The sequence below is a fragment of the Bemisia tabaci genome, chromosome 8 (assembly GCF_918797505.1).
Source record: "Bemisia tabaci chromosome 8, PGI_BMITA_v3".
Taxonomy (NCBI): domain Eukaryota; kingdom Metazoa; phylum Arthropoda; class Insecta; order Hemiptera; family Aleyrodidae; genus Bemisia; species Bemisia tabaci.
The window spans coordinates 27,927,098-28,503,813 of NC_092800.1; the positions used below are offsets into that span (position 1 = coordinate 27,927,098).

The 576,716-nt window shown below is 39.3% G+C and overlaps 9 protein-coding genes and 1 long non-coding RNA gene across 13 annotated transcripts; 4 read left to right on the forward strand and 6 right to left on the reverse strand.

The window, feature by feature from the left end:
- The first annotated feature begins 1,735 nt into the window (after nucleotides 1–1,735).
- On the forward strand, nucleotides 1,736–13,833 carry LOC109033959 (uncharacterized). The gene is made up of 8 exons (XM_019046841.2): nucleotides 1,736–2,167; nucleotides 3,617–3,825; nucleotides 4,576–4,757; nucleotides 5,280–5,465; nucleotides 6,676–7,206; nucleotides 8,666–9,186; nucleotides 10,342–10,676; nucleotides 11,973–13,833. Coding segments are annotated over exons 1-8 (2,193 nt in total). The 5' UTR covers nucleotides 1,736–2,165; the 3' UTR covers nucleotides 12,200–13,833.
- Nucleotides 13,834–212,964: 199,131 nt separating this feature from the next.
- On the forward strand, nucleotides 212,965–258,589 carry LOC109033981 (uncharacterized). Its single transcript, XM_072303575.1, has 3 exons — nucleotides 212,965–213,218; nucleotides 231,528–231,661; nucleotides 253,983–258,589. The coding sequence occupies exons 2-3, from the start codon at nucleotides 231,545–231,547 to the stop codon at nucleotides 254,868–254,870; spliced, it is 1,005 nt and encodes a 334-aa protein (XP_072159676.1). The 5' UTR covers nucleotides 212,965–213,218; nucleotides 231,528–231,544; the 3' UTR covers nucleotides 254,871–258,589.
- A 17,025-nt stretch (nucleotides 258,590–275,614) lies between these two features.
- On the reverse strand, nucleotides 275,615–377,672 carry LOC109033971 (uncharacterized). The gene is made up of 3 exons (XM_019046859.2): nucleotides 377,228–377,672; nucleotides 282,858–283,479; nucleotides 275,615–280,145 (listed from the first exon to the last, which is right to left on the reverse strand). Exons 2-3 carry the CDS (start codon nucleotides 283,476–283,478, stop codon nucleotides 279,768–279,770), a joined length of 999 nt encoding a protein of 332 aa, XP_018902404.2. The 5' UTR covers nucleotide 283,479; nucleotides 377,228–377,672; the 3' UTR covers nucleotides 275,615–279,767.
- LOC109033972 (uncharacterized) lies at nucleotides 359,668–366,191 on the reverse strand. The gene is made up of 3 exons (XM_072303281.1): nucleotides 365,998–366,191; nucleotides 364,530–364,862; nucleotides 359,668–361,292 (listed from the first exon to the last, which is right to left on the reverse strand). The coding sequence occupies exons 2-3, from the start codon at nucleotides 364,840–364,842 to the stop codon at nucleotides 361,264–361,266; spliced, it is 342 nt and encodes a 113-aa protein (XP_072159382.1). The 5' UTR covers nucleotides 364,843–364,862; nucleotides 365,998–366,191; the 3' UTR covers nucleotides 359,668–361,263.
- Nucleotides 377,673–388,017: 10,345 nt separating the features above from the next.
- Nucleotides 388,018–485,966, reverse strand: LOC109033968 (peroxidasin homolog). Its single transcript, XM_019046855.2, has 22 exons — nucleotides 485,395–485,966; nucleotides 484,407–484,536; nucleotides 444,808–445,010; nucleotides 424,131–424,298; nucleotides 418,900–419,017; nucleotides 415,521–415,710; nucleotides 414,480–414,620; nucleotides 413,465–413,579; nucleotides 412,656–412,821; nucleotides 411,418–411,590; nucleotides 410,176–410,284; nucleotides 408,367–408,539; nucleotides 407,112–407,247; nucleotides 405,972–406,264; nucleotides 405,087–405,260; nucleotides 403,033–403,413; nucleotides 402,035–402,289; nucleotides 397,232–397,558; nucleotides 394,860–395,121; nucleotides 394,302–394,448; nucleotides 393,531–393,684; nucleotides 388,018–391,727 (listed from the first exon to the last, which is right to left on the reverse strand). The coding sequence occupies exons 2-22, from the start codon at nucleotides 484,430–484,432 to the stop codon at nucleotides 391,368–391,370; spliced, it is 4,071 nt and encodes a 1,356-aa protein (XP_018902400.2). The 5' UTR covers nucleotides 484,433–484,536; nucleotides 485,395–485,966; the 3' UTR covers nucleotides 388,018–391,367.
- A 35,704-nt stretch (nucleotides 485,967–521,670) lies between these two features.
- Nucleotides 521,671–525,832, reverse strand: LOC109033961 (uncharacterized). The gene is made up of 2 exons (XM_019046845.2): nucleotides 525,608–525,832; nucleotides 521,671–522,232 (listed from the first exon to the last, which is right to left on the reverse strand). Exons 1-2 carry the CDS (start codon nucleotides 525,665–525,667, stop codon nucleotides 521,720–521,722), a joined length of 573 nt encoding a protein of 190 aa, XP_018902390.2. The 5' UTR covers nucleotides 525,668–525,832; the 3' UTR covers nucleotides 521,671–521,719.
- Nucleotides 525,833–525,876: 44 nt separating this feature from the next.
- LOC109033962 (uncharacterized) lies at nucleotides 525,877–535,322 on the forward strand. The gene is made up of 5 exons (XR_002009106.2): nucleotides 525,877–525,999; nucleotides 532,077–532,156; nucleotides 532,817–532,916; nucleotides 533,793–533,853; nucleotides 535,186–535,322. It is a non-coding gene; the product is annotated as an uncharacterized lncRNA (long non-coding RNA).
- LOC109033960 (FGGY carbohydrate kinase domain-containing protein) lies at nucleotides 528,911–541,595 on the reverse strand. Of its 2 annotated transcripts, none has more exons than XM_019046843.2 (11): nucleotides 541,446–541,595; nucleotides 540,269–540,457; nucleotides 538,972–539,083; nucleotides 537,887–538,127; nucleotides 536,863–537,005; nucleotides 535,247–535,429; nucleotides 534,448–534,655; nucleotides 533,781–533,931; nucleotides 532,856–532,930; nucleotides 531,588–531,868; nucleotides 528,911–530,608 (listed from the first exon to the last, which is right to left on the reverse strand). In XM_019046843.2, exons 2-11 carry the CDS (start codon nucleotides 540,452–540,454, stop codon nucleotides 530,500–530,502), a joined length of 1,689 nt encoding a protein of 562 aa, XP_018902388.2. In that variant the 5' UTR covers nucleotides 540,455–540,457; nucleotides 541,446–541,595; the 3' UTR covers nucleotides 528,911–530,499. The 2 variants fall into 2 exon arrangements, with proteins under 2 accessions (XP_018902388.2, XP_018902387.2); XM_019046842.2 differs by having other exon boundaries at nucleotides 541,374–541,588.
- Nucleotides 541,596–541,659: 64 nt separating this feature from the next.
- On the forward strand, nucleotides 541,660–557,082 carry LOC109033956 (mucosa-associated lymphoid tissue lymphoma translocation protein 1). 2 transcript variants are annotated; one of them, XM_072303079.1, is made up of 12 exons: nucleotides 541,660–542,018; nucleotides 542,259–542,388; nucleotides 544,500–544,669; nucleotides 545,606–545,786; nucleotides 546,654–546,906; nucleotides 549,668–550,004; nucleotides 550,581–550,770; nucleotides 551,092–551,303; nucleotides 552,438–552,527; nucleotides 553,628–553,821; nucleotides 554,851–554,928; nucleotides 555,604–557,082. In XM_072303079.1, exons 2-12 carry the CDS (start codon nucleotides 542,264–542,266, stop codon nucleotides 555,763–555,765), a joined length of 1,992 nt encoding a protein of 663 aa, XP_072159180.1. In that variant the 5' UTR covers nucleotides 541,660–542,018; nucleotides 542,259–542,263; the 3' UTR covers nucleotides 555,766–557,082. The 2 variants fall into 2 exon arrangements, with proteins under 2 accessions (XP_072159180.1, XP_018902380.2); XM_019046835.2 differs by having other exon boundaries at nucleotides 541,660–542,388.
- Nucleotides 557,083–564,594: 7,512 nt separating this feature from the next.
- LOC140225325 (syntenin-1-like) lies at nucleotides 564,595–575,827 on the reverse strand. 2 transcript variants are annotated; one of them, XM_072303842.1, is made up of 7 exons: nucleotides 575,671–575,827; nucleotides 574,904–574,969; nucleotides 574,072–574,374; nucleotides 572,083–572,181; nucleotides 570,477–570,712; nucleotides 569,266–569,407; nucleotides 564,595–567,999 (listed from the first exon to the last, which is right to left on the reverse strand). In XM_072303842.1, the coding sequence occupies exons 2-7, from the start codon at nucleotides 574,952–574,954 to the stop codon at nucleotides 567,823–567,825; spliced, it is 1,008 nt and encodes a 335-aa protein (XP_072159943.1). In that variant the 5' UTR covers nucleotides 574,955–574,969; nucleotides 575,671–575,827; the 3' UTR covers nucleotides 564,595–567,822. The 2 variants fall into 2 exon arrangements, with proteins under 2 accessions (XP_072159943.1, XP_072159945.1); XM_072303844.1 differs by lacking the exon at nucleotides 575,671–575,827 and adding an exon at nucleotides 575,215–575,459.
- Nucleotides 575,828–576,716: the final 889 nt, after the last annotated feature.

The window sequence follows — 576,716 nt, forward strand, 5'->3', positions numbered from 1 at the left end:
TTAAAATTTTCCAGATCTTTTGCATTTTCCGGAACTTTTGAAAAAATCCACAAAGAATCTCGGAACTTTTAACGGTCATGAGGTGAAAGTAATAGGAACAAGAAAAGTTCCGAATCCCGGAACTTTATTTTACGGACATGGAATGGGAGCACTGGAAAACTGATATAGGTTGCAAAAATGTCTCATGTCTAAAACTTCTTATAAACAAAGGTAGACAAATCGGAAATTATAAAACAAGTTTGGACAATGTATTAACGTTTGTACTTTACATTAGAGCCAGCAGACTCAATAACCGAACTAATTTTAGTAAATTTTGCAAAACAGAAAATCATTTCTTCCACCTCTCTTAAGAAACGATATATTTGACTTTTGTTCACCTATGTAGATAGGTGGTTTCATGGATAAGCAAGAAATAGTGATTCCTTTTTCCAAAGTGAAGTATAATTTAGTATCAATAGACTGAAGATGAGAAGCGTTTTAATGTCTATAGTAGAAATTGAATGCAGATTACGTTGTTAGAAACTTATATTCGTATCCACGTACGGAGATCTTTTCAATAATTATCGATAGATCATCGATAATATTGATAATTGAAGCACATAGTTAAAATCGAATTTCGATAGCGTTGTGATCCCTGATGTACTTGCGACTCTCATGGCTCTTAATTGCTGAGGACGAGAAGGCAACACTCGTCTCGCAAGGTCAATAAATCGATAGGTTAACTATCAATAAACAACGTTGCCGATTTTTAAGCAAAATCTCATCAAAAAAGGAAACCGGTGAATTTTTTCTCTAAAGTCTGCTCAAAGTTTATTTATGGTAACTGATGAGCATGGTAGGCTGACGTGATAGAAAATTTATAATACTAAAATTCTTCAATATTTTTCCATAAATTTTGGTTATTTCTTTTTTTTTAGATTTAAAAAACGATGCGCCTCAGAAACCTGGATGCAGTACTGACCGATTTTTTTCTAAAATATAGCGCATGGTCATGGACCAAAGAAACTTTCCAGCAAATATATAGTAGTCTTTCAGTTGACAACTTCCGTACAAAAAGGATATTTCTATTTCAAAGTTAAAGACTGACACATTAGCGGTCATTTGGAACCTTCATTAGAATTTGAATTAAAAATAAAAAGCGCGGACATTTTTTGTAACAATCCAGATGATCCTCCAAAATTGAATTTTCTACACTATCCATACTAGTAATTCAGAAAATCTTATTTGATACACAGCAAGAGTAAACTTTCAAACGTTGTAGTAAAAAAAAAATCGGTATTTTTCCATCTAAAAAAACGATGACTTCGTCAAAAATGTGACAGAGTTGTTCACGTGATTTATTATCTTCAATCCTACATGATTTAATATTTCTAAATTTCCCGCACAATTTTTCACCCGGAAAATTTTGGCCCGGATATTTTAATGGTTTTCGGTGTGTTTTTGCAGGAAAAATTCACAGATTTTCCGCCGTAATGTACAAAGAATCACGGTAAAAAATCTGAATAGTGAAAGTTGACAACAGTTCTCAAGCATTCAGTTTTCTCCACTTCGAGGGAATGTGACATAGCTGTGATTAAAGCTGATCTTCGACCTGGCGGCTTTATCTCAGCGATATTGTTCCAAAAGGTCTGTAGCAGTGATGCCAGGTTTGCTAGTAACCACCACCATTCCAAGCAGCATTTCTCAGAAAATTCAACTTTTTACCATAATATGACAAGGTCGTCAATCCTAGATCACAACGCGAACAATAGGCAGCGAAGCAGTCGCGTTTTGGGGGAAGCAGCCTCCTAGTCACATTTTAATGCTTGATTTTTTAACATTTGCAAGTTTCTTTTTCAGTTAAGTTAATATTAACTAATTATTTTTTATCAACTTATTTTTATTTATTAATAGATAAGTGCAGGCTGTGATCAAAGTGCTTCGTCGCCAATGTATGAATGAGTGTGCTAGAAGCGACTGCTTGCAGGTTATTTCATTTGTTTTAGAATTGAGAGAGTACGTATCTGTTTCCCGTGCTCTGCAAAATTAGTGCAAATTTTTTCCGAATCCATGTGTCTAAATTTGAAATGTTCATGAAAAGGCGTGCAGTGATCATTGGATTGGATTTTGAATGAACTGTGTTTCCCTCGTTCACTAAAAATCGCGACAAATTCCGAGATTTTAAAATGTAAGTATTTAAAATTATATATCATTGTGTTTTCTAAATATCAAGAAAAAAACCAGTTGCTTGACAGGCTAAAACAAAGGGTTCTGGATTTTTAAGAATATATTTAGATATTTTTCTTCGTTCCATTTTGTATCATTTCATTCAAAACATTACAAACTTAACTACCTAAAATTTTCCGAGAAAATTGGAAACACTTATTTAAATTTTGCACAATCAGCATATATATGAAACAAATCTGCTGAATCCTTATGGATAAAAAAAAGTCCTAATAAGCAGATTCTAGGCGGATGTCGAACGCTGAAACTTCCAGACCGCGTACCTCAGTTTGTGAAGTTGCAGACTTCCTCTCATACTGAATTTTTTTAATGGAAAACTACTCAATGCCAATGCCTTAAAACTTCCATGAGTTTTTCTTCTCTATGCGAAGAAAACCTTGTGAAAACTTTGAGGAATGATGTTGGTTTGCTCTTTTTAAAAAAAAAATAAAATAGGAACGGAGATTTTTAAACACCGCACACGAGATACGTGGTTTGGGACTTTCATCGTCGATGTGTGTGTGCTACAGAGTGATAGGTAGAGATGATACTATCCTCCTGATTGGCCAACCGGCACTAAAATGGAATGCAAGAAATACTAGGTCAGTAAGAACTTTATCAACATTGAGAATCTCCTGTGCAAATATTGACGTTAAGAAATGCTCCTTACGCGATGCCAATTTATGGAGAGTATCGCCTAATCAGGTGCGTAATCACGCGCAAATGCTATCAGAATCATTTTGACCATTCTCTAAATATTTGGAAGAATCTAGTCTCGTGATACGGTGATAATGCTTCACTTGGATTGACACCCCTGAAGATGAGATATAATATTTATCGGTCGATAATAATCTTGAATTGAGGACAATTCATTTATCTTTTCCAAACGTAATTATGTAAGTCTTGCAGTCGTGAATCGTTCATTTTTTGTGACCTAGGATTAGGAATATAGGTGCAGGATTTGGAAAGATAAACAGTAACAATCCATTTGTGTTGAATCAAAAATGTAAAAATTCAAACGGAAAGAAACAGAATAGAGAGTACTGATTATTAGCTTGGGATTCAAACATACTTTTTTTTTTCTTCTTCTTCTTCTGTTTTTTTGTGTGTATAATACCAGCTTGAACACTCGTAAACGCGCCTCCTTAATCAGAGCCTTTAACTGGGTTCGGTTCGGATAGGCAACTAAACTAACTACTCGGCAAAGCGGAGGGTATCACCGAGATTTGAAGGCGCTCCAAGTCGAGGTCGTGATTCCGAGGTTGTTTAGTGTGTCGATGCGAATTATTACGATTTGACGAGTTAACATGGATGCTGCTAGCGATTTTCCGGCGATGCCTCTCTGCCTGCGGCATATACTTTCAACTTATACTTCACAACTTTACTTGTACTTCATAACTTTCTTTAATTTCAGGTCTGGCGATCATGCCGGACACAGACACGCCGAACACGGGCACGGAGAGGCGAAAATGGAAGATCTAGTCACCGGAAAGTTCCCTTTGGATCATGAATTTATTTTGGAAGCGGCGGAAGAGAAGGAGGCACTCCTCAGTCCTGTCTACACGTTCTTTGCATTCGTATTCACATGCTGCTCGCTGCCATTCGTTTTCTCCGTTTATTTTGGTAAATCCTCTCATCTAAAACTATGCGAGTTCAAAGTTTCAGTTCACTCAAAGAAGAGGAAGAGAGAACAAATTTAAAAGAATAAAACAAAACAAAAAAACAAGAAATAGAAAGAAGACCATGTTGCACATTTCGTCGTTTCCTGTGCCAAAAAAAAAAAAAAAAAGTTACTACATTTCAATGTTGTCAAATTTTCCCCGCACAAATTGCATTTTTATGCGGAAAATCTTAGGAATCTCTGATTGAAAATTTCAGTGATATTTCCTCTGATCCTCTGCAAAAATCAGAGAAACGTTGGACACCTATTTCTCTTGTGCAGTTGTGTAAAAAGAGACCCAACCTGGCAGACCAGCGTTTGATTTCGTGCTTTCCTACTGGCTAACGGTCAGAATAAAAAAATATGATCTTCCTTTTTTGTTGCAGTTATACAAATTTCCTGCTCATGGTTGAATGTAATCCTGGGCATTTTTTAATAATTCGATCAATGAATTTGTATTTAATAGTACTTTGGAATTGGTCGAAAACCTTTACCCTATAACCAGAATTATATAACTTTAAATTTTTTTCAATATGATTTTAATATTTGCACCCATTTTTGAAAATTATCTTTATAGCCTTTTTAATAACGGCTAATTTGACTTTCCTTCTTTTGGTAAACAACAAAAGAGACACCACTCTCTCTTTTTCCTAAGTGTAAAATGGCTTCCTACCGGTTTTACAGATGTCCTAAAGGATTATTTTGTATTGCAGGTGTAAATTTTTGCAGACGCTTATGGCTGAAACATTTACAAAGGAAGTTCCCCGATCTTGAGTTTGTAAAGAGAACGTCTTTGAGAACCGCTATGGACACTATACGCAACCAAGGTATAGTTACCGTTTTGCTTCAAGTAAAGGGAAGCTGTAACGTAGCTCTGTTTCGACAGAAAATTCAAGTAAGTCTGGAAATTCATAGCGTTCTCCTCAAAACCCAATTTCCTCTCACGCCTTTCTGCAAGGTTTTTAAAGTGAGGAGTTATTCAACGAAATGCTTCGCACATTTTCTACAGCTGTTTTTCATTTTTTAAAACCGCTCACCAAATATATTAGTCGTGCCAATTGCCAGAAATTACGACTCCGTGGAGTGAATTGAGTGAATTCTCCCCTCTCTCTGAGCTTTTGATGATGAAGTTATTGATATCGTTGGGCGAAAGAGTCAGAATGCAGGTATATTTTTTTATTAAAAATTTAAGAGTTTTCCAAATATATCATAGATCCTGTATTATTTTGAAATAAAAAGCAACAGATATAGTACAATTTTATGCTGGGGCGATTTTCGATCAGTTTAGATTTAAAGTTTAGTTTTTTCAGACTTTTCAACTTAAAATCTCTAAAGTTTCCGAGAGTTCCCTAAAGTTTCTGATATATTTATCAGCATCCTGTAATTTTCTCCTTATTTTTTGTTGATATTGTTACAGGAAGAAATTTTGAACAAACGCCACCCTAATGGTAGGCTTTGTTTTCCTCACCTCACGTGTAAGCTTACCAGCAGGTATGGAAGATACGCTTGGAAGACCACGGTAGATTTTAACATCGAGAATCATATATTAGTCGCAAATACAACCCAGTACAAAGGCCGCTCTGTATCGGAGGATAATATTCAGGTATTGCGTCAACTGATTCGTTAACTCGCGCAAAGCCAGCATGTTGAATATTAAAATTTTATTGATTTCTTGTCAAGTGACCTCGATAGACAAAGCCCCTTACGTCATAGGCAATTTTCAATCGAGGTCATTAAGCAATGCCGTCATATTGAATTTCAATATTTAACCTTTAAGATACAAGTATTCTTACTCTGGAGCGGTGCGTTTTGCATTTCGATCAAATTAAGGCGCTCCGCCAAAGCTTGTCCTGTCAACACTCATCTACTATTGACTTACCTTCTCGGTGGATGTCAAACAACGTGTTGGGCATTTCGTTTTGCAGACTCACTAAAGTTTGGCAAACTTGTTTGGGTTATTACGCCACCTGGAGCTTATCATCCATCTAGTAAGAGGGCAACAGCCGAAAGGAGGGTGATGACTGTTACTCCTTCATAATTTGTCGTTTCTCGTACGAAGGAACGTAAATCCATTTCACGGTTGCAAACATGAATCTAAGAGTCCGGTATACCAGGGCAATTTTTTCCATAGTTTGTCTGATTTTTGCATGAGATTAGAAGAAAAATCAATGCAAAAATTGGCTTCCATTCCAGTTTAGGAATCTACAGTCATATATAGACAAGAGTTTAACGTAGAGATTATTTTTATTGTCATTAAACATCAGGGGGATTTTGGCACATCTATGCTCCGGCTTTCAAATTTTCAGGGATTAAGGCCGAGTAGAATCTATATCCACAGATCCACTCCACTCGTCAGTCCCGTGAACTTTGTCGCCACCACCGGGATTCGAACCCGGCACCTGGGTCTAGAGTCAGACGCGCTAACCGCTAGGCCAACCTGGCCGGCTATTGTTCATACACCGAAAAAAAACTCCGGCCGTGGGAGCCGGAAATACGGGTTATATAGACATACCGTCCGTTCCGGGCTCAAAGGCCGAAAATTCCGGCTGCCGGAGGCGTAGCTTCGATTGCTCCGGGTTCAGATGCCGAAGCTACGGCTCCAGCAGCCGGAATTTTCGGCTTTTGAGCCCGGAACAGACGGTATGTCTATATAGCCCGTAATTGCGGATCCCACGGCCGGAGTTTTTCTTTTCAGTGTAATAAAGCGTTGAATCCCCGAAAGTAGAAGTTCTACTTGCCGCCGAGAAGCCAACGGAGGGTTCCTCTCTGTCTTTGGACACAACTAACCAAGGGTTTCTTCTGCCCACCCTCAGGAGTTCGTGAGCGACATCGTCTCGAAGTACCTGCCGACGGACATCCCCCCATGGCAGATCACCATCATCCCGGTGACCTCCTCCGACGAGGAGCGGAGCTACATCCTCATCCGGATCCACCACATCCTCCTCTCGGAGGACAACATCAAGCTCGGGCACCTCCTCATGCTCCAGCGGACCCGCGAAGACGAGGACACCGAGCAGGACTGGCCGCTTCTTCGTCCCGACGACGAGCGGGACCTCGAGTCCATCCAGGCCGTCCTCGAGAGCGCCACCGTCAAGCCCGCCGCCACCGTCCGTCTCTACGAACGCTTCTGCGAGTCCCTTACCAACGCCTGGAACGAGCTCGTCTACCAGTACGACCCGCTGGAGAATCCGTGTGTGCTCAAGGCGCCGACACTCTTCAACTACGCCATCCTGTGCCTCATATCCGGGGTCTATGTCATCAAGGATTATTGCAATTCGGGGAAGCATGCTGTCGAGGCGCCCTCGATTCGGGCCATCGCTAGGAAGGAACTCAAGAGACGCAAGGTAAGACCAGAGACATGATGGAGATGTTGCGTGTGTGAGGAATTTGCGATTTGACTACTGGGTTCTATGTAAAAGTTCGCGAGAAACACGATGGTGCCACTGGTTTCCTCTGAAATCAACTCCCAAGCTCAAAAAAAGCTCTCAAGTTGAGGGCGTAATGGAGGGGACATCCCACGCTATACTGAGAGTCCACCTCTGAGTTAAGGGATAGGGGGCAATGGCGATTGGGCGTCGCAGAGCGCGAAGCTGCGCAGTGAATGTGGCTTTATGTATGCATTGAATAGGGAAAAAGCGTGACCATCTGGTACTGGCCTGGTCTTTCCGCGCTTAATTTTCAGCAAATTAGACACCCGACGACCACGTTTGAACTACATATGGTAAATAACATGGGAAATCGAAACCATGTGTTTTTTTCGCATTCAGTCGATTTTTGGGCAAAATAATGTTCATGACTGACTTTTCGGGGATCTGGCGTTTCGAATGATGTATTCCACTTTCTCCAAAAGAAACACCAAAGATCTAATTTTTGGAATTTCAATTTTTTTCCTATTGAGTCAGCGGGACAGTCGAAAACATCGACCCAAGAGGAAAGAATTGAAATTTCAAAAATTAAGATCTTTGGTGTTTTTTGGAAGGAGTGGAATGTATTGTACATCAATCTCAGATTATTACTTTTTAGATAGAACATCTTTAAAGCGTCGTATGTGAAGTGTAATCAGGCTACGGGCCGTAGCCTACGGCCCACTCCACCAGGAACCGATATTGCCATAGAAAGGAATTTTAGGACGTAATGACAAAAAAAAATGGACTAAAAAAAGCGAGAAGATAAAATGTGGAAAACTAACCTACTTATCATAGAAAGTATTAATCTTCGTTTGCTTATTTGTTTTTCCTTTTTTCACCGTTTCGTACATATTTGATAACACATGTATGTTTCCGCGCGCTGTGACTTCGGAAAATCTTTATCGCCTACCACGTGATCTTTGCCAGCTTTTAACTACCAAGCTGTCAATTTTTGGTCGGATGTCCAAATAAACGGATTATCCTCATACGCGTAGGTAAGGGAGAGGGGCTCCCCCTCAGAATTGAAAACAGTATAATTTGGCAACCTCCGCCCTCAAAAATTCTTTCTGGTGGGAAATATCTTCGTCAACGATAACTTTCTGATGCAGTGTATCTTTTTGTCACAATTCGAAAGTATTTTGAGCTGAAAATATTTCAAACATAGTGGTCTACGTGCAGAATTCTATTCACAAATTTTCATCACGAAAGCCTTAAAATGCATATGTAAAGTGTTAAAATTTCAACAAATTTCTGGGAGGGGCCTCCTTTTCAATGCGAGCATTCCATACCCCTCCTCCTCCCCCTACCCCTCCCCCTACCCCTCCCCCTTCCTGAATGCTTAAAGGGAACCCCATTAATACGTGTCTCTTTCTAAAGTAACTCGATTGGTTTTCAGGTGAACTTTAGGCTGCTCCAAAAGTGCGTCTACAACACGATCAACCCATTCAACGTATTCCTGCGCTCGATCTCCATCACGTGGTACATCAACACCTCACTTCTCATCCGCTGCCCCCTCTTCTTCCTTTCCCTCCTGCGCGACCTCAACGGGTACCTCCAACTCGGCGGTCTGGTTCTGCGCTCCCTCCGCGAGATGGCGCAGGTGCTTGGCGTCGTCTACAAGATCCCGCGGGTTCTCATGGACGAGATGATGTTCTCCATCCTCAACGAGCATCTGAACCAGTTGCAGACGGTCTCATTGTGCGGGCGGAAGGTGGTCAATTGGTCTGAACCAGTCAACGTGTCCGTCCTCAAACAGGTGCAGCATGACACTGGAGCGCTCCCCTGTGAGATCCTCGCCTACGCGCTCACGGCCTCCGTGCAGACTTACTTCGAGAAGAACGGATATCCGCTCCCGAAGAAGGTTCACACTACTGTCAGGTTCATCTCGCAGGAGGATATTTTGAAAACTAACAAAAGGTTAGTAAACTCTAGAGACAAGCATAGGCCCATCTGGGGTTGGGGGGGGGGGGGGCGTAAGGGACGTGCGCTCCTCCCTTTCCTCCGAAAAAAGAGTAATAAAAAGGAAAGAAAGAAAAAGAGGAAGAAACGGAGGTGAGGAGAAAGAAGGACGCTTTTATTTGGTACTTATGCAGTTAAAAATTGATACAAACTGCAGATTAGATGCTTCAAATGCCCCGGTCCCCCTGTATCCCCCCTCCCCTCACTCTAGATGTCTAGGTCTGCCTATGCGACAAAAATATGCCGCAGGCAATTTGTCAAATCGGGTATTTTATAAAATGTCAAGGTAGGTAGTCAAATTTTGACAGTTAACGGAATTTTGTCAATTTAAGACAAAAAGCTGTCGAGTTTTCAGTGTTTTGGAAAAAAAATGACTCATCAAATCTACGAACTCTTCTTAGTCTTTCATCTTCAAATCGATGGCTAAAGTGCGACGCCACGTATATCCATTGCGGTGTTTTAAAGTACTCGCTCTTAGATTATTTTTTCGAAAAGGAACAAGTCAACTTTATAGCTCGAAAATACAGAATATTCTACCAGCAGAGAAGAAGAATCAAGGAAATCTTCGAGAAATATGTTGACTAGTTTTCTGATGAAAAAATAAAGTATGACAAATAGTTTAAAACGTCGCGAACGAAGATACGTCGTCTCTCATTTAAACCATCGCAATGCTCCTCATATATTTAAATGTTAAAAATTTTAAAAATTCCATGTTTTATGACATGCTGCAAATTATAAAGTTAACGTTCATCCAGGAGCTAAAAACCGGTTAAAGTAACCAGCGGGTCGATTATTGAAATTAATAGACAAAGCTATAGACAAAGAAGACAAAAAGGATATGGTAAGATCCTATTGGTGAAAGCGGGTGGTTGCCATGGAAAAAGGAGGTAAGTAATAGACTAACTAACGGCAACCGACAAGAGACCCGACAGTTTGTCTATCAATTCCCCTTTTAGTCTGTAAGAACCACCGGTTGCAATCAATAAGATCGCGCCATACTCCGTATGTCTTCTTTGTCTATGGCTTTGTCTATCAATGTCGATAATCGCTCCGCTGGAAAGATAAAGGCAGGTTAATTAGATCCGTTTGACTAATGGCTCATTAATGGTACAGATTATCGAATGGCATCCTGTGTTTTGACCTGCCCCTGCACATCCCGAAAGACGACCCGCTGTACAGCCTGAACATAACGCAATACGCATTGCACAACACGCTGATCAAACAGTCTTCGATCTACCTGGCCTCATCCCTGAGATTAGACCTCAACCTCTTGACATACGTTCTACCCTCGGTGGCCGTGCGGTTTTTGTTGTACCTTCTCACGAGGCACTACTCTGTCACAATCACTCAAGTCGAGGGTAATTTCAACGAGACTAAGAGGAAAAAACTGCTGTGGGGACAGGAAATTGAAAATATTATCTACTGGAGACCACCGCAAGCAAATATCAGTGAGTTTCTATATTACTTTTCCGTATGACTTTCTTCAGTTTCACCAAACAATCTCATGGAATGGCAGGGAAGGGGGGTATCTTGCCACAAATTGTTCAATGAAGGAGTCTGAAAGCGAAAACCTCCCAAAAATCTTAACTCATGTAAAATACGTACGACGTAGCCGTGTACCATGTGACTGTCCATGGGAGACACCTATATATTTAGAATTATTTATTAAGAATAAAGATACTCAGAAATGGCTCAACTAGTCGTTCGCCTTACGGAAGAAAGTAACTACATTTCAATTTCATCAAATTTCCCTTCCCAAATTTCATTTTTACCAAGAGAATCTTGGGCATTTCAAGCTGAAAATTTCACCGATTTTTTCCCGATACTTAGCAAAATTCACAAAAGTATTGAGCAAAAATAGCACCAGTACATTATTGTGAAAAACTGAATTGTTTGATTAAATTTTGCAACTTAGGAATTAAGTTACGTTCCTTCCTCGCGCGTCGCGCCGCTTGACGCACCGGGTATTTCCACCAACAGTATGCACGTGTGATGAAAGTTGCGTTCGTGTAAATTGAAGGAGCTTCAAACCAGTTGCTATAATATTTCATCGTTCGTTGTATCGAGTGCTGAAAACATTAATGCCAGTCATTGAACAAATATTGCAAAGCAAATAATATAATTTTTGGCGAATCAAAAATGAAAAAAATAATATCGAGAAAAGCGAATGGGAACTCAGGATTACTTATACGCTATATTCTAGTTAATTTTATATTAACTGGTATTATCTCGCGGAAACATTAGATGAAAAGAAGAGGAAGTGAGAGGAAGAAGACTGCAGAGAAAAATGTAGAGGAAGAAGAGGAAGAGGTAGAGGTAGAGAAAAAAACAATATTAATATAGCGACTAACCACTCAGCCGCCTTGTGCCTCTTCTGGCTAAACTTTTAGGGGCAGTTAACATTCAATCTTCAGAATATCAATTTCTTTAAGTCAAAAAATTCTTACTTCCGGTTAAGACTAATTTCCTCCCATGTTTTATTTTCCAAAAACTAACCAAAAATTTTCCTTGAAACTTGGAATTTTTTTCCTCATTAAAAATGTTCATAGTTTCAATATGATGTTTCTGTAACTTTTCCTTTAAAAAATAAAAGATAATCGGGGATTTTCTAATGATTCGATAGGGACATCCTGTTTTTGATTTCGGCCAACGATAATCTTCTTCTTGTTTCCGACCCATCTCGACGAAATTTTATCAAGTTTACACCTCGATCCAAATCACTTCATTTTTTCTTCTCGATTCAGGTTTATCGCTGACACTGATGTGTTACGGAGAAGAGGTGCGGTTGGGCACCATGGCTGATGCCGAGCTGATGCCTCACCATTTAGTCATCCTCAAGGAATTCCCGCAGAAGATCAACCAACTGGCCTCAGCTGCTGCCCTCCTTCGACAACACTACTCATCTAGTCTATCCTCCCTCGATATGAGCACCGCCTCGGATTCATCCCTCCATCTTGATTTTTCTGAGTAGAGTTTCTACTAGTATCTTGTGTTGTTCCACTCGGATTAGCATTGGTTTGAAATTTGAGTACGAATGCATGCTCGGGTTTTTGAGAAAACTCAGAGAGGGATTTTCTGCTGAAATTTGTGCCACTACTTCGTACTATAAAAGAACTTTTTGAAAATTGTTGTTGTCAAAAATGTTGTCAGGAAATATAATCTTGAGTCCGTTAAGTCTGCAATGAGGCAAATTTTTCAGTCATTGAATGGGACACTGGACAAAGTAACAATTGGGGCCCATACAAATTTGTTATTTTCTGAATACATCAGATCTAGAGAGAAAAGGAAAAAGTCTGTAAGGCTTAAGATTACCTTAGATCGAAAAAAGTACAAATGATAAGATTACACGATCTTTATACGATTCATCTTTCATTTTATCAGCGTTAAGTGCAAATAAAAGTATCTCAATCAGGAATTAATATTCGAAGTTTGCTGCAGTCTACTTGTTTTGAGGAGGTGATGTGTTACATGTCGCTTTATTTCGTCCTTTTTCTATATGTAGTTGTCTATTGTCGTACGTTTCTTATGCATTTTATAAAACCGCAGAACAATTTATTATTTAAAAAAGAGTTTTTCTAAAATGCAAAGATATTTCTTTTAAATATGAAGAAGTTTTTCGTCTTTAAAAAAGGGTGTAAGACGTCAACAGCAGCACTGATAAACGTCGCTAACTAGTTAGATTACATGCATATAAGGCACTGATCTGAACTAACAGTACAAATGACGTCATCCGTCCTGTTTTCAAAAGATCAACTTTGAACGCAGAAACTTGGTGACGAAATGATTTCTCGCTTCTTTGCTGACATTTAAAATTCTACATCAAAACAAGAGTCTAGAACGCTTGTATCTGATCCGATAAAATTTATACTAATTGCGCTTTTTGAAATGAAGAGCAATTTGTGAGACTTCACTTATGCTTTTACGCCTCTTTCCCTATTTAGAGGGAATTTCAGCCAAGTTGGAATTTAGGAAAGTTTTTCTATTTCTTCCTAAAAGAAGGGTTGGCATCTTGTACTTCCAAACTTTTTTAGGTTTTAACTTTTAAAGCACACTGTTTTTAATGCTGAACTTTTTGTAAGAGAATTTTTCAAATCGTTGGGGACTGAGTAACTGAACTGGTCAATTTGGGAGAAAAGGGTTTTAGAAAAACTTGACTCAACAAAAATAAAAATTTTAAAGCGCAAAAATGTGTGGTACTAATCGTGTGTTGAGGGCATGAAGTAGCTCTTTTTTCGACTTTCTATTAGCCCAGTGAGGTTACACGTTCTCTCGATGTTGATAATTATTTTATGTACAAATTTGTTTGTATCTTTAAGTGCGTATGATTTGTCCTACATTTTAGTGTTCTTATGCCTGTTTATTTATTTTTAGTCGTTAAGCTCAATTAATCTGTACGTTCATTAATTTTACCGCTGAACTGGTCAACCCAAATATTGTTGGACACCTATATAATCTTTTATCAAATTCATCTACTATTGGTTGAGTTTAAATGCAATTCATCATATTCTGGTTAAATTGCTTCACTTTTCATGTAATTTAGCGTTTGTGATTTTAGAGTAAATTAAATTCCATAAATATACTCATTTTGTGCTTCACGAGTTTTAACTAGGCTCACCCCTTTGTACGATGATATTCACTGCTTTACAAAATTGAAGTCAACAAATAATTTTTTTTCATTTTTATTTGTAACTCTCATTCCTGCCTGAACATTTACATCCAGTCGTAAACCTTTCGGATACAACATCATTAGAATGTTGCATTTAACCTATCAAAAATTTATATATTATTATTTCTTAATTATTTATTTTTGTTTAAAAAAGGAAAACTTACAGACAGTTACTTTATAATGTTCAGAAATGTTATCCAAAGCTTGAGAGAATTTTCATTATAGTTTCCAAAATATAATTTTTAATAGTTCCTTTTGTCTAGAAAATATCATAAGGGTGGGGGAGTATTGTATGAAGGTACACACTGAAAAAAAATCTCGGTGTATTTACTAAAAAAAAGGGTAAAATTACCAAGAATGGACCACTAGACAAGGTACGAATTAAAGCAATCTGATACATGTTTCTTGACTAAAATTTCACGCAGAACACGATTCGCGCAACGAAAATGACTGAACCCAACTCCAAACGAAGATATTAACGTTTTCATTTCACATTGGTTACGAGGAATTTGAACTGCCCGCTCACAAGAAACTCAAAGCTCTACGTGAGTCAAATTGCGCACTACAACGGTTTCAGCAATCTTCTCAATCGAGCAATGTACATTTCCCACCATGTGTAGCCCAAACTATGAGCAATTTGCTGTACCTGAGCCGAAGCGTCAAGATTAAGGTTGCCAGCTTTTTATATCGCAGAGACTGTGATGATAGACGTTTAGTGCGCGATGTGAATCACGTAGAGCATTGAGCTTTCATGAGCGGGTGGTTTGAATTCACGCATCAAGAATCATTAAATATCTTCGTAGGGAGTTGATTTCGGTAATTTTCGTTGTGCTTATCGTGTTCTGCGTGAAATTTTTGTTACGAAACATGTACTAGAATGCTGGAAATCGTACCTTGTCTAGTGGTCCATTCAGGGTTTTATTTGATCCCAGTTTTTTCTTGGTAATATTCCCTGGTAAAAATTGGCGATAGGAGCTGCGTTTCAAAATACCATAGGAATTCTTATAGCCGGCTAAAGAGGGCAATAGAAAATCATGTAGCTGGCTGTAGAAAGCGGAGAAATCATTTAGCTGGGCTATACGAAGCGATAAAAAAGTATGCAGCTGGGCTAAAGTTCCTATGGCCGGGCTTTACACTTTATCGCCATCGGCTATAAAAGGCTATAAGAAATTGTGTAGAAATTCGTGTGCTTTGGAAATCATTAAGTTTGATACGGAGCCAACATAATATTCACAAAACACACATTATATTTTCCTTTAATACATATTTTTTTTCATCAATTAAAACGAGAATAATCCATACAGGATGTGCAAACATTTCAAAATCATGAGTTGAAAAACGCTGAGGCTGACTTCGCAAGATTATATTGGAGTATAACAGAGCGGAGCGGCGTGCTGTCAGCGATAAGCGCGCACCAGCGCCTACAAACCTAACTGGGATACTTCACGCATGGCGCAATGCGTGAAGTATCCCTGTTAGGTTTGTAGGCGCTAAGGCGCTTTTCGCGCTGGCTGCCCGCCCGCCGCGCCGCCGCAGCGTGCAACGGCGCTTGAAGCAACTATTTCACACCAGAGGTATTGCACAGTATCATACGAAATTGAAGGCGCTCCAACATATTAGGAATGGCAGGCATCCTTCAAAAGTACGGAGCTTTCTGCGCAAAACAAATCAAGATACTACGGCCCAAAAATAGAGCAGTATTCCAAAAACTCACTAAGTCCTAGCATCCGTAAAAAGTAACATGTAGCATACACTTTATCGCCTGGCTGTTGCTTACTTGCCATCGGCTATAAAAGGCTATATAAGAAATTGTGCAGCCGGCTATAGAAGCTATTAAACATCTTACAGCCGGCTTTAGGTCTATGGTATTTTTGAACATAGATTCTACTGCCAATTTTTACCAGGGTTACCATTTATGGATTTGGTAATTTTACCGAGAAAGCTCGGTAAAATTATTGAACTTTCTCGGTAATTTTACTGGACCTTGGTAAAAACGCCAATATTTTTTATCGACTGTGGTAGAATTACCGAGATAAAATGGCAAAGTTCCCGGGAATTGATAACCAATAAAAGTGGTATTCTAACCTGAAAAAACAGTGAAAATACCGGGTTTTAGGTAAGCTTACCAATCTGCCTTGGTAAAATTACCAATAATTGGTATAAAAAAGTGAGATGGTGAAGGTACCAACGGACCGTGGTAAAAACGCTGAGAATTTTTTTTCAGTGAATGTATTCCAAAAATAATAAGGCCTTGACCCTTTGTGGCTAGACCCACATAGCACAGAATCTTATGTCAATACTGATACATATTGTTGGATGTTGACATGATATCATCAACACTAATGCAGTATGATATTAAGATTGTCGGTTAAAAGGTATACCGCGTCAGCATGAATATAACACTGATACCTTCAATATATCAAACAACAGTATTGAGTCAATGCTGACGAGGTAAAAAAAAAATAACACGAAAAGAAATTAACACGAAAAAATGAAAAAAAAATATAGGAAGAAAAAGAAGCCTAAGAAAACACGGTGTTAATCAAAGTTATGATGAAAGTCGAGCCGCGCACTGATGCTATGTGTGCTATAACAGCCTTAACAGGCGTGATTTTAACCCGGAACATCATCAGCTCCTTGTGGCTCAATGGCAGAATACTGGGCTAGGAATTCCGCGGTTCGGGTTCAAATCCACCTGAGGGCGTCCGGGTATTTTACGCTACTAAACGTCGCAGGACATCAAGTAAGTGGTTTATAATATTCAATACTTGTATACTTGTGTAATTCATGTTTCAAATGTAATACATGTGTAGTACTATGAAAATGACGGTCATCGTCTGAACTTTCATATCTACTTGACAGAGTGCGCTGAGTGTACAGACGTGTCAGTGATAAGGTAGTAACGCATACATATTGTCGGTGTCCTGCAGTGTTCTGATGACCTTGTCATAACCCTGATTTCCATATGAAATCAACCTTTTCGGCCAATACTGTAACAATATTTTGACAGCTCCAAATCAGTAACTAATAAATACTGGCATAGTCTTGATATAATATTAAATCAGGATACATCAGCATTTTATAAATACTGACACTACTGACGTGTCAGTACTATTGTAGTATTATATCAATATTCTGTGCTATGTGGGGACATTCTCTCTTGGGACGCAAACTTTTCCATAGAATTCTTAAGTATCGCTCGAATATCTTTCTTCTCCTAGTTTCGTTGATGAGCTGACCTGTGGATTGGCAAAAAAAAGAATAGAAATCACGAAAAAACTGCACTTGAGGAGTAACCGGAGCAACGGATGTGCCTAATGAGGAATACGCCAACGGACTATCGGCAGCCTCTCAACGGCATTGCCATTTTGAAGAGGCATTTGTCTCTAATGCCGTATGGACCACTAGACAAGGCACGAATTTCAGCATTCTGATACATGTGTCTTCACCAAAATTTCACGTAAAACACGATGCGCACAACGAAAATTACCGAAATCAACTCCTTCCGAAGATATTTAATGATTCTTGGTGCGAGAATTGAAACCACCCGCTCATGAAAACTCAATCCTCTACGTGATTCACATCGCGCGCTAAACATTATCATGAACGTCTCAACGATAAAAAAATCTGTCAACCTCAATCTTGACACTTTTCTTCAGCTATAGCAAATTACTTATAGTTTGAAAAACACATGGTGGGAAATGAACATTGCTCGATTGAGAAGCTCGCTGAAACCGTTGTTGTGCGCGATTTAACTCACGTAGAGCTTTGAGTTTCTTGTCAGCGGGCAGTTCAAATTCCTCGTAACCAATGTGAAATAAAAATGTTAATATCTCCGTTAGGAGTTGGTTTCAGTAATTTTCGTTGCGCGAATAGTGTTCTACGTAAAATTCTGGCTAAGAAACATGTATCAGAATGCTTAAATTCGTACCTTGTCTAGCTGCCCATTGGGGACTGTTGTCACAGGTTTAGCAATCCTGCGTACCCCAGCTGCACCCCTCACATATATTGAGAGGGGCCGAGTAGATTTCATAGATAGAGGGACACCCCCGTACGGCCCTATTTCCGCCCATGAATATATGCTACTTTGGCAGTTATTTCTAAATTAATAGAAATGTACGAGTTATATAGACATACCGCCCGTTCCGGGCTCTAAGGCCGAAAGTTCTGGGTGCCGGAGCCGTAACTTCGACTCCTCCGGGTGCTGAGCCCGGAACTTTCGGCCTCTGAGCCCGGAACGCGGGCGGTATGTCTATATAACCCATGAGTACGGCACCGAAGTTTTTCTTTCAGTGTGCTTTGTTAGTTATTTCTACATATAATATGCGATCCTCGCGCACACACTGCGATCTTCCTCAGGTGAGTCTCGAGAGGCAACGCTGCGAATTGAAAAACACCCGTGTGTGGGTAATGTGAAAATAATGTGGGAATGGTCAGGCTTGGGCGGCGACTAGAAAGGAGAGCGCGTAGTCAGTGGCATGTGCGATGCGCGGGGCGCCGCCGAACAGTGGATCGAGTCAATTGGAGAGGTCGCACTGAAAAAAATTCTCGGCGTTTTTACCAAGGTCCGTTGGTACCTTTACCATCTCACTTTTTTTACCAATTATTGGTAATTTTACCATGACAGACTGGTAAGCTTACCTAAAAACCGGTATTTTTACTGTTTTTTTTTCAGGTAAGAATACCTTTTTTATTGGTAATCAATTCCCGGTAACTTTGCCATTTTATACCGGCAATTCTACCACAATCCATAAAAAATATTGACGTTTTTACCAAGGTCCAGTAAAATTACCGAGAAAGTTCAAAAATTTTACCGAGATTTCTCGGTAAAATTACCAATTCCATAAATGTTAATTTTACCAAGAAAAAACTGGGATCAAATAGAACCCTGAATTCTTGGTAATTTTACCCTTTTCTTCGTAAATACGCCGAGTTTTTTTTTTCAGTGTTCATTTCGTCGCATTTCAAATTTCAAGGTGTGCTTGTGAGAGAGTATTTCAAGAGGAAACCAATGAAACCACTTTTAGACTCTTAAAGTTTTGTATAAATGGAGTTTTAAGCGTTTTAAGTTTTCAAATTTTGTCCGGCCTCTCCCATCGACTCGAGCCACTGTGCGTTGGGGCTGCCACTCCAGAGTCCGAAGCTGCGCACTAGGCCAATGTCAAATGTCCGCTGACCCATATTTCTCGATCCATTAACGTTCCAGTATTAATTATGAATGGGAATGAAAGTGAAATGGGTCCCACGACACCGCCGCCACCACTCACCCGAGAGCACTCCCCAACGGCGTTGCCTGATCCAGGTGTTCGTCGTCGTCCCTGGAACCTCCCCTATCTCAAGGGGGTGTAGGCGGTTCCAAAGGAGGGGGCGCGTAAGGGATGAATGCCCCGAATAATGAGAAGGAAAATGAAAGGAACAGAGGAAAGAGGATAGAATAATCACGATCAGTTGCAATTTGATCGAAGAATTATTGTGATTTTATATCAACGTACACTACCTCAAAAAAAGGTATGACTCTGAGACCCATAAAAAATGGCACGGAGATCCATAATTTCCATGGAGCCATACAATATAGTTCGTGGAGCCATGGTTATAGGTTCACGACCAATAAAGTATGGCTCAGGAAGCCATACTGTGGACGATAAGTCACTTTGGTTAGAAATTATGGATCTCCGAGCCATTTTTAATGGGTCTCAGAGTCATACCTTTTTTTGAGTGGATTTATTGCAATATTAACAGATAAAAAATCGCGATAAATTGCGATTTGGTCGCATAAATTTGTAATAAAATTGCGATTTAATCGACGGCGATTGATCGCAATATTATCGAACAAAAAATCGAGATAAATTGAGATAAAATTTCGAGTTTATCTAACGCGATTTAATAAAAATAAAATTGCGACGAGATTGAGGATAATCACTCACAGAAAGCTGCCAATGCAGGGTTTCTGAAACTAAACATCGGACTCACTTTTGAGTGGATTTCAGGGGTAGAACTCAAATCTCTAAATCAGTGCCCTACATTTATCTCACTTTTTGAAATGGATTGAATCATTCGTCACTAATTGAATTATATCTAAAAACGGCTGAAATTAATTATTATCTCTTTTGCTGAAGGGTACTGATATACCCTGCAGTTTTTCATATCCATGTAAAACGAATATCAAATTTGACCAACAACCCAGGTATTCATATCGATATTGGAGAGGAGAAGGGAGGTGAAAGAGGAGTTGAAAAAGAAGACGAAAAAGTAACAGAGCGGAATATTTTTCATTTTCAGCCTCCAGCTCTCATATCCCATGCGCCGTGCGTGCCTTTCAATCTTCGAAAGTGCCCAACGCACTGACCAACTGCGTTTGAAGCTCTCCTCTAAAAAACAACTCCGCCTCGCTACGCATGACTGCAAAACCGACTCCATCCAATGCGTTTCCGAGCGGATGAGGAGAGGAAGAGGAGAGGCAAAGGAGGAAGGGGGTAAAGGAAGAAGAGAGAAATAGAATCTCAACTTTCTGAGCACCTCCTGTGACCATTCACTTTCATTTCCATACAAAAATCCCATTTCTTTGAATTCGTGTATCTGAGCGCGTGGTCAGGAGAAGTCCAAGTGCTTAGCCCCTTCTCGTATCGTTTTAGAAAGAGGCAAAAGGTAAAGGAAAGACATTTGAGGGCAGGGTCATGACCAAGGTGGCATGGACATGACCCAAGTAGCATTTTTCAACGAAGGAAATATGAATAAAATCGAGATATTTTGAAAGTAAGTTGCGATTTTTTTACAATTTTTTGGCGATTAAATCGCTAGGATCATCAATATCTGAGCGATTATCCTCGATCTTAGCGAAATTTTATTCCTGTAAACAGGGCCGGATTTACCTATGGTGCATCGGTGCACCTGCACAGGGCACCAGATTTTGAGGGGCGCCAAATTTTGGGTTTTTTTTTTTCAAACTCTGCAAAATTACATCAGGGAACTATTAATTTATTGCGTTCCATCTTTTAAATGACCCTAGACTTTAAGGGTCAAACTTTCTCTTAGTTTCGTAGTTAACAGTAACAGGAACGAGTACCTGATTTTGGTTTCTGCCCCAGAATCATTCACTCACTCGAAAAAATTCGTATTTAGTTAGAGTTAGCACGGAGTAACCAAAGAAGACCGTCGGGTTGGGAAATGCGCGGGCGGGGGGAGGGGACGTGCGAGGGGGCGCCTCGAAAATTTCTGCACAGGGCGCCAAAAACGTAAATCCGGCCCTGCCTGTGAAATCGTGCTCGAAAAAATCAAAAATTTAACTTAATTTATCACGATTTTCGGTTCGATAATATTGCCATAAATCGCCTCCGAGAAAATTGCGATTTTATTGCAAATTTTTGCCATGAGATTGCAGTTAATTGCAATTTTTATCCGAAAATATTGCAATCAATCGACGTCGATTCAATCGCGATACGTTCTCCGATCAAATCGCAACTTATCGTGATTATTCCATCTTCTTCCCTTCGGGGAAACGAAAGAAACGTTATGCAAGGTTAGCTATTGCATGAAAGTATTTCATAAAATTCCTTGAAATTGTGAAAATTTTTTCGAAAATTTGAGACATAATGTCAGATTAAATACAAAAAAATACAAAACCGTTATTGAACGAATCGTCAGTGAGGAAACTAAGGGAGCGCAGTGCTGAAAGCCAGTGAAGCACAATAATCGAATGGCCAAATGTTTATAACTGTTTTGAAAACTAATGTTTTGGCTCTGGCAGGGTTACATTTAAAATTCATGTTCTACATTAAATAAACGAATAAATCACTGGTTAGCACTATTTTAATACAAATGATGATTTAACCGTGTACAATTTGTTTTTATTAAACCAAAGTATCACCCAAAGCACCGCAGCAGTTTTTTTTTTGATAATTCCTTGTTAATTTTCTATTTTGACGCGATTTTGTTCTGATCGTTTCAAAAATACGCACTACATTGTTGAACATTTTTGATGTGCAATTCTAAGCCGGAGTTTATACCTAGAGTCCCCAAGAACCCCGAGTGATATAATGGGAAACGGGATCGATTTTCCTCACGGAGTAGGTAATAAATTATTACAGAGTGGAATCTACTCTTTTTGCAGACTTCACACGTTTACATAGTGCTATCTTCACTTCGCATTCATCACACGGGATTTTTGAGCGCTACACTGAAAAACAAGCAGTGAGCTCCAACACAATGTGTTGATAAGGCGCGTCATTAACTCGCACATATCAACCCCTTTAGGTTTCATTTACAGAGATTTCAAAAAAGGCAAGCAGCACAACAAGAGAATTCACGATCCAACACTGCAAGGTCAACGACGCACCTTGACGAGACCGTGTATTGTGAATCTAGAAAGCTATTCGAACAAATTTAAGTTTTTTGATCTGCCTCAAGCAAAATCTTATCAGATTCTTGAAGAAAAGTGCTACGGAAAAATTTAAGCGAAGAAAGGAAAAATTCTGTCGAACTCCTAGAAGATAAAGTCGACTTAAAGGTATTTTGGGGCTAAAATACCCAAATCACCGGTATTATAAATCCCGTTATATTATTGAAAAGAAATTGACTCGATATAAATGCAATTGTATTAAATATGTCTTGATTTTGTTATTTTAAACGCCTTTTCATGCAAAGAAGCTCAACCATGTCCATGCTTTATTCATTCATGAATTGAATGTAAGCAATCCACATCCCGAAAATCTACCGATTTGCCGTAAAAAATCGCAGAAACTTGATATACCAGGTCGATGTACCCACTCTTTGAATTTACCAATCAATTTAGTGAGTGCACGTATGTGAAAGTCAAAATGCTATAGTCATTTTGGGTGCATTCATTTTTCATGAAACAATTGTTAGTAATTTCAATCCCGAAAAACCATAAATTTTCCGTATAAAATCGAAAAAATCAAAATATGTCGACTCCCTGACGTGAAAATTAAATTCTACGTGTGAAAATACTTATGTATCGATATGCTGAACAGAATGCTCGCATCTCCTCGTAATTTACAAACCGTTCCTATACTCATCTCAAAATTTTTCTCAGAGCTTTGTGTTGTAATCAGCTTCCATTTAAACTCCGGTTTGATGGCCGAATCGGCTGCCCAAAAAGCAAGCCATTTTTGAAGGGCTTTTTGAAGGGCTATTTTTCTTATTAAAAACTAAGAAAAATATATAATTACGTAGTAATTATAAATAAATACCAAAACAATTATCAATAGATGTCAAAGACTGACTGAAAACTTTTATTAACCTCTTATGTGAAAATATACATTTTATCAGCTGACACTGACAATGTTGTCAGATGAACAGCACTATCAGAGCACGGGTACCAACTTTTGAAAAGTATAATCGAGGTTACAAATCTGTCAAAGCAACGTTTTGAACAAAACGGAGGAGTTAAATTCTCATTCCGAGAGTGCCGACCTGCTCAACCATCCTCGAATCAGTTCGCTTGATTCTGCTTATATATGCATATTTTAAATCAGCGCGTCGCATTCTTAGGCTTTTTTTAAAAAAACCAAGTAACGTAGACTCTTGGTATTCACTGCACATAAACTAGAGACCCCCAGAATGAGAAACAACTTTAAATCATAATTATTGACGGATAAATAAACTTTTTACACGCTTTGGAAAATCTGAGAAGTTCGCGGTAGTCACTTTTCGGTAAGGAACTAAGGGACTCGGTTATTGTATCGAGCAGGGTTCGAAACGATCGCAAAGGCGGTATACTACGTATACGCGCCAAAAATATTGCTGAAATTGCCGTGCACGCGGGTATTTCATGGCATGGGGTAGCTAAAAAACGAACGTGCAAACCATGCAGGTATAATCGCTACACAAATTTCAGCTAACTTACACACACGTGTGTAGGTGATTTTGCTCTCTGAAAAGCTACGTCTGTTACCTTTTTAGTTATTCTTCCGTAAATTTCGCTATTTTTCCGTAAATTCTGCTATTTCAGCCTAACTATTGAGCTATTTTTACTGTTCGCAAAGTACCAATACCAAAAAATGCAGTTACACTTCCAAGCCACTCGATGCAAGATTAACTGCATGAAGGCGCGCAGATGTAGCAAATCGGTGTACCAATTCGTGCTAGTCGTTCACTTGATTCAACACCGTGCACGGATAAGAAAGCTTTACGAAGTGAAGCAAATTTTGCTCCACCCTAAATCGGTGAATTAGCAATCCTTTTTTTTCAGTGTATGTAAAGACTTCGACACCGCATTTCACTCCTCGATTTTTAACAGTGTATGTTGTGTCCCTAAAGCGACCTTCGTTGCACATCGCACCATACGTTATTTTGCCTTCCTAGAGAGAATTAAGAGAGGTCATCAGCATCTGTGGACCGGCGATAGTTCCACCGCCCGCACCCTATCGCGTTGTAGTTTCACTCATTGAAATCAATGCTCAATGGGTAGGATTACTGTTGCGACCTAGTGACTCTGTACTATTCTCGCTGTCACATTGATACAGTCAAGAGTCTAGACAAACTACTTTTTACTGAAATTTGAGCGACTACGTATTCCTGGTTGTTATTTGTCGCATTGGGTTCGGAGAAATATACATGATACTCTCTCGAAAGTTGGATATTGAGAGTAATGCAGGAACGCTTAATCTGCTAATTTATATGAATTCTTTAGAAAAATTATGTTTAACACTTGTGTTTTTAAAAATATTTAGCACCGAGTTCATTAGTGAATGAAGCGCATTGTGCAATGAGGAGCTATGCTATTTCATTTTGGAAGTTATGGATTCGATCGGAAAATAAAGACGTGAATCCATATGTGTGGTTTTTTTTTTTTTTTTTTTTTTTAACGCCATGAGGGAATTACTCGAACGCTGGTACCAAAGTTTCGTCTTATTGTCAAAGATAATTTGTAAACATATCCGTATAAATTTTAGTAAGAAAAACAAGGAAGAAATGGATCACACAAAACAGAAAGGAGCGAACTCGATTACAGTGTTGTAAAAATTGTGCAAACCTTCATCTACACATCTTAAATAGTGAATAATCTGAATAAGTGGTCAAATTTAAAGAAGATGAATCGTGCAAGAAAAATCGTGCAAATTTTCAAAACGTGCATACATCTAGTATCTTTAATGTGATAAATAAGTTGTACGATTTTAAAAACGCCGAAATCGAGTTGGTTTCCCTCTTTTAAATGCAGTCCAATAGCATTGAACATGAATGCTACCTATACTGCCGTGCTGAGGAAGAACGCCGTATGAACATTCGAGAGTTGCCAGATTTTCCTCGATAAAACATGTATTTTTGACAACATTCATGCATATTTTTGTTTGAAATTTGCAGATATTTTACATTAAAATACGTATAAAATTGTCTGAATATGTTGGAAAAAAATATTCCCAATTTTCCCAGTAAATTCGATTTTTATCGAGAGAAACTTGGCAACGTCTGAAGGCTCATACGTCGTTTTTCCTTATCACGGCAGTATAGCACCGATCTCTCTCCTTTGCAAACTAAAATCCTACCTCGCATAACAATCACGGATACTCCGGCAAAAAAAACAAAACCCTAGAGGAACTTTCTCGGATTACAATACGAGCGATGGGGACCTACTAAAAGTGCAGTAATTTGCAGCGTGGCGATGATATCGTAGTGTCTGGCGCGCGGGTGCTGCTCCGCCGTGCTGAGGAAAAACGCCGTATGAACCTCTAGGCGTTGCCAAATCTCCTTTGATAAAACACGAATTTCCTCGTAAACTTATGAATATTTTCTTTCCAATTTTTCAGATACTCTTGCTTGCAATTTCACCTAAAGTTCCTGAAAATTTCTAAGGAAAATATTCATAACTTTCCTCAAAAATGAACATTTTATCGAAAGAAATTTGGCAACCTTCGAATGTTCATACGGCGTCTTCCTTAGCACGGCAGTGCTCATGAAGGAGCGGGAGCCAATAAATAAAGTGCCCCGCTGCTGTTCGCGCATGCGCCGACCGGGACGCTGCTATTTCACGCGCATTTTTGCCACGCTGCCATGCATTAGATAAGTCGGGAGGGAAAGTACAGGATACTTTGTACGAGAAGTCATGATAGTCACCTTAAAAGCATACGGAAATCCGTCGCTTTTCGTAAAATCAAGAGTGAGGAAAATCTGGAAATTTCGGCTCAAGTTTGACCCTATAATCTTGAAAATTGAAGGAAATATTTGGACCGCCTTAAACAGAAAGGGACCAAGCCACATCAGCTATTGCATGCCAAATTTAATTGGCTAAATTAGTTTTTTACATGAAAACAGTTCTGCGGATTCTTCGTGCAAATTTCAATGAATTTTCTCCACTGCAGTACGAAGCAAATTCCTTAACATTTTCCAAGGGATCCGCACAAACGTTTTCTCGTAAAAAATTAAATTGTCCAGTTAAAATTGGCAATAGCTGATGTCGCTTGGTTCCTTTCTGCTAAACGCGGTCCATTTGTCCTAAAATTCTACGACTAAAATATTTAGGTTTTAGAAACACGTGGTTTAAGTATTTGCAAATTGTTCAGGAAGATTTTCCTTTATCGAAAAATTCTATAATTCGATTATCGATATTTCCTCATTTCAAACTATGGCGAAGAATCGATTATTAAGGTGTGCGTTGCAAACACCCTGTTAATCGATCATTTTCCATAGGTTTAAATGACAGATCAATCGATAAATCGCAAAGCACGCCACGCGACGCCGCGCCACTGGTGAATTTCAGACCAATTAGACCACAAACAAATGTCATAAATCGAGACAAATTCGATACATATCGAAGGAATCCCAGGACTCATCTCAAATCGAGTACCCGAAGGCGGCGTCTATAGCGAAACACTGGTTCTCGGGAGATGATTCTCACATACATCAGGAGCCGCCGAGTTTGCCGCTCCATTGCATATCCTAATGGCCACCGTTTTTTGCCGACCGCATGCACGGCAGCCGAGTCCAAGTAAGTGGGTATACGTATCTGGATCGTGCGACGATTCATGGAGGCTTCGCTTATCCGAATAATTAACTGGATTCGTTCCTATCGAATCCTCCTCAGAAACACAGTCGACGTTAAAGTGATGAGAAAATAATGAGCATCGGGACTAAATAGTTTCTGTGTCCTCTAAACCTCCGAACCGACCGGAAAATGGGTCAGTCGAAGAGTGGAAATTCAAAACGTGGATCTGCGGGCTGATCGACCTAGCAGACAGAGAAAATGGAGCGATACTATTGGTTGAAGCGGATGTTGTTTACAAACTAAGGGAAAATAGGAGATCGGATTAACACGAAGTATACTGTGTACATGGGTCTAATCATTGAAAATGGGGAAAAACAACCAATACGATACATATGATACCTCAAACTCATCAATGTTACTTTGCACCTATGTCGATGGCATAACAGTTACAACTGCAGTAGCAGCAGTTATAACGGTTGTGACTGCAGCAGTTATATCTGTTGTAACTGCAGTAGTTGGTGCAACGATTATAACTATTTAACGATAACTAATTGTAAGTAGACTCAGAGACTTAAACGCAGAGTTAGAAAAAACAACCAATTCAATAAATGACACCCAAAACTCATCGATGTCACTTCGTACCTTCGTTGATGACATATCTGTTTCGAGGTAAACAAGTAGACCAGTTGGACCGAGTCCAGGATTGGGCTGATTATTCAAACTGACCGACGAAGTGATAGACAAAAAAGACAAAGGGAAACAGAGCGATCCCATACGTCGAAACGGGTGTCATTACAAATTAAGGGGAAACGATGGACTAACATTATAGTCCCTCGTGGGTTACCGTTAATTAGTCTATTATTTGGCTGTTTTGTGCAATCACCTGAATCTTCCAATGGGATTGCTCCATTTACCCTCTAATTTATCTATAGCTTTGTCTATCAATTTCAATAATCAGCCTGCGGAAATTGTTGTCTTTTTTTGTAAAATGGAATAGCCACACAATCTGGACACTTAACTCTTGATGGCGAGTGTTAACTGGTGGAAAGCGAGAGCAAGAAACTGAGTTCTCCTTCAGTTTGTAAGTTATGCAATTTGAGCTACGCAGGAGTTCAAATATTTGTATTACGCCTTCCAGTCTTGTTTCATCAATCACGTCGACGTTTTTATGGTAGATAAAATAGGACACGGTGATAAGTGAGGACAGTGTGCGTCCAGGTTTTCCTCTTGATGTGCTCAGCAGGTTTTGAATTTTTACTTTTAAGTAAATGCATTCTTCGTTTCTACGTCTAATTTCGATAAAGACTTATTGTGTAAGCTTGATTTTGTGCCGTGTTTAAATGGTCCTTGAAGGCAATTTTGCGAGTTGACCTCACTGTTTTTCTTCCATTTGAATCCATTGAAAATATCGACTGTAGGTGAGGCAAGGTTCCTCGCCATGAATCGATTATTTTACGTACACTTAAATGGAGGAAAAAGAGTTTTGCCATCTTTCAATAACCACCACTGGTGGTCTATTGACTCCAGAATCTGTCACCTCCTCCTCCCCCCCCCCCCAAAAAAAAAAAAAAAAAAAATCTGTACTCGCAGAGCAACATCTTTGCAATTTTTTCAGGTAGAGAGGAACAATTTTCATATTTTCACTTTCTTCATGGGTGTATATCCGCTCCATTCGCTGTGGATCATAAGCGTCAGCCTCCTGGAAAGGACCATCGCATTCAATCGGGCTCTACACTTTCTACTAAATGAATAATTAACCCGTAAGACCCGAATATTCTCGAACGGAATCCGCTCTCTGAGCCACCGATTGGCGGATATCAGGATCAGGGCGTCCGAATAAATCGGACTTTCAAAAATTCAAAGCGGACCCAGCAATGCGACTATTTATCCTGGCCGCCTCCTCGCCGTTGCCAAGTTTCGAAAAATTAGACGAGTTTCGAGGATGGGAAAGCCAATGGCACCAGACTGTCTGACGAGATATGCTCCCAAGGAAATCTATTCGGCAGTACTATTAGAGGAGTTAGGTGGGAAAACGGACAAATTCGGAAAATGGCGTCGTGAGAGCAGATTCTTATGAAATCGTTTGGATGATTAAAACTCGACCGATTTTATTTCAATTACATAAAGAGTGGTATTATTCATTTTTATGTTAGGTCAGTGTTAGGCAAGACAGCCGTGCGTGCTATCTTCTGCATGCTTTCGTGGTTGCGTTTTGGACACACAACAAATACATTTTCAGGTTAGAAATGGGCAGAAGAGGGCGACACATATTGTTTGAAAGGACTGTTTTCATTGGCTGTCTGGAGGAATAATGTCGCACTTACTGCTATTTTGTCTAAAACTACGTCATTTTTCGCGCACTCACGGCTTTATCATGTCTCGTTTTTACACAAATATGCTGAATTTTGCTGTTTGAGCTATTTCCGTGCGATTTCATCTAAAAGAGATGAAACGAATATTGGAGGCAACTAGATATCGAAAATTTGACACTTACCACTCTCTCCGCCATCACGACAGTCCGCCCAACACGGAAATATTTTAAAATATTGCTGAAATATTGTCAAAAACATTTTAACAATATTTTAACAATATCGAAATAATATTGCTGCAATAGTTTGTTGTCCGCCCCCCTGACAATATTGCAGCAATATTGTCAAGGTAATATTGATAATATATTTTAAAAATATTTACTTGCGATGAGGTTATCATATTCCATATCCGTGTGCGCGCACTCTAGGAGACGTCTTTGGTACTAATTTTCTTTCTAATGTACACATGCGTCCAGGTTGTGGATCGTAGAGTTGTTACTGACCTTAAAATCCGCGCCGTCCTAGTCGGGATTAGAACCCACGCCTCGGGGTGGAGTTGATATCCGAAGTCCAGTACTTTACCACCAGACCAGCCAGGCTTGATGTAGATGGGCCCGTAAATTCAATCTCTTAACTATCGCAGGCCTCTGAGTCCGTAATATGTTTGTTTATTGACGGATTCTTATAATATTTTACCAGAATTTATTATTTATTATTTATTTATTATTTTTTATTTCATCCTGTAATTTGTGTTTCAAATTCTTTATTAATTGTACTCAACATATTCCTATTCATGTATTACAAATTTTCGTTTTTTTTAACTCTCTCTCATTTTTTTCTTTACCAAATTACTGTTTTTTATAATTGCGTCTTTTTCCAGTTTTAATTATTTGAGCTTTTTCCTAGTTTGAATTTATGTCGATGTATTTATGTTATGTTATTTATTTTTTTCCCTTCTTTTTGTCTTTTCTTCCCCCCCCCCTTTCTTTTTTCTAGCGATTGATTTTAGTAAGTTCCGCAAAATAATTGGTAAACAGAGCAAAACCATACGCTAATTTGGCAAACATTTTGAAAATCTAGCAAAAATTTTAGCCATAATAGCATAAACTAGTAATGTTAATTTCGCAAAAGTATAGTTTGCCATTTTCGCACAATAAAATTACCACTTTTGCAAATTGTTTTGTCGTTCTCGCCACGAGGGTGGGCATTTTAGCAAAAAAAGCAAATTGCAGAAATCGCAAACCATTTTTTGCCATTTTAGCAATTAATTTTTAAATATTACAAAAATATTTATAAAATATTTTTAACATAATATTAAACAAATATTTTTAAACTAATATTTCTAAAATAATTTTAAAATATTTTGTAAATATATTTTACAAACTGTTTTAAAAGTAATTACATAAATATATTTTGCAAATATATTTAAAACATTTTTATAAATATATTGTTACAATATTGTCATGAAATATTTTAGCAATATTGTCAACATATTTCTGCAGTGTATTTAAGGAAATATTTACATGACAATATTGTTTCAATATTGACAATATTGCTGCAATATTGCTGCAATATTTCGTGTTGGGCGGGATGTTGTTTCAGAAAATCCGTACTCCGGAAAAATGGCTAAATCCGGAATTTGCCGTCTTGGCCTCAATTTTGTTACAATAGGATTTCTTGAACTTCCCTCAATCGAAATGTATGAACCATAAAGCCTCCTATGGAATGCAACTGCTTTTGAGACAACTATGAATATGGCGTCCCTCAATTTCCGTACGATCTTAACGGAATTTTCGTGATTTGACAACCGCTGGGACGAATATCGACGAGCGATTACACGGCCGGAGGATATTCATACGGGAATTAAATACGGGTGTAATTTCGGGGCCGGGATAAAGCTATTGACGTTCACACTTCGTCACGGTGAGCAGTGGCCGGGGCGGGTCACCGCGCGTGGCGGCGGTGTGGTGTATAATTACAGTCGAACCACCCGAAATTCCAGGTGCCGCCCAGTCGCCCGGTGATGCAGACCGATGCAACTCTGTTGTACTATGGAAAACCGCCGTATGAACATTCGAGAGTTGCCAAATTTCTCCGGGTAAAACTTGTATTTTTCAGGAACGTCATGCATAATTTTCTTCGTGAAATTTTCAGATATGTTAGGTTAAATTGTGAACAAAATTATGTGAAAAATTAGGGAAAAAATATTCGGATTTTCCCTGTACATTCGATTTTTTGTAAAGGAAGTCTGGCAACGTCGAAAGGCTGATACGGTGTTTTTCTTTAGCACGACGGAACTGGTCACTAGCAAGGACTACGCCGCCGTGGGCTGCAGCGTTTTCGCTTTCATCTCTGTCTTTGACAATGCAAAACGGATGTAATAGAAATGGTGTCTCAAAATTAATAATGGGCCTGTTGCAAACTTTTGCTAGAGCAAAACTAAGAGTTGTTTCTTATAGATAATGCCTCAAAAATCACGATGAGCGCATCGGCAAACTCTGAAATGCACTCATAACTTCACAAACTGCGTAAGAAATTTGCGGTTTTTTGAGCTTCCCGCTTCAAAAACGATACTACGGCACAGGTGAACATTTTGTAAGAGGAGTCGTTCCATTGTCGGCAATAATCATCATAGCCGACGCCAATCCGCCAAAACACGTTTGATGGGACGAGATAACACCTGAACTGGATTAGACCAGATAACAATCGGTGTGTTAACGTTCATATTTTCCACGCCCGAATTGATTGACCTTGAACTCTCCTTGAATTACGCGCGGAACTGCGTGCAAGCGTCGGCCATGATGAATATCGCCGACGATGGAGCGACTCCTCTAACAAAATGTTCACCTATGCCGTAGTATCGTTTTTGAAGCGGGAAGCTTAAAAAAACGCAAATTTCTTACGCAGATTGTGAAGTTATGAGTGCATTTCAGACTTTGCCGATGCGCTCATCGTGATTTTTGAGGCATTGTCTATAAGAAACAACTCTTATTTTTGCTCTAGCAAAAGTTTGCAACAGGCCCATTAGTTCAGAATGGATTTTTGAGGTTAAAATATGACTTCTTGGTTCTAAAATGTATTCCCGAAAATTCCCCTCCAGACACAGCCCCATAAAGATCGTGCCCCGAAAAACAATTTTTTCTTAATTGTGACAAAAGTTGTAAAAAAAAGTGCATGAAAATTAGCACGTTTTTGTTCTTACTTCTACAAGCATAAACACACTTTAACTTAGAAAAAAAACCAAAATCATACTTTAAGGGAGTTTTCAGAGGGTCGGTATTCTAAAGGAGGGATTTTTTTGAGGTAGGCTAATTTTGTCAGTTTTTTTATAGAGGTAAAACATAATCAGAGATTTCCAAACGATGCAACAGACTTACGTATTTGCCGAATTCAACCATCGATATGAAGGATTAGAAATTCCAGTGAAATTTTTCGTTGAATCAGGCTATGAAAATAATGAAAACCTTATGAGAAATCCATTTTAAACATTCTTTTAAGAGCTAGGCATGCAACCTGTGACCAAAGAACCAAATGATGCGGAAAATTATTATGCAATTTTTCCCCTTTTCTCTTGAAAAAGGGAATCGATAAAATAGATACGAATAAAAAATACTAAAACTACATCGTCTTTTCAGCTCATGTGGATAATCTGCAATTTGAAACATTTTTCTCCCTTACATACATTCCAATAATTATTAATACTTAATGAAAAAAATTCACGTAAAATTTCAATTCTGTAACATATCCACGGTCTCTGTGGGAGAAGGGATCACAATTCCAGCCACTCAAATTGTTTAATATGCTTTTAAAAAGCATCATTGTTTGACTAATGATGATTGATGAGTGACTTTTTAACAGTCCAAAAAACGAGGGTTTATAAACTCTAGATTTTGCTCAGCGATAAAATTGCGAGCAAATCCTTTTTCGGGACCTGCTGGCCTGCTGCTCACAATCACATGACAAAATATGTGTGGATTAGAATTGTATAACAAGATCCTAAAAAACTTCTATGGCAAACTTTCCATTCCAACAATATTTAAGAGTCATAATCAGGCTGAAAATGGTGTTGATTTTCACCTGCAAGTTTTGCATCACTCATTTATGTAACTCAAATGAACATCAGTGCATAGGCACTTAAGTTAACAGTTTTTGGATGTAGTTTATGATATTCGAATGGTGTTTTCCAATGAAGTGAAGTTATTTACGGGCTAAAATTACCAGACGAAAACAAACATACCCTCTTAACGTAAGGCTGGACTTAATCGACTTACGACTCCTCTTTGAACTTTATCCACCTCCTTTGAAAAATTGACCTGACCTTCCACATTTGAAGCGGCATCTCAATCGAAGGAGTCACGTGTTTAAAACATGTTAAGGCTGGAGTAGCGTTAAAAACCTGGAGTAGTAGTAAATGACCTCACTTGTTTCCATGTAATAGGGGTTTGAGGGGTTTTTTTATTTTAATTTTTTTTTGTTTTCTGGTCGAGGCGGGGAATGGAACCACCCCCAAAAGGTCCCAGGCAATCTGCTTGTATGTTTTTAGCCTTGATTTCCCATTTTTTGTGTATTTTGTTTTATTGCGCTGTAGTAAAGGTTTGTATTGAGTCTATATGCGCGGTAAAAAAAGTTGCTGAGATAACATTCCGAATATTAAGAATTTAAGCGACAACCTTTCAATGTTGATCTGGACGCTGCGGCTGTAAATTCAACGTAACTAGGATGTCACTTTAACAGTTCAGATCAACATTCAAGAGTTGTCACACAAATTCTTAACATTCGGAATGTTACTTTAGCAACTTTTTTCTGGCGTGATTCTCTGTTATATTTGAAGCTAGTGACCTTGAAAACAAGACGCAAGCAATTCAAGGCCCTTATTAATTTCTCTGGCCCGAAAAACGAAACCATCTCAAATCCGTCTCATGTAATGAGATTAAGCTTTTATAAATCTCCGAGCAAATCGTTTTTTCCTCATAATAATGATGTATGTTTTATCCGTGTTTTCCCCTCACTAGCCCCGTAACCTTCGACCTTGAGCCACCCTCCGCCTCCCGCATTCAAGGTTCCAACCCACCCACGCACTCCGGATCGTGACACAGAAACCCACCTTCGCGGACCCATTAAAAGCAGTCGTCATATCCGCGGCATTATCCTCGTAAAACAAAAAATCCGGAAAAAAAAATCCGGAATAAAATGAGAGTGAGCAAATTAGAAAGTAAATGGCCGAGCTCCGATTGAAAAGACAGGCCGGATAAACGCGAAAAAAGCGAGGAGGAAGTATACGGAACTGAGTCAATCAAAATGCAATCAAGGCGGAGGAGGAGGTGGATCGCCGATGGGAGGGGGGTGGAGGGCCGATAACGGTCATTCTTGACAAACACAGAAAATGTCTGGATTAATTACCCGAGTTTCAGCGGTGTTGCCCCGCCGGAGGAGATCCGGATGAAAATGACAACTCCTTTCGATCTGATCTGATAATGATAGCAGAACTTCCGAGAAAATCCGTGCGGAAAACATTTTCGGAGGATATATTTTTCCCGGTGAAAAATAAAACAGAAATTTGAACCAAAAAAATATCGTATGAATTGTATTCGATACATCGTTTGGTTCAAAACAATAGAACATAATCTAGAGTTTAGGTTGGCAAAACTGAAAATCAGAAAATTCCTTACAATTTCACTTTTCATTGTCATTTGGTGCTCAAAAGAATGAAAAGTCTATCACGAAAGACCCGATCCCTCAGATTTCTAAATTGACATTTGAGGCTGTGTTTGCATGTTGAGCCAATCGAAATTGGTGCAATCTCACCTGTTTGATGTACGAATACGATCTAATAGACTTTCGGACATATTGACCAAGAACGTACTACACTTAAAGATAAACAGGATGGTGGTCTACAGAATTTAAGGCACATTTTAGTGTTTTTCTTTTTCTTCTTCTAAAAATAGACATTTTAGATATCCTGCACAACGAGCTAAAAAAGAATTCATATTATCAAGAAAAACCTAAATTTGAACCAGAGAGAACTCCACTTTTCTGCAAAATTATCCCGGTTGATTAAAAATAATTCTAGTTGCTTCAAGGAGAATTTAGTTAAATTTAAAAAAAAATTATTTCCTGAACAACCGCAAGGTTCTTGCGATAGATTCTCATTTGCAGCTCCTCTTAAGTCAAATAGAAATGTTCTCAGCGAATTTGAAGTTGGCAAAATTTGAAAAACTTTCAAAAATATTCTGTTCCCCTTGTGCCTTCAAAATGTCGGGAATTATTACAGTTGTACTATCCTTCCCGACCTGTCACTAAACTCATTGAACTTAAACCATGGAGGTGTTACACTTAAGTTTCCGACGATTTCGAATCTCCTTGAAATTTTGCCAGTTTGTTCTCGCCTTACACTAGATCAAAAAAAGGACACTGTCTACTTGTCTCCCGATATTTGAGCATTAATTTTTTCCAGCAGTCTGAAAGGTAAGTTTATCTGGGGGAATGAACTTCGTAATTAGAATATTTTTAACTCAGCTTGATGTTGCAGGTGCCTCTTGGAATCCAACATATCTCATGTTTTGAATGTCTGAATCGTTGCACGAGCCAGCGTTTGCGTCAATTTCCTTTGACCTTGCATCCGGTCAACCGTTTTTGGTTCCAACCGTTGGGCAAGGCGGCAACCCAGTGCCAAACGCGCGCCCAGGTATGTTGGCCTGGGATGGTTGGAAGTCGCTGCTGAATTGTTGGAGCTGGTAGACGGCGCTTTGTTTCGGAATGCAAAATTTCCAGCTGAGTCTGCAAAGCGAACTTTCTTCTTGACGAGCAATAATCTAATTAGCTTCTCACCGCGGTATGACTGTCACTCTTGTTTTGCAGAGTCGTTGTCAAATCAACCCGGACTTGCTCGATCACTTTCGTTCCTGAGGGATGCGAAGGAGTCAACGCGGAGTCATGAACAGGAATCAAAAATTGAGGGTTCCAGGGATGGTGGGAAAAAATTCGAGAGAATCTTCTAAAGGTCAATCAATTTTTTTTTTCTTCTCAAACATGGGCCCGGAACTTAAACCCCTCTGAGCAACAAGTGTGAGAAAAGGCCCGCCTTGTACGGATTTATCAAAATAAATGGCATAGGTTAGGTTTTCAAGGGGATGTCGTCTTTCTGACACCGAATTTTGTGTTCCTGCCGGAAAAATATTCGAAATATTCATATGATAACTTTGTTTGACATAAATTCAGGATCTATGCCATGACAGCCAAAGAAAGTCAACTCTTATGACAATCCGTCCAGAGTGGGACCGGGTTTTTTTTTTATTTTATTTTTATTACTTTATTTTGGAAACTTCCATTGATTCTAATCTCGGAAAAGTTTGATTTTGGAGCCACTCCCTCGTGAAAAATCCAATGTTGTTATAACGGAATCATATACTGTAAAGTATAGGGATTACCTGACGTGAGTCATCGCTCTGTTTATGAGTGGTGCTCTGAATTTTGCGCGTACAATTCATAGGACACCGATGAAAATCTCGGCTCAGCAGTTCTCAGATTGTCTGAACTATTCAAATAAATTTGATATAACCAGCGATGAAAAATACCCAAAATCACAAAATTTTAACTTTTGAGCAAAGATCGATGACTCTCTCATTCAGCGTGAGTGGTTTTATTTGGCTGCCCAACATTTTTCTGGTTTATTTTTTTTCTTCCTTTTTTTTGCATTAGCTCTGAGAGGCCCAGCATAACAGGAGAAATGAAGCACAAATTACTGCAAAACGCGTCAACAGGGTAATGCGTGTGAAAACGGTCCCCGCAGATAAAAATCGGGGGCAGTGTAAAAGTGTGGCTCAGCTGCCGAGGACAATACGCGCACGTATGATTCAGGGGACGCTGTAAATGTATGAAATTATGAAACGGACCAGGCTAAAATCAAGTTAGCTCCCAACCGCGTCACGCATTGTTACGTGTTCAAGTGAAACTGCAGATGACAGATTAATTCAAAGAGGTTTGAATGAGACGTCTCAGAGAGGAGTTATCTTGATTTTGTCCACGAGTGAGGTAGGTAGAGCCAGGACGGTAGCAGGCGTCAACGCGTATCACAGCGAAAGCTGCTACCGTCGCAACATATACAGAAACGGGTGGACAATTGGACGTTCTCGTCAAATAGGCAGAACATGTAGTATTCGAGTCATGTAGTAAATTAGTTTGTATTATTCTAAATACTGATAGACTGGGCTTTTACGTTTTCATTTTCATTTCTTATTAAAAAAACCGACATTTTAACAGTGAAAGAATAACACTAAAATATTTGAATCTCACCGGAAAACTTGTTCATACATATGGACGTATTTCTGCCAAACGGACTGATGTGCATTTAGAGATGAGCCCTGAGACCCATCAGGATATATGCATATTAGGGCTCACGTCTCAATGCACATAGTTCCGTTTGACAGAAGTACGTCCATGTGTTCAACGTATGACATGCAGAGCAATTGTTTTTTAGATTTAGCTAGTGGACTGTATTAACGATAGCAAAAGTAAGACATCGAGCCTTCACGTTATGTGTTATGCAACTAACGGTATTATTGCAAAGATCCAGAACGACAGAACGCCTTCAATATTCTTCGTTTCTACTGCAATACATAGAAATTTCTTAGACAAGAATAATTGCTCACTGGTGTAAAAAGTGAGTATCTACTACTAATTTCAAAGCCGAAGAGTTCACAAGAATCATCTTGTGTATAGGGTTCGCAAACCGCTGATTTATTGAGCTTATCGAAATTTCAGTATCAGGCTATCAAGTCCCTAGCGGTTGTAAAGGGCCCCAAATACTAAATACATATATAAGGACCTCACTACACCCAAAATCCTATTGTCTTAGGGTCCCTCTAAATCTGCCTTTAAGACTCCAAGGTCCCTAAAAGATCTGGTCGGATTTCTTGCTAAAATGGAGAATTGAAGATAGTGGTAATAAGAAAAGAAATTGCCTAGGCGGGCCCGTTGGCCCCAAGGCGTGGGGTCCGCGGCCTAGGGTGCTACAGCACCCCAGACTCTGCCTAATGCGGTCTTGTACGTGCAGCCAGAATCTGTTAGCTGCAGTAGCCAACACGTCAGATATGTGGGGCGCTTTGCTGAAGGCCCAGACACACCTGCAAGTTAAAAGCGCATGTTGAAAGTGAAACATCAGTAGGTAAGGAGGACTTCCTATTGGTGTTTCACTTTCAACAAGCGCTTGTAACTCGCAGGTGTATCTGCCGCTTAAGGGTCGAAGAGCCCTTCTTGGGGTTAGTTTGATTATCCTCGGGGTGGAATATTCCACCTATCGTAACAATGGAACATCAGGATTGGAGACAGCTTATTCTTTGCAGCCAATCACAGTGGAGTTTACATGCAGTGATCGTGACTGATCTTCATACCTGGTTGTCGGGCCGATTCTCGTAGCGGCGTCATGCGTGGGGCGCCGCGGGTTTGAGGGCCCCGTGGTCCGTGGAAGTGGCGAGTAATTGAAAATTGCTCCGCTAATTGAATGCATTTACAAGCGCATGATTCGCAATTAACTCTCGTGCTGCAGAGCGCGGGCGCGCTTATCGGGCTCATGCTCGTCGAACAAGATCAGAGGCTTAGCAGTCACAGCCACCGACGTCCAACGTTCACCCACCGACGACGCGACGGTGACGTCAGACGCCCCGTCCACGCAGGATCTATTCCAAAGCAGGGGAGAGAGAAATTGGAGGGAGAGGGACTGTGAGAGAGAGTATATATATCACAGGCACACCGAAAAAAAGTGAAGTTGATTTAATATTCTGGATGTAAAAAAAGTGTGCTAGAACTTATAAAATGCTAAATGGGCCTGTTGCGAACTTTTGCTAGAGCAAAAATAGGAGTTGTTACTCATAGCCAATGTCTTAAAACTCACGATGAGATCGGCAAAGTCTGAAATGCATTCCTTACTGTACAATTTGCATAAGAAATTTGTGTTTTTTCGAGCTTCCTGCTTCAAAAACGATACAACGGCACAGGTGAACATTTTGTTAGAGGAATCATTCCATCTAACCCCTGCTCACAAGGATACCACGCAATATTCAATATACCCAACACCAATCCGCCAAAACACATGTGACAGAGCGATGATTCTAACCATTTAATAACAATCGGCGTGTTTACATCCACATTTTTCTCGCAATGATAGATATCCGCCTTGATTGACCTCGTGATCTCCTTAACTTGCGCGCGAAAGCGTCGGCCATGTTGAGCAGGGATTGAATGGAACGACTCCTCCAACGAAGTGTTCACCTGTGCCGTAGTATCCTTTTTGAGGCGGGAGCCCTCAATTTAGAGATTATGCAAACCGCAAATATCTTGATGCAACTATTCGCGCTCTGGGGATGTCAGTGTTGCATATGTAAAATTTGAAGGCGCGCTCTGACATTCCTCTTAAATGCCTTCAGACTGAGCTCGTGATGGTATCTTCTTCCGAGTTGTTAGGACGACGCGAGAGACTTTAACGCGCGGGTAGAAAAAAGAACGCCGGTGATGCTCGGCGATTTTAGACGCTCGCAGAGCACTTTCTCAGTGATCACGTTATCGTTATCGACAGGAGACAAAAAATTGCCAACAAAAGCTATGTGCTACGCGAGTTTTTGCAAATTACATCGGATCGCCAGGCCAATCCCTCAAATGTTTTGTCAGCAATCATCAATCTAAGCGTTGGTTTTCGACACAGTAAGGAAAATATCAATGCGCGGTCCCGAAAATACTTTCAGTCTTTTCTTACCCTATCAAATATTCTATTGATCTCACGCAACTTGCAGCGGGCCTATTATTGAAAGTGATAGACAAAGCTGCAGGCAAAAAAGACGAAAGGGATATGGAGGGATCCTATTGGTGGAACCGTTTGGTTGCAGTGGACAAAGGGGATAGGTAATAGACTAACTAACGGAAATGCACGAGAAACCCTTATAGTTAGTCCATCATTTTCTGTTTAGTCTATAGAAACCATTCATTTCAACCATTATGATCGCTCCATACTCGCCATGTTTTCTTTGTCTGTAGCGTTGTCTATATATTTCAATAATCAGCGGGCTGATCGTTGAAATTGATAGACACAATTAGACAAAAAAGACGTAGGGAATATGGAGCTTTCCAATTGGTTGAAATGGTTGGTTCCTATAGACTAAAGGATAAAATGATGGACTGACTGTAGAGTCTCTCGAGGGTTGCCATTAGTTAATCTATTATACCGGCCTCCTTCATCCATGACAACCACCAGCTTCCACCAATCGAATGCCTCCGTATCCTTTTTAACTTATGTGCCTACAGCTTTGTCTATCACTTTTAATAATAGGCCCGCTGCAAGTTGCGTGAGATCAATAGAATATTTGATAGGGTAAGAAAAGACTGAAAGTATTTTCGGGACCGCGCATTGATATTTTCCTTACTGTGTCGAAAACCAACTCTTAGAATGATGACTGCTGATCAAACATTCGAGAGATTGGTTTGGCGATCCGATGTATTTCGCAAAAACTCGCGTAACACAAAGCTTTTGTCTGCAATTTTTTGTTTCCAGTCGATAACGATAACGTGATCACTGAGAAAGTGCTTTGCGAGCGTATAAAAGCGCTAAGCATCACCGGCGTTCTTTTTTCTACCCGCGCGTTAAAGTCTCTCGCGTCGTCCTTAACAACTCGGAAGAAGATATCTACCATCATGCGCCCAGTCTGGAGGAATTTAAGAGGAATATCAGAGCGCCTTCGAATTTCACATAGGTATGCAACACGAACATCTCCAAAGTACGAATAGTTGCATCAAGGCGTTGACATCCTTCCTTCGACTTACGAGTCACCGCTCTTTAGTAATCCAGGGCCAGATCAACGCTTAGGGGCCCGAGGGACTGACAGGCACGAGGGGTCCGCACATTTTGCGGTTTGCATACTCTCTAAATTGGAGGCATTTCACCTGCAACGACTTACTGGCCTGTTTACATTATTTATGATTCTCGATTGAGGAGAAAACAGTACATATACCGCAGGTAAGTAATCGAATCATTCATTTTATCAAATGCCTAGGCAAATTGTCAAATTTTGAGAGTTCACGAGGTTTCAATAATATGAGAGTTCAAAATCCATCAAAGTACAAACTGCCGTTTGACAAACTGCCGCAATTTTTTGTTTCCTGTCGATAACGATAAGGTGATCACTGAGATAGTACTCTGCGAGCGTCTAAAATCGCCAAGCGCCACCGGCGTTCTTTTTTCTACCCGCGCGTTCGAGTCTCTAGTGTCGTCCTTGAATGATGACTGCTGACCAAACATTTGAGAGATTGATCTGGCGATCCGATGTAATCTGCAGAAAGATTATTTTAATATTTTATTGATCTTGAATATTTTAGACAACATATGATTCATCTCTCGCAAGTCCATTTCCATCGACCAACTTATCGTCCCCCCATCTCGTGGATAAGCCCGGACGCGCGCGCTGGAGTGCGGAGTGCAAAACAAAAAGCCACTCTCCTCGGTTCCTTCACCGGAGACGACAGTCACCGCTCTTTTTCTTTCCCGGCGGGCTCGACCCAGACCCAGACCCGGCGCGACCGTGGCCGCGGCTGTGCGGGCAGCCGCGAGATGGGAAATCCGATTAGCTGGACGTAGGTGGCGTGCGCGGGCCGGGTGAAAGAGGATCCGGATATCAGGATATCAACAGTCAACATGCGGACAGTCGACGAGTACCGTTCTCGGTTAATTATTAATAAGAAATCTAGCTCGTATTAGCTGTGCCCCCGCCCCCGCCCCCTCTCCGCGAGTACTTAGACTTAAATGACCTTGTTAGAGCTGTGCGTAAGTTGCGCTTCGCCGAGTCATATTTGTGGGTTTTGCCCCTTCGCTTCCGATCTCCCTTCGGTCGGGTCCTTCCGACGTGACGACGGTCTTGGATCAGGGGTTCTCACAAGGACCTTTGAACATAGGTTGATCCAGGCACTTTAGAGGGGGCGAAATGGGGATCTAGGGGGCATCCCTTAAAGAATCATCGAAATTTTACTGCATCTAATTTGAAGTTTGAGTCAATATCGTCATGAATAATTACTAAATATTAGCTCTCTTCCTTCTTCTTTCCTCCGTTCCTTCCTTCTTTCTTTCTTCCCTTTTTCTTCCACATTTTTTGGACAAACGGGGGGCAGGCTTACGCCCCTCATAGATGCCAAAAAACCACAATACTTTTCGTAAATTGCCGAAATTTTACAATCTGCCCAGGCATTTGATAAAAATGTCTAATTTCATTTTTGACCACGACCCATGTTTTGGGAGTCACTGACGAAACTGTGTAAATCCGTCTTATTTTTTTCTCGTCGTGAATTTTTGAGTAAAACAAAAAACCGATCACAGATGTACACTCAAACGCGAAATTGTTCAATGGCCCGATGGAAAGGGGTGGGGGTTGCTGATCGGCGAGGGTGATGCCGACGAGAAGAGACCACCTTTTCAACCCCAAGTACTAGTGATCGCGATAAGTTGAAATTTTGGCGAAGAATATATCGCGATTTTGTAGACGTCAATTTAATGTAATATTAATGGTTGAATGAATGCGATAAATTGCGATTTGACTGCATGAATTTGCAAAAAAATTGCGATGATAAGGACGACGACCTATCGCAATATTATCGAACAAAAAATTGTGATAAATTGAGGTAAAATTTTGATTTTATCAAACGTGATTTTATAGGTATAATTTTGAAAAAAGGTCGAGGATAATCGCTCAGATGTTGAGGATCCTATTGATTTTATCGCCAAAAAATCATGAGGAAATCGCAACTTAACTTCAAAATATCGCAATTATTCCGTTGAAAAATCCGCTACTTGGGGCGCGTGCACATCGGAGATAGCTACAGCGAAAAAAAAGTGAAGTTGATTTTAACATTGTAGATGTAAAAAAAAAGTGTGCGAGAACTTTATTAAATGCTGAATTACCCGCCAAAGCAGTTAGTTTTACATCTTGGCATCGCTGAAGTAACTGCTGTGGCAGGCATTTCAGCATTTTATAAGTTCTCGCACACTTTTTTTTAACATCCAGAATGTTAAATCAACTTCATTTTTTTTTTTCAGTGTAAAACTTGCGTGCCGATCATTGAAACTTTAAAGCAGCATTATAGGACATCGAAATGTGGTATTGTGTGTATTCAGGATTGGACTATGTCTTGTCTTGTCTTATGTCTTGTCGACATAGATTCAATAATCGGCCTGTCGGCCGGACGCCGTAATGACCCAGACCCAGTAACTTTGATCTCTTCAACTCTGCCTCGTTATCTTGATGAGTCGGGTGCTTGATCCATCGGTGAAACGGCCGCCGCCGTGTTTGCGATTGACCACAGGCCGCGTTTTCCTTATCACCCATCTTGTGGTGGGCTGATGGCGCCTCTGTCTGAGACCCTTCGATGATATTAATCGTATCAATCCATGTTAAAACTGGAAAGTTAAAAAACAAGTTTTTCCCGGAAAAATCTTTTGAGGGAACTTTTATTCTCCGTTCAAAGATATCGCAATAACTCCGACAACTATGAATATCTTCTGAAACAAAAATCACATTTTTGGATTTACAAAAACTGTTATAACAAAGCCGTTATACAAAAACCAGACGTGGCAAAAATTAATTCATGAGAACAAATAATACCCTTGCCAAAGTTCGCCTGATAATTTTGAGAAAACGTTTTTCCTCCTTCCATTCGACTTTTGGAAGTGACATGTAGGGTTTTAACGCCAACTGATTCGATTGATGGGCGCGAATCACCGCAAATAAAGTAAAATGTTTGGCTGTTAACTTTAATGGGTCAAAAGTTATCGACAGGTAGAAATAGCATTTGAGCACCTCTGATATGAGCGGGTTAAAATAACCATTTTCAATTTTCGCTCTTTCAAAAATTCAAGTTCTTTTAAAATCGTTGAATTTTTAAAGGAAATTGAGAAGTTAGGAACTTATTTGCAATCCTTACTTCACTCAGGTTCCACATAGAATACCAAGGAGATGATATGGACCGTGTTCAGCAAACTGGACCCAAGCTGTACATCGGCTATTGACATTTGATTGAGCAATTTAATTTACTACAAGAGGACGTTTCCGCGTATTCCTGTGAAAATGTTAAGGAATGGTTTCAGGACATTTTGTCAACGATGTTTTGTCCGCGCACCTTTTTTGTCCAGTAGTTTACTATAGTCGGTATGTAAAATTATATTTACATTATGGAAATGAGAAATTGAAAGTAAAAGAGGTGTTGTTATGGTTGCTCATTTTCTAAATGAAATGTTATTAATTTCTCCTTTTGAATCATCTTTTTAAATTGTCATTGATGAATATTTGGTTTTATTTCTATCCCTAAAATATTCGATGTACAATATACCTTATATATGTATACGTACTTTTTTTATTTTTTTAATTTTTTCTTTACAAAATTATTACTTCATTTTAAACAAATATATATTTTTAAAACGTGGCAAATATTTATACAACTTTTTTCAAGCGACATTAATCTCAATGAGCCGCAGTTGTGCCAACAGAAACTGCAAATATGAATGAAAGAGGAAAAAAACCAAGAAGCACGCAATCTTTAGTTTTAACCCATTTGTACATCGATCTTTTAGAGTCAAATACGTCAAATTTTGAGCGTTTGGTTCTGCGTACACCTCGCTGCAGCACAATAAAAGCACAAAATGTAAAAGAAAAAATTAAAATGCTTTGGAAATCATTAAATTTGACATGGAACCACCAACATTTAAAAAACACACATTACATTATTATTCTCATTTGATAAATTGATACATATTTTTCCCATCGCGATTTAAATGAAAATAATCAATGCAGAGTGTGCAAATATTTCAACATCATGAGTTAAAAAACGCTGACTATGCGAGTGTAAATATTAATAAGCCTAACAGAGCGGAGCAGCGTGCTGCCAGCGCGAGAGGCTCACTGGCGCCTACAAACCTAAGTGGGTACTTCACGCATTGCACAATGCTTGAAGTATCCACTTAGGTTTGTAGGCGCCAATGCGCGTTTCGCGCTGGCCGCCCGCCCGCCGTGCGGCAGCGCCTGAGGCAACTGTTTCACAACAGAGGTGTTGCACAGTATTTTACGAAATTGAACCTATTAAGAATGACCGGCATCCTTTAAAAGTACAGATCTTTCCTCGCAAAATAAATCAAGATACTTATCGTTCACAGGAAAAATCTAAGAGCTTTTAGCTGAGGCAAATATAGAGGTTTATCCGGTTCAGGTATAACAAGGTGGGAATTTCTTTAAAGATAATTAAGTCCTGTTACACCAAAGAGGTGTAGAGAGTTTTCTGAATTTTGTCTCATGAAATTGACGCTCCCCCATTATTTACTGCGCAGAAAATTCACTGAAATTTGCAAAAACATCTGCACAACCTTTTTCATGTAAAAAATTAAATTGCCAAATTAAATTTGGCAATAGCTGATGTGAATCGGTTCTTTTTTGCCTAACGGAGTCTAAATATTATTTGTCCTAAGAAAGAATTGAAAGTAAAAGTTCTCCAGGAGAATAAAAGATATCACGGTCTGTTTACATCGCCCACCCAAGAGTTCACTTTCGGTTTGAAATTTTTTGCAACATTACCCCTCCATCGATTATCAACAGTAAGATCTCCACTCTGCAAATTTCCACACGGGGACCTATCCGCAGCGAATAAATGGAAGCCGCATGAATTTGAATCCCGATGAAAAACCATCGCACGACGGCACTAAAGATTTAACGGCCGAGCTTTATATTCATACTCTTGTAAAATTTTAATTTATTGCTTGTTGGGAGTCGAGGAGACGTTTGTCGGCAATTAAATTTTACTGCTCGCAATGCGTTATGAGCGATGCTCCTGGATGGAAAGCGGAGGAGGAAAGTATGAATCGTTTTATCGCGAAAATCAGACTGCGCTTTGATGTACTTGGTTGAGCTTCCAACGCTCGGGGGCAAAAAACTGCACGGCACACGCGAATGTTTGCGTGATCCCCGCCGAGTCGAGCTCCGGAGATGTTTGTAGAAGTTTAGTGGAGTGATGGATTTCTTGTAGAGCTGGATTTTGCGAAGTTGCCACAGTGAAGCAAAACCTGCAAACTCGGAAATGTTCATAAATGCTCTCTGTATATCGAAATAATGTAAATACAATAGTAATCGCACTTGAATCAATGAAAAGCGGCAAGATCTGTATCGATAGCTAAAGTGAAAGACCACGTATGTACGTTCGTCACGTTGCAGACTTCCCGTCATACTTTTTTTTTCTGTGCAAAACTGAATGGCGTAATTTATTGAAAACTTCCATGATTTTTCTTCTATGTTAGAAGAATATTCTGTATCAATTCCAATTTTCTGTTCAAATTTTTCAGTTATAAAATTTGGTAGTTTCTCCTCGAAAAAATTAAGTTTGAGCAGGCATTTTTGAACACTGGAATGGAGATACGTGGTTTTGCAGTTTGGCCATCAATATATAGATATACGTTCACATGATCACAAATATGGAGATATAAGGTTTAAACAGAGATATTTTATAAATCCATTCATTTCTATCCATTTAACCATTATTTTTAGGCGTTTCAAATACGACACAGCCCAAAATAAAATTCCATCTGTATTCAAAGAATGTAATTCATAAATCAGTGAAAAGCAATAAGACGTATATGTCACTAGACAGTCATAGAATCACACAGACCTGAGGTAATAAAATTTAAACAAACCAGTTTTATTTAAGACAACGTGTGCGTTCAACTCATTTGCCCATTAAAAAGATAAGAGAATTATAGTTGTAAAATATTGCACAGACATAATAAATGACCAATCACCATCCTACGGTTGTCAAAATGACCGCTTAAGTCAGACATTTTGTTGAAATTTGACAGCTGTATAATGGCAAAGCACTGACCAAAGGCTCCGCGATCTTAAGTGCTTAATGTTTAGGGCGTTAAAATTTAAAACCATCTTGACTCACTTCCTTTCAGTTTTTATTTGCGGTCGGTCATCCATTTGTTTCAGCGAATTTACTCTGCCCATCAAAAACCTGTCCTCTCATCACGCAGTTGACTTCCTCCTTACCAGCACAACTCGGGAACGCATTATTTTAAGAAGAATGTCAGCTTTCATTGAATTAAGTAAAGCAAAGTAACTAAACGTTCGCAAAGCCGAATTCTAAGAATAGTAAAGAATTAATTCTGTAACTAAAAATACGAGTAGCTCCTCGCTCCGATTTCTGCTAGCCAATCAAGTAATGATATTTGGACTTCATTTTGCAATTTGGACCTATAAATTCTGGCTCTTATGGTAAAACACTTAGGTGCATAGGGAAACTAATGGCACATACGCTGTTTTTAGACCGGGCTAGAATTTATAGTTCCAAATTGCAAAATTTAGTCCATTTGAACGTATTTATGCCAAAAGAATGTAGGCAAACCCTATGCACATAATTTCTTTAAGCATAAATACGTCCATTTAAAGATACAATTTTGCCGATCCCCACTCTGCAATACTATAGTGATAGAGCTTCAAAAATGAGTTTATTGCTTTGTTAGTCAGGTAGATTTTACAAAATTGGACGAAATTATGACATAAGGAGCTAAGAGAAAAATTTTCAATTTTTGGTCGTCAAAAGATTTACATCCTTGGTAACGTAAGCTACTCAAAAACTTACAAATTTTCCAAAAAAAAAAAAAACCTAACTCGTTCAGCTCAAAGGGACGGGGCCTAGTAATAAAAAATAAAGAAATTTGTCGCACATTTGTCGATCTGCCACGTTGTCCTCAAACACGGAGCTTGACATCATTATAAAATGCACTTCAACTCCATTCAATCTTCCGCCATTTCTAAGGTGAAACGGATACAAATCAAAGTGCTCCGGGGTCAAGAAATTGCCTACTCGTAAAATTTGAAGGCGTTTCGTCAAACGCGGTGACAGTTGGCACTTTTTTGAAATACCGATTCTCGAACGGAATGATTTCATTGAAAGAGCAAATTTCATCGCCCTCGATGAATTCGCGGGTTGTCGAGGAGAGCAATGAAATGGCAGAAATTGACGTCATTTTTTGAGAATCAACAGTAGGTCCACTTTGTCCTAAAACATGGAGCTTGACAACGTTATGAAACGCATTTTAATCTTTGTCCAACTGGTGAAACAGCACGGCGAAAAATCGGTAGGATAAAAGAATGGACTTAAGAGCAATGCCCTAGTCGTTAGTGAAGAAGAAGAAGAAGAAGAAGAAGAAGAAGAAGAAGAAGAAGAAGAAGAAGAAGAAGAAGAAGAAGGAGAATAAGAAGAAGAAGAAGAAGAAGAAGAAGAAGAAGGAGAAGGAGAAGAAGGAGAATAAGAAGAAGAAGAAGAAGAAGAAGGAGAAGAAGAAGAAGAAGAAGAAGAAGAAGAAGAAGGAGAAGAAGAAGAAGAAGAAGAAGAAGAAGAAAAAGATTAATAATTAGAAGAAGAAGAAGACAAAGAAGCAGAAGAAGACGAAGGTGGAGAAGGAAAAGAAGAAGAAAAAGGGAATGAAAAGGAGTGGAAGAAGGGAGAGGAGAAGGAAAAGGAGAAGGAGAAGGAAAAGGAGAAGGAGAGGGAAAAGGAGAAGGAGAGGGAAAATGAGAAGGAGAGGGAAAATGAGAAGGAGAGGGAAAATGAGAGGGAAGAGGAGAATGAAAAGGAGAGGGAGAATGAAGAGGAGAAGGAAAAGGAGAAGGAGAAGGGGAAAAAAGGAGGAGAAGAAGGAGCCGGAGCAGGAGAAGGAGCAGGAGAATTAAAAGGAGAAGAAGAAGAAGAAGAAAAGAAGACGAAGAAAAAGAAGAAAAAGAAGAAGAGGAAGTACCTGAAAATAACCCAAAGTAACCACTAACACGGACACTTTAAAATTTTTAACACAAGTCTAAAATTGAACGCCGCGTCCCGTCCAGGGATGACACCGCACGATTTCGGCATGCAGATGGTCCTCAATCGTCGATCAAGATGAGGCATCATTCTTCGACGACACCCAGCGCAAAAGGCATGGAAACGGCGCCTACGAATCACGCCTTACGCTTGGTGGCCCATGCTAAAAACCGCGTACCCAGATACAGATCCTCGATGGAGATACGTGGTTATTTTTTAGGATATCTCATGCATAATGCCTTATGTCCGGAGCGCGCGGCGATGCGATGCGGCGCCCGGTATCACTGGCACCTACTTACCTAATAACCCTGCCTCGGCGTGGCGCTGCCTCTCTTCGCTGCACTCCCTATCTCATTTTGCTTTATTTCACTCGCTTTTTTATCATAACCGGTACCCCGCTGCTAGCCGGGCCCGCTTGCCGAAATGGGCGCGAAAAGAGCATTTCATCAAATTTTCTTGCGCAGTTTCGTTGCCAGGCTCTGTCCACACGAGCGCACTGAAAAAAAATTCACGGCGTTTTTACCAAGGCCCGTTGAAACCTTTACCATCTCACTTTTTTTTACCAATTATTGGTAATTTTACTTAGACAAACGGGTAAGCTTACCTAAAAACCGGTAATTTTACTGTTTATTTTTAGATAAGAATCCCACTTTTATTGGTAATCAATTCCCGGTAACTTTGACATTTTATCTCGCTATTTCTACCACAGTCGATAAAAAATATTGGCGTTTTTACCAAGGTCCAGTAAAATTACAAAGAAAGCTCAATACTTTTACCGAGATTTCTCGGTAACTACCGAAAAAACTACCAATAGTCCGAATAATTTAATGGAAAAAACGCAAGAAAGTGGGAAATCAAAGCTAAAATCAAACAGAGTGGCTGACACGTTATGGGGTACTTTTAACCCTTTCCTCGACCAGGAAACAAAAATATACAATTCAAAAAAATGTAATTGCAACATGCATTGTGATATTACATTTACAATCGGTGTTTGCTGTGTATTTTGTGATCTAGCGCTGAGTACGGACTTGATGTCCGAAATGTGCATCCACTGAACTAAAAATGAACCACATGCGTGTAGAGGCAAGACTTTTCTCCTTTATCAATTTCTTTTGATACTAACACGCAAAATTCGTTACCATTATGAATTATTTTAAAAACCCTTAGACTCCCATTTGTAATAACCAGAAAGAGAGGTTCTTATTATCCCCAATAAGGGTCTGAGGGTTTTTTTTATTTTTGTACTTTTGTATTCATGTTTCCTGGTCGAGGAGGGTGTTGGAACCTCCTCGAAACGTCTCAGGCATTCCGTTTCTATTTATGTTTTCCTTTGCTTGTGTATCGTTTTTTTTAGCATTAGATAAGCCGCATCTAAGCAATCTGATAAATGTTTCCTCTTGAAAATTTCACGCATAACATGATAGATGGACGACGGAAGTCAACTCCTAACTAAGAGATTAACGTTTTTAGTTTAAATTGGTTACTGGAGCTCTGAATTCTCCGCTCATAAAACACAATTATAAAAACAGTCTACTTGAATCAAAGTGCGTACGACAAAGGTATTTGCAGACTTTTTCATCGACCAATATTCCAATGTGTGTGCAATGATCAATGTGTTAGCAACGTGTGACAGCTGAGCCAAAGCACCGAGATTGAGGTTGCCATATTTTCATACAGCCCAGAGACTGACTCAAAATCTGTCGCTTCTCTCCCGAAATAATGCAACTATATTTTGATATTACCAAATTATCCCTCGGAAATTGTATGTTTACCTGGAGAATCTTGGGCTCTCTAACTCAAAATTTCACTGACTTTTCCTCTAATCTTATGCAAAAATCAGACAATTTCCGGAAAAAACTCGCACAGATGCACTCTTGTAAAAAATTGAATTTTTCAACCAATTTTGCATCCTGGGAATAAAATTACGTTCCTCTATTTGGAAAACGACGCATTATACCCAGAATTTGAAAAACATATTCATTTTTTAAATTTTTGGGATTGTAGCATGGTAGGGGTTTAACTTTAAGACCCATACTCATTGAAAAAAAAAAAATTCTTATTTTTCCTACTCGGAGAAACTAACTTCGTGCGTGGGACCCTAAGTTGAGGTCATATCGATCTCTGAAGTTTTCAGGTCACGTACCTAAAAACTTGAGGTCCAGCTGCCGAAGTTCGGGTCCGACATCTGAAGTACTTCGATATATACCGAGGGGTTCGGGTCACACATCTGAAGTACTCCGGTACATACCAAAGTGCCTCGATGTCTGACCCGAACTTCGGCAGCTCGACCTCAAGTTTTCGGATGCGTGATCAGAAAACTATCGATATCCATATGACCTCAACTTCGGGTCCCATGCATGAAGTTTTTTTTCTCCGTATAAAGGAGAATTTACTGTAATTCGTTCGATTCAAACTGCGATACCGACGTACATAATTTTGGCTTTCAGCAAGGCCGGATCTATTTTTCTCTCTATATATTTACCTCGACTCAGTTTCCAGCCGGCGGGCTGATTGTTGAAATAGGTAGACAAAGTGATAGACACAGAAGAAAAAAAGGATACGGAGGGATCTTATTGGTGGAAGCGGGTGGTTGCAATAGACAAGAGAGGTATAAAATAGACTACCTAACGGTAACCCACGAGAGACTTAAACGCAGAGTTCAACCAATTCAATAAATGACACCCAAAACTCATCGATGTCACTTTGCACCTTTGTTGATGACACATCTGTTTCGAGATAAAAAAGTAGACCAGCGGGCCGATTATTGAAACTCATAGACAAAGCTATAGACAAAGACGATAAAAGGTATTTGGAGGGATCCTTTTGGTGAAAGTAGGTGGTTGCAATAGACAAGAGAGGTAAATAATAGACTACCTAACGGCAACCCACGAGAGACTTAAACGCAGAGTTAGAAAAAACAACTAATTCAATAAATGACACCCAAAACTCATCGATGTCACTTTGCACCTTCGTTGATGACACATCTGTTTCGAGATAAACAAGTAGACGAGCGGGCCGATTATTGAAACTTATAGACGAAGCTATAGACAAAAACGACAAAAGGGATTTGGAGGGATCCTATTGGTTAAAGCAGGTGGTGGCAATAGACAAGAGAGGTAGATAATAGACTACCTAACGGCAACCCACGAGAGACTTAAACGCAGAGTTAGAAAAAACAACCAATTCAATAAATGACACCCAAAACTCATCGATGTCACTTTGCGCCTTCGTTGATGACACATCTGTTTCGAGATAAACAAGTAGACGAGCGGGCCGATTATTGAAACTTATAGACGAAGCTATAGACAAAAACGACAAAAGGGATTTGGAGGGATCCTATTGGTTAAAGCAGGTGGTGGCAATAGACAGGAGAGGTAGATAATAGACTACCTAACGGCAACCCACGAGAAACTTAAACGCAGAATTAGAAAAAACAACCAATTCAATAAATGACACCCAAAACTCATCGATGTCACTTTGCACCTTTGTTGATGACACATCTGTTTCGAGATAAAAAAGTAAACCAGCGGGCCGATTATTTAAACTTATAGACAAAGCTATAGACAAAGACGACAAAAGGGATTTGGAGGGATCCTTTTGGTGAAAGCAGGTGGCGGCTTAGATAATAGACTACCTAACGGCAACACTAGAAACCCGGCAAAGACCCTACAGTTCTTCCAATATTTTCCCCCTTAGTCTATAAGATCCACCCATTGCAACCAAATAGGATCACTCCATACTCTCTATGTCTTCTTTGTCTATCAATTATTCGTCTATCACTTTCAACAATTAGCCCGCAGGAAACGCCACTGGCAGGGGTAGCAAAAACCCTTATTTTCCGGTACCCTTGGCAAGGATGCCCCGGCGAAGAAAGCACTGTGGACACGTTTCCTGACCCCGGTTCGTTTGACCCCGGCCCAGCTCGGTACTCCCCTGAGCCGCGCTGGATCCTAGAAAGCGGTTTCAATTGAATTTTTCTCCTCTTTTCGTCTCGAGCCACCGCCACGCTGCCGTGCTAAGGAAGAACCCCGTATCAACATCCGAGCGTTGCCAAATTTCCTTCTATAAACTGATTATCTTTGAGGCAAATTATGAATGTATTTCCTTGAAATTTTCAGAATCTGTAGATAAAATTGTCACCTGAGTTATCTGAAAAATTGGGAGGAAAATATTCATAAACTTACCAGGAAATTCGCATTTTATGAGAGGAAATTTGGCAACGCCTGAAGGTTCATACGGCGTTCTTCCTTAGCACGGCAGCACGGGTCTGGGATGAAGCGTAAAGGGTATACGCCCCCTCGCCCGGAGCCGTGGCGCCCCCGACGCGATGCGACGCCTCCCCCCCGCCTCCCTGGCCCTGTCCCCCGTCGGCCGCGCCGCCCAAACAAAGATATTCAATTATGCAGATTTGTGCAAATACAGTCGCACCTGAGCGTCAGCGGGCGGGAGGTTCCCGTTTTTAGAGAGTCGCGCCTGCCTCTCGCAGCTCTCGCCGCGATCCGGGATTTAATTAGATGGTATCGGGTTCGATTCCGAGGGCCGCGCGACGGATCTGGTTCCGACGTGCGTCATGGCCACCGGGGGGCGTCGCGCGTCGCGGATTGAGATGTTTTTCGGCGAAACGGACGCGGAGCCGGACGGCGGGGGCCCGTCATCGCCTGCCCACGGTGCGGTGCCTCGAGCGAGGTGCGTGCGATGCGTGTCTGCGCTCGGCTTGCCCTTTCAGTGCGTGTTGAGCGGCACTGTCGTGCTACGGAAAAAGGAGGATATGGATTCGACGCCGATTCGATCGAGAATTTATTGAAAAACCGGTGTCGATTCGATCGTCATAAATCGATCGAAAAATGAAAACGTGAACCGATCGACATGAATCGATCGACAAATTATTAAAAAACCGGAGTCAATTCGATCGACATAAATCGATCGACATAAATCGATCGACATGAATCAATCGACACCGATTCGATCGACTGTCAATTTATATGTAAAAACACCAGTGTCGACTGATCGACATGAATCGATCAAAAAATGAAAACGTGAATCGATCGACATGAATCTATCGACACCGATTCGATCGACAACCGTGAATCGATCGACAAACCCGTGAGTCGATCGAAAAACCCGTGAGTCGATCGACAAACCCGTGAATGAATCGACAAAAGCCGTGAATGGATCGACAAAATCCGTGAATGGATCGACAAAAGCCGTGAGTCGATTGACAAAAGCCGTGAGTCGATCGAAAAACTCCTGAGTCGATCGACAAACCCCGAAGTATTTTGTCGGGTATTATTTGTAAACAAAGTGTTAATTTTGAGTGATACATAAATTTGAGTGTATGAGATCCAAAATATCAAAGATTTTGAATGGGTCTGTTACGCAGGAGAAGATCGGACAAATACTATAGATAGCACGCACACCATTCCTCTGTTTCAGTGATCTGAGGGTTATGTTGGTAATACATATTATGTATAGAATCGTCAGTTTTCGTTAACCACAAATTGCTGGAAATTTTCGTAAGTTGTCATTGTTTGTGTCTAGATACGGTGGCTGGAAACTGCCCCCAGATTCGGAAAATTTGAAAAGAAAAAAAAAATCCAACCAAACTACGCAAATTGCGCCTTCAGGAGGATTCTAGGAAATTTTAGTGTTACCGCATTAAGTGTCATTTTTACCCTCTTTAACGTCCACTCACACGGCTGTATCTCTTGCGTGCAATACACACGATTCATTTATTGATGGGAGACTTATTTAAAATCATCTATTCTGCTTAAATCTGCGTGTTTGAATGGGAAATGTCGTTCCATGACGTCAAGTGCGAGTAAAAATCTAATTTTTGAAATTGTTTAATAGATTTTCTTCCAAATTCTAAGTGAACTAAGTTCCTAAAGCTCTTTCCTACGAAATGAGGCAATATAATTTTGGCATGCAGATTCTATTTGTCACCATATATTCGAGGGTGGAACTAGTTAATACGAGAGTAGACTTTCTCCTAGCTACGTCTTGAGTCTTTCCATTATTGTCCTAAATTCTAAGTTTCTTAAAAGAAATCTCCCACGAGAATCCAACTGGAACACTTGATTGACAGGTGCGTGTTTCTGAAGAAATTTAGCACGAGATGAGATAATCCATTCTTTAATCCTCAACCCGCACGAATGTCTCAATTTTCGGATTCCTCCAACTTCACTTGGACGTCCCAAGAGGAAAGTTGAGCCTGCTTGCTCTCGGCCATAAAACCAAGAGAATTCGATTCAACGAGAGGCTTCGAATCACAGATATCTCGAAGGGGCGGGGTCAAATAGACGGTCATTTTACTCCAAATCGGATATTATAATTGCCTCGGCGGGAGCAAGAAGAGCGGGGAATGATGAGAGAAAGGAGAGGAGGCAGATAGACAGTAGTAAAAGGAGAAAAAAACCCATTTGAAGCGCTGGTTTTTTTGACGAACATGAGTCAAAGTTCTTCGGTAACGAGCAGAAAGAGAATGCAGAGCGGAAATGTGGAACGGAGGTACAGTGAAAAAAAGCGAGCTTGACTCAGCCGCAAGAACCCACCGAGCGTCCGGATCGAACTAGGCTAGCGGTGTATATTTCTAATGAATTTTAATGCGTTTAATTGCGTAGAATGCGCGTCTTTATGCACGTGTACGAAAAAGGACAAAATGATGTGTATATAGTACCTAGAACAATAAAGTTTAAAATCAAAATACAAATCGATCGCCTAAGTACAAAACCTCGTACTTCCATTGCGGTATTTTAAAATGTATGCTCTTATTTGAGCCGAGTTTAACAGAAAGGAACCAAGCCACATCAGCTATTGCCAAATTTAACTGGGCAATTGAATTTTTTACGAGAGAATTTTTGTGCGGATTCCTTTAAAATTTTTAGGGAATTTGCTTCAAACTATGGAGAGTTTTCACTGAAATTTGCACAAAAATCCGCATAACCGTTTTCATGTAAAAAATTAAATTGCTCACTTAAATTTGGCAATAGCTGATGTGGCTTGGTTCCTTTCTGCTTAACGCGGTCCATTTTATCTTTTCAAAGAAAGACAAGTCAACTTTATATTTCGGAATTTTTACAAAACATTTTGCTGCCGGAGAAGGAAGAACAAGGACGTTTTCAAAAAGTTATGATGACTAATTTTCCAAATAAAAAACATAGTATCTCTGGAAGTCTGCAACATTGCAATGGAGATACGTCGTTTTGCACATTGACCGTCGAAATGCATCTCAAGCAAACGCTGGCATTATTTTTTAACAAGGAACCGCAATCTAAGTCTCCAGCATTGACATTGCAATTAATCGATTTGATATTCCAGCAGTATACATTTTTAACGATTTAATTTTACTGTAAATCAAAGAATCGCTTTATTGAATGAACGTTTATTCAATGCGAGTTTGAAAAAAAATTTCCCCGGCGGAATACCGTGTGCGAGCTAAATCAGATCGTTGCAAAACATTTTAGTGCATATCAACATTTTAGTTCCGCCATACTATCACTCTTTACTGTGGCGGATAATATAATTTAATTTTAGTGAATTCCATCAACAACAGATCAAATGATAGAATGAATATCAAATTGTGAAGATGGTAAAGTAAAGCAAGTTGACTCATTTTTTACCTAAACCTGGTGTGGCACATCCATTTAGTGGTGAAGCTTAATGTACGTCATGTAAAATTTTATTTGTAAAAAAGCATTATAAATATCATGGAATTGGTTTGGTTTGGATTTGGTATCGAGATGGTTTTTTGAAAAAATTGAGGAAAAGAAGAATAAGTAAAAGGTGAAAATATTGGAATACGATAAATACCACAGTTGCTCTCTTGTAAGTTTGATGTTAATACATTCTTAATGGCTAACTTGGCACTTCCCGTAATCAAAATATCACCTGGAAGTGGGTATGCTCTGCTGTGAGTATACTCTCATGGATGAAGGCGAACTCCTGAGTCGCATCGCATTCGCAGTATACACAGAATTGGAAGTAATAGGCTGATTGTCGGTTTGCAATTTGAGATTCGTGTAGACACGTTTGAGGTGTGTATGTCGGAGGCAAATAGTCAAATCAGGCATTTCATCGAATGCAAAGGCAGATACTCACAGTTTCAATGTTTAAGAGGTTTCTTATGTTTTCACAAATACCTCTCTAATTTTCAAAATCCGTCAAAGTACAAACTGTCATTTCATTTCCCGTTCAAAAATGCTCCTCATAATTTTTCAACCTTCCAAATTGTGAAAACTTTTTATTTCACGAAATGCTGCATGTTTTAAGATAAATTTGCATTCAAGGACTATAAAAAACGTATTTATAATTGTATGGAACAAGTTTTGAAAGGGAATTCATTTCCACATGATTCGAGAATTATTTGGACTGCATTTTGCAATTTGGAACTATAAATTCTGGCCCGGTTTAAAAACAACGTATGTGCAATGTTTCCCTATGCACATAAGTTTTTTTTCAAATGAGCCAGAATTCATGGTTCAACATTGCAAAATGCAGTCCATTTGTCCACGGTCAGCAAGATAATCAGAATTTCAATCTAAGTAAGAATATTTAACTATTTCCCTAGGCATTTGACAAAATGCTAGATTTGACTATTTGTCTTCGACATGTACTCCAATGTTTGTGTACGACTTTCATTTACCACAAAAATTCTGAAATCCACGGAAAATTTACTGTGCCCTGCCTAATCTCCGCGTATAAGATTGAACTGCATATGGAGGTGGTGCAGCGATCATTCATTCATCGCTATCACCTTCAAGGCCTCAATTTAGAAGTTACTCATTCATTTTTAAGTTAATTTAATTCAAAACAATAGGGGAAATATAATGTTCATTACTATCTTTATAACGCAAGAATAATCGATGGAATCGCAAATTTCCCACTCGTGCAGATACCAAACATTACCAAACATATACAGTCTCCCCTACATTTTAATATTCTTACTGTGAAGTCTCTTACATTCTTATACTATCGTTGAAGTCTCCTGAGTTTTACTCTATCAGCGAGTCAGTAGCGTGGCGTGCTTTGTGACGTTTCGGATCATCTGTCATGTAAACATATAAAAAAGAATCGGTAATTAGTGTGTTCGTAATGAACACTTCAATAATCGATTTATTACCACAAATAAATGAGGACATATTCAAATGAGGACATATCGACAATCAATCAATATATCCCCTCGCCACAGCAGCGAGCCGATTTTTGAAAATTTATCGAATTACCAGTTTAAATTTCACGTTTATTGCATTATATTACTCTCTTGAGGCTCCACATTTGATTATTTTGAACGACAAAAAATCCATACATACGAGTATTTCCAAAATACAAGGGTAGAAATATGTATTTCAACCTTTTCCTCTAGCTTTCAACACTTTATAGGCAAACCTATCTGTATAATTGCTTTCTTTTGCAATACTTAAAAGTATAAGTTTTTTCTTTGAAGGAATTTTATTTAAATATAACGTAACTACTACAAGTATTATTCCTTGTATCTATTTGCACGGTTCGAAACTAAAACTAAAGAAATTGCATTAAATGAACAGGGTAACGTCAGATAATACGATGATTATAAAGTATAAGTCTTGCGTTTTTTTATTTTTAAGCGTGCCTATAGGGCTCGCTTTTTGAAATCACTCGGATGTACTGTAGTACAGCACACCGATCGACCAATGCTTTTCAAGGGGCGGTCCGAATTTTTTTTCCGTCGGATCCGTTCTTCCGTTTTTGAACCGTTATAGTGTCAAGCCCTGAAGGTCATTCATCGAGAAACCGAATTATCCTGTTACTGGAAACCCTTGAGAACATTTTCCCGTGGAAACCGTATTATTTTCTTTCATAGGTACGTCAAATAAGCTTTTCTACGCTCGGAGGATTTAAATTAGAAGTTTAAATGCCGCCATAACTATTTAGCGAATCAGCGTCTTTTCAAAAGCGGTTAAACCCAAGTTGGCTGCATCTCCATAGTTACAACTGCAGCGAAGTGAGCAATCGCCAATTCGACCAATTGGAAGGCAGAGTTTTGGAGGTTAGGTTCCCTTGTTGATTCTCTGAGTGTAAGTTGCATTTTTTTTTTTTTTTTTTTTTTGGTGTCACGTTTTTTTTTTTTATTTCCAGAAAAGATACCTTAAAGTCTCATTTTAATACAAATCAATCGAAGAAAAGAGAAAAGACAAAGTTTGACTCATTAAACAGAGTAAACTCCATACTCTGCTGCTGCAAACTGAGCAATCTCCAACATGACGCAACAAACTGAACAATTTCCAAACTTTAATTTGAAATTCTGAATGAACCAATTCAGTTAAATGATTTATGATGTTATTTTCTTTGTTCATCCAATATAATTATGTTACTTTCTTTATTCAATAAAATGTATTTACATTCAACGGTATCAAATCAATAATTCCTCCCCAATTTGCAGAGAGTACTAATTTATACACATCTCGTTGAAATGGAAATAGTGCACACACTAGATTTCAGTTCTTCGGCACGCTTTTCCAACATATTCATGTTGGATGTTTCTTCTTGTTTTCTTTTATTCTTCCAACATTATCAGAATTTCAACTTTTTCGAAAAGTATTCGCAAAATTCATACAGAATTTACTTTCACAGAGCATCAATGCCGGTCTCAATCCTTAATCGCTATCTTCTATCTAAACTCCTCCTACAAGCGCTCCAGTCAAGGAGGACGCAATTTAACGCTCAAATTAAAATAAATGATGCAGTTTGGAGTGATATTCTCCAAATAGTCATAAAAGGAGTAGGTGGGGGCGGTGTCCTGAGGTTTTCGGAATGCTCCGCAAAATAAGCGAGGAATTTCAATTCAGCAAGAACCAGACTCGCTTTCTTCGGGCGAAATAATTCGTCCGTCGCTTCGCACCACACTTAGCGCTGCCCGAAAAGAACGTTTACGGAAGAAAGCCAGACACATTACCGCGAATAAAAATGAAAGTTTAAAATTCAGCTGAAATGATTCGCATATTCCCCGCACGAGACAAACGGGCGTCGACAAACCGACGCTTTTCGTAACGAGTTTTGGTGTTGGTTACATCATGACCGAGGTGAAGGTGAAAACGGTTGGGATGAGTCGCATAAAATCGTTGGATTAATGTTATTAACATCGCCGTAGTAATGAACTTGACTACGAGAGTGGTGGACAATTTGCGCGCGAAATTCACGGATGTTAAAAATGTTGAGTGGTCAGGATCCCTCCTCGATTCCATGAGCCTTGTATCATCGCCTGTACTGCCGTGTTAAGAACGAACGTCGTATGAGCCATCAGACGCTGTCATTTTTCCCTCAATAAAAACCTAATTTACTGGGAATATCGTTAACATTCGTTTTCGATTTTTTTCAGACAATTTTATTAGCAATTTTATTTAAAACGTCTGAAAATTTAAAAGAAAAATTCGCATAATTTTCGTTAAAAATACATGTTTTATCTGGGGCAATTTGGCAACTTCCGGATGCTCATACGGTGTTCTTCCTTAGCACGGCAGCGTATGTTTTCTGCGAATGTAGGAGGGTGGGCATACCACATATCAAGGGATACTGTTGATTTCAATGTAGCAATAGTTTGAAGACTGCAATATCTTTCTAGCTTGATCCTTTGCGAACTTAAACCCGAGACCGCGCTTAAAATTATTTTACGGGAACCCCAATTTTTCTCAAATTAAGGTATTTCACTGACGAAAAAAAACCTAGGACCCTTCGAAAGCGCATTTCACAACTTTTAAATTTTATAAGATTGCCAAAAATTGTAAAAATAACGCACCAAGATGCAATTGTTGTTGACATTCCTTGTTGCAACTACTCCATCTTGGTATGTAATTTTTAAAATTCTGCAAATAGTGTAGATGCATCATGCTTTTCAAAAACATCTACTTTAAATTTCCTTTTTTTCCAATTTTTCTGGTCAGAAAGATATGAGGATCTATTATTTGCACAAGAAAAGCACTTTCAGACTGGGGAATGGTGGGAGGGGGGAGGTAGCCGCATCCGAAAATAAGTTTTTGCGCCCCCTTTCTTCAGATTTACAAACTCGAGCGAAAAAAAACCCTCTTACAGCCCCCCTAACGCTCTTTGCATCCATTCGTTCCTTAACCCTGTATGGCATAGCGTTACGAATTAGTAACAACGTATTTTTGGGGGTTTTTAAAAATCGGACCTTTCCTCTCTGGCACGATTTTGCAAAGTTTCATTAGTTTTCCCTTTTTTTGAAATAACTGATCCTCAAAAATGTTAAATTTTGCACACAAAAAAAAAAAATACCCTATGTTTTTACGTAAATTAAAAAATACATTAGTGATCCCCAGAATCTGAGATCCAAAATTAATTCATGCTCTAGAGGATAACCTACACGGAAAAAAATGAAACTGCTGATTCCACAATGTTGTAATTTAAAAGTGTCCGACATGTTTCAATGTGGATTTTACGATGAAAAAATGTTAATTTAACCACCTATGTAGTTAAATTAGCTTTCGGTCATTGTAAAATGTACATTTGAAACATGTTGAACACTTTTTTTAACAACAAAATTGTTAAATCATCAGTTTCATTTTTTCCGTGCAGGTTATCCTCTATGAAATTAGTTCATTTCGGATCTCAGATTCTGGGGGACACATATTTATTTTGTAATTTACATGAAAAATATAGGGTACCATTTTTTTTTTTTTTTTTTTTTTTTTTTTTTTTTTTTTTTTTTTGCAAAATTTCACATTTTTGGGGAGCAGTCATTCAAAAGATAAGGAAAACTAATGAAACTTTGCAAAATCCTGCCAGAGAGGATATAGAGAGATATATTTTTAAACAAATTAATCGTCAAATTAACAATAAATTTTTTTCCGTGTGAATCTTGAAGACCCTCAGAGAACGAGGAGCCTTTGCAAGTGCATACCTCAAAAAGGCTCCGAAAGGGGGGAAATAAAAGTATCGGGGGCCGCAACGGAGAAAGTAAGAGCGGACGGGAGACGAAGAAGCGGAAAAGTGAAGACGGGCCGGGGTAGAGGGGAGGGGGAGGGGGAGATCGAGATGCAGATTCAACAAAACTAGGATGCATTCATGGGGCTACCTTCACTCCGTGCTAGACGCCACGCATTTCCGAACGGCACGCTCCAAGCGCCGCAACGCGACGTTCCGCACGGGAAACATAACCTCAACACGCGCCCCGCCGCGGTCCCGGCAAATTTATCACCAGGCGAATTTTTCGAAAAGTTTTCTCGTGGAAATCACCGCTGAGCGCGGGAAAATGTGCGCGGTGCTCATCGGCTAATTGTGATGACGGAACGATTTTTTTTCGGTTTTTCGTGTTGAAATTTTTCATCGGCTTGACCCAGTGATTTGTCCCGGTGTCGAAGTTTTGAGTTTTTCGGGTTTCCTCTCGTTTTGGAGACGGCTGGTGCTTTGTGCTCGAAGTTCATGTGCGAGTGAGTCGAAATTTTTTCGCCGGACTAAAATTTGTGGACGTCGCCTGTGATTGGATTCTTAATTTTCTGGACGTGCGTATTTGGACCGTTTGAAGGTGAGTGATTAATTACCTTGAAACTAACTTCATGCTCCATTGGAAATGGATGTATACAATTTTTCTTGAAAATGCATGAATTTCGCGAAAATCTGTTTTTTTATTCGTGACGAAATTAGGGGACAAAAATCAAATTTATTATAAAGCAACATTTTTTTTTAAAAAAAAAAATCGAGTCACCCTAAATTGATTAAGCCATGCCATGCCCGAATGGTTACTAATAAGATTTTTACTCTCACGAAATAGTTCTGTTTGCTAAACATGCCCCATGAAAACAAATTTCTTTTGCAGCAATGCGGTAATTATCGTAACTTCTTTTCTTATAGCTTTAGCTATCTTTAACAAATTCAATAATTTAAAATATAGCTATTGATTGCAAGTTTTATTTTGCTTTAGAAAACTGAAGCATCATTTTTAATGTCATCAACAACGGAATGGAAAAATTATAGCTCATTTCCCTCTATTGAAAATTTAGTGTTTTATCGTAATGCTGAGTAACGGAATTAATTTATTTTTATTTTAAAAAATAATGTATCTTTAGGGGGATAAAATGTATAACATTATTCCTGATTTATTAGAAGTTAATCTTGTAAAACCCTAAGTCTGAAGTTACTTCTAAATATCGTGACTTTTGCATCCTTATTTAACGCAAAAAATTAAATAAGTTCGACTTCTCCCCAGAAATTCTATGAATGAGATTGACTTTTTACGATTGATCACACAGAAATGTCTGATGAGGGTAGGAAGAACTCCCACGAGTATCAAGTGTATTAGAAAAAGTATTTATTCAAGAATATTCAAAGTTTGTCAAAGCACACCAGTCAACGCAAGCTGATACGTGATGTTTTGAGATTCAACAATTTTCTCAGGAGAATAACATTCATCGAGTTTACCTGTGGAATCATTCATTTTTTTAGAAAAGAAAATCAAAATTCTTATAAATCACATTTTCTGTGAGACAGTAAAACGTTTATAGAAAAAAAAAACGGCACACTATTCAAAATGCGTTCAAAATAATGTTCATAGAGTACCTTTTTAATATATAATTTGCACAATATTGCCAATATATAGTTGCTCCACTATCAAACATATCGGAGGCTAATATTTGAACTCGGTACATCAATTCAAGCTCACGGAGGTGTGTTGCGAATTGTATTTATATGTATTGAAGGCTGACTCACTAGATTATATTCCAATACTCGCTAATGAAGTCAACAGACGATGTCTGCTCTGAAACTTGCGATAAAGGCATTGATATCAGGGATTTCAAAATTTTTAATAATGGTTTTAAGAAAATATATTGTTCATTATTTTCCATGCCAATTAAAAATTGTATAGATAAATTAAAGTCAATCTCTCTCATTTTTTAATTATCATAATTAAAGGTAAGTAAATAGGTCTCAATCTCTCGTTGAGCAGAAAACCTAGTAAAGTGATTTAAGAACCTGCTCATATACGAATGTCTTTAACATCAAACAACCTATTATGGAAAAAAGATCAGATGCAGAAATGATCTCTAAGATAAAATGTTTTATACAAAAACCAGAATAGATGCACGGAATAAAATTGTATTAATTCGTAAACAGAAACTTACTTCTAGACAGAATTACTCCATATTTAAACATGCTTGGAGAAGCAGCAAATATAAAAATAAAATTCAAAGTAATAAAAATAAATGAATCTCTGACCATCATACTGCAAATTTTTTATTGTTTATTTCATTCCTGAGGCCTATCGGCTTGCGCCATCATCAGAGGGAACACATCAAAATCAATTGTGCAAAGTTAATTACTAAAATTATCTACAGCAACCAAAGCACACCAAATACAAAGATACAAACACGAAAAACAAAAAGCCAAGAAAACTACATGATTACATCTTCAAGTTTATACAGATAATAAAATACAAAATAATTAGCTAATTCAACCTACATCCGCAATTACAAATTTATTTTGTAACCCCAACATTCATCATTGATTATTTGGATTTAAAACATAAAATAGGAGCGGAAGTGCTGAAACACCATAATGGAGATACTTGGTTTCGTAATTTGGTCATCGATATGGTACTACTAGCTTTGGTGGCAGTTTTCAACGGAAAAATTGCGATTTTTTCAAATTGAGTTGCGATTTCCTTACAATGTGTTGGCGACAAATTCGCCAGAGTCATCGACATCTCAGCAATTATTCTCAATCTTGGCGCAATTTTTTCTTTGTAACATCGCGTTTGATAATATCGAACTTTATCTCAATTCATCATGATTTTTCGCTCGATAATATTGCAATATTTCTACGCTGATAAAATCACGATACATTCTTCGATCAAACCGCAACTTAGCGCGGTCACAGCTTCTCATTGGATTAAACGCCTAATCCTACAACCATACACCTCGTATATGTTCCAAGCAACGATGGAAAGTGTTTAACGTTTTGAAATGTATTAATTTTTTCAGTATTATTAATTGAATCTTTGAAGATCCGGAAGCGTTTAAAATGGTCTTCCTGTTGATGCGACAGTATTCTGCTACCATACTGAGATGCTATACATAAAGGGGGACACAAAGGGGGGGTCTAGAAAAAAAAGTCCAAATCTAACCGTCTCTAAACCCAACGAAAACATTTGCAATGTGTGCATGTCTTAAGCTTGATGTGAACAATTTCAAAATCTAGAATCACTGTTAAAGGTGTCACAGGCAAATGGTAAAATCAGGCATTTTGTCAAATGCCTAGGCAAATAGTCAAATATTATTACTGAGATTGAGATTCTGATTATTTTCCTCATTTTAGACAAAATAATTAATTGCTCCTGTAAGATGAGCATTTTAGTAAAAATTTGCATCACACAAAAGTATTTTAAACGATTTTCACCTCCTGAACAGACAATTGTCTCGAAATTTTCATCATGTCCTAAAATACAGAATTTTTAGAATTTTGACATTTAAAAGTATGAGAAAAAATTGAAGAGAAAGCGACGAAAAGAGTTCGTAGGTTTGACGAGTTATTTTTCCACAAAAATTTTGAAAACTCGTGAGCTCTTCGTCATAAATTCACAAAATTTTGCAGACCGTCAAAATTTAACTATCTGCCTAGGCATTTGACAAAATGCCTGATTTCACTGTTTGCCTGCGACATAGGCATTACTTGGCCTCCTAAATGCATCCCCAAAATTCTTGAACAATTTCGTAAAATTTCATGAGAAATTTTACGCGAATAAATTTCGTGAAATTTTCCATCTCTGGTTCTAAATCTTAAAAAATTCCAAAAAATGAACTTGTCAAACTACTACCCTCACCATAGTTAAACCACCCACTTAAGCTCATCCCGCCCTGCTGTTATTTCATCACATCAACACCGTTGGCGGAAAACCTCTGTTGGGGTTCGTTGTGCGTCGGGCAGAACAAGTCGGAACGGCTGTTGGTACAAGGCGAACAATAAAACCGCTAAATTAGCGAGCGATTACCTACTTGCACTTGTACCCGACTTGGACTTGCTGCCACGGGGACCCCTCTCGTTCGAGTCGCGCTTCCAACAAATTAACTCGGGTCCGCCGTTGTTGTCCCGTCCCGGCTGCGAATCAAGCTCGACTTTCTTTCCTCCCATCGCCGCACAGTGATTCGAGTCGATGGGAGAAGTCAGACATCAAATTTTTGACAAAAATTGCAAATTTTAATGTTTATTTCGCCATTATTTGATACATAATCGGTGCTTTCACCAGAAAGTTTCACGAGGAAACCAATGGGACCACTTCTAGAGCCTTAAAATTTTGTACAAACGGAGTTATAGAAGCTTTTAAAGTATCCAAATTTTGTCCGAGCTCTATTCTGCCGTGCTAAGGAAGAGCCCCGTATGAACATTTGATAGTTGTCAAATTTACCCGAATAAAACATGTATTTTTGACGAAAGTTATGCTTATTTTCCCTTGAAATATTCAGATATGTTTGATTGAATCGCGAACAAAATTTTCTGAAAAATTTAAAGAAAAATCTTCACAATTTTCCCAGTAGAACCGTTTTATATTGGAGAAAATGTGGCAATGCATGAAAGCTCGCACGGCATTCTTCCTTAGTACGACAGCATAACTCCGTTTTTACAAAATTTTGAGGTCTTAAAAATGGCCCCTGGTTTTCTCGTAAAATAAGTATTAAGAATCACCCCTTAAAATTTATAATTTGACGAAATGAACATCTAAACGGACCACTAGGCAAGGTATACGAAGTTAAGAATTCTAATACAAGTATCTTAACCAGAATGTCACGTAAAACACGATTCTTGCATCAAAAATTACTAACATTAACTTCTAAATAAGATATTACTGTTTTTAATTTACATTGGTTACGGGACATTTGAATTGCCCGTTCACAAGAAACTCAATACTCGACGTGAGTCAAATCGCGCACTACAGCGAATTTGACAGGCTTCTCAATCAAACAATGTTCATTGCCCCCCCTTCATTGTTGAGTATACAATTCGCTGGATCTGAGCTAAAGTGTCAAGATTGAGATGCCAATATTTTCGTATAGCAGAGACTGCCACGGTAACGTTTAGTGTGCGATTAGACTCACACAGACCATTGAGTTTTCATGAGCGGGAAGTTTGAATTCACGCGTCAAGATACGTTAAATATCTTGATTGGAGTTCATTTCAGTAATTTTCGTTGCGCGAATTGTGTTCTACTTAAAATTTTGGTTAAGAAACACGTATTAGAGTGCTTAATTTTGTACCTCGTCTAGTGGTTCATTTTGAGATCTTAAAAATGGTTCCATTAGTTGTCTCGTAAAATAACTTTACAGATTCACCCTTCAAAATTTAAAATTTGACGAAATAATTATCTAAATTTGCAGTTTTAGTAAAAAAATTTATGTCCGGCTTCTCCCATTGATTCGGTCCATTGTGCGCCGCCGCGCCGCGGAACGAACGAATTCTCCTGGCGAGCCGGTGGAACTATCCTCTCCACCGGTGGTATCGTCAGGAAGAGAAACCTCTAAAAATGTTCATTAGAGCTTAGTGCAGTCGGGATTTCAGTCGGAACAAACGATAATTCTTGTTCATTTAAGGTTTTCATCCCGATTAGCATTTTTCAACGGAAAAATCGCGATATTTTGAAATTAAGTCGCGATTTTCATAGGAATTTTTGGTGATAAAATCGCTAAAAGAATGTGAGCGGTTATCTTCAATTTTGTCGCAATTTTATCCCTGTAAAATCGCTTTTGATAAATTCGAGATTTTATCTCAATTTACCACGATTTTTTGTTCGATGATTGAGTGGCGACTTGATCTTGAGGTGGTTGCTTGATAATAACTAAGATCAGTTTGCCACTCAATTTTATATTAATTGTTGTAGCTTTAGCAGCTGGGAATGAGTTTGCGACGGTTCACTTTGGTCCCTCTTCTCTTCCAGCAGAACAGCAAATAATGTGATAATTGAGTATAGACGATAATGAATGCAACATTTCAATTTAAAAAAAAAAAAGCTGTAACATATCGACTTGACATAGGCGGACCAAGTACTACTCTACCATCCTGTTACTTATCACCTTAACTTCGTACTTTGAGTTATAACTATCGGTGTGGTTTTCCGCAATCTTTCATATTAAATGAAATGACACTCTGAAAGGTCAGTATGATAGTGGATCCCGAGGGGACGTAGGAACGCCCCTTTGGTGGCGCGTGCGGCTGGTCTTAAGATTGCCAGTTTTTGCAGAATAATTAAACATTTGCTGTCAAATAAAAAATTATGTCCAAGGTTTTTACGTCGATTGTTGTAACGACAGCGCCATGATCCTTCACTCATAAAATATTATTATTCGATGGACTCGTGTATCATTCAAATTTTCAGACAGAGGTGATGAAATGTTGAGAGGAAGAACAGATATTAAATTCGATCATTCCTTGTTTTAGTGAACATGCATAAAGTCACTAAAAATTTGCGCAAGCCTCAATTTCGAACATGTTCTGATTTTTATTGCAGAGTGTGTCTTTAGACAGTTTAGACATTCAAACTGAGCAAATTAATTTATATTTTATTCATACCGAGGTTCTCAACGATGAGTGTGCTTACATTTTTCACTCATAAAATATTATTCTGAAATGGGCTCGCGTTTCATCTAAATTTTCAAACCAAAGTCATGAAATATTGAGGAGAAGAATAGAAAGTAGGGCTCAACTTTAATTTCTTGTTTTTGTAACTGTGCGTTAAAGTCACCGAGAGTTCAGTCTGGGGTCAATATCAATAATGAATGTTGTAGTGGTGTTTTTCTAAACGTCCTATCAGACCTTGTCTTTAATTCCTAGATACACGCGGCGATTAATCGCTGCGATTGAAAGACGAAAGCCAATGGAGAGCCTTGATTTCGATCCATTGACGTCGATATATCGAAATCAAAGCTCTCCATTGGCTTTCGTTTTTCAATCGCGGCGATTAGTCGCCGTGTGTATTTAGGCCTTTAAACAGGTAAGACATTCTGACGACGCAGATTAATGGGTCAGTTGCGCTGGTCACAGAATCGTGTTTTGATGCTTGATTCTTGTAAATCAGCTAAAAATAATAAGATTTTTCCGAACAGCAACTAACTACGTTCAATAACAACTGAAATATCGCGTTTTGACAAATTTGGTTTATGACGTCATCAACTGCGGTAGTGATACCTTCATGGTTTCTTCCACCTTGCTTTCATCCAAGTTTTGCGTTGAGTAACGAGTCTTCCTGACAAACGAAAGCAAGGATGTCACAACCACGGTAGATGGCGCGGCGTCATAAACCAAATTTTTCAAAGCGCGATTCGTCGATTAATATTAAGCGTAGAAAGGTGCTGTTTGGACGGATCTTGTTATTTTTAGCTGATCTACGAGAATCAAGCATCAAAACACTATTCTATGACCAGCACAACTAACCCATTAATCTATGTAGTCAGAATGTCTTAAATGTTTAAAGAAAAGATCTGGTAGGAAGTTTAGAAAAATCAACCCCCGTTCATGCTTGATATTGAGCCACGCGTCAGTGCCTTTAACGCACAGTTACAAAAACAAGAAATTAAAGTTGATCCCTAATTTATTTTTCCCTTCAACATTCATATATCCCACCTATTTTGAACTTCTCTCTCGATCGAGGTAACTGAGCTTAAAGAGACTCTTCGGTGCTTTACTGCGCTCATCTGTCGGCAACGCAAAGTCGCTTGAGTTGGTTCGGTTGAGTTATGATCTGTCGATTGACGCCTTCCGCACGCTCCTTGGGCAGCCCGCACACCTCATCGCTCATCGCGCACCGCCTGCTGGTGTTGCCAAGTAGTGCTGAAAAATCACATTATTTCCCTACTTAAACTCATGGATCGTATTCGATTGTCATTTGATGTGTCGTTTGGTTCAAAGCAATAGAATATACCTCAAACAAAAATTATAGGGCTTAAGGTGGATAAGCTGAAACTGAGAAAATTCCTAAAAATTTCACTTTTCATGGCCCTTTTGTACTCATAAAAATAAAAAATCTCTCACGAAAAACCCTAACTTCTAAATGGAGATCTTGCATGTGTGAGAAATTTGCGGATTGAATATTGATTCTTATGTAAAAAATCGCGAGAAACACGATGGCGCCACTAGTTTTCTCTGAAATCAACTTCCAAGCTCAAAAAAAGCTCTCAAATTGAGGCCAAAATGGAGATGATATCCCACGCTATCCTGAGAGTCCACCTCTACATCAAGACGAACTCTTCATGCAAAGATAGGGAGCAAATACTGCCACTTTATTTGGGGACTCTAAAACTGAAAACCCGGCGACCCTGCTAATGTATTTGCTCCCTATCTTTGCATGGAGAGTTTGTTTTGATGTAGAGGTGGACTCTTAGGATAGCGTGGGATATCCCTCCATTTTGGCTTCAACTTGAGAGCTTTTTTTGAGCTTGGGAGTTGATTTCAGAGAAAACCAGTGGCACCATCGTGTTTCTTGTGAACTTTTACAAAAGAATCAACAGTCAAATCGCAAATTCCTCACACATGCGATATCTCCATTGACTTTCGAGGCAATGTCCATACATGCCGAAACAATCGATATCGATTAAAGCCCACCTGGTTGATGTATAGAGTACGATCTATGTAAAATATCCGCATTTTATCGGCAATCTGGCAACGTTGCCGCCTGCTTAAGCCCACCCGCCCGCCACTCCCTCAACAGTCGAGTTCGGAGTAACCAGCTCACCAGTGGCCGACTCCTTACGCACCGGCCTAAATGGCCCATTGTCATACACAATAGCGGCAAGACATTTTAACTAGCGTGTTATAACTGTATTATAGCTGGATTGCTTGGAGAGGATTAGCAGGACCTAATACCGGTATGGATTACTAGTAGTTTTCTTTATAATTTGAGTGAAAATGAAGCAAAATTGCTAAAAATAGGGACTACGCTGTTTAAGTGATCTTGTAGGTGTGCAGGCTGATTTTTGACATTGATAGACAAAGCTATAGACAAAGAATATATAGGGAGAATGGAGCGATCCTATTGGTTGAAATGGGTGGTTCTTGTAGACGAAGAGGGGTAATGATGGACTAACCGTATGATCTCTCGTGAGTTGCCGTTAGTTGGTCTATTACCAACCTCCTATGCCCTGCTGATGCTATGCCTGACGGCGTTTCGGGCAGCCACCCAATAATGATTAATTAACTTTTTGTAGACCCTTTATTATTTTTTTTATTTTTTTTTCTAGTGACTTTTATTTTTTTTTCTTGTGATGTAATTTTTAATTCTGTTAAAACATTGTTGAATGGCAAATAAATAAAAAAAACAAAACAAAAAAAACCTCCTATGCCATTGCAACTATCTGTCTCCTCCAATAGGATCCCTCCATTTCCCTTTTGTCTTCTTTGACTTTAGCTTTGTCTATCAGTTTCAACAATCAACCCATACTAGTTGGCCTACACTGTTAAAAATTGAGGAGTGGAAATCGAAGCTGGGTCTCTGAAATGAGGGCATGGAGGACAAGGCACGTAAATGCAGCTTTTGGGAAAATGCTTATAATAATGATTTCAAGTAAAACTAGTCTTAATGTATATTCTGTGAAAAAATCGAGGGTTTAATTCTAATTTCTAAGCATCAGAAAGTCAGTTTGAACTTTCGTTCCGCCTTAAGGATCCATGTATAATTTTGAAACTTCAAGCACGTATTTCTCGAATTAGCAAAAACGGCACTTATGTGTTTTGTCCTTTAAGCCCCTCAACTATACTGTCTCTGGCTACGATATATTCCTACCTCGCGGGTGCCGTAGAGAAATGATAAATCCAACCGGAAATGCGGAGCCAGACGAAAGACAATGGCCATTAATTTGTTGTAAGCTGCGCCGAGATTTCACCGATCGTTGCAGCCGACTTAATTAATCAAGAGCTTTTACTTCGACTTGAATTGGTAGTTACGCTCCGGCGATAGTTTTGCAGCGTGGTTCAGGGTTCGGTTTCATTCGTGAGTCTGTCCTCCTCCTTTTCCGGTCCGAGGAAAACAATTGCCATGATTGATAACAGATTCAGCTGATTTTATTTTGCATCTTATTTAATCTCGATTTCTACCATGAACTTGCCATGAGATCGAACGTCTATGGTCGTGTCAATGGTGAATATATCCGACCGCTTCTTTTCTGCAAGTTTACTCACGTGATTCATATAGATGCCCGAAAAGAGAAATCTTCGTTTGGAACGATGCAAACTTCCTTTCATGCTTTATATATTCTTTGGAAAACTACTCCGCGTAATTCCTTGAAAACTTACTTGATTTCCCCTCTCTGTTGGCGAAATATTCTGCATAAACAAGTCGTAAAGTTGGTTTTTTTCTCTTCGAAAATCTAGAAAAAGTAACGAAAATTTTGAGACATCGCAATGGAGATACGTGGATTCGCACTTTGGTCATCGATACGGAACGCATTTTGCATAATAAAGAACTACTATTTCTGACTTATCCATCATTTTTTATTTTTTTTAAACGGGACATAAAGTTTTCGGTAAAAAAAAAAAAAAATGGATGAGTCAGAAATAGTAGTTCTTTAACTCATCTATAAGGGCATCTGTTTGCATAGAGAAGCTGATAGTGCATACTTTGTCCCTAAAATTTTCAAAACTATAATATTGTCCAAATGGGACTTCCTATGGAAAAAAATCAGTTAAAAGAACATTTTGAAGACAGATTCGAACATTGCCCTCAACTCGAGGTTTTGTTTGCCCGTGGCGAATTTGTCAAGTGTCGTTTGAAACATCTTCAAAAGGCACGTGGTAATAAGTTCAAATACAACTTAGAACCTCAAATGGGCAGTTGTACAAATCATATATGTGATACTTGATGCTTGTTGTTCAATCTCTTGAGAGGCAGTGACAAACATTTACTTTACGCTCAAGAATTTGCGACCCACAGCTGAACTTTCCTTTTACAGTTCATCCTTGAGTTGAATCTATATTCTATAGGTTCATTGACACGCAATTGCTTTTTTTAATGCAAGCGAGCATTAAAACAAACCATAGGCTACACAGGCTTAAAAAACGGTAAACTCAAAAAAAATGGGTTTTAATGAACAACCAAATTTGGAAAAAATAGTCAATTTTCGTGGATTTTTGTGAGGAGGTCAAACTCAATTTGATTTAGACCCATTATAGCGCTCATGGTGGGAAAAACTGAAGTCAACTCCAATCGACATTGTACGAGTTTTTCTCAGTTTCCTAATTTTTTCTAGAAAAACGGGAAAAGGAATCGGAAAAATCATTTAAAAAACATTTTTTTTCATGCTGGAACTGATGAAGATTTAAATTGTTTCTAAACAATTTTAAGCACTCTTTAATACTCGGTGTAAGATCGTACTCATAAAGTCCTGTTTGATTTTTTCAATCTCTAGTTAAAATATGCCATGCGTTTAAAACTTAAATTTTGATCAGATATCAATTTTTCAATCGCAAAATTTTCCAATTTTTCCACCTAGGCAGAGAATAATGATGATTAATAACGATGTAAGCAAATAGGGAAACAGCCTTCAAATTTGAAAATTAAACACCGGAATGTTGCCGTTAACGGGGAATTCATCGAATGGCGGACTCAAAAAGATGTGAAACAAATTGGAACAGACTGATGAACGTGATGATGGAGATAAAAAATGGTTCACAGCCTTGTAAATTTTCATGAAACATATCACTGTACTTTCAAATCTTTCATTTCGATCCACCCTTAGGAGAGCTATTCGTGATCGGAACTTTAATTCTATATGTACTTAAAAATACGAGTTCAAAATGGACTTATATATATACACACCATAGTATCGGGCAAGCAACTATTCGAGCTTCTATGTGTTGCACAGTATCCTCTCCAATTGAAGGCGACTATCCTTCGTTACCCACTCTGAAGTTTAAATGAAATTGCTAAAAATTCAAAATCTGCCGAGATTATTACGTAATCGATGAGATATATCGTGTACCAATTCGACCGCGTCAGAGAGCTTGACGAATCACCTTAAAATTACGCTCGAGCAGACAGACGAAACGCCCCAGACAGAGCATTATGATTCATCGGCCAATTCACACATGGAAGCAAACAAGTCGGAGGCGATCTCAACCAGGAGCTTACAAACTCGATGCTCGATGATAAATCTGAGTTTTGACGGTGGCCGGTAATGAATCTGTCAGATTCCATTACCATCAATGGCCCGCGATTCTGATTTATACACGCGCTGCACGCGTGTGAAAGACAAACCGCCGATCCTCATAAGATTTCTGTTCGAGTTAGGTGGTTCTTAGTCGGAAGAGCAGTTCTGTGCTCCCGCCGACCGCATTCACTCTGTGCGTGGCCCTTTGACTCTTACTCCTGTTTTCACGCGCATTCATCATCAGTCATATTGCCGTGCTTGGGCAGAACACTGTATGAATAATTGGACATTGTCAAATTTTTGCTGCGGGGAAAGAAATTTCGAGCCAAACTCGGGACCGCCTATTCTTTGAATTTGTTCAAAGAATCTCACTCGCAATTCAATCTACTGTTCCTGAAAATTTCAAGTAAAAACTCCAAACCTTCACTCAAAAATGATTAGTTCATCATGAGAAATCTGGCAATTTTCGAGTGCTTATAAATGAGATTTTTCGCACGGTAGCATAAACCATCTCGTGTATTACATTTTAACTCCAAGCTCCAGCTCCTGGTGTCAAGTTTATACATCCTACACTGTAAAGCTCCACGTGTTTATTCGGAGCACTGCTGTGCTAAGGAGGAACGCCGTATGATCATTGGAGAGTTGCCAAATTTCCTGTGATAAAATGTTTATTTAAAAATCGGAATTAAAAAAAATTGAAAAATTTTTGATAAAAAATTTATAAAAAATTTAAAAAAAATTTTTTTTCGCAACTTAAAAATTGAAAAATTGGAAGTTAAAAATTTTTTTTGTGAAATTTTCAGGAACTTTGGGTGAAATTGCGAACAAAGTTACATGAAAAATTGGAAGAAAAATATTCATATGTTCACCAGGAAGTTCGTGATTTATTTAAGGAAATTTGGCAACATCTTAAGGTTCATACGGCGTTTTTCCTTAGCACGTACGGCAGTCTAGTTCGAACCTCTTAATCGTTTTCCACCTGTGTGTTAACATCTCGTGGTTTTTAATTAATCGACAATGTCACATGTAAACATTCCTGAGCCCCGTTGTATTACCTGGAGATTAATTGGACGGATTTATTGGAGTGCGGCCTAACTGCATTGTACGTTGCCTGATTTCCTCTCATATTTTCCTGTTTTAACAGAGTGCTTAATTACCTAACGGCTTCAGAATATTTGTGTCTTTACGCTAGGTTATGAAGAATACACCTACTTACAAAATTTCAAGTCTAGGTGTTCCTTTATTTTTTTGTTAAAAATAAAAAATAAAAAGAAATTAGGCAACGCTTGATGTACCTGGTTAAAATGATTCCACACTTTAGAGTGTGCAAAAAAGGAATAATTTGTGGCTGTTTTGGAAATGAAAAGCAAACCTACAAATAGCAGCCCTATACAGATACACGCATCTTAGCAACATTACTTGTAATTTAATCTTTCCTCAACGTTGGAATTGAATAACAACATTTGCGACGAATTTCTCAATGACTTTCATGAATTTCTTCTTGTAGTACTTAATACTCCGTGAAACTGCAAGATTTTATGATTCGTCAAAAATGCCCACGTTGAACGTTCCTATGAAGTATGAATGTGCGCTCTCCAGCTCATTGTTATATTACCGGCACGGAGACTTAAACGCAAGGCCAAGAAAGTGAATCAAAGCCGTCACAACTGAAATGTACCACTTGAAACTTCGAGGTTTCATTTTTTCATGAAAAATGCTCAGCTTGGCTCCTGTGATAATACGTTCTCATTGTTCACTGTCACATGAAGAGACATGAAAACAAGAGCAATTTTGGTTGGACAGCAGAATGGATACGGCAGCACAGTCGCCTTCAATTGGCAATGATACTGTGCAACACACGGAAGCTCGAATAATTGCTTGCCTAAATAATCGAATTGTTGACTGTCGCAAAAAGAGACATTGAACGCACATGAAGTGCTATTTTATGAAGACTGTATGGATGCAGAAGGACAGTTACTTTCAGTTGGCAATAATGATACTGTAAAACGCACAGAAGCTCAAATAGTTGTTTGCGCGAATAAATCACATTCCATACTTTTAAAAAAATGCATATATTCAATTATAGATTCGGTTGATGTCAAGGTATGTGAATCGTAGATGATGCGCTCTTGGCGACCTCTTGGGCCAAAACGCAACTTTTTGTTCTTGCCACCAGATCTGTGGTGCGAGATTTGAATTTCAACAATTTTGCAGTTTTGGCCAAAAACAAAAATTAGCGTCTGCTGTTGATAAAAATCAACAAACAACCATCTCACCAAAAGCAAATACTTTTCATTTTTAACAAATATGTTTGCAGTGAATTTTTTCGTTTTATCAACAAGAAACGGTCATTTTTGTTTCCAGCTAAGACTGCAAAGTTGTTAAAATTCAAATCTCGCAAGACAGCTTGGCCCACAACTCTAGTGGTGGGAAAAAAAGCTGCCTTTCGGCCTAAGGAATTCGGCAAGAGTATACGCACGTTTCACTTGCCCTTGGTGAATGCGACGCAAAGAAAAATGAGCCAAAACCTATTAACCGTACGTTTAGGTTACTTTGTACTTTACTTCCTTTAGTAACAAAAAATGTAGGTAAATGTTTCTTATAATGTTCCATGGGTTGGCGAAAGTAAAAGTTTCCACCATTGCCGGACTGAAAAATAAAGTTACGGGCTACATAGACATACCGTCCGTTCCGGGTGCTAGAGCCGTAGATTTGATTGCTCCGGGTGCTACGCCCGGAACTTTCGGCCTCTGAGCCCGGAACACGGACGGTATGTCTATATAGCCCATAAGTACAGCTTCCGCAGCCGGAGTTTTCACTTTCTCGCTCCCCAAGGGTAGGAGAAGTATTGTCATCCTCAAAGGGGGAAAAAAATTGAAATTTCATCATTTCTAGACGTTTTAAGGTCCCTGGAGTCAAAGTAACCATACTTCAAAAAAATGTGTGTCCGTCCGTCCGGCGTCCCCCAAATCTGTCTACAGCGATATCTCAGAATCTATCTGTTCGAAATCATTCAAAATATGCAGAGAAGACCATATCTATGGTATACTTATGCACGTCAACCGATTATGGGGTACGCTAATATTTGGGGGGGGGGGGGGGCTAGGGGGCCAAGGTTCATTCTTAGCAAAATCACACGGAGAGCTCACTTTGAAGGACTGTAAATTTTGAAAAATGCCTTTAATTCTTTAGATGTGGGCATCAAGCACACCACCTGGGTCATTAATTAGACGTATTCCTATCAAACGGAACTAATCGCCATCGGGTGAGGACTGAGGAAGGGAGAGAGGGGCTTGGATTGGCGGGTGTTGCGGAACCGGGCGTCGGGCACATACTCGCAATGCTTTTCCATGGCGCTTAGTTCCGTTTGACGGAACTCACTATCCGGGTTCTAAAATCCTCAAAAGGAACTCAGATTGGCGCTTAGTTCCGTTTCACAGAAATACGTCCAATTTAAGTTCCTACAAGATCTTTTTTTTAAGGGCGGAATGTCGGTTGAGGGTCTCTACCACTAGCTACGAACAACTGAGAAAAAAATGTTCTCGTATCTTCCTTGCCGCGTGCATGCTCGGACGACATTTCCAGTAAAAAGTCCTCATGGATGACCATGACCACACCCAAAAGCCCGTCCTTCCACCCACGAAAAAAGGCGCGGGGACCGGGCACCAAAACGGCGCCGAGTGGAAGAGCCGGCCGTGGGGAGAGTGGCGGCTTTTTCCCACGACCGGAGCCACAGCGGCGGCGGCGGTGCACACGGAATGAATCGCAAATCAGCTGAGCATCGGCGTGGAGCGGCCGGGCCGCACAGTGGATCGAGTCAATGGGAGAGGTCGGACAAAATTTGGAAACTTTAAACGCTTATAACTCCATTAATACAAAACTTTGAGGTTCTTAAAGTGGTTTTATTGGTTTCCTCGTAAAATTTCCTACCTGAAACACCCCTTGACATGTAAAATGTGACGAAATAAATACGAAAATTTGCAGTTTTAGTAAAAAATGTCATATCTGACCTCTCCAACTGACTCGATCCACTGTGCGCCGGGGGCGGGCGGTACTGGAAAGCGCCAAAGCTCGAAAGCTTAAAGTGGGCACGCGGCGCACGAAACCCGCGGAGGATCGCACAGTGGCCCAAATCATTATCATCTTACAATTGTTACCGCCGTAAAGTCTTTTTGTTAATGTCGGGATTTATGCCCTGCCGTCCGGATAACGTCTAATTCTTTTATTTGCGACCGTCCGCGGATATATAAGATCATGCGGGAAACATTTAACAGAGAGAGACCCGGAACATGCTGCGGGTATTCGAGCGAAAAATTGTCCGCGAGAATTTATGGAAGTTAGCTGGTATGTCGTGGTGAGGAAGAACGCCGTATGTGCCATCAGGCGTTGCCGAATTTCCTCCGAAAAACGACGAATTTTTAGGAAAATTTAAGCATACTTCCCCTCCGATTTTTCGGATCATTTTGTTCAAAATTTCATCTAAAAAGTCTGAACATTTTTTGTCCAACATTTTTGGGTCCAAGAGCTCTTTGAAGCTCAAGATGGAATAGCCAATAAAAAACGATATCCACACGGCAACACTCTCTCTATCTTACGTTACTCTAATTTCAGGGGGACGGGGCAGCCCCCCCCACCCCCCGGTCACATAGTAGTTCAGCCTATGGCCATTGGATTTGAAGATACAATTTATTTAAATTATTGTTTCTTGGAGGCACTAGGAGGATCCACATTTAGTTTAGTTTTCATCTTTCCACTACACCTTTCTATATTACGTACTTTAAAAACCGAAAGTTTTAGGAATCGGCGTTTTCTGCTGGCCTCCTTTAAATTTCGCTCGAAGCGATGGAGAAAATTAAAGTTTTCACATAGTTTTGAATCATCTGACAACGATGCCGAAAGCAAGAGTAAATTATGACTGGGACGGTTAACAGCCACTACCGCATCGTCAATCTGTGCGGAGAAATTTCTCAATTCACATCGGGTCCGGAGGAAAAGTCTGAGGGAATCTTTGCCGACCGGCAGCGCTTTGTGCATAGACCACACAATATCAATAATTTGTCGCAACGGCCGCGCTATCGGCGGGAATAACAGACTCGCGACGACTTAAACGCGCTCGACATGAGAAGTTTAGACGTTTATTTGATTAAGGAAGCCATTAATTAGCCCAGGAAAAGGGCCAGCCCCTTAGAAAGTTATGCAAATCTACGGGACTTTCGATCATAGAACGGCATAAGTTCTTGTTGACGACCTAGAGAGATATTACCAGCGTCCCTCATCTGAAGGAAACTCAAAAAGGATCGCCAACATTTTTTCTTTAGCATTTTGTTCGTATGTTTTTAGCCAAGGTTCCTCGTTTTCTTGTGTTTTTCGTTCAATACAATAAACTTAATTCATTTTCAAAAAAGATCTGTTTCCTAGTAAACCCCGTGACATGGGTGTAGCCTCGGGGTGTAACCTCGAAATGTAATTGTGTTCCTTCGTTCAGGAAATGACGACTTTTTGAAAAATTAAGGGTTCACTCAGTTTTATTAAAGCTAAGCTCTCGTTATTTTTTGATAAAAAAACTGAATCCTAAAACTCATTTTTCTTCTCTCGATTTCCGCGTTCTAAGTTCCGTATCATCGTCTCGTAATTTGATTTTTGACTGTATTTTCAGAATATTTGAAGGTATCTCCCGAAAAAATGTTAAGGATTCCTGACACTTTCCACAACGTGACGTGATGTATCATATTTCTAGGATCTTTGAAAATTTGCCTCGAACTCCATGAGAATCAAATACATCGGTCGATTATCTAATTGTTCTTGAAAATGCGTTAAAGCCGCTTTAAATGGAGATGTTGCATGTGTGAGGAATTTGCCATTTGACTACTGATTTTTGTGTAAAAGTTCGCGAGAAATACGATGGTGCCACTGGTTTTCTCTGAAATTAACTCCCAAGCTCAAAAAAAGCTCTCAAGTTGAGACTAAAATGGAGGGGATATCCCACGCTATCCAGAGAGTCCACCTCTACATCAACACAAACTCCTATGCAAAGATAGGGAGCAAATACATTGACAGGGCTGCCACTTTATTTGGAGACTCCACAACTGAAGACACGGCAACCCTGCTAATGTATTTACTCCCTACCTTTGCATGGAGAGTTTGTTTTTATGTAGAGGTGGACTCTCAGGATAGCGTGGGATATCCCCTCCATTTTGGCCTCAACTTGAGAGCTTTTTTTGAGCTTGGGAGTTGATTTCAGAGAAAACCAGTGGCACCATCGTGTTTCTCGCGAACTTTTACATAAGAATCAGTAGTCAAATCGCAAATTCCTCACACATGCAACATTTCCATTACTGCATCGGGGCGGATCTGCAAGGTTCTAATTACAAATGTTGCGTTTAAGAAACATAATTTTCCGAAAAATTGCTGCATTCCTAAGATGGCAATGTTGCCAGGTCGCTTCTTGTATTCGATGTGTCCGTCATAGCCCTCAATTATTCCCTCAAAGAGGCAGCATTGCCCTGCTCGCTAATTCGTCCTGTTTTTACAACTTACCAGGCTAAGTATCTTTCACTTTACTCCCGATCATAGCGTCTTGCTCCCAGCACCAGCCTCAGCGGTCATGCCAGATTTCATGAAATTCCAAGGTTATCAATTTTCCGCCGAAAGCGCGCGGCTTTCGGCAATGAGCATGCTAGCATTTGAATAATGCCACGACAGATAAAATTTTGGCAATTTTCGATTGATGTTGTTAAGGAATGTAGATCCTCTTGGTAGCAATTAAAGCAAGGAGGGTTGAACAATTTTATTCTTACCTTGATTATAATGGATACACTATAGTCTAGCGTGGAGTTATACTTCAGATTACACCATTTGGACAACATTTTTGCAATTAGGAAGTATTATTTCTGACTCATTTTAGAAACCATGTAAGTGCAATTAGTATGTACCAATGCAAATATTTATTTTTATCAATGAGTCAAAATAGTGGTTCCTGAAATGACTTTTCCTGCAGGCTGATCACTGAAATTGATAGACAATCGATAGACTAAGAAGATAATGAGAAAAATGAGTGTTCCTATCGGTAGAAGCGGGTGGTTGAAATGGACAAAGGAGGTAAGTAAATAGACTAACTGCAACCCACGAAAGATTTTATAGTAATTTAGTGTATAACATTCCCCTTTAGTCTATAACCACCACTCGATACGACCAATAGAATCGTTCTATTTTCCCTTTATATTCTTTGTCTAACGCTTTATCCATCGACCTCAATGATCAGCCTGCTGGAAAATTCCGATTCCGGGAGAAGGATGGTTCCCGATTGGATCCCTTCAAAGTGAAGTTGATACTTATTTAGAACCAGACATTTTTGTGATGGACACCAACGCGTTTTCTATCTATAGGAGTCGGAACGGTGCAGAGAGGGATGGAAAGATTCTCTAGCCTCGAAGGAGAATCCTGAGAGTAGAGCCATCTCAGAAGTAACTTACGATTTTCTTTCATTTCACAAAAATTCACACCTTTCGCGATTGAGCGAATGGGTCCCTCTGAACACTTTTTAACCACACCCACTACACGCTACTTTTCCATTCCATTTATTGCACATCCCTCCCATCTCTCTTTTCTCGCTTACTATCGCGTCTCGCTGGGGGGTGGGTTTAAGACCCCGATGAATAGGGGTATGAGTGAACTCATTTTTGACCCTACCATGCGTAAGACACAACACCCCCCCCCCCCGCCCTTATAACAAATCCCCCATTACACTGAAAAAAAAGGAGCTTGGATCAAGCATGATAATTCTTGAATTTGCCGCCAAGAATTTTCTTTATCTTGCTTTAAGCTGACTTTTTCTTGATTCAAGAAAAATAAAGCTTGGGTTAAGCAAAAAAGTAGCTTATATTAACCAGCAAAATTCTTGATTTAAGAAGAAATACTTCTTGGCGGCAAATTTAAGATTCTTTTTTTTCTAGCGTACATGTTGACATCGTTAATTAGGTCTCTAAGACCCGAGCAATGTGTCTTTTTCAAAGCCGATTCCTTCGGGAAATCGATATATTTAACGATGAAGCGGCAACATTGCGAACTACTTCTGATCGCTGGAACTAGGTTTCGTTTTACGGCCCTCATCGTCATCGGCGAGCCGGTATATAAGAGCAGCGCACGCGGCGGAGCACCCCTTTTTCGCCGTCTAAATGTTTAATGGCTCCTAATAGTCGAGCGCTGAGGCCTCCAGTCCCGAGAAGAAAGTGAAAGATGAACCAACCGACCCGGGACGCAAGGGAGAGAAATTGTCAATGGGCCACTCCCGGATGGCAAGATGAGTATCCGTTGCTTGCATAAGGTTTCAGCAGTGACGTCATATTGTAAGTATTCGCAATAAAAACAATTTAAAAAACGGGTAATCCTTATATAAAACACAAAGTTCCGAATCTCTGGACGTTAACTTACCGGACCGATTTGCATGATTTTTGTTTTAAACGGAAGCCTCTGATCTGTAGATTTGCAAGCTGTGATTGTTTTTTCGATTTTCTTACAAATTCTTACTTTTATCGACGAGTGAAGTTTAGCTAAGCTCAAATTTTCTCCCATTTACTCAGACTAAAGTCCGAATTTTGGGACATTAACTTTGCAAAATTCGATGAAATCGCAAATTATCGCAATTTTTTATTCGATAATATTGCAATAAATCGACGTCGATAAAATCGGGATCTCCAATCAAATCACAACTTATCGAGATCAATGCTGCGGTGCTAAGGCAGAACGTCGTATGAACATTCCAGAGTTGCCAAATTTCCCTTGATAAAACATGAATTTTTGACGACGTTCATGCATATTTTTCCTTGAAATTTTCAGATATTTTAGATTTATTTGCGTACGAAATCGTCTGAAAATTTTGGAAAATAATATTTGTAATTTTCCCAGTAAATTCGGTGTTTATCGGAGGAGACTTGGCAACGTCTGAATGCTAATACGGCATTTTTCCTTAGCACGACAGAATGCTACTTGGAAACATCCAAAGAGAGGAGCATAGTATAAAGTGGTTTAGATAGATAAAGGAGCTCTGTCAATCAACGGACGAGTAAATGGACGTATTTCTGTCAAACGGAACTATGTGCATTATGACGTGAGCCCTGTTATGCATGTATTCTTGTGGGTCTCAGGGCTCATGTCTCAATTCACATTATTCCGTTTGGCAGAAATACGTCCAAATATCCCCTTGCTAGAACTACTGCATTCTCCGGAGTAAATGATCCCATAGTGTCTTGGCGAGCAAACAGTTAAACATATCACTACCCGTCAAAAAAGGTAGCCGCACAGGCACACTAAACACATCTCGGCGACAAAACAAAGACCTCTAGCCGCGCACTCTCCCATCTTGGTTCTCGTTCCTCAAAGTGCCGTGTTTGTTTTCCAAAACGCAAGGTGCCGTTCATCATGCTGCAGCCCAGAGAAAGTTCAGAGATGCATCATTTCTGTAGAATCGCATCTGGGATGACGAAACCGCCTTATTTCGGTACGCGAAGGAGCTGTAGGGAAACTCCGAAATCGAATTAACGTGGACGAGATCTCTACTCTCGCACTTGTCGCAGGCGAGAGGGCGGGATAGACCCCAATTATGCCCCGAAAGTTGTCTAGAGACAAGGATTCAGATCGTGAATTATTTCAGAAGTAATTTGGAGGATGAGTATTCCAAGCATTCCGTCTTACGCTTTGTGTGACTTTTTGTGAAACTTTGAGGATAATCTGGATAGCATTCAGCGAAAAGGAACCAGCGTCATTACAGTGTTGTAAAAATGTTGCTTTTTCATAAGTATCCACAAAGTCTCTTGGAATAGAGAATAGTTTTTGCTTCCGACCAAAAAATTGTTAAAGGGACATAATTGTCCAAATTTGAATAATGTATACATATACTTATTAAGTATTTCCGAAAGAAAATGAGAAGTTGCACGATAAACACTGTAATCGCGCTGGTTCCTTTTTGCAAAATGCGATCCATCTATGATCAGAATGGAAAAGGTGCCCACATCTCTTAGGGACAGACATTACAAGTCAACTTTGTTGTCTAAATCTGCTGCAACAAAATCAATGGGTCAACAGCTCAACACTGCCGTGCTATAGGGCAGAACGCTGCAAGAAAATTGAAGAGTTGCCAAATTTTCCGCGATAAAATGTTTTTTTTTGCGAAGCGTTATGAATATGTTTCTTTGATATTTTCAGGAGCTTCAGGTAAAATTTGGAGCAAAGTTATCTAAAATTGGAAGGGAAATATTCATAAGTTTACCAGAAAATTCATACTTTATCAAAGGACATTTTGGCAACGCCTGAAGGCTCGTACGACGTTTTTCCTTGGCACGGCAGAACAGACTGATCAGTCTTAAAGAGCGGATCTTATCAAACAATTGTTTCCTTCTAAATAAATGCATTTAATTTGAGAGCTCTGGATTTGAGTGGAATGAGACTGACATTTTTATTACCTGATTGAACTCTTATTTTTAAATACCTCTGAATGATCGAAAGTTCTTCAAAGAACGAAGGACATAAAAAAATGGCTTTTCACTTTCTCTTCGTCTATTGTTAAAATTCAGATCACATTAAAGAAGCTATGGAATGCAAATTTGCAATGTCAATATGCAGTTAAGGTGACTAAAAACACAACGCCCAATAAAACTGTAATGAAACAACATTAAAATCGAGAAGAATGGAATGAAAGCATGCCTGTTGTCTTAATGATGCAAATCGCCCGTCCACTATCACAGCCACAGCCAGACAACATAAACTGGCCCTAATCAGATGGAGGAACAGTCTAATCAACTTCATTTGCCTCGAGAATGAAGACATTTTATTCGTTGCCTGATTATACAGTACAGTTTAATGTGAGTTTGGCGCACTTCTAACAACACACACTATCAAAATATTTCGGCAAATTGTTTAGTTTTATTGGGAGCTCAGGCTGCTCATTGCAATTTCTAATGTGTTTCCTTATAAGTGTGTGTAGGATAAACTTTTTAACGGAATAGAGAAGCTTGAGAAAATCAATTTTTCCGTCAAAAGATGTGGTAATTTTTGACCATAAAACAAATCTGTGTGTGAGATAAAATCCCCGTATTAAAAATGGCTAAAACTTGCAAGCAAAACTTTATTAGCCGGGATTAAATTTAATTTTAGACAGTCACGCATGTCAGATATCTGAGCGAAGAAAACATGAGCTTAAAAGGCCACATTTTTTAGGCATCGGATAACGGAAAAAAGTTTGAAAATTACATTTTATACAAAACTCCCCTGGTAAAAATTGGCGATAAGAGCTGCGTTTCAAAATACCATAAGAATTCTTATAGCCGGCTAAAGAAGGCAACAGAAAATCATACAGCTGGTTGTAGAATGCGGAGAAAATCATACGGCCGGGCTATACGAAGCAATAAAAAATTATGCAGCCGGGCTATAGTTCCTATCGCCGGACTTTACACTTTAACGCCTGGCTGTTGCTTTTTCGCCATCGATTATAAAAGGCTATAAGAAATTGTGTAGTTTGTGTGCTTTGGAAATCATTAAGTTTGATACGGGCCCACCTTAATATTTACAAAATACACATCATATTTTCCTTTAATACATATTATTTTTCATGTTTTAAAATGAGAATAACCCATACAGGATGTGCAAACATTTTAAAATCATGAGTTGAATAACGCTGACTCCGCCAGATTAAATATTATAGCCTAACACAAAGCGGAACGGCGACGCACTGGCGCCTACAAACCTAACCGTGATACTTCACGCATTGCGCAACGCGTGAAGTATCCCTGTTGGGTTTGTAGGCGCCAAGCCGCGTTTTGCGCTGGCTGCCCGCCTGCCACGGCGCTTGAAGCAACTATTTCACACTAGAGGTATTGCACAGTAGCATACAAAACTGAAGGCGCTCTAATATATTAGTAATGGCAGGCATCCATCAAAAGTACGGAGCTTTCCTCGCAAAATAAATCAAGATACTACGGCCCAAAAAGAGAGCAGTATTCCAAAAACTCACTAAGTCATAGCATCCGTAATTAGTAACGTTTAGCATACGCTTTATCGCCTGGCTGTTGCTTAATCGCCATCGGCTATAAAATGCTATAAGAAATTGTGTAGCCGGCTATAGAAGCTATTGGAAATCTTACAGCCGGCTGTAGGTCTATGGTATTTTGGAACACAGATTCACTGCCAATTTTTACCAGGGTCCTCATTCTTCATATGGACGTATTTCTGCGAAATGGAACCAAAGACACGTGGAAAAGAAGGGGTATGCTCGTTAGCCGAGGGCTGTAAGAATAAATGAGAACGATTAAGCTCAAGTGACGTCAGCGGCAACGACATCGCCAGTGTGCATCTTCAACTCATGAGCTCTGTTCACAACGCGCTTCTCACATACCTATGGCTCATGAGCGCCGCATTTAGTTGGCACATAGTTCCTTTTTACACAATTTAAAATCTCCTCTCCGATGGTAGTAACGCCCACTGTTTCTTATGTAGCTTTTTAGAGCGCACCTCATTTTTCCCACTTTCCCCATAGTTCCGTTCACATAGAGAAAAAAACTTCGTGCATGGGACCCGAAGTTGAGGTCATATGGATCTCTGAAGTTTTTGGATCACGCATCCAAAAACTTGAGGTCCAACTGCCGAAGTTCGGGTCAGACATCTGAAGCACTTAGGTATACCAGATACTTGAGATGTGTGACCCAAACCCTTCGGTATGTACCTAAGTATACTTCAGAGTTCTGATCCGAACTTCGGCAGCTGGACCTCAAGTTTTCGGATGCGAGATCCGGAAACTTCAGAGATCCATACGGCCTCAACTTTGGGTCTCATGCACGAAGTTTTTTTCTCCGTGTTTGACAGGAATACGTCCATTTATTGGATATCTGACGCAAGGAGATTTCCTGTTGTTTCAACAGGACTCCTCATCCGAAAATTATTAATTGGAATTTCAATATATCCAACAGAACCTTTTTCTCCGCGTAACAACACAAAAATGCTCGTGCATTGCTTACAACGAACATTATGCAGACAACATCATGAGCGAAGACTGAGGGTCATAAACAAAACATGACCTTCGGCCGGGGGTCCGGGGACCACCCCATGTTTTATGACTCCTGTTAGTACCGGTGGCGGAGCCGTGACAAACATCGTCAGCTGACGACGCGACATGACAGAGTAACTGTAATGGGGGAGAGGGAGGGGGTAATGGATGGTGCATGGACCTCGCGGACCGAGTGGAAAGTAAAACCGACTGCTGATTACTTGTGTTGACAACTGTCACACGGACTTTGTCTATCAGACGCCGCACAGTGGCGAAGCCTTTGCGAGAGGTTGGATGTGGGGAATTTTGACTCGAACTTAAATTTTGATGCTGATTCCGTCACTTCATAAATTTTGAGGAGTTCTTTTAAGAGTAAGTTTTCGAGGGATCCGATGAAACCGCATTCTGTGTTTCAAATCGACAAAGATTTTACAGTTTCCAAATCGTCATTTGGCTGACATAAGGGCGTAACTACACATTGAGATGAGCATTGAATTTTACGGAAGACAGGGTTCATTGCAAAGTGCAGTTACGCCCTTACGTTAGGCAGGCGACGAAATCATAATCGAACTTTTCCTTTGACTCGTTCCTTTAAGCGCCGATGCGACCGAGCGCGCCTCTAGTTTGCATGGAGGAAATTTTCTGCGGATGGAATACTGCCGTGCTAAGGATAACACCGTATGAACCTTCAGGCGTTGCCAAATTTCCTTTGATAAATCACGAATTTCCTGGTGAACTTATGGATATTTTTCTTCCCATTTTTAAGGTAATTTTGTTCGCAATTTCTCCTAAAGTTCCTAAAAATGTCGAGGGAAAACATTCATAATTTTCCTCATAAATAAACGTTTTATCGAGAGAAAATTTGGCAACTCTCGAATGTTCATACGGCATTCTTCCTTAGCACAGCAGAATAGGGGTGTTAATATTGCTGTACTGCAGTGAGGCTACCATGGCAATTTAAAGAAGGAAGCGAACGCTAGTGAGAGGAGCCTCGAGAAAAACAGTGAGATAATTTATAATAAATAAATAAGACCTGATTAAAAAACCCAACTCATTATTTATATATTTTTTTAACACCACAAACTAAGCAATGAATGATATGATATTACCATGCTACCATGCCAAGGAAAAATTCCGTATGGATCTTTAAACGTATTCCTTCGTCAAATACAAAAAATACGCGTTTACACAGACCAATTTGTGAATATGTACCTTCCAATATTTAAGAGCATTTTATCCGCAAATTGGTGAAACGTATCTGAAGATATTGAGGACAAATGATCATGAGTTTTCTCAAAAATAAATATTTTATACGGGGAATTTAAAAATGTTTAACACTCAAATGCTCTTACGGCGTTGTCCGAGGCACGGCAGAATTAATCAAGAGACTTTAACGAAGGACTAGGAAAGTAGGCAATTATTAATGAAACATGTTTTCAAGTGAAAAGACAATTATTTTGAATAAGGGAAGAAAAACGAGCGATATACTTGCAAATATGCGTATTTTTAAAAAAACTAATTAGTTATTATTAACATTCAAAGGGTCTTTCAGGCCATGCTCACCCTTTGTGGCAAAAATTTTGCCTCTGCAGATAAGTATGGCCTGAAAGCCGCATGTTGGTTTGGGTTCTATAATTGATTAATCATTATATTATGCAAGCTTATGACTCATTTAATTTGACTTTTATTCAAAATATTGCACGAGCAATTAGCTTGAAAAATGATACGCCATTTTTCACATAGATTAACAAACTAAACGTGTACATCAAATTAATAACCAGCCATAGAATGATGGTTATTCCTCTAAAATCATTTCAAATCTTGAAACCACCTCAGATGGCATTTCGTCATCATAGCGTTCAAAATTTTGAAGTGAGCCCAATTTTATGCGATGAAAGACCTAAATATGCTTGTGTGCAGTTTTATTGACGTGCTCAATTTTCATCTAGCAGTACGCTCGAACAGACGGATGGAGGACAATGGGACAATTATCGCTCAATCGTGACTTTCTCCTCTGAAATTTTCAATATAATGTAAATTGTGTCATATACCAAATTTAATAATGGGATACGAGCTATGATGTGGTTTTTGAGTTCTAATCTTACTTACGAGCGCTCAATTTTGTTGGAGGCTTATAAAATTGACTCTCCGTCATGTGGTGCTGGTCAAAACACTCAACGTTTCTCATTTTAAGAATGTAACATCTGATTAGAGTTTACATGCAATACCTTAAACGGCAAATTGATACCTAAGTGCTAATTAATATTCCAGCCTCAGATTATTTTTATTTCAAGCGACGAAACAAATCCTAGAGGAAAGAAATATAGGAAAGATGATCCACCGGACCAGCCAAAATGTTGTCCGATAGCTGGCGGTAAATTAAAACTATATTTAAAACAACCGATGCTTCCTAGACTATTTGGAATCGCTCAAATCTAATGAACGCGGGACAACCATATCGAGTAGGTTTAATAGACCTCTGATACACACCACTCGTTTAAAAATAGTCCGTTTCCATTAAAAAAATGACGAGCACAGCTCCATATAGATACATCATAAAAATCCATCGGTGGGGGGAAGATGGACCAGAAAGATAAAGCCGCGTGCCATTCAGACGTGTGTCAAGGAGGATGTGTGAGATTAATACGATACGCGGGTAAGCGCGGAGCCTAGTTAATGCAGGGGTTAATTAGTGCAAAACGTAGTCAGATTGGGCAATTTCCCACGTTCTCCGAGTAAATTAATGCGATGTTCGGGTTTCAGTATGGTTTGGCAACGCTGGAATGCGCGGCGGAGGAAGAATGAAAACAAGACAAGCGAAAGTGGAAAGCAAAGAACTTTTACAAGGAGGAACTTGGGTACGCGAGCTTGTCTCTGCTGGTTGGACCTTCTCCTCCCCCTCCCTCCCCCCCAACTCGGGAGGATTTGTCAAGCTGATAGCGAGAAGCTCAGCTGAGAGTTCTAGGTTCATCAGGCTTTTTAAAAGAGAATCTCGTGTGCGTAAGGAGCGGGTGACTTCTGAATGAGACAATTACTCACGCGTAAATTATACGGTTTCTTACGGAGCACTTAGAAAGTTTCATTGGGTTGAGTTAGAGGTTGATATTGTATTATTGGCAGTTTTGGTTGAAATTTGACCTAACTTTAAAATGGACTAGTGAGGTCTTTTTTTCCAAAAAGCCTAATGAGGACCTCACAGTGAAGTGCTGAAAATGGACCACTAGACAGTGTACAAAAATTTAGGAAAACAACACAATGATGCTGCCTCATCAAAATTTTACGCAGAACGTGAATATATCGAAAACTTCCAAAATTGACCCATAAGCACGAAAAACATGTTTTTAATTTACACTTTAAACAGCAAATTCAAACTTTCCGCCCGCGAAAAATCATAATCACCACTAGACCAAATTAAGGATTGAAATCAACCTGTACGTTAGAAAAATAACTAAAGTTTGAATCCATGCATATCTTCTTCCATTCCTGATATTAGGTACCTTCGATAACACCCGAGAAAAGTTAGGACCTGAGAAAATTCTTCCTTCGTAAAATATATCAAAATTTCCTTAGCGTTTTTAAAGACCATCGCTAAAAAGCTTCAAATTCGGAAAGTTGTTAAGTGTTTGTGATTCTTGATTTCTGATCATGTCTCATGGTCCATGGTAAAAATGGATTTGTTTATGGTAAAATGAGGTATGTGCATAGGATTTGCAAGCAACATAGTTCCTTTCAGATCCATAAATGCATCCAAATATCAGAATCTGGTGACTGTTACCATAGAAATGCTAGTACTTGACCTTCTTTTCAGTATGTATCAGAGTGGTTGCTTAAGTGGTTTTTTGGTTTGTCCTTGTTTCGCACATTTTCTACTTTATCATCCCTTTGGAGTCAAGATATCTACAGATGTCTGGTATTTGCCGTGTCAGTTTCTGTCATTAAACTACGTGTGTTCTGTAAGTCAGTTGCATTATTCCTTATGGTATTATTGCACTAGACCTCATATTCTTAGCATGAGATTGGAAGTGGAGATAACCGCATCTTTTGGAATAAAACATGGAGACACATCTGGAAACAAGAATCGACAAAATTGCAGCTTCTCACTGAAAAAAATCTCGGCGTATTTACTAAGAAAAGGGTAAAATTACCAAGAATTCAGGGCTCTATTTGATCCCAGTTTTTTCTTCCCGAAAGAAGTTTTAGTTTCAGTTTCGTTTTCTTTTCCCGAGAAATCTCGGTAAAATTATTGAACTTTCTCGGTAATTTTACTGGACCTTGGTAAAAACGCCAATATTTTACATCGACTGTGGTAGAATTACCGAGATAAAATGGCAAAGTTACCGGGAATTGATTACCAATAAAAGTGGTATTCTTACCTGAAAATAATAGTAAAAATACCGGTTTTTAGGCAAGCTTACCAGTCTGTCTTGGTAAAATTACCAATAATTGGTAAAAAAAAGTGAGATGGTAAAGGTACCAACGGACCTTGGTAAAAACGCCGAGAATTTTTTTTCAGTGTTCTCACTTGTCTGTTAAGAGGAGGAAAGTCTCAGACTCTCGTGCATGACTGCATCCGCATCATGTTGCAACAGCTGTAAACTAAGTTCGCCCGAGATCCGTCAGATGCCTGTGTGTGAGCATCCAATTATACTGCATGTGAAGCGGGCTTCCATGGGTTTTTTCGCAGTCCCGATGCCGGGACCTGCGTGATTAGGGCTCTGTTCGCTGATGATAGGTGTCAAGTCGGTGTTTGCCCACCAATGGCGGAAGCGGCTTGCTCATTACTGGTAAAATCGAAACCTTGTCGTCTCGCCGAACTCCGCGCAGTAGGCGGAAAGTGAGGTCTCTGAAGCTAGGATCGAATTGAATTCAGAATTAGAACATCCTTGATCCCGAAAAAGGCTACACTGGAAAGAAAAAACACATTGGATCTTGAGTCCAGACTCTTAAATACATCGACAAGAAAAAGTACTCTTGATTTAATCAGAATCTAGCTTAAATCGAGAACCAAGCCTCTCAATTTAAGCGGATTTCGTTTTGATTCAAGCAAAAATCCGATTGAATCAGGAGTATTTTTTCTTGTCAATGTTTTCAAGAGTCTTGACTCTAGATCGAATGTGTTTTTTTCCCTAGAGTATTGTTGACCGAGTTTTATTACATCATGAGGTAAATATTTTGTGGGTGGATTATTGGGTCGACATTTTTGGCCAAAGGACAAAGTGCAAAATAACGTTCCTTAATTGTGGTATTTTCTACAGAATATTCTGCAAAGCAGAGGAAAAATCAAGAAAGTTATCAAGAAATCACGTTGACTAATGTTTCAAAGAAAAATGTATGATAGGAAGTCTGCTACATCGCAAATGGAGATATGCGGTTTCGTGCTTGGGTCATTGTAGTTCTGCCGTATTATGAAAAAACGCCGTATGAACATTCGAATGTAGCCTTTCCCCTGATAAAAAATCCATTCTGAATGAAATCCATGCATATTTTTCCTTGAAATATCGGATATAGATTGTATTGCGAACAAGATTTCCTAAAAAATTGCAAGGAAACTATGTATAACTTTTCCGATAAACACTGGAAAAAAAACACATTGGATCTAGAGCTTAAATCAAAAGGAAATCCGCTCAAATTAAGAGGCTGGGTTCTTGATTTAAGCTTAACTCCGATTGAATCAGGAGTATTTTCTCTTGTCGGTGTTTTTAAGAGTCTGGACTCTAGATCCAATGTGTTTTTTTTTCCAGTGAATTCGTATTTTATGAAAGGAAATTTGGCGGCGCCTGGCGGTTCATACTGCATTTTTCCTAAGCACGGCGGTATTGTCTTTGGTCGATCTTCCAAACAAAAATCCCTCTCCCCACTGAAGTCTCTCCCCTTGTGCGCCGAGATGGACGCCACTCCACGGCGATCGCAGAATCCGTCTCGTTATCAGCGAAGAAAATGCCGCACACCTCGCCCGGCCGCTCAGTGCGTCGAAATTCCGCAAACACGAGATCGGCCGATGAGAAACTGGTCCCGGCGAGACTCATGCAAATCAGGTTCACTTTCTAATGAGTAATGACTGACGCGGAGTCCTCGGAAAACTTTGAATCATCCGCACCCCGCGCCGCACTGTCCGGCCATCCGCGAGATGACCCAGTGACCATTCATCGAAGACGAGAGAACGAGTTTCCGCGAGGAATTACGAACAAGATTCACTCTGCAGAAGACCGATAGGAATGACCTTGACGGAGAGTGAGGCTCATAGACACATTACCCAGGTTTACTCCTGCATTATCGAAGAGAGCTGTAACGCTGAAATTGTCTTTCATTGTCGAATGTCTTCAAAAGTCGTCTATCTAATTTAGATAAAATCATTGACTAAGCGAAAACAGCAAAATTCCTCCTATGTGTGGACGTATTTATGCTAAAAGGAACTAAAGACGGTTAGGAAAGATGGGATGTGCTCGTGGAAGCTGAATAAGAAACGTAAAGTGGACGTGGTTCCTTGAGAGAAAATGGAAAAGTTGGAATTTACATTGAATTAAAAAGAGGTAAAAGCCAAAATATGCGAATTGATGAGCCTCATACCTGTGACAAGTGCGTTGTGGACAGGGTTCATGAGATAAAGATGCCGACGAGTCGCTGCCGTAGTCGCCGCCGACGTCACTGGCGCTTTATGATGTCCATTCATTCTTACGGCCGTTAACGAACGAACACACGTATTTCTTTGCCACCCGACTCCTGTTCCTTTCAGCTTAAATACGTCCATGTGTTACATCTCGTTGGCGAAATGGCCCAGTCTCCGAACTTATTTGTCCCGTCCGTAGTCAGGTTACCCCAGTAGCCCGCAGGCAGCGAATGAGCCGATATTTTTGCCTGTTCTGTCAGCCATGGTAGCATCACACATTTTTTTTGAAAAGTGAAACCATCTATAAGTTCCTCTCTTTTTTTTATCATGTCTAACAATGACGCAATCACTAGGAAAGCAATCTACGGACGTCTAAAAGCGCCGAACATCACCGGCGTTCTTTTTTCTACCCGCGCGTTAAAGTCTCTCGCGTCGTCCTCACAACTCGACAGGTTACACCATGGGACTATTGTAAACTTTAGCTTTAGAAGCAAAGAGAGTTATTCCTCATAGGAAATGGCTGAAAAATCACGATGAGCCTATCGGGAATGTCTAACACATCCTCATAATTTCACAATCAGATTCCCAGATGCACTGGGAAAAAATTAGCTTGGATCTAGAGTCCAGACTCTTGAAAACAATGACAATAAAAAATACTCTTGATTCAATCTGCTTTTTGCTTGAATCAAAAGGAAATCCACTTAAACTAAGAGACTTGGTTCTCGGTAAAAGCAAAAGTCCGATTGAATCAAGAGAATTTTTTCTTGTCGATGTTTTTAAGAACCTGGGCTCTAGATCCAAGCGACTTTTTTTCCAGTGTGATGTTTTTTAGCCCTCTTTGTATCCATACATTATAAGTGCAACTCGCTGTCTTATTTCACTCTCGATTCATATTCCCAAAACTCTTCCCCGTCTTTCGGACAATAACATAAAAGAAAGTTTCACTCTCGCTGCCTCGTTTGACAACAGCGCCACCAGACGGCGCTTGGTGCGTCAGATGGCGGCGAGTAAAGAGCGCGGTGCGAGTGTGAAACGGGCCGTAAAACGAATTAAAATGTCGGGTTTAGGAGGTGCCGAGACCCGCGGATTTGTCGAGGAGGAAAATGGAGTGTAGAAACTTATCGTTAGTATTCATGACTGTCATCTCACCCGTCGGGCTTTGCGGTCTCGGTGGCCGCCCGGCCACGCGGCGGGCAGTATCGGTGACTACCTCTAGGACCCTCGGGGGACCACAACGCAATGCGGAATATGAGACTCTCTGCGGGTTAACAGTCAAAAGGACACGTATTTCCTTTCCTATTTCCGAAAGTCCTCGGCAATAGTGCTTAAGGTGGATTGATGAAGTTCTTCACTGCTAAGGGAATGTTAATGTATTGAAGTCAACTCGGTAATAAGTTTTGCCAACTTTAGTGAAAATTAATCATTCTTGGAGGCCACCTTTCTTCTGTTCGTTTGTCCTTTGTTCTCGGAGGACACGAAGGTAATTCTGCCGTGCTAAGGAAAAACGTCGTATGAACCTCCAGGCGTTGCCAAATTTCCTTCGATAAAATAGATTCAGAATATTTTACAGGCACTGTTGGAATTAATACATTTTTCTCTATTGTTACAGGTGAGTTCGAGGCAAATTCAGTATAAATATAAGTTTGGTAGACTCAACAACTTCATTTTCGCAACTTATAGATGGAACTGAAGACGGGTACGGAAGACGTAAGTTTTAGTGCCCAGTTTATATGAAAAAAAAAGAAAAAAATAGCATGTAAATATCGATGAAGAAACTGCAGAAATGCGTATTTCGATTTGCGGCGTTGCAAACTTCGTGTCATATTTTATTTTCTACGTAGAAAACTACTGAGACACTTTCTTTAAATCTTCAGTGATTTTTCCTTTCTGTGAGCTAATTGTAAGATGAATATTCTGTTCGGTCTCCTCTTAAAAGATAACAAAGGAGTGGAGCTTTTGAAACATCACAACCGAGATACGCATTTTTGCAGTTTCACCGTAGATACATTTATTTCGTTTACATCCTGACCATTTCACGACAATTTTTATTTCCAAAATTGATAAAAATGTCTGGGTGCAACTATTCCAGGTTTACCATTGTCCTTCTTACATACAGGTAATGAAGAGCGCACTATCCGTACCTTTGTCTCAGCGATGCAGGCTGATTATCGAAATTGATAGACAAAGCGATAGACTAAGGAGACAGGAAGTATGGAGCGATCCTATCAGTTGAAATGGGTGGTTTCCATAGACTAAGGGAGAAAATGATGGACTAACTACAAGGCCTCTCGTGGGTTGCCTTTAGTTAGTCTATACCTACCTCCTTTCTTCATCGCAACCTCCGCTTCCACGAATAGGATCCCTCCATATCTCTTTCGTATTCTATGTCTATAGCTTTGCCTATCAATTTCAATAATTGGCCTTCGGGTGCTTTTGTTCTAAGTTCCTTGTTCTAGGCAAATGGCAATAGAGGAGCTTTCACAGAGGCGGTCGATAACATTTTTGCGATGACTCAAGAAACTTGACATCATTCGGGATGATCACTATCACCTCTTTCACTTCTCCAAATCATCACCTATGAACTATGAGGCGGCGTGTTGTGTGCATTGCACCGCGCTTTGTGCATTTAATATTCGAGCCACCAGCAAGTTAAGGTTTCGTTGCTTCGCGGCAGACCGAAGACAGGCGGTGTTGTCTTCACGATTCTCCTCACCCTTCTTTACACCTGAAGCTGTGACTACAACGGTTAACCGTTGAAAGACTCTAGTGCTAAATCTTACTCTCATCGTAAAATCTTTCAGTTCGTGAGAAGAGCCGAAAGTGCAAAAATGAAGTTTTGAGAAAATGAGCTTTCTGAGCGGAAAATTTTATTGAAAGATTTCTCCGTTCTTTTTAAATCACCACCAATCATCCGAAAGATTCCCAAGCGAGCTCAATCAAGATAATAGGTTTAAGAATCAAAAATGGTCCTTTAATGTGGAGATCAGCTCTAAACATGCCGAGCATATCGGTTTCAAAGATTCTAAAAGCGTGCACTGAATATGATTTTAATTGCACACCGTATCTTGCTCTGTTTACTAGTAATATAAGACCATATTTTGAATTAGCGAAATTGGTTATTTCTCACTTTCATTAGCACATCAATAGCTAAAATGCGAAACAACGTACCTCCGTTTGTGACGTAACAGACTTCCTGACATGCTTGAGTTTCTGTTTTAGAAAACTAGGGTGCGTGTCTCTTGAAAACTTCCATAATTTTTCGTCCCTATTAGCTGAATAGTCCGTGTAAATTTCAAGACATCAAATTGCTTTGTCTTCGCTCTAAAAAATAAATTAAGAGAGGAAATTTTGTAACCCCGGAACGGAGACACGTGGTTTTGCACTTTGGCTGCACATGTGGTTAAATGAAAATGTTTTTTGTTATAAAAACCACGGTCTTTACTGTATCGTAATGTCACGCTAAGAAAAAACGCCGTATGAACATTCGAGAGTTGCCAAATCTCCTTCGATAAAATACTAATTTCTGTGGAAATATGAATATTTTTTCTTGAACTTTTAAGGAACTTTGGGTAAAATTGCGAAGAAAATTAGCTAAAAAGAGGGTTATTCAAAATCGGCGATTTTACCCAACGCTTGGATTTTGCCCGGAGTTGGATATGTTGTTCCCTATCACAAGACACGCCTTTTTCCGGCATTGGCAAGTTCACCCGAAATTTTTCCCGCGCGCTACAGCGTTGCCAAGTTGAAAACAGGCACATTCCGTAAGTGGCATTAAAATTGAGCTATGAAGTTGCGGTTTTAACGAAAATTCTCTAAAAATTACGCACTTTTAGGATATGACCATGTTTTTAATGTCGCATTAATTTTAACATGCATTATTGCCAAATTTCCGATTTTTAAATTCGACAAATGCTACATATTCGCAAATACCCAAAAAAGCTATCTTCAAATTTGAATAAAAAGTTGTCTAATCGATAGTTCGTTCGATTTCGCATCCATCGATATATTATAGCTCGCTGGGAAACTTTTGGTTCGCGAGATATCATCATTTTTGTGAACAGCTTTATGGAGCGACGACGCTTTTTGAGTCCGGGCGGATAGAAATTTTAGCCTCCAAAAACACCGGGTAGCATTAATTCCATGGTTTCCTATGTAATTTTTGGCGCTGAATCCGAATTTGACCATTTCATAAAAAAATTGTCACCAAGATGTTGCCAAATTTGGCAAAAATTGCTTAAAATCGGCCTTTTTGGCGGATTGTAGCCTGTGACTTGCCAGGAGTTGATCAGACGACAAAATTGGTTATTTCCACAGTTAAAACTCGTTAAACTATCTACAAGCTGAGTCAAATTCTTTCTGCTCACGGTAAAATTAAACGCGCGACAAGCAGCAAACTGAAAAAAAGACACCAAAATTGGCGCTTTTTGCGGTTTTTGTCGTAAGTTTCTTGTTTTCCGATTAAGAGAATGTTTCTTGACTATACTAATGAACAACATGAGCAGAATTTAATAAAATTGAACAATAAAATAAGATCGAACATATTCCAATGTTGCCAAGCTTAAACAAAATACTTTAATTTTCGCTGGTTTTTTCGATATTATTGTCCTATATTCTTTGTTCACCTCTTATTTTTAAATTTTATAAATGTATCTCTCTTGCAAAATAATACACTTCTGTAGAATAATTTAATTTTCAACTTAGATATATACTAATAACTAGGGTATTTAGTTCAGAGAGGAAAAATTCATAAAATAGTGAGTTTTATCGAATCGTGTCAATAAACCACATTTTGAAACAATAATGGAAAATTTTCTGTTAAAAATTAATGAATAAAATGTACTCCTCAGACAGACTTCATTAAAACAAGACAAGACGCATTGCAATATTGCCAAAATTACGTACAAATCGTTGAATTTTGGCGGTATTTGACCGTTATTATTCATTACCCTATATTTAGAATACAATTTTATTTTATAATTCTGAGATAATGGAGTTTAATAGAAAAAAGTAACGACACCAAACTGAAGAAGACGCCCAGGAAAGGACAATAAGGGGCTTAAAAAGGAACAAGGGCGCTCTAAATTACTGAGGACCTGTGGGTGGACAAGGGACTATGGCGGTTAGGCGTCGCGGGGCCCGAGAGACCGCTGTTAAAGCGGCTCTTTATCTATATATGTAACAATACAATAGTTTGTCGTTACACTCGGCGTAATTAGGATTTTTCCTAATTTTCTCTTAATCGGAAAACAAGAAACTTACGACAAAAACCGCAAAAAGCGCCAATTTTGGTGTCTTTTTTTCAGTTTGCTGCTTGTCGCGCGTTTAATTTTACCGTGAGCAGAAAGAATTTGACTCAGCTTGTAGATAGTTTAACGAGTTTTAACTGTGGAAATAACCAATTTTGTCGTCTGATCAACTCCTGGCAAGTCACAGGCTACAATCCGCCAAAAAGGCCGATTTTAAGCAATTTTTGCCAAATTTGGCAACATCTTGGTGACAATTTTTTTATGAAATGGTCAAATTCGGATTCAGCGCCAAAAATTACATAGGAAACCATGGAATTAATGCTACCCGGTGTTTTTGGAGGCTAAAATTTCTATCCGCCCGGACTCAAAAAGCGTCGTCGCTCCATAAAGCTGTTCACAAAAATGATGATATCTCGCGAACCAAAAGTTTCCCAGCGAGCTATAATATATCGATGGATGCGAAATCGAACGAACTATCGATTAGACAACTTTTTATTCAAATTTGAAGATAGCTTTTTTGGGTATTTGCGAATATGTAGCATTTGTCGAATTTAAAAATCGGAAATTTGGCAATAATGCATGTTAAAATTAATGCGACATTAAAAACATGGTCATATCCTAAAAGTGCGTAATTTTTAGAGAATTTTCGTTAAAACCGCAACTTCATAGCTCAATTTTAATGCCACTTACGGAATGTGCCTGTTTTCAACTTGGCAACGCTGTAGCGCGCGGGAAAAATTTCGGGTGAACTTGCCAATGCCGGAAAAAGGCGTGTCTTGTGATAGGGAACAACATATCCAACTCCGGGCAAAATCCAAGCGTTGGGTAAAATCGCCGATTTTGAATAACCCTCTTTGATAAATAATATTCGTAAGGCCTTGTCCACACGAGCGCGGTGCGCGGAACTTATTTCGAGGAACTTGTTCCCGGAACAAGTTTTCAGCTGAGCTAAAACTCATTCCTCCAAAACCCGGAACTTCCCCCGTACTCCGAGCTTTTACATAAGTTTCTTTTGATGTGAATTTGTTTGTTTTTGTTTATTACGTCCTTTACATGTCTTGACATTTATTTTTGTCACTTTGGCAGCCCTAATAATCTATTATTTTGCAATAATTGTATAGTTTTATTGAGGTTCCGGTTCCAGTTCGGGCGAACTCGTGTGGACAGCATGCCTCGTTTTAAGGAATAAGTTCCGGGAACTGAGCAGTTCGAGGAATAAGTTCCGCGAACTACGCTCCTGTGGACAGGGCCTTAGTTCACCAGGGAATTCGTGTTTCATCGAGTAAAATTTGGCAACGTCTGAAGGCTCATACGGCGTTTTTCCTCAGCACGGCAGTATGGCAAAGCGTCATAACAAGTGAGGCCAGCGCAACGGTGTGCAACACGTGGGTCAGACACGGGTTCTTGATTTGGCGTTGGTGCGAATCTATTATTCCGCCGTTGTACGAGAGCAAGTGAGTTCCGCTTTCTAGCCTCCCTGACGTGACGTTAGGGAAGTCCCAACAGCTTACGCCTCTTGTTCAAATTTGGAATTTGCATCTCCGAGCACCATTTTTTGTTTCACCTCCCGCAGCATGAAATTTCTCTGCTCAGCCGAGTTGCCTACCGAACGAAAACCATTTTGATGGCTGAAGTTAAACCGCGACCACGTATCTCCGTTTCTGACGTTGTAAAATTCCAGTCATGCTTTATTTTTTTTTTGAAAAACTAGTCCGCGTAATTCCTTAAAAACTTCCATTTTCTTCTCCCTTCGGTAGAATATCCCGTATAAATGCAATCTATGGAGTTTTCTTGGTCCTCTCCGAGAGGTTAAACTGGGAACCAAGATTTTGAAACATCGCTTTTTCAGATACGAGGTATCGCACTTATCGTACATATATCAGCATCTGTATTATTTGTTGTGAACTCAAGATACTTAGAAATAACTAAAAAGGGTGTGTGCAACCGTTTTAGATGACGTCATCCATTGTGCTTTTATACGGATGATCTTTTTTAGTGTAACAGAAGAAACTTGGTGGTAAAGGTTAATATGGACCACTAGACAAGGTAAGAATTTAAGCATTCTGATACATGTTTCTTAACCAAAATTTCACGTAAAACATGATTCGCCCAACGAAATATTACTGAAACTAACTCCTAACGGAGATATTAACATTTTTATTTCACATTGGTTACGAGGAATTCGAACTGCCCGCTCACAAGAAACTCAAAGCTCTACGTGACTCAAATCGCGCACTACAACGGTTTCAGCAAGCTTCTCAATCGAGCAATGTTCATTTTCCACCATGTGTTTTTCACACTATAAGTAATTTACTATAGCTGAGCCAAAGCGTCAAGAATGAGGTTGCCAGATTTTTTTATCGCAGAGACGTTCATGATAACGTTCAGCGCTCGATGTGAATCACGTAGAGCATTGAGTTTTCATGAGCGGGTGGTTTGAATTCACGCACCAAGAATCATTAAATATCTTCGGAAGGAGTTGATTTCGGTAATTTTCGTTGTGCGCATCATGTTTTACGTGAAATTTTGGTGAAGAAACATGTATCAGAATGCTAAAATTTGTTCCTTGTCTAGTGGTCCATTGTGAACTATTTTAATAGGATTTTTTTATTTTTATTTGTTTGGCGGAATGCCGGAAATAATTGATTCCAATGCACGGAATGAACGTCAATGTCTCTCTTAAAATTTAATATTGAAGAATACAGATGTACCATGTTTCCCCTTGAAATTATTTATACGAAGAAGGAGATCTCTTGATATTGCGATTTCTACCCTGTTTAGTCATCTATTTTGTAACACAGTCATTTGTAGAGAGTGCTGCGTTTCTCCTCTCGACGCCTAGTCGGATTATTTTCACTCTTCACCCAATTTTTTTGATACATAGCTCAAATTCGTATCACGCACGGATCCTCATCGCTAATTACCACGAAACCGATCGCGTTTCCTCAAGGCCACCGTAGAACCTCCCCCCCTCCCCCCACCCACAAGATCAGAGGCATAATGCCCGACCAGGATGCACTTTTAGACGCGAGCTTTCGGCGAGATTTCGAAAGCGTTCCGGTTATGCGTGCGAAAAGCGCTCCAGCCAGCTCACTCGTCCGGCCGACGGGCCCTCGCCCCGAGAACAATGGAGATCGCTCCCGCGAGTAGCGAAGAACCGCGTACGCACATGCAATTTCCATCGTAGTTAGGTGGTTCTTGACGAAAGCGCGAGATCGGCAGCGGGACGCGTAGACCTGTCAACCGCGGTGGAAAGTAAATGTGGCCGATCTTAATAACCGCTTTTGTGAACGCAATGTGATACACGGGCCGCTTGCCTTGTGGGTCGCTCACTATGCTGCCGTGTTGAGTGAAAACGACGTATGAGCATTCCAACGTTGCCAAATTTCCGCTGAAAAATATTTATTTTTGAAGTAAATCATGGATTTTTTTCTTTGGAAAATTCAGACTTTTTAGATCGAATTACGCGCGGAATCATCTGGAAAATTGGAGGAGGAAAATTGACGAATTTTACTGAAAATTCGTGATATGTCGAAGGAAATTTGGCAACACCTAATAGCTCATGCGGCGTTATTGCTTAGCGCGGTGGTATGCGTTTCAGCCGCGGTGGGAGTGAGTTACCTTGATCCAAGGTCGACTCATCTCACTGAGGAGATACCACACCCGTGAGAGAGATGGTAGCAAACAAACACTTAGATAGAGGGGATGAAAAATGCATTCTCCTTCTACCTAAAAATAGTTCCAGTGGCATTTAAAGCGCATCAAATAGACATGGTACTAATATGGTATGGAAATAATTTTAATTTATATAGATTCAAAGGTCATTCTATTTATGCTGGATTAACTGGATATGGTAATTTTGCATCGGGAATTTTGAAAGAAAAGTATGACTACTTTCAAATTATATTTCAAGTCTTCTTGCGATGTAAAATTTACATTCTGGGATGTGAAGTTATCATCAGGCGAATTAGACGGAGTCCAAAGCTGCCATGCTAAGGAAGTATACTGTATAAACATTCGAGAATTTGCTATAACATTCGAGAATTGCCATATTTCCTTCAATGAAATGTTTATTTTTAAGATATGAATATTTTTCCTTGACATTCTCAGGGACTTCAGGTGAAATTGCGAACAAAATCATCTGAACAATTGGAAGAAAAGTATTCATAAGTTCACCGGGAAATTCGTGCTTTATTGAAGGAAATTTGGCAACGCATGAAGGTTCATACGGCGATTTTCCTTAGCACGGCAGAAAGGTTGCTTTGTCTCATTTTTGAGTACCCGCGGAATGCCGCACCCGTCACATCGATGGTTGCGCACTTGCGCAGGTATTTTGCAAAACGATAATCCGGGTATCGGAACTTGGCTGATTTGAAAACGCCTTAAAATGCGGCGTGATACCTCACGCATTCCGGAGAGTTCAAATAGCTGTATCATTGCGCCTTAGAAATGCGACGGAAGATTGCAATTGAAATAGCCTTCATGCACGCTGGCCTTTTCAATTTCCGTTAACATTTTTGCAGTGGTAAATGCATAGCTGAATTGCGCTCCAGATAGAATTGTATTTACAAATGGGTGGTTTTTCTACGAGGATTAAAAATAAACGAGTGGTAAGGAATGTAACAAAATAATATGAACTATGCAAAACGATAATCCGGGTATCGGGACTTGGCTGTTTTGAAAACGCCTTCAACTGCGTTGTGATACCTCACGCATTCCGGAGAGTTCAAATAGTTGTATCATTGCGCCGTAAGAATGTGACGGTGTTAATTATCTTGGTTTTACAAATATAATAAACTTACGAACTAGCCAACGTCTAATTTTCTTTTTTAGCTTTCCAAATATAACCAATTCTCACACATCACCCAGACTATATAGATGCTACTTGAAAATACACAGATAAAAATAAAAATAAGAATAAGGGGAACCTAGTGCAGGATCTAGCATGACTTTACCATGGCTTATATTTTCAAAATTAGTCTAATTTACTGTCTTTCTTTTTAAAATACTAGTTAATTATTTAATCAACCATCTTTGCCTGAAAAAAAACGGGGAAAAAAAAAAAAAAAAAAAAAACGAACTAAACAAAACCAAGGCCAAGCGGACTTGATACAGCTAAAATCGCACGGCAGTCCAGTCTTCGATTGTGAATGAATCCCAAGACGCGAAAAAAAGTAGAGCAGTTTATTTGTGACAAGGGGAAGGGAGAAGGGAGGGTAATTGGCAGGTGGGTATGTAAGGCAGCCGCGTTTTAGTGCAGCGAGACACGAGATCGCCGTAACGTCTGCGAGTCGCCGCTTACGCTGCCGTGCTAAGGAAAAACGCCGTATGAACATCCGGGAGTTGCCGAATTTCCCCGGATAAAACATGTATTTTTGTGAGAACGATGTTCATATTTTCACTTGAAATTTTCAGATATTTTAGATCGAAATGCAAAAATATTGTCTGAAGAATTTGAAGAATATACCTGAAATTTTCCGAATAATACCGGTTTTCACTGAAGGAAATCTGACGACGTTAAAAGGCTCTTACGGTGTTTTTCCTTAGCACGGCAGTGCGGCTGCTCTAGCTCTGGGAGACTGCGGGAATGTCATTTGTCTGGCAAAAGAGTGCTTCTGCTAAACGCCTATTCTGCCGAGTGAGGAAAAACGTCCTATGACAAATAACAAATGATGGTTGATGAAACGCGAACTTTCTGAGGAACTTCAGAAGATTTGCCTTTCAGTTTTTCAAGGAAATTAAAGCAGCTATTTGATCGGACATGTCAAAAAAATTAAAAGAAAAATATTCATGACTTTCGTTGAAGATAAAATATACCTCATCGGGGAAATTTGGTGACGTCTTGTATAAATAGTTTATCATAAGGAGGGTAGAATTCCTGCCTCATCGCTTAGCGCCTGCGCAGTCATGGCGATTCTTTAAGGCAATCTCACCCAACAGAAACATCCTGATTTGTTTAATTTCACGGATAAAACACCCACCTCCTACGTGAACTTTAACGAAGCGGAATTTAACAGCGTTTTATAAAACGGAACAAAGTGATATCTGAAAATGTAAAGTCCGTCGAAGATAGTTTGAGCTCCTCTACAAACATTTTTTTTCCTGTTATAAATGTAAAGTACGCACGTAGAATCTAGAGTGAAAAATATTCAACTTAATTCTCATTTTTGCACATCTTGTCTTATGCAGAAATTGACATATTTAAATAAAAAAGAACTGTATCCATTCTGACACGAGCCCTGAGATCCACAAGAATGGATACGTAACAGGGTTTATGTCAAAATTGATAAGTGAAAATTGGCAAGCGAATTCTTTAGCCTTCTGACAGCAAAATTGCGATCTCAAAATTCGATAAAAATGACGAGTAGCCGAAAAAATGAAACCAAACGATGCGATATATCGCATGTCGTTCTGATACAAAATATGGCGTCCATCGAATCACGTTGTAGCATGGCTACACTGGAAAAAAAAGTCGCTCGGATCTAGAATCCAGACTCTTAAAAACATTGACATGAATAAATACTCTTGATATTCAATCCGACTTTTTCTTGAATTGAAGAGCCAAGCTTCTTAATTTAGGCAGAATTCCTTTTGATTCAAGCAAAAAGTCTGATTGAATCAAGACTATTTTTTCTTGTCAATGTTTTTAAGAGTCTGGACGCTAGATCCACGCGACTTTGTTTTCCAGTGTAGAGTTCGCATGTTATTGCGGTGAAAATCGGCTAATAGCTCAGTATTTGATTTGAACATTTAAGTACCTTTTCCCGTGGATTTTTATCGTCTGCGAATGTCTTTGCCGGTTGCCCACGTGGCTACGCCCGGGGATGGATTTCAGTGCTCATTTGGACGTATTTATGCTAAAAGGAACTATGTAGCACGCAAACCCTATGCATATAGTTCCTTCTGCATAAATACGTCCATTTAACAATTTGAACGGAATCAATTGAAGCGGCGGTGGAATTAATCGACGCGGTTGTTGTTCGTGCCCGCTCGTTCAAGTCCCCCGGCCAAAAATTCCCGCTCCGGCTGCGTCCGGTAAGTCACGACCGATCGGCTCGCTAAAGTCAAGTCTGCACGACGCGACTGCGGTTCACGCGTGGGCGCGGGTCGCGAGGAGCCTTCGCAAATATCATCTCGAACCACGTTGCCACATTTCGGGGGCAACGAAAGGGAAACTATTTTCCCCGCGGAAATAAATGGATTGATGCCCTGGAAAATAAAAGTCGCATAGCAAGTTCAGACTCTTGAAAACGATGACAAGAAAAAATACTCTTGATTCAATCGGATTTTTACTTGGATCAAAAGGAAATCCGCTTAAATTAAGAGGATTGGTTCTTGATTTAAGCAAAAATCCGATTGAATTAAGAGTATTTTTTCTTGTCATCGTTTTCAAGAGTCTGGACTCTAGATCCAAGCGACATTTTTATCCAGTGTGATTTAACAATTTTATAGTTAAAAGAAGTGTCTTGCCTAACAATATCCTAACATGAAAATGAATAATGCCCTTTTTTTGTAGTTTTAGTAATATCGAACGATCTTTGAAAATACAAACTATTTCAGGACTTTTTCGGATGTTTAGTGGCAATTCAACAAAGAACACTGGTTTCTTTCGATAAAATTTTCTAGTCCGACACTTCTGAGCCCATTTTCTCAAGACTCCACTTTTGCACTTACGCTCTCTTTGCTATCTCAGCAGTATTATCATCACGGAAAAAATTAAATTGTTGATTTAACAATTTTGTGATTAAAAGAAGTGTCCAATATGTTTCTGATGTACACTTTACAAAATTATGTAAAGCTTATTTAACCACGTGGATGGTTGAAGTACCTAGCATTTCTTTTATTGTCAAATCTACATTGAAACATGCAGGACACTTTTTTTAACCACAAAATTGTTACATTGACAACTTAATTTTTTCCGTGCATGATAATACTGTCGTGATAGCGAAGAGAGCAGTAAGTGCAAAAGTGAAGTCTTGAGAAAATGGGCTCAAAAGCGTCTGACCAGAAAATGTTATCGAAAGAAACCTGTGTTTATTGTCGAATTGCCACTAATCATCCGAAAAAGTCTTAGAAATCGTTTATGTAATTAGAAATCGTTCGATTTTATTTCAATTACATAAAAAGGGCATTATTCATTTTCCAGTTAGGCTATTGTTAGGCAAGGCAACCGTAAGTGCTATCTTTTGCATGATTTTGTGGTTGCATTTTGTGCACACAGACGTAAGTGCCAAAAATGAGAATTCGAGAAAAAACTTAATTTATTTTTTAATAAGACCCGTTCTAAATATCGGAGATCAGAGATAATAATGGACAAATGAATCAGTGAGTTAGAAAACACACAAACTCGGAAAAAAAACATTGTTCAGGAAACACCTAAAACTGCGCAGTAGGCGAAGAAGTTAGTTTAAGAAAAACCTTTTTGGTCCCAAAGCACAAGTACTTGGAGACTTTGTAAAGCACCAAGTTGAAATCGCGACACACCATGTTTGATGACAGAGAATGAAGCGTTTAAAAATTGCCGAGTTGGTGTGTCTTCGTTCTCACCGACTTTCAGATACTGATTTTTCATAGTCTGCCCTGAAAAATTTATATTTTTCGACCTGAATAACGCTTGAATATTTATATACCTTGTTGGTATAAGGTATACTGAACCGAAAAAAGAAAACCGCAAAATCGGATGGTCACCCGTTTCCCTTGAAATGGCCAAAAATTATTATTTCCAATGAAATACCTCGATTCTTTCCTTTTTCCGTCGCTGTTTCGAGCACTTCCGATTGCAATTTCGAAATTTCCTTTTGCGTGCAGATGCCTCTATCCATAAGTGTAACTAAACCGTAAAAAAGTGAAAATCGAAAAAAACCCGAGTTGGTGTGTTTTCGAACTCACTGATTCATATTTTTGCCAAACGGAACTATACTCACTACCCCGTAGCTTGAACGAGTAAAATCCGATTTTTTAAGCAATGAGGGAAAGGTGGTGTTGGTTGATCGGCAATTTGCACGCAAGAGATGACGAGTAGGGGTCGAAGCTTCGAATGTAGTGAGACGAGAGACGACCCGAGTAACGATGCCCATAAATTTGCGAGAGTACACTCAAAATCTGCGGATGGGGGGGGGGGGGGTGGGTAGCGCGGGGGTGGGGAGAATGTCAAGGGGGTTACAATGTTAGTCGGTCGTGATTGGCGAGATCGGCTGCGCGGGAGGCCGCGAGACAAGTGGATACGCCGCGCCGCGGTTACCAGTTGTCGGATGGATCTTGGATTTTCGGCGAGATGGAATTATGCATGGTGTGAATTGAATGCCGTTAGAGTATTGAGCATTATGCCAACGGGATGAGGAGTTATATCGCACCTTCGCAAATTTTGGAGAAGATAGATTTGATGAATCAGAATAAAGAGCAAAAGGTGCCTTTCCATTCAAATTTACATAAAATGTTTTCTCCCAAATTGCACTGAAAATCAGAGACAAAATACCGGGTATTCCAGAGCACCCGTCCGCTATCATTTTCATGAAAACGGCCGAGAATGGAGATGTTGCATGTGTGAGGAATTTGCGATTTGACTATTGATTCTTATGTACAAGTTCGCGAGAAGCACGATGGTGCCACTGGTTTTCTCTGAAATCAACCCTGCTCAAGCTAGAAAAAAGCTCTCAAGTTGAGGCCAAAATGGAGGGGATATCCTACGCTATCCTGAGAGTCCACCTCTACATCAAGGCGAACTCTCCATGCGAAGATAGGGAGCAAATACATTAGCAGTGATCCCGTGTTTTCAGTTCTGAAGTCCCCAAATAAAGTGGCAGCCCTATCAATGTATTTGCTCCCTATTTTTGCATGGAGAGTTTGTCTTGACATAGAGGTGAACTCCTAGGATAGCGTGGGATATCCCCTCCATTTTGGCCTCAACTTGAGAGCTTTTTTTCAGCAATGGTCTTAAAAAGCGTGTCTTCCTTAGTTTGAAGGGAGAGTCAAGATGCGGTTGTGACTACTCCGGAAATTTCCGGTTGGCATACACATCGGAAAATGGCATTCAATTAAAAATGTGAGTGCATTTTTGCGCTCGTCTGGCAATGCCCAGAATCGATGGGAGTAAAGGAAGTAAATCAGTGTCAGAAGTGATGCCGGCTCCCTAAACTCCGGATCATCTTCCTTTCTCCCGATTCGGGACGTGGACGGAGTTGGTTGACTCAGAAAGGTGAGTTTGCTCGTAAAATTGGTGCTCGGGGCGAGCCAACACCATCCGAAGCAGAAGAGTTCAAATCAGTCACGCTTCCCGTCGCGTCGATGGCGCGTGAGTAAATCCCATCCACGTGTCTCGCAAGAATGAAAGTTTCGTCGGAAAATGTGTCCATATTTTTTAGAGAATGGATGATTAATAGGTACTGGCAACTTTAAAAAGTAACTAAACGCCATTTTGCCGCAGAACGTTTTTTCCGTGGAATATCGACGGATGAACTGCGGCACCACATATCTCCGTTGCGGTGTTTTAAATATCGGCTCCTAATTTATTTTATCGAAGAGGAACAATTCAACTTCACAGCTTAAAATGTATACAAAATATTCTACTAATAATTACGTTGACTATAGTTTTCCAAAGGAAAAATAAAGTATGACTAGTGAGTCTACAACCTTGCAAATGGAGTAAGATAGATGTTGACTATTTTGTGACCCAGTTGCTATCAGGCCATGGAAACCTCATGCACTACCTACACCGATTGAAAATAGTTCAGGAGCCTTGGTGTGTTTTATTTGTTCTTAAAATAAAGGACAATGGCGTCAGAAGTCTCCTGTATAAACTTTTACCTTGAAAGCGAAAAAAGGTTGGAAGTTTGAAAATCAGTTCCTAACTGCTATATAGCAACGTGAACAGTTAACATTATTCAAATGTAACACAAATTATTCAAATGACGTTATTTGCATTTTCGACAATAAATTGACTAATTTTACCCAAAAATACTTGCACTTTCATCGGGAGTAAGTTTCCAAACTTCCCATTTAGTGAAATATATGTACAATTTCAGAGATACATCCATGATGTGCACATGTAAACGGAGAGTTTAAGCTCTAACCTTTTCTGGGGCCCCATCGAAAAACTGTATATTCTCTGAAAAATAACATCGTCTTTTGAAATTTATTTCTTCGAAAATGATCCTCCGACTATATGAAGCCATTAATTTGAGATATCCAGGATATTCTTTCCCTACCTTCAATATCCTACTTTAATTCACGGCTTCCACGGCAATCACTCGGTAGACCCGGTGAGTCGGTGGCGTGGCGTACTTTGCGATTAATCGATTGATACGCCATTTAAACCTATGGGAAAGAATCGATAAACAGGGTGTTCGCAACAAACACCTAATAATCGATTCTTAACCATAGATTCAAATGGGAAATTATCGATAATCGATCGTTCACTGCGGTGAATCCTCGAGGCGGAAACCGTTGAACCGCGAGTGGAAGCGAGTCTCATCTCCCACCGACCGGGCAAGATACACAGAATCAATAATGAATCGAAGATCAGCAGCACCAGCAAATGAAGATTGTGCTGAGAATGAAATTGCCAAATCAGGCAGGGAAATGTTGGAATTTCTATTGATTTCAATGTAAATGATGATTTCCTGCGCCCAATTTGACTGCCGATAGGTGAATGGTGAAAACATACCTACGCCCGGTTCGGCGCGACGTATGATATCGGGGTGGAGAAGAGTGGACAACAAAGAAGTATCGAAGTGCTCAAAGAAGATATTGTGAGCGATAATTTTGCGAGGTTGCCATTGACGCTAGTTTTTTATGGGAATTTTAAATTGAAAGTTGTATTTATACAACAATAGTTTATTTTCTTCGGAAAATACACTAAAAGATGCTTGATTGGGTCCCTCCTGGGAGGAGACGAAGGGGACGATCGGTGAAAGGTTGGCGACAGGGGGTTATGGATGAGATGAGGGAATGCCAACTTCCTGATGACCTGTGGAAGGACAGAGTTTTGTGGCGGTTAGGCGTCGCAGAGCGCTGTGAGAGCGACTCTTATGTATTTATGGCGGTTGGTTGGTAGATACGTTTATTTGGTGCTTTTAACAATTTAGCCATTTACACCTTAGAGGAGAGATCAAAATATAGTACAGAATTTAAAAATTTAAAAAGTAGGGGTCACAAAAGGTAGTACAAAATTAAAAATTAGGACAAGGAAAGAATACATTAAATTTGGAGATTAATTCGTTTGAAAAAGAGAGGGATTTCACGAAAATACCTTTAAAGGATGGTGTGGAGATCAGAAAGTGGAGGGAATATTTTGGATCTTAATTTTTGATATGTAGGGCAAGTTATTCCGTTTAGTCACGTAATAACGTCCGCTTGTATTTTTACAATTTATTTATCAGTTTATTAAAAGTTTCCGTAAATTTTAAATAATTTTAACTTTTCAATTTTTCATATTTTACAGTTTACTTCGATTTATTACCAATACTTCTAACTTCCAGACTTCAACAAAAATTTTATGCATATTTTTCAATCAATTTTTTTAAGAAAGTCTTCAAAATTTTACCCTCAAAAGAATCTAAAGTGTTTCCTAACTTGTACATTTTAGCAGTTTTGTACATATTTTTTAAAAGTCCAAATTCATCATTCAATATTAAACAGTGACAGACTAGTAAAATCTTGAATGATTACATTTTTTTGCCGTATGTATCCTCTGTCAGATCGATACCCTTGAATAGACGTAGGTGCTTTACAGTTCCTTCCTCTCTCACGACTACAAAGGGGCGAGTTCGTACCTTCCGGAGCTTTGGCAACTTTCTGCGGTAGGACGTGCGCAAAGTTTAGTTTGCCGGTCAATATCTTATCCGGGAGGAAATAACAAGACAGTAGAGAAGCTCTGCTGGGGGCTATCGGGGGTGGGGTCGTAAAACGGAGGGGAGCAGTCGAAAGACGGGTTCATCGGAGGAAGGTGTTGGATGATGCACTTTAGCGCGAGTGAAAACAATTAAACCGTTTCATTTTCAAATAAACAGGACATCACGACTCCCTCCACCCTCAGTTGCCAGCTTGAATCAGGAATTTCGGGATTTTCAGATATAGTGAGAAGGATTTTTGGGATTTTCAGATAAAATGGGGAGGATTTTGAGGATTTTTTTATGAAATGGGAAGGATATTTGGGATTTTCAGAAGAAATGGGAAGAATTTTTGGGGCTTTCAAATGAAAGAGGACAAGACAAACGAACAGGACATCACGACTCCCTCCACTCTGAGTTGCCAGCTTGGATTAGGAATATCGGGATTTTCAGATAAAATAGGAAGGATTTTTGGGATTTTCAGATTAAATGAGTAGGATTTTTGGGATTTTCTGTAAAAATAGGAGTATTAAACAAAATCAAATGAGAGACACTGAAATAAAAATCGAAACAATTTACGGCAATAGGCGATCACACATGAATTGCGACGAACTCTTGTGATAGCACGAGAAAACAAGGAAATAGCAATCAGGGACAAAGAGAGACCCTTCACTGGTATCTTGGCAATGGTGAATGATGTTACTTTCGGAACTCTAACAATCAACTGTTGGCCTACATAATAGGTGGATGCTTAACAACGTGTTAAGTATTTAGTTTTGTAAACAAACCGAAGTTTGGTAAAGTTGTGTGGTTAATGACATCACTCGGAGCTCATCATCCACCTAGTATGTAACATGGTCCCCCATAAGTGTCTTTAAGAAAGAGTCAAATCCCCGAAAGTGAAAGGTCCTACTCGTCACCAAGAGGCAAGTGGAGGCTCTCTTTGTCTCTGATAGAAACTCATACATTGAAAACTTATGAGCAGCAAAAACTTAAAACAAAATTGAGAATGTACAGCATTCATTCATAGGGATGGAAATTTCGCTCAGAAATCGGTAATTGGGAATTCGAGAGTGTTCGAAGTGTTTGCTTTCTCAAGAAAAAACACGTTTACTTTTAAACTCGGGACAAGATAATAATTCACACCTTGGATAAGATGACGTCACCTTGGACAAAGTTCGGTATGCTGAAAGTTACGGTTTACGACTGGAGGAACGATCGGTAATAACAGGAGTCCGGTTGTAACTTGTGAGCTTGCTCAGTTGGGTGAAATGATAGAAAGCAAACAATTACACTGAAAGTACCATCTGCACTTTACGATGTTGCCATTGCACTGACGTGAAAAAAATTGATACAAAAATGTTGTAAACTATTTAGTCTGCAAACAATTACTGTATGAATCATATGGCAAGAAACTGATAATGTTAGCCTTAGTATTAGCTACTCATTCGATTCTGGTCCTCAACTTTTGATCGACGCGCAGTGAACTGAGTCTTTGGAAGAAGTCGGGCACGAAATTTTTGACAAAAATTGTAAAATTTTACGTTTATCTCGTCACAATTTTAATTTTAAGGGGCGGTTATTGTAGACAATTTTACGAAAAAACCAATGAAACTACTTTTAAAACATCAACAATTCAAACTGATAAAGATAGACGTTTTTGAAGTTGTTACATCATGTCCAACCTCTCCCATCGACTCGATCCACTGTGCGACGGTGATTATAGAGAGACTAGAGCCCGCGCCATTCATTGGTCATCTACAGGCAAAAATCATGTGGTTTTTGGCCCAAAAAGTTACCCATCGACCATTAATTAGGCGGGAGACAGTGTTGACCTCCGAATTCAGCCTCTGCCCTACCCGATTACATTCCTTAAATTGTAAGTTTGAGGTCTTTAAAATTTCCCGACTGTATTTGATACATCAAAAAGGTGAGATTGTATAGATATCGATTGGTTCGACATGAAAACATAGCCTCAAGGGCAGTTGAGTTATCTGAGAGAACGCGCGGGTTTCCTGTGATAGATGTTTGATTCTTATGAGCATAAAATGGCAATGAAAGGTGAAATTGTTAGGAATTATCTCATTTTCAGCTTTTCCTAATTAAATCGTAAAATTGTTGTTTGAGCCGGCCAAATTGGCCTAGAGGTCTGCGCGTCTGACTCTAGACCAATAGGTTCCGGGTTTGAATTCCGGTGGCGGCGATTTTCCACGGAACTGACGAGTGGATCTGCAGAAACAGATTCTACTCGGCCTTAATCCCTGAAAATTTGAAAGCTGGAGCATGGATGTGCCAAAAATCCCCATGATGTCTTTTGACAATAAAAAATAAGCTCTATGTTAAAACTCATATCTGTAGATGGCTGTAGATTCCTGAAACTAGAGAAGAAGCCAGATAAACTGCAAAAATAAAAATTGTTTGAGCTCAAACAATTTTTATCGAAAAAAAGAGGCGCTGCAGTGACATCCTGGATGTTAAAAAAACGTGCGACAACTCTTGGACGTTGTCATTACCACTCTGGCTGTTAAAGTAACATCCCAGGATGTTACTTATACACCCTACCATGCTACGTTAACTGCCAGAGTGTTAATAGCAACATCCAAGAGTTGTCGCACATTTCTTTAACAACCGTAACATCCCGCATCTTTTTTTCGGTGAGGTTATGTTATATTGTGCCGAACCAAACGACAAATCGAGCCACTATTCAATATAATCTATTGTTTGTGATTTTGCATATTTGAATCTGGCAACGTAGTCATTTTGTGCATTTCTCAGTCTTTCTTTGTCCTTCATCTTTTACGACTGTGGCGCTGGCAGTGGCATGGCTCTGCATTTCTAAAGTTCGCCGTTCACCGCCGCATTTTCTTCGCCCTTGCATTCTATCGTCCATCCACGCTAAGTGCTCACTCACTTTCCCATTCAACCACTCCACCGGCAAGTCTCTTAATTTCTCAAAAATACTCGTGCCTCGTTGTCGCGCTATGCTGGGAAAAACTTAACCAACAGGTCGAAGACAAGGATTGGCCCTGAACATACTTATTTGCTCCGTAAAATTTCAATAGAATTCATTATTTCGATGGCGTAAGTCCGCAATCACATATCTCGTTTGCGGTGTCTGAAAATCTCCGCCTGTATGTTATTATTTTAAAGGAGAACAAATCGACATTATTCCTTGAAGATTTTGCAGAATTTTCTTCGCACAGTGAAGAAAAATCACGGCAGTTTTAAAGAATTGCCGTTGAGTAGTTTTTTGTCTGAAAAATGAAGTTTGACAGGAAGCCTGCTACGTCGCAAACCGAGTTATGTGATTGCCGACTTACACCGTCGATTAACTTCTGGTGAGCTTAAAAATAAAGACTAACTAGACCGCGTTTAGCAGAAAGGAACCGAACCACATGAGCTATTGCCTTTGATTGGGCAATTTACTTTTTTTACAATAGAACGTTTATCCGGTTTCCTTTGAAAATCTTAAGGAAATTGCTTTGTAATATGCAGTAAATTTACTGAAAGTTGCACAACAATCCGCACAGCCGTTTTCATGAGAAAAATTAAATTGCTAAATTAAATAGCAATAGCCTATGTGATGTGATGTGGCTTGGTTCTTTTCTATTTAGCGCGGTCCAACTGAACTGAACCCGCATGACACGCCCTTATTGCAGTTATTGCAAACTTTAACGAGCAATTTTTTTGAAAAGAGAATGTTCGTGCGTATTCCTTTATAAATGTTAAGGATTTTGCTTCATACTTTGCAGGAAATTCACTGAAATTTGCTAAAAAATGCGCACAACCGTTTTCAGGTAAAAAATTTAACTGTGCAATTAAATTTGGCAATAGCTGATGTGGCTTGGTGTATTTCTGCTTAACGCGGTCCAAAATAATAATTCTAATTTCTTAAATACGTAAACAATCGGGCAAAGAATCATGAGCGCCTTACTAATTTCAAACAAAATCAAAGAGAATTTCGACCCGATATTTTCGTTCTTTCTATTTTCTTTATTAATTTCATTGGTAAAAAAACAGAACAATGTTAACAACGTCCGAACTGCTAAATCCATTCAATTCAGATCAGAAGCGGACTGGCTCATTGAAGCGGCCGGAGAAAATTATATTTTCACCGGAAAACATACAGGATTGCAAGATTTCTACAGTCCTGTGATCCTAAGATTGCGAGCTCGCGGTGTGCACTGTTCGGAAATTGTGTACTTTGGGGTATGTTCGACACCAAGAAAATACGACTTTTCAACAATCTGAGCGCGCACCGTGCTATACGCGCAATGCATGAAGTATCCTGCAGCCTTGTAAGGCGCTGCACTACGCGTCACGTGCACCGTGCTGTACGCGCAATGCATGAAGTATCTTGCAGACTTGTAAGGCGCTATACTACGTGTCACGCGCACCGTGCTGTGCACGCAATGCATGAAGTTCCTTGCGGTCTTGTAAGGCACTCATTTATCTGCATTTTGCAATTCGGAACTACAATTTTTGGCTCATCTGTAAAAACTCTTGTGTGCATGAGGAAACTAATATAATATGTGTACATACGTTGTTCCTGAACGAAGTCAGAAATTGTGGTTCCTAATTGCAAATGAAGTTATTTTGATCAGTCAACCCTTTTAGCGCGTAGGGTATGGATTCGATCGAAATGTAAAAACGTAAGTTGATAAAAAAAACTCGTGAATCGATAGAATCGACTATGGTTTTTTAATAATTTGTCAGTTGAACTGGTTTCGATCGGTTCGCGGCCATCGGTAAGGTGGTAAAGATTTGAAAGTCTGTAACTGGAACTTTTCTTGTCAATTTTGTCTCTCTCAAATTTACTGTCACTATTGTCATCGAAGTATGTATTACAATCTCATTTTACAATAGTTTCCATAATTAATTGCATACATATGTGATTTTTAAGTGTTGATTTATTTATAATCATGCATTATTGAAAATAAAATAAAAGACCAATTTCACCAAAAAAACTTTTCTCCTGGGCACTCTGATGCAACACTAAAGTGTTGTAATTATCAATTTTTTTTTAACTCATAAAAAAATCAATATCTACTTCTCTCCTCTAAAGCCAGAAAAGAGTCTAAGGGATCAACCAGAATAAAAGTCTTTGAAGATCCGTCTGTAGAATCTGAAAAAAGCGTACATTAGCATCAATACAATATGGAAGGTGAATATAGGTACTTACGACTCCCCTTAATAGTTACCACGTATGATTGAATTAACTTCTTCCGCTGAACAATTCCATCGTGTCTCATATGTTTCAATGACCCGCATATTTATGAAATTCTCCTCTCGATCCTCTTATGGGACAATACTCTCCATGCATTGGTGGAAGACAGAATTGATGACCTCACTTGCTTTTAATCACAACTAATTATAACATATTATCCAATATTCATGTTATGCACACCACAAACCGTTCGAGATTCTTCAGAGAAAATACAAAATCCATTTTACCGAACTTACATCGTGTATACGTATTTATCCAAAAGTGGACCAAAAACGAATCTTCATTTCTGCCAAACCACCCGTCGTCATATTATTCGTGCGTCGGAACAAAGGAACTTGTGCTTGAATCACGGCTTTCGGGATTCACACTATAACAACGTGAAAAGAAAATGGGCTGAGAACTTATTTTTTGCAGGGTTCTGCGAAAATAATGAGTTTAATTTATGCGAAACTTCGAGAAACCGGGAACTGTTTTTGCTCCCTCTGCCCGAGTCTGACCCGATTTCGCCGCTCTGATTGCACAGAAGCTGTCTAGATGCCTAGGCGCTGACACTTACTTGTTCGCGGATTCACTTTGTTGCCCGTTTCCGTTTATCTCCGATCAACACGACACAGCCACTAAGCGAGACCCTTCCTTGATTAAGATCAGGAGGAGCAAAGAAAAAGAGTCCTGTATCGTTGAAGACCCAATGATTAAACTATGGTTTTACATATTAGGTGCTGAGGATTTCTGTCATGCGAGATAATTTTCTGTTGAATTAAACGTGACATGAGTGATTGAAACTTTCGATGGAAGAAAAAGGTAGATGGAGAAAAATTTTCCGGTTATTAAATTCCTCATCGGTTGTATATATGAGACGAGATGAAGCTCTCTTGTTCCGATGCGGGGCTTAATTCTTGTTACGCTAACCAGTGTTTCATTGGAACTGCAGGAATTTCGGTTGTTTCAAACATAAATTTGTGAGCAAATATCAACGAAATGTCCGTTTGGGCATTACGTAAAAACTTTCCCTATAAAGATGCTAATTTGAATAAAACTGAGCTATTTGTGATTTTGAACGAAATATTTTTCATGGTAAACATATGTAAAATAATGTACCTTGAGAATTGAGATTTTAGCGCCGTAGTATCATATTTATTTTTTTATGAGCCAAAACATGAAAATTAATTTTTAAACTTTTGCAGTAAATTAGATCCACATTAGTGATTCAGTACAGATAAATTCCCGTGTGTAAAAAATGAAGTTTCGATTCTTGTCGAAATCAAAACCACTCGATTTATGGAAAATAAGCATGTAGGATCAAGAAGTCACGAGGGCTGGAACTGAGATTATTGCCTCTAAATATTTCCTACTTCGTAAGCCCCATTCAAAGAAATTGGCAGAACTTAAGTTTTCTCCGACTAATAGAAAAACTTTTCCCCCGGAGTGTTGGTGATTTTCAAATAATGAGCCAGAAAAAAAATTAAAATGAATTGACTATGATATTCTTTAAAAAAAATTGTATACTTCACTTTTTTTTGTTTGCTGCATCTGTTTTACAAGAAATATAAAAGGTTATACACCACGAAAGTGATTGGATCGCAAGTAAATAAATTCGATTATAAATCGTAAGAGTGAAAAAAAGTTGAGATCAAAATAGCGTAAATCTTTTTAATTCTCTACAAAATCAACGAAATAATACAGATATAGTGACTTTCTAATGTTCAGGTCTAATCACATCGGACTTAGGCTCTTATTCAAACTGTGCCTCCGAAAATTCATCATGCCAAAAAAGCTACAGTGTTTTGTGGTTGTCTAAATGTTCGAAAAAGTGACTCATGCCGTTTTGACCATACACGCTGCAAACTTTAAGTGCGCTTAGGGCAATACACATAGCTTTACGATATTACGGTGACTTTTGCAGTGATCCCATTTTCCTGGACTCGTGCCGAATTCTGGATCTTGAGATTCAAGAACTTTTTCGAAAATTTTGACGGTCATGGAGTGGGAGAAATTGGAACAAAAAAGTTCCGAATCCCGGAACTTTTAACGCACATGAAATTGGAGCACTGGCTCTTCCTCTGAAAATATAAAAAAATTGAGTGTTTTTGTAATATTGACAACACCTATTAGAGGGCTCCCTAAGTTTCCAATTGAACGTATTTATACTAAAAGGAACTATGCACATGGGATTTGTGTGCAGCATAGATCCTTTTAGCATAAATACGTCCAATTATTATAACCATCCGCACGGACGGAGTCGAACGCAGCGATGGCCAGAAACCGGGTTGAAAAGGGGGGGGGGGGAGGGCTCCGCCCACGGTTCCCAGCAATTGTGTCGAATTAAATCTCAATTTTCGGATACGGCGGTACATTCTGCCGTGTTAAGGAAGAACGCCGTATGAACATTCGAAAGTTGCCAAATTTCCCCGAATAAAACATGTATTCTTGACGAAAGTTATGCATAGATCTCTTTGGAATTTTCAGACTTTTTAGATAAAATTACGAACGAAATCCTCTTAAAAATTAAAAAAAAAATATTCACAAATTTTCCCGAAAACTCGTGATTTGTCGAAGGAAATTTGGCAACGCCTGGAGGTTCATACGACGTTTTTCCTTAGCACGGCAGCATTGATCCGGCCCGGATTTATGGCTTTATCAGTCATACTCGAAGCACACGGTGATTAGTCCGCTGAGCACGGCTTAATTTTGTGCTCCCGTTGGTTTTTGGCTTTCGGTGAATATTAATACTACATCAAGTTATTACTTTGCCAGCGGTTCTTTCAATCAATACATAATTTGTCCAGTTATGTGGAGTCGTAGAGTGGTTCAGTTGGGTTCGACTCATCAACTGGTGCAAAATAAATGGATGAAAAAAAACCCAAATAAAAGAAACTATAACAGCAACTATTGGATAGGGTCAGATGGCTTACAATTATTCTCCCGTGCTAAGGAAAAACGCCGTATGAATGTAGCAGGCAAAAAGTGAAATCGGGCATTTTGTCAAATGCCTAGGCATATAGTCAAATTTTGATGGTCTACAAAATTTGGTGAATTTATGACGAAGAGCTCACGATTTTTCACTATTTTTGGAAAAATAACCCATCAAACCTATGAACTTTTTTTGTCTCTTCCTTTTCAATTGCTTCTCATATTTTTAAATGTTGAAATTCCAAAAATTCTGTATTTTACGACATGCTGAAAATTTCAAGATCAGTGTCTCTTCAGGAGCTAAAAATTGTTTAAATTACTATTGTGTGTGCAAATTTTTACTGAGAATTTTTTCTTGCAGGAGCAAAGAATTACTTTGTCTGAAATAGGAAAATAATCAGAATTTCAATCTAAGTTAGAATATTTGACTATTTGCCTACGCATTTGACAAAATGCCTGATTTTACTATTTGCCTACGACATGAACATTCGAGAGTTGTCTTTCCTCGAATAAAACATATGTGGTTTTGAGAAAAGTTATGCATATTTTTTCTTGAAATTTTCTGATAGTTCAGATTAAATTGTGCACAGTATTTTCTGAAAAATTTGACGGAAAATGTTCACAATTTTCTCAGAAAAAACTTTTTTTATTGAAGGAAATGTGGCAACGCCTGAAATCTCATACGGTGTTTATTCTTAGCACGACAGTATTACATACCAACGTCGTTTACATTCACTGAAAAGAAAAATTTACGGGTTGTAGACATACCGTCCATTTCGGGCTCAGAGGCCAAAAGTTCTGGGTGCTGGAGCCGTAGCTTCGACTGCTCCGGGTTCCACGCCCGGAACCTTCGGCCTCAGAGCATGAAACGTGAGTGGTATGTCTATGTGGCCCGTAAGTACGGCTTCCACGACCGGAGATTTTTTTTTTTTACGGTGGTTGTGCCGATATTTACAGCAACGTATCAAGTCGTATTTTGGGGAAAAAATTAACTGTGGGAATTGGCGTTGTTTTAAAGTTTTTGAGAGTGGGTGTGCAATTAATGTCCAGTTTTGTTCTTGCTGTTTCAGGAACCTCAACCCGCTCGTTCTTCTGACCATTCAACATCACAATTTAAAGGTAAGAATTAAGTCCACTCAAGTTATTTTTGCTCCGCTATTAGGATCAAGTTTCACTGAGGCAATACACTGAAAAAAAAAGTATCACAGTCTCAACTGCACTCCCAGCTGATTTTGAAAAAGTCATACTTTGCGAGTGGAAATTTTGTAACGTTGACATTTAGTTAAGGTTTCTTGCGTCTGGAAAATGACAAATTAATGGGTAAACTCGACTAATTCCAGTCACACGTGTAAAACCAGCCCAGAATTCTCCTAAGCTGTAATAGTTAACGCATAACGTACATGAATCCAATCGGTAGCGCTATTCTCTCATATTTCAGAAAACCTAGAATGATAACGCAGTATCCTTGCATTCGATCGGTTAACACTAACTTCATTCAGGATTAACCCGGTTCTTACCCTTCTTCACCTCTTACACGCGTACAAAGATGGGTCTTGCACCATGTATTGCTGGACAATACCCTCCGAACAGATCTACTTTTACAACGAGCGTTTCTAGAAGTGGAAAGTTCCCAATCAAGGTGTTAGCCGGACTCCGGCCGGTTGACGTTGATTGCACCTTCGCACCGGTCGTCAAATGTAACGATACCCCCGTGACAGGTATGCAAAATATACGCGCCATCCCCACTTTTGACGCAATGAGCCTATGCCATGTTGCCAGTACTCGGATTGACATTTGACATAAATTTCATCGTCAAAATGTCAAACGCGGAAGGGGGGGGGGGGGTTGTCATTTCTTCGCCTGATTTTGCAGTATGAATCCAGCCCTGAATACAAGGGATTTAATTTTGATGAAAAATTCAAAGTAGTTCTCACAGTATGGTACAAAATTATATCAATCATCACCACCATTCCTTCCTTTTATCCTCTGCGTCATTAGAGTTTTCATGAAATTGTTCTAATATGAAGCCTCATGATATTGTTGAAGCCCCAAAACATATCTTGCGAAAGCATGTATGTGCGTTTAGCGTCCGTTTATAAATAAGGAATTTGAGACATTAAAGGCTCCTGTTTCTGTGTGATAGATTCTCATGGTGTCACAAACCGGCATAATGACGTGAAGATGAAGAAGGGCTATGCAACCCCTGGTAAAAATTGGCAGTAGAATCTGTGTTCCGAAATACCATAGACCTACAGCCGGCTGTAAGATTTCCAATAGCTTCTACAGCCGGCTACACAATTTCTTATAGCCGTTTATAGCCGATGGCGAGTAAGCAACAGCCAGGCGATAAAGTGTATGGTAAACGTTACTAATTACGGAAGCTAGGACTTAGTGAGTTTTTCGAATACTGCTCTCCTTTTGGGCCGTAGTATCTTGATTTATTTTGCGAGGAAAGCTCCGTACTTTTGATGGATGCCTGTCATTACTAATATATTAGAGCGCCTCCAGTTTCGCATGATTCTGTGCAATACCTCTGGTGTGAAATAGTTGCTTCAAGCGCCGTGGTACGCTGCGGCGCGGCAGGCTGGCCGCCAGCGTGAAACGCGCATTGCCGCCTACAAACCTAACAGGGATACTTCACGCGTTGCGGAATGCGTGAAGTATCCCTGTTAGGTTTGTAGGCGTCAGTGTGTCGCCGCTCCACGTTGTGTTAGGCTCTAATATTTAATCTGGCGGAGTCAGCGTTATTCAACTCATGATTTTGAAATGCTTGCGCATCCTGTATGGCTTATTCTCATTTTAATTGATGAACAAAAATACGTAGTAAAGGCAAATATAATGTGTGTTTTGTAAATATTAAGGTGGTTCCGTATCAAACTTAATGATTTCCAAAGCACACGAATTTCTACACAATTTCTTATAGCCTTTTATAATCGATGGCGAAAAAGCAACAGCCAGGCGATAAAGTGTGAAGCCCGGCGATAGGAACTATAGCCCGGCTGCATAATTTTTTATCACTTCGTATAGCCCGGCCGTATGATTTTCTCCGCATTCTACAGCCAGCTATATGATTTTCTGTAGCCTTCTTTAGCCGGCTATAAGAATTCCTATGGTATTTTGAAACGCAGCTCTTATCGCCAATTTTTACCAGGGACTACAAGGCATTACAAAAAGCAAACGAAATGAGAAAGTACATAGGTGGAATATTTGAGAACGAGTTGATGCATGTTCACGAAAACGTTACGAACTGTGTAATTTTGAGAAATTCGACTGAGCAAGGTCCACGGATAAAATCAGAACTTGAATAGTCTTCACTCACCCAATGATTGGACTGAGCTATGCACGGAAAAAACAACTCAGTGTCTAGTGCTGAGCCTTAAAAGTTTAGATCAAATGGAGCCAGCTAATGAGACAGTAGTGCTGAGTCCTACAACTTTAGGGTCCAGCCCTACGGACTGTTGGTCTCAGCACTGCTGCCTTATCAGCTGGCTCCATTTGATCTAAACTGTTAGGGCTCAGCACTTTGCTTTTTCCCCCGTGTGGAGAAAAGTTCACGTAGAAAATTTATCCGAAGATAAAATGAAGTATGACAGGGTGTCTGCAACGTTGTAAACGAAGATTCGTGGTTATCGCCACTTTAGCCATGGATGTCAGTATTGTCTCTGATTCGCGACAGCAGCGCACTGAAAAAATTTTCGGCGTTTTTACCAAGGTCCGTTGGTACCTTTACCATCTCACTTTTTTTTACCAATTATTGGTAATTTTACCGAGACAGACGGGTAAGCTTACTTAAAAACCGGTATTTTTACTGTTTTTTTTTCAGGTAAGAATACCACTTGGTACCATGGTACAGACTGGGAAGCTTACCACTTTGAATACCTACTATTGGTAATCAATTCCCGGTAACTTTGCCATTTTATCTCGGTAATTCTACCACAGTCGATAAAAAACATTGGCGTTTTTACCAAGGTCCAGTAAAATTACCAAGATTTCTCGGTAAAATTACCAATTTCATAAAAAGTAATTTTACCAAGAAAAAACTGGGATCAAATAGAACCGTGAATTCTTGGTAATTTTACCCTTTTCTTAGTAAATTCACAAAGATTTTTTTCAGTGCCTATTGTCTCTGATTCGACAGCAGCGCGGATGTCCGGTGCTCTGATTAGACATCGCCCTTGTCGGCGTGGAATCGCGGGTGAAATATGGCACCGGGGCCGGGGCTCATGACGTTTAATCATCATAATTTTGCAAAACCAATGAATGAAGTCCGTTAGCGGCGGCGGCGGCGGCGGCCTGGTGGTGTCGACCCGTCATCCGAGCTCATAAGTGCCTGCCCAATGCCCAATGCCCGGTGCCCGGTCCTCCTCCGCGCCGGCTGCCCTACTATTTTTACGACCACTTTCATTGCTCTTTTATGCACAGCCACGCCAATCACCAAGGGCTCACCGCTGCGAATCCCTGGCAACAATAGTGTTCCTCCATAATTCCGCTATTAGCCGCCGGATCATGGGTCTGTAGTGAGAATTCTGCTAAAGTCGTTGGTTACGTTTGCCGAGGGTGAAATTTGCTCTGAGGAGTCTAGTAACACACAGTGAGCTTGTTCACTTGTTCAGTGCTTTTTAATTCTTCTTTTTTAGAAAACTAAAGAGTGAACACAAACTGCAGGAATTGTTTTCAGATTTTTTTGAGGAGTATATTAGATGCGCATTCTGAAGGAGCTTCTTCACCCCTCTTCACCCTTCTTCTGGTGCGCTGCGTACAGTACAGCGAAACCTCCCAACCTGTTATGTACTTACGGCTCTCTTCGTTATCACGGCATTGCTGTTCAGACAATAGGACCGGTTAAGCAAAAAGGAACCAACCCACATTAGCTATTGCCAGATTTAATTAGACATTTTAATTTTTCACATGAAAACGGTTGTACAGATTTTTGTGCCAATTTCAGTGAATTTTCTACATAGTGCGAAGTAAATTTTTTAAGATTTTCAAAGGAATCCGCACCAACGCTCTCGTTTAAAAAGTAAAATTGCCCGGTTAAATTTGGCAATAGCTGATGTGGCTTGGTTCCTTTCTATAAGCGTGGTCCAATGGGTCCAATACAGCCGTGGTAAGGAAGAACGCCGTGTGAACATTCGAGAGATAAAACAGATATTTTTGACAACATTAATGCATATTTTTCTTTGAAATCAGATATTTTAGATTAAATCACGTACTAAATTTTCTAAAAAATTTGGTATATAATATTCACAATTTCCCCAGTAATTTCGTGTTTTATCAAAGGAAATTTGGCAACGCCTGGAGATTCATACGGCGTTTTTCCTTAGCACCGCAAAATAGTGAGAACTTCATCATGTAACACAAAACCATGGTACGTCACTGACGAATCAATGCACGAATTGCATCAACCGAGTTACCCTCTCTGTAATAGGGACGAAAAAGAAAAGTATCCGTCTCTCCTTGTGCGCCAAGTCGGAGGATTGGGACGAGCGTGGCCCAGTGCTCCGGCGCACCGGATGAAATGGACAGTGAGCAACAATTGATTGGGCTTTGATCGTGACAAGGGGCCAATTTTGATGGGATCTCGGCGCGGCGGTCGGGGCCGGGGCCTCATCCTCCTCCGCCAAGGACCCGCGATGGACTCGCGTTTTTCCCAGGCCCACGATTCGGGTCCCGAAAGTGAAACCGATCCAACGGAATCGGAAAGTCTTGCAGCGAGAGAGGGCGCAGATAAGAATGTTCCGAAGTTGCCGGACTTACCGAGGGTAAATGAAACGGTGGGTTCACGTTTCCGCACGAAATTTCCGACTTTGCATTTCCGCAACAAAACATGTATTGACATTTCCGCAACAAAACACGGATTGAAATTTCCGCAACAAAAGCATGAATGGACATTTCCGGAAAAAAAGTATGGAATGACATTTCCGCAACAAAACATATGTAGACACTATTCCGCAACAAAAACATGGATTTACATTTCTGCAACAAAAGCATTGATTGAAATTTCCGCAACGAAAGCATGGATTGACATTTCCGCAACAAAAACATGGTTTGACATTTCCGCACAAAATCAGACAGCATAACTTTGAGGCCAGAGATAAGAATGTTCCGAAGTTATCGGACTTACCGAAAGTAGAGTCCCTTTATAGAGTGAGTTGAGAGTTTATTATAAAACATTTGAAAATTTCGAGGGAAAATCCAGAGATAGTTCCTTAAAAATAAACCTTTTGTTGAGAAAGTTACGCATACGTTGTCCTTCCTTTGCGCAGCAGCTCGCACAGTCAGATTTTTCCCGTGGATTCGTAGGGGTGATTAGACATATTCATCCGTACGGTTGGCGTACTTTCGTCTATTGGGCGGTTTTTTTCTGCGTCCTGAGTTTTAACTCGTGAAATTTGGGTAAATCGATCTCGGCAAATGTTTTTTCCAAAATTCAAAGAAAAACGCGTATAACTTTTCTCCTAACTACACGATGTATCTGGAGGAACTTGGCAACTCTCGAATATTCATGCGGCGTTTTTCTTCAGCACGGCGATGAATCACCCAATCACTCTGCCGTATTAGCAAAGAAAGCAGTAAGTGCATGCTGAGATGAACCTTGAGACACATAAAAGCACGTGCGAACCATGGCTCATACAGAAATGCACTTACTGCTTTCATCGCAATCAGTGCTAAGGAAGAACACCGTATGAACATTCGAGAGTTACCAAATTTCCCCGGACGAAACTTGTATTTCAGACGAAATTTATGCATATTTTTCTTTGAAATTTTCAGATATTTTAGATTAAATTGCGTACAAAATTATCTGAAAAGTTTGGAAAATAATATTCGCAATTTGCCCAGTAAATTCGGTTTTTAATCGGAGGAAACTTGGCAACGTCTAAAGGCTCATACGGCGTTCTTCCTTAGCACGGCAGAGCAGCACTTTCACGGCCTCTCAGTGATCGGCGCGGCGGAGGCCTAAGAAGTAGCCAACGGGGCGGCAACAGGTGTGGGGAGAGGCATGAATTGGGTCCAATAATAATTGATTGATATGAGGTCAATAACAGGGGGAGCTCTGCGATTAGTTGTCACGGCCGAGGGGGCGTGGTCAGCGATCCTGGGGTGTCGCTCCTTTAATTGCCGCTTAATCGCCACCGATCAATTTTCCTCTCGCCCTGCCCCCCCCCCCCCCCTTCTTCCCCCCCGGGACGCCGCAGACTGGAAGACGCGGTTCGCGACGATCGCGTTTTTCCTCGTCGCGCCGATCGGAAAGTGAAACGACGTGCGTTCAGCGTTCGTGATCAGGGGCCAGGCCGCCGTGTTGAGGAAAAACGTCGTATGAACATTCGAGAGTTGCCGGATTTCCTCGGATAAAACATCTATTATTGAGGAGTTATAGATATTTTTTTGAAATTTTCAGATATTTTACAATTTGGCTATTTTACAATCGGAACAAAATTGGCTGAAAAATTTGAAGAAAAACATTCATAATTTTTCTAAGAAATTCGTTTTTTATTGATGGAAATAAGACAACGCCTGCAGGTTTGTAAGGCGTTCATACATACCGCAATAGTATGGACGCTTTGGTATTTTCAGAGCGCTCGTTGGTAAAAACAAAAGATCGTTGAGGATGATGGATAATATTGACGTATTTCTATCAAACGGAACTATGTGCATTAAGACATGAGCCCTGATACCCATATGAAAAAACGCATGACAGGGCTCACGTCATAATGCACATAGTTCCGTTTGATAGAAATACGTCCATATAATGAGGGAGCAACATAGTCATCTTACCTACGAGGTGGATAATGACGGGTGACGCATGACGTCATGAGCCAAACAAGTTTCTCAAACTTCGGTTTGTTTGCAAAACGACGTCGTAGGTAGGTTAACAACGCAGAATACCCCTTTCACTCCGTAATGCAGGCTCAAATCCCTTATCTCTGTATAGGGGGGGGGGGGGGGTCCTAAGATAGAGTTCGTGAATTACGTAACGCTTTAGGGAGGGAGGGGGCCGAGGACAAAGTTAAGCCATTTTGTTTTTCCGAGCTAAAGGATAGCGGCTTACGTCACAAAAGCGTTAGAAAGGGAATTTGGGTCAAAAATGCCGAAAAATTGCGTTACATAATTTATGAACGCTCCCAAAGTGTTACTTTTTTCTTTAAATGGCCCCTCATCAAAGGCGCAACGCATGGAAGCAGAAAAAAGAATAACAATGAACTTAACTGTTGCCGCAGTAAGATCACCACCGATGAGAAAATGATGATGGAGTTTTTCAGCCATCGTGCTTAAAAAGTTCAGCTTAAAGCTGATATCTCATTACAGAGGGCAAAAGCTCACACACAAGCACAATATTCCCTCAAAGAGACACGCTGTTACACTTTTGTATGCGTTCAATGCAATATGTGGATTGGTCCAACAAGGCCGAAACCGAAACGCGTCTGCAGTTGCCTTCCTGAATGGACGTAACTAGTGTTGCTCCAAACAGCGGTTTTCTTTGAGGGAAAATTGTGCTTGTGTGTGAGCTTTTTCCCTCTGTAATGAGATATCAGCCTTAAGCTGAACTTTTTACGCACGATAGCGAAAAAACTCCATCATTGTCTCACGACCCGTGCGTTTACTGCGATCAATTTGAATGATAAAACGGGTTGAATTAATCAGTTAACTGGAGAGAATCAACCACGTGGAACCTTTTACGAAGTCTCCTGATTCAACGACACCGATAATCCAAGCATCCCTATGTTCCCGCGAAGCTTTTCATTCCCTCATTTGGCAACGGAGACATAGCTTCTGATTGGCAGTGAAAGCTGCGAACTCTAACCCGCCGCCCGCTCAAGCATGGGCCCCAACTTTCTGGATAACGACCAATTTATTGATATAAATAGCGACTAATTGGTGCATCACCTTGCGCTCGCAATCCGACTCGCTAATGTCCTCCACGACTGCCACGTTGTGCCATCCTACCGCTGGCTTGAACAAAAACCACTCATCCCCGTGGGAAATCGAACGGATATGCGGGATTTTTGCAAAAAAAAAAAACTGCTTACTTTTCTACCCCAACGTTCAAGTCTCTCACGCGTGACTTTGATGGAAATCATACGTGTATTTATACTATATATTTTTTTCTCTTTTTTCACTAAACATGACCGCTTACGCACCTACCCTGGCATCGAAGTTTCTCTATCTTCCTCTTTTTTTAGGAAAAAACCACGTATCTCCGAGGAAACTTTGATGCACATGAGTGATTTTTGCCGATAAACTGCGGATAAAATATTTAAAAAAATTAAACTCTATTGAAAAGAAAAGATAAAAGCTTTACTTCACTAATAAAATGATTGAACTTAATTAATAAAATTATTTGTAAGATATGATAATTCTTAAAATCAATATTGCTGTTTTAATAATATACAAAACAAATTTTAAACAAATAAAATTCAAGTACAGCTTATAAATTCTTATAATCTTTTTAATAACAATTACATCATTTACATAGGTTAATGAAATATAGATTAAATAGAATAAATACATGGATGTATTACATAGATTTGAAGAATTATCCTTAACCTTCTTCCAAGTCTAATGTGGTAGGAAGTGCATTAAATATAAGATTTATGAAACATATAAAATATTATTCCTCCTCTACCTAGACTTTAAAGTCTTTCACGTGTGATTTCAATGGAACCATATATAAGTTTATTCCTGTATCCTGGTATTGACCTCTTTATCTTTAAATAAAAGTCACGTATCGCCAAAGAAACTCAAATATATACACATGGGTAGTATTTGCCACTAAACTGCTTACTTTTCCACCTGGAAGTCAACATCTCTCACGCGTGATTTTAATGGTTACTGTTCTACCCTGGCACTGAAGTCTTTCATTTTTTATCTATATCAGGAAAGAACCACGTATCTTCAAGGGACATAGAAGAGACATGCGTGATATTGTTCCAGCAGATTGCTTACTATTCTACTCAGGCGTAGAGGTCTCTAAATATCTGACCCTTTACGCGTGACTTCAATGAAAAGTATAAGTAAGCATTTTTGCCGAATGACCCCTCATTATGTATACCTTCTAACCCAAGCATTATAGTCCCTCGATGGACCACTAGACAAGGTACGAATTTAAGCATTCTGATTCATGTTTCTTAACTAAAATTTCACGTAGAACACGATTCGCGCAACGAAAATGACTGAAACCAATCCCTAACGGATATATTAACATTTTTATTCGACATTGGTACGAGGAATTTGAACTGCCCGCTGAAAAGAAACTCAAAGCTCTACATGAGTCAAATCGCGCACTACAATGGTTTCAGCGAGCCTCTCAATCGAACAAACGTTCATTTCCCCCCATCCATGTGTTGTTCAAACTATAAATAATTTGCTATAGCTGAGCCAAAGCGTCAAGATTGAGGTTGTCAGATTTTTTATCGCATAGAGACGTTCATGATAACGTTTAGCGCGCGATGTGAATCACGTAGAGCATTGAGTTTTCATGAGCGGGTTGTTTGAATTCACGCATCAAGAATCATTAAACATCTTCGTAAGGAGTTGATTTCGGTAATTTTTGTTTTGCGCATTGTGTTCTAAGTAAAATTTTGGATAAGAAACTTGTATCAGAATGCTGGAATTCGTACCTTATCTAGTGATCCATTGCCTTGTTTCAAATTTCCTCTGGTACTGTATTTTTTCAAAGGGGAATAAACCAAGTTTATAGCTCGAAAGTTACACATGAATACTCTGCGAGCAGAGGAGGAAAATCAAGGCAGATTTGAGGAAATAACGTCGACGATTTATAAGAAAGGTAAAATATGGACAAGATTTATGCATTGTCGCAAATTAAGATGCGCGATTTTGCATTTTGGCCAGAGACGAGAGACCCTCCACTAGTATCTTGGCCATTGTGGAAGCTTTTACTTTCGGGACTTCAGCATTCTACTGTTGACTTACCTACATGGTTGATGTTCAACAACGTGTTGGCAGTTTCGTTTTGCAAACAAGCCGAAAATGGCCGACGTTTGGGAAAGTTGTTTGGCTCATGACGTCATCCGAAGCTCATCATCGACCATGTAGGTAAGTCAACAGCCGAAACTAGGGTGATTACTGTTGCTCCGTAATAATTGTCCATAAGGAATTGTTGAAACCCCGAAAGTACAAGCTTCCACCTGTCGCTAGGAGGCCAGTGGAGGGTCTCGTATCTCTGATTTTGGCCATCGATGCACACTACTTGAGTCATCAAATGACAACCTCAGAACTGGCGCGCCAGTAACAAGCGCGCTCAATTCCACCGCGGTGGAATTGAGCCGCATTGACACTTGCAAGTTGATTCTTTAAAAGGTTCCTAGAGCAGAATTTTTTACCGATCTGACTATCTCAACTCTAAAAATGCCGGCAACGTTGCTAGTCTTGATGGAGAAATCACCTCGTCCACTTACACCTCTTTCTCTTTCATTCGGAAGGTTGCACCCAGTGAGAAAAAACTCGAAGAAAACCAGAAAAACACTGTTGAGTTCTTCAGTTTTGAGCCCGATCAAAAGGCTGCTATTTGTCTGTCTCAGCCGGCGCGCAAACTTGCTAACAAGACGCCTTAATGACACGTTTGCCGTCCGTTAGTTTGATTCCGTGGTTGCTAAATTTCCTCGCGAAAGTTTCGAACTTTGAAAACTTGCGGGACAGCAAAATTTATCGTGATTCAACTTGTGAAATGTTTGAAAGTATATTTAAACAATTCAAGTATTTGAAGAAACCGAATGAAGCAGGGTCACCGTCCAAAAAAACTAACTATACATTCTACTAGAAATCAATGACTGAAATGAGGACCTTCTTGTCTAAGGAACTTGGTTTAAATGAGGAACTTGAGGTCTTTTGCAAAATATTACAAGTTGTGCTCAAATGCATAATTGTGCTGAGAACCAGGAAAAACATCAAGCGATTGTAGTTTCAAACACCTTCATTCGATTACTACACGAAAGAAACCGACATGTGAACCGTAAAAACAGCAGATGTTTAAATATTATTTTTTATGAAGATGATCTAATGCTGATGTTATTCATAGGTAAAAATCTGATAAATATCATCCTCTGCACCAATAAATTGCGATATAATACTTTTTCAATACATGTAACTCACCAGCCTATTCAGCAATTAACTATTTCTGCAATATTTGCTTTAACCACTCAGTTTTCCGGGCAAATAACTCTTGTACAAAATATTTCAAGAGTGTTTTTGACCTTTTGCCCTTCCTTTTTGCTCAGTTTAAAGAGCGAATACGACTTAAATGTATTTAACCTCGGTTAAATATAAAATACAAGTTATTTGCAATTAACACGCACTTTCTAATATATCAACGGTGAGACTGCAGACATACGTACCTCCATTTGCGGCGTTGCAAGGTTTCCTATCGTACTTTATTTCCCTCATAGAAAACTACTGAGCAGATTTTTTAGAAAACCTCGAGGTTATTTCTTCTCCTAGTGAAAAATATTCTGTGAAAACTTCAAGCTATGACGTTGATTCGGTCTCATTTTAAAAATTAAAGTTGTAGCGGAGCTTTTAAAACAAGCACTTTTGCAGTTTAACTGTCAATATGGCAATACTGCAACAGGAACAAGGCTGTCAAGCATAGGAAATAGAGACGTGAATTGGAAGATGGCCGTGGTTTCAGCGGTTTATCAATGTCCTCGAATAGATGCATGCTAGAGAGAGCGCTGAAAATTGGCACCTGCTACATCTGCTCGTGAATAACTTCGTGAAGTGTTTAGGGTTTTTATGCAAACATAACTGCGTGCAGCAACAAGGCTTCAAAATATGCGCTTGAACACCGCAATTCAGTTTCCGAACGTCCTCCTTTACGAATCCGAAGTTTATTGCTAACTCGCAGACGAGGACTCAGCACGAGCTATGTAAGCAATGCAACTGGGCGAGGCTAAAGTTACCAGTGGCGTGGCGCGAATTGCGATGTATCGATTGTTACGCTTGAAACATCCAATTGAATCGAGAGTATTTTTTCTTGTCATTGTTTCCAAGAATCTGGACTCTCGATCCAAGCGACTTTTTTTTCCAGTGTAACAATCGATATGTTAGCGGACAAACCCGATTTTAGGACAAACTAGAATTTCCTAGGACAAACTCGTTTGCCGGAAGAAATCTCGTTCGGCCTAAGCATCTAGGATAAACTAGTTTGGCCTAGGCCGGAACTAGTTTGTCCTGAGCAATCTAGGATAAACTAGTTTGGCCTAGGCCGGAACTAGTTTGTCCTGAGCAATTTAGTATAAACTAGTTTGTCCTAGGCCAGAGTAGTTTGTCCTAGGTGCTTTAGGACAAACCCGTTTTTCTTAATCTATTTTGATGAGTTGCCACCTTTTTTCACTATTTCATGTGTTGATTTTAGCAGTTTTTTTCAGTGTATGGTTAGACGGGGTAATGATAGGAAGATTGTTTTAAATTCTTCAATGTAAATTTATTGCTTTAATTTTTAGTTTACCCGTATTGTTTTGTACATTTTAAGGAGTTACATGAAATATTCTTTATATTTGATTTTTAAGTTTGATCATAGTCTATTCTTCGTCAATAGTAGCCAGCATCTATCCCAGCACCTGGAAAAAAAATACGAAAAATGAAAGTTCACTTGGCAACTCCGCGGACAACGGTACGTACGACACTATCATGTGATTGTTCGGAAGAAAACTTCACGTTTTAACGACTTCGCACGTAAAAAGGCACTGCGCGACACGACTATACATTCATAACGACTAAATTTATAAATGAAAGAAAGTCATTAAATTGAATACGGCATTAATAACACTGGTGGACTGGTGATCACTGCTCAGCGTGGACTGGTGTTTTGATTGAGACTCCTATCGATAGTTAATTCGATAGATAAGTACAAATTTCTGCGATAGAATCGATAGCCGAACGTTTCTTCAAAATCCTAGGCCGAACTAGTTCCACTTAGGCCAAACTAGTTCGTCCGAACGGGTTCGGCCTAAGCCGGAACTAGTTTTGCCTACGTGTTTTAGGAAAAACTAGTTCGGCCTAGGCCCAAACTAGTTTCGCCTAGTGCTGTAGGATAAACTAATTTGGCCTAGGAAATTCTAGTAGGGCCCGCGGTAACTAGGCCAAACTAGTTCGTCCTAGGAAATTCTAGTTTGTCCTGAAATCGGGTTTGTCCGCTAACAGATACATCGCGATCCACGCCACGCCACTGAAAGTAACCCTCACGGATGGGGTATTTTTGCACCGCACCGCCCTCAGAGCTCAACAGACAAGATCGGTTGTAAACAGTGTACACTAGAAAGTTGTAAACTAAAAGTTTAGTTTTTTATATCCTTGAAACTTTTCGGTTTGTTGAACCAAATTGTCCGTTCATGCGGTCAAACTATCAACACTGAGGAACAAAATGTGGTCATATGAACCGAATGCAACGTTGTTCAATATCGGCCGCGCTTTTCGGTTCATGCGACCGTTTTTCCGGAAACCGTATCCTTGGTTCATGCAACCGAGCATTCAAACCGAACGGAACCAACGAAAAAGCTCGGTTGCGTGAACCGAAGATACGGTTCCCGGAACAGAGAGAGCGCAGCGGTCGCATGACGCCCGGTCGAACACGGTAGATTCGGTTCATATATCAGCACTTTTTTCTCAAAGAACGATTCCCTGAACCTTGTGTTTTTTATTAATATCCTGCAGGTACCAGGTGAGGATAGATTACGTGTTAATTTATTGTGTATTTTTGGAGTCAAAATCCCGGATAAAAATAAAACGTATTTCAATGTGGAATCGTTGCTTGTTTACTACGGATGACATGAAAGAGATTCGATTCTTTGATTATGCAGATATACTTTTGACTTCCCTATCATCTTCATATGCGAGAAGTAGAAAGACATTTGACGGAAGTCTTAGAAATCCGAGCTAGCTACTGATTGGTGCCAGATGACATCTTTCGGTTTGAAGCGAAACCGCGGCGTTTCAATTGTGCAGAAAAGTTGCGCCTCTTACACTATGTTGTCCTAGGTTTTTGAGTTACCTTCTTTCGTTCTTAATGTGTTCAGGCCTCACGTTTTCCCGATAATCATCCGGACTTTTCTCCGGACATTTCTCCCTTCCAGGATATTATACAGGAAGATTTGCAAATCAAGAATTTTTCGGAAGATTTTGCAAATTGAAAATTTTTCCGGGAGATTTCGGAAATTTTCCCGGATAATGTTGTTTTGACGTGCGGGAGGCCTGATCGTGTTCTACGCAACATATTTATTCAGGGAGATGTATTTGCAATTCATAATCCGTTCATCGTTTAGTGACCCAATGGCGTATCCTATTTTTCGAATTAAATGGAACTGATAAACGAAGGCTGGTTAAACAATCAAATGAATCGAGCACATTTTGTGTTCCTTGGTCGATAAATACGCTTAATAATCAACCTGCAGAGAGAATACACATTGGAGACTCATTCCATTCAGAGCCAGATCAATCATCTCTATGCGAGAGATGCTTTCGCTTTCTGCACAAGCTATAGATCGTCTGCTGTAAACGAGTTTTCGGTAGAATACTAACCTGCCCATGTCAAATTGAAAAGCAAGACATATACAAATCGTACCTCGTCAAGACGCCTTCGACGCGTTCATGCGTTCAATTACGCATGTAAATACCGTCGTAACTTTCATCAGGAAAAAAAAAATCGCAATTAAATTGCCTCATTAGCGAGAGCGGTTTCGTTTTGCGAGTCTGCTTCGATTTTACGCCATAAAACTACGTCACTCAATTAGTGCTGTTACGTTTGTATTCTATACATTATGTATTAATTAAACTATGACGCTGTAAGCATTTTTTTACATCACCCTGGAAAAAAAAACACATTGGATCTAGAGTCCAGACTCTTGAAAACATTGACAATAAAAAGTACTCTTGATTCAATCGGATTTTTGCTTGAATCAAAACGAAATCCGCTTAAATTAAGAGGCTTGGTTCTTGATTTAAGCTAGATTCTGATCGAATCAAGAGTATTTTTTCTTGTCGATGTTTTTAAGAGTCTGGACTCTAGATCCAATGTTTTATTTTTCTAGTGATATTATTGATAATAATTGACTGAAACCATGGCTAGGAGGGGTGAAGAGTACAAAAAGTAGTAACGAAAACTGTATGTTTTTAAGTCAGACTCAAAGATTGATCAAAATTCAAACTGCGACAATCTATCAAATCCGGCTAAATACGTGAATTCCTACAAAGCCTCTCCAGTAACTTGCTTGACAAGTCATCTTCCATACTACCATTTACCAAGCTCAATAAAATCATAAAATATACGCTTCTCCATCACGAACCGGCCACAATGAAAAATAATTTATCGACCGGTTGGATTTATTTAGTTGATTTGACGCCCCGCTGACCTTTCGTTGGAAAAAAGGATATTTTCAATAGGATACCACTGGGAGTAGGCGAATTCTTTGACTCAACGTAGCAGCGCCGGCACACAGTGGGACGAAAAGGCGTCAAAACGGGACATTCGCCCATTAGACGATGATTTTTCGCCGATCTTCTGAAAACTTGACATTTTCGGTCTTTTTGGGAAAAGGAATCCAATATTATGTTCAGTATTTGGTTCATGGTGACAATCCCGCCAAAAAGTGATGTTGCCAAGTCTCTGTTTAAATCTACTTGATAAACAGATTAGCATGATTATGGTAGAGATTTAACGTTTGTATTCTATACATTATGTATTAATTAAACTATGACGCTGTAAGCATTTTTTTTTTTTTTTTTTTTTTTTTTTTTTTTTTTTTTTTTTTTTTTTTACATCACCCTGGAAAAAAAAAAACACATTGGATCTAGAGTCCAGACTCTTGAAAACATTGACAATAAAAAGTACTCTTGATTCAATCGGATTTTTGCTTGAATCAAAACGAAATCCGCTTAAATTAAGAGGCTTGGTTCTTGATTTAAGCTAGATTCTGATCGAATCAAGAGTATTTTTTTTTTTTCGTGTTACAATGAAGTGTGGCATGTCAATCCAAAAGACGACGAGACAGCCAAGCTTATCTTGGAATCTCTTCGTAACGCTAACTCAGTGAATCCAAAAATTCAGTTTTACACCCACTGTAATAAAAATATTAGGGACCTTAAGGTCATTATCAGGGGCTTCACCCTACGTTAGATCAGGAGGAGATACTTGAAGATCTCCGTAATAAAGGATTTAAGCCCAAACGGGTCATCTGTTTATTGAAAAGAGTACCTCTCACTGAAGCTGAACTTAAGGCCTTACGCTCCGTTACTGTTCCCCCCAAGGATACTCAGGCTCCAACTCAGGAGCAAGCTAATAAGGTTTCACAAACTCAGAATAGTACCTCTGCCGTTTCTGCCCCTGGCACTGATACTGCCATGGACACAACTGGTCAGGGCGAACAAATCTTGGATACCGATAATACCCCTCTATTTAGTGAGGATAAGGAGTATGTTAGTAAGACAAAACTCATTAAAATTCCCGTCCACCAAGTGGACTTTGATCATGATGATGATATTGAAAAAATTTATAAGATCTTAGGTATTTGCTCTATGCGAGTTAAAGTAGAACCAATCAAAGTATCATCCGCGAGGATAATCCAATGCAAACGTTGTCAAAATTTTGGACATTCATTTAACTTTTGTGGTAAGCAGGCTAGATGTGTCCGTTGTGCAGGGAAACACCTATCCTCTGACTGTGAGTGGCCTAAGAGGGTCATCAATCCCAAGTGTGTAAATTGTGGGGCCTGGGGCCACCCAGCTAGCTATAGAGGATGCCCTTTCGCGAAAGCCATGCAACAAGAGCGTTCGCAAGCTCTAAAAAAGAATGGTCCAAAAAAATCGGGTCCGGGGGATAAAAAGAATGGTCCAAAAAAATCGGGTCCGGGGGGTAATTTTCCACCTCTCCCCAAAAAACCCGCGTTAAAATACAAATCTCAAGCTGCTTCCAATGCAACGCCGGTTAAAAACGCCCGGGCCGCTCTGCAACCCGGCGTGACGTTCGCAGATGCGGCAAACGGGGCTAATCAAAAAGACGACTTGATAAGTCAACTTCTCGCTACGATTGAGTCACTGCGGAAACAGCTTGACGAGATGTCCAAACGACAGGAAAAGTACGAACAACTTATTCTCGGCCGTCTTATCGGCTCCCCCGCTACTGCTCGACTACCGTGAAATGTCGGGTGACTCCAAGGAAAGCATTCTAAACTTTCTTGCATGGAATGCAAATGGCTTATCTCCAGCAAAATTACTGGCGTTCAGCGCAACAATGGAGAGATTACGCTCTGATGTTATCCTATTTTCAGAGACCCACTATGCGCGTGAATCTCGGAGTTATGTAAAAGGATACAGGATGTATCATTCTAGGCATCCGTCCAATAAGGCTCGCGGGGGCGCCTCTATAGCTATCAGGGAGTGTATAAAGCACTCCATCATTAAGGTGATTGAGACGGAGAGATTCCAAGCTGTTATCATACAAATCGAATCATCGATGGGGCCATTTGCCGCTGGTGCAGTTTACGCGCCGCCTCGACATTGTTGTATCACGGCTAATTATACTGAATTGTTTGAAAGTTTGGGTCCCCGATTTATTATCGGAGGCGATTGGAATGCTAAGAATGTCAGGTGGGCGTCTAGACTCACCAACGGCAAAGGTTTTTGTTTAGAAAAAGCGGTGGATCTAATTGACGGGGACTTTATCACTCCTGGTAAGCCCACGTTCTACCCGGCCGATGAGACCAAGGAACCCGACCTGCTCGATTTTTTTGTGTTTAATAACTTAACTTTGAATAATAAGACTGTTTGTGATGTCTTACTGCCTAAAAAAGACATACGCCCAAAAGACCATGTGCCTGTTACTCCCTCTATTTTTGCTACCCCTGTTCTCATTAAAAGACCCCCATGTTTAATTTCCGCTCAAACTGACTGGGAAAAATTTCGTGCCATTTTGACCGATAAAATTGATAATTCACTTGTAATTAATGGCCTTACTCGGCCAAGTTATCAACAAAAATTCTCGCAACTAATGTGATGAATCACAACAAGACTGAAAGTATTTTAAATATTATTACTTGGAATGCTAACGGCCTTACTCCCGTTAAAGCCCTAGCCTTTAGTGAAACCATGTCTCAACTGAGAACCGATATCGCTCTTTTTTCGGAAACTCATTTTGCAAACGAAAATAGAGGATTCATAAAAGGTTTCAGATTTTATAATGCTCGTCACCCTTCCAATAAGGCGAGAGGGGGGGCCTCTGTAGCTATAAGGGAATGCATAAAACATTCAGTGATCGATATCATTGAAACGGAGCGATTTCAAGTTGTGATTGTGCAGGTTGAATCATCGCTCGGTTCTTTTAACGTCGGAGCAATTTATGCACCGCCAGGTATACGCTGCCAAACAACTCATTATTCTGAATTATTAGAAAGAATGGGTCCACGATTTATCCTCGGCGGGGATTTTAATTCTAAAAATCTTAGGTGGGGATCTCGCCTCACCAATCCTAAAGGAGTTGGCCTAGAAACAGCAGTAAATCTAATTGGTGGAGATTTCATAACTCCGGGTAAGCCTACCTTCTATCCGGCTGATGGTATTAAAGAACCAGACATACTTGATTTTTTTGTGTTTAATAATCTTTCTTTAAACAATAAAACTGTTTGTGACGTTTTGGAATGCAAGAAAGGACAAAAACCTAAAGATCATATTCCAGTTAAATTATCCATTCTTGCTACTCCCACTTTGACGAAAAGACCCCCTTGCCTCTTTTCGGCCCAAACCAACTGGAATAAATTTAGAGAATTACTTACATCTAGAATTGATAATTCATCCCAAATAAATAATTACGAAACTCTCAATAAAGAGGCAGAAGCGATAACTTCATTAATCCAGGAGGCTGCCAAAAGTTCTACTCCTGTTGCAAGAAATAATACAAATTTTTACCCCAAGTGTACTTTACCCGAAGAAATCTTAAAACTCATAGACCACAAAAAAGGAGCTGCGCGGAGGAAAAAGACTACCCATTTCCCTGCAGACAAAGCCTATTATAACCAGCTAAATAAAGTCGTTTCAAAAAGAATAAACGCTTATAGGAATGAACAATTCGAAAAATTTATTAAAAATCTAAGCGCTAGTGAGACAAACGACTACTCCCTATGGAAAGCAACAAAAGGCTTAAAACGTCCCTTCCAAGCTAGTTTTCCGATTAAAATGGATAATGGCGATTGGGCTACTAGCAGCCAAGATAAGGCGCATACCATCGCTGCCCATTTGGAATCTGTTTTTCAGCCCAATCCAAGTTCAAGCCCTGAAAAAGAAAGAGAATTAGAAGCTGAAGTAGAGAATTTAGAATTTCTTCCAGACGAAAAAATCAAAAAAATTACTTACGAGGATGTATTTAACGAAATTAAATACAAAACAAAAATTAAAAAAAGCCCAGGATATGACTTGATATCAGCAGTAGTTTTAAAACAACTTCCCCCGGCCGCTTTAAAAAAATTAACAGCTATTTTTAATGCGGTAATTAAGTTAAAATACATACCTCTGCAATGGAAAAAAGCGGAAGTGATTGTAATCCTCAAATCGGGCAAACCTGCTTCAGCTCCTAGCTCCTACAGACCTATTTCCCTCCTTCCGCTAATCTGCAAACTCTTCGAAAAATTGTATATAAAGAGAATTTTTAGTATAGTTAGAAAGAAAAATCTACTCCCAGACGAACAGTTTGGTTTTAGGCCTGGGCACAGTACGATTGAACAATTACACAGAATATCCGCCTATATTGAAAAAGCGTTAGAAGAAAAACAATACTGCAATGTCGTGTTTCTGGATGTCGCCCAGGCTTTCGATAGGGTGTGGCATCAGAAACTGGCATTTAAACTTTCCAAAATACTACCGGGCAACCATGTTCAGCTGCTGATGTCATACATCTCTGACCGTTTCTTTCGGGTTCGCTTCGAGGATTCTTACTCAGATTTTAAAAAGATTAGAGCAGGAGTACCGCAGGGGTCGGTACTCTCCCCCCTTCTTTATAGCCTTTTTACGGCCAATATTCCAAAGCCCAAAAAGGGCAAATTGGGTATTTTCGCTGACGATACAGCCGTAGCGTCTTCAGCTCCCACATATGATGAAACGGTCAGAAATCTGCAAGAAAGCCTGGACGACATCCAGGAATGGACAGATAACGATCGTACTGTGCTCAACGCCACTAAATCGGTCAACGTGGTATTTACTTTACGCCCCTACGTTCACACACCTCTGATCCTAAAGAATACTGCTATCCCCCATTCTTCAAAGGCTACTTATCTTGGCCTTATCATGGATAGTAAATTATCATGGAAAGAACATATCCTAACTAAACGTAAGCAAATCGAACTTAAGCATAGAAAAATGTTATGGCTTCTAAGTAAGCGTTCAAAATTAAAATTAAATAATAAAATTCTCCTATATAAATCCATGATAAGGCCAATCTGGGCATACGGCAGCCAGATGTGGGCCTGCGCAGCAAACTCTAACCTAAACCAAATTGAGATAACACAAAATAAAATCTTGCGCCAAATGACCGGGGCCAGATGGTACGAGCGTAACGCCGATATTAGAGGCGAGCTCGGGATAGAATCCATGGAAGTCTATATCTCTAGACTTTACTTGAACTATGAGGATCGGCTGGGTAGACACTCCAATCCGGAAGCGATATCGCTCTTAGATTGGTCTGCTGCCCCGCGACGCTTAAAAAGACGTAAAACGTTTGAGCTGAGCTCGCCCCTTTTCCGCCGGTGTTAGGCTCTTGCCTCTGACCCCTGATGGCCTATGTCGGCTGAAGGGGTACACGCTTGCTAAAGGCAAAAGTTCTCACGTTACCCGTGAGGCTTGACATAGCTAAACTTAGTTATTTTCCTGCTTTTCTTATCATTCTTAAACTTCAGTAATCTACCGTACTTACCTTGCAATAATTTTCGTAACCTAGTAATTTCATTTTCTTGCAGTTTTCACTTCGGGCCACCTGGCCTGATTACCACAAAGCATTCTACGTTGTTCTTCTTTGCCTTAATACCCCCTTTTCTGATTTTTCTAATTTTCACTTATTCTGATTTTTCTACATTTCTGATTTTCTGATTCCCCTTGTTACCATATAACCATGTAAAAGCAGTTGTTTATTTATACTTAGTATATAAGTTAAAGTTAAGATGTAAAAGACCACACAGGTCTAAAATCTCTTTGTGTATATCGTTATTGTGATTACATAAATAAAAAAAAAAAAAAAAAAAAAAAATTTTTTCTTGTCGATGTTTTTAAGAGTCTGGACTCTAGATCCAATGTTTTATTTTTCTAGTGATATTATTGATAATAATTGACTGAAACCATGGCTAGGAGGGGTGAAGAGTACAAAAAGTAGTAACGAAAACTGTATGTTTTTAAGTCAGACTCAAAGATTGATCAAAATTCAAACTGCGACAATCTATCAAATCCGGCTAAATACGTGAATTCCTACAAAGCCTCTCCAGTAACTTGCTTGACAAGTCATCTTCCATACTACCATTTACCAAGCTCAATAAAATCATAAAATATACGCTTCTCCATCACGAACCGGCCACAATGAAAAATAATTTATCGACCGGTTGGATTTATTTAGTTGATTTGACGCCCCGCTGACCTTTCGTTGGAAAAAAGGATATTTTCAATAGGATACCACTGGGAGTAGGCGAATTCTTTGACTCAACGTAGCAGCGCCGGCACACAGTGGGACGAAAAGGCGTCAAAACGGGACATTCGCCCATTAGACGATGATTTTTCGCCGATCTTCTGAAAACTTGACATTTTCGGTCTTTTTGGGAAAAGGAATCCAATATTATGTTCAGTATTTGGTTCATGGTGACAATCCCGCCAAAAAGTGATGTTGCCAAGTCTCTGTTTAAATCTACTTGATAAACAGATTAGCATGATTATGGTAGAGATTTAACGCGCGTGTCTTTTGCTTTTTTTCATTGAAAAAGAAAATGAATTCACTTATCCTGAAATTGAGAAATGCTTTTATTAAGAAACAACACCCCCCCCCCCTACCGTCTTCTTACCTATCGCAAAAACCGCATCGATATTTGACTATAGGGGAATGAGTTCATCAATGGGCAGACATTAAAGTGAATCCGAAAATCATAATCGAATAGGTTGCTCCCAAATATTATCATTCTTTGACACAGATGCTTTTTTCCCGTTTTTTTTCAAGGACTTTTCTTCTTCCCTTTTGAGCGCCATTTTCTAAAATCCTGATTATACGGAATATGCAACAGACACTCAAAAGCTCTAAATCTTAAGATGTCAAGGCAAAATTCCATACTTTAGAAACTCCGAGTTTCTTAGGGGTCTTTTCTGCACTTCTGAGATATCGTTCATAAGAATGAGGATTTATTGCCACTCAATATATTGCAAATTTTTCCATCGAATATGCTGGAATACAAATCATGGGATACTGTCAAACTGTCGCTACATTGGTTGAAATTATATTTTCAATCTCAGCCTCGAATCTCGCTAAGGACCGTTTCCATCACGACATCATTCGATTCTTTGCATATTCAAAATAAAAAATTGCTCTACAAAAAAAGACGACAGCAATCAGTATCCTAGATATCAGATAAGCATTGCAGCAAGCTGATAAGCAACGCGCGGCGGCTCGGCGGCCAGCAACGCAGCCCGTTGCGCTCAACCTCAACCGTCAATTGGCCTGAGAAAGCGCTCGATTTTAAGCGAACCGCGCTCATGTTTTCCCTTGTAACTTCCAAAGTCGGAAGAAGTCGGATGAAAACTAATATGATTCTGAAAGCTAAGGATACGTAGAATCTCGCTATGCAAACCGTTTCTTGGACAAGTCTGGACATTTTTTTAAAACTCTAATTGAAGTTTGAATTTTAGTTTTTTGACTTGTCGATTTTGAATTCACTCTCTGACCCCCAGGAAGTTAAAAGTAATCATCACCAATGACGTAAACGAATAGTCTATGTTTGTATTCAATTGTTATAACAAAAAATTGCATTTAAAATCATCTCGGAAGCTAGAGGAGCAACATTTGTATACGTGCGCTTTTACCTCTTTTTTTCATCTTTCCGAAACACGCGTTTCTCTACGCCTGTCATTTGAATATTCCTCAATTAAATTGTTAAAATCTTCGTTATTCTGGAAGTTTAGACCCTCCAGGTAACTTCTACACCTTTGGTTTTTGCTTTTAATGATTTTCATTTTTACCGTGAATGTCCCGTTTCTGTAATGGGCTCGTCCCAATGTGCGGCAGAGAGTAATTACGCGGGCGACGTCGCGACGCGACGCGGGCAGTTAAAATGGCATCAATCGCTGCGAATGCACTTGTCGCCACGCGGCGCACAGTGGATCGAATCAATGGGGGCGATCGGAAATGAGGTTTTCTTACAAAAACTGCAAATTTTGATGTTTATTTGGTCACATTTTAATCTTTAAGGGGTGCTCCTTCAAAAGAATTTCATGCGGAAACCAATGGAACCACTTTTAGAACCTCAAAGTTTTGTATGAATGGAGATGTTGCATGTGTGAGGGTTTTGCGATTTGGCTATTAATTCGCATGTAAAAGTACGCGGAAAACACGATGGTGCCACTGGTTTTCTCTGAAATCAACTCCCAAGCTCAAAAAAAGCTCTCAAGTCGAGGCCAAAATAGAGGGGATATCCCACGCTATCCTGAGAGTCCACCTCTACATCAAGACAAACTCTCCATGCAAAGATAGGGAGCAAATACACTAGCAGGGTTGCCGTGTTTTCAATTTTAGAGTCCCCAAATAAAGTGACAGCCCTGTCAATGTATTCGCTCCCCATTTTTGCATGGAGAGTTTGTCTTGATGTAGAGGTGGACTCTCAGGATAGCGTGGGATATCCCCTCCATTTTGGCCTCAACTTGAGAGCTTTTTTTGAGCTTGGGCGTTGATTTCAGAGAAAACCAGTGGCACCATCGTGTTTCTCGCGAGATTTTACATAAGAAACAACAGTCAAATCGCAAATTCCTCACACATGCAACATCTCCATTAGTGATTAAAGTGCCCAAATGTTGTCCGACCTCTCCTATTGACTCGATCCACCGTGCGGCGGAGGGACGGAGCCGAGTGCCGGTCGTCCGGTCTCGGATGTCCGCGGCTCCTCGAAAGGTTGGGCAATTAGCGATCGGAACGAGTCCGGAATCCGCGGCAATTTCGCTTTTCATTGAGCCTTTGCCAAGTGATGCTGTGAAGCTCGCTGTTACGTCGCGTTGCGGCGCGTGGCGCCAACGGCACACCCGCGTGCGTGTCGGCAAAGGCCAAGTTTAAGGACATATAGACTAGAGTCCCTTTATACTGAGAGTCAAGACAATGTGAATCCATTTCTGATTGGTTCCCGTATTTTAGGCCTTCACAGTGTCACAAACGGGAATGAAGATTACATTTTCACCAATTGCAAAGATTATACTCTGGAATGGACGAGGGAATTACGGGTTCGGCAAGGAACACACGGAATGAGAGAAGGAACGGAGAGAGGAATTTAAGAATGGGCCGATCAAAGATTACGAAGAACGTTTAATTTCTGTAATCTTTATTCCCGTTTGTGACTCCATGAGGGGTGTTGTCTTGACTCTCAGTATAAAGGGACTCTATTATAGACCGCGATTAGCAGAAATGAACCAAGCCAAATCAGCTATCGCCAAATTTAACTGAGCAATTTAATTTTATACAAGAAAACGTCTGTGCAAACCTCTTTGAAAATATTAAGGAATTTGCTTCGTATTATGGAGAGTAATTCACTGAAATTTGCACGAAAATCTGCACAACTGTTTTCATGTAAAAAATTAAATTAGCCGATTAAATTTGGTAATAGCTGACGTGGCTTGGCTCCTTTCTGTTTTACGCGGTCCATATAGACCGCGTTTAATGAAATGAACTAAGCCACATGAGCTATTGCCAAAAACCGGGCGATTTAATGTTTGAAAAGTGAACGTTTTAGCGGATTTGCTTCCAGGACTTTATGTCTACCTACCTTTCGTCCATTAAATAAATGTACACCGCTATTTATGTCCACTAAACGTAAAGTCCAGTCTTTATTAAGTCCACATGATTTGGACTACATTTTGCAATTAGGAACTATAAATTCCGGCCCGGTTTAAAAACAACGTATGTGCCATTAGTTTCCCTATGCACATAAGTGTTTTTTCAGAGCCAGAATTTATAGGTCCAAATTGCAAAATGCAATCCATTTGATGTCCAACCATGAATATGTCCAAAATTGTCCAAATTGTGGACATGTTATGTCCACATTTGTTTCTTCTCATTTAAATGACAGGAACCACCTAAAAAATAAATGCATACTACTACTACCTTCATTCTTAAAAACATTTCATTCGTGAATCAAGTCATGAGAGAGAACAGACTCTAAGAGCAGATAAAATCATATGTGCATGTGTACACCGTGCGGATATGATAAGATGAAAACCAAAGCGGGAGCCTAGGAAACGCTCCAATGCCAAATTAAACATTTTTCAGTAACAGATGCAGTCAAAATTGAAAGTCCTCTTTGACTTGTTATTTCGTGCGCCGTCAATCTTGTAGGATACTGTGCAACGCCTCTGACGCGAAATAGTTGCTCAAAGCGTTGCGGCACGGCAGACAACCTGCGTGACACGCGCATAGGCGCCTACAAACCTAACGGGATACTTCACGCGTTGCGCAATGCGTGAAGTATCCAGTTAGGTTTGTAGGCGCCAGTGCGCGTTCTGCGCTGCTAACACGCTGCCCCGCTCTGTGTTAGGCTCTAATATTTAAACTCGCAATCAGCGTTTTTCAACTCATGAAAGTTTCAGATGATTTAATCTAATTGCGAATGAAATTTCTCAAAAATTGAAAGAAAGAATAATATTCAAGAATGGACCGCGTTAAGCAGAAAGGAACCAAGCCACAGCAGTTTTTGCCAATTTTAACTGGGCAGTTCAATTTATGACATGAAAATGTCTGTGCGGATTTTTGTGCAAATTTCAGTGCATTTTCTGCACAGTGTGAAGCAAATTCTTCAAAATTTGCTTCCTTTCGGTTAGACGCGGTCCCAATCTCCCTGAAGTTTTTTAGGCAATGTCTGATGGCTCATACTTGACTTCTTTCCTCGCACGGAGAAAAAAACTTCGTGCATGAGATCCGAAGTTGAGGTCATATGGATCTCTGAAGTTTTTGGATCTCGCATCCGAAAACTTGAGGTCCAACTGCCGAAGTTCGGGTCAGACTTCTGAAGTACTTTGGTATATACCGAAGGGTTCAGGTCACACATCTGAAGTACTCCGGTACATACCGAGAGCTTCAGATGTCTGACCCGAACTTCGGCAGTTGGACCTCAAGTTTTCGGATGCGTGATCCGTAAACTTCAGAGATCCATATGACCTCAACTTTGGGTCCAATGCACGAAGTTTCTTTCTCCGTGCCGATGGCAGTTATGCAATGATTTGATTAAAATTAATCTGACTCCAATGGATCACACAGCCATGAACAAATTTTTACGTGGAAATAGATTTTTCTGCAGATAAATGACTCTTAAAACACGGTGCGCACATTAAAAATGCGAAAAAGTGACTCGGAAACCAAGAAATACGCAGTTCAGAAAGCGTACATTTTCCGTAAATTTCACTGGAAAAATAACACATTGGATCTAGAGTCTAGACTCTTAAAAACATCGACAAGAAAATTAATTTGAGCGGATTTCGTTTTAATTCAAGCAAAAATCTGATTGAATCTAGAGGATTTTTTCTTGTCAATGTTTTCAAGAGTCTGGACTCTAGATCCAATATGTTTTTTCCAGTGTTATACTGTTATAGCGTTCCGCGAACCGAATTTTTCGCTTTATTTATACCTGAAGGATGTGAGCTGGTTTTCTATTTCTATGTCGAGTGCCTTCGAGTGCGGAGCGGTGAATGTGTGGGATCAGCGTAAATCAAGTGAAACGTGTTTATCCAAACACTGAGCATCAACATTGGCGAGCTAATCGCGATCATTTACTCGAGTAATGACAGTTGAATCATTAATCAATCTTTCCGCTCCAACGACTTTGTTTGCTGATCTCCCGTCAGATATCCAGTTCTTGCCACTCAACAACTTCATATCGGCTGAGATGATTCTTTCACCGCCGATGTCCAGCGGGCTGATTGTTGAAATTGATAGATAAAGCTATAGACAAAAAAGACACAAGGAGATGAAGCGACCCTATTGGTTGAAATGGGTGGATCTTATAGGCCTGCTGTTAGTTGTTGTTAGTTGGTCTATTATCTGCCTCCTTTGTCCATTGCAACTACCCGCTTCCACCAATAGGATCCCTCCATATCCTTTGTCTATAGCTTTGGTCTTATTAACGTCGATGGTCAAAGTTATCCGCTAGGTCTTTTAAAAATGTTCAACCAAAGGTATCTTTACTGTCGAAGAACTGTTTGTCATCAGTGGTTTTTGATTTTGAAACTTTACTTTCCTCTTTCATTACGCTCATGATTAGCGAATACTTCGTCCTATGATAAAAAGGGGTGGACAAGTGACAAAACTTTCAACTGTAGTTATAGGAAAATAAAAACCTCGGGTTTTTGATTTTCGTAGTTTTCGTGAAATAAATTATGCCAGATAGTGATCACATAAAAGCATCCTTTCATCAAATAAGAAGGACTCATTTCCACTTTCTAATCAATTCAGTCCAAGTCTCTACTTGGCGCAACACCACGGATTCAAACCAAACAACCTCGGAGAGTGAACTAACAATAATACAAACTTTGTGCCAAAGACAACGAATATTTCATCGATTCAACCGCGTTTGGTCTCCCAAAAGAAATCGCATTGTGACAGGAAACGGGCCACGTCCAGACACAGCTAGGAATTGAGCCAAAAAACATGAGCACACGCTGGCTGTGTAGAGAAAAAACTTCTCATTTACTTACGAATATTATGAGGAATTGACTAATTTAACCTTGCGAATTGGCAATGTTGCATATCTTACTTATTTTTATAGATCATGCTTGGCTTTGCAGAGGATCGGATGTCTTGAAATCGAATTGCGTTTGCCCATAACGTGCAAAAAATGGAGAAAGTGTGAAGCTCTTGTTCCCTCGTGCTCGGCGAGAACACGAGGTTACGTTGGGTATTCATTTGAGTTAAATTATTTTTCGTTGCCATAAGTGGATTGACATTTTTTGTGGGGCCCGCGGTGAAATCGTAGGCTCTTGTGCTTAAAAAGGTATTTCATGGTATGCGTTGCTTCGTCAGAGCAAGTAACATCAGTGGGGCCGCATCTAGCAAAAAGGGACCAGCGCGATTACAGTGTTTTCAAAATCGTACAACTTCTCCTTTTCTTTGAAAAATACTTAATACATGTATATGTGCAGTATTAAAATATAAACGATCATTTTGCTTAAAACTTAACAATTTCCTTTTTGGAAAGTCAAAACTATTTGCTATCCGGCAGATTGTTTAGATAATTATGAACACATACCGATAATTATGACCGTGACAGATTCTTGGGGTGGGTAGGCGTTGCAGAGCGCCCTGGCGCACCGCAAAAGTTACTTAGACACACATGATGAATCAGCATTTTTACAACACTGTAATCGGGCTTGTTCCTTTTTTCTAAATGTGAACCAGTTGATAAGAGCTTTCTTCGAGGGCGTAAAAAGTCAAGGAAAGAACTTAAGATCATAAATCACGCACTTGCAGTTTCAAAAATCTTTTCCTCTTCATTCGGAATGTATCGAGAAAAAAAAGACATTGCTGATAGCAAGTCCAACATTTCTGAGAAGTGAGTTCGATTCTGCTTGAGTGCAGGTCATAAAATACACGACTCACGCGTTCGAAAAGTAACTGAAGGCTTTTTTCCCACAACGCCAAGTCTATTTACGATCACTCTTTGGTCTTTGCACAGCGTCAATATAGCAATGGGGTTAGTAAAACAAACAAAACAAGTTGGTTTTTGCAATCGCTAGCGATAGCAATATTCGTCATGGGAACTTTAGCTTCTGGGATATGAAAATTTTAAGGTACAGTTCGTTTGCAGTATCTTCAGAATTGAAGGGGCTATGTAATTTTGTGTCAACATCTCTTTTTTAACATTTTTAATTTTTTTTTCTTTGCATACAAGAAAGCTGTTATTAACCAATTATTTATTTTCGTTGGATTATACATGGTTTTCGGAAGTTAACGCATTTAACTTTCAGTTTCGCTTTTTCGGCGTAAAGTATGATATTTTTACTCTACACATATGCCCGAATACGCATCATAAGTGACCTATGTGCCTCCTAAGTTGCCATTTTTTCATTCAAATAGATGTAACTGAAATGTTTGATGTGCACTATACTACTTTCATGTCATTGCTTTATTTATTTTTTGAAAAAAGAAAATACCATAATTAATTTGGGCGAACAGAGAAAATATACATCAATATTTGGGTCAACATCTCCCTGATTATATAACGGATGAATATATTAGTATTTCTGTATCAAAAAACTTAGCTTTTGTCTTCAGAGATACACTGATTCTAGTCCAAGGCAATTCGTTTTATTGAAAAGACGAAAAAACAAAAAATAAAAAAAAAAAAAAAAAAAAAAAAAAAAAAAAAAACAACTGAAATGTTAGACATACTATTTTCATGTCTTTCTATTTGTATCAATAGGTACATCTTGCTTAACTTACGAACGTTGAATGCAAATAAACTTTATTGAAAAAAAAAAAAAATGACGTCATTAATTTGGGGAAACATGTGGCTAATTATATGAAGGAGGTATATTCCAGTATTTTTGTTTAACATATTAACTCACGAGAAAATGTTTGTACATTTATCATCTAGTATTAATTATTTTTTGATGATTGGTCTAAAACATTCAATACAACCATTAAAAATTAACTCCCATCGCCGGGTATCGAACTCCCGATCACCTATTGCCCGCACCTTACCAAAATATGAGGCGCCTCAGTCAACTAGGCTATCTCAGAACCGCGACATATCGAGTAAAAATAGCATTTAAAAGACTCGGACGATGGGCGGGACTTATCACAAGAGTTGTCCTTGAGCGATTCGCGTCTTCGTAGCCTCTGAGATATGAGAAAAAGAGCTAACTGCCTTTCTCTGTGAGACATTGTTTGCCTATGCTATCATGTGTCTCGAGTTTCATCCCAGAATGCATTCGCGATCGCGGCAGTAAGCTGAGGCAATATTTCTGTATTCATGGAATAAATCAATCAGTCGAGTTCCAATTTTGGCTCATATATCCGTAACGGGTCTTCCAGAGCAGTTTTCCACCTTGCACAATAGTTATAATTTCTTTATTTCTATTTGTAAAATTTGAGGTGGGATAATGGCGGCTTCTCAAGAGCAACGAGGTAGGCGATCTTTTGCACCAACGAACAGAAAACTGATGGCGAAAAATAACCAATCGGAACCCCCAAAAAAAAAGAATTTGCCCAAAATCGGAACTTCGTGGTTCTGCGCAGATTTACCAGTCAGACACGACATCTCAAGGTGGAAAAAAACTCGCTGGAAGCGAATTTTAGAAATCAACACAACTTGACGTAGAGACATGATTGGCTAAAAAATACAACGGTTTTTGATACATCGGAAAATCAACCAAAAATCGAACACTGGGCGAAACGCTCAAGGTCGCAGAGGTATAGGGAATCCCATAGCGAAAGCAACGGAACGATTCTAATATCATGGGGAACTCCGTTCCCATGACAAAACTCCGTTCCCATGACAAAATTGTAAGATTGTCACCACTCACTTTGTCAGTAGTTTTAACTCTCATATGAAGTCATTTCCTTGAAGAGAAGAAAGCTACTAAATCGACTAAACTATTCAGATATTTTAAAGAATATGACTGCAATTGTTGTCTAAAATTTCTCTGATTTCTTGTTTTAATTAGCAAAAATAATCAGTAAAATGTATAGTTAGAAACGTCAAATTGTATCACAGTAAAACTAGATTTCGCGAGTGGTGATAACCAATGGTAAAAAGTTACGCCCTTTCGGCTGAATAGCGACGGAGTGATTAACTACATTCTATGTATTAAAAAAGTTTCTGAAAGCGTTTTCCTAAGTAAGTTTCAGCCGAGGTCCTCTCACCGGGCAGCAGTACCTCCATAGAAACTTATCTCGACCGAATCGAAAAGAACCGATGTGCAGGAGGCACAGCCTAACCTCTCCTCTCATCTCGTAACTGATTTTAATTACCAACCGGTAAACAAAACGCTTGCAAACCCGCTTTTTCCGCGTGGGGGTCAGCGTCGATATTTTTCCATTTGAAGCTATGGTAAAATATCGATTGTAAAGGTCTACTCCGATATTCGATCCTTTTCTATGGGTTTAAACGGCCCATTAATCGATTCATCGTTAATCACGCTCGGCGTGCCGCACGACGAGCTTTCTCTGACTTTCGTCGGGAACTCCTCGGTTTTACTGACCAAGTGACCACGACCACCGCACGGGAGCACGCCCACGCCGCACAAAGGATCGAGCCAATAGGAGAGGTCGGACAAAATTTGGAAACATTCACTGAAGAAAAATTCTCGGTGTTTTTACCAAGGTCCGTTGGTATCTTTACCATCTCACTTTTCTACCAATTATTAGTAGTTTAACCAAGACAGACTGGTAAGCTTACCTAAAAACCGGCATTTTTACTTTTTTTTATGTAAGAATACCACTTTTATTGGTAGTCAATTTCCGGTAACTTTGCCATTTTATTTCGGTAATTCTACTACAGTCGATAAAAAATATTGGCGCTTTTACCAAGGTCCAGTAAAATTACCGAGAAAGTTCAATAATTTTACCGAGATTTCTCGGTAAAATTACCAGTTCCATAAATGGTAATTTTACCAAGAAAAAACTGAGATCAAATAGAACCCTGAATTCTTGGTAATTTTACCCTTTTCTTAGTGAAAACACCGAGTTTTATTTTTCAGTGTTAAAAGCTTAAAACTACGTTCATACATATTTTAGAGGCTCTGAAAGTGGTTCTATTGGTTTTTTCGTGAAATGGAGATGTTGCACGTGTTAGGAATTTGCGATTTGACTGGTGATTCCTATGTAAAAGTTCGCGAAAAACACGATGGTGCTACTGGTTTTCTCTGAAATCAACTCCCAAGCTCAAAAAAAGCTCTCAAGTTGAGGCCAAAATGGAGGGGATATCCCACGCTATTCTGAGAGTCCACCTCTGCATCAAAACAAACTCTCCATGCAAAAATAGGGAGCAAATACTTAGCAGTGATGTCGTGTTTTCAGTTTTGGAGTCCCCAAATAAAGTGGCAGCTCTGTCAATGTATTTGCTCCTTATCTTTGCATGGAGAGTTTGTCTTGATGTCGAGGTGGATTCTCAGGATAGCGTAGGATATCCCCTCCAATTTGGCTTCAACTCGAGAGCTTCTTTTAAGCTTGGGAGTTGATTTCAGAGAAAACCAGTGGCACCATCGTAATTCTCGCAAACTTTTACACAAGAATCAACAGTCAAATCGCAAATTCCTCACACATGCAACATCTCCATTCTCTTCCAAAAGCACCCCTTAAAATTCAAATTATGACGAAATAAACATCAAAATTTGCAGTTTCGGTCGAAAATTGAACGTCCGGCCTCTCTGATAGACTCGATCCACTGTGCGACATTGGAGCGCATCACTTCGGCCCTGTCTCCAGCGGTGGGAATATCGAATTTCGATGGATCGATTGATCGTGCGTTCGAGGATCGATGAGCGCTCAACAGCAACTGATTCCGCTTGACTCATTAATAAAGTCATTACCTACTCCTATGTCTAGGTTGCCGGGCTCAATTTATGCGGTTTTTGGCGAATCACGACTGTAGAGCTGCCGCGCTAAGGAAAAACGGCGTTTGAGTATGCGAGACTTGCAACATTTCCTCCGGTAAAATGTTTATTATTAAGGAGAGCTATGATACTCTCTCTTGAAATTTTCACATAATAGAGAATTTGCAGGTGTCTGAAATTTGATGAATTCTGTGTTTGAGTGTAAACTAATGAGTAAACTGAGTGCAAGGATATCCTTATGGTTTCTAACTTGGACAATTATTGGAGAAAATATAACAAAATAACCAAATTGGCTATGTTACATGTGTTTAAATGGAAAATTCCGCCAGATGACGTCATAAGGGGGCACATTTTCTCACTTTACAACTATTTTTCTCCAATTTCCTATGTCGGAAAAATATTATGAAAAATACTGCGAAAGCAGCTCAATTGGCCCTCTCAGATGAAGCAATAAAATTTGTGTGTGCAAATTCTCCATTTAGACTTAATTTCGAAGGAAATTTTTTGACAAATTGGTCGAAAAATAGACACGATTTTACCTGAAAATTCGTATTTAATGAAAATAAATTTGGAAAGTGACAAAGGTTCATACGGCGTTTTTCCTTAGTACGGCAGAGAAGAGATTCTGTCTCGGGATCGAATTTCTCTGGGAAAGTCAAGTGCAGGGAATACAGACGTTATCGATGACTTAGAGCGAAACCACGTATCTCCGCTTATGACGTTGCAGACTTCCTGTCAGGCTTTGGGGGTGGGGGGGGGGGGGGAATTCAACGTAATTCCTTGAGAACATCCTTGACTTTTCTTCTCTGCATGTCTGCAGAATATTGTCTATACATTTGGACTGCATTTTGCCATTTGGAACTATGAATTCTGACTCATCTGAAAAAACACATATGCGCATAGGGAATCTAATGGCATATACGTTGTTAATACGTATTTCATATTGTCATATCTACGATGAAATTTCTAGTCTCGATGATCAGCCAGCAGAATTCAGCTGTAAATTGGAACTGAACGCGGGAAAGTGAGAGTCCTGGAATCACGCACGTCACGGTCTGATGCCAGTTGACACCCTCATCGTCTACGTCTCCGATAGAGATGGCTGATTATTGATATCGTTAGACAAAGCTATAGACGAAGAAGACAAAGGTCAATTGGAGCGATCCAATTGGTGGAAGCGAGTCGTTGCGAAGGACAAAAGAGAAATGCGGTGGACTATAACTAAAAGGCCCCTTGTGGGTTAATTGCCGTTAGTTAGTATCACTTACCATATTGGTCCATAGAAATCTCCACCAATAGAATCCCCGATTTTCTTTACGTCCTTTTGTCTATCGATTTAAATAAAAGTCTCCAGTTTTATGGATCTTTCTCCCTGTCGATGGAACTCGAATAAACCGATTTGAAATTGAGTGACCTGAAAGGTCAGTTTTGCTGTTAATAGAATCGCGTTTTAATGGTTTAAGCTCATATATTAAAGAGAATATAATGTTTGTCCAAATGCCTAATTTTGTTGCGCTAATATGTTGTCAATTCTTCTATTTAAAGAATGTAGGTGTTCATTTTTGTCATAGTTCGTTCTACCGATCTACCTGACCGATTTCAATGCTTCTTGGGGGTGTCGATTGGAGATAGGCCCAAGTTGAACCCAAACTTTTCAATTGACCCACGATGGCCCGAGGAGTGGGCCTCAGAGAGCGCGAAGTGCTTCCTCGGGTTGGGCCGAGTAGCTGCCAGGGGGCGAAACTCCATAGCTTGCAAGGGCGATGTATCCGGCGGAACCGATACATCGCGCTTTTTCCGCACTACGTGCCGTTGCATGCGGCTTCTCTTTGGCGCGGAAGAAAGTGAAAATGTGGACCATTTCAATTTGTTGCTCTCCAGGAGACCCCCTTGCGTTGCCAGGTTTACGGACAATTTCACTTTTCGCATACAATAGGCATCGATTCTTCAATATTATATCCATAATACAGATATCAGATTATGTATGTTATTATGTTTCTCCACTCTAGTTCAGCGCAACTGAATCCCATTTAATCGGATGGCGAACACACGTCTAAAACAATCTGCTCAATTTGGAATATTTCAATAGAAATATTGATAGTTTTCTCGCTCTATCCGGCAATAGTAGCTTCGGCCACAGCACAAGGATAATCATTTACGGCCTCCATTTATTGGCGTTTATTCCACTCAAACAAAGGGTCCCGGCGACTCGAATCAAAGACTCGATTAACCGCATTCAATCAGCAACAGCACAAGAGCATCTGCCACGTGGAGTAAAAAACACGCACTGACACAGGGTCCCCATGAGACTTAAGTGGTTCTCTGATAAGAATGCGGACATCTGAGTCGGTGCATGGTGGACTCTCGGTGCACTATTGCCGAACCGGTCCATTTTTCCGTGCGGTTCAACGTGAAAAACTGTTGATTGTTGCTGGATCGGCGACGAGGGTGACGATGGTTGGTGGACAATCGGATGAAACGCTCGCTCTTGTAATCTTCCGCTTTTCATTTCCATCACCATTGTCGATGGATTCCGCGGCGAAGCGCGCCTTAGTGGTGGGTAGGTGCGCCCGTCTAAATTGGGCTAACCTCAATTTTGAGGATGTTTCATAGAGACACGAGACCTTCCACCGGCCTCTTGGCGACAGGTAGAAGCTGCGTAGAAAAATGAAGGCTTTGAAAGTTGCATGCATACTTATATGAAAAAAGCTAATGAATATAAATTTGCTGAAATAGAGATGAATATAATTCTAATTTGACCTAGGGTAGATAAGGCTACAAGCTTTTTTATATCTATCTCTCTTAATGCATTTAGTCTAGCTATTGTTCATGTTATTATAGCCACTGTTAATTGCTTTCGGGGATTCACCGTTTCTTCATGGAGAACGGGCCTGTTGCAAACTTTTGCCAGAGCAAGAAAAGAGTTGTTCCTCAGAGATAATGCCTCAAAAATCACGATGAGCGCATCGGTAAACTCTAAAATGCACTCCTAACTTCACAATCTGCGTAAGAAATTTGCGTTTTTTTTTTAAGTTTCCCGCTTCAAAAAGGATACTACGACGCAGGTGAACATTTCGTCAGAGGAGTCGTTCCATTCAATCCTGCTCAACATGGCCGACGCTTCCGGGTGCAAGTTGAGGAGAGCACGAGGTCAATCAAGACAGATATCTATCAAAGAGAGAAAAATGTGAATGTAAACACGCCGATTGTTATCAAGTGGTTAGAATCATTGTCGCGTCACATGTATATATTTTGGCGGATTGGCGTCGGCTATATGGTATCTTTGTGAGCAGGGGTTCGATGGAATGACTCCTCTAACAAAATGTTCACCCGTGGCGTGGTATCGTTTTTGAGGCGGGAAGCTCGAAAAAACACAAATTTTTGATATGTAAATTGTGAGGTAAGGATTGCATTTCAGACTTTGCCGATGATTTTTGAGACATTTTCTATGAGGAACAATTCTTATTTTTGCTCTAACAAAAGTTTGCAACGCAGGCCCATTAGGGTACGCTTATTTCACAGAGAGTATTGCGATGAACTATTTGATGCAGGTGAAAGCGATTCTGCAGACTGTAATAACGTGAAAATGTTAAATTTACATTTGGCAACCACGAATTTGAACCATTCAGCAAATGGTCACAAATTGTCGCCGCGGCGTCTTGATGGCGCGGCGCCTTCAAAATAAACTCCGACTTTTATTTGGCGCATCTTCCGTTTGCGGAGAGAAGTCACCGCGAAAATGTCCCGCATTCAAGCACTAATGTTCTTCATAACGACCGGATGACAATTGCGAGGCCGTTATGCCGTGTGTAAGTACGCCTTGAAAGGCGTGAAAAAGATGCTAAGTACTCACGTTTATCATACAACGTGATTTCAGTCATCACTGTGTTAGCTCTTACATTTCTTCATGTGCGTTAAAGTCTCCAAAATTTATGAAAAGTTAGTTTGTACAAAACACGAGAATAATTAACCCTATGAATACAATACATTTGATACATTTTGGCAACATTATTACTTTATGACTATTAGCTCATCAATAAGTCCATTAGCTTTAATTTTTATTAAAATTAATATAAAGTTTATTAAAACAGGTGTTTGTATTTTTTTTAACATTCAAACTCGGTTTATAATTGACTTGAGCACAGATTTTCAAGGCAGTTCTCTTCGAATGTATGATTAAATTGAAATATCTTTTCCCCCTCGAGAAATCTCGACGGAACGTCTCTGATACCACACCGCAAAACAATTTTGCTATAAAGATACTTCATATAAATCTTGAGGAAACACATATTTAGGAAATAATTAAGAAAATCATTTCTAAGCGAATATTAGGAAACAATTTTAGTTCTCTCACCTTTTGTAAACTCTTTCTTAATGTGCGAAAAAAACTTTGTATGTTCGGTTTCATAAATGACAGAAACGGTTTTAATTAGTGTTCATTCAGATTTTGAGGATAGGCCTAAGTTTACAAGTTTAAATCTAGTTTTACAATAGAACAAATACCATTTTTTTTATGATTTTTCGTTTTTAATTATTTTACTAATTTTGGTGTTTGTTGTGTATATGGTTTATTTAACATTTGAGTCTTTAATTAAATGTTATGATTTGTTATGTATTGATGTTTTAATTTCCCCCAAATATGCATTCAAGCTATGAATAGAGGCTGGCTCTAACATTTCCCGATTCGCGTGCAATGTCTGTGGTGTAGCAGCGGTCTGTGCCAGTAGGTTTCAGATAATTGAGGATTCCTGTTCCTCTGCCACGCGCGAGATTGTCGGATCACAATATATATTAAAACTTTCAACGTTCTTGTTCTAGCATTTAGGTTTTTTCCATGGCTCAAAGTAAGATAACCCGACGGACACTGAAACCTACCCCTAAAACTGAAGATCACCCCTCTCTTACCTACCCACTGGGTGGTACCCACCTTCATGCATGAATTCAGTTTTGTTTAAGTTGAGTGATTATGAATTGCACTGAGTCATTCATTGTTACTTGTCTCGCATACATTTTTATAATTTCTCGAGGAACCATTAATATCTTAGGTTCACAAACGATAAAAAAGGCATACTGCAAGATTTGGAACTCTTACTGTTGACCAGTCAGAATTGGGCTTTACCTACTTGCAAACCCTGAACTATGAATTTGATTAAATTTCAAAGTATTGAAGTAATCATTATCTCTGTCTCATTGATAAAAACACCTATCCGCATAGGAAAATAAACGGCACCTACGTTATTTCCAAATTTTGCAAGAAATAGTTGGATTATATTATGCAATAAGGAGCCAAAATGTATGGCCCACTTTAGAAACAACGTATATGCCATTGGTTTTTCTATGCAGATATGTGCTTTTATGGGAGAGCCAGAAATAGTAGTTTGCAAAATGTAACTCAGTAATGCAATATTGCAAAATGAGGTCTAATATCTCCTTCACAATAATTTAAATTATCCATTTTTAGTTTTTGGAAAAAAGACCCCACCCCCTCCGTCTTTTACCCTTGTGTATGTATTTAATTTTTTTTTTCACAAAAACAAACTTTTTTTGACCGGCTGGCAACGCTGCGGTGTCGACGACTCGTGGTGAGCTTGCACCGAGGGAGCCGACTTACGCTCATCTTAATTGGCTCATTTAAGGACTTATTGAATACGGAACAATTAGTCCGACTTGAAATAGAAAGTTGCGGCGGCAACGTTGCATTGCGAAGGCCCGGCCGCGCGGGAAAACGCCGAGTTTCCCGGGGAATCGCGAAATAAATCCGAATTTCGACAGAAGTTTGGCAACGTCGAGCGGTGAGCGGTGCATAAGCAAACGGACGACCGGTCTGAGCTGCCTTGACGTTGATCCAAGGCAGATGAGAGGTGCTCCAGGCCAGGGGAAAAGTAACTTTACCTCTGTGCTGGGTATTTGATGGATTTCTTCGGATCTTCTCAGTTCTCACCGAAATACATGTTTTCTCTATGAGTTTCTTTGGTCGGTTTTGTTCTTTTTGGACTAGAAAATCAATTTCTTACAAAAATATGCCCCACCAGTACTAATGGTGATTAGGTTTTGGTCCATAAACGTTGTTAAAATCAATAAAATGATAATGGACCACTAGGCAAGGTACGAATTTCAGCATTCTGATACATGTTTCACAACCGAAATTTCACGTAGAAAACGATGCGCACACGAAAATTACCGAAATCAACTCCTTACGAAGATATTTAATGATTCTTGATGCGTGAATTCAAACCTCCCGCTCATGAAAACTCCAATGCTCTACGTGACTCACATCGCGCGCTAAACGTTATTATAACAGTTTCTGCGATATAAAAATCTGGCAACCTCAATCTTGATGCTTTGGCTCAGTTAGGTATAGCAAGTTGTTTATAGTTTGAACAACACATGGTGGAAAATGAACATTGCTCGATTGAGAAGCTTGGTTGAAACTGTTGCAGAGTACGTACGATTTGACTCACGTAGAGCTTTGAGTTTCTCATGAGCGGGCAGTTCAAATTCCTCGTAACCAATGTGAAATAAAAACGTTAATATCTTTGTTAGGAGTTGATTTCGGTAATTTCCGTGGCGCGAATCGTGTCCTACGTGAAATTCTTGTCAAGAAACATGTATCAGAATGCTTAAATTCGTACCTTGTCTAGTGGTCCATTTTTCCAAAACAAATTGAGGCGCTGAGTGCAAAAAGAGCATCTATTCTTGGTTGCAGTGTTTCAGAATCTGCACTGCTGATTTATATTATAAAGAGGACCGTGGGGTGGAATTTCTGAATTTTTTTATAAATGGAACCAGAGACAGGTGGAAATGAAGGGGTGTGCTCGGCTTTCGAGGACCGTAAGAATGAATGGGAACTAAGCGCCAGTGATTCAGTGGCGAGAAGCGGTCGCCAGTGTGCGTCTTTAATTCATGAGCCCTGTTTAGAATGCTCTTTTCCCATGCCCACGGCTCATGATTGCCGCATTCAGTCGGCGCTTAGTTCCGTTTGGTTGAAGGTATACTCCCGCTTTTCCATTACCCCAAAAGGAATCACGTACGCACTTTTATATTGTTTCTTATGCAGCTTTCTAGAGCACACCCCATCTTTCCCACTCGGCTGTAGTTCCGTTTAGCAGGAATATTCACTGGAAAAAAAAAAAAAACTCTGGCCATGGAAGCCGAACTTACGAGCTGTATGTATAGACATACCGTCCGCGTTCCGGGCTCAGAGGCCGAAAGTTCCGGGCGTAGCACCCGGAGCAATTGAACCTACGGCTCCAGCTCCCGGAACGGACGCGGACGTTAAGTCCAGGTTAAGTCTCTTAAGTCGTTAAGCCCGTAACTTTTTTTTTCAGTGCGTCTAGAGTACCTATATTGAGAGAGTATGGCCACTGGGCCCCATGGAGAGGCTTAGGACCCAATAATGGCGGTGCTATGTTTTGGTTTTTGTGGATGGGAGGGGGGTCATTGCCAACTTTTGACGGTTATCACCAACCGCACTTGCTGCCAACCTTACTATACATCTAAGGTAATTTTTCTCAAAAATTGCACACGATTAGCCTTAAAAATCTGTAAAGATGTCTTAATAGTGCATTTGAGTAAATTTCTCGTTACGATAAGCAAAGAAAACTACATTTTGAGTCATTTTGCATTACATTAATTTATAGCGTCCGCCATTTTTGGGTCCTAAGGGCTCCATTTAGCCTAAGATGGCTTAGCCAATCAGAGGTGGTAACCCCAGTGGCCATACTCTCTCAATATAGGTACTCTAAGTGCGTCCAACGAAGATAAAATAAAATCTTTCGATCCAAGAACGACAACATGGGATCACTTTTCACGCGCCACGGGACAATTGACATGTGCCCGGCGCACTGCAATTAAAATCGACGACATAACCGCAGCGGCTCCGCCCAAACACCTGAGCCCGCTGCTGGTCGCTCTTCGCTCCTCGCTCGGCCGGCGTCAATTATTTCAGCCTAGATTTGATTCCTGTGAAGCGGTTTTCCATCAGGAGAGGCGACATCCACTTCCAGATCTGCGTCCTCGCCGGCCACTCGCATGAGTGACACCGCTTCGTGGGGGGCAGTAGGCCAGCCGCTGGTCGCTGGTCGGCTCGCACCGCGGCTACGACAACTGTCCAAAGCGGACGTCCGATATCAAGTCCTCCGGAGGGGGCGCTACTGCCGTGCTAAGGAAGAACGCCGTATAAGCCTTCAGGCGTTGCCAAGTTTCATTCCATAAAACCGAGTTTACTGGGAAAATTTTGAATATTTTTTTCCAACATTTTCAGACAATTTTGTACGCAATTTACTCTAAAATATCTGAAAATTTCAAAGAAAAATGTGCATAAATTTCGTCAAAAATACATGTTTTATCGAAAGAAATTTGGCAACTCTCGAATGTTCATACGGTGTTCTTCCTTAGCACGGTAGTACTGCCGTGCTAAGGAAGAACGCCGTATGAACATTCGAGAGTTGCCAAATTTCCCTTGATGAAACATGCACTGGAAAAAAAAACAAATTGGATCTACAGCCCAGACTCTTGAAAACATTGACAAGAAAAAGGACTCTTGATTCAATCAGTTTTAAGCTTAAATGAAAAGGGAATCCGCTCAAGTTAAGAGGCTTGGTTCTTGATTTAAGCTTTAGATCTGATTGAATCAAGAGTATTTTGTCTTGTCGATGTTTTTAAGAGTCTGGACTCTAGATCCAATGTGTTTTTTTTTTTTTTTTTCCAGTGTGTATTTTTGACGACATTCATGCACATTTTTCTTTGAAATTTTCAGATATATTAGATGAAATTGCGTACGAAATTATCTGAAAATTTTGGGAAAAAATATTCACAATTTTCCCTGTAGATACGGTTTTTATCGAAAGAAATTTGGCAACGTCTGAGGGCTCATGCAGCGTTCTTCCCTGGCACGGCAATCTACTCGTCATACTCGGATCATGTCTTCCCGTGGAATTCCATTTGCATTTCGGCGCTAGCCAGTGTTTTCTAAGAGACTTGAAGGCTAAGCCCTCTGACCGCTTCGCCGTCCAACCCCTCGAAGCGCTTCGCGTCTCAAGCGTTATATGTTATCCACGTTACTCTTATGATTTTATGTAATAAAATATGATTTGATATGTGCACTGAAAAAAAAACACATTGGATCTAGAGTCCAGACTCTTAAACACATCGACAAGAAAAAATACTCTTGATTCAATCAGATTTAAGCTTAAATCAAGAACACAGCCTCTTAATTTGAGAGGATTTCCTTTTGACTTAAGCTTAAATCTGATTGAATCAAGAGTCCTTTCTCTTGTCAATGTTTTCAAGAGTCTGAGCTCTAGATCCAATGTGGTTTTTTTTTTTTTTTTTTTTTTTTTTTTTTTTTTTTTTTTTTTTTTTTTCCAGTGTGTGTTTTATTCCGTTTCCGCGCGGTGCTCTTATTTTCTTACTTTTGCGTTAAAGTTCCCAATGAAATGAATGGGTCTACGATTGTCAAAATGCACGGTCGAGTTACTCAGCCGTAACGTTCGAGGCAGTCATTTAGGTGCGTTATGAAATTATTCTTGCTGCCCAACAAAAGTGGCTGACCCTCAGGAGGGATGACGTCATCTCAACGACGACGTCAGCTCAGCCGACGGAAGAAAATCGAAGTGCCGTTGTTGAATTCCCGTTGGATTGAGATAATAATTTGGAGGTTGTATTTCCATTGTATGTATACACTGATCTTCAGGTATGCTACAACGCCTCAACGGCCACTTTCTTCTTCATAAAGGTTCTCTATCACCACCCAAGCACCCCTTTTTACAATGGGTTTATTGACGAGTTGTTTCGGTTTATCGAAGTAATGTTCCTAAACATGTTATGTACTTGGTCAATATTTGTTAATTCTATTACTTTGACCACTGACGATAATTTATGCGCCCAGAATTAAGAGGGCAGGCACCACATTGACATCTAGAAGACTGAAATTTCATGTCAGTAAAATTACCAAAAATCACAGATTCTCATAGGAGCTCCATTTCATTGCACCTTGAGCGAATCTACTCAAATGTGTTCTAAATGTCGATCATTCACCGCAACGTGCGAAGAAGTGATAGAACTCGTAGGCCGTCGTTTGAAACAGTGGCGAGGCGTGAATGAGCGATTATCGATATTTCCCCATTTGAAGCTGTGGTAAAGAATCGATTACCAAGATGTTCGCAGCGGACACACTGTTTATCGATCCTCATTCACAGGTTTAAATGGTAGATCAATCGATGAATCGCAAAACACGCCACGCCACTGCTTGAAAAGTTGCGGAGCCCATCGGCTGCACTCTGCGAGGAGCAATAAGCCGCAAAATGAATGAGAAAAGCCCTGGAAGCATGTGTGCGAACCGTGCCGCAATAATGGGCCACACGGCGAGGCGTTCCAGCGCGATGATCCTGTCTGTCTTACTTGCTATTGCCATGTCTGATGTATAGCACTTTTTTAGATGAAATTCCGATCACCGGGGTTACGGGTCACCTTGATGGCCTTTCTCTGGGTGTTTTACTCGTACACCGAAAAAAAATTCTCGGCGTTTTTACCAAGGTACGTAGGTACCTTTACCATCTCACTTTTTTTACCAGTTATTAGTAATTTTACCAAGACAGACTGTTTAGCTTCCCTAAAAACCGGTATTTTTACTGTCTTTCTCAGGTAAGAATACCACTTTTATTGGTAATCAATTCCCGGTAACTTTGCCATTTTATCTCGGTAATTCTACCACAGTCGATAAAAAATATTGGTGTTTTTACCGGGGCCCAGTAAAATTACCGAGAAAGTCAATAATTTTACCGAGATTTCTCGTTAAAATTACCAATTCCATAAATGGTAATTTTACCAAGAAAAAGCTGGGATCAAATAGAACCCTGAATTCTTGGTAATTTTACCATTTTCTTAGTAAATACACCGATATTTTTTTTCAGTGTATTGGGTGGGCCGACCTTTATAGGGTAGCCTCGGCACTCCCTACATTAGAGCAAATTTTTCCTCTCAGCACACACAAAAAACCATAAAATAATAATAAATAAAAACCCAGCAATACAGCCCATTTACGCAAACCTGAGACGGTTCTCAAATTTGTCCAATGATATTTGATAATTAAAGAGTTGTGCAATTAGTTTGACAATCCTAACGTACATTTCAAAAACTCTTTTAGCAAAACCAAAGGACAGACATACCTTTCACGGAGGTCGGGAGACTTGAACGAACGTTTAGGGAAAATGCCAGTATCGGTTTGTGCGCATTCAATTTATATAGAATATAATCTAAAACTGCATGAACCGGTACTAAACCGAGGGATACAATCACTATCATTTAGAGACTTTAATGCAAGTGTAGGAAAAATTCCGGTATTTGTATGTTCACGATCTATTCGTAAAATATGTTCAAAAACTAAATGTACCATCACAATGTTCATGTAATGATGGACTCACTAACGTTTGGAGACTCAAATGCACGTTTAGCAAAAATGCCGGTGTAGGTTTTGCTATGGACGTGTGAAAGAGGCGATTTAGTACTGGAAATATTTGTTCGGAGAGATGAAATCTCACCTGCGGGTTGATTGTTGAAATTTACAGACAAAGCTACAGGCAAGGAAGACAAAAGGTATATGGAAGGACCCTATTGGTGGAAGCGGGTGTTTGCAATGAACAGAGAATGTACATATAGACTAACTAGATCGCGTACTGCTATCTACCCTGAAGTGTAAAAGTTACTTCAGGGGGTCAACACTCAGGTTGGCCGAATGTTGACTGATGACCAGAGAATTGAGCAGTTAATGGTTTAGCAATCCTAACCTAGTTTTCTAAAACTCGCCCGTCAAAGTGGCCACCTCATTTATCGGCCATCATTAGGCGAATTTTATTTGATTTTTTGCTCATTAATCATGATTAATTTATTATCGATGTTATTCTCCGCATTCGACTTTGGTATCGCCCGATTCCTGCTTGGATTGTTGGGGGTGAAGTCTCTAAAATATGTTGTCTCTGCCCAGCGGCATCTATCTCTCAAACTGCTACAAAACACTTTTTAAAGTGCTACTTTTTTAACCACAAATAGTAATAAAATCCTTTTACGCGAACCTTACAAGCACGGGGGCAGCAGGTCGAACTTGACCCTCGCCCATGACTCCAACACGACTACAACCGCATAACGCCAATACGAACCGTAAGCACATCCGCGGTTTTTAATAAACACATTCCCTATTACCGCGTCGCACAATGGATCGATCAATTAGAGAGATCGGACATGAAATATTCGCCTAAAACTGAAAATTTTGATGCTCAGTTCGTCACATTTTAAATTTCAAGGGGTGTTTCTAGAGGAGAATTTCACGAGGAGGCCAATGGAACTACTTTTACAGCCTCAAAGTTCTGTATAAACGGAATTTTAAGATTTTAAAGTTTCCAAAGTTTTTGCGACTTCTCATATTGACTTGGCCCAGTGTGCGTCGGTGCGCAAGCGCTTGTCGTCACCGGCAATTACACGGACGCGACCGCACCGGTGTTAACAGAGATCGTGCAGAATTCGCCCACGTTACATTGAACCTTATGGAGACCTCAAAGCGAACACTCAACGCTGCATTCAACGGTGTTGTTAGATGAGTGCCTCCGCGTGTATGACTCAATGCAAAACAGGCGCATTTTTCTCGAAGCTGGCACCGCTTTTTTCAACGAGCAAGAGCGTCTAGCCGTTTGAACTTGACACTCGGAGCGAGACCTGCTCGCGCAAAACCGTGGCCACCAAATTGCAAGTCTACGGTGGAAGTTGGCTGTGCGATCGATCGATGGATCGATTAGATTCCCATTTTTATTGGCGTGATCTATCGATTTATCGTTTCCGAGGTCGGTCGAATATTTCGGAGTTGAGTCGAACAAGTGAAACGGCGGGTTTTTATCGATGTTCCCGTGTTCGGGGAGTTACTGCCGCTCGTGACAGATGCTGTACAAAGGACTCTCGCTGGTGCGGCGAAAGTTGCAGCGATTTGAGGTTCCCGAAAAAGTAAGCTGTGAACTCGGAGTGGAGGGTTAAAAACTTTTGGGTCGAAACCTTCAAAAACGTTCGTTCGGACACATGAATTCAGAATAGCCGTAGTTTTGCCGTTCCAAATAACAAAAATTTGGAATTCTAAAAACTGTAGAAATAGGAACGACAAATACAACGTATCACAAAATAATTCACCTGAAAGACTTGGTAAACAGCATAAATCCATACGATTTCAAATAGGAAATGCTGTTTCGGCGCCGGACCAACCGATTTGAATGAAACTTTGTACATATGTAGGTGTACTTTTTTTACGTAAAGCCGGGATTTTTAGTTATATTTTCAAAATTCAGAAATTCAAGATGACGAAAGTAACCTGATGTTATAATACTTTATATTGGCTCTACCAGCTTGGTTTTTCATCTGCAGGAACAATTGAATTTATTTTTAGCACAGAGACACACGTCAAATGGAAAGAAAATATGCTACATATAACGGGAGTGCGTTGTATAACTACAATTCTGCCTGATTTTTGACACAAATAGACTTTTAGGTGAAGGTAGTCAAAATCCTGGTAGCATTCAACACATCGTGAAAGATGTTAAACAGATGTATGAAAAATGCTATACCAGGACCCTTTTGCTATGCTGCCATGCTAAAAGAAACGCCGCATGAGCCCTCAGGCTTTGCCACATTTCCTCTAATAAAACACGAATTTCTTAGTAAACTTATGAATATTTTTCTTCCAATTTCTCAGATAATTTTGTTTGCATTTTAACTTAAAGCTCCTTAAAATGTCAATGAAAAATATTCATAACTTTCCTCATAAATACACCTTGTATCGAAGGAAATTTGTTAACTCTCGAATGTTCATTCGGCGTTTTTCTTTAGCACGGCTGTATAATTCTTTTCCATGGCAGCTCCGTTAAAATCCGTCACCAACGGGATTCAAACCGGGGACCTTTAAGGTCACGATTAAACTCGGCTCTTCTCAGAGAGCCGCGTTCAGGAGGTCAATTGGACTGCATTTTGCAATAAAGGAACTACTATTTTAGGCTAAACCATAACATCACTTACCTACACGGCGGACCTAATGGTACAAACGCGTTTCTGTACTAAGTCAGAAACTGCATTTCCTTATTGCAAAGTGTAATCCAATTGAGCGCTGGGTGCAAGGGCATTTCTTGGTTGCGGTGTCTCAGAGTCTCCGCTAACGTTCCATCCATTATAATTAAAGCAAATTGTATGGAATTGTTGAAACTGTTACTGAATTTTCTTCATGGTATTACAATGCTGAAAGCGAAAAATTTAAGAAAATTCACCGCACAGTTTCCTCTCTAAAATAAAAATTAGCAGTGAAGATTTTGAGACATTCCAACCAAGAAATGCCCTTTTTGCACTCGACGCACGGTTAACCGAGACACTTGGAGAGGTCGAAAAAAATTTGGAAACTTTAAGAGCTTATTTTTCTGCGCGTTCATACAAAATTTTGAGGTTTTGAGAGCGGTTCCATTGGTCTCCTATTGAAATTTTTTACCATAAGCCCCCTTGAAATTTAAAATGTGACGAAATGAACATCAAAATTCGCAGTTTTAGTCAACAATTTCATGTCCGACCTCTCCACTTCACTCGATCCACTGTGCAACGCCTAAATTGGACTGCATTTTGCAAAAAGGAGCCACTAGTATTGCAATGATGCTAAGATTGTGCAACTTCATCCTTCGCAAAAAAATTTCGGAAATTGTGAAAAACTATGAAATTTAGATGGTAATTTTTGTCTTAAATTTACAGTTTTTAGCGAGTAAAATAGAAACTATTAAGGGATAATCGGGTTTTTCCTCCAAGACAAAAGAAGTTGCACAATCTTAGCAACGTTGCAATGCTAGTGGTTCCTTTTTGCAAAATGCAATCCAGTTGTCACCCTGCAAATTACACAACGGAACATTATTCCTCTCTGCCACCGCTGAGCTTTTCTCAATTTAAACTAGTTGTTTCCAAACAAAAACAAGTTCATTTCCAGACGAGCCACCGAACGGTAGTGCTTTCGTACATCTCAAAGCTCATCTGGGCCCCCTCTTAGGATCAGCTCGTTCATTTGTGGTATTCAAGAAAATGTCTACCGTTGCGCATCCCTCGAAACGAAACGGCTCCCGGACCAAAACCGCGAGAAATCGCGGTCCCGCGCTGCCTACCCGCGAGGGCAAGGTCAACGAAAGTGTGATTTATCGTTTGAGCGAGTCGCTTTTGCACCGCGCCACCCTCCCTCCCCCCCCCCCCCTCGGGGACGGTGAATTTACACCGACCGCGTGTACTTGCTCCCGGTTCGCCGGAAACAATGATAATGTAATTAGATTCGAATCTCGATCGGCGCGCCGCACAATGGGACAGGTCGAGGAGAGAAGAGGTATGATAATATGATGTAAAAATTTTAAAAGCTTATACAGTGCTGCCGTGCTAAGGAAAAACGCCGTATAAGCCTTCAGGCGTTGCCAAATTTCCTCAGGCAAATCACTAATTTATAGGAACATTTTTGAATATTTCTCTACCAATTTCTCAGATAATTTTGTTCGTAATTTGATCTAAAGTGTCTGCTATTTTCAAAGGAAAAAATGTATAATTTTCCTCAAAAATAATCATTTTATCGAAGGGAATTTGGTAACTATCGAATGCTCATACGGCGTTCTTCCTAAGCACGGCATGGTGGATAGAGAGTACATATGGTATCTGATATTAAGGTGATTCGACGGTTGCCATTTTTTGTGTCAGAGCAACGTGCGATGTCACCAATTCGTTCCATAATATAAGCTGCTTGTCATTTTTTTCGAATTTTGAGATCGCACTTCTGTTGTCATGAGACTAAAGAATTCATGTACCAAATTTGACATAAAAAATTCAACGTATCAAAGGCAGGGTTTTTTTAGATGAAAAATATAGCATTCGATACTGATATCGAAACTGCACTTGAATGCGAAATTTTTCCTTTGAAAAAACCCTGCCTCTAACACGTTGAATTACTTTGTCAAATTTGGTATATGAATTATTTAAACTCATGACAACAGAAGTGTGATCTCAAAATTCGAAATAAATAACAAGTAGCTGAAATCATGGAACGAATTGATGCGATACATCGGACGTTGCTCTGACACAAAAAATGACAACCTTTAGATCATCTCAAGACCTATCGGGCATAACGACGCATTTTGACCGGTCCCGGCTGAGCTCTTATTGAACCAATGTATTTACGTGTTGTCTATAACGGCATCGCATATAGCGACATATCGGCCTTCGCGACGGACTTTTCTCGAAATTTCGGGCTAGGCTATCGATTACAACGACCGGAGCATCGCCCAGCGAGGCAATTCACTTTTATTGCTCTTTATATCAGACTATCGATACACTTATAAATCAAGGAAAGAAAATTAGTTGGATTTTTTGTAGCACGTTTTAAATGACAATAATCCATTCAGTGTGCGCAGAATTCCACAAAGTAACAAGTTCTTTACATTTTTTTATTTTTTATTTTTTGCCTTGTGATGGGGCTTTGACCTTAGTGCATCGGCACAAACAACCAAACAACCAAGCAACATGAGAACTGCTCCACTCCACCCGTTTGAAAAATAACGACATCACAGTACGTGAAGCGCATATAGGGATATCAGCGCCTACAAGCCCGTGTGAATACTTCACGCATTGCGCCAAACATTGCAGGTGGAGTGACAGGCATATTACCATCTACAAGACTGTATGCGTCTTTTACGCATTGCGCCTACACCATGCTGAGCGCTTTATCGTTGAATATTCGTAATTTTTCGGTGTTAGAATTCCCACCCGCGGTGTGTATATTCGATTTCCTCTCTAACATCATTAAAGCAAAACGTACAGGTTTGAAAATGTCTCCATTGGATTTTACGTCAAATGCCCATTAGAAAACACTCCTTTAATGAAGTACGTGCAAAATGGGCCATTTCACAATCGCGGCGGATACTTTTGAAACTTGCCCCATTCATTCACAAAATTGACTACGTTTTGCAAAAAGGAACTTCAGTTTCTAGCTCATCCGTTAAGATACTTACGTGCATAGGGAAATTAATGATACAAACGTTGTTTTTATACTGAGCTGGAGTTCGTAGTTTCTTTTGCAAAATGTGGTCCAAATAATGTCTCATATTTTTCCAAAGTTTCAAGCCCCCCCAAAAAGTTCGCGGAGACGGTATTTGACTAGGGAGCGAAAATCGAGAAAATCCGCTATTTCAAACTGCTATAACTTATTTTTAATGTGACAAAAATAACATCAAACTTTGAAATATTTATCAAAAACTCTATAAGTTCAAATTTTCTTAAGCGCTGGTTCTTTTGTGCGCCGCATCGCGCTAGGACACGATGCGTCGTGCATGGGTCGCGGTGTCCCTGCGACGCTCCAGGGCGCGACTGTTTCGCAACATCGATAGCTCGCTCATCGATATTTGTTGAGAAAGCGCCGTATTGCAGGTGGTGCGAGCTTCTTTTTTCAGCATCTCTTTTTAAACAAGCAGTCAAATGGGTTGAGTGGAAAACAGTGGCGTGGCGTGCTTTGCGATATATCGATTGATATATCATTCAAACCTATGGAAAAGGATCGATAGACAGGGTGTTTGCATCGAACACCTTGATAATCGATTCTTTACTATAGCTTCAAATGGGGAACTATCGATAGTCGATCATTCACGCCACGCCACTGTTTGAAAATGCTGCGCCGGTTGATTTCTGACCTGTCAAGAAGTCTTGATCGGTACATTCCTATCTTTGCAATGCTTTCTGGACTGGATTTTGCAATGAGGAACTACAATTGCTGGCTCATGCGTAAAAATACCGATCTCCATAGAGAAACTAATGGCACATAAGATGTTTCTATAATTCCCCAGAAAATTTAGTTTCTAATTTCAGAATGCAGTCCATGTATCGATCAATTTTATTCTATAGCATTTCAACGGTCCAGCCACTGTTTCGATAAAAAGAAGGGTATAATCGCCAAAAAACCTTTACTTTCAATCTAAGGAACGAACGATCGCCAAAGCGACTTACCCCGCTTAGTCTTGAGTTAGTGAAATTACAAAGCGACGAGGACAAGAGAAGTCGAAACGCCTTCAGTTTTTTGTCCGCAACACGCACATCCAAGAAAGACGAATAATTGCATCCTGGTTCAAGCGATATCGCGTCACGACGCAACATATCAAGATCGATAAACGCCCAGTTTATCGATCCTTTTCCATAGGTTTAAATGGTGGATAAATCGGCACATCGCACTGGTATAAGAGTTACTAGTGGAGTCGGAGACTTAGGCGCATTTGTAGAAAAGAAAGCCATGAGAGAATTTAATGCTTGACTGTACGGCCACCACCAGCATATTGGATAAAATAGTTAATCGATAATTTGGAGACTCATGCAAAACGTTGAAAAGGAAATCACTTCAGGAACTTGTGTTGCAGACTTTCTTTGCACATGAATTTCCCTGGTCCAATGACCGCCAATCGAAACTAAAGTAATTTTAAAGAAAAGTTAAACCTATACAAACGAGGAATTTAGCCGAATCAAGAGCACAGCTCACAGTAGTTCAGAATTCTCATTATATATCATTTTGAAGGTACAAGAGAAAAGATATTTCAACATCTTTGCATTTTATATGCATACTCTCAGAATGATGCTTCAGTTTCCTCTTTCAGAAGCTTGGACGCATTCTAATTCCAGCATTGAACGGAGATTGCTCATACGTACAAAAACGTTTGGAATGCTCATGCATGATGCTCATGATCTCCCATCTTCCTTACATATAGGAGAGATCTCCGTTGATCAGGATCTATTACTGATTATTGGAGTTGCCAAGTCTCACATTATCAAATTGAAAAAACGGACGCGGGAATAAATAAATTTAAGCCGTGCTGAACGTCATGGAGAGATAAGTCTAGCACACATAGTTTGTCATCCTCGGATGTGAAGTCTGAAGGGCTATTTGAAGCCTCTTCTTGCAATTTTACCAGAAATTGTGGTCTTTGTCACAAATCTTGTCAACACGTGGACAACACACCAAAAAAAAAAAAAATGTCCTATCGGATCAGCCGAATTCCTGTCATATGCCGCGACTGGATTTCTTCGTTAACGCAACAAAAATTCATCTCCTTATTTCAAACAGTATTTCAAATACTACAAAAGGATTCGTGTACTATATAGTCTATATTTTTATATCTTTTAAAACTAATGATTGTCAATTCTATCTGGATATAATTGGTATCTGAATTTATCTTACTTTAATGTGTATCCTTTAAAGTTTTTCATTGTTTAAATTCATAATTTCATAATTCCGCAAGCCATGCTCAGACCCCCTCCCTCCCTCAGGGTGGCTTACGTTACATTCAAACGGCTCATCGACATCCTCACTCAAGTTGGTGCTCTGCATCACGGTGCTCATATACTCAATCCATTTTTAAACTCCATCTGAATTTGCAACATTGCAGAATCATATCCTTTGATTCGCGAATCCGGTGACACACGGATTATTCCTCGTCTCGGCTGTCAGCCAAGGCGCAGATTCGATACACATTCGAGCGACGCAACGCTTTGTGCGGACCCGAGTGGACGATATATGTTGCCTAAAACAGAACGCCGTATGAATCTTCAGACGTTGCCACGTTTCCCCCAATAAAAAATGAAATTACTCGGATACTTGTGAATAACTTTCTTCAAGTTTTTTACACAATTTTGTACGAAATTCAACCAAAAACATTTGAAAATTTCAAGGGAAAATAATAGCATACCTCAGAAATACACATTTTTTCCACACTGGAAACAAAGTCGCTTGGATCCTGACTCCAGGCTCTTAAAAACATTGACAAGAAAAAATAGTCTTGATTCAATCGGATTTTTGCTTGAATCAAAAGGAAATCCGCTCAAATTAAGAGGCTTGGCTCTCGATTCAAGCAAAAATTCGAGTGAATCAAGAGTGTTTTTTCTCGTCAATGTTCTTATGAGTCTGAACTCTAGATCCAAACGACTTTTTTTTCCAGTGCTGGGAAATTTGGCAAATGTTGAATGTTCTTACGTCGTTCCTCATTAGCACAACAGATATGCGTCCGTGCTAAAAAAGAAGGTCGTATGACCCTCTAAATGTTGCCGAATTTCCTCCGATAACATGTGAATTTTCGAAGATACCTGTTGAAAATTGTCTTTCGATTTTTCAGAAAATTTTACTCGTAATTCAATCTAAAGTATCCAAAAATTTCAAAGGAAGATAGCCATGACTTTCCACAAAGATAAGTGTTCTGCCTAGAAAAATTTGGCGACATTTATATGATAATACGGCGTTCTTCCTCAGCTTAGCTAACGGCATCGGGTGCATGCGCAGCGGCTGAGAAATGCTTACCCGCGATTGGATCAGACAGTACGAAGACGTTTTCTATCGATTTCCAACTGGTTACCGCTTTCTTTCGTTTCTCATTGTAACCTATCTAAGGCTTCCTGACAGAGCTATTTTACAGAGTAAGAAACCAATCATCAAGAGAAATAATGTCCACTTAAATCTGCAAGCTAAAGACGTTATACACATCGACAAATTTAAATATCAACGAATTGATAGGAAAAAAAGAGAGAAAAAAAAACGAGCTCTCTAGTTTACATCTGATTTCATGATACATTCACTTTTTCTGCGAATGAAAAATTTGTATCAATGTATGTAAAATTTGCCGTTAAAATCAAATTTATATTAGTCCAAAAATAACTCATGAAGGGAGCCTTTGTGTTTTTTATATGTAAATGAGGTTTCCACATTGAAAGTGGCTAGTTCTTAGTTCCCTTGTTTTAGTTACCTCGAGTTAGGTTAATAATCAGAATTTCAATTTAAATAAGAATATTTAACTATTTTCCTAGGTATTAGACAAAATGCCTGATTTGACCATTCGCCTTCGACAGATACATCGCAAAGCACGCCACGCCACCGGTACGGTGGATATGGCTCTTAGCCTTCCGCACGAGAGCCGTCATAAAACTAGGCCTTGAGCACGGTGGCATCTTGACTGATCGCACACGGGTCGTTGAGTGGTTGTGGCCGCGAGGCTGCGGCCTAGTCCCGGGGCGGCCGGGCGCGGGCCCCGTTGAAGTCGGGTAGTGGTACAGGCAACGGACCCGGAGCAGGAGCGGGCAGGCAGCCAGGGCATTTACATCTCCATTATGTCGAGCGGCGACCTTGTCGTTGCAGCTATGAGTCTATCAGCTCCGCGTGATCTAGGCTCCGCGCAGCTTTGCCTTTACTACATGGGTGCCTCTTCTCGTCTACGCTGCCAGAGTTCAGCTCTACCGGCTGATTCTTGAAATTGATAGACAAAACGATAGACAAAGAAGACATAGGGAGTATGGAGCGAAACTATTTTGGTTGACATGGTTGATTTTTATAGACTAAGGAAGAAAATGATGGACTAACTGTCGGGTTGTTAGTGGGTTGCCGTTAGTTAGTCCATTACCTACCTCCTATGTCCATTGCCACCACCTGCATCCATACCGGTAGGATCCCTCCAAAGCCCTTTCGTCGTCTTTGTATATAGCTTTGTCTATAAGTTTCAATAATCGGCCCGCTGTTGGCTGATTGTTAAAATTGATGGACAAAGCGATAGACAAGGAAGACATATGGAGGATGGAGCTCTCTTTTTGGTAAAGGATGTGTCCCATTAAGGAGGGTATTTTGGCCCTAACTTTGGTCGAAAACTGAAACAGCTTAGAATAATGTCATGTATGGTCAAATCGACTCTTAATCATCTACCCTGTGAGAACTTGTCCTAGGACGATCCTATTGGTACTCCTAAACGGAGGCTGCTATGGACTAAGGAGGAAAATGTTGGAGTAGCTAGAGGATCTCTCGTAGGTTACCGTTAGTTGTCTATCCCTTACTATCTTTTTCCATTGCATCCACCCGCTTATATCAATTAGGATTGTTTCATTCTCTCTTCAACTCCTTTATCTGTTGCTTTGTCTATCAATTCAATAATCAGCCATCTGAGTTCATGTTTTTAAGGAGTGTAAAATGTACAACCACGCGCTCACAGTTCAAGGACCCATCATAGAAAATATGTATATTTTAGAGACCTCAGCTCTGCTCAGGAAATTCCGGATGAAAAGTGTAGATTTATCCTAAGGGGTAGGAGGAAATCAAGCCTGGCTTGATTCCATGTTTTCGAGGAGACTCTCATTGCGGAACGCACACACGCATTTTTAATTTCAAAAAGCAAAGTGCAAATTTTAAAGTTTTGTGAAAAACTTTTTTGGGATGACTGGGGTATTGAATTTTGATACTTTGCTTATTTTATCGTTCCTTATTTTGATTTTATGATTTTTGGTTTCTTTTATTTTCTTAAACTCGGTTTAAGTATATATCTGTTTCTACCTAATTCTTCATCTTCACTGACGAATTCACTTTCTTTTGAAAATTAAATGAAATTGTTTTTTGACTGTTTCAGGTAAACTAAATTTCTTGGAGGGCTATTTTTTGCTAACACCCAAACCGTGAGTGCAACAATCTTCAAAATTAGATTTTTCGTTATTTTCGAGAAAATTATTGAAATGTATATTAAACAGAAACAATGAATGATAATGCAAGTAAGAGGACCAGTTCCTTACATCTACCCTAATACGTTAATTCTAAAAAGACCAAAATAAAAAAAAAAAAACGCAATTGTAAGAGCACCCCGCAGAATTTTCATTCAAGATTTAAGTTAGTAAATGTCTGGTTGCATTATCACCATGCTACCCTTTTCCAAGCACCTCAAGTTTTTGTTACCTTTGACCAAAGGTTAATTTTCAGTCGTGAAACATTTCACAAAATTCTAAAAATTCATCACAGCTTCCAGCAACAGTTACTGAGGATACAATTTCGCTCAATTGAATTTGTCATTCTCAGAAAAACCTAAGCAGGTATGAAAATTTGCAGAAAACAATAGAAACTGTATAAACCGATCCGATTTGCCCTAGGTGTTTTAAATGTGTGATTAATTAATTAAAAGTTTTGATATGATAATGTTTAGGGATTCAGAGCTGGTCATTTAAAATATTTTTTTCCTGTTTCTCTCGCATTCTAATATTTTGGCGCTTAAGTCTTTTCGAGAATGACCGATTCGATTTTGAGTTGTTGCGAATTGAGATCCCTTTTTGCACGGAAAATTAATTTCTACCTCCTTGATCCGTTCGCCATCAAGCTACTATGGATCGTATTCGACATATCAATCAGGTGAATTTTTATCGATATCGATAGGTTCAACGTGTGAACGTAGCCTCAAAAGTCAATTGAATACTCTGAAAGAACGAGTTTCTTGTGATAGATTTTATCTTTTCATGGTAATAAAATGGCAGTGAAAAGTGAAATTGTTAGGAGTTAGCGTCAAAATTTTTAGCTTTTCCTACATAAATTCTAAACTTTCCGTTTAAAGTTATGTTCTATTGTTCAGAGCCAAACGATACATCGAACCAATATCGAATACGATCTATTCCTCGACCCCTTAAGAATAACCGAGGTCCGTTTCGCGTTGCGTCTCATCTTAAGGTGCCGCCGCGTCGCAGCATCCCGCTTACGGACTGCGGTAACGCTGTAACGCACCAACCGCGATACTCGGTCCTTGGCCGCAGGCAAATTACCTGCGCATGCCACGTCAAATCGGCCGTGCGGAAAACTCAGCGTTAACGCGGAATTCAAACGGAATCCTAGTTATTATTCCATACGTCTCCCGGCCGCAGGAGAGGTGTCACTCAGAGAACAGACACGTTCTTGTGACCTGATGATCAAAAGCGGGACACCATTTAACGCTGATGTGACTGGATTCATCCGGAAAAGACCACATGGACCGCGTTCAGCAGAAAAGAACCATGCCACATGAGCTATTGCCAAATTAAACTGGGCAATTTAATTTTTTACAAGAGCGCTTTTGTGCGGATTCCTTTGAAAATTTTAAGGCCTTTGCTTCGTACCATGCAAACAATTCACTGAAGTTTGCACAAAAATCCACACAACCGTTTTCATGAACCTAAGCCTAAAAACCTAAGGGGATACTTCACGCATTGCGCATTGCGTGAAGTAAACCCTTAGGTTTGTAGGCGTTAGTGCGCGTTCCGCGCTGGCAGCACCTTGCGCCGCAGCGTGCTATAAACTTGCCCTCATTTAATGTCAGAGTATTAAAATCTTTGGCAATTTGGACCGCGTTAAACAGAAAGGAACCAAGCCACATTCGCTATTGTCAAATTTAATTTGGCACTTTACTTATTTACATGAAAATAGATGTGCAGATTTTCGTGAAAATTTCAGTGAATTTTTTCCTTTCAAAGGAATCCGCACAAACGTTCTCTCGTAAAACTATTAAAATGCCCAATCAAATTGGGCAATGGCTGATGTGGTTTGGTTTCTTTCTGCTTAACGCGGTCCATCTAGTTTATTTTCTGTGTTGATTTTGGTTTATTACCTGTCGAGTCAGTTTCAGATTTTTTCAATTTTGGCTCTTCTCCTCCTTTCTAATTTCAAACCTTGAATCAGGTAAAAAACAAGTAAGAGTCAAGACGGCTTGTTTAAGGGTAATGTTCGGTTGTGTTAATTCTTTCGTCACTCGTGGAGGAAAAACCATATGTTACTGCCTCGAGCTCGCCACTAAAATAGGCTGAAAGGTCGCTGAAATTTCGTTTAACACGAAAATTTCGTAGGACTGCGTTTTTTCTCTGCCATTACGTCACATTTGACCGGTTCTCGACATTCCGGCTCTAAATACCAGGAGAGAACTCAGAATCTCATACCGTTAACTGGTGCCCCCTCCTTCAGATATGTGTGAATCAAAACGTTACATCAGATGTTACGATCGCGAGCATCTAACTGTCGAACAACTGCAGTTTTAATTAAAGGGGAAAAAGTGAAAAGCAAAAAGCAGACCGGCCAGTAACCTCTCGTTTCTCACTAAAATTTTGAAGTGCATTACACCTTGCGTCGGCGAGTAAAACCAAATCTTCAAGGTGCCGAAACGCTGTTTCGGTGTTGACAAATTTTGAGCCTTCAGACCTTCAAGTCTCATTTTAAACCGATCCTTGCAGTGCCATTCGACAACCATGCCTAGGACGTTTGCCAAATTTCGGAACACCTCAAGAGGCTACTCAAAATGAGAGGGGTTTTTCAGTAAAATTTTGCAACCTCTGGTCGTAAAACTATTGAGAGACTAGCAGCGCACAATTAGTGAAACTATAAAAAGCCACGAATTCAATCAACACCATTAGCGAGCTCTTCTTTATTAATGGCTTTTTTTAAATGGACGTATTCATATCAAACGGAACTATATGCATTAAGACATGAGCCCTGAGACCCATAAGAATACATTAATACTAGGGCTCACGTCATAATGCACATGGTTCTGTTTGACAGAAATACGTCCGAATGGTGGAGGGGGGGGGGGGTTTCTCACAGGGGTCTGTTGTTGTTTTGTAGCAGGTGCCTGCTCTGTGTGGAGGCCTCCTGAGAGTCGTTATTTTTATTACACAGTTCAGTGAATTTTAGGATTATTGCACCACGCAAACCGCACGGGTGCATCCGTTACTCTTATTTTTCGTGTTTCCATGAGCTTTCGAGGCTAGATTACGGGACGGAGGATGAGGTGTGAAACATGAAAAGTTTTGCCTCAAGAACTAACCACTGTAAAAGTGTAAAATATTTTACGCGGTCCGACAGTCATCGTAATATCGTGTCAGGGAAAAACACCGTATGAGCATTGAAATGTTGCCAAATCTTCTCTGATAAAATTAGATTTTTTTGAAAAGTTTATGCATGCAGGACCGGATTTACCTACTTGCCGCCCATGGGCCGCCTGTATTTTGCCGCCCCCCTCCCATTCGTTTTGAAGCATCAATAAAAACCATCAAGTGAACGTGCCAGCGGGAGAGGGGTGCATAAGACGCGTTTACTCGTGTTGGACACATTTTTTGGGAAAGCTCTGTCAACACTACTAGCAAAAGTTCACGGAACTTCGCGCGAAATTTAAGTTTCGTAAACCTATCTCTTTGTGGACGAGGCCTTTCATTCATAAGAAATGAACGAGAAAATTATGAAAGAACAAACATAAATGTGGTTTAATGATTTTAACTTCCGCCGCGCCGCGCAGACCGCATCGTGTTTGGCGCAATGCGTGAAGTATTCCGACAGTCTGTAGGTACTATGATTTTCACGCCGACCGCTGCTGAACGCACTGTGTTTGACGCAATGCGTGAAGTATTCATGCATTCTTGTAGGCGCTATGCGTCTCACGGTGACCGCACTGTGTTTGATGCAGTGCGTGAAGTATTCGTGCAGTCTTGTAGGCGCTAATATGTGTTACATGCCGGTCGATCGCCGCGCCGAGGGCTTCTCCTTTTCATCTTAAGTCTTCGTCATCATTTCTCTCCAAATCGCGCCGTTCCAGGCCAAATTGCGTGTTTGGTTTCTCTCTTAACTCGACTAATCAAAGGTGCTGTCACTTGTATCACTAAAAGACGACAAAATTAGAAATTACAATACTCTCAGGAAACGAGAGATTTTGTCGCCTTTTTTCGTTTGTAATTTTTTTTCTACATCCGATTTTTTCTATACCTACATTTAAAAAAATTGCAAAATTTGCCGCCCCCTAGGTTTGCCACCCCTTAATCCGGCCCTGCATGCATGTTCCTCTTGCATTTTACAAAAATTTCCATTGCAATTTGACTGCATTTTGCAGTGAGCAACTATAATTCCTGGCTAGTACATAAAAGAACACCTATATGGACGTTGAAACCACGTTTTCGGTTTACTTCCTGCCATACTTTAGTTATTAAATGGAAAAGAACTCATCGTAAATGTTTGAAAACTTCTGTGTTTTTTCTGCTTTGTGCGAAGAAAGCTCTGTAAAAATTTTAATTTCAAATGTATCATCCTTTCAAAGAATGGTATATGACATTATGAGTTATATGTTTGTGCATTTTCCAGGCTCTTTCCACATTTATCTATAGCCAGTTTCATTCAATATTGTATTCTTCCTTGATAAATCAAAGAAAAATTAGAAAAAACCGAGTTGGAAATAAGACTTTTATAATTCTTGAATACCACCATACTCCTGACAATCCTACCACGAATTCCATTTGACTGTGAGGAGAATTTTAAAACTGAACATTGCATTTCGCACAAATTCTTTGGAAAGTCTCCGCGTGTCCCCTTGCAAGATCTTGGAGAATCCTTTATTTTTTTTCTCAAGATCTTGCAACAGTGTGAGCTGAAGAAGAGCTTCGACCTTGACTCCGATCAGTCAGAAAACGCATCAATCAGCTTTGCCACTCATAAATATAACTCGGTTACATCCTTGTGTCAATACTCTGTGAAATGTCCCTCTCAATATGCAAATTGCGATGCAATGCGCGCTGCCTGCAGGCCTGAAAGTGACCGCGCCACCAAGTCCGTGTATCAGGTTCTATTCTTCTTCATTCGTACTTGACCATTACGAGGATGCCATTCCGGGGTCAAATCTAGGATTTGTAGACTCTTAATCGCAGTTCCTGGTGCAGGCCCCACCGAAGTGACCCCTATAGACGTAACCATAAGTTTGTGAGAAACAAGGGAGAATATTACGCCTGAAAAAAAATTGAAAATTTTATGCTGAGAGGGAAGGGGGAAAAAACCTTGTAGCGTGGGTCCCTAAGCGTAAAACTAGCCTTGAAACGATTCTTATCTTATTTCATTGATAATTTGCCATGTTTTTTTGTTTGTTTTTTGTTTTTGTTTCGAATAAATACTGAGTATTTGAGTAATAAACTATTATCAACTTATCGTCATGTATTCCAGAGTTAATAAAAAATAGATCTATTCTAGTTCAACATAAGGGACTATTTATTCACGTATATTTTGAAACAATAGAGAATCCAAAAAAAAAGAAAAAAAAGTTTTAGCCATAAGGTGTTACCAGAAAACTCATTGAACTTTAACAAAGTATCAACTTTTCCAACGCAATGTCAGAGGCTTATTAGAATGTGTGCTTCCAGATTCTTGTTTTTTTCAAAATTCAAAAACTAAAATATTTACTAACCATTTTTTAATTAAATTTGAATTCCTTCGATATTTGGAAAGTGTGACATTTACACCAGGAGGGAAAACGATTACATCTATAATAATTAAACATTTTTGCATTGACCTGTATCGTGGGTGCATCATTCATGATCTGATAAGGTCATAAGATTTTAAGGTCTATGGTTAAAATAAACGATGGGTTTTGGGTTCAGGAAAGATATTGTCACCTTCCGGCCAAAGTATGGCAAGCATCATGTGACGTTCCAAAATTTCAGCCGCCATTTTATTTTTTTACAAAGAAATTTTTCAAGGGAGCTGTCCGAAAATTTCACTGAATTGTCTTTATGGTGCCGATAAAATTCAATGAAATTTTCAAACAGATTCAACATACAATTGGACGCATTTATGCCAAACGGAACTATGTGCATTACATAACGCGAGTCCTATTAAGCATACATCCTTATGGGTCTCAGGCCTCATGTCTTAATGCACATAGTTCCGTTTGGCAGAAATAGTCAAATTTTTATGTAAACAAATAAAATGGCAGCGGAAATTTTTAAACGTCGCATGGCGCTGATGATACTTTGGCCGGAAGGTGACGAGTTATAAAGCTATAAAAAAAATTGGAATGTTTGAAGCATTCATGAGACTTTTTTATTTCATTGCATTGTGTGTTTGAGGAGCAAGACTTTTACAGGTGTCCATGATGAAAAAATTAAGTGACTCAATGAAAAAAATAATGACACTTTCCAGTTTATGCTAGTTTGCAATGTTTGTCAGTTACTTTAATCGCTAGAACTTACATTATATTGATGTGTGCTCAACAAGGAGTATATCAATTCTAATCACGTACATTAACAAATAAAATCAGGATTTGTCAGACTTGACAATTCGTAGCAGTCCAATCTCATCGTCGCCGCTTTGGCGCAAGGACGTTTCTAAATCTTTGCGTGAGCCCTGGTTTACATATAAATCCATGCTTTCTAGGGCTCATGCGGAAATCGAGAAACAACATTGCGCCGCACAGTGAATTGAGTCAATTAGAGAAGTTGGCCATGAACGTTTTGACGAAAACTGCAAATCATGATGTTTATTTCATCACATTTTATATTCCAAGGGGTACTCATGGAAGAAATTTTCACAAGGAAACCAATGGAACCACTTTTAGAACTTCAAAGTGTTGCATAAATGGAGTTATAAGCGTTTAAAGTTTCCAAATTTTGTCAAACCTCTCCATTGACTCGCAATTGACTCGGTCCACTGTGCGCCGGAGAAGCGATGTCATGTGTAGCGGTCTGCCTCTCTCACATTTTTACACGATGATCTCTTGTTTGATTCCGAACGACAACTATTAATCAGCGTTGAGGAATCTTTGAATCAGTAGCTAATCAATTTCATTTTTTTCTCTCTCCATACATGACTCGCGCGACCGGTTATTTTTAACTTTTCCTCTCTGTAATTAAAACTAGGGTATTAACACGTTCGCGAGCTAATAATAATTATTCAATATTGAATGTGCAACGAGCCTTATCACGCCTCGTAGGCTGAAAGCACATAAAATATCTTACAAACTATTTTTTATGGCTAATTCCTGGAGGTAGAAATAGCTGGTGCTGAAAAACACCTCTTAAATATAAATTAATCCGCTCCCTCTATCCTACATCCGTCCTTTATATTTATGAATATCAATTTGTCATGCATTGCCCGTATAAACCCCGATATCAGCCGCCCCCCCCTCCACACACAAGAAATACCGAGACGGGAATATTCTTAATCCACATGCATTGAATTTTAAAGGACCTACCGTTTTCTTTTTGCATAATAATAATTGCAGCGTTATTTTTGAATGGAAGATAAGGAGAATTATGTATGAAAGAGATGAGATCGTTTCCGAATTGAAAATATTCTACTGTTTATAAAAAAATCAAGCGTCAAACCTATCGATGATCGGTAATTTTTGTTGATTGATCTCTGATAAATGTGAGGAGCAACATATTTCGCAGATTCAACTCAGTTTGCCTCACAGGGCTCTTGATAATTGACAGTATGTTGATTTAGACTTCTAACCGGACTTTTATCTAACCCTGTGCCAAAAAAAAAAGTTATGTCGAGCTGCGCGCTTGAATTCTCCCTGATGTAAACATGAAATGACTTTGTTACATTGCTCGTTCTTAGATCAGAGAAGATATAGGCGCAGCCCACGCATTTCATGACAGTGAAGTTTTTATCCATTTTCACCAAAGAATTATTCGGAAAATTGACAATGTCAACATAAAAATCAGTAATAGTTTAGTTCATCGACACGATATGCGAAGCTGGAATTACTTAATGTTGTAGCAGAAACAAGCAAAGCGCCTTTAGTTATTAGTGTCAAATGCGACGAACACTCATTTCAACTCCTGGATGCAACTATTCGAGCTCCACGGATGTTCGCGTTGCATACGCACGGAGTTGAAGGCGTTTTGACTATCCAGGCACTTACCACTTTACCCGCGGCGGCGCGACGACGCATACGGTGGGCTCTACTGTGACGACCCGAAATGGCCAAACGCTTTCAATTTTTCATTTACACTACTAACGTATCTCTTACAGTTGCAATAGTTGCATTCAAGAGTAGAATGTGTCATTTGTGCTTCAGTGTTAATATTGCTATGCGCTAAACATGATCTGCAGAGCGACTACTCATGTCTAGGAGATGTCTTGGAAGAACGCCGTATGATCATTCAAGTTCTGCCAAAATGGAGATGTTGCAAGTGTGAGGAATCTGCGATTTGACTACTGATGTTTATGTAAAAGTTCGCGAGAAACAAGATGGTGCCACTGGTTTTCCCTGAAATCAACTCCCAAGCTCAAAAAAAGCTCTCAAATTGAGGCCAAAATTGAGGGGATATCACACGCTATCCTGAGAGTCCACCTCTACATCAAGACGAACTCTCCATGCAAAGATAGGGAGCAAATACATTGACAGGGCTGCCACTTTATTTGGGGGCTCTAAAACTGAAAACACGGCATCACTGCTAATGTAGGTATTTGCTCCCTATCTTTGCATGGAGAGTTTGTCTTGGTGTAGAGGTGGACTCTCAGGATAGCGTGGGATATCCCCTCCATTTTGTCCTCAACTTGAGAGCTTTCTTGAACTTGGGAGTTAATTTCAGGGAAAACCAGTGACACCATCGTGTTTTTCGCGGACTTTTACTTAAGAATCAATTGTCTCATCGCAAATCCCTCACACATGCAACGTCTCCATTGCAAAGTATAGTCGAAATGAATCTTGGCAGCACTTGCAGGATCATACGTCGTTTTTCCTTAGCCTAGCAGCATGGCCCCGAGCAGTTCCGCGGCTACTTTGCTACAATTTTAATTACGGCGTGCACTCGGTCCTAAAATTGCATCAACAGAAAAATCTCCGTCCAACGGGACTCCGAGGGCGAGAATTCGGCGACTCCTTCACACGTCGACTCATTACGAAGTTATGTAAGGATGCACCGGTATGCACCGCGTCGCCAAATCGAGCCGAATAACCCCTCGTTGATGAAAGTTGAAGAATTCCGGTTACAGTCCCGTTGAGGGCCGTGCTGACGTCATCGTCAGAGATCTGATTCTAATCTGATGCTTATCCGCGGGTTGGTTCCGTCACTTCGGGAGTTGATGAGTGATGGCTTAATCCGGCAGGGGAGATCCTTAATTCGAGAGTTCGCCTCCATCGGTGTCTGTTCTTCCTCTGTGCGTCTAGTTATGCAGTACTCACGCCGGGCTTTACTCTTTGGTGTTTCTCTAAAATGATCACACTATTTTAAAAAAAAAAAAATGTGTACAAAAAGATGATATTCAAACACGTCAAATATTTAAAGGAGCTTAAAGGGACTTAAAAGGAACTTGCACGAGCGAATTCAGGGGGCGTAGTGTGCGTATGCCTCCTCCCTCCTGTTTGCTCAAAAACGGAGGAGCGGATGAAGGGAAGAAAGAGAAAAGGGGAGAACAATGGAAAGAAGGAGTAAAGATGAAATGGACTCGAACTGTTTGTTATGTGCTTTAAAATTTTGAAAATTTTCTGACAGTAGTCCCCGGATCGCCCTTCTACGACCTCCTACGACACCCTACCTCTTTCTACGCCCCCCTTCGCCCCGTCTATCCCCCCTATGTCCCCTCTTTCGAAGCGTCTGGATCCGCATATGCGTTTTTGAGATATTTCACTGTTTTCAGAATTATTTTCAGAGAGAGAGAATGAAAACATATTTTCAACGACATTTGATAATGGAGGATTCATCGAACACATTTCGAGTTTTGACTTCCCCTGATTTGTGCACTGGAAAAAAGGTCGCTTGGATCTAGAGTCCAGACTCTCAAAAACATCGACAAGAAAAAATACTCTTGATACAATCAGATTTTTGCTCGAGTCAAAAGGAAATCCGCTTAAATCAAGAGGCTTAGCTCTTCGATTCAAGGAAATATCCGATTGAATCGAGAGTATTTTTTCTTGTCAATGTTTTTAAGACTCTGAACTCTAGATCCAAGCGACTTTTTTTCCCAGTGTAGAAAATCCGGCAACGCCTCACGTCGGGCTCCTCTCCGAGCATGACGCGTCAAAAAGCTCTTTAATTGTCATAAGTGTTGCTCTTAATTTGAGGATAGTTTTAATTGAAGCTCCGCCGGGTTTTCCTCCAGATTCACCGGAGTTCGGGCTTTTATCGGCAGAATCTCGCGCTTTGAGCGCGTGAGTAAGTCCGATGGACACGGGACTCAATAAAAAAAAACTCTCCTCGTCAACACTTTCTATGAAGCTTGCACTGACTCGCTCTTAACTTACTCCGGGCTCCAACTTCGTTGCCGGATATGGAGATAAAAACTTGAAAAAAACGAGGAAATAATGGAGATAAAAAGTAAAGTGAACTGATTATTTTCCAAATCCCGTAAGCACCAATCTCGGTGGTAGAGGGGGTGTTTTTTCTTTCGCGGATCCCCCCGTTCGCCCGAAAAAAAGGAAAAAGGAAGGGAGAAATGGAGGAGGGAAGATGGAAGGACTCATGTTTCCGGTGATTAATCATGAAAAAATTGACTCAAACTGCATATTAGATGCTTCAAAAATTCAAAAATATTCTGAGCCCCCTCCCCGTTTGAAGTAGAGTACCTATATAGCGAGAGTATGGACATATCGCTTCATGTAGGGCTTAGGGCCCAAAAGTGCAGCGACCCTCCTAATCAACCTCTAACGCCCAAAATTTCACTGCCAGTCTGTAGATTCCAATTCTAACCAAGATGGCCAAGAATGTACATAAATGAGCGTTCTTCCGCAAAAATGAGTTTTATGCAAAAACTGAGTCAAATACGTGCTTTCTAAACGATGGTTCGTAACAATTGTATTAGTAAATCGCTCTGGGTAATTGAAATTCATGGGTTGGCTGCATTTCTGGGCCCTAACTTTATTCGCGGAGACATCGGTGAAGGCCTGATGGATTTTCGGAGTTTCACATCTGTCAATACTCTCGGTATACAGGTACTCTAGTTCAAAGTGTCTGGATCCACCTATGCTATACCAAAGGACCAAGGAGTTGAAGCCTTGATATAGCAATCCAAACCTGATTTGTAAATTGTAGAGCAAAGTGCTCACCCCAGGCCTCACCCAAGGCCTCGTTCACCAGGCATCGTTTGCAATGGTTTCACCTGTCGCGTTGTACGGACCACGTGAGAGACCTTAACGTGCGGGTAGAAAAAAGAAACGCCGATAATGCTTCGTGCTTTTACACGTCCACATAGTACTTTTTCAATGATTCTGTCATTGTTTAACCGGAAAACAAAAAATAGAGGAAGAAGACATGATTGGTTTCAGTATTCAAAAAAAAAAAAAAAAAATTTTCACGCTCTCAATCATTTTAGGCTCGAAATGGCTTCTGCCTGACAATAAATTTTAGACACTGGCCCGCACTCATATTTTGTCTATAATGTAAAAGTTACCGTCCAAAAAAGCGCTGGAATTTGCCTAATAATGACGGATAACCAGAGAGTTGAGCAGTGTTGTCGCAATCCTTACCTAATTTCCAAAAATTCAACAAGCAAAAACTCACCTGCAAAATGTAGTCCAACTCATGGCTTAAATTAGGGGACGTGACTCCGATTCAAGCAAAACTCCGATTCAATCAAGATTATTTTTTCTTGTCAAATATTTTACGATTCTAGACTATTGATTTAAGAGACTTTTCTTCTAGGGTAGCAAATCGTACTTTGGTTTTCGCTCAACAAGTTTCTCATCAATCATTATAACCAAAAAGAAGCTTAGACTTCTGACTTTAACCTTTGTCTTACTTAATAACATTGCTTAGATTGTCAATATTTCTAAAGCTAAATACCACAGGGTTGCAATTTTTCATGAAAAATAAAATCTTGAAATTTCATGTGTGGGTTTTAATAAAACTTCAGCAAATCATGACAATAATTGAAAATAGTATTTGAAATTAAATGAAAAATTAAATGAATGCGACTGGTTTTTGCTTTTTCGTGTTTTCTAGTGCGTGTTGCTTACCGAGCCCCTGAAAATATGTTTCATAATTTTCATATTTTTCACAACTTTGTGATATTTCATGAAATATTTCACGGAAATTTTCAATGATTCATATTTTTTCATTTCACTCGTGCAACCCTGAAGCCCAAACGTTCAGGGGTGCTTTTTCAAGGAATCACCAAGGAAAGTGGCAACCCCGACAGTCATCAGTCATCATTCGGCGAATTGTATGTTTAACTCGTTACTCATCGATCAAAATTTGCGTTGACCTCCGAACTCAACCTTAACCGCACCCGATTACATTGCTTAGATTGTCACCACGGGGTACCTTAAGTCAGTCTCTGGTTACATAGGAGAATTCCATCTGATTCTCGTTGCGTCACCAAGAGCTCCCTGCAATATCCAGTCCCTCCTTGACCTATTCCCCTCAATCTAAAGCTCATCGTCGGAATGACTGTGTTGCGCGCGCATGACCACAACTCGGTTGCGCACCGCTCATCAGCCACCAGAATCGGCTCCGGATTCAAACTGGGAAGCGGTGAGCACGAACAGTTAAACTTAATTGTGTGACTGATTTCCGGATCCGGTCGCCGGTATTGTCTGACGCTGAGACGTGACCGAGACCCGTTGTCTCAAGTGTCACCGTCTTCCAGAGTTTACTGTCACTCGCCACGCCTCCCCTCTGTCATTTTCCTCGTCATCCTCTTTTCGCCTCTTCTCCAGTCGATCTTCGCCGGAATGGGAATGGACCAGGAGATAAGGTATACACTGGAAAAAAAACACATTGGATCCAGAGTCCAGACTCTTGAAAACATTGACAAGAAAAAATACTCTTGATTCAATCAGATTTAAGCTTAAATCAAAAGGGAATCCGCTCAAATTAAGAGGCTTGGTTCTTGATTTAAGCAAAATCCGATTAAATCAAGAGCATTTTTTCTTGATGACGTTTTTAAGAGTCTGGACTCTAGATCCAGTGTGTTTTTTTTTTCCAGTGGTATATGTTAAGGGTTCTGATACATGTTTCCGAACCGAAATTTCATGCAAAACACTATTAGTGCAACGGAAATTACTGAGGTTAACCACACCGAAAGAAAAAGGGTGCTGATTTAACATTTTAGATGTTGAAAAATGTGCGACAACTCACAAGTCACTGAGTTAACCGCCACAGCAGTTGGCTTTATATCTAGACATTCCTACAGTAACTGCTGTGGCGGTTGACTGAGCGATGTTTAAGTTGTCGCACACTTTTTAACATCCTGACTGCTAAATCACCATCCTTTTTTTTTTTTTTTTTTTTTGAGTGTTACTAAGCTATTCAATATTTTCGGATTCGTAAACTTCCCGCTCATGGGAAAACAAAAGTCTACTTGTCAATGAGAGTCAAATGAAAATCTTACATGCGTCAGAAATTTGCGATTTGAGTTCTGATTCATCTATAAAATTTCGCGAGGAACACGGTGGTGCCCTTGGGTTTCTCTTAAATCAACTCATGCAGTCGCAGCTCAAAAAAGCTCTCAAAGTTCAGTCCGTACTGGAGTGGATATGTTTGCTTCAATTAGGTTAAGAACCTAAAGTTTTGAATTCGTACCAACCATTCATATTTTCTGTGAACACATTAATAGGCTAGGTTTCTATGTGTCTGTACTAAAAATAACTAAACAGGAGCTCTTCTACATCAGGATTCCTACATCTGTTATTGAACTCTTCACATTCCAACGAATTTTTTTTAAAGAAACGAGAAGACTTCGGTGACTCCCGATTTGGAGGAATGTCTCTTACAAAAGTGCCTTTAACACTGGAAAAAAAGTAGCTTGGATCTAGATTCCAGACTCTTGAAAACAACGACAAGAAAAAATACTCTTGATTCGATCTTCTTTTTGCTTAATGGACCACTAGACAAGGTACGAATTAAAGCATTCTGATACATGTTTCTTAACCAAAATTTCACTTAGCACATGATTCGCGCAACGGAAATTACTGAAACTCACTCCTAACGGAGATATTAACATTTTTATTTCACATTAGTTACGAGGAATTTGAACTGCCCGCTCACAAGAAACTCAAAGCTCTACGTGAGTCAAATCGCGCACTACAACGGTTTCAGCAAGCTTCTCAATCGAGCAATGTTCATTTTCCACCATGTGTTGTTCAAACTATTGGTAATTTGCTATAGCTGAGCCAAAGTGTCAAGATTGAAGTTGAAGATTTTTACATCGCAGAGACTGTCAAGATAAACATTTAGCGCGCGATGTGAATCACGTAGAGCATTGAGTTTTCATGAGCGTGTGGTTTGAATTCACGCATCAAGTTCAAGAATCATTAAATATCTTCGTCAGGAGTTGATTTTGGCAATTTTCGTTGTGCGTATCGTGTTCTACGTGAAATTTTGATTGAGAAACATGTATCAGAATGCTGAAATTCGTACCTTGTCTAGTGGTCCATTGAATCAAAAGGAAATCCGCTTGAACTAAGAAACTTGGTTCTCAATTTAAGCAAAAGCCGATTGAATCAAGAATATTTTTTCTTGTCGATGTTTTTAAGAGTCTGGACTCTAAATCCAAGCGACTTTTTTTTTCCAGTGAACCTTCTGGATCTCTATATCTGTTATTGTACTCTTCACATTCCAACACGAAAAAACTAACGAACCTCCGAGCGAATTTTTTCTCTTTTTTAAAAAACGATAAAACTTTTAGCCGGAACGGTGACTCCCGATTTGGAGACGATGGTGGTGGGGTGGGGGGGGGGCGTCCCTGGGGGTCCGCGAGTGGGACGAGTCCTTCGGCGGCGGCGGCGGGTACTGTTATCGGAGCGGTCGAGCCGGAATCGGTTCGCTCCGGTCTGGCGCGGTCTCGGGATGGGATCGGGAATCAGGAATCAGGAATGAGCGAGCCTATTAATTGGTCAGGATCAGCATTAAAAGCGTAGATCAGCCGAGCGGCAGCATCCTGCATCACTCGAGACCCGACTCAGACTCCGCTGGTAATTACAATAGTTGTAATACACGCCGGATCCCTCCTCCCCGCTCCGAGGCTCTGACGCTCGGTGGGTCTTCGATCTGCTTTTTATGGGCAAAAAAAATCTCACGAGGCCTAAAAATTTAGGTTTTCTATTAAAAGTAGGGAACATTCAGAGATGAACAAGGCCAATGGGCCGATTGTTGAAATTGAATGACAAAGCTATAGACGAAGAAGACAAAAGGGATATTGAGGGAACCTGTTGGTGGAAGCTGCGCTGGAAAAAAAACACGTTGGATCTAGAGTTCAGACTCTGGAAAACATTGACAAGAAAACGGAATCTTGATTCAATCAGATTGAAGCTTAAATCAAAAGGAAATCCGCTCAAATTAAGAGGCTTGGTCCTTGATTTAAGCTTAAATCTGATTGAATCAAAAGTATTTTTTCTTGTCGATATTTTTAAGAGTCTGGACTAGAGATCCAATGGGTTTTCATTTCCAGTGTGGTGGAAGCTGGTGGTTGCAATGGACAAAGGAGGTAGTTATTATATTAACTAACAGCAACCCACGACCCATATGGACCGAGTTTGTCAGAAAGGAACCAACCCTCATTTTCGAAAAAATTGAGTTAAGAATGTTTTTCAGTTCCTCCGGTTGTACATTTTCTTCTTCCAAAAGTTCAAAGTCGAAAGAAAAATAGTGGTTTTTGGAAAGCGGGGTTAAAGTTTACTTTCTACATTGAGCCTCCTGGAGGAATAAAATTTCAAACCTCTTTTTCTCGATTTCAACTGGATGTAGGTTGGTTCCTTTCTGATAAACTCGGTCCAAATTATGGTTTTTTATTGTATGGAGGAAACATTCGAGGATGAACAAGACCAGCGGGCCGATTATTGAAATTGGTAGACAAAGCTATAGAAAAAAGGAGAAAAAAGGGATGTGGAGGGATCCTGTTGGTGGAAGCGGATGTTTGCAATGCACAAAGGAGGTAGGTAATACACTAACTAACGGCAACCCACGAGAGACCCTATGGTTAGTCCATCATTTTCTCTCTTAGTCTGTAGGTACCACACGGAGAAAAAGACTTCTTGCGTGGGACCCGAAGTTGAGGTCATATGGATGCCTGAAGTTTTCGAATCACATATCTAAAAACTTGAGCCTCAGCTGCCGAAGTTCGGGTTAGACATCTGAAGTACTTCGACACATACCGAAGGTTTCGGGTCAGACATCTGAAGTACTCCGGTACATACCAAAGTGCCTCGATGTCTAACACGAACTTCGGCAGCTCGACCTCAAGTTTTCGTATGCGTGATCAAAAAACTTCAGAGATCCATATGACCTCAACTTCGGGTCCCATGCACGAAGTTTTTTCCCCGTGCACCCATTTCAACCAATAGGATCGTTCCATATTTCCTATGTCTTCTTTGTCTAAACCTTTGTCTATCTCTGCAAGGTAAAGCAGTTGCAAAATCATAGCGACATTGGAATGCTCTTGGCTCCTTTTTGCAAAGTGCAATCCAAGTATCATACAGCAGGAGCATAGCGCAGAGGCACCGCAAAGCCATGTTCCCTTACATTTATTTCGACCTTCTCTTGGCTATATCGGTCAATTTGTATTAATTTAAGGGGCGCATCATTCAAACTTTATTTAAAGTTTCGATCCATTCTAGGATTCCTTCTTCCACCCTCAAGGGCCATAAATTGCCGAGATTCCATGACTGTGGCTGACGTAACCACCGTGCGCCGAGTTGAAATCAAGTTAGCCTCCTTTTTTATTTTCCCTCTCGATGCTGCCTCTGCCGGGCGCTTTACCCGTCGCTTTTTTCTCCTTCCCGCCCTCCCCACTATATATACTATATACACTATATATACTATATCCGCGGAGTTTTTCGCGATCGTGCCGCTACCGCGGTGGGTAGCGGGTAACGGCCCGTCGTTTATTGTTTTTCGCTAATTACCGCTTTTCAAGGCGGCGGGCCTGGGCCGCGGCCGGGGGCCTTGCCTTTGCTGCCCTATATTCCGCCTTCGCGCTCCTCGCTGCTCTGCCCTCTTGACTTATCTTTTTCCTCCGACTGCGCATGCGACTGCGCACGCATCGGGCTGCTCTCGAAATGTCGACGCCCGCGCAGGCGCACCACTGGTGGCAGGGGCAAGGTTAAGCAGGTCGGGTTTCGTCCTCCCGAGGATGCCGCTCTTGGCTATTCTCGTCAGAGACAATCGGAAAGCGAATTTTATTCAGTGGTTATTAGAGGTTTATTTAGAGGGGTGTGCTCGAACCTCCAAACTGCCATTTTAATTGAATTCGGAACTTCCGATTCGGTGACTAACGAATCGCAACGTTGGTGCGTGATTGCGTGTGCGTGTTGGTGCCACCTCGGGAGGCGGTTCTAAAAAAGGTTCGACCTATCGAAAAGCAACGGATCTGATTGGTCGAATCTGGTAACAATGGTGTCCACCGGTATTGGTGATTGATGAGACAAACCGAACAGAACTTCCCAAATAGGTTTAGAACTTTAAATAAAATTCGCCTAGGGACAATATGCATGTATTTTATAGGTACTCTGATACTTCCTCGAGAGTCTAAAAGATACTTTCGAGAGTCAACACTGGAAAAAAAATCACATTGGATCTAGAGTCCAGACTCTTGAAAACATTGACAAGAAAAAGGACTCTTGATTCAATCAGATTTTTGCTTAAATCAAAAGGAAATCCGCTCAAATTAAGAGGCTTGGTTCATGATTTAAGCAAAAATCCGATTGAATCAAGAGTATTTTTCCTTGTCAATGTTTTTAAGAGTCTGGACTCTAGATGCAATGTGTTTTTTTTTCCAGTGAGGGGTTTACTACGTTTGTGCTCGAACCTCCGAGCTGCCATTTTATTTGAGTTCGGAACTTCCGATTCGGTGACTAACGAATCGCAACGTTGGTGTGTGATTTCGGTACCACCTCGGGAGGTGGTTCTAAAAAAGGTTCGACCTATCGAAAAGCAACGGATCTGATTTATCGAATCTGGTAACAACGGTGTCCACTGGTGTTGGTGATTGATGAGACAAACCTGGATAGAACTTCCCGAAGAGGCTCGGAACTTTAAATAAAATTCGCATAGAGATATCATATTTTAGAGGTCCCACTCTGATACTTTTCCTATAGTGTAAAAATGATTACTTTCAGAAGTCAACGCTCAGATTTGCAACACCCTGTCTAAAAAGTTAGTTTCCGTTAGAATAAAAGGCATACACTTGGACTACTGCATGGGAGATTCATAACCGAAGAGAACCCAAGAAAAGGCAACCCCCTACTTCTACGAGTCGTCTCTGATTGGCTGATCCGCATGGTGCTCTCTCTCCGGGGCCCTTGTGGAAAATAACACGGGGCTCAATTTTCACCAAAAATTTCTCACACTAGGAAAAAAAAAAACACATTGGATCTAAAGTCCAGACTCTTGAAAACATTGACAAGAAAAAATTCTCTTGATTCAATCGGATTTTTGCTTGAATCAGAACGAAATCCGCTTAAATTAAGAGGCTTGGTTCTTGATTTAAGCTAGATTCTGATTGAATCAAGAGTACTTTTTCTTGTCGATGTTTTTAAGAGTCTGTACTCTAGATCCAATGTGTTTTTTTTCCAGTCCAAAAGAAGGAACAATTTATGTGTCGAAGGTATCAAAAATCAAGTCTCCAGAGTTTTCTGAAGATGACCTGTTTCTCTGAAACACACTGAAAAGTCCGACCTAGAATTCTGTTTCTTCAACGGGGGGGGGGGGAGGACCCCGAGACCAAGAAATTTAGATTCATTGGGGTCGATTTCCTTTTCGTCTCCGCGGCCCTGTACTTGGTCTGTCTTATAATAAGCGAAAAAAGCGCCTGGTAGGTCTGGGCCGCCCTATATACTTGATTTACGAATACCTCTCGCATGTGAATAAGTGGCAACGTCGCTTGTTACTGAGCGCTGAACAGTTAGAGCAAGAGAAATTTATTAGAGCGCGGGTTGAGATTGTTGTCGTTGTAGGTGCCTTTGTTTCGTGGGGACATCGCTGAATGGGGCCCTCCAAGCCGATGTCCCCGGTTGCAGACTTATTAGACTCCTGGGTGACCTTGAACGGGAGGTCTTACGGTAACTTGGCCTGAAAATGGTATCGAGGGGAGACATTTCGGTCGAAGTGATAAGGCAACATAGTGTCAAGCAACAATTGCCCCGAGATCTCTTATCTCAACGAACGGGAAATGTTAATAAATTATCAGAACAGAAGTTGGTAGCTTCAAATTGACCTATTTGAACACTCCTTTGCGAATAAGTCTCATCAATGGTGTTCTAGTGACAAGACAAGAGCCGGGTATCCGTGGTTAGGCCAATTGGGTTACACTGTGCAACAAAAAAAAATGACAAAAATGTCTCCCGTACGAGATAAAGTGATCCTTATGTATTTTGAGGCGCTGAATCCGAATATGACCTCCGTTTTTTCCCATCACCCTCCAGTTTTCCGGAAAAGTCGATTTTACCCGGAAAAATGGCCATTTTTGGGCATTTTTGGTGTTTTTGCGACTATTACCCCCTGCAGAATGTAGGTAAAATTTTTCTCCGGTACGAGAAACGGCTAATCCGATGTATTTTGAGCCGCTGAGTCCGAAAATGACCTCCGTTTTTTCCCATCACCCTCCAGTTTTTCGGAAAAGCGACTTTTCCCCCGGAAAATGAGCAAATTTGAAGTATATTTGTCATGCATGCAATTTATTTGTATAAATTTTTCTGGACCCGTGGTACAGTCATTCTTATGTATTTTAAGCCGCTGAATCCGAATATGACCTCGGTTTTTTTCCATCACCCCCCAATTTTCCGGCAAAGTCGATTTTTCCGAGCCTAAATTTGTGAATAAGCTTTCCCGGACTCAAAGAGGATCAAAAATATATTTTAAACGTGTCCGCGACGTGCGATACATCGATTCTTATGTATTTTGACTCGCTGAACCCGAATATGATCTTGGATTTTTCCGATCACCCACGATTTTCCCGGAAAATCGATTTTCCTTGGAAAACTACCTTTTTCGGTGTTTTTTGGACGATTTTCCTGTTGTGAGGAGTCTAAGAAATTTTCTGAGATCCTCTCTAGGTCTCTTCTGCTATATTAAGAGCAGCTGAATCCAAATTTGACCTCTATTCATCTCTGACAACCCCCCGTTTTCTAGAAAGTCCGATTTTTCAGGGAAAAAAGCTTTTCCGAACCGTCCCCACCTCCAGGGAAATTTGAAAATTTTTCCGCACGTGTGATACATCGATTCTTATGTAATTTGAGCTGGAAAACCCGAATATGACCTCAGAAATTCGTTATCACCCACCATTTTTACGAAAAACTCGATTTTCTGGGAAAATTTCGGAAATATACCAAAAAACACGTTCTCCAAGAAAAATCTACTTTTCCGACAAAATGGAGGGTGATGGGAAAAATTTGAGGTCATATTCTGATTTAGCATCTGAAACTACATAGGAATCTCCCCTTCACGGATCCAGGATAATTATTTAAATAAAGAATTGCATGCCAGACTAAAATAAGTCAATTTCACTCAGTCTCCCGGCAAAAAGTGTCTTTTTTACAAAACTGAGGGCTCATAGAAAAAAATAGAGGCCATTTCCGTACTCAGGGACTCACAATACCTGATGTACAATCTAATTTGTAGCTAAGAACAATCTTACGCACATTCCACAAGGAGCAACAGTCGCAGAAACACCGTAAATGGTCAAAAATACCCATTTTTCCCAAAAGATCGAGTTTTTCGTAAAAATGGTGGGTGATAACGAATTTCTGAGGTCATATTCGGGTTTTCCAGCTCAAATTACATAAGAATCGATGTATCACACGTGCGGAAAAATTTTCAAATTTCCCTGGAGGTGGGGACGGTTCGGAAAAGCTTTTTTCCCTGAAAAATCGGACTTTCTAGAAAACGGGGGGTTGTCAGAGATGAATAGAGGTCAAATTTGGATTCAGCTGCTCTTAATATAGCAGAAGAGACCTAGAGAGGATCTCAGAAAATTTCTTAGACTCCTCACAACAGGAAAATCGTCCAAAAAACACCGAAAAAGGTAGTTTTCCAAGGAAAATCGATTTTCCGGGAAAATCGTGGGTGATCGGAAAAATCCAAGATCATATTCGGGTTCAGCGAGTCAAAATACATAAGAATCGATGTATCGCACGTCGCGGACACGTTTAAAATATATTTTTGATCCTCTTTGAGTCCGGGAAAGCTTATTCACAAATTTAGGCTCGGAAAAATCGACTTTGCCGGAAAATTGGGGGGTGATGGAAAAAAACCGAGGTCATATTCGGATTCAGCGGCTTAAAATACATAAGAATGACTGTACCACGGGTCCAGAAAAATTTATACAAATAAATTGCATGCATGACAAATATACTTCAAATTTGCTCATTTTCCGGGGGAAAAGTCGCTTTTCCGAAAAACTGGAGGGTGATGGGAAAAAACGGAGGTCATTTTCGGACTCAGCGGCTCAAAATACATCGGATTAGCCGTTTCTCGTACCGGAGAAAAATTTTACCTACATTCTGCAGGGGGTAATAGTCGCAAAAACACCAAAAATGCCCAAAAATGGCCATTTTTCCGGGTAAAATCGACTTTTCCGGAAAACTGGAGGGTGATGGGAAAAAACGGAGGTCATATTCGGATTCAGCGCCTCAAAATACATAAGGATCACTTTATCTCGTACGGGAGACATTTTTGTCATTTTTTTTTTGTTGCACAGTGTTATTAGGAGGGAACGTTGTGCTTGTAACATGGTTTCCGTATTTGGACGTTTTTATGCTAAAAAGAAGTAGAGACGTGTGGAGAGGATGGGGTGTGCTTGTAGCAACTGCATAAGAAAAAAGTTAAAAATTGGTGTAATTACTTTAAGCAAAATAGAAAAGTGGAATTTTGACATTGTATATAAATCAAAAAGAATTAAGCGTCAAAATATGCTAATTCTTGAGCCATGGGTACGTGAAAAGAGCGATGTGGGCAGGGCTTAGCGTCAACTTGAATCCCTCCTCTCGTCGTCGCCGCTGACGTCACTGGCGCTTTATAATTCCCACTCATTCTCACGACCGTTACCTAACGAACACACCCCGTCTTGCCCACATGTCTGTAGTTCCTTTTAGCTAAAATACGTCCATTTAATCGAATTCTCTTCTCAGATATACGGTAAATTCATGTGAATTCAAGATCACTATCCTGCAAGAGACTCTGAGGATTAACCAGATGAACATAGCGTACGTCATAACAATGAAAGTAACTCTCACAATTTTTAAAACCTCAGTTGCTTGCACTACGAATATTAGTATGGAAACGTTCATAGATATGGCATTCTTTCCATTGGTTACCACGAAGATCGCCGTCAAAATTTTCTTTCTTTACCAATGTCCTCCAATGAGCGACTTTTTTTGATTAGACAAATATTGATTGCCATAAAGTTTTAAGAACATGGTGTTAAGTGACGACTGAAATTTTCGGGAAAATTGCTAGAAATACGTTCACAAGTTTTCCGGAAACCTAAAATTTATCACGATAATGATTTGAAAATAAGGAAGTCACGTTTGATGCACCGCAAGCAGTGCGGCAGAATAAAATTTTGGCAGGCACACCCTCAATTTTTTCACTGTCATCCGCTGAGCACAAATAGTTGCATCATGGAATTTTCATTGCGGCGTGTGCATCGGACGCAGAGCAGTGAAATGCATCGCAAGGAGGAACGCCTTCAATTTTTCGCAAGCAACCCGCACATCCTATGAACACGAAAAGTTGCACCCTGGGATTTTCCTTTATACGTCGAAACTTTATGAATGATTGGACATATAAGTTTTGACCGAGACTGTGAATTTTAATGTTCATAAAGTCACGTTGTTAAGTCCACCGGGGTTGCATTGAAAAGGAAATGTAACGAGAAAACCAATTTTAAACCATTATTATTTGTAACCATCGAAGTTAAACTTTTCAAAGTTATCAATACCCGATTTCTCTCATTAACTACCTTTACTGTTGAGCGGAAAACTCTTAAAGTTCACTGGAAAAAAAAAACACATTGTATTTAGAGCCCAGATTCTTGAAAACATCGAAGAGAAAAAATGCTCTTGATTCAGTCGGATTTTTGCTTACATCAAGAACCAAGCCTCTTAATTTGAGCGGATTTCCTTTTGATTTAAACAGAAATCTGATTGAATCAAGAGTATTTTTTCTTGTCAATGTACTCAAGAGTCCGGACTCTAAATCCAATGTGTTTTTTTTTACCAGTGCTTGGTTACCATACGCAGGTTACTCATCCCCAACAGTTCTAAAAGAACAACTCGATATATTTGGCAACGTTTAAATCTTCACATGGTACTTTTCCATGGGACGACAGACTAGTTACTGATACTTCACTATGAGGTAGACCATAGAATCTCTTTGAATTGATTTGAACCAGAGACGCGGCGTGTTTCGCGATATATCAATTGATTTCTCGTCTGAACCTATGGAAAAGGATCGATAAACAGCGTTTTCGTAACGAACACCATAAGAATCGATTCTTTACCACAGCTTCAAATGGGAGAAAATATCGATGAGCAATCCTACACGCCTCACCACTGATTGATCTGATTTTCTTTGGACCCTGGGAAATTCTCGCGGAGGCGAATATCACCATCACGGAAGAGAATGGATCCTCCCAAGCAAAGACCACGGCGAACCACGCTACTGAATCCCGGGGTCGAACCCCGACCACAATTTGCCGCGGTCAAACGAAACCGCTCTCGTTTACAAAAGGTGATACATTTCGCGATAAGTATCGAAACGGCAAAATTAATACCCCCGACAGGGCCGACACCCGCAATTTACGGCTGATGCGCCCGATTCCCCCGGTTCGCCGGGCCGGGGCGGGGCTAACCGCTATCTGCGCGCGCATGCACAGCCCCAACTGGAGCCAAATGAAGTTATTAGGGAATAAATCACGGGAAATAGAAAGTATGTGTATGAAAAACCGCAGAGGTGCGTGATGCTGCGCCCGGTAAAGCTGCCACTGTTGAATGGGTCTGCCTGAAAGCTCGAGGTTGCCTGAGCTTGACAGCCGCCATGTTTTACTTAGAGTCCCTGTATACTGAGAGTAAAGACAGTGCGAATCCATTTCTGATTGGTTCCCGTATGTAAGGTCTCCACAATGTCACAAACGGGAATAAAGATTCTATTTCCACCGATTGCGAAGATTATAAACTGGAATGGACCGGGGAATTGAGAGAGCGGCAGGGATCAAACAGAATGAGAGGAGGAATGGAGATGTTGCATGAATGAGGAATTTGCGATTTGACTGTTGATTCTTATGTAAAAGCTTGCGAGAAACAAGATGGTGCCACTGGTTTTCTCTGAAATCAACTCCCAAGCTCAAAAAAGCTCTCAAGTTGAGGCCCAAATGGAGGGGATATCCCACGCTATCCTGAGAGTCCACCTCTACATCAAGACGAATTCTCCATGCAAAGATAGGGAGCAAATACATTGACATGGTTGCCGTGATTTCAGTTTTAAAGTCCCCAAATAAGGTGGCAGCCCTGTCAATGTATTTGTTCCCTATCTTTGCATGGATAGTTTGTATTGATGTAGATGTGGACTCTCAGGCTAGCGTGGGATATCCCCTCCATTTTGGCCTCAACTTGACAGTTTTTTTTTAGCTTAATTGGGAGTTGATTTCAGAGAAAACTAGTAGCATCATCGTGTTTCTCACGAACTTTTACAAAAGAATCAACAGTCAAATCGAAATTAAATTCCTCACACATTCACCATCTCCATTCGCGAATGAGTATTACGACCCCCCCCCCCCCCATTTGTGTAATCTTTATTCCCGTTACATCCATGCCGCGTTGTCCTGACTCTTTCTATAAGGAAACTCCAGTTTTCCAGGACCTCCGTCGTTTTCAACCATAGAGTACATAGAGTCGTAATAAAATGAAGTCAACTGGGGTCATGTTCTGGTCGACGAGTTCCGAGCCCGGTGTGCGCCGGAATTTTGTCACCTTTTCAATACATGTTCGATCCAAAATGGTTATGTATAATACGTAATAATTCATGAGCTCTTTTTTTACATCGGATGATCTATAGCCAGACGGGTGTCCGTGTATCGAATACAATCGATTATGTATCGAATTGGTGACCCGGCACCGCTCAGGAGTTGTGGAATTCGGCGACTGAAAAATGCTTAAAAGAGGGGTCAGCCTAGCTCCTCCATTCCTATTATGATTCTGTGTAATCTATGTCTCCGATGTAAAAGAACGTAATTTCGTTTTGACACTGCAACATATTTCCACCTGCAATTTTTATTTTTACCGAGAAACTAGTCGCAATCACCTGATAACTTCACCGCTCTTTCTTCTAACCACACCCAAAAACCAATCATGTTGCTCGGTCTTATTCTTGTAAGAGATGCATTTTTCAAGTCAATTTTGCAACCTTGGTATAGAGTCGTGCCTCTAGCTTTGTCTAAGGAATGACGTATTGTCTATTCAATTGGTAAAGTGCGGAAATCCCGAGGAACTGCTAAGATTCTTGATTGAGCAAACTAGATTTCGATCAACGGAAAGTGGCTGAGCTTTTCTATGAGAAACAAGAGGCCTGTTTTCTGTGGAATTTATTTTTCATAGCAGGATTTCGAAATTTTTAAAAGCGTATATTTTATTCCTTTTTGACCAATTAAAACCAATTTTCTGCATTTACCTACTTTCCTTTTTCTTCTTAATAACTTTGTTCTCGTCTCCTGATTGAAAAAGAACTAAAGTATCCCTACACTTAAAACTTTGCTTAGAAACCCAAATCTTGCAGATTTCTCAAATACATAATACACGCGCAAACACGAAAAAAAGTATCACAATCCCAACTCTACTCCTAGCTGATTTTAGCGCTACATATTAAGAGTAGTTGCACAATCCAGAGGTATAGTTAAGTCGGCTAAAAGTGTGGTTGGATTGAATATACCGCTGGCTGGTGCCTTTACACCTCTAGCTGGTGCAACTACTCTTATGGTTGGCGCCGAAATCAGCTGGAAGTATAGTTGAGATTATGATACTTTTTTTTTTTCCAGTGAAATACATGCGTGACAGAACTCAAGTCACAATAGGTATGGTTCCTTTTGATAAAAATGCGTCCAATGCTGTTTTTTTTTACAATTTAACTGCTCCTTGTAGGATAATTTAACATGCTTTTTGGTGGAGAATTTTCATTCCTTTTATTAAATTTTATCAAATAGTGCTAATATAGAAAATATTTTGTTTTCGAATTGAGTATTTAAAGAGATAAATATGAATGTGGAAACTTCCCTTTCGAAAGAAAATAATGGAATATAAAGGTTCTTTGTTCTACTACCTGGCTAATTATTAAACAATCTTACATTTACGTATATATACAATTTTAATACAATTTTACATTTTCTGTCAAATCAGAAGAAAGCCAACCGACGAAAACTTTGTCTGTTGATTATTTCCTCAATCAACTCTCTAAAAATTAGAGGCATAGTAAGTTGTAGAAAGTCAGCTTACTTGTCTCAGACGAGAGGCGAAAAGCACCGTGTGACATGAAATCAAAACTTCTCAAACCATGAAAATTACAGCTTCGAACGTGTAGCTATCGTTTTAATACGGCCGAGGCGTCATTAATAAGTTCCAGCGTTGCTTTTTTACCTCGGCGCAACGGAGCAGCACCCTTTTGCGTGCGAGGAAACTCGGTCATTTCAAGTCGATTCGGCAACTCCAATAATTTAGATCAACGCAATGCCTCTATTACAGGTGGAATCTCAACATTTCAAAAAAATGATTTCGCACCGCCCGATAAAAGCATTAAACACCTTGTAAATTACAGCTTGCACCCGGCACGCTACATCGTCCCCCACCGTGTAATTATCAAGAATAAAAGAGAGAGTGCGCCCAGGAGAAGATTGTTTAGAGAAACAGGAGTAACGAGAATAAGTAATTATATTTGAGGATATAAATATAATAATCCTCTCTTAGATCCTGGTACGGAACCATTTCCATAATCGCGCGCTCTTCTCTCGGGGTATCACGTCATTTTTGGGCGTGTCTGGAATTCTCCTATCGACCAATTCGACGAAGTTATGGGATGTTTCGAAAACAAAGATTAGCGAGAGCCTCCGCATCTTTGGAATGCAAAATCATAAAGTGCTGCCACTTTGTGCGAAATATATTCGACACCATTCAGTGGGTCATGGTTGCAAATTAAATATCTTTCTATCTATTAAATATCTATTTCGTCTTAGCGAAAAGAGCCGTAAGTGCAAAATTTTCGAAATCGAGTTTTCTTTAAAATTCGTCTAAACTCTTTTAGATGAAATTACTGAGACAGCTAGAACAGCAAAATTCATCCTAATTTAATGAAAATGAGACGTATGAGAAAGTCGTAAGTGCACAAAAAATGACATAGTTTTTTTCAAGACAGCCGCAGGTGCATGAGAGCCATGAGAGTGCATGAGTTTTAATCCCCCAAATGATTTCTAGGAGTCTTCCGGACGAATAGTGGCAATATGACAAAGAACGGAGGCTTCTTTCGATAAAATGTTCCACTCAGAAGCTTCTTAGCCCGTTTTCTCAGAACTTCATTTTGGCACTTACGGCTCTCTTCGCTATCACGGTAGAATTGATGATGGAGAAATAACTAAGTAGATGTTGACTTGCTGATTTCGGATTGTTTCACTGATGAAATCAAAATTTTAGGAATGATATGGAGGGGAGGCGGAATACGGACTTATCTTATTCATAGCATATCGATGGTGAAATTGCGGAAACGCGTATATGTCAGTTTGCGGCGTTGTATCATACTTTCTCTTCTACATCGAAAACTATTGAACGTCATTTTTTGAAAAAAACCAGTTAATTTTCCTCTCTTTATGAAGCATATTCTGTGAAAATCTCGTACCATGATTTTGTTTTGATTTCCTTTTAAAAAATGAAGTATGTGCGACATGGCCGGATTTACCTACTTGCCGCCCATGGGCCGCCTGTATTTTGCCGCCCTCTTCTAATTCATTTTGAAACATCAATAAAAACCATCAAGTGAACGTGCCGGAGGGAGAAGGGTGCATAAAACGCGTTCACTCGTGTTGGACACATTTTTTGCGTAAGCCCTGTCAACACTACTAGCAAAAGTTCACGGAACTTCGCGCGAAAGTTCAGTTCCGTAAACCTATCTCTGTGAGGACAAGGCCTTTCATTTGTAAGAAATGAACTAAAAAATTAAGAAAGAACAAATGTGGTTTAATAATTTTAACTTCCGCCGCCGTGCCGCGCTGACCACACTGTGTTTGGCGCAATGCGTGAAGTATTCATGTAGTCTCGTAGGCACTGTGCGTTTCACGCCGCGCCGACCGCTGTTGACCGTACTGTGTTTGACGCAATGCGTGAAGTATTCATGCAGTCTCGTAGGCGCTAATGTGTGTTACATGCCGACCGCCGCGTCGAGGGCTTCTCCTTTTCATCTCAAGTCCTCGTCATCATTTCTCTTTGCGCCGCGCCGCTCCAGGCCAAATTACGTGTTTGGTTTCTCTCTTAACTCAACTAATTAAAGGTGCGCAGTCTTTCACCGAAATACGACAAAATTAGAAATTAATGAACTCCCAGGAAATGAGAGATTTTGTCACCTTTTCTTGTTTGTAATTTTTTTCTGAATCCGATTTTGTTGTACCTGCATTTAAAAAAATTGCAAAATTTGCCGCCCCCTAATTTTGCCGCCATGGGCCGCGGCCCATGTGGCCACCCCCTTAATCCGGCCCTGGTGCGAAGATTCCTATAAACCATCGCAACCGAGATACGCATTTTTGCAGTTTCACCGTCGGTCTGCGATATCACTATGGCTTGTTCATACCCTGACATAAAACGAAACAGGCTAGTGCAGAGAGTAGTGTATGCCAATTATACTACAAATAAATTGCATTAGCCGAGTCATGACATCCAAGGACTTGGAAATGCATTAGTTTAAAAGAAAAAAATCTTCTCCTGCATCTAGGCATTGATCTCCTCATTCATTTTATTTTACTAGATGCAAATGCAGGGAATCTGTAGAGCGTTTTGTGCCACTAATTTCACTGAACCTGGGATTTGCATCTCTAATCTGCGCAATCGTGGCTCAAGATCTTACTTTGACGGTTTGATCTTCTTGAAAGGCTATTAATAGTTTTGAAATCGCGTGCTTTGCTTAACGTATAGCAATGCTTTATCTTCACAGGAATTTATGGCATCTAGCTTAGTTTTTGCGTCAAATTAGTTTACGCAATACTAGCCATATTTAACATTAATTTTTTGGTTTGAATGTAAAATTGTAGGAAAAGAAAGGTCAAGGCTTCAAAGTGATCATTTTATTTACTTTGTGACTGATTATGCATATTAATTCAATCAAAGTATTTTTGTTAAAGGTTTGAGTGATTTTAAATTAATTTCGGTCAGTATATGTCACCTGTCACCTACATTCAATTCACTGAAATAAATAGTTCAGTCCACAGGGCTCCCGCACTTTCTTTGTTGCAGCTAAAAGTTTCTGTTATGAGGAGAACTCACGACCGAAATTCTGTTTTCACAACAGAAAAGTCCCGTATTTGTAACAAAGAAAGTGCAGGAGCCGTGTGAACAGAAGGTTCTGTCATCAGCACCGACTATTTTTTTGCGTGTTGTAAAAGAAATGTCTTTTAAAAGTAAAACACCTGACTCTAGGCCAACAGGTCTCGAGTTCATACCCCGGTTGTGGCAACACCGATCATTATCATCGATCAGGCAAATCTATCTGTGGAGGTAAGTCCCTCCTACCCTCAATCCCCGAAAATTTAAAAGCGTTGCCGCACTAATACGCTTATTTTTTATGTCTATGGACGATAGATAGAAACCAACCATTGCTAAACTTTCCAAACAAAATATAAGTGAATAAACTAGGGAAATAAGTCTCAAAGATACGGTTTGTCTTAGAATCGATTTTGCTCAAAAATTTCCGAGGAAAAAGTGAGGTTGCGGGAGGCGTCAGAAGCCAGAAAATATGACAAAAATTTCTCCTCAGAATGTGTAAGTAAGAACGAAAGAATTAAACACTAAGAAGTGGCCCGAAATGTATGTAACAAGGTGTAGAAACGGTGCTGGGTCCACACCATTTTGCAGGGAAACAAAGCCAAGAAATACCAAAAATTGAAATTAGAGTAAAAAATAATTTTTTAGAAATTTTTTACTCTAATTTTAATTTTTGGTATTTCTTGGCTTTGTTTCCCCGCGAAATGGTGCGGACCCAGCACCATTTCTCCACCTGGTAAGTAAGAACTCTACCTTAGTTGCATAGCGATCAGAACTTAATCAGAACTGCGGCATTACCATGTATAAAACCCAATGATACAATCTTGTCTTACAGATTTATCAGATCGTTACCCAAAGCCATATCAGTCAACGTTAAACGAGTAAAACATTGTTAAGGTATCCACACCCCATTTAAAACGTGCGAACACTACCTCCTTTATCCTCGCGTAAACAACATTATAAACATCGGTAAGGATTTTCTATTTCTGGAGGAGAGTCTCCGCCCGTGGCGTGGCGTGCTTTGCGATAAATCGAATGATCTGCCATTTAAACCTATGGAAAAGGATCGATAGACAGAGTGTTCGCAGCGAACACCTTAATAATCGATTCTGTACCATAGGTTTAAATGGCATAACAATCGATACATCGCAATTCATGCCACGCCACTGCCGCCTGTTCAATCGTTTTCTTAGTGGCCAGACGCCAAAACCACACTCCTGGTCGTGCCTTTTTCTCCGCTGTTTTCCACACTTTCTCACCTTTTAAAAGAGTGTAAAATGCAATTATCTCCCATAGGAACAACACCTCTTGCAAAAGAAGATTCGAGAACATGTACAACCCTCCCTTCTCTCGTTGCATACGTGTAATTACGCTCTAGTGAGACCCGGCTATGGATAAGAAGGAATGTTAACGCTGTCTTTTGTACCTTTAACTCGAGTACGGTCCCGAAGGAATTCCTCCGGTTTTTTAGACTCCGCACTGTGCAAATTGTGCTGTAAATTGGTTGTTTGTAACAAACCTCTATCTAAGGTACTGATGCTGAGGAGGCCACGTAGCCCTAGTAGCAATGCCATTAAAAACACTTAAGGACACTTTTCAAGTTTGAAAATACAACTTAAAATACTCTTAGTTTGTTGTAGTTTGCTTTAGGAAACTCTTTTTTTTTTTTTTTTTTTTTTTTTTTTTTTTTATTATTATTATTATTTAAGTTGAAATCTACGAGACGTAAATTTTAAATGAAGATCTAATCAAAATCTATAAAAAAAATCAACTACATGATATTCTTACATGTAAAATGTATAGAATATATATTAAGCACTTTTTTAAAATGTAATTTTTGAAAGGTTATTACGAGAATTTTACCATTCTTTTAATCAAATTTTACTTTAAAAAACAGCCAACAAGAGTTTTTTTTTTTAAAAAAATAATTTCACAAGTTTTAAGAATTTTCGAAAATCGTTCTTTTAAGTTCATTGCTACCAGTGATTATGCCTCCCCATAACACTCTATATTCCGCTTTTCGACTCCAGCGCTTGATGTGTAACTTTATCCAGACCTTTTCTCCATCATCAAGCCGCCTTTCCTAATATTCCACGTGACAAGAAACAAATGTTAGGTGCCGCCACGGAAAAAAAAACATAGTTTCAACTAAATTCTTCACTGATTTTGGCACCAACTAGAAAAGTGCTTGTTCGCGCCAGAGGTATGGATAAAACAGTCAGAAATGTAGTTGAATCTAATAAATCCTGGCTGACTCGATTAAGCAGACCTTTAGATGGCACCAAAATCAGTCAGTAATAAGTGCTATAAACATTATTTTATTCTGTCAGCTTTATTAAACGTTAAGAAGGACCATTTTGCTCGCAATTTTTCAGAAATAGGCAAAGATGTTGTACGCAGTCCAAAAACTATCTTCATCTCAAATGAAAAACTTGACATAGCCAGATTTTCCTCTTATAACATCGTCACCATCCGGCCGAAATATCACAGGCGCCGTGCGACGATTCAAAATTTCCGCAGCCATCTTGTTTTTCGTGGAGAAATTGTTGGTTGAATCTGTTTGAAAATTTCATCGAATTTTCTTTGTGCTGCCGATAAAATTCGGTGAAATTTTCAAACTGCTTCGTGGAGCAATTTTTCTGTGAAAATAATGATGGCGGAAATTTTGAAACGTCTCACGCACTGGAAAAAAAAATACATTGGATCTAGAGTCCAGACTCTAGAAAACATTGACAAGAAAAAGTACTCTTGATTCAATCAGATTTAAGCTTAAATCAAAAGGAAATCCGCTCAAATTAAGACGCTTGGTTCTTGATTTAAGCTTAAATCTGATTGAATCAAAAGCATTTTTTCTTGTCGATGTTTTTAAGAGTCTGGACTCTAGATCCAATGTGTTTTTTTCCAGAGCGGTGCTGGTGACACTTCGGCCGAAAAGTGACGAAATAAGAATCCCCCCGAGTATGAGATCAAACATCGAGCCTAAAATCGAAAAAAACTCGCCTCTTAATGCATCAACAACGGCAACACTGTACGGGCGGGGGCCCAGGGATGAGCGACCCGGCGGGTGGGAAACCGTGGGGTTCGCGGGAAAAGCGGTCCGGGGATCGAAAATAAACCTGCGAACAACAACGGAGGCGTAAAGCGGTCGGTGATTAGCCGGGGCCGTGCAGCGGAGGGGGCCGCGGAGAGGGGGGGGGCGAAGATTGGCGGACGGCCTTGGCAAGGTCGCGGCTTCGTCTAGGGCATTGCCTCGGTGCATCGCCCCCCCCCTCCCCCTCCCCCCACCATAACCTACCGCCACGCATTGACCCAACGGCGCTGCAGCAGCTGCGTCGCGATGCGAGGACGTGCAACGCGCCTTCCTACGACGTCCATAAATGAGGTTCCTTCTTCTTCTTTTTTGCTGCTCGTTCGTTTTTTTCGCGCGCATGCGTATCGCCGGCGGCGCCGCGGGCTTGTGCCCGTTGGACACTCCCCCGGGAGCCCCCGGTTTTATGGGTGCTTTGTGAGGTCCTTAAGGAGAAGTTTATTGGATTTTTTCAATTAAGGAGCCGGGAGGAGGGTCCGTTCTCCCTCTACTTTTAATGGGCGGGAAAGATGATTTATCGACTGATCGAGTTACTCATTGCAAAACTAAATTATTCAAAACTAAGGTTCGTCGTAAAAATGAAGAATATAGATCTGGGAGAGGGGTACTCTTAAGTGAGTTTAGATGCAAAGCTCCTCGTCTTAAAATGCATTGTCTTCCCGATTGTTTTCACGAAAAGTTTATAAATAGTAGTTTAAAACTTAACTGTTTTAAATTTCTAAGAAAATTTGATACTTTTTTTAAATTTTTAGTGCAAAATAAGAGTTCGAATACATTTTATTTTTGACTCAGGCTGAGGAGTTTTCATTACGCATGCAAAATATCTCAGTTCTTTTTCTAGTGTATGAGTAAGAGGAACACAGTGTTTGAAAGAACATTCGGAATGTTCATGATGTTGGGAGTTGTAAATTGTTCAACTCAAAAATTACATCAAAATATTCATAGAATATAAGACAAGGGTTCATAGTTGAGAAGAATATGGGAAACGGCAGCTTATCGAGTCAAATCATGATCTTAAAAGTATTTACCGAAATTGATTAGGATTGATCTCCACAGGTAAATTAAGAGTTAAACCAGAGTTTTATTCGAACATTAGAATCTTTTCAAAGACTGTTTTTCACCAAGGAAACTGTAGAACAACATTTTTTTTAAAAGGAAAAATTATATGAGCGAATACAAACAAATGAAGCAGCTGCCCCGTAAAATCAGCGAATTTTCTCCGAGCATAAAAGATATTATGTCAAAATTTGCGGTAATAAGGTTGGCAATTCAAAGCCAATTTATTCGTATTTCAGAGACCCCTAACTTCTATCATCCCATAATGTAAAACCCTATAGGGTGACTAACAAAGGCATCGACACGCTGGGCGCATAACGGTATCACCTGTCGAGTTATTCCAGGAGACATGCGAGAGACTTTAACGCGCGGGTAGAAAAAAGAGCGCCGGTGATGCTCGGCGCTTTTAGACGTCTACAGAGTTCTCTCTCAGTGATTACATAATCTTTGGACAAGAAAACAAAAATAGAGGAGAAACTTATAGTTCGTTTCAATATTCACAAAAAACATACATATTTGTACTTATTTTCTACACGAATTAAACTTTTTCGAAAACCGATTATAGTTGACAACGATTATTTCGAAAAAGTTTAATTTGTACAGAAAATAAGTGTTCATAGTGCCGATAAAGTGTTAAAAACTGTGCAGTATGCTACAACATAGTGATGTATATTTTTCATGCTTTACGAATCATTTCAGGCCTTGAGTTGCTCTTCAGAAGTTCAGAGACGATACATTTCAGAGACCTCGCACTCTTATCTTGCCTTAAATGCAAAGTTATTTTTGAAAATCAATGCTGGGAATTCGCTTAACGAATTTCAAGGTGGATGTCTTTCATTTTAAGGGAACAAACGTTGTTCAGGGATTAACATCTCTTTTTTAAGGTGGATCCTAAGCTTTGGCACAATAAATCCTGATCGAAATATTTCAAATTCTAAATATACGGGGATTTATTTTGGAAAACTCTGAATTTTAACACTCGGATCAATTGCAATGTTCTTGCGGAAAGTTATTTTTCAAAATTTGAGAATAAAGTCAAAAGTGTTTTCACTATGCAACCGAATTCAGTGTATCGATATCGATGGTTAATCGTGAATAGAGTTTTTGGCTTTGTTTCAAAATTTTGTCGAAATATATCGCACATAATTATTTCCTAATGATTGCTGTAGATACTGAAATTTTGATTTTCCCAAAATAATTTATCCAATGGTAAACATTTTAAACATACCGATCAAACTCAGAATGCAGTGCGCAAAAGCTGAAGACCCACCTTCCACATAATGGAACAGCAAAAATTACGAGTCATCGCTTCCGATTGCAGCAACCGATATCGCATGCCCCCTCACGCTGGAATTACATTATTACTGTATAAATTGAGATAAGAAAAACAAACCAGGCCCATGTTGACAATTATTGGCAAGGGTCGACGATTGCTAAGACAGCGTTCTCGCGTAACGCGCTCACAGTACTGTCATGCTAAAGAAAAACGCCGTATGAGCATTCTAACGTTGCCAAATTTCCTCCCAAGGTATAATTCATCCCAGGAAATGCATGCATATTTTTCGTTGAAATTTTTAAATATTTTAGATCCAATTATAGAAAAAAAAATGCTTTTAAAAATTTGAAGATAAATGTACATAGATTTTCTTAAAAATGCGTATTTAATGAAAGGGACTTTTGGCTATGTCTAAATGCTCTTACGGCGTTGTGCGTTAGCACGGCAGATTAGCTCAACAACGCGTTGCATATCGTCGCTCCTCCGACGTAAGGTCTTACTCTCGATTTTTATGTGAGCCCTATTGTCCATATAATTTCATGCATTCCGGGGCTCACAGGGAAATTGAGATACGGCCTAACGTCATATAAGCGCAGGTGAATGCGAGCATCTTGGCCAACGGCCAACGGCCACGCGTCGCACGCACGAGCGGACAGCGAAGCGCCGGCGCACAGTGGAGCGAGTCTTTGGAAGAAATTGGACATGAAATTTTTGACAAAAATGAATAAATTTCACGTTCGTTTTGTCCTAATTTTAATTTTCAGAGGTGCTTTTTACAGAAAATTTTACGAGAAAACCGATGAGACTACTTTCAAAACATCAACATTTCATATTAATGAAGATTTACGCTTTTAAAATTTTTAATTCATGTCCGACTTCTCCAATTAACTCGGTCCACTGTGCGGCGGACGACGAGTGATTAACGATGGAGGACCGATCGGCGGACGTTAACGGCCGAGCTAACGAGTGCGAGAGAGATGAAATGCCCGGACCAGGAGAGACGAATAAATAAATTAGGACTAATCGGGATAGGTAGCGCTCGCACGCGCAGTATGAGCATTAAGACACATATCTTCCTTGCGCCTCTTAGACCGGCTTCACTTGCCAAGTTGAATGGGTTAAATTTTATTGGGGGGAAGGGGGAGGTGCTTTAGCCGATAATTTTTAGGATGAGCACCCTGAAAAAAAACTCCGGCCGTGGGAGCCGAAATTACGGGCTATATAGAGATACCGTCCGTTCCGGGCTCAAAGGCCGGAAATTCCGGCTGCTGGAGCCGTAACTTCGATTGCTCCAGGTTCAGAGGCCAAAGCTACGGCTCCAGCAGCCGGAATTTCCGGCCTTTGAGCCCGGAACGGACGGTATCTCTATATTAATTGCCGCCCGTAATTGCGGCTCCCACGGCCGGAGTTTTTTTTTTTTTTTTAGTGATGGTGAAAGTAAAGGGGTGGCACACGCGATTTCACGAGGGAAGAATTGGAGGGATGCACCATCAGGGACAAGTTCTGCAGACTTATCCAATAGATGAGATCCTCCCACAGGAAGTGTATCCTCCCCTCTCGGCGAAAACAGATATCGTAAAAAGTGATCTGAGTTATGATCCATCCATTATGTTTTCCTTTGCAGTTCTCCTCTCCAAACAGAGGAAAATCTTTGGCTTTATAAAGCTATTACTGGTTCATATGGAACACCACTAATAGTCGTAAATGAGCTAAAGATTATGTTCTACGAACCATACTGAGGTATATCGTAACATAATAAGGTATGTACAAAATAAGCTATAGATTTTTCTCAGTGCAGTCTCTTTCAATGAAGTATTGTGTTAGTGTTATTTTTCAACAGTGTATGTATGGCACAATTTGCACACAGTTCTCCCCATTTTGTGTGTTTCTGTTCTTTGTTACATTAATTATTTTCCAACTTCTGTTCACAGACTGTGGGGACTACTCGAGAGAGGATTCAAACTTGCATTGGGACTAATTTCGGCAAAATGGGAACGCGACCCTTGAAAATCGGAATTCATACGTCTGCTCTGTGTAGATAAGGTAAGCCTCATCCACCACCTCCCTTCTCCTCCTGATAATAGATCCGCGTATTACGGTTTTAATACCAAGACGCAACTTAGCAATAAAATTAACTCAGATCAAATTGGCCAGGAAACATAATTCTCTACGATCCACAGATTATTAAGGTTCAATTTAAAGGGAAAGACCTCTTGTTCTATTATTCACAAAACTTGTCAACTATCTAAGATAAACTCATCGCTGGCACAACAGAACACCGTAACTGATGTCACAAAATTAAAATTTCTTTAGTAATAGTTTTTCTCAAGCATGCTTTGGATTTTGGTGAGCAGGATATTTAAATGTGGATGAATATGGGAAACGCTATTTTTGGATTTGAAAACTTCTCATGTACCCACTTGCTTCTACTCCGTCTTTTGATGAAAAACTATGTGTGGAACTGATTAATTTGTCACCTTAGTGGTCTATTGCCTTTGCAATTTCCAACACAAGTTTGATTTTTGTCTTGCTCGTTCGTTTTTCTCCAAGATCGGGCAGTGTTTTTTTTGGGACAGCAATCAGTAGGCGAATCCCAATGGTGATGTCCCAAGAGTCCCAAGTATATTTTGTTGAATCCAAAGGTATATTTTATATTGGAGGGAAGATAGCTTAAAATATAATTTCTCTACTCTCCTTTCCACAATGCAAAAATAAGTTTCCTGTGTAATACATACTTATCATGCTCTCGAATAGTCTGGCTTGATTTACCGCAGTGAGAAGAATTTCTCTCTTCGCGAATAGTGACCCACAGCGGCAAAAAACGCGGCAAATACCGTTATAGTATGAGCCAATGACATCTTGTTCAGACAGAGGGAAATGCCAAAGCTGTCACGCTCGGAGCGTGATCAGAATAACGAGGAATCTGAACCGCGTAAATATGAACTAATAACCGAGGAGAAGGAATTAGCCGAACGGCGACTCTTCGGAAATAAATTATCGCGAAAAGCGCCTCTTGACGCACGCAACTCCGCGCTTTCTTGACGTTTGCTCCCGGGCAGAGGTGGAACAGCATATGTTTACTCGTATGTTGCGAAATTAACATGAATTCCAATACCGTGGCTCCGAAGAAATTTGCCGACCAATACAAGTTGGCAACCCAATAGTACATGGCGTTTGAAACATGTTTTCAAAAATATTCTTAAAAACTATGTATCGTATTCGATATAGTGGTTCGTTGTATCGTTAGGTTCAAACAATAGAACTTAACCTGAAACGAAAATTTTAGGATTTAAGTGGGAAAAGCTAGGAATGAGAGTAGTCCTACCAATTTCACTTTTCATTGCCATCTATACGCATAAGTATCAAAAATCTATCACAAGAAATCAGTTCCCTCAGATTACTCACTTCACTTTTGAGGCTATGTTTACATATTGATACAATCTCACCTCTATCGAATACGATCCATAAAAAATTTTACAGATATTTTACGATAATTAAGAAAAACGTAAATTTTTCAAAAATGACATTGAAACGCTGAAGGAGATGACTGGTGGTTACAGGTGCATATTTTAAACTTTTTTTATAGTTTTTTTTTTAAGAAAAAAGAATAATGTAATGAACGTTTTGAAAGTATTTGAAAGCAAATAAAAGACCTTGAAGGTTTCCGGCATTTGAGAATTGTTTTAAAAACTATTTCCGGAAAAGTTTATGAAAACATTCGTGAAATTTTTGTAAAAAAAATGTTTAGGTAAATATTTGTTTCCAGTTTAAAACAATTTTAAATAGGGTTTTCCAAAATATATTTAAAATATTTTCATTTCCTTTTTTTAAAAATCAAACCCCAAAAAATATGTCTTTAACACTTAAACTTGTTGTAGCCCAAGTTGTGACACATCATAGCGTTCTTTTTGAGTCCTGCAGCATTAGCTCAAACATCCTTACGTCAACATGGCCAAATCTTTTCAGATTTGGCTCAACAGTGTATACTAATGAGCAATGAATTATACTTAAATCACTCCTCAACACGCATCTGTGGGTTATTCGCGGATGCAGAGACAGCCAAGTTAAATAGAAACTCCAGACAAGATCAATCCTAATTCTTGTTTAAAATTTTCCTGATTCTTTTCATTTTTATCATGCTAGTAACTGCTCTACCTGCGTATCAAACGTTCAGTCAATTGGTTAAGGAAATGAAATGATTCGTCTTCTTTCGAAACCAGCTAAAAATTAGCATTCTTTGCTGGACTTGGCGAGTACTGATGTGACACAGGCATTTTATCCTAAATTTATGAGGAATTTTTATCTTGAGGTTTTTACCTGCACTAGATTACAAGAATACAGTTTACCTCGATCTGGCCCTCGAAGTTACCGAAGAATGTAAATTTAGCGCTTATCACGGAAGAATTTATATATTTGAGTTCGTACCATTAACCTTTACAGAAAAAGTTTAGTGGGCAGGCTAAATTAGCAATGAAATGAATGGGATTGGTAAGAGACTTAGCCCACTTAAAAATCTAAATGTCTTGTGCGTCTCTCAATTAAGGGTTTAAGACAAACAAGCTGTGAAACTTTATGAGAATATAAATATTTCATTCGTATTTATTTTTTTATTGTCTTACGGGTTGTTTTTAATTAACTGTGCAGCTAAAATACGACGAATACGGTAGCAAAGTAGACAAGTTGTCCTGATTTGAGTACCGCGGAAAAAATTTGTCGTGGCTGGACTCTAGTTTTTGACGTCGAACTCCGACTTCTTGGATGAAACTTAGTCATTCATGACTTATTGGATGCTACCTTTAAACTTGATTGTGACTGGACTGGACTGCAACAATCTGTGGATGAATCCCAACACGTTGATGTTCAGCAACAACGGAATAAGAATAATTATTTCATTTCAAAAAGAGGCCTGAGCCACTATCTCTTTTTCCGTTTTGAATCTTAGCAAGAACATAGTTTTAAATTGCTTTAACATATCATTTCTCTCTCAGAAAATAAAAAAAAAAAAAAGAAAGAAAAAAAAAGAAAAAAAAAGAAAAAATCAGAAAATATAAAAAATATATTCGGTTATATAAACGGTTATTATCGGTTATATTTCGGTTCGGTTATTTCGGTTATATTTCGGTTATTTCGGTATTTCGGTTATATATATATATTATATATATATATATAATATATATTTTCTCAGAAAATATAAGCTTGTAAGCAGCTTTGATGCGGCTCCAACGATCTTGAAATAGATGCTAAGACTGGAGGCCAGATACAACCTTGTTGTAGTTATAAAAAACAACTCAATACCAAATGCGTCCATTTATTCTGAACGGTCCTAGTTACTTTATGCAAATAGATGAGCATACAATCTTTTTAACGTTTCTGAAAGAGAGATGAGCTGTGTTTTAAGGCCGAGCTTATCATTTTACGACGCTATTTTTCGCACGCGCTGTAATCGCCTAAAATCCTATAAGAGGAACAGCATAGAAAGCAGTGAGAGCTGTTTCACTGCATGTTTGTATAATTTATTATCAATAACCGTCATAATTTCACGGCAGTCACTTCTTAACGGCAAGCATGTTTGTCGCAACCGCGGCTCATAAACCTGCGCTTATTATAAAGAAATCTGAGGAATGCTGCCAAACTATACGATTAAAATTGTTGTTCGACAATTTTATCGTAAAATCTCCGTGTGTTTTCTCGCTTCTGTTACTAGAAAATCATGCTACAACGATATTCAAAAGAAAACTTTTCCAATGCAAATCCTTAATTATTGATCAGAACTAACTATGGTATTATTACAGGGTCTTTTTTTTTACTACAAAAAATTTACGCAACGTTTAGTCTCATGTATCATCTATGATCACTAAAATGTGTAAAAAATGCCACTTGCTTTTGCCTCACATGATTTACTCACGGCTCATACCTTTTTCTCTTTAGAAGATTTATCGTAGCAGGTTCTCTCGTTCAGACGAAAGGCTAAAAATATCTTCGAGAAATGGAGCGACCGGGAAAGACGGTAGGACTTGAAAAGATATTTACCCTAAGGTTCGTGATCAATCATTCTTTATTTGTGTCTTCGAGAGCAACTGCTAAAAAAATCATATTTTTTTTTTTTTTATTTTTATTATTGATAAACATACGCTGTTCAAAACTCATAAATTGCTAGCTTTCTTACACCGCAGTTTCAGTTTGTAAGACTGAACCTGAATTTTCAATTTTGTTCCAACCAATATTTTGCTTTGAAAGGCCGGCAATTTATTTTTTTTAAATTTAAAAATTGTCATTACTATTGAACGTCTAACGATTGATTCCAATCGTCAACCTTTAATTTTGTTGTTTTTATATCTCGCTTGATTTCAACTTATGAATCACCTGAATCGTAAACCCAACAATCGTACGGACGAGGGAATGAGGCCACAATTTTCAGACGAATATTGAAACAGCATTGAAATGGGTTCATACTATGAGACTTCAAATCCCCCCATTTAAAGCGCAATATCTACGATATTTTCATTACTATTGAACATCTAATGATTGATTCCAATTTTCAACCTTTATTTTGTTGTTTTTATATCTCGCTTGATTTCAACTTATGAATCACCTGAATCGTAAACCTAAAAATCATGCAGAAGAGGGAATAAGGCCAGAATTTTCAGACGAATATTGAAACAGCATTGAAATGAGTTCATACTATGAGACTTCAAATCCCCCCATTCTAAGCACAATCTCTAGGAGAGTTTAATGAAGTCTCAAAGAGCGTATACCATATAGAAAAAAAAATATTGAGCAGTATTGCTCACATGATCAAGTGAGATATTAGGTCAAAACTGGCCGTAAGATTTGGCACGGACACCACAAAGGTAGCAAGCGAAAGAGATACTCGACCATCGCTTCATCTTACAGTCCTTGTTGCCTTTTTCAAATCGTTCAGGAAAAGATGCAGAAAGAGATTCCTCATAACTTCGAACGCATTCCCATAATATAAAGCCAAAGGTGATACAATAAAGTTTAACCTGTGTTAAAGATTACATCCTATGTTTTATGGAGCCTTTATCTAGAGTGTTTTGAGTTTACCGAGGCTCCTCAAGATCAAACTGCGATCCGGGCAGCAAACTATCGCAGCGCGGTGCGTGGAGTCGGTAAATCTCAACATCACTGCCAACTTTCTAGAATGCTTCGAACTTTCCGCGGTTTTTACGGCGAAAAACGGCCGTTCCGTAGACGTGCGGCGCCGATGTCCATAAAATGCAGGCACTGATATACAGGTCCGTTTTCAGGTCATCGCCTAGCTGCCCCGCGCTGTGGCCGTCCGTTTCTCGTCTTAATGGAAGCGTCATTAAAATTAATAAAATCATAATGACCGGTGGGACCCAATATAATCGCACGCAAGGTTGCCTCGTGTCGGTGGAACTTGCAGGGAGCCTTCCAGGTCAGGTTATTGAGAAAATTATACGATCCTGCCGATGATTTTTTCCGACGCGCTGTATGCCACACAGCGTCGGAAATGCGGTGTTGCAAAAGGGGTACAGAAGGCCGCACACACCGAAGGCTTGGGGCCAGTGGCGCGGCGTGCTTTGCGATATATCGATTTATCTACCATTTAAACCTATGAAAAAGGATCGATAAACAGGGTCTTCGCAACGAACACCTTAATAATCGATTCTTTACCATAGCTTTAAATGGGGAAATATTGAAAGTGGATCATTCACGCCACGCCACTGCTTGAGGATGGAAGGTTTACAAGTTGATTTTCACTGAAAAAAATCAATGACTTATAAACCAATTAGCGATTCATATAGAACAGATCCGATAGTGGTAAAGACAATAATGTATAATAATAGCATATATACCTTTGTGATGGTATATCATTGGTGGATACAGCAATTTGGCAACATTGTCTCTCCTCCATTTGAAACCTATAGAAATGTATCGATTCTTGGAGGGGCCAGGTGCTCCGGCAAAAATCGATTAGTTTGAATAGGTTTAAATGGAAGAAATTTGGTGTTGCTGAATTGCTGGATCCGCCTCTGTGGTATATACATCTTACATTAGTATGATAATTATATCTTTGTAAGGCTCACAGACCAAGAATCATTAGTTCATTTACCACTATTAGCGGTGTTCCATATAAACCACTATATTGGTTTATAAAGCCAAAGATGTATCTCCGTGTTAGTAAATGTGACAAGTATGATTCAAATCATTGAGGGCTAACAATAAATTATTATGAGAAAAATTACCAACTGTATTGAAAATTCGACAGTACAAATTAGTTTTCTACAGGCCACCAGAATGAACTATGGAAGCCTAACTCACTGACTAAACGAAAATTACTTTAGAACAAAACCAATTAATTGATTCTAGAAACCGAACTTTCGCCATGTACCATGTAACTGAACTTCTTTCAGTACTTATTTTAACCCCATAAGTTCGGTTATAAACAAACTGAACGCTCGGTTATCCAAACAGGAAGGTGGGTTCTTGAACTAAATGTTGGGTTCACGAGCTGAAAGTTGGGCTTGACGAACGGAATAGTTGGGATGATAAAGAACTCTAGATTCTCCTTTATTTTTTGCATGTGCAATCTAACTTTTCTAACCATGCGTTAAAGTCTCTGAATCAGCCGAAAGAAGTTTACGTTCTCCTTCATTTTGTGGATATACAATTTAATGTTCTTCAAGGTCAAAATAGTTGTATCACATATTTCGCCCCATGCATCCAAAATCTCTTCCCGTGCAGTACCCATAGTCATTTCTCTTTCCTGTCCTGGCATTTAAGACACAAGAGCTTTCACGTTCTTTAAGAGAATGTTACGAAATCAAGTTTCTAAAAAGTTGGTGACGACTAACTTTAGACTGTTGAGAACTGAAGTTGTCTCACCCGTCGCCGCTCTTATAATGTATGGGCGCACCTCCAATTCCACGCGAACCTTAGAGTTATGTGGGCAGTAGTCCTTACGTTAGAGGAACGAAGACCCAAATCCTATTTTGAAAATGCTAAATTTCAATGTTGCCAAATTTCCGCCCGTAAATCGCATTTGAGCAAGGAGTATCTTGGGCATTTTTGACTAAAAAATTCGATTCTATTTTTCTGATCTTGTGCAAAAATCAGACAAATTTGGGATAAATTTTGTGCAGGTACACTGAAAAAAAGTTACGGGCTATAGACATACCGTTCGTCCCGGGCTCAGAGGCTGAAAGTTCTATAGGTTGGAGCCGTAGCTTCGATTGCTTCGGGTGCTACGTCCGGAACTTTCGGCCTCTGAGACCAGAACTCGGACGGTATGTCTATGTCGAAGGCAATTAGTCAAATTAGGCATTTTATCAAATACCTAGGCCGGTAGTCAAATTTTGAAAGTTTATGGAATTCTGTAAATTTGTCATGAGGAGTTCTCGTGTTTTCAATATTTTGGGAAAAATAACTCTTCAAATTCGCGAACGCTCCTTGTTCCTTTCTTTTTACATGCCTTCATTACATTTAAATGTTAAAATTGTAAAAAAAATGTATGTTTTATGACGTGCTAACAATTTCATAATAAATGTGCATTGTGCATATTGTGCATTCAGTATCTTGAAATCGTTTAAAATACCATTATATGCTGCATATTTTACATATAGATCTTTCATACAGGAGCAACGAATTATTTTGTCTAAAATTAGGTTAAGAAAACAAAATTTCAATCTTAGTAAAAATATTTGACCAATTACCTAGGCACTTGACAATAAGCTTGATTTGACTATTTGCCCTCGACATCTGCTATATAGCCCGTAAGTACGACTTCCACGGCCGGAGTTTTTTTTCAGTGTTCGTTCTTGTAAATAATTGAATTGTTTTAGTCAATTTTGTAACCTTGGAGTGGGATTACGTTCTTTCGTTCAGAAAACGACGTTATGACGTCAGATCCGACTATTCTGCACTCGAGTTTCACGGGGAGCCTGGCAATCTCGAGTGCATATTAAACCCTCGAAGAAGAAGAAGAAGAAGAAGAAGAAGAAGAAGAAGAAGAAGAAGAAGAAGAGTGCATCCCGAGTGGTCCTTTTTATTTTTATTTAATTACTGTCCCCGCGGCTAGGAGAAAAATAGACGCGTGAAATTACGAGACAAGTTTCACTTTCGTGAATCGGGCCGGGGCGCCCGCGCGTAGAGCATAGAGCGTCATATTAATTTGAGTTATTAGCCGGCCAAGGCGCTGTTCATCCACGAGCGCGAGCTGGATTCGCGCTTTCCAAAAGTTTACTGCTCCTTAAATATGATCATAACGCGGCGAAACGGAAAGTGTTTCGGGCGCCACCGGGCTCGAACCTTGAAATCCGGTGCATTCAAGGACCACGAACCAGAGACCAAGGTCACGGATTTGATTTCACTTTTTGTTAAATATAAGCGAAAAGCACGAACCAATTATTCGTAGCTTGGCTGATCTAGGGCGTAACTGCACATTGAGATGAACCCGGAAAAGCATTGAGTTGTATGGACGACAGGGTTCATTGCATAGTGTAGTTATACGCTTTTATGTCTGGAGAGTGACAAATTGACCACGAGACATGGTGAAAATGAAAGAATTGTACGGCATTCTTACTCATTTTTATACACGATGATTACGTCATTGCAGGAAAAGTCTTATCAAGTACTTATTCGAATGCCTGAACATATAGGTTTAATTTTGACAATTTACAAAGTTTTGTATACAGGGTGATCCAAAAGTCCCTTCCACCCCCTCTAACTTTTTACCTAATTGAGGTAAAGATTTGAAACTTGGGGGATATTCCTAGGTCAAAGGGAGCTACTTTTTGGCCCCCCTAAAATTTCCAGGGGGGCCCCCTTGGGGGGGCAACGGCCCCCAACTTTTAATTTTCAAATAGGAAGACCCCCTTTGTGATAGCTCGTTCGAAAGAGCATAAAAAAAGAAAACTTTTCGCACAAACCCGAAGTCAATATCTCAAACCGTTTCAAAATGGCGGCCGGTTAAAGTTCAAAATGGCCGAAAATTCACACCGGTTATTTGTCGATGGATTTGCGCGAAAATCGGTATGTAGGGGTATTTTGACACGAGAAAAACGAATTTGACGTTAGATTTTCAAAAAAACCGAAATTTCCAAAATGGTCGCCGGTTAAAGTTTAAAATGGCCGAAAATTGTCACCTCGGTTTTTTGCTGATGGATTTGCCTAAAACTTGGAATTTGAGAGTATTTTGGCATAAGATAAACAAATTTGAACTTAGATTTCTAAAAAAATCAATTTTTTGTCATTTTGAACTTTAACCGGCGGTCATTTTCGAAATTTTGGTTTTTTTGAAAATCTAACGTCAAATTCATTTTTCTCGTGTCAAAATACCCCTACATACCGATTTTCACGCAAATCCATCGACAAATAACCGGTGTGAATTTTCGGCCATTTTGAACTTTAACCGGCCGCCATTTTGAAACGGTTTGAGATATTGACTTCGGGTTTGCGCGAAAAGTTTTCTTTTTTTATGCTCTTTCGAACGAGCTATCACAAAGGGGGTCTTCCCATTTGAAAATTAAAAGTTGGGGGCCGTTGCCCCCTCAAGGGGAGCCCCCCTGGAAATTTTAGGGGGGCCAAAAAGTAGCTCCCTTTGACCTAGGAATATCCCCCAAGTTTCAAATCTTTACCTCAATTAGGTAAAAAGTTAGAGGGGGTGGAAGGGACTTTTGGATCACCCTGTATTTTTGACGAAGAGATCTCGAGGTTTCAACGCTTTGATTTTATCAAATCTACGAACGTTCCTTGTATTTAGCTCTCCAAATTTTCCTCACTTAGATTTTTTTACCATTGTTTTTTCCGTGTCATTGCAGTGTCATGATCTCTTCAATTTTTACCAATGGAGAAGTTGCGCACAAAAATTTTATTGCTTCATCTTAGAGTGCCTAATGAACTGAGTTTGCAGTATTTTTCATGATTATTTTCTGACATGGGAAATTGGGGAGAATAGCTTTACAAGTGAGAAAATGTACCACCTTGTGACGTCATCTGGCTGCATTTTCCATTTAAACACATGTATTTTAGCAGATTAGGTTATTTTGTGATATTTCCTCCAATAATTGTCCAATTTAGAAACCAAGGATATTCCTCGCACTCAGTTTTCCTAGTAGTACCATTTTATAGACGAAATTTACAAAATTTAAGACACCTGCAAATCCTCCATCGTTTTGTACTAAGCCATAATTCCTTTTCACCAGCAATGATGTCCATTTTATTCTTCAAAATGTTTCTAAAATTTCAAATCCGGCATTCTATAGGGACAAAAACACCAAGTAAAAATCTAACACGAACTAAACTAACTATTGTCGGTATATCCATGAACCGTTACATTTTTTACTAAAAGTGAAACTGAACCCTCACCCTGATCAGCTGTCAATACCGGTCGATGCACAGGATTTTAATGACCTATTGACTTCCTATTCCGTACGCTGAGAGTGAAACAAGAACTTTCCCCGCGACCATTTTGAATGTGTAATGAGGTTTCCGCGACGTATCATTAGAGGATACCACAGGTGCCCTGCAAAATGTTATTTCTACATTACAGTTATTACCCGGCCATAAATTTGTGTTATGAGAGGGGAGAGGCTCATTCCTGGAATGACTAATAAGTCTCAAGAATCTCGAGGTTCCCATTAAACAAGAAGGAACCGCGGCTAATTTGATATTGATTTTTACGGGGAATCTCGGTCGTCATGGGGTTTTACCTATGCCTCACATTCCTCTGACCATCAACGAGAAAAAAATTGGTTATTGCTTAAACTATGTTTTGAAAAATGCTTATGGTGTCAGTTTTTCTCTAGAAGTAGAGGATTTGCAAGTGTCTGAAATTTGATGAATTTCGTGTTTAAGTGGAAACTTCTCCTCAAACCCCCCCCCCCCCCCGTCCTACACCCCACCCACCCGAGTGGTACGTTATTTAGGGACGGTCCTTAATGCCCTTTCCAGAAAAATTGTTCGCCTAAAGAGTTACGAAAAAAAATTCTTTATCAGTCATTATTAGGCGAATTTTATTTGATCTTCCGCTCATCAACCATCATGAAGCAACAATGAGCGGTGACCTCCGAATTTAATTTTTGCCTCACTCGATTACATTGCTTACGATTTATAGTGCCGGGCCTCTAAAGTACATTGTCTCTGGTCACGATCCGGGAATATAACGTTCACGTGAAAAAGAAAAAAAAAACTAAATAACTAGAGCGCGTCAATAACCCGAGGCATGCCGGAACTGAAGAGGGCTTTAACATGATTTTTGTGAGCCATCCGACGAGAGAATAAGATGAATCGATCGATTTGCCACCCACCTATTATACAGAGCCAAAACGGTGGTCTTTAGCGTGTATGCATTGTGGACCCGATCGTTTTGATGGGCGATTTACGACGTTCAGACGGGCCCGTCACTCTTTATCTTCTCGTCAAAAATTCCACCGTCTGTTTCGGCCCAGAGGCAGGTCTCTTTTTGGTCTCATTTTTCGCCGTCGAACAGTGGTCTGGAACATGGTCCATCAAATCCACCCCATACGAATCACAGAAAATAAATTTCGGAATCCCCGCACTTTCAATCTAAAAGCTTTGTAGTCGAATGAGGAAAATTTAAGCACGGTTAAAGCTTTTCGTTTAATAATTATTATGAGCAACTTCAGCATAAAATTGTCTGAAAGATATTTGAACACATTTATGCTAAAAGGAACTGTGAGCAAAAGGATTGCGTGTAACATAGTTCCTTTTAGCATAAATACGTCCAATTGATGAATGTCAGAGTGAGCTTTTGTTGCTAGGCGAGTTTCAGCAAATTAAGTTATGTTCTCCGAATCAATTGGACGTATGTCTATCAAACGGAACCATGTGCATTATGAAGTGAGCCCTGTTATGCATGTATTCTTATGAGTATTAGTAGCCTGATTGTTGAAATTTATGTCGACACGACAGGAATCGAAAATCGATACATTACACGGCGGAGATAGGGCTATGTCTTGTCTTGTCTTGCTGACATGGCTGGTTAAAGTTTCAACACTCAGGTGCAAATTCTGTTTGGCAGAGATGCGTCCAATTGCTTAGCTCTTTGGTCATCAATCATCAATAAACGATTCTAAGCGTTGAGCGTTAAAAGTAAATTTTACATTTTAAGATAGGTGATATTGCAGAGTCTCTAAAATCTATTTTCTCTGAAGAGCGACTCTAAGCCCAAAATACATGAGAGCATAGCTCGTTTCTTTTTTCTTTTTTCTTTTCGAAAATTGAAATCAACGAAAATGTTTTTGCTTTCCTATCTCATTCTCCTGTCCAACAATAACCTTTTCACCAGGAACGTACTTTGTTTAACGTCTAAAAGCGCCAAGCATCACCAGCGTTCTTTTTTCTACTACTGAGTTTAAGTCTCTCGCATCGTCTTCCCAACTACCAAAAGTAACTTTTACACTATAGAGTAAATGACAGTGCAAGGTCTTTTAACTATTTCGACGGTGTAAGTCGGCAATCACATTACTAGGTTTGCGACGTCGCAGACTCCCTGTCATACTTAATTTTTAAATACGGAAAACTACTAAACGACAATTCTTTAAAACTGCCGTGAATTTTCTTCTCTATGCGAAGATAATTCTGCAAAAATTTCAAGGAATGATGTCGATTTGCTCTCCTTCACAAAATATAAGACATTTGTCTTCCTTTTTACATACGGTTGGAGATTTCAGACACCACAAGCGAAATACGTGATTGCGGACTTACGCCGTCGATTTGACCGTGGTGTTACCTCTCCAATTCTGATTTGAAACGACCAAAAATAATCACGTACATCGACAGCATCAACCGAAATCGCGACCACTTTGCGTCGTCGTCTCACGAACCATCGCTCCATCATGTCCAAGTGTCAAACAATCAAACAATCAAACAGTCAAACCATCAAACGGTCAAACAGGCGGTCGTCTGGGCCTCGGACGTGGACTAATTGTCCGCATAGTTTGGGCGATTTTTTGCGCCCGTTTTCGCATTGTCGCCCCCGTTTATCCGCGCCCGTGCATGTCGTTGCCCCTCTGACAAAAGGACGTATCTCTTTTTCAACATGAGCCTTGGAAAGCATAGCGTTAGGCGGGGATCAAGGCCCACGAGGAAATTGAGATATGCCCTTACGTCAGGGGAACGACGATGTGTCCGGCCAGTTTTCGCTCGTTCTGCATGTCGCCATCGTTTCGCGGCCACCTCAAAATTATCGACGAAACTGATTTGAATGTGGTCCGCCCTGTGCTCGGACCGGCAGGTGAAAGGTTGTTGGATTGGCGAAATTATTTCCATTGTCTTAGGAACGTCGTGAATTTCGGGGAAATCGCAATGACGGCCATTCTGCCGCACTGGGGAAAATAATAATAAAAAAAAAAAAAAAAAAAAAAAAAAAAAAAAACATTGGATCTAGAGTCCAGACTCTTAAAAACATCGACAAGAAAAAATACTTTTGATTCAATCGGATTTTTGCTTAAATTAAGAACCAAGCCTCTTAATTTGAGCGGATTTCCTTTTGATTTAAGCTTAAATCTGATTGAATCAAGAGTATTTTTTCTTGTCAATGTTTTCAAGAGTCTGGACTGTAGATCCAATGTGTTTTTTTTTTCCAGTGCATGCTAAGGAAGAGCGCCGTATGAACCTTCGAGAGTTGCCAAATTTCCTTGAATAAAATGTACATTTTTAAGGAAAGTTATGAATATTTTTCCTTTAAATTTTCAGAATATTTAGATAAAATTGTGAACTAAATATCTGAGAAATTGGTGAGCAAATGCTCAAAAATTTTCCTGATAACTAGTGATTTGCCAGGGGGAATTTGGCAACGCCTGAAGGCTCATACGGCGTTTTTCCTTAGCACGGTAGTATTGTGGTCATATCAGGGGTCTGGTCTTACCCCGTCTGGACTAAATTTTAAAATTTGGAGCTGCAGGGTCTTCATTTAATTCTTGAAAATTGAAATAAGCCTAGGATCTATATTTGGACGCCATCGATATTGAGAATCATATTTCGCAACAAAAAAAAAAAAAAGTTTTGCTGCCTGAACAACATTTCCCGGCTTATCCGTTAAATCACTCACACGCATAGGAAAACTAATGGTACATACGTTGTTCCTAGTTTGAGCAGGAAGTTGTGGCGTCGTTTTCAGCTAAAGGGACAAAACTTCGTCACCTTTTTTTCTTTTTCATCATTTTTTTTTTTTTTTTTCTTACAAGGGTCCAATAAGAAGATTGGCCCAAACATTTTAAGAGCGGAGAAGCGAAACTTGTCTTATAGCTGAGAACGACCTCAAAATTCTCCGCTCTATCTAGATACCACACATGTTGTGCCATTATTTTCCTATGCACATGAGTTAATTAACGGATAAGTCGGAAAATGTAGTTAAGGCATCGAAACTTTTTTTATGATCCGCAATATCCATGGCGTCCAAAAGGATCCTAGGCGTTCTTTCTAGAATTGAATCGGCTCGTGCGAAAACCGCTAATGTCCATTTTTTTCAATTTTGAGATTTTTGGGTTAAAATACCCTCGGAGGTCAGACACACTCATTAATGTAGTGAAAATGTTTGTTCCTTAGGTTTGAAGCCTTTTTCAGGGGGAGCCGTGGTCCGAATCATGCGAAAACCGCTAATGTCCATCTATCGTAGTATGCCTACTTACTGTACAACAAACCAAAATAAAAAAATGTCTCCTGGACGACATTAAGTGATCTTTATGCATTTTAAGGCGCTGAATCGGAATATGACCTCCGTTTTTTTCCATCACCCTCCAATTTTCCGGAAAAGCCGATTTTACTCGGAAAAATGATCATTTTTGGGCATTTTCGGTGTTTGTCCGACTGTTATCCCGATTGTTAAATTGGAGGGTGATGGAAAAAAACGGAGGTCATATTCTGATTCAATGCCTCAAAATACGTAAGACTAACCGTATTTTGCCCGAAAGGCATACTGAAAAATGTGCGTTTTCGATGTTTTACTACCGTCCACGCACAAATCATGCGAAAACCGCTCATGTCCAGTTTATTGCTGGGAGTTCAGTGTCGAAACTTATTTTAAGTACCGCAATTGTGCGGAATTTTATTTTTTTAACCTTATGTGAATGATAATCTACCGCTTTAACATCTTCAGAATGAATTTTGAAAATATCAAACGGCTCCAAAACTCGGCGATTTTTACGTATCATGCGAAAACCGCTAATGTCCAGAGTCCTTTCTTTTTAATTACTCCATTCCAGACAGAAGAGGAGCTGGAAACTGTTAGGGATCCTTTTCTACAATCCACTCTTGTAATAATCAACTTCTGAACATTTTTTAATCCCGCATTTAAAAGGCTTCTACAGTTTTTTGCAGTTTACTCAAAATAAGAGAAAATGGACATTAGCGGTTTTCGCACGAGCCGATTCAATTATAGAATTAATCTACGAATGTGCATTCCTGTCCACAGTGTCCACCCTAGACCACGGGCAGAAAATAATGCCCTTGCGGAAACTGTAGAAGCTTTTCCTTATTGTTAGTCTAACTCAGTGTTCGAAACTCACAGGCGCTAACGCGCCAAATGCGTCTGAAAAATCGGCCATGGAGCCTAAAAATGAAGGCTCTGCGCCAACGTGGCCCCTATAAATTGCCCCCAAAAATCTGAATTTTCATATTAGGTGATTATTCGAAATTTTCAGCACCGCAAGTGAAAGCTTTTTCTATTCATCACGATTTCATCATTTGTGCTTTTGTCTTCCTCAAGTTACAGTTACTTACTAGTTCTGTTACGAAAACATTTTGCGTCAAACTTTTCACTAAATGCGCCGTAATATATGGGCAAAAAGGCAATTTGGCCCCTAAAAAGTATTCAATGGTGCCTAAAAATCGGGCTTGATGCGCCACAGGGCTCCTAAAACTCAAAGGTGAGTTTCGAACACTGGTCTAACTAGATAGTTCGTTTAGACAGTGGTGTCAGTCCATCTCAAAAGTGTTTCTTTTGACTTTTCAACCCTTTCAACCTTTGCGAAACCTGATTATTGGAAACAACGAAACTGAATTCACCTTTCCTCATGGCATGACCTCTAAATGTTTTCAATATCCATTATTTCCGAGGGCAAATTTATGGGTGAGGCATAAACCACGCGGGTAATCGCACGCGGAAGTTGATGAATTAGTCTTGCCGGGTTTTAATTATTATGTGTTTACAATCAGTTTGAATCTTGGTTTTGAGGAAGGGCCGCATCTTGACGGTGCTTGAAACGTAACAGAAAAGAGCCCATAATTTATGAGTGTAATTAGTTGGTCCACGTGCTCTACGGCATTCACCCTGTCCTAGCTTCCTTGTTTTTGTAGTGGTTCTCAGAACGTTTTCAATGAGGAACATGGATACCGTGGTGGTAAAAATGTTTAAGGTCCGATCCGTCAAGCAAGTGACATGGTGGAACTGACATGCGATTTATCACATCGATTAGGTAAAAAATCTCGGCAAAATGAATTTTTAGGAAAAAATGGACGATAGCCCAGCCCTGCGTATAAGCCTAAAAAATCTTTCGAAGCCGAAAGATCGGCAAAATTTAGAGAAACGAAAGCAGAATAGTGGTAGGAAAAAACATCCCATTCGATACAGTTTAATTGCCGAGATTTTTTACCTAATCGGTATAGCATGCCAGTCCGACCACGTCACTTGAGCTTGACGAATCACCTTACTGTTTTTTGCTAGAGAATGAAAGATTGGAAGGAACAAAACGAAATAAATATTCTAATTCTAGTCTTCCATAATGAGATACGAAAAAATTGTGAAGGAGTCACACTCTTTCCAGAAGAGCGACGCGTGATGCATAACGTCGTCTGATCAGTCATGAGCCAAGAGGAGCATTGGGGGTTGAACCGCGGCGCGATCAGGAGGCGTATCTCCTAGTAGAAACTTGAAAGCACCGCTGAGACTTAAATGTGAAACGCTCAAATTTATAGAAAACAAGACGCATTATTCATTTTATCCGCTTGCATAGAAAAGCTGTGACTCCTCTCGCTATATTTAGTTGCAGAATTCATCGTAATATTTGAAGAAATTCATATTTAATCTCATTATTTTGAAAATCACCGATCAGATTTTTAATTTTGAGAGCGTCCTTGAATTTTAAGCGTGGTTATAAATTCACAATCTAAAATTAGCATTCTCCTTATTTTTGTCCCGCTAGTAAAAATTTGAGGTCATATATTTCTCACTGGTAGATACTTGCAGTATACATATTACACCCCGATGAATACGGAAGACGGGAACCCCCACTGTTTCCTGACGGTGCCCCCAGTTGAGACCCCTACCATTTGGATCCCACGTGGTGGCTCGTTTTCTGCCGCACAGTGGAACGAGTCATTAGGAGAGGTCGGGCCAAATTTGGAAACTTTAAAAGCTTGTAAATTCGTTCATACACAATTTGGAGGTTGTAAAAGTGGTTCCATTAGTTACTTCTTGAAATTTTCTCCTACACGCACTCCTTAAAATTTAAAATAATACGAAATAAACATAAAAAATTGCAGGTTAAGTCTAAAATTGTATGTCCGACCTCTCTGATTGACTTGATCTACTGTGCGCCGTCTGCATGTTTGAAAATGGTCCCCAAAGATTTGCCAAATTGAAAAATAACTTTCCTCTAAGTTTTCAATATTGCATTTGAGTTTGATATGCGCGTAAAGTTGCCACACTGTATCTGTTGAGCGATTCCAAATTTTTAATTGATTATACTTCCATTATTTTCGGTAGCCTTAGGCCATCATATGTATATCTCTTCTTAAAAAAATAAAAAAACCCACCCACACGGTTTGTATTGTAAATAAGTCGAATCTCAGGAGGTCCTAAACACTTCGGAAATTTCAAAAGTTCCGGGAAACATTCAGACAAATCTCAAAAGTTCCGAAATTCGGCACTACTTCCGGGAAACGGGAGCAATGTACAGGTACACTGAAAAAAAGCTCTATTGTCACAAACCAGAATTTCTGGTTGTATTTCGCAACCAGATTTTCCGGTTGATTCAACCAGAATTACGGTTGACTCAACCAGAATTTGGTAGAGTCAACCAGACGTCTGGTTGAGTCAACTGTAATCCTGGTTGAATCGACCGGAAAATCTGGTTGCGAAATAAAACCAGAAATTCTGGTTTGTGACAACAGAACTTTTTTTCAGTGTACAGGTACTCTAGTTGTTTTACGAACGGCCCCGGAGGCGATGTCAACGGTATTTTTCCCGGTCCGGCAACGCCGCGCCGGCATTATTTACGAGCGCGATAATAATTTTATAATTCATTAAGGGGTCTTAATGCTCGGCGGACCAATTATCCAATCACGATTCCTCGCCAGCCCGCCACGCCACGATCCCGGTTTTATGGAGTTTATGGATTTTTGCAGGGAGGATCGGGCGACGCATGCTGAGGGCAGGCCAGGGCCAGGGTCGCGCCACTGCCATTGAGGCCACAACGACGACGAAGACGACGCCAGAGACGCCGGGAGACCATCGACGCCACCGCGCCGCCTCCTCATTGGTGAGTAATTTATGACGCCACCGGCCCCTCCGTCGGCGTTACGCGGGATTTATGTCATACTGTCGTTGTCATTCATCCGTTTTCCCGCTTGCGCCGGCTCATGAGCGAGCTTGCGCTATGAGTTGTCCATCAGGGGAGACATGCCGTGGTGACTCCTCGCTCCCTTATCACTTTCTCTGGGATGCTCCGAGTACTCTCTTCAGCGCCGGCGGGGTTGTCTGTTGATGCTCTAAAGAATCTTTGATTTCAATCTAAGGATTGTATTCGTAATCGTCTTTGAGTGGAATCGGCAGCTCTTGTCTTCGTCATGTAAATTGTACTGATGCTAATGTACACTTGTCACAGGTTCACTGAAAAGAAAAACTCCGGCGGTGGGAGCCGCAATTACGGGCTATACAGACATACCGTCCGTTCCGGGCTCAAAGGCCGAAAATTCCGGCTGCTGGAGGCGTAGCTTCGATTACTCCGGGTTCAGAGGCTGAAGCTACGGCTCCAGCAGCCGGAATTTCGGCCTTTCAGCCCGGAACGGACGTTATGTCTATATAGCCCGTAATTGCGGCTCCCTCGGCCAGAGTTTTTTCTTCAGTGTTCTAATTGACGTATTTTCAAGACTTTTTTTTCTCGTTTAATTCTTCAGACTTTAGCTTTAGACGAGAATTTTGAAAAATTGTGGAACTTGAGATCTTAACAATTTTTTAAAAAATTTGAAGAAAATATTTTGCGATTTTTGCAAATCTTTAGGTAATAGGTTCGCACATACCTCAATTTTCATTTTTTTCTTTCTTTTTTTTTCTGGTGTGTGTACACTTGTGTTAGTCATCCGCTGTATTCACTGGTCAGAAATCGTGCACACCACGAGCGGTAGGTCTGACATCGATAGATTACGAGTATTCCACGATAAAGCGCGCACCTTGGTGTAGGCGCTATACATAAAGTACGCATTCAGTCTTGTAGGTGCTAATATCGATGCCTAACGAACAATGCCGCCAATCTAGCAATTTTGGCAAAAATAAGTCAGAGATTTGGCCGCATTCTACAATATAAAATACGCAAGGTGACAAGCTGACATGCGCAAAATGACGCAAGCAAGTTTTTTTTTACAATTCTGTTAGAGAGCGCTTCAATGACGCTGTAATGTATGAAAAAATAGCAAATTTAACCTTATAATTACATCAATAGCAAATGTTTCTCTTCGTCCTGCAAAATCGTCCGTTCACTGATAGGCGGTAATGTTAGTTAGCCATAGATATACGTTCCACGCCAATTGCACTGAGTTTGGCGTAATGTGTGAAGTATTCATCCAGTCTTGTAGGCGCTAATGTGCGCTTCAAGGCGACCGACCCGACCGCCCGACCGCTGTACGTTTGGCGCAATGCGTGAAGTATCCCCACAGTCTTGTAGGCGCTAAAATGTGTTTCAGGCCGACCACACTGTGTTTAGCGTTATTATTCAAACGGGCGGAGTTGAGCAGTTTTCATTATACTTGGTTGTTTGCGACAATGCACGAAGGCCAAAGTCCCATCACAAGACAAAAAATAAAAAATGTTATAACTAGTTACAATGTAAAGATAGCCTCGCCCGAATTTTGATGAAAGTTCGCTACTAAGGCCGATATGCCGCATTGTCGCTATTTGCAATGATGTCGTCATAAACAATACGTTAGTACATTGGTTGAATCGGAATTCAGCCGGGCCTGGTTAAATGGCGTCGTTATGCTCGATAGGTCGTTATATTCGATATCCACTGTAAATATTCAACTTTACCGACTGGTATAATAACTCTACCAAGCTACATATTCATTATATTATAATACTTTTTTTCCGAAATAAAAACGCTATTCTTGACACTCTTGCTCATTGAGCGGTGATTCTTGCATGGCAAGGAAACAATATTTTCTTACAAATCGAGAAAGTTCTGCAAAGTAAGTCCAAATACAGGCGGCCCGTTGACGTTTCGCAACTGATCAAGTTGATGTTGGTTTCATTGTGCCGTCACCAGGCGTACAGCACATCATTTAGCGAGGATCTAATACTGCGAGTAGGGTCATAAGTACTAATACTTGTTCTGTGCGAAACGTCTAAAAAAAGACGCATTGAAAATCAGAGTTCAGCTCGTAGGCGTATGAAATCTAAACTTCTCTCTGGAGTCAAAAATTATGAAGCACGGTGAATAACTTGCAACACATAGAGAATTATCTATCGTTTTTCAAAAAACACCAAAGATTCTTTAGGATTATTAAGAGATTTAAGTTGTTAAAGTCAGGTAAGGGGGCGAATTTTTGGCTAGTTAATATTGTAGCATGTTAATGGCGAAAGTAGAGGAATATGTATCTGCAAGTGGAATGTTGGAAGTATCTCCCATTGTTTCATTTAGAAAAAAATGTAGTCAATAATTTTTCCTCAAATTTATAGTAAATTTTAGTACCTGAGTATTTGGTGTGTTTATCTGAAGAATAGGTATTTTATTCCATGCTGACCTCTTTAATGGACGATAACATTTATTTTTTCCCTTTTAGGTGACGATGATCGCAGTGGTCATTTGTATCAGAGAATAAATAAATTAACGACTACACAATCCATTTAAGTAGGGCAAGTGGGTAAAAAATTGACTTTCGGCCACTTCAAACATTCTAAAGAGCTTTTAAATTTTCATAATATGAATCTCAAAATGAACTAATATATCAGAATATTCCACTCATTTTCACTTGAATCCTCAAATTTGATTTATTCTTTCCTGGTTCTTTTTAGTTTTGCACATTTCTATTGATCTCCCAAGGTGTTAGTGACTTTGGGTTATAAAAATCACCTTTAAATTACTTTATCAACCAACCGAACCACATGTTGTTGAGTCAAAACGTTTTAAATAACTTAATTAATTTTGTCTAATACAAACTCTTTGTAAGAAAAAGATTGATTGACTGTGGTGAAGCTTTTCACGTCTTTGATACGTACGTTCACTACATTCAACGTTCTCTGTCGGATAACGAGTCAAACCAGTATGAACTTTCAGTTCTTCGTTAGTTTCTTGTTTCCCCTGCAGCGAGCGCTAAGGTCTTGTTGTTGAGTTTGCTGCGCCTGCAATCATGCATGCAGCAAGTGTTCATTCCGTCAATACTTTTCGTTCACTCGCTATTGTTTATTCGATCTTCCTTGAAAACGAACAGGATTATTTTGTTTGTTGAGGCTGAACTTTACTTTGCAACAAGGAAATAAGCACTGATCCACGTAGGGAAACTAGTAACTAGTGCTATATAGGGCGTTTCTGAAATTATTCGGTAATGGTAGTTCTGTACCTCAAAATACAGAACAATTTCAAAGTTGGGCTATGACACCAAACTCAGAATACTTACGGTAAAACTGACTTTGTGAGCCTTTTGATTCGTCATCATCAAAAACTACTTAATTATTGGCCTATCTTTAATGTTCATATTACAAATAAGTAAAAAAAAAACCAATTTAATCAGAGAAATTGGGACAGAAAATCCTTCAAATTTTTAAATACTTATGTGCTTCTTACTACTAATCCTTTGTTTCTTAATCGGGAACTACGTGATTGACACTTACTTTCTTTTTCGCCCGATGAATTTTTCGGTTGTCTTCTTCGGTTGTGCTTCTTTTTAATATACAAATCACCTCGTTTGTTTACTTTATCGGCCATACTTTATCAAATTTTGTAACAACTTTTTTTTACCGATTTTTCTAGAAAAAAAAGTATCAACAACAATTTTAGAAAAATCGATAATAAAAGGTTTTACAAAATTTGATTTTTGTAATATATACAGCTGACATTCAAATATAAAACTTAATGACCTTGTGCAAAATTTTTGGACCTTGCAAAGGAGGGTTATTATTCTATTACTAATCGCACGAAAAAATCGATGCACGCATTATCACAATCTAAAATCTGAATTTTATTTTCTAATCAGAGCGAGATTTCTCCACATGTATTAAGTTTCCCAAAAAAAGAAGTTTACTATGGCATCAAAATTAAATCAAAATCCTCATTAATCGTGCATTTTTTCCTCCTGTCAAAAATTCAAAGACAAAACAGATTATTTTGAATATGATAGTAGGACTTAAACTTCATACGTACAATTCAGTTTTTTGGAAGGATAGAAGTCAAACCTCTTAGTCTCGATCCCTAACAGATAAGGGTCCCATATTTTCTTTCGTAAGGTCGGCCCTAGAGCTCATTCACGCAAGGAGTAGGAAACGAGGTAAAGATTTGCCTGCAAACGCGTAGATATGCAACTTCGTCCGCTTGTGAGCAACTTGTCGTCTCAGCAGTTTTTGAAGGAGCTTTTTGAGCGGACGCGAATACTACTGCGCCGCGCCGTGCCGCTAAGAATATTTTGACTGCACAGTTTGCTGTTATATATCTGGCTCACCTGCAAAAGCTCCTATCTACATAGGGAAACGAGGCATACGTTGTTGCAATGAGCTAGAAACAGTTGCAACCTATTAAAATATGTAGTTCATTTTTATTTTAGGAATGACTTAAGTTTCCTTCATTTGAAAAACCCTCATGGTGGAGTCTTTGACACACGTGCAATATTTTGGTATGGAATTAATTTATTATGCCAGGTTGGGTTATGCGACATAATTTACCATACTCTGATGTGCTAAAGAAACAACATTCGTGAACATTCGGACATTGTCAAACTCTATTAAAATACAAATTTGCTGCAAAAAAAGTTTGACAATTTCCCTAATTGTGTACATTTTTCGAGGACCTCCCAAGTTTTGAACGTCTTGGATGTGAAAATTCATTAAATTCACAAAATTTCCTTCAATGTTCCTTTCGAAATGCACCTAATTTGTTCAGTCCGTCAAAATTTGATAAAATCTGCATTTTATGACATGAGGTAAGTGTTGAGATAAATGTTGGTTAAATGATTGGAAACCATTCCAGATAACATTTCTTCGATGCACATGTTTTTAGTGAATTTCTACATAGGGTGTTTTTTTCTTCATTTCCTATCATGTCTTACGCTAGCAAAATAACCAGAATTTCAAGCCAAGTATACGATTATTTGAACATCTGCCTAATGCTTTGACGCAATTCTATATACGGCTATCTACCTTCCACAAAAATAATTAAGAGAAATTTGGCAGCATTCCAATCCTCATACTGCGTGCTTCCTTGGCACGGAAGAATCTATTTCTATCGGGAAAGTTTTGAGCCTGAAAGCCTGGTAGGAATAAGGAAACGAGTGCTGAAGTATACAAGAGTTACGCAAGAAAGTATACCCCGAAGGAAGATTCCTCTCCGTTCGTCTTTCATCTTTTAACGCTCCCTGGTCCTTTAGTTTGGACACTGCGAGAGTTCAATGCTGTGATTATGGATCCGAGGGAAACGGCGTAGTTCCTCGAAAACAAACCGACATCTGATACCAAACGATAATTACTCTGCCTTGCTAAGGAAGAACGCCTTATGAGCATTCAAGAGTTGCCAAATTTCCCTCAGTAAAATGTTTATTTTTGAGGAAAGCCATGAATACTTTTCTTTACAATTCATAAGAACTTAAGGTGAAATTGCAAACCATATTATCTAAAAAAATTGGAAGACAAAATATTTATAAGTTTACCAGGAAATTCGTGTTTTATAAGTGGAAATTTGGCAACGCCTGAAGGCTCATACGACGTTTTTCCTCAGCACGGCAGTCCCAGTAGCATAAAGGATCCTGCACAGGATGGAATTTGGCTGCGTGTGGAATTACTCTCCCTGCGGGTAAAACGAACGTGCTTTTTCGCTCGGAAGTTTTGAGAGATACGCCTAAAAATCAAATTAAACATGCTCGTTATACTCAGTGACTTGAGGTTCATAAAACCAACTGGAGCTGTGCGATATTTCACTTTAATAAATTGAACAAATGGGATGGTACTTGAATCATTTTTGTGGTAAAGTTTGCAATATTTTACTTCACTTTTGAATCTGAAGATGTCTTCGCACCGCTTCAAAGCATTTTAATTGTAGCCAGGAGTTTTAATTAGAGGGTCAGTTTAGATTCTAGAGTCGTTTCTAGTTATTCGGTTCTAGTTATAGTTATTTGGTTAATAAATGCAACTTTTCATTCGTGATTTTAGGGTACTGAAAATTATCTCACCAAATTAACTACATACATAATCGGTTTTAAAAGAAGTTTAATTTGTATAGAAAATAAGTACAAAAATATATGTTTTTCGTGAATATTGAAACAAACTATAAGTTTCTCCTCTATTTTCGTTTTCCTGTCCAACGATAATGGAATCACTGATAAGGAACTCTGCAGACGTCTAAAAGCGCCGAGCATCATCGGCATTCTTTTTTCTACCCGCGCGTTAAAGTCTCTCGCGTGTCTCCTGGAATAACTCGACAGGTGATACCGTTGTGCGCCTTGCGTGTCGATGCCTTTGTTAGTCACCCTATAGGGTTTTACACTATAGGAGGATAGAAGTTAGGGGTCTCTAAAATATGTATTTCAAACAGGTGTTCATCCATCCTTTGCACGAGAAAATTTTTATTCGTCGAGCTTGATTTTGTAAAATTTGATTTTAACGACTTTCACCCTTCCATCAATAACTGGATTATTATAACTTGCTCCTGAGATGCGGTCAAAATTAATATATAGCAATATTCCAGAAGAACGTAATCGAATTGCAACGTTGCAGAGGACTTTCACCCTTCCATTAATAACTGAATTATTATAACTTACACCTGAATTGCGGTCAAAATTAATGTTTAGCGTTATTTCAGAAACAAAAAACGTAACCGAATTGCAACGTTGCAGAATTGCAACCCATGAATCATATTGTTACTAGGAAACCGTTTAGTGCTTTTGAATGAAAACTCCTCAAATTTTTCCACTGATTTCCCACAAAATCGCCGTGAACGTTGCTCAGAAATTTCATTACACATTCATGTTCTGTAAAAAATTGTCTGGGTCAATTTTTCAACCTCGGATTTAAGTTGCGCAGATAAAAATCGAGGAGTAAAATTGGGTGCCAGAATCTATATAGCGTCCAAAAACCACGAGCGATTCGTATGCGAAGTGAAATCAGCACCATATAAAAGCGTATAATCCGTGAAAAGATAGTAGATTCCGCTTCATTACAGTTTAACTCATATGCCGTAAGGAGAATAGATTTTACTCTGCATTCATTTCACTCGAAGTTTTGGAACGCTTTATAGATCGACTCCGACACAGAATACTACTCCAAAATTTTCAACAGTGTAGGAAACAACGACTCCTCTCCCTGCGGGCTGATTGTTGAAATCGATAGAGAAAGCGATAGACAAAGTGGACATAATGAGTTGGGTGGTCCTTATAGACTACGAGGGTAAATGATGGACAAACTGAAGGATCTCTCGTGAGTTGCCATAACTGGAAAAAAAAAACACATTGGATCTAGAGTCCAGACTCTTGAAAACATTGAGAAGAAAAATGACTCTTGATTCAATCAGATTTAAGCTTAAATCAAAAGGAAATCCGAACCTCAATTAAGGCCTCAGGCTAACCTCAAATTAAGAGGCTTGGTTCTTGATTTAAGCTTAAATCGGATTGAATCAAGAGTATTTTTTCTTGTCGATGTTTTTAAGAGTCTGGACTCTAGATCCAATGTGTCTTTTTTCCAGTGATTATTTTATATTAATTACCTCTTTTGTTTATTGCAACCACCCATTTTCAGCAATAGGATCCCTCCACACCTTTTTGTCTTCTTTGTCAATAGTTTTGTTTATCAATTTCAACAATCAGCCCGCTGGACATTATTTTTTGATCGATTTATTTTTTCTGGAATTATTTTTCGCATCCCACGTCAAAATTGGCATCGTGGCCGTGACATGGAATGAAAATGTTATTGCGGACGAGGAAGCTATCAGGAAATCGGAGGCGCATGACACGGGGCGGAGCGATGGTTCGGGAGGGGTGAGGGGGCGGGGGGATGTGAGAAAAGAGTCGGCCTTCTCAAGGTCGAGTCGAAAGGTACTTATTACGGTGATGAGTTAAAGATCGAAAACTCACTTGCGCCCGCTCGACCCCCGTTGGACCACGACACAGTGGTATTTTCACCAGGATTAAGGAACAAGCGAACCAAAAGATATAGACTCAGTCAGCGGGGGCCCTATACCCAGGGTGGCATGAAACGTAAGAAAGAAATGAAAGATTGGAAATTTCAGTGAAATATTTCATGAAATTTCACGAGGCTGTAAAATATTTCATATTTTTCAGGGGCCAGAGTATGCAACCATTGCAACCCGCACTCAGACACCCAAAGATAGAAGAAAATCACAATTTTTACAACCTTCGAAACATAAAAAGGAACTTACATTTTTCAATATCTTTCATAAATTTCTGCAATTTCATGAAATATTTCACGTGAAATTTCAAGATTTTCTTTTTCATGAAATTTTGCCACCCTGCCTATACCGCCATGCCAAAGAAAAACGCCGTACGAGCCTTTAGACGTTGCCAGATTTCCTTCACTAAAAATCGAATTGATTCGAAGATTTTCGATTACTTTTTTTCGAATTTTTCACATAATATTGTTCGCAAGTAGATCTAACGTATCTGAAAATTTCACGGAGAAATATGTAAGACGATCCTGAAAAATACATGTTTTACACGGAGAAGTTTGGCAACTCTCGAATGTTCATACTGCATTTTTCCTTAGCACGGCAGTATAGTTTAGCACACTGAAAAAAGGGTTACGGGCTACACAGACATACCGTCCGTTCCGGACTCGGAGGCTCAAATTTCCGGGTGTAGCACCCGAAGTAGTCGAAGGTACGGCTCTAGCACCCGAAACTTTTGGCCTCTGACCCCGGAGCACGGACGGTATGTCTTTATAGCCCGTAAGTACGGTTTCTACGGCCGGACTTTTTTTCAGTGCATTGACTGTTTCATATGAACTTAAGAAAATTGAGAAACTGGTAAAAACCCTCTTCCTTTTTTTAACGTAAAGTTTGTGACTTTCACATTTAATGAAAGTTATACACATTTTTACATCAAAATTTTGTTTAGTTTTAAAATTACTCATATTAATACCGAATACAAAATAAACAAGAAAACATGCAACATGAAACACTGTAATTGTATGTCTGTAAACATTAGTAAGAATTTACTTTTACGGTATAAAACTCGTAAAAGAGCACTTTTACGTAAACACGATAGTACTTTCACGTAAAATAGTTTTCTCATTTAGACCTTTTCATATTTTTCAAGAGTTCTCTCTTCCGAATTTAGGAGTTTTCTTTAAAAAAAAAATAAGTAAATAAATAAATAAATAAATAAATAAATAAAACATGAAAAATACATTAATAATAACCGATTCTACGAGAGACAAGAGCCTAAAAATAAAGGCTACAACTTTGCAAAGAAAAATCAAACTCAAAATTTGCAACGTTGGATTGTGCTTTTTACTTAGCATATCAGCTAAAAGGGTTTAACTTTTTATAGGATAGTGATTAATGGGCTTGCATTCAACGTAATGAGTCTGATGAGATCAATCGCATCGCAATGCGAGATGCATTTTTGGTTTTTTAGAAAAAAGCACAACAAGAATTAAATCACGCACTCGAGCTTCATTTTAACTTTTCTGTCCGTTCAGGAACTTAAAAATGCATACTTACTGTGCGCTCGAGAGCCAATTCAGAAAACTGACCCGAGAACGAGGCTTAGCCCGCGCAGAAAGCTCCTCTTGCAGAGAATGAGACTAAAATTGCGACTCGCGCAGGAAAGGAAACGAACCCGCAAAGAATGCTAAGAGGAACGCGCAGAAATGCTGAGCACTGTCGCTGAATTCCACTGCGTTGCCACCCAGGAATTCAAGCTCTTTTTTTCAAAATTTCAAGACCGAGGCAAAAATAGGAGTAAGTTTTCACCTGAAAAACCGATAAGGTACAATAAGAGCAGAGAACAGGTGATAAGTGCAAAGAATGGATTGTATTCGATACATCAAACACGAAAAGGTGAGATTGTATCGATATCGATTGGTTTAACATGTAAACAGAGCTACAAAAGTCAATTGAGTAAACTGATGGAACGGATTTCTTGTGATAGATTTTGTCATGGGAACGGAGTTCCCCATGATATTACAATCGTTCCGTTGCTTTCGCTATGGGATTCCCTATACCTCTGCGACCTTGAGCGTTTCGCCCAGTCTCCGATTTTTGGTAGATTTTCCGATGTATCAAAAACCGTTGTATTTTTTAGCCAATCATGTCTCTACGTCAAGTTGTGTTGATTTCTAAAATTCGCTTTCAGCGAGTTTTTTTCCACTTTGAGATGTCGTGTCTGACTGGTAAATCTGCGCAGAACCACGAAGTTCCGTTTTTAGGCAAATTCTTTTTTTTGGGAGGTTTTCATTGGCTATTTTTCGCCATCAGTTTTCTGTTCGTTGGTGCAAAAGATCGCCTACCTCGTTGCTCTTGAGAAGCCGCCATTATCCCACCTCAAATTTTAAACATAGATATAAAGAAATAATAACCATCGTACAAGGTGGAAAATTGCTCTGGAGGACCCGTTACGGATATATGAGCCAAAATCAGAACTCGATTGATGGATTTAATCCATGAATACAGAAATATTGCCTCAGCTTACTGCCGCGATCGCAAATGCATGGTGTGATGAACCTTGTGACATATGACAGCATAGGTAAACAATGTCTCACAGAGTAATACGGTTAATCCGTTGTCTCTTAGGACGCCAGTGGCCGAACTGTTGAAATCTCAAGGACGTCTTTTGTGAAGCCCCGCTCAGCGTCCGAGATCACTTAACTGTTCTCTTTTTCTCCATCATCATCCGAGCGGTGAGATAGCTCAGTTAGCTACGCGACTGTTCTGATTCTGGGAGAGCGTCACTTTTTGTGCGAGCGGGGGTTCGAATCTCGTAGGGGACAGCTAATTTTTACTGGTTGTATTGAATGTTTTAGACCAATCATCTAACAATAATTAATACTTGGCAACTTAGGAAGCACATAGGTCCCTTACGATGCGTATTCGGGCATATGTGTAGAGTAAAAATATCGTACGTAGGGTGTCCCAAAAGTACCGGGACTGGTTCTGTAACTTCAAAAGTAAGATAGATACAGACATGATTTTGGTCTCATTTTAAAGATCAACTCAATACCTATCGATTAAAACCAAGATCAGCTCAATCGAATAAAAATTGACCGAGTTATGACAATTTGAAATTAGTGAGGAAAGTTTACCCCTACGGTTTTTAGGAAGATTTTTCGCTTACCAGGATTCAAAAAGTAAATATTCGTATCCACTTTCCTCCGAATCTTCCATAACTTCCTTTTGCTTTTCAAAGTACCGTCCATCAAACCGGATGCACTTTTTCATGCGCTCTTGCCACTTATCCAACATTGTTTTCCTGAATTCTTCCTCTGGGATGGAGTTGAAAAAGTTTTGAATTGCATTCTGGATTTCGGTCTTCGATACGAATCTTCGTCCGCGAAGCTCCTTTTTAAGCGTAGGAAACATCCAAAAATCACATGGAGCCAAGTCAGGGCTATAAGGGGGATGAGGGATTGTTTCAACTCCATTTTTACTCATAAATTCACGTGTTAAGCTCGATGTGTGAGGCCGCGCATTGTCTTGATGGAGTATCCACGAAGCTTTCAAGTCCGACCGTTTCCGGGAAATGTGCATTCTCAACTCCTTTAGTACTTTGCAATAATACGCACTGTCAACTGTTGTGTTTGATGGTACAAAATGTTGATAAATGACACCTCGAAAATAAAAAAACACAATAAGCATCACTTTATCGGCCGACTTTTCGATTTACGGCGATGAAGAATCTTCCTTAAAAACCGTAGGCGTAAACTTTCCTCGCTGATTTCAAATTGCCATAACTCGGTCAATTTTTATCCGATTGAGCTGATCTTGGTTTTAATCGATGGGTATTGAGTTGATCTTTAAAATGAGATCAAGATCATGTCTGTATCTATCTTACTTTCGAAGTTACAGAACAAGTTTTTTGGGATACCTTATGTATACTTTACGCCGAAAAAGCGAACCTGAAACTTAAATGCGTTAACTTCCTAAAACCATATATAATCCAACGAAAATAAATAATTGGTACATAACAGCTTTCTTGTATGCAAAGAAAATAATTAAAAATGTTAAAAAAGAGATGTCAACACAAAATTACATAGCCCCTTCAATTCAGAAGATACTACAAACGAACTGTACCTTAACATTTTCATATCCCAGAAGCTAACGTTCCCATGACGAATATTGCCATCGCTAGCGATTGCAAAATCCAACTTGTTTCTTCTTCTTATGAGTAGAATATGGTAATGAAAAGTGAAATTTTTAGGAATTTTCTCATTTTCAGCTTCTCCTTTTTAAATCCTAAAATTTTTGTTTGAGGTCATGTTTTACTGATTTGAAGCAACGATACATCGAACCACAATCGAATACGATCTGAAGGTTGGGGAAATTAATTGAACGGAATGAAAAGTGCATTGCATGTTCCAATAATATGTGTTGCATGTTTCAATAATTCACCTCTGAATACTTAAACGCATAGAGTGTCAGATAACACAAATATCTGCTCACGTCATACATGTAACGCATTAATTCGAAGTATAGTTTCACGTGATAGTCATGTTTCGTTGGCGTGAGTAACTTGCGTGAGTAACTTGCGCTAGTCACAGAGTCATGGTTTGATGCTTGGAATTTATGGATCAATCAATGATAATTAAGTCTTTCCTTCCTGAAGTTTTTTTCGTGAGATATCATCTATTGAAACCCACTTCGATCTACGTTTACCACCATAATGGTGCATGTAATGGTTTTTTAAACTCGGCCTTAATGGTAAGTTCATTGGAAACCACTAAAATGTGAAAACTGCTAAATGATAAATTAAAGTAAAATAAGAGGAAGAAAAGAAACATGGTTTGCACAACTGAAGGAAAGGTGACGCTCTTTGCAGTTAATTTCAAAAAGCGATAGTTGCATTCATACATCATCACCTTCTAGCCAAAGTATCACAAGCGCCATTCGACGTTTCAGAATTTTCGCCGCAATTTTTTTCATTTTTTTACAGAGAAATTTTCAACGAAGCTGTCCGAAAATTTCACTGAATTTTCTTTGTGCTACGAATAAAAGTCAGTGCAATTTTCAGATAGATTCAACCAACAATTTCTCTGTGAGAAATAAAAATGGCGGCGGAAATTTTGAGCACATGACACTTTGCTCTTTGATACTTTGATACTTTTGAGCACGCGATATACTTTGATTGGAAGGTGACGTTGTGTTTTAATGAGAAATCCCACCTGGTGATGACACAAAGCGGTAGATTTTTTCACTCTAAAATATATGTTTCTAAAGTCTCCCGTATCAAACAAAAATTATGAAAAACACATTAAACACAGCTCATTAAACAGATGCAGGAATAAAATTCTCGTGCAAATTCTCCATCGTTTTGCGGGGAATACCACTCCCAGTGGCCTCCGAAACAACGGACCCCAGATAATCAAAATTCCTCTGCATCATAATAATTTCCGGGCATGAAAGTGAGTCATCGACCGGTGTTTAAGCTTGCAAAACTTATCCTACAGGCACTGACTCAGGATCTGGCCGGCGCGTAAACGGGAGTGCAAGAGGTTCCAGGTTCCCGGTTCCCGGTTCCAGGTTCCGTGCTCGAGGCGCGGGGATGGCAAGTGCAAGCCGCGAGCGAGGGAGTCATGAGTCATGAGTCATGCGAATGCGCTTGTCGACAGCGGCGTCCGAGGTGGCAGTGATAAAGCTGCTCGCGGAAACCCCACTTACCCCGTGATGAGCCACCTACAAGTGTTGCACTATCTCCCGAGAAAGTGGCGGATTCAGGAAACTGCATGGAAAGTGCAACGAATGGCGGAGACATTTTAAGACACAGATTCGTTTCATTCACTTGTCCTGTTGAAATTTTTTTACGTATTTTAAGATTTTGGTTCTGGATTGTACAGTTTGTACAAAATTATATTATTGTGATCATAGGCATTGTAGCCAACGTGTGTTCAAATCCGGTAAACTGGAAATATCAATACAGAAGGATAAAGCTCAATCGAGCACACTTTTCCCTCGTAACTAACACGACTTTTTTATGAACCAATCAGCGTATCTCTTTGAGGAATAATTGTGCTCGAATGACCTTTTTCCCTCTGTATTGAAATTATCAGTTTTCCAGATTTTAACGCTCGTTTGCTACATTTTGAACTTACTATAATTACTGTCTAGTCATCAAAAAATCATGAATGATAGAAGGCTTCCGAAGATGAAGATGAAGAGATGTCATCTTCCGGAAAATCTCTATCTTGACGGATTCCAGTGGAGGTTAGTTGTCGCAGAGTGATCTAGTGCACTATAAAAGCGCGAATATTACATACATACATAAAAATGCATCGATTGAAAGTTCTCGCCCAAGAAAAAAACCAATTCGTTGAAAACGGAATCGTCCTTCGAGAACGAATTTACAAAATATATGGGATCAATTTTTATGGGAGGAAAGTTGACTGCATACTACCGCGGAAAAATTAAACCTTCATGTCATTAATTAATGTTGGATCTCAACATTCTTGGGGACACTCGTCTATTTGTAACATGCATAAAAAACATAGGATACTACTTTTTTCAAAATTTAAAACTTTTGGGTATCGGTTATTTAAAAGAAAAAAAAGCTAATGAAAACTTGCAAAATCATGCGACGGGGAAAGATTAAATTTTTAAAAACCCGAAAAATTCGTTTTTTTGAATTCGTTGCGCTATGTCATAGTGGATTAAGACACAAGGATCTTTGTATGCACTCAAAGTGCAAAGCCTAATTTCAAAATATATTTGAATATCGGTGTCAAAAGTTAATGTCATCGATACTGCGCGTTACAAAACTTCGAAAGTAGCCTCTAAATTAGCCCATTTTCCTTATGAAACGACTCTCCTTTTCGCTCGAGCAAAAGTTCGCAACTCGACCCATTCACCGCGGCGCTTCGAGCCGGTCAACTGACATACTTGTCGATGGGCGCGATCCAGGCTTTGACGCACCGGACGTCCGACGTCCGCAACGTCCGCAACGGAACGCAGGCGCCGCGTGGCGTGGCGTCCCGCGGTGTGAGAAGCCGGTCAGCTTTGAATGCACGTTGATTCCGCCGCGATACCGACACCTCCATTACCGCGCCGCAGATGTTATCGCATCCAGTCCGTCTCTCCGTCGTCATCACCGTGCCAGATGCCACGACGCATTGTCCACTCCGTGTATTCCCGGATCGCTCAAGATGCACCCCCCCCCCCCCCCTCAGACGCTGATGTGGATTCGTAGGATGAGGAAAAGTTAGCTTCTGAATACCGAATACGTTGAATTCGTTTGAATTGAGAGAAAAAACTCGTTCGAATTAAAATATTTCTTTTAAATTGAAAGAGGATATTCTTAACCCAAGAAAATTTCTTTCACACTGTATTGCGTGAGGCAGCTGAGATCGAATTTTTAAACATTATTGAAAGTTTGGAGATCAGACTCATATTTCTCACTAAAACCATGTGTTGCTGCAGAGATGTATGTATATATTATCGGGATCCCGTGGAGCATTTTAAGCCGGCACTGCGTGTGGTCTAGTAGTCAGTCTTTACTGAAAAATAATGTGAAGAAAAGTTTTTTTAGAGGAAAATTGAATATTTTTTTATGGTTTCAGTTCGCGGTTACATCAAAGCAACAAATGGTTTTGTTTGATCAAAGTTTGATCTCCAAACTTTCAAAAAACTTAAAAAAATTTGACCTTAGCTGTCTCTGTAATCGAAATAAACTGCACAATGTAGGCTTTCTCTCTAAAATTGGCGATTAGCTTATCCAAAAAAGGGGAAAGAAAAATCCGATAAATAAGCATCAAAATCCATTGCTCTTTTTTTGGACGACCCATCGTTAAAACTAAAAAAACACAAAAAACTACAGCCTCAGGATCCCACTAGAAAAGAAATATTTATTAAAGAACTTGTAAAAAATTTGTAGGCAAAATTCATGATATGGAAGACATCTCATAGCAATATCTGATTAATATATATCAAAACTCAATCCTCTGTTTCCGCACGACCCAATATCAAGCAACACGAAATCTGCAATTTCAAAGGTAATTCATACTATCGCAATTGCGTGATGGGAAAGTTCCTTAAAACAAAAATTAAATGGAGATTACATGCAAAGTTCAAATGTTATGCAATGCGTGCAGAGATGTATGTAATAACATACAGTTTACCGGGATCCCGTGGAGCCTTTTAACTCGGAACTGCGTGTGGTCTGACAGTCAATCTTTTCAAAATATTATTATCCTCACTTCACTTCAACGTCACTTCACTTTCAATCAGTGCTCCTCTTTATCGCCTCGTACCTCTCTCCTCCACAACATGGACTTATTTATGCTAAAAGGAACTATAGGCATAGGGTGTGCGTGAAACATAGTTCGTTTGGCATAAATACGCTTACATGGCGATAATTACTCCTGAAAAACAAAATTCAATCAGTTTCCTGTCAAGAAAGTGACATTTTATTGCCAAACTGTTCGGAACATAATGGAGATGATGTGCTACAAACTGAGAAGAATGCAAATCGATGATTCGCGCGCTGATATTTTTTACTCGTCGTTGAAGCGGCAACGGACGATGACAGTTTTTAGACATTTTGTTTCAGGACAAAACCTCAGCAGGATACTTCTTGTGTCACTGTCTCATTCCAAGTATGAGTAACACCTCGAGATTTTCATACGTATGCTGATTCTCAGGAATGTGGCATAACGTGGAGGAACGGTTTTAAAATAGTTGCCAAACTTCCTAGTTCAGGATGAGTCATAAAATTTCCGGATCCTTGCGAGACGGCATCGCTCGTTTTCCAAATTGAATTTATCTGGTGTCTACTATATTTCCTGAAAAATCATTTAAACAATCGAGATACTATGAGAAATTTTATACAAGCTGAGGTGTTACTTGAAAATCGCATGAAGCTTTTCAGATTCAAAAGAAAGGTTTTCATAGGCGAATCCAGACACTTCGAACGAGAGGGGGTGTAAAGGGGATCCGTGGAGCTCCCCTCCCCCGCCCCAAAAAAAATGTTTGAACTTTCAAGGCATCTAATATTCAGCGTATGTCAATTTCGTCATGAGTACTTGCCAAATATTAGCGTCCTTCATTCTTCTTTCCTTTACTCCCTCTTTTCTTATTTCCTTTACTCCTTCCTTTCTTCTTTCTTCATTTTTTTAGGGAGAAAGAGGGGACATAAGCCTCTCAATCAACCCTCCGGTCTGAATCCACCCATGATGGAATTTCATCGATGCTAGAGGGAAATATTCTCTATTCCAACCTCAACTAATCTGAGGAAAACCAATTAACTGACACTGAAAAAACAGTTACGGGCTTTATAGACAACCGTCCATTCTGGGCTCAGAGGCCGAAAGTTCCGGTTGCTGGAGCTTTAACTTTAACTCCTCTGGCTGCTACGCACCGAAATTTCGGCCTCTGAACCCAAAACGTGGACGGTATGTTTATGAAGACGGTAAGTGCAGCTTCCGCGGCGGAAGTTTTTTTTTTTTTTTTTTTTTTTTTTTTTTTTTTTATTTATTTCAGTGTAATCACAATGGGGAAGATATAAGTACGGGATCTTTAAAATGTTGCCTCTGATCAAATCCCTTTCATTGTGAAATCGAGTACCGTGTTTGGACAAGTAACATTTCCATTGATACTTTCAAAATTGCAAATGGTTCAATTGGACTACATTTTGAAATTTGGAACTATAAATTCTAGTCCCGTTTAAAAACAACGCATGTGTCATTAGTTTCCCTATGCACATACGTGTTTTTCCAGAAGAGCCAGAATTTATAGTTCCAAATTGCAAAATACAGTCCAATTTGCTTACGATCCTTTGTTCTCCTGGCCTACGTTGGGCTTGGTTTCCGGACAAAGCGCACGCGCTGCGCATGCGTCGCGTCGCAGCGAGTGCAATCGACTGTTGCTCACCCACTTCTCATAGCGCGCAGCTTCACCTAACAGGAATAAAAAACAGGTCGTGAAGAGGTTGGGGCGGGGGGGGGGGGAGGCATTGTATCAATGCTCGATGCACCGATTCCGGACCTTAATTGCAGATCAAAGCGAAGAAGACCCTGGCCCAACAACAGTCTCACTCCCACAACAGCCTGCTCGTCAAGTGCCTTGACGCGAGAGAGGTCTTTGAACTGAATAATTGCAACCAGAATGAATGTCTTTTTTGCAGTGTCGGTCTGCGGGTCGATTATTGAAATTGATAGACAAAGAAGACAAAGACTTTCTTATCTCTTGTTTTCCTGTCTAACGATGATATGATCACTAGGAAAGTACTCTACAGACCTCTAAAAACGCCGAGCATCATCGGGGTTCTTTTTCCTGACCGTGCGTTTAAGTCTCTCGCGTCGTCTACACAGCTCGACAGATGATGATACTGTGCGCCTACACTGTCTGCCGACCGATTATTGAAGTTGATAGACTAAACTATAGACAAAGAAAACAAAAGGGATATGGAGGGATCCTATAGATGGGAGCGGGTGGTTTCAATGGACAAAGGAGGTGGATAATAGACTAATGAACGGCAACCGACAAGAGACCATACAGTTAGTCCATCATTTTCCCCCTTAACCTGTAAGATTCACCAGTTTTAACCACTAGGATAGCTCCAAGAGCCCTATGTCTTCTCTGTCGACCGCTTTGTCTATCAATTTCAATAATCAGCCCGCTGGTTAGAAAATTCTTGGGGTGCTGATAAGTTTTTGGGGCCATTCCTAGCAGCTGGAAACCCCTCTAACTAAACTGAAGTCTCTTTTTATGTGGGGTTTTTAAGTTTTTGGGGCCTCTAGAGCAGTCCCGCCAGGGATTCTTGGCCACTTGTCAGAATTTCTGGGGTGACGATGCATCCTAGCACCCCTGGCCAGACTGCCCCTGTTATTTAGATAGTCTTTGAGTTGCATTCATATAAAGTTTTTACGGTTTCGATCGCGAAAAAGTGTCTTCGGTTACCCAGCTATGCTAAACGCCCGACAAGAGAACAGAAATAGTCATAATCCATCGTTTGGATAATTAAGTCGCTTGGCTCTACCTTCAATAGAGGAACATTTTTGTCCAATGAACCAGCGAGAATGACATATGTTCTCTTCTGAGAAATTTGAATTTCTTGAACAAATTATCCAAAATTCAAGATGTTAGATTAAATGAATTATTTTTGAAAAAAATGTTTTTAATGCATAAAAGAAAATGGCTCGGCTCATCTAGAACAGCAATTTACTGAATTTCTCTGAGAACCGAGTTGGTTTACCCCTCCTAAATCCGTTCCAAACCAATAAATAAAATCTAATTTGTGCGGAAATAAAGTGACGTTACGATTTAAAGACATTTCATGAATCCATGGTATTACAAAAAACTCATTATGAACTCCTTAAGGTGTATTTCAGGCAGCTCCATGAAGTAGTTCTTCATAATACCTGCTGTTGTGTCGAATAGAAGACCTTTTTCGTGTTTTCAAAACTCAAATCAGTGTTAAAAGGTCTGCAATTAGACAAAACAGCATAAATTAAGGAGAACATTTTCCTAGAGTCGCTTTCATAGAGCTTGCAACCCCCCGCCAAGGAGTTCAAAATTAGTTTCAGCAATAATTCAAGCGGAATTAGCGGAAATGCATTGATATTGGCGGGATTTTTTTTTTTTTTTTTTTGAACGAGATAAGTCAAGGGTACCAAATTAATGGGTATATTCAATGTTTAATTTACAGCAAATGACAATTGTCATTTAAATTAGACGCTAAAAACAATGAACATGAGCAAGTGATTACTTTTTGGAAGGAATTTCCTGAACAATTGCAGGCATATCGTGAGGTTGCCTTTCTCTAAAGCACGTACCAACAAAACTAGTATGAATTTTTCAAATCTACGAATAAAGTCTTATTCTTCTGTATGTTGTGTAAGAAAAATCATTTGGAGGTACAACGGGCTAGTTATCACCAAAATCCGGTTTCTAATCGAACACACCTTGTATTCGGATGTGAAAAGAAAATTGGATATTATAATACGAGAAAACTTCCGTGCATGTGCGGTTTTACAGACGCCTTGTATGTTTACCTCCACCGTTGGGCCGGCCTACAAATGGACCTAAGTCTCCCGATCACCCAACAGGCAATAGGCCCAATTCCTCCGCACCGTAATCAACATAACAAGCTCCTTATTTGCTTAGTTTATACGCTACGTTGTTGCCATTTCAACCAACGCACGCATGTAATGGAGCATTCTTAGAGTTGAACGTCCCTCTCATTTTGCAGCGAACTGGCAACATGCCACCGATCGAATCCAGTCTCTCGGTCGAGTTTCGATTCGTACATCGGTTTTGTTTTAACATTTCCCATTTGTTGCGGGGTCCTTTGAGTATAGTTCCATTCCCGCGTGACCTTATAAGTCAGCCGGATTGTGCAGCGAAACAGAATCGAGTTTATTTTCTCTCGTTTCGATGCCGGCAAAATTATGCTGACCCCGTTTAATGTTCAGAAATTAGCCTTCTTCAGCATACTGGCTACTCGTATTTGGACGAGATGTTTCCTCGTTGAAGCTGTCCATTTACTGTAAAAATGTCGTATTCAGATCACTTTCTACTGCGTGAGTATAAATAAGTGCATTCTTTACGGTTTCATGGAGTCACATTTTATACTCAAGGGAATATTAGAAAGCATAGAAACCTACACCCAAGAGTTCATATTTTCTACGGACCCTGAACTAACACACTGAAAAAAAAGTATGGTAACATCTACTATAAGTGAAAAAAAAACACTAAGAAGTGGCCCGAACTGTATGTAACAAGGTGGAGAAATGGTGCTGGGTCCACACCATTTCGCGGGGAAAACAAAGCCAATTTTTGGAACTTCTTCGTTTTTTCCCCCGCGAAGTGGTGTGGACCCAGCACCATTTCCCCACCTTGTTACATCTACCATTAGTCTACTTGAGTTTTTACACAGCGATATCATTCAGTGAAAATAGTCAGAATTATGGTAACACTCACCAGAACTCTGCTTATACTTACCATAAAATGGTAAATGCTACCATATAGTCTGGTGTTGTACCACACTCGTATCACTGTGTCAGATTAGAAGTCAGAGTATCGTAAAATCTACCATATTTTTTGTTTTCAGTGCAATATAGGCAATGAAGTAGGGTAAAGCCAAAAATAAGTCTAGAGGTCAACGCTACTTTCTGCCTAATGGTAGCTGACAAGCAACTTTATAAACAAAAGATCTAAAGTAAATTAACGGAATGATGACTGACTAATGATCACTTTGCTGAGCGAGTTTTTGCAAAAGTGGGTCCGGATTGCTGAATCAATTGCTCAACTTTTTGGTCAACCATCATCATTAGGCGAATTTGAACTTGGCTTCCGAAAGTAACATAAGTAGCCATGGTCTGAGGTCCCTGCTCTGGGTTCATTATGAAGGCAAGAAAAAGGAATGCTAGCGCCTTCAATTTTTTAGATATGCAACACGGGCATCCCTCGCGAATAATTGTCGCATCAAGGCGTCACCATTGTTACATAACTAACGAGTCACCGCTTCTTAGTCATCTGACGTCAAGCGAATCAGCTTTGACTGCCGAAGGTAGTTTTTATACCATTAGGAATATATCAGTATGGAATCTCTAAAATATAATATCTCTGAAGAGCGACTTCAAACCGAAAATGATTGGTAGAACGAATAATATTCTGTCTTTCTTTTTTTGAATAGTGAATTCAACCATAAGTTTCCCTCTTATCTATTGTATTCCTGTCTAACAATGACGTGATCACTAGGAAAGCACTCTGCAGACCTCTAAAAACGCCGAGCATCATCGGAGTTCTTTTTCCTAACCGTGCGTTTAAGTCTCTCGCGTCGTCTACACAACTCGACAGATGATAATATTGTGCGTCTAGACTGTCTGCCGACCGATTCTTGAAATTGATAGACAAAGCTATAGACAAAGAAAACAAAAGGAATATGGAGGGACCCTATTGGTGGAAGCGGGTGCGGTTCCAATGGACAAGGAGGTAGGTAATAAACTGACGGAGCCCGACAAGAGACTCGACAGTCTGTTCGTCAATCATTTTCCCTCATAGTCTGAAAGGATCACCAGTTTCAACCTATGGGATCGCTCCATACTCCCTACGCCTTCTTTGTCTATAGTTTTGTCTATCTATTTCAAAAATCGGCCCTCTGAATTTGTTAATTTCTGTACACAACATTCTTATTTTGATCTTCATTCTCAGTTCTTATCTCGTACGGTTATTCCTCTTACCCTTTTTCGCACCAAGTCTCATCCATACCTCATCCTCTCTGTTCCAGAACCGACAACTCACTCACTGTCAAGTTCCAAGCCACCTCCTCACCAAGATGGAGCCATCACCCCTGCGACCCCGCCACAACCACCACACATGCGAGCCACGCACGCGGATGACGTCAGAGTGGCTCATCGGCGTAATATGCGTCCTCCTATCGATCGCGCCCTCCTACGGGTTCCCCACCCCGTCCACCTCCGCCACCGCCTCCTCGGAGACCTCAGGTCGGAAAGGGAAGGCCCTCGACTTCACCAACCTGGACATCTTCGCCTCGTCCGACTACAACAACCTCGCCGACGACATCGACTCCGTCTACTACGACCAGCTCGGCAGCGACGCCGTCAAGAACTACGCCGCCAACTACGACGCGGAACTAGCCGCCAACGACGAACTCTCCCGCGCGAGACCCACGTCTATACGAGGCGACTCCAACATCTACTACATCCGGCTGCCCCCCACCCCGTATATGTTCGTCCCCGGGGTGGGCTACGTCTCGCAGCCCCCGAATCTCCGACTACCCCCCGTGGTTCAATCCGAACCCCAGTCGCCGATCGTCAACGTCCCCGTCAACTTCGTCTCGAACGGCAAACCGACGGGCATTTACACGATAGAGCACGATAAACCGGTTTGGCCGAAACCCATGCAGAACCAGTGGACGACCCCGGCACCGGCGCCCCAGTGGGGGTGGCAGCAGAATCAGTCCTGGCAGCAGCGGCCCACGCAGAACGACGTCAGGCCGGCCGTCATCAAGCCCCCCAAGAAACCCGGGGACTCGGATTTGTATTATTTGAATAAGGGTCCGTACAAGTTCAATGGAAGACCCACCGATATCTTCTTGCTGAGGAATGCGTATGATTCGTTGTATTCGGATACGCTACAAAGTTTCTACCCTTAGTCTGAGTCACTGTATCTCCGCGCAGAGCACCTTCACCCTGATACTGCCGTGCTAAGGAAGAACACCGCACAATGGATCGAGTCAGAGGGGGAGGTCGGAAAAAATTTGGAAACTTCAAAAGCTCATTACTCCGTTCATACAAAACTTGAGGTTTTAAAAGTGGTTAAATCGGTTTTCTTGTAAAATTTTCTTCAAAGAGCATCCTCAAAAATTTAAAAAGGACAAAATAATCATAAAATTTTTCAATTTGAGTAAAAAAAATTCATGACTAATGTCTCCTATTGACTCGGTTTACTGTGCGCCATATGAATATTCGAAGGTTGGCAAACTTCCCCGAGTATAACATGTATTTTTGAAGAAAGTAATGCATATTTTTCCTCGAAATTTTCAGGTATTGTAGATTAAATTGCCAACAAAATTGTCTGAAAAATATGAAAGGAAATATTCATAATTTTCTCGATGAATTTGTTTTACATCGAAGAGACTTACCACTTGAATGCTCAAACGTTGTTCTTCCTTCGCAAGACAGTATGGGGAGGGTGTTTTTATAAGGGATAAGAAGAAGTATGCGGACAAAACGAAAATTTCAATCAGCTGTCGCGAGGGGTAGCGTAGGCGGGGTTTCACTTTGATGCACGAAGAAGAAAACAACCAAATAGTTCAGTGGTTGCTTTTTGTTCACTGGAAAAAAAACACATTGGATCTAGAGACCAGACTCTTGAAAACATTGACAAGAAAAAATACTCTTGATTCAATCAGATATTTGCTTAAATCAAAAGGAAATCCGTTCAAATTAAGAGGCTTGGTTCTTGATTCAAGCAAAAATCCGATTGAATCAAGAGTATTTTTTCTTGTCGATGTTTTTAAGAGTCTGGACTCTAGATCCAATGTGTTTTTTTGTCCAGTGTTCCAGACGTTTGAGCCCTCGATTAAGCAAATTGCCTGATTATTTGGCAGATTATTTTTCAGTTCAACGAGCCGAAGTCTCAGCTTACTGAACCGAATATTTTGGTCTATATAGAACATGATACATGTGAACCAAAGTCTTAAGTTCGGGGAACTTAGATTTGGGCTCGTTGAACTTAACTTACAATTCACCGAGCTGAAATTTAGTGGGGTCATGCCTTCGAACGTTAGAGCGCCTACTGACAAATTCAGTTCGTATAAAGGATATTTCTCTCTCCGTTGGAGGAAATGAAAGCGGCAACTACTTCCTCACCAAGTAAATTTTTCCAGAGAAATAAAATGCTTCTCAAGAGCGTCTTTAAAATTTAAAGTACCTCTGAATAAGTATGGTGGAAATGCCCTTAATCAATTTTAAAAATTAAATTTGATATAAGTTCATATATTTTTCCACCTATGTTTTTATAGGCCTCCTACAATCAATTTCATTTAGACAGGCAGTAGGAAGAGGGTTGAGGCTAATCCTTGATATTACCAAGTGACAGCATCACTATATCGAACGCATTTTTATCAAGAGAGAAAGTTAAATTTTCTCGTAACATGGTTTTACCTGCTTGTATTCCCCCATTTCAGTATTTGCACAAAAAAAGATGGCAATTACAAATATATTTTTTATATATATCGGTTTGAAACCAACTGTAAGTAGATTGTATTCCATCATTATAGATGTCTAAATAGATAGCCCATGTTGTCCGCACTTTTTCTTTGTCACGGAAAAGTCTCCTGCGGAAGCTGAAAATGATAAATTAAATCAGCGACAGAAATCGGGCGGTTTTAATTGGGTTTCTGCAAAAGCACTTTGCTTGATGTTAAAGTATGGTTGTTTTCATGATTGTTATTCCCTAATGAGTTCAAGTCATTCATACGAACCTCGCACCTATGCTGCTTGCCACCCATGAGCTTGCTACGGAATATCTTTTTATAAAACACAAGTTTCGGAGGAAAGTTATGAACATTTTCCTTCTAATTTTTGTTCAATGGCCCAAAATTGAATCTTTATTATTTGTAAATTTCAAGAAAAAATACTCATGACTTTTCTTAAAAACGATCAATTTTGTTGGAGGAAAGTTGGCAACGTCTAAAGGTTCATACGCCTCTTCCTCAGCACGAAAGTGTACTCAACGACTACACAATACTCAATTAATACACTCATGGGCTGATCATGACAACAAATGTCACTCATTATATTGAGGACTCAAAACTCATAAATTAATGTGCGGTGAATTTGTTTCCCAAAAAATCAAAAATGTAAATTCCTTAGTCACTCTCTCAAATTTGATAAGATTGTTTTTTTTACTGGAATAAAAAATTTACTCTTTTTGTTAAAAAAAATGGAAAAATGAAGAACATTCTACAACCGATCGATGGTCTGCCAAAAATAATATATCCACAGCCGATTCTGCGATTTTATTTGCTATAAGTGGAAAGTACATCTCAAATTTCCACCAAAAATCTAGTTTATTACACGTGCTGCGTAAAATTGTTTTGTTGAGAAAGGCAGATCATTAATTTAATATATGAGATTGTTGTGTTATTGTTTTTATTGTTTTATTGATTTGTAGCTCAATTTCTTGTAAGTAGTAGGCTTTTTCAAAGTGTGATTTGTTAGATTACAAGTAGATAAGCAAAACCAGACGGGCCTCTTTGTATACTCAGTAATTTTGTAAAAAAAAAAAAAAAAAAAATACCTGAAAAGTTGAACATGCTGGAAGAAAGAGACTATATTCCTATGTACATTCTACTTTTTTTAAAGAGTGAAAGTCACTAAAATACGAAAAAAAGTTCAATCGCTAAATGTCTAATCAAAGCTCAGTATTTCTTTCTTCAATAGCATGACTTTTTTATTTAAAAAAAAATGGAAAATAAAAAAAGCAAACACAAACAATCACTGACATAAAAATAATTATGACGCACACAAAAATTGTTGAAGCTTTCTAATTCATAATTGATATTTTACGTAAAGCTCATTCACCTTTCATATCATTATCTGCCGTTCATCTAAATGTAAGTGATACAATTTTTATCGTGATCATGAATGTACAAATCAAATATTTAATTAAGATAGTCTTAAGTACCTAATATTTTTTACCTGCCAGTAAATTTAAGAGCTAACAATAATTACGGACATGTATGTAATTTCGTCATTAACATTTTATTTACTGCCAATTTTTTTTGCTGTCTTGTGAATATTAGTGCTTTAAATTCGTTAAATGAGGAAATGTGTGGTTGACTTGGTATTGACAAGTCACGAATGACTCAAATATTTGTTCCAGGTTTTGATCGTTAAAATTTGGAACCGTGTGCATTAACATCGTATACAATGATTGTGAAGCTTCATAAAATACTGGTCCTGCACACTATTGAATCTAATCAGAAGCGGATCTAGCAATTTGGCAACACCGGATTTCCTCTATTTAAACTTATGATAAATAATCGATTCTTGTTAGAGTACCTGGCCCTTCCAAAATCGATACAATTCCAAAGGCTTAAATGGACGACATCCGGTGTTGCCAAATCGCTGGATCCCCTAATGATTCGAATGTTATGTTCCAAAACCGAGACATACACTGGCACTCTTTAAAAGCCACGGCTCTTTCACACATTCAACCGTTATTCTCTTAGTTTAAGGTTTCCATTGTGCCGTGAAACACATATTTTACTGTGCTATTTAATCGTAATTAAATTATTTAATTTATTGTTATTTTGTTTATTTATTTATTTATTTTGGAATCATTATTTCTTGCAATAAAATTGAATTTGTACAGACCAGGTGGACATTTGTTTTATTTTGATTTTTGGTGCATGCAAAATGACCTTGTTTAAAATATTTGATTAAAAAAATAGAACAAACCAAAACACCCATAGGTTTGGTTTAACCAAAGTTTATTCTCGACTCGTCGATGCATTTCGGTGAGGCACCATCTTCAGCAAGAAAACAAAACAGAAACATAAGAAATAAAATAACCAAAAATGTATCACAATGCACATTAAAAATGATGAAAACCAATTTTTTTAGCCCAGTCTTATTTGTATTTATTACTTACTGATGGTAAAACGCAAGATGCTGTTTTCCAAATATTTAATTCTTGTATTTCTGAGAAATGGAGCCTGCATTCAGTGCCAAATTTTCCCAAATTTTAAAGAACGGTACTGGCCCGCAAGAAGCGAGTCCAAAGCTCGTGATTTGATCTCGTATTTAAGTAATCTTCGCCGAGAAATGCAAGAGAGTTTCCGAAAATATTCTTTCAACTTCACTGCCATGCTATGAAAAAAGGTCGTATGAGCTCTCAGGCGTTGCCAACTCCCCCTCGAAAAATCATGAATTTTCGGGAAAATTTGTGAATATTTCTCCTCCAATTTTACAAAGGATTGTGTTCGCAAATTGATCTAAAAAATCTAAAAATTGCAAGTATAAATATTCAAAATTGTCTCCAAAATTAAAACTTTTCTGAGAGGAAATTTGGCAACATTTGAATGTTCTTACGGCGTTCTTCGTAAGCACGGCAGCGTAAGGGTACTGCTGGTCGCGTGGAGCCGATGCCACAATCCTTCGACCGTGCAACTGTTAGCAATGCACTTCTGCGGGCTGATTATTGAAATTGATAGACAAAGCAATAGACAAAGCGGAAAAAAAGGATATCGAGGGATCCTATTAGTGGAAGTGGGTGGTTGCAATGGACAAAGGACTTAGGTAATAGACTAACTATGACGGCAACCAACGAGAGACCCGATAGTTAGTCCATCATTTTCTCCCTTAGTCTATAAAAACTACCCATTTCACCAATAGGATCACTCAATACTTCTTATGTCTTCTTTGTCTATAGCTTTGACTATCAATTTCAATAATCGGCCCGCTGCCCGACCCATAAAACCCAGCAAAAGCAAAACGCGGTTTAGAAGACTTCACCGAAAAAAAAAGAAGTTGACATAACATTCTGGATGTAAAAAAAGTGTACGAGAACTTACAACATGCTGAATTAACCGCTACAGCAGTTACTTTAGCAATGCCAAGATGTAAAACTAACTGTTGTAGTGGATTATTCAGTATTTTGTGAGTTCTCGCACACTTGTATTACACTGGAAAAAAAACACATTGGATCTAAAGTCCAGACTCTTAAAAACATTGACAAGAAAAAGTACTCTTGATTCAATCAGAATCTAGCTTAAATGAAGAAACAAACCTCTTAATTTAAGCGGATTTCGTTTTATTTCAAGCAAAAATCCGATTGAATCAAGAGTATTTTTTCTTGTCATTGTTTCAAGAGTCTGGACTCTAGATTCAATGTGTTTTTTTTTTCCAGTGCATATTCAAAATGTTAAATCAACTTCACTTTTTTTTCGGTGATTACGATGTTTCAAAATGTCGCCTCCGTGGACTTAGGTCCTCTCTCTCGTAAAAAGTCAATATTATGAGGGACTTCCCTCTTATTTTGATTTGATTGTTTAAAATACACAAGGCCGGTGTCATCGAGAATTTTCAATTTAAATTAACGCAAATCTTATAGGTATCGTTTATTTGAAATTCCAAGAACTGATTTGGGAGGGTCATTTTTATTAAATTAAACGAGTCCGAAACGAAATCTTGTCTTGGCCTGTTTAAACGGCTGTCAAAACTGTATGAAACCTCTCCGCTCAGAGTTGGATACTCCGCGCCGATCAATCTTTTCATTATGTTTGCCAAGTACCAGATCCAGTATTTTCAAGAAATAATCTACCAGCAGGTCGATTGTTGAATCTTTATCGAATGCGCAAAAAATGACAGTGGTTTGATGCAAGACAGCAGTTAGTGGAATTCTTCCTCTAGAGAGCCAATGAAAACAGTAAAGTGTCGCTTTCTCCTGCCAATTTCTAAGCTGAAAATGTGTTTGTTGTGTTCCAAAACGCAACCACGAAAGCATGCAGTAGATAGTTCAAGAGAAGATGGTGGAGAAAATTCGGGAAATTGAAGAGTGTACGCTGAGTGTGAGCGTACACTCAGACCATGAGTCGAAATCATGAGTCGAAAAACGATGACTTCGCGAGTTCGAATATTAGAGCCAAACATAAAGCTGCCAGCGCGAAAGGTGTATTGGCACCTTCAAGGCTGCATGGATACTTCTCGCATTGCGCATTCGCTCCGTAATGTAAGCGCAATGCGTGAAGTATCCTCCATGGTGTACGCGCAATGCATGAAGTATCCATGCAGTCTTGGAGGCGCCATTATACGTTTTGCGCTGGCAGCACTGTGTTTCGCTCTAATACTCGAACTCGCGAAGTCATCGTTTTTCAACTCATTTGGCCTCAACTTGAAAGCTTTTTTTGAGCTTGGGAGTTATGCAACATCTCCATTGTACCTTTTCCTTTTTAAAAATGTTGTTTAAGGAAATATTTTTCACCGTGAATATCATGGCCAGCTGGACTGGACCAATAGGAGTTTAGGAGTTTAGGGACCGCAGCGTTTAAGTCTCCGAGGTTTCATGTGTGTGTTCCCTCCATTAATCCAGCAAATCCAGCAAATTGGCAACATTGTCTTTTCTCCATTTAAACCTATGGTAATATATCGATTCTCGGATGGGCCAGGTGCTCCGACAAGAATCGATTATTTGGCATAGGTTTAAATGGAAATAATCCAGTGTTGCCAAATTGCTACATCCACCTCTGGTTAAGATTCATTAAATGTGTTGGACGAGGAAATGTTTTTCACCATGGCTATGAGCTGCCCCATGGCTGCCATGAGGCAACTGGACTGGACGAATAAAGAGTTGTTACATCCTGAAATGGTTTGCTTCTCTACGCTGTTTTTAAATCTCCAAGCTTCCCTTTGTGTTTTCTTCTTCTTCTTCTTCTTCTTCTCTTCTTCTTCTTCCACGAACGACTAGGGCATAGCCTTGTTTGTTAGGTCATCCAGTATCAAGCACAATAAACTATATAAATATTAAAAATCTAAAAATCACTACAAATATGGGACTCGTCAAATCAATAAAAACAGCATAAGATCTTCAATCATCCCCAGAAGAAGAGAGCCAGCTTTGCGCCCATCTCTTAGGCAGTCGTCTAGGTATAATCTTTTCCCTAAAGGTTGTCCAGTCTTACAAATTTTCCCCAGTCTCTCTTCATCCATTTGGTCAACGTGCGGACAAAAAACCAAAAATATTTCGAAGAGAGGGTGTGGATCTGACTGGGACCACTTTTGAAAAAAAATGTCAAGAAAGAAAAAAGACTTATGCATGTACCTTTCTCCTGGATTGCTACATCGTCATCGAATGACCTTGATAGATAAATGTAGTATCGCTAAAATAGAGGTCATAGATCAAGGTCATCCGATAACGTCGACAATCGACCAGCTGGGTTGGCGCCCGGTGGTTGCCCTGCAATTGTTCACGGGGTCAGGGCCGTATTTTTTTCGCGACCTTGGATACTTGAACTTGACCGATATACGAGCAAAATTGCCAGTTCACGGACCATTCTCGTATTTTTTCCGCTAAAGCTGCGAGAAAACATTTTTAAATAACATCGGCAACATTGTGAACGGGAGTCTAACAATTCAGTGCAGTTTATTCGAGCGGCACACGGTGGATCGAATCAATAGGAGAGCTCGGAGAAAATTTGGAAACTTTAAAAGCTTATAACTCCGTGTAAACAAAATGTTGATGTTCTAAATGTGTTTTCATCAGTTTTCTAGCGAAATTTTCTTTCAGAGACATCCTTCAATATGGAAAAGGTAACGAAGTAAACATCAAATTTTGCAGTTTTGGTCAAACATTTTATGTCCGACCTCTCCTATTGACTCGATCCACTGTGCGGCGGTGCACTCGGTTGACATTGTACCTTTTATGGGGGCTGTTCAGTTGCCTGGTTGAAAAAGTTGCAGCAAGAGTATCGATGGCCAAAGTGCGAAACCACATATCTCCGTTTGCGACATTGCGACTTATTGTCATACTTTATTTTCCTCTGGAAAACTACTGAAAGAAATTTCTTGAACACATCACCGGTTGATGATGACGGCGTTTTGATGCCGCGTGCAGGATGCTAAATTGGGTTCACTGACGAAATTGATCTACTGATGAGTTTTAAAAACACAAAAAACGTTATAGATCTCTCGGCGTGACCTCAACTTAATTTTCCAACGCAAGCTGCCTGAGCTCAACAACTCTGATTGAAATTATCGGAACTTTTTGGCTTTGCTTTCCTCGCGAGACGGTGTGGACCCAACACAATTTCACCACCTTGTTTGAGTTGTTGATAAATCTCATTAAAGGGTTGATTTTCTAACTTCCTGTTATGTGAATCATTTTCTTTACAAGCTTTTGGAGAGGACTCAGGACTCACATCTTGATCTTCCTCCTGGCTCAACCCTGGTCACGTGGTCCATTTTGTCTCCCTTATATTTCTGTCGCAGGCAAATAGTCAAATTTTGATGGTTTACAAAGACTTGTATGTTTTTGACAAGGAACTATTAAGTTTCCATCGTTTTGAAAGGAATAATTCATTAAAACTACCAATTTATCTTGTATTTTGCCCTCCAAATGCTCCTCGTATATTTTAACTTTCAGAATTTTAAAAAGTCGGTATTATATGACATGCGGAAAATCCCGAGATGAAAGCTCGTTTAAGGACTAGATTTAATTTATTTACAATGTAAGATGCCAATTTTTACAGAAACTCCTTTTCAACTTCAGAGAATGATCATTTTGTCTAAAATTAGGAAAAGAATCAGAATTTCAATTCAAGTAAGATTATTGGACTATTTGCCCAGTCATTTGACATAATCAAATTTAAAATCTTTTGAAAAGTACAAGACTAGTCAAAGACTAAAATATAAAATTTAAAACTCACTAGCCCGAGGGTTTGTTAATCCGACGCGTTTTGACAATTCCAGTCAGCTTCACACTGAGAAAAAACTATGGTTATAATTACCATATTAGTGGTGCTTAATATGCATTTTTAATTGGTAGTGGCCATAACCAAAATAGTGACATTTGTACTCGGCAATCTGTGTACTTGAGCAATCGTAATTTTACAAGTGTGCGGTAGTAAAATTACCATTTAATGGTAAAAAATATCTCTATTGTTGGTTATGGCAACTACTAATTAAGAGTTCATATTGAACACCACTATTATGGTAATTATAACCATAATTTTTTCTCAGTGTGGAATTGTCGAAACGCGTCGGATTAACAAACCCTCGGGCTAGTGAGTTTTAAATTTTATATTTTAGTATTTGACAAAATGCCTGATTTGACTAATTGCCTGCGATAATTCCACTTACAATACGCCCTAATTTTTTTTTTTTCACATTTTTTTCTGAGTGAGTTTAGACTATGGAGGAAAATAAGCCCGGAAGCAGTGGCAACGCTGATCTAGGTCGACAAATCTGGTCAAAACTGATCGTGACAAGTGATAAACCCCGCGCAGGATTTAATTAAAGGCGTTTGGACCCGAGGCATGAGCCAGGGTTTAATTATATGAAGAAAGCAAATCCTACAGTTAATTATCGGTGAAATACGTGCGTCGATACTTTCCAGATAGTGCATTCATTACGGGTCATTATCAATTAAACGTGGCCTTTTACACGGCCTCTAAGACAACGAGTCATAGTTCGCAAACTTCAAGCCCCGGGAATGCATTTTCCTTGTTGCAGAATACCGTAACTGAAGGTGTTACACCTCGACAAAGGGCGTATTCATGATCATCAATTGAATTGGACGTAGTGACATAGTGAACCAACTCTAATCTATTCAAATCTACGAATTGAAAACGAACGAACTTTGAGAATTTGACTACATTTGGAAGTGATGAGCTGTTATTTTTGGCTCATTTTAAAAACATGTGTGTGTCGCCTTAGTTTACCGCTGCAGATAGGTGACTTTTATGGATGTGCCTCGAGCAGTAGTTTCTCATTTCCTTCAATCCAATCAAGACAGATTAACAAAAAATTAAACAAACTGACATATTAAAAAACGATTTAAAAAATTATGCATGTACTGACCTATTGAATAAAAAAACGAAATTACAGTACTACCAAAATTTTTAACCGTTTTGTTTCGGAAATGTGAAAAAATGTAATTAAACCAGAATCCGCCTAACTAAATAGCGCCTTGAAACTTATGTGAAATACCTTTTAATGCTATACATTTGCAGACAAGTTAACGTTAAAAAATTGCTTTGTTTTCATGGTGGGGGGTAAAAATGAAACAATAAAGAAATTTGGAAATTTTTGAACGTCTAAGGTGGTTAAGCTGATTTTAATTGAAGTCGCCTGATTAGACCTTTTGGGGCTATTACTTGATTATATTTTGATTAAATTAAGAAAAATAATTATACTAACATGAACGTTCGACCATTCAAATCATTTCTCCTCTATAAAGTGAATCTTTGAAAAGTTCTCTGCAGGGAATTTTCAAGGTATGACATTCATTTTGCAAAGAGTACATTAAGTGACAACTCTGGGTAAAATTGAAGATGCAGGGTGGATTTAGAGATATAAAAAAATCAATTAAGATGTTTGTTTACGTCAAATGTGGTGCCTGTGCAAAGAATTTCTCAAAATTGGGCCAAGGTCACAAAAATTCCAGCGCCAAGAAATATCTATCTAAATCCCCAAGATTAGCCGCAAATATTTTACCCTCTCTTTGGTCACTGTAATTACGAATACTGCAAACTAGTCCGCAAAACACGACCTTGAGTATCATTAAAATTTTTGCGGTTATTTCCGAAAAATAATCAGAAACTGAACGGCCCCGTTAAGCGAAAAGATGATCATCCGTATTTTGGCTTGAGCCTTCCTCCTTTGATGTCCAATTATCATCAAGGCTCATAATGAAATTTCGACTGTGCTCTTTTGCTTTAAGCCGCGAAGTTATGGAGCCAAACCGTGGTTGAAACAACAAAAAATCGTCGGGCTCCAATTCTGATTTTCGCGGAACAGAAAGGAGCAACGCCAAATTTTTATTAAAATTCGGCTTTCGAGCATTTACTCACGCGATAATTGTTAAGAAGATAGTATGAATTTGGCAAATAGAATCAAAATAAGCGTAATTTCAGTATGTAGCCCGAAAAATTACTCTGCTTGCCTCGCCGGATGCGCACCTGCCGATGGTTTTGCAGGCTCTGTTGCCAATTTGAAGTTATTGACATCCTCAAAGTAAAAAAGGACAAATTCTCACCTCGGATCGGCAATGTTCTTTGCAAGGTCGTTGCCATCGCAAACAACTACTTTATGTCGCTGTGCATATCCTCGATATGTCGTTTTTAAAATTTTGAATAAAAAAATTAATGCCTCGAAAATTTCTCCGAGAAAAAAACATATATCTGAGAGGCAGGTCTGGTGGGAAATTAATTTCGATCAATAAGATAAAAATGATCGGATACCAAATAAATAACAAATCTCAATCAGACTGAAAAAGGGGTTATTCGGAAATTAATACTATGAGCTTTCAGACCCCCTATCTTTTTATTTTTGGTAACAATTTATTTTAAATTTCTACTGGGTTGGTCTTTTGTCCATGGTTTTTATGGCTATTGACAGGTTATAGTCTGAATTATGACCCAAGTTTTCTTACATTAGGTACGTTATCAAGTCGCGAATTCTCTCATTTAAACATTAATGTATATGTTCATTATTTGTCACAGTTCGTTCTAAGGCATATTTACCAGACCCATTTTTATGATATTACGGCTATCGCAATAAGAGGCATGAAGTCTCTAAATTAGCTTACTATGTACAGCGGCTAGACTGCTTAGCGGTCAGAAGCTAGCCCCCTGGTGCAAATATGTGGTGCAAATTCGTATTTTTCAAATCATCATTGGACTATACAAGAGACTTACAAGCTAAGTCGTGTGATATAAATATAAATTATTCTCAAAATAATTTGTTCTCCGCTAAAAATAAATTGAAATTAAATAATCTAAATCAATTGCGAGGCGAATAAAATAAGGCATCAAACCCTTCTGTGAAGTTAAAGCGTTCTTATCATTCATTGGGAAGGTAAAATTCACCAGCATAGAGTTTCACCGAAATTTTCTAGCCTGCGTCACGCCTGTGACAACATCAACTATTTGAGTGGCAAGCGTGGGCTGTTTGAAGTAATTCATTTGCACGAAAAACGTTCAATTGACGGGGCTAAATTCGGTATTACCTCTGCAATAAAATGAGACCCAGCCCACGACTTCCATGATCATATGGATCCTTATAATGAATTATTCTTCATTACGGAAAATCTTTTTTCGGTTACGTAAACGTAGCTAACGCGATGACGTAATTTTACAACTCGTTGATACACACTCAACCCGTTTCTTTCTTTTTTAAAAAAAAACCAAGTTTTAGGGTAATCATGCCAATTTAAGAGTGGAATTTCAAAACCTAGTGAGCGCATACAAAAGCTGCAAAGATTTTACATGATGCTGGTGACCACGAAATAATCTAAATACCCTAGCTCCATGAATTTTTTATTGAGAATTATTCTCTGTCACGTTGGCCTTATTTTCATGACGAGAATTTCTATTCAAAGCTATCCAGTTTCCATTAAATTAAAAAGACACTTGCTTAATCTTATCAACATGTGATGTCGCTTACAAAGTTTTGAATGTACACTTTCAAAGTATAGAAATTCCAAAAGTTGAAAGTTTGACAATCTTTTCGCATTGGAGGCACAAAACGTTCCGATCAGTATACACTGAAAAAAAAGAATCTTAAATCAAGATGAAATAAATTCTGGGCGGCAAATTCAAGAATCAGCATGCGTGAGCCAAGCATTTTTTTTTTTTTTTTTTCAGTGTACTAACTGTATCCTTCTCTTCATCGCGAAAACCAATTCAATTTAATTTCGAGTTTTTCTTTTGGAAAATAAAGTATTTTTTTTTTCGTGAATTTTGCATTTTCTGCAACATAGTATCTATTCTTTACTCAATGTTTTGATTTCATTCAACATATCATTTTCATTCTCTTTTCTTCAAAGATAAAGTTGATCTCGAATGCTTTTGAATGCATGAATAACTCCTAAACTACTCGGGAACAGGGTTTGGTTTATATACGCATATCTCCTCATCGGAGCAGCCGATCCGGCTTGTTGTCTCATAAAAAATTCCATCTTGAATTAAATGTAGAGTAAGCGAACATAAATCCTCTTGATGCAAAACAAGTGGACGGGAGCTGACGCCTTGCGAGGAGACAAGTTAACAAGAAAAACAAAAAGTGATGAAAGAACAAGCGAGAACAATTCTCTCCTCAGTTTGTTGCCAGAAAAACCAATTTCACCGGGGCTTAATTTTCCATTATACCCAGTTGCGCCGTTTAATCTGCACATTGAATCTCTAGTGGCACTTTGGTCTCATACGAGCTCGCAAAATGACCAGTTGCAAAATTGTTCGTGAATGAAATCATTTGTATTCACTTTCATTCAGTTCTTTATTTGGAGTAAGAATATGGTAAATTAAAATTTTGACTCTTATTAAAGTAGGTTGTAATGCTGCTATTTTACAGAATCGATTCCCAATTTCGGATCTTTTGCAATTTCTCGGAATCTTTAGAATTTCCAGCTTTTTTTTAAAATTCTCTCCGAACTCCGAGGGTTTTTGTCAGTTTGACCGCTTATATGATCAAAGTCGATTTTTTTCTTTTTTAACAAATTCAACGATTATCGGAGCTAAATCCGGGCGTAAACTTTTCCCAGAACTTTTTACAAATCGGAATGTTTCCTCTATCTTTTGGAAATCTGAATCACTTCCACGAACCCCGGAACCTTTGGTAAAATTTGACGATTTTCGGAGCTGAATCCGGGCATATTTTGGAATTTTTCCCGGAACCTTTGGAAATCCTAATAAATTCCAAGAATCCTGAAATCTTTGGTAAAATGAAACGGCTCAAAATTGCACATTTAAATCCATCGACAATTTCGGAATTTTTTCCCGGACCTTTTGACCAATCGGAATTTTTCCCAGACTTTATGAAATCCCAATCAATGGAGATGTTGCATATGTGAGGAATTTGCGTTTTGACTATTGATTCTTATGTAAAAGTTCGTGAGAAACACGATGGTGCCACTGATTTTCTATGAAATCAACTCCCAAGCTCAAAAAAAGATCCCAAGTTGAGGCCAAAATGGAGGGGATATCCCACACTATCCTGAGAGTCCACTTTTACATCGAGACAAACTCTCCATGCAAAGATAGGGAGCAAATTCATTAGCAGTGATACCGTGTTTTCAGTTCTGGAGTCCCCAAATAAAGTGGCAGCCCTGTCAGTGTATTTGCTCCCTATCTTAGCATGGAGAGTTTGTCTTGATGTAGAGGTGGACTCTCAGGATAGCAAGGGATACCCCCTCCATTTTGGCCTCAACTTGAGAGCTTTTTTGAGCTTGGGAGTTGATTCCAGAAAAATCCAGTGGCACCATCGTGTTTCTCGCGAACTTTTTCACAAGAATCAACAGTCAAATCGCAAATTCCTCACACATGTAACATCTCCATTCCAGGAACCCCGGAATATCTGGTAAAATAAAACGGCTCAAAATTCCACATTTGGCAACAGAGGAAACGCAAAGGCGCACGGGAGGACCCCGCAAATTATGATTTATAACTTATTCTGCGAGTATCGAATCCGGCCTCACCATCGGAGCGAAGGGGTATTAATCAACAATTATTTTCCAATTTTTCATGACCGCCGCGGCCAGCCGGGTCCCGGGTCAGGAGATCTTAACTGGGAGATCTAAATGCGCATGTCTTCGGTCGCGCCGGGTAATTAATCCTCGGCTTCCTTACATTTCATCGCAGACTCCCAACTCCCATCCCGCGGTATTATATCACGACTGATTCTTCCTCCCACTGGAAGGGTCGACGAATGAGCAGAAGCTCCCCGGCGAAACTGGGCAGTTTACTTCAGAACTTCACCGCCTCGCACATAAACCATTCCACGGCCGTTTTATCCGTTCCTCGAATACCTAACCCCTTCTAATGGAGGAAATCTTGAAGTTCATACTACCATTCTGCCGTGCCAAGAAAAAACGCCGTAAGAGCATTTGTATGTTATCAAATCTCGTGTGATATAATATTCATTTTTGCAGAAATTTATGAGTAACCTCCCTTGGAATTCTCAGATGATTTCGATTAAATTGCGAAATAAAATTCTCAAAAAAATTGTAGGAATGACATTCATAAGTTTCCCCCCAAATTCGTATTTTATGAAGGACAACTGAATCAAAGAGTTCGAAAACACAACAACCTGGAAAAACAAATTGTTCAGGAAACACCGAAAACTGCGCAGCTAGCGAAGAAGTTGGTTTAAGAAAAACCCTTTTGGTGCCAAAGGACAAGTACTTAGAGACTTTGTAAAGCGCCAAGTTGAAATCGATACACCATGTTTGATGACAGAGAATTAAGTGTTTAAAAATTTCTGAGTTGGTGTGTTTTCGTTCTCACCGACTTTCAGATACTGATTTTTCATAGTCTGCCCTGAAAAATTTATATTTTTCGACCTGAATAACGCTTGAATATTTATATAACTTGTCGGCACAAGATATACTGAACCGAAAAAAGAAAACCGCGAAATCGGACGGTCACCCGTTTCCCTTGAAATGGCCAAAAATTGGTATTTCCAATGAAATACTTCGATTCTTCCCTTTTCCCGTCGCTGTTTCGAGCACTTCCGATTGCAATTTCAAAATTTCCTTTTGCGTGCAGATGCTTCTATAGCCATAAGTGTTACTAAACCGTAAAAAAGTGAAAATCGAAAAAAAAAAAAAAAAAAAAAAACCGAGTTGGTGTGTTTTCGAACTCACTGATTCAATTCTCAGATGATTTAGATTAAATTGCGAAATAAAATCCTCAAAAAAATTGGAGGAATGACATTCATAAGTTACCCTACAAATTCGTATTTTATGAAGGATAATTTGACAACACCAGTAAGCTCATATGGCATTCTTCCTTAACACGGCAGCTTTATAGGAAGTTAGCTCGGTCTTTAGCATCAGTTCGGTTTAACAAACTTTAATTATACACAAGGCGATCTGAGGTTAAACCACCAGCCTACAGAAGCGTACTGTTTAAGTAAAAATAATACTAAAATACAATTTTTTTTTTTTCAAATGTGTTTTTAAGGGGTTAGAACTCCCCTAAAGAGTGAACCCCGCTGATATTCTGAAATCCGATACGACACAGTGATTTTTTATGTAACAAAGTGAATCATAAAACGAATTCACGGTGATGTAAAAAATTACAAAATAATTTTTCACTCTCCACCTCAGGCCTTAGCTTTCCTTTTTTCTTTTTTTACTAAAAATGCCAATTTTTGTGGTTTCTCAGATACTTTTTTAGAATCCCAAAAATGATTGAAAAATTCTAAAAATTTAACACCGTGCAATCCAATAGTACTATGTTGGTGCTCTGGGCCCTCGTCCTCTACATTTTCAAATATTAATGCCGAAAACAACCTATTTCTGCATATTCACCAGTCAGTCTCATCCGTGAAAATGTGTCCCCATTAGAGAGATTCCAGCTCGGGACCTATTGACCCAGAGTCAGACACGCTGACCACTAGGCCAACCGGGCCCGGCTTCATAGGTTTCAAAGTACTCAATCGAATCGATTGACGGTCCACACTTTAGTCGAAACACCCATCCATCCTCTCCCCGGCAATTTCTCAAAACAAATATCATTAAACCTCCCTCCCGGCAATCGACGCGACTTGACGATAGATCAACCATTTAAACCTATGGAAAAGAATCGATTACCCAATAATCGATTCTTTACCATACCTTTCAATGGGAAAATATCGATCCGCGCTTCGCCACCGAGCGGGCGGCGTCCACCACCTATTTATTAAACCTCAATTTCGCCGGTAACAAGGATCCGACGGCATAAACTGCGCATGGCACAGCCGTTATCACCGAGACACTCCTCCGCCCATAAATCTGCGAGTTTCATGTGTGTGTGAGATCCGTGTTGGTGTGCGCATGTGTGCGACTCTCTCCCGCGGGACGCACCCGGAACACCTATGACCGGAACGCTTTCTGAGACATTGTCCAATCGATGGATCGATAGTTAGCATGGCTAACATACGGATGTATCGATCGAGGTCGTTCGATAGCGATTCGATTATCAAATCGCTGAGCTTATGACCTATTGATATAAATTTGAATAGCTGCACCGGGTATTGGACTATTGACATCGGTTTTTGATGAGTTTCAGGTCGAGGTAATATATTCACTCAGGCTCGCCGGAGATGATCCGAAGTATGGCTTCTCGGAACAATTAGAAAATTATTTATGCGTTTCCCGTTTATCCATTGTTTATTTTAGGCCTTCCAGGAAAACGTATTTTTAAAACGATATAACGGTGTTTTTCCTCTCGGCATCTTTTCGTTTTAATGAGTCGCGTTTTGAAGGGAACGTTTCCAAACTCACGTGGGCCGTTGAACTCAGGTGATTCTATGAAAATTAGGGTGCATATTAACCTGGACATGTTCCTTTTCGAAACAATCAGTTTGGATATCTTGATCTTTCTTCTTTGGTCGGACATCGGTGTGCAGTTTACTTACTTTTAAACTATAAAGGCAGCGAAAATTGTATTGTTTTTACGTAATTTATGTTTTGTCTCCGTATTGTAAGATATAGTCGCTCCTCTGACTTGGCGCGTATCTTCATTACTCGTGAGCCCTGAAAAGCATGGAGTTATATGGAGAACAGGGCTCATGTGAAACAGAGGCGGATCCAGCAATTTGGCAACACCGGATTTCCTCCATTTAATCCTATGCTAAAAATCGATTCTTGTCGGAGCACTTGGCCCCTTCAAGAATCGATACATTTCCATAGGTTTAAATGGAGTAAAGACAATGTTGCCAATTTGCTGCATCCGCCAATGATGTGAAAATAGAGATACCCCCTTATGTCAGAGGGACAACAAGATGTGGACCGAGTTTGACAGAACCGCACAATGTCGCAGCAACTTTGAACCGCGAGGAAAAGGTTTGAAGTTTTATTTCCCTGTATAATTTAATGACAAGCACAAAATTTGATGACTATTTACACGATCAAAATATTTTCTCTTGACTTTGATTTTCGTCAGGGGAAAATTTACGACTAGTTGAATTCAACATCGAAAAGAAGTGAAGTTGATTTGACACTCTAGATGTAAAAAAAGTGTGCGAGAACTTATGCAATGCTGAATTACCTGCCACAGCAGTTAGTTTTACATCTTGGCATTGCTAAATTAACTACTGTAGCGGGTAATTTAGCACTTTACAAGTTCTCGCACACTTTTTTTACATCTAGAATGTTAAATCAACTTCACTTTCTTCCAGTGAAAACTAGTTCCAACTCCTTTTTTCCCCCAAAATGTGAACTCTGATCAATTCGATCCACGTTATTTTAGAACTTTTACATTGACGGTTCGAACACGCAAATCGTCACGTGTCAAAGCGCAGAACTGCACACTTTTATAAGTCTATTCGAATGAAAGGTGAATTCGGAAAGTAAAAAGTGATGGGAATACGAGTAAAATCAATTCGTGGTAATACATTTCATGATTTGCATTTCAGTGGCGAAGCGTGATGATCGATTATCGATATTTCCCCATTTGAAAACTATGGTAAAGAATCGATTATTAAGGTGTTCGTTGCGAACACCCTGTTCATCGATCCCTCTCCATAGGTTCAAAAGGCAGATCAATCGATGCATCGCAAAAAGCACGCCACGCCACTGTTATTTTCGGTCGTTTCAAATCAGTATTGGAGAGATAACACCATAGACAAATAGTTTAGAGACCTTGTATTCTTATTTACTCTATAGTATAAGAGTATTTTTCGGTAGATATAAGGACGACACGAGAGACTTAAACGCGCAAGAAGAAAAAAGAACGCCTGTGAAGCTCGTCGCTTTTAGTCGTTCAGCAAATATAGTTTAGAGACCTTGCACTGTTATCTAGCCAGTAAAGTAAAATTTACTTTTGATAGTTGTGAGGACGAGTCAAGAGACTTAAACGCGCAAGTAGAAAAAAGAGCGCCGGTGTAAACTGTATTGTGCTCGAGATTTTAGAGTATGTTCCTCGAAAACTGTTTTATTGGCACCTCCTTGTATACATACTTCACCCTCGCAATTCATTCTCAGATTTCTAACGGTGCACCTTGAAATGATAATTAGAATAAATGATGAAGGAGGGACTCAGCCTGGAAGTATTTCGTTTCCGTGACTCTCGAGATATGTCTAGCTCGCGGTATTTCCCGTGCTGCATTACTGTTCTTTGACGAATTTTTCTCATTTTGTATTCCGAGCAGAGGATTCAATACTGTCACAAGAGTTGTCGGATAAGTTCATGAATAAAAACATTCTAATATTACGTTGATGGAGCGTTTTGGATGTCTAAAATGCGCCTGCTAAACCAAACATTTTGATTTGAAATAAACTTTGATACCAATGCGAAATGAGGTAATGACTACGCATGTATATGATAGACTCTATGACTCTTTCGGACATATGCCTGACTGCAAAAATCCATAAAAGATTTTTCATTTTTCATATCTACCTTTATACGAGCTCTTTGACAGAAAACGCTACAAAGGCACAAGGTTTGACAAAAAATTGACTTCTTGTGCATCTTATCATCATAGATTTGTAATATTATATTAGTTGGAACTGTTTCTGTGTCTCTTTTGAAATCATTTAATTAACAATCAACTATTTTGATCAAACGGCGAATCTGAAGGAGTAGAAAAAGTCTGTAAAGTAACAGACCTTTATTTTATTTTTTAATCAGTAATACGCAAATTTTATTTATTACATCATTATACGCCACGCTCTCTCTTCACGGCTGATGAGTTATATAAAATTAGGATGGCTTTAATTAGTTCGCTTTATTTATTAGTTCCAAAACGTTGACGAGCAACTATTCGATCATAAATCATATGCTCGTTGCATACTCACCTATTTGAAGGCGCTTGGTTCGGCCTCACAAAACTGTTGCTTGCTAGTTACGCGCCGTCTGACGAACTTTGGAATAGCTATGAAATACGAGACCGGCCATAACGTGACTGTTACGCAAACTTTATATAGAGATAGTTCGATGCATCAATACCAATTTAAAAATACTGAACGGGAAAAATAATCATCTCTGCTAGAAATGTACTAAATAATTCTAGTTTGCGATATAATACATTTTGTGTGCTTGTGTAAGAATATTTGAGGATAATTATTGTAAAAAGTTATGAAATTCTGCGTTAATTATTCTTCAATGAACACGTAAAACGGACTGCAGGAGATTCTAAAATGACTAAAATCATTGAAAACTATTAAAACTTACTAGCAAACAGACTAAATGAAATCGGATCGGATTCGAAGGCTTTCTCTCTCGGTCAATGTTCGCCAAAGATGAAGGAAAGCCTTCAAAACCGGTCCGATTTTATTTGTTTTATACGCAACTGAGTTGTAATACATTTTAATCATTTTCGCCAATTCTTTTTTACGTGGGAGAGTTCATAAAGGATTATCGTTTATACGAGAACACAAGACCTGCTCCTTCTTAAGAAAAGAAAAGAGCACCTGTCATTGCTGACCTCTGCAAAATATGCCACTTTAGTTTTCATGGAAAACTGGTTGAAAATGCCTGAAACTTTAAACTTGGGGAACATCAGATGCAAGTATGGCAACGCAGTCATACATGGAACATAATCTCAGTATCTTACTCTTTGAGTCGTAGAAACGATTTACGTAGTGCATGCTAAGTTTTCCAAACGCACTCAAATATTTTCAAAAGCAACTTAGCTGAGGCGTAACTCGATCGGGAATCATTCAAAAAAGGAAACGATTGATGTTTTGATTTGGAACATTTTAATTTCTTGAACAATCACTCATTATGAGATACTCATTACAAAATATAAAATATATTTGTTTGTATTTTTACATAAAAAATACAGTGCTCATTTTAACAGCATATCGGCACAGCGTAAAGCATCGACCACCGAAATTCGTAACATCAATTTCACAAGCATTTTCTCTCTGCAAAACGATTACAAGCAAATTTTATCGTCAAAATTTTTCCGCGAATACTTAAAAACTTACAGAAATTGAACAAACTTATCGTTTAACTTAGAATGAATCCTTGATTTTGATTTTCTTTGAATTTGGTTTTTACATTTGACTTAAATTAACTTATCACTGAATTTACACTATTTACAAGTTACAGTCTTATCTTAGTAATAAATAAATGAAAATCAGAAAAAAGGACCGAACCTCCTTTTACACAAGGAAAGACACGATTAAATGAGCGAGACAAGCTCTCCAATGGAAGACATAAATTTAATTGAAAGATATTATATGTAGACCCTATGAAGCTTGTGTACATTTGCACATTTTTCAAATGCACTGATGTCGATTCAATTATTATTTTAATAGCTAGATTCATTTGATGATAATTTTTCGAGCTGAAGATGTGAAAGTAGCTCATACAAGAGGTTTCATTCTCTCTGAGGCAGTGGGGCACATACTATTGAACGAGCGATTGTCCATCCGGTGAGGAAAGGAATAAAATGGTGGGCGGATGGTAGTGGTTTCACACCAGCTCTCATTTACAACCTTTTAATTACTATAAATTGCTCTCCGCGATTGGTCTACAGATTTAATTCTCATCTAACGGGTTGATGCATTTTTATTCGACCCTCATTCACTGACCTTAAATCTTAGTGACTTACATATACAACTGAGTGGATGAACGAAGCAATCACGTATGGAAGATATGGGTTCAGTGTTGTGTGAATAATTACGTACTTGCACTCATCGCCGTTTCCCTCACGAAAGTACGTAACTATATTTCAATGTTGCCAAATTTCCCTCTAAAACTGCATGTTCATCACCAGAAGAATCTTGAGACATTTCTGATTGAAAATTTCACTGATTTTTCTCCTGATCTCACGCGAAGATCAGACAAATCTTGAGCAAAAATTTCACAGGTACACTCTTGTAATAAATTTAGTGATTTGAGTCAATTGTGCAACCTTGGAATGGGGTTAATTACGTTCCTTCGTCCAGGAGACAACGTCATGTGAGAGTGCCTCTGCTTCATAAAATGAAATATCGTGGCCTACATTCCATTCTACCCAACTTCTACAGGAAAATATGTAAAACCGGTATTCCTTAATATTCTAACCAATATTTTGATTTTTTTCTAAAATTCAATGTTAGTTTCAATGAGATTCTAAAATGCTTTTGAGGGAATTTTTCGTAAAAAATGTGATTTTTTCGTATTATTTTGCGTTAGGAAATCCTAAAATCTTATCATTTGTACAGTATGAACAAAAATTTCTATAAAATCACCTTACGCTCAAGTAGTAGTTACAATAATCTTCTGTAATTTTTAGTGATTTGTTTTCAAACTATCTTTTTGCAGAAGTGTACGTTTTTTTAAAGACCCGCTTTTGAATGTAAATAATATTAAAAAGAAGTGAGACTACATTCACCACGGTGTATACTTTTACAACGTGGACTCATGTTGATGATAACAAAATAAACCCTAATTTCCTTCTAAAAATGTTCGATGAATGGAAAAAATTCACGTTTACTGGCAATTTTTTGTCGAAAGGAAAAATGAAATCATGTCAAACCGTTACGTGTCATTTGAAAATTACTTAACCTTAAAAAATAAATTATATTTACAATGAAAATGCCATCAATAACAGACTATATTTTTTCCACAATTTTTGCAAAGTTCACTTTTGGACGAAGAAATTTAACTGATTTGCTTGAATTGTTGGTTGCCAGAATTTTTATAAGTTTTAAAACTTTGAGATTTTGAACACTTCGTAATTGGCAAAAGTGAAATCCGCACAGCCAGTGATTTATTTTGCATACAAGATTTTGCATTACTATCAAGATTTCAAGGTTTAACCCTCGTTAAAACTGTTGAGCTTCCATTTTTAATTTTTTTAAATTGAAAAATTACCAATAGATGTGGAGTCCCTTGGAAATTATATCACCAACAAGTAAACTTCGACCTAGCAGTGCTCTCACAACGTAAGAGAAGGACCAAAAGTGCGAAAGTAGAGTTCAACAGAGTTTACATGTCACTGGAGGAAATTTTATCAACGAAATTTGGCCGCAGTTGTAAAGATTTTCCAAACTTGCAGCTGCGCTAGGTATCTGTCTTTGGAGACAAAAGCACAACTTTTGAGCAATAGCACTTTTGGGAAATAATATATTGACGCATTGTGAATGTTGCAGCCGCAGTCATTATGTCAAAAACCCTTTTCATTGTGTGAGCAACATGTCACAATACCTTTTAAGCCCTTCCTACAATGGAGAGAAACCTCGCAGTAAAGTGACGATCAACAAACCGGAAAAGGAAATCTTTGATCTATCTGAAGCCAAAACGGTCGGCCAAAATTATTCAGTGTATTCCTACCGTTGGCTTGACTCGTATTGTAGGATAATTTCATTCATAGTCTACAGTAATTAAACAAAAAAAACTTTTACAAAACCTTAAAGAGAACATTAAAAAAGAGGGCCAAATAGCAATGGAAACTGAGATGCCAATTTTTTTTCTTCAAATGTGCTTTTGTATTTACATTGAGCGCAAGCAGTCAGCATAGTCAAATCAGACATTTTCCAAACGCTGAGGCGAATTAATTACCTCTTATTCTCTCTTAGATTAAAAGCATTAACGGTTTACTAATTTTTGACATTGTATGTATTCGAAGCGTGAATATGTACGTAAAAATTCGTTGTACAATGTTGGCTTATCCGAGAACCTCTAGACAGGGTCTGAGGTAAGAAAATGCTCCTCTTGTTTTCTCTTCAGAATCTTACGTCGAGAACTCTTTGGACGTATTTCTGCCGGACGGAACTATGTGCATTAGGACATGAGCCCTGAGACCCATAAGAATATATGCATAACAGGCCTCACGTCATAATGCACATAGTTCCGTTTGGCAGAAATACGTCCATTTTTGCAACGGAAAGCTCGGAAATCAACTCTTGAAAGAGATATTAACAAGTATTGTTAACAAAGATCAAATAGAAGTAATATTATACAAATGACGTCATATGTATATTGCCATTTAACAAATGTTAATTGTAAATAATTATAATTATCTTGTCCAAGAGTTGATTTCCAGACTTCTTGTCGTGTCATTCATTTATCCAATAAAACCTTAAGGAGAAAACATGTTGCATACAATAGCGAGTTGTGAATGATCGATTATCGATATTTCCCGATTTGAAGCTATGGTGAAGAATCGATTGTTAATGTGTTCGTTTCAAACACCCTGTTTATCGATCCTCTTTCATAGGTTTAAAATGGCAGATTAATCGATGTATCATAAAGCAAGCCACGCCACTGGTTGAATAATACTTTGACACATCCAAGTGGCGTGACGTGCTTTGCGATATATCGATTGATCTGTCATTTAAACTAATGAAAAATGATCGATAAACATGGTGTTTGAAACAAACGCCCTAATGATTGATTCTTTGCCATACTTTCAAATAGGGAAATATCGATAATCGATCGATCACGATTCGCCATTGATGCATACCTTGTCTAGAGGCTCATTCATTGTACACTCCCTATACTGCCGTGCTAAGGAAGAACGCCGTATGAACATTCGATAGTTGCCAAATTTCCTTAGATAAAATGTTCATTTTTGAGGAAAGTTATGAACATTTTCCCTTGAAATTTTCAAGACTTTTCGGCGGAAGTACGAGAAAAATTATCTGAAAAATTGGAAGAAAAATATTCATAAGTTTACAAGGAAATTCATGTTTTGTCAAAGGAAATTTGGCAACGTTTGAAGGTTCATACGGCGTTCTTCCTAAGTACGGCAGTAAATCCCTCGTCAGAATATTGCTATGTTTCCTTTTAAAAGGACTGAGCAGGGGGAATAAATTAGGCAGCATCTGATGTAATTAATCTAATAGGATTCTAGTAAAAACCGTCGATACATAGTGGAACGACAGAACCTCATTTCACGGATCAAGTGACTCAAGGCAGCAGCCTGTGGTAGTAGGGCTTGCTACTATTCTCGATTATGTAGAAAGCGTGAGGTTTCCCATTGCTGGGGAAGTACTTAGTGAACTGTTTCGTGGGCTTGGGTTTCATGTATGTGACGGTCTTTTTCGGGCCGTGCTTCTTGTGGCTGGCCTTGTCTTGGTCGGTGATGGAGGGAGCTGCGGGGGTGGAGTGGCCCAAATCGCTAGGGTATTGGTGGTTCTCGATGTTCTTGACGTTGTACACGCTGCTCTCTCCGGCGCCGTGGCCCAGGAACAGAGGGTCGTTGATGTCGTCGTCATACTTGTAGAAATTGGAGTTGGTCTTCCTCCCGACGAGCTTGTTGATCACCGGGATGTTGTAGTGGTACACCTGTTGGCAAAGCAGAGATCAACGTCAATGATTAATATATGTATTATGGTATATTATTATTAACAATAATATACCTCTACTTTGGTTTTAACTAAGATTGTACGAAGACACATGAAGTTCTTAAATATTAAGCCGAAATTAAATATAAGTTTTTACTTTTGCACAACTTTAAGATAAAAACTATTTGGTTTATTTTACAATTGCAACTTATATGGATTGCATTTTGCGAAAAGGAACCAAAAGCATTGCAATGATGCTAAGAATGCGCATTTTCATCCTTTGCAATAAAATTACTGAAATCATGAAATAATATGAAATTTACATGGTAATTTTTATCTTAAATTTACAGTTTTTAGCGAGTGAGATAGAAACCCTTAATGTATAATCACTGTTTCCTCCCAAGACAGAAGAAGTATGAACAATCTTTGCAACATTGCAATGGTCCTGGTCCCTTTGTGCAAAATGCAATCCATATGTTTTGTTAAACTCTTATCCTGGATCTTTATATTATTCAATCTGATAGTCCTGTTCATCACTCATAAAAAAATCCTAAAATGATAAATAACATTAATGTATAAATTATTAAAACTATATTTATCATTTTGAATATTTTAGTATTAGTATTGTTAGTAATATATTTATATTTTATTTTGGAGCAGAATTGATAAAGTTAGGTCAGTCTATCCTGGTGAAACTAATCCCCTCGCCGTACTTGAGGATGCAACTCGAGCCCGGGAGAGTTACGAAATTGGCCGAGTTTATCAGAAAGGAGCCAACCCACGTTTTCGAAAAAAAATGAGTTAAGAATGTTTATGAGTTCCACTAGTTGTGTATTATCTCCTGACAAAAACTGAAAGTCGAAAAATAGAAATTACTTTGTGAAAAGAGGGGTTAAAATGTATTTTCTACACTGAGCCTAATGCAGGAATGAAACTTCGAACCTTCTTTTTCTCAGTTTCAACTTAATGTGGGTTGGTTCCTCTCTGATGAATTCGGCCCAATTGTGATAAAATCCGTGCAAGCATCGTCAAAAGAGCGGCAACTAATCGTCTGCACTGAGAAAAAACTATGGTTTATAAACCTATTAGAGGTAAATATGGAACACCTATAATAGTCGTAAATAAACTAATGATTCTCGGTCTGTGAACCATACTAAGGTCTCTGTACCTAATTAAGGTACAGAGACCATAACTAAGGTATATGTGCTATTATTATATGTAGAGGTACTACTATTAGTAGTGTTCCATATTTACCTCTAATAGGTTTATAAGCCATAGTTTTTTCTCAGTGTGCACTGCGTTTCGCGCAACGCGAGAAGTATTCATGCAGTCTTGTAGGCGCTAATATGCGTGTCACGACTCACGTGGCGAACCGCACTGTTTGGCGCAATGCGTGAAGTATTCCTATAGTCTTGCAGGCGCTGATTTGCGCTTAACGCCGGCGTGGGTTGGTTCTCTTGTAATAAATTCAGTCCAAATTTTCCCTCACGAATTGCATTGTTCCCAGGGAAACCTTGGACTTTTCTAACTGAATATCTAACGATTTGTTCCTTTAATCGCATGGAAAAATCAGACAAATTTGTGTAAAACATTGCACAAGTATATCCTTGTGGAAAACCTGATTGTTTGGTTCAATTTTGTGATCTTGGAATGGAGGAACGTTTCTTCGTTCAAGGAACGACGAATAATGCGCCACGATAAAATGGAAAAAATTTCTGCTAAGCGGAACTATAGACGAGTGCGGAAAATAGGGTGTGCTGTAGAGAGCTACTGAAGGAACAATGTAAAAGCGGGCGTGATTCCCTTTGGGGTGGAGAAATGGAAAAGTGTGAATATACATTCTACCAAACGGAACTAAACGCAAACTGTATGCGGTACTCATGAGCCATGGGCATGACAAAAGAGCATTATGGATAGGGCTCATTAGTTGGACTGCATTTTGCAATTTGGAACTATAAATTCTGGCCCGATTTAAAAACAATGTATTCGCCGTTAGTTTCCTTATGCACATAAGTGTTTTTTCAAATGAACCAGAATTTATAGTTCCAAATTCTAAAATGCAGTCCAGTTAAAGACTCCGAACGGCAAGATCCTCGTCCCGGTCGTTGACGCTGACGTCACGAGCGCTTTATAATTCCGATTCATTCTTACGGCCCTCGACCAACGAGCACACCTCATCTTTCCCACCTGTCTCTGGTTCTGTTCAGCAGAAATACATCCAAATCAAGCTAATTTTATCGAGATTATAATATGAATTGCATTTTACAAAAAGGAAGCAGGAGCATTGCAATGTTGCTAAGCTCGTGCAACTTCTCTCGCCTTGGAAGAAAAACCTGATTATCCATGAGCAGTTTCTATTTTACTCGCTAAAAGTTTTAAATTTGAAACAAAAATTACCATGAAAATTCCTTATTTTTCCTGATTTTAGTAATTTTATTGCTTAGGATAAAGTTGCACAATAGTTGCATAAAATCCGTGCAAGCATCGTCAAAAGAACGGCAACTAATCGTCTGCAACGCGAGACGTATTCATGCAGTCTTGTAGGCGCTAATATACGTGTCGCGTAGCCAACCGCACTGTTTGGCGCAATGCGTGAAGTATTCCTACAGCCTTGCAGGCGCTGATATTGCATCATTGAAATGCTTCCGATTCCTTTTTGCAGAATGCAATCCGTACAGTTTTAAAACAGTCAAAAGTACGTTGCGGAGCTCACCTTGCTTGGTTTGCCATTGGAGGCGAAATTAATTCCCAAATTGTTGAAGGACTTGTGACCGGGGTCAGCACCGCGGAACTTGTCATCATGATGCGAGGCGTAGTAGTAAGAACTGGGCGGGAGCTTGATCACATACATTCTCGAGTCCAAGTTCTCCAGGATCCGCTTCTGGTGGCCCTTGTAGCCTTCCGGCCTCTGGGCATGCGCGCCCCCGGCCAGCCGCTTCCTGTAGTGCGGACCCGGCTCCACGCGCGCCAAGCCCAGCCTGGACAGGAGCTTCGAGTTGGAGACGATCTTCTTCTTCTGGTTCGAGTTCTGGGACCGTTTCGGCTTCTCCTCTCCCGGTTTCGAGGCTCGTCGGTTGGAGCCTTTGGAGCCCTTTCGCCGGCGGCGCGGGGCCGTGGAGGATCCTGCAGAGGTCTCTTGGCTGGGGGTTGGGCTCGGGGTGGCCGCTGACGTGGAGTCGAGGGGGGTGGCAGCCTCCTGGGAGCTGGAGTCAGGGGAGGCTAGGTCAAGGTCGGTGGAGGCGTGGACCAGTCGACGCTTGGTGCGAGTGGTGTCCTCCGCGAGGGCGAGTGCGCATGCGCAGAGGAGGGTCATGGTGGCTAGCCACAGCCTCATCCTGAAACAGAAAAGAAAAATGAAGGTTAAATTTTGCATAGTTTTTGTGCAAAATTTAAAATGACTCTGCTGCAAACTTCAGCCAGAGTGAAAAAAGAGTTGTTTCTAACAGAAATTGGCTCAAAAAATACGATGAGCGCATCAAGAAAGTCTGAGACACTCTCAAAGCTTTTCAATCTGTGAAAGAAACCACCATTTAGCGGGAAAAACAAAGTTGAGAAGTTGCCGAAAATTACAATTAGAGTCAAAAATTTAAACTCTAATGAGTACCAGCACAAAACTGAGGAGGGGGCGTGTTCAGCTTAGGCAGTTTGGATTGGAATATTAAGTTGAGGTCACGCCGAGAGATCTATAAAGTTTAACGTTTCTACCTTGATACATACAGTTTCGGGTCATTTTTTAGTGTATTTTCTGATTTGCGAAAGAAATTTGCGTGTTTTTGGGCTGCCTGGTTAAAAAAAGATACTACGGCACAAGTGAACATTTCGTAAGAGGAGTCGTTCCATCCACCCTTTCCGCACTAAGATACTACGCAATATTCAACATGGTCGACGCCAACCCGGTAAAACACACGTGACGAGACGGGGGTATTTATATTTACATTTTCCGATTCAAGTACTACAAATGCATATTATTCAGTAAAAGATACCACATTCAGTGGCAGAGCATAGAATATGTCTATATCATGTCGATTGCAAAGTTATCTTGATTAGCAAATGCTACCGGTCATTGAGTTTCCTCAATGGACCACTAGACAAGGTACGAATTTAAGCGATCTGATACATGTTCCTTAACCAAAATTTTACGTAGAAAACGATTCACACAACGAAAATTACGGAAACCAACTCCTAACGAAGATATTAACGTTATTATTTCACATTGGTTACGAGGAATTTTAACTGCCCGCTCACAAGAAACTCAAAACTCTACGTGAGTCAAATCGCCCACTACAACGATTTCAGCAAGCTTCTCAATCGAGCAATGTTCATTTCCCATCATGTGTTGTTCAAACTATTAGCAATTTGCTATAACTGAGCCAAAGCGTCAAGATTGAGGTTGCCAGATATTTATGTCGCAGAGACTGTCATGATAACGTTTAGCGCGCGATGTGAGTCACGTAGAGCATTGAGTTTTCATGAGCGGGTGGTTTGAATTCACGCATCAAGAATCATTAAATATCTTCATAAAAGAGTTGATTTCGGTAATTTTCGTTGTGCGAATCGTGTTCTACGTGAAATTCTGGTTAAGAAACATGTATCAGATTGCTTAAATTCGTACCTTGTCTAGTGGTCCATTTTATCGTCTATAAGCTCTAGATTCGTATATTTTCTTCAATTGCCTGACCCATGTGGCAATGTTGGAAAAGGACACGAGTATCAGCACCTCGACAGTTAATTACAAACGAATTTGTAGTCGAAAGCAATCGAACCGAACGTCTAGCCGTGGTGAATAGTTTTAAATGCTCTCCGATATCTGTCTGGTCTCTGGTGGTCTAGCGCCGCCGACCGTGGGAGATCGCCACAAGACAGGAATGTAAATCACTGTAAACACCGATTCGAACCAACATCCTCGAGTTGTTTCCAGACACGCATGTTTGCTATTACATAGATTGTTCCCCCTACAACATGTCAATCGAGACAGTTATTGAATGAGCTATCAATTCTGAGAAAGATCGCACACACCACAACACAATCTCGGAATGACATGGAGCAAGGGTCGTACTCATCGCCGTTCTTTGACAAACTTTTTTCTGAAGCGAGGCGCTATGAAATGTCGTTTCAATTGAAGGAAGTTCAGGAAAGGCTTTAATGGAGCACTATGAAAAGGACGAGCAATTTTCACGAAAACTAAAGTTAAATTGATCAGTTTGACTTTGGAACTCCGTAAAAAGGATTATAATGATTTTCACCAAGAAAAAAGTACAAAGTAATAAAGAAAAGATTATATTGTTTTGACAAATTTTAAGCTAGATTGAGGACCTATACCTTAAAATGTAGGATTCATTTTTTTTTTATTTTTTATGTTCTACATCGGAAAGTGCCTTTTGCGCTGCGGTCGTAGTAATTCTCATCATTTCTTTCCTATACGGAAAATTGTAAAATAATAAATTTAAAAGTCAGGATATCTGCCGCCTTGTGACGTCCTGCATTTCCCATTTAAACACATGCATTTTGGCAGATTAGGTGATATGGTCAATTTTTTTTACTATATGTTCATTTTAGAAACCGAGGATATTCTCATGCTCAGCTCACTCACAATCAGTAGTTTCTTCTTAGACATGAATTCACAAAATTTCAGACACCTGCAAATCCTCCATTGATACCACAGAAAAAACTCAAAAATTAACCCATAACTTGCGGAAGAAAATATGACGGATAGTATTCTAAATTCCAACAAATAGATTGATCCTTCGATCAACTACTTTCCTCATCAATTAAAAGATATAGGTCCAAAGGTCGCATGCTCGTTTGAGATCGGCTACTGTATGGTGAGCACTGTGAGAGCTTTTGTCATGTTCCAACATTCTTGAATTTTAAGTGGACACGCGACGTCACGAAAAATTGTTTTTACATGAAATTATGCATATTCAGCATGATTCGAACATGTCCGGCACTCATTGTGTCCTCAGAACAACAGCAGGTTTTAGTAATAGCCTTTTTCTTAGTTAGGCATTCTCCCCGCTCATATCAGCCTCCCCTTCTAAAAGCTCGCCCGTGGACAATTCTCCGTGTCTTGAGACAGAGCCACACGGCTGCCACGTCATCCGGAAAATAAGCAAATTTTTATTATTTCCATGGGGAAAATGTCGATTTATCACCATTACTTCGCAACTTTGGTACAGGGCAGTGCAATAAAACATGCTCCAAACTGCCGTACTGGGGAACACGCCGTATGAGCCTTCAGACGTTGCAAAGTTTCCTTCGATAAAAACCGAAATTACCGGGAAATTGTGCGTATCATTTTCCAAAATTTTCAGACAATTTTGTACACGGTTTAATCTAAAATATCTGGAAATTTCAGGGAAAAGTATGCATGAATGTTGTCAAAACTACATGTTTTATCGAGGGAAATTCGGCAACTCTCGAATACTCATACGGCGTTCTTCCTTCGCACGGCAGCAAAGCCCTCCATCATGTGGACGTATTCCTATCAAACGGAACTATGTGCATTATAACGTGAGCCCTGTTATGCACATATTCTTATGGGTCTCAGGGCTCATGTCTTAATGCACATAGTTCCGTTTGACAGAAATACGTCCATGTGACGAGTCTCCGCACGGGTGCGGGTGCGCAACGCAAATTAATTCCTCTTCCCCTGGGGCGAGGTTGCCAACTCTCACCAAAAATCCTGAATTTTCGTTCGACTTTTACGAAGTATCCGGGGAAATTTTCCGCTGAAGCGATAGCATCGCCGTGGACACCGCAACCCGTAAAATATTACGGTACCTTGCACCGACTGTGAACTATGCTGTAACGTCGGACCCCAGCACCGTTCCTTGACAGGCTGAGGGCCCTTATTTATTGGTGGGTTGTAGGTTATGGCTCTCTGATGCCAACTGTCCCCGACACACCGGGATCTCCCTCGGATTCGAAGATGGGAGTTTGGATTTAAGGACAGGTGGCAGCACTGGCGTGGGGGTAGGCCAGCCCGGAGCCGGCGAGAGAGGTCACCTACAAACAGTCACGTGAGTGATAAAACAATTAACCCAGTCGTCTCCACCGCGAGTTACAGTTTGTGAGTTCTGATTTTGAGGTCCTTTGTTCCTAACGGTCCGCTCGTAAAGTCTAGGATTTTGGGGGCTCCTGCTGAGAGGGGTCAAGTAAATGTAGACGACCATCATTTTACTTTTCACTGATAAGCCCATCGGGACTAGGTTCGTCTGTCCAGATAGGTGCTGTCTCAACAATACCGATTGTTGAATGAATATACTTAAATTTAAGAGCTTATAGATTACAATTCCTGATTGAATCCACTGTTTAGATAAAGGTGTGAATTTAATTTGAATCACGCTGGGTTTAATCAATTGAAAAAGAAGGAAAAAATATTAATTTTTTCTCCCCAGAAATCTGAACCGTTGCTCAACCATTTGAACAAACAAAAAAAAAAAAAACCCTTATTCCTAGGCAATTTTGAAACTTTCAAATTTGCTACCGCCAATAAACAAATAATAATCTCTATTTTTCATAGAATATGTTCATATAACACCAAGAATATCCGATCTTAGAGCATTTACTTTTTCAAACATATATAAAAAAATTTAATTAGCCATGTTGCTGTTCAACTGCGCAATTAATACAATATATATCACTATTTAGCAAAGGCGATAAAACTCTTTCTTCATATCAATATAATATGTAAATGTTAATGCACGTTAATTTATTGTAACGAGCAAACAAGTCGGTTGCGATCAAAGTGAAAGTTACTGAATTACTGAAAGTTATATTTTGAAAACGGAATCATCGAATATTGAATAATAATGACACGGAAAAAACGAGTTTAGGATGGGGCCCTAACTAGAGGTAGGGCAGTGAGAGGTAGCTCACGTCCCTACAGATTACAGGCACGAGACCTCCATGAGCTAGTTGCGAACGCTGCCACCGACTGGGTTTTGAGGTTTTAGTTACTGCGCATGCGCGCGCATGCGCAGGAGTAGCGAATAACATCATTTCTCGCTGAACGCCAGTTGAGGACTGATGCCCGTATGATCAGGTGTCATTGATATGCCGAGAAGGGGAATTGCACTCAAGAGGCGTAAATTCGCCGCCTCCATTATCGAGGCCTCGTAGCCTGGTGGTAACGCGCTGGTCTACCATCTCTGCGATGCGGATTCGAATCCATGCGAGGGCACGGATTTTTTACGCTCGGCGTCGATATGAAGGTAGGGCTGGACCCTACCTTCAGCTTGGGCCTGACCCTCCGAGGTTTAGGTGAAGCAATTTCACCTACCCGGGTTTGGGGCCGGGCCCTGCGCCGCAGTACCCGATCCTAAACCCGTTTTTTCCGTGGAGGACTGAGCCGAAGTTAGGTTATCCCAACCGAAGAAATCGGATCCTGCAGCAGAGAGATCAGCCCTCTGATAAAAAAGGCACTACCGGATTCCCTCTGCTCAAATACCTATTATTTTCCCCCACGGTATTGGTAACTTTTCCTTCTATTCCGGCAACATAAGGAGCTCTGACTATTTTAAAGAAGTTATTAAAATTTACATGATGTAAACCGATAATGACTTCCTTAATTTCGATAGACAGGAAATGAAAAGACTTGAAAATTTCCGGTCACTTCTCAGTTTGCATTAACGAGTTAATTCAAAGCGTTTCTCTTCTTATTGCAGGTAAACACGCGTTTCTAGCAGAACTATCTCGGAAGAGGCGAATGAAATACTGTGGGTACTCTTAGAATCCTATGGTGATGAAACGTTCACCTCAATCTCACGAAAGGAAATCTTAATGTGATAGGACAAGAGCACGCGCATGGAAAAGCAGAGCAGGTAAACAAGCAGCAAATGCGGATCGTTTTAAGCGCGACTAACAAAGTCATCGACAGGCTGGGCGCACAGTAGTATCGCCCGTCGAGTTGTAAGGACAACGCGAGAGACTTTAACGCAAGGGTAGAAAAAAGAACACCGGTGATGCTCGGCAGGTCGGTGCTTTTAGACGCTCGCAGAGCACTGTCGTGCTTAGGATGAAAGCGGTATGAGCCTTCAGACGTTACCAAGATTCCTTCGATTAATCATGAACTTTGAGAAAATGTGTAGATATTTCTCCTCCAAATTTTCAGAGAATTGCGTTCGTAAGATTTAAATATTCTTAAGATTTCAATAAAAATATTTACAGCTTTCCTCAAAAATACGTAGTTTCTGAAAAAAAATTTGGCAAAATTTGAATTTTCTCATCAATCAACGTTCCCGAGTAGCATTTTTTAGCGAAAAAATCGCGATATTTTTTAATTAAGTTCCGATTTTTTTTACGATTTTATGGCGATGAAATATCTAGAATCATCAACATCTATGAGCAATTATCCTCAACCTTGTCGCAATTGTATCTCTGTCAAATCTCTTCAGAAGAAATAAAAATTTTCTCTCAATTTATGACAATATTTGGTTCGATAATATAGCCATAGATCATCGTCAACATAATCGCGATTTTGTTGCAAAATGCAATAAAATCGCATTTTATCGCAATTTTTTATCTGATAAAATTTCTATGAATCGACGAAGATAAAATCCCGATATATTTTCCAATCAAATCGCAACTTATCGCGATTACTGCTTGAGTCGGACGAAACCTTGCTTTCGACCTCCAAATTCATCCTTTACTTCCCTCGATGAATATACAGGGTTATTCAAAAGCCACGCACCACTGGCCATTGGGGGGGGGGGGGGGCATTTGAAATTTTTTAGGTGCCCCCACCCCCCTCCCCCAAGGAGATCAAAAACTGGAAAGTACCTAAAAAAGTCTCTCCCTTGATATGAGGAAAAACGTCTTAAACCGCAAATCGGTACCATTATTAGAGCTAAAGTTATGGCCAGTGGTGCGTGACTTTTGAATAACCCTGTATATAATATATTTAACATACATCCTGTCTAACGCTAATATCAAGGTTTCAGGGGTAACTCTCTCAATCCTCAAAACAGTCGCCTTAGTGAGGAGTGAGAGAGCGTGGCTGCTCTGTGCGGCGCGGGGCTTAGCGGACCGTAACGTGAGTGACGTCATAGTTAATAGACGGGTCTGTCGTCTCGTCTGTTGTGGCTGTGGCGTTGGACGCTCCGACCGAACGAGGAGATCGATGCTCCTCTGACGTAAGGGCGTATCTCAATTTCCACGTGGACCCTGTTCTCCGTTTAACTCTTCGTTTTCCACGGCTCTTGTGAAAATACAGATGTGTCTTTAAGTCAGAGATATGACGAGATGAGCCAAATGACGTGACGTGACCTTGCGCGCGAGTCTCGCCAAAAGTCGTTCACACTTGGTGCGGCCAGTAGCATCGATGCTCCAGCCGAGTGGACGTGTATTTTCTGAGTATAGGCTAACTTGGTAATGACGTCATTTTGATAAATTCAATGGTTCCCCCCAGATGAACTTGACTTCTTTCATGTGGATTGCTTTTCCATGCTTTTCCAGGGAGGAATATTCAATGGTGTTAAACCAAATGACGCAGCTACTAAATCAGTCTCTTTTGAAGCACATTGCTTTTGAAAAAAACTCTGGCCCTAAATGCTGCACCGGGAAAAAACACATTGGATATAGAGTCCAGACTCTTAAAAACATCGACAAGAAAAAGTACTCTTGATTCAATCAGAATCTAGCTTAAATCGAGAACCAAGCCTCTTGATTTAAGCGAATTTCGTTTTGATTTAAGCGAATTTCGTTTCGATTCGAGCAAAAATCCGATTGAATCAAGAGTATTTTTTCTTGTCAATGTTTTCAAGAATCTGGACTCTAGATCCAATGTGTTTTTTTCCAGTGTGTGCTTTATAGATCGTTAGTGCGGCATCTTTGACATACTGTCGATAGGCCCGAAGGCTCATACGGCGTTTTTACTTGGTGCGACAGCATAGGCATCCTACCAGGACAACACTTCAACATAAATCTACGGAATGTAAATAAGCGGAAGGAAATTTCCCTTGGAACCCGGCGATGGGATGGAAATAGGTTAACTGGGAGCAATGATCGGTGATGATTCAGGCGGCATAACCGCAGGAGATTAAGATAGGCGAGTTCCGTTGCGGGCTTGTATAATTTTTGCCCGGGAACTCTCGTGTCGCGACCGCCACCTCAATCTAGATCTATGGGGAGTCATCGGCTCTCCAACGGTGAGTCACCGGTGCCTGCGGCTCGATCATCGCTGACCTACTATCGCATCGCGTCGCTAAAAAATTTGAACTCATGACCCTATGAGCAAACATGCATGTTTTAAACTGATTACGGTAAACGCACGCGGGTCGTTTAGACAGAGAATTGGAAATGTAGCCAACATGCGTTAGAATTCAGTAAACTGAAAATTTCAATAGAAGGAAGAAGCCCATTGGAGCACAAAATTGTGCCTCTAAGAGTTGTGCTGTTTGGTTTAACACTAGTTACAACCATTCAGGAAGGCAGCTGCAGACGCGTTTTGGGTCTAATGGTAGATGTTGCATGTGTAAGGAATTTGCGATTTGACTGTTGATTCTTATGTAAAAGTTCGCGAGAAACACGATTTCTCTTAAATCCCATCATTCTCATCATTCCCATTCATTCTAATGGCCCAAGCACTAACGAGCACACCCCATCTCTTCCACCTGCACATAGTTCTGTTTGAGAGAAGGTTGACTTAAGGTCTCATGCAAGAAGTTTTTTCTCCCACTGGAAAAAAAAAAACACATTCGTTCTAGAGTCCAGTCTCTTAAAAGCATCGACAAGAATAAATACTCTTGATTCAATCGGATTTTTGCTTAAATCAAGAACCAAGCCTCTTAATTTGAGTGGATTTCCTTTTGATTTAAGCGAAAATCTGATTAAATTAAGAGTATTTTTTCTTGTCAATGTTTTCTAGAGTCTGGACTCTAGATCCAATGTGATTTTCTCCAGTGCCGTGTGGAATAAAAATGTTTATAATTTCTTTGTTCGTCTCATTTATCATCGTTATAATGCTTCGCGGCACCCTTTCAGACTTTTGACGCTATATAGATAGCTGCAGCCGTTTTACATGCAAAGCGCCTCTGGGTACGTCGTAATTCGAGACGAACGTCAACGTAAAATGCTAACGAAGCAGCGCTCATTCACACATGCCGGTTGGCGTTCGGCGATGAGTCAGTCGACGTCTGGAGCGTGTTCTCCATCAGCAGCGAGTCAATTCGAATCGTTATCGAATAAACTCTATCGGTAGATCCCTATCTTAACAATGCTACATATCGATCAAGTTCATTCGATAACGATTCGACAATCGAACCGCGTCGACCTGGTCGTAAATAAAACGGGGACCGCCCCACGTCGCTGTTTATCATCGGCTATCAATGCCATTGGAAACTATAGTAAATAATCGATTATCAGGATTCGTTACAATCACCTTTACGATCGATCTTTTTCCACGGTTTTAAAAGACGGATTAATCGATTAATCGATTCAGCTCGCGGGTTGAATAATTTCGGCGTTCCGAATGATTAATGCCACGACGATCCCTTTCAGAGGTGATATTGCGAATCGGTGGCGGCGACGCCCATCGGAATCGAAGTCAGTGCGAGCCCTGGTCAGTGAAATAAATTGAAACTGAAATTCAATTACGAGGCCTCCGAGGTGCAGTTGTTGGAAGAAATATTGCGATTATATGGATGGGGATTTTACCTCCGAGGGAAAGAAATTTGAAAGCTTCCGGCTTTCTTTGATTTAGAGCTGGATTTCTCATCTGCATGCAGTGTTCTCGAAGAAAGTGCCCGGCCAGCGAGCTGATTGTTGAAATTGGTAGGCAAAGCGATAGACAAAGAAGACATAAGGAGTATAAAGCCAACCTATCGGTTGAAATTGTTGGCTCCTGTATAGACTAAGAGAGAAAATGATGCACTAACTATGGGGTCTCTCGTGCACGGAGAAATTCTTACATCTAAAGTACTTCAGATGTGAGAACTGAAGTTCCAGATGTGCGAACCGAACCTCGACAGCTAGATCTAAAGTGTTCAGATGCTCAATCCGAAAACTTCCGAGATCCATACAACCTAAACTTCGGGTCCCACGCACGAGGTTTTTTCTCCATGTGGGTTGCCATTAGTTAGTCTATTAATTACCCCCTTTCTCCATTGCAACCACCCGCATTTCCACCAATAGGCTCCCTCTATATCCCTTTTGTCTGTTTTGTCTATAGCTTTTTTGATCAATTTCAACCTTATACCAAGGTGTCCTTCGCTTTGTTCCTGTCTTAAATTAACAGTTTTTTTAGGGCTACTTTCATCACATTCTCGGGTATTCAATGATCTGAGGTTCTTTTCAATATGTTTTCATCGATTACTGATGAGAAATATTGTACTGATGTTAAATGTGTTACTTGATAAGAGCAAGGTTGAATAAGAGAGTAAATTCATCGTGTTTTTTAAAGGGTGAATTTTGTCGATAATGAGTGCAGAAACTCGATTTTCAAGCGGATCCTGTAACCATTCAAAGATTCGATCCTTAGAGCACAACAAACTCAAAATATAAGCAGTCCTGCAACTTAACCTCTCACGGTGGCCAATTGAAAAACTGTTTTACATCCAAAATTTCATTTGAACATGTTTTACGAGTGCAGTTGGTTTGGGAATGAAAATGAAATGTAGGCCGGAAAGGTGGCAGCGAGGCAGATGGTGGGATACTTAAAGACCAAATGAGCGGTGCATCACCTTATATGTAGAGCAAGCCACTAAATTTTTGACGCCACCCAAATCGTGCGCGACGTGCTCATTAACAGAACCGTTGCCAAAACGGGAGGAAAATTACGAATTTCCATCGTCAAGTTCTAAAAACTCAATGGTGCTCTTCCAGAAATTTTATATGTAAAATTTTAATCTGCATCATAGGCATAGGCAGTTCTAGATCTCTGCCAAGGGACTCAATACCGCATTTTGTTGGCGCGTGAGGAGAGGTCAAGGGGGAATACGCTCCAGCAAGCGAGGGGCCAGGGAACCTCCCCTGAAAAATTCTGAAAAATCAAATTTTTCAAAGTCGTTTTTGAGAAAGTCAAGATTCATACCTGCTATCAAGGAACGTCAGCGAAACATTTTATCGTTTCTAGGGATATTTCCAAAACATCTCTTAAGCATCGTCGTGCCACGCTCCTTTTCGCGGATCAGCCAATCAAAAGTAGTATTTACATCTTTGTCCCAGACTGGAGTCCCTTTATACAGGGTGTTCGAAAAGTCCCCTCCCCCCCCTCTAACTTTTGACCTAATTGAGGTAGAGATTTGAAACTTGGAGGGTGTTCCTAGATCAAAGGGAGCTACTTTTTGACCCCCCCAAAATTTTGGGGGGCCCCATTTTGGGGGGGTTACGGACCCTAACTTTTAATTTTCAAATGGGAAGACCCCCTTTGTGATACCTCGTTCGAAAGAGCATAAAAAAAGAAAATTTTTCGCGCAAACCGGAAGTCATTATCTCAAACCGTTTCAAAATGGCGGCCGGTCAAAGTTCCAAATGGCCGAAAATTGGCACCTCTGCTTTTTGCACATGGATTTGCTTGAAACTCGGTATCTGGGGGTATTTTGGCACGAGAAAAACGAATTTAACGTTAGATTTTCAAAAAAAACCCTAATTTTTCAAAATGGCGACCGGTTTAGGCTCAAAAAGGCCGAAAATTTGACAAACTCGATTTTTTTGCCAATGGATTCACCTGAAATTCGGTATCTGGGGGTATTTTGACCCGAGAATAACGAATTCAACGTTAGATTTTTAAAAAAAACCCTAATTTTTCAAAATGGCCGCCGATTAAAGTTCAAAATGGTCAACAATTGGCAACCTCGACTTTTTGCCAATAGATTCGCCTGAAACTCGGTGAAATAACGTCGAATTCGTTTGTCTCCCACCCAGATACCCTCAAACACCGAGTTTGAGGCGAATCTATCGGCAAAAAGTCGAGGTTGCCAATTGTTGACCATTTTGAACTTTAATCGGCGGCCATTTTGAAAAATTAGGGTTTTTTTTAAAAATCTAACGTTGAATTCGTTATTCTCGGGTCAAAATACCCCAGATACCGAATTTCAGGTGAATCCATTGGCAAAAAAATCGAGTTTGTCAAATTTTCGGCCTTTTTGAGCCTAAACCGGTCGCCATTTTGAAAAATTAGGGTTTTTTTTGAAAATCTAACGTTAAATTCGTTTTTCTCGTGCCAAAATACCCCCAGATACCGAGTTTCAAGCAAATCCATGTGCAAATAGCAGAGGTGCCAATTTTCGGCCATTTGGAACTTTGACCGGCCGCCATTTTGAAACGGTTTGAGATAATGACTTCCGGTTTGCGCGAAAAATTTTCTTTTTTTATGCTCTTTCGAACGAGGTATCACAAAGGGGGTCTTCCCATTTGAAAATTAAAAGTTAGGGTCCGTAACCCCCCCAAAATGGGGCCCCCCAAAATTTTGGGGGGGTCAAAAAGTAGCTCCCTTTGATCTAGGAACATCCTCCAAGTTTCAAATCTCTACCTCAATTAGGTCAAAAGTTAGAGGGGGGGAGGGGACTTTTCGAACACCCTGTAGAGAGAGTTGAGACAACGCGGTTCATGAATGATGTCACAAACGAGAATAATGATTACACGAATTTAACGTTTTTCGTAATTTTTGACCAACTCATTCCCAAATTTCTGTCACCGTTTCCTCCTCATTCCGTTTGTTCCTTGTCGTCCCCTTAGCTCCCCGGTCAATTTCAGTTAACAATCTTTAAAATTGGTGAAAATATAATATTAATTTCAGTTTGTGAGAATGTAAAGGCCTAAAATACGGGAACCAATCAGAAATGAATTCGTATTGTCCTTACTCTCAATATGCAGGGACTCTACCCCACACCGAGTCCCCAGTTGGACATATTTCTATCAAACAGACCTATGTGCAAGTGAGAAATATGGGGTATGCTCGTTAGTTCTCTGGCCGTAAGAGTGAATGAGAATAATGAAGCGCCAGTGACGTCAGCGGCGAAGAAACCGACGCCGTTGCGGCTCGTGGTCGGCTTCAACTCATGAGCCCTGTCCACAACGCTCTCGTCCCACCCTGGCGGCTCATGAATCCCGCATTTAGTTGGCACATAGGTCTTTTTGATAGAATGTAATATCCCGCTTTTCCAATTCTTCAAAAGGAATCACGCACACTATTACATTGCTTCCTATGCAGCTTTCTAGAGCACACCCCATATTTCTCACCTGCTCATAGGTCTGTTTGGTGGAAATACGTCCAGTTGTAATCCGCACGCTATGATTATCAGCCCTGACCGGGCCGAATCTACACTGCGGCGAGACATTCCGACCGAAACGGAGTTGAGACTTTTGATTGGATCCGCGTGGCTTTACGACCCGGGCCCCGGACGCGCCGCCGTGTCTGGGATCGCGTCGCGGGATCGCGAGATCGCGGCTTCGAGACTATCGGCCCGCGGCGGGCATTGCGCATGCGCGCCCATTGACTCCACCGTTAGACGACACGTCGCACGCGGACGGTACGCGAATCCCTGCCCCTTGGCCCAACGCCCCTCCCCCCCCCCCCCCCCGTCGGTCCCTGTTCCTGATCGTCAAGATTCACAGCGCGCGGAAGCTGGAGCTTCGGCTCAGTAGCGAGGCGTGAATGATCGATTATCGGTATTTTCCCATTTAAAGCAATGGTGAAGAATCGAATTTTATGGATTTATCGATTTATCGATCCTTTTCCATAGGTTTAAGTGGCAGATCGATCGATTTATCGCAAAGCACGCCATGCTACTGCTTGGGCTTGGTGCCGTCTATCAAGAGCGTTAGCCCCCTGATGCGGTGTGCATAATACACTGGAAAAAAAACCCTCGGCGTTTTTACCAAGGTCCGTTGGTACCTTTACCATCTCACTTTTTTTACCAATCATTGGTAATTTTATCAAGACAGACTAGTAAGCTTACCTAAAAACCGGTATTTTTACTGTTTTTTTTTCAGATAAGAATACCACTTTTATTGGTAATCAATTCCTAGTAACTTTGCCATTTTATCTCGGTAATTCTACCAGAGTCGATAACAAATATTGGCGTTTTTACCAAGGTCCAGTAAAATTACCGAGAAAGTTCAATAATTTTACCGAGATTTCTCGGTAAAATTATCACTTCCATAAATGGCAATTTTACCAAGAAAAAACTGGGATCAAATAGAACCCTGAATCCTCGGTAATTTTACCCTTTTCTTAGTAAATACACCGAGATTTTTTTCGCAGTGTAGGGCTGAAGTTGGTCGCTAAACCTTCTGTTTTTTATGTAATATGACTTTGGGGGCTGGGCCGCGTGGCGGCCAGCGGGCGTGCCGAGGATCTCCGGAGAAGTGGTAACAATGTATCACATGTGCTTGTGCATGCATACAACATACCTTCTTTAGATCCGGAAATCCAGAATTTTGCATTACTTTTGTAATAACGACCCCTCAGCCTCATGACAAAAAAAAATCATGTGTCTAACTTTTCTAACCTTGCGTTTAAGTCTCCAAAGCAGTGTTAAAAATGTGTTGCTTTTTACCTCCACGGTGAAGCGTATTTCTTGCTTTTAAATCAATGCGCACAGGCTCAATACGTACAAGTTATGCTCAAATTATGCAGGATACAATTTTTCAACCCCCGAAAGGCTCTAACTGCATTGCTATCGAATTAAAGCGCGCGAATATTAGCACATTCCATTTCGTTTCAAAGCACGGATTAATCGCTAATATATAAACTCAACAAGAATAGGGGATGAGAGAGAATAAAGTTGGCTCATGTGTGGTTTCAGGTGGCTGAAACTTACGCGAGGCTCGGAAACGAAAGTTCATACCATCGCCCTGATTATTAAATCGTTATCGAATGACCTTGATTGATAAATAGCATTGTTAATATAGGGAGTTATCCATTAATGTCATTCGATTACAATTCAACAATCGATTCGCCGATCTAAAAATAGTGAGAGTAGAAAAGGAATTCTACCTTGCTGAGGAAAAACGCCACATGAACATTCGAGAGTTGCTATTTCCTCAAATAAAACAAGTATATGTGAGATTTCTTAATAGCTTTCTTTGAAATATTCAGATATTTTGGATTATAGCGCGAAAAAAAAATTCTGAAAAATTTGGAAAAAATAGTCAAATTTTCTGAGTAAATTTGAATATGGCAGCATCTGAGGGCTCTCACGGTGTTTTTCCTTAGCACGGTAGAATAGTCTACACTGGAAAAATAAAGTCGCTTGGATCCAGAGTCCAGACTTTTAATAACATTGGCAAGAAAAACTATTCTTGATTCAATCCGATTTTTCCTCAATAGAAGAGCCCAACCCCTTGATTTAGGCGGATGTCCTTTTGATTCAAGCAGAGTCTGGTTGAATTGAGAGTATTTTTTCTTGTCAATGTTCTTAAGGGTCTGGACTCTAGATCAAAGCGACTTTTTTCTAGTGTTCCAGCTCCTTGATTGTTGAATCGTTATCGAATGACCTTGATCGATATATAGCATTGTGAAGATAGGGAGTTATCGATCAGAATCATTCGATAACGATTCAACAATCGACCCGCTGAGTCCTTTGCTAATCTTTTGTTTATGTTTGACTCGACACTCCTGTTAGAAGATGGTGTCGAGCCAACTGGCTCCGCGGGAGTTGGTTCTCGTTGGTCCGGATCCGTGTCCAAAACCAACCACCCTGGCACGAACGTGATTTTGGCCGCGGTGCACCACGGTGACGTAGCGTGAGATTAGCCGCCATGAATAAAAGATGCTGCAAGTATGAGCACTGAGCGGCGCACGCCTCGCTCTCCGGCAACGATGATTATCAGCCAATTGCGTGCGCGCCGCTTAAAAACAGCATTGCCAAATTACACATTTAAATTATGTTTTACTCCTCATCATACTGTGATACATCGATAAGACTTTTTATAAACTTACAGCACTGTTTCCAAGTTGAGACCGTAATCCAGGTGCTCCTTCCACCGTGTCGTTTATCCTGAGATGCGTTGATTTTAAAGAAGCATCGAACTTACATAAAGTTTAGGTTATTCTCCCCCTAGACATAATGAATAGTTCTCTGAGGACAAAACTTATCCGCCGAGGACGAAAATTGAATGGATTATGTCGTCATGGAGGACGATGTTTGTCCTCGAAGACTGATTTATTTTTACCCATTTCTCCACCTTGTTACATACAGTTCGGACCACTTCTTGGTGTTTTTTCTTTTCATTTATTCTTACAGAGGTTACAATACAATGAATCCATGTTGGCCAAAAAGAATGCTCAAATAGCCAAGTTGCAACTTTTTGAGAGTCTTTCGTATGTTTGGTGACAATAACAGAAAAAAACACTGGGAAATTTCCCGAACTGTACATAACAAGGTGGTGACATAAGAGCTCAACATCTTTGACTCTAATTGAAATTTTTGGGGACTCAGTGGAAATGTCCAGTAGAAAATGTCCAATGAGAATAATCCAAGTCCTAGAGGGGACAATGGGTGTGTACCTCCGGGTCATCTGCAACCGACTAAAGAAGCCCACCACTAAGGTCCCACCTGCCGACGATCCTCAAAGAGGTAGCACATTTTTAGCTTTAAACAATTATCGTGGACCGAAACAATATCGGGTACCCTCTTTTTGGAAAAATTATTTTGGAAATTTGTTCAGTAGGACGTAAAAGAAATTGGACAATTTGTTCATTGGACGTTGCAGTTCATAGACATTTCGTGTTGGACAAACAATTTTTGGGCATTTCATCGTGGACATTTTTGGTAATTGGACATTTTGTATTGACAATTCCGCTTGTCACCATTTAAGGAACTTTTGGCTTTGTTTTCCCCGCACCCATGGTGTGCACCCAGCACCATTTCACCACCTTGTTATTTGACAGAGAATGGAGACTCCTTGCAATAAAATCCAAGTTCAGACCTTGTTTAGTGACCCACATTATTCAGCTCGAGAAAAAGCTATTTTAAAATAGAGACCCGCATGAAATCATCAAAACGAGATCAGTCATCCGTCGTCGTCTATTATTAGACACGGAAGCATTTCATCAGCAAAACCGGACTGCTCCGGAGGAATGGCGAACGAAAGGAAAATTATCCACGAGAGTGAGAAAAAATGCACGCAAAACTCACACGAGGCGGTAATTTTCGCACTATTTGGATACGTGTGCCCATTCCCGCCGGTCAAGCAGTGACACGGAATGTGTCGAAGATGCGCAGACAAATTGCCCCGCGTCTTTCGATTCGAATCCAGCGCAGTCCAAACACGTGTTACAGAGACATTCCGGGGATATGTTCTCGCCTTGTAAACACCGGTGTCTCTGTCACATGCCGCGCAGGTTGGACCAATTTCCGACATTCCGCGCAAATTTCCGTCGCGTGTGGTCGGCATCGCGACGCGAAACACACCAAGCCATCTTAATAGACCACTATTCTGGGTTAGAACTCGTTAGCATCGAATAATCTCATTCCCCTCATTTAAAAATTGGACTACATTTTGCGATTAGGAACTTGGAACAGTTCTGTTACAACTGCCACCGGTTTACTTTAGAGACAAAGTATTTGGAATTAGCATTCCCTATGCAAGTAGGTGATTTTACAGATGAACCAGAGATGCTAGTGCCTATTCGCAAATTATGACTCAATTTTCAATAAAATTTAACGTAAAGAAGCGAACAGTTTTAAAGCCCAATCAATTATTTTACTTCGTTTAAAACGGATGTATGCTTCGATCGACCCCTGTCTGTCTCCTTGACACGTGACTGGCACTGCCAGCAATCTGATGTTGGTTACTAGATTTCCTGGAAATCATATCGATGACCAAAGTGGGAGACCATGCCTCCCCATTTGCGACGTCGCAGACTTCCTGCTATACCTTACAGTTTCTCTGGAAAACTAGTCTACGGAATTTCTTGAAAATTTCTCTGATTTTTTTATTTTGTCGCGCAGCATCAGCGGCCGACATGGGCCGCGGTCCATGGCGGCTAATTTAGGGGGCGGCAAATTTTGCAATTTTTTTTTAAATGTAGGTATAAACAAATCGGATTCAGAAATAAAATTTTCAATGAGAAAAAGGGACGAAATCTCTCTTTCCTGAGAGTATAGTAATTTCTAATTTTGTCGTTTTTCGGTGATACAAGAAGTAGCATCTTTAATTAGTAGAGTGAAGAGAGAAACTAAACACGCGCAGAGAGGAATGATTACGAGGACTTGAGATGAAAAAGACAAGCCCTCCGCGCGGCGATCGGCATGTAACACATATTAGCGCCTACAAGACTGCATGAATACTTCACCCATTGCGCCAAACACTGTGCGCCCAGTGCGGTCAGGAGCGGTTGGCGTGAAATGTATAGCGCCTAAAAGACTGCAGGAATACTTCTCGCATTGCGCCAATCACAGTGCGATCAGCGCGGCGCAGCGGCGGAAGTTGAAATTATTAAACCACATTTATGTTTGTTCTTTCACAATTTTTTTGTTCATTTCATATAAATGGAGGACCTTGTCCACAAAGAGATGGGTTTACGGAACTTAACTTTCGCGCAAAGTTCCGTGAAATTTTGCTAGTAGTGTTGACAGGGCTTTCGCAAAAAATGTATCCAACACGAGTATGTAAACGCGTCTTATACACTCCTCCCCCTCCGGCACGTTCACTTGATGGTTTTTATTGATGTTTCAAAACGAATGAGAAGGGGGTGGCAAGTAGGTAAATCCCGCCCTGCGCAGCAGAATATTCCATAAAAATGTCAAGCCACAAAGTTGGCTGTTTTCTCTTCGAAAGAATAAAGTAGGACCAGAAATTTGGAAACACCGTGATTGAAATACATGGTTTCACACTTTAGCCATCGATATCTACTAACCAAGTACCTAGTAACTATACCACCAATCTTTTTTCCAACTGGTATCCGATACGCCTCCAACATCTTAGCAAGACTGAAAAATAATCAGTATTCAACCGCCAAGAATAACTCATCGGAAAGGAGTACTGCACTTTCCAATCATTTCTTGGTTTCATTTTCCATTCGATCCAGCTCGAACATGGATCAGAGTCTGTTCCGTACCGGTTTCCACTCCACCTGGAACTGGTTACTTTCCTCTTCCGATGACGGTCTGGCGTGTTTCCTAATCGACCCCTGCTGTTCCTCTCTGACCACAGAAACCTCCTTTTGCAGGGAAACCGGAAATTTTTGCGAAAGTCGCGACCAGATTCGCTTTTCCTGGCGAGCGACGACGGCAGCTTGCCAATGCCACCAAGGCACGAAGTAGGCTTTACGGCGTCAACTAAATAGGCTTCGCCGATTTTCGTTGCATTACTTGAGTTTCGAGTCCTCTGATGTATCATGGAAAATTTATCAATTTTCAGGCTATGATTGTTTTGTTATTTTTTTAAGAAAAATAGGGGTGGAGAGTTGGAAGAAGAACAGAATGGCATGACTTTGGTTACATTTTAACAATGACATTAGATTAACACGCGTTTTTTTTTTTTTTTAAGGAAGAAAAATCGGCCCTTCTATAATAGACATTTTTACTCGAGATTTCAGAAAAAAGTTTTAGAAGGACGTAGGAAAATCAAATGGGATTTTTGCAATTTGGACTAGCAGACAGAGCCCTAGAAATGTGAAGTGAGGAAGAAATTTTCAAAGTCACATAACTTTACGTTATTGGATTTGCAGGTGTCTGAGATTTGATGAATATCGTGTTCTAGGGGGAGCTACTGGGTGAACTTAACACGATGATATCCTTGGCTCATAAATTGTACGATGGACCGCTAGACAGGGTACGAATTTCAGCATTCTGATACATGTTTCTTAACTAAAGTTTTGCGGAGATCACGACGCGCACGACAAAATTACCAAAATCAACTCCTTCCAAAGATATTTAATGATTCTTATAAAAAGCTTGAATTCAAACCACCCGCTCATGAAAACTCAATGCTCTGCGTGATTCATATCGTGCGTTAAACGTTATCATGACAGTCTCGGCGATATAAAAATCTGGCAACCTCAATCTTGAGGCTTTGGCTCAGCTGTAGCAAATTGCTTATAGTTTGAACAACACATGGTGGGAAATGAACATTACTCGATTATTGATAAGCTTGTTTGAAACCGTTGTAGTGCGCGATTTGGCCCACGTAGAGCTTTGAGTTTCTTGTGAGCGGGCAGTTCAAATTCCTCGTAACCAATGTGAAATAAAAACGTGAATATCTTCGTTTGGAGTTTGTTTCATTAGTTTTCGTTGCCCGAATCGTGCTCTACGTGAAATTTTGGTTAAGAAACACGTATCCGAATCCTTTAATTCGTACCTTGTCTAGGGGTCCATTCTGCATTTGTCCATTTTATATTCAGCACAAACAGACTGTACTTTTTCGACGCCTGTTGTTTGCCTGTTACATACGGAACTGCATTAATAACAATGAACCGTGCTTAAAGTGAAGAAAGGTTCAGGAATGAACAAGGAAAGCAGCTCTTGAACTACTTTTAGTTTCAACGGTTGATTCATTGGCCAAAATACTTCTTATTTTTATGGAGCAAACAAGGATGCTAGGTCGTTTGCAAGGTCTTCTCGTCTGAGCATCTTCCGAGCGCGGTCACTACTACAATCCCGCTTCAATTCCTCTAAATTTGGAGTACTTCCTGTTATGCTTTTATGGCAGGTCAGAAAGATTTAGACAGCATCCCGAGGCGTTAGTCCCAAATCCGTTTATTGCCCTCGCAGGCCCAGTATCTCAGCCGGCGACAGGAGATCTCCTTTCGTTGCTCGCAATTGAGTCCTCGGCGCTGAATTTGCTGACCCAGAATTACTGCTACACTTTCGTTTCTCCCGGGAAAAAATTGAGTTAGATGTTGTAAAATTACTAGAAGGAACACAAGTGCACGGAAAATTGACCGATTTGAGTGTCGGAAACTTTTCTCGGTGCATGGCATTTCCGTCAGCATAGTCTTCTTATTTCCCAGAGATTTTTAAAAGAGCCAATGGACCGAATTTAAAAGAGACACACTAAGTCGCACTAAGTTTGAACCGAGAAAATCTGTCGTGAAGTTTAATTCTTCTATCAGACTAAATACAAAGTGTAATGACCTTTTCACGTTCATAGTGTTTTTCTCCACTTCGAATTTCTGGAATTTACGACTTGTTGAATTTATAACACTCTCAACCTATTTTCCAAGTTCAAACCGGGAAAAATGACGGGACAAAAGTGAACCCCCCCCCCCCCCCACTTCTCCAAAGAAAATGTATAAATCGAACAAGAATATTGGAATTAACAGTCAAATCTGTTAAAGGTGGAAAAACTTCATAAAAAATATACGGGAGCTGAAAAAATCGCATGAGGATCAATCATAATTAGTCGGTAATTCTCATTTATTTTACTAAAATGTTTGCTGATTCGCGCTCTACGAATGCTCTGTAAACTTGACTCAAAAACTTCCTTATTGTAACTTAAAATACCCTCGATCACAATATCTTCCTTGCGCACATCTTTAAATTCTCAAATTTCAAAAAAACCGAAGACTCCCAGACTATCTCGCTCGATCGCCGCGGTGACTCAAAGAATCACGATCGGTCTCATAAGCCAGTCTCGACAAAAACCATGATTTTTACGGTCTTTCACCTGCCACTTTACGATCAATTAAGCCATTCTCGATCCTTTCGATGAATATTTGACGCGCTACAGAATTCAAAGCTGTTACCGGAGCAATTTCATCGGAACTGGAGTTTTATTGGCCGATCGATCAAGACCAGACATGACGACCTCACGGCGGTTTTATGAATTCATCGCACGCTAACTGCCAAAAAGTAGCGCTAATCCTTGTTCCTGCTCTCACACACCAGAATGCTTTCAGTTTTGTCCTCCTTTGACTGTACGTCTTATTTTGATGTCATTTTAATGTGGAGTTGAATGTTTTTATTATAAGTCCACTAGGCCCGACCGAGGATTATGTAGTAATGTGTGGGATTTGAGTAGGTCGCGTGCGAAAGAACTCATCATATTTGGTGTTCTATCCTCAGCTTTCAACGTTTTTAAGGAAAATGGGAAAAATAATTCTGAATATTTATATTAAATTACGCAGATAAATTGTATTATCAACGGTCATTATTAAGTTCAGAATGGAGAAAAAAGAAATAAAAATTTGATTAGGAGCTAAGTAACACAGCGCTGAAAATAGTGGCCCTCTTTGGTGGTCAATTTTAAGGACTCAATTGTTTTTTATTCTTTTTCCTGCGATAAAGTATAGAAAAAATGTATATTTTTATTTTGAATCAAACCTTTACAAATATGAAACTTTTTATTTCAGATTCAATTCCTTCTTATTCCTCTTGTAGTAGACGAGGAATAATTCAATCCAGTCAAGTTGCTTGTATCTGGGCCTTCGTGCTTACCTGCAACAGAAAAAACAATAAGTTAATGCAGGATATTAATTAGCTACCATTAAACATTTTTTCAAACGCTAGTATTTGTTTACTCAGTAATTACTCAATGGTTGCGATAATTTTTGCTTCTTCAAGAACTTGCCTGTACCACTCTTAAATTCACATCATAACAATATGAAATTCGCATATAGAACCATTCCTCTTTAAGAGCTATTATCGTTGTATATACGTACCTTAGGAGATTTAAATAAAATCTCATTTTATTTTTTCCCTTAAACAGTATACATGTCTAACATTTCATGGGTAATGCGTAACGTGCAATCATCAGTTGGTAAACGCAGAGAGGTCACAACAGATGAATACAACTATTCATGCACTATGGATGACCGCATTGCATATACATTAAATTGAAGGCGCTTTAGCATGCCTCAGCCTCATGATGATGAGGTTCTCATCACACTTTTCTACGAACATTAATGTTGTATAAATTTATTTTTTTACAAGGTAGTGTAACAGTGTTGGGTACTCACTATTTTGCGGACCCTTAAAAGGTTTCATATGCTGCCGTGATAAGGAAGAACGCCGTATGAACCTTCAAGAGTTGCCAAATTTCCTGAGACAAAAAATGCATTTTTGTGGAATATTATGCATATTTTTTCATGAAATTTTTCGGATAATTTAGATTATATTGCAGACAAAGTTGTCCGAAAAATTTAGGGAAAAATTTTCACAATTTCTCGAGTAAATTTGAGTTTTATTGAAGGATATACGGTGACGGCTGAAAGCTTATACGACGTTCTTCCTTGATATACACTGGAAAAAAAAACACATTGAATCTAGAGTCCAGACTCTTGAAAACATTGACAAGAAAAAATACTCTTGATTCAATCAGATTTGCTTAAATCAAAAGGAAAACCACTCAAATTAGAAGAGGCTTATTGGTTCTTGATTTAAGCTTAAATCTGATTGAATCAAGAGTATTTTTCTTGTCGATGTTTTTAAGAGTCTGGACTCTATATCCAATGTGTTTTTTTCCAGTGTATGACACTATAGTTTAGGATATGTCGGATAATACACAACACTGGGGTTCAAAAATGATATTTTTATCTGAAACGGGTTACAAGAGCGGTGGCAACGCGAAGCCGGCTCGATGTAAAATGCCGGTACCGCGGGGAAAAATAAAGAAGCGCGCCTCTCTTTAAAAATAACTCCAGACGGGAGACAAATGATTGAGCACACAAAACTCTTGTAACGTTCGTCCGGAACCAGTTTTTACAAACCGATATGTTTGCACAACCTCGGGAGCCACCGTAATACGCCGCCGCGGCATTAAGTGCGTAACCCCGCGGTCATCTCTTCTGAAGAGAGATCTCATCTCCCCGCTTCTGAAGACATTCGATCGTGCATTGAGCTGTTCTTGGATGATCGCGGTTGATGATGGAATAAAAAACCCCACGGCTGGTGAGCGATTATCACACCGCGATAGACTGAAATAGTGACTATGTCATTCGATATAATATCGAACTCTTGGTTCAGACCAAAAAAAACTAACATAACCTCATATGCGAATTATTCATGAGTTAATTTATTAAAACTTAGTCTGACCTGTCATAAATCAATCAGAGACTCATCAAATACGAGAATTTTCGATTGTAAGAAACTCTTGGACATCGGAGAGACTTTGTATTCAATCATTCATCAATATCAATCAAAGAATTTTCCGGCTATTAATAATTATATACACGTCTATATAACTTTAAAATTTAATAATTTACACATTGAATCTAGAGTCCAGACTCTTGAAAACATTAACAAGAAAAAGGACTCTTGATTCAATCAGATTTAAGCTTAAATCAAAAGCAATCCCCTCAAATTCAGAGACTTTTAGTTCTTGATTTAAGCTTAAATCTAACTGAATCAAGAGTATTTTATCTTGTCGATGTTTTTAAGAGTCTGGACTTAAGATCCAATTTGTTTTTTTTCCAGTGAGACATATAACAATCGATCAGATTCATCAAAATCCTGATTCAATAAATTGCATTATGCTTAGATGGGAATTTATTGATCAAGGTCCTTCGATAACCATTTAACACCCGGTCGCTGTATGAAAATCATTATTATTCTTACATAAAACTGGCGGCCATAGCTAGAGATTTTCACCCTGGATTCACCTACATGAGTGGCCGCGGAAAAATGATGAGACCAAGGCAACGATGGTCTCAAGAATTAGGTCCGCTCCAGACGGGAGATAGGATGACGAATTCTTGCTCCGAGGCGATCGAAGCGCAGTCTGCCGGCCCGTCTGAGCGCGAACCAAGCTCGGGGCGCAGAAATTACAAGTGCATATGTTTTTATTTAATACGGGATCGAACATGTATCGTTACAAGTTTTATGGCATTTTTGCGATGCGCCCGTCGTCGAGAACAACTTTATCAGGTGCGCGGACGGCGGGCACCGTTAAAATCAGGAATTCCAATAATTAATGTCCGACAAATTAGTATAATTACGTCGAGCATTAGTGAAATCATAGACGTACATCGGTAAGATTGCAGGAAGGGTGAGAAGTGGGCTAAAATCGAAAAATCGACTCAAGCGTTTGAAAAACGAGCTGAAGGTTCACAGGAGAAAAGATCCCCAGGACCCTAGTCTAACGGCTTAACATGAATTAAAAGTTACTCTTAGGTAGCAATAATAATCAGCGACTAATGAATGAAGTGTCGAGCAAACTGTTTAGCTTAATCGGACTACTTGTAATTATAGGAACCACTACTTCTGGCTCGCTGGAAAAATGGCATAAATGCATAGGGAAATGAAGAGCATATACGTTGGTTGTGATAAGCCAGAAATAGTATTTTCCTATCGTAGAATGTGGTTCAATTATACGTGATGCCTCGGAAACGGGCGCAGGACATTTTCAATGTGACAGAGGGGACCAAAGCGCCCTCGGATTTCTGTGTGTAATTACTAGCGGTTTTGATAAATCGTTTCCGATTAAAAGGCAAAATGTAATTATGTTATCTTATTATTATTCATACAAAAAAGCGCATTGCAATTCATGTACCGTACATTACCTCGCCCCCTACGATTGAGTTGACCTGCTCTGAAAAGCGTCACGTTTAGGTTACCAATGTTATTCGTTCAAGTACCTGCGCTATACATTACGTTCACCCAGGCGGCCTAAAATGTGATCGATTAACCAAACTTGTGCCGTTGGTCAAAATAATAGAGAATCCACGAAATGAAAAGCTAAAAGCTCTATTAGAGGGGGAAGCACTCCGGGTTCCGTGCAGGAACTAAGATGGCGGACGAAAATCGGACACGTACTTTCTGAGATATTGCGCGCTGGAAAAACGCTTGGCGGCCATTTTTAACAGGCCGCCATTTTGGTTCCTGCACGAAACTTAGAGTGCTTCTCCTTCTAAATGAGCTTCTTATGACCGTAAGAATGGCCCTGGTAAAAATTGGCAGTAGAATCTGTGTTCCAAAATACCATAGACCTAAAGCCGGCTGTAAGATTTCCAATAGTTTCTATAGCCAGCTGCACAATTTCCTATAGCCTTTTATAGCCGATGGCGATTAAGCAACAGCCAGGCGATAAAGTGTATGCTAAACGTTACTAATTACGGATGCGAGGACTTAGTGAGTTTTTGGAATACTGCTCTCTTTTTGGGCCGTAGTATCTTGATTTCTTTTGCGAGGAAAGCTCCGTACTTTTGATGGATGTCTGTCATTACTAATATATTAGAGCGCCTTCAGTTTCGTATGATGCTGTGCAATACCTCTGGTGTGAAATAGTTGCTTCAAGCGCCGTGGCACGCTACGGCGCGGCAGGCGGGCAGCCAGCGTGAAACGCGCATTCGCGCCTACAAACCTTACAGGGATACTTCACGCGTTGCGCAATGCGTGAAGTATCCTTGTTAGGTTTGTAGGCGCCAGTGCGTCGCCGCTCCGCTTTGTGTTAGGCTCTAATATTTAATCTGGCGGAGTCAGCGTTATTCAACTCATGATTTTGAAATTTTTGTTCATCCTGTATGGATTACTCTCATTTTAATTGATGAAAAAAAATATGTATTAAAGGAAAACATAATGTGTGTTTTGTTAATATTAAGGTGGTTCCGTATCAAACTTAATGATTTCCAAAGCACACGAATTTCTACACAATTTCTTCTAGCCTTTTATAATCGATGGCGAAAAAGCAACAGCCCGTAAAAAGTGTAAAGCCCGGCGATAGGAACTATAGCCCGGCTGCATAATTTTTTATCGCTTCGTATAGCCCGGCCGTATGATTTCTCCTACGCCGCTATGATTTTCTGTAGCCTTCTTTAGCCGGCTATAAGAATTCCTATGGTATTTTGAAACGCAGCTCTTATCGCCAATTTTTACCGGGGGATCCCTGAAAGCGGCAATTTCCAATCAAAAATTGCGGGGTTTTTTTGTGTACCCCGTGGACTAAAAGACTGGAGAAGGAACCCCATTTTGAAGGTCGGATTTCCATTGCTGTGAACGAAAATCGATTTTAGTCCAGAGTCAGGATCATGGACATCCTCGGGGTTCAGAATCAATCGTACAAATCCTCAATAATTTAATCGTCCAAAACAAAAAAACCCTTTCTAAGAAATGAAAAATTAATTATCGAATATTTTGAACATCACATTTTATAATGTAAGGACGGCTCATGGAAAAATTGTGCGCCACACTGCGCAACGTAAAATCCATCACTCATCAATTCGTTCTGTACCTGCTAGGCCAATTTTGAATTCTGCCCAAAATAACTTGTTGAATCCTCGAAAATGAAATTTTGTTATAGTGAGGAAGATCACTATAATAATTTTCTGATAGACATCCATTTAATAATTTATTTTCCTAATTTTTTCAACCGTTTCAACTCTCCATGCCAGTCAATGCATAAAGTTGAAAATTATCACTCTTCAAAAACTAAAATTGTACCACTTGGCAATCGCACCAAGTCGACGACATAGTCATCCGTATTTGTATTTGGCACTAATTATCCAGCAGACTGCGTCAGTCAAGTTCACTGCCACGCTGCTCCGCGCAATGACTCCACCTGGGTCTGCCGGTACAGCGTTCATACATTTCATAGCTGCCAAATCGTATGAATAATATCAAAACTTCTAAGTCTACATGACCCACATTTTTGTTAAATATTCACGACGTGGCAAGTACGATACTCATCATTCCGTTATTAAGATTCGCTCTCCCCGCAAACAGCTCCAATTTGTCTCCAACTTGCCTCTGATTCACACTGTGGGAAATATTTCCCATATCTGCGGAAAACTCATTACATATGACCACTTTATCGTCTCAAAAAATCTCAATTGATATTTCCGTGGTTTCTGCAACATTCCATCCAGGCAAAAGATTATTCTACCATTCAGAATATCCCTTCAAGATGAAATCGCTCGAAAAAAATAATGCGCTCTTATGGAAAACTATTTAATTAAGTCAAACAGATTGGCTGAATTTGAAGTATTTGCAATATTAATCGTGAAAATATTTAAAGAGCTTTCTCAAAAAAACATTTGGGGACTTTTCTTCAAAAATGATACTAAAATATATAAAGAAAAGTGAGATGATTATTCGTGGACTCATTCGTGTTTATTTTTTAGGCAACGATTGTTTTGAACTTTCAAGTAAAGGTTTTCTAATTTTTTGTTGTTTCTAAAACGAATCGAAAAATGTTAGTTGCTTAGTGCAAAATGTAATCCAACTGACTGTCTTTGAACGTGCTTCCATACCAATAAAAATATGACATCATGCAATAATTTGCATAATAACAAACAGTAAAGACGGTAGTAATATTTAAAAAAAAATATTTTATTAGAATGTATAAGGCCACCTTTGCTGATCGCCTACTGATTTATTCATTCAGAAAGTCTCCTTGTAAACACAGAGAGAATACGAAATCCTGGACTTTTATAGGCTTTGGTGATTTCTGACCTCTCCCTTCATTTCAATGTTAGCGACATTAATGCCAAAATGTAGCTAAATCTTGACTGCACAAGAATGAAATTCCTGCACTGGACGCAATTCCAACAAAGCAAGGATCGGACTGAAAGGATACAGAGTTTCGTCTCCGTTATATTACCATCACAGAGCTGAGGAGCCAGTTTGAACAAACCTAACAAAACATTACCTCGAGCTATCTGAGAAATTGATTTCAAATGTTTTGCACGGAAAATAATCCGTTCCAGAATCCAAAAGAGGTCCAATAAATACTATATTTTGACAGTATTTTCAAATTTCAAGCAGTTTTTATTTTACCTACCAGTCAGACATCCTTGTCTGAGTGTCAGAAATGTGGCGTGGCTAGCCATGTTTGTATTGGTTTACGATACTTTGGAGCTGTGAGTGCCGTAACTGTGAGCTGAGGATCGGTTGTAAAAAATAGTCGTCCAAATGTCCAACGCAACCAACAGAGGGTGCTAATGGCGGCAGAGACTCACTATACCAAGCTTACATTCCCGCGCGGCTGTCAAATTTCAAAGAATAACGAGACATTTGCATGCTAAGAATTTGAAAATCTGAAATCCATTTTTGAATTAAGAGGCTCTTATACTCCGTTATTTTCAATTTGAGCCTAATTAATGGCATTTGATATAACTCAAACTTTACCTTACCTTACTAACCTAAGTAATGTCAATTTACTACGAGAACACAGTTTTTTCGTCTTTATTTCACAAAAATTGTCCAACTAAATTTTTGGACCCTATGCTCATCATGTGTCAGAGAATATCTGCATCCCACAATAATTTTGGACTCTATGCTCACTTTGATTTTTCGAAAAAATTATTTTTCATTAATATGAACATGGAGTCCAAAATCTTGGACGTGATGAGCAGCCAAGCATAATATGGACAGAGTTCATTAAAAAGGGAACCACCCCTTCCTTATTTTCAAAGAAATGGAGTTAAAAATGTTTCGGTGCTCCACTACTATAGCCGTATATTTTCTCCTGCCAATAACTGAAAGCCGAACACTGAAAAAAAAATTCTCGGCGTTTTTACCAAGGTCCGTCGGCACCTTTACCATCTCACTTTTTTTACCAATTATTGGTAATTTTACCAAGACAGACTGGTAAGCTTACTTAAAAACCGGTTATTTTTACCGAGATTTCTCGGTAAAATTACCAATTCCATAAATGGTAATTTTACCAAGACAAAGCTTGGATCAAATAGAACCCTGAGTTATTGGTAATTTTACCCTTTTCTTAGTAAATTCACCGAGATTTTTTTTTCTGTGCCTGAAATAAACGTGGAATAAATGCGGCAACAACGCGATAAATAGATGCGTGATGTAAGTCTGCTCTGACATCGGTGTCGGGATCAAGTTCGGGGCCTAAGGGTCAGAAGTCGGACGTAAAATAGTAGTTCGCAACTCGCGGTACTGTGATGCCGACGGAGGATAAATCGTTGCCTTCTTGACACAAGGCGTACCTCCAATTCCACACGAGCCTTGGAGAGCACAGAGTTATATGGAGCACAAGGCTCACGTGGAAATTGAGATACGCCCTCATGTCAGAGGAGCGGCGAAATGCCGGTAGAACGGCACCCACGCTGTCTCGAGATCTGACAAGTTATTTCCTTCGAAGCTCTCGGAATAGAAAAGTTGAAAGTTCACTAACTCACCACTCAAAACTTCGAAGTTGGGAGCCATTCACGGAATGAATGAGGTGCTCTTTTAGTTTTGGGCCTCTATCCTTTTCCCTCGTGTAGTACCTGTGAGACGGCTCTAAATCTCATGAAAAGTATGTGAGATTCTGCGTAGGAGTATGGTTTTGTGTGTCTCGGAGGGGTGGAAATCTACACTGAAAAAAAATTCTCGGTGTTTTTACCATGGACCGTTGGTACCTTTACCATCTCACTTTTTTTACCAATCATTGGTAATTTTACCAAGACAGACTGGTAAGCTTACCTAAAAACCGGTATTTTTACTGTTTTTTTTTCAGGTAAGAATACCACTTTCATTGGTAATCAATTTCCGGTAACTTTGCCATTTTATCTCGGTAATTCTACCATAGTCGATAAAAATATTGGTGTTTTTACCGGGGTCCAGTAAAATCACCGAGAAAGTCGATAATTTTACCTAGATTTCTCGGTAAAATCACTAATTCCATAAATGGTAATTTTACCAAGAAAAAACTGGGATCAAATAGAACCCTGAATTCTTGGCAATTAAACTCTTTTCTTTGTAAATACACCGAGATTTTTTTTCAGTGTAATCGGAGGAACTATATTCCCGTATAGACCGGAACAAATGGACTTTATATCGTAATTAGGAACTACAATTCGTCACCTTCCGGCTAAAGTATCACAAGCGCCATGCGACGTTTCAAAATTTCCGCCTCCATTTTATTTTTTACGAAGAAATCGTTGGTTGAATCTGTTTGAAAAGTTCATTGAATTTTATCGGTAGCTTAAAGATAATTCAGTAAAAATTTCGGTCAATTCCATTGAACAATATCTCTGTAAAAAAATAAAATGGCGGTGGAAATTTTGAAACGTCGCATGGCACGTGTGATACTTATGCCGGAAGTTGACGAATTCTTGACTTGCTTGTTATCTAATTCGGAAACGAATGATCCATACGTTGATTCTAAAGTGCGCTTGAGACGGCAGTTGCAGTGCGCAATTGCAACATGTGGTTCAACCAGCAAAAAACCTCAGTCTCCACACGTTGCATTGCAATCGGCCTAAAAAGCTGGGATAAGCATAGCTAGCACATTGATATGAACCCTTGAGGAAAATGCTGATTTAACTATATTCCGAAGAATGAGGAACGTAGGAACACCCCATGGAATATAGAAGCAAAGTCCCATGACAATATCGTTGACCTCCTAATTTGACATTTGCCTCTCCTGATCATGTTGCTTACATTCCAAAGACATTTACATTCTCAGTGCGAGTTCTCTAAAATAATATTGTCCATAAATAGGACTTTCATACTCGCAACTTTCAAAACTTACGTAATAAGTGCACGATTAAGAAAATCCTCAGAAACTTGTGGTCAAAAAATGGTCACGCTTATGGTCATTCCATTCAAGAGAGAATACTCAAGACTGATAAGGAATTTTGCGCATCCATTCACCGAAAACTTATACTTGAGAACGTTGTACAAGGATATCCGAGAATCTCAAACGCACGTTTAGCTAAGTAAGCGACTTATTTACTTTTATTGAACTATTGAAATTGACCCCACTTTTTATTCTTATTTCACCGCTTGTTTCTGGATTTCTTTTGTTTTTTTCAAATTTTATGATTCAATTAATTCGGTACTAGATAGCCTAAGAAACGGGGCTATGCCCTAGTCACTCAAAGAAGAAGAAGAAGAAGAAGAAGAAGAAGAATATAGGGAAAATTAAAGTCGGGAAAGAAAGAGAAAGGACGGGAAGAGAATGAAAAATTTGAAGGAGCGGAAAAAACAAATGTGGAAGAAGATAATAAAGAAGAAAAACTAGGAGTGGAAGAGGAGGAAGAAGACAAGGAAGCAGAATAAAAATAAGAAAAACAAAGAAGAGGAAGAACAAAAGGAAGAAGAAAAAGAAGACGACAAAGACGAAGATGAAAAAGAAGACGAAGATGAAGACAAAGACGAAGATGAAAAAAAGACGAAGACTAAGATGACTAAGATAAATAAGAAGGAGGAGAATGTGGAAGAAAAACTAGGAGTGAAAGGGGAGGAAGAAGAAAAGGAAGAAGAATAAAAATAATAAGAAGAATAAAAATGAGGAAGAACAAAAAGATGAAGAATAAAAAGAAGAAAAACAAAGAAGAGGAAGAACAAAAGGAAGAAGAAATAGAAGACGACAAAGACGAAGATGAAAAAAAACGAAGACGAAGATGAAGACAAAGACGAATAAGAAGGAGGAGAAGAAGAAGCATGCTCTTGGATAAAAGATGTGTTAAAGCCACCACAATCGTCCGAATGGCGGCGCTATAGTTCCAAGAGTGCACATCTATCGACTACGAATGAGGTCAAAGGGAACCCTGACCGACGCGACGCCAGGGAGAGGTGCTTGACTTTGATTTGTGACTTGTGACGAGCGCCGGTGCGCCGGGCATATTGGCCGTCACGCGTCGCTCAGCGCCGGTCACTCATGGAAAGCTCATAAGAGCCCATCTTCCTCCCGCCGGAGTCCCGATTCGTGTGGGCAGGACACCATAAGCTTGTCGGCTTCGCGATTGCTGTCCTACTAACCGCACACAAGAGGAGTGAGGGTGGAGGAGTGATTGGATGCATTTATGCAAAATGAGTCTATCTTAACAGTGTTCTCGTCACAGCAGGAGTGGTCTCCAGCGTGTACCTTGAGCCGGGTACGGTGGCGTTGTCCGAGATGAAATATTTTAGAGACACTACTCTAACGGTCTCATGGTGCACATCAATGGCCAAAAGGCAAAACCACGTACCTCTCTTTGCGACGTTGCAGCCCTCCCATCATCTATGCTATAAGCTCTCAAGCCTCCTGTGGACTGCTTGTTGAAATCAATAGACAAAACTATAGACAAAGAAGACATGGGGAGTACAGTGGACTCTCGATAATTCGAAAACCTCGTTAATTCGAAGGAAAGTCTGTTTCCCTTGAAAATCTCTCGATAATTCGACAAAAATCAATGTATTTTTCTCCCCTCGTTATTTCGAATTTTTTAAGCTGTCGCGGCCCTCTATAATTCGAAATTGCGGCGAAAATTCTCTCCGTAATTCGAAGTGTGGGAAGTAAATAAGGGCCTCCCTCTATAATTCGAAATAAGACGGTGCATTCCCTCTATAATTCGAAGTCAACTGTTTATGAACCTGGGTGTCTGAAAGAGCTTGGCCTTTGGCCTAAAGACCTTTTGGCGTAAATCCGTCCATTTGTGCCTCTATAATTCGAATTCAGATGGCGCCTTCCCTCTATAATTCGAACCTCTCTAATTCGAAATTTTTCCACATGGAATCTCTTTAATTCGAACTCTTTTTATTTCGAAACCTCGCTAATTCGAAGAAAAAGACGATTCCCTTCAATTTCGAATTATCGAGAGTCCACTGTATGGACCGACAGGGCCGGATTAAGGGGATGGCCACATGGGCCGCGGCCCATGCCGGCAAATCGATAGGGGGCGGCAAATTGTGCAATTATTTTAAATGTAGGTATAAAAAAATTCGGATTTAGAGAAAAAAATTGTAAAGGAGAAAAGGCGACAAAATCTCTCATTTTCTGAGGGTACAGTAATTTTTAATTTTGTCGTCTTTCAGTGATACAAGAGACAGCACCTTTAATCGGTCGAGTCAAGAGTGAAACCAAACTTGCAATTTGGCCTGGAACGGCGCGACTTAATGAGAAAATGATGACGAGAACTTGAGATGAAAAGGAGAAGCCCTCGACGCGGCGATCGGCATGTAACACCTATTAGCGCCTACAAGACTGCACGAATACTTCACGCATTGCATCAAACACAGTGTGGTCATTGCGGTCAGTGTGAAACGGGTAGCGCCTACAAGAATGCATGAATACTTCACGCATTGCGGCTAACACAGTGCGGTCAGCGTGAAACGCATAGCGCCTACAAGACTGCGTGAATACTTTACGCATTGCGCCAAACACGGTGCGGTCTGCGCGGCGCGGCGGCGGAAGTTAAAATCATTAATCTACATTTATGTTTGTTCTTTCATAATTTTTTCGTTCATTTCTTATGAATGGAAGGCCTTGTCCACACAAAGATAGGTTTACGAAACTTAACTTTTGCTAGTAGTGTTGACAGGGCTCTCCCAAAAAAAGTGTTCAACACGAGTAAACGCGTCTTATGCACCCCTCCCCCGCTGGCACGTTCATTTGATGGTTTTTATTGATGTTTCAAAACGAATGAGAAGGGGGCGGCAAAATACAGGCGGCCCATGGGCGGCAAGTAGGTAAATCCGGCCCTGTGGACCGATCCTATTGGTTGAAATGGGTGGCTCCTATAGACTAGAGGAAAATCCACATTTTGGGATGAAATAAATGATTTGGTAGTGTCATTGAGCTTACTAGCCATTCATACCTCTCTGCAAAAGAAGAAAAAAAGAAGAAAAAAAAGTTGGCAATGTAGTGGAAGGTGCAGACATTTATGTCTAATATTGAGACTTATGGAGGAATATAACTTCAAACCTCTTTTATTTCAATTTGTGATATTGGTATAACGTTTGGCAAGTAACTCAGACGGCTGGGTTTGAAATCCTTTTACAAAAGCTACCCTGCCCTTCAGTTTTTTTAGCGTCGGCTTCAAAGTAACATCGAAGGACATTTGGATTGCATTTTGCAAAAAGAAACCGGGAGCATTCCAATATTGCTAGGGTTGTGCAACTTACATTCGCAAAATATTACTGGAATCGTGCACAAAATTCAATTTTCAAAGTTAATTTTCGTCTTAAATTCGTAGTTTTTCGGGGGTAAAGATACAACTTGTTTAGATGATCAGTTTATACGGATTGCGTTTTGCAAAAAGGAACTACGAGCCGTGCAATGTTGCTAAGATTGTGAAGCTTCTTTTGTCTTGGAGGAAAAACCGATTCTCCATTAATAGTTTCTATTATGCTCGCTAAAAACTGTAATTTGAGGACAAATATTGCCATTTAAATTTCATACTTTTTCAAGATTTCCGTGATTTTATTCTAAAGGATGAAGTTGCACAATCTTAGCATCGCTGCAATACTTCTGGTTCCTTTTCGCAAAATGCAATCCATTTGCCTCAAGGAGCTCAAAAACTGGGTTTACAGCTAGCGGTTTTCGTTCACAGACTGCAATCTCAACTTCAAAAAAAATGGTCTTCTTAAACATCAAGCTCGTCACTGCGGCAGTAAAAACGCAAGCATCGTCGTAAAGCATCGGCAAAAATTTAACTTACAAACAAGGAAGCGACCGCGCAATTAAGCGGAGCGGACCCTTGTGCGGGGTTATTCGCTTTTCCCATGAATCAATTTTTCCATATATTACTGGAGACGCCGGCCGCGTTCGCTTTTAATGCCACCCGGGCGATAAAGCGGCGCGGAATCCGCGACTGCAGCGCTGCAGCGGCGGCGGGCGGCACTAGAGCTCCGCTTTTATCGTCCATTAGGATCGCAACAGTCCCGCGAAATGAAGTCTTTAGCAGGCCTGGCGAATGCGCGCACTTCCCGTAAATCATGGCGGACTGATTGATGCATCCGCAACTGGGGATTCCGGAGTCCCGGGCTCGGAGTCCCCAGGCTTTGATCCCTCCCGGCAGTGACGGATCGTTGCCAGTTGGATGATCCCTGATTTTCCGCCTCGGAACATTAACTTCCCGTTTTGCTTAAATGAAGAAAGAAGAAGAAAAAAAAATTAGCCGGCCAGGTTGGCCTAGTGGTCGGTGCATCTGACTCTAGTTCAATAGGTCCCGGGTTTGAATCCCGATGGTGGCATCTAATTTTCACGAAATTGACGAGTAGATCTGCTGAACCTAAACAGATTTTCCTCGGCCCTAATCCCTGAAAATTGGAAAAGCCTGGAGCATGGAGATCCCACGATGTCTACGGACAATAAACATAGTCTAAAGTTGGCTGAAGGTGCTAGACACGAAACGGATCAGACTGAGCCGAATTCTGTGATTTTCGAGGCTATTTAATAGATGATAGTCATTAGATAAGAATCTAGTTTGAAGTTTTTTTCTTGCATAATTACGCAAATTGCTATTTATCAAATGTAACCTACTAAATTTGACCGTTGCCACCTCAGAGAAACTGTTTAAATGAATGAACTTCCAAAATTCAATGTCAAAGTCTGTGTTATTTCCTTGTCACCATCGAGGAAAGCATATTTCTGCTCAGCGATGATGTAAATCGGGAGTAATCGATGAGATCATTTCAGGAGTGATTGATCGTGTAAGTGGTAAGATCATGAATACGAAACATCGGTTGAATCATCGTTCGAGTAACTAGTCTGCCGAGACAGCGAAGAGAGCAGTAAGTGCATTTCTGTATGAGCCATGGTTAGCACATGATTTAATGTGTCTCGCACTGAAAAAAAAATTTCGGTGTATTTACTAAGAAAAGGGTAAAATTACCAAGAATTCAGGGTTCTATTTGATCCCAGTTTTTTCTTGGTAAAATTACCATTTATGGAATTGGTAATTTAACGAGAAATCTCGGTAAAATTATTGACTTTCTCGGTAATTTTACTGTACCCCGGTAAAAACGCCAATATTTTCTATCGACTGTGGTAGAATTACCGAGATAAAATGGCAAAGTTACCGGGAATTGATTACCAATAAAAGTGGTATTCTTACCTGAAAAAAAAACAGTAAAAATGCCGGTTTTTAGGTAAGCTTACCAGTCTGTCTTGGTAAAATTACCAATAATTGGTAAAAAAAGTGAGATGGTAAAGGTACCAACGGACCTTGGTAAAAACGCCGAGAATTTTTTTTTTCAGTGCATGGTTAGCACATGCTTTAATGTGTCTCAAGGTTCATCCCAGCATGCACCTAATGCTCTCTTCGCTATCACGGCAGTAGTGCAAGTGACGAGAATGCATCCCACTTAGAAGCCCAAATTCAATATTACAGCTAATTTTCATGTGCAGTTTTACTATACGTGATGCGCTTCCTCACAATATTGCGGTCCACTTTTTTTTATCTTTTTCATTTAGATATTTTTTAAAACAAAATGTATGGTTTCCAAGATTGCTTCTGAGTGTAAAACTACGAGTACTCACATTTTCAGTAATTTGAAGAAAAATGCATCAAATGTCCGGAATTTTCTTGTATATTGCCCTACTTATGCGCTTCATGTATATGAAATTTCAATACTCAAAACATTCTGTAATTATGCTAATAATTCAGAGACTGATGCACAGATAGGGACTAGAAACAATCCATATACCACCCTTTGATGCAAATTTTTTCAGAAAATTATTTCCTGAGAGAACAAAAAAGTATTTTGCTCAATTTTTGGAAAAGAATCAAAATTTTAATTTCAGTAAATATATCTTGATCTTCACATAGGCATTCGACAAAATGGCTGATTTGACTATTTATCTACAACATATACGATGTGCATCCTCTGAATTATTTATACATAAGGAAAGAGTTCTCTAAAAAATTGACCTTTCAGTTCTTCCTCAATGTCCTAATTCCTTTTTAATAAAGTATACCAAAACACTTCTAATTATTAATCAACCTATTGTAAAGCGATTTACAATGTTGATTAGACAACATCATTTAGAGATCCTGCGATGTAATCAGGTGAGGCAGAATAAATTCATACGATGTTTTTGCCAAATGATGGTATACGTACATTAGCGGATCCAGAAAATCGGCAACATTGTCTTTTCTCCATTTTAACCTATGAAAATGTATCGATTCTTCGACGGGCCAAGTGCTCTAACAAAAATCGATAATTTAGCATAGGTGTAAATGGAAGCAGTCCGGTGTTGCAAAATCGCTGCAAACGCCTCAGGTATATTATACGAGCGACTTGTTGAGCGAAAAATAAAATAAAATTCGTCTACTGGTGACCAATGAGCGTCTGTACGAGTATTTTTAGAGGCACTTTTTCGCAAATTAGGTTAGTTCGGTCAGCAGTTATAATTTGGCGATTAAAATGAGAGTTGACTTACGAAAGTAACTTTTAGGTACACCATAAGAGAAATAGCAATTTGAGGCCTCTAAAATTAAGTGTCTTTGGAGATCGACTGCAAGCCTGAAATGTAAAGTAGCATGACAAATTTCATTTTCGATCTGTGAAATCGACCATAAAAACTTCCTTCTTTCGTTTTTTCTACCCAACCATGACGTAATCACAAGGAAAATACTCAGCGAACGTCGAAAAACGCCAAGAATCCGCGGCGGTTTTTTTTCTACCCACGCGTTAAAGTCTCTGGAGATATTGTCTTCGAGCTTTTAATGCCGAAAATATCGTATTTGATACATCAAACAGGTGAGATTGTATCGATATCGATTGGCTCAATATGGAAACATAACCTCAAAAGTCAATTTAGAAATCTAATGTAACGGCTCTCTTGTGATCGAATTTTTATTCTTTTGAGTATCAAAATAATGACAATGTAACGTGAAATTGTTAGGAATTTTCTCATTTTCAGCTTTCCCAAATTAAATCCTGAAACTTTTGATTGAGGTTATGTTCTATTATTTTGAACCAAACGAGACATCGAACCACCATCGAATACGATCTATCTTACTCGAGGGAAGCGACGATGCGCGCTCTGTCGGAGCGAGGCGGCAACAGAGTCGGCGACGCGCCGACCACGGCGATCCGACGTCTCTAATTAAATGACGGTAATTAGGCCTTTACTCACTCCCAGTCTTTCTCATTAAGTGCGAGTAAAATTTAATGGGACAGTAAAATCCGTTTAAATTGCCGATGCTCATGTCCGCCGCTCCGGGAGCCAATATTAATGCATCCCGCTCCCGGCTCCCGTGGGAGGGGGGATGACCACAGACACCAACCCTCGGGACTCTGTCCCTTTTTATCCTCCGAGATGCCTCAAGGTAATAATATGATGTAAACTCTGCTTGCGACCCTCGTTTGTTTTTCCTGGCTGCGTATTTTGAGGTGAGGTGGAACGATGCGGGGATAAGCCGTCGTTTCCCGGATAAAAGAACGTAACTGAAGTTCAGCGTTGCAAAATTTCAACCCATAAGTTGTATTATTACATGGGAGCGTCCCGTAAATGGATGGCGGCAGGGCGTTGAAGAAGAGATGTTGCGGTGTTAGTGTACGAGTTTTTTTTTTTTTTTTTTTTTTTTTTTTTTTTTTTTTTTTTACAGCAGACTTATGTCGTCACCTTCCATCTAAAGTATCACAAGCGCCGCGCTACGTTTCAAATTATTCGCCGCCATTGTGTTTCTTTACAGAGAAATTTTTCAACGGAGCTGTCGGAAATTCCACTGAATTTTCTTTGTGCTGCCGATTAAATTCAGTGAAATTTTCAAACGAATTCAACCAACAATTCCTCTGTAAAAAAAGGGAATGGCGGAGAAATTTTGAACATCACACGGCACTTTGGCCAGAAGGTGACGATGTCATCTTCAACTCCTCGACGGTGCAAACCATTATTCAGCAGTAAAATGGCGAAATCAACATCCTTGCCTCAACATGCGGTCGACCGTAAACTTGTCAACAAATTTCGGGCCCTGATCAATACTCATCATTGATCCAAAATAATGAGGAGCCCTGTACGTATCATTACCACAATGAGTCGGATTATACGCGGAGCTTCGAAAATATTTGTCTGTGACTGTAAAGTGTAGAGTACAGAGAAACAAAAATTGAATTATGAACAACTAGAAAACTATCCATCATTCTAAGCCTCGGATGAAAGAGCTCATCTCTAAGGACCCGGTAACATCATTCTTCAATTCCGGAAGGAGGCAGGAACAAAAGAACCGCGGGTACTCGAAAACAAGCCGAGTTCTGTGCCTCCGAAAAAAAAAACAGATCTGCATAAGCATGTGATTAACGATGCTTATGCAGAGTTGGTGTTGCCGCGTCTCTAGGTTAAGAGTACTTTTGGTTTAATATGAGTGGTACCGCAGAGTTTCGTGACCTATATTTTCATAACCGCACTACATGTTTATCTTGCTTATCTCGTGAAAATGCTCAAATGCAACGTTACGAATTAGGCACATTCATTTTAGGGGGAAGTGTGCGTAAAAAACACGCGAGGAAATTGGAAGCAAAATACATTTTAAAGAAGTGTCTTGAAATTCCAATTGCTTCTAGACGCGCACTGAAAAAAAAAGTCGTTTGGATCTAGAGTCCAGACTCTTGAAAACAATGACAAGAAAAAATACTCTCGATTCAGTCGGATTTTTACTTGGATCAAAAGGAAATCCGCTTAAATCAATAGGATTGGTTCTTGATTTAAGCAAAAATCCGATTGAATCAAGAGTATTTTTTCTTGTCATCGTTTTCAAGAGGCTGGACTCTACATCCAAGCGACTTTTTTTTCCAATGCGGTTCTTTTTCACTCTCATTTTCATAGATTTGGATCTGGTGAAACTATCTCAAGATTTTACCGTAGCTATACCGATTCTGACACCGCTGACGTCACTGGCGCTTTATAATTCCAATTCATTCTTACGACCCTCGACTAACGAACACACCCCTCCCATGCCTATCTCTAGTTCAAAAAAACATTCTTAAAAATGCCTTTGAATCGAACATAATACCAACCCTTCTCCTGAAGAGTGTGAACTCTGAAATGCACACTGGAAAAAAAAATACATTGAATCTAGAGGCCAGACTCTTGAAAACATTGACAAGAAAAAATACTCTTGATTCAATCAGATTTAAGCTTAAATCAAAAGGAAATCTGCTCAAATTAAGAGGATTCTGGTTCTTGATTTAAGCAAAAATCCGATTGAATCAAGAGTACTTTTTCTTGTCGATATTTTTAAGAGTTTGGACTCTGAATCCAATGTGTTTTTTCTTTTTTTCCGGTGCACCGTAAGGGCAATCCCCCCTAGCCCACTCAAAATGACACCCTTAGTCCTTGTGTAATTTTGCATGCGAGAGAATTACATCTTGATTGCCCTCGGTATTTACAATAGCCTCGTGCAGGAATACTGCATGAATGTGCAAAGCCTCATAAATTCCGCACCAAATTTGGCAACCCGAGTTGAATTGATAAATCGCGCACTTTCCGGGCCGGCGGCGCTAATGGTCTCCGTGCCTGTTTTGGCGGGAGGTAGGCAATCCGGTGAACGCCCGGCCGCGGCACCTCCGCGAGTAAAATATGCCCATGACACTGCAAGTGGTATCAAACGGAGCTCTTCTTTATTGTGTTCCCTTTTCTTGCTTGATCTCTTAATTGCGCTTTGGATTCGACCTCATCCTGTCACACAGTGGAGCGAATCCTAGGGAAAGGTCGGACTAGAGTACCTGCACGGAGAAAAAAAACTTCGTGCGTGGGACCCGAAGTTTAGGTCATATGGATCTCTGAAGTTTTCAGATTGAGCATCTGAACACTTAAGGTCCAGCTGCTGAGGTTTGGATCACACATCTGAAACTTCAGTTCTTAAATCTGAAGTACTTCGGTTTTCACATCCAAAAACCTTCGGTTCTCACATCCGAAAAACGTGTGGTCCGAAATTCGACAGCTAGACCTGAAGAGTCTAGATGCTCAATCTGAAAACTTCAGAGATCCATATGACCTAAACTTCGGGTCCCACGCACGAGATTTTTTTCTCCGTGTGCGTACGGTAAATACGCTGTTGTGCCAAGGTGATCCGTCAAACTGTCAATGTGGTCAAACTGGCATGCAATATTTCGATATATTGCATCGATCAGGTCAAACATTTCGACAGGCTGTGAATTATTATAAATATTATAGTCAGAAAAAGGACGATAGCCCCTCCCAAAAATTGGCAAAATTCAAAGAAATGAAAGCAGAATAGTGTTAGGAAGAAAACCTCGTTTTGATACAGTTATCGATATCTGTATTGAATGCGCGGTTTTTCTCCTACCACTATTCTGCTTTCATTTCTCTGAATTTTGCCAATTTTTGAGTTTAGAATTATTCTTAAGTCTCATGAGTGGGGGCTATCGTCCTTTTTTTGGCTAATAATTCAAAGTCTGCCGAGATTTTTTACCTAATCGATGCTGTGCAATATCGCATGCCAGTTCGACCACGTCACCCGAGCTTGACGATTTACCTTTAGAAAAAACGTTGTGCGGACATTTAAGAGTTGCAAAATTTTCTCGGATAAAACAACGACTTTAGAAGGTTATGCATATTTTCTCTTGTTATTTTCAGATATTTTAGATCCAATTGCGTATTAAATTGGCTGAAAATTTTGAGAAGTGAAGAAACTTGTAAAAGTAAAGTATTCGCAATTTTTCCAGTATTTTCGTTTTTTACTGAAGTAAATATGGCAACGTCTGAAGGCTTGGACGGCGTTTTCCCAAAGCACGGTAGTAGGGACGTTTCGGTAATTTTAGAAGTTTAGTTTGGTTGGGATATTAACCTCTTTGGAGCCCAAAAGAAAATTAGTGTGATTTTATGCGTGGCACGTTTTAAATGACAATGATCCATTCAGTCTCCGCAAAAACTCAATCTCAGTAACAAGTTATTTTTATACATTAATTTTTTATTTATTGCCTTGTGATGGGGCTTTGGCCTTAGTGCGTCGGCACAAACAAATAAGCAACACGAGAACTGCTCAACTCGCCCGTTTGAATAATACCGCCAAACACAGTACGGTCGGTGTCAAACGCATTTTAGCGCCTACAAGACCGTGTGAATACTTCACGCATTGCGCCAAACGCACCACGCTCGGCTTGGTCGCCTTGAACCGCATATTAGCGCCTACGAGACTGTATGAATACTTCACGCATTGCGCCAAATCCAGTGCGGTCGGCGTAAAACGCATATTAGTACCTAAAAGACTGTATGCGTACTGTGCGTACTGTGCGTATTGCACCTACACCAGCGTGCGCGCTTTATCGTTGAATATTCGTAATTTATCTATGTCAGACGATCCCCCGCGGTGGGTACCTACAGTTTTTGACCAGTGTACACCGCGTGTGACATACACCAGTATACACACAAATAATGTCGGAGGGCCTAATTATCGAGCGCAATAATGTCGCTTAGATAGGCTCTTTGACCGAATTCGAACCGTTTATACCCTACAATTATTCGGATTTGCGACGAGTGAGAGTCTTAACGAGAAGAAAAAACATTCGGTTTTCCAGTTCAACTTCATAGAACGTTTCATAAATTTTCTACTGTCTAAAATACAAAAATTAAATGAAACCCTATAAAATATTTAAAGACTGATATTACAAAATTATCAAGAAATGTTACAACTTCTGGATGTTAACACGGCTTTTTTCTACCAAGCGGCGGTATCGACCAGTCTCTTGTTTCTCCTCTTTGCTCACATGCTAATATATCATTTTTTGACACTATTTTTGCATAACTTTGCTTCCTTAAACATGTAGAGCAAGATTTTCAAATAAAACTACTTATAATAAATACCCATTCCCGAGAGGGAAAAAAACATTTCTGAGTGAAAATAGCAAAAATGATATCATTGAGGAGAAGTCGATGATACTGCGACACCGTTGTGATTATGCTATCAGTGATCCAACCGCAATGTCATTGCCAAGACACCCGCAATTAATTTTGCGTGTGATTTATACAGCTTTGCCCGACCGCAACTTTTTCACCTTGCACTTGGGCACGTACCGTGACGGAGAGCGCCATGCTTGCATCAGCGGTGTAAGCGACTTGTACCGGAGTAATTCAGTTATTGAAGAGCACTAGTTGCCGAGTTAGTCGGAATAGTAAACAAAAAGGTGCTCATTGAGATCGCGGAAAAGTCATTGATCGATTGATTCTCGCCCCTTTTCCAAGCGAGTAGCGATAGTCCTCGATAACCAGAAATATGAGAATGAAAAATACACCGGAAAAAATATGGTAGATTTTACCATACTCTTATTTATTTATTTTCATTTTTATTTATTTATTTTATTTATTATATACGTACATGAGAGCCCCATTATTGGAGCTATGGCGCAAATAAAAAAACACTAGGAATTACAATATACAATAATTAAAAATATAAATTATAATTGTAAAATGTTAAATTAAGTGGTGGTTGGTAGAATGTTATTCAACAGCTGAAGTCAGAAATTCGTTTATATCTTAAATGCCTTGGTTAAGAGGAGATTTCGAAGTAAATTGAAGAATTTCTTTACTTCATCATCGCGGAGTTGTTGTTTGATGTTCCAGGGCAGAGCATTTATAATTTGGATTGCCGAAAATTTGCAGTCTTGTTCAGATCTTTTTAGTCGAACTTTTACGTTTTTGATAACTCTAGGCCTGCTGTTGTAATTATGAGACGATAGAAAATCGGAGGGAGATACCAATATACCCCATATAGTGATCCGAGAATAGTTGTAAACACCTGACTCTATGGTAGCATTTACCATACTTTGACGCAGTGATCCGAGAATGGTTATAAACCCCCAACTTTATGGTAGCATTCACCGCATACTATGGCACGTATCACCAGAGTTCTGTTGAATACTGATATCGTTCTGGTTATTTCCACTGAATAGCATTACTGTGTGAAAAATCAAGTAGACTTATACATTTAGTAGATGTTACCATAATTTTCTTCAATATAGTTAAATGTCCACATGTCTGTCGTCAAATAGTTCATAGGACCCGTTCTTACCTGAAACAAATAAAAGAAGAACACATTATTGACTGGTGAAGTTAAGCTTTACAATTCCAAGTTATTGTTTTGTGCAGCCGTCAATTATTTTATATGAATAATATTGAGCCCTAAATAATTGATGGCATTACGCATACGACAGTTTAAAATATCCGTCTCGTTTCACTTTACATCCAAGAAAAATAAACGTTTCAAATTTTTGAGAGACTTAGTTATTCTGATTCCGGATATATAATTATTTCCTACCAATTTCATGCCAACGTATTACAAAGGTTGAAGAATGAGATTTGTCTAAAAACTGCAATCAAAATGGTGTTACCATCGATTGATTTTCTCTACATTTCTACTTTATTTCAATTGATTTCCTAGTTTTGACGTAGAATTAATACTTATTCTTCCGTTTATGTGTTGTTTCTGAGTAATTTACTATATCGTAATAAAAATATTTTTTCCCTTGGATGTTTTTTTCATTTACGACCTTCTAAGCGAAAAAGTTGCACAATGTCCTCAAAGCCCCTCAACTAAGTTTATGTTTCCGAGGTACAATACACCGGCAACACTCGAACAACAACTTGAACGCGGCGCACGGCATGAGCTCTGGCGGAACGAAGACCCTGATGTGTTTTGACACAATAACCAAGATAAAATACGGGCTTAGCGCGAGTGCCGAGCCTCGTGCACCTCCGCCTTGTCGATGCAGGCTGAATTATTAATTCGATGAAAGTTATTGCTTTTAAACGCGTGAATATTGATTTGCCCTCTGTCTGCATCTCTCTCCTGCGGGTCAACGGCTTGCAAATTAAACGCTTCGTTTCGTTACCCGTCGGCACTCGGCTCTAAAGGACCGAGGTTTACTGTTAGTGCTTGGTCTAGGTTGTGTTATGGATAGTGGTAGTACACGGAGAAAGAACTTTGGTTCATACGGGATATCAAAGGTGACCAAACTTTTTGCTCGTGGAAGGCGGGTCTCACGCTGAAAAAAAATCTCGGTGTATTTACTAAGAAAAGGGTAAAATTACCAAGAATTCAGGGTTCTATTTGATCCCAGTTTTTTCTTGGTAAAATTACCATTTATGGAATTGGTAATTTTACCGAGAAATCTCCGTAAAATTATTAAACTTTCTTGGTAATTTTACTGGACCTTGGTAAAAACGCCAATATTTTTTATCGACTGTGGTAGAATTACCGAGATAAAATGGCGAAGTTACCGGGAATTGATCACCAATAAAAGTGGTATTCTTACCTGAAAAAAAACAGTAAAAATACCGGTTTTTAGGTATGTTTACCAGTTTGTCTTGGTAAAATTACCAATAATTGGTAAAAAAAGTGAGATGGTAAAGATACCAACAGACCTTCGTAAAAACGCCGAGAATTTTTTTTCAGTGACCAAACTTTTTGCTCATGGAGGCGGGTCTCAGTTTGTCAAACACCGAGATAAGTTTTAAGAACAACATTCTGCATTTAATTAAAACGTCTTAACTATTGTTAAGATTTTGACCTCTGCGGGATGATTGTTGGACAATACTATAAACAAAGAAGACAATAAGAATATAAAGGGATCCTATTGGTGAAAGCGGGTGATTGCAATGGACAAGGAAGGTAGATGAAAGACTTACTAACGGCAACCCACTATAGAGACCCTATAGTTAGTCCATCATTTTCCTCCTTAGTGTAAGGGAACCAAGCATTTCAACCGAAAGGGTCGCTCCATACTCATTTTATCTTCTATGTCTATCGCCTTGTCTATCAATTTCAACAATCAGCCTGCCAGGAGAGACTTAGACGCAAGGCAAAGAAAATAGCGTCTTAAAAAGTATGATGTTTGGTTCCACAAATTAACAAACATGGGAAGTTTTCTGAGAATTTTTTTTTTTTTGTCTGAATTTGGATAAATAATTTTGTTTAAAGTTGTGTTTTCACAACGGAGATACTTCAACGCAAGATGGAGAAAAACTGTCACCAAGGAAACTGATAATGAAAAATGGCTCTGTAAGTCATGTAGATGGAGAGCTTGCTTTGAATATGAGTCTCTTCATTGTAACTTCTTCAACATAGGTTTGCCATGACTGTACCTACGTTAGTCTCGACATCTAAGAGACTTTAACGCAAGGTAAAGAAAAACCTCTACCTGGGGAACTATTCGTGCGCTGCTCCACAAATTAACAGGCATTAAAGGCACTGTTAATTATTAATATGCTGTGTTTTGAATGAGAGGTTGTCAAATATTGTAAGAGTAAATGCAGTAAGTAACCTATAGGAGCGAAAATAAGAGCCTCGTATGATGTGCAAAATGCTAAAGCCAATGAAAATCAGTTTTATTCTAGTTCAAAAGAATCAGTTTGGTCGTATTTTCCGTAAACCTTTCTAACAACGAGCCTCACTACATCATCGAAAAGCCACCGCTAGGTAAGACACGAGTATCATTTGTTGTTGTTTTTGCCAACCAGCAGGCTGATTACTGAAATTGATAGACAAAGCTATAGACATAGAGGACATGCAGAAAATGGAGGCCTCCTACAAGAGACCCTTTAATGATTCCATCATATTCTTCCTCACTCTGTGACAACCACTCATTCCAACCTATGAGATCGCTTTGTCTGCATTTTCTATCGCTTTGTCTATCAATTTCAATAATCAGCCCGCGCAGTGAAGTTTAAATTTCCGGTTTAACACAGATGATTTCCATCCAACCAGTAAGCATTGGGAATGTCGAACCGCTAGTAGAGGTCTCAATTTCTTCTCCTCTTGACATCATTGAGTGATAAGTGTAGGGTCCGTGAGATATGCTGTCTCCGACCGTGAATTGGGTCGACGCCGCCTGTGACGTCACAACATGCAGGTCTCCGAAACAATGGCGGCGCGATCACTGTGCGCGGTGCACTCTGCAAATTAGTTCCCTTCCACCTGCTTTACAGTTAGCCTCCGCGGGGATGTGCCCGGGAATCGTCGCGTATCTCTCTTTCCGTATGAGCCCCAGAAAGCATGGGTCTATACGTGAAGCAGGGCTCACGGGGACATTGAGATGCGCCCTTATGACCGAGGGACGACGAAATATGGGACTCGGGTGGGCCCGGGCCCTCCACGGCTCGGCGTGCGGGACACCGCGCCAGATGCACGAATGTCAGCGGTAGTTTGTTCCAGGGTCCAACGAGGACATCGGATTCGACGAGTTGCCCGTCGCGCAATGGACCATTTTGAGGTAAAACTGCGAATTTTTAAAATTATTGGGCGACCGCAAGAGCAATGTTCAAAACTCACCTTTGAGTCTGAGGAGCCATGTGGCCCATCAGGCTCGATTTTTAGGGGTCATTGAAAATCTTTTGGAGGCGAAATTGACTTTTTGTCTATACACGGCGCATTTATAAAAAAGTTAGCGAAAAATGTTTTATTTACAGAACTAGTAGCTGTAAATATGGGGAGGAGAAAAGCTCCAAAAATCACCAAACAGAATAATTAGGATTTTTTTTTTGGGGGGGGGGGGAGGAGGCAATTTAAGGGGGCCACGTTGGCGAGGAGCCTTCAATTTTAAATCATAACCGATTTCTTAGGCGCATTTGTTCCCCCCCCCCCCACTCTACTTCCTTTTGGTATAAATGCGTCAATGTCAGTTTTTATCAGTTTTAACAACTTCCATATTCATTATCGATTTGTACCAATATTATCGATTTTTTTTTTCAATTTTATAAATTTTATACGTGCCCGAGCCAGTCGTGGCTGGGCAAACAGGGCTTATAATCTGGTGAAAGACAAAAATGAAGTGTTTTTTGATGACTTTTTGTTGGGATTGACACCAATTAATATCAATTTTAACAGTTAAATGAATTTTTATCGACGGTATCAAATTTATTATTTTCATCAATTTGTATCAATTTCATGAATTTTCTCAGTTGCCTGAAACGGTGATGGCTGGGCAAAAAGGGCTTATGACCTAGTCAAAGACAGAAGATGAGGAAGATGCAATGTATATTTATATTTTATTTGTATATTTTTTCGCGGTATGAATTTTAAGAAGTGCCTCTCAAAGAACATTTCGGAAAAAGAAAAAAAAAAGAATGGAGCCACTTAAAACATTTTACTTTTTATGCTGACAAAGCTATGAGTTTTATAAATTTCCACATCATGTTCAAATCCTTCCTTTGATTAGACTCGCTACACTGTGCGGCGGAGGAGGATGACCAAGCTGGGTGACTTCGTGAATCGTGATAACTCCTAGTCACATCGTGGAATCGAAACACTCCGCGATTAGTCCGGAGACACAATATCCTCTCATTATACGATCAAATTACGGACAAATTTACAGGCCCATAAATAGACATAACTGTTACCTTTGTACCCAGAGTCAAAGGATAAGGGGTACAGTGCTGATTATCTACTATATGCATAGGGCGCTGATAGTGTCACAAACCATGGAAATATGAGTTCCGTTTTTAGGAGCAGTGGAGTTTAGTCTGTGGGCTGATTGATGAAATCGATAGACAAAGAAGACAAAATGGGTATGGAGTGATCCTGTTGGTGGAAGCACGTGTTTGCAATAGACAAAGGACGCAGGTAATAGACTAAGATTCTATGGTTAGTCTATCATTTTTTCCCTTAGTCTATAGGGTCCACTCATTTCAACCAATTGAACCCCTCAATGCTCCCTATGTCTTCTTTAAGTATTAATCGCTTTGTCTATCAATTTCAACAATCAGCCCGCAGTCACCATTTTTCCACTTCGGCTACACATTTTGTTAAATTTCACCGAGAAATGGTCAAAATTAAAATTTAAAGTCCCATGTCCTCCTCATTATGATGGCTTTTTTTCCTTCTATTGAATTTGATATTTTAGCGGTCGTTCAATCACCCTTCATCAATGACCTCTACTGTGTATGAGTTACCTTACTCGGGGTTCCACATTGGATTTCTAATGAACTGTTAGCTCGACAAACAATACCCGGCTTGTTTTATGATTCCCAGTTTCACAGACGACCCGTGCATGTAGATAGATTGAGGCGTTCTTTATCAAAGAGCATTATGTGAAAATGGCCGTTTCTCAAAAAGAATATTTGATCCGAGTTTATGATGGATCAACATTATTTTAGAGTAAGAAGTGAAACATCACAAGGAAGTTTACTTGTCAAAACTTTGCCGCAAGTTCCGAATACGTACTAAATCTTCATAATCGGCTCAGACGTCATAAATTAGCGTTTAATCAAGATCTAGTCGTTTTAAAATACCTGCTGATGAACCGAAAATAAACGTAAAATAAAAGAACCGTTGAGATGTTTAGGATCAATACATACATTTAATCGGGTATTCCAGTTAGAATTCGCAAATATTCTTTCCTTCCTCGATACACCTTCTCGTAAGCTGGTCACTCCATGCCCCGCAAGGAAAGCCTTTATTCACTAATCATGCCAAAATCTGTCGGGGATAAAATCAGACTAATGAAGATTTTGGTTTTTTTGGTGAGTGACATTTGAATTGGCTTATAAGGAAATCGGTAATTCCTCAAAAATACCTGGTTTTGAGGAGGCCTAATAGTTCGCCTCTGTTTAACAGAGGAAGTGAGTGCTCACCAGCTTGAGTTAGGGTCCTGTTAATTGGCTCATTACTTGAGTTGATGCAAATTTCCAAAACATTCTGTTTACTTGACATTTCACACACAACAAAATCGCAGTATCGACGCAAAATCAAACCCCTAACGGTGGTTTCCATCCTCATTCAGCGGAGTTTGGCCACCGCTTCTATTATATCGACGGCGTAAGTCCGTAATCACGTACATATCTCGTTTGCGGTGTCTGAAAATCTCCGCCTCTACTTTATTTTTTTAAAAGAGATTAAATTGACATCATTCCTTGAAGTTTTTGCAGAATTTTTTTCGCACCGAGAAGAAAAATCACGACATTTTTAAAGAAGTGCCGTTGAGTAGTTTTCCGTTTAAAAAATAAAGTATGACAGGAAATTTGCGACGTCGAAAACCGAGTTATGTGATTGCCCAATTACACCGTCGATATATGACCTGCAGCCCGATTGTTGAAATTCATATCGCCACTACAAGAATCGAAAATCGATATTTTACACGGCGCAAATAGGGCTATGTCTTGTCTTAGCTTGCCGAAATTTTTAGCCATTTAAATTTGCAATAATCAGGCTGCAGGTATCTTGTTAAGTTGAACCAGTTTTAATTTTGTAGCCAGGTTAGCCAAATCCTCTTTGACAATGTTTCCATTCCTCTCCTGGTAAACGGAGCGAAGTATCTGTAAGAAACACGGGTTAATGAGTAACCGCAAAAGTTACGCCGACAAAGTCTCCAAGAAAGAAGCGTGGACAGTTTGAGGTTAGTTGTGTCGGTGGGCTTGGCTCTTTAATCGAAAGGCCAGTCATCGGAGAATTTGACGGAGGCTCTTAGCTTACATAGTGGAATTGGCCATCCGGGGTGGATTGAAATTGCCTATATCGGGCGGACAACGGAACGCAGGTCATAAGACGTTGAGGTCGGCGGGCGGGCGACAGGACAAGGCCCTCGTTAAACTTCCCGCTTGCCCTCTGAGTGCGAGCAGTGTTGCTAGTTTGGTCCGAATATAAGACGATCGAAAAATTAAATGGGTCAGTTATAGTCGGGGTGTTATTGCAATCAAAATGTGTGCGACAGCTAGAGCCAAACCGGCACTACCTAGTACCCGTTTGTTTCGAGGCAGATCAGCAAAACACCACAAGAAATGTGTCATTCAATAATTTTTCTAGTTCCACTAAGCTCTTCCGAATTTTTGCGAATTTTTTCTTTTGCAGTTTTGTTACTATGCAAAATGTTTCTTCCAATCTGAGTGTTTCCAACGACGCATCTTAGGTGATGCGATATGCATTATTGACGGAGCGAAAATATGATGTGGACGACGAATGACTCTTGGCATATCGAAATTGCAACTATCAGAACACTATTTAGAGATAAGCTTAACTTCACGATAACTATCTCAGATCAAAATAAGAAGCGCATTACAAATACCAGTCCACCCTTGCAAACGGTAATGTATTTCTAAAAATCTTGGAGTGGGTCCCAGAATGTATTCCAATCTGCATGCTAAATATTGAACGTGATAGACAAAGCGATTAAGAAAGAAAACGAAGGAAAACCGGAGCAATCTAATGGTGGAAGCGAGTGATTGCAATGGGCAAAATAGGTAAGTGACAGACCAACTAATGACAACTCACACAAAATCCGGTGGTTGTAGTCCTATTAGTCTATTAGAACCACCCATTTCAACCAACAGAATCGCCCCATATTCCCTTTGTCTTCCTCAATGGCGAGGCGTGAATAATCGATCATCGATATCTCCTCATTTGAAGCCGTGGTAAAAAGGAAGGTGACGTTCCCTCCGGTATTTCTAACAATGATCTGAACTCTGGGAGAGCAGGAGGCAATGGCGATTGGGCGTCGCAGAGCGCGAGGCTGCGCTGTGAAAGCTGCTTCATGTATGTATTTCTAACAATGATATAATGTAACAAAAGTGCTCATAACAATGTATGTTCTCCTCATGCACTTCAACAATAAAACCGTCGTTTTTTGACCTATTTCCCCAATGCCCCCATTAATCCCCATAAAGCTCCGACGTCGGCACATCTCGTCCGATTGAGTAATAACCCGCTCGCGCCTCACACTTCGTATCCCTTTCGGTTTTCTGCCCCCCGCCCACAGCCCTTCTACGGCCCATCTTCTCCTATTACTCTTGGTTCGAGCATGGAATAGCACCATGCACCAGATATTTTATTGGCCGTCCATTTTATTCCGCCTCATCTCGGTTCCGGCCCGGCCGCGTTTCCAGTGGCGTGGCGTGCTTTGCGATATATCGATTGTTATGCCATTTAAACCTATGGAAAAGAATCGATTAACAGGGTGTCCGCAGCGAACATCTTAATAATCGATTATTTACCATACGTTTAAATGGCATAACAATCGATATATCGCAATTGAAGCCACGCCACTGCGCGTTTCTGGGGTTTAGAATGTGTTAACTTTTACAGACGCCGGGCCTTGGTGCCGCATTCACGATGCGCCGCCTGTGGCCAATCAGTGAGAGAATACATTCACTAGTTTTTCGTACCACGCGGCTGATAAGGTGCAAGAAAAGTAATACTTGAGGATAATTTCCACCTGAATAGAAAAATGGCCTGCGTTCAGCAGAAAGGAACGAAGCCACACCCGTCATTCCCGAATTCAACTGAACAATTATAATTTTTTACCCAAGAACGTTCGTCTGGATTTTTATTTACAAATGTTAGTAAATTTTTTGCATGGTGCGAAGCAAATTCCCTAAAATTTTCAAACGAATTCGCACAGACGTCCTCTTGTAAACAATTTTGCGGTAAAAGTTTGTGCGGATTTTTTTTGAAAATTTTACCATTATAAATAAAGTAGGAGTGGACATTTTTATGTATAAACGCGATATAATTTTGATGGATATACTCGGTTTCGAATTTAGGCCATTGATATGATAGTTTAGTCCTTGCACTCGAAGTTTTTCCCCTTCAGAAGCTTTATTCTAAGTATTTTGAATTTGGACCACCTTTAGCAGAGTGGAACCAAGCCACATCAGCTATTGCCAAATTTAACTGGGCTAGTGTAAACTTTTATAAGAGAACGTTTGTGTAGATTCCTTTGTGATTTTTAAGGAATTTGCTTTGTACTATGCAGAAAATTCACGGGAATTTGCACAAAATCTGCACAACCCTTTTCACTTAAAAAATTAAATTGCCCAATAAAATTTGGCAATAGCTGATTTGACTTGGTTTCTTTCTGTTTAACGCGGTCCGAATAAAGTAAGAGTGGAAATTTTGATTGATGTACGCAATTTCGAATTTTAGCCATTGACATGAACTGCAGTTCAATCCTTGCACTCGAAGTTTTTTCCCGCTTAGAAACTTAATTCTTACTATTTTGAATTTTTTCGCAGATCGCTCACATATAACCCTTAGATTCTAATTTTTGCGCGAATGACAAGGTCACAACCGGTCGGGGGTGGTCTTCCGACGGGCGAAGAAAGTGCAATCCGGTTGTGGCCGTAACGGTCCCGGGGCGATTCGCGCATCGCACGAACTCGAACTGTCACTCTCGAACATACTCGGCGACGGCGCGCGGCGGGCGGAATGCAAAAGGGGGTTTCTAGATTAGCGCCTCAATTAGCAGCCATAGCGACGTCGAGCATAACCTGAATTTCTCGGCCTCCTCGCTAGCACACTACTCCACGGCGTCTTCCAAAAACTGAGCCTCGTGTCGTGACGAGAGCATGTCGACGGTGAAACTACCAAACCACGTATCTCGTTTGCGGTGTTTAAAAATCTACGCTCACATTTTATTTTTTTGAAGTAGACCAAATCAAAATCATTCCTTGAAATTTTCACGGAATTTTCTCCGCACAAAGAGAAAAAATCACAGAAATTTTCAAGACTGGATGTTAAGTAGTTTTTCATTTAAAAAATAAAGTATGACAGGAAGTCTGCGACGTCGCAAACCGAGATACGTGGTTTGGTAGTTTCACCGTCGATGTGTGCTTTTGATCCGCTAGAACTCTGAATGGAGTTGTTGCATGTGTGAGGAATTTGCGATTTGACTGTTGATTCTTTTGTACAAGTTCGCGAGAAACACGATGTGGCCACTGGTTTTCTCTGAAATCATCTCCCAAGCTCAAAAAAAGCTCTCAAGTTGAGGCCAAAATGGAGGGGATATCCCACGTGAGCGTAAACTTGTGAGCGCGTTTCAGATTACACCGGTTTGTTCACAAAGTCATTTTCGGTGACAAGACAGAAATCGGTTTTCAGAGATATATAACTATGAGAACGAAGATTTATTGCGCGATCGGTTTGCGTCATTTTACACGAGACCCAAAGCTTTACTTGACGGTAGTAGGAATTAACGACCTCTCTTAAATACTTCCTCTTTCCTAGAAGTACTATTTTATAAGTCAAACGAAAGAGGACACTTTAAGCTGTAGACAAAAATCCGAATCCGGCCTAACCGAAGTTCAACTTCGTGGAGAACAAACTTGGGACACATTGTTTGGCCACGGCGCGCGAATGAAGGGCCCCACCCATTGACGTTGCTGATTTTCGTGGAAAATATGTAATTATTTTTACATTTACATAAGTTAAGGGCAGTCATCAATCGCCAGCAATTCACATGTAACATGCTCGTTAACTCGCCCTTCAACAATTTGCAGCGACATAGTACAAGTTTCATCTGTAAAAAATTTCACTTCAAGCGCCTTCAAATATGGTGATACTTCTCGCTTTGTCAGGCTGTTAGTTTAGTTGCCTACCCGAACCAAAGACAACTCAGTTCATCGCTTTCACTACACATCACAGGCTTTCACGAGTGTTCTAGTCCGTACCATGCATTCAAGAAGGAGAGAAAAGCGAAGTCCAAGCAAAATAACCAGTATAATTTCTATCTTACTCCTGAAATTTTACATTGTTGGGTTCAGTACGAATAAATTGCAATTTCTCGGCAACGGCAATTGCTAATCTGTGATAAATATGTATTGTAGGTAGCTGCGGTTACATGAAGTATTTTAGCATAAATCTTTTAATACAGTTTTAATATAGCATAAATCGTGAGCTCTTCGCCATAAATTCGCAAAATTCTGTAGACTGTCAAAATTTGACTATCTGCCTAGGCATTTGACAACATGCCTGATTTCACTATTTGCCTACGACATGTACAGGTCAGCAAGTTGTTGCATGTGAAATGCCTTCAAATTAGAGATTATGCAAACCGCAAATGTACGGTTCCCCTGTGCTTGCCAGCACCCCTTACCCATGAGCGCCAATCCGACCCTGGATTACGAAAGAGCGGTGAGGTGACTCGTTTGTCGAAAATACCGATTTCAACGCCTTGCTGCAACTATTCGTGCTCTGAGGATGTCCGTGTTGCATATGTAAAATTCGAAGGCGCTCTGACATTCCTATTTCACGCCTTCAGCAGGAGCGTAGCTAGGAAATTTCTCTGGGGGGGGGGGGGGGGGGGCTGGGACCACCTCTCGTGGTGAAGAGAGCGGGGGGTGGGGCAGGGATGGAGGATCCCGTTTTTCTGGGGGGGGGGGGGGCATGAGATTTCTGGGGGAGGCCAGGACCCCCCTAGCTACGCCCATGGCCTTCAGACTGGGCGCATGATGGTATCTTCTTCGAGTTGTTAGGACGACGCAAGAGACTTTAACGCGCGGGTAGAAAAAAGAACTCCGCGTGATGCTTGGCGATTTTAGACGCTCGCAGAGTACTTTCTCGGTGATAACGTTATCGTTATCGACAGGAAACAAAAAATTGTGAACAAGAGCTTTGTGTTACGCGAGTTTTTTTGCCTCACTATTTGAGTCACTATTTGCCTGCGACATACATTATGTTGCGGCTTTAAGAAGCCTCAAACTTAGAAGTGCACTGAGAAAAAAATTCTCAGCGTTTTTACCAAGGTCCGTAGGTACCTTTACCATCTCACTTTTTTTTTACCAATTACTGGTAATTTTACCAAGACAGACTGGTAAGCTTACCCAAAACCGGTATTTTTACTGTTTTTTTCAGGTAAGAACACCACTTTTATTGGTAATCAATTCCCGGTAACTTTGCCATTTTATCTCGGTAATTCTACCACAGTCGATAAAAAATATTTGCGTTTTTACCGAGGTCCAGTAAAATTACCGAGAAAGTTCAATAATTTTAGCGAGATTTCTCGGTAAAATTGCCACTTCCATGAATGGTAATTTTATCAAGAAAAAACTGGGATCAAATGGACTGAATTCTGCAATTTGGAGCTATAAATTCTGGCTCTTCTAGAAAAACACTTATGTGCATACGGAAACTAATGACACATACGTTGTTTTTAAACCGGGCTAGAATTTATAGTTCCAAATTGCAAAATGTAGTCCAAATAGAACCCTGAATTCTTGGTAATTTTACCCTTTTCTTAGTAAATACACCGAGATTTTTCTTTCAGTGTGTAACGATGAATACGACCAAATGCATATGTCGCAGGCAAATAGTAAAATCAGGCATTTTGTCAAATGCCCAGGCAAATTAGTCAAATATTCTAACTTAGATTGAAATTCTGTTAATTTTCCCATAATTTTAGACAAAATAGTAAATTGCTCCTGTCAGAAAAAATTCTCAGTAAAAAGCATCACACAATACTATTTTAAACGATTTTTAGCTCCTGAATAGACCTTGAAACCTTGAAATCTTGAACTTTTCAGCGTGTCGTAAAATACAGATTCTTTTAGATTTTCAACATTTAAAAATATGAGAGGCAATTGAAGAGGAAGAGACAAAAAGAGCTCGTAGGTTTGATGAGTTATTTTTCCAAAAATATTGATAACTCGTGTGCTGTTCGCCATAAATTCGCAAAATTTTGTAGACCGTCAAAATTGAACTATCTGCCTAGGCATGTGACAAAATGCCTGATTTCACTATTTGCCTGCGACACATATACATTTACTTCGATACAAATCTCGGATGAAATGCACTCCGTATTTTACCCCGATACCTTTCACAGTGTGCATTATGGCAACACTGCACACCCGTGCACAGTGTCAATTCGAGATTCCTGGCTGGGAACTCGCGCGGCGGTGGTCCCTCAGCGCCGGGTCTCCGAGTTCGGAAGCCGGGATTAAATGTGTTCCGCCGCGGCCACTAATTAAAATTCTGACCCCTCATTATGTAAGCAATTAAATATTTTGATCCCCCTAAATAGTTTCCGACTCCATAAATCATGGGCGGAACTTTGCGTCGGACCCCAACGCGCATCGTGTATTGTTTCATCGCGCCGAGGCAGCTTTGCCAAACTGTGCGTTGAAAGGGCAACGTCACTTCGTCCTTTCCCGTGCGAAGGAACGTAACGCCATTCCAAGGTTGCAAAGTTGACTCAGACAATTTGATTTTATACAAGGATGAACCTGCGCACTTTTTGTCAGCAATGTCTTAGATTTTTTTAGAGTTCACTGGAAAAAAACACATTGGATCTAGAGTCGCCAGAATCTTAAAAACATCGACAAGAAAAAGTACTCTTGATTCAATCGGATTTTTGCTTAAATCAAGAACCAAGCCTTTTGATTTGAGCGGATTTCCTTTTGATTTAAGCAAAAATCTGATTGAAATAAAAGTATTTTTTCTTGCCAATGTTTTCAAGAGTCTGGACTCTAGATCCAATGTGTTTTTTTTCCAGTGTTCAGAGGACAAATCAGCACAATTGCGGTGTTGGGTGCAGAAAGGGCATTTCTCGGTTGCGGTTCAAAATCCCCGGTTCTGATTCATATTTTAGAAGGGAAACTATTTTTTGAATTTTCTGAATTTTTCCGATTTCAGAATTGTAAAATCGTAAAGAATATTCAGTAAAAGTTTCAACGAGTTACATACATTTGCTTTAATTATAATGGATGAAACGTTAGCTGATATTTTGAGACACCGCAACCAATAAATGTCCCAGCTCTTCAATTTTCAGTTGGATAAGACAAGAGTTCTCTCGATACAGATGCGATTTGCGGGGGCAATTTGACAACGTTGAAATTTAGTTACGTTCTTTGATGAGAAAATCAACGAGAAGTTCACACCGGATTGGATCCAAACCAAAATATGTTGTTTTCTAGTTGGAGGAATGTCACCTTATGTCAACAATTCAAAATTTTTACACATACATTTCATTTTTCTGTGTAAAAAATGAGCAGGTTCTAACTAAAAATTTTACAAACTTTTCTTTTGACAACACTGAAAAATCAGCAAAATTTCGGTCTGAGATTGCGTAGCAATTATTCTGTAAAATTTTGAATTTTTTTGTCAATTTTGCAACCTTAGAATATTGTTAAATTCTTTTTTCTGGGAAACAACGAATAATCTAAAAGCAGAAACTTGCACTTTGATATAGTTGAGATGATCAAAACTATGTTTAGAAGGGAATGATCGCTGACAGTATTTTTATGGGGAAAACTGAACAACACGAATGCTTAGGTACGCGAAGTTTCTACAACTTTAGTCAGGAAATCTGGCAAGATTTCTACCCAGTAGAAGCAAACAGGATTCCTAGTCCTTTGAAATTTTAGTCCTTCACGGGAACACAGACAAATTTTACCGTAACATCTGGCAATTTCGTCTGGACTGAAGCGCCTCCTGTTTTACGATTTCAATTAACTTTCAGACAGATTTGATTTACTTATATTTTGCAGGAGAGGTTGTAGCGTTTCGGAGCCGTTTCATAACGGCGTCTTCGGTATAGTGTTACATTACATGGAGGAGTCTTTCCAGGCAAGAATAGAAAATTAAGGACATCTATCAGTTTACACGTCACAGGCGAAACACATTGAGTAAATTAGGTTTCAGTTTGGCAATTTGAAATAATTTTTAAAGACTTGGTGAAGGAGACTCACTAGAGGTCTGTAAAGATATTGGGAACCCATTGGTCTAAAAAGGCATTAAAAACACTAAAATATGACGCATGTTCGAACCAACTCTCAGAAATCCAGTTTTAATAACACGAATTAAATGATCGTATGAAATTGAGATTCTCGTTTTGTAGATTTGAACTTTGAGCTTGCATACGTGTTGCTGTCCCAATACTGCCTAAATGATTTTTTGAATACCTGCATGTTTCCAAGAGTTTGCAACATTACTAGGATGAAAGATGAGGGTCTTTTAGATTTTGCAATAAAGGACCAGTTTCTGACTCATCCTTGTAAGCACTGGAGAATCAAAGTCAGGGAAGAAAGAGAAAGGACAGGAAGTGAATGAAAAACATTGAAAAAAGCCGGAAAGGAAAATAAGGAGACGAAATAGAAGGAGCGAACAAAAAAAAACAAAAGCGGAAGAAGATAATGAAGAAGAAAAATTAGGAGAGGAAAAGGACAAAGAAGGAAAAGAAGACGAAGAAGAAGAAAACGAAGACGAAGAAGAAGAAGAAGAAGAAGAAGAACGATGAAACAAAGACAAAAACGAAAAAGAAGAAAACGGAGAAGAAGAAAACGAAGACGAAGACGGAGAAGAAGAAGAGGAACTATAAAAAGAAGCAAAAACGAAAAAGAAGTAAACGACGACAAAGAAGAAGAAGAAAAATAAGTCACAGACGTAAAAAAGGAAAACGAAGACGAAGAAGAAGAAGACAAAGAAGTCGAAGTCGAAAAAGAAGAAAAAAAAAGGCGAAGGCGAAGAAGAAGAAGAAGAAAAAGAAGTCGAAGGCGAAGGAAAAGAAAAAGAAGACGAAACCAAAGGAGGAGAAGAAGAAGAAGAAGAAGCGTTAAGGATTACGTGCATTCGCGTAGTAATATTAAGAGCACATACGTTGATTCTGAGCTAGAAATAGTAGTTCCTCATTGCAAATTGCAGTCCATTCGTCTCTGGTTCGGAGTCTCAAAAGTGTTTGCACCACCAGCTGAAGTTCCATCTCTCACCGTTGTCCATTTCGCCCGTGTGTCCAGAGGATCAGTGACCTCTCGTCTCGCAACGACCTTGTTTCCGAGCCGAGTCGGGAACGAACCAATCCCTTTGCGTCCCGTTGAGCAAATGATATTGATTCAGGAGCGCCCGGAAAAGCTCGATTCGATCGCGAGGCGACCGGCAAACAAGCTCATCGGAACTCAAAAAAACGGTCACGACTGTCACAATGATTAAGGAGGTCCGAGCCTACTCACGATTCGGTCGTGAACTGATAAGCTCCGACCGGAGCCGTGCTTTGCAATGTTATGATTGATCTGGCATTTAAACCTATGGAATAGGATCGATACCTCAATAATCGATTCTTCGCCATAAGTTCAAACGGAAAACTATCGATGGCCGATGATTCAAGGGTCGCCGCTGAGCGGAGCACGCTGACATTGCATCGCGATCGATTGGAACTGAGTAATGAAGGGGTCACGGAGGTCGTTTCACCAGGTGAGTAAGTTGTATTGGGTCAGCTGTAAGAATAATTACGGAATATTGGAATGTTTGCGCGGGGCGGAGAAAGAGTTGTAGTGGGTGAATTGCGTTGATTGGAAAGACTTCTCGTTTTTAATCCATGGATTCTTCAGCTATAACGGTTGGTTGAAGGAGACTACTAGACAGGGTTAACATTAAAGTACCTCAAGTTATGTTTCCTAATCAAAATGTTTTGCTAGATACGTAAACATACTGAAACATCTTTCGCTCCCGCAGAAGCTGTTACCTAGTACCAACCAAACTAGTCATCAGAAATAAATGCTTTTGGCCCTGTTTTGCTCGTGAGGACCACCAAAAAAAATGAGCCCAAAAACCAAAATTCTAAAATATTTCGAAAATCAATGTCCGACTTTCCTTAACCATCAGCATAAAGGGACTCTACATTTACGTTCTAATAGTCTGTAAATACATTGGATACGTTCAAGAGGGGGAAATTTGGCAAACGTGACCCGCGCAAAGAACATTCTCCAACTGGGTTTATGGAACTGTGGAGTGTGGAGGCCCCTCTGTTTCCCGAGACGAGAAGGTGGTCCGTAATTACTATCGTTTATCGCCACTCCACTTCCGTGGTTGCCAAAAAGGACAAAAAAACTTATTTCCCCTCGAGTAAACCTGCTTTGGTGGTGCTCGTCCTACCATCTGGCAACTTTGCTCAGGCCATTTGAACCTTGCACCGAACTTCAATCCCATACGCCATACGCCAACCGACTAATCTCAATTTCAAATTATTTTTCGCCATTTTCCAGACTTGCTTCCGCTTCTAGGAGCCCCCTGCGGAGATTTCGCTGCCATGAGGTAGCAAGTTGGACGTATTCGTGCTAAAAGGAACTATGTGCATTGGGTTTGAGTGCAACATAGTTCCTTTTAGCATAAATACGTCCAGTTGTGGGTAAACCACGAGTGCAATTTCCTCTTGAATTACTTCTTGCGTATCGTGTGCATGCGCCCTCGCGCGTAGGTGAAAATAAACGACAGAAACATATTTTAAGGCAAAGAAAATAATCAGCTAAAGTAAAATAGAAAAGAGGCTTCCGGTAGATCTAAATAGCCATATAGATTTTGAGGGGAAAAAAATCAAGCATGATGATTCTTGAATTTGCCGCCAAGAATTTTTTTATCTTGTTTTAAGCTGACTTTTTCTTGATACAAGAAAAATAATGTTCGGGTCAAGCAAGAAAGTAGCTTATATTAACCAGAAAAATTCTTGAATTAAGAAGAAATACTTCTTGGCGGCTTTAAAATTCTTTTTTTTTTTTTTTTTTCAGTGTATGAATTCGAGAATCATCCTGATAAAATGCAATTTGCGACGGAAAATTTGGCAACACTGAAATGTAGTTACGTTCTTTCGTGTGTAAAACGACGATTTGTCTCTGTTTTTTGCACAGGAACCGTATAGCCAACGGTACCTGCTTGCACCGAAAGCGACATCGTATTAAAATAACATCAAGCGAGCAATGGCGTGGCATGCTTTGCGATGTATCGATTATTCTGCCATTTAAACCTATTGAAAAGGATCGATAAACAGGGTGTTCGCAAAGGACACCTTCATAATCGATTCTTTACAATATCTTCACATGGGAAAATATCGATAATCGATTATTCACGCCTCGTCACTGAACACTACACGAGCACAAGGAGGAAACGCGCACAAATTAAAAGTGCACCCACTCAATCGTCGCACAGTGGATCGAGTCAATTGGAGAGGTCGGGCAAAATTTGGAAACGTTAAAAGCTTACAACTCCGTTTATTCAATATTTTGAGGTTTTAAAAGTGGTATTCTCGTAAAATTTTCTTTGTAAGGCACTCCTTAAGTTTTAAAATGTGACGAAATAAACATCAAAATTTGCAGTTTTAGTCAACAAGTTCATGTCCGACCTCCCTAATGGAGATGTTGCATGTGTGAGGAATTTGCGATTTGACTGTTGATTCTTATGTAAAAGTTCGCGAGAAACACGATGGTGCTACTGGTTTTCTCTGAAATCAACTCCCAAGCTCAAAAAAAGCTCTCAAGTTGAGGCCAAAATGGAGGGGATATCCCACGCTATCCTGAGAGTCCACCTCTACATCAAGACAAACTCTCCTTGCAAAGATAGGGAGCAAATACATTGACAGGGCTGCCACTTTCTTTGCGGACTCTAAAACTGAAAACACGGCAACCCTGCTAATGTATTTGCTCCCTATCTTTGCAAGGAGAGTTTGTCTTGATGTGGAGGTGGACTCTCAGGATAGCGTGGGATATCCCCTCCATTTTGGCCTCAACTTGAGAGCTTTTTTGGAGCTTGGGAGTTGATTTGAGAGAAAACCAGCAGCACCATCGTGTTTCTCGCCAACTTTTACATAAGAATCAACAGTCAAATCGCAAATTCCTCACACATGCAACATCTCCATTGCCTCGATCCACTGTGCGTCGTCACAGTGAGTGCCGCCCGGGGCTGAGGGTCGAGAAAAAGTAATTCCGAACTTATCTCGCCATCTCCGCGAGGCTTCAAATGAACGTATCTATGCTAAAAGGAACTATGTGCATAGGAATTGCGCGTAACATAGTTCCTTTTAACATAAATGGTCCAAATGAATGGGGGCCCGACCCGAAGAAAGTGTTGGGGCCGAAGCGAGATGCTGTCCGTCAACTTCACGCCCGAGCTTTGGATCTAGGTAAGAGGCGTTTCATTAGAGGAAAGTAATAGTCGAGTGAACGGAGAAATGATCGGAACTTGTAGGTGCGCAAGTTGAGCTTTGGCGGAAGGAGAACGTGGCCGTTCTTGTAAAATTGAATGACCTCCTGACTGCGCGAGGACGGCCGAACTCAACGGATATCAAGCCCTTATAATTAAGATAACCAAACTGCCGTGCTAAGGAAGAACGCCGTATGAACCTATACTGCCGTGCTAAGGAAGAACGCCGTATAAACATCCTAGAGTCGCCAAATTTCCCTTGATGAGACATGTATTTTCAAATACATGTTTGAAAATACATTAAACATTCATGCACATTTTTCTTTGAAATTTTCTGATATTTTAAATTAAATTGCGTACAATAGTGGTCAAAAAAGTTTGAAAAAAATAAGCACAATTTTCTCAGTAATTTCGGTTTTTATCGAAAGAAACTTGGCAACGCTTGAAGGCTCATACGGCGCTCTTCCTTAGCACGGCAGTACAGGTGTTTCTATATTTTCCTTTGGTAGATCACGAACTTTTGGGAAAATTTAGGAATATTTTTCTTCTACTTTTAGTTCTTTGTTTGTTTTTGTTGATTTTGTTCGCAATTTTACCTAAAATTCCTGAAAAATCCATTGCTAGTATATGCATTGCTTTTCTCAAAAATAAAAATTTTATCGAAGGAAATTTGGCGACCCTTGAATATCCATACGACGTTTCTCCTCAGCACGGCAGCAAATGACTCTGGAATACACATGATACCATGATACACCCGATAAAGCGTGAAAGAGGTCCTCTGTTTTGGTTTTTTTTTACTGACTTGCATTTCATCGGGTCCCGCAGCAGCTCTAAATTTCATTCATAATTTCCGGAGATAACAGGTATTAAGTTGCTTGGTTATACTCTAACGCGCTAATTAATGTTCAGTGATTAAAACCGAGAGTAATCTGTGTCAGCAGACTGACCAGGATTCGAGCTCCGGACCTCTTGATCTTGAGTCAGACATGTTGACCGTAAGCCAACCGGGTCAGTGAATAGTTCCTCAAACGTATCAAAAACTTTTCCTGGTCGGGAAGTGTATCCAGCCGGTATCATAAAAAATTAACGTTAATAAGATTGCTTCTCATAAAGTGAAAAGAACCCGTAAAACATGGATCGACAATCAACATAAGGAAAAACTCTTGTTGACGTGATTGATAACTACGTGAAGTAAGCAAAACATGTTTTTTGCAACATTAAGATAAAATTGGAGCAAATTTTTTCGTAGATCTCTGAAAACGATTGATCTCAAACAAAAATTGAACCGCCTAAATTGTGTTGCTATATGAAGAAGAACAATGAGTCGCATTTTTCGATCATTAGCACATCCGCAGAAATTCTTTGATGTTAAAAAAGTAAACCCAAAATAATGGGACTGCTTGATTGTGCACACAAATAAAAGCGCGTCGGGTGCAGGCGCTCTAAATGCATAAAAAGTAATAACACTTGATAATCCTAATTCAAGTATACCTCACACCGGTGCCATTAGTATACTGCGATGAACGGGTGGACTATTATCGGTGAAACGGCTCGGGTTACTCGTATCCCGGTCAAAAGGTCAAAGTCGTCCTCATATTCTTTGCGGTTTCATCACAGTGACCCAAAACGTCGACTCAAATTTTCCCCGGTCGTGGAATATCGTGATGGTCTTGTTACAAGAATCGCACGAGATCTAAATTGATAAAAAAATTACTGGCGAAAAAGAGCACATTACAGTAATGGAGAATTTGCACTCAAAAATGGTATTGCTTTATTATCTACTGAGTGCCTACTGAGCTGAGGTCGCGGTATTTTTCACAATTTTTTTCTGAAATGGGAAATTGGAGAAAATAGTTTTAAAAGTAAGAGAATGTGCCCCTTTATGACGTCATCTGGCGACATTTCCCATTTCAACGCATGTAGTTTCGCAGATTACGTTATTTCGTCATATGTTCTCCAATAATAATTGTTCAATTTGGGAATCAAGGCTATCTTCTTAATCAGTTTGCCTAGCAGTGTCATTTTAAAGATGAAATTCACAACATTTAAGACACCTGCAAATTCTCTATTGTAATTAGTCGGTTGGTTTTGCTCCAGTTTGTAAAACTTAACCGTATATTCTCGACAAGGTGAACCGTGAAACCTCAATACTTGGTACCCTTGACAAGGAAAAAAGCACAATCTCTAAATCATGGCAAACCGTAAACGTGATTCGCCATCATGCCAGATAGTAAAAAACGTTCAACAAATATGATTGCAGATTTATTTTCTCAACGATTATCTTTTTATAATGAATGTTCGTTTTTCGATCATGAGTGAACATCAGATATAAGGTAACATAGTTTTGATGATATTTAACTCTTTTTTTAGCACTCAGTTAACCATAAATACGTAAATGTTTAACTATATGGCCCATGCTAAATGACGCTATCACAACGGAGTTACATTAGCACTAAAGTGAGAAAAGTACAAAAAAAGAGGGAGAATAAGTACGACAAAAATGGGGGATTTGAGAATTGAAATTACGCTAAAATTGTAACCGTAACGAGTGTCATGTCTCTTTAGGTGGCGGAGAACAATATGATTATTCGGGCAAGCAACTATTCGAACTTCTGTGTGTTGCACAGTATCATCGCAAATTGAAGGCGTCTTTAATTTGTTTGGGGAGATGAAGGTGATCTTCCGTTGCTCACTTCAGGAATCTATCCTTTCTTCTAGAAACAAAATAATTGTTATGAAGTTGTTACAATGTACTTATACATTTTTCTATGAAAAATCAACATTGAACTTTTGATGACCCTTTTCTTAAATTCAGCATATTTTTGACTCCGAAATTAGTCGACACATCGAGTTAAATGTCTTCCGACGGTGCGTGGATGATGTGTTATCTTGAAAAGCAATATGAAATCAAGCACTCACATCGTATTTCCCGATTTTTTTTTTCATCCGTCACTCTTTAAACAAAGACAGAGTGAGAAAATAAGATTGTGTGTTTCAAAACTGAGGAATATGAAATTAACACCATTGCCAATTATATGTAGAATGACATAGACTTTTTGATGATTTCAGCGTTTGCTTGTTTGACTGTTATGATAGAAGATGCAACAACTTACCTAGGTGCAAGTCATCCGTTTGGTTCGAGAGTGAAATGGCTGGTACAGTGAGAATGAGACTGATCGTAAGTTCAAATACCGCGCGCCTGAATCAAAATTACACGTTGTCTGCTACTGGTTGTTGCTCTTGAAATCAACACCACGCTATGTTGCCATTATGGAGACAAAAATGAACTATTCGCTGCGGACCACAAGACCGAAGAGCCACTTCCTCGGTAAATAATCAAATACTTTTCAAGCGCATTAGCACGGAAATATTGGGACGAGAGTTATCTTATAAATTGTGAATTTCAATATCAGTCAAAAATTAAAGAATTAGGAGTGGAGAAGTAGTCTCAAACACTTCATGTAATTACGTAACGCTACACCATCCCTTTCAAAAAACATTTAAAATACAAGTATATAACCCCATAAAAAAAAAATTAATTTGCAGAAGTTCATTCACAATAAAAAAGAGCCAAGAAATCAGAGTTAACCCTGGAGACTTGAACGAAAAGATAGAAAAGTAAGACAAGTGATTCCTTTTATTGTTCGTGGTTTTTTTCTCTTGTCGTAATGTGCAATTTTCTGACCACTGACTGAAAATGCTCCTCACTAACTTGCCAACCTTGTAATGTCCTCATCTCTGTCTATCATAATTTAGCATTTTAACTAAATTATTTACCACAAATTAAAAGCCAAAATTTTTCCATTAATTTTTGACCACAGTATATCATACTATGAAAATACTATCACCAAAGCTCTCCTCTCCCTAAACGGGCAAGGCGTCAAATTTCTTCTTCATTTCTATTTCTTCGTCTTACTCTCCTCCTTTTTGCCTTTTTATTAAGCCCCCCCTCTCCCTCTCCCTATTCCTCCTCCCTGATAAGAATTGCAAAAATAAACTCAACTTTTGTCTCTCTACATGGAAAAGAAAGTATCAATATCCCAATTATACTCCTGGCTGATTTTGGGGCCAGATATAAGAGTGATTACACCAGTCAGAGTCTGCCAAAAGTGTGGTTGGATCAGTCGTACCTCTGGCTAGTGCAACTACTCTTTATATCAGGCGCCAAAATTAGTCTGGAGTATAGTTGGACTTGTGATCCCTTTTTTTCCAGTGTAAGTATTCAAGCTGATAATGACCAATGTTTGGTAAAGACACTTGAAGAAACCAACCAACCAGGCGACCATAAGTAGCAACTTCAGCATACGTGGGTCAATTTAGAGTACCTGTATATCGAGAGTATAGACAGATGTGAAATTCCGAAAATCCATCAGGCCTTCACCAATGCCTTTCGCGAACAAAGTTAGGGCCCAGAAATGCAGCCAACCTATGAATTTCAATTATCCAGAGCGATTTACTGATACAATTGTTAGGAGTCGTCGTTTATAAAGCACGAATTTGACTTAGTTTTTGCATAAATTTACTCATTTTTGCGGAAGAACGCTCATTTATGTACATTTTTGGCCATCTTGGTTAGAATTGGAATCTGCAGACTCTGAAGGCAGGCAGTAAAATTTTGTGTGTTAGAAGTTGGTTGGAAGAATGGCTGCACTTTTGGGCCCTAAGCCCTCCATAAAGCGATCTGTCCATACTCTCCCTATATTGGTACTCTAACGTGGGTCAATCCGAGCATATAAATTGGAAATATATGAATTTTCAACTATTTGACAACAAGGCGAGGCTGTCGACCGGCCGGCCGACTGGCGCGGCAGGCGTCGGGACGCGCGCGCCTTGAAGCGGATGAGCGCGGTTCGGTGGCCAGCGGAGCGTCGCATCGCCGCCCGGTGCCTCTACCGAGCACGTGCGTTTATAGCCATTAGTTGTTCCTGAATCCTCCGATTTATCCGTCAAAGATAACCCACGAATTGTGAAAAGCCGCGAAAAATGTTACTTTGTCTTTGCAATGGAGATGTTACGTGTGTGAGGAATTTGCGATTTAATTATATTGATTCTTATGTAAAAGTTCGTGAAAAACACGTTGGTCCCGCTGGTTTTCTCTGAAATCAACTCCCAAGCTCAAAAAAGCTCTCAAACTTAAGGGCATAATGGAGGAGATATCCCACGAAATCCTGAGAGTCCACCTCTACATCAAGCTAACTGTCACACTCGTGACTCTCGAATACTTCACGCATTGCATCAAACACAGTGCGGTCATTGCGGTCAGCGTGAAACGCATAGCGCCTACAAGACTGCGTGAATACTTCACGCATTGCGTCCAACACGGTGCGGTCTGCGCGGTGCGGCGGCGGAAGTTAAAATCATTGAACCACATTTATGTTTGTTCTTACATAATTTTTTCGTTCATTTTTTATGAATGGAAGGCCTTGTCCACACAGAGATGGGTTTACGAAACTTAACTTTCGCGCATAGTTCCGTGAACTTTGCGCGAAGGCTTTTTTGACAGGGCTTTCCCAAAAAATGTGATCAACACGAGTAAATGCGTCTTATGCACCATTGCACCCCTCCCCCGCTGACACGTTCATTTGATGGTTTTTGTAGAGTTTCAAAACGAATGAGAAGGGGGCGGCAAAATACCGGCGGCCCATGATCAGCAAGTAGGTGAATCCGACCATGACTCGACTTATGTTTTTGACATAATTTCTAGTAATTTGTCACCCTTGATCACATTGTAAACCACATGGGGCTTACTATGTAAGTAAAGAACTGTGGAAAGAGCTTCTATTTATAGGGTCCTTTGTGACTAATTTCCATCCTGCACGGAGATACTAGAAGAGGAGATTACCCTAGTTTCATATCCAGTTATGATTCCACCGGACTAATTCTGCCAGGACTCCAACCTGCGGCACCCATTCGGCGCGGACGCAGTCGTTGCAATCCGTCGCCTTCCTGCCACAAAGCCGCAACTACACATCGCGATGAACCCTGTCGCCCATAAAAGTCAATACTTTTCCGGGCTCAACCCAATGTGCGGTTACGCTCTTTCGTCAGGCGGGCGACGAATTTTTGATCCACGACTCGCGTTTGTTATCACGCTAGTTACACACCTCCACGATTTCGCACACTTGAAACTCGACCGGCGTATTCAAAATTACCGACCCTGCCTCGCAAAAACCACGTATCTCCAATATAAGTCCCTATCTATATCTGTGGTTTCCTCTCAGCTCGGTAGAGTCGGAGTACGTGATCCTGCGAGGCGGCCCACGGCCCACATCCACGGTCGGATGTCGGATGTTCGCCAATTTCAGCCCCACCTCGACGACGTGACAGATAGCCCAGGGGCTGCCACCTGGAGCGGACATATTTTCCCCCGAGGCGCTTTTCCCGGGGGATTTTCCTGTATTTTGGCAACCCTGGGGGCCACTTGAGCGGCGAACGGGGACAATTGGGAATAAGACCCCGCGATGATGCCAAATCGTGCTGAGTCTGCACTGCCGTGATAGCGAAGAGAGCCGTAAGTGCAAAAATGAAGTTTTGAGAAAACGGGCTCAGAAGCTTCTGACAAGAACATTTTATTGAAAGGGTTTACGGACAGTAGGTCTAAAAGAAAAAGGGCTACAAAAAAAAAGGCTACCTTTTTTGGTCTACAGTCAAAATATCTACATGAAAATGCCTATTAAAATAGTGTCTATAGAAAAATATGTCTGCGGTATTAAAATGTTTTTGGTTTGACTGCCTACTCCAAAAATGTCAAAGTACGTATTTATGTCGTCTGATAAGAATCTCTTTTGAAAGTGTATCCCCAAAGACAGGACGAGGCTGTGGATGCTGCAGAAGCTGATGCGTAAAAATTGTGAGTCACATTTCGCGAATAATTGACCCTCTAAATATCATGTGTATTTTATACATATTTTATGTGTTTTTTTATTTTATAAATATATTTTATATATTTTTAGTGGCCAACATAAATATTTTGACATTTTCTAAGTGGGCAAACAAACCGTAGACATATTTATCTGTAGACATAATTTCAGTAGGCATTTCAATGTAGACGTTTTGACGATAGACTAAAAAAGGTAGCCCTTTGTTTTGTAGCCCTTTTTTCTGTAGACGTACTGTCTGCATACCATTGAAAGAAGCCTCCGTTCTTTGTCAAATTGCCACTAATCGTCCGGAAGACTCCTAGAAATCGTATGGATGATTAAAAATCGACAGATTTTATTTCCATTACATAAAAAGGGTACTTTTCATTTTCATGCTAGGTTATTGTTAGGCAAGACAGCCGTAAGTGCTATCTTCTGCATGCTTTCGTGGTTGCGTTTTGGACGCACAACAAACACATTTTCAGGTTAGAAATTGGCAGAAGAGGGTGGCACTTTACTGGAAAGCACTGTTCTCATTGGCTCTCATGCATCTACGGCTGTCTTGAAAAAAACTGTGTCATTTTTGTGCACTTACGGCTTTTACATACGTCTCGTTTTCATTAAATTAGGATGAACTTTGCTGTTTTAGCTGTCTCAGTAATTTCATCTAAAAGAGTTTAGACGAATTTTGAAGAAAACTCGATTTCGAAAATTTTGCACTTACGGCTCTCTTCGCTATCACGGCAGTGCAGGGAACGTGATATTCTGTCAGCTCAGTTTGGCAACGGTTGACCGAGTGATGGGCGGAATCGCGGAAAAAACTCACTCACATCCGTCGCGATGACACGTTTCCTTGGAGATCGTGCGCATCTTTAGCGTTCGATTTCTGGGTGCTGGAGTCCCCTCGCGGAAACCGCAGTTATGGATGGATTTCTGGGACAATCTCGGAAAGACGTGAAAAGATTATTTCTCCGGAGAGGACATGTGTAATTTGTCGCGAGACGCCTCGCAGTTCATGACCGGGATATTCCAGTGACCTCATTCTGTTCAGAACTGATAGAAATATAAAGGATTCTCTTATTTTCAATTTTTGATATCTTATTGCATTCTTATTTTCCTGAGAATCGCCAGGTTGAACCAAACCTGAATATGAAACTTTGGTAATCCTCTCTCCTTATAGTATCTTCATGCAAAATGAAATCAGTCTTTAGAATATTTTTTTTAAACATTGATTTTAATGATATTATTTTATAAGCAAGAGCCTTGCCAGAAATTTAAAGCAGCTAAGAGTGCGACTACATTCTGCGATCAGGAACTATAATTTCTGGCTCTTTGGTAAAAATATGCGAGTGCGTAGGGAAACGTAAATATGTTGTTTCTGAACTGAGCGAGAAATTGCAGTGTCTAATTGCAAAATAATGTGGTCCATTTATTGATTCTCTCCTGCAAATGATTGGTGCAATACGTTATTTATACCTTGGAATCAGCATTCGTACATTTATCTTACGTTTTTTCTCTCAGGGACTCGATGTTAGGGATCCAGAAAATAAATCAGTGGTGCTCACCGATTTTTGCGTTCAACTTGACGCAGACATCCTACAATAATTCGACCATTTAAAAGTTTTCGCCACTAAAGTTTACACGTCAAAAAACGGGTATTAGTGTTTGTCAAAGAGCATGATCAATTATTTCCTGCGAGCTGATTGTTGAAATTGGTAGACAAAGTATAGGCAAAGAAAACGTAATAAGTATGGAGCGATCCTATTGATTGGAATGGGTGATTCTTATAGACTAAGGGAGAAAATGATGGACTATAGGTCCTCTCATGGGTTGCCGATAGTTAGTCTGTAACTTACCTCATTTGTTCATTGAAACCATCCGCTTCTATCAATAGGATCCCTCCATATCCTAGTTCACTGGAAAAAAAACACATTGGATCTGGAGTCCAGACTCTTAAAAACATCGACAAGAAAATACACTCTTGATTCAATCAGATTAAGCTTAAATCAAGAACCAAGCCTCTTAATTTGAGCGGATTTCCTTTTGATTTAAGCTTAAATCTGATTGAATCAAGAGTCCTTTTTCTTGTCGATGTTTTCAAGAGTCTGGACTTTAGATCCAATGTGTTTTTTTACCAGTGTTGTCTTCTTTGTGTGTCGCTTTGTCTACCAATTTGAATAACCAGCCCGCAGGCCGCTGGCCTTAATTTTCCATCAAATATTTTTAGTGAAAGATTGTCCGTGAGTTTTTTGGAAAAATTGAATGTCCCCACACGCTGTGCTCTTTCTTAACACGGCATTTCAGTCGTACCTCTCTCGAAGCACGAGGGTTCCAAGTCGCTACCACAAGCGCGCAAACATGATAATCGCGGACGATTCGTATTCGCGCACGGTCACCATCCTCGTAATCGCCACGCCTACCCCTTCAAACGTTTTGCCGGGTCGAGCGATGCTAATCTGTTTCCGCAACACCGAAATCTTGAATTTTCATAAGCACTCTATTTAATTAATAATTAAATCATCCGGCTGGCTCCCGGCAGCGTACCGGTCGATTTGAGCATCAATCCGGAACGCAGTGTTGCCAGGTTTTTTCTCGTAATTGTGACCATCCACCAAAGAGGTCCCAATCCATCGAAACCCGAAATTGAGTTTGATGCAAGAGACAGTGTATTACACAGGCCCTGCGGACTAATTATTGAAATTGATAGATACAATGATAGACAAAGAAGGCAAAGGGGGAGTATGGAGCGATCCTATTGGTTAAAATAGGTGGTTCCTATAGACTAAGGGAGAAAATGATGGACTAATTATCGGGTCTCTCGTGGGTTTCTGTTCGTTAGTCTATTACCTAACTCGTTTATCCATTGCAACCACCCGCTTCCACCAATAGGATCCCTCCATATCTCTTTTGTCTTCTTTGTCTATGGCTTTGTTTATCAATTTCAATAATCGGCCTGCAGCTCTGAATTCTTCCCTAAAGCGAGGCGTCTGATTCCAAAAGTGACAATCTCCATTGCCCTGTTTAAAAACTTCATATTAATTTTCAGTGAGGAACAATCAAAACGTTCAGTAGAATGGCCCGAATTTTCTCGCTTAATAAAAGAAAATTCACGAGAAAACATAAACATTTAGGTTTTCCCGTACTTTCAATTTTAAAATTATAATGATCGCGCAATTTTTAGACAGTGCAATGGATATTGCCGTGTCCAAAACTAGACGCCTCAAGAGGAAAAGTTACCTTCGGAGTTTAGCTTAAGATACGCCTTGTCTCTGGATACGCCTCATGATGGCCAAAGCATTGAGCAGTTGGTTAGACAAACCTAACCTACTTTGCTAAAATTCGCCTGGCAAAATTCATCAATCATCATCAGGCGAATCGTATGCACGTCTATGCTCAGCAAGTTGCTCATGCACCTTGAAGCTCAACGTTTGCTTTACCCGAGTACGTTGCTTAGATTGTCATTGCAGGGACTCTAAATTATATTATCTCTGTAAGCTATTCAAAATTTAAATTTGCCGTGTCGGGCTCGAGGTACGTTTTGTTGGTGACGATGCAAATTTACGCCCTCGGTGGTTACAATTATGAACTGAATCACGCCCAACATATTTCTTACCCACCAGAAAAATATATCCGTCAAAATTTCAAAATCCGATTTTTTGACACAGCTACACAAGAATTGCACAGCTGACAATTTTAAAATCAGTGAATGCTCACAACTGTAGAATCTCAGAGGTGCAAGTCCGGAAAGAAAATGGATACTGCAAGAGGAATGTTCTTTTTTTGTACAAACGTTTTAATTATGATGCAAGGAAGAATTTTGCCGAAAAATTATGTAAAATTTCCATTAAATTACAGGTAAAACGCTTGGCAACCTTGGAGTTGGTGGCTGAATCATTACTATGATTGTTTTTCTCGTGTTCCTTTTCCCCCCATTTTCCTTCTATGAATAGCGCGAAAGGTTCAACGCTCCAAAGATAGAACTTTCTGGCTGAGAAAAAATTGGTCTCATGACCAAATACACAAAGTCGGCGTTGCCATTTTATGTAAAAATGCACATATTATTGTAAAATAAATAGATGCTGAACTAAAAACACGACAACGTTGTATAGCTACGCATGTGTGGGCGCACCAGTTGGTCCGAACCCTGAAGGTAGACTAGTTTAAAAAGACATTAACGCTCTCTCATAAACCCTCATAGAGTTGAACAATAGGATGCGTGTTAACGTGTTTGTAGCTTGAGATTGCTCATACTGACCTATTTTTGCGGAGCATCACATTAAAAAGAGAGGGAGAAAAAATGAAATAAATAGGAAGACGCATATGAGAGGGTTTTGTTAAAGTTTTACTAGCGCGAAAAGAAGAACAGCCGCACAGTTGATCGAGTGCATAGGAGAGGTCGGACAACTTTTTGAAACTTTAAACGCTTATAACTCCGTGTATACCAAACTTTGAGGTCCTGAGAGTGGTTTCATTGGTCTCCTCGTAATATTTTCTTCCAAAACCATCCCTAAAAATGTAAAATGTGACGAAATAAACACCAAAATTTGCAGTTTTAGTAAACAATTTCATGTCCGACCTTTCTGATTGACTCGATCCACTGTGAGCCGGCTGATTGTTGAAATTAATAGACAAAGCAATAGATAAAGAAGGCATAGGGAGTACGAAGCTATTCTATTCGTTGAAATGGGTGGTTCTCATAGACTAAGGGGGTAAATAATGGACTAAAAATTGGCTCTCTCTTGGGTCGCCGTTACCTATTTACCTCCTTAACTTTGTCCATTCCAACCACCCGTTTCCACCAATAGGATCCCTCCATATGCCTTATGTCTTCTTTGTCTATACGTTTGTCTATCAATTTCAACCATCAGCCTGCTGTTTTGTCTAGGAGATGGTTAATCAAAAATCACTTTGAGCACATCATGAAAGTCTAAAATCATATTCTATTATATAAAATCATAAAAATAACGCATAACGCCTGAGGCGCGAAGCACTTTGAGGGGTTGGACCGCGAAGCGGTCAGGGGATATATCGCTAGTGCTACCCTAAATCCAATGAATATATAATTAATGATGCAACACCATAACCATACCCTTTCCAGGGTATGTGAGACAAATGTTTTCTTTTTCCTACTCTTGCGTTCAAGTCTCTGAGGTTGTCTCTGCGTGCATTAGCAGGGTTGCCGTGTTTTCAGTTTTGGAGTCCCCAAATAAAGTGTCAGCCCTGTCCATGTATTTGCTCCCTATCTTTGCATGGATAGTTTGTTTTGATGTAGAGGTGGAATCTCGGGGTAGGGTGGGATATCCCCTCCATTTTGGCCTCAACTTGAGAGCTTTTTTTGAGCTTGGGAGTTAATTTCAGAGAAAACCAGTGGCACCATCGTGTTTCTCGCGAACTTATACATAAGAATCAACAGTCAAATCACAAATTCCTCACACATGCAACATCTCCATTAGACCTGTGTCAAAAATCGATTATTGTCGGAGCATCTAGCCCCTCTAAGAATCGATATATTTCCATAGGTTTAAATGGTGAAAAAACAATGTTGCCGATTTGCTGGGTCCTCCAATGAAGAGTCACCGGGTGCTTTTTCAAAAAATCTCTTAGGACGAACGTATGTGCCATCAGCGAGCTTGAATGGAAGCTCAATGGGCGTTTATAGATGAGCCAGAAGTACGGGTAAAATAATATTAAAGAAGAATCTCGGGTCCGCTTGTCTCTTTGCAAAATCCCAAGAATTTCTTCTCTAGGATAAGAAAACTCCAATCCAAGTGGTTAGACGGTGCACGTTTGCGTGAATGCTGAGTTGGTGAACAAACACACGTATGAGAACTCATAATTTCTCCTAATTTGAAACGAGAGAACGCGCCCGGTGATTAACTTATGACTTCGCGAATCTTTGACCCAGATTTCATTGCCAGGAGTGAGAAACAGAGGCTGAGATAAGCCAGAGCGAGCATTGTGTCTGAAAAACGGCGGGCCAGGCCGTAGATCATCTCAGGAGAAGAAAGTGTGACAGGGAAACTGCATCGAAAGTTCAAGAAAGAATATCCACCTAAGTTTTAGAGATATTTTCTCTGTTTATTGAGATATTTCAATTCCACTGATACATCATGTCATGCGGTTGATGTGGGCAAAATCACCATACAATTAAAATTATACAAACACAAACTTATTGCGGTAGACGCACTCGTGCGATAGTATGTTAAAGTTTTTAGCCAACGTGCGTTAATTATAAAATTATGATTATGATAATTTTAATAATTCATATAATTATCGAACTAACTAAACTAAGTTGTTTTTGTTTTAGCTCGCTGTTTTTTAGTTTCATTTTTATTGTTTAATCATATAATTGAATTAATTCATTAATCAATTTCATCTTGATGAATTGAATCGTTTTATAAAAGTGGTGCCTGTTACGTACTCGTATCGTCCTGTTTACCGATACATTAGCTTAGTAATATTTGATGATTACTTGTGAAGATTAAATTATTGCATATCCACAAATAAAGAGGTTGGAATAAATAAAAGAAGGTGTACCAAGCGTCTGGTTCTTGAGTTAATTACAAAAAAAAAAAAACAAAAAAAAAAAAAAAAAACAAAGAACAAGAATGAGGACGGATTTAGGAGAGTTGTGTCTTTTTTCAAACGTTCAACAAAGACCACGTTTTTCCCCAAATGTATCTCCATCATATTAATTTATCAAAGGACAACAATTTCCCGACATTCATAAATTGGAAAAATTGATTATTCAACTCACAAATTGGACTAATTATGCAAAAAAGAACTACATGTGTGCACTGCAATAGCGGAGCGTGAATAACTATCGATACTACGATTATCGATATTTCCCCATTTGAAGCTATGGTAAAGGATCGATTATTAAGGTCTTGTTGCGAACACCCTAGTTACCGATCCTTTAAGGTTAAAATGGCAGATCAATCGATATATCGCATAGAACCTGTGCACATGGTTTATGTGCATAGCATAGTTTCTTTTAACACTAATGCGTCCAGTTCGTTGGTTCTCAGAAGATGAACTGTAGATTTATCTCAAGGTTACAAAATTATCTTTAAAAAAAAAGTCAATTTTTTACAAGAATATGACCATGCAATTTTTTCCAAAATTTTGCTGATTTTTTTCATGTAATCGGAAGAAAATGCATTGAACTGTTCAGTAATAAAAACAGCCAATATTTTTCTGGTAAAAATACAATTTACGAGTAAAATTTAGATAAGCTTAAGTTACGATCTTTCGTGGGGGAAACGACGAATTTTTATCACGCTCCGAGTTGTCGATGGTAACGTTGCATGGTGTCAACGATCATGGTGTCAACAAACCTAAAATCTGATCATGGAGTCAACGATTGTTGACGTCGTGCTCAGGCAGTAAAACGCAAAAATGGGCCCTGAGCAATGAGCATGGTGTCAACAATCACGGTGTCAACAAACAGAAAAATATCCTCCTTATGAGTAAAATTAAAAAAATTTATTGTGTGGGAGAGGTTTGGGCCACGTAAAGTTAGATTAGGTTAGTTTAGGTCAGGACATGTACCGTTAGATTATGTAAGATTAAAGTTAGGTAGGGTAAGGTCGGCGAAAGTTAAGTTCCGTGAAAGTGGGTTAGGTCTTGTAAGGTAAAGTTGGGTAAGGTAAGGTTAGGTTAGGTTCGGTTAGGTTAGGTTAGGTTAGGTTAGGTTAGTATATGTTAGTATAGGTTAGGTAAGTTAGAGTAAATAACACACGAAAAACAAGACTTGAAATTTGAAAAATGTTAGAGGTAGAGGGAAGTCGCGATCGTTGACATCGTGATCATATTTCATGAGAGTCAGACTTCTGTATTTTTGGATGGTCATAGTGTTAACAAAAACTCAGAGAAACTGTTTGTTGACGCCGTAATCGTTGACACCATGCTACGTAATCTGGTTAATATGCTTTTTTGACTTGGAGCTTCCATTATGACGTCATGAGGTACCCGCAATCATCGGAAATAGCTGGAGAGGTCTTTTGTCGGCCGAGACAGTTTATCGTTGAGTCGGTGGGGTATGTGTCTGGAGAGTTGACAGTTGAATGGTGGATTGTCGGCGGCGTCGAGGGCCCACCACGACCGCCCTCATCGGAAGACAGGTGCACACATAAGCTCCCGTGTCCTCGACGTTGTCAACTCAGGAACGGAAACGGAAATGGAGCTGATTACAAAAAAAAATCAAGAAAATTTCGTCAAAATTTTGATTTCATGATAATTTTTTTCCAGGTTCATAACCGTCGTCATACCAAATGCTCTCGTTGAAATTTCACCGCACTGGGAAAAAAACACATTGGATCTAGAGTCCAGACTCTTATTAACATCAACAAGAAAAATTACTCTTGATTCAATCAGAATCTAGCTTAAATCAAGAACCAAGCCTCTTAATTAAAGCGGATTTTTTTTTATTCAAGCAAAAATCCGATTGAATCAAGAGTATTTTTTCTTGTCAATGTTTTCAAGAGTCTGGACTCTAGATCCAGTGTGTTAGTTCTGTGTGACCCCAGAGACGGGGAATCGCACTCATAACGAACTATGAAGTCATTTTGAAAGGCAATCGATAGCAATCACTGAGCACGCTCTGCTATCGATTTATGTCATGAAAAACGTACTAAAAAAGGAGAAAACTATTAGAGCTTTTTTCATCCATTGCGCAAGACTTGTCAACGCCAGGAAAGGAGAAGACAGGACTCCACAGAGGACACTCCATGAGGTCAAAAGAGTCATAGGACTCCACACCGCGATGGGCTCGCGGTACGTATGTAGGTTGCCAAAATGTATGAATTTGCCAGATTCCATCACTCGAAAATAGTAAATTTTATCTGCAATACGTGGCAACTATGTTTGCAATGTGCATGCTCTATTGTGACGCGACACGCATGTTTTGTCTCCCCTTCGGACTAAGACTCCTAGTGTTTGATCGTCAATTTTAAATAATTTAGATTGTTAAAGTGCGGGTCCCTGCAATATCTATGTCTTAAGTGCAAAACCGCGCGTATCTCGGTTAGCAAAGTTGCAGTTTACTTCCTGCATTATTACAAATATTATTTCCTGTATCATTAAAAATATTACTCACTGGGAAAAAAACACATTGGATCTAGAGTCCAGACTCTTGAAAACATTGACAAGAAAAAGGACTCTTGATTTAATCAGATTTAAGCTTAAATCAAAAGGAAATCCGCTCAAATTAAGAGGCTTGGATCTTGATTTACGCAAAAATCCGATTGAATCAAAAGTATTTTTTCTTGTCGATGTTTTTAAGTGTCTGGACTTTAGATCCAATGTGTTTTTTTTTCCAGTGCTTCCTGTATTATTACAAATATTACTTCCTGTATTATTACAAATCGACGGTGAAAGTCTGCAATCACATAACTCGGTTTGCGACGTCGCAGACTTCCTGTCATACTTTAATTTTTAAACGGAAAACTACTCAACGGTAATTATTTAAAACTTCCGTGATTTTTCTTCTATGTGCGAGGAAAATTCTGCAAAAACTTCAAGGAATCATGTCCATCTGTTCTCCTCTAAAAAAATATCATAGTTGCGGAGATTTTTAGACACCGCACACGAGTTGTGTGATTGCCGACTTGCACCGTCGAAATATAACTTCCTGTAATATTTTAATTTTTTCCTGAAAAACTAGCAAACGTAACTTTTAAAAAACTTTCCCTGATTTGTCATCGATGTCAGCAGGCTATTCTGTATGAGTTTCAAGGTAAGTAGTTGGATTTTTTCCCTTGGAAATAATAAAATAAGGGCAGAGATTTTGAAACATCGCAATGGAGTTACTTGCTTTTCCACTTCGGCCATCGGAATTTATTATCAAAATATTCTACATCCGGCAACGTCGAATCTCGGAGCGGAGCTCCCGCGCACTGCCCACCCCTCCGAAGAGGTTATAGTGCTATTAACACTAAGAATATTATCCGAATCGCCGGAGGCGAAACAGGCTCATCGCGCAACATCATATCTCATCTTTGGTAATAACACGGCTGCCCATAACGTGGCGCTTAGGAAAATCCTCCTTGAATTCCCGGTAGTTCTCATTCATCTGCTAAATTTCGAGCAAACCCGTTGTTAACACAGACTTGCACGGTGTTTTAAATAATGCTGATTGAGATATTTTCGGAGCGGATTCAATGTCCGACAGTCCTCCCACACGAGTTCAGCTCTGATTCCTCAGGCCGATTCCCCCTTCTCCTGGTCCTATATAATTATAATGTATTCAAATATTTTTTAATAATTGGACATTCAAAGGGGGCTTAATTCAATGCTCGATGTTATCTCGGTTTTTTCCGAAAAATTTTCTCGTGTATAATTGACTAATTTAATGGTTACGTCATTTGATGCACATTATTGGTTCATTTCAAGTTCGATTCAAGCACAGAATCCAAGTTAAGGTATAGTAGTATGGGTCAAGAAAAGCTGAGCCGTTAGCCGACTTTACAAATATAATGTGCAATAATTGCTATATTATATTTCTTTGTGACAATTGAATCTTCAACATAGTAATGGCAATTTAAGACCCTACCAAAGCTCAGGTGCTTAGATCCAATATTAGCGAAGATATTTTGGTTTTAACCGCCGGTCCCCAACACCACTTTTCACCAGAAGATAAAGTTAGAATCTAATCCCATTCCATGTCCGTCAAAACTTCCGGGATTTGCAACTTTTTTGTCTCCCACTCCATGACCGTCAAAAGTTCTAGGATTCTATGTAGATTTTTTCAAAAGTTCCGAGTAAGTTCCGGAAAATTTAAAAGAGCCGGAACATTTCGGGGATTTCAAAAGTTCCGAGAAAAATTCAGGAAAATCTCAAAAGTTCCAAAATTCGTTACTAGTTCCGAGAAATGGGAGCACTGAGTAGATGGTGTTGCTTTAGGCTGTTTATTCCGGAAAATTCAAAAGATCCAGAACATTGCGGGGATTTCAAAAGTTCCGAGAAAAATTCAGGAAAATCTCAAAGGTTCCGTAATTCTTCACTAGTTCCGGGAAATGGGAGCACTGAGTGCATGGCGTTGTTTTAGGCTGTGTATTCCGGAAAATTCAAAATATCCAGAACATTTCGGGAATTTCAAAAGTCCCGAGAAAGATTCAGGAAAATCTCAAAAGTTCCAAAATTCGTTACTAGCTGCAATAATTGCTACTCAGGCCATGCTTTAATAAATAAACAGAAACAGTAACTCAATAAACTGGAAAAAAGAAGAAGAAGAAAAAGAAAGAAAAAAGTTCCGAGAAAGTTCCGGAAAATGCAAAAGATCCGGAACATTTCGGGAATTTCAAAAGTTCCGAGAAAGATTCAGGAAAATCTCAAAAGTTCCAAAATTCGTTACAAGCTCCGGGAAACGGGAGTACTGAGTCAGATGGTGATGCTTTAGGCTGTGATTACAATATCGACTCACCGCTGGTATTGAACCGTCTAGTATCATCGAGGATATAGTTAAGGAACTCTATGAGGAAGTACGGAAGGTCCCTCGGCTCGTTGTCTTCAACTCCCTCGAGGGCCAAGACGGAGTCTCCCAACGCTCCGGTGAGGTTGGCGGCCGGCAGGAGGTTGCTGAAAAGAGATCTCATCCCGTAAGCAGCGATGCTTGCTAACACTGCTGGTACTGTCTCAAAGTCATCTCCGCCCGCGTAACGGTTGTTGTTTCTGCCGGGTATTTTGGCCTTTATGGTTTGCATCAATTGCGGCAACATGGAGAATATCGACCCCATCTTGTCCAGACCCCTCCCGCCTTACAAATTGAAAAATTGAAGTGGAAAAGTCATTTTGGTGGAATGGTGAAGGTGGATTTTAATGATGGTGGTACCTATGAAATATGCGATTGAGCATGACGCCAGCAGGGAGAAATCAACTACATTTTTTTAATATTTCTCCGTGCTGCGTTCTTAATTATTAGGAGCTACATTTTTCAGTTAGGAACTACGTTTTTCAATTAAGAGCTACATTTTTCAATTGGGAACTACACTTTGACTCTTTTGTAAGATCACTCATCTACATTTAGACACCAATGGCACTTCCGTTGTGTTTGAAGTGAGCTGAAAATAGTGGTGCCGAACTACAAAATAAAGTCCAAAATGTGCCTGACGGCGAAAGAAAAGGTAATATCAAATTTTAGGCGGATAAATGACCGAAACTTTGTACTACGGCCGGCGTTTGCTGATGGATTCGCATATTCGGGGTCCTATTTGTTTTTGGCTCGAAAACCCTTTCGCTTCAAATTTTTGAAATCTTGAATACTTTTAAAGTGGCGGCTGAGTTTCATGCGAATCCATCAGTTTTAACGTCCGCAATACCAGTTCCCGCCATTTTTCGTTTCAAAATACTAAGTAGGTAAATTTTAAAGGGGGTGAAAGGGACTTTTGAGACACCCTGTATAAAACACTGAGAAAAAACTAGGATTCTAATTACCATACCAGTGGTGTTCTTTATGCACTCTTAATTAGTAGTGGCTATAACCAATAATATAGTGATATTTTTACTGGAGCAATCGTAATTTTACAAATGAGCGGTAGTAAAATTACCATTTAATGGTAAAAATATCTCTAATATTGGTTATGGCAACCACTGATTGAGAAGTTCATATTGAACACCGCTTGCTGCTGCTCTTACCGAAATAGCGCACTCGAGAACGAAAGACTGATTAAAGTCAGTATAACATCCTAATCGCTTAAAATCATTTGTAAATGTGCAAAATAGACATAAACTGGGCCAGTTAAGAATTTGAGTGGTAGCCAAAATGTAGGGTGAAAGACTTTATGAAAGACATATGAACCACTCAACAAAATTAAAATCTAATGACAGATTTTACTCTTTTACTGTTCTGTAAAGTTCGATTGCTTTGAATGAACAATTTGTTTGATTCTCACCTTAAGATGAAACCACCGACAGAAACTTGATCTCTAAATTTGAAGTAACTGCACCGATTTAGTTGTAACTTTATTGCATTGCGAAGGTGGGGTAAAGTATGATTAAAATATCTTACATATAAATTTTTAGAGGATGAGCAAAGCGAGGTTTTAAATTTTAAAACTTCCGTTTCACTTACTCAAAGTTCCTAGATTGATTCAATTGCTATCGAAATCGTCGCAGGTTTTACAACGGTCATAAATTCTTTATCGGGTCGTTATTAGTCAAACACATGTTGCCAAATTAATGAATATTAAAATCTGACTTTTTCCTCTTTCTCTCTTCGCGTTTTCGAAGCAGAAAATTTCCAGCATTATACTTATCACATTTGATAAATTTTTAATTTTCCGGTATACATATAATTTGCAAGTTATTTCAACATTTTAAGATTGATATTTAATTCTCGATTAACTAAAATTCTCTTTCCTCTCATTTATTACTTTTCTCACTATTTTTTTTTTTTTTTTTTTGTAAATTTGGCGACTGTCTGAAATCAACGTCATTCCCTGCCAATCTGTGCATAAAGTGTTCAAGTTTGGCACAGGCCCGCATAGCAATCAAAGTCTTTTCGGACAGCAATTACGAATTGAATTCCCAATCACCAGACGATTAGCGGAATTTTTGGATTTATTGCATCATTTGCAAGCAGTACACCATTTTACTCCTAAGATTTTGGAGTAATAACTATACTGCTCCATAACCAATCCAACTCTCTCTCATTATGTTGGCTCAGAGCAACCTATGAATGTCATGGAAGAGTTTACTCTATTTTAATGAACAGCCACACAAAATATGTAAGTTTAATTAAGCATCCTAATTTTTCCAACAAACGGAAACTTACAAAGAGGTTGCATAATATGTAAGAATGTGGCAAAATAGATGACGGAGTTTTTGCAAATTATTTAAAAAATTATTATTTTAAGTTGGGTCTTTTAACATCTCCCTCCATTCCCTTCTTCATTTAAGAATATTATTTCTTGCGCTTGAGATTCGAGTCTCCGCAACCTCTGGTGAGCTGCATCAAGCCTCGGTGAAATTTTGAGAGAGAAAGAACCAATCTAGTGGCTTTCAATATTTTGCACAGTGTTTAACATAATATAACGCTCCTCACAGACGCATTCAACCGTGCTACCAGGCGCCGATGAGGTATCCTATCCTGTACGAGAAGCATCAGCGCATTGCACACAAACCTGCCGATCCAGTTTTGAAATCAATATAACGGCCGTATTCTAAATTGAAAAAAGAAGAAAACTCGAACGTATGACCTACTGCGGACAGCTTCTTCCTTAAAACGATCGATTATTCCTACTGAAATTAGTTTTTGTTCGGAACATAATTGTAGGTGAGTTATTTCTTCGGTCTCTCGGCGGGATCAACTTTTACTAGTAACCGGACAGGGTCAAGCGAAGAGAGGCCATCTGAAATCCGTCACGATGAACTTTCAGTGCATAACGCACTTCAATATTGCAGCAAAAGTAGAAGCTGGACGGTGAAAAAATAGGTATTCTGAGATGAGCGGAGGGAATTAAGTCGCCTACAAACTTCACAAATCGGCCATTTGAAGAAAACCCAATATCTCAATGCGCGATAAACGAAGAGAAATAGTGACATTCATCGCTAGCACAGAGAAAAACTTGTAGCATGTGTATATAGACCGGTTCACGTTTGTATTTATTATTATTGGCATAGGTAGACGATCCATCTATTTTTCTTTCCACGGCGGGTTTCGAATGCGTTACACACAAAACGTATGGAGTGACTTTCTTACGGACCGGGAGGATTCGATCATTTTAATAAGCTAACAATTATTCGCAACGGAGGCAAAATAATTGGGTATTAATCCTGAGACTCATAGGTGAGACCCTGACCGTGGAACTTTCTCGGTTGAAAGTAGACTCTACGGACGTCTTGTGAAAAAAACAGCAGTAGATGCGCACGACGGAGCAGTGAGGCTTTCTTACAAATCAAACGCAGACGATTGCCATGTTCCAGTTCAGGTGGCAATTTAAACGATGGAGATAATTGTATGTTGGTGAAGGCCTGGAGAAACTGAAAGTAAAAGGTGTAGAGAGGGATGCTGCCAGGGGTTACAGTAAAAATTGTAACGGCATCCTGCTATCAAAATAGAGATACTTATCGCGTACGCAAAGGCACGATCCAAAAAAATTATGAGCCCTTTGCCATTTTTTTTAGGGTGGTTGGACTCAGGATTAGCCGGGTTAATGTTTCGATCGAGTCATCACATTTTAAATTCATACTGTAAGCTTAGTTTCAATTTTAAAATTCATGCAAAAAAATTAAACCCAGTGGTGGAAGATTTGCCGTAAATTTGATGCACAGTAACTTTCCTTTTGTATTAAATTAAAGTAATATGTATGGTGCTTGCTTCATTAGAAAATTCGCGGTTGTATTGAAACATAGTCTTTTATAAAATGGAGAATTCACTTAAATTTTCTCTAAATCTCTTCATCGAACCGCATTTGGATCGAATGCAACAAAGAGGTGCCAATTTTGTTTTGTTTTTGGCAATAAATAATTTGCTTTTTGTACAGAATTTTTAAATTTTCATTTCTCATAAAGGGAAGTTCTCAATTTCAAAATTTGAAATTTAACCAACCGCAAGAGCCACGATTGTTTGAATCTGTCAGTAAATGCTCAGTTTTTCTTCAAAAAGCATCACTTTCTCATTCAATTTTCTTTAACTTGGTTCCGTTCTATTAAATTTAAAAAAACACATTCAATTAAGATATAAGAGTAAGCACATTTGGTTCCATCTCAGATCTACTGGTGAAAAAGAAATTCAGAAAAAGGAGCCAACTACGTCGTAACGCCTATAGAGTTTTTGCAAGCAAAGACTGAGCACTTCCCTCGCCCCTCATCTGCCAAATTCTCGGTCAATTCAAACTTCAAAAAAACTCGGTTTTTTTTTCGACTGAGCTCGATCAATAGATTGTATTCGATAGTGGTTCGATGTATTTTTTGGTTAAAAAAAAAACAGAACATAACTTCAAACAAAAATTTAGGATTTTGACGGAAAAGGCTGAAAATGAGAAAGTACACCGACTCTATGTCCACTTTTTTTACGTCCACAGACTTTTCGTCCACAATTTTTATGTCCACAGTTCTAAAGCACTAAAAGAATAAATTTGAATGCTTTGGAAATCATTAAATTTGACACGGAACGACTATTATATTTACAAAAAACACATTTACTTTCCAGTAGTGCATATTTATTTTTCATCAGTTCAAAAGGGAATAATGAATGCAGAGAGTGCAAACATTTCAAAATCATGAGTTGAAAAACGCTGACTTCGCGAGTTTAAATGTTAGAGCCTAACACAGAGCGGAGCGGAGCGTTAGCAGCGCAGAACGCGCACTGGCGCCTACAAACCTAACGGGATACTTCACGCATTGCGCAAAGCGTGAAGTATCCCGTTAGGTTTGTAGGCGCCTATGCGCGTGTCACGCTGGTTGCCTGCCGCGTCGCAACGCTTTAAGCAACCATTTCGCGTCAGAGGCGTTGCACAGTATCCTACAAGATTGAAGGCGCACGAAATAACTATAGTTAAAGAGTACTTTCAATTTTGACTGCATCTGTTACTGGAAATGTTTAATTTGGCATTGGAGCGTTTCCTAGGCTCCCACTTTGGTTTTCATCTTATCATATCCGTACAGTGTACACATGAACATATGTTTTTATCTGCTCTTAGAGTCTGTTCTCTTTCATGACTTGATTCATGAATGAAATGTTTTTAAGAATGAAGGAACTCTTCACCTCTCTTAATTTAAAAATCTAATTTTTCGAATATACTCCCATTTTCAAAATTCTCTGTAAAGACGTTAATAGCCTGTGACGTTAAACGTCTTAAAATATACTAACTAACTAACTAGTAGTAGTATGCATTTATTTTTGAGGTGGTTCCTGTCATTTAAATGAGAAGAAAAAAATGTAGACGTAACATGTCCACAATTTGGACAATTTTGGACATATTCATGATTGGACATTAAATCATGTGGACTTAATAAAGACTGGACTTAACGTTTAGTGGACATAATTAGCGGTGGACATTTATTTAATGGACGAAAGGTAGGTGAACATAAAGTCCTGGAAGCAATGAGAAAAATTCGTAACAATTTCACTTTTCATTGCCATTTTATACTCACAAGAAACCCGTTCCCTCAGATTACTCAATTGACTTTTGAGGCTATGTTTACATGTTTAACCAATCTACATCGATACAATCACACCTGTTCGATGTGTCGAAAACAATCCATTTGTGATTGTCTTCATTTTTGCGGTAAAAATTGAAAAATAGAGACATCTCTGCCCGGGGTTGAAGCAACGAACCAAGGTCGAGGAAACGGGGCAAAATAGGTGAATATCCGAGCCCAGAATCCACTTGCTAGGTGAAGCACGTAATTTTGAGGAATTTCTTTTTCCCTGATTTCAGCGGAATGCCTGGCCGGACGCGCGTAATCGCCAAGCTTCTCACGTCATCGCCGACCAGGCGAATCAGTGAAATAAAAATGTTCAAAGCTCTCCGCCTCGCGGTGTTGCTAAATTCAACAAAAATTCGATTAAATTTTCATGATTTCGATCGAATTTATATTCATGAAACGCTTTACCTTGGCAACATGATGTTTGCCCAGTGTTGTCGGATACCTAATCGGTATGTTAAATAGTTCCACTTTCAAGGTACCCGCCGCGCTATTCGGTTCGTGTGACTGTGATTTGGGAAAATTATCACAAAAAAGAAAGTTCGGGAATCAACTCCTGGACGAGACGATAGCAAATATTTTCAACTCCGATAAAACGGAAGTTAGATTATAAAAATCACGTCATTTCTGTTGATGTCCAGATCCTCTCTGTATGAGTCGTTTTCCACGTGCAATTCTGAAGAAAAAATATGTTACACGTAGTTTTTTAAATACATGCACCTTGTATACTGCCGTGCTGAGGAAGAACACAGTTTGAACCTGAATTTGTTGCAAAATTTCCTTGAGTAAATTAAGAATTTTCGGGAAAATTTGTAAAACATTTTCTTCCAATTTTTTAGATAATTTCGTCCGCAATTTTACCTAAAATTCTTGAAAAAATTATCGGAAAAAGATTGATAGCTTCTCTCAAAAATAAACATTGAATCAAAGGAAACTTGGCAACTCTCGAATATTCATACGGCGTTTTTCCTTAGCACGGCAGTATAAAGGCCCATCGAATTCTTCAATGCAGCTTTCATCTCAATAGAATCCTTTCAACGCAGATTTTAGGCAAGAACACTGAAAAAAAAATCTCGGTGTATTTACTAAAAAAAGGGTACAATTACCAAGAATTCAGGGATCTATTTGATCCCAGTTTTTTCTTGGTAAAATTACCGTTTATGGAATTGGTAATTTTACCGAGAAATCTCGGTAAAATTATTGAACTTTCTCGATAATTTTACTGGACCTTGGTAAAAACGCCAATATTTTTTATCGACTGTGGTAGGGTTACCGAGATAAAATGGCAAAGTTACCGGGAATTGATTACCAATAAAAGTGGTATTCGTACCTGAAAAAAAACAGTAAAAATACCGGTTTTTAGGTAAGCTTACCAGTCTGTCTTGGTAAAATTACCAATGATTGGTAAAAAAAAGTGAGATGGTAAAGGTACCAACGGACCGTGGTAAAAACGCCGAGAATTTTTTTTCAGTGAACTTGGCAACGAGTATGAGTAAGGGTGCATTTGCATCGAGATGATATATATGGTCCATCGATGGATCGAAATTCGATATAAATCATTTTGAGGATACCACTTATCCCGAATCACGCAATCGATACATCTCTCTCGCGCGGGAGCCGGGAGTCAACCTGCACTCGGACGTGGCAATTATATTAGTGCATCGTGTAATTTCATGCAGATTACCCATTATATCGACGCAAAACGCAGTGTAATTAAATTCCAGCCGTGGTCACACGACCCGCATTGCTCGATTTTCAACAGCGTTGAATGGACCAACGGACAGGGTGAGAATTGCAGCGATGAAAGCTCTTATGATTGACATCGAAATAATCTTATCTCCGTTGTAACGTTTTAATATTCGATTAATCTCTTTAAAAAAATGCGCCTCAAAAGTCACTTGTAAACGTGTTAAATTTAGTGAAAAGAATTCGTCGTCTCCCGGACGAAAAAAATGTAAATAACTCCATTCCAAGGTTGCGCAACATTGGTCAATAAATTAAATTTTCTATACTGCCGTGCTAAGGAAGAACGCCGTATGAACCTTCAGGCGTTGCCAAGTTTCCATTTATAAGACACGAATTTGCTGGTAAACTTATAAATATTTTTCTTCCAATTTTTCAGATAATAGTGTTTGCCATTTCACCTAAAATTCGTGAAAATTTCAAGGAAAAATATGCATAATCTTCCTCAAAAATAAGAATGTTATTCAAGGAAATATGGCAACTCTCAGATGTTCATACGGCTTTCTTTTTTGACACGGCAGTACAAAAATGTACTCATACCATTTTGTCTCATTATTTCTAATATTTGCATGAGATCAGAAGAAAAACTTATGAAATTTTTAGTTGGAAGTACTACTACCTAAGATTCTCCAGGTAAAAATGCAATTTGGGAGGGGGAATTTAACAACCTTGAAATAAAGTTCTGTGGTTTTTTTAACACCGCAATTAAAAAAAAGTGAAGTCGTTTTAACATTCCGGAAGCGAAAAAAGTATGCGAGAACTTATATAATGCTAGACTACCCTCTATACAGCAGATTCTTCAGCAATGCTAAGATGTAAAACTAACTGCTGTGGTGGGTAATTTAGCATTTTACAAGTTCTCGCATACCTTTTTTTGTACATCCAGAATGTTAAATTACCTTCATTTTTTGTGACATGCGACAAATCGCAGGTTTCAAATTGGCTCCAAAGTGTGCTCAGATTGGTTTTCGTGCGATTATACCGTAATAAGATATACTCACATGAAATGAAAACAGAAGTTGAGCTATCAGCCGACTTAACAAATATAATATGCAATAATTGCTACTCAGGCCTTGCTTTAATAAAAAAAAAAAAAGACCAATGTGCAAGAGGATGTTAATATATTTACGATTTTACCTTATCAAATTTTAAAGATAATAACATCCTCTTGACCTGAGTCGCAATTATTGCATATTATACGAGGGGCGTTCAATAAGTAAGTATCCTCCCTCTCTAAAATCCATTAGAGTGGACCAATTTTAAAAAACTTGGACTCAAAATTCTCCTTAGGATATTTTGAGTTCAACAAAACAAACCGCAACAAAATCGAACGATGTGCGGCCGAACGCGAGCCGTTTGAACGCGCCGAGGTGCTCGACGCTCCCGCCGAATCTGCGAGGATTTGAAGTCCGCTACAGGAGAAGAGCTTCTCTGCCAAAGCCTCAGTCGTTCATCACTGACGAAAAATCAAAGAAATTTTTGTAGAATAAGGGGCTTACCTCACTTCTCCGCATAACCAGCTCGATCCAAGCAAGTCTGATACTGAGACTAAGACTAAGAGAACAGCTTTTGGATGCCTCGTGCGTGGAAGTCTTTCAGCTGACCGCGGATGAAAGAGTGGACGGCTTGTTTGACCTCTTCCACTGATTCAAAATTAACTCCTCCGAGTTCAGATTTCAGATACGATAATAAATGGCAAACCAGACCACCATTTATTCCCGTTCCTGAAATCTGAACTTGGAGGAGTTAATTTTGAATCAGTGGAAGAGGTCAAACAAGCCGTCCACTCTTCCATCCGCGGTCAGCTGAAAGACTTCCACGCACGAGGCATCCAAAAGCTGTTCTCTTAGTCTTAGTCTCAGTATCAGACTTGCTTGGATCGAGCTGGTTATGCGGAGAAGTGAGGTAAGCCCCTTATTCTACAAAAATTTCTTTGATTTTTCGTCAGTGATGAACGACTGAGGCTTTGGCAGAGAAGCTCTTCTCCTGTAGCGGACTTCAAATCCTCGCAGATTCGGCGGGAGCGTCCAGCACCTCGGCGCGTTCAAACGGCTCGCGTTCGGCCGCACATCGTCCGATTTTGTTGCGGTTTGTTTTGTTGAACTCAAAATATCCTAAGGAGATTTTGAGTCCAAGTTTTTTAAAATTGGTCCATTCTTATGGATTTTAGAGAGGGGGGATACTTACTTATTGAACGCCCCTCGTATTAGTTAAGTCGGCTAGTAGCTCAATTTTTGTTTTCCCATTATGAATAGCAGAGAACCAAAAATCTTATGTTACTCACATGAATGTATCTCTGTGCATAACAGACCTAATGTGAGGAAGTCTAACAAAATAGTTTTTGAAAGCACAAAGTACCCGACATTCATCCGGAGGAAGCCAGACTTGAGACAAGCGATAGAAGCGCTCCTCGCGCCATGTCCAATTTTCGACGAGCGCTGACGTTACGCGATTCGGGTTGACATCATTGGATACGGTTTTTATCTCGCTCAAACATTCCCCGAAACATCTTTGTCTCCTTGCCAGTTAGCAACCTCTTCCACTGAGGTAACTACCTATCAATCCAGTTTTGGGAGCAACGCATCTCACGGTACCACTTGATGCGGTTTGATGACTGTTCTGCGAAATCAGAAGTATTTCAATAGTCGATCTTTCCGCGTTAGTTTTAACCCAGTTGAATCGTGCGATCCATTATAGTTGCTCCGGCGTCTGGGCTTCGACAATTAATATACTCGTTCGTTGAAAGCTGAATCTCGAGATATCGGTAATTTGTAAGACGCTTTGATCTTATATTAGTACACTGGAAAAAATTTCCAGCTGTGAAAGCCTTAATTATGGACCATGTAAACATACCGTCCGTTCCGGGTTCAGAAGCCGAAAGTTCCGGATGTAACAGCCGTTACTCCGGTCACTGAACTCAGAGCAGTCGAAGTTTGGCTTCAGCCCAATTTTTTCACCTAATTTCTTCTATTCAGCAAAAAAGTATCGGTCATAATTTTAACGCCCCTCCAATTACTTTATCATAATTACATTTTTGGAAACAGAGGAAAAATTGGGAGAATCCTGCGTTCTCATTTGTCTCCGAATTCACAGATACAAACTAACCCTTCACTTCATCTCGCTTATCTATGCCTCCATTTGAAAGTTCATTCAGTAATTCTCTGTTCTACTTACGGTTTGAGCTTTATTATCCAGCACGAACAATCTAGCGCATAAAATATAGTTCTAATCACCTTTACGAAGAAATTAAGAATGCGATAATATTCAATGATCAAGTTACCTCCCTGAAGGTGTCTTGGAGAAATACATTATTAAAAGATTTTCCACACTTTACTTCCTTTCTACGCCAGTATAGGATTAGTCGTCTAAATGGATAATCTATGCATGCACGAATTCCTGACTGAACATAAGAGACTGCAGAGTGTTCGATTTATTCAGTACGTATCGCTACGGCTCTAATAAAAACTAATTTTTATCGTCAAAATGCCCAGTCCCTGTACAGTAAATAAACTTTAGATAATCCTATACCCTGTTTGCAAGGAGTGCAAACTGCTTAAATGGATTACATTTTGCAATAAGGAACCACTATTTCTGGCCCATTTTTTTAAACAACACACATACCATTGGTTTTCCTATGCAGATATGTGCTTTTATGGGAGAGCCAGAGATAATGGTTCCTTATTGCAAAATGTAATCCAATTGTAGTGGCAGCCGGAGGCAAGAATAAAGTTGACAAAGACCCTTGAAAAAGCACGAGTGCACGATGGTTTTATGTGATAAAATCATACCATGATATCAGCGATAAAGATTGTGATAGTGAAATTGCAAAAAATGCTGGATTCCAGGACCAGTAGCTGCCGCGTTGCAAATGCGCTGTCATGCCTAAGGTCTCCGCGACTCGAATTAAAACCGATATTTCGTTGTAACTGCCATTAGTTGAAGCTGATGTTTTAGAGAATGGGCACCTCATATTCACGTTTATTAAGATATCTTCGAGAGATTATACTAGAATTTGGCGCCGAAAAGTTGAAAAATTGAAAAATAAGACTTTGGATTACAGTTTTCTTCACTTTAACAGCTCTTCCGCGGTCTTTTTTGAACTATTTTAAAGTAACAGAGCAATTCGACGGTGAAAGTCGGCAATCATATAACTCGTTTGCGGTGTCTGAAAATCTCCGCTTCTACGTCATTTTTTTAAAGGAAAGCAAATTGACATTATTTCTTGAAGTTTTTGCAGAATTTTCCTCGCATTGAGAAAAAAAATCATGACAGTTTTAAAGAATTGCCGTTGAGTAGTTTTCCATTTAAAAAATAAAGTATGACAGGAAGTCTGCGACGTCGCAAACCGAGTTATGTGATTGCCGACTTGCACCGTCGAATTATACTTTTGGAGAGTAGAAGACTCATGAGGTTATTTGATTCATTTTTCAAGCTTTATAGATTCATCCATTCTAAGGTGCAGAGGATGAAAGAAAGTGTAGCCATACTTCCTATTCATTCAGAACAACACTAAGCAAATAAACAATATTTCATCCATATCTCAAAAAATTCAACTTTCATCATGATAATCCTTACTACAGCCAAATAACAAGTTTGCAAACATCTTCGGAGTTTGCATACACACATCAGTGAAGTTCATCTTAAAACACCCTTGATTTTATCGTGACATTTAATACCACCACCATTTTAAATGGGACCATAGTTGAACCAATTATTTTCCAAATCACATAAGCGGCAAAAATGCAAATGCGAGAAAAGCAAGACGTTTTATTCTCGTTATGGACATAACTTTTGAATTCCAAAAAGTGTGTGTTCTTTTAGAAGGCTATTTTGAAATCAGACATGATTGATCATACCAGAGAAAACAAAGAACAAACAACCCCTCTACCACCGAAATAGAGATTGACGCTCACGTGATTTGGAAAATAATCGGTAAATTGAGGGGTTGAGTGCAGAAAGGAATTTCTTGATTGCGTCGTTTTAGAATATCCACTGCTGATTTATATTTCAGAGAGGAAACTATTGGGTGAATTTTCTGAAAATTTTTAGTTTTCAGCTTTTTTAAAATCATAAAGTAAATTCAGAAAACATTTTAACAAGTTTGATTCATTTCCTTCAATTATAGCGAATGCAACGCCAACGGAGATCTTGAGACACCGCAACCAAGCGATACCCTTTCTGCACCAAGCGCCTCAATTTTGCGGCGCGAGCATGAAAAACTTCACCTACCTTGTGCGATAGATTTACGGAGATTTTGAGTTCCAAATTCAAGAAGAAATCCGCAACCCTTCCCGAGTCGAGATTTCCCGGCGGTTTTCGGAAACCTTCGAAAAGTTTCCCGAAGTCGCAGTTCAAATATCGCGCACTGAACGCGCACTTCAAAACACAAATCTACAAGAGCTACAAGCAACCAGTCCTCCCAAAATAACGGATATAAAAAAAAACTACGAGTGAAAAAAAAAGGTGTGTTTGTTGTAAAAATCAAATATTCAAAGGAACGACTCTCGAGAGGATAAAGGATCCCGGGCGTTGGGAGGCGGTTCTGGGAGCGTTCGGAAGTCGGAAGAGATTCGCGATGCGAGAGGAGATCCGATTCGAGCGTCGGAGCGGACGAGGTGCTCACGCGAAGACAGGTCGTGGCGAGTGATGCAGGAGTGATGAGCCGGAGACTCTTCTGGTAGCCGACTCATCGGTAGTGCACTGGAAAAGCAGCCGGCAGGGGGCACGGGCCGGGGGGTCGGGGGGCTGGGGGGACCGCGCCGAGGGAGGGCGGGGGCACCGTTTAGTGGTTAGGACCCGGCACTTGCCCCGCGTACTCCGACTTGGAGCGCGGAGCTTTCAGGATTTCTGCGGACGTGAGCTTGAGCTTTCGCGGGGCTTTCGTGCAGGTGGTTTTCTTGACGCAAGTTGGAATGTATACGTACATTCTCGGAACATGGTTTGGGTTATAAGACGGTAACGTTTAACATATATTAAAATAGTTAGTTAGTTAGTTAGTTAGTTAGATAGTTAGTTGGTTAGTTAGTTGGTTAGTTAGTAAGTTAGTTAGTTAGTTAGTTAGTTAGTTAGTTGGTTGGTTGGTTGGTTAGTTAGTTAGTTAGTTAGTTGGTTGGTTAGTTAGTTAGTTAGTTAGTTAGTTAGTTAGTAGTTAGTTAGTTAGTTAGTTAGCTAGTTAGTTAGTTAGTTAGTTAGTCAGCTAGTTAGTTAATTAGTTAGTCCGTTAGTTAGTTCGTTAGTTAGTTAGTTAGGTAGTTAATTAGGATCAGGGTGTCAAAATTTTATGGAAAAAGAATGTTGAAATTTCTCGTGAAATATTTCATGAAATTTCAGAAATTTATGAAAGATATTTAAAAATACTGCTTCCTTTTCACGTTTCGCAATATGTAAAAATTGTGTCCAGACTCTTGAAAACAATGGCAAGAAAAATACTCTTGATTCAATCGAATTTTTGCTTAAATCGAGAACCAATCCTCTTAATTCAAGCGGATTTCCTCTTGATCCGAGCAAAAATCCGATTGAATCAAGAGTATTTTTTCTTGTCGTTGTTTTCAAGAGTCTGGACTCTAGGTCCAAGCTACTTTTTTTCCAGTGATAGGTCTCTCAATAGTCTTTTTGTCTTCTATGTCTATAGCTTTGCCTATCAATTTCAATAATCAACCCGCTGATGCCACACGCCATCTCCGCGCACGCCTCTTGTTGCAAAATTCAACTGCAGTCGAGTCTGCTACCAAGTGGCGAGCTGCTGTCAGCGTGCCAAGAAAGCAGGCAATACCTTCATGAGGTGTAACAACCGGACACCTCCTGCATGATAACCACTGAAAGTTCTGGCAGTCTTGTTCTACTCTTCACGTAGAATTCCATCGGGCGCCTCGTTCATTAACGTCTATCACGGCTCGATTCAAAATGGTTGCGGACAAACATTAAATTAAAGTGTCTCTGTCCACGGTGAGGACTAATAACAGCCCGCTCGTCGAGCGTTTAGAGTGTCATGAACCTGGGATCTATGAGAACGTAGGTGTGAACGCTGGACGGGGAGCCGGCTCCAGATTACACCTTACCGCCATGACGGCTTAATTCTCTGTTATGAGCGAGGGGCAACATAAATACAAACGCCGGAAAGGGTGAAAATAGGGCACTGTTGCCAGTTTGCAGTTATTTGTCTTGAGGTGATTCGATGGACTCCATATATGAATCAAAGAGGTCGGAAACACATCAACTCGGAAAAATGAAAGTAATCAAGACACACATAAAACTGCATAGTAGATAAAGAAATTAGTCTACGGAAAAGATGTTTGGTGCCGAAAGATAGACACTTACGGACTTTTTAAAGGCCAAAGTTGGAACAAATCCACTAACTTCAATGACTTTCATAACAGTTGACCGTCTTTAATGAAAGTTGCGCATGTTCGAGTTATCGAGTTGGTGTGTTTTCGATACCAAGGTCAAAGTTGGAACAGACGTGATAACTTCAATGACCTTCATAAAAATTGACCGTCTTTAATGAAAGTTGCGCATTTTTGAGTTATCGAGTTGGTGTGTTTTCGATCTCAATTCATTTTGTGTCAAAACGACATGCGATATATCGCATAGATTGGTTCCATTTTTTCAGCTACTTGTCATTTTGTTTTCGAATTTTGAGATTGCGCTTCTCTTGTCATGAGATTAAAGAATTCATGAACCAAATTCGACAAAAAAATTCAACGTAATGAAGGCGTGATTTTTTGGGGGAAAAAATATCGCATTAAAGGGCAGTTTCGATATCGGTATCAAAATTAAGTACCACTCTATCGATGGCCAAAGTGCGAAACCACGTATCTCTGTATATATGCAACGTTGCAGACTCCTTGTAAATTTTTTTTTCTTCGGAAAACCATTAATCGTAAGTTCTTGAAAACTCTCCTGATTTTTCCTGTCGGACAGCCAAACACAATGTAAAAATTGTAAAGTGTAAGGTTAGCTTTTGTTTAGCGCTGCTGTAGTTTCTGCGAGAAAATAGGGTTCGTAAGAGATCCATCAGTCGAAGGTCCAACACATTCACGGTGCAAACTGCATTAAGTTCAACTGACCGCACCGATTATAGGTCACCGATCATTGGTGTTGAGCTAATCCGGGCCCTACCCTCAACGCTCAGCACTTAACACAACATTCATCCATGCTTCTAGTAAGTCATTACCTCCTCCCACGAGATTAAAAATGTAGAATTTGCACATCACTCCGCGATTCCTGTGCTGTGCAACACATGCTCGATCTACCAGTGGCGTGGCATGCTTTGCGATAAATCGATTACTCTGCCATTTAAGCCTATGGAAAAGGATCGATAATCAGGGTGTTCACAACGTACACCCGATTCTTTACCATACCTGCAAATAGAGAAATATCGATAATCGAGCATTCACGTTCCCACGATCTCTCAGTTGGGAAGAGCAGGTATATATCTAATAAAAAATTATCAAATTATTTATTATGTGAGTTTTAGAAATAAGTCAATATGAGTAAGAATGAATCTATAAAAAACTGTTCTGTGACATGTGCATTTAGTAAAACGAAAGAAGTTTGTAAATGAACTGATTTTTGGTGAAGGCAATCAAAATCTTGGTAGTGTCTACCATAATCTTACAAAATACCCACGACGCGACGTATAGTAAATACTACCGGAATTTTATTCCTTCCCGCAGAGATTTTACCTGGACTCAAAATCAAGTCGATTCATGATTTCCTTACCAATTTCTTTTCTGGGTGTGACTGATGCACTGACTGATATTTTATTTAGATTAATTTAAATTGTTGGGATTCTCCGGCGTCCGCAGAACAACCTGTCCATCGGTGTTGGTCAAGCGGTAGACGACCTACCGTACGGACTAGCCGCAAACCTCTGCATGACCTATTTTGTAATCAAACCCGGTGCCCATTACTCTTGCTCATATTCGTCCTGAACGTCCAATTTGCAGTTTTCGCTCATTAATCCATACCTTAACCGTTCCGCAATTTTTCACACGTGGCCTCTGCAAATAAAGTATCTGCAAGGAGCATCTGATTTTGATGAAGCGTAATCATGGCTTCCTCACGGACATCAGTCCGCGTCAGGTTCCTCCGCCGGTGAAATATGAGGAGAAGGGGTATAATGACGCCTTCGGGCTCTTGAACGCAATCCGCGATGCCAGGTGGTTGCAGCTAGTGCTTGCTGTGCTGGAAAGAAGCCTTTTATCAGCACTGGAAAAAACAAACACATTGGATCTAGAGTCCAGACTTTTGAAAACATTGACAAGAAAAAGTACGCTTGATTCAATCAGATTTTTGCTTGAATCAAAACGAAATCCGCTTAAATGAAGAGGCTCGGATCTTGATTTAAGCTAAATTCTGATTAAATCAAGAGTACTTTTTCTTGTCGATGTTTTTAAGAGTCTGGATTCTAGATCCAATGTGTTTTTTTCCAGTGAGCTGTGCGAGGAAATAAAACAAAAGATTGTTACAATCTTTATTGTTGCAAAAATATGATTGTATTTTTTCGAGTGTGTCACGTCCTTTTTATGAAGTACGTAAGATTAGCACGGATCGCCCATAATCAACCTTTATAGATCAGAATTCCATCACCAGCGGGCCGATTATGGAAATTGATGGACAAAGCCGTAGACAAAGAGGACGGAGGGAGTATTGAGCAATCCTATTGGTTGAGATGGGTAGTTCCCATCGACTAAGGGAAAAAATGATGGACTAACTATTGGATCCATCGTGCGTCGCCGTCAGTATCATTATCTACCTCCTCTTTGTCCATTGCAATCATCCGCGTCCACCAATAGGATATCTCTTTATTCCTTTTGTCTTCTTTGTCTATAACTTTGTCTATCAATTTCAATAATCAACCCACTGCATGCTACGAGAAACCTAGGTGAAGATTAAATCGTTTTCTTCAGTCAAAATAATCGCTCAAAGGGCAAAAAAGAATAAGATACACTCATATCAAGAGCACACGTCCACAAGTTTAAGGCTACGAATGATTTTAAAACACAAGCCACCAGCAAGCTAAATACGAATCCTAATTGTACATGATCTAACCTTTCTTGTCCACATTTTCCACCAACTCAGTCGGATGAAATGATTTGTAGCATGATACAAACCAACCACGTACTCTGCGAACGTCATAAGCGCCAAACACCACTGGCGTTATTTTTCCTACCCGTGCGTTGAAGTCTCTCGCGCCGTCCTTACAACTCGACAGGTGATACCATTGTGCGTCAAGCCTGGAGGCAAAAAGAGGTATGTCTGAGCGCCTTCGATTTTTTGCATATGCAGTATGGACATCCCTGGAGCACGAATAGTTGCGTCATTAGTTGCAAGATCGTCGTACTATGTGTTCCCTCTAATGAGTCACCGCTCTTTAAGCGCCAGTTCCAGGCACAAAGACTAGAGACTTCAAGAAGGCTGATCGATGGATCTATTCACTGTTTGCCTTCCAAAGATTGTCGACCCAACCAGTGGCGAGGCGTCAATGATCCATTATCGATATTTCCCTATTTAAGCTGTGGTAGAGAATCCATTATTCGGGTTTTCGCTGCGAACACCCTAAAATCGATCCTATTCTATAGGTTTAAATGGTAGATCAATTATTGATACATCGCAAAGCACGCCACGCTACTGGACCCCACTATCTTCGAAGGTGACCGATGTGCCCGGAACACGTCATAGATCAGATCTTGAAATTTTCATGTAATTTTGTGCAGAAATGGCTGATAAATTGAAGAATTAGTGCCAGTTTCTGGGCCCCAGCTTTTGTCGCCAGTTATCATTTGGCGAATCTAAGCGTTGACTATCGGAAGTACTTCAAGCGCTCAGCCGATAGGGAGCTCTTTTTGATTTTAACCTGCCTCAATAATTCTAATATACAGGGTGATCCAAAAGTCCCTTCCACCCCCTTTAACTTTTTACCTAATTGAGGTAAAGATTTGAAACTTGGGGGATGTTCCTAGGTCAAAGGGAGCTACTTTTTTGCCCCCCTATTCTCCTTATAATTTACTCTACAACTGTAAGGCCTCACAAATACATTTTCTCTGTTCGCAACAGCATTCTAAGGGATGAATCCCCACTTCTCGAGTTCCGGATCAACATCATATTTTCCCCCGTAGTTCTTCGCGTGTAAGACGCACGCGTTCGAACTTCGAAGGCATCGGACTCCAGGCAACTTTCCCTGCCTGCGGACTTACCTCGCTGAGGAAAACCGACCCACGGCCAAGGAACCATGAGCCCTACGTCGTCCATTTCTCCGGGCATCACGCCGCTCATCCTCAGACAAGTCTCGGCCGGGCCCGGCCGAGTCCGTCCAATTTTCTGCGAAGCCTCGAGCGGCGGCCGAGAGCCGGGCACTTTGCGGTTGCCCTAAAAAGAATTGAGCCGATCCGGGCTGCGCGCGCGGCGGCCGGCCAATTGCGCGGGTTTTTCTAGGACTCGCGCGCGGACCCGGACCGCAAACAACCGTCAGCGGGGCCCCGGGCTCTGTGACTGGACGCGCCGCGCCGCGCTGGACTGGTGATCGCTCGGATGATGTTGTTCAACTCGTCCCACCACCCCGCCACTCTCCTATTCTGCCGTGATAGCGAATACTAGGGGGCTATGCCCCCTGGCCGCTTCGCGGCCCAACCCCCAGTGGGCGCTTCGCCCTCTCTTAGGCCCGCTTCGACAAAAGAACGACAAAAAAAATGAAAAGATTTTCATACACTGGAAAAAAAATACATTGGATCTAGAGTCCAGACTCTTAAAAACATTGACAAGAAAAATCAAGCGGGAAAGTTCTAATACTGTCGTATTAGAAAAGCGCTCAGGTGTTAGTAAATGTATTTAGTGGAGAAAGGAAGTATAAACTCCGTCGACTTGGCTGGGAAATGGAAATAAAGCATCAGCTGATATCAAAAAAGGTTACCCAGGAAACCGTAAACGCGTATTTTTGTTTCCCGAAAATGAGCTCACCGTTGAGCTTATCAGGCGCATTTTTTTAGGCTTCATTTGAGTTCAACGATCCATTTCGATAAGAATTACTCTACCGCTAGACAAACGATCGAAACTACCTGCGCATTACGTTAAAAGCATAAAATACAATTTTCACAGCTTTATTTATTTTAAAAATGGACCCCCCCCCCAAAAAGCCTACACATCGATGAACTGGTGCACCATTTAAACGCATTAGCACTAGTATACTAGTACTCAGAGGCAAGTCGAAATCAAAAAGCGCTGCCTATCGACTGAGCGCTTAATACTCTTGATTCAATCGGATTTTTGCTTAGATCAAGAACCAAGCCTCTTAATTTGAGCGGATTTCCTTTTGATTTAAGCAACAATCTGATTGAATCAAGAGTATTTTTCTTGTCAATGTGTTCAAGAGTCTGGATTCTAGATCCAATGTGCCTTTTTTCCAGTGTACCCGACTCTCATTTGAACGTATTTCTGTCAAACGGAACTATGTGCATTATGGCCCTGTTATGCATATATTCTCATGGGTTTCAGGGCTCATGTTTTAACGCACACAGTTCCGTTTGGCAGAAATACGTCCATTTGTTCAATCTTTCTCTGGCCGGGAGTGATTGAAGCAATAAAAATCAAATAAGAAAACCGTCAATTATTTCAAACTTCAGGCCGATACTGAAACGAAAGGAAACGAACAGAACGGAGCGTTTCGTTACTTTTGGGGAGTCTGTAATAAAGGAGCATACCTTTAATTCACTTATCTTACCCTATACTAACAGACCGATTCCCCATATCACAAGAATATTACACAAAATATTGCGAACTTGGCTCTCTAAGCAATTTCAGTTGAAGAAATAAGGTTTTTTTTTCGTGCAAATTCTACATTTCTCTTAAGGATTCACCTGAAAAATGATCCTGTCGAATATTTCCTAAATTTTGTAAACTTTCTCAATTGGAAATATCGTTGAACCTCTCACAGCCATCATAGAGGGGGAAAAAGGAGGTGTTTGCATCTGGAGGATTGTTTACCCTGTGACGTAGGTCGGCACAGGTACTCCAGCAAAATACGGAATTCGGAGTATGAAAAATGGACCATTACATCGATTTCCTTGGTTAAATCAACTCATGATATAATTTCAAACACGTTATACAGAATGACTTTATTCCATGAACTACACAATGGAGATGCTGCATGTGTGAGGAATTTGCGATTTGACTGTTGATTCTTACGTAAAAGTTAGCTAGAAACACAATGGTGCCACTGGTTTTCTCTGAAATTAACTCCCAAGCTCAAAAAAAGCTCTCAAGTTAAGGCCGAAATGGAGGAGATATTCCACGCTACCCTGAGAATCCACCTCTACATCAAGACAAACTCTACATGCGAAGATAGGGAGTAAATACATTGACAGGGCTGCCACTTTATTTGGGGACTCCACAACTGAAAACACGGCAACCCTGTCAATGTATTTGCTCCCTATCTTTGCATGGAGAGTTTGTCTTGATGTAGAGGTGGACTCTCAGGATAGCGTGGGATATCCCCTCCATTTTGGCCTCAACTTGAGAGCTTTTTTTGAGCTTGGGAAATGATTTCAGGGAAAACCAGTGGCACTATCGTGTTTCTCGCAAACTTTTACGTGAAAATCACTAGTCAAATCGCAAATTCCTCACACATGCAACATCTCCATTTCCAAGAAAATGGATGATAAAAATCGTCCGTACCGACCTGCGTCATCAAAAAAATCCAAGACGTCCGAAATGCAAACACCTCCCTTTTTTTCTCTACGCATACAGTCATACTGCACTAGAGAATCTCTACAATGACTGCACGTCCACACCGATCAATAAATCAATCACTCCCCCGTCTACATTCACTGATCCGAGGTAAACGCAGGTCAGCAAGTTGACACGTAAGAATGGGATCTAAATCATAGAGGCTGTGAACAGCTCGTACTCGCAAGAATGCTCACCGCAAGATGCCTGGCAAGGCTAGCCGCGCGCCTCTGGCTTTAAAGTTAGAACAGAAACGCATTATATTAGAGATAACTTAGGACAAAGAACTTAATTTAATCTCAACTTCCTCTAATACTACTGTAAGTTAAAAAAGTCGGTATGGGGAATTATTTCTAAATGGGACCTTCGAGGTTGAAAAATCAACTCAACTTGTGTATGATAAAATCTTGTGCACCGTATAGGAAAAATCTTCAATTTTAGGAAATGAGTTCACTTTTGATTTCAAGTTCCTAGATTCGCAAGATTTTCCAGTTTTTCTGAAGGCATGTCGAGACCAGTGATTTTCGAGGTTATGTTTGGAGTAATTTTTATTCATTACACAATGCATCTTTATGATTTAAAATCACATGGAGGTACAGTTAAGTTCCTTAAACATATCAAACAGCCTTCAAATAGCAGAAAAGTCCAAATAAATAATTTCAAAGAAAAAACTCTCAAAAATCCAGCTAAAATATCCAAGTCGAGGAACCTTTTTCTCTTTTTTTCCTTTTCTTCACGCAAAAACGTTGTCTTGCTTTTTAAAAGTTTTGTTTCACTTTATATTTTGTACATTTTAACGAAATTTCTACACACATTTTATGTAAAATTTTAGTCTCTCGTTTTGCAAATTTTGCAGTTCACAGTGTATAGCGTCAATGTGGGTGATCAATGGAATTTAACTCAATTTTAACGCTAATTGGTTTTTATGATTTTTTTTTTTTCAAATGTAGTCCATGTCGAGGTTGAATCTAGCCCATCCTAACCTCCTCTAATAATGCATCCCTAATAACTCAATTTCACTTTGAATAGTTTGTTGAACAATTAATAATACTCAGATAGGTGATTCCTATCTTAACGCCCTAAAATCCGTGACGCTCTAGAGGAGAGAAGGGGTCGAAAACAGCGTCACGCCGTTTTGTATTTACGAGTTAAAAGATAGGGACCTACGTCAAAAAAACGTTACACGGAGGGTGTAAAAAATGCCAAAAATGTGCTTTCGTAATTTACGGACGGACCCTTGATGAAAGCACGTAATATTATGATGAATGTTGGAGGGATGATTAAAAGTGACATCGCAAGATCAGTTAAAAATGAGAAAGAATAGTCACTTAGGCTTACATCAACCTCTGAGCCTGAGCTCTGAGTTAAAAATAAGTGGTTTATGCTTTGCCGCTGTGTGTGCCTTCAATTTTCCTCTACACCACTTATTATACGCTTGTGTGTATCGATGCAACCGACAGGGGCCATCTTAAGACTTTACAAGTCAACGCTCGACGTTGATTTGGGAAGAGGGATACAATTCTTCATCGTATTTAATTTTTATTTTATGACGTCCTCGTGTTCAACTATTTCTTTCTTTCTTATTTCTGAAGACGCACAAAGCTGCCATGATAAGGAACTTTAATAGGACTTTGCCGGTATCTAATAGGAACCCATCAAGTCACATTTAAAAATATTTTTAAAAAATGGACGGAAATAAAATTGAATTCAGAGGAGTTTTGAAATCAGCTAGTTGTGAATTTTCACCTTTAAAAAATTCAGATTAAAAAAAAAAAATATGTTGGCCGTGGAAAATTCAATAAAATCAGTTCCCAACATCTAGTCTTATGAAATTTAAAACTTTGAAACTCTTTTTCTTGATTCAAATTTGATGTGGCCTTATGCATTCCTGCTGAAATTTGTCTATCTAAATCATATGGACCACATTTTGCAATTAGGAATTACAATCTCTGGCTCAAGTTAGAAAAAACGTTTTACCATTTGAATCCTCGTTGTATATTTGCGTATGAGCCAGAAATTATAGTTTCTAATTGCAACATGAAGTCCATGTGTACTAGGATTTGAAGAGCATTAAATTGATTCCAATTTACAATGAGGAAGTATACATTTTTTGGCTCATCCATAAAAACTTTTACCTGCATGCATGGGAAAACTAATGGCTCTAACGTTGTCTTTAAATTGAGCCGGGAAGTGTAGTTCTCGATCGCAAAATTTGGTCATAAGAGGTCATAAGAAACGGGAAATGATCATAAGAAGAGGAAATGTCATAAGAGGTTGACAAAAAAGAAAAATGCCAGTTATCATTCTTGATCAACAGTTTATATCTCGCTAATTGTAAACTATACAATATTTTTACGTACACACAAAATAGAATAAATTAAAAACAATGATGAACAAAACAGTATTTGCGATTAATTTATCAGTGCTGCACGCTGAATGAACCACAGAATATTTTAGAAGAATTTTAACGATTCAGTCACTGGATTTTTTATATTTTTTGTTTTCTTACAAATAACTTGAGCACTACAAATACGCCTTCTCTTTGTCCAGAGAGTGTACCGTTAAATTCGATTTCAACTCTACTTACACGCCTGCTAGGGCCAGCTTCATTTTAAGTATCACGCGAATGCAATCAACATCAATACATGAGCACTACCACTCACAAGCTGATTCACTCGAGTTTCATTTTTAATCGACAATGGGGTTGCAGTGATCCCGATTTTGATGTCGATGAATTCAAGTGTGAAATGCATTTTGAAATAAAGCCCAAAGCTATAAGTAGACTGATTGTTTCACTAAATGAGTGTTCATTTCATATTTTTGAAATATAACCATAAAAACAAACATGATTTTATCAGCCCATTTCTTACTGTTCTAAATGAATGCTGAGCCATTTTTAACGTCAGAAGAAATGGGGATCAAAAAGATATTGACAATTTATATACAAGAAGTGTTAATTTAACACAAACATTACGAAATTACCGTCAAGGCTACGCACTCTAACTAAAACATCTAGAAGACTCTCAAATACTTAAAAAGTTCAGATTAATCTAATACTAAGACTTCTGGTTGAAGAACCGTCATCGAACGTTTCCAAAGTGATCGAATCCGGTTTTGCAGCGCATCGTCACTGCGAGAACCCTGCATTTATTTGTTATAAACATGAGATAAACATAATCCTAATGGTAAAACGAACAAAATGGCATTACAAAGTTGTTTGTTCGAAGTCTGTTTGCGTATATACATGGATGAAAATAACATGACCTACTTGAATTGATTAACTAATTAAGCGATGATCTGATCAATATGCTGATTAAATTTTTAATCAAATAATTTGAATCTTTTCGGGGAAAGTTCGACCGTGTTAATTTATGGTGCGTCGAGCGTGGGTTACTTTTATCCCAAAATCAAAACAGCCTAAAAATAATTTGAAAGTTCCTAGATATAGGTACGTTTATGGCACTATTTAACAAAAATTTACAACTTAAAAAAAGAAAATAAAAAAATTAACACAGTCCGCGTTTGAATTGTGGAAAAATGTACAAGGTATTCGGTCATGGAATTTTAGTTAAATTTTTTTGCAAAAGAAAAATAATTTTCTCCTGATAAGGAAATGGGATTAAACCTTTTAAAGTTTTCAATTCATGAAAGCCATTTTGTTGAAAAACTCGGTCAAAACTTAGAACTTAGCATAAAATCAACGGCCTAAATGGAAACTGTATGGTTTGCAACAAGGAAACCAGTTCCAACGTAAAAATATATAATACGAATATACTATAGATCATGCACCTTCGCAAATGAGAAAATACAGTAAATAGAGATAGCAAGTTTTTTACAGAGAAACATACATAACTTACTCTCCATTTCCAATTCAGCACGCGCCTTTGACGAGCGCAAGTGGAATGATAGGCACAGCAGAATTATTTTGTAAGGTAATATCAATGCAGATATTTAAATAATAATTAAATCAATCTAGGTATACACAAAAAAAGAATGGTTGTGGTTACTAGATGTCTACCTGTGTAGTCTCAAGAAAAACTAGTCGGCGGTTCTATACTCACCACTAGTGTTGCAACCAAAAAAGCAATATGTATAATTAAGACTTGAGACTTACTGATTTAAGCTAGACAGTATAATAGTCCTTACCATTCTTTTAAAACGTGTACACTTCGATATATGGCAGTTGAGCATTTTGTTGGCCACAAATAGTCATGACCGCGGGGACTTCAGATTTTTTCTCCGGAGCTATGTGAATGCGAATTTCAGTCATTTGGTGCAACGCTCTTTGGGACTAAATTAGTGTGATACCTATGAATTATAAACACAAACGAGAAATGGTAGTTTTTCTTGAGGTAGAGCTCCTTCATCACAGCTAAATTAGTAGCCAAAAAATGTTTTCCATACCCACTATCAAATCCATTTTTCATTAGAAAATGCCTTTAGACTAACTTTCATATCAATGCAGTATGGTGTGAACCAAAGCATTTTCTATCATCTAAAATGGATAGAGAATGTGTTGACCTTTGGCAGTTTTTTCAAACCTGAATACTGAATCAGGTTAACATATTCGACGGAAGTTCTGGAAAAAACAACCAAGGACTTGGAAATAAGAGTACTTTAAAAAATCTGGTAAAATTTTCCGGAACTTCTGTCTTTGATACAATCATCAATAACCTCGAACGTTCCAAACTTACGTCACACGCAGGAATTGATCAGTTGATCTGTATTGAAATTTTGTATTCGTCGATCGGGTAAGACAGGATAGAGCAGACATAGACAAGAATGGAGTCATGTGATTGGTCATGCAGTTTTATCAATCGTCCCTCTCTCGTGCCTTGCCGGGCGGTGTCGGTGACAAACTATCGGTGATTTAAGGGGTGTCTTTAATTTCTCACTGATACCATACGACAAAGAGGACGGTACTGTCATGCTTAGGAAAAACGCCGTATTTGCCAAAGGCGTTGCCACATTTCCTTTCGTAAAACGCAAATCCTGATAAATTTATGAATATTTTTCACCCATCTTTTCAGATAATTTAGTTCACCATTTTACCTAAAAATTTTGAAAATTTAAAGGAAAAATATTCATAACTTTCCTAAAAAATGAACATTTTATTTAAGGAAATTTGGTGACTCTCGAATGTTCTTCCTCAGCACGGCAGAATAAGAGATGAAGCTGACCAATCACACAGCTCCATTCTGCCGTGCTAAGAAAGAACGTCGTATGAACATTCAAGAGTTACCAAATTTCCATTAATAAAATGTTTATTTATGAGGAAAATTATGAATATTTTTCCTTTAAAATTTCGGGCACTTTAGATCAAAATACAAAGAATATTCCCTGAAAAATTGGAAGAAAAATATTCGTAAGTTTACCAGGTAATTTGTGTTTTATCGAAGAAAATTTGGCAACGCCGAAGGTTCATGAGGCGTTTTTTCTTAGCACGGCAGTATTCCTGTATCGTGTTTTATCTTGTCTTACCCGATCAACTTACACACAATTTCAACAATCGCTCATAACGGAAACCTGCATTCAACGGACTACATCCGATTCCGTCATGACAGGTGCCGCCGTGTGATTTCTACGTGTGGGAGGATTCCTTTCTGTCAACATGGATGACGTCACCTTGGACAAGATCACCGAGGGTTCAGCCGACAACGGCAGCCGCGATCTCGCTGAGCCGGAGGTTGCGGAGACTGGGGCGGGGGCGGCTCCGGACGAGGGGGCTGGGGGGGAGGGCGGAGAGCGCCGGCGGGGGGATGAGACTAGAGGGCGGCACGAACTCGCGGGCCTTGGGCGGGAAGACGGGGCGCACGGTCGTGATGGAGATGAGGTCGTCGAAGGAGGCGGCGGAGTCGCCGAAGTTGCCCCTCGCCGAGGGCGGCGCCGACTCCCCGAGGAAGCTCGCGCACTGGGCCGAGCAGACGTCGTCGCGGAGGATGGCGCTCTTGCCGGCCTCGTGGAGCAGCTGCGAGCAGTCCGTCACGCGCAGGGACGCGCATTGAGGCTAGGGAAAGAGAGAAGTATGTCTATTAGTTAAAGAAAGCAGACACAGATACTATATTTAGACAGCAAACTATTCAATCAGAGCATGTTTGTTAAACTATAAAATAAGAAGAAATAGTTTAACTATTCTTATACTATACATAAATGCAGATGGTAATCATGGACTTGACTATCATTGTTTGAATATTACTATTATTTAGTCTATTAAACTTCCAAAAATGTTGAACTAACTCTACAAAAAAAATACCTTGAAATGAAAATAATAATTAATCAAATGGATTAACTTCATTAGGTAGATGAAATAAAAATCTATTCATTCAAGTTTTCCAAATTAAATAATCAAAATGAAAAGTGTGTGTCGAATCAATCAATTAGTCATCAATAGTTAGTCTTAATCATGAATTAGTGTCTGTTAGTTATGAGATGACATATGTCGTAGCCAAATAGTCAAATCAGCATTTTGTTAAATGCCTAGCAAATAGTTAAATGTTCTATTCTAGATGGAAATTCAGATTATTTTGCTGGCTGTAGACGAAATAGTTTTCTGATCATGTGGAAAAGAGTTCCATGTAAAAACTTAAATGAAATGTTACTTTCTTCTTTTGATTCATTTTTTCTAATTGTCTTCGGTAAAAATTTGGTCTTATTTCCATCCTTTACATTTTTTATATGAAATATACCTTACATTCACTTTTTTTTAAAATGAAAATATTACTTCATTTTAAAAACATGTAAATTTTTAAAACGTGGCGCACATTTGTAAAACCTTTTCCAAGCGATGGCATCGATATTAATTTCAATGAGCCGTAGTTGTGTTGAAAGGAACTACGAAAATGAATAAAAGAGGGGGAAAAACCAAGAAGCATGCATTTGGTTTTAACTAATTTGTAAGTCGATCTTTTAGAGTCAAATACGCCCAATAATGAGCGTTTGGTTGCGCACAAAATATAAAAGAAAAAATTGAAGTGCTTTGGTAGTCATTTTTGACACGGAGCCACTTTAATATTTACAAAACTCACATTGTATTTTCCTTACATAAATACATGTATTTTTTTCATCAATTTAAATGAGAATAATCCATGTGGAGTGTGCGAACATTTCAAAATCATGCGTAGAAAAACGCTGACTCAGCGAGTTTAAATTCTGCCCATTCCTATTACAGAGCGGAACGGCGCGCGGCGTGCTGCCAGCGTGAGACGCGCACTGGCACCTACAAACCTAAGTGGATACTTCACGCATTGCGCAACGCTTGAAGTATCCCCTTAGGTTTGTAGGCGCTGGCCGCCCGCCCGCCGCGCCGCAGTGTGCCACGCGCCACGGCGCCTCCAGCACCTATTTCTCAACAGAGGTGTTGCACAGTATCATACGAAATTGAAGGCGCTCCATACATAATTAAGAGTGAAACGGCCATCCTTTGAAAGTACGGAACTGTTTCCTTGCCATTTTTACAGTTGTAATCGCTTCTGGTGCTTTTATTTTTGGGCAATGTTCCAGAAATTTTGCGGAGTTAATCAATAGATTATATACCCATAGGTTTAAGTGGTTTTATCAATTCTGTGTTTTTAGTTCAAGCGATCGTTCTGATTGATGGTTAGCAACTAATCAATGATCTCACTCTAAAAAGCGAACTTCTGCGTATTTTGTTTCTCTCAACAAATTCCAAAAAAATATTAGGTTCTTTACTTTTTTTCCAAAAAAGAAAAAAAATTAAATGACAGATAAGACAAGATGGGGGAATTTTGAATTGTTATGTGCATTCCATACGCATTTTTCACTACGTGTTAATGTTCATTCATAGACTTACCCCTTCATTCGTGCAAATACAGCTCGTGCAAGGTGATGGCAGCATTGACTGACCGACCGGCACTGTCCTTCCGGCAATGTTGCAGCCTTGAACATTTTCTCTCCACGCGTTCAAGTCGATGGACGGCATTGAGTGGCATGGTACTCGTGGGTTCCTGCATAAAATTAAATGAGCACACTTATTTGTTCCGATTACTGGATATTTAAATGCAAGCAAGTTTTCAAGGAAAATGACGCACAAACCTAAAGATTTCGATGGCCGTGGGGGAAAAAAGTATGTAGTGAGAGTTAGAAAAGCTTCCCCGAACAAGAGTAGAACGCAATTTGCATGTAAGTTAAACCTCGCCGCTAATTCATAACAAACAAGGCGATGTTTTATTCAATGAGAAGCTGATATGAACGCGCTCTAAATTTATTCATATCCTTGTTATTATTGAACGTCGGAACATGACATGTGAAAGAATCTTATGGTTGTACATATATACGTTGCTATAAAATCTGTGACCGTGTAGGTTCTACATATTGTGACGCAAGCAGCTGATGCACTGCAATGATGGGGCACATAATCGATCATTGTTTGGTATCGGAATTTTCGCTGAGGATTATTTTTCGGTAAAATTATCAATCCAAAAGAAAGCCTAATCAAAAACAAAACAAAAAAAAATTGGGCTTTTACGGCTAAAATTAAGTGGCGAGGCATTAAAGTGTGGTCTATTTAAAGACTTTAAAAAGATAAATTAATAAATTCAATGTGTGAATTTTCAAAACTTACAAGAAATCATTTGGCTGATCGAAGATAGCTCGCTGCATCTCGTGAGGGTAGTCCAAGTTATCGCAGAAAATTTTAGACAAGGTGGCTTTTCGAATCTCAGCAAGTTGCGATTCCGTAAACCTGACGACGTGGTTGTCATTCTCGTACCTGAAAAAAATCGTTCAGTAATAAATGAGCTGGAAAATTTTGATCAAATCTTACGTACTATTTAAAAATAAGAAATTATCAATTTTATGCTTTTATGTCATGAAATTTGGTGAAAAAGAGGTCATCATCATCAAAGTAGCTTCATGCCCGCTAATCCGATTTTCAAAAACGTAGAATCATTCCGCAACGGTATCCTGCGCATAATTGAATAATGAAAACGCCTTCATTGTTTTGAGTATGCAACACTGACATCCATCAAGCACGGATAGTTTTTCAAAATTCCACGTAAATTTTGAACGCTTCATCATCGTTTGTCATCAAACCACTAGTCCACGCTATCTAGACCTGCTTTTCTCAGGCGGGATTTGATCAAATTGACCTCATCTATAAATAAGAATGAATGAGTCTTACCAAAATCTGTCACATTTTCGGGCCTGTCTGAACTGAAGTCCAATGATGCAGGCAAAGGTTGGGCCGACGAGACCTCCCTTGACAGGTCGTTCACTGATACCCCCGGGGAAGAGATCGATGTCGTCAACGCTGGCGTATATCCTCTTCCATCTTGCGATAACTTCACCGGGGATCTCTCGGGCCAGATCATCCCAGCTGGAAGCCCTTTTCAGGTTACACAGGGCTCTGTACTCGTTGTACGAGGGGATGCCGTGATCACGAGCTGAATATTAGTAAATGAAAAGAAAATAAGTGAAGTAAAAGTAAGTGAAAGTATTAGAAAGTATGGACGTATTCTGCCGTGCTGAGGGAAAACGCCGTATGGACCTTCAGGCGTTGCCTAATTTCCATTGATAAAACACGAATTTCCTTGTAAAATTATGAATATTTTTCTTCCAATTTTTCAGATAATTTTGTCCGCAATATCGCCAAAGTTCCTGAAAATTTCAAGCAAAAATATTCATAAATTTCCTCGAAAATAAACATTTTAGTGAAGGAAATTTGGCAACTCTCGAATATTCATACGGCGTTTTTCCTTAGCACGCAGTATTGTTCGAGTGCAGTGAGTTTAAGTAGCAGTTATAACCATTGATTAACATATTAGAAGCGTGAAAATTATTTGTGAGGATCTGTGAAAGAGGACTTGATCAATAATCCAGGAGAGCCGAATTCAGGGGAACATGTCAAAATTGGCAATTTTGCCTCGATATTAATTTTTTCACCACATATAGGGTGCTAGTTGTCTTTTTTCTGTGTGCATGTCAGAATCCTTACCCTAAATTCAATCTAAACATTTGACCTATAGCTTAAGAGGTTTTATCTTGAAACTTTAAAACGTCATGTTTCCCTCGGTTTTTGAGTTAGAAAGGTCGAACTTGCTCCAAAATGTCCAGATTTCCGCTGTGGAATGATATCAGTTACTTAATTTTAAATTTTTGGAAGATAAGATCCTTTATCACCGGTAATCCAGGATTGCGTGAAAGGTCTAAGAAAATATATATGAGGATTACGCAAAAAAGGCACAAGGATTGCGCGAATAGAAACCTTAAGATCTGTTACAGGAATGCACGAATTTAAAATGAAGTTCATTTAAGGTAGAAGTTTGGCAAAACAGGAAACAGTTGGAAAATAAACGCATTTTGATGTTAACGCTAGTTTAGGATAGTTTGTTGACAAGTCATCGATGTCTTACCTTCTGATGATAAATGAAGTGAGAGGATTGAATAATGGTAGGGGGTCAAAGAACTTTCCTAACTTTTCTCGGAAAAAATATTTAATCGGGAGAAACGAGGCAACGTTGAAATGCTCACACGGCGTCGAAACACAACATGGGTCTTTTAAGCTCTATTATTCGATTCCGCGATTATTTTAACACGAGTTCGAATACTCGCGCCGAACGCAGTGAAGCCGGCGTGTATTAGCGCCTGCAAGACCGTAGGAATACCTCATGCATTGCGCCAAACAGTGCGGTCGGCACGGCGCGCGGCGCACGGCTCATGTCAGCGCCTACAAGACTGCATGAATACTTCTCGCATTACGCCAAACGCAGTGCAGTCAGTTAGATGGCGTGAAACGCATATTAGCACCTACAAGACCGTCAGGAATGCTATAGGACTGCGTGCCATCATTATAGATTTTCTGCTCCAGTTTTTACCATGATTAAAGGGAAAATACGTATCCTCATGGTAACAATTCAGAAACTCCGAAAAATTATTTTTTTTATTAGTTTTATTATTTTTATTTTTTTTTTTTTGTCACATTAAAAGAAAATGAAACGAACAAAAATATCGCGTCGTAATTTTCGATACTTTTATTTGAGATCATTTAGGTAAATTCGCGGAAACTTTTCAGAAAAACTGTGTGTAGCTTTAAAACATGTATTAAAATAGGAGCTTTATTTGAATTTCGATAACACTGAAAATTAGGCATAAATCATGAGTTACGCGAATTCTCGTTTATTACACATAATTGGCAACACTGAGGTCGCACGGCGTTTTCTTGCACGATAAGTCCATTACTGAGAGTCAAGACAACCCCTCATGGAGTCACAACGTAATGATTACACAAATGCAGTTTTTCGTGATCTTTGATCGCTAATTCTCAAATTCCTTTCTCGTTCCTTTCTATCATTATGTTGGTTCCTTGTCGACCGTTTTTCCGGTCTAGTCTACATTATAATCGATTGCAATCGTGAAACGTAATCTTTATTCCCGTGTGTACACGTGATGCTTTGCTGAACAATCAGAAATGGTCACATGTCTGGATCTCAGTATAAGGGTTTCTTAGCACGGTAGTTTAGAAAAGCAGATCGTTTCTCCAGTGGGCTCTCTTACCTCTCTGAACGTTGAGCGCAGGCAGGTCCATCCCCGAGAAAGGATGACGGCGATCCTCGAAGAGGTGGTTGGTGATCTCGCCGGTGATGAACTGGTCGAGGTTCTCCATGGGGGTGGCCGAGAGCCCCCTGACGATCTCGTCGACCATGCCCGGTTTGTAGACGATGTCCGGCTTGAAGAAGAAGTCGCGGAGGAGGATGGCCGGCTCCATGGGCTGGAACCCGCTGGACATGCGCGGGATGTGCGGTCGCAGGAGACTGTGCCCGATTCGGTAGGCCGCCGCCGCGAACTCAGTAACGATCGTCGGGTTGCACTGACCTGTGTAACCTGCAAGACAAGCGAAGGCCCCTTCACAACATGCACTAACCACATTCACAAGCGAGACCAATTCACAAAAACACTAAGAAATGGTCCGAACTGAATGTAACAAGGTGGTGAAATGGTGCTGGGTCCACACACTGGAAAAAAACACACATTGGATCTATAGTCCAGACGCTTAAAAACATCGACAAGAAAAATACTCTTCATTCAATCAGAGTTTGCTTAAATCAAGAACTAAGCCTTTAAAGTTAAGCGGATTCGTTCTTAATTCAAGCTAAAATCTGATTGAATCAAGAGTATTTTTTCTTGTCGATGTTTTCAAGAGTCTGGACTCTAGATCCAATGTGTTTTTTTAACCGCACCATTTCGTAGGGGAAAAAACCAAAAATTTCAATTACAGTCAAAAATGTATGATTAGATTCAAAATTGTTTGACCTCTAATGAGTACCGGTACAAGACTGAGGGGGAGAGAGTATTCATCTCAGGCAGCTTGCGTTGGAATATTAATTGAGGTCACGCCGAGAGATCCATAACGTTTTGGGTCTTTTTAGACCTCATCAGTAGATCACACTCGTCAGTCAATAACCCAACCTAGCATCCCACAAATTCCAAGCGTCATCGAAACGCCGTCATTAGGCTTCAAAAATGTTTTAACATTAATTGAAATTTTTGAAACTTTTTGGCTTTGTTTTCACCGCGAAATGGTGTGAACTCAGCACCATGTCATCACCCTGTTACACGTTCAGACGTATAGAGGTATGTCAGACTAGAGTACCTACACAGGGACAGTACGGACATGTTGGTAATTTTGGGGTTAGACGATGGAGGTTGTAGGGTACAAAAAGGCAGCCAACTTATGGATTAAATTTATCCAGAATGATATATTATGAGAATGTTTACGGCCCGCCGTTTGTAAAGCACGTATTGGATTTAATATTTACGTTAATTCACTCATTTTTGCGGTAGAGCTCTCTTTACGAGCATTGTTGGCCATCTTATTTTGACATTGGAATCTGAGGATTGGCAGTGACATTTTCTGTGTTTGAAGGTTGGCTCCCCTTTTGGGCCCTAAGAGCTCCATATGTCGGCATGTTTGTGCTCTTTCTACACTTGTATTCATATCAGACACAGAGACAAGAGACCCTCCACTGGCCTCTTGGTGACTGGTGGAAGCTTTTACTTGTTAACCATCCACCTAGCATGGTAGCTGGACAGTTGAATGTTGAGGTCCCGAAAGTAAAAGCTTCCACCATTGCCAAGATACCAGTGGAGGGTCTCTTCTCTCTTGTCTCTCGTTAGACATTATGCAAATGTCGCCGGCAAATATCAACATTAGGCATTTTGTCAAATACCTTCACAAATAGTCCGATGTTCTTAATTATTTTCCTAATCTTAGACAAAATAATTCCTTGCTCCTGTAAGAAAGAATTCTCTGAAATGTGAATCACATACAAGCATTTTCACCATCTTCAGTTCCTGAACGAACATGCATCTTGAAATTTTAGGTATGTCATAAAATACAGACTTTTTAAAATTGTAACACTTAAATATATGAGAGAGGCATTTAAAGAGGAAGAAACGAGAATAATTCGAAGATTTGATGGTTATTTTCCCCAAAACTTTGAAAACTCGAGAGCATAACATTACTATTGAGAAAAAGAGAGCATTATGAGCAGCATTTGCAGGAGTCGGACCAGATTATATTTAAATGAGAAACTTTTCGGATAGTATACAAATGATGACAAAAAGCGCTGACTCCATGTGCAATCTTCAGTAAAAGAGGATCACAGGGGAAGGTTTCAAAATCAGATGAGTGCTGTTTTTTTAAAATGACCATAATTTACATAAGTTATAAGTTCAGTTCATAGGGAACTTTGAAGGACTTTCCTTGTTAGGAATATAATAAGGACAATTGGGCATGTTCAATAGGGGAGGGGAGGGGGCTATTGAAACCTCAGGTGCCGTGAGAAAATCTGTCAAATATCTATCCAAATTGTACAGAGAAAGTTTGGGAGTTGTCATCTATTGACGCATCTCTAGGCACCCATTTTTGCAGAGTAAACGGTTTTCCCCTCTTTCAAGTCTTTTTATACATAGATATTAAAAAGTTTACTATAACTCTTAATATAAATAAATTTGAATAAATTAATAAAAAATTAAAAAGTGCCTCTGAAGTAATTACAGTTAAAGTAACATTAAAATAAATCTAAGAATTACGGATAAGGTCACTATGTAGTGTTTTCAAGTTATTCAGAATAAGTTATTTACGGACTACTTTTTGTTTCATTTGAGCCAGCATACAATAATTAAACTTCAATGAGCTTCATTGAGAATTTATGAGTTTTTTTACACTAAAACTTATGTAAACAGGAGGGTCATTGACAGTGTGCTCCAATGATTAATTCAGTGAATGGTGAATGATTTTACAATAGTTGGCGTGTTTGACATTGAAAACCTCTAATTTCATGGCAAAAGTAAAATTACACCATATACTTTCAAAGCTATAATATTTGATGGAATTAGGTATCGTGACAACACTGAGCACTACGAAAGAGAATTTTAAAAACAATAATCATTGTGCATTTACAAAATTCATTAGAAGTAAGCTCATTTTAATTTTATTATAAAAGTCTAAAAATACCACTCTATACTAATAATATAACAACGAGGAATAAACACTAAAAATGTGACCCAAACTGTACGTAACAAGGTAGAAAAATAGTGCTGAGTTCACACTATTTGGCGGAGGAAAACCCGATAAAATCCAAAAATTACAATTAGAGTAAACAATTTTAACTCTAATTAGTATCAATACAGAACTAAGGAGGAAGAGTGTTCAGCTTAGATAGATGCATACTACTATAAAATGCTTATCTATAATGAGATATTTTCATAATTTCTTTCACAAAATATATTCCTCATTATAATAATTATTAAATCTCGTCACTTCAAAGGAACAAAATATGAAATATTAGAATACAAAAAAATCATATTATAATTATATTGGATTTCTCATTCATTTCTAGGAGTTATTTGAAAATCCAGCCCTGTTTCTGCAATTTCTTTATGGTTCTCTGTTAAACCAAACAAGTGAAAATTCATATTTTTGACTCATAATTTCTTAACGCATTTTCCAGCTGAAAATGTAATTTTTTTAAGAAAAACTACGCGTATTATAATACAGCTTAGATTTAATTGACTTTATGAAGTCAGATGGTTGGATGATCTTTGTGGTCATGCTTTATGTTTTGCTAATCCCACTAATCTTATTATATGAATTTATTTTTATTTTCCAAAATTTTTAATCATAATATTTGAATCAACAGTTTTTGGCAGGCTTATGGCTTTAAATAATTAGCTACCAGGGGACATTCAGCTCTCAGATTTTCTAGATTCCAAGTCTTAATAGGCAAAATCAGGTGATTATTTTGAAGGTCGGACTGCTTGAGATTCCAGGGTTCCTCTAGTGGATTGAGAGAAGTTCGACAAAAGAGTTCCGATGCATTCCTGAGTCCTCTGATGGGTCCAACGATGAAATCCTCGACGACAGAACAGTCAATCAACAGCTCTTTTCGAATGTGACACCGCGTCAAATAAACAGTGCCACAACCCAAAAAGATTTACTGACGACCTTTCCGTATTAATCGGAAACGAGTGGCAGGCGACACCCCCAGCATCGACGAGGCCGATGTGATCTGTGATAGGTGAACAACCTAGCCTTTAATATTCTTGAGTTCGATGATTTGCTGTATCCCTTGGACTCTAGAGACAGCGAGTTGTATCCAAAGATCGGCTTGCATCCTTGGCCTGTTGTCTGACATCCGACCAGTTGTATTCAATCTTCTTGAGACTCAGAAAAGCTTCTTTAGGTAGCAATTTGTGTTTCAAGAGTAGAAGATTAAAATTTCTTACATGTAAGACCCTAACAAAGACTTCTTGAGTTATATTAGAATTTTCAGTTGTAGCCTAATGTTGGAACAACCCTAAAATATTTTATCATTTGAGATTGAAGATTTTGAAAATGATAAGGAACACTGAAGTATAACACCTAATAAATGAGTAAAATTATACGTGCTGAGGTTGAAAAAATGGTCTTAAAGGCCTAAATTGCAAAATGGGTGGTCTTAAAGTAATAGGGGTAGAATACTGTTACAAATAAGTTTGCTAACAATAAATTTGTTGACTATCATCTTATTTATATTTATTGAACACCTTCGTTCAATGATCTTCAGAAAACACCTACAAGGGAACAAAACTTGGAATCTTTTGGCACATTACAACATGAAATACGGTGATCGGGTCGGACTTTATTTTGCAACTAGGAACTACAATTTTTGTCCCATTTGTAAAAGCACTTATCCGCATAAGGAAATTAATGGTAAAAGCGCTCTTTTTAACGTGAGCTGAAAATTGTAGCTCCTAATTGCAAAATTTAGTCCATTTAAGAGTGTGGATGGACGGACTGGAGACTGAACAACTAACCTTTGAAGTATCCCTGGGACCCGAGTTTGAGGCCGTAGAGATTGACGGCGTTCCATCCGAGGATTCGGGGGAGGAACTCGTTGTATAGGATGTGCTGGTACTCGGCGATGTGGATTTTTCGGGCCTCTTGGTAGAGCTTCTCGTCGTCCCAGTGAGGGTTGATCCGGTGCAGAGCGTCCGCGATCCGGTTGTGCTCTCGCATGAATACCGTGTGAATAACCGTCAGACCGGGTTGTTCACTCGCTCGTCCGTCACCTGAAAAAAACCGTCATTTTAAGCTCGAAACCGGAAAAAGTGTAGAAATGAAAAAAGGATAAAAAAAGGTATTTAATAAAACTGTATGTCTGAGATAAACAACAAATAAAACAATTGAATAAACACACAAACTTGAATAAACAAATCCCTTTACAGCCATCCTGGGCCTTTGTAGAAATTAAAAAGGGACAGAGGGAAACAAAAGTATATTCAGACAAAGTGTACAGAAAAAAACAATCACCATGACAACAAATTTTTTGATTATTCTCAACAGTAAGTTGAGGGGCATGACGCTCAAGAAAAATAAAAGAAAAGGAGTAAAGGAAGGCAGACTGTAAGCAGTGGCGATTTTGCAAGTCGGCAATACTTTTTTATTCCATTTGTGATCAATTATTGATTTCTTTTGGTAAAATTGAAAAACGGGATTGAAAATTCAGCAAACGGAACTATGTGCCAACTGATAGCAGGACTCATGAGCCGTGGGTATGGCAAAAGAGCGTTGTGGTTGTGGATAGGGCTTATGAGTTAAAGTGGAGGAAGAGCGACTTATAATTCCCATGCATTTTCACCACCCGAGAACTATCGAGCACACCCAATCTTTCCCACCCGCGCATGGTTCTATTTGGTAGAAATACGTCCCGTTAAGCTTATGATTCCGGTTGAATCAGTCTCCAGTACATATTTGTAAACGAATATTATAAAAGTAATTGATTGTGATACGTTGGTATATTGACAGTACTAACCAGCAATGAAACAGTATCCAGAAGCAGCTTTACATTCGGGATGCGAGGGCGAATTGGGGAGAAGATCCTTTCCACCGTTGATCGGGACTGTGACGTTGAGCCTGCCGTTGTAGCCGCGAAGGACGCGGGCCTCGCACGTGGTCGTGCCGTAGACCTGCGAGGCGTCCAGGTAGGCGGAGTTCTGGTTGATCTGCTCGCGGGCGCCCAATCGCTGTTGTCCCGAGAGGGATCGCATGAACGGGAGACACATCTTCTGACCGGTCGCAGGGTTGACCGGTGGATAGAACGGGTCGCCGTTCGGGATGTGGATCGGCATGCACTCGGGGTGGACGGTCAGAGGGCTGTCGCAGGGACGGCAGTCGGGGATCGATGAGAAGAAACCTGGAATCAGAGGGCGCAGGATTGTTATGGGAGCTGGGTTTGGTTGATTCAAAAGTGTTGTAGACATTATAAACTAGCGAAATGCCCGTGACTGGAGTCACGGGTCTAGAGGCCGCTGGAATATCTATAACCCCGAAAAAATGGTGGTAGGGGAGCAAGACATGCCATAAAAAATGAAGTGATGAGTGGGGAGAGGGTGATGGAGCTGGAAAAAAATGAGCTGGGGGGGGGGGGGGAGGTGGAATAAATGCTGGCAAAAAAATTAAAACTAACCTACCAATGATTTATTAACAAAAGAAAAAACAAAAAAAATGAAAAAAAGAAATTGAAATAAAACATTAGCTGATAGCAATCAAAGGTTACCAAGGAAACCAAGGAATGGAGCTTTCATTAAAACAGATTAGTGGAAAACAGCGTATGTAGGGCACGTACGTTAATTACCGTTTGTAAGTAATCGGTAAATGCAAATTAACCAAAAATCTAAACAGTTCTTCATCAGATAAAAACGGACAAAATTACAAAATTTGAATCAGTTAACGTAAATCTAACGGTTGGTATCATGAACGAAAGAATTGACGACATATAGGTCGGGTAACTATTATAGGTGGGATGGGATGGGATGAGGCGGCTTGGAGGACAAGGCGCATATGTGCAGTTTTTGAAAAAATTGAGTTATTAATTATTTCAAATAAAACTAGTCTTAATGCATATTCTGTGAAAAATTCGCTCCCAAATTCCAATTTTAAGCATCAAGAAGTCAATTTGAACTTTCTTTCCACCATGAGGATCCATGTAATATTGAAACTTCAAACACGTATTTCTCGAAGTAGCAAAAACCGGACTTATGCGCCTTGTCCTCCATGCCCATCAAATGTATGATTACGATGGAAGAGAGCCTGTGTCACTGTGTCACGCTATCAAAGCTAACCATCAAAATATCAAGGTCAGGTGTTGTGATTGGCTTATACGGTGACTTGAACCAATCACAGCACTTACCTTGACATTTGATGGAGTATTTTGATAGTGTGACACAGACTAAGGGCTGTGAGACGTAATAATCCTTCAAGAATTCTGCTTTGATGAACAGTTTTGCCTTTTTTCTTTAAGCCCTAGCGCGGAAACATGGAAATCGAGTTTCTCCTGTCAACTCTACGTCACGTCAGCTTGAACTTTGTAGGCTATATTTTTAAAATGGGCGGTTAAGTAGATTGATTCTTCAATCGTTTTTGAGTGATAATAACTTTTACTGCAATAATATTTTCGGGGAGAGGTTGGTTTTGATTGAGTGTAGCAGAATGGAATCCATCCACGTCAATTAAAAACTGAGAAACAGGAGTATCTTCAAGTTTAACTGGCCTAATTTTGCAATTAGGAAATAAAACTTCTGATTCGTCCGTAAAAAAACGTATAGGCAAAGGAATACAAATTGTACGTACGTTGTTCCTAAACCGTGCCAGATATTGTAGCTCTTCATTGCGAAATGAAGCCGCAAATTCATCTAAAATATTCAATGAAAAAAAACTAACCATATATTTCGGGGGGAAATATTCTGATTGGGTTTTGTCAATAGTAGTCGTCTCGGGAAAAAATTTACTATTTTCGAAAGAGGTGTCCCATAAGCATTTCTCGTCCTTCTCTCAAATCAATACTCAAGTTCGAATGAAGATACGCACCTCTAATGTTCGGCGTGAAAGTAAGATCGTGATCGACGAACTGAGCAAACTGCATAACCATCAAGGTGTAGCGTCCATGGAGATGGCTCACATCGGGATGGCACATGGCACTGACTAGACGAGGTGTGGGCAGAGGTTGTCCTGTCACTGAGGTTTGTCGAGGGGATGAAATGCCTGAAAGATAAAAACAAATGTTCAGCCTGAGTTTGTTTTCCAATTAAAAGAAAAATACTTTCGTTGGTTCAGGGCTGTATAAGGTACAATTTTTCAGCCAGTAATTTTAAATTACGTCAGGGGTGGTATTAAAAGAATACGATTGGGATGAAGAAAAACAAATTATTTAAAAAAAAAATCATTTTAAGGAACTTATCCTGTCAATTTGCATCTCTAGTATCGTATCATATTTCTAGAATTTAAAAGGTAGATTTACCATGGACTTAGAATTTGGTTTTGTGACGCTCATTTATAAAGTATGATTTTTTTTCCACAGTTTTTCTTATTTGAGAACTAACTCTTACAGATTTTTGAGAGCAGCAAGATTTAGCACCATTATGAAAATTCAACTGGCAAATTGTGTAATTTGTATCCAATCACATGATATGATGTCTTCACAAAAGTTAAAGTGACCATAAACGGTTCGAGGTCTATTTTTTTAGGCTAATATGGTCAAGTTAATAATTTGACACAGAAAATGACTTTCACGGCCAAAAACAAGGCAATTTCCAGAATATACCAAGATCATGAAAAACAAGTATCATATTTTTACAATAGAAAGTCACAAGAGCAACATGTGACGCACAATGTCTGAGGCGCGAAGCGCTTCGGGGGGTTGGACCAGTAAAGTGGTCAGAAGGCGTAATCCCTACTCTCATAAAATTGAATTACCATCTTCGTAAACTGGTGGCAAAAGTCTAGCAAATGTAGTGATAGCTTTTCCCATGTTAGGTCTTTCCAGGTTGTTACAATACCCAGAGATACTTCTGTAAGGGTAGGTCGGGTCACACGCTTCTGTTTCTAATGGACAGTCGTTGACTGGGTCATGACCTCGGTGACCTCCTGAGGGTGGTATTACGCCGGTGAGGTCAATCTCCTGCAGAAATTCTTTCACGGTTGGGTCAGAGAAGCTGAGGAAATTGTCTCCGTCGATGGTTTGTCGCCTCCTTCTTTTCCGCATCGATCTGCGAGAGAAACGTAAGATAAGAGGTTAGGAAACTAAATACATACTCTAAACATTATGAATGTTAAGGGTGCGGCGATATGGTGAGCTTAAAAAGTTGAATTCAGTTTATCATTGTAGGAATTTTATTTTTATCACGAACATAAAAATGTTGATCCTGAGCACATTGTGCGCGTTATTTGTCCTTTAGGCAGAAGGTGAGGCTGCAAGAATCAACGCTTTTTGATTCTACGTGCTATTCACATGTAGCTAATGTATAAGTATGTAAACTTTTGATATTCAAGCGATGTGTTATCTCCTTTCTGCAAAAATCTTTGCATCGCGTCTGCTAAAAAAAAACCTATGATTTTACTTCTTGCTTTTAAGAGAATAATCAAATTTGTTTCAAAAATCGGTTAAATCTTTGTAATAAAAGCAAAAATGTAATCCCTAAGTTCCATTATTAATCAGAGGGACAAAAGACCGAGGTAGCACCAAGAAGTGAGTATCTTGGCCACTGAGAGCTATGCTGGGCAAATGTGTTGATGATAATAACGTAAGGGTGCAACTTGCAACTATTCGTGTTCAATGGGTATGCGTATTGCACTAGAGATAATTGAAGGCGCTCTACTTTGTCTTGTCCAGGATACGATACGCATGAAGCGGCTTCATTGGCCCTGCCGGAACCGATCAGATGAGCAGGGGTTAAAAAATGGGGTTGTCTGCTGCGTCTAACTATAAGGTATCATGCAGCGGGTTTGATGGGAGGGTGAGGGAGAGATTTAAAAAACGTTTCTAAAACTGATGTGCGCCCATTGTAGTTGCAAAAATTTCAATTTTGAAAGAATATTTGAGATAATCCTCCTTACTTCTCAAGGGTATTCATGATTTCTCTTGAGGCATACTCAAGCAAGATTGATTGATTAGCCAGTCTCAAGGATTCTTCTTTTGGTTTCGAAAAAGCAGCTTGGATACCAATTGGAGATTTCGGGTCTACATGATTATCTGTAAATAAAAAAAGAAAAAACATGATTAAAATAAAAAAAAGTTAATTAAAGTTCTTACAAAAAATTTCATGTACATAAATATTATCTATGCTTGGAAATTAGTTGTCCGGGGCTCCTTTAAGATATTCTTACGGTGCCATATTCCGTTGTTACAGTACAGCTCGCTTTGTATTTACTTACTCATCCTAAAAAGATCATTTTTTTAAATTAATTTATACAACTGAAAACTGAGTCACTGTTAAATAAATCTACTTAATTTAAAAATTGTTTCTATAATTATTTCAGAAGGGCGTCAGCACCTAAGGTATCCTCGTTGGCATAACTATTGTCCCCCTAATTTCAAGAGAAAACTCGCGTAATGCAAGGAAAATGCCGGAGACTTAAACGAAAGGTTAGGAAAAAAGTCGCTTGAAGATTCCAGCCGGCAGATCACCTTTAGTCTCTTTGTCTCGCCGATCGTTGACTACCATTTAGTTTTGGTTCATATTCGTTTTTGCTTCATGATAAACGTAAAAACATTTGTTTTTATGAAAAGAAAACCAAATTTTAAATAAAATTTCCCAACGAGTATTCCATATGACTAAGGTAAACAATCTTCACCAACACTTGATTTTGCTTATCAATGTTTTGAATTTCCATTCTTCATTTTTTCTATCAATGCGTCTGTGCAATTTTCGTCTGAAATTTTGCTGATTTTTAAGTGCAACCACAAGAAATATAACTGAAATTTTCGTGTAGTGAAGCCCAACAGTTTTTCTGTAAGTCTTCCGCAAACGTCAGTGATAAAGCTTTACAGAACACATTTCAAATCTTAGTCGCGACCAAGCAGTCGCAAGATAATATTAAGGTGTCTAGCTCAGAATAAAGTTATTCAGTTTTCGACTACTCATAATAATATCAAATAAAAAACTGAGCTGTTGAGGTAAAATTCGTATAAGTATAAACATCCTCTTGCACATTGTTGTTTTTATTGAACCATGTCCTGAGTTTGCATGTCATTGCAATGAAAATCGACTAATAGCTCAATTTTTTATTCGATTGCTTATTATGAAATTTCCTGCCAAGAGAGTCATTCCCTTTCCAAATAAAAAGCTATTTATTTCATATAAAATCTTACTTTTAGAGTAAGCCATAAATTCAGTTGCCATGCGTCTGCTGACGTCAAGTTCTGCAGCTCTGATTGCCTGCTTAATCGCCTGCGGAGTCAGTTGTAGATCCTCATCTGATTCTTTGTGGAGCCATGCGTCGACCTCTAAGAGCGGGTACTGGTCGCACGCGATTTGCGCGTTCCTAGGGAAAAATATAAAAGCATGTGTTAAGTAACTTACAAAATGAGAATATGGCGAGCGTTTAAAATGACTCCTCCTAAAATTTATAGTATGAATACAGTTAATACATTTATGAAATAAATATAAACCGTCCTAAAAATGAGACAAACTGACCAGACTGAATATGAATATTTGTTGAAACTGGATCGCAGTTACCAAAAAGGAACCTGCGCCATTATAGTGTTGTAAAAATGTTGCCTCTTCATAATTATCTAAGGAATCTCCCAGAATAGCAAATAGTTTTTGCCTCCCACGAAAAGAGTGTCAATTTTCAAGAGAATAATTGTGTAAATTTTAATACTGTACATATTTTAAGTATTTTTTCAAAGAAAAGAGGAAGTCGCACGATTTTGAAAACACTATCGCGCTGGTTTAGCTAAATGCGATCCAACTAATCTTCCTGGTGACGGCTGCTTATTGATGTCAATCTATGCTGTCACTCTGATATCCGTCCGACGTTACTACATTATGACATCTATCACTGATTTTAGTTAGATGTGTGTGAAGATAGAACGTTGAATAGGAATGACTTTGATTCAAACTGTCTCGTGAAACAAAGTCTGCCTAATCGGCCTAATTTAAGACTGGTTTTTCTGCTAGGTAAAGACTTCAGTTTGAAAAAAATGATACTAAAATAATTGAAAAGTCTTAAAAAAATGAGTGTAAAGAAAAGTAAATTGGGAGCAACCTTTTCATAAGTTGGACGTATTTCTACCAAACGGAACAATGTGCATTACGACGTGAGCCCTGTTATGCATATATTCTTATGGGTCTCAAAGCCCATGTCTTAAACCACAGAGCTCCACTTGGAATGGTGGAAATACGTCCAATTAATACCTCTTTCCATTTTTTTAGTGCAAAGAGATCTTTAGGCTTCACCATAATAATTTTCTTGAAAATATTTTTATTTTTACCGTAATGACAACCGATGAATGTTCCCAGAGTAGTTTTCGCAGCAAGCTGTGACATTTTTTGTTAACAAAAAGAATGTTCTAAGCATAGGTCAAGATAAAAAAAATATATTTCAGTGTTAATTCCTAAAAAAAAAATCTTTCACGCTTTATACAATCACTGGAAAAAAAACACATTGGATTTAAAGTCTAGACTCTGAAAAACATCGACAAGAAAAAGTACTCTTGATTCAATCAAAATCTAGCTTAAATCAAAAACCAAGCCTCTTAATTTAAGCGGACTTCGTTTTGATTCAAGCAAAAATCCGATTGAAACAAGAGTATTTTTCTTGTCAATGTTTTCAAGAGTCTGGATTCTAGATCCAATGTGTTTTTTGTTTTTTTTTTCCAGTGTTAATCATTAGTGCGTAGTCTCTAGAATGTTACACTCCCAAGCGCATCTGGATAGCTCTGCTTTACGCAAACCATCGCTCCGTATCGTTCAACTTTCCGTAAGCGCAACCGCGTTATTTACGGCGCGGACGGGGAGTTCGAGGCAAATGTCGGTTACGCAAGGCACAGAGACCTACAACGCATTCCGGTTCTCGCTTTATGGAATTGCCATCCGCGTTAATATACTTTCGCGGATCTGGTGCTGCAGATGCGCGACGCACGTGGAACTTGTTACAAAACAATTGATGGACTCACAAGTAGGTATCCGGGCGCACGAAAGCTCTCGGCTGGACGGCGGACATGTTCGGGATGTTGGCGCAGATCAAGTTGCTCATAGTCACCTTACGAAGCTCTGTCAGCTGGGCTGTGGACAGAATGAAGAAGCAGGATGAGGGATACATCTTGTGAGGACAGTCGAAATTAGGTAATATATTTTAAAATTGTGGCCTGGTTACAGGTTACAGGTTACACGCTCAAATTTCCGTCAAATTCTGATCAAAATGATGACCAAGATGGCGGTCGAGAGTTATCTAGATTGATGAGTAAAATTAATTAAAACATCGTGTTGATTGAAATAAGCATGAAATAAGCACGGTTGTGTGGAAATCAGATGAAGGATGAGCCCCACAGCTCCATCATCTACCATCAAATTTTTGCAGGCCGCAGAAATTTGATGGTAGATAGTGCGCACCAGTCACCATTTGATCGGAATTGATGGAAATTTGAGCGTGTAACCAGCACATTATATAATTTCGCAAGACATCGTAGACGGTTTTGTCTATTATCAAATGATGTAATAATCCAAATCAAACTTGCAGCGTTTTTTTTTTTTTTAAACTGAGCCAATATTCAGAGACTGTGGTGATAATGGGTCAGTTGTGCTGGTCACAGAATCGTGTTTTGATTCTTTATTCTTGCAGATCAACTAACAATAATATCTGCAAAAGCGGCAACATTCTACGTTGAATATTAACCGAGACATCGCATCTAGAGTCCCTTTATACTGAGAGTCAAGACATTGTGAATCTATTTCTGATTGGTTCCCGTATTTTAGGCCTTCACAGTGTCGCAAACGGGAATAAAGATAACATTTTCACCGATTGCAAAGATTATAATCTGGAATGGACCAGGGAATTACGGGTTCGGCAAGGAACAAACGAAATGGGAGAAAGCACGGAGAAAGGGATTTGAGAATGGGCCGATCAAAGATTACGAAAAACTTTCAATTTCTGTAATCTTTATTCCCGTTTGTGACTCAATGAGGGGGTGTTGTCTTGACTCTCAGTGTAAAGGGGCTCTAATCACGCCTTGAAAAACTCGATTAGACGTCACCTACCGCGGTAGTACATACCATGTTATGCACTACCGCGGTGAATGACGTCAAAAAGTCAACTTTTCGCAGGACGATATTTCGGTTAACATTCAACGTAGAAAGTTGCTGTTTGTACGGACCTTTTCAAAATTTTGAAAATTTTGCCAAAATCGATAGGAAATTACCTTTGCTAAAAGTCGCTGGTGGTAGATCGTTCTCATACCAAAACCTGTCACTGTCTCGAAGAATGGTGAATTGTTTCGCCAAAAGGCAACCAAAAGTTGGACCTACGATTCCGCCAGTTACAGGCTGTTCCAAGACTCCACCAGCAATTAGATCGATTACATTTACGCCGTTCCTGCGAAAAACAAACCGTCGGTCAAGTAATCATCATTCTTGTAAAAAAATGAGTTGTCACTTATTGCTGTGATCCTCGTGTATGATCTTCGTTAATTGCCAAAAAAGTAACTTTGCTCTTGTCAAAATCATCCCTGTGAGTGAGTAAGCAATAAAAAATTAATCCAGGCATTAGCTAGGACTGTCCTAACATACGTCAGGTAAGGACGCACTAGATATCAGAAAACGGAAAAGAAGCAGAAGACGGGGAAAAAGTGAATGAAGAGAAAAGAAGATGAAGAAGAAGGTGAATAAGAAGGGGGTAATGAGCAGAGAAGAGGAGGAAGAAGAGGAAAGCAGATAAAGGGGGTAGAGAAGGGGCGGAAAATGGAAGAGAATAAGAAAGAAGAAAAGCTTTACATTTAATAATTTCTTATCCTCTTTTTCTTCTACTTTTCCTTTTCTTTCTCTTCCTTTATCTTCTTCTCTTCTTTCATAATATTCTCTTCACTTTTCTACTCATCTGACGTGTGTTAGGAGTCTACACGGAGAAAAAAACCTCGTGCGTGGGACGCAAAGTTTAGGTCATATGGATCTCTGAAGTTTCCAAACAGAGCATCTGAAGACTTAAGGTCTAGCTGTCGAAGTTCGGATCACAGATCTGAAACTTCAGTTCTTATATCTAAGTACTTCAGATGTGAGAACTTTTTCGGATGTGAAAACCGAACTTCAGATGTAAGAACTAAAGTTTCAGATGTGTGATCCAAACCTCAACAGCTGTGCAGGCAACAGTGTTCGGATGCTCAATCCGAAAACTTTAGAGATCCATATGACCTAAACTTTGGGTCCCACGCACGAAGTTTTTTTCTCCGTCTACGATCTGGGAGGATGAAGTTTGACAACTAAGTACACAATAAACGCGTATTGTCAGATAAGCCAGCATAACCGTTCAATAAATGTGACAATTAAGGATAATTGAAGATTATCCCGGGCGTTTTTGCAACTACAGATTGGCCTGATCTCGGAGGAGTATTTAGCGTGCTGTGTATGCCGAAGATGACACCGAGGTCCGAGGTCCGGTACTTACTTGTACATTTGTTCCAAGAACTGTTGATTATCCCGGCTCATGTGAGTCAATTGGTCGAAGCTCGTCGCCAGTGTCTCGGATTCGTTCGAGCAAGTGCTCAGCCATTTCACGTATCCGGGTAGATGGTTTGATCGCCGTTCGATTATCATACGTGTGATGTCCTCCGCTGAAATCCCACACAAGAAAACCATTAAATTTATGAATATTCCAATATAAAATCAACTGCGCTCACTAAGGAAAAACCTCAGTTACGCGAATCGATAAGTTCAATGGACGATTTTAGGTTTGAAAAACTTAAGTTCTCAGTCCCAAATATTGTCCCTAGCAGTTGAAAAAACTGAATTAGGTTCGGCAAACCGAAATTCAGTTCAAATGAATGAGGTGTCGGTACACCTTATCATGAAACTTCGATCAGCCAGGAACACACTCCCCATGAATCAAAGTTTTTCAGTCGGTAAAGTTAAACTTTCTAGAAATTTAAACAGTTATCAAAGTACACTGCACATTTTTCGCAGATTTTACTGTCCACCTAAGTTACATTTTAGATAAATCAGTCATTCTCATGTCATGAGAGAATCTCAATTTTTCTCATAAACTATATTCATTAAACGTCCGATTGGTAAAAGAGGATTACTCGACGATGCGCTATGGAGAGAGGGCTGGAAGGGAGATCTCAAGGGGTTTCAAAAAATGTTTCTCCAGCAAGGAACTTTGAAAGCTGAACTTTTGTATGATAAATCTTTGCACAATTTCTATACGAAGAAGTGTTGATTCATCACAATAAGCAAGAAAGATGAGGTTTCAATTACCTGATGCGTATTGGAGGTTTGGCTTTTCCGCGGTGTTGTTCAACATTTTAGATAATGTCATCGACACCCTTGATATGTAATTCGATGCTGGTCCATTTGTTACGTCATCCATTAACTATAAAATCAATGGAAATTGATTAGAATACCTTTATCCCTTGTTATAGATTTTCAAGAGTGATTGGCCTCGCTGCTAATTTTTGCAATTTTTCATGAACATTCGTAAGAATATTTATTTGCCTTTGTAAATGTCAACTCCGTAAAAAAAGTCGGCGTATCTAAAATCGAAAAAAAATTAATTCACCCGTCGTGAACCGAATGAGACCCCAACGCATTGGCACTAACTCCAGAAAGCGGAGAAATGAGAGTTGACGCCTCGTGCCATCGCGCCTTCAATTTCGCAGATGCAACATGGACATCCATCAAGCACGAATAGTTGAATAGTGGTGTGCGCCGTCATGAATGCGCGTCTTTTCCCTTGCTCTATTTCCATATTCTGCTGTGCTAAGGAAAAACGCCGTATGAACCTTCCGTCGTTGCCAAATTTCCTTTGATAAAATGTTCATTTTTGAGGAAAGTTATGAACTTTTTTCTTCCAATTTTTCAGAGAATTTCGTTCATGTTTTGATCTGAAGTTCCAGAAAATTTCAAGAAAAAATATTCATAACTTCCCTCAAAAATAAACATTTTATCAAAGGAAATTTGGCAACTCTCGAATGTTCATACGGCGTTCTTCCCTAGCACGGCAGTATTGTACTTGCATCAGTTTGTCTTAATTGCAATGGTGCTTCGAAGGCTACGTGAGTAAGACAGCCTAAAAATCAAATCCTTACAAAAAATCTGAAAACTCTCCTTCGTGAAAAATTTGTATTAATATCTACTTGGTCCTTGGAAGAATTCCAACGAAACCATTATTTTTACTGCTTGAAAGACATTTACAAAAAAAACTAATGAGCAACGCAACACATAAGATAAGCGCACCATAAAAATGCAATAAATCATAATTCAAAATACTCACAAGGTCGTACGGAGTGAGAGAAGGCAAAATCTGAAGAACGGTGTTGGCTACACTGTAACAGGTACCGGCCCTGTTCGAGCTGGAGTATTCGTTAAATCTTCCTTTTGTAAGGGGCTTCAAATTCCATTCCTCAGTCAAGACCTGAATACATAATAAGGAGATCATATACGTGGTGATGTCAAACATGTGTAACACGCAGATGATTATCTGATTCCGTAATATATTGCTGTCTATTTACGTACCTCCTGAATTAAGAAAAATTATTGCTGTGGTCTCTCCATGAAAATGTAATCACTTTCAATGGATTCTTGAATTTCAAGACGATGAAAACTTTTGAACCAATCTCAAGCAAGAAGACTATTGGTAAAAGGAGGACTATTGGTACAGGAAGAGTTTATATTTCAGAAATTTTCACGCGTGATTAAATGATCGAATTAGCAAGTGCAAATGTTTTCCTTTTATTTCAAGGAAATCGTGAGAGTTTTGTAAACATGTCAAGGAAAAAATCACCAAAAAGGCCAATTTGTACATGAAATTAGACCACTGCCCTTTGTCAAAGCGCCCATCTTCCTACGCCCGCTGTAATTTATATACAGATGAAAAGACTGAATTGAATGCATCAACTAGCTATTTTTGAATGCCCCCGGGTATAGCTCTGAAGTTTGAGAGTTTATTGAGGAGAACTTTACGCATTGAAAGTATCACATAGGCTAGTCAAATGTTTTACTTTAGTTTCACGCGCTTTTCAAGCACGCTTTTTTCTTATTCTTACTATTCTTCTTCTTCTTTTAGTGGCTTCACTCCAGTAGAGGAGCCGACAGCCATCTAGAGGCATTTATTTTAAGTTTTTAGGAGTAAGATTTATTGAAGGGTAGGGTTAGGAATATTTGTAATGGTTACTTTGAAGAAAAAAAGGGAAAAATCTAGAAGATCAACACCATTCCCACATCCTGAGACCCTTCAGGACGACTTCCTTTGCCATATTTCACGCTTTTTTCAAACTTTTAATAGAAATTCAAATTAATGAAAAATTTAATTTACCTCTCCGAGAATCAAGGGCAGAAATTCGTTGTAAGTGATGTGTTGGATTTCAGCAATAACGATCCTCCTAGCTTCCTCAAACAGCGTTGAGGGCGTCCAATGAGGATTCAGAGGCGTCAACGCTTTGACCAGTCTGTTGTGCTCCAAGACTAAAATTGAGTAAACACTGCCGATCCCGGGTTCGGAACATCTGAGAAAGATATAAACAGTATAATTATAAAAAATGAACAATCTAGTAATGGGAAAGGTAAAAGAACTAAAGTAACAGTTTCTCGTTTCCTACATAAAATGATGTAACTACACTGTCGTCGTATGAGCCCTCAGACGTTGTAAAATCTCCTTTGATAAATCATGAATTTTCGAAAAAAATTTATGAGTATTTATCCTCCAATTTTTCAGAGAATTTTCCACGTAATTTGATCTAAAGTGTCTGAAAATTTCAAGGAAAAATATGCATGCATGACTTTTCTCAAAAATACATATTTTATTCAAAATTCGACAAAATTCAGATGTTCATACGACGTTTATCTTCAGCATGGCAGTACACTTCAACGGCATAAAATTCCAACTCGCCGATTGTATTTTTACGGAGTAACTGTTTTATGTGTCTGATTGAGAATGTTCATGATTTATCTTGTAAATACACAAAAAATTAAAAAAGCTTTCAAACAAAAACTGTAAAATCTTGATTTTGTAAGAAATTCCAATCAATTTTCACTTTCGTGATCTCGGATCCCCTTAAATTGTAATTCATTTACGTTCATTCGCTTCAAGGAGCTACTTTTACTTGCTCATTTGAGAAACATCATAAGTGCCAATACTGCCGTGCTCAGGAAGAACGCGCAGTGTAAAAATTCAAGAGTTGCCAAATTTCCTCGAGTGAAACATTTATTTGTGAGGAAAGTTTTGCATAATTTTCCTTGAAATTTTCAGATATCCCATATTGAATCTCGAACAAAATTGACTGAAAAATCTGAAGAAAAATATTCACAATTTTCTCAGTAAATTCGATTTTTCTTGAAGGAAATATGGCAACGTCTGAAAGCTCATAAGGCGGTCTTCCTTGGCACGGCGGAATATATTCCCTGTGCAAATCGATGATTTCATAAAGAGTCAAAAATGGTGGCTCCTCTTTCAAGAAGGAGTCCAGTCAATCAATGTTTTAGGCAAGCTGAGAAACGATCAACGTAACATGCATCAAATTTTAGCTCGATTATCTGACAAAAAGTATCGGCTTCAACTTTTTTTTCACGGTATTTCTTCCTGTATCTCATCAGCTTTGAAGTACTCTCTTTTGTGGCGCTCTCTCGAGGTTCTCCGGCTTCCATAAAACATGATTAGACTTTCACTTTCTTTGACAACAGCCCCAAAATAGGTGCTAATTTCAGCGACTAATTGTTTTCTCCTCTTCGCCTAATGAAGCTAGCGGGGGTGGTGGGGGGTGGGGGATACGTCCATCATTATGCCAGCTTCCAATCACCAATTTTATTAGGAATGACGGGAAGGTCGCCTACTCGCTAATATTCCCATGGTTGCCAATTCCACCGCAGAAAACCAAAAAAAATTAATCACATAACTTTTGCCGGCGAATTAATCATAGTTTCGTCTTGAAATCCAAAAGCTATCATTAACCTGAGAAGATCATTAGCCAGAGAAAAAAAACACGGTTATTCGACGGTTACCACGGTAATAATTTCACACGGGATTCCACGGTAGTGGAAACGTGGGTTTTGGTAATATTATTGATGAGCACAATAGCATAGCCATGCTCATAATAGTTTGTCTGCGCCCACAGTAATATTACGGTGAACGCGGTCATAGTACCGTGCTCATCGTTACAAGAATCAAAATCCACGGTTCTACTACCGTGGAATCCTGTGTGACATTACTACCGTTGTAACGGTAGAATAACTGTGTTTTTTTTTTCTCGAACAGTCAATATTTTCATGATCCTTAAGATCATGAAAATATTGACGCTAATTCTGAAGTGATGTGCATCTGATCGAAGCTTCTCTTTTATTCATTTTTTTATTTATTTATTTTGACGGTATCATTACTTCTACATCAAGAACGTATGCTCCTGAGTTTACGTAATGTGAATGAAAGTTGTTTCAAATTCGAGGTATTTGTAAATTGCTCGACAACTGATCAATCAAAACTTCTAGTCAATCAGATTACCTCTCTACATACAATGTTTATTTTCTTTTTATTTTAAGACGAGATCATGTTTCATTCACCATTGTGTTAGCATGACAGCCATTTTTTCCACAATTTCGGCACTTCATCTTGGTGCCCGATCCGTTTACCTCGTCAAAGTTACTTTTATTGCATCAATTTTATTGCATCTAATATACTCCTGCCTCTGAATTTAATTTTGTCTGATTCCATTTCATCATGTTTATATCTTGTTTGCTAAACTGTCAGAGAATCTCCAGGAATAAAAAGAAACGACAAAATATGTTGATTACAGCATAAACTGCAATTGTTACATTTCATTTGATAAACAACTCCATTTAAACCATTTTTAGAACGTTTTGCATAAATATTTTTTAGTGTAGCTAATTTTAGTCGGAAAACTGGCAACATTCGGGACTGTTATGATGTCGAGCCATGAGTAATTAGCATGAGAATTACGTCAGAGCGCAAGTCTAGAAAGCAAAACTGTGCAAAGAGAGACGCGCTTGCCTGTCACTGAAGTGTGGGATGGTAAGACTTTTAACACAAAAACAGGTGCTGATGCAAAGATCGAATCCGCCGGAAGTGGACTGGCGGGTCACTAAACCATGAACGAATTTTGACTTGCGAATACATTTATCCAAAGTTAAATGAAGCGCAGAATACGATGCGCACATTCAAAACGCGAAAAAGTAACACAGAAACCGAGAAATTTGTAGTTCAAAAAATGCAACTTTTTCGTAGATTTAAAACACCCCGGTTTTGCGCCGAGCTGAATGATGTCATCCGGCACCAATCAGAAGCGAGCGCGGGTTTCTGCGGCTCTTTTCAAATGTCTTTCTACTCCTCATATATGAAAACAATAGGAAATTCTGAACTATATCTTCAGAATCAAAGAATCAAATTTCATTCACGTTATCTGTCGTAAACAAGCGACGATTCCACATTGAAATACAGTTTATTTTTACGAGCGTGAGTGGAAAATTAGAGGAGATGGCTAAGTCATGCTTAATCATTTTGATAAAGAACTAAACTACCCATCGTATTTTAAACTATTTGTGAATTTACCCTCAACGATGAATAAATATATTCTCAAAATTTCAAGTTCCTGTGCGTGTTGCTATGATTTCCGTTTATAAACTGCGCAACTTTTGGAAATGTATCTCTGAATCGATGAACTTGCATCAGTGCAACTAATACTCACTGGCGGCATGAGTTGAGATCGATATGGCCATTATCTTTGTTGACCTCTATCAGCTCCTTCGTGTAGAAAGAGGAAGCGTCTAAATAGCCACTGGCAGCGTTGATGAGGTTGTGTTGATCTGCAAAAAAAAAAATGAAAAAATTATCAGTTGGAATTGTTAATTGAAAATGGTGATGGAATTGTCATCAACATGTTACTAAATTGCTGACAACTAAGGAGGCTTAGAGAGACCACTTACTTGTGGCACTTATATGAATGGTGAAAAACTTCACTAGCCTAACCTTAGTTAATAATTTTAAAATTTCCTGCAGTGCGGAGGTGTAATTTCAAGAATCAGAAGTTGGCCTTGTTAATTTGACGTTTCGCTGCTTTTTGACCGGTGTACAAATTTTCCCATCGAGATAATGGAAGGTAATATGAGTTAAAACTGATTGGTATTTTGATTATTATTTGGAAAAATACTATCTGAATTCTGTGAAAAAGTCCATTTTATTAGCTTTTATTTAAACACGCAGATTAAATTGTCTAACGTCTCAGAATTAAACATAATATGTGTACAGAAATTGAAATATTATGTATCAGAGCAACTCCTTTTCATTAATAAATTTCAACCTGCATTCATCACAAGATATGCATCCAGAAATTAAAAAGTATGAAGCAAGGATCTGAAACTTTGATGATGCGTTCAAATCCCTGATTACAAGAAAACTAACACGCTCCTTCAATGGTTATGCATTGGTTTGTAGCTATTTATTTGGATGCATCTTAACGAACTTTGGCGTGTGCGAGATTGTATCTTCTGCAATTGAAGGCGATCTGAAAATTTATCACGCTTCGTCGCCAGATGAATGATTTCCGATAGGCAGTAATTTATTTCTTCTCTTCGTTGTCACGCTTGTTTTATAAAATATATCACGTAAATAAATGTCATTAAGATTTTTCGTATTCTAAACTATTAACTGCGGTAACATTCTCCTCATTTCTCTCCTCTGTGATGTGATATGTTACGCATACAAAGCCTTTTACGAGTCGTTTTTTCTCTCTTTTTTGTCTTCTTAAGACCAACTAACTTTTTGCAGCATTCGTGGGGAAGCCGGAAAGGTACCTTTTCAATAAGGGTATGGGTGGGGGGGGGGGACAGGGACACCTCACCAAAGGGATCACTGAGAGGGAGGGAACTCTACTAGCTTCAGAAGAAGACCCAGTGAATATTTTTACCTTAAAGGTGATTCTAAGGAGGCCCTTTCCGGATATTCTGAAAAGTTGGGTCCTTTTAGGAGGGAGTTTGAGCAATTCTCGCCGAGACATTGACCCCATTGCAATTTCTGAGATGAAAAATATGTCACGCACTTAGATAGCAAATGATGCCTGAAAATTCTTGAGAGAAGCTAAGTAGATTCCTGAGGGGGGGGGGAGCCTTCCCCTGATTCCACCCATTTCTCTAACCAAAATAACCTCATATCTTTCCCAAAACTCCTGACTGTCTTGCAATCTAATGAATGGTCCCCTGGACAAGGTACGGAGTTGAGCATTCTGATGCATGTTTCCTGACCAAAATTTCTTGCAGAATACGATCTGCTCAACGAATGTTACTGAAAATAACTCCTGACAAGGATATTAAATGTTTCTTGACGCGTAAATTCAAACCTACCGCTCATGAAAACACAGTGGTCTACATGGGTCAAATCGCACACTAAACTTTACAATGGCAAGCTCTAAGATATGAAAATCTGGCAACCGCAGAATTAACGCTGTGGCTCAGCTATAGCAAATTGTTCACACTTTGTACGATAAAGGGTGAGAAAGGAAGAACGTTCGATTGAGAAGTCTGCCAAAACTGTTGTTAGGCGCGATTTGACTCACGTAGAGAATTCAGTTGCTTGTGACCGCGGGCAATTCAAAATTCCCGCGACCAATGGAAAATAAAAACATTAATATCTTAGTCAGGAGTTGATTCCAGTAATTTTAAATGCAAGAATCGTGTTCTACGTGAAATTCTCATCATGATTATATCTCAGAATGCTTAGATTGTACCTTGTCTAGTGATCCATTTCAATCCTAACCCTCATACACCGCACGCCTCCTCTGAATAAAAAGTATGGTACCATTTACTCTGAGTCTACTTGATTTTTGAAACAGTGATCCTATTGAGTGAAAATAACCAGAATTATAGTATTATTTACCAGAAATCAAGTAACTCTTACCAGAATATGGTAAATGCTACCATAGAGTCGGTGTTTATTAACATACTCGTATCACTGTGTCAGATTATTGTAAAATCTACCATATTTTTTTTTTCAGTGAGAGTGTTCCGCCTCGGTTCGTCTACTATCACCTTGTTCCTTGAAGATGCTTGCCTCAATGGCAAGAACCCGTGTAGTGAACCAGAACAAATAACTTAGTGGCGTGGCGTGCTTTGAAATATACCGATAGATCTGTCATTGAAACGTATGCAAAAGGATCGATAAACAGGGTGTTCGAAACGAACACCTTAATATTCGGTTCTTCACCATTGCTCCTAATGGGGAAATATCGATGATCGATCATTCACGCCTCGCCATTGAAGAATATCGTAATGGGCAAGGCACTCAGTGCGGTGCAGTCTCTGTACGTGGTCGAAGTTTCCGTATTATGCGACCCGGCGCGCGGCGGCACCACCTGTCGAGTAGTGAAACCGGTTGGAACTCTGTGGGCAGTTACCGATGGACTGTGCACTCCGGAGCTGTCTGCACTCTCTACTTTGGAGATGCATTATTTTGCAGATCTACCGTTAACAAGATAGGAATTGGTTTGCATCATTCCAAAGCTATACAGTTAACTAGAGAGGAATTGTTATTTTACACATCCATTCTTTGCGTTTGGAATAACGTTCCGAAAACTCTCTCTTTCGTTATATTTAAATTGGACTACGAGAGTAAATTGGAATACATTTTGCAATTAGGAATTAAAATTTCTGGCTCATCTTTAAACACACTTACGTGCATAGGGAAATTAATGGTACATACGTTGTTGCTAAACTGACCCTGAAAGTGTAGTTTCTGATTGCAAAAAATGGCTCAATGGGACAGTTGCGCTGGTCACAGAATCGTGTTTTGATGCTTGATTCTCGTAGATCAGACAAAAATATTAGGATGCGTACAAATGGCCACTTTCTACGTTCAATATTAACCGAGATATTGCGCTTTAAAGAACTCGATTTTTTATGTCATCCACCACGGTAGTGACACACTTGGTTTCTTCCACCTTCATTTCATCAGTCAGAGAGACACACATGTGCACTAATTACTCAACGTGAGACTTGGATGAAAACAAGGTGAAAGAAACCAAGGGTGTCACTACCGTAGTTGATGACGTAAAGAACCCGACTTTTTAAAGGGCGATATCTCGGTTAATGTTGAACGTAGAAAGTTGCTGTTTGGACAGATCTTATTATTTTGAGCTGATTTACAGGAAGCGAGCATCAAAACGCGATTCTATGACCAGCGCAACTGACCCATTAAGAAGGGTAACCCTGGTAAAAATTGCCAGTAGAATCTGTGTTCCAAAATACCATAGACCTACGGCCGGCTGTAAGATTTCCAATAGCTTCTATAGCCGGCTACACAATTTCTTATAGCCTTTTATAGCCGATGGCGACTAAGCAACACCCAGGCGATAAAGTGTATGCTAAACGTTACTAATTACGGATGCTAGGACTTAGTGAGTTTTTCGAATACTGCTCTCTTTTTGGGCCGTTGTATCTTGATTTATTTTGCGAGGAAAGCTCCGTACTTTTGATGGATGCCTGCCATTACTAATATATTAGAGCGCCTTCAGTTTCGTATGATACTGTGCAATACCTCTGGTGTGAAATAGTTGCTTCAAGCGCCGTGGCAGGCGGGCAGCTAGCGCGAAACACGCATTGGCGCCTACAAACCTAACAGGGATACTTCACGCGTTGGCGTTGCGCAATGCGTGAAGTATCCCTGTTAGGTTTGTAGGCGCCAGTGCGTCGCCGCTCCGCTTTTGTGTTAGGCTCTAATATTTAATCTGTGGCGGAGTCAGCGTTATTCAACTCATGATTTTGAAATGTTTGCACATCCTGTATGGATTAGTCTCATTTTAATTGATGAAAAAAAAATGTATTAAAGGAAAATATAATGTGTGTTTTGTAAATATCAAGGTGGTTCCGTATCAAACTTAATGATTTCCAAAGCACACGAATTTCTACACAATTTCTTATAGCCTTTTATAATCGATGGCGAAAAAGCAACAGCCAGGCGATAAAGTGTAAAGCCCGGCGACAGGAACTATAGCCCGGCTGCATAATTTTTTAATCACTTCGTATAGCCCGGCCGTATGATTTTCTCCGCATTCTACAGCCAGCTATATGATTTTCTGTAGCCTTCTTTGGCCGGCTGTAAGAATTCCTATGGTATTTTGAAACGCAGCTATTATCGCCAATTTGTACCAGGGAAGTGGTCGTTGGTTTTCCAGTAATGGATTATTTTGTCAATAAAATGCTGACAAAATCTAAAATGGAGTTACGGCGTATTTGCTGAGGATGGCAGTTATAGGTACTCCATGTGAACTAGTCATGTCAGCCGAATTCCATTGAAAACAATGGACCACTAGACAAGATACGAATTTAGGCATTCTGTTACATGTTCACTAGTCAGCATTTCACGCAGAGCATGATTCGCATGACGAAAATTACTTAAACCAACTCCTAACGAAGATATTAACGTTTTTATTTCATATTGGTTACAAGGAATTTGAACTGCCTGCTCAAAAGAAACTCAAAGCTCTACGTGAATCAAATCGCGCACTACAACGGTTTTCAGTAAGCTTCTCAGTCGAGCAATGTTCATGTCCCACCATGTGTTATTCAAACTATAAGCAATTTGCTATAGCTGAGCCAAAGCGTCAAGACTGAGGTTGCCAGATTTGTATATCGCAGAGACTGCCGTGATAATGTTTAGCGCACGATGTGAATCACGTAGAGCATTGAGCTTTAATGAGCGGGTGGTTTGAATTCACGCATCAGGAATCATTAAATACCTTTGTAAGGAGTTGATCTTGCGGTAATTTTTGTTGTGTGCATCGTGTTTTACGTGAAATTTTGGTTGAGAAACATGTATCAGAATGCTGAAATTTGTACCTTGTCTAGTGGTCCATTCAATCACTCATTGAATCTATGTTTGTGTCGATTTGACTCTTGAACCGGTGTATTACTGACTGTGTTTACTCACGCGTTTGGTTTCGGCGGACGAGGTCGCTCTGGAGGAGCTTGGCCCAGAGCCCGGCGAGGCTGCTCAGGTGGATCGGGTGGGCGGGCGTCGGGGCGGTTCGCTCGGCGAGCGACGCGACTCCGCGCGCGAACTCCTCGCCGTCGGGCGCCCCGTCGTCGTAGAAAGCATCTGAAACAGAAGAAAAAACACTCCGGTCAGCGAACGTCGTAAAACAATAGACCTAGTCGAGCGGGAACCCGGGACTTTCACCCGACCCGGAGAATGGACCGGGATTTCGGCGCCGGTAATGATAATGAACTTGGGTGGCGCTCATCGCCGATTCCAGCCGGGGGAAAGGAACTACAAGAGAGAATTCCGATCGTAGAAACTAGAATTAGTGCATAAATTGCAGGTTATCGAAAACATTCGGCGTTTTGCCAAATCCATATGCAAATACTGCCGTGTTGCATGCACGGAGAAAAAAACTTCATGCATGGGACCCGAAGTCAACTTCGGGTTTGTTTGGGTCATATAGATCTCTGAATTATTCGGATCTCGCATCTGAAAACTGGAGGTCCAACTGCAAAAGTTCGGGTCAGACATCTGAAGTGCTTAGGTATGTACCGGATACTTCAGATGTGTGACCCGAACTTCGGCAGTTGGTCCTCAAGTTTTCGGATGCGAGATCCGAAAACTTCAGAGATCCATATGACCTCAACTTCGGGTCCCATGCACGAAGTTTTTTTCTCCGTGTGAGGGAAAACGCCGTATGAACCTCCAGGCGTTGCCAAATTTCTTTGAGATAATCACAAATTATCGGGAAAATTTGCAAATATTTTTCTGATAATTTTTCAGATAATTTTGGTCGCAATTTCACCTAAAGCGCCTGAAAATGTCAAAGAAAAATTATCTTAACGTTGCGCGAAAATAAACGTATTATTGAAGGAAATTTGGCAACTCCCGAGTGTTCATACGGCTTTCTTCCGTAGTACGGCGGGAAATTGGAGACGGGGAAAGGAACTACAAGAGGGAATTCCGATCGTAGAAACTAGAATTAGTGCATAAATTGTAGGTTTTCGAAAACATTCGGCATTTTGTCAAATTCTCACGTGAATATTGCAATTTTCGCAGTGGCGCACAGTGGGTTAAGGCAATCGAAGAGGTCGGACGTGAAGTTTTTGACTAAAACTGCAAATTTTGATGTTTATTCCGTCACGTTTTCAACTTTAAGGAGAGCTTCTGGAAGAAATTTTCACAAGAAGACCAATCGAACCATTTTTAGATTATTGATTGAGTCACAAGAGCCCGCGGAAGCAGGCCTTGGAGGGCACCACGCACCAACGCACCCGCTGGAGATTGGGCCGCTTAGCAGTCAGGGAGCGTAGCCCCTAGTGATATTATATAATTTTCTCATAAACGTATCCAAATCTTCGTAGATGACTACATAACTAAATCAACATTCGTCTTTAGAGAACATAATAACACCAACCATAAATATTCTGTTGAAGAGTTGATTTTCAAGCTCCTCATCCTGAATATCATTCTAAGACGGATCAGTAAGTAAATGCTTTCATTTAAATGTTTGCCAGTCCATTCTGAAATCCTCGGCCCATCAATTCCAAGTTTCGATCGTTTCTTTTGGATTGAGAGATAAGACCAATATCATAATCCTACAGATTTTCCTCATCTAGTGTATACAAAAAAGGATGAAGCGAGTACACCTTTTGAATATCAATACGGAATATCTGAGCTCATCACGTCAAAGCCGGCACTCGTGCTGCCGTGCTAAGGAAGAACGCCGTATGAACATTCGAGAGTTGCCAAGTTTCCTTTGATAAAACGTTCATTTTTAAGGAAAAATATTCATATTTTTCCTTGAAATTTTCAGGAACTTTAGATCAAAATACGAACAAAATTCTCTGAAAAATTGGAGGGAAAATATTCATAAGTTTACCAGGGAATTCATGTTTTATCAAAGACGATTTGGCAACGCCTGAAGGTTCATACGGCGTTCTTCCTTAGCACGGCAGCATGAGCTCAATTGCGGTCTTTAACGTCACCGGTTGCGCATTCACCTCCATCTCCTTCCTTGTCCCTGTATATACTTACCAATGCTGCCGTGATAGCGAAAAGACATGCTGGAATGAGCCTCGAGACACATAAAAGCATGTGCTAACCATGGCTCATATAGAAATGCGATTACTGCTCTCTTCGCTATTACGGCAGAATGGCTAGCCCAGTATTATAGCTATTTATAGGAGCTCGAAGCTAAAGAGCAAATATTGTTGGTTATCCAGTGTTGCCAGAGTTTTTCTTGAGCCTCAACGTTTTTCATTTAAATGAAGCGTGAAGGGACAGCGTTAAGCAGAAAGGAACCAAGCTACGTCAGTTATTGCCAAATTCAATCGGGCAATTTAGTTGTTTAAAAGTGCCGAGCACCACCGGCGTTCTTTTTTCTACCCGCGCGTTAAAGTCTCTTGCGTCGTCTCGTCTATACACAACTGATAAGGCAATACCATTGTGCGCATTGCCTGTTGACGACTTTGTTACACTACAACGATATGTTTTTGCTTTTTGTTTACTGCTCTGCTTTTCCGTGCGCGTAAGTATTTCAATTAACGAAAGTAACTTTTAAATTGTAGAGAAATTAGCAGTGCAGGGTCTCTAAAATACATCGTCTCTGGATTTTCGGCCTACGACAGATCCATTCTTTCGATGATCCTCCCTAACAAAGGACTTTGTGAGTTACTAATTTCTGCATGAAAATTGTCAACAGCGGAGGCCTGCTTCAGTAAACGGACTGAATTATTGTGCGTCACCTCTTTTGATCATAATCATTTGACAAATCTGCGGCTTACGTGAGGTGACTGATGATTTGCAAATCACACCGCAGTGAGGAGTTAGTTGGGACCCAGGAGCCCTGTTAACACTAAACAACCGAATTTAATCATGCTTCGTGAGCTCTCCACAAATCACTGCCCCTATAATAAGAGTCAGCATAAAACTCATAACAACCATAGGGACTGTGTCCTCAACCCTTTCCTTTAAATAACCCCACCGAACAGAGCATTTAAATTGTAGGAGCTGTCATGGTGAGAATTATTGGGAAATATACCGTGAGAATTAGAATTGTGACTGAAATAATGAAAATTGGTGGCTATTATTTTTGTAAAACAACACATAAGTGAGCTTACTCGTGGAATTCAGCATGAGCATTTTTAAAAATAAAGGAACATGGAATAATCCAGACAAATAGTTGATTTAACCACACTTCTTGCGGACACGACCATACCTCTAGCTAGTGCAGCCATACTTCTGGCTGGCAGCAAAATAAGCCTGGAATATAGTCGTAATCATCATAATTATTTTCGGTGAAAGCTTGAGTTACATAGTGTTTAGTGGTCTACTTCCCGTTTCAACCAAACTTTTGTGTAGTTGTTTCCACCTTTCCCCTTTTTTTCCTGGCGGCAAAATCAGCTTTGAATACGGTTGACATTATCATAATAAAACTCCGTGAATGCTTGGGTTACTTTTTTCGTGTTCCACCTTCCATTTGAACCGAACTTTTGTGTTATTTCTTTGTGCTATTTCCACGAGAAGTACAAGGCTTAAAAGCTGCAAAGCAAGGACTAAAATGATACTGAACGATCTGTTTGTCACACTTTCGATCAGGTTATATTCGACAGAAGCTTTTGCGTGGAAAGTTGCATGCATAATCCAAAAGACGGCAGGGCAGGGTCATGCAAAGTACACCGATTAAAAGTTTCAATGGCCATTTGTCGGGTGTTACGTCATGGATAATACCTCTGTGCTAAGGAAGAACGCCGTATGAGCCTTCCGACAGTGCCCAATTTCCTTTGATAAAATATGAATTTTCAAGACAATCTGTGAATATTTTTCCTCCAATTTTTCAGGGATTTTCATTTATAATTAGATCAAATTATCTGAAAATTTGAAGACACAATATTCATAACTCTCTCCAAAATGTAATAATTAACCGCAGGCAATTTGGCAACTCTGGAATGTTCATACGGCGTTCTTCCTAAGGACGGCAGAATAGGGCATAGCTCGTGTTATCGGAACTGTGTCGTATGTACCTAATCCGACGGAGGTAAGTAGCCGATTGCAAGTATGTCCAGCCGGAGGAGAGACTGTGTCGTGAAGGACACAAGGAATAGGAGGAAGGAAAGCGCAAAGTTGACGGGGTGATAAAAATATCGTATTCGGAACAACTCGATCCGTGCCGGCCTGTTGCCGGCAGTCCGTAAAGTGCAGCTTTCTCGGTAACACTACCAGTTAGAGTTCAGATACTAAGAGTGCACAATGAGAAAAAGTAACTGACATTATGTGTTCATACGGGAACTAGGACATAAAGTAACCTAAATGTGCGGTTAAACTCCAGTAAAAATTCGCAATAGGAGCTGCGTTTCAAAATACCACAAGTGTTCTTATAGCCCCCTAAATTAAAATAATTTCCCTTCCACTTATACCACATCTCTCAGGGTGCCACTAGAGTCCCTTTATAAAGAGAGAGAGAGAGAGTAACGACAACGCGGCTCGTGGATGTCACGGGAATAAATATTACAAATATTGAACTTTTCCATAATCTTTGACCAACTCATTCCCGAATTCCTATATCCGTTCCTTTTATCATTCCGTTTGTTCCTTGTCGTGCTTCTAATGCCCCGGTCCATTCCACTTTATGATCTCCTCAATTGGTGAACATGTATTCTTTATTCTCGTTCATGACACTGCGGAGGCCTAAAATAAGGGAACCAATCAGAAATGGATCTGCACTGTCTTTACTCTCAGTATAAAGGGACTCAGGTGTCACAAAACGGGACGTGCTGAGGCATACCACTAGTGAGTGGATTATTCAAATGCAGAGATTCCCCCACCGCTGGTGAGGTCGCGTGGCGTTGTGATAGGTCGGCTAATTGAGTTAATTGTATCCTGCAAGCATGTAACTTTATGCACCCAGAGCAGCCTGCTGACACGCGAACGAATGAGGTTGATAACATTGGAGCCGATATTAATTAGTCAGGGCTGGCTCAACATCTGGACAGGTGTTGCTTCACGTCCATTCAGAGCGAGGCGTTTGCACTGCGGTCAAGGTTAGATTGGAGGAAAGTTGCAGATTTCAAAAGGAGAGGGTTTTGAAAGAAAAGCGGTTCCGGAAAAATCATCAAGAAAGAGATGCACGTAAAGTAACACACAGACCCGCTGTAATACACAGACACACACGACACAGATGGAAATAAAGAGAGGAAGGATTTAACATCTTACTTTAGATTTTTTTCGAGATCCAAAGAAAATAATTCCGTATGTTTTCTTCTGCTCAGTTTTACTTAAACTCCGTGACATTCTCATCAAAGAAAGAGAAAAACCCCTGACTTATATAAATGACTTTAGATCCAACCCATCATTGAGGGAAGCCATGAAAAAAGTTTAAATCAGAATTTTCAAATTTTTCCAAGCATTTTCCCACGGAGACTATTAAATTGAGCACTTATCATAACTCTTTTTTACTGATATTATGAAAACCTGTAAGGTCGCGTGATACCTTTGTAGAAATTCTGAAACTTCAAGATCATGCTCAGTTCTGGAATCTATGAAAGAAACCTAGGATCGCTTCGATATTTGGACCGCGTTAAACAGAAAGGAACCAAGCCACATCAGCTATTGCCAAATTTAACAGGGAAATTTGATTTTTTACAAGAGAACGTTTGTGCGGATTCCTTTGAAAATTTTAAGGAATTTGCTTTGTATTATTGAGAAAATTCATTGAAATTTTTACAAAATCCGCTCAACCGTTTTCATGTAAAAAATTAAATTGCCCGATTAAATTTGGCAATAGCTGATGTGGCTTAGTTCCTTTCTGTTTAACTCGGTCCATTTCAGATAGGATGTTACCCGAGCTCCAAAAATAGGAGGTAGCAATATCTTCCAGCTTGTTATACCCACACGATATCCCACACCTTTCATCTTCCAATAGATTCGCACAGTATACTCGCTTTCTTAAGACAGCGCCTCCTAAAAATTGAATAATTGTCTTGACACTGAATAGAAAACTTATGAGCACGATTGTTCACGCTCAGCAATTGTTAATTAGGGCCACGCAGATTTTTACGAGTGGCGGCTGAATTCATCGCTGAAAAGTGCCTGGTAACTGTTATAAAAAGCTATCCTCGGGTCAATTAGTGGGCAGTTGTATTGGCATACGCCGCTGGATTTTTTCTTGCACTTGGGTCGTCAAGGTCACCGGCGACAAGACTCGGATCCAACGAAAACAGTTTGAAGGACGATTGCGAAACGGCAGCAACCGGAGACCTAGAAACCCATTTTCGATTTTAAAAATTTAACGGTGTTTTTTTCAACTTTACGCGAGCGCAACGGTCGATATATCCCTGCATCCGCCGGATCGTCCGCGTCATAACGAGTTTTGACAACTTCGCCGACTGCAGCGCCAAGATTGGATACACGCGCTTATTTATTTGATGATTGTTGGCATATCGTACAGACACTTTACGAGTAAGTCAAGGATTATTTATTTAAATATTATGTCCTTACAGAATCCTCCGGTGACCCCCTCCCCCTCCCCCTCCCCTTCCCCTTCCCCCTTCAAGGTGCGGAAGAGGGGGGGATTCTAATCAATGTGCCCCTTTTTTTGTGAGCATGTTACTTGGAGTTTGGAGGACAAATTGGACCACGTTTAGCAGAAAAGAACTGAGCCTCATCAGCCATTACCGAAATTGACCGTGAAATTCAATTTTTTACAAGGGAACGCTTGTGCGGATTCCTTTGGAAATTTTTAGGAGTTGGCTTCGCACTGTGTAAAAAATTAACTAGAATTTGCACCACACAACCATTTCCGTGTAAAAAATTAAATTTGCCCAATTAAATTTGGCAATTGTTTTTTAGTTTTTTATTGGGTCAAATAAAAACCACAATAGGTGCAATGTATAAAAGAGGCGTATCAATATTGTTAACCGTTATGTCAAAATCTGCCTTCAAAGAGAGCAATACTGAAATTAAATGAGACATCAAGGTTTGGCCATACTGCCATGCTAAAGAAGAATGCCGTATGAACATTCGAGAGTTGCCAAATTTCTCTGGACAAGACACGTATTTTTGAGGAAAGTTGAGCATATTTTTCGCTAAAATTGTCAGATAGTTTAGATGAAATTGCGGACAAATTGTCTGAAAAATAAAAGGAAAATATTAGCAACTTTCCCAATTAATTCGTATTTAATCTAAGCAAATTTGGCAACGCCTGAGGGTTCATACGGCGTTCTACCTTATCACGGCAGTATAGAAAGAGGGTGTTGGCGGAATTGAAACAATTTTAGACGCGGCTTGGCAACTTGTGTCTGGAGTCTGACGTCTGGAGATGCAGAGATGAAGAGATGAGGAGACGAAGTATGCGACAGCATAAAAAAGTTCAGACCTTGACACAATTACAATTAAGAATTTAAGAGCGATTACTCGCGAATATGATCCAAGTCATGCTGCCGTCAGATCACGATGTTGCCGCAAGGTCATAAAATCCCTCTTTGACAAAACTTCAAACCCCGTAAAGATCAATCATCTTTCCTCAAAATCAACGGTTATGCAATACTCATAAACATTTGGGACGATTGCATCTTTACTGATCATAAATTGTGCCTTCGTTTTAAGTTAAATCCACCTCTTGCATACCAGAGTACGACGCCTCTTTAAAAATTTTGGCCAAAATTTGTCGGTCCATTATCTTGTAATCTGAAACAGTTCGATTGCCGACTGATAATGGGAAAGATATAAATCACCAAGTTGTGAAGCCATGTCGTGATGGTCAGTGAATTAGTAACTTGTAACTGTATGTCTGAGAGATTTTGATGCCGCCAAAGACAGCAAGTGCAGATCAACTGTATAGGTGATTGACTGTTTTATAAAATTTAACTGCAGAATTTTTCGGTGAGTGAGAATACGTCTTTGAAAGATGAGATAATTAACACAGTCTTGGCAAAAAGGACCCAAATAACGATTTAAATAACCAAGACATAATAAGATTTTTTCTGTCATGTGCAAAATTATCCTAAAACACATAATGCACAGATTGTAAATTTTAGAGCAAAACTTCTCAGAGAGATAGAGAATCTCGTATCTAGAACCAAAGCAATCACGATACATTTTGCATTCATACTCGAATTTAAAAATTTGTAGATTTTCAATTGTATGTAAAACATTGTTTCATTTACATTTTTTGTGGATCTATTTATAGTAACTTATGTTTCCTTTCTTTATTTTTAGATGTAGCAATAAAAAATTGAAAAATGGCACCTCTTCTTTAGTTAGTACGCTGCACAATTCCAAAGTGCACTAAAACTTGACAAAATTACAACGCACGCATTACGAACAAAATTGTTTTTTTTAAAAATTAATAATTAAATTTTGAAGTAAAATATATACATTTTAAGTGTCCATTGATTCCTTATTTTAATAAAACCTCCATTTGCTCGGGTCAAAATTTGTATATTGAAGCCAAGTTTCCTTTCCGACTAATTATGTAAAATATTTTGGGATAATGTTTTTGGTCTTGGTTTATAATTGTCACCGTTTCCGGTGGTATATCAGTGCTCTTCACTACCTTTGTAGAAACTGTTTTTTCTCCTAGAATTTGGCAACATTATTCCACGTGTCCGGGATTTTCTGCGAGCTCTCGCCCACAAATTCTTTACACGATGTCACGCAGCATATGAATATTAATGCGATGATGCACCGGAAAGTGAGAAAGTGTCTTTAGACTGCCGTGCTGAGGAAAAACGCAGTATGAACCTGCAGACGTTGCCAAATTCCCTTCGACTAATCACAAATTTTCGGGAAATTTTACAAATCTTTTTCGCCCAGTTTCACTGAGTATTTTGTTCCTAATTTTATATTAAGTATCTGAAAATTTCAAGGAAAAATGTACGAAACTTTTCTCAGAAGTTGATTTTTCCGAGAGGAAATTTGGCAACTCTCGGATGTTCATACGGCGTTCTTCCTTAGCACGGCAGTAGAGGCTGGCGTCACCGGTCAAACAGTGTTGACGCGCTCAATATACCTAGAAGAAACGCCTAAGGCAAGAGGAACTGAGGGAGGTGCCTAAAACCGACGGAAGCTTTTACACCCACGATTATTCAAAACTTGCGCGAAATCGTCGAAAAAGGGGATTTTCCCACGATAACTAGAACGTTCGGTTTGTAAAACAGTCACCGAACCCGTGTACATCGAACGTTTTCTAGGCTCAAAACCTTTAATCGCACTCCTGCCAAAAATTATGTAATACTCGTCGGTTTTAAATTAAGCTAATTCTCAGAGACTTAAACGCATCTTCAGCAAAGTAAGCGCGGCAATTTTTGCCCTCATCTTGAAGAGGGCACTACAAATGGGTCAGTTGCGCTAATCGTGTTTCAATGGTTGATTCCTGTAGATTAGCAAAAAATAAGAAGATCTGTCTAAATTGCAACTCTCTACGTCAGTGGTGTGGCGTGCTTTGCGATACATAGATTGATCTGCCATTTAAACCAATAGAAAAGGATCGATAGGCTGGGTGTTCGCAACGAACACCTTACTAATCGATTTTTTACCATAGCTTAAAATGAAGAAATATCGATGATCGACCATTCACGCCTCGCCATTGCTTACGTTCAATATTATCCGAGATATCGCCCTTTGGAAAGTCGAGTTTTTGACGTCATCCACCACGGTCATGACACCCTTCGCTTTTCCACCTGACTTTCATCCGAATTCACGTTGGACAACTACTGCAAATATGCGTCACACCGACAAATGAAAGCAAGGTGGAAGAAACCGAGGGTGTCACTAACGCGGTGGATGACGTAAAAACTCAACTTTTCAAAGGGCGATATCTCGATTAATATTGCACGTAAAAAGATGCTATTTGTATAGATCTCATTAATTTTAGCTAATCTACAAGAATCAAGCATCAAAACACGATTCTATGCCCAACGCAACTGACCCATCGGCAAGGGTTTTTACACAATAACTCGCCGAAAATTGCAAGGGAAAAGCCGAGAGACTTAAACGCGCGTTTAGCAAAGCGAGCGACCTATATTTACCTATATTAAGCTATTGAATTTAACCCCATTTATCGACTCTCGCTAGACAGGACGTGCGCTGAGCAGGCGGGTGTATTTGATGCTTCAAAAACCGAATTTTAGAATTCATTGCACGTTGGCCGGGGCCATCGGTGATCAGACTGACGGATGCGCGTGGTCACCGATGTAATCGATGAGTAATTGGTAATCACCCGATTGTTTTCGGGTCGCCGATGGCGGCTCTTGCAACACAACGGTGGCAGGGTTCAATGCTGAACAATCGTTGACGTGACGGATAAACAGCAGCCAATGCCTCCTCACACGATAATTACCTATTTTTACAAGGATAACGCCACGTAATATATAGAATTTGTTGCGGTGAGCGCAAAAGGTTGATACCGAATTAATTGAAGGATTCACCGTGTTCTAACGATGAAGGATAAGAGTTTAATGTTTTGAAGAATGGGGGATCTCATTTGATCAAATGCCTCACGACCTTGTTGAGAATCAGAAGTCACGAGGTTCAACTAAAAATGCAATTCTTAGATATTAGCATTTCAGTGTTTCTGAAAACGGCTGCAAGGTGACGATGAAAACAAATATGGATGATGAGAAAGCAAAGAATAAAAAACAAAAAATTTCAAAGCTTCTCAGAATCATAAATGGCTTCATAATGGCTTCATTATCTTTACGAAGGATGTCGATCGATATATAGCGCGTACAATTTTACCTCATAACTCATATTTTATATGATTCATGTTTTTTTCAATTCCATTTCCTACGTTCCCTAAGAAAAGCATCTCTGGATTCTTTTTTAACAAAATTATTCCTTGCGCTCTTTTTCGTGAAAATGATAAAAAGCCAATATTCCGAAATATCAATATCTGTAAGCAGGGTCGGGTCGTACAGTTTCACTTTTGATACCAACCGTATAGAAATAATGATTTTAAGTCCAATAATATCCGCAGTTTAAAATAGCATTATTCGGTATGTAACCCATTAGTAAACAAAAAAAGGATCGAATAAATTATTTCAGGGTAAGCTTGCACATTTACATTAATTTCAGTAGGATGCACTAAGCCAAAAAGTTGTCTTTCAACTGCGATTATTCGCAGATTTTAAATTTAATTATTGACTACAAGGGTCGTTTGTTTCCAACAATTTCACCGAAGAATTTATTGTAATCCTGTCATAAAATGTGAACAGTTTTTTAGAAGCCTTTAATCTCCACTGACCGTCTAAATTTTTCAACTTGTTTTGATTGGCTCACTACAGGTATACCACCTGGGGCTGAACGCAGGGCCAACAACTGTGTGCACTTTTTTAAACCTGTCGCTGTCAAAAGCGCAGCCAGTTTGAGAGGAATTTCGCATGTAAATCGTGGATAAGCACAGCACAATCTTAAGATATTTAATGAAGAATTAAAACAAATCAAAGAGGTCAAAAGATTTCTGCACGATTTCCTATGAGGGATGAAAAAATTTACAGAACGCCATGATTTTGTTTTCAAAAGAAAAAAAATCTTAATTGGAAATAAATTGTTAAATTTAACCATCAAAATACAATTTTTTGACTTGCGCAACTGTCTCGTAGACCATTCACTGGAAAAAATCACATCGGATCTAGAGTCCAGATTCTTAAAAACATCGACAAGAAAAAATACTCTTGATTCAATCAGAGTTAAGCTTAAATCAAGAACCAAGCCTCTTAATCTGAGCTGATTTCCTTTTGATTTAAGCTTAAATCTGATTGAATCAAGAGTCCTTTTTCTTGTCAATGTTTTCAAGAGTCTGGACTCTAGATCCAATGAGTTTTTTCTTCCAGTGCGTTATTATTCAACAGTTCGGTTCAGAAGTGACTCTTGTCACCGCCACATCATTAAATTCATGATAAAAATCCTCACAATTTGTCAGCAATGTAGCGTACAAACACGGCGCTGGGCCGCACCCGTATCATTGCAACCACGGCTGGCGTATTGTCCGTAGAATTGGGAGAACCAACCATAAAATCTGCTGACGATATTCCCCGACGCGTGAAGAATGAGCTATTTTGTCGCACTGTCAACAGAAGAACGTAAACTACTCCCCCGATGAGCCCTCAAAAGCACGGAAACGGGTGCATGACAGAGCTCATCTCGAAACGCGGTGAAACTTTTGTGAGCGACGATTTGTCAGCTGTGTCTTCGTCTTCGACCGGCGGCGAAAACCGCAGCCGTTCAAACACTTGCCGGTGACAATAAATAGTAAACTCACCTGTGACGGTCATTAGGTGGTTAACTGGGCGAGAAAATCTAATTTGTTCTAAAAAAAAAAAAAAAAAAAAAAAAAAAAAAAAAAAAACCACAGTCCCCCACCCGACGCATTTTGTTTTCGAGTTCTTAGTGATCGTCGAGCTAAGGTGCACTTCTAAAATTTTTAGTGCTTCCAGGAGCGGGGAACTTAATGGGAGGCCATTCAATTAATAGTGCAGAAAAAATTATCTGAGTTGTTCTGTCCCTCCAAGTCTCCAAGAAATTACGCGAAATGGGTGATTTGTAGGTGTCTGTTTTGATGGATTTGATGGATAAAGAGAAACCGCTGAGTAGAATGAGCGTAACCCTGGTAAAAATTGACAGTAGAATCTGTGTTCCAAAATATCATAGACCTACAGCCGGCTGTAAGATTTCCAATAGCTTCTATAGCCGGCTACACAATTTCTCATAGCCTTTTATAGCCGATGGCGACTAAGCAACAGCCAGGCGATAAAGTGTATGCTAAACGTTACTAATTACGGATGCTAGGACAGTGAGTTTTTGGAATACTGCTCTCTTTTCGGGCCGTAGTATCTTGATTTATTTTGCGAGGAAAGCTCCGTACTTTTCATGGATGCCTGCCATTACTAATATATTAGAGCGCCTTCAGTTTCGTATGATGCTGTCCAATACCTCTGGTGTGAAATAGTTGCTTCAAGCGCCGTGGCGCGGCGGCGGGCAGCCAGCGCGAAGCACGCATTGGCGCCTACAAACCTAACTGGGATACTTCACGCGTTGCGCAATGCGTGAAGTATCCCTGTTAGGTTTGTAGGCGCCAGTGCGTAGCCGCTCCGCTTTGTGTTAGGCTCTAATATTAATCTGGCGGAGTCAGCGTTATTCAACTCATGATTTTGAAATGTTTACACATCCTGTATGGATTATTCTCATTTTAATTGATGAAAAAAAATATGTATTAAAGGAAAATATAATGAGTGTTTTGTAAATATTAAGGTGGTTCCGTATCAAACTTAATGATTTCCAAAGCACACGAATTTCTACACAAATTCTTATAGCCTTTTATAATCGATGGCGAAAAAGCAACAGCCAGGCGATAAAGTGTAAAGCCCGACGATAGGAACTATAGCCCGGCTGCATAATTTTTTATCGCTTCGTATAGCCCGGCCGTATGATTTTCTCCGCATTCTACAGCCAGCTATATGATTTTCTGTAGCCTTCTTTAGCCGGCTATAAGAATTCCTATGGTATTTTGAAACGCAGCTCTTATCGCCAATTTTTACCAGGGAAGCGTGATATCCTCATTTTTAAATCGAATAATTATTGGAGGAGTTATGCAGGGTGATCTGCACTAATCTGATTTAATCGGCTAATGTGTTTAGATAAAAAATTCAGTCATAAGCCTTAACGGGGCGCTACATTTTCTTAATTTTAAATCCATTTTTCACAAATTTCCAGTAATAGAAAAAAACGTAAAAAATACTCTGAGCTCAGCCCATCAAATCCGTCCACACGGATCATTAATTTTTCACTCAAAATTTAAAAGTTAATGTTTGGGGACTAATCTTTGAGACTAGAACAACCCTGACGAAATCGAGTATTCTTTACAAAAATTGTTCCGATTAGTTGAATTGAGAATTGAGGTATCGGCTATCAGTTGCATCCAAAAATCCTTAATTTGCGTTGAATCTTGGGGCAATATTATTTGTGCGAAAATATGCTACATTTTGAACTATGTCTCCGGGCTATTTTATTTTTTACTCCAACATGAATAAAGAGAGGGGTAAGATCAAATTTTTCCCTAGAATGTTCGTTTACAGGCACCGTAACAAAATGGCCATAAGCTGATCGTAAATCCATTAAAAATAATCCTATACTGAAATCCTGTTTTTTCTCTTGTCCTGATTTTTCAGTCAAGCTACGAACGATGTATCCAACGAAGAATAAGGAAGCTAAATTGAACGTATTTCAGCCAAACGTAACTACGTGAATTAAGACATGAGCCCTGAGTCCCATCAGAATATATGCATAACTGGGCTCAAGTTATAATGCACATTGTTCCGTTCTGCTGTGCTAAGGAAGAACGCCGTATGAACATTCGAGAGTTGACAAATTTCCATCAATAAAATGTTTATTTTCGAAGAAAGTTATGAATATTTTGCCTTGACATTTTCAGGAACTCTAGGTAGTATTGCGATCAAAATTATCTGAAAAATGGGAGCGAAAATATTCATAAGTTTTCCAGAGAATTCGTGTTTTATTAAAGGAAATTTGGCAACGCCTGAAGGTCCATACGGCGTTTGTCCTTAGCACGGCAGCGTTGGTCAGCAATACGTCCAATTCTCGTTGAAAACTTCACAAATTTACATTCTTCAGTTCCTGGTAGGAGGTGTTGTGTTTATTTCGTAGACGCTGTGTTAGATGCGTAAAGTGAGAAGGAGGGAGGAGAGGCTTTATGGCTTTTGGTACACACAATATTATGTGTCCGGAGAGATTCTTGACGGCAGGAGTGCGTGCGGAAGTCAAATTAAATATTTGGTAGCAGACATGCAGCAGACACCGGCGCGACGCGGCGGCCGCAAGAACACCCGCTGCGCCTTGTTGCCATGCCACTTGAAACTGTCAAACTGTTTTTGAGATATCTCGCTAGGAGACTTTAGCGAGGGCTTTGAAAAATTTTCACTGAATTTTTCCTGCATTTGTAACTTTACTGACCAATAGAGCTCCTCCAAAAACTGTTAAACTGCGATGTAAACAAAATAACTGCTCTTCAATGAAATTTCACAATTTACAATTGGACGTAGTTCTGTCAAACGGAAATAAGCGCCATAATTCTGGCTATTTTCACTGAATGATATCACTGTGTAAAAACTCAAGTAGACTTATAGTAGATGTTACCATACTTTTTTTCAGTGTGTTAGTTCAGGGTCCGTACAAAGTATGAACTCTTGGGTGTGGGTTTCAATGCTTTCTAATATCCACTTAGGTATGAAATGGACGTATTTCTGTCAAACAGAACTAAGCGCCATAGGGTGAGGAGGGTAGAGGGGGGCTTGGATTGGCGGCGGAATCGGGCGTCGGATTCATTCCGTCCTATACTCGCAATGCTTTTCCAAGACGCTTAGTTCCGTTTGACAGAACGCGCTATCCGCCATTCTAAATTCCTCAAAAGGAACTCAAATTGGCGCTTAGTTCCGTTTGACAGAAATACGTCCAATTATAAAATTTAAAATTTACTTTGTTTAGATTTTACGATTATTTTTTCAATTTTTTTCTTTGAATTTTTTTTTCCAATTTGATCAGTTCACGACAACGAGAGAGCCCAAACGTGTGATCAGTCTATTCTCCATCCGGATATGAGAATGAACCCTAAGGCAGATTTTATTTGATTGCAAGTAAAAATTTACCTTTCTAACACTTGATGTCCTCAAACAGAATGGTCAGCCCTCCCCATGTATTCAGTCTTACCTTTATACACAAAATGCAACTTAAATTTGAGGTATATACGCTCTGCTAGAATTATAAGTTTAGCTACCATCATGATATACACTACGAGAGTTCTTTATAACACGGTAAATGATGTATCAAACGAGCTGAAAGCCAAAAAATAATTCAGTGTATTCAAAAACCCACATGACGTCAACATAACAAGCAAAATATGAAAATACAACTCACAAAAAAATTTATTTACAGCGGTTCTTCATAACTCAGAATTTTATTTCAGGAAAGAGCATAGTAGCCTCATCTTATTCCTCATATATTTTACCGTCTTAAAAATTATTGTTTAAATCGCAAAACTTTTGGCTGATTTAGGAACTTTCTTGCGATAGTCACACCAATTTAAAAAAAAAAAAAACTTTTTTGTGGAAAGAAGAAGTATTTTTCACCCAAAAAAATTGGGATTATCTTTGAAACTTCGGTAAAAATGAGAATATTATGTTACCAATAGGCAACAGAAGTCTATGCTGCGTCATGCTCATATTTTGCAGTTCTTCCCAGCAGGGAATATCACCGTATGCCCACCGCTGGGACAGAAATATCAGCAAGACTCTCCTCAGGTGGTGAAGAGGTATAGCACGAATTGACTGTTGTATCGTTGCAAAATTAATTTTGGTCAGACACAAACATCGTTGCAAAATAATCAAATTACTAACTTAAAAACTGCTGGCTTTACTTTTTATGATTTTTTCTTACGTCCTGAAAGTCTCGCGAACTCTACATTAGGTTACAAATCAATACCCGCTCTCAATTTGGACCGCGGCGTAAGCAGAAAGAAACCAAGCCATATCAGCTGTTGCCAAATTTAATTGGGCAATTTAATTTTTTACATAAAAATGATTGTGCGAATTTTTGTGCTAAGTTCAGTGAATTTTCTGCATAGTGCGAAGCAAATTCCTTAAAATTTTCAAAGGAATCCGCTCAGTCGTTCTCTTGTAAAAAATTGAATTCCCCTGTTAATTTTGGCAACAGCTGATGCGGCTTGGTTCCTGTCTGCTAAGTACGGTCCATTTGACATGTTGCAGGGTGCGAAAGCACTGTAAAGCTTCACACAACGGACCAGACTCCCATAAAATTTAAACGCGTGAAATTATTACCGCATTGATATCTCGCATCGTTTGGGACAGAATTTCGTAAGACGAAGGTTGCTCGCGTAACTCATCTCTGCAAAATGAATTTAGAAGTCGCCGGATTTCGTAATGATGGCCATTTCGGAACCGCAGGTTATGAATATTCCAAAATATGATAGGATCGCGACGGATTCATGATAGAGAAAGTGTCGCAAGAGGTGTTTCTCACGAGGAGGTGCAAAAATTACTGCGTATACATCTGAATTGAACGGTATATCGACGCGCTGGGAGACTCCTCCAATTGTATTTGCATTTTAGTCCATATACATCAGTGCATCATTTTTATATCAACTGTAATTAATTAATATTTGAGAATTGCAAGAATATTAAATAAGGGCTATTAACGCATATTTTGACATTAATCTATTCATCTCATGGGAGATTTCACCCCATTTTAGACGGTAAAAGTTTGCACCATTTCGTGGGAAATTTAAAATGCTATAACTCGGCCCATAGGCTAGAATGAAGGAGTGCAAGTTACGTGCAGTTTTCAGTTCAAGCATCTTTGCTCTAATTTATTAGCCTCACAATAACGCTGAGACTGCTCTTGATTTAAGCGCATTTACTTTTGATTTAAACACAACTCCGATTGAATCAAGAGTATTTTTTCTTGTCAATGGCATTACTGCCGTGCTAAGGAAATACGCCGTACGACCATTCAAGAGTTGCCAAATTTCGTTGGAGAAAATGCTTATTTTTGAGGAAAATTATGAATATTTTTCCGTAAAATTGTCAGACACTTTAGATCAAGTTACAAACAAAATTACCTGAGAAATTGGCGGGAAAATATTCAAAAATTTTCCTGAAAATTAGTGATTTGCCAGAGGAACTTTGGCAACGCCTGAAGGTTCATACGGCGTTATTCTTCAGTCTGAACTCTAGATCCAAGCGACTTTTTTTTCCAGTGTGACTATCGTCATCTCGTCCAAGAACATTCTACAGACAATCCTACTGTGCGCAACGGTGGCAGGGCCAGTAAGGCATACATGTAACCTTAAACGGAATTCTGCTCTTTATCCATTTCAGCAGTGCACGAAATCTGTCACCGCGCATGCGCCGTGCGCGTCTACCGGATTGCGCAACGCGTTCCTGAGTCGCTTCCGTTTCCTGCGGCGCGGTGCAAGCCATTGTTGCCAGATTCGACCAGCAAATGTATTTTCCCTGTATTTTAAACTGTGATACACGGGAATTTCTTTGAAATTTGACGGCGGCGGTTGCCCGCCCGCGCGGATCAATGCAACGATGAGGATCAATCGAAGCTGATTGCGCTTGGATGCGGATTGTTTCGAAAATGCATTAATCAGATAAACTTGAGATTATACGGTGCCCTTTTTCCGGAGGGATATCAGATAAAGAGAAGCAAAGGTCTAAGAACGAATCGGGAAAAAACTGCCCTTAGATGTTTTGAAATAATACTTTCCAAATCTCCGATTATAAAAATGAATGGATCAGTTGCGCTGGTCACAGAATCGCATTTTGATGGTTTCAGCTTGAAGACGATCAAAAAAATAGTAAAATCTGTCCAAACGTCTATAGTTTTTAGGTTCAATACCAACAAAAACATCGCCCTTTGAAAAACTTGGTGTATGACGTCATCCATCGGGGTAAGTACACGGAAAAAATTAAATTGCTGATTTAACAATTCAATTGCTAGAAAAAGTAACTGCAATGTTTCAATGTAGATTTTACAACACAAAAATGCTACTTTAACCACCCCCATGGTTAAATTAGCTTACAATAGTAGTTAAAGTAGCATTTTTTTTGTTGTACGTTGAAACGTTGCTGTCACTTTTTTTAGCAATTGAATTATTAAATCAGCAATTTAATTTTTTCCGTGTACATACCATGGTCTCTTCTACTTTAGACTCATCAATGGCTGATACGTATATTTGCAACGGTTGCTGGACCTAAAAACATGGATAGACAAAGAGGAAGAAACCAAGGTAGTTATACTAACGCGGTGGATGACGTCATACTCATATTTTTTGAAGGGCGGTATATCTCTGTCAATATTAGACGTGGAGATTTGACGTTTGGATGGATTTCATTGTTTTTTGCCGATCTATAATCCGGAATCGTCAACGAGTTTGTGAGTGGCGCGACTAAATCACTGTCATACGAGAAGAGTTTCTGAACGTGACAGATGTTGATAACCGACTTTTGAAGGGCATTTTTTCTGCATTTGTTTCCTCTCTTTCTCAGTGATCAAAAATTGAAGTTATATAAACGCAAGACGGCTTATTTTGTATCACGTCACTTACATTGAGCGCCCGCATTCGTCATTCTATAGCCTCAATTGCAATTGGACGTGTTTCTATCAAACGGAACTATGTGCATTATGACGTGAGCCCTGAGATCCATAAGAGTATATTCATAACAAGGCTCACGTCATAATGCACATAGTTCCGTTTGATAGAAATGCGTCCAATTGCAATTTATCATAATTCATCGTATCAAAGGTCAAGATTGAATAAACTTAATCCTAAGTCAAATTCATTATTCTCATTCATGGTGCTTGAATGCATTTAATCTCACATTTTTTTGTGATCATAAAGTTCAGCAGGAATGTAAATGTTTCAATAGAAAATGTTTCAACTCCTCTCTAGAGCGTTTCATCTTCAAGTCGCAATTTCGGAAATATGAGGATCGATGCGGAACCATAGATTTTTACACTTTTGTCTGCCGTAATGAATGCATAATTCAGATAATTTCTGTTGCGACGCCAGCGATCAGTTTCCCTCGCGATTCGATTATATTTCTGTTCTGCGTTGAAATCTCCGGCCTGTATTTTAAACAAGGTTTCCATTTGAACTATGCATGAAAAGCAATGTTAGGGGTTATCACCTAAAACTGTAGTATACTTCAATTTGTTGGATGATATGGGCATTTCCAATTAATTCGGGAAGTATCGCTCAAGTTGAGGTAGTATCTCAACATTTGAGTTAGTAACCTAGACTGAAAGAAAAAGTTCGGTGATTTTTACCGAGCCTTTCGGTATACGGTTGTTCGGTGGCACAAACCTAAGTATTGGGTTTTTTGAACCGAACGGCATTACGGCGATTGAAACACACGACCAACCGAGTTCGGTAAGATTCCACCGGACTTTAAAGGTCATGGAAAGCGATCATTCGGTAATTCGCACCGAACTTTCAGTATACACGGAGAAAAAAACTTCGTGCATGGGACCCGAAGTTGAGGTCATATGGATCTCTAAAGTTTTCGGATCTCGCATCCGAAAACTTGAGGTCTACCGAAGTTCGGGTCAGACATTTGAAGTACTTAGGTACATACCGAAGGGTTCGGGTCATACATATCTGAAGTTTCCGGTACATACCTAAGTACTTCAGATGTCTGACCCCAACTTCGGGAGTTGGACCTCAAGTTTTTGGATGCGTGATCCGAAAAGTTCAGAGATCCATATGACCTCAACTTCGGGTCCCATGCACGAAGTTTTTTCTCCGTGTACATTCGGAGAAAGTTGGAAACGTTCAGTGGTGTCTTATTATTTAGTGTTGATCCATAGATATGTTGGAAGACTTTTTTGTATTCTTAGAGCCTTTATGGCCTTATTAATTTTTGAAATCCATAATTTCTTGGGGCACTACCATAATGTTACTTTGAAATGCCCGTATCATCCAGCAATCCTTATTTCTTATTTCCCGTGTGAAACATACAAGTTGACGCGTAAAATGTAATGTATTTTCAAAATACTGGCAGAAGATTTTTCAAATCAAAGCTCAACTTACCATATTTGTAAGGCAGAAGCCTCAGAAAAGGCGTATTACTGGCTCCCCAATCCGGATGCCTCACATTATTGCAGGTGCCATCCACGGATCTATATTTATTCGAGAAACATAGCTGTGTCTTTCCTGGCATCCAACTTTTGTCTTCTCTCTGTTCTGATTGTTTACAAGTACTGAATATCACATAACACGTCACAGCCCAAAATCTGAAACAGAGAATCCAACGATATCGGTTAGACTCGATTGTTGATCATGTTGACAAGAGTGATGAGGTGAAAACTTTAATTAATAGACAACTTGTGGCAGTGCTTGTAGAGTGTAATACATTACAATTATCTCATTTACATATGGAAAAATTCCCCGTGGAGTCAACGAATAATAAACTTCAGAGAGCCTCGCAGGCTAATGAACCTGAGTAATTAAATACAAAATGAAAAGAGTTTACGAGGGTCGTTATCCTCGACCAGGTAAGTTTGAATTGCAAATTACTGATGCATCGCAAATTTGGCATCTATTTTTGTGGGTTTCTCTTAAGTTTCTAGAATTGTCAATTACTCTAAGGTTATTCCAGTGTAATGACTCCATTTTAAAATTAAAAAGAAGAAGAAGAAGGAGAAGAGGATGTCATTGGTTCTTTATTCGGACATTTCCAATTAATTGTGGTGGTACCCCAATAAAGTAGGTTACTGACCCAAATTTTTTCGGTACTATCCCAAGTTCAGTTGTGGCACTACCAAAATCAGTTGGAAATGTTCATAGTGTCCAAAAAATTGGTGTAGTACCATAATTTTAAGGGATAATCCCTAACACCTTTTTCCGCGGTGGGTATTGAAAAATGACACTGGCGTTCGTAAAATCACATTCTTACAGCTCTATGCGCGAGATGCCAACTTTGACGTGTTGCACGCATGCAGGTCTTCGTTAAACCATAAGTTGGCTGATCTCAGAAGTGGCATTATCCGACAATTTTCACCGCAATTTTTTCTTCTTTTTGATCATTTGTCTTGGATAAATACCGTAGACTCGTAGCTGCGGTATGAAAGTCCTTGTCTAGCATTCTACTGCGACGCGCTAAGTGCGGTGCCCAGAGAAAGTTATCCGCTTGCGGCCTTTCAAGATCCAAAGAATAGGATGGTAATGAAGAAGAAACTGAGTTTGTAACTCTGTTGCCGGGTCACTGCTTTCGGAAAAATTTTCGTTTAAATTTGTTGCCAAAGTATGACAACCTTCAACGAAGGGCTCATATGTATCAAGAATAAAACCAGCTAAATCATACTTTGTCTTACCTTTTTTTTTAGCTGTTTCAACAATTTTTTTTGTTTTATTTGCAGGAAAAATTCACTTTTTTCTGAGTCGTTTGTGTTACAGTAAGCTTGCAGTAAGCTGAAGCACAGTAAGCTACAGTAAGCTTTTCTTCGTTTCCTTAACAGAGGAACGCAACTCCATTCCAAGGGTGCCAAAATGACCCAAGTAATTCAATTCTTTACAAAAATGTATCCGTGCAATGTGTGTCCAAAATTTGTCTGATATTTGCATGAAATCAGGGAAAAAATCAGTGAAATTTTCAGAAATTCCCAAAATTCTCTCGGTGAAAATACTATTTGCGAAGGGAAATTTGGCAACAATGAAATTAGTTAAGTTCTTTCGTGGGGAAACGACATTTTGACCCAGCTTATGGTTTGCGTTTTCCCCAGTATCACAAAAAGGCTATATTTTTTTGTATATGTACGTCACAATTTGCAAACTGTGCATTGGGGAAAAGACCTGAACGTCTATTCGTGAGAATCAGAAACGTCTCTAGCCTGAACTCTTTGAGAAAAACGTGCTCTTGAATATATTTGACACATTTTGAAAAAAAGTGCAGTAAAAATGCGTATACTGAACACCATAATGTCAGCTCTACTTTTTTACATGTTTTTACATTAAGTGCCCCTCATATGTATAGAGGGTATTCAAAATGTCGAAATTCATAATAAAATGGCGAATGTAATGTTCTGTAAGCTAGAATGTCATTTGTCGAAAAAAAATGTCAGTTTCATCATTCGAGAGTAAAACTATTTCCGTAATGGCTCGTGGTTTTTGACGCCTTGACTTCAAAAAGGACAACAGTTACACTTTAACAATCGTTCTAAACGCGTGAAAAGAGTAACTTTGTAGAGCAGTCATTAAAATTACTTAACAGCTCAACAATCAAAACATAATTAATTTTAAATCTCATGAAAGCCTTGAAATGGGAAAGTTGATTTCCGAAAACAGAACCTAGAACAATCTAGTATATTTCTCATATCAATTAAGTTTATCGTTCTCTTCTTAACGATGTCATTTAGGATTTGATGTTTCAAAAAACTTGAGGGCTGATTACTGGTTCGAAATGTAACCGTAGGCTTTATTTTGGAACAGTCTCCTGACGTATGATCTGCTTTGGTAAAAAACTATCCGTAAAATGCATTTTTAATTTTCAAGTAACAGTTTTGATGTCAGTTTCCTCATACGGTCAACTAAATAAAAAGGAAAGAAGTCAAGTCATATTGAAATGAGCTTTCATTTACTGACAGAACGAGGATTTTGTATCCTATCATCTGCGTCAAGTACCAACTTTATGCTCGAAAGTCCAGTATACGATATACTTCAAACAAAATCCGAAAAGAAGCCTTCATTTAAAACTTCCAATCCTCACTCTACAGTTGAACCATTACACTGAGGAGCCTCGTAGGTTCAAATTTTGTCAAATTTAAAGGAATTTTCTTTGCCCGAGAGTAATAATAAAGCCCGCTTCGATTAATTTGATCGAAGAGAGAATTTCACGTTGGACGGAATCATTTATCAGATTTGCATTAATTAAGATTACGCCCCCCCCCCTCTCCTTCCTGGTGTGCATCATTTCAAAGAAGAAAAACAACATATCCGCAACACAGCAGGAAAAGTGAGGCATAGATCACTCTTGAAAAAATTTTACACGGGCAGTAGGTAACCTTATACTTCACAGATCACATCTTTACCCAATGATGGGTGATGAATGTCACGGTGAGCAGGTCAAGTTTGTCAAACCGATTCTGATCGTTCAACACATACCTTAACACGTTTCTCATCAGTCATCAGTGCGTGTTGAATGAGGCTGATCATCGAATGCGACCATTACACTTTGCGCGGATACTAGTTAATACTCTCTGGTAATCTACAGTGCCAAGGAAAAACGCCGTATGAATATTCGAGAGTTGCCAAATTTTCTAAAATTAATCATGTATTTTTGAGGAAAGCTATGAATATTTTTCCTTAAAATTTTCCGACATTTTAGACAAAATTGCGAACAAAATTGTCTAAAAAGTTGCAGAAAAACATTTACAATTTTCTCTTTCAATTAGGTTTTTATTGAAGGAAATTTGGCAACGTCTGAAGGCTTTTACGGCGTTTTTCCTTAGCAAGGCAGTAATGCTACCGTACAAAGGAAAAAGGCCGTATGAGCCTTCAAGCGTTGCCAAATTACCTTTAATAAATCATGAATTTCCGGGAAAATTTGTGAACGTTTTTCCTCCAATTTTTCAGATAATTTTGTTCGCAATTTCACCTAAATTTCCTGAAAATTGCAAGGAAAAATATCCATAGCTTTCTTCAAAAATAAACATTTCATGGAAGGGAATTTGGCAACTCTCGAACACTGGAAAAAAAAAAAAAACACATTGGATCTAGAGCCCAGACTCTAAAAAACATCGACAAGAAGAAATACTCTTGATTCAATCAGATTTAAGCTTAAATCACGAACCAAGCCTCTTAATTTGAGCGGATTTCCTTTTGATTTAAGCTTAAATCTGATTGAATCGAGAGTCCTTTTTCTTGTCAATGTTTTCAAGAGTCTGGACTCTAGATCCAATGTGTCTTTTTTTACAGTGGATGATCATACGGCGTTTTTCCTTAGTACATCAGAATGGTCCCCCAGAGTTTTGCCTAGAAGCTATCGACAGCCCAAACAGTGATCTGATCTGCCCGAGATCGGGAGCAACGTCCACAGCGGCGCGCTCTAGCGTGGCTAATTAATTGCACCGAGCAACAATCGTGTGGTAATTACCGGTGTTTCCGCACCGACACCGGACCATCATGTATCGTTAATATTTCCTGCCCCGACAGTCCGACACCCGACACCATATCTTGGCCGCCGTCCGATCCGGTGGTGCCGTTTTGAACTTTTATGGACAGCAAAAACTCTTGGATGGATAGAGAAAACTCGTGGAATTTGGTCGACCAGAACCCTCAAGTGAAAACCTACCTGGGTTTCTATTGAGATTTTTATTTACCACCCGCTAAAATGCCGATCGCGACGTAACAAAAATCCGCCAGCACTGAGCGGCGCATTGCGAAATCACGCCTCGCGCCATAGCGCCTTAAATTTTTCAGATGCAACACGGACATCCATCAAGCACGAATAGTTGTATCTCTGCGCCGTCATCAACGCGCGTCGTTTCCCTTGCTCTTTTTCAATGCTGTATTGGTTCCGTTTTTTCCATGATGATGCTTTCAGAGCTTTTTGAGCAACATGGCCAGAGATAGGAGAGACGTAATCCGGCCTCGGTTTTTTTTTACTTTTCTCCCAAATCCGACCAAGACCACATCGGCAGCAGAGAGCAGAGCGAAGTTTTTATGAAAAATGGACCAAGTTTCATCAAGTTAGAATCAAGTTTAGTGAAAGGGGTTCGATGCTCTACCCTTGTGGAAGACTCCATGTTAATGATGAAGTTAAACTACGATTTTATCGTTTCAAAAGTTTACTCTCAACTTCAATTTTTTGACATGAGAACATTTTCGAGTAATTGAAAATAAGACCTACTCCCAATTTTTTTTCACGATACAACCTGGTACATTTTTGCTTAACTTGGTCAAAATTTAAAAGGCTCTCTCTCGTGCAGAATATTGTGTAATTTATGTATGTTGGTCAACAAATGTTACTATAAATTTTGGATTCATTAGTTTATTGGAAAAAATTTGTTCGTGATATTTCTGCAAAACTGTATCGCTTTAAAAAAATCCCAAGGCAATAATAACACTTTGTCATTGAATTAAATGACATTTATGAAAAATTCCCCCGAGTTTTCCTCGTCGTTAGCCTTTTGAACCTTTGACACCGACCCACGAACGACCGCGACACGTGATTAGCGCTCAAAAACCTTGCCACAAAAGCTCGTTTGTTAAGTAACGTGATGCTGCACTTTGCCTAAAGTCTGGTGATTCGGGTTTGACCTTTTGGGAGTAGCCATTGGCAAGGCAGCAGGCCCTACCTCGAATAAAAAACATTTTGCTTTGTCAAAAATTACATTGGAAGCTTTTTTTCCACCTATCTACTGTTTCAATGTCAGGTTTGTTTGATAATTCATTTCCGCCTGCGCTGAGAGCTATAAAAGAGTTTTGCAGTGCTATCGAAGTAGAAAATTGAAAATAATGTGAGATATACACAGAATAACCAACCTGACACTGGATAAAAAGCTTAATGTCTTGAATTTGCTGCTGAGAAAAAAATGATCCCTGAATTGAGCAGAGATGAAGTTTATTTCAGGAAAAATCGGTCATATCAAGCAGAAATCTGTTTCACGCAGGCGATTTTATTATTGATTTGAGAGGAAACCTTTTTGACATCAAATTCAAGTCATTTTTTTACACAGACCGATGACAATAGGTTCATGAGTAGTCTATTTTTTATATTTGGAAATTTTGGCTCTAAATTTGTTAATACATTTTGTATTATTATGTCGTAGCATAACACGAGACCGCCGCTCATAGGAAAATGGGCTTCAGCCCACGGAGAAAATGTTTTCAGTGCAGCAAATTTTGTCGAATATAATCAAAAAACAATTTTTTAAATTTCGTTACAGTGGCCTAGTGCATAGATTAGGAGCAGTTCAGCTCGCTTCTGTAGCAAAAGAGACCGCATAGCTCAATAATTATAATTCGGTTATTTTGTGCCTTCAATATGGGGTACAATAGCTGTTTTCAAACATACAATTTTGAACTGCTGAACTTCAAACCTCAAAAATTACAGTTAAATTTAAAATTCCCAGGGTTTTATACTTCAAAAATGTTTGTATGAAAAAACTCTCGTATGCTTCGGTATCTATCTATAATGTACACGTAAGTCTTACTGACGGAACATATCGAAAATCGTTAAATTGAAACAATTCATCGTCAAAACAAACCATCATTATAACAGTTTTAAAAACTGTTTCCACGCCGAAATTGACGGAATTCATATCCATTCATTGAACGTACGTAGATCAGTGGCGTGGCGTGAATTGCGATATATCGATTGATATATAATTTAAACCTATGGTAAAAAATCTATTATTAAGGTGTTCGCTGCGAACACCCTATTTATCGATATTTTTCCATGGGTTTAAATGGCAGATCATTCGATCTATCGCAAAGCACGCCACGCCACTGACGTAGATCGTAGAATCAACGTACGGAGAACTCGGCCCACTGACATTTTTACAGAACGAGCAAAAAGACCGGGGAAAAGAAAACATATTGAACAAAAAATCCTCAATAAGTTGGTCAATAAAACCCCTTGCGTATCAAGGTAGCTGCGACCGAGCTCTTGAATTCCTTTACAAGCGATGGTCTCTCACTATATTGCCATTTTGAACAAAACAACGTACATCTACATACACTCTCCAATGAGTTGCGAGGTTTCGGCTCAGCATTGCAAAACAACGACCCACGCACCAAAACGAAATATCTCGAGGCCGTGCGCCTGTGTGGGAGCGAATGTCACTGGTTAAATAGAGCGGACCTAAATCATATTCGGCTCACTCATTTGCCCCGTGTACAAAAAAATAGTTTCATTGTCTATCACTAGATTTTTATCTATGACCGCACAAATAAAAACACCACGCTTCACAGCCCGTATCTTGATTGATAATTCTAGACGGTAGCATTGGTAGTGAGAAAAAACCTACGGTAAAATGACTGCATTAGCAGCCTTTTTTTCACAACATAGAATATTAATGGTGTGTCTCAGCTGAAGTCATTTCAAACTTTTTTCTGCGTAGTATGCGCACCTGGACGATCAACTAGTTGTATTACATGATTGCAGAGTTAAATAAGGTTAGAAGGTGTGAAGTGATTAGCGCCCAGATTTTAATTAAATCGGGCCAAACGGTGGCTAAGATTGATCAAGACAAAAAATATGGCAAAAAGATCTCCTTTTCCGCGCTATTTGCATGAGAACAAGGTGCCAAAGATGTCCACTTGAGACCATTGTGCAAGAGGTTGCCGTTTGATACGCAATTTTGCAAATTCCGCCGTTAAGGTGAGCTAAATTTCACGAAACTTTGGCAACGTCGTTGTGCAACTCAGTGGTGAGTCACCCAACTTTTGCTGCCCTGGTCAGCTTTATTATCAACAAAGACCGCTAATCAGTGGCTGTAAAGTGAGATTATGCAATCCCCTTGAATAATCGTGTGAGTTCGAGACGTTTAAATTCGCGGAAAGAGTGTGTCCACTTTCCTTGTAATTCTCCGCTTCAAAGTTTGAATTTTTGCGTTGACCAGTTGAGTTTTTGCGAAATCGTCACGCGGAAATAATCGAGGTAAACACGTTTGCATATGATGAGGGTTGCAAAAAATGGACGAGTTCACTGAGTTCGCCTGCTTTGGTTCTGGAGTTCTTCCATGTCTGCATCAATCACACTTAGAAACCAGAGGATTCTGTCATATTTTTGCCCTGTTCCACCATCTAGAATATCTCCTCACATTGAATTTATTTTCATGGACAATCTGGGCTCCATGGTAGGTCTTCATTATTTACATTTTAACTGAACCGATCATTTTCCAAATTCCGTAAGCGCCAAAATTGCAAATGCGAGAAAAACAAGAAACCCCGCACTCTATTCGCTTTGTTGACAATCTTTAAATTCCAAAAAATGTATGTCCTGTTAGAAGGCTATCTCGAGATCGGATATAGTTGATTCTACCAAAGAAAATGTAGAAAAAACTACCCCTCTGCCAGGAAAATAGAGATTGGCGCTTACGTGAAAAGGAAAATAATCGGTTCAATTGAGAGGGCCTTTAAATCAGCGTCATTAAAACGAAAGTTTTTACGACCCTCCGGTAAAATGCAATAAAATGAGTTTGAAGAAAATCCTTGCAAAAAATGACGATGATTTTCCAATACGAAAAATGTAAAATACATTAGGAAAAATATTGCGGATTTGAGAAATTTAGAAACGTGGAAATTCAAGAGATCGTCACAGGAATTGACAAACCGGTTGTGTACAAAATTGTCTCTTTGATACGTTAACGGCAATCTAGTGGCTGAATTATTTACTATTTCAATCCAAGTATAAAGATTGAAATTCGAGGGAACTTAAAGTGCATGAAGTGGTTGCATTCCGTTTACCTTTAGAGGGGAGGGCAGATGCACAATCATCATAACACTTGATTGCGCTTACCATTCAACAGGTTTTGAGTTATTCCTAAGCCTATAAATAATGCTTGATCTTTTTTCATATCTAATTAATGGACTTGTCAGAAAAAAATATAAAGGATAAAAAAAAGTCATCGAAATTAGTCACGATGGAGCTTACTAAAGTTTATTGCTTTTAAAGACTCATATTGACGGCCTTATCACTTTTATTGGAATAAAGACATGCAATTTACATCAACATGTAATCATTCTTATTTTTCTCTCTTTCTTCTTCTTTTTTTAGTAATTTATTGATGGAGCGGCTATAAAGGTCAATCGCTTCATTTGAGTTGAAACCCACAGACCTACATTCAACTCTATTCTTCTCGTCGTGATAAAAAAAAAGGCGAACAAGAAAAAATGCCGCCGACCCATTAATAAATTTTCCTCCTCTTTTTCTACCTGCCTTGGCAAAGTTTCAGAAAAAGTGGGTTTCTCGATTTATTTTATTTTTAGAATGAAACGAAACACACCGAACGCTGAGTGAATGACCCAATTATGATAGGGCGGCGCGGCGCATGAACCACGCGTGAGTGATCCTGGCTCCAACTCTACATCGATGCCAAATTGTACCTCGATTTTTCCTTTCTTTCCGCTCAATATTTCTTTATTCATAGATCGTTTTTGATACATCAAATAGGTGAGATTGTATCGATATCGATTGGTTCAACATGTAAACATAGCCTCCAGAGTCAATCGCGTAACCTGAGGAAACGGGGTTTTTCTGATAGATTTTTGATTCTTATGAGTACTAAATGGCATCGCAAGGTGAAATAGTTAGGAATTTTCTCATTTTCAGATTTTCCGACTGAAATCCTAAAAGTTTTGTTTGAGGTTATGTTCTATTGTTTTGAACCAAACGATACATCGAACCACTATCGAAAACGATCTATTAATTTCCTTTATCAACTGTCGATACTTCTTGTCATGAGGTGGATGAGCTCATTTTACACGGAATAATAGAAACATGTTTATGCTGTGTGTAGTTAAATTTTTAAAAGTAGTTACATTTCATTTCATTCCGAACAAGTGGTATTATTCCAAACCATACGTAATGTCTGAAAAATTTAATTTTTCATCGCAAAAGTTATCCTGCCCTAACTTTCTAATATTTCCCTCTTTTGTAATGTATTGTGTCTTTTTGAAATTGGCACAGTATTTTTGGAATTCGATAATCTGATAATTGTTATTATTCATACTACCTTCATTTAGTTTTCCTACGAAGTTTGCTACGTTTTTGACGTAGAGTTCTCCAGTTTTCAATGTTTTGAACGAAAATCTCGTTCAAACTGCTAGTTTTTGTGGAATTTCGCCATTCAATTGGCCTCTGAAGAATTTTAGGATTGAAAATTAAAAGTATCTTATTTTTCATAAGACATTGCAATATACGACATGAATGCTCAATCAAGCTCTGAAAATCATTGAAACGGCCTTAAAATTGTCCAAAATTTCAATGAGAATTCTTTCTCACATTTTCAAAGTCTCAAATCGTCAAAATTAAACGATTTATTCCTTTTTTCAGTCTAGTAGAGAGCATTTGCCGAGGCACTTCACAAAATGCCTGATTTGACCGTTGGGACAGATGCACACCAACAGTTGAGAATATTCTATCCGAATTTCTGCAATTGACTCAAGGATGAGTATTCAAGCGAATACGATAGAATTTGCATGCACCACGGTTGCAGTTATCAATAATGTGGGTACGGTATGACACATGATCAGTTCATTGCGAAACCGCCCGCATCCGACCTCCACCGACTTTTTTTACACGCTCGAGCTCAAACAGGCTCCAGCCGGCGTCATAAAACATAAACCGTCATAAATAATAATGAATCTTTGGACGGTTTGGCGAGAAGAAACCGATTTGATTAGATAACCGATACGACTCACAAAAACGAGCACTCAAGAGTGTCTTAGTTTGGTGCGTGTTCTTATTTTGAGCTTAATTGACGATTTCGTATAGGAATTCACGTTTTTTACGATTAGCACACAACACGGTTTCTGCAAATGTCTTCCCGTCAAAAGCTCTGCATTTCGGGCGGGACCAAAAAAATGTAATACAACTATTTTAACTTCGGTGTAGCTCAAATTGCATAACCTTTGATTTGAAGGAGATCTCAGTTTCTCGTTTCTGCTGTCCACTTGCCGAGACTCAAAAAGGACAAGAGTGTCTTAGTTTGGTGCGTGTCCTTATTTTGAGATGAATTGACGATTTTGCACAGGAATTCACGTTTTTACGATTAGCACATAACACGGTTCCTGCACATTTCTTCCCGTCAAACAGCTCTGCATTTCGAGCAGGATAATTAGCACAAATACGTACATTTCAACCAATAAAATCGCTCCATTTTCCCATGGCCCGAGAACTAACGAGCACACCCAATCTTTCCACTTGCACATAGTTCCATTTAGCATAAATACGTCCACTTATGAGTCAATTTTGGAAATTATAAACAGACTTAGCTTATTTTGCATGAAATTATCATGAGAAAAAATATCCAGTGGTGCTTTATGTAATACATCCCAGACTGTGGTCCAGTATAGTCGTATACTAACTTTTTGATCACCCTATGTAGATGAGACTATGTTTTATGTAATATACCAGGCTGTGGTCCAGTATAGTCGCATACTCACTTTTTGATCACCCTGTGTAGAGAAGACTATGTCACGAGGTCAGACAGATCAACCGCAGGTCTCAAAAACACAATACATCCTTAACCGCGCAGCACAGACACGAACCCGGGGGCACGGAGCCCCCAAAAATTTCTGAACGAGTGAGGATGACACTCAAAGCGCGCGTTATCTAACCGTACGTAATAATGCCCCCAGGATAGGGGGGCTATCTCGACACGCATCCATTACAAAACCGTTTAGAGCCGATCCGATGAAGAGTAAAATATTACAACGAACGAATTCGGACGGATATCGAAGCTCCGATGACCGTTTTTATTTTTGTTCTTCTTCTTTTTGTCTACTTTTTCTTCGCCTTCTTCTTGTGCACACTCGTGTGTCCATGGGAGAAAGCTCGATGATGTAATTCCCCCCTCGCCCGGCTGGCGGCTCCACCTGTCCTCTTTGAGCACGCTGATCAGTGATCGGTTCCATGTATCCGACAGTGTTGCCTTTTAATTTGATTTAATTTTTATTTGTTTTTATTTTTTTATTAGGACTAATAAAAAAGGTAAAAATAAATGAATATTTTCTGGAAATTTTAATGAATGGATGACTGCGTTATGACTGATTATTGAAATTAATAGACAAACCTATAGACAAAGAAGACACAGGGAGTATGGAGCTATCCTATGGGTTAAAACCGGTGGTTTTTACTGACTAAGGGTGAAAATGATAGACTAATCATGGGGTGTCTCGTGGGTTGCTGTCAGTCTGTCTATTTCTTGATTCCTTCCTCCGTTGCAACAATACCCCCTTCTACCGACAGGATCGCTCCATTTTGCCTATGTCTTCTTTGTCTATAGCTTTGGAAATCAATTATTTCAAAAACATCTTATCCTTTTTTACCGCAATTACATGCCCTTCGAACAAAGGTACAATTACAAAAGCGGAAAGAAGAAATCTGTATGAGCGTCATGCACATTTAAAAGGATGGCTTACTTTTCTACCCTTGAGTTAAAGTCACCACGCTTTCCAAGTTTTTTTTATTATCAACAAAGACGTGCTTTCAAAAATAGAGAGGTGAAACGTTAAAATTCAGAGTCCTCTTATTTTTCCAAATAAAAGCTACGATTTTTAAAATTTGAGAGAAATCGAATGAAACACTTGTTTAACCCGCACTGAATAAAAAAAAGTTCGCTTATATGAACCGAACTTTCGGTATTCCATACCATCCCAACTGTTTGGTTTGTCACACTGAACTCTCGGTTCATATGACCGAACTTTATGCGTCAGTTCACTTTACCGCTGAAGTTTGGTTACACGAACCGAAATTCCGCTTTGGCAAACCGAATAAATGGTTTGACAAACCGAATAAATGGTTTGACAAACTGAATAAACGGTTTGACAAACCGGGTAAATGGTTTGACAAACCGAATAAATGGTTTGACAAACCGAATAAATGGTTTGACAAACCGAATAATTGGTTTGACAAACCGAATAATTGGTTTGACAGACTGAATAAATGATTTGACTAACCGAATATATGGTTTGACAAACCAAATAAGTTAGAATGTTACGGAACACCGAACTCCGGTTCATACGACCGGACTTTTTTCAAGCGGGGAGATTAACTCTCAAAAGTTCTAACGACGTTTTTCCCTAGCACGGCAGCATAGAGCACGAAGGAAGCTCCGAAACGGGGGCCCCTAAATCAAAACCCAACGAATCCGGAACCGCACGGGATGTCATGCACTCGCTCCGGTTGCGCAACCGAAGAATTTCGAGTCCACTCGACGGCGCTCGCCTCCGGTCGGCCTTGATGCTCGCTGCGTTCGAGCGCGCGGTGAGCGGAGAAAGAGGATTCTAATTGCTCCTTTCTTCCAACCAGCGTCTCCGAAACAACATACGTACATAGGACTCTCGCATGAGTTGCGTGGTTTTTACTAAAACGGGGAGGCTTGAGGATTTTCATGACGGCTCTTTCGCAATATTTGACTTTCTTTCCTTTGCCCGCGGCTCGGAGCTTTTTCTCCCGGCGTTCCGTGATGGCACGTTCAATTAAGCTCGGCGCTTGATTGGGAGCGTTTGTCTTTCCATCTCGATTCTGCATCCTTTCGCTCTTCCTTTCTGCGCGTCGAGCGTTCTCTTTCTGATCGCTACCAAGAGTGAACTAGAGTCGCGATCTGAGCGATGTAAGGGTTGGTCATCCTTACCATAGGCGGTTCTACGGGGTGCCAGTGGGTGCCGGGCACCCCCAAGCAAAAATTAAGTGCGGTTACCGGAACCGTGAAAGAGGCCTTCTTCTTCCTTCACCTCTATTTATTGCTTTTTTAACCAGTATAGAATTTATTATGAAAATGACCAAATTATACTGCTTTTAAAGATTCTGTATTCTCTTACACTGAGTAAAAATCCCAGCAATTAATTGAAAATACTTCAAACAGAATTAATATTGATAGCCGTGTTTTACAAAGATTCTACTGTTTTTTTATGGTAAGAATGTAGTTTTGATGGAAGGTTTTGCTAAAAATTGTCTACGTTGAATTTATAGGTATTTAAGTAGAAAGGAAGGAGAGAAAAAGAGAAAGGATGGGAGGAAAGGGATAAAACTTGAGGGCCGAAACTTAGTCCTCCCCTGAGCGACCTTCCCCTTCGGGACCAGTCTCCGACATTTTTCACCTCTGGGCACCCCCAAACATGAGAGTCTAGAACCGCCTATGATCCTTACTCATGCTTTTCTTTCTTTTATTTTTTTATCATGCGAGTAATCTTGGCAACTTATGCTTTCTTTCGAAAAAAGAAGAAGAAAAAAAAAGCTTAAGTTGCCAACAGGGCCGGTTTAAGGGGGTGGCCAAATGTGCCGCGGCCCATGGCGGCAAAATGTAGGGGGCGGCAAATTTTGCAATCTTTTTGAATGTACTTAGGTATCAAAAAAAGAGAGAAAAAAATCGGATTCAGAAAATAAATTACAAACTAGGAAAAGCGACAAAATCTCCCATTCCCTGAGAGTAAAAGTATAGTAATTTCTAATTTTGTCGTCTTTCGGTGATACAAGAGACAACACCTTTAAATAGTCGAGTTAAGAGAGAAACCAAACACGCAATTTGACCTGAAATGGAGCGGCGCGGCAGCGGTCGGCATGAAACGCATAGCGCCTACAAGACTGCATGAATACTTCACGCATTGCGCCAACACAGTGCGGTCGGCGCGGCGGTGGAATTTAAAATTTTTAATCACATTTATGTTTGTTCTTTCACAATTTTTTCGTTCGTTTTTTATAAATAGAAGGCCTTGTCCATACAGGGATGGGTTTACGGAACTGAATTTTTGTGAGTATTGACAGGGCTTTCACAAAAAATGTGCCCAACACGAGTAAACGCGTCTCATACATTCCTCCCCCACCGGCACGTTCACTTGATGGTTATTATAGATCGTATTCGACAGATCACACAGGTGAGATTATATTGATATCGATTGGTTCAATATGTAACCACAGCCTTAAAAGTCAATTTAGAAATCTGAGGTAACGGGTCTCATGTGATCGAATGTTTATTCTCTCGAGTACCAAATGGCAATGAAAAGTGAAATTGTTGGGAATTTTCTCATTTTCAGCTTTTCCAAATTAAATCCTAAAATTTTTGTTTGAGGTTATGTTCTATTGTTTTGAACCAAAAGGTACATCGAACGAATACGAAATGAATGTCGAATACGATCTATTGATGTTTGAAAACAAATGAGAAGGGAGCGGAAAAATACAGGCGGCCCATGGGCGGCAAGTAGGTAAATCCGGCCCTGGTTGCCAAGATCTGTTCTCAGTCTATTTTGCATCGAGTATTTGCTGGAATCATCGAGAGGTATCATCTCCGCAAGATTGTTGAAATGGGGGGGGGGGGGGCGATCAGTCTTTCAAAGGGAGCAGCATTTCCTGGAAGGGGAGGTCAACCGTAGACGTCCCATAAAATATCCTAACATTGATCCAAATCGACCAAAATTGCCTCGGAGAAAGTCAATTTAAATGAGCAAGGAGGAATTGTGGGAAAAAAAAAAAATGCAATTTTTTACTATAAAAAGTGGATAATCTGTAGATTTTTAGTTTAAAGACCACGCTTTCTGATATTCCTGAACTATTTTTAGAGAAATATGGTGCGTTAATGACGCAGTAATATAAAATGCATCATTCGCAGTTAAACATCCATTTGATTTTTAAAGTTTAAAAAAAAACACATGACTTGAAGTGATAAGAAAACTGATGAGACTGAAATCTTCATAGCGCAAATGACCTTGACCTCTTATGCGTTTAGAACAATCTTTACTCAGAAGAAGAAAGATTATTTGTTGACTCCATGGAAATGAACGCAGACACGCTTTTAATTACTCCTCTAGAACTTGTCGCTTTAATCGTCCTCCTCACACCTAAAAATTACACACAAACAAAGACGTCGCCTGAATTCGTCATCTCCTCCAGTTTTAATAGTTTCGTATCTATAATTTTCGGTCTGGCGCAACGCTTGCGTAAGGTAAACAATAGGACCGCGGAGCCAAAACGTAGGCACAGAAACGGGTGAATCGACAAAGTTTACTCGGGTTGGCAGTTCAGAGTTTCGCAAGCCTCGAAAATTAAGAGTATCCAAAACTAACGCCATGCTTGGATCACACTCCTACCAGGCCGCGCCAAAAATCTTGGGGCTTTGTTAGGCGTAGACAATGGATTGCTGCATGTGACCTTCAGACGGTGTCTCTGATGGCAAACTGAAAACCAAAATTCCCCAAATTTTACTAGAAAAACGTGGTTTTTTGAAGAAGTTCATATTTTAAAATGATCCTTAGAAATCCTTCAAATATTATCAATGATACGATATAAAGTTTTGGCGCGAAGAGGCGACGGGGACGTCCCGTAAAGGGATGGCGGCAGGGCGTTGACGAAGGGATGTTGAGGTGTCGTTTGCCCGATAACCGCTACGAAGATAGGCATAGGTGGCGTTGGGCTGTCGCAGAACGCTTGAGTGCGTTGTAGAAGCAACTTTATGTACAAAGTTTTGGGAGAAATATTCCAGAGTCACAACCTTAAAATTGATTCCCGTTCCATCACCATATGGGCTGCGCTGATCCGCGCCACTGAGTGTCTCCACACTACAGCGTGTGTAAAATTTCCATGCTTCCAGACTGTGGCGCAAATTTTTGGCGTAAGTCAACAGCAAAACAACGTTTCCAGATTTAGAAAAAAATTGTGTGGCACCACAATTTATGGGGACAATTTTGGACACTCCACTCGAAATAGGGAGTGTGGAACCATTTTCTGCGGCCACCGTAGCCATTCAGATCTGACATTGATTTTTGGCTGAAAGTGAGTGGTATCGAAGTTGCTAGTTACATTGAAGTACTGAATATGTCACCGAAAAAAATTAAATGATACAATGACATCCTGAATTTCAAATAAGTCTGGTGATCTCTATATGCTAGGCTAACTTTTGCGTTACTCTACCTGGCGGGCCGATTATTGAAACTATGTCAGCACGATAAGATAAGACACAGCCCTATCTTGACCATGCAATATATTGCATTTCGATGTCTTGTCGGGCTGTTTTAAACTTTCAATAATCGGCTCCACTGGAAATACAAACTTAATTGCGTGGACAGTCAAGCCAGCCGAGAGACGCATGCTAACGCATTTCTAACATTCTAGATACGAAGAACTAACGCAACGTATTTTTCCCCGGTGATATCGAATGAGTTGAGAGTATCTTGGAATCTTCAGATGATACATCTTGATGACACTGTTTTGAGTTGATAACGGAGGAATTTCCCACAGTGCCTAAAGTGGAAGCCCCTAGACATCAGCAACTAAACAGAAAATTTTCCAAAGGAGAGCATCCTCATAACAGCATTCACGTGTATTATTCGAGTGGAATTTTAAAATTTCGGGTAACATAAAAACCAAATTAGCCAGAATCAAATCAACGAGTAGCTGCTGGCACAACAAGCAACCGAACAGTATAGAGTTCGCTCAGCAATATGAGTCATGATTGTCATAAAATATTTTCACGGCGTGATGGATCATCGGGAGTTGTTATTTTCCACCGATTAACCGGAGGAATTTGTGATATTTCCGCGAATCAAAACATCTTCGGTATTCTTCTCTCTGATATACCGCTGCGTACTCCCTGTCTATAGATTACCACCTCGGGTGATGAGAATCACACTTTAACGAGGAGCGCGAAAACCTTGTTTGTTGCATTCAGGGCAAAATTTCGATTAAAAAAATATAATCCTGGTAGGTTAATAAAATGGATCATATTTAAGGTTTTGACAGTACGATAAATTGAGGTTGAATTGATGCTGTTTCAAGTAATCTTTTCTGACATTAGATTTGATTTATTTTTATTTAACTCAGTTTAGTTTAGGCTTCTAACTACTCGAGTAAAAATAGATTCTTTTTTCTCATTTTCCACGTTTAGTTACTTTTATAATTTATCTATCTTCTAAGTTTCCGTTTGTTACCTACCAACACTACTAACCGCAATACCTTTTATTCCAGTCATTCTAAAATTGAAAAAGCTTTACCCTCTGACTTATGACCGATTGACGCTTTGGGGCCATAAAATTGTCCATATTACCATTTTTATACTTACATTTTGTCGTGGTAAATAAAATTCGATGGCTTCAAAGAAATTTTCATATATTAAAAATGAGAAAATGAGTTTTAACATTTAAATTTTGAAAGTTAAGGGAATTAAAGGTGTCTAAATTATGGAATTACAGCGGTCAGGCTATAGAATTTTGATTTTTTCATTTTTTATTATTTTTTCAAGACGTGATACAGTCGCAAGAAATAGAAAATTTGTAGGACTGTAAATTAAAACTCAAGCACCATAATTAAATTTTCATTTTTCACAACATCGAGAGCATAAAATGAAATTCGATTAAGTTTTGCCTAATTAAAAGTTTCATCGTATGAGGTGAGTTGAAGAAGAACTCAGGGCTGAGGAAACCTCATTCAGTTTAATTAAGTCAGCGGGGTAGTGCAACATGACTTCCTGCCGGCGAAAAATTTCACTCTCCAATTCGAGCTCTTTTTTCTTCCCGTTCGTTAAAGTCTCTTCATACGTGTTTTACACACCAGTCGAGCGGGCACATAAACTTTCCTCCGTGACTCGAATAAATGCTGCTCCGATGACCTTCCGTTCCAACCGCGGAAGGAGCTACCGTCTCCGTATATTGTTTCTGTCCGATCTTCGGGACGGAGTAGGCGCACTCTACTAGGAACCGGAGGAAGTATGGGTTAGCATGATCTTCGCGAGGAAACCGATATTTGACGGGTTGCATAAGCGTAACCTATTAGCTCTTCCCGCCCTGACAGATCTTCACGGCGAGCTATTGTCCATTGCATAACTCGCCGAGATACATATGCCACCTGTCCGTGCTTCAAGTGTGCGTTTGCCAATTCGTATAAAAATTTAATTTAATTCATTGTTGTTACAACAGAAAAGCACTGAGAACACTGATTTTTGAGAGAGTTATTAATAAGTAGACTGGAGTAATAAACGTGAACAAAATGAAAAGATGCTGGGTTTATTCATTTTTGGTTGCAATGCCATTTAATCATGGGTCAAGAAAATTTTTCAGCTCTGCAGAGAGAGAATCTCAAAATTCCGAGCCGGTGTCAGCAAAACAAATGGAGGAGCTCGTGTGCCTGCGAGTGGCAGAGAAATCAAAACGCCTTCAATAATTTGTGTATGCAACGCAGGCTGTCATTAAGCACGTATAGTTGCATCAAGGCGCTATCATAGGTATCACGCTGATGCATTCACGCGAACCACCCTCTTCATAGATGCGCAAGTAAGCGTAGTTGATCCGTTTTTGTATAACATTTAAAATGTAACCAGTAATTTAGCGGACACTTTTTTTTCATACTGAATTATATAAATTTTTGATAGACCGATTTTAGTCCGATCCATCCTGCCGTTATGAAACAAATTAAAGAGGCCCGTGCAATCATTGGGTCAAAGATAATTTACTATCCCTAATATTATGTTTACCTAATACACGATACATAGTAATTATAGTATATTTATTACAAAATGTCGTATCCCCATGACGCGAGAGCGAATCTCAATTTCCATGTGAGCCCCGTTTCACATATCCATGCTTTCTGTCGCTCATACATCGATCGGGATACGCCCTTGCATCATCGGAGCGACGATATGGCATACGTGGTTGAGAACTTCACGGTGAATAAACCCTTGCACGACCGGTTCTGAGTAAAAAAAGTTCTAACGGAAGGAAAAGTGTTCCGAAATCGTAAAGTGATTAAGCCACGGTGTCGCTTTCCGCTGGAGCTGGTCGGACCGGGTGCACAATGGAGATTAATGTTTTTGGGCCATCCTCCAGCCCGAGATGAGATTGATAAGCGACGGCGCCTTTCTAAGGAAAAACGCCGTATGAACATTCGAGATTTGCCAAATTTCCTCGAATAAAACATGTAATTGTGAGGAAATTTCTGAACAGTTTTCTTTGAAATTTTCAGATATTTTAGATAGAAGCGCAAACAAAACTGTCTGAAAATTTGGAGGAAAATATTTACAAGTTTCTCGGCAAATTATACTTTCATTGAAGGAAATATGCGGCAGCATTTGAAGGCTCACACGGCGTTTTTCCTTAGCACGGCAGGACGGAACTGAGGAAGTTTGCGTGAGGGCAGGAAGGCAAACTTTTTCGGAGATCACCGAAGAAATGAGTGCCTAGAATTTATCCTCAAAAAGTTGCCGGCTGTGTCAGAGACAGTATATAGACCTTGCATCTTTGAATTTTGCTATCTTGCTATCTTTTGAAAATTTTTGAATGTTTCGCTTCAAATTTTTCAGACGACATTGTTTACAAATTTGATCTAAAATACATGAAAACTTCAAGGAAATATATTTATACTATATACTATTACTACTACTAACAAGTCGCTCTTGTAGCGCTTCTGTGCGCTCTGCGACACCCAACCACCACTGATAGCGATCCTGCCAGAGCTCCTCCGGCAGATCGAGACTCCTCATTTCCTGCCTTATTCCCCGGTTCCACGATTTGGCAGGGCGTCCTCTTCACGAACGTAGAAATACTCATAACTTTCCTCAAAAATACATACGAGAAAAAAAAACACATTGGATCTAGAGTCCAGACTCTTAAAAACATCGACAAGAAAAAGTACTCTTGATTCAATCAGAATCTAGCGTAAAGCAAGAACCAAGCCTCTTAATTTGAGCGGATTTCGTTTTGAGTCGAGCAAAAATCCGATTGAATCAAGAGTATTTTTTCTTGTCGATGTTTTCAAGAGTCTGGACTGTAGATCCAATGTGTTTTTTTTTTTTTCCAGTGCATGATTAATTTTAGGAAATTTGTCAACTCTCGAATATTCATACGGCGTTTTTCCTGAGCACGGCAGCAATGTCTTGTAATTAGTGTGAGGGCGCTACCGACCCATGCAGCGTCCTACCTCAGCCTCCTCAGTTGCAGCGAAGCGAGTTCTTTTTCCTGCACCCGGCACCCGGGAGCTAGGTGCCAGCGACCGACTGCGCCTTGGTCCCGCCTTGGTGTCGGTGTCAACGTTCTCGAACGCTCTGCTCCGCTACTCCACATTCGCATGGCGGCGCAGAGCAAAGCGTGACGTCATTTCACTTTCGATACTGACCTAACCGTAACACTGGGCCACACGACCACTGGCGCACGCACACACACGCATCGACGACAAGTCTGGCCGGCCACTCGCCAGTGACCCGGGAGAAAGTCGGTTGAGGATTTCTGCAGCTCAGACTCCGCTAGGAGGTGGCTTGTGAGTGTGCAGACGGGGTGATGATAGGAGGAAAAGAAGGTGTTGAGTCAGATCCAGGAGCAGGTTAGGTCAGGGAGGCCGCCTGTGCAGATCCTTGAGGGCCACAGTCATAACCCATACTGCCGTACTAAGAAAAAACGCCGTATGAACCTTCAGGCGTTGCCAAATATCCGTTGATAAAACACGAATTTTCTGGCAACCATATGGATGTATTTCTTCCAATTTTTCATATTATTTTGTTCGCAATATCACCTAAAGTTCCTGAAAATTTCAAGGAAAAATATCCATAACTTGCCTCTAAAATGAACATTTTATCGAAGACAATTTGGCAACTCGTGAATGTTCATACGGCGTTCTTCCTTAGCACGGCAGCATAATACTCATGTATTGGAGGCTAAAGTGCCAAACCAAGTACTTCCATTGCGGCGTTTCAAAATTTTCGCTTCTTATATTATCTTTTCGTGGAGAGACAAGCTGCTATGTTTACCGATTACTCTGCTAGAAAAGTACGGAATGATTTGTAGAGACTATGTTTCAAGGAAACAATAAACTATGATAGGAAGTCTGCAACATGGTCCCGTACTTTGACCATCTATATTTGAAGCTTTGAGAACAACTGTGTTGCCTAAAACTATATTGCATTCACGGCCATTTGTTCCTATTTATTCTGTTAAGTTGATCGAGTCATTGAAAGAAGGTTGTAACCGCCAAAGGCAGGGTGCATAATGATAACACCTGTCGAGTTGTAAGGACGACGACGCAAGAGACTTAAACGCACGGGTAGAAAAAAGAACGCCGGTGATGCTTGGCGTTTTTGGACGTTCATACTGCCAACCTCCATTCGAAGAGAACGAAATCCTCTCCGGTTTACGTTGACCATATCACATTTGGTCATAGTGCTGGCAGCTATAACGATCACATCCAAAATTCTCGACCAACCTCCTGAGATCAAGACGTTGGAAAAAGTTCATGAAACAATTGAGTTTAGTTTTGACTTCAGCAGAGCGTTTTTCTCTTTTGGGTAGCAACCCTGCCAACCTGGTCAAAAAAGTATACTCAAACCACTCGTAGGATTTCGCCTGTTTTGTTCGCGGAGACATAGCCATTTCGAGGATAGAGTCTTTCATCGATCACTTTGCTCAATTTGTTCATGGACACTGAAAAAAAATTCTCGGCGTTTTTACCAAGGTCCGTTGGTACCTTTACCATCTCACTTTTTTTACCAATTATTGGTAATTTTACCGAGACAGACTGGTAAGCTTACCTTAAAACCGATATTCTTACTGTTTTTCTCAGGTAAGAATACCACTTTTATTGGTAATCAATTCCCGGTAACTTTGCCATTTTATCTCGGTAATTCCACCACAGTCGATAAAAAATATTGGCGTTTTCACCGGGGTCCAGTAAAATTACCGAGAAAGTCAATAATTTTACCGAAATTTCTCGGTAAAATTACCAATTCCATAAATGGTAATTTTACCAAGAAAAAACTGAGATCAAATAGAACCCTGAATTCTTGGTAATTTTACCCTTTTCTTAGTAAATACACCGAGATTTTTTTTCAGTGGAGAATCTCTGAAAAATATAGCTTCTGAGCAAGACATTTCTTGACCAAATCCGACATCGCTGCGCCCGACGCACTCACTTTTACAACCGAGAGTGAACCGTGAAACGCAGGCTAGCCGTGTATCTTATACGGAACCCGATCCACTCTGATTCACAACATCTTTGCTCCGTAAGTATCCGGCCACGGGGAGAGGGTAATCGACAAGAAATTACGGACGCGGCGAACGGATAAAGATGCCATCGCCCATTGGACCACCTCTCTCGGAGATGGGAACCGCAAATACCGAACCAATACGAGAAAACCTACTTTGTCAATTTGCTCATGATCCTTGAGCTGCTAACAAATTACTGTATTCCAGGGCTCATCAGATATTGACATGTTTGATGTAACATCGACTGGTTCGCTCGATCGTCGCCCGCAACCGCAAACCGCGGACTCGCCGCGAGCGGTTTCTCCGTAATAGCTTCTTAACCTCTCGCGAATGTGATATTTGCACCTTCCGAAATAATCTTTGGGTTGTTTCGTCGTGATGACCTATTCGGTGGAGGCGAGGGAAAAAATGAGGAAGACGGTGATTTTTTTAATTTTGGAGGTAAGTGGATTTAGGATAATGATTGAGTTACGTAGATACTGTTCGGAATCCCATAGATTAGGCAAAAATAATGAGATTCCTCCGAAATCCGAATTGTTTCGCCGATTTTTAATCAAATTTCACCTTTCGTGGAAGGTCCTTAACCGCGTTAGCACCTGCTGAGGTTCCGTCATTTTATTTATAGACTAGAGGGCTATGCTCCCTGACCGCTTTGCGGTCCTACCCCCCAAAGAGCTTCGCGCATCAGGCGTTACGAGTTGTTTGTATGGTTTTAGAGTATAGATAAAAATTCGATCAGTTTTTAATGTAAGAACGCAAAATTTTAATCAAGCAACAAACAAACAGTACCCTTGAATTTCCTTTTTTTGGGGTGCTTCCTGTACTTTATTGAAGAGGAGAAAGTGAAAAAGTGAAGAGGGAGTTGCACTCTCTTGCATTACTGCAATTGTCGGTTCCTCTACTTGCTAACAGTAATACTTCTTATTAGCACAATTCTTGTTCATTAAAAATCTCAAAATTTATGAGGATTGCAAGGGAGGAATTAATTGAGGCGAACAGATCTCCTTATTTTCTTGTTTGATGTCAAAACAAAATCGGTAATGTACTTTTCAATGGTTGTAATGCATATTGCATTTCCGGCTTTAGCCATGAAATTTGTAAAAACATGCAAATGCAAAATGGTCTAAAATTAAGCAAGAGCAATCAAGTCGCTTCATTTGGGGGGAGTGAGTTGGAGGTAGTTTTGAGGGTACTAAAATATTTTCTCCTGTCAAAAAAGGGGGATTTATTTCAAATGTGAAAATAAGGGTAGAATTTCGCCTCCAAAATTTAATCTTGAGGAAACACAAAACTTCTCTGTTCAATTTTAATGTGATTTGATTCTTTCCAGCTAAACTTGGATTGCATTTTGCGAAAAGGAACCAAGAGCATTCCAATGTTGCTAAAATTGTGCAACTTGAATTCTTTGCAAGAAATTACAGATATCATGAAGAAAATTAAATTTACAAATGTAATTTTCGTCTAAAAGTCATAGTTTATTTGGAGTAAAGATAAAACTTGTTTGGATGATCAGTTTCTACTTGCAAGGGGAAAAATGTTGCACAATCTTTTGTGGTTCCTTTTTGCAAAATGCAATCCATTTGGTCCATACAAGAACGCTTCACAGTGAAAGAAATTTCCTTACTGATGACGTAAATGACGTAAAAAATGACGTAAATCTGCGAGACATGGGGAAAAAGTCTTGTGCGACGAACGGAGCAGAGTGCATTAAAAACGGGTGCATATTGAGTGACATCTCCTGCATGAACAATTGACAGATTAAGTAACTTCCGTGTGACTGCTGCACCGGATCTCGTCCCCCGAGATTCAAGTATCGAGTGGTGGACGTCACGTACCACACGCCACAAGTGTTACGCCAGGTTGGCAACCGAACAAAAATTAGAGCTCAACTTTGAGGTATTTAAGTAAAATGTGATACCGTGTTTCCTTTTCTTTGTTCCTCCTCTCTGTTCATGTTTTTTGTGAGGGAAAAAAAACACATTGGATCTAGAGTCCAGACTCTTGAAAATATTGACAAGAAAAAATACTCTTGATTCAATCGGATTTTTGCTTGAATCAAAACGAATTCCGCTTAAATTAAGAGGCTTGCGCGGTTCTTGATTTAAGCCAGATTCTGATTGAATCAAGAGTACTTTTTCTTGTCGATGTTTTTAAGAGTCTCGACTCTAGATCCAATGTGGGTTTTTTTTCCAGTGATGAGTTTCCAAACAAAGAGGCAATCCTGTTAATGTATTCGCTACCCATCGTTGCATGAAGGGTTTGACTTGATATAGAGGTGGGCTTTCGGGACAATGTGGGATATCCCCTCCATTACGGCCTCAACTTTAAGAGCTTCTATTGCGGGTTTTGGGGTTTGCCTTAGAGAAGACCAGTGGACCATCCTGTTTCGCGCCCAATTTTACACTGGGTTTTAGGACATTTTGTCAGCGCACCTGTTTTTCCCAATAATTTACGTCCACACGTTTTTTCGGCGGGGGAGTTTTGGCCCACGTACCAACTATTATTGAGACTCAAAATAAAGTATTCTTGACGGCATACTCAGGAATTTTTCTGCCTAAATCGAGTCACTTATTTCTCTAATCTAATTTGAAAGTTATGCTAAACTTTATTAAACACAGATGCTAGGATTTGGTGAGTTTTAGGACTACCCCTCTCTTTTTGTGCCGTAGCATCTTGATTTATTTTGCGGAGAACGCTGCGTATTCTTAAAAGATGCCCGTCATTCTTAATATGTTGGGGCGCCTTAAATTTCGAATGATACCAAGAAACACCTCTGTTGTGAAATAGTTGCTTGAGGTGCCATGCCGCGGCACGGCGAGCGGGCGGCCAGAGCGAAACATGCATTGGCGCCTACAAACCTAAGTAGATACTTCGAACATTGCGCAATGCGTGAAGTACCCCTTTAGGTTTGTAGGCGCCAGTGAGCCTCTCGGGCTGGCTGCACGCCGCTCCGCTCTGTTTGGCTCTAATATTTTAACTTGCAGAGTCAGCGTTTTTCAACTCATGATTTTGGAATGCTTGCAAGCTCTGCATGGACTATTCTCATTTAAATTGATGAAAAAATATATGTATTAAAGGAAAATATATAGAGATTAAATATAAAAATAAAAATTGCGTTGTTTTTTCCCTTCTATGATTCATTTTTGTACAGTTCCTTTCAACACACGACTCATTGAGATTAATATCGATGCCATCGCTGGAAAATGTTTTACAAATGTTTGCTACGTTTACTAAGATGATCGCAAGAAGAAAGAAACATTTCATTTAAAACATGAGTCACCATAACAACACTTACTTCTCTTTCAATTTTCTCATTTCGATATTGTCGATATAATTTTAAAATCGGACTTAAATATGATGCTCGAACCAAGTCACTGTCGCTCATTTTACTCATGGATGTAAACTATACTGGATAAAACAGGTGCGTGGACCAAAAATTGTCGACGGAATGTCCTGAAACCAAAGACTGGCAGTGAAATTATGTGCGTTAGAAGTTGGTTAGAAGGGTGGCTGTCTTTTGGGCCCTAAGCCCTCCATGAAGCGATCCGTCCATACTCTCGCTATATAGGTACTCTAAGCTAATCCACCTACACACTCCTAGAGTACCTGTATAGGGAGAGTATGGACAGATCGGTTCATGGAGGGCTTAGGGCCCAAAAGTGCAGCCACCCTTCTGAGCAACTTCTAACACACAAAATTTCACTGCCAGCCTACAGATTTCAATTCTAACCAAGATGGCTAAGAATGTACATAAATGAGCTTTCTTTCGCAAAAATAAGTAAATTCATGCAAAAAGTAAGCCAAATACATGCTTTCTAAACAACGGTTCGTAACAATTTGATTTGTAAATCGCTCTGGACATTCGAAATTCATAGGTTGGCTGCCCTTTTGGACCCTAACTTTATTCGCGGAGGCATCGGTGAAGGCCTGATGGACTTTCGGAGTTTCAGATCTGTCCATACTCTCCGTATACAGGTACTCTAAACACTCCAGATGGAGTTCTTTCGTGTAAACGCGTCCGAATCAACTTTGAAAGTTGCGGAAGGCGAAGGGAAGCCGGTAGAGCGCATTTCGATCGGTAAAACGATCGCGTCGGAGCCTTTCCGCCGAAACGGACGCGGGGCGGCTGGCTCCTCTTCCAGGAAGGCCAAAAGCTCTTACGAAATTCGTGCGGTAATCCAATCAAACGCGAGCGGCGGCCGCCAAAACGCCGTGACATCAGGGCTTGGCCGCCTCCCAAAAGCTTGTGAAAGCGAATTCGACTCAAACGTCCGGCGCGCGTCAAATTCGCCGCCGCCGCCGCCGCCGCGTAACCAACGCTGTTTTTCGACGGTGGCGATCGAAACCGATAGCCATTTGTCGGCGATTAGCTCAGAGCGCCCCGCGCGGCGATACGCGGGTCGTTAATCAACCACGTTGCCGCGCTGCACTGGAAAAAAACACATTGGATCTAGAGTCCAGACTCTTGAAAACATCGACAAGAAAAAATACTCTTGATTCAATCAGATTTAAGCTTAAATCAAAAGGAAATCCGCTCAAATTAAGAGGCTTGATTCAAGCTTAAATCTGATTGAATCAAGAGTATTTTTTCTTGTCGGTGTTTTTAAGAGTCTGGACCACAGATCCAATGTGGTTTTTTTTTTCCAGTGCGTGCGAGGGAGAAACGCCGTATGTGCCTCCATACGTTGTCATATCTTCTTCAATAAAGAATCAATTTACTGTGAAAATACTGAATATTCTTCCTCGAATATTTCAAACGAATTTTTTTTTGCAATGGAGATGTTGCATGTGTGAGGAATTTGCGATTTGACCATTGATTCTTATGTAAAAGTTCGCGAAAAACACGATGGTGCCATTGGTTTTCTCTGAAATCAACTCCCAAGCTCAAAAAAGCTATCAAGTTGAGGCCAAAATGGAGGGGGTATCCCACGCTATCCGGAGAGTCCATCTCTGCATCAAGACAAACTCTCCATGGAAAGATAGGGAGCAAATACATTAGCAGGGTTGCCATTTTTTTAGTTTTAGATTCCCCAAATAGAGTGGCAGCCCTGTCAATGTATGTGCTCCCTATCCTCGCATGAAGAGTTTGTCTTGATGTAGAGATAGACTCTCCGGATAGCGTGGGATATCCCCTCTACTTTGGCCTCAACTTGAGAGCTTTTTTTTAGCTTGGGAGTTGATTTCAGAGAAAACCAGTGGCACCATCGTGTTTCTTGCAAACTTTTACAAAAGAATCAACAGTCAAATCGCAAATTCCTCACACATGCAACATCTTCATTTAATCTAAAAGATCTGAAAATGTCAAGAAAAAATATTCATAACCTCCCTCAAAAATGAACATTTTGTGGGTGGGAATTTGGCAACTCTCGAATGTTCGTGTGGCGTTCTTCCGTAGCACGGCCGCATTGCCTTTGGCTGTAGATTAATGTGGAGTATCTGCACAATTTGGCATCTTAATGAGGACTCTTCCGCGACTGCTGTGCCCTGTGGTCCGCGTTACGAAATTATTGGCATCATTGGATAACTTTGAGTGGTTTTGACTAATGGTTGGATATGCCAATAAGATTTTTCTAGACTTTTAAGGACGTTTTTGTATGCAGGGATCCCGGCGCGGCGTATATAGAATAAACTTTGATTCAAATTCTTCCGCTTCTCCACTGTGCAACAGGGAAGAGGGAAATAATATTGCAGGGGAATAATATTTATCTCACAACATTACGACAAGGTTGTGGCAAAATCACATGTTCGTGTTATGCTATGGAACTATGTAAAAATGAATTAAATCAAAAAGAACTATATGTGCATGGGTGTTGGTACAGCATAGTTCTTTTCGGCATAAATACGGCCACTTCGGAGACAAAAATGGATTTACAAGGGAGATATTGATGCAATATTGCTGAACGATATTGACCAAAACTAGTAATGCAAGAGATTGAAACACACTATGGAAATTAACATTTATGCCGAAAAAAACAACAACACTCTCCTCATTTTGCACCTCCTTCCTCCATTTTGTCCTTTCTCCTCTCTCGCATTCATCTCCCTCTCTCTCTTTCTAAGTTCAGATACCTACTCCAAGTATTAATATTCCCAATCATACTGGTATCTAAAAGTTATTTTCTGAGTAATTCAAAGAGTCCTTCTCAGAATAAAGGACTTCGAAATACGATTGGGAAGTTCGAATAGTGTTCCCTCTCTCTCACACCGTATTAAACCATTGCCTATTCCATCAGTCACGACAAAACTTTAAACATTCTCGAACTTTTGTGGAGCGCACTAAGAAACCTTTAGAGTGAAACTGCTGGTTATTGTGAAAATTCACAGTTAACGCATAGAAAGCGTGAAAGTTTGAACATCCGTTGCCATATTTTCCCTCTAATTTGATCGGCATTGTCATTCGGTCAAACGAGAGGAGAGATGCTGTATGAGCTCCACTTGGCAGCAGTTTCACCTCTAACTAATTAACTTTGGCACCAACAGTCGCTCGAGCTGATTGTAAGTTTGTCCTGCCATAAACATTGTCAGCTTTGAGGCCAAATCTGGCAGAAATGAAGCTAATTTCATCTCATCGTTGGTTGGGTATATTTATCTGGTAGTGATAACAAAAATGGAGCTATTAGCCGATTTTACAAATAAATGCAATGATTGCGACTCGGGTCATTCTTTAATAAAATAAAACAGTGCGCAAGAGGATGTTAATAAATTTACAATTTTACCTTAACATGGTGGACAAGCAAACGTTTCGACGAACACTTTGGTCTTCATCACACACTTTAGTCTTGCACGTTGTTTCATTTTATTAAAGCATGACCTGAGTCGCAATCATTGCATTTATTTGTAAAACGGCTCATAGCTCAACTTCTGTTTTCACATTATGAGTAGCCGAAAACCGAAAAATCTTTTTATCTGGCCTAGTATCGCTTTCACACATGGTAATGTGGTTTCATCAACAATTTTTTAAGTCTAATTTTATTATCTCATGAACGAAGAGCACACGGGGATATGAATGATAGTAGTGGTTATTACACTGTCTTGCTATAGAATTCCTTTGTGAACTCTAGTAGTTAGTACCAGATTCGTAGTGCTCTGTTAAACGTATTTCTAGTAGATCTACTAGACTTATGCCCAACGAAAACAGAACATTTTTATGATTTTTTATCAATTCAGCTGAAAACGCAGCTTTTATTCTTTAAATTTCAAGACGATCTTCATCATAGTTTTTTTATTCATATACAAAACAGTGCAAAATAAGTTGAGGCCGACCATGTTCAAGTAAACGGCTAATCGCGCCCTAGAACTTATAGAAGAGTGTAATTATGTGAGCGAATCTTTCAGGGGAAATCTGCGCTACTAAAAGGGGCACCCGCAGGCCTGCATCACTCGATGTCCATGATCCACTGATCCAGTGAGCAGTTCAGATTTAATCAGTCATCGCCTTTTCCCCCCGACTTTTTCCTGTTGTTAAACTAATCGCGCGTACCATCTACCATTTTCATGGTCAAAAACAACTGTGACTTGCAAATTCTATTTTTTGCGGCGGTACAAAACGCTTTGGGACTGGGAACTTTGCGGTCACTTTGCAGGAAATAATACTCTAAGCCTATGAGCTATCGCTTCCGCTAAAATTTGATTTTTAGATACGATTTAGGAAGAAGAAGATTGTTTCAGACTGCGTCAAATATACGATCAAATAACGAAAATGAAATTGAAATCAGTATACTCATGCGATACTATACCGTACAAATATATTATGGATGATCAGACTCGCCACAAAGAAACAACTTTTCTTGACAGTTGCTGGTTGAAACGAGGAGCTTTGTTGCGTCAAGCACGGAGTTTAATTTGCCATGTACTACGGAAAAATAGAATGGTCGTCAAAACCAGTCACCAGCCGGTAGTTGTGTTCTCTACCGCGGTAGTTATCACAACTACCGCAGGGTAGCTGGCGCACCTTTAACCAGCCGTTGATTGTGACGGCTATCTTATTTTCTCCGTGTAATAATTAAGCTTTGAAAACGGAACTACCCTTGTCACACTGAGCTTTTACTTAATTATGACAACCAGAAATATTTGATGAATACATATAATTTTGGTTTTCTATGGTTTTTGTATGTTTTATAAAAAAGTGATAAAAATCGCGAACTCACTTGCGTTGTGTTAATTTAGTTGGGACACGTTTCGGGGTCAACATGGCCCCATCATCAGCCGGTAGCGAACTTAATTAACATAGCGCAAGTGAGTTCACGATTTTTATCACTTTTTTATAAAATTGTCTTGTGACTGTCCCCTTCAAAATTTTCTTTTTGTATGTTTTTTTGTTTACTTTTTTGTAACTAAAATCATGTTATTCAGCGTAAGCCATCGTATTCTTTAACAAACAGGCACTTTGCTCAGCGCAACCTAAAACCGCCAGAAAAGCTGATATTTTCATGATGATGTACCTGATACTTCTCAGTGTCTGGGTATCAAACTTTTAAGACTATATTATATGCAATATTCTTATCTTTCCTTTCAGGGGCGATCAGACAATCTGCAACAAAGGTCGCTTAAGGAGAGATTGCTTGCGACCTTGAACTGTTCCAATCCCGGTGTTAACCGGACAAGTTTGAGTGAAAGCAGCAAGGTGGATCTGCGCGAGAATAATTTGAAGTAAATTGAATAAGTTAATCGCAATCTCAGAGTGCAGAATGCAATTTATATTCGGATTCACTTGGGACTCACGAGATTTGCGCTCTTTCTCAGGGCAAACAGCATTGCCAAATCTTCGAATAAATGCGATTGCACGGGCTTCTACGTGAAGAAATTCGGAATTTAAAGATATATTGGCAACAGAGTGAAGGGTCAGCGGGATCACGGCTCGAAGGGCATAGATAGCGAGTGTCGTTGCTTGAAGGGTCATTACCTATTGAATCAAACGGACATTAGACATTAACACAACGTTTAACGTACCTGCACTACAAGTTCCGATGAAATTTTTATTTAGTGAATCAGAATGAGGAGGATGTGTGAATCGACTCCTCCGTTCAATGACTCAACCACACAATTGATCAACTTAGCAGGATGTTGAAATTTTCCCGGCTCTAAAACCGGACTTTCTTGCCGAAAAATCCTCTTAAAAAGAGACCCACACGCTTTTTCCCCAATATCACCGGGATTCCCAGTGTTTAATTCACCTGTGGGGAGGCGTGAATGATGGATTATCGATATTTTCCCGTTTGAACAAATGGTATAGCATCGATTATCAATGTGTTCGTCACGAAGACCCTGTTTATCGATCCTTTTCCATAGGTTTAAAAGGCTATATCCCCCAGCTTAGGACCCAGAGGGCTATCGATAAATCGCCAAGCACGCCACGCCACCGTAATTCACGTCTCATATACAGTTCGTTTAAATCATGAAGTCTCTAATCCACGTCGGATGAAATAAATTGTTTGCAAGTTTCCGAAGATGAGCGTCTGCGAACTTCGATGGCCAGCGTTTGTCATGCATATCATTAAAACTGCAAAGTCGCCATAAATACAATAGATATCAAGAGGTTTAAAACCTCAGAATTTCCTTAAAAAGAGCTTGGAATCAAATTTTTGTATTAAAAAAAAGGGGGAAAAAATCACTAGTGGTCACGTACTCAAAAATTAAAGAATTTCTGTGTTTGAACTATGTTTCATAAATAAACTACCCTTCCCTTCAGTCAGACTCAGGGTAGTTTATGAATCATAGTCAGGCTGACTCACTTTTACTGGGTCTGGATAGTTCCGAATTGCAAAACGTAGCCCAATTATGTGCACAGAAGCTATTTTCATTTTTATTTATTTCCTTATTGTTATTTACAGCCTAAATTCGTCCAACTGCGGGCGAAAAACCTAACCTAGCATCACCTCAAACCTAGCGCGAGCTGCGTAGGAACCAGTTCCTCATGTGCGCTGTGGTGTGGCGTGGAAGCTGGACCCGGCACGAGGAAAAGAAAGCGTTGCGTGCGCGCAGGCGCAGAGCGAGATCGCGCACTCAGGATGCGGGATGCAGTCGTCGCGCGGAATGCCGCACGCCGGCCCGGCGCGGCGCTCCGCGTCGCGACGCCAAGGCAGCGTGGGTCATTATGTATTCCCTGCTCCTTTTTCAACGGCGGCACCGCGCTTTGCGCTACCTGTACTCAATAACAGTGTTCAAGCACTTGTCTTATACGGCTGAGTACCTGTCTACGTGTGCTCGCCGTAAAACACACTTTCGAGGGCTTCTTTCGGCCTGCCACCGCACTGCTTGGTTCCGCCACCAGCGGGCTGATTGTTATAATTGGTAGACAAAGCGATAGACATGGAGAAGAAGAAGGATATGGATGGTTCTATTGGTGGAGGCGGGTGGTTGCAATGGACAAAGAAGTTAGTCTATAACCATCTGCTTCAACCCATAGAATCGCTCCTGTAGGCTGATTGTTGACATTGATAGACAAAGGAGACAAAAGAGATATGGAGGGATCCTTTCGGTGGAATTGGGTGTTTGCATTGGACACTGTAGGTAGGTAATAGACGAACTAACGGCAGCCCACGAGAGACCCTATAGCTAGTCCATCATTTTCTCCTTCAATCTATAGGCCACCCATTTCAACCAATCAGATCGCTCGCCATATTCCCTATCTCTTCTTTGTCTATAGCTCTGTCTATTAATGTCAATAATCGGCCCTCAGACTTCTTTGACTTTGAAATGACAGCTTTTGAATAGAAGGTTGAAATATTGATGGCTAAACCACTTATCCCCTTTGCGGTGTTTCAATATTTCCTCTCCCGTTCTATTTTTTTGAAGAGGAGCAACCCAACTTAACAGCTTCAACTCTGTACAGAATATTCTGTAAAGAGAAGAAACATCAAGAAAGTTTTCAAGAAATTAAGTTAAGCAGTTTTCCGAAGAGAGATTAAAATATGACTGAAATTCATAGATAATTAAGTTCCATCCGAAACCTAAACGTATGGGTTCAATGCGGACAGTCGGGATGTCATACAACGAGAAGAGTTTATTTTTTAATACAAAATTGGCATTCAAAATTAAAATATTTCTTCAATTTCATGTAATTTTTCGGTTAATATACTGAAGTTATAACGATTCAATTTCATTTTGGGAACTTTGAATAGCTCATCCTCTTTTTCCTTTTCATCTCGACCTTTTCTTCATCTTACTTCACTTCTAAAACGGAACTTTTCCCGCATTTATCAGTTTTATTGATTAAGAAATACATCAAATCGGACATTTGAAAAAAGATGAGATATGTAGGATTCAACTTAATGTAAACATCTTCTGCGCCACGTTTAAATATTCTGAGGAGGAGAACGGAAATTTTCCTCGTCATTAATTTTAATTTCGCGCACAGCCTGTCGACAAGTCTTTGTTACCTACAATGCAAAAAGTTCGCCTTTTCACTACCTCACACGATGAAAATTTCAAACATAAAGATGGAGAGTCAGCTATCCATTACAACCTACACCATGTCTCAATGATGAATTATCATTCGCTTAGTGAAAGATTATAATAGTTGGAAAATATAAGCGTGCCTTGAAGAAGATCCGTAGATCCATGTATTCAAGATTTACAAAATGCTAGCAAGAATTTCCTGAGATGATGTTGAGTGTTGCGAAGTGTATGTTTTTATTTTTTGTAAGTTGTCATTATTTCACTGTGTCTGAAAAATTCTAATGCAAAACTTACTTTTTTGAGATATTAAGTAAAATTATTTAAGTTTCCTGATCGTTTTCTTCTAATTTTGAGAAATGTCGGCAGCCGGCTGAAGGATGATTTTATCATTGAATATGATCGCTCACTTGCAGAAAAGTTGATGTTGATAACGAATTCTAAGAAAGCGACGATAATTCATAAAGTTACAAAAGAGCTGCAATTTTTAAGCTTTAAACTTTTGCTAAATAGTACCATGTGGTTTTTTTTTTTTTTTTTTTTTTTTTTTTTTTTTTTTTTTTTAAATGAAAGAGAGAGGAAAATATGACCCGAAGAATAAACTGGTCGCACTTGCGAAATTAAGGGAAGTAGACCAATATCCCCGAAAATACTTTAAGGCGGCAAAGAAGCTTGAAATACCCTGGAAAAATCTGGCAAATTTGCAAACTGGTCGCCTACACATAAATAAGAATAAAGTGATTAAGTGTACAGCTATTCTTTGGATCAGAATCAACAAACTGGATGAATCAGCTCCTACTGCCGCTCTTTTGACTGTCTAGAATACCAAATTAAGGTCATGAACTTAAAATTATTGAAATGTTTCAGACGCGCTAGTGAGTCTAATATTAGCGAACGGCAGGACCACTTTTAGTGGTATGAGTCGATATGTATGGATCGGACTTTCCTCAAAATTAAACTGCGAAGAAATTAATCGTTGTGTTTTCAATATTTAACCGTCCACGAGTAATTGTTTTCCTTGTCGTGAAGAGTTTCCGTTTATCTAAAAAGATCTTAAAAACTTCATTTAAGGCTCGCTCTGCTTTGCTTGAGATTTTTTTCTCGTTTTGACGGACTAAATATTTATAACTTCCCGCTCAAAATAACTGATCTATCGTTTTTTGAGAGCTGAAAGGTGGAATATATACAAAGGCTCTTGAATCAACCTCAAAACATAATTCAATTTAGCATTCCATGGTCTGAAGTAGAGAAACATTAACCGATTTTAGGAGTGAAAACTCTCTACTGCTAATCATATTGTATGCATATAATGACATAGCCAGGTCTTTCTTCAAGATTCTGAATTTATTTGCTTTGATTTTTAAAAAGAAAAAAAAAGAAGATCGATTTCGTTGTCCTGACTAATGCATGAAAATGGTTATTAAATTTGAAAAGTTACGCTTATCTAGTAGTTTTATTAATTTTATAAATTAGTGGTACCTTTTTCAAAGTATAAAAGTCGGTTTCGGAGTAATTTAAGAGGTAATCACTTGGAGACTTTAACGAAAGGAGAGAAAAGTAAGAATGGCGAATACGTGTCAATCCGGCATATTAAAAAAATGGGACAAAATTAGGACGTTTCTTTGTTAAGTATCTCTGTTGCTTATCGGTAATTCTTCCGTAAATTTTACTGTTGCACGAGACAGATCTTTGAAGAATTCATCCACGCGCGTCGCAAATTCTTATGATATGATAATCCATTTCAGAAGTTTCTCAAGAGCCTCTCAACCGTGTTTGAGGATTGGTTTCTTCAATGACGCAATTTTTGCGTCAACCTGACGCGTAATCTTGAGTTGAGACATTGGAATACTTTTCTCGGAATCTCATATACTTATTCATTTCATACATGTTTATCAACGTGTTGCTTTGTGCGTGCATGGTTGCCGACTTTTCAACAAAAACTCGATTCTTAGCTTTCGGAAAATTAAACGCATCCACAGAATTCTTGATCCTCTCAAACCAAATATATTCATGGAGGAAACATTAATCCTATGAAAACTGCTCTGCAATGCCCTTAAAAACTTCGAAATTGGCTGAACTTATACAAACGGGGTTGAGGTCTGAGATATTTTCCAGAAAACCCTCACACTCCTAAAGTAGATATCTTATGCTTTCTATTCGAACAAAGAGGGATAAAACTAAATAAATAATATGGGAAATAATGTTACCAATTCTTCCCTCAGAGTATTAAAGAGTGCGATCGGCCATTAATTCTGGTTTTAATTTAAATCCGACTTTTTGAAGATCAAGTTTGAGTATTGGTATGGAGTATAGATGTATATACATTAAAATCTGCTGTTGACGGGATCTCATGGGACCGAGAAATGTTTCCGTTGACATCGGGTTTACGCTACGAACAATTTTTTTTACGTCGCAGGCAATTAGCAATCGCCGGCAATTTGCAAGCAGTTCACATGTTGTTTCAATAACTCGCAATAATACGCATCGACATAATATGATTTATTAGGGTTATGGTCTTCAAAAGCATCAGTTCGCCTTGGAGCGCCTTCATTTTTTGTGATACTCTAAGCTTTGTCACGAAGTGAGTTTAGTTGCCTGTCCGATCTCAACCCAAATAATGTCACGGAGTTCACTGCACGCTCTTCTGAGAGTGCTTATTTCTACTATGTTTTTACGGAGGGAAAAGTGTTTACTCACATTGAAGGCAACATAATCAGCACTCTAATCTTATTATTTTGTTTTTGAATGTTATGCTTTTCTATAACATGTAATTACCACTGGCTTGAAAATTGCCGACGATTGCTAATTGCCTGCGACATTTACATGCATTTATGTGCCACGGAACAAGAAAAAATTGCCGTTAAAATCGCTTTTCCGCTCTGAACAGTTTCCGTCATGAACAGATTTCACTGTACGTAGAGGAAAAAATATGATATATCGCTTATGACAGTAATAATTTAAAATGTGACAACGCTGTATACTGACGCCTGCAGGCGAATTATCGTCTATGCGTACGCCACTATCGTTTGTTGCATCGGTTTTTGAAACGCCAAGTAGTATTGCCCCCGTATTCATCTGCGAGCAAATTACAACCATACTCGACAGGCAAACGAGCGAAATTACCGAGATAAATGCGTCTGTGGGTCGCCTCAGGTAAGATCAAACCTGTCACGATCTGTTTTGAAAATTCCGGAGAAAAAAATAGAGAAGAAAAAATGAGAAATTTCAGATTGGTTTAAAAAATAATGTGTAGCTCATCATACTCGGGCCATGGTCGTATTTTTAGTGCTTTTCTGTCCACCGTGGATTTGGGCCAGTTCCAAAGGTATCGTAATTACTTCATAATGAGGAACCCGTATTGATGCACTTCGGAGGTGACTTCCAAGAAAATCTGGTACACTTTTAATACTATTAAACTACTAATATCCAGGCGTTGTATGATACTGTCCAATCAAATATTCAATGCTCACGACTGTGCACCAAAAAGAGGGCTCCCTATAATGTTTTGGGACATTAAAATCAATCGGTTCGGTTACATGTTCGATGAAATTCTAGGAAAAACTTATGCTGCTGAGAAGCTTTAATTTTTCTGAAATTGGTTCTGTTCGTTTTACCTTTATTGTTTGATTTAAGATTGAAAAAGCTTGAAGTTATTGAAGTTCTTGTCAGCATTGACATGTACAAGTACATGCTGTTTTTTAAAATCTCAAAATGAACGTGGAAAATATTATTTATGAATAAATCATTTGTTTTAAGTTAGTTTCAATCAGCTCCTAGTTGTTTAGTAAACAATTGCGTCATTGAAGAACCTAATCCTCAAAGTGGTTGAGAGGCCCTTGAAAAACTTACAAGATTGATGAACATTTCATAAAAATTTGCGACGCACTGACTGAATTCATCAAATAACTGCTCTTTGTAACAGTAATAATACGGAGGAAAAATCGGTAGGCAAAAGTGACACCTAACAAAGAAAAGTCCAATTTATTTTTCTATATTTTAAATGCCTGATCGACACTTACTCGCTTTTCTTACTTTCCTCTCCCTTCGTTTAAGTCTCCTACTAATGCCCTCTCACACCACCTCAAAACTGTATGCTGTGCCATGAAAAAGATACAATTGGGTTGGTTAGTTTTTTTCTGGACGGAGTCGTGGAATTGGTTCGATTTCTCGCAGAAATGTCAAAATTAAAACCGGATGAAACAACTCATAACACTCCGTTGTTTCGTTGCATTATACGAGAGTCATACGTAACAACCGTCTTGCACACGACAGCTTATTCATTTCTCTCTCCTCTGCTCCCCACACCTCAAGTTCTCTGAGATTTCCTGAAACAATACTCGCATTAGATATGACCTGGAGCTGTATCGATCAAGAAAATGAACTTTTAATGACACTTCGACTCGCAGGAAGTAAACATGACCGCTTTTCCGAGAGAAAGGACTGCGAGCTCCATCATGAGCGGAGACACTGCAGAGGCGATTTCGTAACACTTGCAGATAAATTACTACCTATCATACAGTTTGTTACAAGACCGCGCTAAGACATTGATGTCATACATCATCGTATAAGGAAGACTCGACACAATGTCTGTAAGATTGTGATCGACCGCAATTCAACCTAATGCACGGATACTTAGAGGATAGGAATTAGTGAAGGAAACGTTCCAGCGAAAGGGAATTACGATGACTCTACGGACGTTGTATGCACGTCTCGACACACATGTATCGATCATTTAAAACATATGTGACTGTTCTGAACAGCTCTTCCCCCTAAATAAAGATATCACCCGTTAGGTCAGGTGATAGGGTACAAATCAAAAAGAATTACTATAATATCGCGTGAGATAAATAATTCTGTAAGCGCAAAGAAATATCGTTGGATAAAAACGAAAATGAGTGACACTATTTACTCGAGCACCTAATTGAGATTCGTTTTTGACAGTTTTGCGATCCAATTTCAGTTGAATAAATACCTGAGAATCGGGTTTTTTGGGGGGTCTAAGTGTGGTTTTTTTTTACATTAGGTGAGAGGTAACGGTGGCTAAATTATGTACCACGGCATCAATGCGGCTTTCTAAAACAAAGGTCAATGCAAGAAATGGACAAACATTCAGAAGAGGTCTGTAATTTGAATTTTTTTTCTCATCATCTCTCAAGATATATAAATTCGTCCGATGCCTCCCCCCCTATGTTCCTTTATGACTTACCGTAAAGGTTATATACTGTAGATACTGTAGGCCTCTGAAAATCACACGGGAAAGTTTTTTTTTTTTTTTTTTTTTTGTAATAACCCTCGCGATAATGCAATGCAGAAACATTTATACCGATCAAAATTTTGAAATTGAAGTCTCAAGATAAAAATGCCACAATTGGGTGGAAAAGTAGAGTGACTTAAATTGCAGCAGTCAAATCTTTTCTCCTGTTCTTCCACAAAAATATCTTCAAGCTAATGAGAAAATGTCTCGAAATATTTGAAATTTTTACTTCAATAATACACCAGAGTATTAAATATGGTGAGATTGGATTTTGAACTTTCGTTGAATTGGTGTGCAATGAAAAAATGAAAACTGTATTAAGGAGCATACATTGACTGGAAATGAGGAAGTAAAATCTTACCTGATATGATTGCTTTGAGCCTTCATGGTGAGAAGCCTATGGTAATTTTGATTGTTGCAACTATTAACAGCTTAAACACTTCACTAAACTCCAGCTAACTTATCATTGTCGTAGTTATTTGTCTGTTCAACTGAAATCACGAAAATAAAAATTTGAATTCCCGCACGCGAAACTTTCTTCCCGCCAAATGCCTGTCGGATACGCTGAATGCAATTCCACCCGCTGATATTTTTTGTAATAGTTATTCAGTTTCATTGGACTTATGTAATTACTTAGGGTAGAAGTGGTTGTGCTCTCGATGTTTTAAAATTTACTGAACCCTTAATTTTTGGATATTCTAGAATGAAAATCAGGCACATTTTGGGGGGGTGGGGGGGAGCTAAAAACTAAAATTTCTGCTCAATTTATGCATGTTTGATGCTTTTAATCTTGCCTCTCTTTCAAAACCAAAGACATGCAATTTCTTCGATTTTGAACTCTCACAATTGAATTAGGAGCTTTGAATACAAAGAGAAAAAATTAGGCGCTTCTTTTCAAAATTTCAACAACAAACTGACTGGAATTTTGAGAAGGTAAATCACTTGAGAAGGCTCTAACTAGATAACCAGAGACTCAAAAAAAGTCAAACCGGTATACAGGAGATTAATTAAGACATTTTTCGGAGCCACGAAAAAAATTAAATTTTCCCAAAACTTCCTAGGAAATTTTTGAAAAATTCGAATCGCTTCTAATCGCCTCAGCTTTCAAGAACCACAATCAAAACACACAGTCCGTGAGCCAGATAGGTCAGAGGAGGAAGAACAATGCAGACTTAAAAATTCCAAAATTTTTCGAAAATGTCGAAAATTTTAAGAAATTGAATTATTCAGGCTTTCAAAAGCAGGAGTCATTCAAGCGAGCCGAACAGGCATTTGCACCGGGTCACTTGATTACCCCAAAACCCCAAACTCGATATATTTTAAAAAAAAATCCAAGTCGGAAACCGTACGAGATATCGAAGCACAGCGGAACGAACGAGAGCGAAGAGCGATCCCAGCGAGCGAGTGTCTGGTACTGGCGTCCGGATGGAAAAAGTTACAGTGATAAAACTCGACCGCACGCCAGCTCCCAGCTCAGGGTGGTCAGCGTTGTCGAGCAACCCTATAATCCACTTATTTTACCATCGGAGCGTGCCATGGTCGGCCGCCATTTGGCACTCGAATTGCCGGTTGAGTGTCCGTCTTACGACAGCGAGGCGCGTGGAGAGAATTGATTTCTCGGATGCAAGTTTGGCAACTGCGCCTCGCGGGTGCCCCCATGGGGAGGGGGCATATAACTTTCTCTTATCACTAGCATCTGGAGTGGCTACGGTGGCTCGTGCGGTTTAGGCGTATGTGCGTTTTGGTTTGTTTCCCCTGATGGGTAGGCTAAGGGATCGTATGATCTACGGTTGTGGGGCCTCTGCACATGCTTCTCCTCCAGGTTGTGGGGCCATTCTTCGTGATCCCACAACCAAAATCTTGAAACAAAAAGGCATTTATACGGCCACAAAACTTGTCGGATAGGTGAGGTCAGGTTAGGTAAGGTTAAATTAGGCTAGAAAAAGTTAGGCTATTTTGGCCAAAATATCCTTCTGTTAGGTTAGGTTAGGTTAGGTTAGGTTGGGTTAGGTTGCTTAGGTTAGGTTTATGTTTGGTTAGGTTTAGGTTACGTTAGGTTAGGTTGGGTTAGGTTGGTTAGGTTAGGTTAGGTTAAGGTTAGGTTAAGGTTAGGTTAAGGTTAGGTTAAGGTTAGGTTAGGCTAGGCTAGGTTAGGTTAAGTTAGGTCAGGTCAGGTTAGGTTAGGTTAGTTTAATAAGAACATACAAATCCGGTGGCCCCACAACTACTGTCATACACGACTATTTAGATGCGAGAGGACGGTATGAAGCGGTGTTTGTCATGATGTCATAAGGGATTGTCGAACGCATTTTGACTTCTTGAGTAGTTTATTGAATTTCTGAATGATTGGGTTTCAACGTGTGCCTAAGAATCTCGATTTAAGTATTCGCAGGTATATTAAATTCCGCAAAAAACAATGGGTCTGTTGAATGCAAGAAATTCAGCCAACTGAAGACGGTTCCTCAAAGGTAAATTGGCTCGAAAATCACGCTGGGTACATCAAAACGTCTGAAACCTACTCCTTAGCGCATAATCCTCATAGTTGGAAACACGCTTTTTCAAGTTTACCGCATTCTCAGGCAGGTTGCCTTGGTGACCACACGATAGATCACCAAGGCATCAAAGTGCAATTCTCAATTCAGAGACTTCAACGCAAGCGCAGAAAAGTAGGCCTACCGGCAAACATGAGTTGCTTGTCGCATGGAGACATTATTGTCTAAAAATTTGTCCGCGCTGAGCCACGCAAAAGATCGCCAATATGAGAAAACATAGATGGATCCAGGGGGAGGGGGTGTTCGCCCAAGAAAAGGTGGGAAAGAAAGAGAAAGAAGATAGACGGAAGAAACGGAGAAAAGAACTTAAAGGCAATTATTCATAACGAAATTGACTCCAACTGCATTTAGATGCTTCAAGAATTCAAAAATTTTCAGGTGGAGGCCTTCAGACCGCCCTAAGGCCCCCGTCTCTCGAGGTGTCTAGATCCGCCGCAGTGACGAGGCGTGAATGATCGATTATCTATATTTCTCCATTTGAAGCTATGGTAAAGAATCGATTACTAAGGTGTTAGCCGCAAACACCCTACTTATCGATATTTTTCCATAGGTTCAAATGGCATATGAATCGATATATCGCAGAACACTTCACGCTACTGATCCGCCTATACGACAAAATGCAGATATCACTTCAGAGACTTTAACGCATCGTAGAAAAGTAGGCGCACGAACGAACGCGAGTTATTTGACGCGTGAGGATATTATTATTTAAAAATTTGCTAATGCCGAACCACCGACCAACCTCTCAGGAACAATTTTGGCTACATCATTGCATGATGGAACTGAACGTTTATCGTCTTTCAAAGGCGACAAAAGACAAGGGTCTTGCGTGCTGTTACGGTAATGTTGGAAAATTTCAACGTTAGGACTTTCATGTTTTTCGAGAGGAAAATTTGTTTTGACACATCGTCTTAATTGACATATCAGTTTACACCGATATCCGCGCCTAAGGGGTCAGGTCCAGCATAATCAGTGATATGTTTCCTCTTAAATAGTTTGTGAGAATCCAGTGCTAATCAGTCGGATGTTAAAATTCCGAGAAATCAATGTGGCGCTCGGAGGACCTGCGATTAGCTTCTGGAGACCATTATGAAACCGTTGAAGATCGGTGTCTCACCGGGTGCCTTGCTTGATTATCGGAATCAAATTATTTTTTTTGTGCGGAATTTCTTAATATCCGGTGTTACCGTGTCATTTTTTTTAAATTAAATATTCGCAAAATAGCATTTTTTTATTTTGAAAGAGATGAAGAGAAAATCGGTTTGTTGTCCTCCAGCCGATGAAACGCACCTCTATTCCTAGGTATCTTTATGTATCATAAGGTACGGTTTGAGTCTAGGCGCTATTGCCACATTTATGTTATTATTCGCTGGATCTGGGTTACTTGTGTATTTCAGTTATCTTTTTCTATCTGGATGGAAAATTTCAGAATATTTGTCGATTAATTTATAAATTTCTCAAGTATGAGTATGTTGCCTTGGGGCTTTTTTACTCAACGTAGACCATTGTCTTTTCATGGGCGAGAGGTTTGAATTCGCGCGACAAGAAACATTAAGTACTTCGGTTAAGAGTCAATTTTAGTAATTTTCGTTGCACGAATCCTGTTTTGCGTTAAATTTTGGTTAAGATGCATGTATCAGAATGCTTAAGGTGATTCGATAGACGCCATATTTTGTGTCCGAACGGCATGCAGGGTATCGCATCAATTGGTTCCATTTTTGTAGCTACTCGTCATTTTTCTCAAATTTTGAGATCGCAATTCTGTTGTCAGGAGACTTAGGCACTCACTTACCAATTTTAACAAAGAAATTCAACGTAATAAAGGCGTGGTTTTTTTTAGAGAGAAAACATCGCATTCAATACTGATATCGAAACCGCACGCCTTTATTACGTTGAATTTCTTTGTTAAAATTGGTAAGTGAGTGATTTAGTCTCCTGACTACAGAATTGCGATCTCAAAATTGGAGAAATATGACGAGTAGCTGAAAAAATGGAACCAATTGATGCGACGTCTTTCTGACACAAAATATGGCGTCCATCGAATCACCTTAACTTCGTACCTTGTCTAGTGGTCCTTCAAGTCCTTAAACCATCGCAGTACAGTTTTGGGTATGCTGCTTTTACTCTCTTCATCTTTGTCTGTTGAGTGCGACAGGTCTTCTAATTCCGAGTTCTTTCCTTTCTTCCTTTTCCTCCTTTATCATCTTTCTTCTTTTTCTTCCCTTTCTTCTTTTCCTTCTCTCTTTTTTGGCCCAAAAGGGGCCTTACCACCGTGCCTCCGCTCTTTCCTTCGGATCCGCCCCAGCACGTGAGTCGGAGAGGATCTCTTATTATAAAGTTTAAAATTTTAAATCCTATTGAGCAAAATTTGCTGAGTTTTTTGGCGCATGTTGTGCGAGAAACGAAAGGAAGAGGACCCTCGATGAAATCAATATATAAGCCTACAAAAAATAACGAGAATCTTGTCAGAAGAAGTAAAAGCGTTTATGTTGACGGGGAAGGGGGTAAACAACTTTGCGGTGCAGGCCCCCAGGTGCGCGCCTAGTACGCTTATATGGTAAATCCAGCCCTCGCTCGATTGAAATTTGAAGTAGAAACGGAAAAATTTTCCACTCCTGGCCTGGGTCAAAGCTCTCAGGGCACCGGAAAGTTCTTCTTCCTCGACCTGCAGTTTAGTGAGGCTGATGTAAAACGCAGAAAAAATTAAGTAATCGTTAGCTCCCAGTGCGGGACCCGGAGAGGATTGTATAACAATACAACCGCTTAATTCGTCACGTAACCGGCCAGAAATTAAGTCAAGAGTTCAACTTTGCATCTTTGAGTCGAATTAATCTCGCCGGGCTTTGACTGTGCGTCAAAAAAATGCGGCACTTTTTTCTTCCGAAAACCGCGCCGGAGTGTGAACCAAACGTATTTATGCCAAAAAGAACTATGTCTCACGCAAAACTAATGCACATACTTCCTTTTAGCATAAAATACGTTCAACTGGCACTCGAATTTTTTCGTCCGCGGACTTTCTCCGGACCAGTGATCTTTCGGCGGTCAGTCGGACAGGAAGCTCATCGTAAACCCAGAATCCAAGAACTCGTCCGAAATGTGGACCCTTAATTTATGACCCTATCTACGTGAACCCATTCGATGCAGCCAGTGGCGTGGCGTGCTTTACGATATATCGATCGCTCTTTCATTTAAACCGATGGAAGAGGATCGATAAATCGTCACCTTCCAGGCAAAGTATCACAAGCGCCATGCGACGTTTAAAAATTTCCGCCATCATTATATTTTTTTACAGAGAAATTGTTCAACGAAGCTGTCCGAAAATTACACCGAATTTTCTTTGTGCTGCCGATAAAATTTAGTGAAATTTTCGAACAGATTCAACCAACAATTTCTCAGTAAAAAAGTAAAATGGCGGCGGAAATTTTTAAACGTCGCATGGCGCTTGTGATACTTCGCCTGGAAGGTGACGAAATAGGGTGTTCGCACCGAACACCTTCATAATCGATTCTTTACCATAGATTCAAATGGGGGAATATCGATGATCGATCATTCACGCCTCCGCCATTGGATGCAATCAGCGGTGATCCTCGTGAGCTAGGGGCATTGCTGTTCCTCTCTTTACATGTATATGGAACGATCGATTTTCGGCAAGGCAGCCTGCCTCATTGAGAATCGTTATTTATAGTCGACTCTCTCTCTCTCTCTCTCTCTCCTAGGATTTGAAACCTTTGCTTGCAGGGATATTAAGTATGGCCTCGTCAAATTAAGTTGGGTCTCAAAGACTGGAGCCTTTCAGACTAAGACCAAAGAGTCTTCGTGATTCCTCCCATTTCAAGGATCAAAACATTCAGAACGTCCAGAAAAAATTGAATGAAATAGAAACTTGTAAATTTTCTTAGGCAGATCTAGATCTTGTCAAAATACGAAGGCAAGGATAGAGGTAATTTGTGTATAGTCTTAGGGCTGTATTCTTTGTTGTCCCTTAGATAGTTTATTTCCTTAGAAAGGTCCCATGCTTTACATTGCCAATGAGGACGACCTTCTAAAAAGCATTATTAAAAGGACAGTTGATATTAATCTCAAGTAGAATTTAACAGTGCAACTTCAGAAGTAGATCCTTACGCGAGATTACACAATAATTCGCCATTGCAAAAAAAACGTAAACTATAAACGACGAAAATATTGCTAATATTGAGAATTTTAAGGTAGGTCATTTCTTACCTTGAAGTCAGTTGAACTCATGAACTTTTTTATTCGATATACTTTAATGTTTTTGGTGTCAAATAATCATTATTCCTTGGAAGGATCAATTTCGAAAGTTACTCTATTGAGTTTTAGTAAAACTGCTTCACTCGAGATTCGTAAAAATAGAGCATTTGCAGGTGTCTGAAATTTGACGAATTTTGTGTTTAAGTGGAAGCTACTGAGTGTACTGAACATGAGGATCCCCTTGGTTCATGAATCGAACAATTTTTGTAGAAAATATGACAAAATGATCTAATCTGCTAAAATACAAGTGTTTAAATGAGAAATGCCGCCAGATGACGTCACTAGGCGGTGTATTTCTCATTTTTAAATCTATTTTTAAAACTGTTTCCCACATCAGAAAAAAATTATTAAATATACTGTGAAATCAGCTCTTTAAGCGCTTTCATATGAAGCAATAAAAAATGTGCATGCAAATTTTCCATTGTCCATTTAATGATGCTATTTCAAAGGGCTGGTTAATTAAAAATGTTACATCGTGCATGGCCTTCCTGAAGGAATGAACTGCTTAAGGAACAGCTAAAAATACGGCCCTAAGGAGCGCAAAGCTCTTTCGGTTATCGAAATTCCCCATAAGCCATTCCTTACGTAAACGCGTTAATCGACGTCATAGCTGTGGGCGCTCTGCTCTGCTCCCGCTACGTGCATCTCGGCGCGAGCGAAACAAATAAACAAACTGAGCGAAACAGGAAGACTTCTGCAGGCGAATATCAACCGCACTTTGAGGGCACCGAACTGAGAGGTCAAAGAAAGGCACCGCGTGACACAGTAAAATAATTGCCGTATAAAATATGAGGGTTAATTAAAAGTTAGAGCGCTCTAAGTGTGGGACGATGTTGCCGCGGTCCTGGATGTCCTCGCTCTGGATAGAATGGATTCTAGATAGGATTCTAGATAGGATTCTAGATTCTAGATGGTAGATTTCTACGGACAGAATGGACCACAACTGCCGTGTTAAGGAGGAACGCCGTATGAACATTCGAGAGTTGAAAAATTTCCACCCGTAAAATGTTTATTTTTGAGGAAAGTTATGAATATTTTTCCTTGAAATTTTCAGATCTCTTAGATTAAATTGCGAACAAAGTCAGCTGAAATTTTCGGTGGAAAATATTCACCGTTTTCATAGAAATGTATTCTTTATTGAAGGAGATCTGGCAACGTCTGGAGGCTCATACGGCGTTTTCCCTTAGCACGGCAGACAAGACAAGGTACGAATTAAAAGATTCTGATACATTTTTCTTCACTAGAATTGCATGTAGAATATAACGCGCACAACGAAAATTACCAAAATCAACTCCTTCCAAAGATATTTAATGATTCTTGATGCGTGACCACCCGCTCATGAAAACTCAATGCTCTCCGTGATTCACATGGTGCGCTAAACGTTATCATGACTGTCTCTGCGATATAAAAATCTGGCAACCTCAATCTTGACGCTTTGGCACAGCTGTAGCAATTGCTTATAGTTTGAACAACACATTGTGGGAAATGAACATTACTCGTTTGAGAAACTTGTTGAAGCCGTTGTAGTGCGCGATTTGACTCACCTTGAGCTTTGAGTTTCTTGTCAGCGGGCAGTTCAAATTCCTCGTAACCAATGTGAATTAAAAACGTTAATATCTCCGTCAGGAGTTGGTTTTAGTAATTTTTGTTGCGCAAATCGTGTTCTATGTGAAATTTTGGTTAAGAAACATGAATCAGATTGCTTAAATTCGTACCTTATCTAGTGGTCCATTGTCCATTTGCAGGCGGTATTTTTAGTTAGCCATCGATCTGAGTTTCTTGCCGATTGTAGTGTATTTGGCGCAATTCGTGAAGTATTCCTACGGTCTTGTAGGCGCTAATTTTCGCCTCAAGCCGACTGACCCGACCGTGCTACGTTTGGCGCAATGCGTGAAGTATTCACACGGCCCTGCAGGCGGCATAGTCCGTTTAACGTTAATCAGTTCGTTTGGAGTTTGTTTCATTAGTTTTCGTTGCGCGAATCGTGCTCTCCGTGAAATTCTGATTAAGAAACATGTATCAAAATGCTTAAATTCGTACCATGTCAAGTGGCCCATTAGGGCGTTTTGCGGAGCGAGCCAGTAGCATTCTGCGGCATCATCAAAGAGATCCCATTTCTTTTCACCAAATTTTCATAATTTAGTTTTTTTAGGATGTGATTGATTTAATTTAAATGAGTTGAATGATTCCGCTAACAGAGTAATTCATCTTCTTGGTAAAAATCGAGATATGTTAGAGAACAGCAAGTCCACTCTATCCTGCAAAAGAGCAGTATCTCTCGCTGTCATACCATCAACCACTATGCTGATCGCTGAGTTGTTGAAAAATACCCCGATTGCAACTTTGCAATTCATCGTTCATAATTTATAATTTTGAGGAAAACCAATTAAGGGATTATTTTCTAAAAATGATCTCCGCATTTTCTCCACAGTTTAAAAATTTTCACGAGTAATTTAGACATTTTCCCGGCAATTTTAAGAAGAAAATTTATCTAGTTTTCTTTTAAAAAATGGATCACAATCAGAGATTTCAAAAAGATGAAATTTGGATCCACATTTCTCAACTCCAGCCATCTATATGGATAAATTTCACCCCTAGCAGGGATTAAGTCAACTTCGAAAGAAATTAAATTAAACCCGTCCCCTTCGGGCTTAAATAACCACAAGACCTTCGATAACATGGAACGCGAGGCACCGATTTTTCCCCGCATTTAAATATTACATCACTGAAACAGATTTTGACCTCCTCGCCCTTACGACTCACATTATACACAAAGTGGTTCCCGAAACGTGCTCAACTCGACAAGGATGCCCTCCAATAAGATGGATCTTGACTGCGTTACGTGAGTGTTTCATAACAGGTGCACCTTTCGGCGTCTCCCTCGGTTCATCCGTCCCAGGTGCACTTTAAACCGGTTCGATTTCGTTTTCTCGCTTCGATTGTCATCCTCCCAAAAACGGATCCTCGCCGTTTACAAATTGATGACAATTAAGTAACGGAACAATTATTAACGTCACGAAAAAGTTCCGACGCGAGCGAATGGCAGGTCCCGATCGTATCCTTTTCTTTACTAGACGGTAGGGGAAGGGAACTTTTGTGATTATGGAGACCAAGTTACGGGTCGATAAAATATTTTCATTTCATTTCATAAATTGAGGGGCTTGGAGGACAGGTCGCATAAGCGCAGTTGTTGCTATTTCCAGAAATACGTGTTGGAAGTTTCGAAATAACGTGGATCCTTAAGGCAGAAAGAAAGTTAAAACTGACTCTTTGATTATTAAAAATTGGAATTTGGAAGAAAAACAAGTCGTATGATCTTGCAGCGCTCTCATAGTCTCTATCCTCGCTATTCCTGGTTGATTTACCAGAAACAAAAATTTCAAGCAAAGAATGATTCTCATTTGACTTTTCTAAAACAATTTTATTTGTACTCCAGCATACAGCGCTCTCATAGACTCTAGCCTCGCTATTCCTGGTTGATTCACTAGAAACAAAAATTTCAAGCAAAGAATGATTCTCATTTGACTTTCCCTAAAATACTTTTGTCCTCCAGCATACAGCGCTCTCACAGTCTCTATCCTCGCTATATACCTGGTCTATTTACCAGAAACGAAAATTTCAAGGAAAGAATGATTCTCATTTGACTGTACCTAAAATACTTTTGTCCTCCAGCAAAACGGTAAGGATTATTTTAAAGGCTTTCAAGTTAAATGCTAAAGATTTTATAAAGAAATATCATCCCTTTTGTACATTTTCGTGTAATGAGGGACCCTCCTCTTGCGCAGATTTAATACTGATGCAAGGTTAAATTCAAAAGTAGCGTCATTAACCTAGAAAGATTACGCAGAATGAGCATATCGTCCCTCCTCTGACGTAAGGGCGTATCTCGATTTACATATGAGCCCCAGAACGCATGTATTTATATTTAAAATAGGGATCACGTGGAAACCGAGGTAAGCCCTTACGTCAGAGAAGCTACGATATGTGACAACCTCTGGGGCTATGACATTGTAAGTTGATTTTATTCAATTATCTAGATCTTCAAAAGCTTCAATAAAACCCGAGGTAAACATTTTATCCCTAAGTCAAAAGTGCGCGACCATATGTAGACTGCAGAGTTGCAAATTCTTGAGAAGCACGCTTGCAATTACCATTGGGTATGAACAGAAACGGATGATTTATGACGGAGCACTGGCAACAGTGTAATCCAAATCAATGTGAACAAGTGCAATTTTCGGTCCATTTTAATTATAGAAAAAAGTGGAATTTTAATCATCTAGCCACTAAAACAGCAAAACGGTAAAAAAGTTGAAACGCCTTCCGATTTTATGGCCATAAATGTTGCATTAATCTAATTTATATTATTTTTTCCTCAATTGTTTCCGCGTTGTAGTCAATTGAATTTCGAGGCAAGCATACATGTTCTTGTGATCAATTTATTATCTAATCCACGGAAATTAAAATATTCATTAGACATCCCTTATTTTTGACAGCTGATGTCATATTATTGTCACATCGATGACATCGAACACATTCAGTCTGATAGAGGCACGAATGTTCGATATGACATATTGCACTGTTAGGGAGGAAGGAAACTGGCATCCAATACCAGCAGATCTCTATAGATCTTAATGGTTGATGACTTTTAATTTTAAAAAAAAAAATTTAAAAAAAAAAAAAAAAAAAAAAAAAAAAAACCTTTCAACGGATTAGGAGAGATGAAAGTACCAATTGATTAGGCGTGAGGAGAAGGGTACAAAAAAAATATTATGCATTCGTAACACTCGGAATCGCCCAAGTGAAACCGTACAGTTTTTTCCCCCCAAAATCAAATTTTTTTACAACCCTGCCAAATATGCAATCAATAAAGCTGACGGCATTCCTATCGAATATCAATTATGGAAGATTAATAAGTTAGATTCTTCGACTGTCAAAGAGCCTATCACATTCTTCCGCTTTAAGAATTCTGATATTATCCATATTTTATAAGTTCTTTGCAGGGCTCGACGATTTTAAATGTATTTGCCATATTTAGGGAGATAAATGGGAATTTCTCCGTGCCCAAGAGCGATTATTCTCCCGAGAATTTTCGGCTAAAATCTGCTTTCTAGAGAGGTTTGGCAGACAGATACACACATGCACAACAGCTACACGGTAATCGCTCACACTTTAAAAAGCTACGAAAAACTCTCCCATTTTCCCCGAACTTTTTACGGAAATTATCGATGAAGTTTCCAAGAATGTTCCCGGTGACTCTTCAACGTGTGAAACTTTACCCTGTATGTTGTGTGTTTGTTTTTTTTGTCAAAATTCCTCGGAAAAGTAGGTCTCAGGCGGGAATTACCGGGAACAGGAAAGTTCCCTCTTACACCCCTATCCCCTCCCCTACTCTACCGCCGTACGAAAGCCGCACGAGAGTTGCCAAATTTCCTCTCTGACAATATTTTTACTTTTGAGGGAAAATCATGAATATTTTTCCTTGAAATGTTCAGAATTTGTAGATCAAACTACGAAAAAAAATCTGAAAAATTGATAGACAAAATGGATTACGTTTTGCAAGAGGAAACCACTATCTCTGGCTCTTCCATAAAAGCGCATTCCTGCATAGGGACACCGATGGTATGTATGTTGTTTCTAAAATAAGTCAAAAATAGTGGTTCTTTATTGCATTTTTTTTTCACTGTTTTAAATAGTCCACGAGGGCTAATCCTTGCGCTTTTAGTCCCCCCCCCTCCGTCCCTACAACCAGTCCCAGGCAACCATTATTTTATTTAAACCATCAAACTAGGGTCGCCTGGCCGGGAATCGAACCCGGGACCTCCCGATCATAGAGCTAGCGCAGTGGCGCGGCGTGAATTGCAATACATCGATTATTATGTCATTTAAGCCTGTGGTAAGGAATCGATTATTAAGGTGTTCGCTGGGAACACTTTGTTCATCGATCCTTTTCCATAGGTTTAAATGGCATAGCAATCGATATATCGCAAAGCACGCCACGCCACTGCTAGCGCTACAACCACTACACCATAGAAGTCTGACAATTTTCCAAAACGTGGTCCAAAAATCCATCAACATCCCGAAAATCCGTTATTTATCTGAGAAAATGCAACGTTTGAAGACTCTCTCGGCGCTCATGTAGAAGCTCTATTAACGTGCAACGCGACAACGCTGATTAACACGTCCGCGTCTGTTTGCGTTGCTAATATTATGACAAAAGTGAAGTCATATTGACACCGTAATGTCTAATGTCACTTTCTCTATTTTTTAATGCGCGGGGCTTGATGCTCGCCGGCCCCGATGTAAAGCCCCCCTCTCCCCCGCAGGGTCGGCTGTGCCCCGTGAATTATTGAATCCATCATTCGGGAGTCACTTGTGATGCTATCATTACGCAGTACTGCGGTGCCAACTCGATTTCGGCAAATGATCATGATCATAGTATGACGATAAATACAAAATGTCTCGGGGATGAGCCAGCGCTGATTGATTAAATTGATAGACAAAGCTATAGACAGAGAAGAAAGACAAAAGGGATATGAAGGTATCCTCTTGGCGGAAGCAGGTGGTTGCAATGGACAAAGGAAGTGTGTATTAGACTAACTAACGGCAACCCACGAGAGACCCATTAGTTGGTCCGTCATTTTCTCCGTTAGTCTATAAGAACCACACATTTCAACTATGGGATCGCTCCATACTCCTCATCTCTTCTTTGTCTATTGATCTGTCTATAAATTTCAACAATCAGCCCGCAGACTGAAGAAGCGTGCTCAATAGATAATATTTTATTTCCTTTATGCAGTGTATCCTGATTGTGTCCTCAGTCGGAGCTATGGTTTTACCAAAATTTTGGGGTAAATCGCCGTTTTTCTCTATTTTAGCCTTGACGATGGTTATGGGCCCAAATGTATGAAAAATGCCTATGCCTATTTTTTACGGCACGGAATTTATCCGTGGCCTCAAACACATCAATAGCTAAATCACATATCTTGACCGTTTGCCACGTCGTATACTTCTGGTCATATTTTATTTTTCCCAGTCAACTTCATTTCTTGAAAACTTCCTTGATTTTTTTCTCTATAAGAGGAATATTTAGTAGAAACTTTAAACTGTATAGTTGACTTGCTTCCCTTCAAAAAATGAAATAAGAGCAGAGATTTTGAAACATCACAATTATTTAGATACGTGGTGTCTCATTTTAGCCATCGATATCAGGATCTCAAGATAGGGAGGAATTTCAGGGGGTCTTAGATCAGCTGTCAGATTAAACAATTTAGTTCCGCCACTCTTCATCCCCCTTAAATTACTCTTTACCTTGAAATTTCAACATTTTTTAGGCAGTAGATGAATTGAACGGTAAAAATGAGTAATTTTCATGAGTTTCAATCCCTGGCTGTCACCACACTTTAGAAAAAAAAACGATAATTTACCGCAAAAAATGGTTGGCCGTAGTTCCAGATAATAAATTAGTCATCTGCAAATGATGCACCAAGTTGCACAATTTGGGCAGCACTGCAAATCTTAAACGTTGTTCCTACAAAGAATGGCACAACTGTAGCCTTGGAGCTTGATTTGTGTTCAAAAATTATTAAATTCTATTTCGGAGCAATTTTTTCAATCCTCTTTTTAATAGAGGAGACGTTTCAGAAATTTTCTATTATTTTTTTTATCGAAGTCTGTATTACATATTCTTGAGATATCTTGGAATTATTTTAATCAGCCTATGCCAAAATTCACGCGCATAAGAATTTTAAATGACCTACTGTTGCCTACTTCTTTGAGGAGAGTGTTGCTAATTTGCACGTCAATTTGAGTGGCGTAACTAAAAAACAACATCTAGAGGCTGTCAAATATTTGGTCTTAATTAACGAATCAGTCTTAAATGCATCATAATTTGAAGAGGTTCTTCAAAATACGCATTATCGCGTCGCTCGAGGAAACGTATGCGTCCGTATTCCGGAGTGGTGGGTAACACGATTAGGTATAGATTTTTCGAAACGGTAAAGAAAATACGCGGGTAAGCGGAGCTTGTTCTGGATTAGTGTTTTTTTTTTTTTTTTTTTTTTTTTTTTTTTTTTTTTTTTTTTTGAACAAATTAATTTATTATGATTTTTACATGGTGGAAGCTATGCTTTACAGAGCATAACCCGAAGGCCTTGTTTACATTCTAATTTATTGATTATTTCTATAAATTTTGGATTGCCTCTCTCCGTCCATCCTATCTAAAAACATAAAAAATCTGATTACATCCATTAATGTCATTCATTGATTAAAAATCTGCCGCAATGTTCTTTCCCTGCGTTACTCAATAGATCTTGTTCTTGATCAAAATATTTCTTGAGGTTAAATAAATTTATTTCCTCACTGGTTTGGCAACATTAGCGGTGCAATGTGTTCAAATGCATTTCGCTGAAGCTTCTAAGTGCAGTCACATGACGCATGAAAGGAGAGGATAAACGGTGATATAGTTTATTGCTCATCATTCATCGTGTAGTTGGGCTTTGTTTCGGTGCCGGTTTTAGAAATTCGAATCTAGCTTTGAACACTTTATTCGGTACCATCAATCGTTATTGAATAACCTTGATCGATATATAGCGTGGCTGAGATATGAAATAATCGATCTAATGATTCGATAACGATTTATCTCTCGACTTGCTGATCGTGTATGGAGGAGCAACTTGTTGCACTCAATGGGAACCTTTCCCGTCTCACGATATGGTCAGAGGTAAAAATTTCTCTCCGGAATTACAATGTTAGGAGGTATTCTTCACCAACGAGATTTGAGACAAACAGTCTTCAATTTGCAATTGCAACGAGCTTAAAATTATCATTTTTTAAATATTTTCTCTCACGATGTGTCACAAGGTAGGGCTTTTCACTTGAAAAAAAAAAGTTGGGACCTTCTAGCCCCTCGTGAGTGGAGTTTAAAAATTATGTTCCCAACAAATTATCGCTTATCTAGATGCAAAAGAAAAAATCTTTAAGACAGCAACATCTCCTAAGTTTCATTTTTTTGATCTAACCATTTAAAAGTCAAGGGGCGTGGGATACTTTTTGTTCAATTCATAATACTTGTTTAGACTTGGCGTAACAACTTCCGGCATTTGAGCGATCCTCATCATATTTTACTCATCTTTAAGATTCTACTATTAAGAAAAAAATTGATATCACGTGCGATCGATGCGTTTCAAAACAATTTCTCTCTTAAAGCGGCAAATTCGATCAAACAAGGTCTGATAATCTGCCACCGATGACGTGAAGACGTAATACCATTCGTGCGGACTTTATGAAAAGCATGAGGTTATATGGATCATGGAGCTCATTTCGCTCTACATGCAGTTACGTTTTTTTATCACTCCTCGGGCATAAGGGTGTACATCAATACTTACGTGAGTCTTGTTCTACCGTGCTACGCAAGAACGCCGTAAATCTTACAAAATTTTCCCGCGTTTTTTGAAAGTTAAATCTTTATAAAATAAGAATTGTTTTACCCATGGACCTCAAATTTTCAGCTTAAGTTCTTGACGGTATTTGCGAAACAATTCAGTTAAAACACTGTGCCAAGATACACACGTTTTTCAGCTATGATACATTGTTTCCAAAAAAATCATAATGGCGTTTACGGCGTTTTTGCGCTGCACGGCAGTGTTTTACATATGAATCTATGATTTCTGAGGCTCGTGCGAAAATTGAGGTACGCCCTTACGTCAAAGGAGCGACTTTTTTCCCACGGCGATACGAATTAGGTTAAAATCAAAGCTCAGCTCCAAGCATACTGAAAGGGAGGCACGCTCTTCAAGGCTACTTACTCTAAACGCCAGCGCTGCTGTGGGCTCATTGTCAGCTTAGTGGGTTTTCATTCCTTTCACCGTGTTTAGGAAAAACGCCGTATGTAGATTCAGAAGCTGCAAAATTGCTCCTGATAAAATACGAACTTTTCCAGCGAATTTCTGACCATACTTCTCCTAATTTTTTAGAGACGTTTCCTTGCAATTTAATAAAATGCCTCCAAAATTTCACGAAATAATACGCATAACCTCTCTTAATTGTCAACATTTTTACCGGTGGAAACTCCACAACCTTCAAGTGCTCAGACAACGTTCTTAGATCCTCAACGCGAAAGTTGAAGCGTATTTTGTTACGAGGAGATCGGGTAATTCTTCGCAGGTTGGCAATGGCGTAAACCCCGCGAGGCAAAAGCTCGAATTTAGAGCTCCTCTGGATGAAGTACGTAAATGCATTTGGATATGAGCCCTCTGGTCCGCATAACTCCATACTGTCCGCGGCTCACGATAAAGTGCCGATACGTCCTGATATAAAAGGAGCGGCGATATGTTGAGCTCCTCAAGAAGGTAGGTATCGCAGCCGACCACTTCCGCCCCCGCGACCGCGAGTGACCGCCTGTCTTGACCTCTTAACTCGAGCGAAGTTGACCGCGATGAACACTGCTGCCTGATTTAGTCATTGCGAATCGGAGTTAACGAGTTAACAGCTTATCGTGCTCACTGAAAAAAAAATCTCGGTGTATTTACTAAGAAAAGGATAAAATTACTAAGAATTCAGGGTTCTGTTTGATCCCAGTTTTTTCTTGGTAAAATCGCCATTTATGGAATTCGTAATTTTACCGAGAAATCTCGGTAAAATTATTGAACTTTCTCGGTAATTTTACTGGACCTTGGTAAAAATGCCAATATTTTTTATCGACTGTGGTAGAATTACCGAGATAAAATGGCAAAGTTACCGGGAATTGATTACCAATAAAAGTGGTATTTTTACCCGAAAAAAACAGTAAAAATACCGGTTTTTAGGTAAGCTTACCAGTCTGTCTTGGTAAAATTACCAATAATCGTTAAAAAAAAGTGAGATGGTAAAGGTACCAACGGACCTTGGTAAAAACGCCGAGGATTTTTTTTCAGTGTGTCATATAAAATCATAAGAGTAACGCGTGACGCATAATCAATATATAATATAGAATCATAAGAGTAACGCTTAACGCATAATCTATAATATAGAATCATAAGAATAACTCGTAACGCATAGTCTATAATATAGAATCATAAGAGTAACGCGTAACGGCGTAACGCATATCACTCGATTCGCGAAGCGCTTCGAGGGGTTGGACTGCGGAGCGGTCAAGGGGCGCATCCCCCAGTAATTAAGTAAAGAATTTAAACTAAAGAGCTCATAAATATTGAATGTAAAAGTGTAACTAACAGGGTGGTGGACAAGTGCTGGTTTCACACTACTCTGCGAGGAAAGCATGAAGGTGTGTCACGGATATGAGAAATTTATACTGGTTGGTTTTACTCATTTTCTTGAAATTCGTTTCCATCAAATCCTGGCCCCCAAGAGGATCAATTGAGCAGCTTTGGCACGACTTTTATATCCAGAAACATGCTATGGAATGAGAATAAATGAGAATAAATGAGAATAAATCCAACAGATCAATAAAAGTAAATAGGGCGCTTCCTTTGCTAAACGTGCGTTTAAGTCTCTCGGGTTTCCGTCGCAAGTTCGGATCGCTCGCAAACATTGGCGGATCCAGCAAATTGGCAACATTGTTTTTTCCATTTAAACCTATGGAAATATATCGATTCTTAGAGGGACCATGTGCTACGAAAGAATCGATTATTTAACATAGGTTGAAAGGGAGGAAAGCCGGTGTTATCAAATTGCTGGATTCGCTTCTGCTTGCAAATTTTCGGCGAATGAATGTATACCTGCAAGGTTTTAACAATTTTTGAGGATTTCATCTTGAATAAAAGTTTGCAACAGGCCCATTATAAACTTGAAATAGGAATTTGATTAAGGGTACCTATACAGTACTTTTGTCAATCGCGCGTGGTGACAAAAGTTAATCTAACTTCAACGCTCGTGCACCTGCCCACAACGAACTCACTTTGGCGCCTATCACTGTCTTTCCATTGTTCGATGCTGAATATCTTGAACGCCTCCGAAAGTCAAGGGCGATAACTCCTTCACACTCGAAGAGTATCAGAATTTGTCGTTGAGTTACATCGCCAACGCATGTTCATTGAGTCAGTTATGCTAATGGCCTACAAAACAATAGACCTTGGCCCCTTGGCCCCCTTGAGCTTGCATCCAGTCACCTGGGGATGGCGAGTTATCAACCGGGTGTAAGTTTCCAATTTTACCAGTTCTTTAAATATTCGAGGGATTCTAAGGATAGTCAAATTCATCAAAAACTTCGAATTAATGTCCTACTTTTCTGCCCCCTTAAACCTTTCATAATCGATCCAGTCAAACTATACTGCATATCTCATAGTAAGATGTCATAAAAGACTCTTGCAACTTTATTGAAAGCTTATAGCAGAGTTATACCCTGTATATAATCGGTTAATATCAGTAAAACCATATTGTTAAAGTTTAAAAATGACCCCTTATTTCACAGCCTGATGGCAAGTGTGTTCACTTCATCCATTCTTTGAAAAATGATACCAAACGATTCAAATATACCATACCGTACGAATGAGCTATCCAAGTTTTTGATAACCGTGCAGACTGCAAAGCCACAATTTACCATTATCATGGGATACAATTCCTAAAAAAGAAATGAACACTCCTTCTTTCAAGCTTTCGCCGTCTTCGAATTGTGGGTCTGTTTCACACGAGAGATACAGCCAATCGAGTAGACTTTTTAAAGGCAAAATTGCACACAAAGCACATCGAAAATGTCCAATATACAGTCGACAATGGACAATTCGCGTAGTTCTTGTCACTATTTTCAAACTTATCGCATCCTGGTGGGGGGAGGGTGTATTTTTCAGCCATGATAAATAATCACGTTTACGCAGGTAGAGATAAGAGAACATCTGACCTAAATAAACAAACAATCTCTTAAAGTATTAGTGATTTTTAGTTCAAATAGACGTGATTTTAATCGTTTGGAAGCATCTTTTATTTCATTATTTGGAAAGACCTGAATGCCGGAGACTACATGGGGAAGATAATTTTAAAATACGAAATATGGACTACGCAAATTGCGCATCAAAGATTGGTTTTTTATATTTTTAATGTGCTCGGTGTGATTTTTTTTGACATTTTACAAAAAACTTCTGCTCTGTCAATTAGATCTCCTAAATGCAATCAGGTGTAATAAGTTCAATAAAGACTTCATCTACACGATGACGGTCTTTTCGAGTTTGTTGCCGGTTGATGTTATCAATCCGGCGCCGGCATGCCTCACTTTGTCTAATTGCCTCTTTGATTTGAAGAATACTTTCCGAAGCGACGAAGTAAAAAATGCTCAAATTTTAGGATAAGGAGTGAGTTTTTGACCTCCACAAAACCACGATTCATATTGATGGAACGTCGCTCGGAATTTGGGTCGTGTAAAGAGAAGCTGAGGCCACATTTTCAACGGAGCGGGGCAATTTTTATCGACAAAGGATACAAAAAAGATACCAGTCGTCTGTGCACGAACCGAGGACCTCCAGACTTGTGCACGACCACGGGGATAGAGGACGAGCGTTACTCTGCCATGCTAAGGAAAAACGCCGCATGAACATTCGGAAGTTGCCAAATTTCCTTTCAGAAAATAGTTATTTTTGAAAAAAGTTATGAATGTTATTCCTTGAAATTTTCAGGAACTTTCGGAAAAATTGCGAACAGAATTATCGGAAAAATTGGAGGAACAATATTTACACCTTTTCCAGAAAATTCGTGATTTATCAAAGGAAATTTGGCAACGCCTGAGGGTTCATACGGCGTTCTTCCTTAGCACGGCAGTACTGCTCTGTGGTGATTCCTTGACACTGAGGATGGTGGATGCCCCGCGACCTTGGACCAGAGTCTTCGGCTGACGATGCAAATTACATTCAACGGATGACGTATGCCTAGAGGGGGAAAACTCCAGGAGAGAAAGTGATTTCAATTTCGTTCCTTCGGCCTTGTCTCCACGGGACGTTTTCATAGGATTTGTCCCAAGTTCGAATCGCAGGAAGGAAACTTCTGGGATTTTTCCCAGTTACCGTCTCCACGGGACAGGGCTCATACGGTCCTGCGACTAGTTTGCGCGGCAAGATAAATTAGTTGAAGTCGGTTATTTAACCGGGATTAAAATAATAATTGCACTCAATTGACGATTAGACACATTATTTTAACTAAAAAAACATTAACAACGGAGTAATGAATAAAATATCGCACAGTTCGTTTTCACTTCTTCTTCCTCTCCCCGTGAGTCCTAGGGGTAAAGGACCATACTTGGTACCGGGAAAAATATTGATTAACTCAATATTTTTCCCAACTTCGTAAGTGGGATTTTTCCCTGGGACAAATCCCGTGAAACGGCCCATGGAGACAAGGCCTTCGGGATGCAGGTTAATGTCAAAGCGCCGTGTCGGGTCACCTGGAGAGTTGAGTCCCTTTCAGTGGCGTGGCGTGACTATATCCGGTAGGCGTTCGGTAGGAGTGTTAACTTTAGGGGGGGGGGGGGGGTCAGAAAGGTTCACTTCCCTTCCTTAAAGGGGGGTTCGGGGGGCCTCCCCCGGAAACTTTTTAAAAAATGAAGCCGCAAGAACACGATTTTAACCCTTTCTGGTGAAAATTGTGTCGGTAAATTGTCATTGAAATTTTGTTCTTTTTACCGATCGGTTTCCTGTAATTTATTTTGTTAAATGATAACGTATTTTCGCAACACGCACCTGCAGAGAGAGGTGGGAGAGGGAGACTGGGAAACTGGGAGATGTGGCCCGCAGGCGCAAGGGGGGAGGCGGAGGGCGAATCGCGGCATAGAGGAAATTCGGCGGTTCGCAAACCCCTGCGGACCACTGCTATAGGAAACAGCTGGACTGATGAGCGGCTCTCCTCTCTCGTTCTTTTCCCCTCCCTTTTCTCTCTGCTGTGTTCCCTCCGCGAGCACGGTCCGCACTTGTCTCCGAACCCAATGCTCACGCTCCGCTCTGCGCCGCGCGCCGGTGCCTCTCCTCTCTCGTGTACCCTTTGCCCCTTCATCATTGCACCCAGGTTCTCTGTCCTCACCGTACGCAGATCATCCAGGTTCGGTAGCCGGTGCGGACCACGCGTCAAAGGATTTTCTCTCTCCGCCGCGCTACATGCTGCTGTCGGAGGCCAAGCGCCCGATACTTATTTGCGATCTACTATTCTGTATTCCTCGAGTTATTATATATTGCTTCCCACATTCTTAGCCATAATTTATTAATTGATTCCAAATATTTTAGGGTGTTCGGCGAACACTGCGAACCTATGGACGCCACGCCACTGGTCCCTTTATAGAAGAGTTGAGAGAACGCGTTTTATGCGTCATAAACGGGAATGAAGATTACACAAAGTGGACGTTTTTTGTAATCTTTGATTAACCCATTCCCGGATTCCTGTCTCCGTTCCTTCTCTCATTCCATTTGTTCCTTGCCGTACCCCCAATTACCTGGTCCATTCCGGTCTATAATCTTTGCAATTGGTGAAAATGTAATTTTTATTCCTGTTTGTGACACTGTGAAGGCCTAAAATACGGGATCCAATCAGAAATGGATGCGCATTGTCTTGACTCTCAGTATAAAGGGACTGTATCAGAGACCAAGTCTATGAGAAAACAAAAATAGCAATTTGGATTACGGGCCGAGTGACATCCCCTACTTTTACGAGTCGTCTCTGATTGGCTGATCCGCCCGGTGATCTTTTTCTGGGACCCTTATGGAAAATAACACGGTGCTCAACATTCATCGAAAATATCTCGAAAACAAGGAAACATGTTTACTTCGGAGATTTCAGAAATCAATTTTCGAAATTTTTTTGAAGATATTGATGGGTAATACTGCCGTGCTTATAAAGGACGCCGTATGAGCTTTCTGACGTTGCCAAATTTCCTCTGTTAAAACATGAATTTTCAAGGAAATTTGTAAATATTTTTTCTGTCTCGGAAAATTTTCTTTGCAATTGGATCTAAAATTACCTAAAAATTTCAAAAGAAAATATTCGTAACTCTCCTTAAAAAGGAACATTTTCACTGAAGAAAAATTGGCAACTCTCGAATGTTCATACGGTGTTTTTCCTCAGCACGGCAGGATACACGTCATTTTTTTTCAAACACACTGAACGATTCGACCTGGAATTTTGTCTTTTCCACTTGAAATATGATACTTAGTGTCAGAATCGAAAGTATAAGAATCTACGACAAATTGCAAACGGCGAATTTTGATTTTGGAATATTTGAAATTGATCCCGCATCCCCAGCTACGCCTGTTCCTCTTCACTGAAAAAAAATTCTCTGCGTTTTTACCAAGGTCCATTGGCACCTTTACCATCTCACTTTTTTTTACCAATTATTGGTGATTTTACCAAGACAGACTGGTAAGCTTACCTAAAAATCGGTATTTTTACTGGTTTTTTCAGGTAAGAGTACCACTTTTATTGGTAATCAATTCCTGGTAACTTTGCCATTTTATCTCGGTACTTGTACCACAGTCGATAAAAAATATTGGCGTTTTTACCAAGGTCCAGTAAAATTACCGAGAAAGTTCAATAGTTCAATATTTTTTTTACCAATTCCATAAATGGTATAATTTTACCAAGACAAAACTGGGATCAAATAGAACCCTGAATTCTTGGTAATTTTACCCTTTTTTTAGTAAATACACCGATAATTTTTTTTCAGTGCCTCGCACGCCAAAATCAAAATCCGCCACGCAGATTTCAACTCGATCTTATGTAAAACATTGTCATGTTATTTCCCTTCGCGGGTGTCGAAATTTCGAATGTGCGCCGTAGCCCTCTGAACCTCTGTCTCCAAAAATCTCGGAGGTGAAAAAGTCAAACCCTCCTCGAAAGTTGCACGGCTAAATTCGGCCAAAGAGACGCAAACAATCCACACATCCAGCGTTGCCACTCCGCTGAAATTATTTCCGATCCCCCGTCGGAAACAATGGAAAATAGGCGGATTTTAACGCGAGTAACGGTGACGCTGCATGCATCGGTCACATAATGAATCAACGGTTCATCAGCGATTCAGCGTCGGGGCCATTAATTAATGAGCGGATAATTAATCATTTCAAAACACCGATGACAAGCCGTGAATGTTTAAACCTGGCCCGTATCACGACGTGGACACCGACACCCGCAAGGATGACACGGACAGTTGCCCAATATTTTCGGCGCGGCCTATCTCTAAAAATTCGGAGCTCCTATTCTGCCGTCCTAAGGAAGAACGTCGTAAGAGCCTTCAGACGTTGCCGAATTGCCTTCGGTAAAAAACTAATTTACTGGGAATAATGGACCACTAGACAAGGTACGAATTTCAGCATTCTAATACATGTTTCTTCACTAAAGTTGCATGTAGAATATAACGCGCACAACGAAAATTACCGAAAGCAACTCCTTCCAAAGATATTTAATGATTCTTGATGCGTGACCACCCGCTCATGAAAACTCAATGCTCTGCGGGATTCACACAGCGCGCTAAACGTTATCATGAACGTCTTTGCGATAAAAGAATCTGGCATCCTCAATCTTGACGCTTTGGCTCAGCTGTAGCAAATTGCTTAGGTATAGTTTGAACAACACATCGTAGGAAATGAACATTACTCGTTTGAGAAGCATGTTGAAGCCGTTGTAGTGCGCGATTTGACTCACGTAGAGCTTTGAGTTTCTTGTCAGCGGGCAGTTCAAATTCCTCGTAACCAATGTGAAATAAAAACGTTAGTATCTTCGTTTGTAGTTTGTTTCATTACTTTTCGTTGCGCGAATCGTGCTCTACGTGAAATTCTGATGAAGAAACATGTATCAAAATGCTTAAATTCGTACCTTGTCTAATGGTCCATTGTCATCGTTTTCTTTTAAATTTTCAGACAATTTTGTTCTGGATTTCATGTGAAATATCTGAAAATGTAAGGAAAAATAAGCATAACTTTCCTCATAAATGCATGTTTTATCTGGAGATATTTGGGCACTCTCGAATATTCATACGGCGTTTTTCCTTAGCACGGGAGTGCTCCGCTCCTACGTGCCTCAGTGGCGGAGGCCGAAATAGGACTCGAAATAGGCCGGTCGAGGCTTCTGCAAGGCTGTTATAGACAAAAGTTCTGGAGGTCCTCCACCTACACTGCCGTGATAATGAAGAACACCGTATGAGCTTTCAAATGTTGCCAAATTTTCCGAGACAAGTGAGGTTGAGTGAGAGTTCGTTGCGAGGAAAGTTATGCATATTTTACCTTGAAATTTTCACAGATATTAGTTTAAATTGGGAAGGAATTTGTCTGGAAAAATAAGACAAACTTTTAGAATTTTCGCAGTAAATTTGCGTTTTATCGAAGGTAATATGCGGCAACGCTTAGAGGCTCATACAGCGTTTTTTCTCAGCACGACGGTACAGCTCATTTCATTGTTTTTCTCATTTGGTCCATGCTGAAGAAAAACGCCGTAAAAACCCTCAGACCTCAACAAACTTTGATTAACTAGAAATTTTCATGAAAACTTGTGGATATTATTTTGTCATCCAGTTTTTCAGAGCATTTGTATTCTTAATTGAATTGAAAGTTTTTCAAAAATTTAAGGAAGACTTGTCATGTCTCACCTCAAAAATTAATCTTTCATCGGAGGAAATGTTGCAGCATTTAAATGTTCATACTAAGTTTTTCCGCACACATTGGTATAACCGCTATGCTGAGAAAGCGAGCAATTTGTGCAAAATGACTGTGAGTTAGTACACTGTTCAGTGACGAATTTGCAAGTTGGCAACACTCAGCTGATAGAATTCAGTTTGAAACACTTCTTTGGCAAACTATTACGCACCGGTGCGACTATTATCAATCGAAACTAGCTTATTATGAATGTAGAAGCTTTTAAGAAATTTTAAATTCCGCGAAAGTACTTTCGCCTGGTCCGTTTGCAATCCATTGGGTAATGTATTGCATGGTCTATTACGTAAGAAATGGGGTTCTGTGCACAAGACTGCTGACACACTGAAATAATTGGAAGCATTACAAGAAAGAGATCCATTTCCTCAAAAGGTTTTATTTGTACATAAAAAGACGACATGTTGCGAATGGTGCCAAGTAAAATTTGAATGATGACGAAAGATCCCTCGTCTAAATAAAATTTATTTAGTTGGGAGTAGGTACCAAAGAAAATTATTTTGACAAGAGAACTCTCGAGGTGACCTCTAAAATTTTACTTGCTAAATAGTTTCTTTCCGCGGCTTAAAGATTTTTTCTCTCATCTCTATCCGTGCAAAGTGCTCACTTTAACATTAATCAGTCATCTTCGTGCGCATTGTATACTGAAACAAGTTGCTAACCACTAATTATCTTTTGACGAAAAATAGCGTTGATCTCCGAACTGAACTTTCACCTCATCCGGTTTCATTATTTGGCTCTTTTCTGATACCTTTTATCGAACTTTGCCGTACGGAAGTTCGCCTACTCGCAAAACTGAAGGCGATTCGTTGATTTACACATCTCTCAATTTATTCTGACCACTTGACTGATGTCTTCACCAACTTTTAAACGGAGACTTTAACACGTGGATAAGAAGACAGAGAGACATATATATTCGTGCCATCATACTTAAAATGTATCCATTTGTGTTTAAAATTTAAAAGTATTTCTAATAATACCGTTTTGACCAAAGCTCATGCAATTTGAACTGTGCACGATCCCTCTAAGAGGCATATGATAATGGAGTAAAGGTAAAGGAGTAATCTGGTCGAGAGATGCTTTAATTCTAGTCTTGTCCATTTGCTTCGGTAATACCAACAGTGAGGACCACAAACTGCCGTGTTAAGGATAAACATTGTATGAGCCCTCAGACGTTGCCATATTCCAGCCAATAAAATACGGATTTCTAGGGCGAATCGTGAATAGTATTCTTCATATTCTTCAGAAGCTTTTGTTCGCAATTTAACCCAAAATATCTGAAAATCTTAAGGATAAATATGCATATCGACGGTGTAAGTCGGCAATCACATAAGTCGGTTTGCCACGTCGCAGACTTCCTGTCATGCCTTATTTTTTAAACGGAAAACTACTCAGCGGCAATTCTTTAAAACTGCCGTGTTTATGCTTCTCTGTGCGAAGAAAATTCTGAAAAAACTTCAAGGAATGACGTCAATTTGTCCTCCTTTCAAAAAATAACATAGAGGCCAATATTTTCAGACACCGCAAACGATATATGTGATTGCGGACTTACGCCGTCGATATGTTGAAGGCAATTACTCAAATCAGACATTTTATCAAATGCCTGGGCCGGTAGTCGCATTTAACAGTTTACGAAATTCTGTAAATTTATGGCGAGGAGCTCACGGGTTTTCAATATTTTGGGAAGAATAACTCTTCAAATCTGCGAACTCTCCTTCTTCCTTCCTTTAAACGAGCTTTTAGTACTTTTAAATGTTAAAATCTAAAAAATTCTACGTTTTATGACGGACTGAAAATTGCATGATAAATGTACATTAGGATCTTAAAATCGTTTAAAATACTATTGTATGCTGCATGTTTTCACGGAGAATTCTTTCTTACAGGAGTAACGAATTATTTTGTCTACAATTAAGGTAAAGAATCAAAATATCAATATAAGTAAGAATATTTGACTATTTGCCTAGGCATTCGACAAAATGCCTAATTTGACTATTTGCCTAGGCATTCGACAAAATGCCTGATTTGACTATATGCCTTCGACACATAAATAACTAACCTCAAAAATAAATAGTTCATCGAGAGAGATTCGGCAACGTCTGAAGGCTCATACGGCGTTTTTCCCGGGCCCTCCCACTGACGCGACGCGACGCGCCAGGAAAACCCATTCAAAACCGGGACGAGGTCCGACACGTCCGCCCGGACGTTATGACGCAACTTGCGTCGCGGCTCAAGTTCAATACCACGAACTCCGAATAAAAAAATCAGCCTCCCCCTCCCCCCTCGCCGTCCCCCCGGACCCCGATCCTGCCCCCTCGGCCCAGTGCGGCGGCCGGTTACGTGCGCGGGAGAAAGTCGGATTTTTGAAAATCGGAGTTGCGTCAGCGCGCAGGAAGAGATGCTTATCGCGTTATGTATTATTCAGATGATACTATTTTAAGAGGTCGCGCCCGGACGGGTTGAGCATTCCGCCGCCTGGCAGCGCTCGCGTCTCTAATTAAACCTACCTGCACCCGAACGGATTAGCCGTGCTTTTAGCTCCCTCACCCCCCAATCCCATTGCCCCGAATCGAGGGATCGGGTGGTGTAAACCTGATCTGCCGTGAGGAAGAGCCTTCACACGTTGCCATGTTTCCTTCAATCAATAACGAATTTACTGCGAAAATTGCGGATATTTTTCGTCGAATTTTTCAGACAATTTTGCTTGCAATTTAATCCAAAATATATAAAAATTTCACGGAAAAATAGTCATGAATATCCTTAAAAACGCACAATTCACAAGGGGAGACTTGGCAACATTCGGATGTGTATATGTCGTTCTTCCTTAGTACGATTGTGGTGCAGTTGCGCAACCTTTTGTCGAGCGGTTGTTTTAGTGCGGTGTCTTTTAACAGCTTTATAAAACCTGGTATAGGCAAGCCCCAAGCACCACCGGTTTCCCGAGGCCTGAGGCTTGGTGGCAGTTTAGTTTTCGATGAAGTTGAGAGGCTTAGACTTGATGTACGGTTGAGCATGGACTATCTCATAGAGAGATGCTGCTCCATTAACCTCAACTAATTATTTTTTTATTTACTCAGAAAAAAAAAGTGAAGATGATTTAACATTCTGGATGTGAAAACAAGTGCGAGAATTAATAAAATGCTGATTTACTTGCCATAGTAGTTAGTTTTACATCTCGGCACTGCTAAAGTAACTACTGTAGCCGGTAATTCATCATTTCATGAGTTTTCGCAGACTTTTTTTTACATCCAGAATGTTCAATCAACTTCACTGCTTTTTTTCGGTGTATTTATCTATTTATGTATTTATTTATTTAGAAAGATATCGTGCACGACGTCATGTCCAGGCAGTTATGCTGGTATGGACATGTGCAAAGAATGTCGGAGGAGAGGTTGCCCAAACAAGTTTTGGATTGGGTACCACCTGGGAAGAGGGCGACGGGGACGTCCCGTAAAGGGTTGGCGGCAAGGCGTTGACGAAGAGATGTTGCGTTGTCAGTTGCCCGATAACCTCTGGGAAGACAGGCATATGTGGCGTTTTGGGTGTCGTAGAACGCCAGAGTGCGTTGTAAAGCGACTTTATGTATATATATATATATATATATATATATATATATATTTCTAGTTTGAGAGATATTTTCGGCTAAACCCGTGGCGCAATAGTAATTTATCTTGAAATTTTAGTTGGAGAAAAATTGAGTACTTTAGAAAAAGGAGGAATAGGACTTGCAATGCTGCTAAGATTGTGCGACTTTGTATACAATTTCCAGTGAACCAAGTTACACGTAGGTACACGCTAATTATTTTCACAGAAAAATAAATAACAATTTTAAGATTTCTTTCAGAAAAAAATCCTTACAGGGCTGCGTCGAGACACAACATGGGCCTTATATACTACATTATTCGATGCCGCGATTATTCTAACGCGAGTTCGAATAATCGCGCCAAACACAGTGCGGCCGGCGTTGAACGTATATTAGCGCCTGCAAGACTTTAGGAACACTTCACGCATTGCGCCAAACGGCGCGGTCGGCGTACGGACGGCCCACATCAGCGCCTACAAGACTGCATAAATACTTCTCGCATTGCGCCAAACGGCGCGGTCGGCGTACGGCCCACATCAGCGCCTACAAGACTGCATGAATACTTCTCGCATTGCGCCAAACGCAGTGCAGTCGGTTAGTTAACGTGAAACGCATATTAGCGCCTGCAAGACTGTAGAAATGCTGTAGGACTGCGTGTCATCATTCTTGACTTTCTGCTCTAGTTTTTACCACAATTAGAGGGAAAATGAGTATCCTCATTTAAGGTAGGAAATTAGGTAGATATTTAATTTTCTTTTTTAGTTACATTAAAAGAAAGTAGAACAAACGCAAATGTCGCGTCGAAATTTTCGATACTTTTATTTAAGATCATGTTGGTAAATTCGTGGAAACTTCTCAGAAAACTGTGGGTAGCTCTTTAAAAACATTTATTAGAAACAAAACATAAAAAAGTGCATAAAGTTGCAATCAGATATAAATATACGCTTTTTATACGCTAAACTGTTTAACTGAAAACGATGCACTAAGTTGCACAATCCTATTGCAACCCTATTGTACCTATTGCAAGTCTTATATGCCCTTGTTCCAAAAAACTCCTCAATTATGATACTGAGGAGTCCCATTCCTACTGCATGTACATCTTTTCAAATAGAATTCTCTAATTTTTTTTTGTAAATCATCATTCAGTCCTTTAATTGAATTTTGGCTTCCTACGAGAGGCGCCCGGTGTATAGGTCTGCGTGATAAACCACTTCAAAGGAAGGTTGGATCAGAGTAGCTCGCACTTAACAATAAACTACGATTACATATGAAAATCATTTATTGCTACGACAGCGGATTTTAGTGTATGTTGCATATCTACTAATTGCAGGGGCCGTTTTGGTCGAAATGTATGGCAAAAAAAAAGTTTGAATGCAATGCTTCTGTGAATAGCAGGTTGTTTATCTTATCTCTGATACTTTAAAAATAAGGACTTATTTTATTAATCTTTAAAATTGGCATTTGTTGACCAATGGATGTAAAAGTTTTCAATTTTACGGTATAAAAATTGCTGTTTTATCGCAAAATTGTGTTGTTGGGGAAAAGATGAGGATCCCTGATGCAGAGGAAGAGAGGGGTCAACAAATCTTGGAAAAAACCAAACGTCTTTCATTGACAGCCCCATGTCTTTACTATATTTTAATTTGCTCTCCGAGCAGGCAAAACTTATGCTTTTTCCAGTACACTCGGCAACAAAGCCCAAGAAAAGTGATCGGATGTAGATTTCGAGAGGCACCGGCGGCACCGATGACGGCGGATCATGCACCCGGCCGCGCTAGGCGTGCGAGTGTCTATGTCTATCCGTTTGTTGTGTCGATGGCCAATGGTGAATGGTAATGGTAAATGGTGACCAATTAGAGAAAAAATGATCAATACATTAGCCCCACGCGTGTTGCGGAGCGGGATCGACGCAGTCGATCTGAGAGTGTGTGTGTGACTGAGACGGATAGCTTGCTCATCGGAGAGAAAGTTGGGTGGCTACGTGCCCGTTGCCGTGTTGACCGGAATATATTCTCCCGCATAGCCCAAGCTACGGAAAAATAGATCCACTTTTTTTCTTTTAAATGATCCAATCCTCGATAGTGTTTTGCACCTAGTTCACATTACAAAAGGACTTAACTCATCATCGACGAAATAGTACGCGTTGAGCGGTAAGGTTCTGAACTTGCTCCAGCAAGCACTCGCCATCCGTGTTCCTATTTTCCGCATTAAGACGCGCGTTTTGCCTATCCTTTCAAATGAAGGCGGATCCGCTCAAAGTAGCATCATGAACGGACAATTTTGCCAGCCTCAGTAAAATTAAGCAGTGTTTTGGAAATGGGCCCTTGCAGGAGATTACAATGATCTACCACTACAAAAATACAAAATAGGGAAGAAGACATGCTGTTGGTTTTGTAAATTTTTAAGTAGGATTGCACGTACCTTAAAGTTTCTCGAAGTTATAGGATTTTTCCTATCGTATTTTGAAGTTTTCGCGGTTGCAAATCATCGCAAATATTTGCAAGAATTTATGTCCAAAATTATATTGCCGAATTTTAGTCGAAGTTGGCAAAGATTGTCCCTTCTATGATGCTACTTTCAAGGCATCCCAATCAAAATGTAAACCAAATGGGGTCCTCTAAGGAAAGTAGCTGATCAAGGGAAGACCATGAATATGATCCTATGAATATGATTGATTGATGAAATTGATAGACGAAGCGATAGACAAAGAGGACATTAGGAGTCTCCCATCTGATTGTTTAAAGTGATAGACAAAGCTATAGGCAAGGGAGACATGGAGCGATCCTATAGGAGTATGGAGCGATCCTTTTGGTTGAAATGGGTGGTTTTTACAGCCTAAGGAGGTAAATGATGGACTAACAATAGGGTCTCTCGTGGGTTGCCGTTAGTTCACCAGTTACCTACCTCCTATGTTCATTGCAAACACCTACTTTGTCCTAGTCTATTACTAACCTCCTTTGCTCAACGCAACCACCAACTTGCCACCAGCAGGATCGCACCATTTTCCTTTGTCTTTCATGTCTACCGCTTTGTTTAGTAACTTCAATAATCTGCCCACCGAGGTCCCACTTCCTGTGGACGGTTACATTTAATCCAGAATCGCCCCGTGCGCGGGTCACCTTCATCAACTCGCCGCGGGTCAACCCAGGTTGACGGGGCCCGCGCGGAGAAGGTCATGCGCTCATGCGGCGCGAGAGGAATCGGAATCGCCGCTCGGCCGAAGAAAGAGCCTGACTACACTTCGAGATGAGCCCGGGAAAGCATTGATTTATACGGACGACAGGGTTCATCGTGGTGTGGAGATAGGTTCTTACGCCGGGAGGGCGACGAATTCTCGGACAACTTTCTTCTCCGGGCGAGGAGAAATATGAGTTTGGTCACCGACGCCCGCCCGGGCCGCGGCGCCGCCGGGGGCGCCCATTACGTCACCGCCGCGCCGCGCCGCGCCGAGACGCTCGTATTCGGCCGATGCGTCGCGGCGCGCTCCGCACTCGTTGCCGATTCTACAGGAATCCATCTTTGGTGAGACGGAAATATGTTCCGAGTAGAGGTGCGCGGATCCAAGGGGGCACCTCCGCTGGTCCGGAAAAAAGAAAAAAAGAAAGGAAGAAAGAAAGGGAGGATGAATGGAAGGAAGGAAGGGAAGAAGGAAAGAAAGAAACGACGGAGAGAAGGAAGCAAGGAAGCAAGGAGGGAAGGAGGCAAATAAGCAAGGAAGGAAGCAAGGAAGAAAGCAAGCAAGCAAGCAAGCAAGGAAGCAAGCAAGCAAGAGAGGAAGGAAGCAAAGAAGCAAGGAAGGAAGCAAGGAAGGAAGCAAGGAAGGAAGCAAGGAAGGAAGCAAGGAAGGAAGGAAGGTAGGAAACAAAGAAGGAAGGAAGCAAGGAAGCAGGAGGCAAGGAAGCAAGGAAAGGAAGGAAGTAAGGAAAGAAGAAGCAAGGATGCTCATATTATTCAAGACGAAAAAGAAAAAAAGAAAAAAAGAAAGGAAGAAAGGAAGGAAGCAAGGAAGGTAGTAGTAGTAATATAAGTTTATTTTAAAGCTGTGCTTTAGCATCTAAGGCCATTTACACCTCTGTGTGTTTACATGGAAATCAAGGTTACATCAGTGAAAAGACAAAAGGGTTGGGGGGAGGTTAAATTTTAAGTTTAGTGAAGCGCATAAATTCAAAAAGTTTTACAGGATGAGTATTCGGAAGTAAATTTTTAAGAGAGGGTAAGGGGCAGGGAAAGGTAGGAAGGAAGTAAGGAAAGAAGAAGGAAGGACGCTCATATTATTCAATACGAAATTCGCTCAAACTGTATATTAGGTGTATTAAAATTTCGAGTATTATTTGTGAGAAGCATCCCGTACCCCTCTCTCACCCCCCGTTTGAAGCGTCTGGATCCATCTATGAAAGTAGGACCTTCGTAAGAAGAGTTCGGTCTCTGAAGGATCAGCTTCTGAGTGGCTTACTGTTTTTAGGCTTTACAAAGCTCTTGGGATGAAAACTGCGTGCAATGTGGACGGAGCTATGAACTGGGGGGGGGGGCGGGCAGGGACGACTCGTTGAAGAAGGTCCAGTTCAGGGGACATTGAAAGACGCTCCATCAAGGAGGATTTGTGGGTTCCCCGAGGAACTCAGGGGATTTCCCTAGCATCGAAGGGGATCCGAAGGGGCCTCCTCTGGAAAACTGTGTCACTTTTTAATAACTATCGGGCGTAAAATTTAAAATTTAAAATTTTTTTAAAAAATTTTCAATTTTAAAACTTTTAAAAAACAATTTGTGAAAACACTCACTTGCATAAAATGTTTTGACGGAGCGAAGTGAGTCGCGCCGATGATTGAGGACAGGAGCCTCCGAAACGCGTCCGCTCCGTCAAAACATTTTATGCAAGTGAGTGTTTTCACAAATTGTTTTTTAAAAGTTTTAAAATTGTAAATTTTTTAAAAAAATTTGTAAAATTTTAAATTTTACGTACTCTTGTGTAGTGCTTTAAACTCCTTAACCGTTTTTATCAACTATCGGGCGTCACAATTCTCCGGTGCATTCATAGATTTTTGTGCTAATTTTACGTATATATCATAACTGATCGATTCTAATGCGTGAAATGCGGCACACGATTTTTCATCAATTTTTTTTTTTAAAATGGTCTCTAAAAGTGTCAAAGAATTCAATTTTCTTTTTGAAAATATAAAATGGCCGTACACCTAGAAACATCATATTTGAGACACTTTAATACTTATCTTGGCAACAATCTCGTAATTGAATCATTGCCCTGCCAAACAACGAAAAAGGTATTGTAGTTTAAGCGCAGAGGCAGAGATAGATACGGTGAAAATGTAGTTTGCTGAGCTGGAAGGTCTCTCACGAATTGAAGGCGCACTGTAGTCGTAAGAGTCAAATGAGACACTGATGTATCCTATTCTGCGATTACACTGATGATTCTAAACCCCCTGCCTCCTAAAATTCAAGTATTTTACAGTGCCAATAATCGTCAATATTTTCTTGCTTTGCAATTTTTGGAGTATATACGCACATCGCAGTTTTTGTATTTTATAAACAGATGCTCAGGAAATTGCATTGTCAAAATTTGGCTGCCTTAAGTGCGCTCCTCGGTATTCTTTAACTCTGTTCTTTGTATTCTTTTAACTTTATTCTTGTTTTCGTCTAATGTTATCTATACTCCTGACTTGGTTGTTTTAAAATCTTTACTGCGGTATTTTATCTTTAGACGGAAAAAGAATGAAATCTATTGTTTGATTTTCACAGAATATTCTATTTACAATGAGGAAAAATCAATACAAATGGTGAGACAGTACATTCTATCGTCTACCTATGAAATAATGATAGCAACAACAAATTTTCAACGTCGCAATTCGTGTTGCCTGCTTCGCGAATGGGAAGTGCAAATGCTGAGCCGGAAGTTAACTTGCAAATTGAAGGCGCACTGATAGTCGAAGTGTAACGGTTGGACATCGCGCAACGTTCAACTTCAGGAAACCTCCATGCTACTCGTATGTGGCTCTCAACAATTATTGCAGTGCTGAAGATCGCGTTTCACTAGTTCCTACGTCGCATCGTCTCCATTATTCTAGCCGAGTTAAACAACAGAAAAAGAGCAGAACGATCCTCAAAAAAATTAAGCTAGTGATTGATTTGTGTGTACCGTATGTGAGGTCCATCAATTTATTACAGTAGTTGGCTCTGAGGCGTCATTGAAAGCAATCTTAACTTCCTAAAACTTGAGTTTATAAGTTTTAAACATGTTCATGATCATCGTGCTAAAGGTGCAATTAAATGTCACGCAAAACAACTAGTCCTGGCAATTATTTCAATTAGAACTTCAGCTCAACAAGGTTAATCATTAGCATTTCTATGTTGCACATACGCGCAAAAGTTTCACGTCCGTCCCGCGTTCTTTAAAAAATTGTAAAACCTCCCAAACCAGCATGTGCATTTCGATGGCCAAAGTGCGAAATCTCGTATCACCGTTTCCGAAGTTGCAGACTTCCTTCAATACTCAGTTATTTCTTTGGAAACCTAGCCAGCACAAATTCCTGAAAACTGGTTCGATTTTCTTTTTCTGTTAGCATAATATTCTGTATAAATTTTCAGCCGTGAAGTTGGCTTGTTTTTTGTCGAAAAATTAAAATAGAAGCAGAAATGTTGAAACACTGCAATAGAGGTGCGTGCACTGCAATTAATAGGAGATCAGCGATTTATGTATTATGAATCTAGATTTGTGTTGATAAGTTTTTCCCGTCACATTCTGATGCGACAAAAATGGTTTAATGACTGACTTTGAAGGCTTTGGATTGATCGAGATCTGAGATTTGATTACGTGAGTTACGAGGGCTTCATCTTTTTGCCTATTTAAAATTTTAGTTCCGTGCATCCTGATGGTTGAAATGTTGTGTTTGTCGTCCAGTTAAGACAAGATGAAGGAGAATTGAGTTCAGTGATTGGTCAGCTTTATCCTTCGTACTCTTTTTCTTGTCGATAAAGGATGGATTCAACGACATAGTATCAGCAACTCAAGAGATGCCCTTAGCTTCTCAATCATTACATCATTAGTTTATCGACGAGAAAAAGGAGACGAAGGATATAGTTGACCAATCATAGAACTCGATTCTCCTTTCTTATCTGAACCTGTCGACAAACACAAAATTTCAAAAATCAGGCTGCTTGGCAAACAGAGACAATGCATCGATGACCAAAGTACGAAATCACGTATCTCCGTTCAGGACTTTACAGACTTCCTGTCATACTTTGTTTTTTTTTCTGCTGAAAACCAGTCATCGTAATTTCTTGAAAACTCCCTTGAATTTTCTTCTCTGTGAGAAGAATATTCCATACAAAGTTGACTAGTTCCTCTGCACGCAGAGGCATACGTGGTCTCGCACTTTGGTCATCGATACATTGTGTCCGTTTGCCCGCACTGATATCCTCCAAATAATATAAAACTCTTTTCTATAAGTCAACGTTCAGTTTCGCCGAATGATGATTCACGACCACTGAATTTCGCAATTGATGGCTATTAGCAATCCCAACCCAATTTTTAAAAATCGCCTAACAAAGAGTTTTCCATGATATTCATCAGCTAATATTAAGCGACCTTTTTTTGATATTTAGCCCATGAAGCTGTTCATTAATCATCACAAGGTAAAAATAGCGGTGACCTGCTCCTATAGCTATTGGTTCACCCGATTACATTGCTTAGAATATTAGTGCGAGCCTCTAAAATATCTGTAATGTCTTTGCCTGAAAAATGACCTGGCATGGTCGTCAGGATGAGGTGAAAACAAATACAAAATAGAGATCTCCAGCAACCTCTCGGTGGCAGGTGGAAATTCCTACTCTGAAAGCTTTATTGCTCAAAGCTTGAACGCCGCACAGTAGATCGTGTCAATTAAAGAGGTCGGACATGGAATTTTCGACAAAAACTGCGAATTTTTATGTTCATTTCGTCACAATTTACACTGAAATGGGTGTCTCTGAAAGAAAATTTAACAAGAAAACCAATAGAACCACTTTTAGATCCTAAAATTCTTGTATAAAAGGCGTTATAAGCGTTTAAAGTTTCCAAATTTTGTCCGACCTCTCCTATTTACTAGATCCATTATGCGCCGTTTGTTGTACAGCGTGATGATCAATCCGTTTAGCGAAAAAGCACACGTCTATGGCAAAACTGCAGGATCTCGCTTCACGATGCTGAAGATTTCCGGTCATGATTTAATTTATGAATGGCGACATACCTAACTCCATTCTTGAAAATTTCCCTGCTTTTTTTTTCTTTCTCCGTGCGCAGGCAGAGACAAGAGACCCTCCACTAGTATCTCGGCCATGGCGGAAGCTTTTACTTTCGGGACTTCAGCATTCTACTGTTGACTTACCTACATGATTGATGTTCAACAACGTGTTGGCAGTTTCGTTTTGCAAACAAGCCGAAAATGGCCGACGTTTGGGAAAGTTGTTTGGCTCATAACGTCATTCGAAGCTCATCATCGACCATGTAGGTAAGTCAACAGCTGAAAATAGGGTGATGACTGTTGCTCGCTAATAATTGTCCATAAGGAATTGTTGAAACCCCGAAAGTAAAAGCTTCCACCTGTCGCTAGGAGGCCAGTGGAGGGTCTCTTGTCTCTGTGCGCAGGACGGATTTCATCCCTTCGGACAAAGATTCAGAAGCCTAAAGCGTCACTGCCACACGTGTGCTGGAGTCCAACAGATACGTTGCCACGATCCCCGTGATGCCGGTGTTTTCCTTGCGCGAGTATCGGAGACTGAAGAAAACCGAATGGGTGACCGGGCGTCGCAAATACTTGCGGTAAAACGAGCTGGTCTCGTTCCGGTATCCGACCCCTTCCATCATCGTCGCGATCTCCTCGGGGGAGTAGTGGTCGAAGACGAAGAGGGTGCCGTCCACCCTCTGGATGACGATGTGGTGGCAGGCCCGAAAACAGGGGAAATATACGACGACCGGGAACTTGTCTTGGTTCAAGTACGGCAGCGTGAAAAGCGGAGCGTCCAGCTGGATCACCCGTCGCCCGTCCACCGTTTGCAGGAGTGTTTTGATTGCCGTCGTCAAGTTCAGGCAACTAGCCTCGAAGCTTGAGTTGCTGTTAGTCTGGAAGCCATCCAGAGCGCTCAAGTACCCGTCCACGTCCTTCAGGCTTATCCCCCAGGAGCCGGCCAGAAAACACTGCAAGCAGTTACAAGAAGAAATGAATATCTCGGAGAACTCCCGCTTTGGTGTTCCCGAGACGAAAGAATGAAACTGAATTTCAACGAGGTAAAATTTTCAGTCGCTATGTTACGAATCGAGGAGTGAAGCCGGAATCTATGTAGCGGCTAAATCCCTGAGTGATATCGTCGCTCCTCTGACGTAACAGCATATCGACGGTGTAAGTCGGCAATCACATAACTCGTTTGCGGTGTCTGAAAATTTCCGCCTCTATGTTATTTTTTCAAAGGAGAACAAATTGACATCATTCCTTGAATTTTTTGCAGAATTTTCTTCGCACTGAGAAGAAAAATCACGGCAGTTTTAAAGAGTTGCCGTTGAGTAGTTTCCCGTTGAAAAAATAAAGTATGACAGGAAGTCTGCGACGTCGCAAACCGAGTTATGTGATTGCCGACTTACACCGTCGATATCTCAATTTCCACGCGAGTCCTGATGTTCCCCATGAGACTCTTCTTCGTTTTCTGGGGCTCACGTTAAAGTTGAGGTACCTACGTCCTTGCGTCAAAGGAGAGACGATATGAATGCGAAGAGAAAAGAGCACCATACAAGTCTATGAAATTCCACAAGAAGAGTAGTTTCCGCTCCGCAATGGTGTAAGTCACTCCGTAAGGAACTCAGATTTTGCTCCGCATTCATAACACTCAGGGTTTTGTGGCGATATGTAGACTCCGGCATAGAATTTCACTCCGAAATTTTTAACAGTACGCGAATTGTACTTTTATTCGGGCACTCTTGGACGGTTTTAACTAAAAATTCTCTTCCAATTGTACTCAAAAATCAGCAAAGATTGAGGCAGAAACTGCACATTTAGATTCTTGTGAAAAAATTTAATTGTAAGAGCCAATTTTACAACCTTGGAAGTCTGAGTTACGTTCTTTCGTTTTGGAATCGACAACTTTTATAAACGGATAAAGTAAAACACACCTCCTGAAATCCAATGATTTCTTCACAGGAAACTTCATCGCATATGGCATCGCCCTGAAGAATACGTAATTCATTACCCCTTATCAAAATAACAATGATTGATTTGGAGTTCGCGTTAAGAATATTTGACCAATTTTACAGTAAGAATGCGGTTTCTGTTTTAATTACATTCATACTAAACTGAAAGCTGTTGATCTTCTTTCAAGCACCTCGAAAGTGCAAAAACATAATTGGTATAGACTCTAAACCATACCATCAAAAAATTGCAATTTAATTGAGGTACAGTCGCAGGAGGAAACTGTAACGTAGATATGTCCTATAGTTGTAGTTGTAGTTGCCTATCGTCTCAATTTAAGGCGCCAAAATGATCTCTACTCTCTTAATTGAGGACACCGCACCAAGAACAGCCTATAGGCGTCTAGGTCGTTATTACGCCCATCTGCTTTTCGGATTCTACGTACCCCGGACTATGCTGTGGTAGCGATAAAATATAGATAGGTAACGGCTCGAGGTCGAAAAACCTTTTTTTCCGAGTTAAGAACGACCTATACGCGCGGCCTTATCATTCTCGGTTCGCGGGCATCATCGGCGCGGCGCGGCGATAGTGATGGCTCAATTTTTTGATCTCATTTTATAAAGATTTGTTTTTATTTCAGAAAAACGAGCTATTCAAATAATTTATTCTCCTCTCAAACTATCCATTCCTCCAAAAATGTATACTTCGTATATTGCCACCAAAATGACTGTTGGGCGTAATACGGGCCAATAAACTTAAGGGCCTATAAGGTGCTAGTTACCCCTTTCTTTACTCACTATCGACATTCTTTCATTTTGCGTTAATCATGCGTGATTAAGATTATTTATACTTCATATTGCCACCAAAATGACTGTTGGGCGTATTAATGGCCTATAAACCGCTTTTTTAAATTAAATATATTAGAGTGTAAACCCAAAATGTATCGCAAAATCTACTCGGCATCCTTCAATAGAAGGGTTCGGTTACCCAAAAACACCAAAACAGGGTACCTGCATAGAAAAGTCTGCGCAGTTTATCAAAAACAATACTTTAAATGCGTTTTCCTCAAACGCGGTTTCCAGTTATACGCATTCCGGAGAGTTCAAATAGTTGTATCATTGCGCCTTAGAAATGTGACGGAAGATTACAATTGAAATAGCCTCCATGCACGCTGGCTTTTTCGATTTCCGGTACCATTTCTGCAGTCATGAATGCATAGCTTAAGTACCCTTCAGCTAGAATTGTATTCAGCAAATGGGTGGTTTTTATGGGAGGATTATAAATAAACAAGTGGTTAAAAATGAAAACAAAATAATATGAACTATTCAAAACGATAGTCCGGGTATCGGAACTTGGCTGATTTTAAAACGCCTTCAATAGCGGCGTGATACCCCACGCATTCTGGAGAGTTCAAATAGTTGTATCATTGCGCCTTAGAAATGTGACAGAAGATTACAATTGAAATAGCCTTCATGCATGCTGGGCTTGTCGATTTCCTGTGACATTTTTGCAGTCATGAATGCATAGCTCAAGTGCGCTTCAGCTAGAATTGTATTCAGCAAATGGGTGGTTTTTATACGAGGATTAAAAATAAACAAGTGGTAAGAAATGAAAACAAAATAATATGAACTATCCAAGACGATAATCCGGGTATCGGAACTTGGCTGATTTGAAAACGCCTTCAATAGCGGCGTGATACCTCACGCATTCCGGAGAGTTCAAATAGTTGTATCATTGCGCCTTAGAAATGTGACGGAAGATTACAATAATTCAGGTACGTATAATTACGGCATCTAATGTGGGTGCGCGTTGCCTATCCTCGCTCTTGTGGGCGCAGGAATTATCTTCAATGATCATAGTGTTGGATAACAAAAAAATTTGATGAGAATTCCAGTTCGGTATCCAAATTTTTCTAATAAACTGAAACTTTATCCTCAGTTTAATCCTTTATCCATAGCTTTTCCTTACTTGAAAAGCGCTTCTGGGAGCTTCCGCCTAGAGCGAATTAATGATAATAGAGAACCAAATTCAGCGACAGAGAATCAAGTCAAATTGATCGACTAGTGTCGATAGTATTTGTGCAATTAGTTCCTCTCTACTGTGAATTAAATACCTTCAACAATATGAAGAGAAGTCGAGTTTTACCCACTTTGTTTCTTTCCGTGATTTTAATTTGGTTCTTATTCCCATCATCTGGAAGGTACTTAGTGGTGATTTTCCATCAAGTGCAATTTTCTTTACAGAGGTGAATAAAAATATCAAATCATGTTGCTTATCAAAATTATACACAAGACGTTGAGCATAAACCTGAAATTAACTAGTAATTCTTAATTCCATAATGCAGTCCAATAGTAAAATTCCTTGATACATGTATAGGTTATCAATAAACTCACCAATATTATAGCACTAAAGCTTGTTGCAAGACAAGAAAATAATGCTTTCTTAATTTGCATTCTAACTAGACACGATACTCATGAAAATAAGTATAAAGGAAAAGTAAAGAATAACTTCATGGGGTGGGAATCAAGTTAAACTGAAAAGTATAAACACTTAAAATAATTTGATGCGAAAGAAACGAATTTCGATGTACATTTGACACCTCGTTCATTCTGCTTGAAAGTTCTTTGTGTTCTCCCAATATTTTATCTGATATTATGAAGCACGTTACAGTCGCAGGAATGTGGCAATGCTGAACGCATCTAGGTCGTTTCGATCAAATTTTTCTACCTGCTCTTTTCATTCCTGTTAGAGGTGATGTGTTCTTATCAATGGACCACTAAACAAGGTACGAATTTATGAATTCTAATATACGTTTCGTCTCCTAACTCACGCTGAGAACACGATTTGCTGTGCGAAACTCATTGAAATCAACCTTTAACGAAGATATTAACCTTTTTATTTAGAATATATTGGTTGGTAAAAATTTGAATTTCCCGCTCAAAGCTAAAACTAAAGTTTATATATATATATCAAATCGCGTAGTACAACCACACCCGCGCCTGCGTGTGGCAGGCTTCTAAAGTCCTGGATACACGCTCAAATTTCCATCAATTTCCGATCAAATGCTGACTGGTGCGCACCGTCTACCATCAATTTTTTGCGGCCTGCAAAAATTTGATGGTATGATGACGTATGATGACGCCCCCCCCCCCCCCCCGCTTAGCCCGCCGCACAGTAGATCGAGTCAATCGAAGAGGTCGGACATGAAATTTTTGACTAAAACTGCAAATTTTTATGTTTAATTCGTCACATTTTAAATTTAGACGGGTGCTTTTGAAAGGGAATTTTACGAGGAAACCAATAGAACTATTTTTAAAATCTCAAAGTTTTGATTTATCGGAGTTATTAGCTTTTAAAGTTTTGAAATTTTGTTCGACCTCTCCCATTGACTCGATCCACTGTGCGTCGTTTGAAAACAAAATCGCTGCTGTATAGTTCGCCTTCAAATTTGGCGATGCAGCCCAACCCCACACCGAAGTTAATTAAGTTGTATCCACCGATTGGCTGTACTCTGAATGTTTTTATGAATCCTGAGGACCTTTCAAATACATTTGAGGAATTATCAATAAATTGTAGAGACACGCATAGCCATATGCTAAGGTACCACATCGTATGAGCATTCGAATGTTGTCAAATGTCTCTCAATAAAGAGGTATTTTTAAAGAAAGTTATGAATATTTTCCTATGAATGTTTCAGATAATTTAGATCGAATTACCAACAAGCTTCACCGGAAAATTGGAGGGAAAATATTCACAATTTTTCCAGAAAATCGATTTTTTTTATTAAAGGAAATTTGGCAAAAACCGAATGTTCATGCGGTGTTTTCCATAGCAAGGCAGTGTAGCTTTCATCCCTATTCGTGCAAATCCTCTTCGTCACGAACTAAGGATAACGATGATGGCTACAGCCTGCCAGTTGGACCTCCGCGCCGCACAGGGGATCGAGTCAAGGAGGTCGGACATGAACTTTGTGACTAAAATTGCAAATTTTATTTCGTCACATTTTGAATTTCAATGGATAGTTGTCGCAGAAAATTTCACGAGGAAACCAATATGGAATCACTTTTAGAACCTCAAAGTTTTGTATGAACGGAGTTATAAGCGTTTAAATTTTCCAAATTTTGTCCGACCTCTCCTATTGACTCGATCCATTGTGCGCCGCTTGAAAACAAAACCACTGCTCGTTTGCCTTCAACTTCGACGATGCAACCCAACCCTACACCGAAGTTAGTTGAGTTGCATCCACCGATCGGCTGTATTCTGAATGTTTCTACGTTTTCAAAATTTCCCCAGAAAATCTTTGTTTTATCGGAGGGTATTTAGCAACAGCCGACGACTCATGCGGCGTTTTTTATTATCATGGCGGCATAGTTTTCATCCCTAAACTACATTTCCTTCTCTTTTCGAAACAAGGATGACGATGGTAAGTACATAAAACCAGTCAGTTGGAGCACCACACCGTGCCGGGGCAGTAGGTATGCGAGGGACTGCCAAGGAGACTTGAACGCACAGCTAGAAACATAGAGGTCACTTTCAAGTTCTCATTTCCTTAGGTTTGTGTGGTTTGGTTAGGTCCATGTGGCTCGTTGATTTATATTTTGTTCATATGAACATGAGTAGTAAAAGAGAGACTTCTAAGGAGACTTTAACGCAAAGCTAGAAAAATAGAGGTCACTTTAAACTCTCATTCCCTTGGGCTACTTCTGGAGCGTATAATTCATTGATACATAGATTGCTTGTATTGACAATAAGAACCTATAACGGCTGCTGAATGACTCGAATAAAAATAACTAACAAAGTAACTATGCCTTACATTCGAGGAATTATCAGTTAATTCATTAACAGACACATATTGCCATGCCACGGAAAAACATAGTGTTAACAAGGTGTCTTCTAAAACAGGCTGGCCAAAAATCAGTACTTTAGCGGTATTTTTTCAGTACATTGCCAAGAAATTCAGCGCCTCCATGACAGAAAAATTCGGTACTTTTTCAGTGCCTTGATTTGACGAAATTTGAAAAATTTCAAGCATTTGATATTTTCGATGGAATTGCGACAAAAATGACGTGGACAGAAAATTGCATTAGTGCGCACTCAAAAAAAGTTGTGGGGTATATCGTATAGACATACCGTCCGTTTCAGGCTCAGAGACCGACATTTCTGGGTGCTGGAGCCGTAGCTTCGACTGTTCTGGGTGCTATATCCAGAACTTTCGGCCTCGAAGCCCGGAACGCGGACGATATGTATATACAGTCCATGAGTACGGCTCCCACGGCCGGAGTTCTTTTTTCCAGTGACGACTTGTAGATTAACTCGAATCAAGATCACACAAAACAATCACACAAAATCAAGATCAACCAACGATAAGATCTTGTAGGTAGGCAAATATTATGCTCAAAGATTCAACGCGCAGGGGATTGCATCCTTTCCAGGCTTTAATTTAAAAACACGCGTGGTATGAAGGAAAAAATTCCGGGCCTTCTTGCGGAATTTCCGCACTTTTTCAGCACTTCTGAAACGCCCTTAAAAAATCCAGAAAACACCCTGAGAAATAATGATATTAATTTTATAAAAAGTAAACAAAGAGAAAAATTTCAGAAATTTGTATGCAGTTGATGCAATTTTTTTGGGGGGGAGGGGTTGGGGGGGATGCAGAATTGTTTTGAGAGGTGACATAAATTAATGAGAAAAAAATATGAAGTTCAAATCAATATTTTATTATTTTGAATAATAATTTGATTGATTTTGCTCCCAGTCTTCTAACAAAAATAACACAATAGAAAATATTATTTATAAAAATGAAAAAATAGAAGTGACAATTTTTTTTCTCTAAAAACGAGGAAAACAATAATATAAATGTAAATGCTGAGGAAACTTACAGCAGTTGGCAAACTTAAAAATCTTAAAATTTAACAGTACTTTTCATCAAGATTTTAACAAAATAGACACCTAAGATAGTAACGATTTTAAAATGATTTTTCTGGAAATGTGTTCACTAAAGATCATAGAGGTTTTGCAGTTGTTGAAGACTTGCTATCTCCTCCCTTCACTTTTGATTAATGTAAGATTAGGAATTCTCTAAACTCTTTCTGAACTCTCTGGAAAAATGGCTACATGCTACAAAATTAATAAAAAAAAAAGTTGAGTAGCTAAAAAAATTATAAAATCACACTCTGAAATGCTTAATGGAGTTCTGTGACAATTCACCAAGTATATTCAGCCATAGTACATAAATTTAAAAAATTAACAAATGAATACATTATAAAAAACAATAATATCAGAATCAAGACAACAAAAACTAGACATACTTAGGCAGGAAAGATCTATCTTTAAAGAAAAATACAAAAAAACGTATCTTTAGTAAAGCACTATGAGATACTGAATGTGAAATTGTTTCTGAAAAACATGTTTGTGGAGTGATCATTTTTGTTCAATGGCATCAAATTACCTCTTGGTTTTGGTTTTAATTGAAAATATCAACAAAGATCCAATTATAAACACAGCAAACTCACAATCAGCCCCTCCCCCCCAAAAAAAACTGATTGGAATGGCTACACATCAAAGAAAGAAAGCAAAAATTAATAACATTACCTACAAGCCATTGCAGTCAGCAGCATAATTAGAGAGAGGGGGGATTGCAAAGAGGGTGTGCGTGCACTGCCCCCCCCCCTCCGTTCACCCAAAAAAAGGAGGAAAAAAAAGAGAAGGAAAAAAGAAGGAAGGAACGAAGGAAAGGAGAAGGAATGACGCTTGTACATGGGGATTATTCATTACAAAATTGACTTGAACTGATTATTAGATGCTTAAAAAAAAATTTCTGCAGGACGCCTCCTGGACCCCCCTTCCACCTTCTTTGTTCGAAATGCCTTAATCCACCTCTGAAATTTTTCCAAAGCAAAAGTGGGAGTCAGAACGTATTCCAGGCCTACAATGTAAAAATATCATGTGTTTCATATATGAACTACGAGGTACATTTGTTGTTAAAAGGAGCTCCATTTAGACCAGCTTTACCTAGGAGAAACTTGCCAAGCTGCACTTTGAAAAAAATGAGTTATGAATAGATGAGAATTCAATAACTCTCCTAACGATATTCAAAGACAACATAAGTATTTTGAAAATAAGGATATTTGTTAAGCAGTGTCTAGCACACTGAGTCTTACAGAGGAATAAAACTTCAAACCTCCGTTTCTCACTTCAAACTCAATGCGACTTGGTGCGCTTCTGATTAACTTGTTCCGTTGGTTCTACAGGCACGATTCAATACAGAAAAAACCTCAATGCTTTATTATTGACTTTTACCATTGATATTCGATGTTTTTCCTTCCATCATGAGTTTATAATCCTTTTGATCGCTCACCATTTTCTTAAAGACATTATACTTCCTTTGGTTGTAACTGGAACAGAGAAACCAAATTGTAATAAAATAATAATAATAATATATCTTTATTTGTTTTTTTGGCTTGCACATGGCTTCTACAAATGCGTCGAATTTTTCTAAACAAGAAACAAGAATAAATATATGTATATATAAAAAAAAGAAAAAAAAAGACAATGATATCAACCTGTCCCCTTTAAAAAATCGTTGATTGAATATGGACATTTCTCAATTAGATAATGTCTGACCAGGGCATTGTGGCTTCGGGGCTCATCTTTGCTGATTAATCAACATACATTTAGAAAACAAGAACTTCTTGGAACTTCAAGAACTGATATATGCTCAGCATGCAATGGGACACTAGACAAGAAGGGAACTAAAAAATAGTCCCGGGTTTTCTCTTCAAAATATTACGCAAAAGACGATTAACACAACAAGAAGTATGGAAATCAACTCCTGAATGAGATACTAAAAAGTATTTTTAACGAATATTAAATGGAAATTACTTTAAACAGATGGCGTCACTTATATTTTTGCCGTTCAACCAATGTTCATTATAAACATCCATTTTGAGTCGTTGGGTTGATTTTCAAACTTTCAGCTATGTGATTCATTTACCCTATGAAATTTCTAAGAGAGCATATGTTGTGTGGCGCTTTAATTCACACCTCATCGAGATGATATTAAACTTCATGTTTTTTCGACCAATTACATTAGGAATTTCAGAAGCGATAGGACACAAGAGACAACAATTCAAAATGAGAGAGGTCGAAAATTATAATTAGATACACAGATAAACGGATGAACAAAAATTGAAAACAAACATAACTGGAGCGTATTCGGCTAACTACATGCCTATTCCGAAAGAAAACAGAAGCAAAAAATAATAAACTACTAAAGAGCAACAAAATTTTCATTGTGCTATATTAGCTTTTCTTGGTAGAGAATTTGATACAAATAAAAAATAGAAAGAAAGTTAATAAATTTTTTGAACTTACTCTTTCAGCACAGTCTTAGGTAAAGTTACTTGAGCAGATCCTGTCATGGATGACATAGCATCTGCTACACTGGCATATATGCCCGATGCATAAGCACCCAACATGGCTGCTCCAAGCAACACGGAGTCCTGAGAATCTTGCCGAAGTACCGGAGTTTGTAAACAGTTGGCTAAAGTCTGCATGAATAATGGGCTCTTACTCAAACCGCCACAAACAAGTAAAGCTCTGAACTTTTCATAACCAGCATCTTGAAGCGTTTCCAGAATGTGCCTTGCACCATACTGAAAGAGTTGAAAAATAAAGATCGGTTACTGTGGTCTAGAATACAGAAAACTGTTAATTTTGATCTCTGTTCAAATCTGCGGCTTCAAAATCTTATGTTTGTTACTGCACAAGATTGGAATGAAGAACTGTAGATACATTTAGTGATTGAGATAAAAATTATGAAATTCAAACTAACTTGCAAATTAATAAATCAAAATTTTGCAGATGTTTTCCAAATACTGGATCATCTTCAATGCAACATGTCGCACCGAAGTCTGCAAAAATTTTGATCTATTGGCATGCAGGTGAGCTCAGTTTTCTTTATTTTTATTTTGTTGTTAAACATTAAAGTATCATGTGTGGTCTTGTCTCGACTATTTAATTTGCTTATTTTGGTGAGAAAACAGATTTAAAACAGAAATTAAAAAATTAAAATTTAAACACTAACGCATTCCAGAGAGCTCATTTGGTCTTTTTCTCAGGAACAAAGTCATAATACTAGGGTCTTTGAAAAGACTATGAAATCGATACAAAAAAAGTAAATGAATTAAATACCCCATCTTGGAAAAATGAAATATTTTTTAAGACTTGATCATAGTTATCATCTAGAAACAACTTGACAAAAAGATCTCTATTTCCATTACCTATTGCTGCACAAAAATGAAATGCATTGATGGAACAGTGAAGGAAACGTATTGCAGCTCTAGTTCGTTAATCTACAAAATTCCTTCCAATGTTATATTTTGAGCATATAACAAGGAAGAAGATAGTGGTCAGAGACTGGCACTGGTTGTAAAAAAGAACACTCTCAGTGCCACACTGATAGGACTTAGGTGCTAGTTTCTCCTCCTATTCAAATTTTTAAAAATGTCTATAGATGAAGAAAATTACTCTCTTCAAAATCCAGGCACCATTTTTCATCCAAATTCAAAAAAGTTTCCAGAAATTGTATTCTCTTTTTTCAGATACAGTAAAATATATAAATGAACGAAACATGAAATTACCGATAAAGATTGTAAAGCGGCAAGGTAAAGAATGGCCAAATCTTCCTCAGTGCTGGAGAGGGTGAGACCGCATATCTGCAATGAAAGAATCAAAGCTACAGCTTTCACGGACTGCTGCTTTTATTTAACATTACTGGTGACGATTTCCAAAGTTAGCAACACTGTTTTGCCTCCATTTAAATGAATGCAAAACAATCGATTCTTATTCAGGCAACTTGCGTCACTAAAATCGATATTTTTAAACGGCTTTAAATGGAGGAAACACGGTGTTGCCAACTTTCAAGAATCTCCACTGAACATTACTCACTTTATCTGGGGCAAACATGAGCAACCTAACGCAATGTGAGATAAAAATTGAAGCCTTCTGTTACATGTTTTCTCTTTAAAAGTTTACGTAAAATATTATTCACACAGCAAGAAGTTTGAAAAACTACTCTTCAAACGGATATAAGTGTTTATTATCAGTTAGAAGTTCAGTAAAAATGGCTCGAAACTATAAGGGTTATGATTAATTTGAAAATTGGAGAAACAAGGCTATTTTGACCAAAAAAAAGACACAAGACGTTTCGCCTGAAATTTTTGGCATTCCCAGTTGAAAATTTTTGACGAAACGTCTCAGGTGTTTTTTTTTGTGTCAAAATAGCCTTGTTTCCCCGGATTTCAAATTCATCATTACCTAATATGAGAAAACAAATGACATGGTGATTTAATTCATGCCTTGTCTGGTGGCCAATTACGTTGAATTGAGTTGTTCCTTCAACATTCAGAGGTTTATTCAACATCTCAGGTCATTTCAGAGTTTGAGAACACAAACGAGCAACATAGAGAAAAACATATTTAGCGCTTTCTGAAATTAATATTGTGCTTTTTATAAAGAACTGCAAATGCAATCTTGATAAATATCCGAGGTAAAACAGGTACATACCATTCCTTTCAGTGAGGGATCTGCTAATGGTGATCTATTTCCATGAAAGTCTGGCCAGACATGCAAATCTTTGGTAAGCTCATCCACATTTTCTACATTACTTTTTTCGGCTAAAGAGTTCAAAACGGAAGAAAGATATTCATAGATGCTCCTGATCGAACAGAAAATTAATCATTCATGGATTAAATGAGGAGTATATTTTGACAGACTTTGTTTAGCTATTCAAGTTCTCACAATATGAGAGAAAATCTACGAGAATAAATATACTAGAGAAAGAAAATTATAATACAAAGAGTGTGTACAAGTGTGTGTTGGAGGCTTTTAAAATATATAATATAAAGACACTTCATTTAAATGTAAATAAAGAAGGAGAGAATTAAAATATGGATAAACAAGGCTAAAACATTAAAAACCTTGTTTTAGCCTTGGATACCCATATTTTAACTCTCTCCTTCTTTATCCGTATATTCGGGCTATGTTTTTGTGCTATGTTTTTGTGCTTTATTGTTTAAATATAAAATAAGGCAAACGCCGAGATAAAAAAAACCGTCTTTCTCTTTTTTCTCTCCTTTTGGAAGAACAAGATTATGGCCTGTAAAACTCATGCTCCATACAACATTAAAATAAGAAGGGGTGGAAGAAGGACTCTTTTCTTGATATTACTTACATTTTGGAGGGCAACTTTTCTTTGATAGAGGGTGTGGCAGAATGGTTATCTATTATGAAATCAATTAACTTCCCGCTCACAGACTGTCCGCCTTCGTTTAAATACATTTGAGGGACCATTGCACTGTAGTATGGACCCCAAACACCTTCAACAAATAGGGGCTTGTTGGCAACACACATGTAACAGGTTGAAGTCCCACAAATCAGGCCTGAAGCAAAAAAAAAAAAACAAAACAAATCAAAAATGTAAATACAGTATAAATTTTGTAAAAGCAGATTTATGATGTGAATCAAAAGCTGCACTCACCATTACACTGTCGAAAAATTTTACAGACATTTCGATTTTTTAAAAGAAGTGACCATCATAATTTCTTGAGTAAAATAATATGAATATAATCATTTCATTAATACATAGGCTATTCTTATGTGAGTATGAGGACAGAGATTTGCCGGCAGTCTTCATAATAAATTAAAGTGATTGCCAATTTTTTTAGACAACAGAGTGTAGATTGCAGTTTCTGATCCTCAGCACATCATTTGTAACTCTTAACTTAGTTTTTCATCAACTGATGCAAGTTAAGTTTTCGAAGGTAAAGCTGAAAAATTAAAATTTATATGAGAAAATGAATCCTCACTTGAGAATTTTCCCCAAAATTTGCAAGTTGATTCTTCGCAAGTATTTTTTTCTTTTGATACATAAATCATGGGATTTTCATGATATTTTACTACCTTTACCCAGGTTTTTTCCATGTTACATTTCTGATACTTTCTAACAGAAGAAGAGAAACATTTAGACTTACCGATTCTTGTCTCAAAAGAGGGAGGAACAATATCGCTTTGAAGACCAATCAAACCAAGGCCGCCAGCGTGAGCATCAATGATGGATGCTCCGACAGCAGTTCCTTCGGCTAGACCTAATTCAAGAGCTGCCTTTTTGTCTAATCCGTGGCCGCACGGGTCTCCAGGAGATTTTACAATTGAACCTACAATAATGACACAAATCAGAGTAACAAAAATCTAAAAAACTTGTTGCCAATGAAATATGAGTTTATTTGTAGGCAACTTAAATATGAAGTATAGGAATAATTGATACAGTGAGTTGGAATTTTTTAACCAACGTCCGTTAAAAATCAGCATAAATCTGAAAATCTCAATACAGAGGGAAAAAGCTCCTATGAGCACAATTTTCCCACCAACGAGATATGCTGTTGGGTGCAACACTGGTTGCGACCATTCAGGAAGGCAACTGTAGACATGTTTCGGGTCTAATTGGACCCATCATCAGTACAGTGCAGCCTCCCAAGTTTTTTTCTACCAAGCTTCATATGAACTTTTTCCATCTTTAATTCTTTATTGAGATTTTCAGATTCATTTTGATTTTTAAGGCACATTGGTTAAAAAATTCCAACTTACTGTTGATATGACTCGTGTGTCTACCGCAATCAGTTTGCGAATGATTAATAGTTCTTTGGCAGAGAAAATGTTGGCAAAAATACCAGCTTGATGTCTCAACTTTGCAAAACCTTACACAACTCCATCCAATCTATTACTTTTCAGTTAAGTACTTACATTTAAACGGAGCCTAACTGAATTTTACACTATCTAAGTTTCTCTGACGTCTTAGTTTTTCAACTGAGAACTAAACTACTTAACGTTTTTGATGATTCATTAACCCTGGATTGTGTAAAATATACTCACAAAATTTCAAGTTTCAGTGTTGCGTAGTTATCTGTCTAAAAAATAAAACATCAGAGGAGATTAGATGAAATCTGATATAATTAGGCTGATTCCAGTTATAAAGCAAGCCAATTGAAAAACTAATCCAGATAAACTATTAAAAATTTGTATGATTTTAGACTTCTATTGGAAAATATTCCGTGTAAATTTCAAGTACAAAATAGGAGCAGGAATTTCGAAACACCGCAATCGAGAGACATCAACACTGAGCTGAATCATCAATCTATGTAGAATGCCCATTAACAAAATATGTTGGACAGTGAAAATAAAATTTTAGTGGGAACATAACCATATGGGATTACTTTAACAAGAGCCTGGAGCGAGCAAATTTCAGACTTGTTATCTTTCTGGGTAACTTTGCGTACAGCTAATACATTTTTCAGAGAACAATTTTTAAAGTTTCTTTAGAGAGTTCAGCATGATTGAGCTAAAGTGGTGATGAAAAGTAAATTAAATTCTCTTAAATTCAATCAAGTATTCTCAGCTTCACCGCAGTTTTACGGAGATCGTAAACTCATGTCCATTATTCATAAGGTGGTATATTTCAGTGCATCTGATTGGAAAGAGTTTTTGCTTGTCCAAGTCACATTCGGTCCTGCCGAACCTACATTACTGCGGTACAAGTAGTGAAAAAACAAGTGGCATGAAGAACAAATAAGAGATTTTATTTAGATTTTACCGATTTTCTCCCAGTTGTTTTCACTAAGATCTTCCAAGCCAAGTTGCTGGAAGTAATCAAGGTTCCAGCCATAACTGTCTTCATTACAATCGCCATCAGGATAAGCTACGTACGTCCACTTGCAAACTAGGGAGCATAATGACCTGGTGGGAGAATTAATTCCATGAGAAGAGTGATGAGTATCATACAGGGAGACATGAGTTATTACTGATAAAAAAGGTGCACAAGATCATAAAATTTAATTTTTTCAAAAGAATAAAAATATTTTCAAAAATTAAAAAAATTTTTACCTAGCTAGAACCACTTCCAGATTTTGAGACTGACTAATTGGACCATGTTTAACAGAAAGGAACCAAGCCACATCCGCTGTCGCCACATTTAACTGAGGTATTTAATTTTCTACAAGAGAACGCTTGGGCAAATTCTTTGAAAATTTTAGGGGATCTGCCTAGTTACATGCAGAAAATTCACTGAAATTTTCAAACAAATCCGCTTCACCGTTTTCATGTAATAAATTAAATTGCCCAGTTAAATTTAGCAATAGCTGATGTGGCTTGGTTCCTTTCTGCTCAACGCGGTCCAATTGTACTTAACAGTTCAGCAAACAGAATTTGATTTGATAGATTGTCTAGCAAAACTGAAAATCTGGTTACTAATGATAGATTTTTCATTTTTTCTCCTTACATAGTAGACTTGAGTACACAGTATCGTCAAAACCGGAAAAAGGGACAAATTTCAACTGTGTTGGTACAGTATTTCTTCCTTACATTTTGTTTTTTTCAAGAAAAGTAGCAGACGAATTTTTCTTAACACTTATGAGGAAACACACTCGAACAGATTGAGTCATTTGCTAGCTCTCCCGTGAAAAAATAAAATCTTTGTAGTGATACTGAAACAGCGCAGGCCAGATATGTTGCAGGAACATATGTTCCTCCTTGGTGGAGTAGTACATGAAGTAGGAATAATATGATACAAGATTTTGGGTCCATCAACACTGATAAGGTAAATTAAATTTAGAAGCTACCTTGAAAAGGCACCTGTTGCTCGCCAGGTCAGAAAGTCTGGGAGATCAAAGAAATGCCCAGCCTGTTTCCAACAAGTATCAAACAAGTTGCGTTTCAACCATAATAGTTTAGGAGTTTCCATTTCCAAGGAAATTTTTCCTCCGGTGTACTTGAGGACTGGATGATTCAACTTGTTAATGAATTCAGCTTCTTTCTCGGCTCTATGGTCCATCCACAGAATAACATTTTGTGTCTGCTCACCTACAATTGATAAATTTTGTTATCCAATTTAATATACATATCGACGGTGTAAGTCGGCAATCACATAACTTGGTTGGCAACGTCGCAGACTTCCTGTCGTATTTCATTTCTTAAACGGAAAACCACTCAACGGCAATTCTTAAAAACTGCTGTGATTTTTCTTCTCTGTGCAAATAAAATTCTGCGTAAACCTCAAGGAATGATGTCAATTTGTTCTCCTTTAAAAAAATAACACAGAGACGGAAGATTTTCAGACACCGCAAACGAGATATGTGATTGCCGACTTACGCCATCGATATGTGCATTGAACAACACAATGAGAAATTCTTCACCATACACTGAGACTGAATTTTCAGGATAGAAAAATTACTGAAACTTTCATTGTTGTGATTCTTTACCTCGATTATGAAATGGTAAACATAGAAAAATCTAAAAAGGCTAATTTTCAAAAATTTGGTTTATCGATCACATTTTTATTTCTTACTTGACCTTATTTTCTGACTTCTTAAGGTGTAAATTAGTCATTATTATTGTTTAAAACCTTTGTGTGGTTTTTTTGGCCTTCACAAAAATATTTCAAGAGATTTTCTTCAAAAATGTTGATGATACCCACTTTAAAATAAACTCAGGCTCAACTTTTCGAAGGCACAGTTAAAATTGACATTTATTATTGTTTCACTATAAATATGTGATTCAATTAAAATCAACTTTGTTTTCCAATTTGGAAAATTAATATTCTATAAACATTCTTCTATCCACCATGATGAAGTTTAGAGATGCAACTCTCAACATCCGAACAAATCAACTTGTTAGTTGTAGTGAGGGGAGTTTCAATTTAGCTTACCATTTGGACTAACAGATAAAGGCTGCAATTTCTTGTCAAGAACCACCAGGGAACAAGTTGCATCAAAGCCAATTCCTTTGACTGCAGTTTTTTCAATCCCGTTGCATACTTCCTAGAGGAACAGATACGTGAAAATAAACGCTTATAGTTTTGGAGATTAAAAGGTTACATCAGCTCTGTTTGGTTTGGATATAAGGTGGAAGATAATGAAGTACCATTTAATTAATTTTTAACATCAGAGATTGCACTGCTGAGCAAATTAGAGTGGGTTATAGACTAAAGGCTTATCAGAAGAGCTTCAGCTAGTCATCTTTGTTCTGATTTCTGGAATTTGCAAGAAGACTACATAAGCTCTGTTCATTCCCTCATTAAAATGTGACTACCTGATGGAATTGCTACCACTTTCGATTTCTTGACGGCATAACCTGGAATCTTCACCTCAAATTTTCTACTTTGAACGAATAGAAATTATCTGAACTCCGTTTATAAAATGACCATCTACAATCTTACAGGGAAAACAAACATTCTCTCTTCTGACAGGGTCTCAGCCCAGTCCGCCCGGTTGAAATTCGTATTGTCGTTCGTTAAGCTGCTCCGTTTCATTGAACTAGTTTTAGGTGTTGTCAAACTAATTTTGCAAAAGTTCAATCCATATTCTCATAGGCGGTTCCAGACCTTCATGCTTAGGGGTGCCCAGAGGTGGAAAATATCGGAGACCGGCCCCGAAGGGGATGGTCGCTCAGGGGAGGCCTAAGTTTCGGCCCTCAAGTTTTATCCCTTTCCTACCCTCCTTTCTCTCTTAAAAATAATGCCAATTTTTAGCGCTTTATAGTACGATTTTTTCTCGACGTTTTTACTTGCCCAAAAGCCTCTTTCACGGTTCCGGTAACCGTACATGATTCTTGCTTAGGGGTGCCCAGCACCCACTGGCACCCCCGTAGAACCACCTATGCATATTCTAACATCTGAACCAGGCCTTGTTCTTTGAATTGGTCCCATCAAAATTGATGAAAACAGAAAAAGCTTTCTGAGGGCATTTTTTTTCAAAAGACAGGTGTCAATTAATATGAGTCAAAACGGTCAACACTGAATTTTTAAAAAATCGCAGTTTTCTTTGTTTGGCAAAGTTTCTACATAAGACAATAATAATTGGTGATAAGCAGAAAATGGCTTTTTCAATAGTTTTGTTTGAAAAAGTCATTTCATAAAATTTTTGCAGCTCTCTCATAAGAGGTCATATCAAAATTGCAATGGGTGTTTGCTTTGATTCAAAGAAAAAGAGACTAGAGTGGCTTACCGTAACTGTTGCACAAACAGCATTCCAAATATCCTCTGAAGATTGCTGATGAAAATTAGGTTTTGGATTCCACGTTTTTATTTCTTTTACTGCTGATTTGACCATTGTGCCTGCTGCTGACACCAGAGCAGCTCTGACACTTCCAGTCCCCACATCAACGCCAATGACATAGTCTGATGATCCCATCTTCTGCAAAACAAAACATTGACGTACTAAAATTATCTGGGAGTTTGGTTTTCCTCCAATTTAATAGTGACTTTATAAAGTGGTTGGTTTTGAGTATCAATGTTCACGATAGAGCTAAAAAATTCCTGTATTTTTAATATAGTTTTCCAATTTTCTTTTTAGCTTTGCAAGTAAAAATCATCGAAAGCTTCAAAAATTAAAAACGGATGGTTTTTTCTCATTCAAATATAAATTAATAAGAAGATTGCAAAGTCGCAAAAGAAACCTTTCCTGCTTCTGATGTAAACTCTGAGGGCTGATTGTTAATCGATGAGGTACAATGGTAACAGATAAGTTACAATGAGATAAAATGAATTAAAGTGATTCGACGGTTGCCATTTCTTGTATCAGAGCAATGTGAGATATATCGCATCAATTTGTTCCATAATTTCAGCTACTTGTCATTTGTTTCTAACCTTGAGATACCACTTCTGTTGTCATGAGACTAAAGAATTCATGCACCAAATTTGACAAAGAAATTTAATGTAATAAAGGCAGGGTTCTATTAGAGGAAAAATATCGCTTTCGATACTGATATCAAGACTGCACTCGAATGCGATATTTTTCCTCTAAAAAACCCTGCCTTTAATACGTTGAATTCCTGTATCAAAATTTGTACATGAATGCTTTAGTCTCATGACAACAGAAGTGCGATCTCAAAATTAGAAGAAAATGACAAGTAGCTGAAATTATGGAGTGAATTGATGCGATATATCGCATGTCGCTCTGACACAAAAAATGGCAACTGTCGAATCACCTTAACTGAGGTTAGCAATAGGGAATAACTTTAGTAGAGACTTTCTTAAAAAATTCATGATGATATTAAATTGTATTTGACTCCTTGGACTAAAAAACTTATAAAATGATAAAATAAACCAACCTCGTACTGGGTGACTTATTGTCAGTATAATCCTTGATGTTATGAAAGTTAAAAGTGATTGAATCTCCTTACGTGATCGACTCCGGCACAAGTAGGTATGTGAAAGAAGAAAGTAGGTAATTAGCACTACATAATCTTTCGAAAATAGAGAAAGTATGAGGATTGAGGATTGATATGACGAATGACGAAATCAGCAACCCTGATAAGAGATTAAAATGTTGTTGTTGTGTTGTGTTAGGTTGATAAACAAGTAAACACCATGTAAACACAAACACGTGATTGATCTTTTCTATTTATTCCTGTCAATTGAAATAAATGGAAAGCGCATGTCTCAACCAATCAAAATGCCTGGTTTAGAATTTGCCAATTAAATTCCTCCTAGGCGAGATCTGGAATGAAAGTAGCAGAACCAACCAATGGAACCTTGCAAATAATCATAACAACAGACAACCCTTATCGGCGTCCTTTCTCCAAACAACAAACAACCCTTATCGGCGTTCTTTCTCCCAGTTGTTTCTCCCTTTCTTTTCACTAATTTTCAGCGTCTTCGGCGGCCCACATTTCCCTGATTTCCTCTCAAAAATTACTTGCATCGGAGCAAGCGCTCATTAAAGATTTTGTAACGCTTTCATTCTCCTCCCGTGAGTAGTCCTTATAATAGTAGTAATTTTAAGAATGCGATTTCCTCGTCTGATCGCATCTTCTTGTGTGAGCGTGTCCAGTGATGTACGCAAGAAACATCAAATTTGTCCCAGTTAGCATGAGCACTTATTGCACCATGCCATGTGCCTCAACATCGGAGTTTTTGTGATAAGGTAAACTTATCGTGAAGAAGTAGTAATACTTCCTCAATCGTCTGTAATCAGCCTATGTCTGCCTTTCAAGGGACCATGAATCGTCTGCCTGACCCTGACGATGACATCGGAGACCACATGATGATTCTACGAAATGTGAAAGCCTGTCTGGACACCAATGACAACTGGCGAACTGTCGTCAATGTCCTAGCCAAATTCAGGTTTGTAAATAAGTTTTTCATATTTCCATTCCCTATGAAGTCAGTAGCTCCACTGATGGTTCAATGGACAAGCAACTGGAAGTTAGAATGACGATCTCGCAAAGCATATCTCCTGCAGTGGAAGAGTTGAGTGTTTAGCAGAGATTCTGTCCTGAGCTCTGAAGGTAGGGCTGACATAAAATCCTGTTGAATTTCCATCGATAACTGTCTCGTGCGCAGTCAGGAGCATTGAAGTTCCCTTTCTGTAGACTCTCAGCACTCCCCACCTAGAGAAGGATTTTCTGTCAGCCCTCGCCTTCTGGGCCGAGTTGAATAGCCTGCTGAGATTCTGTCCTGTGCTCCGAAGGTAGGGCTGACAAGAAATCCTGCGGGCCAAGACACAATCTTTTAAACTGAAATGCCAAGGCGGATAAAGAATGGTGGTCGCATCTCGTACCCTCTTGACGTCACGATTGTAAACAAACCCAACTGCGGAGTTAGGGGGTTTGAGGTTTACGCTGCACTTTAAGGTGATTAAAAATATTCCTTATGGCCTCTCGAGGCATTTATGACCGCACAGCAGGCGAGAACACAATTTCCATGCCACGCTGGCAATTTGATTAGCGTTTGAAATTGCCAATATATACGGCAATTAAAGTTCTTTCTTTCTCAACCAGAGCTGAGAGTAGATGCGCATTGGTGACATGCTCCTGCTTACTGATGATCTGCGGCAGGATTTTCTGTCAGCCCTAGCCTTCCTGGCCAAGACAGAATCTCTGCTAAACTCAACCGCTTTAGTGGAAAACCTCTCCTAACCTTGTTACCTTACTGCTGTTGGTATGCCTAACAAATAACATAAAATGGTAGCTGATAAATCTTTATCGGTGGAGAAATTATTCAGTCACAGAGAACCCTCCATGTATTAACTCTGATGAGGTTATGGAAGAACACCTAGGAATCCAATCTCAGCATGTGCTGCGTTCTTGTACTCCAGGTAAATCTTGTGAAACCTGCATTTCAGGCAGGTTCCGGTTGTCATAGGTGCATCGTCTAATTGAACTGTTTGGGTCCTTTCAGAAACTGAATTATCCAATGGTAAGCAGTTGGTGCCGTCTAATTCTGTTTGAAACATCTGATGACTTGCAAGTATTTGTATGAGCGCATAACATTTCAATTTTACGCATTGGAATCCCTAAAGGTCAACAAGTCCCACTGCACTGCATTTAGTGTTTTGAAGAACTAAACACTGTCTGATAAATTTGATTTGTCAATGCACCTCATGGTCACCACTGGTCATTCAAATTACCTAAATACCAAGGCTCTTACTGCTAGTCTTTGCTGCACATAATCCAAAACTTCTTGTTACTTTTAGAAAGCCCCACTTCAAGTTTTGTTTTATTGCGTTTTTCTTTTTTTTCGTTATGTTGTTCGTAATCCCAGGCTTCCTTGCTAATTCTAATGATACTGATGTCATACCATTCTATGTTAGTTCATTTCACATTTCCACAGCATTGATACTATGCTGTTAAGAGCAAGTAAAGTTAAAACCCCCTTTGAATTTTATATTTAGTAATTCTTCTTCTGTAAAATGATGAACTCAATGAACTGCAATACATCAAATTCATAATTAATGGCAGATTACTTTTTAAACGAAATTAATTTTATGTGATTGCTTCTGAAGATTTTATGAAACTTATATTAAAATTTCCCTTTTTATATTGATGACCTTTGAATCCATGTACCTCCGTTTGCAACATCGTAGTCTTCCTTTCATACCTTATTTTTCTTTGGAAGACTGGCCAACATAATTTCTTGAAAACCCTCTTGATTTGTCTTCTCTGTCAGCAGAACATTCCTTGCCAATTTTGAGCCATGAAATTGGCTTTTTTCTCTTCAAAAGAATGAAATTGCTATGGATATTTTGAAATACCACAATGGAGACACACACGTATGCACTTCGGCTATCAGTATAGTTGCTTTATCCTCCGTAAATAATATCATACTCACTTTAATATCCCATCAAGTAGGTCTGGATTTTAATTTCTGTAGTAATCGTTGACAGAAGCTAATCATTGTTAACTTTTAGGGACATATTCCTCTTAATTTCATAAATAAATTGTTTCATTTTACAGATTACCGGTTGTGTTTGATCCATTTGTTTTGCGTAAAATGGAAATGGCCTCGTCTCCTGCAGACTTTCTGCTCAATGAACTTATCATGCGGTGTTGCAAAGTCAAGTACCTGTGTGAAATATTAAGGAATTCTTCTCAATATGATGCTTTATCATACCTAGTGAAGCCAGGTAAGGAATTATTTTGTATCTTTATTGCATAAAACACGGGTCCAGTAACTTTTCAATCAGGCAACCAGGGGGTGCAAAAATAAACCGACCTCAAAAACTTATTTAAAAATTAGAAGGTTGCTCACCAGTGTAAAAATTGCGAATTCTGCCATATTGTTACTTCGATAAAATTTAAATAATAATTATGTATGTTATGCAAAACTGGTTGTAAGTGTGTTTCTCTCTTCATAAATTGCAGCAATTTTTCTCTTGAGAGCACAAAAATGACCAACTTGTTAACAATTATCTGAGAGAAAGGGATCTTTGAAACAGGAACACCAATTGAGAACTTCCTGCATCCCTGACATTAATTTTTAGTCGTAATACTTCTAAAGTCCATTTAAAAGTTCTCCATTGAATTGAGTCCACACCAAGTAAGTTCATGTGTTTTTAGAGTGTGGTAGAAGACCGTCTCATCTTGTTCAAATATTTACTTCGAATGCAATGGAATGAAAATGACGGATCCACTGTTGGACTGTTGCTCTCTATAAGTGCACTGACTTATTTTTCTTAACTTAAAGGAAAGAAAAAGGGGTAAAAATTATCACTAGGTGAGTATTTTGATTTTAGGTTGAATCAAATAATTGCCTTGTCACAGGAATGGCTAATTTGGCCTCTCTTCTCTTTCCTCTGTAGATGAAAAGAACTGATCAACTCGACGTTCCCAAGAATTTCTCTCGTAAAAGGGTATTAAGTAGGTAATGACACTACCCAGAATGCTTACCATTCATAGTATAATATATTTTTATTATACTCCACCAACTTTAAGTCATTTAATGTGATATTTTGTCAGAACACCCCTTTCTCATTGTTTACTTTATATTAAATCCATGTCATAGTCTAACCTATACTTAAAAATTTTTCAACACATATTTAGTGTATAACTAATTTTTACAGAACCTGTTGAGATAACAAAACAGCCTGGCGGAAACGAAGAAGTATTACAAATACGGCTTGGAGGAGATTTAAAATTACACTGTGAAGCAATTGGTATTCCTCCCCCAACATTTCAGTGGTATTTTGGGAATGTCGTGCTTGAGAATCAGACAAGCTCTTGCTTATCTATTCCATCTTTTAGGTGAGTTTCATCCCCTGTTCCTAAAAGAGCATTGGAAAAAAGTAAATGATTCTATCACCGGATAAATTACTGTCCAAAATAAATCACATTTTGGTCATTACTCGTATATTAACAAAAAGGTGCTAACCAGTCAGTTGATTGGTTGGTGATTAGAGGTTACCTTGAACAGAAATAATTATTTGTACAGGGCTTTATCATTATTTCCAAGCAGCTCCATTCTGTTCTGACGGATGACACACTTCCAAACTTTGCACCTCTCCGTCCTGCAAACTAAAAGGAAGTTGGGAATATTCATTTCTCCTAGAATCCTTGCTAAAATCAATTATTTTTCCAGGTTTAAAGTTTTTGCAAGCTTTACATCCGGTTGGGATCATCAGTGATTTTCAACTTGATTGGATGAGCATTATTTTCTTCAAAAAAAAAATCTAATATTTCTTGTGCAAAGAAGCCAAAGAAAGAAAGTCTCAAATGAAGTTGTCGTGGGTTGATTAAGCTGATTAAAAGCTTCAACCTTCAAATGTAACTGGACTCCTTCCCAATTGAACTGATATTTTTCACAAGGGCCCAAGCGCCAAAATTCAAGTTTCGAGGAAAACTGGAAAAAAGAGTGCCTTTTGACGCACGTTCAATCCCTTGAGTCCAGTTTTAACAGGTAATTTTTTGACACACATGTAAATTTTTGGGGGCTCAAAAGACTAAATGCACGCCAAATGACAGAAATTTTCCTGTTTTTCTCAGAACTTGAATTTTGGAGCTTTTGTCTTTCAGAAAATTATTCATTTAATCGCGACCCTCACTACATTGTGCAGTCCTCTTCTTTTTTTTTAACCCCTTAAATTAATAAAACTCTTCTCTCTCTTTTTTAAGTGACAATGATGTCGGGGAGTATCACTGCTCTGTTATGCAGCAACTTCCGGGAGAGGTCAGAGAAATCCACTCCAATGTTGTTTATGTCGAAATAATGGTTCATTTACCAGTTTTTGTTATTCAGCTACCAAAAGTGTTGAATGTGAAGTTCAACGAAGGTGTTATTTTGCGAATAGGAATCTCGTCAGCGGCACATCTTGAATGGTACAAAAATAATGAGCTGCTCCAAAATGAAAAATCGGATGTCCTTCAGGTAAAAATGATGACAAATTTGAGCCCTACTAAACACTCAGAATTCCTGTTTTTATTAAAAAAGATTCCTAAAGTCTTATATGGGTGATTTCACGATAACAGGAATAGTTAAAATGTGAAATACCTTAGAAATAAAAGTGCACCAATTTTAACAGGATTTCATTACCTCATTTTAAAGGTATTAAACTTCCTTTTCCCAGCTTTGGCACGCTCTATAATGATTCAGTGCAAAGTTAAAGTGATTGATAAATAAGCCATTGAATCAGGTATCAGTGCTTCCCGCAGGACTGCTGGAGGTCCACGCAAACAAGGCGGCCCTGCCAAATTGTGTCGGTTACGTAACAGACGCAGCGTAACCGACACTCAAAAATGTGAGATTAAAGATGATACAAAAGATGAAACTTGGCAATTCTTGAGTTGTGACGTGGAATTAATGCTGCCTTAAAAGTTTTCTAGACTTTGGAGACTTTCTTTTAGTTAAATACTATTAAATTGAGATTTTTGCGTAGTGAGGAATTAGTGCTACACACGTAAAAATCACTGGTTTTCATAAAAATTAAAGTTTTCATTGTAAAAAAAAGTGACTTATCAGTAATGGTTTTGTCAAGAAGACTTCAGCGAACAATTTGATGGCAGTTTTGAAACTCCTGACTCCATTTGGCGAGATAAACACTGCACTTAATACAACTGCAAAAATGTGTTGCCAAATGTGGCGACACCTCTTTCTTATGACTTTTCTCACTCAATAATAAACATTTCAGTTCAAACTGGCAATTTTCTTGAACACTAGAGTCTCTTTTCAGCAAATATTGCCAAAGAGTTCATGATCAGTACTGATATGTTACCGCAAATTGCTCTTTTGCTTCAAAATCGAGGTTGGCGACGCGTAACCGACCGGACATTTTCGGCCTTTAAAGTCTCATATTATTAAATATAATAATAATTCATCATATTTTTAAGCATGGATAGGTTCAGGGACATCATTCTTATTGATTAATTAATTTGGTTTTCAATCGTTTTGCCCTATGTCGTTCATAACCCACGGCGACACGACTATTCCTATTATCGTGAAATCACCCATATATGGATTCAACTTGAATCAGCCTAGAATTGGGGAAAGAAAAGGTTGCACAAATGTCTCATCAAAAATGGCACCATTCACTAGAAATTTATTTGCTATTCAAAGGGCAGACTGATGATTGATGGATTCAGGTTGATGTTACTTTTGTCCTAGGGGCGCAGAAAGAACTCAATTGGCCAGTTGGCCAATCTCAGAGCAAATGTGGAGGCACCTGAAAAGGGGTAAAAGATTGTGATGCCCTCTGGAAAAAGGCAAAAAAATGTGATAGCAGAAGGTATAAACCAGCTAAGCGCACAGCTTTTTGCGGAGGAAACTTTATAATGGGCTCTCTTATGCCAACAAAATAGTTAAGTACGCCATTTTATGCAAAGGAAACAGTGAAGTGCTCAAGTCTTATGTAGATGGCGATGTGAAGTAAATCTCATAAATTACAAAGGCTGCCTCAAAACATTTGAAGGCGAAAAACTTTCTGCACCCCTGTCTCGTTCAATTTGTTCTCTCCCCAATTCCAACTGCATTTAACGTTGCCTAATCTCAGGTGTTTTATTTTTTCAACTAAACTACTTAATGCGTTTAAACTCTCTGTGAATTCATTCTGGGTTGTAAAGAATATACTCTCAAACTTTTAAGTTTCAGTTTTGCCTAGGTGCCTGATCATAAATTAAAACATCAGAGAAAATTAGATGTCTGATGTATTTTTGCCGATTCTTGTTAAATCAGGGTTGCTGGCAGTCTGGAAAACCCAGAAAATCAGGGAAAGTCAGAGAATTCATAGGATAGATCAGGGAATTTCTGACACATCTACTAAGCACTAAAACATATCACTAACCTTCTAACTGTTTACCCTTTTTGAACTTTTTAAGGCTTTTCATCTTTTTACCAGCCACTAAATGCCTTTCCCCATGATTGGATCTTTAAAAAAGACATTTTGTCCAAGTTTAGCAATAGTCAGCGTATTAAAAAAAAGGAGGAAAAAAATAAAACTATGAGGCCAATTTTTTTCCAAGGTCAGGGAAAGTCAGAAAATTAAACAATTTTAGAGTCAGAGAGAAGCCAATTAAGTCAGAGAACTTAAAGATCATGGCAACCCTGTAATCCGCCAAACCACTTATCATAGAAAGTTTACGCAGTTCTAAAAGGTTTCAACTGTTTGAATTACAAACTGATGGCGGGAGGCGCAAGAATCGTAAGACAGTAAGTCAGAATTGTTTAGTCAATGTGCATTAAAAGTCCAGAAAACTGGAAATCTTAATACAGAGGGAAAAAGCTCATTTGAGCACAATTTTCCTTCAAAGAGATACGCTGTTTTATGCAACACTAGATATGACCATTCAGGGGGGCAACTGCAGACGCGTTTCAGGTCCAATTGGACCCATCCTCAGTGCAGCGCAGCCTCCTAATTTTTCTGCTACCAAGTTCGGAGAGGTCGTGAAAACCAGCCTGAGACTTGAGTAAACGGTTGCTGACGGCAAGTAAACTTGCGCCATTTAGTGAGCGATCTGTTTTCCAGTTTCTGGACTTTTAACGCACATTGGCTAAAAAATTCCAACTTAGTTTGAATTAGTTCAAAATCTCTTTGCAGCCTGAATTATTTTTCCAATAAAAGAAAAAACTTTTTCTTGTTTCAAGGGTACAGAAGTCATTTTTCTCATTTGTTCATTTTTCTTTTCTATTTTAACAGTTGAGCAATATCACAGAGAACACAGTTATAGTGTGTCGTGCCAGCAATTCCGCAGGCGAGGTTTTCAGTGATAGATGCCGCATCAATGTGATGCCGCATGAATTCGAGCTCACCAATAACAATCAAAATTTCACCACAGCCAAGTTCGCTATTTTAATCGCAAACGAAAAATACGACAATTTAAACAGGCTGTATACCCCAGCATATGACGCCTCAACTCTAGCTAACATTTTGATACGTTTGAATTTCCAAGTTCTCACTCTGAAAAATTTAACCAAGGATGAGATGAAAGTTGTCTTGAAGAAGTTTTGCCAGCTTATACTTCCTGGCTCTTATGGTTCGTATGCCAATCAAATCAATTCCCCCTTTTCTGATGCTTTCTCTCTTATCTGCAGCTACAGTGCATGTAATTTGTAGAAAAATTGGGGAAAGTCAGTATAAATGAAAATACAATAATTAAAATTAGTTAAAAATGTAAGGGCATTTCATGTGAAAAAACTTGAAATATTTACCTAACTCATTGCATTTGAAAAATAATTTAAATAATAAAACTCCAAAACGGGAAAAAAAGCTGATAACTTTGAAATTACTTTTATCATATTTTCATGCTGCTAATTTCCTCCTTGCTCAGTACAAGTAAGTAGATTGCTGATAGAAAAAATTAAGAGATTGAACTATTTTGATTCCCATAGAATTTTGAAATTTCAAAGATTTCTTATTCTGAAGTCTGCGGATAGTCTTAATTGCCTTTGGAGGCAAAAACTAGGAAAATTGTTGCCTCTCATTACTGAGACCCAAAGTCAAATAGTGATGATTTTTTAATATGAAAAGTCAGCCTTTTGCACAAAACACAATTGTTTTATTGAATTTCACATACAAAAAGTTCTTCAATCAGTTTGTCTTTATTTTACAGTTTTTTTCTATTACGTTGGGCATGGATTTCAAATTGGCGATAAATATATGATGGGAGTCGACACACCGTGTCCTCAAAGTTACTTACGCTCTGATTGTATCTGCGATCAAGAGGTCATTAAAGATATCATGATGGCTGTGCCTAAACTACTAGTCATAATTCTAGATATGTGCCTAAGAGTCCCTGATAAGTAAGTAAAATTTTCAATTTTCTTCTCTCATCAAATTAGTAGCTCCTCAGAAATGATGAGATTGAGGCAGGACTTCATTCATTCATGCATCCATGAATTTAGAGGAAAGAAAAAAAAATTGTTAACTTTTCTATCCACAGTAAGAAGAGGACATTGTATCGTTAGGGCGAAGTAAATTACGAAAGGATGGTGACTTTGTGGATCTTTATCTCTCTCTTTCCGTAACGAATTTCAGTATGTTTTTAACCTTTGTCGGTTAAACACAAAGATGAAAATATGCTTATGTGTTGTGTATCTGATGAAGTTCATACCAAATTTCAGGTCTGAAAATCCTGAAATCTACTCCGAAGTCCCTCAGATAGTTGAATATGAACGGAATGGGAACTGCAATCTAGTTCAAGGCTATGCAACATGTTGTCATCTAGGAGCCTATGAAAAACGCACCAGCCAAAATGGACTTTATGTGCAACATCTTGCCAAGTTTTTGGACAAAAACTTACCCATCACACAAATACTTCAGTTAGCACATTTAGGTAGAGTAATTTCAGCACTTACACATATTCCACTCCATTCTTCTTTATAAGATTTACGTGTTTTTAAGTGGCTCCTCGGACAATTACAACAAAAAGCATATCCTGACACAAAAACTTTTCCGCACTCAAACAAAAACTGCAAATCACTGAAAATTGAACAGGCCTTTCTCCAAAAGATTCAGACGCCATCTGTGAAAGTATGAGGAAACAGTAACAACTCTTTTTGTCGACCTGCTCTAAATTTCAGATACATTAACAATGTGATTCATTAATTAATCGTGTGATTGTTTTTGAGCTCTGAGATTTAGAACAGGTTGATTAACTCAGATTTTACTGTTTATCGTGTCTTCTTATCTTTGGTGTCTGAGTCTTCTCAAGAGTGACCGATTCAATTGTTGTGTAGGTTTTTTGTAACTATACTGCAAAATGATAGGCGAGGGCAACTCCCTAGAATTGAATCTCTCTGTCTGAACACGACCCAACTCAGGTTTTTTACAATGTTCATTTTCTTGCGTTGAAACACTCCTTTTCTGGCTGTTACGCAGTTTTTATCGTCCCATGAAAAACTTCATTTTTCCGTGATGGGTCGTTTTTTAACTAAAGGATTCAATTAGCCTTATAAAAAAATTACCGGGGAAAAGATGTCGACTCAAGATCTATTGTAACATATTTGAACGCATTTTTCAAACTTGATCAAAAAATGACAGGAAATATGACAACGCAATGGTGCTGCTCCAACTGGATGGGATAGGAAAATTGGAATGATCTCATTGTCTTTAGTCAATAATCCTAGCTGCAGAAAGATTTTCTTAGGGCCTACTTAAAAAATGTAATCACATCTGTTTATTTCTACCTCTTGCTAAGAAAATCAAGGTAGTGTGCTCGCAAAAACTTTCCTCTCTGTTTCACCACTAAGCAAAAAAATTTAAGAGCTTTGGTTTAAATTATCTAAATTCTTCATCACAAATGTATCTCAAGAAATATCCACTCTAAGGAAGTGATTGATCAATTTTCTGCAAATAAAAACATTGGAATTTTTTATGAAGCCTTCGACTAACACAAATCAATCAATCTAGACCTTATAATTTCCACTCTTCTCTACTTATTTGTTTATTTTGACGTGTTTTCTGGCAGATTTTAATCGCTGCAAAGGAACAGATAGACAGAAACCATATCTCAGCTCTGATGATGTGAAATGTTTCAAACTCACAGACCCAATCAAAAGTAAGTGTTGTATCTAGAATGTTTTTCTCCCTCTCTGTTGGTGTTTTCTTAACAGTAATCTGTCCCAATTATTAATAAAATTCCCCATTATTTATTTTAGTAATTCAGTCGGTACCGTGTTCAAATTTTCCTCCTCTGAGCTGAACACATGGTTTCTAGTTCTGGAGAAAAGGGGAAATACTGGGGTTTAAAAGAGAATGAAAATTACAAAGGAATAGTGTCAAAAACTGGGAATATCTTCTCTCTCACACTCACCGCTCCAGGATCAAATTATTTTTAAAACTGGTCGTCTTTTTTCACTCTGTTTTGAAAAATCAAATGAAAGATAAGAAAAGTTTACCTTTTTCCCTTAATTTTGGCGAGAAATCTTTTTTCTTTTTTTTCAAGAGAATCTAAGATGAATGAGGAGAAGTCCTGGGTGTTCAACACGGGATTTTTTGGTAGAAATCAGAAAAAAACATGAATTCTAGAAATCATTATTGAACAGTTACCATGTACACACTAAAATTTGGTTCCACAGGATAAAAATCAGCAACTTTTGTCAGGATTATACTTGAATTGAGATGTTTCGCATGCTCTCTTGGCTTTTTTGTCCTCTATGAGATGTAGTTCAGAATTTAATTCAGAAAAAGTTGTGATGTAAGAATTTATCTGCCCCCCATCCATCTCCAAGTAAAACTTTTCTGGATATTTTGATGGTATTAATAAAAGGAGCATTTCATGAAAGCCCTGCAGCAAGTTGTGGATCCTTAGTGATTCAAGGTTTTGCGTAAAGGCATATTTCTATTGTCAGAAGTCAAATTTGTTTTGAACAGTGGGACTATATTTTGCAACAAGGAACTACGATTCATGGTTCATCCACAAAAGCACCTATCTGCATAGGGAAACAAACGGCACATAGGTTGGTATGGTTTTTCTTTGTTTATGTCAGCAAAGGGCAATGCAGAAAAAAAAAATATAGTTCTCATGTAATAAAGAACCTTGTCTTAATTTTTGTTGATCAAATCCTCAGTAGTCACTGATAGGAATTTTAAGAAAATATTTTTTATAGCATAGTTTTCAGTTTCAGTTATTTCATTGTAATTTTCGACCTTTTTCAGGTGATCAACCAGCTTCTAGACATCTAGATCTGTTCAACAATTTGCCTGAGTCGGGTGAAATTTGTTTTCCGTGCATTAAAAAACGGATTTGTATAACATTCAGCAAACATAATTTTGTGTATTGCAATGCTATTGATGTCCAGCTCTCTCAGATATTCGATTCTCACTCTATTGTTGCCACCGTCAACCATGATGTAAGTTTTTAATCCATCTATGCAGATTCTTTTTCTGTAAATAGAGAAATTGGGAAAAATTGTCTCTCAGCCTAACGTTTCTCACTGTGATCTGCATATTGTATGGTGGGGGTTCATTTTGATTTGCCTCATTGTAACAATATTTTGACGGAAAATCCTCGCTCATATCCAATTAATGGCTAAGAAAGTTGATGACAAGGCCAAAAAATGTATCCAAGGGAAAAAAAGTCTGACTTATATGAAATTCAAGTATATGGCTGATTCCAAAATTAGTTACATTTTTTATATGGGGAAATAGATAGTATTGTAGTAGAATGTAGACTAGTGGGGGATTTTTGATTTCCTGATTATCCAGCTTCTCAAGTTCTACTGTATATGAGGACTTATTTGTAACAATAGCAGTCGCTGACATCCACCATTCTAGGGCAAACGTTTTTTTGGAACTCTGGAGCTCTCAAGAATGCCTGTGCAAAGTTTCAGACTTCCTGCGTAATTTTTTGGCGAGATATGAACTGAAAACCATGTTATTTGTAAAAACAGCGAATATGAGAATCCACTGTTTTCGGTGTTCTCCCCGGCCAGCACGGCAGGATACTGCAGAGATTCTAATGCACTTGCAATAACTGCCCTGCGTGATAAAAGCCTTACCCTTCCTGTAGACTTTGTTTCATGCATAAAAAAATGTTTTCAGTAAAAATAGCGGATGTCGCATTTTTTTCAAATCGCTGTTACTCCTTCAATTTTTCACTTGCATAGATCGTATAACGTGTGTTGTTTACAGGAAGAGTTGCTCTGCATGAAAATCATTATAAGAATCCTCTCGTTTCTACGGGCGACAAAGTGCAAAGCTTTGAAAACTTTAAGCGCGATTTTCTCACAATGTGGAAACTCGACATCTGCTATTGTTACATATAAGTCCTCATATGCTGATTTTCTTTTAAGATGATGGACAAAATTATTTGTTTCCTTCAAACTTCAAGAATTTTGTGTTTCTGTCCTTTTCATAACCTCCTTGACTTGTCTTCACAGGTCCTTGAAACCTCTTGGAAAGTTGACATGGAGAAAAAATGCAGTATATTGACTATAGAAAATTTACAACGAATTAAGGTAAAAATTTGATCAATAGAGCCAGTGACATTGCATGTAATGAAAAATCCTCTAAATCAAATTCTGTTGCCCCCTCTGATCTTGCCTTGTCTGCCCTTGATCTTGTAGTAAACATTTTTGATGATAAATGATAAAAAGTTGGCTTGAAGAGGCAAACTGCCGTTTGAGAGCAAAGTGAGGGTTCCTGATCAGGGTTTTGAATTTGATTTCCTCCCGTAGGAACTCACTTCTTTCTTTTAAAATCCAAAATTTAAGTGCAGACTGGTGCCAAAAGTCTGCCTGGCAGAAGAAGTTCGGTTTCAAAAGCTCATTGTGCACAGAATGTCGTGAAGAACATCATTTCATATTATAACGAACCTTAGCCATTGCCAAATTCTTTGGTGTTCTGTGTAAGGTTGTTTTGTGGGGAAGAAATTGGACCCGAAGTGAAAAATTGATGAAATTTTAGATGAGATAAAATTATAGTGAAATGCGTCTTATGATAGTTTTGTCAAGCCGTAATGCATTTAGTTAATTTTCTGAATACTTTACTATAGAATTCTTCATAAGCATTTTGGCTAAGACTGAAGAAACTGAGCATTTATACCTTTTTTTTTAAATAAGTTAGCCATCCATCAGCTGGGACAAGCATTTCTTATCAGATGGAGTCTAATACATTTACTGTGTTTCTTTCAGTTTCAAGAGGAAATCATCATAACTCTAAAAATCTGCAAATTCGACATGACAAGCAACGAAACTGGTGTGGAGGATGACTCTCAAAATCACCTGAAAGTGTTGGACTACTTCCAGATCAACATAGGCTCCCCTTTAATTAGCTATGTTGACTTGAAATCATAGCAGAATCTAAAGATTCATAACCGTGCATCCTTCAAGTTTTACGCTAATCCAACTTCTAAATGTTACACTCATCAATCGCAAGTTCTTCTTGATTTGATGTAGTTCCAGTTGTATGGGTTATGTGACAAACCCAAAAACTTTGATTCTCTTTATTTTTCATATTTAAATGTTACCGATGTAGTTCCTCTTTAAATTTTAAAAACTCCAATCGACAGGTAGTTTTCATCGTCCTCGTTTGAGGACTTTGGTAGTGGAAAGACAAATTAGTTTTATACTCTTACAAATAGGGCTGCATCCGGGGTCCAATTTGAGAGTATGTACTCGGCGTAGAAGGTTTTGAAAACTTGTATATATAAGTTTTCAAGTGTAGATTTTAAGCGTTGTTTTTTGAGGGTTGAAGGTACTCACTTTTTGCATTTATTTTTTTATATTTTTTTTTTTTTTTACTCTATTATATTTTTTATTTTCTTTTACAAATACATAGGAAAAATACACACAATTAGAAAGGAAGAAAAAGATGACTCTAAGTAGAAAAAGGAAGAAAAAGATACAGTAAAATTTAAAATTAAACAAGGATAAACACTACACAAAGAGATATTTGATACATGATAGGATGTCTAAGTCTTGACGTTGTTCTTTGATGTAACGGTCTTTCTTGAGTGTTATCTCAATGATATCCAAGACATTTTCGAGTTTAGATAACTCAAAATGTTCGATGTTTGACGATGAGGGCAGTGGCCGGGTGAAAGCCTTTTGCGTGGTTAGGAAAAGGTTGGCATTTGGTGCCCTATTGTAAAAGACGTAATCCAAAAATTGGGTTTTCAGATGTTGTTGATAGAGGAATATTTCGATACGGTGGTACCTCCACTGTGCGTCGGCGATTTGAGACAAAATTCACATAAGCGTGTGGGCAGTTTCACTTAAGCGGGGGTTAATAACTGTAAAGATGGGTACTGGGATCCAGAACTCTTCATTTTCGACTGCAGTGTTCATGGCTGAGACAGTAGGTCGTGAGGTGGCGAACGGAGAGGACAGAATGAGACTTTTTCTGGAAGCTGGTGGCGATTCGGGTTATGTGAAGGCAGGAGGAAGGGGTGGACAAGGAAATTTGGAGGCTGTGATTGGTTAAATTTTGGGGGGGAGTGAATAAGGGCAATTTATTGATATGATGTGATGGAGAGAGAAATGGAATAAATAGGATGCACTTTGCAAAATAGGAAAGATTAAGAAATTTGAGTTTACGACTATGTGAGAAGCGAATGGGGGAATAAGGGCAAATTGGGAGGAAGTAGAGAAAATCAATACTATAATATTCACTTTTATAGTATAAAAATTTGAAAAATTAATTTATTTTTGTAAAAACGAAAATCAATAGGATAGTCACTTCTATGGAATAATTTAATGTATAATTTCCGTGCTCGTAGTTCTTGTAAATTAACAACAGAAGGATTTTTACCGATATAAGAGATAATTTTATGAATCCAATGCTGCGGAATAGCTAAATCATGCGTAAGGAGGTGAAAGACGTATGAAGACTGGTAATTTTCAAGAGACAACGTAAAATATGTTTCTAAGACTCTGTGGTCATAACACCATGTGTCAGTGTGTAAGATAAGTTTCTTACAGTTAAGAAATTGACATTGATTGAATATTTCAGGTTCGTCTCACATCTGAAAGATACAAGTGGAAGTTAGACAACAAGAATGAGGGTGAATGAGATTAAGTTGCAGGGGTTGCATGTGCAGCAGGGTTTGATGCATTCCAAAATGTCTGCGTATTGACGCTTTTCGTCGATGAAAAGGCGAGCTTCGGTGATTGTTGTTTCCAAGGTCTCCAAGACCCACTCGAGTTGAGACAGCTCAAAATGCTCGAGATCGGGCACCTCTTGTAATGGTTGATTGAATGCTTTGAGGGTCACTATGAAGAGATTTGTGTCTGGTTTTTTGCTGTTAATTAAGTAATCCAGGAACTGCGTCTTTAAGTGCTGGTAATAGAGAAAGGTAAAATAGAACAAAAGGATTTTTACCGATATAAGAGATAATTTTATGAATCCAATGCTGCGGAATAGCTAAATCATGCGTAAAGAGGTGAAAGACGTATGAAGACTCGTAATTTTCAAGAGACGACGTAAAATATGTTTCTAAGACTCTGTGGTCATAACACCATGTGTCAGTGTGTAAGATAAGTTTCTTACAGTTAAGAAATTGACATTGATTGAATATTTCAGGTTCGTCCCACATCTGAAAGATACAAGTGGAAGTTAGACAACAAGAACGAGGGTGAGTGAGATGTAGGTGCAAGGGTTGCATTATCGGTAGGGAGATGCAAAAGTGCAATAAAAACGTCGTAAAATCGGTGAATAGAACAGTGCGCCCGTATGAGAAGGGGGTTGGTACAAGAAGCTGCCAGATGGGCAGCAAAAACCCACGGATTACAAAGTTATGAGTTACAGATGGGACAAGAATTTGTGTTATAAGTAAAATTTATGACGTAGTAATTTTGAAAATTTTTCTTAATCAGTAAGGAATTTGGGAAACTCCATAATTGATAAGCGGGATGTGTGATTAGTGAAAGTAATTTGGCTTGGAGTATTTGTTTGTAAAGAAAATATGAATGCTGGAATTCTAATACAAGTGTAGTACAAAAATTCTCGTTTAAAAGACTGTTCTTTACAAGAAAAATATTTAAGAGAAAAGTTTCAAGAGATTCAGTAAATTCCATGTTATTTTCACAAAGGCACATGGAGATTTTAAAACTAGTATCTGCAATGAGAAGTAGTTGCAGTGAATATCTGCTTTCGTGAACAAGGTTGATGGTGTTAGCCGTGAGTAAGCATGACAATGTCGGGTTTTCTGACAAGATTCTGATGCTTCTATCAAAAATTGTATTTTGAAAGAACAGATCAGTTGGTGGGAAGCGAATTTCTATTTTGACAGGCGGAGTGTTGTGATTTACGTCGAATAAGTTGATTGACAAAGCGTTTGGATTGCATGATTTTAGATGCACAGGAATCTGGAAGGATTTTGAAAGAGAAAAAAAAAGGTTACAAAGGCGAAATGTGTGTAACATAGCGTGAATAAAAGGTAATAAAAGGATTGCACAAATTATGAATACAATAGGTGAACAGTAGTAATTGTAGCGTCAGCGAACAGAAGAGAAATGGGAAAGAGAAAAAAGAAAGAGAAAGTTTATAAGAATGAAAGAAGATAAATATGTGATAGATGTGACTACATTGCAGTTACAAGGGACAATGATCCAGGGGGAGTGAGGTGGGGTGTAGACACATGTACGTGTTTGAGGATAATTGTTAGGGCAAAGTGAATTTGGCAACCATGGAACAGAGAAAAATCGGACATGAAGTGAGTTGGGGGACTTAGTTTCTGGGCGTAAGGGATAATATTTTGTTTTTTGTTGTTTTTTTGTTTTTACACTCAACTCACTCTTTTTTGTTTTATTTTATTTTTATTTTTATTTTTTTTTTTTTTTTTTTTTAATTTTTTGTTATTTATTTTGAGCAAAAATACACACGAAAAATACACAAGTAGAAAAGAAGAAAAAGATGCCCCCCAATTAGAAGAATGAAGAAAAAGATACAATAAAACTTAAAACTAAACAATGATAAATTTACACAAATAGATATCTGATTGAACCGAGTAGCTCGGTTTCTTCGCGTTTTTCATTTATGTAAGTATGTGCCTCTGCGATAGAACCTTCGATGCACTGCAGAACCCATTGAGATCGAGAGCTCAAATGATTCAAGGTCTTTTACATGGAGAGTTCTATTATGTGCTTTGTGGGTCGAAAGGAAGAGTTGTGCGTCGGGCTTCTTGTTGGCAAGTACATATCCAAGAAATTGCGTCATTAAGTGTTGATCAAATAGAAATTCTTCGACTTGGCGGTATCTCCATTTGGTCGAGTCTAAGGTGGATGCAAGGCTGTTAAGTATCGACTCTGCGTCGTCGATGCAAGGGTTTAGGAGTCTATGGAGAGGAACCGGGCACCTCCATTCACTGTCTTCTACGATTGAGTTCATGATTGAAAGCACGGATGAGAATGAATGACGAAGTTACACGAGTTTCGAGAGCAGAGTGAGATTTGTTCTGTGACATAGCTGCGAAGAAAATAAGAGGTGAATAAAGTATTAAGCAAAATGTAGAGTATAATGATGGTGAATATTAGAAGTAACTTCAAACGTAACAAAGGTATATGAGAATAATTGTGGGTAATTGATTAAATAGTGAATAGAATAGTGTAATTATGAGATATAAGGAGTTAAGATATAAGATTAATGTGAATTAATATATAAGTAATGACACAATGAGTACATAAGAAAAGTAGTAGGAATTTAATAGACATTATATGCTAAAATGCAAATTTGAAGTATAAACATCATAAGTATGTAAAGATATTGATAGAAATAAGGGAGAAGGGAGAATAAAATGATTAATTGTAAGAATAAGTGATAGTTATCTGAGCCAATCAATAGGGCAGCAATTTTAAGGTAGATCACAGGTGATGACGAGCAGAGGATAAATAGAGTATGGAGAGTAAATGCAAGGTAGAACAATGTGTTAAGGATATATAAGGAGATACATAGAAGATAAGTATGCATGACTCTGTGAGAGATATGAAAAATCTTGGAATTACATTACAATATATGGTAGGACACACGATAAATACATAAGGAAAAATGGTTAAGTGAGTAAAGGGTGACAATACATTATATAGGGAAGTACATAGAAGGGAAGGAAGACTAAATGCATAGAGATGTATATAAGCATATGTAAGGAGACTTAGATAGCTAAATGTAGATGTATAGAGTATAGTATAGACGATAAAGAGGAGTACAGATGTAACAAATCAAATATGAGTAGCTATGTGTATGTAACAGAGAGAAGGTTTGTTTTCATGTAAAATGTTGATGGTGTCAGCCGTAAGTAAGCATGACAAGGTTGAATTTTCTAACAAAAGTTTGATGCTTCTATCAAAAATTGTATTTTGAAAGGACAGATCAGTTGGTGAGAAGCGAGTTTTTATTTTGACAGGCGGAGTGTTGTGATTTACGTCGAATAAGCTGAACATCAAGTCTAAATGATAATTGACGAAACGTTTGGATTGCATGATTTTTAGATGTACAGGAATCTGGAAGGATTGAGAAAAAACAAATTTTGGTTACTAAGGTGAAATGTTTGTAACATGGCTTGAATAAAAGGGAAAATAAGGGATTGCACAGATTACGAATACAATAGGTGAGCAATAGTAAATGAAGAGTCGACGAGCAGTAGGAAATTAAAGATAATAATCAAGAAAAAGAAAATGAAATTTATGAAAAGGAGAAAAGTTTTAAAAAAATGAGGATGAAATTATAACAATAATGTGATAATATGTGATAGATGTGACTACATTGCCGTTACAAGGGAAAATGATCTAGGGGGAGTGAAGAGGGCTGTTGACAAATGTATGTATTTGAAGAATAATTGTAGGGCAAAATGAACTTGGCAACCATGGAACAGAGAAAAATCGGACATGTGAGTTGGGAGACTTAGATTCTGTGCGAACGTGATAAGATTTTTGTTTTTTGTCACTCAATTCACTCTTTTTTGTTTTATTTTATTTAAATTTTTTTTTTCTTTTAGTTATTTATTTTGATCACAAATACACAGGAAAAAATACACAAGTAGAAAGGAAGAAAAAGATGCCCCCCAAGTAGAAAAAGGAAGAAAAAGATACAAGACCATTTACAGGTAAATTAATACAAATATTACATAAAAAGGAATTTGATGGATGTTAATATCGATGTCTCGCAGTCCTCCGTGCGGCGTTGTGTTGCGTTGGAGTGGATTTGATATAGAATATCCGCTTCACATAGTTGAAGAATTCTATATTCGAATTCCTCATCATCCTCGGCTGAAGATTTTGGTAGAGAGAAGCCAAATCGGCTTCGGACTCTGGTGAATAGCGATGCATCCGGGGATCGATTGAAGATTAAATATTCGGCGTAGAAGGCTTTGAAGAGTTGGATGTATAGGTTTTCAAGATTAGATTTTAGGCGCTGATTTTCGAGGTGGATTTGAGCGCGACGATCTACGATTTCCGTGTGGAGGTGTGTTAGTTTTGGGTTGAGGATATCGACGAGTGGTGTGAGGTCAATAATTCTGTTGCTAATCGAATTCTTTCCCTCGCCGTCTTTGATGAGTCACCTCAAATCAATATCGTAGGCGCCAAAATGCCCCTTGAGGTTGAAAAGAGAAGAAATAGAACAATTACATTTACTTAAAATTAAACGAGAGAAAATGGATTACAGAAAGAGAAGTCTAACGCGTTCCAGGAGATCTTGTTCTTCCCGTTGCTGTTGAATGTATTGAAATCCGTCAGAGATCGTCTCTTGCAGGTCTTGGAGGATGATTTGTAGATGGAGTAATTCGAACTTTTCTTCATCCCATCAAAGACGGCGAGGGAAAGAATTCGGTTAGCAACAGAATTATTGACCTCACAGTGGGAGTTCATCCCAGAACTGTTTTGAGGCGATTTTGGTGTCCATGGCTCGGGGAGAAAAATTCGAATGTGCACTAGGAAGGTTTGGAGCGGAATGAGACTCCGTTCGGACGCTGGTGGCGATTTGGGTGATGTGACGGTAGCAGAAAGGGATGGACAAGGAAAGTTAGAGGTTGTGATTGGTTGAATTCTTGGAAGGGAGTGAGTAAGGGCACTTTATTGATATGATCTGATGGGGTGAGAAATGGAATAAATAGGTAACTCTCTTAATCTTTCCTATTTTGCACTTTGCAAAATAGGAAAGATTAAGAGATCTGAGTTTACGACTATGTGAGAGGCAAATGAGGGGAGTGAGGGCAAATTTGGAGGAAATAGCAAAAAAAATCAATACTTGAGTTGAGTCGGAGAGGTATGAAGGTTAAGAGTATACTACACAAAAGTGTAGAAAGGAGGTTAGTACATGTAAATGAGGGCTTTTAGAGTAAGTATTGAAGTTGAATCTTATTTTCGAGGGTATTTGAAATTTCTAAATTGTGTTGAAGTCGGTCCTTTTTCGAAAATTTGACTCTAGTCCAAGGCCAAAATATGGGAATGTTTTCACGTGCTTGGTGAAAGAGGCTATAATTTAGTGGGAGATTATTTTTAATGGCATGAAGGAACAATCTTTCAACTTCTGTAGCATAATCGTGGAAATTTGCCGAACATTTTTCCTCTAATAATGCAATGTGGTTGTGGTGTGTAATAATTTCTCTCGAAAATTCGAGGCCCCTACTGATCTGAACGTGCTGGACTTGCTTATTTTCGTTGTTTGTTTTGATTCGGGGAAAAAGCCAGAGATATCCACAGAGAAAATAGATCTTATGTCTGAATGATATTGCTATGATTATATATATATTCTACCTCTCCTTCTCTATTGCTAATGATTAATATATATTATTCTACCTCTCCTCTCTATTGCTAATGATTAATATCTTTTTTTACTTATAGATTTATATATTTAAGTGCTGTTTTATGTCAGCACGGGTCACAGCAAGGGTCAGGAAGAACCTGGAAAGTCAAGGAGAAGGTGAACAGTTTTTTCGTTTTTCTTATAGAAAGCTGCATGACTTGACATTTTAGGTTCGATTGGTCTTTTGACCAAAATAAGTATCACTTCGTCCGTTGAATTATCAAGTTTTTTCCCCTATTATTCGCTGCAGGATACTGTCAATTGAATAATATCGATCTAATGTATGTTATTATATGCTCAATACACTCTAAACCACATATTTTACGATAGCTGGTTTAAACTGCCTGTCGATATTTTTAGGAGGGGAACATCACTTCTGTACTCACCTTTTATCCTAACTTTTTCTGTTTTCAATTTATTTTTTATTTTCTATATTCCAATGTTAAAATGCCTGTGTAACAAGTTTACCGACAAGATTAAATCGGAATCAGCGCAACTACACCAGACACTGCCCAAGTTTCTCTGATATGCTATTCTTGGAACAAAGAACCATGCGACAATTATAATTTCGTAAGGACAATCTTCTTGATCACAATTTTAATGACATTAATAAATAAAACATGAAAAAAAGTATGCAAGAAGGAATGCGTTGAGGTTATTACGGTTAAATCTGGACTTCATTTTGCAATTAAGAACCACAATTTCTGGCTAATCTGTAAAAACACTTATATACATACGGAAACAAGTGGTAAATACGTTGTTTCTAAACTGAGACAGAAATCGTAGTTCCTAATCGTAAAATGCAGTCCGTCTGTTCGAATATCATTTTGTATTCATCAGGAATATTTGTTAGTAATTTTTATTTCATAATTTAAGTTTTTATTGTTGATGATGATAATGTTTTCTTATTTTGAATAAATATATTTGTATTGTTGGTTAAAAGAAAAAGAAAGAAACGTCTCTTTTTTGGTTCAAACTTGATACCTTTCTATAAAACTCGGTCCAGCTCAGTCACCAGTCAACAAGATATGCACAAGAGCAGTGAAAAGATGATTTGTGGCCAAATTATTTTTATGAAGTGAGGTTTAGAGAGGTTGTTCTATCTCTGATTAGATTTTGACATTGCATGTATCATTCCCGAAAACTGGATCATATCTAAGAGGAAACAGAAAAGCCTCTTTTGAAGGTTTAAAAAAGATTGACTACCTTTGATTTCAGTGTAAATGTCTAGTTCAGATTCAAATTCAAGGCTTGCATGGCTCTAGATCTCCCACCGTACATATTTTGAACAACTCCTTTTAAGTTCCACCTCGTTTCTGGATAAAGGATTTTCAGCTTATAAGATGAGGATATTTAGAACATAGAGAAATAAAAGAAAAGATGGATTTTCTTTGCTTAGAGCAAATGGTGTAATCATAATAAAATAAATATAAATTCTAAGAATAGATAAACTACATACAAACATTTAGAAACTGAATACAAAATCACATGTTTAAGCATACATAAGTAGCAAGATATAGAAATACAACTTTAAATAAAATTTAGATGAAAATTTAGGAGGGATACAATTTAGAAATCTTTGGTCAATAGTACATATGTGAAGATTTCAAAAGGAAAAATGGAAACTTTAGAGGAAAATTAAAGGACCAATTCAGTTACTAGATCAGTGGCTAGGAATCACAGCGAACAAAATGAAATGCCGGAAAAAATTGCAAACAATTTATTCTTAAATCATTAATACTCAAAAGTCTAATTATAAATAAATTAAATGTATGAGGAAGTAAATTAATGGCAGCAACTTCTCTGCAAATTGGTAATTAGTGCTCCAAATTATTGTTCTTCAGATGTTCAACTTGAAACGAATTCGGTACCATGTTTTGGAAGTATGTGAATGGAATGCTTAAATATCTTAAGAAAGTGATGAACCACAGAACAAGTTTAAATGCCTTTAAGACTAACCTAACTAAACATGAAAAATTAAAATCAAAAGAAACATTAATGGTAAACATAAAAGAACTAATGAGAATGAAAAGCTGACTGGAGGATATTATGCACTTAAATGTACCAAGAAGGCAACAAATTAGAACGTATGTCTTGTATTTGTATTCTCTGAAATCAGCACTAAATTGACAAAAAGACTACATTATTTCATATTATATTCTGTATGGCCTTCTGAAGAAGATGAACTTTTAAGATCGAACTTTCTACATGCCAATCTGGAAAAAAGCAGGGCTGAACAGTGAATTTTTGGCATTTGCACGCCCACTACCCAATGGAAGTTTTGCAACACCTAGTAGGCAATTGAGGAGAGCTTGTGATTCCCCCAGACCGGAAAGATAAGACCACATAGACAGCAACAGCTCTACACTTCCATTTAAAAACTCAGATTTGAAGGTGTACATATTCTTTTTTCAGTCCTCCTTTCCTGGACACTGCTACACAGAAAGTTAGATTTAAAAGCCTATCAGACTCAGGCTTTCTTCCATGTAAGGAACATCACATCAAATAATACTAATACTAAAGGCCTAGATACTCGCAGCGATTAATCGCCATGTGTATCTTCGCCTTGAGCCAGCCTATAATTTCTTGGTATTCCTAATGAAGTCCTTTCCTCCAGCTTCAGTAACGAGAGTAAAGTAATAAATAAAAAGTATTATCTAGCTAGAAATGAAGAGATTTAACTCGAACAATTGAATTAAATATTAATTTACAGCAAAATAATATAATGTTTCACTTAGCAGAGGGAGGCAGATTATATCATCTTAAGAGATTGAGTCCATTTCATTAACCTAATTCAAAATAGGAGACACTAAGGAGAGGATTGTGCTAATTACTACAGGAAAAAAAACACAATCATACGTAATACGTATGCTTCAAGCTTAGGTCAAAAACATTCAACAGTTCAACACGTTCACTGCCGATAAGGTTACAGGCAGCCTCCAAAGGAAATTTTCATTGAAAGTTCAATTTTGCTACATATTAAAACCTCTTAATTCTATTTTGGCCTCTAGGAATGTGCAGGGGTCACTCATGACTGAAGGTGCGCAGAAAATGAATGAAGGTGTTATTACTTTCTAGAGGAATCCTTAAAGTCTCATAATATTTTACAAAAGATGCTTGCCACGCAATATTTAATCCAATAGTACCCTACAGCAGTGAACAAGTTTAACTTGTTGACAAAAAAATGGCAGCAAAAATATGAAAAGTCTTCTAAAGTACTCAAAGTAATTAAGTAATCTTAGGTGTAAATCAAGGGCATTAAAATGAGTGATTTTTCAAAAATGTTTTCACATTTAGGTGCTCTAAGTTTGACTAAGTGGAATACAATGCCCATTAATTGAGTTAAATCAACTTAACTCTTAGGCCAAGCTCAAGCTGACTTGAACACGCGCTTATCATTTGAGCAATTGAAGTTCTTGAAGACATTTTTTGGAATGCAAATGGAAAAACATTCTAGTACTCAAACGGGATCCTAGATTTGACTCATGATTGGCAATCTCAAGAAACTGAGGAAATACAGCAGAACTATCTAACATAGTTAGATGACAGGCCACGTAATTTTTCCTTAAAATACAGTTATGACCATTAACAGACGTTTCAAGATAAAAAGCTCGAGCTTTTAATACAAATGTTTGGCTTTTTAAAAATACAAGTCTGGAAAACATATTTCATCTGCAGCGAGTCAAATTATCAGTTCTTGCTTTACTCTTTTAGAGGAGCACTAATTAAATAAATTTTTACAGAATATATTCTCTAAAGAGGAAAAATCATGGAAGTTTTAGTGAAATAGCGTTAATTAGTTATCCATTTCAAAAATAAAAAGCGACAGAAAATTTGCCGGACGCCAATAGGGTTACATGTTTCCCAAGCTAAACGTGTTGTAATTTTCCAATGACTACAGGAGCCATCGGAAAATACCTGGAAAAGTAAGGTATCTCCAAAGCAAAGAAGATAAATTGAATGAATACATACACTTATCAAAGCACACTGAGCATAGGTGCCGAATGGATAAGGCTTTCCCTAGAAGTTCCATGCTCGATACCATGCTCCAGAATTCACGATCGAGTTTCTGGTGATTGTAACAAAATATTCGCCAGTATCTCATTATACCAAAGAGCCTTATGAGTAATTCCAAGATGTTTCTGAGGTTACCAACATAGGTAATCGATAAAGTATGACGAGAAAGAAGGTATTTGAGTTTACAATAGGAAACGTTTTTGCATGGGCTGATTTGATTTTAAAAATTTTGAAAATGAGTGAAACAGGAGTACCCAGAAAAGATAGTAGGGTGTCGATTGTGCTAGATAAACTTAAAATCATGAGATATTAAAAAAAAGTCCCAGCAAAACAAACTTTCTTCGCCATAGTGTGATATTCATAGAAGATTTTAACGATGAAGTCAATGTGCCGATAAAGTTCATCAATATTACTGACTCGAGGAAACTTTACTTTCGATTTTACTTTTGAATAATAATAACAAACTTTTGTTTGTCCTCATTAAAAACATCGTTCAAGCTCAGTCTAAAAAATGCTTGCATTATTAAAAAAAAATCTGTAGTTTGTTACTGCATTAAAATGAGATTAAAATTGTCAGTTCTTCTGCTGCAGCAAACTTAAAAACTAGCGACAGAATGATCCATCTTGGTCTTCAAAAGTGAAGGGGCCATCTTTTTGACGATGTGGTTGTAAACATAAGATGGAATGATTGTGACGGTCACGACATTTGATGCTTTTTCAATTATTGATGATATTTCTTTGTCTTTCATTCCAACAACATTCTGACCATCGACCTGAAAAATAAAATAGAAAGAAAATAAATAAATGAGACGGAAAGATAGATGATAGTAAAATACGTCACGGAGCGAAAATTTACACCTTTTAATTTTTGTCGAAAAAAATTTCTGTGGTGATGACAATGCTCGACTGAGTTTTATAGCTTATTATACTCAGGTAGAGAGCTTTCAATTCTTAGCATAAATAAAGAGTATGAAGTGTCGTTTTGAGGCCAGCACAACTTACAATATGTTAGAAGGTTATTTTCAAAATGGCCACCAAATCTGGTATGAAGCTGCAGTCCAAAGTTATCAGGAATTGTTTCTTTCCCGCTGGGATATCTCTCAATATTTTTCCCATCAATAGAATAAATAATTTTTGCGAAGTGGTTATAAATGAAAATTAAAGGCCTTATTCTCTACTGACCATATGCATACATCAACGATGAAACAGGAAACATGTGTATCTCAGTTGCAGTGTTGCAAATCTACATTCCTATTATATTCTTCAGAAGGAGGCCATACCAACCTCATACCCAGGATTTTTACAGAATATTCTTCACATGGAGAAAAAAAATCACCGGGGTTAACAAGGAATGATTTTGAGTAGTTTTCCATTTAAAAAATAAAGAATGACAGAAAGTCTACAATGCTGTAAGAAGAGATACGCATTTCTACAGTTTTACAATCTTTTTGCCAATCATACATGGCCTTTTGTCCTATTCACAAGGGCAAAAAACTGTGCATCAGAAATTCTTTGCTAAAAAACTGTGATCTCAGAATTGCTTTTAAACTTTCGGGAGGTGTGCCATTTTATACCTTGGGGCTTCGAGTTAATGATACTGAATTTCCAAAATATTTATGCAGTATGGTAGAAATAATAAAAAGCATCCTCAAACCCTCACCTCCCTAGCAAGTTTAAAAAAAATTGACGAATTCGTACTTAGATGACTGTAAAGCAAGGGAGAAGTTTATCAGCTTTTGTTGTGTGCTGCCCCTTTAAACTTTGGGAATTATCAAAAGAATAGTAAAATTGTACATAGTTTTAATGAGATTATGTTATTTGGTCTAGGAATTCACCTGGCCTCGATTTAGATGCGACAGAAATAATGCAAAAAGGAAAAGACATGCCACTAAAATGGGGCTTTGTAATTAATATAAAATGAGGAAATACTTCATTCTTCATATTAATTGATTTATTAAATGTATGGCTTTTTTTATAGATCACCCTAAGAAAAGGCTTTTCAACCAGTTGACTTGTGAGATCATGAGAATAAGCTATACCTCTAGCAAATGATGTTCAGTCAAAAGTCCATTGCGGGCTGCAGACGAGTCGATGACTAGTCCAATGATTTCACCATTCTTAAACTGGAATCCAAGGTGGCCTGTGCTGTCTTTGTGCAGAGTTACAGTTCGTTCAAATGGCCTAAAATCAAAGAAAAATAATCATTGAAAGAGGAAGAGTCAACATGAGATTTTGTGTGAGAGTCTTGTGATAGAGGCCCTGAAGCACTTAGTGTATATCAATAGCCAAAGAGCAAAACCACGAATGTCCATTGCAGTGTTTCTAAATTTCTGATCCTGTTTCATTTTTCCTAATAGGAAAAAGCCAACTTTATAGCTTGAAATTCGTAAAGAATATTCTGCTTACAGAGAAGAAAAATCAAGGAAAATTTCAAGAAAATGCGTTGAAAAGTTTCCCAAAGAAAAAATAAAAATATGACAGGAATTCTGCAACGTCGCAAACGGAGATCGGTGAGTTCGCACTTCTGCCATTTCAGGGGTACAGAAAATTCCCAACCACGCGACCGGCCGTTCGCGTGAAATGGGGGAACCCATGTGAGGACGAAAAAATTGGGGGAACCTTGGGAGTTTCGTTTTCTTTGTCTTTTTTTTTAGGGTATAGATGGAACTTGACTGTTGAGTGCGCTACTTTGAGGGAACTTAATTGTCAAGCGCGGCGCTGTTTTTGGGGGAGCCAAACTGTTGACAGCGCTATTTTGAGGGAGCCCAACCGTTGACCGAGTTACTTCATAAGTCGGGCGAAATTCTGCAAAAACTTAAAATGGGGGAACCTAAATTTATTTTGGGGGAACCCTTGGAAGTTTCTGCACCCCTGTGCCATTCATTCGTAGTATTAATTTAGTATTAGAAACTATTTGTCGAACACTTTGTGAAAACAAAAGTAGCTTTACAGAGCCAGTTTGTCAAGTAAGTTGCTGGCTTTTATTTCACTTATTCCTGATAGGAAAGCACCATGAATTGCTTAAAAGTATCTTCCTACTACAAATTTTGCATCTCCTGATACCAATTTTGCAGATCGTACAGTTTTGGCGGTTTGTTGTCCTAATAATAACAAGGGATTTTTTTGTCCAGTTTCGACCTTAATTCTCCTAATTTTGTCATGGATTAGGAATATAGATTTCCCTAAAAGGTGCATGGCAACAGATTAAGACTTGACCAGATTCTACGTTCACATTTATAAAGATCATTACCTGTCTCTTAACACCACTCGGATACCATTGACAGGGGCTTTTTTAAACAGACCATGGACTTGTTCCATGGTGTACCCAGCAACAAGCTCTCCATTTATCTGCAAAATCTGATCTCCGAATTTGATCCCGACTCTAGCAGCAGGGGAGCCAGCATCCACCAGGCAAACAAAGACTCCCTTATTGACTGCACATACCCGAATACCTACTTTCCCCTTTTCGTCTTTGCACAAGACCACCTAAAGAAAAATCAAGCAAATAGTTATTACAAATTAAATCAGACAGAAATAAATACGGAAAACTAACTTCAATAATTTTTGTACACATACATACATACTCTCACAAGAGCCGCTTACACGGCGCCCTCCAGGCTCTGCAACACCTAAACCCATCAGTCCCCTATCATTTCACAGCCTTTCAGGCAATAGGCATTCCCTCATTTCCAGAAAGACTCCCTGTTGCCACTTTTTGAATGGACATCCCTTTCAGAAATAATATTGTGAAATAAAATTGTTTTATTTTTTACTTCCTTGCCTACCTTTTTCTCTCAACCCTTTTTGTTTTTATTGATGGTTTGAGCTCTGAGAGCCTTGATCTCAACCTCTACAGAAAGAGAAAGAGTGCACTCAAGAGAGAGAAGAATTGACTGAGGCTGCTGCCGTGCCCAGAAGGGTTGATGTCCATAAGGTCAAAAGTAAACGACTGCCAACTTATCTGATGTTATTCAAAACCCTTTCTCACTATGTTCTTTGCCCCAGGAGTTTTCACACATAAAAAGACACCATTCCACTATGATTATTAGTGACATCCTGGCAGAATTTATATTTTTTATGGTTAGTGCCTGGATTAGAAATTGAATTTTAAACAAGAGCTCAATTGTATTCCATTTCACTCATTGCACTTGGGAAATGGACTACATTTTGCAATTTGGAGCTATAAATTCCGGCTCATCTGAAAAAACACTCATGTGCATAGGGAAAATGATGGTACATACACCGTCTTTAAACCGGACCAGAAGTTATAGCTCCTAATTGCAAAATGTAGTCCAAATAATGAGTAATAGAAATTGGCATCTTCGGTATTAACATATTGATGAGACTGGTTGAAAATACATACTTGTAGTTATGGCATTGTCAGTCTCCGCTCATGTTTTATTTTTTTAAAATTTGCCACCTGCCGTCAGTTCTTCATGGAATTCATTGAGAGGTCTCTTCATTAAAAATATCCACAGAATATTTAGAAAATATTTTATGCTATAGTTCCTTTTGAAAAAATTAAATTTAATCGGAGATTTTTGGATGTTGCAATGGAGATAAGCATTTATTTACTTTAGTTCTCAATATCTTATAGTACAATATGTATCCCTCTTCTCGTGAATTGAATAGTTTTCTTTCATCAAAATCCATACCTTTGACAATGTTAATTTTTATACAATATCATTGCCTCAAACATTATCATCACCTCAAACACTATCATTGCCTTAAACCTTATCACTGCCTTGACCCACAAATTACTCAAGAGTGGCTATTTTAAATTTATGTAAGAGGGTCACAGACTGCTATTCTAATATAGATAAGCAACTAAGACTAATAAAATTTTGAATGTTTACCTCCCGAATCCCATGAGTAACTTTAGCGCGCTGTAGACCAGCAGAATCACCTGAGATTGGAGCCACCATATTGTTGGGGGACTTAGTCGCAACAGCACTCTGGAACAATTGATTAATATGTATTTCATTCAGATGTCACAAAAAATGTTAACAATAACTGAATGAGAAAAAGATACACCATTTTTGCAGTAGTCAAATTACACTTTACTTCTGACTACAATCTTAGAGTCTGTTCTCATAATGACATCACACAAAAAAAGTATGCAAAATTGCTCCATCAATCCTGACTTTAAGAATAAGTTACAGGTTACAAGAATATTAACCTGAAAGGCATTTGAAGAATCCATGCACTGCAAAATTGGACAGAGAGTAGGAAGATTTAGTTTTTAATTTAATTTTAGAAGGAGAAAAATATTCTGGGAAAGGATGAGTGGCGAGTTCGACACTCATTGTCAGATAAAAATAATCTCTGAGATAAGATAGCCTTAAAATTTCTTGAGAACAATACATGATTGATACAGTAGTCTCTACCAATGAGTCAAAACCATTCTTGAGACACGTAATTTAAATAATGGATCAGCACTTGCTGAAGGTAAAGTCATTTAGTGTGGAAGAAACTTGATGTTTGTAAGGCTGATTGTTTATCATTCCTTCCTCTGCAGTTTCATACTTGTCCATTTTAGGTAAGAAAGATAGGCAAAATGTCCTTATCTTTAATTATTACAGGAGTAAAATCTCATCTCAAAGTTATATACAGTCATAAAATGGACAGTTTTAACTGAAAGCAGCCTGACTACATCAGACATTGCCTCATATGTTCCCAGTGATTTTTATTTTTAAAACAGAAAACTACGTAACCCTGCAACTTAAATTTTTTTTGTAAATACTCTTTGTAATCTGGAGTAAATTCACAGCAATTCAAAAGATGTTAAATGGTTTAGTTCTGGGTTAAAAAAATAAGACGCGAGAGAATTTTAGGCAACTTGACATGCAGTATGGCTGCTTCCAGCTAAATCTATCCAACTAGTCCACACAAATAGTTTAGTAGCAAAGTACATTCTTAGTTGGGCAATCGTCGTGGCGTTACATGGCACAGACGCCCTATTGCATAAAATGCTTCAATTGTCCTTAAAAATTCGTCATTTCTCAGGATGGTACCTGAAGCTTCGGTGCTCGCAGCAAACTGCCTTGACCACTGCAACACCAAGACCAAAAAGCTAAATGATATGACAGTAGGTTTAAGTAGTGCCAATCAGCAGTAGCTGGAGCAATAATGGACATTTTTTTTCACCGCATAGAACCCCTGAAGGGAGTATCCAGCGCTTAAAATCCCATCCCTCTTCAGTCCCTACTCAACAACTAGCTCCAGGTAACCATTGTTGGAGAACTTGGATCGTCCAGCCAGGAATCAAACCCCAAGACTCCTAATCATAGAGTCAACGCTACAACCACTATGCCAAGTGATGCAAGATGCAAAGGGAGGTTTTCATAGAACGTATATTATCCAGGGTGTCTACTGAGGTCCACAAAAATAAAATAAGTACTTTTTAGGTACTTGAGGAAAAATTTCAGTACCTCGCCTTGGGGAAAAATTAAGTACTTTTTAAGTACTTTTTTGCGACGTATCGCAATTCTTCGATTTTGGCACTGCCGCACGCTTTACTTCGGATATTCCCGTGGCCTTTTCGGCTGTTTCCGTCAAATCGAGGGAAATGCCTTGTTCCGCTCCTCTACAACAACCGAGCTCTTACGGGCTGACATTGTACTAATGCGCCAGACGGCCAATGCACGGAGGGTTGCATAATTATCAGGCGATCGAACTGAACGCACAGCGCAAAATGCGAAAAATTATGGACCTTTCGCAAGATTTACGTACTTTTAAGGTACTTACGGACTGACCTTAGAAAATGCATACTTTTTACGGACTTTCCGGACTGGTAGACACCCTGTTATCGTTCACTACTTTTCAGTGAATGGTGCTATACTTACAGGTGGAGCTGTCATGACAGCATTGAACGATTCTTTGGGCATATTTTGAGAGAGGGCTTCAGGGGAAACATCCAGACCCATGTAATCGTCAAGAGTTGGGTAAAGATGAGTTGATCCAGATACGTACGGCGGGGGTAAAGTAGGAGCAACAGGGTATGGTAAACCATTTTCTCCAGCAGACTGAGTTTCAAGCGTGGGATACATTGGAGCAGTGGACAATGGAGCCGATGGCGCGGAGGCATGATGCACTTGGCCATAATGTGCATTGTTCGACTGTCCATAGCCTGCAGCAGCGTATTGTGCCTGAAAATGAGAAAGTTAAACAAGACGAAAATTGATAAATTGCTCTTGGTATATGTACAGACACTGTTATAAGTAAGAATTTTTTTTTTTCATTAGTTTGTAGCGAGATCCCTTGAACATTGGAAATAGCTCATTTTGCCGTCCGACGCAAAAGGAACGAGTTATTTTTTATTTTTGGACAAAAAATTAGATTTGGCAACGTTTTTTTAAGACGGCGGCCTTAGCGGCAAAAATCAAAGGTAGCTAAGTTCAGATTCCGATTCAGCGCTAAAAAACACATAGTAAACAAATGCCAGAAAGTTTTTCGCAAAATTTGCTGGGTAAAATCGTAGATTGACTGAGTGAATTTAACCAATTTACGTAAAAACCAATTTTTGGCATTGCGTGAACAATAACTCCATGTTGACATGAATAAATTACAATGTTGGGTACCTAAGTACAAATCTAGTGAGCCTAACCAAAAATTTAGTCGTATTCTTGAGATTTAAGAACTTCAAAAAAAGATACATCATAAAATCACGATTCTTACCGAGGCTAGCTGATCCACTTTTAGATCTTCCAAAGACGGGTACAAAGACATTGTGAGAAACGATTCCTGAAAATCAATAAATCAAGGAATTATTTTCAGTAATGAGCAGTAAGAGATGTACTTTTTTAAGAATGGTAAGTAAGTACATTTCAAAATGATGGTATCGGTAATTGAGATTCATATAATGTAGGCGCTATCAGCATGATCAAATTCCAGAGAGAACTGACATTTAACATAATAAGAACAAGATTTTAGGATATTGGTGTCCAATTCAGTCAATTGATTTGAGAGATGAAGTCTCAAATACCTACCTGCAATGGATTGACAACAGATAATAATCCTAGCTGAAACAATAACACAGAGCAAGGCGGAACAGCAAAATATGGAGAAACTAAAAATTAAAATACACCAGGGGTATTTCTAGAATTATGATGCAAAGGCAGACATTCTGAAGGAGTGAGTCATTGCTCTCACTGAAATGTCACATGGAGGAAATGGGAATTCCAAAGATATTTAGGTGTCATTCCATGTCTGACAGAAAAAAATTCTCCATCAAATCCAAGATCAACTAACTACAGATTCATATTTACTGATAAAATGCATTGTGCTGAATAGGTTTAGCGGCTTTCGATGTGAGATAAAAGAGCTAGATCAGCTAGATGAACAGAAAAATTATGAAGGGTTTTTACTGCTTGCTCTGGGTAGATAATAGATGGACTTGTTAGAATAACCAACACAGGAATAATTTCAGAGATGTGAAGACTTACGGAAGACGGACAAAATTATTTGGTGAATGATAATCAGGTATAAAAACTTGAACTGAACACGTTACCAATTACTTGCGATTCTCCGAAGCAAAAATAGATATTGCACTCAGCACAAAAAATGAATCAAGTTTGATTACGATGGGTAAACAAAGGTGAGTCATCAGCTGTTATCTTAGTTACTTGACGCTCTCTGGTGACACAAAGAACAACTAGGAATCAGAGGCTGCTAACGCCTGCAGTGATACAACTAATCATGCTCTAAAGATGTTTGTTTTGCATATATTCAGAATTGAAGGCGGTCGAGCCACTGTGGTCAGCACCAAAGCGTACACCGCGCTTTTAAAAGTCACGAGCGAGTTTTATTATTGGTCAGTCCAGGAAAAGTTCAGAACAACCTCCTGCTCTTTCGTTTCACATAATTTTTGTATGAGAAGCGCCAAGAAAAATTGACACGTATGAAAGCGTGTTATCAAAACTTGGACACCTGCCTTGGTTGGTCTGATCTAATGCCTTTTGGTCGCAGGAAATTATGAACTTATCTATGGTAACGAAATCCGTAAAATAAAACGCTGAGGAATGGGAGGGGGGGGGGAGAGAAAGAGAAGAGAAATTATGAAGGTTCAAGTTACATTATTTTGAAATGAGGGTAGGGGGCGTAGAGTGGCGGAAAAACCGATGAATAGCGTCGAGGGAAATGTTATTTTCGAAATAAAAATTGGATGAATAAAAAAAAAAAAAAAAAAAAAAAAAAAAAACCGGATAATTTTTTAAAAGGAATATATGAAATTGAAATTTTGAGAAATGTTGAAGAAGATGAGGAAAAATCCAACATTTTTCGAACGCCATGTGGGGCGAACTGTGCCCCCCCCCCCTCCCATCCTCGAGTTGTAAATGTGGTTATTTGATCCCCCAGAAAATCCGGACTTTAAATATATAATTCTACATTTCCCTAGTGCGAAATTTCGAAATGAGAGGAAAAGAAGAGAACAATTTAATCAAATCGGAACATCCACGAAGTTTGGAAAATGAAAATTTGCGTGGGGGTA

Excerpts from the sequence above, each read along its gene's own strand:
- LOC109033959 (XM_019046841.2), top strand. Across the intron at positions 5,466-6,675 it reads TATCGGAGGATAATATTCAG|GAGTTCGTGAGCGACATCGT; the intron begins GTATTGCGTCAA and ends GCCCACCCTCAG. Across the intron at positions 7,207-8,665 it reads AGGAACTCAAGAGACGCAAG|GTGAACTTTAGGCTGCTCCA; the intron begins GTAAGACCAGAG and ends ATTGGTTTTCAG.
- LOC109033981 (XM_072303575.1), top strand. The coding sequence starts at position 231,545 with ATGCTGAGGGCAGGCCAGGGCCAGGGTCGCGCCACTGCCATTGAGGCC. Across the intron at positions 231,662-253,982 it reads ACCGCGCCGCCTCCTCATTG|AACCGACAACTCACTCACTG; the intron begins GTGAGTAATTTA and ends TCTCTGTTCCAG.
- LOC109033971 (XM_019046859.2), bottom strand. The coding sequence starts at position 283,478 with ATGAGGCTGTGGCTAGCCACCATGACCCTCCTCTGCGCATGCGCACTC. Across the intron at positions 280,146-282,857 it reads CCAATGGCAAACCAAGCAAG|GTGTACCACTACAACATCCC; the intron begins GTGAGCTCCGCA and ends CTTTGCCAACAG.
- LOC109033972 (XM_072303281.1), bottom strand. The coding sequence starts at position 364,842 with ATGGGGTCGATATTCTCCATGTTGCCGCAATTGATGCAAACCATAAAG. Across the intron at positions 361,293-364,529 it reads TAGACGGTTCAATACCAGCG|CTCCATTTCCGTTTCCGTTC; the intron begins GTGAGTCGATAT and ends TTTTGTAATCAG.
- LOC109033968 (XM_019046855.2), bottom strand. The coding sequence starts at position 484,432 with ATGAAGGCTCAAAGCAATCATATCAG. Across the intron at positions 411,591-412,655 it reads TTCTTGGAACAAATGTACAA|GAACGGCGTAAATGTAATCG; the intron begins GTAAGTACCGGA and ends TGTTTTTCGCAG. Across the intron at positions 391,728-393,530 it reads GTATTTGCACGAATGAAGGG|CCTCAATGCGCGTCCCTGCG; the intron begins GTAAGTCTATGA and ends CTCTTTCCCTAG.
- LOC109033961 (XM_019046845.2), bottom strand. The coding sequence starts at position 525,667 with ATGCAAATTAAGAAAGCATTATTTTCTTGTCTTGCAACAAGCTTTAGT. Across the intron at positions 522,233-525,607 it reads GCTTTAGTGCTATAATATTG|TGTTTTCTGGCCGGCTCCTG; the intron begins GTGAGTTTATTG and ends AACTGCTTGCAG.
- LOC109033960 (XM_019046843.2), bottom strand. The coding sequence starts at position 540,454 with ATGGGATCATCAGACTATGTCATTGGCGTTGATGTGGGGACTGGAAGT. Across the intron at positions 538,128-538,971 it reads TTTATCTGTTAGTCCAAATG|GTGAGCAGACACAAAATGTT; the intron begins GTAAGCTAAATT and ends TATCAATTGTAG. Across the intron at positions 534,656-535,246 it reads CTCTTTTGAGACAAGAATCG|GCCTGATTTGTGGGACTTCA; the intron begins GTAAGTCTAAAT and ends TTTTTGCTTCAG.
- LOC109033956 (XM_019046835.2), top strand. The coding sequence starts at position 542,243 with ATGTCTGCCTTTCAAGGGACCATGAATCGTCTGCCTGACCCTGACGAT. Across the intron at positions 551,304-552,437 it reads ACTTCAGTTAGCACATTTAG|ATTTTAATCGCTGCAAAGGA; the intron begins GTAGAGTAATTT and ends GTTTTCTGGCAG. Across the intron at positions 554,929-555,603 it reads AAAATTTACAACGAATTAAG|TTTCAAGAGGAAATCATCAT; the intron begins GTAAAAATTTGA and ends TGTTTCTTTCAG.
- LOC140225325 (XM_072303842.1), bottom strand. The coding sequence starts at position 574,954 with ATGTCTTTGTACCCGTCTTTGGAAGATCTAAAAGTGGATCAGCTAGCC. Across the intron at positions 570,713-572,082 it reads TTACTCATGGGATTCGGGAG|GTGGTCTTGTGCAAAGACGA; the intron begins GTAAACATTCAA and ends ATTTTTCTTTAG. Across the intron at positions 568,000-569,265 it reads CTGAACATCATTTGCTAGAG|GTCGATGGTCAGAATGTTGT; the intron begins GTATAGCTTATT and ends TTTATTTTTCAG.